The sequence below is a fragment of the Mastacembelus armatus genome, chromosome 18, assembly GCF_900324485.2.
Source record: "Mastacembelus armatus chromosome 18, fMasArm1.2, whole genome shotgun sequence".
Taxonomy (NCBI): domain Eukaryota; kingdom Metazoa; phylum Chordata; class Actinopteri; order Synbranchiformes; family Mastacembelidae; genus Mastacembelus; species Mastacembelus armatus.
The window spans coordinates 6,533,122-6,981,376 of NC_046650.1; the positions used below are offsets into that span (position 1 = coordinate 6,533,122).

The window sequence follows — 448,255 nt, forward strand, 5'->3', positions numbered from 1 at the left end:
GTGACCTGTCCAGGGTGTACCCCTGCCTTCCACCCGAGAGAGAGCTGGGATAGGCTCCAGCAGATCCCCGTGACCCTGAACCAGGAAAAGCGGGTATAGAAGATGGATGGATGGATGGAAATACTGACAAATCACTGTTTCTAGAACCCAAAGTAACAAATTCAAATGACTTTCCAGCAGTACAAATTTACTGATATGTAGAGTGTATGAACAGTTCTACTTGTGAAATCACAACCTTAATCCAGTAGTGATTCTAATGCTTTTTTTTCCTTTTTTGACAGCTGACAAAACAATTAGTGGACTTTTTATCTCAGCACTGTGGTGAAACAGACCTCAATAATTCATCTAAAAATATAATAAATTAGCAAATTACCTCCATGTCAGCATATAAAGTAATATCTGAACACACACTACTCTGTATTTAGCCATACTTATAGGAAACTGGAGCTTGTCTTTTGACTACAGTGTTTTTAAGACATGGAGTGAGTCATTTCTCTAATAGACAATCTTTGGCTTCAGTAAGCACACCGCCTCGCGCTGTTTATTGGTAGGCGTTAGCTAGTGTTAGCCTGTTAGCCTTAAAACTGTTATGTTCACAAAGAAAGACTTGTTGTTTTTCTTGCCAGCCTTTTTGTGGATAATTTAAAGAGTATTTCGTATTCGTTCCTACTTTTCATTTCTCCTCCAGCTTAAACCAACTCGACGACCTTAAAATAGCGAAGGTAACGTTAGTTGGTTAGCTAGCTAGTTTTAAGTTAGCCGTAATTTAGCTAAACTAAATAAATAACTTTTACACGTAGCTTTTAGTGTACAGTTAGTAATGTTTTTTTTGCTGTTTTGGCAAAAGACGGTTTCTCCTCATTCACTTAATTGTAAAGTTACTTTTCATGTTGCTGCCTTTGTATAAAGTTTCTCTATTCATTTGACAGGATCATTAACCTTTCTAACGTCCAGATTAATTAGGATTATAGATATGTCAGGTATTTCTTATTGCATGCACATAGCTATGTAAAAATTCAGTGTGTAATGCTTTGGAAATATTGTTGGTAACTGCATTTATGACAGATCAGCTGGCAACATGCAGAACATTACAAGGAAAACCTGTTTGTTTTTTTTTATCTGTTGGACTGAGTCTTACTGCAGGTATGTAGTTTTATACAGACAGGGGGGCTGAGATCAAGCTAGGTGTGAAGGCGGATGATGTATGTCCAGGCTGATGAGAAGGACTTGATTAGAGTTAGAAGAGGAGAAATGAGCCAAAAATAGGCGAGAAGGGCACAAGATCAAAACGACCACTGCACACATTCAGACAATATGCCCTTTATACCAGGGAAATAGAACTTCTCTGTGAAGATCACGACAGAGCAGGGTTTCAGTACAGTGGCTTTAAGAGCCTGGATAATAAGGAGTGTCAAGAGTTCAGCCTTTGACTGGAAAGGGTTTGTTTGGTCTGATCTGATGAGAGCAGTCCTGGTGTTCAGGAGTGTTTCATAAGACATGGTGTTATTTATATCTCTGTTTTGAGTTCAGATGAGATATGGTGCTGTTGGTGCCTCAGTCATTTAGTGGGCATCGGCCGGGCAGTATGATTGTTTGTGCCTATAAATTAATTCATCACTCAGAGTTTAACATTTAACTGAGTAGGCCTGTCTGTTCTCCCCCACTGAGGTGTGGAAATGACACAACTGATAGTACTGATGTGTGTCACAGTATGGGGCATTGATGCTAACAAAGGGGTTTTCCTTCAGTAATGATGATGATAGTGATTGGTCACAAAAGACAGATTCATAGAGACATATATTCCATAATGACAGGGGTTCAGATGGTGTGGTTGACTCTGTGAAGTGGGAGGGGGGGCTCCCTTCTGACTCTTGCCATTTAACAGGCACACAGATGGTCCTGATCATGCTTATGAAGCTGACATATGGATAAAGTGCTTATCGAAGACACCTCTATTAAAAGCGTTTATTAAATCAGGAACAAAATTAAGATGTGTTCAGTGATACTCATTCACTGTGACATTCACTACTGCTGAAACAATTACTTGTTTAATTAAATAGTGCCACCAATTAAGTCTCTTTAATCTTTTTAACAATCATTTCAAACTTTTTCTTTTTCTGTTTTATCTTATTGTAAGTTAAATCGTTTTCAGACTGTTAGTAAGAAAAAATGATCATTGGGCTAGTTGTAGTCTTTATATTAGCATTATTGCAACTTATAAACTCCATGCTCCAATTTATCCATTTTGTGCTCCATTTTATGCTCCTTCCCATTTACACCATAGGAATCATTATAGCTTCTCTTTCTGTCACAGTCTAAACCTTGCATCATGAAAGGGCAAGTGTATTTTGTTTAAGTGGACTTTGGACAGCACTGCTGCTGCTAGTGTTTCATGCATCCTGTAGTGATGTCTTATTAATTCAGAATATGGGCTTTATCTGTATAATAACTTCTTTGGCAACTGGGCCTCATGATGGAGAATTTGCAGCCCAGAATGGCAAAATGTGAGTCTTTACATATGCTTGATTGTGTATTTTTACTGGAACCTTTCTGGCTTCTTGCTACTTTCAGTCACAAAATAACCCTTGAGTCATTATTGCACAAAACTTTCTTCACTGACAACTTTTTCACATGTTCTCCTCAGAGTTTATGAACAACCCTCAAGTTATGTGAAAACCGAACCACTTATAACCTAGATCCTTACATAATTTTCCTGCTCATTATAGCCTTTTTATTCAGGTTCTATTTACAGTGATGCGTATTACTGATGATTACGATGAATAATCTAATTGCATTTTTTATAATATATAAATTTTCATTGCTGCTGAGTGTTAGTGTTTTATGCTTCTTGTTTTTAGATGTCCATGGAAAACAGAAAAAGGCCAGCAGGTTCCTCCAACCCTGGGAATTTGGTTTTCTGGTCCTCCTCGTTCCATCGGCAACCAGCCAGGGTCCTGATTGTGGATGCACTGCCACCGTGGTGGTCAGAGACCTGTACAATGTTCTGTGATGCCCTGAATAATTTCTTGTCCCTGGCCTGTAGTCTAGATGGACCGTGTAGGATCCCACTGTTTAGCTTATATGCCATCAGCAGGCAGCAGGAATGTCTACTGCCATTTGTGGTAAGATAGATAAAGGTGAAGTAATTCCCCCTCTACCTTTTTCTTGTTTTCTGACACCCAATTTCTTTTCTTCTTTTATCCTTTTTTTTCTCTTCCTGACCCTCTATTTTTAGCAAGTTCGTGGTAACTTGGCCCGGCTTTATTCTTGTGTGGAGGAACTGAGGTCAATTCCAGGGGAAGGCTGTATCAGGGGAGCAGCTAGAGCAGGTGAGCTGCTGCGACAGGCAGTACTGGACAGCCTGCAGCAGTTCAAACAGTACATCAGACATACCAGCGCTAACAATCAGTCAGGCAACGGCACATTAGTAGAGGTGAGCACATTTAGATCATGTTTATTGTTGTAATCATTCTACAGCTCACAATACATTTGTACATAAACCAACAAAAGCACAGAGCTACAGACTCATGAATCATCTTGATGGGCTTTTAAAGTGACATACACCTAACTAGGTTGGCCCTGTGAAAGTCCATCATAGGCTGGTATAATGCTTCAAACAATAAAAATGGCTCATAATAAATGTCATTCAGCCATTGTAACCTAAATTATAGTACAAAATAGAGATACTAATGTTTGAACCAAAGACTTCAAAGCATGCGCTCTACCACTAAGCTACGTTCAGTTGAGACTGAGCTAGCTAATTTGGATAAGAAAATTTATAGTATTCACAATAAAAATATAGTGAAAAAATAAGAGAAGATATAGTGAATATTTACCAGCAGTGCTGGTTGTACAGTCTGACAGCAGTAGGAAGGAAGGACCCATGATAACATTCTGTCACAAACTTGAGGTGAGGAAGTCTCTGACAGAGCTGACAGAGCTGCCCAGTGCTGTCACAGTCTCATGGATTTGGTAAGACTCATTCTCAAGCAGTGTTGTTAGCTTGGCCCATACCCTCCTGTCTCCAAGCACTTGCACTTGTCCTGGGGGCTTCTCAGTCCTGAGCTGGCCCTCTTGATTACTTTGTCCTGTCTCTTCCTGTCTGCAGTTGAAATGCTGCTGCACCAGCAGACCAAACCACAGAAGATAGATAATTGAACAGAACTGAGCAAGTGTTAAACTGTGATTTCACTGCATATCCAGATACCTGTTAACTAGGCAAGGAGTAGGTGCTAGGCTTCTGCATAAAACATAAATACAGTCCAATGATAACTGTTGTGCTTTGTGTTTGGGTAAATTAAAATGAATGAGTGATCACAGAGATGGTTAAAGGTAAAAAAAGAAAAGAAAGTGTTCCCAACTTTTCTAACATACGTAATATGGTTACGTTTTTTACAGAAACTCTCTTTTCCCCACTCCACACTTGTATCCCAGCATTTTAGCTGGTTCAGCATAGGCAGTGTTTATGAAAGGTATGCTTGGTATGGATAGAAGACATATATTTTATATTTCCGTAATATGATATATTATATTTTAACAGCACTGGTTTCCATTATAAACATCATTAGCTTTGCCAGTGTAGAAGCTGGGGATTGAACCCTTGACCTCATATATGCAAAAGATGCTCTCTTCCACTGAGCTCCATCCCTACAGGTACAGTGGGAACAGCAGATATATTTTGGTACCAAGTGCAAGAAAAAGTGAATCTGCCTGGGCATAACCATTGCAAACAGAGACCATTTTTATTGAATATGAAGTGATGTCTTTCAAATATTTGACTGTTTTATTCTCTTCAAATCTATTATGAAAGAGGAGTCAGTTTTCAACTGCTGACAAGCTCAGAATGAATGCATCCACTTTGATATTCAAGCTTTGTACTTCATGCTAATGTAGCGAAGAGGCTCCACTTATACCTATTAAATGAACTCTCCAGGTCCAATTCAATCTATTTAGCAGCTGCAAAAACATTGAATTTGAAACCTCATTAGCACGTTTTTCAAAACTTTCTGTTAACAGTCCATTTTATTGGCTGAGAACTCTTCACATCCTATATCAGTCTATTCATGTACATTTCAAATCAGCAAATGCCTTGTGAAACTGACATCAGAAAAGCTTCAGTAGTTTTCCTGCCTTCCTGCTAGTAAGCTGCCACTTCTAAGTGACAAATCCTTTGAGTTCACATAATATTTAAAGCAGTTTACTTATTGAGTTTTGTGCAGAACTCCACTGAGTAATGCAGATATCTTCATTAGAATGAAAATAGATTGGTTGTTGACATCAATAAAGGATCATAGCTACCATTTGCATGCAGTGGATTTAACAGAACTGTTCATTCCTATTTGTGTTATGTAATTCAAAGCCAGTTTAGGGATAATACACTATACAGTTCAAGGCTCCAAACCTAATAGAGAAATGCAACATTTTTAGTGGTAGCAAATGACAGTTTAGGTGAAATGTGTATTAGCAGACATTACAGTATCTCATTTGTTAAAATTAAATGTTGGTTGGAAAGATGGAGCCACTTGAGAAATGAGCCAGTCACTAGCCTTCTTGTTAAATTTGACCAATGTGCCCCCTTGTCTCCTCTGGGTTGTTAACAAGGATTCAACAAATGCACTGGTTCATTAGGAAACTCTGGACAGATGATTACACTAAGATCCACTGTTGCCGACAGCAGCAGCTATGAATAGCACTATTAGGGGACAGAGAGAGACACTAAGCAGAAGCAAGGCCTTATGTATTTACATCTGGAAGTGTGTCTATGTGTGTGTGCGCCATTTGCCCATTTATACAATACATGTTTTCATGCATATCTACATTTCCAGCTTTATGTGTATGTGCAGCAGATTCTAATTTTGGCTAAATAACAGGAAGCCATCAATAAGTTCATTACGATCATCATTTTCTACTGTTAGTGTGATTCAGTAGGGTGCTCAGCATCAGCCTAGCATTAGTCTGTTTTCCCCCCTTAGGCATGTAAACGTCACAGAACTAATCAACTAATTTAATCTCTTTCCATCATCAGATATATTAAGTACTTATTTTTTTTCTTTTATGCAGATGTTCTGCAGAAATCATCAGAAAATAAATGGATTAGTAAAAACCTTTTTTCAGTGCATTAGCAGCTGTTTTTTTCATTCTTGGTGTCATGAACTTTGAGATAATGGGGCTTAGTTACAGAAAACATTAAAATTACAGATCATAGGGCAACAGAGCAACTAAAGTTGAGTGTTTTTTTTTTCATGAAAACTTTGTTTTGCAGCATGTGTAATTGTAGAGTTGTCATTATAACATACAGTAGCCACTTTTCTGTTTGCTTGAGGACAGCAATGTATTGACATCATGTATTTAATTTAACAACTGTAATTTACTATATGTCCTGTTCCTAAAGTACAACAGACACATTGCAGTCAGGTCCAAGGAATGCTTTGTTGTGGTGATGTGGCCAATTCCTCTTAACATATGATGTCTTAAAGCACACACTGTTCATTGAGGACGCCAGCTGGAACAATTCAAACATGGCCTTTTGGGAGAAAGTTGTGGGAAGGAATAACAATGTGACTGAATATTAATCCAATTAAAAGGGGTAGCTTAATGTGGTCCTGGAAAAGCAGCAGTTTTAGTTTATTTCAATCGAGAATGCTGTTTTGCCAAGAGTTAGTAGGGCCTGTGGATGCCTTGGCTGGTGGCGCAATCTGTCACAAGCCAGCTTAAAGAATGCTGGCTAGAATGCTGTGCAGTTTGGTATGAACATCTTAGTTTTCAGAGGATGAGTCTCAGTCACTTTAGAAACCACATCATAAATATCATGCATATTTGTGTCCGGAGGGTGATTTGCTCTCTGTTTCATCTTTGCTGTGAGAGTTGGGCCACAGCAGGTGCAGTACAAAGAGTATCTAACAAAGAGCAACTGTAAAATATACAGCCTTGAAGATTTTTACCTCCTTTCTCATTTTTTCATCAGCAGTTTGCATCTAATCTTGTGCTATTCTAGCTGAATCCATCCACTCTAAAAATGTGATATTTTAATTGCATGTTGATGTCCTTTGAATTCTTTGTTCCTTGTTTTGCAGAGACATTTTTGGCATTTCCTCTTGATATTTTCACAGGTTACTGTGGTGACCAGTCAGCCAGGACAGGGTATTGTCCGCCAGTTGGAGATGGGACTCAAAGATGCTGACCTGGTGTCACTGAAGCGGCTCCTGGTGGTACATATCTACAGTGCTGGAGACTGGGGCCAGGACACTCCCTCACCTGAAGCCACACCTACTGAGACTGAAGGTAGAAGATAAGAAATTTTTGTGTCTACATTTGCTATTACACAAGACTGGATCACAAGCTGCCACACACACGTACACACAGTGTATTTACCATTGATGCAACGTTAATAAACTGCTATGAACTGTGTTTAAAGAAAGAAGCAGGAACACTTACACACACTCAAACACTATGAAGGAGCTCTGGTATCTATTTCTTGAGCAGACTTTACTCTCCCTCAGGTTCCACATTGTTTTCCCTTATGCTTTCATGTAGCATTTATATATTTTTTATTTATTACACTGTATTTTTTACTGTTTATCACATCTCGGCAAATGCATGCACTTGAGACACGTCAGAATTTCTGGAAATTTGTCACTATCCACGTTTTCCAATTTACATAATGATATGCCTTTTTTAAATTACATGAAGGTTCAAGTGGTGTGGTTTGAATAAGTGGAGAGTGGAGTGAGGACTGGATGGAAATGAAGGGTTGGAAAGGAGGGAAGTAAAAAATGAGCAAGAAATGAAAGAAAAACATGCAGGAAGGAAATAGTTAACCATCATTAAAATGGGATTTCTGTATCTTCTCCCTTATGCAAATTTAAATGTGAGTTTTAACTCATCAGACATAGGTATATCAGTTAAATCCCAACTATAATCCCCTTTATTGGTTTAATATCATCATATCTAAAGCAATATGTTAAGCATTTGTCCCATCTCTTGTAAGAAATCTTGGTTTGGTGTGGTCTTTCAAAAACAGAGCTTCTTGATTTGTACGTATCAATATAACACAGTAGCAGAGCTATCAAGTGGACCTCTTTCTAGTGACAAGCAACGAGTAGAGACACAATTCTTAATTTTTTATTGTCAAATAAACCAAACTGAAGCTGACACCATGCATAAAGAATTAACACATGGGTGTGGAGGAGGCTTTTATTTTGTTAAAAGCAATGGGTATCTAGTTTAATGTTACTTCACACAAAATTAGGTTTATTATATATTTATCTTTTTCTCTTTTATTCTTGCAAAATCCTGGATACTTTCACCTTTTCAGGTCTCTACAATCCTTCAAATGAAAAAAAAAAGTCCTTGAAGAAGTACCTCTTGCTGAACCACTCACAACGCATGTTCTCAATCAGGCTCTGTCCTGTGATAAGAGATTGCAAGAAGACATTGCTTCATTTTAAGGTTAGGAATCACTACCTGATTGCTCTTAGCTGTGTGTTATCAGCAGTTCTTGATGCAAAGTGGGGTGGTGAACAATATTCATTAGAAGAAAAATGTGGAGGGTTAAATACACACTTTTTAGTGTGGTTATTATTGGATATTTAAAGTAAGTCCCTGTGCGATCAGAATAAAAAGGGTTGAGCATGTTTTTGTGTATATATTTAGTCACACTGTAAAACAGCATGCTTAGAAGTAAAGCTACAGGAACCACCAAGTATGTAGATACTAACACAGAATCTTTTGTATTTATTGATAAACATAAGTGATGCTTATTCCTGCTAGTGCGTAATGAAAAAGCAATGTCACTCCACATAGAAATGTCTGGAATGGAGCCTTAAAGAGATGGTTATATAGTTACCACAGTGTGATGATAGTGAGGACTACACCCTGCTTTGCTGCTGTGATGCCACTGGGGCTAGAACACCATGTTCCTCCAGCATGTTGTTTTCTCAGAAGTGTTTGTTGCACAGAGCGTTGGAAACATCACATGAGCTCCATAATACGGCCTATGGCATACACCCTCTTAATTATGTCAATGCTAGTGGCCACTGATGTTTCACATAAGGCGGTTTTTATTTAAAAACACTCTTTCTACAGTGGAGGAAACATTGCTGCTACTGTTGCTACTGTAACATCTTCATATTGAGTTTGGGTGGTTTACAAATTCAGTACAGAGCTTTTTTGTTTTATTAGCTTTATAGAAATGATAGACTATCACTTTTTCATTTAAATACAAAGTGTGTTTTGTATGAAAAGAAGGGGCCAGAAAATGATTTGTCTGTGACATTTCTCATAGTAAAGCCAAAAAAAAAAAAAAAAAAGATTTTTTTTTTTGTTAAAAGCAGCTAAAATAAAAGAAAGGAATGGGATCAGCTCAGCATCCAAGAGCTACAGTGACCTCGGAGTTCATCTGACTAAGAACTGAAGCATGCTTACATTAACGATAAGAAGTTTAACTGTCTAAACTAAGTCTCTACTCTTTGTTTATCTTTACCATGAGAGACCTTGTAGCAAAATCAGCTATGACAGGCATTCTGAATACAGTTTGTACAGCACGTTGTAATTTTGGTTTAGAAAAGGGGTGTGTAACTATTACATGAGTCCTAATACACTGAAAAATCTTGAAGCCATGTTGATTCTGGGAATACTCTGGAATCTGGGTGCACTGTGGGATCTTAATCATGTCCGTGTGTGTAGGATGCTTGGTGGGAATGTTCTGTGAGGGGGAGAGATTGCAGCATTCAGTTAACACCAGACTTTTTTTTTTTTTTTTTTTTAGCTGTGTGTGGGTGTGTCAGTCATTCAGGCCATAGGGTGCAGTATATTATAGGAAGTGGGAGGAGTGTCCTTTTTTCTGTACCAAAGTGAATATTGGAGCATAAGCCATAACTATTTTTGTCTGTCTATGTCTCTGTATCTCATCATTGTTACTTGTCTGATCCCACAACAACAAAAGGTATCACAACTCTTGTCCAGAGTAAAGATGGCTCACATCTTCAGCGTGCTTTTTGTGGGCTAAGGTGCCAGGTTAAGTTATGGTTAAAACAACTGTTGATGTTAGAGATGTAGTTGTAATGTTTAAAGCTAGGGGACATAGTTTATGTCATTCAGGGTCCACAATGAAGGTCCTTGTAAAAGTACATGTGTGTTAGTGTCTGAAGGCCAGTGCATTGATAAGCATCCTGTTTTTGTTGAAACTCACCCAGTATCCTTGAATCCCCAATTTATTCTGCAATAGTACATTTGTGCACCAGGGAGAAGATACAGAAATCACAGGGCGAGAGCGAGACAGAGAGAAGGAAGACAAAGTCAGAGGAGACACTAACGATTATGGCACCAGTGGTTTTGGTTTTCCTCCTCACAGTTGCCAAGTTTTTGACTGAGACAGGGTCAGCAAGTGTCCACACTGGCTGGAGCAATTCCTTCGAGATAGTCAGCCACACAACTATTCATTTGCATTGTTTAGATAGTTGAGAAATTCAATTACAGTCTTTACAACTCTAAATTCATTATAAATATGATGAAAATACACAGAGGTGTGACATACTACTATCAAATTAGGGCAAAATGTCAAAGAAAAAACAAAACAAAATACTGTTTCTCCAAACATTCAAATGAGCTTTACTACAAATATACAGCTTTACATTTTCTGCAAAAAAACTAGTATTTGTGCTACATTTTTCACAGGGTAGACAGATATGACAGATAATAGCCACACAGAACACAGATTACTGTTCCAAACAAAAACATGAGCTTCATAAATGCTTTCTTTGTTTTTTCATTGAACATTCCCCAAGGATGTGACTTCCCCACATCAGCAGACTGTGCAATAGAGCCTTATTTTATATTATTCCCATGATGAAACTGAGGTCAGATTTTGATGAAAGCAGAAGAAATGTTGCAGCTCAACACTTCAAAAACAGATTGTGTCACGTCAGTTTCCAAATAAGCCCTTTGACCTGCTGTGAATGTAAACAAAATATCAGATCGCACTCAACATCAGCAGAGACACAAATTTTAAGGGCTGAGATCAGGATTGTGGTCTAAAAACCTGATTGAGACATCCATAATTTTAAAGCCATAATTTAACAATCATTTCACAGCTGTTGGCTCTACAGCTTACATTATAAAGTAGAATAATTAAGGAATAGGGTACTAGAGGGAAGGAGGCAGCTCTCATCTGTTCAAAGGCAAGAGCAGAGAATTAAAGCAGATGGAGAGACAAAAAAATACAGACACAAGATATGTTGGAAGAGGGAGGAAAACAAATAGAAAAAAGATCAGACAGATAGAAGAGGAGATCAGACAAACGGTGACAGGCACTGATAAAAGTAAAAGTGGGGAGAGGCCCTCTGGTCTATTGATCCATTGAGGCTAACGAAAGGATGGGGCTGACTGTGGTACTGGCACTAGCACAAATAGCCTTTCGATTTCCAGACCTACTGTATTTTTTTTGTGACACGTCTTCAATCTTGGGAAATGAGATAAAAGTGACACCAAAAGTGAACCTTTTGGGAAATATTTGGCATAAATCTATTTTATAGGTGATGTGACTACGTTTTTTTTTAAAGGTATGTATCCTAAACCCACACTCCAAACCTTAAACTCATTTAAGTGTGCCCTTGTATAAAACTGTAGTTTGTCCTACACATGAGCCAACATTCAGAGGTTTCCATAATACACACACAAAGTAACATACATGTTATACATGTAACTTCTCTCCATATACAACAGCTTGTCCTCACTTTCCAGCACTTTTCTGTTCGCAGTTCTTAAGTTTGCTTCCAAGTAAATGCAGTTTGGTTTTATGTCTGTCATATATCCAGAAATTCCAAATAATCTGAGAGGTCATGCAGTTTTGTTCCAGCCTGTTACTGTTTGTTGCTGAAGGTTGAAAACACTAACACAGAAAATCACAGACAATGGGCATGTGGTAGCAGTAAGGAAAGAGCAGACAATACAATGGATGGATAAAATCCACCATGCATTCTGCAGGCCAAAGGAAGTTCCTGGCAGCCTTACAAGTTTAATACTTTCCTCCCAGACTACAGAAATATGAATATGTCCTGCTCTCCAAGTCCTTCCATCTGCTGCTGTTGCATGTGTGTCTGACATGAATTCATTACAATGAGCTGGCGCTTGTATGCCTGTGTCCATATTGCAGCTAGACTGTGCATGTGCAGTCTGTTGCAAGCTAAATCAACAGTTTCTATTCAGTCTTGATTTCCAAATCATCATTTAAAGTCTCATTACAGTTGATGTCATCTTTTACACAACCATCACTCTGCAATGCAGCTTCCATTCATCAGTTCTGATTCTGCACCACACAGATAGACTGTGCTCACATTTATGCAGACACATCAAACAAAACTTATATTTACTCTGAAGACAGAATCATGAGTTTTAAAAAGCAGCATCTGTGTTGGGAGTAAGCTGTGTTATTTTTGCAAAGTCATCGTGAACACTGGAGGACACCCATAATGACTGCTATACACGTACACAAACACACATGCATGCCAACACAGTCTGGAGCAGTTACAGTGATAGATTACGACCTTCTGACTGTCTGCCTTGTGAACACCTGGGCCCCTGGACCCCTGAGCTGACCTCTCTCTCTCTCTAGCTCTGTAAGTCTGCTTAAACCCAAAATATATGAGAAGATAGAGTAAGCTAGCAGGGAATTTGATCTCTCTCAATTTTACAGAAGTTTGTGTTATATCACCAGCCCACTTTATCCTATTGCTTCTATTGTTTTGTTTTTTCGTAAAATATGATGGAAATCATGCCTAGCCTGCCTCATCTAATATTCTGATTATGACGCTAATGTGTTAGTCTTTATCAGTAGTCACTGTATTGCCTTATTGCCTTGATTTACACAAAATCCATTTGAACCTTTGTGCATACTTCAGAGTGAGCTTGGTCACAGTATGTCAAAAACCCTTCTGCTTATCATAGCATGGACATTTTAAAATATGGAGATGCTGGGGATTGAACCCAGGACCTCATACATGCAAAGCATGCGCTCTACCACTGAGCTACATCCCCCCCATGGTTAATAGCAATGGACAAACTCCCTTGCAAGCCTATGCTTCCAAACCAGAGCAGTACAAGATTAAAATTTTATTAAATGAAATTTTATGGGATTCCATATAAACTAAATAAAAGATATACAAAAAGATGTTAAGGTTTTCTTAGTTTATATTTTTATTTCTTATAACATCAGCTTATAAGCTCATGTTCATTATCTTTGAAAATACTGAAATCTTTGTCAGTTGAACTGGAGTAGATGTTATCAGTATTTCATAAATCATTATTTCCACTTTCAAGAGATAACAAATCCATGTGAAATGAGCTGCAGTCAGTTTCTCTTATGGTTTCGTTGTGTCTTCACAAGCTTGCATTGCAAATGTGATTAGTACATTTTGTGGTAGATAATAGATTAATACAATGTCCATTGATCACACTTTAATGTTAGCTGAAGTTAGTTTTTTCTAAATTGTTTTTAATGTGTTCATCAACACTACACTGCTAGTACTGTGTGCTTGAAGAATAGCTATAGTATGTACAGTATGGTCAGAAGAACACAATTGGGGGACTGTAGCAACCATACTTCAGTGTGAAAAGGAGTTCGCTGCCCATTGCTGATACTCAGACTTGTCATATTGTAATCAGTTTGTTATGTGCTATAGGTTTGTCATTACACACAAAGACCTCTTTACCATATTTTAGAACTAGACAGATTCTTTCTTTTGAAGCACAATATAGCGTAGTTGAAAAAAGCCAATTTCTGAGTCTATAAATGGTGTAAATGTCTGTGAATCATAGAAGGGAATTTGCATATGAATGATTCCTCTTCTAGCAAGTTGTTCCACCATCAGAAAAAGACATTTCCACAAAGACACTACATTCCTGACAAACCATATCTGATCTGTTGACTAGTGCTTTTTTTTTTTTATCTGAAGTATATGGCAAGCCGTTTCAGCATAAATTAGATATCCTTGATATCAGATGTTCATTTCACATACTAGTTCAGTCTTTGTTAGAATTAGTTCGACGTTTGATTGCACTAGTTGGACATGTGATTGCACTAGTTGAACAAGAACCCTTACTAGTCGTGCTTTCTCAGCAACTAGTGGCATTTCTGTCCAGCTAGTTCCAAGAAAAGCCTTACTATCAATGCCAGTCACTAGTTCACTAGTGAACTTGTCAGCATTTACGCCTTGACTGTTTAACATGTAAGCTGTGACAGGCATTCACTAGGTAACTAGGTGCAGTTCCTCAGGCCTGCATGTTAACTAGTGCGCAACATGCAGATGAAGTGGTTGGGATAATGACAAAATCCTTCATTCTGATTTGTTAGTATTTTTAATTTTGGAATAGAAAGCTAATTAAAAGCCTTAATGCCCACCTACCCACCCCCTCATTAGCATTTTGTGCTACTAGTTAACTAGTGAGCATTTGGGCTTTCACTAGTTCAACTAGTGAACATTTTGAAACTTACTAGTTACATGAAAATGTCTTTCACTAGTACAACTAGTGTGGTTTTAACCTCACTAGTTAACTAGTATGCATTATTTAGCCTCACTAGTTAATTGATAGTAAGATTGTTAGCAAGGCTTTTCTTGGAACTAGCTGGACAGAAATGCCACTAGTTGCTGAGAAAGCGTGACTAGTAAGGGTTCTTGTCCAAATAGTTCTTGCCCAAACGTCAAACTAGTTCTGACAAAGACTGAACTAGTTTATGAAATGACCATCTGTATCAAGGATATCTAATTTATGCTCAAACGGCTTGCTATAGAAGTATCTATATGTGACTGCTGTCAATATCGCAGTGCATTTGCCTGCACTAGTATGATTTGTAAATTATTGGATCAGTTGGCAATCCCAATTTATATAGATTGTGTATGAGTGCTATAAGTGGAGATGCTGGGGTTTGAACCCAGGACCTCATACATGCGAAGCACACACTCTACCACTGAGCTACATCCCCTGGTTTTCATCATTGTCATATTCATTCTTGATCTTCCAAATGACTATCACGTTTCTTTTGGTTGTGAGGAATAAGCAGAGGAAAAAAAGAGAGGCATGTGGCTGAAAAATAATGAACAATAACTGATATGTGCTCATAGTCGGACTCTCACCTGTTTTTGAATTGAACCCCAAGGCTGCCCTTGTTCAGAAAAAGAGCAATTTTCCTGATTTTTCTATTTCCTCCTTGAGTATTATGTAAAGTGTATTTTCAGTAAATGCATTCCGTTTGTGTCCTATTGTGTATATATTTTGATTTAAATTGGTTTTCTACACAGCATTTAAATCTGTCTGCAAATAAGTGTGTATTTTTGTGTTTGTGCGGCATTATGAAACTGTGACGCATGCATCTCAAAAATCCCTTTCAAACCACTGCCAAAGTCTGTTTGTTCATCATCGTATTTTGACAAATACTCATTCAAACAGTTCTAGTCTTTTTCACCTCACTTCTCAGCTTTGTCAGGACATTTATTTCATTTAAATACCTAGTTTGCAAATGCTTCTCAAAGTGACAAACAGTCATTCCATCCACATAAATTTACCCTGGGAATCCAGGTTTCAAGTGACAGTCTTTATTCTATTTAAATGCCAGTCACAAAACCATTTCTGAGGTTCCTTGGAGAGGCTGTGCATTATCCCATCATTGATCCGTCCACCCATCTATCTCACATCAATAATTCATTCACTCTTTTATTTAGCACTGAGTTTGAGGTTCAAGGGTCCTCAAGAAACTCAAACACGCCCTGGACTCTGTGACCAGGTGTTCCTCCAATCTGTTCAGTGTTACCACCGAACTACATTCCTGTATCTTAATGTTACTCCAAACTGTTATTTCCTTCAGACAGTTAAATGCTAAATAAATTTCAGATTATAAGTAAATTTGGACATGGTGAGGATTCTGACATTGATCTGCTCAGAAATGAATAAATAAACATGGAGGCATCATCTAAATGTAACTGTTGCATCAGTTTTATCATTTCTTCAAATAAATGTGACAGATTAAACAAAATTACCAGTGCAGTTATTACAGTTTTGCTAAATCGCACAAGTTGGAAGGATTTCACCTTGCGTTCTTGCGTCTGTGGTGTGGGTGGGTGACTGCTTATGAGGAAGGTTGTTTAGAAAAATCACTGTTAAACAAGGTAATTTGGTTTTGCCTCTGAGCTATTGATAGTACCAATATAAAAACATACTCATATCTTGGACAAATAGGGCTTTCAAAATGACACCCCTTCAGCAACTCTTGGATTATAGCCCATTATATATCCCCTAATCCTCTTCCTTTTATCATCTTGTCTCGCGCTTCTTAGACTGTCCACAGTCCTACCTCACTGTTTTCCTCTCCAGATTTTTCTTTTCTTTCCCAGTGTGTCTGTCCAAACAAGTCATTTTTACAATGTTGTTGTTAAAACTGAAAGGAAAGAGACTGTGGTGTGTGTGTGTGTGTGTGTTCATGTAATTCAGTCAGCATATATGTTTTTCAACCATATTTTCTTAAGTCATTGTCCACTCTTACCTATGTATGTCCTGCCTGAGTACTGTTATGTCATATATCATGACTCCACATCCCCTTCTACATTTTCTCCAATCTGTCTGTGTGGTCCTTCACATTGTAATTTTCCCATATAATTTTTTACTTTACTTTTAATCACACCCTGCTTCACAGAATCTGCCATGCTTCATCAAAGTGCAACAAGGAGATGAGAGGGATCCCCCTTTTCTTCTCTTCTCTCTCCAGCTACTTAATTACTTGCTTCTCCTCCTCCATCTCCCCTTTCCTCATTTCTTGTGTCTCTTTATAGGAGGAGAAAGAAAAGAAATTGTCTGCTATGTTTTTGGCTCCAGCCCTCTCTCCTCCCTTGCACTTTGGAGACTTTCTGTGAAGTATCTAAATTCCTTTTTGCTTTTATCTCATCCTTGCTTTATCTTTATTGTATTTCCATATATTTATGATGTATTAAGCTAGATTTACTGTGCTCTCTGCCTTAACCCCTTGTTATTTTTCAAGAACTCATCTGGCTAGATAAATAAAGTGGTACTTTTATACAAATCTGCAAATGGAAAAAGTTTTAGGCCGCATAGAAATTAGTATCTAAGTTTTCTGAAAAGCCTTTTATGTAGCGAAAATCTTTAAAACAGGGAATCTCCACATTAAATGAAGTTACATTTATTAAACAAAAATAAGGCCTTGTTGATACAAAGATGAAAATGCGCACAGTAAATGCTGTATGGCATCCTGTTTTCAGTATTTACACTCTACAGCTGATCATAACAGAACATACAATACAGGGTGCCAAAACTGTGGGTGTCCTGTATTGTGTAATCATATTAACTGTTACACTGCCTGCAGTATGTGCTGTATTCCTTTTCATCAGTGTGACTGGCACCTTGAATATGTAAAGCTCTTTTTGCTTAGAAGTGTTTTCCTTCTCCTCATTTGCCTCCTTTAGAATACTTAAGCCGTTTCCACACCCAGCACAGTTGCGCTTGATCAGCATACATCCCACAGATCCATTCTGAGACACAAGAATAATGACTGAAAATCTGTGTCCCTTGAGAGGAAGATTATAATCCGTTGGCCTGCAACCAAGAATTATATAAGGGTAAACCAAGGCATCATCCCGAGGACTTACAGTGAGCCTTATTTCTTATATTACATTACAATAAGCTCTCTCTCTCTATGTTGTTCTTCCATCTTCAAGGGTTTAAAACTAACAGAGTCTACACTTTGGTACTTATTTAGAGATAACATCAAGAAAAGATGATGTAAAAATAACATACATAATCTTTTGCAGCTGACTTGAGTAAGAACTCAATTCCCATAGGATGTTAATAAACACCACTCTTACGTTTCTGTGTAATTGGCTCTGTGTAAAAACAACTTTCCACCAGACATTTCCTCCTCAGCTACGATTGCAACCACACACCTCCCAGGCTCTTTCTCTGTCTCTTTCATCCAGGATATTTTTCCATCACAGTCAGCCAGTTCACTTTAGTGTGTAAAGAGTAAAACTGCACTGAGTTGCTCTGGAGGTAACTCCACCCCAGACTTGCTGACATGCACACATGCCCAACCACAGCTACCGCAAAATGTTCCCTCAGACAGGAGGCACACACACAGATAATTTCACAATAAAATGGGTTAGCAAGGAAAAAGATAGTGAGAAAAAGTCTGTTTTTAATACCACTGTATTATTTATCAATAAATATTGTTTCATTTGATTGATAAAGTAGATACATGATAATCAAGAGTGCTGACAGAGCCCGTTCTGCCACACACACAATGCCAAGGTCAGGCTGTTCACACCTCTGTATGGTGTTATCAGTGCAGCAGGTGGTTGCACAGATGGAGCCTGGCATCACTCTTCACCCCAGGATATGGAACCTATTAGTCCCACGTTGAGCGATCATGCACACATGCACACACTTACGCAATTATTATATACCGCCCTCCTCAAATCCTGTCAATCTGTCTCTACACACACCTTTTCAGTTTTATGCTTTTACCATTTACAGATGATCAGAGAACAAATCTGTTAGGTGTGATGTATAACCCGATAGACATATTCATGTCAGTAAACAAGGGGAGGAAAACACGGTTCAACGTAACAGGGTGGAGTTTCCTGTGGTTGCAGCTTGCAGATACATATTTTGCAGGCAAGAGAGGTTTCAGTGATCCCTCCCTTTTGCTTTTTGCTTTTTTTTTCATTTTTTTGATGCACAGTGCAACAGATAGATGGTTAAAGCAAGAGAAAGGGATTGAAAAGAAAAGGTATAAAATAAAGGGCTCCTCAAAGCTCAAAGTCCTTTACAGCTATTAAACACCCACTTTCATTTCTCCATTCTCTGTCTACCTGCCTGCTATCTGCTGCCATCCTGCTCCGTCAATCATGCCCCTTTTTACCCTCATCCTCTCTCTCTAAAGAGTAGAGTTTGGAGTTTCAAGAGTGCAGTAGTACATCTGAAAGTCAGACACACTGAGAGTATTGTAGTGGAAAATTGAAGGCAAAGTGGAGGATTTTTTTTGTCCTGTCCTCTGAAAGCACAGTTGACAATAGAGTTGAAACCTTTTAAAACCTTTATACCTTTTCATGTTAAAGTCTGTCCTAACTCACTCCATGGCTTCTCTTCTGTAGCTATCCTAGACATTTCTACCTCTACAAGAATGGCAAAATATAAAATGTCCTTAAATATATTATTAGGACATTCAGCTGCATACCCTAGCACAATATAAAAAATATGCAGTGTTTGTAATGTTTTTTATTTGCTGCTTTATAGCAAAAAGTTATCACCTGCTAGATTTGTCTTAGCACACACAGTTACGTCATCATCCTCTGTTTCTAACTTCTGTTTCATTCCCTGTCAGGTTAGTTCATGCCTAAATGAAACTTTTGCATCTAAAAAACATTTTTAATCATTTTTTGTGGTCCCTGTCCTCCTAATATCACTCCCTACATGTATTTTTTTTCTCTCATCACTTCTGCTTTCACTTCCTCCTCCTCCCCCAAATAAACTCTTTCTTACTTCCATATTTTTTTCCTTTCATTTCCTTTTTTCTAATTTACTCCTCATTGTGCCTATTTCTGTCTCTCTTCCTGTCTTCTTTATCTGGATCTGAGCATGCACAGATGGAATATGTCATCTTTACTTTCAAGCCACCAAAGGATAACAAGGTCCTTCTTCCCTTTTCTTTCAAGAGGTTTGTTATTTGATGTCACCGCTCTCTCAGCCTCGTGCTCGTCTCCTCTCTTCATCCACTTTTATAGGTCTGGCATGTATCAACCTTCCTGGTCTTCTTTCATCTTTAAATTGCATGTACTCATGGCCCCATTTTTAAGTGAGGACGCGTCATTGTGTCAGACTTCAAGAAGCAACTGGATCAGACAAAATAATATTTCCGATAAATGACCAACCTCTACTGTTACTTCTCAAAGAAGTATACGTGCAAGAAAACTTTGTATATGGCTGTCTCCTTCTCCATAATCCTCTCCTTTCGAATGTTCCTCCATGGCTACAGACAGGAGAGCTCTTCTCATCCTCTGTCCTCTCATCTTTTCCAAGTGCTTCAAAGAAGTCATCCAGTTCTGTCCTCTCTGATTCTGTGAGTCCTTCTATCTAACCTTCTCCTATTTTCAGATTCTGCTTGAAACCAGCCAGTTGATATTTTACCATCACTCTTCTTCTCTCTGTCTAGTGGACAGATCGCTGTGACCTAATTTATTTGCATTAATTTACTCAGTCTGCTACTCATTATTAACATATTTACATATTTATATTCTTTTAATGTTAGTTTATTGCCCATATGGAAAATATATATATTTTGCAGCACAAATTAAAAGCAGGGAAACTGAGGGACTTTTGTACATGTACAGAATCAAATGTACCTTAAAACCTTCATAAAAGGATGCTTGCTTTATTTGACCTTCTCTCAAGTGCCTTTTTTTCCTCTTCCCCTGCTCTTCATCTTCAGTGATGACAGATAAAAATGCTGTTCTTGTCCCCTCCAATCCTCTTGTCCTTTTCAAGTGTCTGTCTTCTTTAATTGTCTCCATGACCACAGGGCTCTAACGCAAATGACTGCAAGGCAATTATGTCACACAGCCTCTGGTGTGTCGAGTGCCTGTGTTTCAGACCAGATGATCAATGTCCTATTTGTCACTGTCTCGAACTACATCAATGAGCTATTCATCATTAATGCACATGAAGCCACACTGACTGACAAGTACAGAGCGTGTGCTGTCAGTGTTGCTCTGTATGTGACATATGGATGTCAGAGGGAAATTCCACAGGCAGACATTCATCAACACTTCCTTCATGTTTATGTACACTTTGTAAAGTTTGTGTCAAAGGGATTCTTAGAGTGATATTACCTGTCACATATGAAATTGACACATTGGTGCCAAGTAGCAATATTTGTAGTTGTGCAACATAAACAGAAAAAACTTGGTGAACTCAGAGTCATTTTCCTATAATACTTTTGTAAGATAGAACCATAAGCAATAAAGACATTATGGGAAATGTTCATTACATTGCTACTGCATAACCTGAGTGGGATAATTATGCAGCTGGGGTCTTAGTTTATGGCAACAAAATTTGCTGGGATTCAGCAAATATTATCACATCCAAAATAACTGTTGGCTAAATCAGCAAAGGTAAGATCTAGATGGTAATACATTGGAATTACTCTACAGTACAAACCTCTAGGTATAGAGTGTTTTGAAGTACAACTGAGAGAGATGTGGATTTACTTTTGGCTCTATCTAATTTTTTTTTTTGTCTAAGTCCTGACCTCACTGGAGGGGTATTAGCAAAATGCCATCATTTCCATTAAAGAATGAAGATGCAAATAGATGAACAGGCCTTGCGAAAATGGAGCAAAAATTTCTAAACTATTGATGATTTAATCTGGAGCTTCAAAGTGCATCTCCATCAGCGTGAGCTTTGTGGAATCAGAGAGTCTAATAGTCAGAAGCTTTCATGAGGAGCACAGTGTCCATTATCTGTATCTGGTAAAGCTGATCCATATCGAAATGAATGAGCAGACACAGGACTGTAGAGCTACTTCTTCTTCTAGTAGTGCATTGGTTCACTGCATCACTAAAGCTAATGCTGCAGTGGTCGATGGTCATGACGATGATTTACTCTTCCTAATGCACAGAGTACAAGGAGCCGCTAATGGCCGTGGGCCAGGGATAGGCAATAAAAGAAAGAGAGAATATCCATAAAGCTTGAGTTACAGAAATCAAGGAATTAATATCTCACCAGTGTAATTTGTATTCAGTGTAATTATAAATATAATATTACTCCAGTTACCATCTTTCAAAACAAAAAATATCTCTGGTGTTGTAGTCAGCCTTACATAATTCAACACATTTCTCCCTTTACAGCTGACAGGTTTTTAAGGAATAAAAAGTTTGAAATTGCGAAAATTAAACCTATTCATATTTATTAGAATACAAGGCATGTTGCCTAATCCCAAGCTACACTGTATGACTGACCTTGTTCAGTTCATTTTTAGTGCCTCTGCTGCCTCACTTCAATGAAGCGTACAGTTGATCCATGTTATAAAAACTTTTAAGTCATTACATTTTTATCTGATCAAAAGGTTTTAAGCTTATTTGTGTGTATGGAGGTGAATCACAAATATGTTCCAGCGTACCAGAGATTTAGCAGCACTCACAGCACCACTAAGGTGTGTTAAACAAATAATTCATATTTATATGGATGTTGTGTCTTAGGTATGGATCAACCTCATATGACATCCAGAGCCATTTTATTATTTATTTATTTGGATTCCCATTAGGTGTTACTAATGTAACAGCTAGTCTCCCTGATGTTCATAAGGAGAACCATAAATGACTAATGTGGACAGGAAAGACACTCAGGTCATCAGACAACTGGAGACAGGGGAGAGATGCTAACATTAAAAGTGAGCAAACAGGGCATTAGCAGTTATCTTTTTTTATATAATGTGTGCTTCCAGGGATGTGATGAGTCAGCAACAGGAACTCAGTCCACGCAGTTAAAGTCCAAACTGTCTTAACTGAACAGATGCAGTGTAGAAACTGGCTGGGTGCCTTTGTCATTAGACAAAGGATGTAACTGGATGCAATGGATAGCAGTCATAGATGTGTTGAGCCCTAAAAGACACAAATGAGTAGTGGTTTTTGGTGCATAAATGCAAAAGATGACGATATAACAGGACCTGATAGCATGTGTGTCTTCTATGCGCACACACACACACAGAGGATATGCTAATGTGACGCAGGAGCACAATTAGACTTGCAAATCAGAGGGACGGGTCACTTGCTCTCCTAATTGATTTTTTTCCTCCTAAGTCTTATGGCCCTATATCAAACACACTTAGTGAGCTAGGTAGAGATTTAGCAGCGGAAATACATTCAGCATCAACACAGGTCAACCTGTTGGAGAAAAACAGACAGCATCATTATTTCAGCTCCTTGTCTCACTGATCACACACGTCGGGGTTAACCGCTCTCACCGGTCCTGCTCAGTCTGAAATGTATTGCTCTGTGCAAAGCATTACAACACTACACACACACACACACACACACATACAAATGATGGATCTCTTGAATTTATGCTGCAGTACACCTCGCTCTGTCTCTTTATTTCCTTCTTTCATTATCTCCAACTCGCTCACACACACAAACACACGCTCCATGGTCTATTCACAATCACTTCTGACAGTGTGGACCTTCACCTTCTCTGTCTCATCTTATTTCTCGCTGTCCTCCTCCTGGTATCGCTCTTTCTGTAATTTATACTTTCTTTGCTGTATTCACCATCTTCAATGACTCCTTCCCTCTACTCTGTCTCACTCCCTCTCTTATCCTCATTTCCTTCTTTCTGAATTCCTATTCCCCACACAGACATTATCAGAGGTGCTGGTGATCGATTGGCTTCCCACTCTTTTCCCTTCATCAAGGATTTTCCTTTTATCTCTCTCCAATACCATTTCCATAAAGGTCAGGATAGGTCCTCTCTTGCTCTTCTTTTTCTCAAGTTTCACGGTTCATGTCTTTATAAGACCCCTTACCTCAGCGTTTACTTTTTTGTCTTTGTCTATCATTTTTCTTGGGTTAAGTGACATTTTCCTAATGTTCCTTCTTCATTACTTTTTTCCTTCACACCCTTTCTCTGCAGAAAGCTTAGCAAGTTAGCAATGCAGATATATGGAGGGATACTGGTGTTATTTTACAGCTCATGCTATGTATGAGAAAATTTCCACTGGTTCTTTAATCCATATTAGTAGTGAGAGCGTATGTGGCAGAATCGAAAGCGGAGGATCTTGACTTTACTGTATGCTTTTTTTTTTTTTTTTTTTTTTTTTTTTTTTTTTTTAGAAAAGGAGAACTTGTAAAGCAAAAGTGCCATTAGTACATCCTTTGTTACCCTGTTAATCTTCTCTCTCTCTCTGTCTCTGCCTTCATCCTTCTCGCCTTCACCCAGTAGGGATCAGACCACAAACATCCATCAGCAAAAAAGTAGCAAACATAATTCTATCCCCTCAGATGAAGTACTTATTTCTAGATGAAGCACTTTTAGAAACTTTGGTACAGAACCCAAAATAGCTTCCGTACTGTAGCTGCCTCTGACACATGAAAGAAGCAATGACATATTTTATTCAAGGAATTTAAAGTTTCTCATTTTCTCCCCAAAAAGTTCCTGGCTGGGAGAGTTTAAATACTTTGTCTATTCTTCCTCCATCTTCTTTACTTTTACTTTGACTTATCCTTCCTTCTGTCAACCTCTCCTCCATCACTACCCTCTCTCACTTCCCACAGTGCTTCTTCCTGATCCTCTCCTCTCCCTTTAGTCTCATTAGTTATCTCCTGATGGGTCATTAAGTATTAAACAGCAGGCAGGGGAAAAAGGAGAAGAGGTTTGTGTCAGCAGTACTAAATGGACAATGGGGGGTTGGAGCAGGAGAGGAGGGTGGGGCCGGTCCGTAGGGTCTCATCTTCTGTTCTGTGATAAGTGGAAATCAGTGAGCACAGAGAGGAGAGCAATCCCAGTTCATTCTGCCCACCAGGATGAGCCAGAGTTTTACATTAATCTCTAAAAAAAAAACGAATACCAACAGATTTCTGCACAAAAAAGGAAGTGGCATTGCATCCAAAACGCAGTCCCACTTTTCTCTTCAGGAGATCAGTGCAAGGTCTTCTAATCCAGACAGCTTTTGGTTTGTGAGCGATCCAGAGTCACAGTGAAGCCTGAGATAACGAATTCAGAGCGTCCTCAGTCCATGAGGTGATACTATGAAATATGTTGAATGTTTCCCCCATCTAGTGGCCAAAGAGGAAAATAGTTTGAGTTAATTTTCCCCAGTAGTGTACTCACACAACTGTGGTCTGAAATGGAAAACAGCATGTTACACTTCATCATAATTATAGTGCTAAAACAACAAGGCCATAATATCCACAATATTATCCAAATTAATGGAGAAAAGTTGAATGTGAACGTTGATCATGATTTTTAATACAAAAACTGTCAATTAGCAAGTGGATTCATTTTAAATTTGACACTCATCAAATTCTTTAAGTTTTCATCCATCTCAGCTGGATTTGACACCTCTGTCCATCTGCAGAGTGCCTGATGTTGGGGACAGAGGTCGACCTGCAGCGTGTGGAAAACAGCGTCTTCGCCATGGAGATGGTGTTCAAGACATGGCTTCAAGAGCAGGGAGGAGACAGAGAGAACCTCCACCTGCTACTGCCCAGCCCCCTGGACAATCCCATTCCAGGTTAGGAACGCACACATAAACACACATCCACACAAATTGCTCGTATGGATTGGTTAGGATTTAATCTGATGGCAAAACTATGATGCTTTAGTACAAAATATTAAACAGCAGGATTGTAACAAGCATAGTTCTTTAATGCTTAAGGTTTATATTTTCTTATGGTATGTGTCACGTCTGTAGTGTGTGTGAAGTGTGACATGCAGGAACGTCTGATAAGCCCAGCACTCATACCTCTGACCCCCAACCTGGGAGTAAAGACAGAGAGTGTCCGGGACTTTATCCCTGTCGCTAAGGGCTCAGTCAGTCAGAGCCCACCACCACAGAGGCTCAAAGCAATCAAGTAAGAGAACAGGCTGCAAGGGTGGGGGCTTGTATTACTTTGCACTGACCTGCATGTTAATATTTGGTAAAATATAAGTTCTTTTCTTTTTTCATAAATCTGTTTATACACAACCGAATAGCCCCTGGGCCGGGAAAATGAGTTGCGTAGTAAATGAATATTCATGAATTTCACACTGTTAATAAGTTACAGTGACACTGTAATGTAACACTACCTGCAGAGAGTTTGTATGGATCTAAATACCTCAAATCTCAAAATACCTGAAATCACTGATGGAAGCCACAAAAATATATCTGAGAGAGGACTAGATGAACCAATTTATTCTTTTTTTTTTTTTTTTGGAAGCAGGGATTTTGATATATACGTGTACAGTATAGTTTGTATTCTGTCTGTCTATGAATGGCTTTATTCTGGTTGCACGCAGTAGTGGAATATTCTCCGGTCATATCAGAGTCTGCTTTGTTCCCTTTTCTGGAAAATATTCAAAACTACAGTTGGGCAGAAAAATTGCTCAATGCCTAAAAGCTCTAGGCCATAACTGAACTTGTTTGTGACCTTTTTTCTTCTCATTATAGTAGAATCTCAGAGAGACATGGTTAACAGTGGTAAATGGGGAGAGGACAGTTATAAAAGACAGGACAAGCAGATAAGACTAAAAATAGGAAAAAAGATGTTTCATTTGGTTTTAAATCAACAACGGAAACATTAATTCATTTATTGAAATTTCAGTCTCATAAAGCCAATAGCTGTCTAACCTATATGGTTTGTAGGTTTTGATATATAGATTATAGTGAATTTATTGTATATTCTTACAGTGCAGCTGTACTGTTGCCTTATAACGTCTATCTCACTGTATATTATGTAAAATTTATGTACTAGTTGGTTTATACAGGCTTAAATAGCCCTCTTGTTTAAAAGCTGATGTCATTCCCTCCAAAATACACACATGCAAAGCATCACATATTAGGGAAGTACTTCATGGTTCTGCTGGCAGAAAGCTGACATTTAGGCCTAATATAGGTGAAGCGTTTCTTCTTCTCACCTGGTTATTATGTTTGGCTGTATTTGCATACCCGTCCGTCCAAAAGTTGTTGTGCTGTGTGTGTGCTTTTCCAACTGATGACTAATGATTTATAGCTGGGATGAAGCTAGAGGACGGTCACTCACCTTGGCTTGGATGTTATCATTCTCGATTTCACTGTAGTGGGTTTGCATACCAACACTGCTCACTTGAAGAATATTTGGACAAAGTTTTCAGTAGTGACATAACAGAGGCCACAATTTTTTTTCTTAAATTGCACAAACATCTGTCTTTCAGTCTTGGTTTGCATGCTAACCAAGGTTGTGTGTGTGTGTGTGCCTTGCAGGGTTCTTCATGCAGATGGGGTGTGTGAGAGTGTGTTGTATGGCCTGCCGATGGTGATCCGCCCCACCACCTGCTGGCAGCTGGATTGGGATGAAATGGAGACCAACCACAACCTGTTCCACGCTCTCTGCCACACACTCAGGGTGTGTCCCTGTGTTCACATTTACCTTTAACCAAAGTAACATCTTTAAAAATCAGACAATAACGAAACAAACAAGGCATCAGCTTAAGAAAAATGTATTTGACTTTGTTAGTTTAGCTCACACTGGAATATTTAGAAAGTTTATCTGGTGATGGTACAGCTGCATATTACAGTCTGTCTGTGTCGATGTAAACAAACGTTTAACAAAATGGTACTATTCATGTATACAGTAAGGGTGAAACAATTGTTTATGTTAAAACATTTATGCCATTTATGAACTTAAATAATTTAATGAATGACAGAAAACACACAGGTTACTTTTTGCACTCAGAATTCCTCTGTGTAATAAAAATAAGTAAAGTCTTTTGATGTGAGATATGTTTTTCTCTCTTTCAGAGTCGTGACTTGCTCCTGCTGCTGCAGGTGGAGCCAGTCCAGAGGTCCACAGCTGGAGGTGCGGATCCATTATGTGTGTGCATGTGTGTCTGAGAGAGACAGACAGAGAGTAATGTTGTGAATGCATCTGTCCCTGTATATGGACTCATATTATCCTATGTGTATGTTTGTGCGTGTGTTATTGCAGATATGAATTCACACTATGTCCTCCAGCCTTCTCCGTCTCTTTCCCTGCTCCTGAAGCCTGTGGTCTCCAGAGAGTTGCTGTTGCCCTTCTCACTGCCCATCTCAACTCAGGACCCTGAGCCCGACACCATGCAAACCATGCAGGTTAGGTTACCATTAGTGTGCACAAAAATCCCCCAAAAAACAGAGGTATTCAGTACTCAAAAGCAGAACTAGATCATCTAAATCACCTTTGTACACCGATAACATGTTGATGAGTGTGTGTTGTCTGTCTTTGTCAGGCCTGTCTCACCCAACTGGATGAGGAGTTTGTTTTCAACCCTCTCTCTGTGAGCAGTAACCTTTACCAGCAACTCAGGAACAGAGGCCTGCTCTCACAGCCACGATACCCATACAGGTTAGCACCAGGAGGGTGATGTGACGATATGACAATAACCTGTGTCCCCTTTATCATAATTTCACAACAGTGAACTATCTTTATAGTAAAGGTGAAAATCAGGTTAAAGCAGTAATTGATCTAGGAGTTACTGATGTAAGAAAAGGTAACATAGAGAGCATAGTGATTCTGCTGATGACTGCGTTGATAATATCCATGTAACAGATTGTGATAACATAACATTAAAGATGTAAGTGATGAATTAGGAGGGTACAGTATTGAGAATGATGATGATGATGATGATGATGATGGTTGATTTTATTCCAGGCTGCAACCAGCTGCTGCCCAAAGGCACCTGTCTCAACCACTAGAGGGCTCTAAAACCACAGCCAGCAGACAGCCTCGGCAGGTAAACACTGCAGCTTAGAGTCAGCGCAAAGGTCACTAACTGCTGCTCATATATATCAGCACGTTTATAACATTAGTCCAAGTGATACCATGAGTAGGCAGCAGATTTCACAACACAAAGCAGCAAGAATGTTTTATTAACCTCATTAGTGGTGCGTGCATGGAGTTTGTACTTTTTTAATACAACTGCTGCTCTTTTCTCTCTTCCTTGTAGACTAGATGGTAGCACTCAATACATGCAGAAACCTCAATGTTTAAATACACAGACACAAGCATAAACTTACAACTAATATAAAAGTTCAATGTCTCTGATTTAGGGAAGTTTTTCAGCAAAACCAGATGAAAATGATAAGATAGTTTTCATGCAGCTAAAGATAAATGTTGATATATTTAGTCATCATACTCAAATCTTTAAATACATTTCCAAACCACAACACTTAACAGCAAATCTTATCAGTGTGTCCTCTGGGACAGACATCAGAAACAGGGTGTTGTAAGTAGATAAAAATAAAATAGATAAGATAAATCTGAGGGGTTGTGAGCTAATTAATGGTTCTGCTACACTTACTCATAGTCTTTTAAGTGTTTTGTTTTGTTCTTGTTTTTGTAAAATATTTTATAAAATATTGGACCATTTGAACAGTTTTTAACCGAGACCATGTGAGAGATTTGGCTGGAAAATATGTCTGGTTGAACTGCTGAACACATAGGTCTCCAAAACATGACAAGGGGCCAAACACTGATGTTATAAAAGAGTTCACAAGTTGAAAAGGATGGGAAGAAGTGGTTAATCTTTAACAGCGGTTTGTTTAATAAACCTATCGTGTGTTTATGTAAAAATGTTACCTGAAGACTAACTGAAACTGTCAGATAAATGTGGTGGAGGACAAGGCTCAGTAATTCACTCTGAATTGTCGTCCAGAAATATCAGGTAAGATGAAAATAAATCTGTCAAATGTACTTAAGCAGAGTATTTTCTTGCACTCCACTTCTGATTATGAAACCAAACCTGGTTGTCTGTGGCCCCGAAAACTAAAATATTAATACAGGAAATTATCTGACTATCTTATTACGTCCAGAAATGTCTGTGTTTTATAAACTGAAACAGATAATGCTATGAGTCATTGTTTTATTTTATTTTAGAGTGTTCAGAATGAGTGATATAACTAGCTGACATGACCATAATGTGGTACTTTCTGATCCTCTGATGTTTTCCCAAACATAATAAAGAATATGCATCACGTAAGATTCATCTCAGAGGTTTAGACCAACTTGCGTTTATTGCATAATGCATTAGGAATCAATCTCCATTGGATCAATCTCTATCAATACTAATTAAACTGAGTATTTAAAAAAATTGTAGTCAAAGATCAGAAAATGTGGCACAACTTAATGCAAAGAGTCACTGTCTTAGTGCTCATTATGTGGTCCTTGTTACAGATGGCGTATACCTTACTTTGAAAAATCTTGACATTTCATGTTATTTCAACTGAGGCTTACTGTGACCTGAGCGTGTATAGATGTTGGCAGTGTGACTCATCTGGATTGATAAGGCTGTGCTGACATGCAAATAGTTCACAACAGCTGCGCAAAGTTCTTTCATCTGTTCTGCTTTTGTTCTGTTCTTTGGCACACTCTTATCCACTGCAGTAACGCTTAACTTCATGTTTGTATCTGCGTCTACACACACTTCATGTCTTCCTTTTATTCTGTATTTCTTTATCTCTCATGTTGTTCCACCACCTACAGGCGTCCTCTTCCTCTCTTTCCTCTCACTTTTACCTTTTTTGTCTTTATTATGAATCATTAGTAGAAGTTTCATTACCAATTTTTTGAAAGTTTAAATAAAACAGTCTAAGTAACTTTGAACGTACACAGACATGTTTTTTACATTTAAAGGGTATATGTTATCTCCATTCATCCACAAAACCAGAGTCGCCAATTGGGAACAAACAGCAAGGTCAGGGCCACCGTGGCTCCCCTGCCCTCTTCTTCCTCCCACTCCTCTTCCTCCTCTATGGGACCCCCTCCTGCCAAGGCCTCCCGCCCGGCTCTGACGATCCTCACCAGCAGCTGTGGAAGCCGCAGGGCCCCGACTCCTTCTCACTACGATGATGATGACCCCATGATAATACAGTAAGAAAACTGGAGGGTGAGTGGAAGAAAGTGGGCCGAGACAGAGAGAGAAGCAGTGTAGTACAACATTTACACATCAGTTAGTTACAGCTTCCTTTGATACATCTTTTCACCTTTCTTTGTCCTCACCACAAAAACATCATTTGCTAGATGTGAATTTAACATGCTCTGTATGTGCATATATGAGAAAAGAAAGTTCCAACTCACTGCCATCCCTAGATTACTGCAGCAGCTTCACACACACACCATAAATAATAAAAAAATGGGTGAAAAGATAAAAAGAAGGGAAACATCAGGCCAATGCAATCTTAGAAGTGTCCAAAACAAGAGGAAGGAGTGGAAAGTCATATAAAGTTATCAAAAAAGAGGTGTGGTGGGTGGTGTGGGGAGATCAGATAGAGATAAAAAACTGATGGGTATATAAAAAGTATTGTTTGCCTGCTACAGCCCACCCACTCACACATATTAACTCACAGTTTAACACAAAAAAGCAGGAAACAGAAATTAACCAGTTGTAAAAGTACATAAAGGAGACATACTGCAGCAGTATTGCAGAGACTTATAGACCAACACACATGCACATTCCTTTTCCATTCTGCCCTTAAGCCCCAGTGTGAACACAGCTTCACTGTTTTAATGAGACAGAGAATAAAGCAGCAGACAGAGGGGCCTCTCTGCTCTCCTTCACCCCCCACAACAAGTTCTCTCTCTGGGGGTTGAGCAGCAGCATAAGGGGGTGGATGGAAGTAGAACAGAGATGCGAGAAAACTGATTAAAAAATGTCAGTGTCTTTCGTAAAACAGTGAATACGACAACTTTATGTGAAAGGTTTGGAGAAAAGATTTGTGCGTGTGCTGACGTTTTGATTAGAGTTCATTTTGACTTCATGCAGTCACACATTTCCACACATTTACATGCTCATGTTTACCTATTGGTCAGTTAGACACATACGCCACTACTGTTAATTTATTCCTCATCAAGAGGTTTTGTCATCCACACACACACCCACACACAGGCTTAATCAGTCCTGCACCATTCCGCCCCTGCTTGAACTGTATAACATTAGGGACTCCCCAATGGCAAATGACTTTGTGACGTTGTGATGTCACAGGACTTCCGCATTCATAAAGTACAACCACAATGATCCTTTTGTCTCTAAAGGGAATTCAACTGGACGTCCAAAACTACCCACTGACATTTTACCCACTTCTCTCACTCTTCCATCCTTTCCCTCTTCCGTCTCCCTCAGTACTTTCTTTTCGAGCGCCACAAGCTCAGAGAAGTTGAGTCAACGTGTGTGAATATCATCAATTTGTTCAGGGACAGGAACAGCAGCCCCTCTGTCCCCAAAAAGGTGAAAGGACTGAAGCCAAAGTTCATCTGTTTGCCCTAAACGCTATCAGGCACACTCCTTCCTAAATGTCACAGCTGTTAGAGATTAATGGGATGTGACCTACAGTAACAAAAGTGTGATTATTTGTGTTTGCAAATTCATTCAGAACTGAGAGAGAAGCCTTACTCAGGGTTTTTTGGCAGGTTTTTTGACCCTTGTCAGCCGTTTTTCGAGGTGACGGTTCTTAATTCATTGTTGCTTTTTATGACTCCACCACACAAAGATTTTTTCATAGTATTGACTCACTCATAGTCCTGTTAACGCTTTCATGTTTGTTGTTGACTGTTCTGAAACTGAACTTACTGTCTTTGCTACAAAGGAAACTGACCTGTATTGATATGATTTGCTCCCTTTGTACACTCAGTGATATTTCCCTCATTTTAGGATTTTATATTTATTATTGTATATTATATTATTCTCTCAAATTTCTGTTTTCAAACTGTTGATGAACCGTGGGTTAATAAATACTCCTAAAGCAACATTTTGGCAACTCTTCTGTGAAGTAAAGGAGCCTGTGGTAGCTTTTATTTAAAAGATCTTGCCATCTTACCACCTTCACTCTTTCACCACCCACAGTTCCCCCAGCAGGATACTTCAACTAACTGAAAACATACATATGTTTCTTGATAAATAAGGCTCTTGTCTTTGCCATTTTTAAAGTCACTAAAGCACCCTATAGTAAAAATAATCCGGGAACAGTAAAATGCATGACAGAAAATGATGCCACAACCTTGGAAATCTAGCATATAAACTATATTTGAAGTATTAAAAAACGGAACTTTATTAAAATGTTTTTGGTGGGAGGGATATTGAGATAATTATCTAACCACCTTTAACCTTTTAAAGTTTACTGCTCCACCCACAGGATGCAAGCGCTTCAATATGAACATGGAACTTGTTTCTGGAAGCGTGTTATGCATGTGGCCTCCTGCAGGTTTCATATGTGGCAGCTACATTGAGCTCATACAGGCAGTGAGTTTCTGCCCACGTTTCTGTTAAGATACTTGCAACTGATAAATAGTCAATTCACCGCACTGACACATGCCATGCAGTGCGGTTTCATCTCAGTTAAACTCTGATGCTAAATAATATGCAGCATTTTCTTTTCCTGGCAAAGCGGCAGAATCTGCATCTCAGCAGGTCAGCCACATTATGTAACAGTATCACTAGTTACGCTAATCATATATTAGTCTGTCATTTTGCTAGATGTCACCAGCATTGAGATCAAACGAGTGCAGTTCCTCCTCACAGCTAGTTCTTATGAGGTGAAGTCAGCTCAGTCACTGATTCTTTGTATATAAAAAGGAGACAGTTGTAAGATGTATCACTGCTGAGTGTAGGCCGAGTGATCACTCACGGGTTCACGGGAGACAGTCTCCGACCTTTTAGGTTTTGATTCATCATTTCCTGAGCAGTGTAGAAATGACTTTTCACTGTACCAGTTGATCTCATTTTGCAGGGGCTGCGTATATGTATGTGGTTCTCAGTCAGCCTGGGCAGAACATTTCTGTTATGGTCCTACCATGACTGATAAGCTCTCTGTGTTTTTAGATTTCTTGGATTCTTATTTCTGGAAACTTTGAGCACTTGGTGCAGTTCACTAAACTATTTTGCCATTTCAGAAAGTGTTTTTTTTTTCCGTTGTGACCTCAAAAAAGAGTTTTTGTGGTCTTCCTGTCTACAAGTTTAACAGTATTTCTTCTATGTCTCATCAGCATCTGTATCTTAGTCAGGATAATATTAGTGCTGTGACTTCCTGCTTTATTGTCAATGTTCCATTTCCTTCTTTGCTGTAATCTACAGAACAAAAAAAACTTTGTACTCTGTCTCACAACCTGCAGTACACTGTCTCTTTCCTGTAATTGTCCTCACTGACCAAAAGACTCTAGTACCAAACACAGACAAATCGAGCAACATCAACACAATCAGCTTGAGAGTCGCAATTCACGTTTACAGGCAGAGAAGAGTCAACTGCCTCAGAAGTAGCTCTGTGTAAGAACAGAAAGAAGAAGTGCCTACTTGTGACGGGGAAGTGAGGAGGTGAAGTCAGGAGGCTACAGACCTGAACTATAATCCTAAAGGTCTGTCCTCCCACGCAGGTGTCGAAAATCTAGACAAGTTTAAACTAATACTAATTATTATTTTATATTTGATTAATTAAAGAAATTAGGAACTAAAATATATGAAATTCTGGATTTAGTTTTGTCTGGAAACATTATCATTCTCCCTCAACCTTTCTGTACCAATCACGGATTGCTGATCCATAGAGAAACAAGACTGAAAATGAATACAAATCATTTGATTGTCTTCTCTTCACATATTCGTCAAAGTTTTGCATAGGCATCCCTTTTATGTTTGAGGCAATAGTCTACCTCTCTGAATGAGAAACTGCCAGTTCCTTTAGACAGCGCTGAGAGCTGAGCGAGAGTGAATGAAACGCTTTCAGAAGCATGACTGAATGGGTATACCCACGCACAGCTAAAAATAAAAGCTGGTGGTCTGCAGAGTAGACACAAGAGCATGGCAGGAAGATGAACCAGCAGGCAGTTTCAAGGATGGACAGGAAAAATTGTACATTTCATGTACCGAAGTCCCAAAACAGAACGTGGAAATACAGGTGGTTTCACCTCTGCAGTGTTTTATATCATGAAGTGCAGCTGACAGGTGTTCACTAGATTAGAAACAGGCATGCCCTCAACATGCCTGCAATGCCTGCACTAAAAAAATGACAAAATTGTAAAAGCTTTCATGTCTTATAGTAAGTGTGCTGCTCACAGAGATCTTTCATATGTGTAAAAGGTTACATTTCAAAGTTGACTTTTTTAAAGATCATTTTCATGACTTTATTGTATCACAGTTTAAGCAGATGCAGGTGGCAGATGTCAATATATCTACATCATTTAGTAGTTCTTAGTAGTTTTAGGTTTAAACAGTTACCCTCAGCTCTGCAGAGTGTTGTAGTGTCTTTTAGCTTATTATTTTGGGTTAGGACCCCTGATTTTGCTGCTTTGGCTCAGTATCACTGCTGTCTGTTAACAGCTAACTGGTGAACAGAGTGGAGCATATCAGAAAATGAAAAAGTCACATATTTCTCTCAGGATTTGATGGAGACCACAGTAGCAACATGCTGGTTTTGAATCTTAAAGATTCTGTATAAAACTAGCCTCCCCTAAAAGCACCTGACTAGCTTCAGTGCCTCTTGTTTTTAAACTGACCATGTTCTATGTCTGTAAGTCTGATATGACCTTTAAAGACAGACATGCTGAGCCTAGACCTTGGTGGGAGGAACACAGTCATGAACTATTGAAGATAAACAGTGACCTCAAGCTTATAAATAAAACTGTCTGGCTCCTTTTTCAAATTGAAACAGTAATTCTCTATTTTCAAAAAATAGAGAATGAGAATACTGTCTGGTTGATTTCTGCAGGGAAACATTAAAGGCCTTTATAGTGATGTCTTTAAAACCTGGGAAAAATCATAAATGTGGATGTGAAACTATGAAGTGACTTCTCTAATATGCTTTCAGTATGAGGCTACCAGGCTTGAGCATTCACACACACACACACACAATTTTGTACATTTTTCTCATACACATGCTTGCCTATAGCTGTCACCCGCAGACACACACATTCATCGGTGATAAAGCAGCCAGCTGAACTGTTCTGCAGATGTGTGAAAGGTCAAAGCAGCTGAGGAGAGAACTGTGAGGAAGGAAGGAGAGGAGGTGACAGAAAGCACTCAGGACCTTTTTGTTGCACAGGAACAATATCTGAACCAAGTTCTGATCAGTCAGGGTGGTATACCCATTACCATCACATTTAAAATGGACGGTCTTCTGAAAGTAAATTTCTCATTTAACTTTTAGAAAGAAAGCGAACTTGTATTTCCTAAATAGTCAAATTCTTTAATATGACTGTGGATGGACGGACAATCTGGCAATTTATTATTTGATATGATTAAAAAACGTATTTTCTTTAAAGAGAAATGGGGTGCATGTGTTACGTTGCTGAAACGGACCAGTCCCCGGTGAGCACCGTAATTAGATTTTCAGTTCTATAGTGCAATATCATCTTTTAATTCACAATAAACACTGTAAAAGTAAGATCTCTATGTATAAAGAGTTGAAACTGTTTTAATAATCATCACAAACTACTGAAGGTCCTTTATTTAGCATTTAAAACCGAGGTGTCACTGTCACAATCATTTGCAGTTCAATTTATGACCATAATCTGACCAGTCTTCAGCGCGCGCGCACACACACACACACACACACACACACAGAGGCCGACTGTGAATGTGTAAGCAGCTTGTTTTGATTGTCTAACGAGGAAGTGTTGAAATATAAAGAAGCGCATGAAAACAGTACCATGTACTCTGTCCATGCTCCCTCACCCCACTTTGCCTTTTCTTCACAATGAGTTTACCTAGAGTTAATGAGAAAGACAGAAGTTGGTCGTTGTTCTTTTTCTTTCTGTTTTTCTTTCCCTACTCTGTCTGAAAGAACAGGAGGGTGTTACAAAACCTGCCCTCAAAATGTAATCCAGTTACTTTTGGTGTTTTCTGTCCAGAAAGTACTGCAGCAGCAGGTGGGGAATTAAAGACAGACTGAAGAACACAAGGATAAATGGAGATGATGTGGAAATGGTCTGGGAACAGTCTGTACCTATTACTAAGCCAAAAAGACACAGACAGCACATCTAGCCAGCATTCATCATGTCAGCATGTTTTCATCTCTTTTCACTTTTGTCACCCTCAGCTCAGCTCAGGATGAATACCCACATGTTCTTTCCCTGCAGCACTCCTCAACATGTCAATTAGCTGTTTTTCCCTTCTCTCTTCCCATTTTTCTCCTCTTTCCATCTTGTATTCCTGCCCTCAAATTACGGTATCGCTCACATTTGAAATGCACAGCGTGTCCGACACAAACCAGCCCCCATTAACAGTCGCCACAGTAACCGAACAACAGAATTTATGTAGAGTGGGAGAAAGGAAAGAAGAAAGACAAGAAAGTAAGAAAGAAAGTCTTTGTTTTGCTTTTTTGAGGCTCAACTTTAACGGTGTGATTAAGTGGTTGGAAACCGACTGAAGCAACAAAAACAGAGCGTGGCAGAGGGAGGGAAGTGGAGGGTGAGGTCAGACTGTTTCAGTGTCCTGTTTGGTGCAGAACAGAAAGTCTCTTCAACACTAAAAGCTGTGTCTGATTGGCTCCTGGCAGGACAAACACGCAGAGGGGAAGTAGTGATGCAGCAACCAGTTTACTGGTTACAGATCTGCTATGAAAACTTAAAGGTTTGAGCCACTTTTATTATTAGTTTTATTTACAGACAGCACAGCTGTTTATGACACATATACACACTCACATTGCAGAAAATTGATTATTTTGATATTTAGTTCATATGTACTCAGACTCAATATATTCAAATAACATTATTTTGTGCAGGAAGTCGTCCCATGGGATCATGACCCTATAACCACTTTATGACCCATTTATCTTAAAGTCCTTCTTTTCTTGTTTTCTCCAAAACAGTAGCAACAGTTTTACATTTAGTGGATTCCAACATGAGACCATGTCACATAGTACTGTCCTCGGCTGAAAAAAATGTTGTCAATCTACCTCTTTCGGTGGGATTTTAAAAACTAATCAATCCAAAAAACCCAAATAGTAACTCCTCATTGTCACATTGTCTCATACTGTAGAGAAACAGAAAAGCAGCAGTGAAAAAACATGTTTCCCAGTCGCTTCATAAGCAGAGAAGAAGAGCCAAGCTGCTCTCTCAGCTTGTTAAAATGAAGCCTCTAGGCCGGGCTCCTTTTGGCAAATCCATATGTTTTCTGTGTGTGTTTAAGTGAAGTGGCTGACTCCAACCACGCTGTGGCTTGGTACATCAATTATGGGTTTGACCATGCAAACACTCACTCTCTCTTTCTCAAACACACACACACACGCACAGAGGGTGGCCCTATAATTGTTGCACAACATGTAGCCGTAATGTGGTCTTCTTAAAGTTGTGAGCTAATCCGATCCAAATGAATCGACTGCCTCCAATCATTATTTCAGTCCACAGATAGAAGACGTGTAAACTAACTATCCTCAGTCCTTGCAAAAACTGTGAGGATAAAGTTGTTTTTCAGGATCATCCTTTCTGACTTTGGCACCAAGTCCCGTGGACAAGCAACCCGTGGACTTTCCACACCACACAGAAAAATGTGTCAAAACGTCAAATTTCTCCCAGGTTGTCATAGATGATATCTGGGGATCTCAGCTGTGCCTGGTGGTGTTGGCTGTACCATGAATTAGCTGGCAGCTGTTTCTGTTTAAACACTTTGCCATACAGTTCCCTCCCCGCTCCTCCTTCACCACCTCCACCCCAAAAGTTGTTGTTGTTGTTAATATTACTGCCCGCACCTCCTTGTTTCCCATGGGGCAGTGGCACTGGCTCCTTCCGAGCGAAAGCACCTCTACCTGGTTTTGGAGCGGTGATAGGTTTGGGCCCCCTTGGACCCGGAGGATTTGGTGTGCCACGGCTCAGACCGAGCTGTGGTGGAGAGTGTCTTTGAGATTCTGATGGCTTTCCAAGTGGGGGGGTGCTAAAATTCCCCTCTTTTCCTAATGGGGCCACCCCCTCCTCCTGTCTCTTCTGACTTTGAGGCTCCAGTCGGGATTCATCATAAATACTTTTCCCTAAACTAGCAGTCATGCATGTGCTCCCTTTGGCACAACCTTCTGGTTCATCATATATGTGCTCCAGAGGAAAAGCTGGAGGTGACGAAGCCCCCTCTGCCTGACCTCCTGGAGGTCGCCTGTTACCCCCTCTTCCTCCTCCTCTTCCTCCCCCTGCAGCCCCATTCAGACTCAACACACTTGTTTTCTGGCTCAGCTCCAGGCTGATGCAGTCGTACACATGTGAGTACAGGTCTGGATGCTTCATGTGGTTACTCCCTCCATGGTGATGATCACCTTGGATGCTGCCTACCAGGGCCTCGTCTCCTACTGGTCGGAGACGTGGTGTGGGCACAGGAAGGGTGGGTGGGTTGCTGGTTTGGTTCTGGTTCTTGATGCTGTCCACTGGGTCGGAGTAGAGACCGTCAGCACTGTGCGTAGGCAGGCGGACCGAGTCAGCCGGCTCAGAATAAAGGCCTACCTGTCCATCAGCTGAGGAAAGACCTTGTGCTGCCCCGTGCCCCCTGGGAGAACGCGGAGGGGTCCCTCCTCCTCCCAGAACCCCCAATATGGCTGGTGGTTCTGGTAGATTCCTGGTTTTGTGTCCCCTTGGTGCTCCACTTCCTTGCCCTCTTCCTCCTCCTCCATCTCCACCTTCTCTTTTCCCAAGCACACCATCAGCAGAGCCAGGTTTGCTTCCACCTGAATCACCGTCTGCCTCACGGCTGCTGCAGCTGCTGCTGTCTCCACTTCCTGGTGACATGCCACCAGCGTTGCGTATGTGCTGCAGCGAAGCAGGGCAGTCTTGTTCAGAATTCATGCTGCTGCTGATATGGCGATCCTCAGCCAGTGCTTTTTGTGAGCGGATGGCCTGGTCAACAAGCGTGAAGATCTCGTTGCCCTGCTTGGTCTCAAAGGTGAAGTTACCAGGGCCAGAGTCGCAGCGCCGGCCTGCCTCAAACGAAAACATCACCTACAGAAAGAAGGAAGAGGAGTGAGGACAAAATGAGGGAAAGTGGTTGGAAACATGTGCCTCACTAAATATATCCAGAGGTGTAAAATAAATACCAAAATGGAGCTAAATAAATGGAAACTAGTCACCAGAAATTCTTGCACTGTTTTCCAGTTATCATTTAATAATTTTTCTCAGCACGAAAATGATTACTTCCTTTTACCACTGAACCTCCGTTTTCTCACCATATCTAGTTTAGTGGAATTCTGTTCCACACACACATTTTCTTCCCCTGCCTTCTTTTCACAAATACCTACAATAGCTCAATAAAGTTCCATCTTATTGATATTTAATTTGTCAACCAATTTAAAATCAGTATCACCTCCATGTATCACCTAACACTGTGTAGGTCATTGGTTATTTTTAGACCTTGGGTTTTATCACCGCAGTGTCAAAGTGACAAACAAACAACCACACTCTCTAAAAGTAAATATCCTATATCTACACTGCGGTCTTGACTATATGCTCTTCCATTGCTACCAGTTGGAGCTTAACACGGTGAACTTCATGTGCGTACACTTATCAGGTGTGTGTGTTCCTTCAGCCCTAAGAGCATTTGTCATTTCTCATAAGTGCAGGATTTGTCTGCGCGTCAGGCACCCACCCGGTCTCTCCCATATCTCCTCAGCAGCTTGTACGGCCACACCAGGACGTTTCTCTTGGTCTTTGGCTCCTTTAAGATCAAGACCTCATTTTCAGCTTTTAGCCAGTAGCTGCCCGCCAGCCCACATCGTTCAGATGCCTCGGTACGCTGAACGGTCACCCAGAACTCATTCACTACAAGGATATGAGAGGACATGTGTTTCTCTACATCATTTTCTATGCCGTAATATTTTCATCAAATTTTAAGGTTATGTACAACTCATCTTTACCTTCCTCTCTGGAGTAGTAGATGAGGTTTTCAGACATCTGCAGGTCCTGGGGGCCCCCATTAGAGTCTGCAGTAGTATTGATGCTGCTGCTGCCGGTTCCTTTCTGTGGACACACAGAGATACTGACAGTCAACCAGCTGAAAAACATGAAAAAACCACATGCAGGAGTTTATTCTTTGGGTTAGAGGACAGCAGATACCCCAAACAGAAATGGTACGAGAAGGAAAGAGAAAAAGAACAAAGACTTTGAGAGGCAGATGGAGTCTTCCTCCTGGAAACTCCCTCTGGCTTCCACTCTCCAAATATGAGTTATGCGTTGTGTGTATATAAGCGCACACAATGGTAGTCCAGGGGCATGTGGGAAATTTTGCAAACCAAAAACGCAGTTGGAAGTTTAAAGCAGCGGTTCTTCAAGGGGGAGTTTTTTCTAGTAAAATAGGAAGCAGTCAGGCATAAAAACCACAAAGCAGAGAGAGTGACGGCACAAAAATAGTTTGCAGATAAAGCAAACACATTTAAAACAAAAGAGGAAGCTTGTACTTGAAAAAACCTGCACACTCACTCGTCTTAGTCACTCACTGAAAACGCTGTTTCCCAAATACACATACACAAGCCACCTGGACGTTTAAGTGGAGGGATACCTGAAATGCGATGTCACACATGGTATTCATCCAGTCCATGGCGACATTCCTCTCTGCAGCAAACACGTGCATCTTGTCGTTGGTTTCCACACAGAACGCTGTCATGTTTTCTTTGGGGCAGGTCTCAGTAACTGCCGGCAGGATGGAAATGCACTCAGACAAGCGAATTATCTTCTTGTCTAGCTTCTTAGTTTTCTCATTGGACCCAGATCCCGAGCCTCCGCCAGCACCACCGCCTCCACCAGAGGGCGAGTCGTAGAATTCAAGGCGTGCAATGCCATTTTGGCTGGCAGGGTAGAGGACAAACCAGTTCTTCTTCCATTTCTGAGGTGTGGAAAAATGGGAAACATTACAGTGGCAAAAAACATTTTAATAATTCATCAAAAGAATATCTTCATATTTTTGAAGCCCTAAGGATTATCTTACGATGCAGTATTAACGTATTAACATTAACGCTTCGGAGCATTTTAGCTTCTTTTAGCTCATGGATTTGGTTTTCTAACTTCTTAATGTTCTTCTTAATGCATTTCTGTTCCACGTCAAGATCAGTAAACCAGGATTTCTGAATTTAAACTACAGCTGAAAGCATAATACTGTGAGGGAAGGCTGGAAGGGGACGACAGGAAAAAAGCCAGGAAACAGAAACAGAAAATGGGATTTTTTTTTTTTCTCATTTGTCCTGTTCATATTTGTTTCAGTTGGGAAAACATTTGCATGTGGTTTATTCAAACAGCAATAGGGAAAAAGGCAAAATGGGTAGAGCTGGCCACAAATAATCAAAAACGGATGAATAGGGAAAAAAATGTTAACGTTTAAATGTCCACAGAAGATGTGAGTCAAAACTATATTTCCGGGTCCAAGGCTGTGTGTAGGAGGCATGTGGTGATAAATCTACTGCAGTTTGACTCAGATCTATTGCACAGACCATTGTTTCCTCTACATTTGATCAGCAGAACCAAAGTTACAGCTTTAGTCATCATTGCTCTCAAACAAATGAAATATTTCCCCCAGAAATCAACACTCCTACTCTAATCATGACACATGTCTGCACAGAGCACGGTCAAGGCACCACGATCCACAGCAGGCACAAGCATTTGACTGAGGTCGAGAATTGTGTGATATTAGCTTAAACACATTTGTTTGACTTAGATGAAGCTCAGAATACTTACGCTTATCATTTGTGGTTTCGAAGTAACCAAAAGTGTTCTTAAGATATTTTGAATGAAAGAAAACTTTTAAAAAAATCTGTCAGTAAAGTATCAGAAAATATAATAATTTTGTTTATAACATACTTGTTATTACTTTCCCGATTTTAAACCACATACTAGGTTTTTTACCACTTCCAAATGCCTCCATACTGTGGATTTTTAAGCATGTCCTGGTCCCTGACAGGTTAAAAAGGTGACCCAGTTCAAACTAGGTGACTGGGACAGTTTTTATCCCTGAGGACAGCAGTGAGGAAGCAGCAGCTAACAATGATCTCTTCCTTCAAAGGGGCAAACAACATGACCACACAATACTGAACAAGACACGCAGTGAGTGCGTGTTAGACTCCAGATGTCCAGTGTTTACACTGGACGCGATGACACACTGCACGAGAGATGTGCGATCACTACAGATGCTGGTGTACATGTGTTTATTGGAAAACACACCAAACACCAAAACTCAAACATTTATTTGGGAAGTCCCTGTTGTTCCTTCTGCCCCCTGCCCCATCTCTGCTTTCTCCACTGTGTGTGTGTGTGTGTGTGTGTTTTCCCCTACATTCCCTCAGTGATGCGGAAGCTGCATGGAAGTCAGAGAGCTAAGCTGGTGACAGGAAGGTCAGCAGGAAAAATGAGACACTCTAATATAACTACTGGTTATCAAATTCTGAGGAATTTCTTTTCCTCACTAGTTTGACAAAAAAAAAAAAAAATCATTCTGTGCATCTGAAAGTTAAGATGACAAATACAGCTCTACAGTGGCTGTGTCTAATGTAACAACTACAGATACATGACATTTGATCAAATTGCTATGACATGTCAACAAAATCTAGTTACTTGTATGAGGCTGCCAACATATTGGTTAGGGTTTAACAGTGAACACCAGCTTTGTGGAGGCAATTTTCGGTGATACACGTTAAGTGTATCTATTTTATTAATCCCTTGTGTATGTACGTAAGTATGGTACCTTCTGAATAGACATATTTATGGTTCCATAAGCATTTTGAGCTCTAACACACGTCAGTTCATTGTCATTCTGAGCGTGACAAGTTGTCTGAGTCAGTCAGAAGGTGTAACTAAGATAGTTGCCTGGTGGCCTTAATATAAATGTGCAGGCCCTTTATTCTGAGCAGTCAAATACGAACCTCTCATTTGGTAATGTTGAGACTGCTGTAGATGCTGTAGATCCATAATTAGTAAAAGTGCATGCACGCCAGTGCTTTAAATATAACTGCCAGAAAGGACAGGAAATGCGTGGGACTGTCATTACCCAGGATTCTCTTTGCTTCCTTCTTCTGCGTCCAGGTGTGTCTCATTGTATGTCTGCATGCTCGAGTGTGTATGTGCTCTGTATTTTTAATATTCCCCTGGTGCATTCTGGACCATCTGTTACTGCGCACCCACGTGCAGGCTCTATTTTTTCTCATGCATTTACTCAAGACATGTATTTTAGTGCAGCATACATCCACAGAGCGTAAAACATTATTGCCTGTTGCAGTATGGTGCAAATGTGTGTGTGCGTGCGTGCGTGCGTGCGTGCGTGCGTGCGTGCGTGCGTGCGTGTGTGTGTGTGTGTGTGTGTGTGTGTGTGTGTGTGTGTGTGTGTGTGTGTGTGTGTGTGTGGAACAGCTGCTCCATAAAAGGCGACCGACCGTTATCAGCCATTAATACACTGCCTGGAAATTATGCAAAAAGGGTCATGAGGGAGAGAAACTTCCTCACTGTTGTCCTGCTTCTTCATAAGAGCATTATAGCACTGCCAGAACCACACGACTTTTACTCTCATACTGACCTTTATGTTACTTGTTGTGTTTAATGCAACACTTCTCCATTGTAAAGCTAAAAAATCCTTACACAGAAGCTACACTGCTTTACACTGCTTTATTAATACTGTCAGTATCTCTCTCAGATCATTTCTTTAAAAAGCAAGACATAACCTCATATTGACGTGATATAGGTGTTTCCGTGCAAACACATGGAAAGTTTCTGCTCAAACACAGGTTCCTCTCTATCTGTTATGATGCTATTTAACAAAACCATCTGACCAAGTTCTCAAGAGGCCACAAATAAACCTCAATGACACAAGCAGCAGCTGGGTGTGTGGTCGTTTGTGTGTTTAAGAACGTAAACATTTGTGAAGCGGAGCATGTCTTTTTTTGTTCAATGAAGAAAGAGAAAACAGAATTGTATGCTTAATGTGTGTCTGTGTGTGTGTGTGTGTAGCCAATCACCGCTGCTCTACAAAATAAAACTTTCAAACATGTCAGGACAACACAACAGCAGAAATTATGAAGAGCAGTTTAGGTTTCTTTAGGTGTGAATCAATTAATCTTATAAACATGAGATTTGAGTGAATTGCAGGTCATGTGGTTTGAATCTAGAGACACTTTAAACTCCACTAAAACCCACTAAAATGAAAAGCATTAGTTTTGTGTTAGCCCATAGGAGTGAGTGTGAGTGTGTGAGGTTGTGTATCTCTATGTGGCCCTGTGATGGACTGGTGACCTGTCCAGGGTGGACCCCTGCCTTTCACCCAAAGAGAGCTGGGATAGGCTCCAGCAGATCCCTGTGACCCTGGTTAAGGAATAAGTGGGGATAGATGATGAATAGATAGTTTTGTGTTAGTCAAGTAAAACTACAACACAGTTTCATGTAATCGTTCTGCTGTTCACTACATTTTCATCGTAATATTAGTCGGCTGCAGAATGAGGGAACAGGAACCAATGTTAGATTACCAGTTAAAACTGAACAGATGAAAATAATGGTTATTTTGATTACTGGTGATCTGATTTTGTGTTCCCTTTTCTTGCTAAATATTTTCAACCAAAGGATATTCAATGAAGGAGGCTTTGAAAAATGTTGAGAAAAAGGAACCAGTGAAGCTTTGGGGGAAAATAAAATCTTTAGATGGACTAATTGACTAAACATTACAGGTCTACCTGCACGTTAAGCTTAGAAAATCATGTTCTTACTGATCTAATATGGGCTTTTAGTTTAAAGAGTAATTTCACCCAAATCATAAAAAATGTTCATATTTTTTGGCAGTTTCACATGTACAGTAAACTTATACTGTATACGGTAGTTGTTACCCGAGTTTGCGCTGTAGCAAAGCTTCACAAAGCAGAAATGACACAGCAAATTAAGAAAATAATCCTCTCCGAAAATGCCACAGCTAATGTCCAGCTCATGTAAAAAGGTGTAAAACAGCAAAAACAGCCAAGTATCAGAAATGTTTTTTGCACTGACCTAGAGGACAGGGGCTAACCCTTTCCTACAACCCTTTGTTCTAATAGATTCTAAAATCATCCCTCATCTACAGCCAAGTCTCTAAACATACGCTCATGACCGCACTAATTGTTCTCTCTGTACGACAACAGTCCTTACTGTAAAACAGATAGTTTCCCTTCAATACTAAAATTATTTCTGCTTTGTTTCTCTAGAATTGCATCACCACAGGTACAATTTTATCTGAAGTGGTGACTTATTAGTATACATAGGAGGAAATGACAGGAAATATGATGAAAGTAATCTAAAGTTATAATAACTCATACTGATTCACATAAGGGGGGAAATGTCCATACTACAAATGAAAATAACTGGTGATGTAACTGAATGCTGTTTCTGCACAGGCTTAATCATTCCTTTCATGTAACTGTAAAATCATATAGTCCTGAAAAATACACCTACACCTGAGTATATATGGAGGATTACACTACTTCAGCCTAGTGCTTCTTAAATATTGATATTAGAAATATGATGTGGGATTTCTGCCTAATTGGACCGAATGTGGAGAAGAGAAGATCTGACACCCAATCCTGTTAATCCGCAAGGCAGACATGAATCGCTGCCATATAAACCTAGCAGCCTCGGGGTGTGTAATACCTGTACCCGTGTAATACATGTCTTTATCCTGGCACACCCTGTCTGTTCAAGTGGCAGCTAGTAGTAGTTGTCTTTCGGGAGGGTATAACAAACAGTAGCATCTGCAGGCCTTGCTAGTAGTGACGAAACAGTTCAACATCAGGCTAAAGGCTTTTTGTAGCTCCAGGGTGCAGGTGAACAACAAACTGCTGGCCCAAACATCTCAAATCTAAATGCGGGTGTCTGGCAAGCAGGTGCATGTCCAGATACACGTCTCCCGGTTAAATCATGCTTGTAATCACAGCTCTGTGCTGCTCTTCTCAGCCACGAGCTGAAGTCAAATGACAGCTCCAAATGTTAACACTGCAGTCACACGAGCAGAAAGTTTAGCACAGTTCTATCACTTAGAAAGAAGTGTACAAGCACATTTATGGTCTTATTAAAGGGGAACTTCACCAATTTTCACAAGAAGTCAAAAAAGTCACAACAAATACTGCTCCGCCTGTCAAAACCGGTTTATAATGTCTAACGTAAGTCCAAAGGAGCTTTTCAAAATTTGAACAAATAACCCAGATGACTGAATTACAAACCTAACTCATCTCAGCTTCTGCTGCATAGATTTTGACCTTTTTTATGTTTCTCTCATAGATTTGAAAGATCAGTATTAATAATTAATAGTTTATTGATTACAGAGTAAAATCTAAGTTCAGATATAGACTTGTAATACGGCTGCAACTACTGACAAACACTGGTATATGTCAGTCGGCATCACATAATCGCTGAAGTTGGGTTGTCCTAAAGGTCTTAGGAAATTTCAGTTCCTGCTTCATTTCCAATAAACATTTCCAGCTACCACCAAATAATTGCATTTTTAAATCATTTAAAACAATTCAGTGTTTTAAATCATCTGATTTTTATGTCACCACCTCTCACATTCCCAAACCGGGGGAAAGCAGAGAGGATGGAATATAAATAGACTGATTACATGATTAGATTTACCCAACATTGAATTATCTGACCAAGCATTTCAGCTGGAGACAATTTAATGGATGGACTGTCAATAATAATGTATAGCTCTGTATATGAAACATAGATGCATCTTGATGGTTTAGGTGCTGCTGTGTACAAGCTCTAATAGCCTTTAGTTGCCAGAGCAACAACTAGCATTCAGCAACACAAAAGTCACCACTACACTCTTGCATCATATTTTCCAACCATGCACGTGGAGATAAACCTATATGAGTGTGAGCATGTGTTTGTGTCCACTGACAGCTCTAAGAATTGCATAATTCACTAAACAAACCTCACATGATTTTCAACACATTCAGATCAGCCTGCATTCAGCTTCCTGTTCTATTCTTTCCTATGTTTTTTTTTTAAAACGCTTCTTGTCTCATATGCAAAGATAACGTTATTGTAGAAAATGTAGAGGTTGGGTTCCTTTATTTTCTATTGTAAAAAGCTTATAAAAGGCATTGAAACTGTGTTTTGGGGCTATGAATATCTATTGTGGAGTGGTGATTTCAGGGCAGGAAACAGGGCCAGAATGTTTTGTTGGTCCATGTCATATGACCAGAGAGAGACAGGGAGAGACAAAGACCCTCTTTACAAATCCGAAAGCGTAAATGAGTTCTTATCCAGCGGTTCTCCCAGACCAAAGGCAAGGTTGCATAGAGGCCAGGGACTGAAACAAACACACCCACACACAGACACCGAGGTGTTATCACTAACATTTGAGTCCAGACCTGTCTAAAAAGATTGATCACATAGAGGGAGGTGGCACAGAGGTGGCTTGCTGGCAGAGTGGATCATGTAAGACCAGTGGGTGCTGCTCTTGAGACGAAGTGGAAACGTGTTTTGTCACCTTTGTGGAAAAACATCAGCTTCTTTATTGTCTGTTTTTGTTTTATAGTCTTTAATCACGTGTTTGTTATGGAAAGTCAAACTGCGATGGTGATTAAAAAAAAAATATCACTGCTTTCATCGCGCAGCTGTAGTAGTTACTGTGATGAAGTTCAGATGCCGATAACACATGCACACCACCAAAAGCTATTTTCAAAACTATCCTCTCTGACCTAATTTACTTGAACAACCTGCTTTAGTTGAACATATTTTTACATTTACTGAAAGCTAGCATAGTGTGCCAGGGTTTCCCCTGCTCATACAAACAGACACAAACACACACAGATGCACCACAAGCTTACTCCAAACCACCATCAAAACAAGGCCAGAACAGTGAAACACTCATAACTTCCTTTATCTGCATCTACAGCAGGTTCATCTTGAAAGGCACAGTGGCCACTATGTAATTTCACAAATATGTGCTGTGTTTATTTGTCATGAGGTGAAATGCTACTTCTACTTTTTACAACTAGGAACAGCAGATTATTTGTGAATGTGTGTGAACAAATCTAATAAAATACCAACACATAAAACTGCCATTAGGATTTGACTTTTAGCTAGTGTTTAATGAGTTTTAGAGATTAGTTTATTATGTGTTAAATACATATTAAAAATCAATGATTGTTTATCATTTCAGTGTTTTACAGCATCCTCAAAACATTTATTACAGTCTCAATTGGTCCAGTTATTTAGTGTTTTTCTTAGACTTACCTTTCCAAACTTTTGATGCTGCACGTAAAGTTGTCCCTCTTTAATGTGGGTGTCCATGCCCACAAAACCCTCCAGGGTCCCCTTTCCTCCAGAAAGGCCAAATTTTACTTGAATTATAACAGACAAAATATGCCTTTTTTGGGGGGGGGTTATTTTTCCTCCAACCCCTAACAACTTCCCCCTTCTCTCACTTCCGCTCACGGGCTGTTACCGCGTATTCCCCGCAGTGCTGCTGGACAGTTGTCAGTGTCATGTTGGAAATAAGGTCCAAACTGTGGCTGGGTGGTCCCGACAAAGTCAAATAATGTTTAAATGCTGTCGGCGGGCCTTCTATCTGTCTCCTCCCGAAGGGCTGGACCAGTTTAAAGATGCTTTTAATGCATAAGATGAAGCTTCCTGTGACAGCTTTCACAATAAAAGTCAAACGCCAGAGCATCACTGAGTGCAGGCCTCAAGCCACAGGTAGAATAGAGTAATATGGTAAATGTAATGGTCCCCAGGCCAACGATAAACTGTATATCCTGTTTGACCTGTGTACTATATTTGCATTAGTGAATAATTAATATGTCTAATTGATCAAAACAACACCTCTAAGTGTCACTTGAAGGTCCTTGTCATTTACGTTGTACTCATAATTATGCTGCAATGGATAAAATATATGTCCAGTTAGAAAAAAATATTCGCAATTATTGAAATTATTACAAAGACTATTGTGACCTGTGACGACCTGGAGCCTAGGGAGTTTGTCACATCTCCTTGTTGAAATCCTGACATCTGGTCACATTGAGCAATGAGCACATTGAGGTATAGGTGATGAATGAATATTTCTGATTGATTCACCAAGTTAGATTAGTCAGAGTTCAGACAGAAATGTGATTATTGTGTTATGGAGGAGTGTTATTACCAGCATATCACATTGTGTTATGAACATAATACATACAGAATCGATATGTATTAAATGAACCAATCTGATGTAAGGTCGACTCTTCTGTGCTTTTATTTTGAAATGTGGACTTGGTAAGATGAGCTGTGGTGGTAAGCGTGCGGCTCTTCACGCACCTCTCTCCCTGCAGGAGACGCTCTTCTGCTTCCTCCCGCCCACCTCCTCTCGCTTGTGTAACTTCACTGTCGGTTTCAGCTCCGACACTCGCACTTTATAACGCGAACAGAATCTGCTCCATCTAAACTGCAACACATTCACATAGCGTCAGGTGCTTAGTTTACGGCCCAATACACTATAGGACATCACAGCATCGCTATTTACCTCATAGAAAACTATTATTCCTAACAAATATTAGTCCTACCAGTTAACTACTGGTGGTTGAAGACTGAACACTTGAAGTACTGAATTTAGTATAGGAATTTACTGTTACCAGTGAATGATAGTTGTTTTTCAGAAGCATATGTTAGGAAAAGAAGTTGGTCCCGAAAATAATGTGTTGCAGATGCCTCCTGCTGGCTCACACTTACTCAGAGTTCCTGTTTTCGTCCCATAATTCATTGGCGCTAAATCTCTGTCAGTATTATTCTTGACTCTGAGCTCGAATTTTTAGTCCATGAGTCAAGACACGAAATGAGGTTTTATTTGGCCGGCATTCCTTCAAAAGACCTCCATGCAATGTCGCATTATTGTTTTGGGCCATATGACCATTGAATAAAAAAAATCTACGCTGGTAGAAACTGGAGATTAAGTAAGTGCATTAAATAATAAGAGTGAAAATGAGGGATGTGGTTCCCATTTTTGGCTTGTGAATCCCTGTACTGACACATCACTTTCCCATTAACACCGCTGCCCATATGTGACTAGATCATTATTTACTGCGCTGCTGCGTAATTTCCTTGGCAATTTACTTTAGTGGCCTAATCTTTACTGTATTTCTTGTGTGTATTTACTAAATTCTGTACTAATGTGGCAAAATTGCAATTTGAGTCATTTATTTGTAGGCGATATCTGCCCCCCTCATGCACACAAACAAAATCTACTGCCACCTAGTGGTCATTTGTTAGCATTGCAGGGCAGAGTTGGACTTCCGATCTCGCGATATCTGCACAGGTGAGCGGACCACAACAGGAAGAGAGACATGTTCGGCGGAGTAGAAGGGTGAGACTATGTTAAAACACTCAGCAAAACTGATTATTAATGTATTTTTATGAATTATAATCTAAGGAGATTATTCACCGCAATTGTTTCTTGCTGTTTTTGTCGCTGACATTTCTAAATGTGGCGTTTCAACCTGTACTGAATGAGTTTCACTTTGAGACAGGAGACTAACTATAAGGAAGTTTTTTATCTTGTGTCTCCTGATCACTTCTCCCTCACGTTTTGAGGGATACTGTGAGTTTAGCTCAGTTTAAAATGATTATATGTGCAGAAATCTGACCATTGTGGAGGTTTTTCCACTTCAAAATACAGTTTATGAGTGTGAATGAATATTGTATATCACAGGTAATGCATGTATTTTTCTTTAATGAGTGCACATGATGCTTTCCTGTCTGTCGCTGCCTCCAGTGGAGGGACCCACTCCAAAGCAGTGCTGGTGGCAGCAGATGGAAAACTCTTGGCAGAGACAACTGGACCGTCCACCAACCACTGGGTGAGTAGAATTAGAGGCAAAGCCAGATTGCTTTGGTGAAGTGGGAAATTGTCGGGGACAAAAGAATAAAATGCATGGAGAGAAAAAATGGAAGACTTAGCTTATAGAGTTACTTAATGCATAAAGCAGTGTGTTTGACAGATTCTTTTCCTTTCATCATCCAAACAACAACAATAGGTTGCATCATGATTTTGTGTATTTGTACAGTTGGTGGGGGTGGACAAATGTATTGAAACCATCAACGACATGGTCCAGAGAGCCAAGGTGGAGGCAGGACTGGATCCAAACATACCCCTGTGCTCACTGGTCAGTTATACTCATATTATACAACAGCATGTACACTTTTGTTGACCTCCAGTGAGGGCACTTGATGAAGGAGTCCAGTTTAGGCACTGATTTGGTGTCTCCTCACAGGGCATGTCTCTGAGTGGAGGGGAGCAGAAGGATGCCATCGACAAACTGATCGCTCAGATGAAGGAACGGTTCCCCGCTCTCAGCAAACACTACTTCATCACCACCGACGCCATCGGTGCCATGGCAACCGCTAGTGATCATGGTAGCCTGTCATTTTCTGTTGTAACTTTGTATTGTAGTGAATCTGCAGCACAAAAACATTAACTAACACTGCTGATGGAGATGCACTCTGTTGCGAAGCTGAAATTTGGACTGTGTAACATCATAACAGAGTGAGGTTTGATACTTTACCCTCTTGTCGTCTTAAAAATGTGATGGCATTTGTCTTGTCTGTCCAGACTATATGGCTTAATGACATCTCAACAATATTTATTATTGTGTAACCAACCAGCTCAGCTCAGACAGTCTCTGACTTCTCTGCAGGAGGCATCGTCTTGATATCAGGAACCGGCTCTAACTGCAAGTTAGTCAGTCCCGATGGCTCACAGATCGGCTGTGGAGGCTGGGGTCACATGATGGGTGATGAAGGATCAGGTAACCATTGCAGTATACATGAATAATTTATAGTTTTAAGTATTAGACCAAACTCTTCAGATATGTGTGTATCCCACAGCATTCTGGATCGCTCATATGGCTGTGAAGGCAGTGTTCGATGCCAGAGACAACTTGGTCGCTCCTCCTCATGACATTACATATGTCAGAAAAGCTATGGAGGAGTACTTTCAGGTAAGACTACAGTTACCAAACTAGTTGCATTCGTTTCTACAAAAATTACAAAGCTGGAGTAGGAAAGTATTGAATAAAACACATGGGCTGAGAATGTCAGTGAAAACGCATATGAATTTATTTTAGGTGTCGGATCTGATGGGCATGCTGCCGCACCTCTACACAAATTTCCAAAAGTCCCACTTTGCTGGTTTCTGCAAGAAGCTGGCTGAAGGTAGACAGCACATTGCTTCCTGGACAGTATTGATGAGACAAAATAAAAGAAGCATAAGGTTAAAAAAGTGTGCGTGTGTGTGTGTTTGTGTGTGTGTGTATTTCTACCTTTATGACGACCATTTGGTGCATAATTGTATCTGAATGAGGACTTTTTTGGCAAAGTTAGGTCATTTAGATGGTCCTCACTTTTTCAGACTCCTGTTAGAGGGTTAACATTTGGGTTTAGTGTTTTAGAACCAGGTTAAAGTCAGAGTTAGGGTAAGGGTCTAAAGAATGTATTAGGTCTGTGAGTGTCCTAATAAAAATAAAAATACAAGTTTGTGCGTGTGTGTTCTCCAGGTGCAGGGGCAGGTGATGTTCTCTGTCAGTATGTGTTCACTCAAGCTGGGAGAGTCCTGGCAAAACACGTAGCAGCAGTCTTACCTGCAGCTCAGGAGGTAACACACTCTTGCATTGCTGTACTGTGACTCGTTTGCTATAAAAACAGACCTCTTGAATTTCTTCTAACCCCTCCCGTTTTTTCTCTTGCTAGCCTCTGTTGAGTGGTGACCTCGGCCTGCCCATCCTCTGTGTGGGCTCAGTGTGGAAGAGCTGGGAACTCCTGAAACCAGGTCAGTGTCCACAAATCAAGAAATTACTGTCCTCATCATACCTTCCTGTAATTATCACAGAGGAAGAATATAAAGTGAAGTAGCAAAAAGTTCAGCTGAATCTGTTTCCTCTCTTTGTTCCCTTTTCTTTCTGTCTCTGGGCAGGATTCACTGAAGTCCTAGATAAAGCAGCATCGTCCAACAAGTTCACGGGTCGTTTCCGTGGCTACAGCCTCCTGATTCTGCAGCAGTCGTCGGCCCTTGGAGGCGCCAGTCTTGGGGCTCAAAGCTTAGGTACCAGCATAGCTATGGATTACGCAACCAACGCCAATGTGTTCTACAAACACACCTTCAACAGCAGCCAGTGAGAATAAAGTGGAGGAAAATGTGCTGGTCAGTTTATAATTATTAGTATAATTGCTAATAAATAATGATTGTCTAGCACTTGAGTTGATCTCACTACAAGACAGTGGTTCAAAACATTCCACATCCTGGTGGTATTTTTAAAGCTGCACGGAGGCTGTCTCCACACTATTACCGACTTTGTGCTCTCCTTTTTTTGCATTTTTGAACACTTGTTTATATTTTACGTTCACAATAAAAAAAACTGCAGAAGACTTGTTCAGCGTTGTAAATAATCTCTGATCCCTAAGATAACTGAAGTTTCATTAAACACCAACAAATTCACTCACTGCTGTCTCTTAGGTTAGATGCTCACAGAATCAGTTATTATATTAATTAACCACTTATTCAAAATAAATCAACTTGATTCATTCATTGCTTTCTGCACTTCAGGAATTTACCAGTAGATGGTGCTGTTTCTCTGTGGTGGGCATATGAAAGCGTCTCCATTTCTGTAGTGTTAATTCAAAACATTCTCTTTGATCCCCATCCACTGAAATATAACAAAAAGTAGTTACTGATATTTTGATATGTTAGAATATAATATTAATATTAACTACTCAGATTTGGAATAAACATGATGAATTACTGTTTGCATTCCAACCTTGGGTCTGACAGGGCTGGAAAATGAAGCAGTTTACTGCAAGTATTGCCTCATGTAGCTCTGACTACTGAACTGCTGCCTTGCAGTGCAAATGTAGAGTGCACAGCGTTTAAGACATAGCAGAAGTGATGGGACAGATGCAGAAGGATCAGTCCAGTTTGATTAAAAACAGCATCAGTAACATTCCAGTGACTCCTCAGTTCAGTTCAGCTTCACTGCTGTGATGGTGCACTGAGATTATTCTGGAGTCAGAAAACCAACAGATGATTTCCTCAAAACACCTGAAGGTAAAGACTCAGACATTTAGAGAAATTGGTCTTTCTTCTGTTCTTCATGTTTCTGTTAATTTTACACTTTTTAGAATTGAGCTGTGCAATTGTGTTTTTTTTTGTTTGTTTGTTTTCTGCTGGTATGTTTTGAATTGAAATCAGGAGTTTAAAAAGAAAGAACCCACATTGCTCCTGCTACTACAGCTACTTTGACCGCTACACACAGTTGCGGACTCTCCCGTTCACAAAGTATGCAGCCTCGATGTCGCCATCGACACACTGCACCAACACATGTCAGCATTACATTAACTCTCAGCTCATGCTTACCAGCATTTCTCTTTTGAACATTTTGATTAAAAACCTGTGAGGGTGCATCTTATTTTATTATAATTCATAGTAAAAGGTAGTATTTGCTAACTTACATTTATTTCATACCTGTCTGTAGTTACAACAATATTAAAATCCTACTTACAAATTACTGCATCAGAAATAATGATCCACTATTTTAAAAATAATTTATCACTCACAGGGGCTGTTTTAGTGAAGTGATAATACTTTGAATATATTTGTACTAACAATACTTGTGTACTTTAAATAACATTTTTAGTTGATGACTTTTACATGGCATGCAGTATACAGTGTGGTAATGCTATCGTTACTCCACCACTGTTTACCAAAAAGCTGTGCTAATGATAATGAAATATACGCCTGTTCTCCCCCTCCAGGCTTCAGGGTCAAGTCCCTGGGAGAGATTTGTCACAACATACAGTAGTGACTATAAACCCTTCAGCCAGCGCCACCTACAGGTCGACCATCTGAAACACACAGCCGAAGCTGAAGCTGCACCTGCATTTATCAACCCACTGCAGGTAGGGCAGACAAAAGGGTGGATAGACAGGAAGATGAGCAGCTTGTTTCACTGACACTCCTGTTTATTATGTTCTTTCCACAGACTAAATGTGAAACCTGGCCTATATCTTACCAATACTTCTACAAGACCACCAACAGCACCTATGGCTCAACTACCTGTTCACAGGTGAAACACAACAGCACACACTCACGTCTACAGCAGCTTCACAATAGCTTGTATTGTTTTTATTTACTAGCACCACCCTCGGTAACAATACAAATCCTCATCCGCTCCGTACGCTGCCTCTCAGCCTCCCTCTTGTTCTCACATCCTCGCGCTCCCATTTCCATTTGGTATCCTCCCTCCTCCCATTTCTGAAGCGACTTGGGTTGCTGGCTTTACCCCGACAGACAACAGGACACAGGAAGTGAGAGTTGCCAGGGAGACCGGGCATTTACTTGATGAGGATGAGAAAGGTCAGCTGCACTGTGTTTGTGGCGGAAAGGGTAAGGAGTTCTCTCTGAAACACACAGAGACACACGCACACACACACACATCTAAGCTGGCAGGTGTAGAGACACTCAGTCCATTTTTTTTCTTTCAATGGCAGCAAATGTGTTGGAGCAGGCAAAAACTGAACCGCATTCGAACATTGATGTTCTCTGTGAGAAAGGTTAGACTGCTGTTTTTACCTCAGGAGTGTTTGATTTGATTTTTCTGTTCAGTTTAAGGTGCCACCTGCTCATATGGTTGCTTACCACAGTGACAGTACAGAAACACACCAGATCATATCATAACCATGTTTCTGAATTCATGCACTTTTAGGTATGATTGTTCTGAAATCCTACCATGGCCCAGCCTACAGTGAAGGTTTTATTAGATCTCTGTGCAGAGAAGTGGGACTGCAGCACCTGCTGAACCTTCATGTGGCCCCTGGTCCCATGATCACAAACAAAGGTACAACTCACACACACACACACACACACATGCACAGAAACACACTCGCTCCATGAATCATGCACCCTATCCCCAAAAATGACCCATCAGATTAAAGTTCAACCACAATATTTGTCAAAAATAAGTAATTTCAATAAGAAACGTATGTTTTTGTAAACGTACTGACAACATAGGCATGTGACTGTAAACAGAAACAAAAGGTTTGTCTCACCAAAAGTAAAAATGACAGTCAAACAACTAAACCACTGAAAAAACAGGCTGTTATATGATATTGTAAGAGTTTCATAGGATCTCTGGCCACACTTTTTGCAACATAGTTGGAGATTTGGTTTCTATTGGGAAAGTATCAGAGGTCAAGGCATTTAATTTCACACTTTGGCAACATTGTTTATTTGCTGTCTTGTCAAGACTTAGATGAGAAGATCTATTCCACTCTTGTCTTTTTATGACTAATATAAGGCAAGAGAACTGTTAGCTTAGCTTAGCATAAAGAGCTAGCTTGTCTGTCCAAAACTAGCAACATCCACCTCAATCTCATTGATTAACACATTATATTGTTATAATGTATGGCATAAAGAAAATGCTATGCTAAGCTAACCAGCTGCTGATTACTGCCAGTTAATGTCCAGATGTGTGATTGTTTTTGGTCTGTTTGAGCCATTTGTTTATTAATGTGCTTACAGCTGTGATAAAATGTAGCCTCACTACATGGTTAAGTGCAAGTAAACTATACTTAAGTGCATTATTTGAGTGAATGTAGTTTCCCCATTTCTGGTTAGATGCTGAAAAGCAAAACAGCTCCTTTGTTCAACCTGATTCCAGACAGTGCAGTTGGTAAGCATCACCTCTTTCTATTAGCACTTTTTAAAAAGAATTGTACTTTTTTTCCTCATATTTTTCTCTTGTGCCCTGTATGACATTCTTCTCTACTCCTCTTGCTCTCAGCTGTGCATGGGAAACAGAGTGTCCAGATATTTACACTCGGCCTCTGGCCCATGTGCCGCCTACTCCCTACTGCCCAGAGCGCAGCAGGAAGCCACTGCACACAGAGTACCAAACCAACTACGCTGCTGAGGTAAGAAGCAGGTAGATATGTCAGCTGCACCTGTGTGTGTGCTCATCAGTACGCCGTAGCAGTACAGTTGCTTTTTATTTTATTCATTTGTCCTCCTAGTGGGCCCAGCCTAAAATCCATCTGAGTGACATTCAGCATCGTCATCCTCGTTGTCATTGGAATCCCCACCCTTCGCTCTAAATCTCAACTCTTCTCTTAATACAGTACAAATCTTCCAAAAAAATATTGTTGGTCTTTTATGTCAGATGTGATCACCCACCATGAAGCCCACCATGTCAACATGAGACATGCTGTTCTGCCCCCCCCCCGCACCTCTCAAACAGAAAGGGGTTCCACCTGCATGAAAATGGTGAAGCAGCCGTCAACACCTGTATCTGTCAGTGTGTTATCTTGCCTCCGGATACTGGAGCTGAGGATGAGTCATAACAGAGCAGCTAACCATCTACTGGCAGGCACCCAAAGGAGACAGTAAAATGCTGGTTGTCATCCTCATTTTGGGTAGAGCTTTATACGATCATGCAGCAGTGGACTGACCTGTTGACCAATCTCACAGCAGGCTTTAATTTAGGAGCTGGTACCTTTCCACTGGATCACAGGAGCTTCGGAAGCAGATGGATTTTGCACCATTGTCACTAAACAGTAGATGTTCAAAATTGTAGTTCTTCAGAAAAATTGAAATATAAACATCTAGTGTATGTTTCCATGACAACTGGGCTAAATCCAGTCAACTGAGGATGGCCTGATCACGACACGATCAAAACAGCTACGAAGTGGATGTTGTGATACGACTGCTGCCAAGAATGAATTTTAAATCTCAGCCTCTGTATTAAGTATCTGTTTTAGTAGGATCAAGTTTTGGTTTAAAGTACATTGCAGTGAGAGAAGCGAGTAATTAGAGATTTAAGATTGCCCCACTATAACCCTGATGCACTCACAGTGGGCAATTATAATTGAGCTGGGCCACAAATAGTACCTTTCTCATTCCCTGCATTCATCCTTGTCAAAACATGTGGCTTAAGTTACCCATAATGCAAATTAAAGAGAAGATATAACTCGAGCAGAATTGAGAAATGGGCTCCTGAGGTCAGATAAACTCGCTTGTCATTTTAAACCGCCAGATTTTTTCAATTTCAAACCTCAGTCCCACAGTGATTACTGTGTTTTGTTCACTTATCTGCTCAACAATCTGTCAGGCCGTTGTTCTGCACAGGCATTTAAAAAATTATCTGGAATTTTTTAAAAAATTACTCTTTGATTTGTGGTGGCCTCATGTGACGTTTACAGCCTAAAACATATTTCCATAAACGTCTACAGTATTAGGCTCAGAGCATGACTTGTAGACTCTTTAGACTTCCTCGTATCTTTTCATGTCCACTGGCTTTGTACATAACACAGCTGTGCAATGTATTTGTATATTAAATGATCGAAGGATCTTCACTTTCATTAGTTGACATTACAAACAACCAAACCATATAGAGGATAATGTGCCTGCTGCTTTCAAAATGTGACAAAAGACCGACAGAAGTCATTTGTCTTTAACAACTTTATTCATCTTTTTTCATTATTTTTATTTGTACTGAAAGTCATACTCTGCATTTGCTGGACCTTTTTTTTAAGCTGCTCCTATCACCTAACTCAAACAAAAATCACCAAAAATGGTTTCCTGTTATGCAATGCACCGGACAGACGTTCCCATTGGCTTCACCAGGGTGCCATTTGACAGCTGTGGTCCAACACTGTGTGAGGAAGTTCCCTTTTAACCGACTCTTCACTGTCTCGACTGGGCTGTTTAAGAACACACTTATGTACCTGTTAAAAATTGTAAAAGCTGCATGGGTGAACAGAAGTGCTCTCACCTGCCTGATACTTCTAAAAGTACAAGTGCACAAGTGTCTACTCAACACCAAGGGTAAAATATACAACGTATTTGTGACGGCAATAACACAAGCAGTGGCATGAGGAGAATTAATTCTGAGATTGCAAGTTTTTGCCTTGTGACAATACTGTTAAGAATCTAGATTTCCTGAAAAGTATCTTCACATATACTACTTTTTCCTATTGGCTTACAACCTAACGGAGATTATACTTGCACAGATTGGTGATGCTTCAGGGCAAGCCAGACCACCACAGATCAGTTAAAAAAAAAAGAACTTCCTCCAAAAACAAAAGTCAACCTCTGAAGAGAAGAACCGTGGGAAGGCTTTACTGTCGGCCACATGTTCTTCTTTACTCGGACTGGCCGTGACAATACCGTCTACTCACGTTTCCTCCTGCAGACAGGACTGAATGGACACCACAGGCTACTGTTCCCAGCAGAAACACAAAAATGCCTCATCCTCAAAAACATCAAGACAAAAAGAGGCTTTTTGAAGACCTGATTGGATATGGACAATTGATCTGAGGCCTGACAAATTTTATTTTATTTTTTTTTCCCCTGGCAGAAAGAAGCAATGTCTATGTTCCAGACCAAATACTCCCCTGTAACAGTGATTTCATTACACATAAATCCAAATTACACTAAAGAATGAAGCTGTGAACACAAAAATGGTTTTGGTTCAAAACACTAATCTTTCCTTGTTAATATTTTTCTTGTCAAATTTAATGCATGATTGGGAACCTCATGCCTCAGGTCTTAGATAAACAGACCAAAGATAAACATTGCCATCCACATGAACTGGGAAAAAAATCCATTTATTATCCGTGACTGACTAGTCCATGTTTGCTATGACAACTTCAAACCAGCCGTGCACAGAGGGCGTGGTCTGTATTTGGTTTGGAAAAGGGACACTGCAGATACAAGAAACGTGCATCTCTGGATGCACAAGAGCTGTGACGTCACAGGGAGCGTATGACATCATAGGAGCAAACAAAAATGGGTTTGCGTGAACGTGATGACACTACAGAGCAGCGGCAGAAACCCATTAAATCCCCTGAAATGTTAGTCGTCCTTTCCTCACCGCACTGAAACACTCAAACTTACACATGACAAGGTTGTTCAATTTGACAGCACACAGATTAGCAAGTATGTGACGTAATTTAAGTTTATTATGTTTTGGATTTTAAATCTTGTCCTGGCATCACTCCTTGGTAGCTGCCTAAGTTCAAAAGGGGACTTCAATGACATCTGCGTACTCTAAACGTTAGTGTCATCTGAAATGCAACAATGAGCTAGCGCCCACAGTAGGGCGGTGACGGTGCTGTGCCCCTCCCCCAGCCCTGTTCCCACTGTCCCTCAGTTTACAAGAAACAAACAGGAAATAAAAAGATTAAAGGACCAAAAACAAAAGAGAAGGAAAAGAAAAAGGAATCCCCCCACCCCCCCGACTGGGCCTGCCAGCACACCACTGACTTCGAGTGTGTAACAAGTGTGTGCATGCGTGTGTGCGCGCGTGAGAATCAGTGTGTATGTGCGGTCAAGCCGCCAGAGTCTCTGAGCTTATGTGTGGATTGCTGTGTGTGCGGAGGCTCCATGGGGGTGAGGGGGACTCCTAGTATTTCTTCCCCGGGACGAATTCCTTCGCTTCGGGATTCAAGATGCTCTTCCTCTGCAGAACGAGACGAAAACAAAAAGTAAGCACACATTCCTTTCAGCCTCAATTCCTGACTGATCTATTCTGCTGCCAAATCAGATTCATTTGTGACTCACTGCCACTTCCTCCAGGTTGCTGTGGTAATCGCTGACGGACAGGCCGTTGAGCTGCTGCTGCAGCTGCCCCACCCCCTGGTTGTTTAGGTCACGCGAAGGGATGAACCAATCCTGGTCCTCCTCCTCCAGCATTTCCTGGAAGCAGCGCTCCAAGAACTCCTGCTCCAAGAGCTCCTCTTCCACCTGGGATATGACGAGGGACAGAAAAGACAGATGAGTGACAATTAAAATGAGGAAAGCAAAATTTGGCAGGAGGGCACACACACCTGTCTGTTGTACTCCTCCTCATTCTCCATCCACATGTACTCAGCAAAGGGGTTGGCGTCACTGCTCTCTCCTGCGTGCCCATTGGCCACTGGCTCCTTTCCTTCCTTGCCTGGAGCCCCTCCTCCCGGTGTCTTGGCCACCTCTGGACCGCTCATCTCAGCTGGCTCTGCACATGGACCCAGTAAGTAACAAGTGTCAGCACAAAAAAAAAAAAAAAAGAAACTTCAGAAAAATCACACACTTCAGCTCAAAACCTAATTCTAGATAAGATAGCTTTGGCTCATCCATCACTGATGCACAGATGCATCTGATGGGCTTTTAAATTTATATTAGCTCATTTGAATTAAAGCTCTAATGTTTCAGCCCTGGATCCAAATTGAACAAATCAGCAGTGTCTCAGATACAATTTAGCTACAGCTGGAAAACTGCTCCCAGAAGGACAAAATTCTTCCTTGTGTCAAACCACAAAACAGCAATTATCCATATCATGACGTGAATAAGAAACAGACTGAAACCTGCCACATTAGCTGGGACTGATCCTGCTCTGTGAACAAAGACAACTGTGACAAGACCTAAATAGGTCTGAAGGTTTAACACTCATTAGTATTTTAGTGCTATTTATATAGAGCTTCCAGTTCGGTGAAATGTGGTGCTGCAGTGTGTTAACCACAACAAATGTACACAGACATGAAAACTTAAATAATCAAATTATGCTACCCCAATATTACATCTTCCTCACTTCCCTACTGAGCTCAGCTTCAATGTTGGGGTGTACCTGTCAAAGATTTAAATCTCACTGAGGGAAAAGCAGGACATGTAACAAGAGTAAACAAAGTTCAAAGAAAAGCTAATAATGATGAAGACCATAAACGAGGTCAGAAGAAGATTTTAGTGGACTTTTAACAGTCATAACAACAAAGCAGTATATTATTTGCACACACTTGGATATAGGGCAAAGCACTAAGCTGTGTGCTAAGGGTCACAACCTGCCATTTTCATTCATATGCCAAAGTGCGCCCTGTACGGATTGTGTCTGAAAGCAACTAGTCGCCAGAAAGGTTCAGTGTGAACGTGCAGCGCCAGTGACGGGAAGCGCACACCTTTGTGTGGTGGTTGTGCAGCAACCTGTGCTGGCTGCACACAATTCAGTCAAAGCAAACAGCGTGAGTCATCGTACGTAGTGGTGCTGCAGCACATCTGTCAGATGACTAGGATGTTTTAAAGAAAGCATGCTGCTGAATATGGTTTAAAAAATAAAGAGTTAAGAATCAATCTTCAGGTTCAGTCCTAAAACAGAAAAACAGCCCTCTAACAGTAACACTCCTCTAATATAGAGCAAAAATAATGAGTGAGCTCTGAAGTGTATCACACTATTGTGCACCCCTACTTCTGTGACAGTGCAACAGCTGTGATGAGACATGCCCACTAATGACATAATCCTCAGACTGCCAGCCAGCTCCAACAGACTTGTCATGACTCAACTGTGGCCTCAGCGGAGAGAGCGAGAGAGATTTGGGGGGGGGGGGTGATCTCAACAGAGCTGTGCACACAGCTCCAAGGTCAGTCTGATGTAGACTGACACACATACACACCAGTGCAATGTTTGGTTTTCAAGCACCGACTTACATCCACAAACTCCCAGTAACTTCACCCATATAATGACCCGATTTCATGAAATATAATTACTATGTCTGTCCCTGCTGCTCCATCTGGGTAAACGCAACAAAAAAAAAAAAAAATCTGCATATGCCAACAGGCCGAGCCAGGCAGGCTGCTGTTCACTCTACACGCTGTCCTTCCTTTAAAATAAACAGATAATCCAAGTAGGTTAGTAGACTAAGAAGAGGTGTGTCTGTCTGTGGGCAATAATGCAGTCTAATGCAGTGCAGCGATTTGTTAGCTTAAAAAAAATAAAATTAGAATAAAGGCAAATAACAGATGAAGCTGTTAAAAGAATATACGATAATCCTAAATGTAACTTCTGCACTGAGGGAGGAAGGTTCAAACATGCTTGAAGTGTCAGAAACCTTCATGTGTTAGTGTTTTTTATTGCAGGCTATAAAAGTAAAACCAAAAACACAGACTAGCTCCATTTGCCAGTGTTCACTGGAAGCTTTTCAAACATATAGTAGTCAAGGTGTCTCAAACAAAGACAGCAATGACATTTCCACAAGATGTCAAATGTATATTATTGGAGGTTAGAGCAAAAATGAGTGCGTCACTTGTCAAACAAAAATTCCTAACAACCTGCTAGTTTCAGCTTCTCAAGAGCGAATCTGCTGCTTTTCTCTGTATTATTTTAAATTGAATCTCTGGCTTTTAGGCTATTCAACCAAACAGACAGTGTGGAAAACATCACCTTGAGCTCTAAGAAAGACAGCACAGTAGAGACCAAACGATACATTCTTCAGCTGGAAAAAAAAAAAAAAAACCCATGTGCTGAGTGTCTTTATGCTGTACGAGCTAAAAATGATATGAATCCAAACTCTTACAACTTTATTTCCCACAGTTGGGAAGAGTCACTGACAACCTGCTGCTGCCCAGAAAGAGAGCATGGCAGGGGAACTAGTATAAATAAGGAAACGTAGAGGCCGTGAGCACCGTGCCCATTATGCGTCGCACGTAGCACTCAACATGTTCATGTTGCATAACCATGTGTTATTTATTTTAACCATGTAATATTTAGTTAGAGCCTCCCTCAGCCTCTCCTCCATGCCTGCAAGCAGAGCGTGATATGAGCCGATTGGATGAGGGTGAAGAATAACAAACAGTGGGAAGGTAAAATGCTCTTTGAGCAGCGGGGAAACAGGAAAAAAAATAAAATAAGTGAAGTTCTGACAAAATTAAAGATTTAATACGACGGCAGCCTGGCTCTGTGTATAATGACCTTATGATGTAAAGCACAGCTGCCTTTTATTAACAGATAATTGCAGTGTTTTCTGTGTGTAGTGTTTCCACGCTTTAATCAAACCTTCCTCTTGATGCTCTGACTGAATACTGCACATTTCTCTACCTTTGCGGCTGATGACAATTAACTGGCAGGTTAAACAGGGAATCTAATCACATCAATTTAGGTTTTGGGAAACAGTGGTGATAGTTTTCTGATGAACTCCTTAGCAACTACACAGACCATTAAGTGATTTAAAATGCAAAAATACCACAGTGGACAGATATTTCATGCTACTAATAAACACTAAAAGGTTTAAACTGTTGGTTGAAAGAAACAAGCAATCAGACACCACCTTGGCCTGGAAAATTAACTCTTTCCACTACTGTGTCATGCTGAAACTCAAAATTATCTCATTTAAAATCAGCCATTAGTTACAGATACAGAATATGTTAGTACATTATCTACTGATATCGTGACAACAAAATAAATTAAACTAGTACATAAAAAAATAATACATCAAAATACTAAAACTCACAACTGAAATTCAGGATGAAGCACATTAACCCGAGGGGGCTTGTGTTCCTGCACGTGAGGGAAAACTTTCTGAAGTGAGATCCCATCTGAGGAGACCCTAAAACTGGTCTAACGCAGACACGTCTGTTCAACACCACAGTGTGTGTGTTGTAAACCCAGTGTTATATAATGAGTCTGTCCTGTGTCTAATGGGAGCTGCGTGGTCGCGGCTCACAGCCTGCTAACAAACCCTCGGGGCTAACGGGCTGAGCCAGGTGTCGGGGCCTACCTGCACAGTGGATAAAGGGATTGGGTGGTGTTAGCTAAGGTAATGCTAAGTGGTTAGTAGACACACACATGTAACTGTCAGCGAACGGGCCTAAGGTGAACGCTATCCCCGCACCAACAAAGGGAAGGTGGCAGGGCGCTTGAAAACTGCGCTTTTCGTCAAAGTCGTGCGGTTTTTCCGCTTAAAACGGCCACAACAAAAACAATGAACCAAATGGAAAAGACCCAGTGAGCCATTACAGCACGTAACCCACTCGCCGAGGTCAAACCCCGGTCCGGTTTGGATGTTTGAGGCCAAACAAAGTCGGCGGCTACAGCATGGCAGCATCACAGCAGCGGGTCAACAAAACAAGCCTCCGCTCCGGGATTACACAAGACGAGCCGTTTACCTGGCATCGTGCTCTCGGTGTCCGCTTCGAAGTGCAACGCCACGCAAAGTTATCGCAACTACACCGCGAAGAGTGCGTGCTGGTCGTTTGTCCGGTGGGGGGTTTCTCCGCGCTGCGATGCAACGTCGCTCAGCGTAGCTAAATCCTGTTAGCCACCTTGCTAACGATCGAGCTGGGCCGGTCACGTGGTCTGCTGCTGCGTTCACTGGCTTCTCGGGAATGTGGGATTTACAGAACAAACCCCACATGAAACCTGTCATCTTTTAATTGCGACAGGTGGCTTTTCCTAAATGTAATGGATTTCAATCAGCTGGCAGACTACAGCGAAATCCAATTAGGGCTTGGCGATAATTCAATATTACTGTTTATTTACATTTAATCAAAGAGTTTCATGACGAAAAGAAGTAATCATTTTGAACAAACTCAAATTTTGATATTTAAGAATTTGGTGTCATGGAATACAAAGTGGAATACTACAATTTAGACCTTTCTGTATCATGAGCTATACTGCTACTGGAGACTATAGTAGCAATACTAGTATATTCAAAATTGCAGTGCCACAAGAAAATAATTTATGCATTGTTTTATTGTGCAGAAAAATGTTTGCAGTGATGCACAGAAACAGATGTGGCAAGGCTACAACACAACATGTGGTTGTTTCCCACCACAGTATTTCCATTCCTGTTTTCCACAGCGCAGGATTACATGATGGATCCTGAGACGGAACAAGATCCATCTCTGATGCAGTCTGAGCAGAAAAATACTGTAAATCATTGACCCTCTTTCCTCTGCAGTTCATCCAGATGGAAAAGAGCCAGACTTTTAACAGCTGAGAACAATGAGGGAAATGTGGTGGCTCTGATTTTCTCTCTCATCCTATTTAATCAGCAATAAATGTCACAACAAAAATAAACAAAGTCAGGCTTGAAGCGTCACAGCCTGAAATAAATAATTCTTTCTCTGATAGTAGTTAATGTAGTTAGTTAAACTAATACAGTGACTGACAGCAGCTGAGACTGTGGTGCCCTAGCAGCAAACAAGTGATCGTCCAGTGTGAGCCCCACACTTACAAGTCACAGCTTCACAATGACAAAAACACTGGTGTGAATACTTTAAAGTACCTACTATTAATGAGCAAACACAGCAATTAGCTATTTTCATTAGTGATTTATCAGAAAACAAATTTTTAACTAATTAATCATTTTCCTCTACAGAATTTCAGGAAATACTGAAAACACGCCTGTTGCATGTTTTATCCAAACAGTCTAAAAATCCCAAATATTCTGTTATCACTTATATATTATAGAAAAATACAGGATATCTGCACATTTGACAGCTCGTCTTAGGTTTTTGACAATTTTGCCTGAGAAATTAATTGAATAAATTCAAAAACAAAACAGCAAAGCCAGCATCACTTTTTGCACTTTTTACAACTCATGTGTAACCAGTGAGGCCGTGGAGGCGCTTTTATACATCAATTAAAGGGTCAGTGTGGAAACCTGAGAACTACTCAGAGCTCGATGTTTTTCCGCACAGTGAGGTAGAATTTAAAAAAAACCTGGGCTCCCTCTGGGTCGTGAATGCAGCATGTGCACAAACACCAAACACCCTCCCCTCCCCACTACACTCTTTGCTCTCTCCCAAAACACAAATGCCTGCGTGGCTTCGCAAATAAAAGCGGTTCTGTCTATTAATTACAAACAATCCAACAAGTTATGCGTTCCTTGGACACTAAATCATTAAGTCTGTTGTTCACACCAGCGAGAAAAAAGCCATATAAGTAAAACCCAACAACATGTCAGGGCTGCATATTTTTATGACCCTGGCAGTGCTCCAGTGTTGTAGTTTATCACGGTGCAACTATTTCCAAAGCGCTCATAACTTATGGATATAATGTTTTTTAGGTGGTGCATCACGGGAACAACAGACTCACCACAACTTCAACTGCGAACGGGGGGAATCCGCAACCAGCTCTCGGGGGGAAACGGAAAACGCTACCGGATGTCACAAAAAGGCCCACAGTAAAACTCTCCTCTCACGGTGCGGTGTGCTAAATAAACACTTTTGTCGCTCTGCTCGTGTTATTGGACAAAAAGCGGAAAAACCCACAATTTATCTCCCGAAACGTGAAGAGAGAAAAGCCTTTACGACGTGGTCGCGTTCGTCGAGCTGTACGCTTCAGCCATTGGTTGAAGTTTAGGTCAATCAACGCTTTCTCGCAATGCTATTGGCCCAGAGGAGCACCCGGCCCGCCCCAGCCCTCCATTCACGTAAGTAAACAAAGTGAACCCCGTTATTGTCGCTGCCCCTTGTTTGTAATCAATACGACCAGTTAATACGTGACAGCGTGGCTGCATTACCTGGACCCGAACTCCTTCAGCAGACCGAGATCCGGGTTTTAGTTTGTCAGGGGTGTTTGAGAAACTGGCAAACAAGGGGAGAGTAAAAGTGGATGCTAAGGGAAAGTAGTGTAGGGTCTGGTTCATATCAACAAAGGCTGTTATTGGTTTTTGCTTTTTTATTTTCAAATTAAATTACATGCTCATTTAAACACTTTAATTTTAGATGTGATCTTTATGTAATTTGTGTGGGTAGACAGAATAAGTTGTCTCAGTCCTAGTCCTGGTCCTGCCTCTGTTCCATGTTTTCCTGCTCCTGTGATACTCTGGACTTGTCTAAACTCGCCACCTGCACCCCAGGTTTTCCCTCCTGCTCTGTCCTGCACACCTGCCACTCATTCCTCCTTGTCCAGCCCTGCTCCCCTTCACCACCACACCTGTCTCAGCTTCATCTGCTTATACTAAAAGGAATGACAATAGACCTCTCTGTCTGTTTGCTCTAATGTCTCTTTAGTGTTAGTGAACTTCAGTCTGCAGCATTCTGTGCACAGCTCATGTAACACATTCATCATTTTAGCATAGCAGAGCTTACAAAACAGTGAACATTTTATTTATTGTGATTATACACCTCATTTGCACCAGTGATTTTTATAGCCTCAATGAATACTCGTCTTTTTTTTTTTTTTACTCTTTCCACGATGAAGTGTTGGAGAGCTGAGTATGTTTGAAACACTGCTTCCCCAAATGAACACGAGGACACAATGAGCATGTGATGTCGCCACAGGTTTAATGTCCCAACTCCCTGCATGTGAAATCCTGTCATTTTACGGCCTTGCTGATAAAATAGTTAAAATAGTTAATTTTGGCAGAATATAAAACCATTTACCTCAGTTGCTTATTGGCACTTAGACCTCTTCTCTATGGCTGAATTCCATCCCTTATTTAAAACCGATGCCTCATTTGTGTTACATTTTCATTTGGCCTGTGTCCACTGCACCTGCATCTTCATCATCTTAACTGAGATGAAATGAGCCATACATGATTACAGCTTTTGCCTGCATTAGCTCAACCATCCTCATTCTAGGCCCTCGTGTGAGAATGAGCCTAAAGAGAAGAGGCACTGTGGGTAAGTAAGACGGTGCATTACCCTGAAATCACAGTGGAGGGCGACTGTAACACGCTGTGTGGTTGTGGGCAGTATGGTTGTGTCCACTGGCAGAAACATTACTGTTGTATTGTAAATGTCAGTCCAATGGGTGTAGCTGAAACTTGGGATGTGGATCCTGCACCCTGATCCCACAACACTTGTTGAAGTGCAGACTGATTCAAATACTGTGGTGCAGTGTAAGGATTACTCCAATTATACATGATTAGTGTATTCTCAATGGCCACCTAAAAAGAACTGTTTATTCCTATGGATATCTAGCAGCACACCACTGTTTGGTCTTTATGTAGTTAAATCAGAGAAGCTCCACGTTGCCATAAATCATCACTTTCACAGATTTCCAACTTGCCACATTATTTTTATTTTTGCATTGTCCCAGCTGGATGGAAGATGCATGGCTGTGCATGTGTGTCATGAAGAAGATGGGGACATTAAATCAGTGTTCAAGAACACCAGATGCTCATCAGAGTGTCAGCTTTAGTGTGTGTGTGTGTGTGTGTGTGTGTGTGTGTGTGTGTGTGTGTGTGTGTGTGTGTGTGTGTGTGTGTGTGTGTGTGCGCGCGCGCGTGTGTGCGTGTGTGTGTGTGTGTGTGTGTGTGTGTGTGTGTGTGCATCTGCAGCTGATTTATCCACACCAACCTGTAATACGCCTCCTTGGGGAAGGGTTGCAGAAATGGCTTGTCCCTTTGATTGCACATATATATATAAATATATATATATATATATATATATATATATTGTCATGGGTGTGCACTGCACCACCATGCATGCACACAGTTATTATTATGATGCTCATTACTTATTGACAGAAAAAATAAGGTATTCCACTGTAACTCTTTTTCCCCTTCCTTCTGTCCCTCTGCTATAAATTTCACTCTATTAAATCATAAATCCCCCCCACCCTCCCTTATTATTACACAATAGCCCAGACCTTAAGTCAGAGAGTAGTCATATTTCATATGTGTGTGTGTCTTCTACCCCAGCCTTTTCCTGTGGCCCTTGGTCCCCACCCTGTGCACCTGTGAGTTTGTCAAGTGCTACTCACACCGCATGCACATTCACACAAACATGCACATACTGGAACAAAGGACACGCCCTCATATGAACATGAACAGGAAGTGGCACATTAACACACACTCAAAGGTCCAATATTGCCTTTATTATTTTCAGCACAAGTGCAATATTCCTGCACGCACAAGAGCTTGTAGTGAGACGTCCTGTTAACACTCAGCAGAGGTGCTGTCAACACTCAGCCTGCAAAAAGCAACATGCCTACAGTTCTAACTTTGGTAAACACAGAAATGTTTTCCTGCAGATCTGCATAGTCATGACCATTATTCACTTTGACTGGTGAAAAAATAACAGCATTTTTCAAATTGTGATTATACAGAACATCCATCACTGCTGTTTTCTTCTTTCTTGACCTTAGAAACAGCAGCAAACAAACCGGAAAAGCGTTTTTATCTGTATGGTAAATATGAAGACAGGTATCTTAGCGTAGCATAACACTAGAAACATGGGAAACAGCTAGCCCGGCACATAAATCCTGAGACGTTATCACATCTTTGTTTTTGTGCAGATTAAACAAATGAGATAACGGACTAATCCTTGATCTTTAGAGGCGCTGGAAGGTGGATTTTGTTACCTTTGGACTCAGCCAGACTAGCTGTTTCCTCCTGTTTCTATTCTTTGTGCCAAGCTAAGCCAACTGGCTGCTGGCTCTAACTTCATATTCATCTACAGATATGAAATTGGGAAAAAACTTCTCACCTAATTAAGAATACAAATAAGTACATGTACCAGAATGTCAACTCCTTTATTATGTACTTACATAAATGAGCCCCGTTTTTTTTTTTTTTTTGGTTGAAACTTTAGGAAGTTATTGACCAAACTGAAAAGAAAAATCTTAAAATGGTCATTTGCACCAATAGGGTGGTGTTTGATGCTATCTGGAGGGGAAGTAACAGGTTCTCATTCAGGCCATGGCTGAGACTGTGGGCTATTTAGAGGAGCTGGAGGAAGAACATTGTGTGTGCATGCACTCTGCATGTGTATGTTATGGGCGTGTTTCCGTTGCCCAAGGACGTCCAAGTTCCCAGAGATAGCCTGGAATTCATATGAGGAATGCTGCATAAAGGTTTGCTTCCTGTCACCTGACTTCATCAGTTCCTGCGTTGGTCGACCTGGATTTGATCCTCCAAGGAGAGGGGTGAAGCTGCACCCAAACCGTGACTCGGTAGCCCAGATTTGATGGCAGTGTTGCTGAAATTGTGCCACCTCACTGCTAATGTTCGGTTAATGAATTAGGAAATGAACTGCACCAAATTAATGCAGGCAGGAAACCAAACAAAATAGATGAAACAACAGATAAACACGAAAGATAAAACAGAAACATATGGCTGTAAGAGAGAAAAGAGGCATATGTGGAGGACCAGCAACAGAGTCAATAAAGAGAAATAATGAGAAAGAGAGAGAGGTGATGGCAGGATCTAAATGGGGCCTCTTGGTTTTTGGGCAGCAAGGGGATATGTGCCAGGTAATGGCTTCCAGACACACACTAACACATTTGTACAGCTATTTTTGCAAGTACGCTTACAGACAAAATACATTGCTTAGGCCTTTCCCTGAATATTGCCCATCACAACTAAATGTCTAATTCTAACCTCAACCCTAAAACCCTCGAACAGCCTTTGATTTAGTGTCAGGACTGGGCCGACTTTCAAGGTATAATGAATTGGTTCCCACAAAGATAGCACAGCACACACAGTCCAGTTCGATTGGAAATGTGATTGGAAAAGCAAACTAAGTGTATGTGGAAGCGTGTGTATATACCAGGGGTCCTTTCTTTCTGACTTCCTCTGCCCAATGAGAGTGGAGCCGATTAGTCTGACTGTGTGTGTGTGTGTGTGTTAGCAAGCGCTCGGGGTTAATGCATGCTTTCAATCATAGCTGTAGTGAAGAAAAATCAGATCCCTGTAGCATTGATGTGGAATCCAAAATACACACACACACACACACACACACACACACAGTGCTGGAAAACACAGGCAAGATATTTCCCTACAGTTGGACTGTGAAACAGACACACATTAACCAGGAGGGAACCGTTTGACATTTTGGGAAATATGTTTATTCATTTTCTTGCTACGATTTTGATGAAAAGATTGAGTCCACTGTGTCTGTAGGATAAAGGATTACCACAAAGACTGGAAAACACCTGCTGCTGCCTGCAGTGTCAGAAAGTTGGATTTAATGTTATAAAAATTTTAAAGCATCAGGAGAAATAAACAGAAGAACAATAAGCAGTAAAATAAATCAGCAAACAGTGAATAGGAACGGGAACACAAGATGAAAAGAGCAGCAGCGAGGAAGACAGGAAGAGCTTATTAAACAGAGGAAGGATAGATAGGGAGGAGTGAGGAGGGGAAAGAGAGGGCAAGATGACTTAACTGGGATACACTGCGCTCCACCCGTTATACCCACAGCAGCTTCTCAGCATTGCCCCCCTCCCCAGTGCACTATCACAGCCCTCCCACTCGTGCAACTAACGTGTGTGTGTGTGTGTGTGTGTGTGTGTGTGTGTCACCACTTTTCCCTGACATTCCTGCACAGAGTGGACAGACCGTGAGCTCAGCTGCAGGGAGACAGAACTGCAGATCCGACTCAGAACTTTATTTGGAAAAGCAGATTTTTCTTCCTTCCTCGACGTTGCAACTCGTTTCTCCGTCCATCACTTCTCATTGTGCTCGATTCTTATTGGGGCGTCCCAGCATTTGGGAAATCTGTCTGCAGATCCGCAGGAAAGTCTTACAGTCACAACAAGGGATTTCTAGAAAAGCATCCTCTTGTTTCCTGGTCACAGTTTCCTCCCCTTTCTTCCAGCCTCGCTCTCCTCCCTGGAGAGGGATTCTAAACTTCGGACTGCCAATATCCAGAGTTTGGGAATACATTTGGAAGACAGGAAAGAGCATAAAAAGAGGTGAGTTAACATCACAAAAGCATCTATAGTTGTTCATTACTTGTAGTTCTTGTTCTTGTGGAAGTCGAATGCACCTTTAGAGGTTTTGCATGACTGCAGTTTTTCTGTCTTCTAAACTATGTACATTTTTGCATGATAATGAGAATTATAAACCCAGTCCTACCTGTAAATCTGCCAGTTATGTTTGCACAACGTCTCCATCATCACACAGCCAGAGTTTTGTTGTTAGTGGTGCATAAAACTGGACTGTGTCCCACAGTCTGTCCCTGATGTACAACGTCTCAGGGGAGTTAGAGTTACCAGTTGTGCTGATCCCCTGCTAGATTTCAGTCATGTGTCTGAAAGAGAGAACTGAAGAATGGAGGTGGTGGGTGTGAAACCATCCACTGCACATTGAGCTTAAATAAATGAGGGCACAAGAGAGAAAAAGCAGAAGCAAGGAAAGAAAAAAAAAAAACAGAGAAGACATGAAGCAAGGCAAAGATGTGGAGTCTCATTCTCTCTGGTTTTTTCATCAAATAGCAAGGACAGCCACCGGGAACGAATGCAATCGTCGCGCACGTGCACGAGCAAAGAGTTACAGGCGCATGCTTGAATAAATGCACACAGATGTTGCAATGCATCTACGCAAAGAAAGGATGTCAAAGTAACTTATGGTCTCTCTCAACACGCACTTGCACATAAGACGCTCACAAGAAAGAGATTAAAAACAAACGCATCTTTGTTTCATTGCACTCATCTGTTTAGTTTGCTCCTGGCTTGAATCGCTGATGATTTCCAGTGCTGCTGCAATTCAATGCAGACACACACACACGCACAATCCCATACATATGTATATACATTAATATAAAACACTGGAAGACACAAAGTAGATGCATATTCAGGAGAAAGACACAGCTAACTAAAGCAGGCTATACACAGGTACACACACATATAGTGAACATTACGATATAGTGAGCTCTCATTTCTCCACCTACATACTGTATGTGCCTTATTACTTAAACTTCTTTAATATGTTTTATGTTAACGGCGCATTATTTAATTATGTGTAATGTGACTTGTAGTGATGACGCCACAGGTCAGTCTCACTCTCATAAACACAATATGCAGGTTGAAAACTTCAAATGTCTTTTTATTATTCAGGATACTAGTTTTACACAATAAATTGTGATAAAATCAAAAAGAAATGATCAAATTAGACACTAAGTCAGGCATGAGCCATAAATCAGTGTTCTTCCTGTATTAATTATTCTATATGCATCTTGTCTGTGTGTTTCCCTGCAGACCCTGGCTCCTGTAAAGATGGCTGACGTGGTGGAGGCAGATCCAAACAGCCTGCAGATACCCGGTGAAAATGACTCACCTCTCCTTCTTTATCTCTTGAACATGCTGACCTTTCCACGTCTCCCACTTGGGAATATTACTAACGCCAGATTCCAGTGACATTCCAGTCATTCCAGCTCATCACAAATATGCAAGCTCTCATCTGGAGAGCCTCGGGTCAAGTGTTTACACCCCAACCTGCTAATCCACACATTGGAAAATAAGCTGCTTCGTGCATGTGTACTTTTATGTTAGCATCACCATCTGAGGACAGTTCAATAATATGATAAGAGAATTTTCCCATGGCAGCAAATTGCTTTAAACATTTTTTTTGGCTGTTCACTTCATTTTCCAGTGAAGTACGTGTGGCACTTTTCCAGAGGCAAACACATTTCTAATGAGATTTTAATAGATAGTTTTAAAAGCCCTCGTCTGGTGTTCCCTGCCACTTACAGTTCTACTCGATTCATTTCTAGGTGATATTTCTTCAGCTCCGTCATCACCTGCCACAGCCAGAAATGAGTGCAGCATCACACCCCTCACACCTTCACCCTCACCGGTAACTGCACACACACACACACACACACACATACACAAAAGTCATAGTTGCCCTTACACACCAAGACACTAGTTTCTGTCAGATAGCCTGCATTAGCTCATTCACTTCATTCTGTGTATAGATAAGCACACACACACACTGTGAGACATATTTTTGCATTTTTTCCTTTCTTCTTTTACTTTAAAAGGTTGCATACATGTGTGTATTACAATTTATATATGGCGCATGTGTTTTTAATGTGTTGTTCTTTGGTTTTATGTCATGTAAACATGAAGAAAGAGATAAATGAGCACAGGAGAGATTATGAGGAGGAGTTCTGCTCCTGTCAGTACCAGCTACAACACACACACACACACACAGACACACACCCTCCGTCTCTCTCTCTCTCTTTCAGAGGGTGGAGGTCAGACCCAGGATGGCCTGTCCATTCTTGGTTGTCGTGGCGATTGACTTTGGGACGACCTCCAGCGGTTACGCGTTCAGCTTCACACAGGACTCAGAGGCCATACACATGATGAAGTAAGCGCCTGTGTTGTCTTCAGCTGTATCGTTTCATGTTCTCTTCTATCCTAGACAGTTTTTTCCTCTAATCCATGCAGGCGCTGGGAGGGCGGAGACCCCGGAGTGGCCAATCAGAAAAGCCCGACGTGTCTGCTGCTAACTCCAGATCTGCGTTTCCACAGTTTTGGGTTCGCAGCCCGGGATTTTTATCATGACCTGGACCCTGAAGATGCCCGCCACTGGCTCTACTTCGATAAATTTAAAATGAAGATCCACAGCACAAGTGTAAGAGCGAGAGAGAAAGAGAGGTGGAGGAAAATAGATCAAAATGTGGAATTTAAGCTCTAAATAATAAATAGCTGGCTGAGAAAGTGTTTTGCACCTGTGAACACACAGTAGGGTTTCAGGAGATGTGTCCGTTTATGCTGCAGGACCTGACCATGGAGACGGAGCTGGAGGCGGTGAACGGTCGGAGGGTCAGGGCCATAGAGGTGTTTGCTCACGCCCTGCGCTTCTTCAGGGAACATGCTCTGAAGGTGCAGCCCTTTGCAGGATTGTGCCCCACAGGGTGCACATTAAAACACCAGCTCATAGAGTGCCTTTCTGCATCCCAAAAACATTTTGGGAAACAGTATCACAAATACCTGGATGTATCTTGTATCTTGATGTTTTTGTGGTTTCTCATGGCTCATTTTCCTGTTTTAGGAGGTGAAGGACCAGTCATCCTCAGTGCTGGAAGGAGAGGAGATAAGATGGGTGATCACTGTCCCTGCTGTGTGGAGACAACCGGCCAAACAGTTCATGAGAGAGGCTGCGTACCTGGTAGGAACACATCCAGTGTATAAACAGATACCTGCCTCCAGGCAGAGAGAGGCGGATGCAGCTGGGACAGAAGAGGCTACATGTGTTTAACTCATGTGTAAAAATCACAGTTTGTGCTTAGATCCATAAACTGTGCAGTCCAAATCACACCTTTTCAGACGCACTAAAGCATCAGATGCTGGTTTATGAGAAAATTCTTATATTGCATCTGTACATAATTTTAATTGAACTGTTTCATGGAGTCACTTTTTATTTTCTTTTATTGTTCCCTGTTGTATGATTCAAAGTTTTCCAAATCTGTGGCTTTAACTGGTTTGACAGCCTAGACTCAACCTTTACGACACTCACATGCATGAGGGCGGACTCAGACTCTGAGTGTGTGTGTGTGTGTGTGTGTGTGTGTGTGTGTGTGTGTGTGTCAGGATGAGAGCATTGGATTATCTCTTTCTGAATAATGTTGCCATGGAAGATCACTTACCACACAAACACAAACAGATATGCTGCACTTTTGCCCTTTCTCTCTCAGTATATCTTCCCACCAACAACACACACACACACACACACACACACACACACACACACACTGTTATATACTGTACGTGTTACAATGACTTGTAGGAAGTGTGCGTACATGGACAGGAATAATGGGGGTCCTCTCACAATACACAATGATGAGAATGGAAGAACCTGTGCATCTGGCATTGTGTTCATTTGTGCATATACATAAACTTTGACTTTTATTGTCGTACCTTCCCTGCTCTGTTACCGTCTATGCCTTGAACTGACCATTGCACATACATAAATGGTCCAATGCATATGCACACACCCTGCACTGGACCCTGGCTTGAGGCCGTCGGGGTGTGTGCACTTCCTGCTAGTTATGATGTCATCAGCAGTGAACAATGAGGGAGACCGGCATACAAACACAGGAAGCTGAGTCCAGACCCCCGCCCTGTGCACACACATGCACACACATACACACACATCGTTCAAACCACTCAATATTACTCCAAATAAATGAAGACCAATGTCCCTCCTCTCATCTTTTAACCCTGTCTTTTATTTAGAGAAACAGTCACTTACCCCAGTTTCTCTCCCCTCTCCACCTTCCACCCTGGGATTATTTTCTTCCATATGTTTACGTTGTGCAGCTGTCCCAAAGGGAACATGCGTGTTTTACTCCAGGTCTCTTTTGCTCTTTTCTTTTTACTGGATTTGAGTCACACTTAACTCACAAAGTTACGGACTTGAGACTTAATTTGACCTTTACTAGTGTGAGTTTTGATGCATTTTTGTCCTGACAGACTTGACTTGGATTTGGCAAAAAAACATTTGTTATGGTGAAGTCAGAACTTGATGCTTAACCAGGATCTGAAAGCAGCAGTTTTAGTTGTTCGCATCCAGGAAAGTTGAACATGTTCAAATGACTTGCTGTGTTTCTTGTATTACAAAGACAACAAAAAGCTATGACGGCATGTTTGAGACCCTCTTTTTTCAGTATGTCTCTTTTCTTTCTCTTGTTCTTTCATGACAGAATCTCTATAAAAGAGAATTACAGGATAATAAAATTCTGCCTGTCTATGTTAATCATCGTCTCTCCAGGCTGGCCTGGTGTCTCCCGACTGTCCTGAGCAGCTCCTCATCGCTCTGGAACCAGAAGCTGCCTCCATTTACTGCCGCAAGCTCCGCCTACACCAGGTGCTCGACCTGAGCTTGCAGCCAATCACAAACGGCCTCGATCTAGACGGGTCCCGGGCCTTTGACTCCAGCTTCAGACAAGGTAGTGGAGAGAGTGAGAGTGTGTGTGTGTGTGTGTGTGTGTGTGTGTGTGTGTGTGTTCTTGTGGACTTTGTCATGACCATGAACATGAAACCGCACTGTGTTCTTGGAAATGTTGTTGTTCAATTTCACTTGGGGATTGTGGGTTTTGCAAAGGACAAATCTGTGTATGTTTGAGATGAGGAAATGTTGTTTGAGAAAGAGAGAGTAAAGCTCTGACTTCAAATACGGCTTGTGGCTTTGCCTCAGATGACTTTGTATTTGTGTGTGTGTGGGTGTGTGTGTGTGTGTGGTTGTACACAGACACACATGACTCTGTACAGGCCATATGGATCATGTAAGAGCAGACAAAGAACCAGGAGAGATGGAAACATGAACAGTGGGAGAACAAGGGGGGGTGGGGGGAGAGCTGTGTTGAAACCGACCACAGAACTGCAAAACATTCTGCTAAACCAGTCATTAGAGTCCAGCCTCTTTCTCCACTGTTTGTTTACTTTATGGTACAGAGGCGCGATAGAAATGTTTCACTCCTGCAGAACCAGAGAAGAAGGTTCAGCAGTGCAAACACAACACACATCAGGGTCAACATGAAGTAGGCTACAAGAAGCTGAATTAGTTTTGCAATCAGCACCTGAGAAAAGAAACTGCATTGAAACGATCAATGAAATAATGAAGTGAATTATAATGCATGACTTAAAGCATACGTCTGTATTGTGAAGGTATGTAATTGAAATGTTATTTGTGGGAGTATGGCAATGCATTGGCTACAACTCCTCACTTGCAACTCTTCTTGGCAATTTTTAATAACAGTGTCTGAGACTCATGGGTATCACAGTATTTACTGCCGTGCTAAAGTGAAGGAAACGCATACTGATACTTTTTTTTCCCCAAATTTAACAAATACTTGGCTTATAAAGTTGTCACGGTAAACATGTTAGGAAACAGTTCGCTTTTTCACATTCAGCCCACACAGACAATATTAGCATTTATTTGGATTTATTTTGTGCAGCACAGGTCATGCAGGGTGGAGTTTTCAGAGAGTGTCTTATTAGAAATCAGCTGAAATAGACGTGGACGGGAGCAGTAAGGCCGAAACCAAACAGTGAAGCTGTGGGCTGTGACTGATCCACAGAGCTGAGGGAAACTGCAGAGTTTTTGAGGATTTGTTACTACAAGTGGCCCCTCCCTACAATACGCACAGTCATTTGATCCACTGTTAACACAGACAGAAAGTGCAGCTTTAAAAGAACAATTTCAAGTCGGAATTTACTGAGGGGAAAATACTCCCAGAACCCGCGACTCCTCTCACTGTGCAGCTCTATAGTTCATGGATCATGGAGCTCATCTTGCAGAAGTGAGTGTTTAACCAGCTCAAAAAAAAAAATCACAATTATTGACTGAGTGGAAAACATGCCTGTCAGATATATTCTGATTGAAACTGCACAGAAATGAAAGAAGCGAGCTGCAGGAAAATGTCACTAAAATGCAGCTAAGGGACAAAGAGCAATTCCAGACTGGGAAAAAGAAGCTGATGCATAATTCAGCGAGCAAACATGCCGTCCAAAATCCCCCGCACAGGCCCACTTATACATATGCAGTCAGTGACACACACAAGGAACATTCACGCACACACAGACACACACTAAACACAGGATATTGTAATTGGAACAAGGTGCAGTGAGACTATGATCTCACCCCCTCCTGGCCTGTCATTCTCCCTCTCCTTCACTCACTTTCGTTTTTTTTCACTCCATCTTTCAGTCTCGCCTTCTCTCTCCTCGACTTTTGTTTGTTAGGTTGGAACAAATCCACAAACCACACACACACACACACTTGGCATCACAGTCATGGGTTTTACTATCTTTAGCATTTCATCCACCTCATTTGGTCCCCAAAGATAGCACTGGGGAGTCATTAGCACACACACACACACACACAACATTTTCTTTTCTGCTGTTTCATGTAAATGGCTTCCAGACTTGGTTGTATTCATCACCCCCTTTACAAACACACACACACACACACACACACACACACACACACACACACAGATGAAATCAAGGCAAGCATGATTGTGGTGTTCTTTGTTCAGCTTCATTTACCCTCCACACACACACACACACACACACACACATGCAGATACACACGTAGATACACACACATATACATACACACGCATTAGCTCCTGCATCATCCACTTAACATAAGAGTACCTACAGTTTTTGTGTATGATACCAGTCAATATATTTTTCCCTCTTCCCTGAGTTTTGAGGTGTGTGGTACTGATGGGGTTTGAGAGAACTGCGTAAACACCACCTTTATGGCAGTATGACACACACAAACACACACGTACATACACACCTTACCATCAGAGCAGCGTTTCCAAAGGGACTGTTTTATCAAAAACAAGGACAAATCACTTTTTTTTTTTTTTTACTTGTAACTTCCTCTTTTCACTTCTTTGATCTGTAACTCCATTACATCTCATTTCATGTGTTTGCTTGCATGAATGAATGCATATAAGTGTACCCGCTCCGTCAAACAGGCCGGTTCTGTTGTTGTTGGCCTCCATCCTTTTTTACTTTGACCTGCCAGTCAGGCGATTTGCCTGTTGAGAAGGCAGAGAGAGTTGAAATGCAAGTATGTTCTTCATTTCCAGTAAATCTCTCATTTTGGTGTGTTTTCCTTGTTTTACTTGGACTGAAGGACTTCACATTATTATTATAAGTTGGGTAAATGCTGTAACCTCGTGGGTTATGAAACCTGTTTAAATCTGACTACATTAGGTGAAATTAAAAACATTCGTTTCACTGTGAAAGGGAATACGTTTCTGTTTTTGTTCGAGCCAGTTTGCATTGAGCGCCAGTTAAAAAGAAGCTCAAGTGTCTGACGTTGTTGATACAGACAAGTCAGAATGAAGGCAAGGAGGTGTGAGGTGGTGAAAGGTGGTGATGACTCTAAAGGCCCACAGCAGGGAGAGAGTCTCTAAAAACTCCAGCTGAATAATTTTTTTTTTTTTTTTTTTTAAAAAGGGGGGGGGGGGGAGTAGTATTTCAGGGGGCCAGGACCTCCTGCGTAGACCCCATGGGACCCAGGAAACCTTACTGTGCGCCTGAAGTAGTCTATGAAAGATGAAGAGCTAAAAAAGACATAAGAAGCCAATTAGCTTAAATTAAAGTTGTGTTTTAACACTGAACCCTTTAAGAAGTTCCAGTCAGCATGTTCCCAACATCAGTCTTTATTTACCCTGTTTTTGTTAATGAGGTCAATGATTTCATACATGATTTCATGCATGTGCAACACAGATAAGGTCCAGATATTAAAAGCATAAAAACTGAGGTATGGTCTATATCCATGTGCGTTTATCTTAGTGCACGTGTCTGTGTGTACATGTGTGTGTGTGTGTGTTTGTGTGTGTTGCAGCACGGGAGCAGTTGAGGCGATCCAGGCACAGCAGGACCTTCCTGGTGGAGAGCGGAACTGGGGAGCTGTGGTCAGAGCTGCAGACTGGTGAGGCCACGTGTGTGTGAGTTTGAGAGAGACCAGAAAGACCTCAGGTTTGAGGATTGTGGATTTCGGCCTTTAACCCGAGCAGACACAGCTACTTTAACATTTCTAATGACATTAAAATGACTTTTCCTTCCTGTGTATCTCTGGTATATTCATAAAATCAAAGTTTGACAATAGTTTCATTTAATTTGGTTCCTGTGGCTTTAAATTCATTACATATTACATTTTAATGACTTTAAATATAACTTAATCTGTCTCCCAGTTTGTGTCAGCCAATCAACGCAGAGAGCAGCAGAGGCTCTCTGATTGGTCTGTTTCCTGCGTACCTGTAGCCAATCAGAATGTGAAAGTTCAATTTTGATCTTAAAAGATGCAGTTTTATAGATTCAAAGTGATTCAAGTGCACTTTTCTAAGTTTTCAGCCTCCGTGCCAACCGAGCAAACTGAAAACAGTGTGATTTGCATTTAAATGTTCCTGGTCCTAAAGTATGAGGACCTCAACAGGGCCAAAATTCTGGAGAAAATACTTGGGAAAAGAGGCTTTTGGAGAATAAAATAATAAATAATAATGAAGTATTATATTATCAGAATAAAGTAATAATATTTCAAATGTTCATAACCACAACATTTACTGAGAGATGATAAAATCCTAACATCAAATCAAATTTTTCCACTCTCCTGATTTTTTCTAAGCCTTTTCCGAGGAGCCACGCGCCCTGGCTGACCCTGCCCCTTTCCTGTCTACACACACACACACACACACACACACACACAGGAAGGACCCAGCCCATGGGACACTCAGCCTCTCCACTGTAAATAAACCAGAAGAGAACAGATCCTGTTCCATCCCGCTTCACTTGCATTTTCTTCGCTCTTTTCTTCTTCCATGTATTTGTCGTTTCTTTTCTTTCTGACGCTCTCGTGTTTAGGGTGCGGATAGTTAATCGCTGATCATCTCACACACACACACAAACACACACTCGCAGAGCAATCACAGACTCCTGGAGGGTGTTTATGTTTGAGGGTCCGCTGGATGGAGAGTTTGAGAGGGAAACACAAACACACACAAGTCGGAAATAAAGACACATCATCATCCACTGTTTCCTCCTACAGGTTTAGAAGCAGCGTTGTGCTGTTATTGTAATGTATGAAAGATATTTCCTGGCCCAGGAATGAAGCTGAAATGTTTGATAGGGTTTTCTGCTTCATTCAAAACAACACTTTTTTTGAAAATACAAAATGTTTCCAGGCAGCAGTAAATTAGTTTTTTATCTGTGCTGACTTTGTGTAGGTGACAGGTACATTGTTGCAGACTGTGGAGGAGGGACAGTTGACCTGACAGTGCATCAGATCGAGCAGCCACTGGGAACACTAAAAGAGCTCTACAAGGCTTCAGGTACGGTATTTCCCAAACTGCTAAAACACCAAAACGACCAATTTCCAGTTGTTTTCAAAGTTGTCATCCCCCTGTCCCAGGCGGCCCGTATGGCGCCGTCGGTGTAGACCTGGCCTTCGAAGCCATGCTGTGCCAGATCTTCGGTGAGGACTTCATCCAGAGCTTCAAAGCCAAGCGTCCGGCGGCCTGGGTGGACCTAACCATCGCGTTTGAGGCAAGGAAACGAACTGCGGCACCGGGCAGGGCCAACGCCCTCAACATCTCTCTGCCATTCTCTTTCATCGACTACTACAAGAGGCACAGAGGGCAGAGTGTGGAGGCCGCCCTGAGGAGGAGCAAGTGAGTGTTGGCTGGGGGTGGGGGGTATGTGTCTAAGGGGTGACAGCTGGAGAGGATGGAGTGATTTTCTGCATCTGTAACAGCATCCTCCCTCCTCTCTATGTGTGTCAGCATGAATATAGTAAAGTGGTCGTCCCAGGGGATGCTCCGGCTGACACAGGAAGCCATGAACGAGCTCTTCCAACCCACCATCAACAATATCATCAAACACATTGGTGAGAATCACACAGAGACAGATGTACACATTTACACACCCACCAGACACAAAGTGACATTAGCATTCATCTGGAGTAATTCCTGGTGAATAGTCCAAGTCTATACTCTCTTAGCTCAGTTTTGGTCACCACCAGCTGTTTTCCTTCCATATTACATATAGTCATTTGAACCACTGTTAATATAAAAATGTTTATTAGTGCAGCTTTAAGTTCTAGATGTGGGGACCTTTGATTGTCCCAAGCTGCCCAAACCTCCAACCTCCCAGGATGACATTTGCTGAAAGTGTCCATCAATGAGCTCCTTCTGAGCAGTGCTACACATTCCAGTTAGCTTGCACATGGTCAGTGCGAATCTACACTGTAAAAGGACTAAAATAGAACATAGAGCACCTTTCAACTACACCGCAGACCAAACAAAACAAACTCCAGGCATGACAGATTCCTTCGAAGGCCTTTGCTAGATGACGCTGACTTCATTGTTTAGTTTGTTTGTTTTTTGGCCTTTCAAGACAGAACTAAGGCAGAAAAATTGAGAGTGTCTGTTTTAAATCAGTCACAGTCCAGTGCTCAGGGATTTTCAAGCATATACTGGCCCACAGTGAATAAACATTTGAGAAAAAGCATGAGAGGCAAAAAAAGGGTTTTACATGTTTTAAATTGAAACAATACTGAGTAAGTATTGTATACAGTAAGTATACAGTAAGTGTAGCTGAAGAAGAGGAGGCAGAAATCAATAATTCTGTATGAAACAGCCAGGGGTTACAGGACAGCTGTGATTCTGTCCAGCTCCTTCTTCACTTTTTTCCTTCCTCCTTCCTTGACAGAGGAGTTGATGGCGAAGCAGGAGGTGCATGGTGTGCGCTTCCTCTTTCTGGTTGGAGGCTTTGCAGAGTCGGCCATGCTGCAGAAAGCAGTCCAGAAAGCACTGGGGCGGACGTGCCGCATCATCATCCCTCACGATGTTGGTCTGACCATACTGAAGGGTGCTGTGCTCTTCGGGCTGGATCCAACTGTGGTGAGGGCTCAGGAAGACCTATTAGTGTGGGAGAAGTCCTTCAACGCATGACCTAATGATCTCTCTTTCCCAGGTCAGAGTGCGCCGATGTCCCCTGACTTACGGTGTTGGCGTCTTGAACCGGTTTATTGAGGGACGCCACCCTCGAGACAAACTCCTCATCAAGGATGGCCGTGAGTGGTGCACCGACATCCTCGACCGCTTCGTCTCTGTCGACCAGTCGGTGGCTCTGGGCGAGGTCGTGAAGAGGAGCTACACGCCCGCTCGTCTGGGTCAACGGAAAATCATCATCAACATCTACTGCAGCGCAACAGATGATGTCACATACATCTCTGACCCCGGTGTCAGAAAGTGTGGGACGATAACTCTAGACCTACCTGAGCCAGGAGCAGTGGGCGGAGCAGGGGGAGGAGTGCCAGAGAGAAGGGAAATCAGAGCGACCATGCAGTTTGGAGACACGGAGATCAAAGTCACAGCTGTTGACGTAATGTCTAACCACTCCGTCAGGGCTTCCATAGACTTCCTGTCTAACTGAGGAGGAGCAGGAAGTGGAGACGAAGACTGAAAAACAAAAATAAGTGATTTTAGTGCTGATAATTTTAGCAAAAGCGGTACTTTGGGAGTGGGCCCCAGACATTTTGGGAAGGACAGGAGCTCTAAGACGAAACTCAGACATTTAAAGAAAAAGTCAAGATCAGCAGGAGAGAGAGCCCAGTCTGCACAGAAAAGAAGAACTGGCTTCTGGCTTCACTGGAGAGTTTGTCATTTCACACCACATCATCCTGTCCTCGACATTTCCTGCCAGAAACGATTCCGAGGAACACTCAGACCAAAGGAGAGATGGAGGCTGAACACAAATCTCCAGGGCAGGGAACCGAACCTAATTCGGTCTGTCTGAGGAGAATTTCATCATCAGTGGACTCTTAGAGCACTTACCTGCAGACCTAAATGCAGTATTGCCTGCTACCTAGAGTACAGATCAATCAGTACTAAATGATATGTCACCTTTCCCCTCATATAATAATGATACCTCATCTAAATCCCTCTTTACAATCTATATAATGAGATATTAACGTTACTACCTGCACTACAGCTTTGTTTATATAATGTGAATGACTGTGTGCCACCTAGTGGTGAAAAGACTGAATTACAAGCTGGATTTGAAATTTAAAAGCTTAGTGCATCCACATCTAAACTCAAAATGTGTTATCCCAAGACTTTAAGTTATTTTCCTAAAATATTGTAATGTTCCAAAACCTATTGAAGCTTTTTTTAATTTAAGTTTTTGGCTACTTGGGGGAAATGGATCAACATAGCATTATAGTTTTAACAAAAATATGAATATTGACACATCCAGTAGGTGTTGATTCTCTATAGGGTTATGGAAATGCATAACATCCCTCTCATACTTAGTAATTTGATAGTTATTGATTACTATTTAAAAATGAGTTCTTGATGGAGGCGTTGGCACTAAGAATTTTTCATTTCTGCACTAAGTCATTTTTTCATCATGTCTCATTTAACCCCGATTCCTATTTTTTTTATTCATGTGTATGATTATAAACTATATATTTATCTTTAAAGTCACAGGAAGTATACAAACCACAGTTCTCATGTTATCTTAATGTTTGTTTTGAACTCGTTTTCTTTGGCTAAGACAAAACCTCATGTTTTCAAACATGGCTGTATGCATTGATTGCCATTAGTGAATTCCAACTCCATCAGGGAGCCTGTTACAACTCAATCTATTTGGTCTCCACTCTTGACCACATATTGAAGAAAAACATAAACAAGAACAGTCAGTTATTTCAGCTGTGAATTTATTGATAACAATGGTCCAATAAATAGTTTCACACAGTTTAACCAGTGAATGGTTCAGAACTGCTCCCATCAGTGCTTTGTTTTCCATGTTTTTCACTGAACACAGATTAGGCGTGACTGAACGGCTCCTTCAGGTCGGAGAAAAGGAGCTGGCGTAAAGGGGGCAAGAGTGTGTTTATTTCAAAACAAACAGGGATGGATCTGATTCTGCTTGTGTTTCAAAAACATTTCTGAGTAAAATGGCTACAGGTGGAAAGACACACAGACATTACTGAGTCAAAGCTACAGTAACAAAAAAAAAAACTAGAGATGGAAAAAACAAAACTTTTGAAGTCTGTATAACATTTTTAGCCAAGTCCTCAATCTCTGGAACCAGCTAGATGAACTTCTCCTCTCCACCTGCCATTTGCAATTTATCTGTTTACAGCCCCTCATTTTATCTAGAATTCAAATCCAAATGCACAACAAACATGTCCTGCTTTATTCAACACAATCTTGTCTTCACCTGTTTAAATACAACATGACCATAATGTTCTACCTGCACTTGGATTTTAATGCCAGTGTAAAATGGGGTTTTGTTTCGCCTTCTCTTAGTGAGCATGGGGTCTCCCACGGCCTCTACCCCTGCCAGCGCCACCTGGAGGTCCATCCGCGGAGCTGCGGGGGTTCTTGATCGTCTCATCGACCGACAGGATGAGGCAGGCTGCCTCTGACGCCGCCGTCAGAGCGTTGATGCGCACAATGGACGGCTCCCAGACGCAGGCGGTGAAGTTGTCTGCAATATCCTCGTTGTTGATGTCCACACCGAACCACATACCACCCTGTGCAAGATAAGACAGCCAAGAGCTCAGGCCATGCTTCCAGAGCCAAAGAATATAAGAGGGCCTTTATGTTTTTGTCCTACCTGTGCATGTTTGGCACGCAGTTTGTTCAGGATGTTGGTGGCGTCAAAACCAGCATTATCACAGAGTTGTCGGGGAATGATCTCCAAGGCCTTGGCGTACGCTCCGATCAGCAGCTGCTGTTTTCCAGGGATGGTCCTGGAATAATCCCGCAGGTATTTGGACAGCTCCATCTCTATGGCTCCTCCACCTGCCACGATGGAGTCATTCTGGAAACAGATCAAGCACAGTCATCTCGTTGCTGTTAAGGTGCACAGACAGTCTGACAAAACAAAATTAAAGTTTATGACAACAGCTACTCAAGACTGAGAACCAGCTACATCAATTCAAAACTGCAAATCCATGTATCTATATAGTAGAAAATTGATTTGTGACAATATTTGGAACTATGTATAGCAGCAGTACTAAACTGTGTCAGTGCCACCTACTCAGCCGAATAATAATAGAGTAACTATAGATGCAGGATCATTCAACCTAAAGCCAGGACTTGTTCAAAATAATGCCTCAAATGTTGACAAAGCATTTAGTACTTTAACTGTGACAGTAGATACAAGAAGAAACCAGCAGTGACTGTTGCCATAAAAAGTCAACCCTAACAGCTGCAAACAGGGAGTCCTCTCTTACTCTGTACATATACAGCGTGTATGCCAACCAACCTTAATTGCTCTGCGCACGATCATGATGGCGTCATGCAGCGATCGCTCCGTCTCCTCTGTGAACTGCTCTGCTCCGCCCCTCAGGATGATGGTGCATGTCTTTGCTTTGGGACAGCCTTTGAAGAAGTTATACCTGCAGGTACAAACAGAAAGCGTGTGAATCATGAGGCAGACTTCTCCTGTGAATACACTGGGAAAGAAAGCAAAAGTGGTGAATGTACACACAGAATTAAAACCGTCTGTCTTACCTCTCTCCCCCGACCTGAACCTCCTCGAAGAGTTCACACTGTCCCAGGACGTCATCTGTCAGTGCTCCCACTGAGGTCTGGATGGAGCCTCCGCAGGCCTGCAGATCACATTACATTACATTACACACAATCAGCCTGGGTCTGTAGTACTTCAACATTTACTCAGTCTACTATTTAGAGAAAAGAAAAGAAAAAAAAAAAAACAGCCTCATAAACAGAAGGAGAAAAAAAAAACACAGTAGCTGCTTTTCATTTTTAGTGGACAGTCTCAGCCTTGATGTTCATACACAAACCACAGGTTGTTGTCACTGTGTAATACTAATGTCTGTGCATGTCTCCTACCATCATGGTCCTCCTCAGGTCCTCCTCCTGCACCCTGCCAGCACAGAACAGGTCTCTGTCAGCGAAGTACTGAGTGGCCACATCACCGATGGGCAGCTTGGACAAAACCACCTTAGCTCCTGAGTGATAGATCTTCTCCAGTTTGTCGTACAAGATGTTCCACTCAGCATCAACAATGGCCTGGTAATCCTGCAGAGAAAGAGGAGGGAAACAAAATTACCAGGGAACAAGATCAAGAGACTTATTTAAAAAAAACATTTTGGGAGGTTCTGATCTTAATCCTTCGTTGTTGTTTTTTAGTACCTCCACAGACTTCACACGGACTTCAGCGTTGTCCTTCTCAGCCTTCAGCTCCAGCTCCACGTTGAGCAAAGCAATCTTGGGATTGTCATAGCGTTTAGGCTGCATCTCAAACCCAGCATAGGAGAAGGTCTTCTTGAACGCAACCCCAGAGACCAACTGGGAATCCTGCAAAAATAAAAGCACAGGAAATTAAAAAAAGATAAATATGGAATAAAACAAAGGAAGAGATTGTCCAGGATTTCTTCACTGCTTCATGTCATACATCCAAGTGCTGAACTGAAGACACCCACCTCAAGAGCTCCTCCCTGGACTTTCTTGATGCCAATCAGTTTCAGGGACAGCAGCTCATCCAGAGACATGACAGCATCCACCACCATTTTGGAGAAGAACTCTTTCTGACCAGCAATTAGCTTGGAGTTCAGGGCTGTGGCTGCACACTTCTCCAACAGCTGCCTCTGCTCTCTGAGAGAAGAATTTATGAGTGAAGCAAGGCCTGTTGTTTTAGAGTCCTAACAGCACAACATTAGGATAGCACCACCATGTAAATACACTGTTAAAGAAAAAAATAACCACTCACTGCTTGTCTTCTTTCTTCACAGAGACAGCGACCTCCTTGATCTTGTTGACGGCGAGATTGGTAGCGGTGCGGAATGCTCTAATGATGGTCTGAGGGTGGAGACCCTCCTCCACATATGGCTTCAGCTGCTTCAGGAACTCAGCGGCCAGGAGGGTGACAGAGGTAGTGCCGTCCCCGACCTAAGGGTGGTACAAAAGGAAGAAGTTTAAAAGTCAATCTAAAATGTTTATAGTCTGTGAAGAATGTCCATCCCCTTAATTACCAGATCTGGCCTTAAAAAAAAAAAAACACATGAATTTCTCACCTCCGCGTCCTGGGAGCGAGCGATGTCCACCAGGGTTTTGGCTGCAGGGTGAACCACATCCAGCAGTTTCAGGATGGTGGCTCCATCATTGGAGATTGTGGCCTTACCTGGAAAAACATTCATGTATTTTTGATAAAGGAGTTGTAGACTAATTAATAATGTAATCCATTCATTGTTCAACACTACCTACTCACCTCTGTTGTCAACCATCAATTTGTCCATCCCTCTAGGGCCTAGGGTGGTCCTCACAGCCTCTGAAATCACCTGCAAAAGAATATCAACACAACAGACACATTTTGAGACATTTACTCTGAAAGATAAAAAGATGCTATGTACAGGAAGTAAAAATACAAATAGTCAACAAGAGAAGGGTTAATTTTCTGACCTGACAGGCATTGATGTTACTGATGAGCTGGGGAATGCCCTGAGACGTGTCTGTCCCCTCCTTCAGCAGGATAACAGGTGTGGGCTGCAGGAGAGAAAGGGATGGAGGTAAGTAAACTACGGCCAAACCAGTGATTTAGGTTTTGTATTCTGATTATCTGTATCAGAAATATCTGTACATGTCCCAGCTGTACTTTGTTTCTTCACAAATATCAGATAATGAAGAACAAAATAGAGAAAGTAACAGTATGAAGCTTCAGTATATCCAAATCCAGCTGTAGTACAAACAAATAAACTTACCACTTGTGATGTAAGTAATGTGGTTTCCATTTATAAAATAATGTCACTGATAAGTGGTCCCTCTATGCACGTGCACAACAAAAGGTGCAGCATGTTTCACTGAATGAATTCAAATCTACTTGCTGTATTGTGAGCTATAATGTAATACTATATTTATGACTTAGCTTCAGTTCAATTAGAGTCTACAGCTTATGGTTATATTGTTTGACCTTATAACCCAAATGAAACGCACACACAGTAATGTCTCACTATAATTGTGAGGACATTGTGAGACATAATGCATTCCCTAGACTCTAACCATCACAACTAAATGCCTGATCCTAAAACTAAACCCAAGTCTTGACCCTCTGAAAACCATTTGAGGTTGTGGGGACCAGCCAAAATGTCCTCACAAGAATAGTATCGGAAATAAAACGTGTTCACACAACCATGGAAAGACACACACACACTTTTTGACCAGTAGTGTACTACGATGCTTTTGTTCCCCATCAGACATGTAGCTGTGTGACGCCTAATAATAGTGCTAGTAGCTGCCACTTTCTCAAACCTTTATTCACACATTTTCAGGCAGCTGTTCAACAAATCTCAGCCTCTGTCTGTCGTTTCTCCCAAACTGAGCTGAAGATGCTGAACATGAGAAGTACAAACGCCGACACAACAGAAATACACTCAAGTTAATTTGATATTCAGCCGAGCCCTTATACAAAACAGCAAAATCATTTCCGATGCATCTTCTCACACAGTTTAAGGCAATAAAAACCTACAAGCTAATATAGAAATATAAGAATATTATAAACTAGGTGCAGTTTATTTGTTAATTACTAACGTGTTAGCTAGCATCACCGTTAGCAGCGTATACGCCCATTGAGACCGGCTAATCCTACGATGCTAACGCAGCTCGGTCAAAATAAAAATCATTTAACCAACTTCTTTACAAAATAACTGCCTCCTAAGAGCGCCAACGGACAGTCCGCTAGACACAGAGCAGTCCTGACGCAAATACTCGCTGACAGAGTGAAGGATGGACGCGGATTGTTGAACAGAAATGCTAACTCACTCACCATCATCTTCGCAGGTCTTTCGAGAAGCTTTCCACCGGCATCCTATCCCACAATGCCTTTCGAAAGATGGAGCAGTAGGGGGTGCGTTCAAGAACGTGCTGTTTGAAATCATCACGTGTTTGACGTTTGGATTTAACCCAAACACTCAGATATGATTATTAAAAGGTAGTCAAAGCTAATCAATAAACGAAAAATAATGATACAGCTCAACAGATTTTAATGGACCTCCATTTAAGTTGGTGATAGACATACGACTTTATAATGTCTTTTTTATTCATTTAATACTTTGTGGTTCATTGGTGTCACACTGAAGATAAACAAAGCCCTTTGTGATACAGTATAGCATATTTTATTTTCATATTCCCTTTTCTTTATCACTGTTACTGTATAAGGAGTTGCCGACACAAGACGGCTAATGGTTCATGTTACACTCACGCTTTATAGTTTAAACTCGAATAAAACAACAACAGAATGAACAGCAGCCCAAGTGGACTACAGTGCGAATTATAAAAGCACAGAGCTACATTGAAAGTGGCCACTACTGTTCTTGAACGCAGCTTTTCCTACGTCCAGACGCGCAGCTAAATGCAGGCCCCTGATTGGTTTAAATCTTGTGACGTCGCATTCAGCTGTGCACTCGGTTTAAACATCAAGACGTACCGTAAGGACGGAGCTCTCGTTCACAGTGTATTGCACGGCGCAGACACCGCCCGGAACGATTCCGTCAACCAAAAAAAACATGCGCACCCAGGACAGAAGCCGCGCGAAGTTTGGAAATTGTACACATATCGGCGGCGGGAGATGTCGGGCGGAGAGAGACGGGACCGATAACGTTTTGGTTTTATTAATGTGTGGTTTCTAAAGTAGGACACAAGCAGCTGTTTTGTTAGAAGTTGCATTTTCTTCAGGGAAAGCCAAAAATGGATGATTTTGGAGTTTACGCGGTGTTGGGAGTAAACGGGCCGCCTCAGAAGCTGCTGAGGTAACTAACATGAGGGGTTTAACCTTCAGCGTTAGCTTGTTGCTCACCTCCAAACAAGATGTTTGTGGACCTCAGTGTTTCTGAACCGCAGCCTAAGTAGCAAAAATTAAATAACGTCACAGTTTTTATAATCGATGGTTACCGGCCCATGCTATAAACCTTTATTTATGGCTGCTCGTTGGCGCCTCTTTAAACGAGCTGGGATTATAGAGAAGGAAACATAGTTAGTTTTTACATAACATCAACAGTTTAGTTATTGTGAGTAAAGAAAAGCTCATATAAAATGTATTCTTCATGTTTCAGTGCCGATGGGTCGCGCAGGGTGTGTGTTGCAGTTCCACCAACTGTCCCCCAGGTGGTGCTGTTCAGCAGCGGGCCGTGGGGGGACAGGATCTGCGTCAACGCGGAGCTCGACGATGCTGACCGGATCCCCATCACCATCGGCAAACTGACTCCTTACAACAAGTGGGTAGACCTGTCACGCCAAGCAGGGACGTGAAAATGCTGAATATTCAGGTGTATTTCTAACCTCACACTGAGTGCTGCTCGTTTTCTCCTCCAGGTGTTTGTCATGGGAGCGGTGGGAAGAAGAGACGTGGACAGACAGGGTCACACTGAGTGTCAGTCTGGAGGGAGGAAACCTGGTGAATATCAAACACCCCTTTGCTTCAAGATCAAACCATATGTGAACAGACGCAACAACCAAGAAGCAGAAATTATATTAGTGAAGAGTTAACAACAACACAGCACACCTGGGGCAGTAATTCAATTTCCTGTTTATACAATTTTATCAAAGCATTTTGTTTGGTAAAAGGTCAACATTTATACATAAGGGTAGACAGTTTTCATAAAAAAATGTAAAACTAAACTAAATGTAGAGGTGTGTTTCCTCTCAAGCCATTACTCATGGACTGAGTCACAGGCTGTTTATTTGATGTGTGTGTGTGCGTGTTTTAGATGAAAGCAGATCGGTCGGACCCAGAAGTCATCCTGGCTGTGAAGGAATACACACCAAAGGTAATTTGATAATGGTGTGGTGTTACTAATATAGAGATGTCATCAGTGCAATATTAGAAATAAACCACTTAACCAGCAAAACCCCATATCCATAGTTTTATTGTAACATATTGTTTACAACATATTTGCTGAATGATAAACAAAACAGTACCCTCACACCTCCTGTACCCTGAACCGTCTTAGGAGACCGTGGCCCCCCTCATGGCCCGAGAGCTCAGCTGTAAGAGGAAGAGGGGACAAATGGCAGAGGAAGACTGTGACGAGAGCAAGGTTACGAAGAGAGGAGAAGAAGAGAACGTGTGTCCAAACGGTACTGCAGAGAAGACAACACCTGTGCGAAAGGCCAGAGGTCAGACAAAAGCGGGGCAGAAGCTGTTCACCAATGGAGGAGATGCCACCAAGATGAAGGGAACTGGTGAGAGACACTGTTGGTTGTGTAAGGATAATGATATGATAATACTACAGTTTATTGTCCTAATATAAAATCTAATCATGTCTCGTAACCAGCCACCAGATCGGTAAACATCAGTCTTTATTTGTATATGAGTTAGATATTTGTTAGAGGCAGTGAAATTGCTGATTAATGATGGTAATGCTAATGATCTGTAGTGTTTGCAACACTCCTGTGGCTTCATGTGAAGTAATGCATTCCTTTGCGGACTGTTTCTCCTTCCCTGTTGCCTTTTTGCAGCTGATGGAGCAGGGGAGGCACAGGGGATTGTGGGAAGAACGCCTACTCAGAGTGCAGCCAGGGCGAAGAGTAGGCAGGCCAAGACTCCCACACAGAACAGTGAGTTTGTGCATACACGTTACATACTGTTTTGGTTGTGTATTATCTTTACTTTCTGTCCTATTTATTCACTTTTCGGTCCTGCAGCTGGTACGCCGCTACTGATCGCCCACCTGAGTTCACAGAATGATGTTTTCTGTTTGTCTTTCTCAGGTAGTGAGAAGTGTTCAGGGCAGGGAGATAACATAGTCCTGAATGTGTGACTCACACACAGGCCATGGCTAGTCAGGTATTTGTAGGTTACAGGTCTTGTCAAGAGTTGGATGACAAGCTCCCTATTCTTAATCCTCTCACATAGGAAATGGAGATGGTTAGCCTGGCTTACCATAAAGACTGGAAACACGGTGAAAGTCATTCACTTTTGAGCAGCATCATTTCTGGAGTATTGTTGAGTTGAGTCATGTGTCTGTTTCATGGAACAGGCTTCATTAATGTATTTTCATAGCAATACCAAGAGAGGCTGGTCCTTCTTATACTAGATAAAGTCTGCATCTTCATAAATGTCATGTATGTATTAGTCGAGGTCATCATTGGGCATAATCAATACATAAAGTCAAAACCTGGGATTCAAGGTCTAAGGATGTACATAAGACTTACAAGTACATGTACATGTACATGTACATAAGAATGCTTGAAGTCCCAAATCTGTGGTTGTCCTGCAGCCCCACTGGTCAGTCCATCAGGTCGCTGGGGTCAGACATTATGTCCCATTGATGCTCAGACGGCAATTCTTATTGGAGGACAAGGAGCCAGGATGCAGTTCTGCAAAGATCCCATGTGGAAGCTCTGCACAGGTTAGTCAGTCAAGCAGCTTTTTGAAAACTATTTCAGAATCTGGGCTCCAGTGAGAAGCCACTTTTGGTGTGTCAGTTTCAGAGTTTATGCTCATGTCTCTGTCCCACAGAGGACATGTCCTGGGTGGCTGCGGAGACTCTGGCAGTGGGTCCGACCCCCGAGGGCAGGATCGGCCACACAGCCATCTACGACCCCGACTCAAAGCGGATCTTTGTGTTTGGAGGCTCTAAGAACAAGAAATGGTTCAATGATGTTCACATCCTGGACACACAGAGCTGGAAGTGGACCATGGTGGAGGTCTGTGTGTGTGCTGATTTGATTGTAATTAAGGACTTCCCTTGCTTTTCCCCACAGTCTTCATGTTCTCCCCCCTTCACCTCCTTCAGGCTCAAGGTCAGGTGCCCCCTCTGGCCTACCACAGCTGCAGCATGTTTCGTGGCGAGCTCTTTGTGTTAGGAGGAGTGTTTCCTCGTCCAAACCCGGAGCCAGACGGCTGCAGTGACTCACTGTATATTTTCGATCCCCACCTCTCCATCTGGTATGAGCCCATCGTCACAGGAGATAAGCCCTCCCCCCGCTCAGGGTAAGATGTTCCAACTTGAGCATCACGTTGCCATGTTTGTTTCTGACAGATGCGTTCAAGCATCTTTATTTTCCCCTGATCTTAACTCCCTCTGCTTTTCTCTTTCAGTCATTCTGCATGTGTGATGCAGGAGAGAAAGATCTATGTATTTGGAGGATGGGACACTCCTGTCTGCTACAATGACATGTACATGTTGGACCTTGGTAGGACACAAACACACATGCGCACATTCAATCACATACACAGGATGGATAAAGGTTTAGGTATGGAGCACAGCATGTATAATTGAAATGAATATGATTTTGTGTTTCTAAGGTTTGATGGAGTTTTCTGCAGTTAAAACAACAGGAAAAGCCCCTTCACCTCGAAGGTACACACTTTTTGGTCATTTTTGTTAACGTCAAAGGATTGTATTAAAATCTGAGGCGTGACTTTGGTGCTGGTGTTGTTTTATCTAATTTCTGTGTATAATTGTGTGGTAGCTGGCATGGCAGTGCTGTGCTCTCAGACACAAAGTTCCTGATCCACGGAGGCTACAACGGAAACAACGCTCTCTGTGACACCTTTATCTTTGATATAGGTGAGAGATAAAAATATCACATTTTCTCAGAGTCTGGGGTGATGACCTGGTCCAAAACTGGCACTGGTACAAAAAAATAAGAAACATAGCCAAAATGGTTTCAACACAATTTCCTTTTCATTTTCTACAGGATGACAGGATGATTTTTTGTCTCTGTCATTGTTTCAGACACCAACAGCTGGACCGAGGTGACGCTCCCTCAGCTCTCTGTCCCCAGAGCGGGGCACTCCATCATCACCATGGAGACAGCCGGCCACCATTTCTCAAAGACGGATGAGGACGTGGATATGGACGCTGGTTCCACTAACAGGACTCTGCTTGTGTTTGGAGGTGGAGACAACGAAGGCATCTTCTACTCCGACCTGACAACAGTTACTGTGGAAAAAGTGCTGGGTGCTGTTTAAAGAAAGAGAGTGAGTCAGAGGTGAATCCTCATTCCCCAACTGGATGTGAAGCTATCTTTAACACCAGCATATTCTTATAGTTTGCTTTCTTTTGGTAACTGAGCCTTTTCAAAGGGTTTTCCATTTTAGTTTTGGAAATGTGCCTTTAAGTCTATTTTGGGCATTTTCTTGAAAACAGTTCTCAATATTTTAACCACTTATCCCATATAGCACAAAACAATAAAAAAATAATTTGAATAATGATCTTTGTTTAAAATATCAGTGATTTCAGTTTTTGTGTACATAGATTAACACTTAAATCTTCCTCAGGTAAAATGTATATTTTAATCCTGCTACATTAAATAAGTGTGTTTTTGTGTTTTCAGCAGCACTGATCATTTGGAATATGTGGACTCTGAATAAGTGCAAGTGCATAAACTGTTTTTTTTTTTTTTTTAGTTTTTTTTTTTTTTTATGTTCAAAATCATAGATCATATGTGATTCAGTATAAAGATTTTTAAACAAATGCTTTAGCATTTTGCGCTTAGCTTTACATAATAAACATTTAAATTTCTAGTCTTAATTCATCATCTTCCTCAAAGTTGACACTTTGGCATGTTATTAATAAGGAACCATGTGAAAAAGGTTAAACCCCCTTAGACCATCTTTACCAACTTCTCCATTTGCAGAATAATCATCCAGCTTTTTAGGGCTGATGTAAAAATGCTAAGGTATACTAAGCAGCGTCAAAGTGATGTAAATTAAATGAGGTTTGACACTTTAAACATCCCTGTCTGCCCAGTAATTCCACACTAACATGAGCTAATGTCAGACTAGCAGAGTAACACTGATGTTATCTTCAAAGGGCTGGAGCTAAATGGAGACGTTTTAATAAAAGATTAGTGGAGCTCGAGAGGGATTAACTTTGTTTCCGCTGAATTGACGATAATGGTGTCATGGATGTGGCACTTTTGTATCTAATATTTTTCATTGGATTATGCAGCCAAGCCTGTCTTTGGTAACATGAGACTCCTGCTTATTTGATGTAAGAAGTAGCATTAAAGTGTCCATAAGACGTCCACGCTCTCAGGGCCGTAGCTGTCAGTGGAGGCACGCAGCTCAGTGAACATGGTAAAACATCATTTCAGCTTTGTCACTGTGAGCCTGTTGGCATTTACTGTGCCTAAGTACTCCACAGTCTGCTGCTACTCTTGCTTTAGGCTTACACTCAATATGATTACATTCATTTACTTTCAGTAATGAGGCTTTCACCTCCTGATTTTGATTCCTGGCAGCATGGAGAAGTGAAACAGCCTTTAGACTGTTATGCTGGGAAATTGAATGGTAAAACATAATTCAAGGGACTGTAAAAAGATGAATATTAGGAAGAGTTTAGTTATTTCTTGTTGGTTGGTTTATTTATTTGGCAGCTGAGGAATTTTTCTTAGAATTTCTCCCAAATAGAGATAAAAAAAAATCCTGGTAAGAGCTGGACAAGTGTGCATCAAAGCAAAATAGGTCAGGCTTATTTAATGTCTTTCCAAAGAAGATACCATCAGACAAACTCACGTGAAAGTGTTTTCACCAACACTGGCATTTCCTTTGCTGATGCAAAGGAAAGCCTGGCTTCCTCGAAATGTTCAATCTAAAACAAAATCAGTTTCCTCATTTCCCTTTGTGATGTGAATATTTGCTCCAGGCACCATGTCCAGTACATCTCGCCTTATATTACTGTATATCAGCACCAGCTGTAGTTAGAAACAAGATTATTCTAGTGCAGTGTTGTGCAGGATCGACTGGAGAGAAAAATCATTCCTTCTGACCACCTACAACAAGGCACATGGTTTCTTACTGATTCACATGATCTAATTTATTACATCTTCAGAAAACAGGTATAATTCCAGCTTTAATTATTTCAGTTGTTGCTCGGTAATGACTTAGTGAAAGCCAAACTAATAAGAGACCCACAGGTAGACCCAGAATACACTGGAGAGATTATATATCTCTTCTGGGAACAGCCTGGGATCCCCAGGAGGAGCTGGAAAATGTTGCTGTGAAAAGTGATATGTGGCCTACATATAGAGTACTGTCTGCTGCCACCACTACCTGGCCTGGGATAAGCAGCAGGCAATGGTTGGATGGATGAATGAAAGGTTGTTTGTGCTTCAATGAATGTAGGTAGGAAGTTAAAATGTAGAAAGCTAGGATATCACAGTAACCAAGATGTGCATGCTACAGCAGAATGGCCAACAGCAAGACCAATGATTGCTGCAGAGATACACTGAAATGAAACAACAATCATGTATCAGAAGTTATGGTGATGTGTCTGGGCTGCCAGGGCTGCTTCTACAGAGAAAATGTCTGGCCACATATGAAAAATAACACTCATTACAGGCTCATTCTGGCCAGTTACATTTGGCATCATGAAATAGGAGACTGGAGATAAAGAGGCTGGTATGTTTTTTTAATGTTCATCCAGTGAGACTTAAAATACCTTCAAATCAGCCTTCAAATTAACAGTCTGCAGCCTCCTACTCAGTGTGTTGTTTCTTCTCCAAAGTGAAAGGACAGTATGGCAGCCAAAATTTATGGGACTCACAGCAGAATGGATGAATAGATGAATAGATAGATAGATAGATATTACTCTGTAACATAGTCAGGCATCCTGTAGATGGCGACACTTCAGCACATTTTCCCCAAAAAACTCTTACTGTCTTTTGACTCTTACTCAAAACGCTCATGGCAAATCATAAAAAATGTAGAGTCAATGAGTTCTTGCATTCATTATTTTATCAAACATTTAATAGTCACTGTCCTGCTCATCGTGTGGGTGATGTCCTTTTTCCTCTGCTGCACTATCAAATAAAAAAAATAAAACATGTTCAGACAAGTCATTTGGATTGCTTTAAGTTTATACTGGTGGATAAGTGATGAGAAATGCCCAGTGATTTAAACCAGGCTATTAACGGTATTGAAAACAGAGGTGTAACAGCATACGTACCCCTGAGTACGCTACCTCCATCGACAGGGATGTGACTTTTCCCCTGATTCATATGGAAATCCTGCCAGCTGGATGCTCTCCCAGTCATTACTGACGAGCCTCTCATACCCCTTCATTTCCTGATTTTCTTTTCTATTTTCTCCGTAACATCTCCACATTGTGCGAAAGGTGAACACTTCAGTATTATGACTAGCCTCTGCAGACTGACACAGTTCAGACATCACCACATCCAACAGCAGCCATATTATCTCCGTCTGTCCATGGCTGTTGCTAAGTAACTTGAAAATGTCTATACCAGCTGTCAGCATCTCACAGTCACATGTATGGATAGGATGGGTACATATTTCCAAATAACACTACAGCATAATTCAACCAGCTTAGAGTATAGTTTTTAATTATCTGTGGCTTAAAACAAAAGGGATCACTGGCCATAAACTTATGTTTTCCACTTCAATTCTCCGTAGAGAAGGAGGCATTTTATGGCATATAATCATTAAACTACCCTTCAACCGGAGGATTGCCAGCATCAGCAAAGACTTATCCTGTCTGAGCAAGGCAATATATCAGTAAAAGCTCAGTGGCCTTATAAACAGTCTTTTGGACATGAAATGGCATAGAAAAGCAGAAACAGTAAAGACCCCTTGTTTATTTATTTGTTTCATTCCTGAAGTAGTATTAAATGATGTGTGGTTTTTCTAATGTTCCATTTTTACGTTTATACACAGTTTTACTTACCACATGCCGGCCACCTTTAGGCTTCAGTCTCAAAGGCTTAACTCTGGGTCAATATGTCCTGGGTGGTTTAACCTGAGATTGTGAAATTATGAATAAAAGACACGATCCTCTGGGGCATGAATGGAAAAGCTGAGTATGACAGGTAATTGGAAATAAGGATGTGACTCTGTTGTAGAAATATCTGGTAACTCCTGTAGCTCGTGTGACTATCACCTGCAGAACTGGTGTTTCCAGTGACACATGGGGAGTAAACATAGTGTGTGGATAATAGGGGCAGAGATTTTAGCCACACTGAAAGACCCTGGGTGCCTTCATGGATCCCACTGGGATGCTAATTTTTCTTTGAGCTATATTAAATTATGTGTCAGCTCTGGGGAAAAGTTTTAAAACTGACAGAGGTAGAGAAATGGACATAAGATTGTGTAATAATGGATGAGCCTGATGATATTCTACTTTAGGGCAGCACGGTGGTTTAATGGTTAGCACTGTTGCCTCACAGCAAGAAGGTTCCTGGTCTCAAACCCATCAGGGGCCTTTCTGTGTGGAGTTTACATGTTCTCCCTGTGCTTGTGTGGGTTTTCTCCAGGTACTCTGGTTTCCTCCCACAGTCCAAAAACATGTATGTCAGGTTGATTGGTGACTCTAAATTGCCCATAGGAGTGAGTGTGAGTGTGTGAGGTTGTTGGTCTCTATGTGGCCCTGTGATGGACTGGTGACCTGTCCAGGGTGGACCCCTGCCTTTCACCCAAAGAGAGCTGGGATAGGCTCCAGCAGATCCCTGTGACCCTGGTTAGGAATAAGTGGGTATAGATGATGGATTAATATTCTACTTTAGTTCATAGTAGTATTTAGTATAAATTTACAAGTACTTAAAAAAGCTATAAAAAGATAAATTTTGGGGGCCCTGGAGGTTTATCTTCAGTATGATACACATTATAAAAAGTTCATCTTGAATTCGTTTCAGCTGTGAGGGAGCTCTGTGGGAATTATGCAGGTACTGTGCAGGTCTTTTCCTGGAAAACACCGACTCCCCTGTGACACTGCACCTGCGTTTTACCGGCTCTGAACAACCACCAGCAAAAAAAAAAAAAAAAGGTCGGAAAAAAACGAGTAGAGCCGAACACAGAACGAACCGTCTCCCTCCCCAGTCCTCCTCTTTCAGTCGTGGTGCAAGCAGCCATGTTGCCGTGAGCTTGTTCCGGTATCAGGATAGACCGCATTCGGGCGCAGCTCCTCGGCTTCCCCCCCTGTCGCCCGTGACACGCACCTCCGACACCAGAAAATCCCAGTTTACCGATGATGGATTTTACAACTTGATGATTCCTCCTTCGGTCTGCTGGTGACGGGAATAGCAGCAGTCAGTGTGTCGACAGGACGGACGGGTCTATCGCCACACTGCAGTGCAGCAGCGACCTTATTCCAATCACGCAGCACAAGGAGGAGCGCCGGTGGTTTCCGTGGATTTAGGGTTCCGTGGGCTGCCCTGTGGATAAGCTAAGTGGCTAGATCTGCCTCGAAAGAAACGCTGAATTAGCTAGCCGCTCGGGCTATTTTCGAGCAGCCAGAGAGCTAGTGCAGAAATAAATTCGTGTTTCTCGACTGCCCTGTGGCCATTTCACACGGTGCTGCATTTATTTTCCGGATCCTCTGCCCTGGAAATCCCTCCGGGAACATTTCGAGTTGTTCGTTGTGAGTTGGGGAAGACCGAGACCTCGCCGGGAGTAACTTTGGCCTGAAAGTTTGGAGACCTCGGACCTGGGTTCAAACCTGGAAGCAGACAGAGATCTAAGCGGTGGCAGTGCGGTGTGAAAACGACGCCGAACAAACATTTGCTGTGAATTTTTGCGACAGACTCTGCTTCCTCGGAAGTTCCAGCTTAGCATGCTAGCCAGCTAATTGAACCTGCTCAATACAACCGTTGGCCAACTTTTCTTCGAGCTAGCCGCAGTAGCTACCTGAAGAAACCTCACAGCATCAACTCGTGACTCTAATAAATCACAATTTGGAGTTGAGTGTTTTTACAGCCAAATCTAAGCTGAAGAAGATATTTGTTTTTTTATTTTTTTTTATTTTTCCTGTTTTGTGCTTGTTGACAAACATGGGACGTGGGGTTGCTGCTAGCTAGTTTTTAGCTAGCTGGCTAACTCGCCTAGCCGCTGATGTGGGATTCAACTTGTTGATTCACGGGCTGTTTGTCGTGCTGCTAGCGGGCTAGCACTGGACATCTGTTGGACAATACCCTGTGCCACCAGCTAACGCTACCCAAGTTTTAAATGCACACTGGGCACTGAAGAAGTCTTCTGGTTTCACTGATCCTCCCCCCTCCCTTTTTTGGCAACTGCAAGTCTTTCAAAGATGTCAACAAGGATCCCACTGGTGCAAGTAATAGAAAATTCTGCTGGGCAGGTAAGATGTACATCCAACATTATTCTCTAATATGTTGTGGATCACCCACATAGAGGCTCTGTTTGGCCTTGTCTCTGTTGTCTTTGCTACACAGCAGTGATTCACCAGCTTGCCTACACACTCATACTAGGTTTCCCACTTCTTGCAGAATAGGAGAACAAATTTAGGCTTCTGTTTAGTCTGTGTTAGGGCATGTCCTACTTGACTTTTCATTACCGTGACCTGTCGCAATAGAGGCAATCCTGTCAGTCACTTCCACATTCATTTCAAGTAGCTGACAGCACAGACGCCCAGTGTCCACATATTAGCTTGGTGGAGTATTATATTACTGTGGTGTGACAAGTGTTCTTTGTGTACTTTCGTCCATTGGAAATATTTATATGTAGATTTTAAGTACGAAAAGCCATCCACTGGTGGAATAAAAGGTTAAGTCTTGCTGGGGATTTGAGACATTAAGAGATTATTTGTTTGTGCTTTCTATTGTGCAACCATGACTTTAAAATCTCCTGCAGTGATGGTTTTTTGGTAGAGAAAGTTGATGTGTTGTGTGTTAATAATACTTTGCCGCTGCAGAGCAGAAGCTCTGAAGGTGTGTGGTAATAACAAAAAAAAAAAAAAAAAAAAAACCCCTGCTTTCATCAAAAATTTTCCTGGAAATATAAACTTGTAAGAAAAGGTACATAAATTATAGACAAAGAAGCACACCTAAGGTTTATCTCGCCTCATCTCATCATCCTGAAACCGAACCAATGCAAACTTAGGCTTAAGTACTTTAGTACTTAAGTACTACTTAAGTATTGTTAAAATTGACATAGGGCACTTACTACCAATGCCTGCATCTACTTTTGACCAAAAAATACTGGCTCCTCTCCAGAGGCCAGTGGACAAAGTATCAATATATTCAAAATTATAAAGGATAGTGTAAGCTTAAAGATTTAAATGTGCTTCCTGTTTCCGTCATTTGACCAGAGAAACAAAAAAGCCTCTGAATAAATGCTGTAAATCAGTGCTAGAAGGCAGGAACAAAGCTCCTGCTTCCAAGGCTACAGTAGCTGTTCTCGTCTCATAGACAGTTTTATCTGTAGGTTTATTGTTTTTTATGAAGAAGCCACACATGCTCACATTAAAACCATTATAGTTTCTAAAAGAGACCATGACTTATGTTGCTTCGGCAGCTGTTCATAAGCATCGTGCCATATGCTTCTCTTGCAATAAAAAATTTCTCATTGATGTTAGATGGAAAAACTTGTATGTACGTATTGATAGCGTTGCACGTTTGCGATGCTAAATTCATTTCTTTATTTGTGTTGCTTGAATACATGTATTAATGTAGCTGTGGTGATTGATTGCTTCAGCAGACAGTAAGTAGCTTTTGATAAGTGTGGGACCTCAAAGAGATACACATAAAAAGCATATGGTAGAAGTCATGAAAGTTGAAGTGAAGTTCATGAAAATGGTTAAGTAAATATAAACTATACTTTTTCTAATCTGTCATAACAGCTGCACCCTCTATCAAACAGTTTTCCACCTGAAACACTAAAAACCCAACCTGGGTGTGTAAAGGCAACTGCACAGCCAACCAGACTGCAGGACTGCTCTTCCCGGCCAATAGGAAAACGTCTTCGTTGTCTGTCTTCGCTGTCAGTACAAACAAAATGCTGACAGAAGTTGTCTGTTGATACCATGATCTCACTGACAATGCGTCAGTGTGTGCGTCTTGTCTCACAGTGTAGAGGGAAGCAGACCAACAATTAAGTTGGTATGTCGGTAGGTGTAGGCAAATAAATACACATAGATTATATTATATGGCTACACCCTTAACTGGAACATAGATCAGAAACAATTATGTAATTTGTCAAATATAGCTGCTCCACACATCCACGCAGAGGACCTGAGGGTTTTAAGGTTTGTGTCAGGTGAAGTTCCGTGTGATCTGGACATATCAGTATAACACACACTTGTACAAACACATAAGTATTAACCTTCAATTTTAGCAGACTTCCTCATTGAATTCAATGAAAGTACTGTGTTGGCCTCGGCAAAAGGGCCCTGGGAAAAAAACAGCAGTCCTTCAAAAGACCTGGCTCTATGTTTGCAACGGCACAGTGCAACATTACCCAACAGCACACTGCGTTAGTCAGTCAAATACTTGCAAATGTAAGTATGTGGTAAAATGGCTTGTAGTGGCAGCTTGTGCCACAAGCCACTTAAAGATGGAAGGGAGATATCCTGCTGTTCTGCTAACAGTTGCACTCAGGCTTGCAGCATTATAAAACCAGCGCATTATGTAGGTGATTAATATCCCTCGAGCTGAACTTCTTGTCCGACAGGTCTGCACTAACACAGCTCCCTGTGTTGTTTTGCTATAGTGCTCTTGTCAGTCTGAATGTGCCTTTACTCATCCCACAATATCTAATGAGGATTTTGGGGGGGGTTGGGGTCATGACAGGTCCTTTATTGGGTTTGTAGGCAAAAGGTCATGGATGGGTACTCCCACATAAACGCAGTCTGTTTCAAAGGCCATGTATAGAAAGCTCTCGGTGTCAGGTCTCAAGATACAGGACAAAATGGCAGCGGACATGAGGACGGACTGGGTGTTGACATGTCTCTCCCTGTCACAGACTTAAATGCATATTTTAATTCAGGCATTTCTTGCAGACCATCTCTCATTCTCAGGTTGTTACTGCAGAAACTTGAATGGACACGCTGTGTATATTAATATTTTACATTGGCCTATTGGTGATTCACTTTAATCGGATGAAGAGTTTGCAGTTGGTTTTAACACATGACCAGCAAACTAAGCTACAAGTTAATGGTTGTAAAGTTTGGTTGGGGGGTGGAGTCGAAGTTACAGAACAAGGCAGAGTACCATCTTGTCATCATAAACATTTCCTGGGAGCATATCATAAGAGAGCTGTCAGATGTAGAGAAGTGACTTGTGACATCTTTCTGATGGTGTGAAATGGCAGATATGTTGAGTGGCTTTTGATCTGATGTGTTATGTTACACACAGTTTTGTACCGATTGTTTGAGGAACTTGAATTTGACCCACTACTAGTTGGCACCACTTTGACTTTGAATACATGGATATATTAATAAAGCAGAATTATTAAAAATACAAAGCAGAATATATATCAATTTTTTCTCTGAAGTGTTTTAGAAGAAGTGTTTTTATTGCAGCAGATGTGCCCCAAACCAAGCTCTGTGTTACTTGTTGTTGACGTTTGGTGTGGGTTTGTACTCTGTGTGCACTTCCCCAGACGTGATCACTTGATTGTCTGATTTCCTGTTTTACAATGTTCCCTCTCTCTCTATTCATCAAGCCACATCTTCTCTAAAGACACACCGATGCACCTAGAAATACTGGTCTGTCACTTCAGTTCTTACTTCATCCTGCATTTCATTGTTTGGGTTGTTGCTCACAGGCCAAGCAAGCTAGATCCTCCCCACATGGAGCTCGACTGATATGAACCATTAATTTGTCAAAGTATGATATTTCCTTGTTGAGTTCTCTTGGTGAAAATATAAGCTAACTAAACTAGATTACATACACTACATTATATTTGGTTTACCCAGGGTTGATTTATGCTGGTTCATCCTTCCCCAAGGGAAATAACACAAGGAACAAAAACATAATGTACAAATCGCAACGTGGCCTATTTGAAGACATAAAAGGCCTGCCTTGTCTGCCTGGTGTGTTTACGATGGTACTACCAACCCTAGTCCTTTAGTAAAGTCAAGCAAAAGTTCAGCAAAAACCAGAAGGGATGCCAGATTCTTCCCTTAATTCAGTGTAGGGCAAGTGTCTTCCAAAGTGTGAAAGTGCTGCTATAAACTATTTACATTAGTTACTGTCATTTCAAAGTAATCAGTGACACTACAATATGGTTCTCTGTAATGCATTACACTGTTTTTGCATTACTTTTGAGTTACTTTAATCAGAATAACCACATTTTAACCACAAATACCACATATTGATATATATTCTGCTTTGTATTTTTAATAACCAAGTATTCTAAAAAGGCAGTTTGTTCATCTATTATACATCAATTGGAGGTCATGATATTTCTTGATGGAGAGCGTTCCCTCTGGCTGCACTCGATTATTACGTTCTTGTAATTGGATAATGGAAGTATGTCCATCTCGCAAGTCCGTCTCTGCGGTCATAGCAACAGGAAATAAACTATTTTACCTGCAGAATTTTTTCTCTGGTGCTGAGTGTCCCATGGTGTTGGTAATTTCTTAAAAATAACTACCACCACTTAATTACGTATTAAAATGTGTTGTTGTGATGCATGTTAATGAGGTTGTAACAGATATAATATTACCACATTTTTATTAGTAATGTGTTACATTACTGCATTACAGCAAAAAAAAAAAAAAAAAAAAAAGTAATACATTATTGTAATGTTGTTACTTTTGTAATACATTACATTCAACACTGCCTTTGTTTAACTGCATAAATGTCTGCTCTCTGCCTAAAAGTATAAACCTCCTGTTTGCTGCTTGGGGTGGATTCTGTGGGACAGGAAGAATATTAAATTTTATTATATGGGAACCAAATGGGAATAGGGATGATCATTTAACAGTCATTTCGTACAACGCAGCCGACAGAGGTTTAATGAAGAAGCATCAAAATTCTCATCTATCCACTTAAAAGGGCTTTCTTGCCCAGATACTTAAAGGTGCCCGGTGGAGGTACGTTTACATCTGTGTCTCACCGCAACACATTGTGTTGTATCCTGCAGTTTCAACAAGTGTGTCAAGGACTTTTCCTCACATGTAAAATATTGACAAGTTGTTTCTTTAAAAAAAGTTTTAATTGGACATTATTTTCCATGTTTGCATGCCAGCAGTCCTCTTCACTGCCTTTGTTAGATGTGAGTTTGATTTATTTGACAACAATAAAAGTAAGACAAGGCTGCAGTCATTCAGTGCTGCCATACAATTAAAATTGTTGAGAATAAAAACACAATAAAGCTATATAGAGACCCACTCCACATTACTCCATACCAATGTGCCAGAACTCCACCGGGTGTCCTTAAAGTTGAAAGCTAGTCAGTGTGAGGAAAAAATGGTTCTGGGAAATGCACAAGTGGCAGCCAAAGAGACAGAGGATTAGGTAGGAAAGAAAGAAATTAAATTGGTTTCTTTGATTAAAAAGGAGTGCAAGTGGACTCTGATCAATGTTGGCTCCAGTGAAGCTCCAGTACAGTACAGTACTAACTCAAAGGAATCAGTACTTTAAGTGTGAGGTTTAAATAATGAACCATAGCATGCTCATTATTGTTACTAGCTGGTGATAAAAATATACAGTTTCATTTCTAAATATTAATACAGTTGTAGCCCTGAAGAGAAGCCATGGATGATATCCATTTATTTACTCATTAAGTCAGAATCATGGTGTAAACATTTTGTCATTGCTCAGCCCAAGTTTTCAGTCAATTCCAGTTTGACCTTTTTAATCTGCACCAGCACTGAAACGGTGATGGCTGCTGATTCTAAATGCCATCAGGCACCACAGCAACAAAGGACAGAGCAAACACAGCTTTGGAGATATGAGTGTAGCTGAGCACAGCTTGATGTATTTCACCTGACACCTTGGGAGTGTGAAAACCTGGCACAGAATCTCCCACCAAGCTGTTGAGCTGGAATCCAATGTAGCTGAGAGAATAGCACCGAATGTGTGAATGCACTGACACAGGTACGATGCTGAAGTCATGTTTTTTTTTTTTAAATATCTCTGTGTTCACCTTTTTCCTGCATCTTAATTCATCCTTCCCTTGAGTGAGTCATCACATCAGCGATCTATAACACACACACACACACACATGCGCACACACATGTAGATGTTGCCGTTACGCCCAGGAAACCATAAATTATGCCTCTCTTCTTACCAGACCAGTCACTAGGCAGATGAACAGGGCCTTAGCAACAGAGAAACCTGCCTCGAACACACACACACACACACACACACACAGACAGGCTCATTCACTTCATCAGGCTCACATTTGTTCATGCCAACACACACACACACACACACACACTAGTAGCTCCTCTTTTCCCCCCACACATAAATATACTCACTGCTATTTGTTAATTGGATTGAAGCTGCATTTTGATTTAATTAGGTCTATTAGTCATTTATATCTGGGTTTCCAGTGGAGGCTGAAATATAGGACAAGCAGGTGCTGCCTAGGTGTTTTACCAACAATGCAGTGAAGTACAGTGCTTTGTGTGAGTGTGTGTTGGATTGTCTAAAGGAAGAGAGCGAAACAGGCCTTTCCAGTTGAGCTGAGTGGTAGGTGTGGCAGCTAACTGTAGTCCTGCGATTTGAAGGGCTTGACGTCATTCAGGTGGAGGAGTGTGAAGTTCCTCTCCCACTGTTTTGATGGATTTCTGTGTTCTGTTAGTCATCTTGATTCAGTCTGCTGTCAGTACTTGGATTTCTTCTGGCGAGCTAATGATGTAGCAGTGTGTTGATGTTTTAGTTGTGTTGCATAAAACCACATTTCCAGGGTTTCCACAGGAAGTAGTTTAACCACGGTGGAAAAGCTACTGATTGTCTTGCTTCTCATCTTGTGATCACTTAAGGCGGCTATGACACACTAAACAAAAGCTGAACTCACTTAAATATGCAGCTTTTGCTATGTGATGTGCCACCTTTGTCCTGTTTTTGTAGAAGTGTACAAACCTTATATGGTTTTAGCAGAGGTGTTTCAGGTGAGGTGGCTCAGTTTCACTGGTATAAAATCATATTCCACCAGTTCATACATGTATTCGGCAGCTTTTCCAATCAGCCACTGTAGGGAAGCTACACAGCCCTGTTTACTTTGGTGGCTCTCTCACACACACACACGTACACACAGACACATACGTACACACACATAGAGAGTTGCATAGCAGCAGAACCAGGGTATGCAAGGAAGTGCTGTGCAGTGTGTCCCAACTGTGACAGCAAGAGTAAACAGTAGCTCTGAATTGATTTTTGATACACCCTCACGTGCACGTGCACACACATGTAAATATACACTTACGCATACCTCAGGAGTTATGGTAATCCAGCTCAAGAACACACACGTGCACACCCAGAAAAGTACATTCACAGCAAACTGAGACCCAGTGTAACACCACCTTTCTAAAGTAAGGGGCCTCACAAATTCACTTAGCCCTGTGTGTGGTGGCGACTCTGTATAGTTAGTATATTAGACTTACAAGTAGAGCCCACAAAGGAGCAAATTATGATTCGATTCGTTGCACAGCTCACTCATATTAAATAACTTGGATTGCTGTGAGACTGGAGTCAGTGGCCCTGGAAACGCACATCGGTAGTGTAGCTGGAAAGTTGTTCAGTGTCCTTGTTACAGGAGGCAGAGGAGTGGTAGTGGCTAACAGATAGAAAACATTTAATGGTAACAATGTCTTAGATGTTCCAGTCTCGAGCAGCAGATAGATAATTTATCAATGATCATTTAAAAAAAACAAAAAAAAAAAACAGGCATGGTGAAATAATGTTCTTCTGTGTCACCAAAAGATCATTAACACTGATTGACAGCATTTTTGCTGAGCCTCTGAAGTTAAAAAATGGGCACAGGGGTAGTTTCTGCCATGTGAAAATAATCATCTCAAGTACATATAGAATAATATGTTCGATTAAAGCAATAAAGAAACTTGAGTCTAGGCTGTTTTTAGGTTAGGGAGGATAAAATAAGCTCATAAAATGCTGTGGCATTTCCTTTTTGATATGATGGGAATAAGCAAAATAATAGTGTTAAAGCTAAGCACTGCTAATCAGTTGCATGCCTTGAAAAAAATCTGTACGATAGTATCCGACTTGAGCATTGTGGAAATTGGATCCCCATAGACCTGAGGCAGCAAATGTATTGAAAGTTCTCTTTATACTGCATGTGTGTGACTGTAGTGTAAAAAGGGCTGCATTTGATGATCCATTTTCACCATTTGCTGCACCCTGGTCCTGTTTAACTAGCCTTCTGTTACGTGGCGAAATGAAGACTGGACAAACAGGTGCAGTGGCATTTCCACCAGGCATATGGAAGCTTTTTAACTTGTTATTTCACATGATCAACCCTCAAAGCCGTTCCCTTTGTGGGATTTCCTTGTGATCAGGTAGCGCATCCGGTTAGTGGTAGCCTTAGATTTTTATGTCAGTTACCATATAAAATGGGGGTGATTTAAAACGTCATATGTTACTGTATGCTAATAATTAGCTACTGCATACTTCAAGTGACTGTATCTTTTTTTTTTTTTTTGGCTGGAAACCCATCTTGTCATTGAAGAGGAGTATAAATAGAAACACAAACATATGAATAGCAGGGTAGGGGAAAAAAAGAGCAATGGCAGGTGGGACCAAGAGATGAGATGAAATGAAGGAAGGATGAAAAAGATACAACCCAACATTGTGATAGAGGACAGGATTCAGCAAGCGACAAATCTCCATGGCAACGCAGCCATCACGACTTAGACTTGGGAGTTTTTGTGTGTGTGTGTCCTCCCACTGACAAATTTCAGTATAATGCAGCAGCTTTTGTGTGTGGTTATGTATCTAGTAAACAGCCTGTTTGTTCTCAGCTTGTTTGTTCCACATAGTTTTTGGATGGTGAGTACAGATGTAGTATTGGATTAAGGTAAACGGAGACTGGCGGTTGAATATGCAGTAACTGTAGCTATTAAATTTTCAGACAAAAATGTCACCTCAGTAAACCCCCCCCCCCCTTTGTTTACATTTCACTCTAAGTATTGCATTAATATTAGTGCAGCTGTCAAGAACATTAGTGAGTGTCATAAGGTGGAAAAGCTTAAGACATTTTACTACAAGCCCATTTTGACGGGATTAATAAACAAAATGGAGACAATTGTAGTTATCAAGAATCATATTTTGATTAACCACAATCACCTTTAACAGGTCAGAGCAGGTAATTTATAACAGACAACACATTCACCAGCCTGGTACATGTCGGAGTAGTTATGTGAAAGGCAGTGTAAAGGCTCATTAGGCTTGTCGTCGCAACAGCTCCTTTAAGAAACTCACAGGGTCCAGCTGACCATACAGCTTCTCAGTTACCCCCCCCCCCCCCCCCCCCCGGATGTACATGCTTCTAATAAGACTACAGAACACTATAGTCAAATCTGTTGTAGTAATTTAAAACTGTTTAACAAAAGATAATATTTAAGAACTTATTTTTTTTCTGAAATAAATAAGTTTAGTGTGATTATGAACTAATCACCAGAAAAGCCTGATATTGATGCAAGTAGAAGTACTAATAAACTGTCAACCCTTGTAGGCTCTAAGTCGTATTTTGTCACTGCTCTGTGATGTTTGTTAACCTCATCCTTACTCATTTTGTTATTCACAGGTTCACTAAGAACAGTGAAAATAATATTGCTTCTTTGTTTGTTGAGTGTAAATTAAATGGATTTGCTGGTGTCTTACATGCACAGTGGACTTAGCTTTACGTGAGGGCAGACTGGTTGTTGCAGTGTTATGGGTCACAGAATCTGATGGTCACAGACTACGGTGTAACACGATGTAACACCGAGGCCGAGCATTCATTTTAGTTTAATAACATTTGTTTACAACGACGTCTCAACACAGAGTTACTAGGAGTTCGTAGTCTTTTTTTTTTTCTTTGCAGATATACACAATGTCCCAAAGACCAAAGCGTGTAACAGAACAATGACTCAGTGATTCCGTAAGAGGTTTGTTTGGCCGTGGATTTTAACAAAGCAGAGTATTTTTGCCAACTTGCAATAGGATTCAAAACGGAACTGGCCTTCAGTGTCCAGTCCTAGGTGCAGTATAGCGGCTCTTTTTTCATGTCCCGTTGAACCCTTGCTCTGAGCGTACAGTGGCAAAGTGAAGTTGTCCTTGGGCAGGAAGGGACAGAGTAGTTAATTATTTCAAATGAGTGGGAACAGAGTGATTACATTTAATTGTTAACAGCAGGTTGCAGTGTGACTTTTTAAAATAGTGATCTCCACAGACAACTTGTAATAATAGCTGCCAGTGAGCCATCGGTTTGGTGGTTGCCAAAGTTGGCAGCAGAGTCGCCATATTTTAATTGTGTATAATTGAAGTAATAATGGGTCTGTGTAATTATACCCCATATTTCAGGAATCAAACACACAGAAAATGGTTCGACATATTTTACATAACACAGATTTAACTTTTTTGTTTCTCTTTACCCCTCACCGATGTTGTTGGTGAGGGGTAGAGTTAGATTTATAGTTAGATCGTGTGATCCAGTACAGAGGAACGACTGAAGAGAGCATTCTGGTTTTTTGTCATAATGGTTTTCATTTTCGTTTTCCAAATTGTATATTTTTAAACTCACTTACCTTTTGTTAGCCCAGCTTTGCCTCTGTACTGTTGATGTTTTTGGGTTCAGCGGTCTAATATAGTAGTAATGTGTAGTAGCACTCACATCGTGTGTGAGGCACCTTTACAGTTACTTTCTGAACTGTCCTGTGGAAAATTCCATCTGGTTGTATCTGAGTTACGTCTCGCCCAGAACTGAGATTAGTAAAGGTCAGTGATAATGAGGCCCGAGTCAAAACACAACCAGCACTGCCTTGGATTAACATGACTGCTTTGAGTGTGTGTGTGTGTGTCTGTGCATGTCTATTTGTGTTTCTGTCTGTGTGTGTCTGTGTATTTTGGTCATGTGCATGTAATCATGTTTGCAGTGTGGCAGTAAATGGCTCTCAGCTGCAAACATCTTGTCAGTGAGGTTTCACTTTGTGTGTGCGCGCTCAGTGGTGGTCCGAATTGTTGGGCCGGATATAAACACTGTACTAATGGTCCCTCCACACGGTAGGCTAATGGATTAAAAAGATATGAGCTGCACACCTCGCTTTAAACATGGTAGTCAATGAAAACTATGTTTTGGTCTGTTGCGATCCATGAATGATGGTTGTTGAAAATTAAATCATACAAAGAAATTATTTCTTGTCACATAAGAAACCTATAATTTCAAGTATTAGTGTATTTACGGAGAAATGTCAGTGTCACCTGAAGTGGTCAGCAATGTCATGTGATTGGTTTCATCTATGTGTCTTTGTGCTGTGGTTTTCCAATTTACTGCGCTTCCTTCTACAAGAAACCTCTTCATCAGGCGTCAATGTCAAGTACTTCCAGTCTCAGTGAAGTTCTCCAGCCATTGTGACCATGAAAAATGACTTTGACTTCAGGGTAAACTAAAGCCCCAGGATAGTCAAACCTGTGCTATACTGTGTATGTTAGCAGTTCAAAGTTAGCATTCATGATTCCAACGCAAGATCAGAGAGTAGTATGAGAACAAAACAATGATGTCATTTATTGTCCTCTGAAACGTCTATAATTGTAACCATGAGGAGAGGTGGGTATGCGCATGTGTATGTGCATTTACTGGGGGAGGGCGCTCGCTCAGGCTGCAGCTGCCCAAAAATGAAGGAAGAATCAGAAGACAAAAATAGTCGGAGATGAAAGGGGATAGGAGAGAAGGAAGACTGAAGAGTTGAGCGTGGAAGAGTGAAGGAACTCGGAGGAACCATGCTTGGATTTAAATTTATTTCAGAGTGCCTATAAAATACTCTTGGTATACTGTGTAATGAGAAGTTAGGCCTACTGACTCCTGGGTGGATGATCCATTCAAGCAATATTTTGCCAGAAATAAAAAGTGAGCTTGAAGTATGTTATATAGTCTCACTCGGTTTGTACATGTTACAGAGCTTTGGTTAGCTAGAATGGTTGTCCTTTTTAAAATTTATAAATGTGTCTAAGTGTGTAACATTTACCTGCAGGTGCTGCAGATCACATTAGCCTATTAGCTAAATCTGTCACTAATCAAAGCTGTTTCTGTTAAATGTATTGCAAAAGTAACGCAAATAATACCTCACAAGTGCTTATGAGAATTTGAATGTATGAAATAAAGCTATGAATGTTCACAGTATATTCCTTTAAATTTTCTGCACATTTGCTATTTTAAAATCTGACATGCAGGTAATTTCATGTTTGCTTTTGCCACCCAGAAATTAAACAGCGTGAATGTCTTATGCTGCCATCTTGGTTCACACATAAAAGTTGGCATTCCTGTTAATATTTATCACTTTGTTAGAGCATCAGGGACTTTTCCAGGAAGACTGCATCTGCTTTGTTGCTGTATTGACGGTTTGATTCGTGAGGATCAATTGCAAACAGCTCAGCAGCATCACATATGGAGTCTGTGTAGCATTTCTGCTTTAAATGCAATTTCCACTATAGACATCCATAGTGCTCTACCACTCTGGAGTTGTTTTAGTTATGGATAGTCTTTAGCTGCTTTAAACTGTTGTGGAAACTTGTACTTGGCACATTTTCCCCTTCATGCATTTGTTGAGGAACCTTGATTAAGCCAAGTCTGACTGAAAATGAGTGAGCCACAAAACTAATTGTGATGGAAACAAAGATGGGTAATGGAAATGGAAGGCAGCACAGTGCCAGGGACAGGTCATCGTGGATCGTCTTTGTTGGCTGTTCCGGTGCTGAATGTTCATGAAGTTGGCTAAACACTAAACGGATGCAGGTACAGCCTCATGTGACAATCTGGAGAGATGCTCCACGAGCCCATCCACCTGCTCTGCAGTTTCCCCTCAGACCTCTGCAGCAGAAAGTCTAGCCAGGATTTAATCATCTTGTCATATGTTTGTATGGCCAAGACGCCCACTTTCTCCTGAAGAAGTAGAGCTATGGAAATCATGTTTTCATTTCTTCTGTGAATAAATAAACTATACCGTTTGTTGTTTACATGACATTATATTGCAGGTGATTGCAGAAAGCCAAATGTAATCTGGTTTAGCTGGTAGTAAATAAGGACTGTGCAGTGTATTTACAAAAAGTCTACCTTATGTTTGTTTACTTTTGTTACCTGCATATCACCACAGAGTCACTTTCTAGAAGTCCTGTGAAAAGGCCCTTACACAGCAGGAATGACGTGACTAAATGTAATCTAAAAGCCAAAAATCAATGGTGCGAATTAAACGCACCATAAATGGCAAAGGGTTTCACATAGGCACTGTTGTCTGTAAACTACTGAGTAGGATATAAACACATCACTGTCATCACGAAGCCCTTCAACTATATTTTTCTATACATTTTCCTTCTACTTGTTGTCTTTCTAATTTTTTGTACTTTTTATCATAAAGAACTCTATTTAGCTGAAACCAAGTTAATAAGATGGTCTGCCAGGTCGAATGTTTTGAAGTAATGTTCCAGCAAGCTGCATTGTGCTTGGACAGTGAAATTCCATCGTTGATGTGAAATGGTCTATTGACAAGTTATTGGTTTGGAAAATATTACTGATGAGCAAAATAATCATTCGGGAAATCCGCCTCTGATGTCTAAAGGCCTTTAAACTCAAATGCCTGTATGACCTGTAAAGCTATTTTTGACAGCAGGAGACAGAGGGCCTTGGATCACCCTCAGTGAGGCCATCCCCCTGGGTTTAGAAATCAGCTTTGTAAGGCCACATTGGGTCTCATTGTCTCAAATAGTGTCCACATATAACGTATTGTTTGCCTGGCTCGGCCCCTCTCTCCCAACATGATCCAAAAATAAAAACCATTCGCTCCGTCACACCAGGCCACATAAGGCCCTTTCCGTGTCCTCTGGGTTTAATGTAACTGTCATTTGCTTTTAATCCCACTTCCCCCATTTGTGTTCGAGCTTAATCTGACCTGTTGTACTTTATGCAGGTTTGCAACTGTCAGCGTGAGGATGTGGGGTGGGGGCGGCGGGTGGCTGAGATGCAGACATTAGATCATACCATCTGGAGCAGAAAACACACAAACATGATGAAGTAATCACGGGTATCCTTGTTTCCCATGGCCTGTAAGATGGTAGTGGAAGGAGGAAGATGTTGATAAATGTGGTCTGTTGGTCACAGAAAGAGCCTCTAATTTGTGAAAGCTACAGAAAGAGGAGGGGGGAATTGGATGACTAAAATGGGGAGTCAGTGTCAGGGTGAGAACAAGAGAAAAATGATTTGGGCAAATCCCATTCTACACCAACAGTGTGAACTTCCCTGGACCTCTCTCTCTCTCTCTCTCTCTCTCTCTCTCTCTCTCTCTCTCTCTCTCTCTCTCTCTCTCTCTCTCTCTCTCTCTCTCTCTCTCTCTCTCTCTCTCTCTCTCTCTCTCTCTCTCTCTCTCTGTGTCAAATCTCTGAGAGCTGTGTGTGATTTGTCCTGCTGCATATGCCCCTGCACGTCTGCATGGTGGCACCTTTGTGTGCACCAATGTGTATTCCTGTATCTGCGCCCTGCTGTTTATGTCACAGCCCGCGTGTGTTTGCATCTCGTCACCCTGGAGCCAGTCGTCCTCTCCTCTGACCCTGATCCCCGTCACCTGTCCGCTCAGATCACACACACACGCATGCTGATGGACATAGACACACACACAATTGCTGTGACCCTTTCCTGGAGTTGAAACCCAATCACACTTGCCAACCGTGCAAAATTTGCCAGCACAGCAAGGTTTTGTTTTCTTTTTGTGGGTGTGTGTATGACTTTGAAGACCTGCTGCCTGTTACAAGATGAACTGAAGCTGTTTTACTCCACACTACCACAAAAAGAGACTATTAAAACTATTATGACTATAGATTAGTGGCCTTGGCTGGAAACTGTGCAAAGGACGGATCACTCAAGTGATGCACATTCACTAGTGTGTTCAAATTAAAGTCACAGATACAATCAAGGTAGCAGAAGTGAATTTTTTTTTTTTTTTTAACCTTAATGTTCCTGAAGTTAAACATAAATATGTCTTCAAAAAAATGAATATTGTTTGTGGGTCATGGTGACGATAGGAAAATCAAGTTACAGCTCATTGCACTTAGTTGTCCACATTTGCTTTGACAGCACAAGAGAACCAGTGTTATCAGACTGTTAGCGTAATTTCAGTGTTTGGCAGTGGCTGTTGCTGACATTTGCACGTAACTATATACTGAACAGCAACTACAAGGAAAACTGTTTTTTTCAGTGTTGCAAGGAATTTCTCTTCTAGAAACTGTGGAAAAAGGCAATGCAGCATAATGACTAGTCAGAGCGGACCAGTTTGTTTTGTCCAAAATGGTTATGTCTTTACTCCAGGTACTCTGGTGTCCTCCCACAGTCCAAAAACATGTATGTCAGGTTGATTGGTGACTCTAAATTGCCCATAGGAGTGAGTGTGAGTGTGTGAGGTTGTTTGTCTCTATGTGGCCCTGTGATGGACTGGTGACCTGTCCAGGGTGGACCCCTGCCTTTCACCCAAAGAGAGCTGGGATAGGCTCCAGCAGATCCCTGTGACCCTGGTTAAGGAATAAGTAGGTATAGATGATGGATGGATGGTGTTTATGTCTGTCACATGAGATTACAGGGCAGCCACCAATAACAGCTTTAGATTGGTTTCCAGAAGCTGTATTTTAAGTTTGTTGAGCTATATTAAAAAAAAACTTTATCTTTGTTTAATGGCATCCAATCCACTTGAATTTAGTTTCTCCACAAGCCTGGGACATCCTGATTAGTATCGCCTCTCCAAGTCTGTACCTTCATCTTGCCACCAGATTGTGGTGCAGACCCTTTTAGCAATGCAGAAATGAATGCAGCTATTGATCTATAAAATAAATTTCTGCTGCCTCTCCACAATATTTGAGGTGATGTTTGAATTTGATGAATTTGATTGATAGATTTTACTTTAAAAGCATTGTCACAACCTCATTTTCGTTTCTTACAAATAACTGATCTGATGTTTTGTTACTCATATCACTTATGTTAATGTCTGAAACGCCATTAAAAGTAAATGTCTCTGAGCTCGTGGAATGTGGACCAGTCAGTGACATTAAATATAAAGATGAAATGAAAGGCTTTGTTTAACCTTTATCTGTCATTACATTTGAATATTGTGTGATAATGCACCCATGCATGCAAAGTGTCTAGGGTAGCACTTTGGAATGTAAAACCTTTCCTTCACATTTTTCCTGTTGCTTTCTTTGCACATGTCATCATGTCCTCTGGTGCTTACGCATGGCCTTTTTTCTTTGCAGGACTCCAAGCCATCTGGCCGCTCCAGCATGCCGCGGTGTCGGAACTCCGTCGCCACGACCACATCAGATGACCAGCCGCACATTGGTAACTATCGGTTGCTGAAAACCATCGGCAAAGGCAACTTCGCCAAGGTCAAACTGGCACGACATGTCCTCACCGGAAAAGAGGTAGGCATGCACGCACACACATGCTAGATCGGACTGAAACCTTTAATCTTACACTATGGTTGCACATTCAGAGTCACCCTGACTTATTGAACTTCAGACTTCTTTTCAGCCTCTTTAGTCACACTCATTCTTTATCAACTCTGTAACTAGAAACTTGCTTTTCAGTATTTGAATGGCAAATACCAACAATGGTGAAAAAACCTTTTAAGGGGGAAGGAATATAGAAAAGTAAATGAATCTAACCCCAAACTGATTTGACTGGTGTGCTTAAAGCAGTGTGACAGACTGCTATAAGAATTTGTAAGTTGGACTAGGCTAACAGACAAAGTAACTACATTTATTCAGAAAGTGACTTTTTAATCAACAAAGTCGTTTAGAATAGAAATATCTGATGTTTTTTTATTAGCTAAAACAGCAATAAAGCAGACAAACACTTAATGTTTAAATGGTTAATCCTCCTCCCTGATCGCTGAGTACAGGGGAGGGCTCATGCTGTGATACACAGTAGGTCTGGTCTGATCTGAGGCTTGCATGGCTTTGGAGATGGTACATCTGCTGCAGGAGATTAGATCACCATTGTCAGCCTGAATAGAGAAGCCTAAATGTCTCTGGCTTACTGTGAATTCCAGATGTGATGTAACGTAGCGATCTGTCCCTTTAAGGGAAAAGCTGTGTCTGCAGTGAGCCCATGCCGGGCTCTGTCTGAGGCCCAGTCAAGTCAACTCTGTCTGTGTGAGGGAGAGAGGAATGGGCGGGCTCTGTCAATGTGTGACAGCTCTGTGCCTGACACCCTGATAACACTCCATGTGACTCACTGGCACACACACACACACACACACACACACAGACACACACACACACACACACACACACAGAAAACAAGGGAGCGTCAGAGGGCATGAAAGAGTTGGACAAGCACAACAGAAAAGAAGAGTGGAAGAAAGGAGTTAGTTGACAGTGAACAATCTCCCTTTTTTGTGTGTATGAGATAATTCTTCCTCACCTTTTCTCTTCATATCCTCTTTTCTCTTGTTCCATTTTATCCATTTTCCTCCATTCCTCACTTTGTTCCTCTTCACTTGTCTGGTTCTCTATTTTTATTTTCCTCTGCTTCTCTTTTATGTATCTCTCTCTCTATTTCCCTCCTGCCCTTTCTCTGTTTTTATTTCTCACTGTTTCCATTGCTGCTGTCCACTGTTGGATTATGAACTAAAGACCTCATTATGGCCTGGATATAAACTACATTTCAGCTGTGTGTGTGTGTGTGTGTGTGTGTGTGTGTGTGTGTGTGTCAGCTGTGTGTGTGTGTGTGTGTGTCAGCTGTGTGTGTGTGTGTGTGTGTGTGTGGCTCTGTATTCTGCCCTATTATGCAACTGTCACCTGCTGTGTCACTTAATGCTCCAAGATTGTATCTTTGTGTGTGATAGCCACATCGATGTGTGGTTGTGTTGCACACACAGACTTTGACAGTACAGGTTTGTGTGAGCGAGGTATGTCAAACCCAAGCAAGGGTAATAAATGAATAAAAGTGTAATAATAAATGAACACCTTCTTGTTTTGCTTCTAGGTGGCTGTAAAGATCATTGATAAGACACAGCTTAACTCCTCCAGTTTGCAGAAGGTGGGTCTCTCTCTCTCACACACTCATACACACACACAGGCAAATTCAAACCTCCGTCCTTATCCCTTTTCTGAGAAGTCCCTCTGAGTCTTTCTCTTTTCCTCCCTCTGTCTATCTCTCCCTCTCTCTTCCAGTCTGTCTCTCTCTTGTGTCTTTCTGAAGTGGTCTAGTTTTCGGAGAGAGTTTTAATTACAGGAAACAAGCTGCAATTACTTCCTTTGATCGTGACAGGGTGGGGTCTGTCCACTTAAACACACACTGTCTAACCCTGTGTTCTTCCAAAGTGAACACACACACACACACACACACACACACACACCAAGCAGTCATACATCTGCACACACAGAATACACAGTTGTGTGCAAAGTTAGACACAAGAAGCACATGACAAGGAAAGACACCGCCAGGGCCAACACATAAATCCAGTGGTCAATGCTAAAAACTCACACAGCTCTACGTTGGATATCAGGACACATGCGACTGTAAATCCTTGGACACTAAGACCAGACTTGGCAGAAAAGCTATCATGTTATACCCTATCAGATCTTAAAATGTTTTTTTCTTGATGTGAAAAGAAACAATGTGTTATCGGTGTAGGTCAAAGGACTATTGTCAATAGACTAACTAAGGACAATAGAAAGAAAAATCGTGTCTTTTGAGGCAGATTTGCAGTTGTGCATTAGAGGGTTACTGTATAACCACATAACTTTGCAGTTATGTGGCATTTGCTGGAACCACTGGGTTATGCGGCAGCTTCTAGCTAACAACTTTCTGAACATCTACAGTGTAACTTTGGCAGATTGGCACTAAAACATCCAATAAGCCTAGTTTGACCTTATCTGCTGACTTAGAGGTGAATCATAAGGCATGAAAACCTCTCTCCTCCGCCCTACCACTTTAAGGCTGAAAGCCAATCAAACTTTTCATTGTTTTTCTCTGAAATCTTAAATTGTGGCAGACCATAAATTTAAAGTGGCACTGCCTGAATCTCTTAGCAGTATGTCACCATTAGCCATGTTTGTTTTTTGCTTTTCCTTCTGGTAATTTGACCCACATACCCATACACAGGAAGTAAATGTTTGCTTTCATTGTCATGTTACCCTCCACAAATACTGACTGTGGATTCTTTGCAGTCACACAAATAAGAAATTTCAATACTTAATCAGTTTTTGTGGGAGAACTGTGACCATTTGTTCAAGAGTCCAAACTACCAGCTAAGAAGTGTCCTCGTCTCATTAGGAGCTACAAAAAATCACTTGATTGCAGTAAAAACCAAATACTTTGCACAACCTTTTGAGGTGAAGGGTCCCAGTATTTTTGCTCACATTATTTAAAATAATATTCCATTCAAATGTCTGAAATATGGATGTCAGTTTCAGCTTCTTTCAGAGAAGACTGTGGTTGCTCTCTTTAAAGTAGAAGGACAGCAACACTAACAACACTACCCCACATCTGACGGTGTATTTGACACAGCACCCCGTGTCCCTTGTTTCTTGCAGCTTTTCCGCGAGGTGAGGATCATGAAGCTGTTGAATCACCCCAACATAGGTGAGTCAGACGTTAGTTCCCACTCTGTCATCGCTCAGTAAGAACCAGACTTAATTGGTCTTTCAAGGTCATGTATTCAAGCTAAATGTTAATAATCCTTCTGCTTTTTCACCCTTTTTTGTTGTCACTCACGCTGCTCCTCACTTTCTCTTTCCGTCTTCTCGTCCCATCTCCCTCTGCTTTACTTGCCCCACCTCCTCCAATGCCCTGTCTTTGCCGTTTTTTCTCTGCCTCCAGTTAAGCTCTTTGAGGTGATAGAGACAGAGAAGACTTTGTACCTGGTAATGGAGTACGCCAGTGGAGGTAAGTGCGTGTTACTGTGAAATCCTTCCCCTGAGGGTTGGCATTCACTGTGTTAGCATCAAATGGTTCCCAACAAACAATCCAAAAAAAATGCTGTCTCTTCCCATAATGCATAGCTACTTTTGTTGTTGTATTTGTTCAGTGTTGTTCAAAACACAGAAATGAGCATAGCAGAATGACTGTTTTGGCGTTTGTTTTGCTGGAAATAATGATGCTTCACCTCCTGCCTACACTTCTGTTCTTAAAGGACAATACTTTGTTCAGTGTCCGACTGATACAATACTCTGGACTATAAGGACACAGGTATCGGGTCACAGCACTAAATCTGCTCTCCTGTTCTTTCTCTCGTCTCCCAGGAGAGGTCTTTGATTACTTGGTGGCCCATGGCAGGATGAAAGAGAAAGAAGCCCGTGCCAAATTCAGACAGGTGTGTGTGCGTGTGCGCGCGTGCAAGTGGCTAAAAATGTCTTTGTAATGTTACAGATACAGTATTAAAATATTGTATGTATTCTGAATATGTTTTGTAACAAATTAAGATTAGAAGTGTACTGCTCATGTGCAAAAATTTCTTTGGATTATTTTTTTTTTTTTAATTAAAAGCAAAACATTTTATATGTATGTGATGTTTTTAATTTATGATTAAAATGTAAAAAGTTAAGGGAACTGTTTAAATTTTACATCCCCAATACTTCCTCATGACTCCTTCCTAATGAAGAGCTCTGTCTTTTGCATCTGTCTCATCATTTCAACCCCATCCATCTTGTCATCCTTTCTCTCCTTCTGTCTCTCCCAAACTCACTTTCTCACTCTCCAGATTGTGTCAGCGGTGCAGTATTGCCATCAGAAGTGTATAGTACACAGAGACCTCAAGGTGAGAACACACATTCTTGAATTAAAATTAGTGCTCAAGCTTGCTTGCTGGATGTTTTTTTCTCTGTCTGTCCACATTCATTTTCATATGATCTGTCTTTTTTGTGATAAAATCCCATCACCATTAACAGTAGACGCAGAGGTTAATCAGAAAGTTAATATGATTGGATACTGGATTCTTCTGTGCCTGTCTCCTTCATTTTGCTTCTAATATTTGATGCACAATATACCAATGTACCAGAAATACAGCACAGTACACACCAACAAATCTAATGCTTTTGGGTGTTCTGGTTCATGGTGTTAGGCAGAATTGTAAATCCTCTTATTGTGTCAATAGGCAGACCTGTAGACATTATTATGATTGCAGTTACAGTAATCATACAGGAACCTTGCAAAGGTGTTTTCCCACTCAATTATTTTGTGGTTTTTAATAAACATTTTCACTTCTTTGACCACACTCATGAAAACATTTCTGCTCTTTCCAAAGTTAATTATGAAGGTTCTAAAAATACAAAAGGGTGGCATGGGAAAAGAGAGCTTTGTGGTGGACAGACAGTTCTCATTATTGTAATGCGTGCCATTCTGCATATTATCCTAATCACTGTTAATGTGGGGGTTGTGATGTGAAGTGTGGCACAGGCTGAACTCTAGCAGGTCCTACACTGCAATAGCAAATTGTGATTAGATTAGATTAGATTAGATAACACTTTATTGATCCACCGACAGGGAATTTCAGGTGTTGTAGCAGTAAGCAAAACAATAACATAACACAGCAACAATAATAATGATTGCAATAATAATATTTGTGATGATAATAAAATGAGAATAAAATAGTAAGGTGGTTCAGTGACAGGTCGTGTCTGGCTGTATTAACGTGAATTCAGAGGTGAGAAATTTAGTGACATTTTTGGAGTCTGATGGGAGCAGGGACCTGCAATAGTGCTCCTTCACACCCCACAGGTGTAGCTGCCTGTCACTGAAGGTGCTGCTCAGAGCACTCAGGGTGTCCTGTAGGGGGTGGGGGTGTTCTGCAGTTTGATCCTCTTTTCCCTAAACTCCTCCACTGAGTCCAGAGAGAAGCCCCGAACAGAGCTGTCTTTTTTTTAAGATGTTTGTTTAGTTTCTGTCTGCTGTGATACCCCTGCTTCAGCAAACTACTGCATAAAAATGGCCGATGACACTTTTTAAACAAAAATTAATACTGCAAACTCCAGAGGACTTGTCCTCACAACATAAGGTTGACTGTCCTTTTTTATATAGGGAAGTGATGTTGTCTCTCCAGTCCAATTTATCATTTAGATATCCACCCAGGTATTTATGTCTGCACAGGCTCTTTGTTCACTCCCCGGATGCTCGCTGGTTTTGTCTGGGCATGTTTATTCCTGCAAAAATCCACACCAACTCTTTGGTCTTACTCTTGTTGAGCTGGAGGCCATTCTGATGACACCACTGAGCTAAGTCCTGGATCACAGATCATCCTCATTTCAATCAGTGATGCAGCCCACAATAACCAAGTCAGAGTTTTAGGTGAAGTCTGACATATGGAGGGTAAACAGGAGTGGAGCTTGGAATTGAGCGATGAACCTGCATTTTATAGCTAAATTTATTCTATCTGGGTCCCATAATGATTGCAATCATGTTCCATGAGGTTTATGCTGTGGTATCTATTATAGCTGTGGTTCTTTCTCTCAAAAAGAGCAGCAGGAGCAGAGATTTTAAGTTTGTTGTTTTGCCAACTTAAAATGTTAACGTCAAGGAGCTATAGTTAATTAAATCTGCCAACCAAAAATGAGAAGCTGGCGTTGATTTATTTCTTAGGTCAGAGCCTAGAGATGATGTCAGTGTTGTATGTGCGCGCGCGCACACACACACACACACACACACACACACACACACACACAAGCTGCCGAGTATTCAGCGAAAGTGAAAAGGAGAGTGCACCTGTTGCTAGGCAACCCCAGCCTCCTTGTTCACTGGCTCACTTTAAGCTTAGGGATACAAACACACACACACACACACACACACACACACACACAGAGGAATAAACTGTGGTAGTTCACTTTGGCCATTGTGTGCTACTTGTAGGCCCCAGGCCATTACTCTGAAAAACCCTTCACTCAAAGCACCAGCTTTTTGTCCCAGGAAAAGATGTTTCAGAAAACTGTCTGCAACTAGGTGGAATGTTTTATCTTCAAACTGTAGCACTGTAGAGAAACTGTTGAGAAAATCTGGATTGCACTTGTTAGATGCTGTTTTTGCTGCACATACTAACGTTGAACTTCACAGAGGCTATGACCATCATGTGAAATAAGGAAAGTTTTCATATGACGAGATATCACATTACACAAATGCAAAGTATTTGTGTTTCCTGACATGTTAAGAATCTTTTTTTTGTCTCTACATAAACTATCTGTATAACTTGCTTTCTGCCTCTTTGTCCCACACTATGTCCATCTGCAGGCGGAGAATCTGCTGCTTGACGCAGACATGAATATTAAGATAGCAGACTTTGGCTTCAGCAATGAATTTACTCTGGGGAACAAGCTGGATACGTTCTGCGGCTCCCCGCCCTATGCAGCCCCAGAGCTCTTCCAGGGCAAGAAGTATGACGGTCCGGAGGTGGACGTGTGGAGTCTGGGGGTGATCCTCTACACACTGGTCAGCGGCTCGCTGCCCTTCGATGGACAGAACCTCAAGGTCAGGATGAGGAGCGACTGTGTTTTTGTATGCGTCTGTGTGCATTACATAAGCGGATGGCTGTTTTCTGTGGGTGTTCGTAGTATTTGTCATGCTAGTTTCTGTTCCCTCTGCCCTATAGAATGCATAATCTGAATAAGAGTGAATGTGTAAAGGGTGTGATGGTGGGATGCACTAAAACCTTGTTCTGATTTTAAACAGAAGAGATTTAATGCTTTCTTTGAACTATATTGGTTACACCACCTATAGCAGTGAGCATTCAGTCACTACCCACATGACTCATTCTGGAAGTGCAGACACATTTTGGGTGGGCGATACGACATTGAATGTGATGATATTGATAATAACACGCCTGTGAACAGCAATCTAGGCTTATTGAGTGTGTCTTTGTACAACCTCCTGCTGGGTGGTGTTTTGTTTAACACCTACATTACTGGTTTTACTATTTATTAAACAGATTGGATATTCGCTGTCTTTCACTTCTTAGTGCAGTGCTGGGTTCTAGCTGTAATGCAAAGCCTTTTTAAATATGTCAAACTAATGTACTGACAATACCTTTGTGTCCCTTTCCTCCGTCTCCAGGAACTGAGGGAGCGTGTGCTGCGTGGTAAATACAGGATTCCCTTCTACATGTCCACCGACTGTGAGAACTTGCTGAAGAAGTTCCTCATCCTCAACCCCTCGAAAAGAGGCAGCCTCGAGGTACACTGTGCTTCACACACAAAGCAACATGATATAGATCAGAATATTTAATTGAATATTTTAAAACTTGTAGACATCCTGATTGCACCCTGTGGTCAGACTGGGTCTATTTAATAATATAATGATGTGTGAAGAACACACAGTGCTATACTCTTTACCTCAACTTGTCTCACCAGCTATATGTGAGTTTGCTACTCAAGTGTAAAGTGCTTTTTAAAGGCACTGTAAATGCTTGTTAGTTTGGGATTCACAGTATGCGTTACTGAATTTGGTTGCATTAAATATTAATGGATCATAAAGTCCAAGAAAACAAAAGTTTACTGCTCATACTGCCTTGCAGCATAATAGGTGTTACGGAATAGACATACTGTTACTTTGTTGTTAACCTTTCTTTGCTTGACGTGCTAACGTGTTAAAGCAGCATTGTAAATACACTGTAAAGACAACTCGAGCTTCAGTGTTGGAATGTAGTCCTGTGAGTGTTTCATTTACACCTGCTGCAGAATTTCTGAGGGTTCAGATAAACATGCATCTCCCTCTCTGAGGTAGCTTCAGTTTTCATCTATTTCTATCTATATAATTAGTGCTAATCTTCTTGAAGCAGCCCCTGGATCAGTGCAATGTCATTTGAGCCTTTCTTTTACTTGACACGCACTGACACAAACTCATCTCCATAGTGTAAATAGTAATAGTGTATTTGTTTTCCTCCTGGTCTGCTTTATCCTCTTTGACATCCTATGTCTTCCTGTTTCTGTCTGTTGGGCTTGTCCCCAGCAGCAGATAATGAGGGACCGATGGATGAATGTGGGCTACGAGGAGGACGAACTCAAACCCTACCTCGAACCACAGCCAGATTATAAGGACCCTAGGAGGACAGGTAGACACAGAAACTCAAACGTGGTTCATATGTTTCTTTCTTTTCCTGCACATGGGCACACGTGACTACTCATACACAGACATGGATAATTTATTTTAGGTAGAATTACAGACCTGCAGTAAGTTCACTAGTCTAAATATAAACTTATCTGCTGCGTGTGAACAGACATCATGCTGCAGATGGGATTCTCTCAGGAGGAGATCCAGGACTCGCTAGTGAACCAGAAGTACAATGATGTGATGGCTACGTACTTGCTACTGGACTATAGGAATTCTGAGGTGCTCCTTTTCTCACACTTACACCAGACTTCATTTTAGAAATCATGCCAGTTAGTATTTGGCAGTGCTCTCTTAACAACATATAGGTTGCTCACTGAGTTCCATGTGTTTCTTTTTCCTCGTTCTTTTCCTCCTCAGCTGGATGAAGGTTGCCTCAAGCCCCGACCAGGAAGTGATGTAAGCAACATAAACGCCCCCTCCCCGCCTCACAAGGTACAATGAGAACACAGATTCTGATGCTGACACATAATGAGGTCTACCAAGTCCTGCATGGGACATAAGCACACTGACTCAGTCCTGAGGGAAGCACAGTCGGTCTGCTTTGATGTTACTCTGTAGGCTTTAGATCTGCCAGTCTTATACATCTCTTCTGCTAACTCACTCACATCCCAGTGTGTGATCATGCTGAGTGACATACAAACTCGCACTGACCCTGTGTGTCCGTCTTCCCTCTCTAAGGTACAGCGCAGTGTGTCATCCAACCAGAAGCCTCAGAACCGCAGAACCACCGACCAGGGTGAGTTTGGTGTGTGTAAGGTTTAAGCTGATGAGTGGTAGACATGGTCAGGAGGAGGAAAGCAGTCATACATCAGATCACAGAGCAGAAGAGGATACAGATGTCACAGGCTCTTTCTCATTCACTCCTTCTGTTTTATTTTGTTCTGTTTTGTTTTGCTTTTTCCCCCCCCTCCTAGGCTCATCCTACCCTAAGAGGGCTGGTCAAGCAGACAACCGGACTGCAGTGGAGGATCCTGGGAGGAAAGGTTCATCAGGCAGCTCCACCACCAAGGTGCCCGCCAGCCCTGTGGTCTCCTCCGACCGCAAGAAGAGCGCCACGCCCTCCACTGTGAGACCAAACAGCCACTCTGCTAACATGACACTTTTAACGCTCAAGTTCAAAAATAAATTGAAAGTGTATTGCACTGTATGGTTCATATCACCAACATTAATACAGGCGCACACAGACAGACAGAATGTGGCTCCAGGGAATGAATTGCTTTCACATGTGTGAGGAAGAAAAAACATCTGTTGGAAAATTTTAGAGAAATTCAGACGTTTGCCTGGAAAGTGAAGTAGCTGCTCAGCGTAAGTTAGCATCAGCCATGTTTTATCAGAAATTATGTTAGTTAGTACATTAAAACAAATGCTAGCTAATAATTTGACTATAAATGACCTTATGACTGTGAACTGTGTTTTCCTACATGCTGTTAGTTATATCTATGCTTTTCCCACTGTGACAAGTTAAAATGTCTCCTGTGAAGCATCGCACGGCTCTGTCATTCACTGTCGGCACCTGAAGGCAGTTTTATTAACTCGCTCACAAGTGCCTGTCAGCACTGTCAGCCAGTAAAGTAGATGACAATATGATACTGACAGTGTTTTCCACCAAATTGTCAAATTTTTCAAAGTTTTCCTCACTCCATCTGTGTCATATTTTACAATATAAACCTTTAAAGCTTTAGAATGGATGTTTTCTTGATCACCTTCACAACTGAAACGGTCCCATTATTTTGTCTGCTTTTGAGCCACTTCACCTGCACAGGTTCCTGATTACATCTTTTCTTTGTGCATGTGTGACACATGCACAATATGGGCTGTTCTCGATTGACATTTCTCTCACTCACCTGTTTTTCTGCACCTGTTCGGGCGGGCCACCTTAGGCTATTATTATTTTTATTAGTATGTGGACTTTGGTGACCTCATAGCCCCACCCAGCCTCACCTGAGCATTAAGCTATTCTGTCAGGGAAATGGAAAACACCCATGTGGGTGTGCATGGGACAGTGCAAGAGTGATGAGGTAAATGGTTTTGTAACTGTATGAAGCACAGATTTCAGAGACCAGAGAAGTGGATTTGTTACAGGAAATACTTTGAGATGTAATTTAGTGGAGATTTGACTCATTATATATAATTAAAGTTGGCTGTTTCAGGAATTATTTGTCACCTATGATACTGTTTTCCGTCCTCTGTCCTCTGGACTTGCCTCTCAATCCTCAGACTTAATCATTTCTGTATTTCTCATTTTCTTCCTCTCTCCCTTCAGAATAGCATTCTGTCCACCGGTACTGGTCGTAGTCGGAACTCTCCACTGGCCGAGAGAGCAACATTGGGCCAGGGCATCCAGAACGGCAAGGACAGGTACACACACACAGATACACATATACATTGTTCAAAGAGATGCATCACTGTAAAATACACGCTTTCTCTCTCGTCACCGGCAACCCAGCTAGTTGCAGTGGGGCAGCGCTGCTTCCTCACACACACTTAATACAAACACTCTCACCACGGTTTGTGAATGAAGCAGTCCCACAGCTGTCTCAGCAACTGAATCCCAGACCTTGGCTGGTATTCTCCGGAGCCATGCCAGCTGGCTCAGGCCTGTGGACTGGGTGAGCCCTCCTGGACAAGAAAAACCAGGCTCTCTTGGGAATTTAGGCCAAACCTCCAGTAGATTACAGATTACCCGAGATGGTCTGATGGAGTCCTGCCAGTCAGAGCAAAGCAGGGTTCAATGGACATGCAAACCCGCATTCACACGTTCTCTAAGCCTCTTTCTATTCTTTTCTGCTTCTTTCCTTTATCATAAAAATTAACTTTATATCCCCATATACTACAATTAAACATAAATCTCTCCAAAATTAAATCATATCAGATAGGAATGGGAGGCTGTAACCTTACAACAATAAAAAAACCTGAATTTGTAGGTTTATTGGAGAAAATCAAATTTAAGTGCCAACCTTTTCCTCTTCTGTGTTTTATCTTAAATATAAGTCATCCTTCCAGCTCTCCTTTCTTCTTTAACACAATAAACAATTAAAGTATGAACAAAAATGGGTTTTTGGCCATACTGGAATTGTTTGACATGAACTTTTTATCTTTTTTTTTTTTAAGGCTGTAAAAATACACCTGCACATTATAAGACTCTTAACTGACGACCACGGTTCTACAGTTATTTATTTATTTTTAACGCCTGGTGTTAAATACACCCTATACCCGTCCGCACGTCTAAATATGCGTACATCATTCATGCTTAACAAGCCATATGCTTTGTGTGCAGCCAGATCATAACCCTACTGTGATGCGATGTTCATTGTCATTACTGCTCAACCACTTGTTCATGTTATCAGTCTCACATGACCCCCTTGTTCCCACAGTTGCGTCTTAAAACGTCGTAAAATAATAGAAATGATGTCTTAAGTTTTTATTCCTAAGCACTGCATGGTAATGAGGAGGTCATTTGAAACAGCTTATGTTTAATACTGTGGGTCTGTTAGCCATGGTAGACTTCCTAACTTAGTGGTTATCATCTGCTTTGATTTTCAAGTTACTTTATTTGATCATCATTAATGCTTTGAAGTTTGGGCTTTTATACTTGTTACACCCTCACCCCCTTCCCCAATTATTCCTTTTTCCATTTCTGTTCTTTTCTAATTTTCTTCATTCAGTCTTCTGTCTGAGCTCATGTCCCTCTGGATCCTAACACACTCCCCTTTTCTCAGTACCTCCTTTCTTTTGTTTTCTTTGTCTTTGTATTAATCTCTCTCTCTAAGGAGATTAGGAAGACTTGTGATGGAATATTAACTCTTAGTGGTCTATCTGCGCCTTAATAGGCTTACACATACACAAAAGTATTTCCACACACCCATTCACGCTCTGAGGCTGTACACATGCAAACTGACTGACACACACACACACACGTCACACATACTCAAAGTCTTGCCACACACTGGGTTGTCCAGTGAATGCAGTTATTTTTCCATCACTAGCCGGGCTAATCCCTGTCAGAAAGTCTGTGTGTTTCTCTCAGTTATGTGTATGTTTTTTGTGTAATTAGCAGCTGCGTTTTTAGCCTCTATAAATGTCCTTCTATCTGTCACTGTTCCTTCCTGTGTTGTTTCTCTGTGTGGAGAGAGTCAAGTCAGAGCTGTCAGGAACAGGCAGAGCTTGCTGATTGAGAGAGGGTTCAGGAAGAAATTCAATCAAATTGTCTGTTTGTGATACAGTTCTGATTGTGCATAGTGGCAAAGGCCATCCCATGCCAGACATCTAACTGTCCACCTGCAAGAAACGCAGAATCTTCACTTCCTGTTCTTACAGTTGTAGATTTAACAGATTTTTTTTTTTTCTTTTTTTTTTTTTCATCTGTATTTTTTTTATCCGGTGTTGCCCTACAAGCTTCACAGGTCCTATTTTTGTCTCTGGTTTTTGGTCAGGTCAGACAGGGGCAGTGGTAAATTATTGACAGTGTGAAAGCTAATGACAAAGTCTTTCAGTCTTATTCTGTCACAATAAGGGAAGTGAAAATAATGGTTCTCATCAACTTTATACAGCACATCGCACTGTATGTCCATGTTCAGTGCAATGTAGTGTGCTTTACAAAAGAAAATAAACAGAAAACAGTAGGCTTTTCTCAAAAGAGACAAAACAAACACTAAGGGATTTGTAAGAAATGTGATCTGAGTTAACTTCACTTAGAACCAAGCAGTTTATTTTATAGTCTGTAGGTCTGCTACTGACACATTAGCCCACCAGTGAAACATTGAGGGCTCCTCATTCTTTGTGATTATCTGGCTTTTGTTACTCTGCACATTTGTGTCTGCCTAAGCTAAGAAAAAGTGTGTGTGTGTTTGTCTTAAAGCTGGTCTTTTGTGCTCTGCTGTCACATAGATTTTAAAATGTGTTTTCTTGCTAAAATACAATGAGGCAATGATAGCAGCAAAAAAGACCAACTTCTTTGTTCAGGTCCTCTCGCTCTGAATGTTTTCCTGTCTACTTCCCCTGTTCTTCCTCCTTTCTCTCCCCCCCCCCCCTCCCCTCTTATGGTGTTTGATAAGTGCTGCTTCTAACCATGCTTCACCTCACCTCTCACCCACCCACACATAAACCCTGCCCGATGTGGTTGTCTGTGTATGCGTCGTACCGTTTGGATGTTTGCTTGTGTGACGTGATGTGTGTGTGTGCGTGGTGTGTGTCGGGCGGGTTACTCCTCTCCCTCCTCCCCTCCTCCCTCCCAGCCTAAACACTCCGGGCTCCCGCGCATCTACTGCCTCAGCCGCTGCCGTCCTCTCCTCCTCCTCCTCCTCCTCGCGTCCTCGCCACCACAAGTCTCTGTCCTCCTCCAACCATCCATGCCCCTCTGACCTGCACGCACCACGGTCCAGGCAAGTTTCTCTCTCTCTCTCTCTCTCTCTCTCTCTCTGTCTCTCTGTCTCTCTCTGAGATATACACACACACTCTCTCTGGCAAACATGCTCTCACATCTCCATCAGCCCCTTTCAGCTCATACCACTTTGCTCAGCACAGATCATTATCCTTGCCGCAATGGGCAAAGAGGAAAAAGGAGAGGTGATGAAGGGCTAAAGTGATTTGTTGGCTCTGAAACCTGCTGTCACTGGTAGATTAAAGGGAAAGGACCAACTTTACAAAAAAACAATTCCTTAGATTACTTTGTATTCACAGTGGCATAGTCTGGCACCCAGCAGTAAACTGTTCACCAAGAAACCCCACTCATTTAACATTAGATTACAAGAGACAGAGTCATGTTGAGGGTATTGAAGGAAAGTAATCATGTTATTTAATGTCCAAAATGACCAATTTTGACATGCACAGGTACATTTTCAAGCAGTTAGGAATGCTAATTAGCTGTCTACTCTGCTAAACATATCAAAGGTTGCTGTCTGGATGTCAGTGTTGCCTTGATATGAAAAGGCTCATACTACTCAATGCAAATTCAGGCATAAAAGTAAATGATTACATGTCTATGCAAAAATATTCTTCATATTTTTAGGCTGATCAGCATCAATACCCTCACGGGACCAACAAATAAAAATTTTATTTTCTCCATTTTGGATGAGCTATAATTAAGTGTCCTAATGATAAATGATCATAACTTATAAAAGTATCCTAAAACTGTATAGACAGTCTTGCCAAAGTTGTGACTATAAAAGATTGGAAACATTACATTTAAAGTGACGCGGGTTAAAATTTACCTGAAGGTTAAATGTATATTTTTTTACAGTGTCTTTGACAATTTGTTTTGTTTGGGTACATAATTATCACTGTATTCTGATAAACACTTTCTCATATGATGCCTTTAATTGACAACACTACAGGTTTGAAGCTTTTAAATCGCTGTATAGCTGCATATACTTCCTTCCCCTGTCCGCACTAACCTGTGCTGGATGGATGTGATGTGATTTTTTTCTTTGGTCACAAGGTGTTAATGCAGATTTCTGTGAAAATCTATTTGTGTAATCTGCTGCATGACTTTATATATATATATATATATATATATATATATATATGTATATATGTATAATATCTCTATTTGCTTTTCTGACATAATGTGGTTGTTGACAAAAGGGTTTTCCCAGGCTTGTAAAAGTGAATTTCAGTATATGTAAAGGAAGTAGAGTCTCTTTTAAGGTTTGTGTTCTCAAAGGTTAAGTGCACTCTGATTCTGCTGTGTAAACCCACCACGGTTATGAAGTTGCCTGGGAAAACCCTATCATCTATGAAGTGTTAACTGTAGTGTGAAGCGTGTTGGTGAAATGACATAACAACCTCAGTGTGTCTTGTTGGTCATGTGTGTGTGTTGCTGTGTCACCTAGTTCTCCTGCTCGATAGTGTCTGTTTCAAGGGCTGCTTTGATATTTTGAATTTTAGTCCTCCCTGCGGGCCATGTGTCAGAATAAAGGGTAGAAGGTCTTTTTCAGCTACCCTGAATGCTGTCTGAGGCTGAACTGATGTGCCACTTGCAGAGACCCCACCCCTCTCTTTGGGCAGTTGTGTAGTTGGAGTAAAAAAAAGAAAAAACAAATGTCAGGCTAAAATTCTAGAAGAGCAAATGTCAAGGTGGCCCTCTGGCTGTATGTGGTTTTGTCTGCTCTATGTTGAAGTCTTGTTCTGTTGCATGCGTCGTTCAGCAGTGAGCTTGGGCTGTTCAGAACCTGGTTGGGAACGCTGGAGAGAAGGTACCGCTCCAACACATAGACCATAGCCTGAGTGAGGACTAGGAACCTTTTCTCAGAACATAGTCTGTGCCCTGAAATACCATCCATTCCCGTTTTATCCATCTGTCCCTGAATACCCCTCTGAACTTTCTAAATTCCACGTTCATGAATTTCCATTACTGTTAACAGCCCTCTTTTACTGCACCGATATGTAATGAAGAGAGTGGTGCTGCTCCCAGGCAGCTCTGCGTTTGTAACGTAGAGGTGCAGTCTACTTTTGAAAAATAAAGGCCTAGTATGAAAATGACCCAGCTGTGCCATAAAGACACAACAGCCTGTATCCACCATTGTAATGCACCTTCTTAAGATGCTCAGTCATTGCTCCTTCCTTAAGCCTGTAGCAATGGGATTTCTTGTATATGTTGAAACAAATCACAAAGTAATACAGCTGTCTTCCTCCTAGCAGAATGTAGTCCTTGCTAATCAGCATTCATCTGCTTAATTATAACATGTCACACTGGCCCCCACTAGTCTGCCTCATCCAGCCTTTCTTTCCTTGCATCTGCATTCATAGATGAGCAGTGTGTTTGTGTGTGTTGGCACCTGGCATCAATAACATATCCTCACTGAGAAGATACGCTGAATCTGTTCATCACACAGCAGCACTGCAGACTTGACTGAAAAGCCCCGTCTTGTTTTGTTTCCCAGCATGCAGTCCTGTGTCTGTTTCTGATCATTTATGTGGTTTCCCAAAACATAAAAACTGAGTTATGTAAGGTTATAGACGTAAGAGCAGGAGCGATAGAATTACTGTCACTGATTCGATTGGACAGCAGTTTCTTATGTAAGTAACATTTAAACTCAATTTTTAAGTGGCTAGCTAAAATCAAGGATTCGTGCAGGAAAGCGAGAAGGATTTGGTTAATACAACCACCCTGGCCACCCACAGAATAAATACACTATATTCTGCACCTATGTTGCCGTGAAGGTCTCCACTTCCAGTAATTTGTCCTTGTGCATTAGCAACTTTAGCTATCCCACACTCATCCGCCTGTCTCCTCTGTCGGTGTGTGCACTTTGTGTTTGTGCTTTTGCTGTTTCTGTTTGCCAACTGCTGCAGGTGTGCTGTTGCAGCACATTGCCATGGAAGATGCATGCACACACATTTACAAAGCCAATGTTGGTGTCCGTGTGTGTGTGTATGCGTGTATACGCGTTTGTTCGTGTGTGTGTGTGTGTGTTTGTGTGAGCACATGCTGGTGGTTTGTGATGCTTTGCCCTCCGGCTGGTGCAAAGAGGATTAACTGTGTGTATCTGCGTGACCTGGTGTGGCCCTAAATATTGACTTAGACTTTAGGGATTATATGAAACATCAGGTCGAGCAGACATTGAACAGACATAGGTACTTGTATGACCTTACAGTGTGGTGAGTAGCACTTCAGAGTGAAGTGATTTTCTTGTTACTGTTGTCTAACTGTCTTTCTTTCCCACACCCCTTGTTTTTCATCCCTTCCCTTCTTTCATGCTTTGTTTCCTTCTTTCTCTCTTCTCCTGTCCTCTCTCCATCACTGTGAATTCTTCTTCATTTGCACCTCCTCTTCTCTGCCTCTTTTTCTATCACGCCTTCCAACCTCTTCAATCTTTTCGCACCTCTTTCTTCCACTGTTCCCTTCTCTCTGTCACCTTTTCTCTACCACCACACCCTCCCTTTCCCTGCCTCTGTCTTTTCCACTCTTCGTCCACAGCGCTCCTCCTCAGCGGGCACCCGGTGCCTCCCCCTCTGCCCACAACATCAGCAGCGCTGCTGTGTCGGACCGCACCAACTTCTCCAGAGGGGTGGGAATCCGCAGCACGTTCCACGCAGGCCAGCAGCGGTCTGCCCGGGACCAGCAGGGCTCTGCCTACCCCGGCGGACCCGCATCTCCATCACTGTCGCATGGCAACAGCCAGGCCCGGAGAACACATGGTGCCACGGGAATTTTTAGCAAGTTCACATCCAAGTTTGTACGCAGGTGAGTAAGCAGGAGTGTGGGGAAAAAGAGAAGGGTAAACAGTTCAGATTATACTTTGTGGTTGCAGAGAACAGAGAAAGGAAACAGCATATCAGCAGACAGGACAGGAAATGGGCAACAGACGAAGGTACAAGATGCAAAGTAGCCGTGACTGCATCTGTTCTACCTATTATTCATTTTCTTTGTAGCTTCAGTACAGTGTAAAACTTTTTGTAAGTATTGAAGTTTCAGTTTGAACTAGAAAATGACTAGGTTTATGTTGCTCGACATGTTACACCTCGACACTCCAAACGTTGTGCTGTACGTCCAGGTCTTCTCTGGTTTTCAGAGTATTTCTTTAAAGCAGCTGGTCTCATCCCTATCACTGAACTCATGCGGCAGCGCTGCTGAGAGTAGAAAGGGAGAGGAAAGGAACAGCTCTGTCTTCTCTATAATTTGGTTTGGAGCTGTGGTCAGTGAGGAGTAATTCTGGTTGTGGTTCCACGTCTGGCCCAGTTTTCATCTCCCTCTTCTAATGCAGGTTGAAGCAGTTTAAACTACTCTCATGGGCACCTGGTTGCAGTGAAAGCTGAGGTGGTTTCCATCTGTGGCACTCACTCAATCATACCTACCAGAAGTGAATATCTGTAAATAATCAGTCACAAATCTATAGTTTAATTTTACAACTTGTTTACAACGTTTCTTTAGTCAAGGATTAATGCACCCTCGTTGCCTCATTGAGTGTTTATGCCACGTGTTGTGCAAAGCACGTCTTCTTTCTATCACATTGAAGGAACATGTCACCCAGTGCAGCAGAAAATTAATAGACTTTGGACTTGATTATATGTGGAGTGTGGTAAAGTTAGTACATAGCTGAGTCAGACTAAGGACAAGAACAGAAATGAGAAGAGAAGCAGCGAGGCTGACTGTGCTATTACTATGAGAGGACAAAGTCACAATGGAAGAGGGAAAAAAAAAAGACGTGGAGGGGAGGAAGGGTTAAAGGTGGCAGGAACCAGCTGCAAGACTGAAAGTGGGAAGGTCCAAGTGAGCAATGAATGAATGAATGAAAAGCTGAGAAAGCAGATGAAGTTTAGATTTTCAACCAGCCCTGGAGGTTCATTTTCCCGAGTTGAAATATGCCACACAGAAGAGCTGTATGGTTGTATTATTGTGGTCATTTTGATTGGTTTTTAAAAAAAAAAAAAAAAAACTGGGATTGAGAATAATAAAGGCTTGCCTGAATGTGTGGGTGTTGGTGTTGAGTTGAGAGAGAGAGAGAGAGTGTGTGTGTGTGTGTGTGTGTGTGTGTGTGTGTGTGTGTGTGTGTGTGTGTGTGTGTGTGTGTGTGTGTAAAAGGCGGACGTACAGGCACAGACTCTCCAGGCCTCCCACTCAGAGATACTGTAGCTCCGTGGCGACAGTATCCATGGTTACACCGGAGATATCACTTTTCCCTATAACTATAAATACCGCTACTGGGGACACCTTGACACGCACACACATACACACAACTTGGCGTGCTATTAGGAAGTCGAGGTGGTGTAGACAGAGAGATTGTGTTGCATTTTTACAGTTTGACCAAACACACACACACACACACACATATATATCCACTAAAGCTGTGTGTTTTTTAACATATCATATAACCTCAGCACTGCACTTTCCTGCTTGGTCTGGAGAGTGATGTCTCTCCGTCCTTCAGACACATTGCTGTGTTTGCGTGTGTTTGTGTGAATGAGATTAAGTGTCTCAGTATGTGTTAAAGATTAAGTTGTTGCTTAACCTGTATTTTCTCATTTCCAATGTGTCTTCGTGCGTGCATAGGAGGAGTTTGGTTTTATTTTTTTTTTGGTTTTTTAATCACATTGAACTTTTTACCTCACAGACCCTTTTTTTCCAGGATCGGCCCAGACTGTTTGGAGGAACACGTCATTTCCTGTTGGGGGGGGGGGGAGGGAGGAGTGTGTGTTCAGGTCCTTCAGTGGAATTTAACTAACAGAGCCCATTAAGTCACTCTAAGGTGTGGCTGATATATTAATGTCTCTTCACACATTCACACCAGTAATCCATCCATTTAAACACGTTCGGGTTGAAAGTAACTGGCAGGGCCACTGATTTTCCTTTTTGTTTTTTATTGTTGCTGTTGTGCACTTTTTGATGTTGGTTTGTTCTTGCTGCTTCAATCCCAAGTGAGTCTGGTTCATGTTGGACTTTTATTTCTGACAGTTTGCTTTAAAGTGTGCTGCTCAGAGGGCTCAGCTTGTCTTTTACAGGAAACTCATAATTAAATACGTTTTATACATGCGTTTTTTTCTCTTTCTTTATCCCTCTTTTGTTTTTGTAGAAATCTCTCGTTCAGGTTTCCAAGAAGGTAGGCAACATCCCCAACGTTAAATATAACCCCTTGATATATACACGTATATTCTCTTCTTCATATATATTATATATATATATATATATATATTTCCTCCCCTTTTGGTGTTTCATGCAGCTTTTTGTTGAACTCCTTCGTTTGTGACTTGAGCCTTATCTTTTCTCCTCCTTTTGTTTTCTGTGGTTGGCCCCTTTTTGAGCCTTCTGGTTTTGAGTGCTGTGTTTTGGCCCATTTTTATTTTTATGTTTATTATTATTATTATTACTTTTTACTAACTTCACCCCTCACCCAGCCACCCACCGATTTAACTCACTCCATCATCATGTGGCATAATAACACCTCAACCCTCTTTGTCCATCCATCGTCCCTCCCACTCGCCTCATCCTCGCCCCTACTTTTCCATTTATTTACCATGGTGTATGTGTGTGTGTATGAGTGAGTGAGTGAGAGAGAGAGAGAGAACGCACTTATATATTCCCCTAAAGAGTCCCAGATTTAGGTAGAGTCTTAACAGTATGATAAATCAGACTCCCCCCTTCTTCATCTTAACTCTTCTGCTCTCTTAGCTTCAGATGCAGGTAACACTGTCCTTGTGTTGAGCGCTATCGAGATCTTTCTTTTCAAATCTTAAAAACTAGTGAGGTAATCGTAAAAACTGTCATCTCATGGACCAAATTCCTATGTTACCCTTATTATTTTAGTGTGGGAGAAATAACAGTAGCACAGGGATGTGTTCATCTCAGTCTAGTTGTCCAGGATCAGTTAATGTTGCTAACCATTACCATTGCTAACTCCACCTACCACCCCAACCCCCAAACATCACCCATCTCACCTTCTTACTCTCATCACTTTAGTCACTAGAACTGAAATTGTGGAGTAGCTGTGTTTTGAGTTTTTAGTGTAAGTTTGCGTAGATCCCTCTGGGGGAGGTAACGTGTAACAAGAAGTCCATGACTGTAGTTGAGGAGGGGAGGGTGGGGGGGGAGGAGAGGAGAGGAGAGGACCCAGGAGGGACGGGGATGCAGTGTTTCTCAGGCTGCACTCTTTTCTGGAGGCTGCACTCTTCCTTTCTTTCACTGCTCTCTTCTCACTGGCACTGGCTGTCTAACAACAGCAACTACACAACTGGATGGCTTTGACCCACTGTGGCTGCAAAAGACCTTCACACTATGACAACACACACACACACACACACATATACACACATATATTTTTACGTATACACGCAGACATTCACATGAACACACTTCATGCAAATATTCTCACTGTATTCAAACACATGGTCACAAATTACACGTTTATGTATGTTTGTGCTGGATACACACATTTCACAACCACATTTGTCACACACACACACACACACACACTTGATGTGGAGCGTGTTGGCTGCTTTTTACCAGCAGGTAGAGCAGTTTTCTTTAACATGGGGCATTGCACCACCTGCTGGTTAGAAGCTGAACTACATTAAAGTCATCTTATGATTTAGTTTTTCTTTGTAACTTTCAGTGCCTTTGGGCAGCTTAAGGAGTCTCAGAAATCAGTTCATTTTAAATTTTAGAGAAAAAAATGCTTTCTTGCTTTCAAAATTCTTTTGGGTGGGGTGGAGATTTATATTTCTAAGTAAAAGAATAGACTGATTGCTTGTATTTACAGTGTACCATGTGCAGTCAACTGTACTAGTGAGATGTATTTGGGATCAAATAATCATTTTGTCAGTCTTTTTCTTTCCCCCTTGACATCACAGCCCCCCACCTCGTGAACCATTTTGCATCCCATCCCGTTTAGCTAAGCTAGGCATGCAAAATGGCACATATTGTTCACCTTTATTTTTTATTATTTGAGAAATCTTTGTGTGACCTTTTTCCACTTGTCATCTCCCTAACCATGTTTCTGTTGCAGGAAGTATTTTACATCATGTTTTTGGTTATTTTTTTTAAATGGGGTAAAAAAAAAAAGGAATGATGCCTTTTCCCTCGACAGAATGAGTTTAAAATCATGAACTGCTGAATTTGTGGTGTGTGTCACTTTCCATCCGTTGTGTGCATGTCTGTTGTCTTTGTCCTTCTTTGTCATTGTCTTTTATCCCTTTGGTTTGTTGTTCTGTCATATCTGTTGGTATGTGAGAGGAAATCTCTGTGTGTGTGTGTGTGTGTGTGTGTGTGTGTTATATATGTGTAATACAAGCATTAACCTGTTGTTTTTACATTGTGTGTGTGTGTGTCTCTGTGTGTAGGTCCAGTCTTACTAATACAGGTTTTACCGCAGTGCTGGGATCATTAATACTCCTAACCTCCTTTAGGCACAGGACTCGCCCTCACCATGCCGACCACTCTGTTCCAAGCCATTCCATCCTGGTCCAAATTATCCCATTTCTCTTTTTTTTTTTCTTCCTCACATTCCCTTTTATGGGAACGCAACCCATCCCATCCCAAGCCATTGCATTCTGCTCCAACCCGTTGGGATTAGTGTTGGTCTAACATGAACATTTATATTTGGAGAGTCTAGTTTTAGTGCCATGTTTCCATTTAATGAAAGACAAGCTCATTGTGAGCAGTTCCATGTTAGTCCGTTGTTGGGGTTTTTTCCACCCCATGACCTTTTTCTGATCCATCCAGCCTTTTGTAGGTGCCAACTTATACCAGTTATTCCTTAGGTGTTGACTAAATGAAGTTTCATTAATTGCCAAGTCATATTTTCTCCTTTCACTCTACACAGCATGACTATAACCATTTAGACATACAAGTTATATACAAAAACTACGTATAACTACTTTTGATATGTCGTTGGGCCTTATACAATATTCATTTTTGAAAGTTCTACCCAGTGATGCTACAATGTCTTATTGTACGTGATTATGTTTTAATGGTGCGCCCTGGTTTACTAAGTCACCAAACTGGAAATTTGAAACTGGTTAAAACTAATCGTCACTGAGGACCAGTAGGTCCATGAACAGCCGGTGCAACTCAGTCCTGTTCTCCGCTCGTCTTTTCAGCTGAGCAGACCCGGTGCCTGCTTAGTGGGGAAGCTGTGGATGTGGGCACTGGGACCTGGAGCACAGCAATGCATTGTGGGCTGTGAAGTCCTCCAGTGGAAATTGATGTTCAGTGTGGTTGGATTGGAAGGCTTGAGGCAGGCATGGCGAGCAGCGTGACTGTGTTGAGCCACCTGATTTACTATATGTTGAAGAGTCCAAATGTTACATCTAGAATTTAAAAAAAAAAAAAAAAAAAAAAAGACTAAACTTGTGTTGATTTTTCTCGAGGAGTCCGTATGAGGGAGAGGGTCGGGATGAGGGGAGCAGGTGAGATACAGAACAGCCTGAAAAACTGAAAAACCCTACATATCCCAAGAAAACCGCCTGTCAATCAGTAGACTGCAGCCAATCAGTAATTGATCTCTGGGCTTGTTGTGAATGACTGGGAGAGGGGCAGGGGTGGAGCTGGGTTGTAATTGGTTGGTGATGGTGATAATGGCTTAACCAATCGGGATGGGAGATTAGCAGTGAACAGTAGCATCCTAGAGAGTGAGCGTGATGGTGTGGAGGTTGACCTGCATGGTGGTGGAGTGTGTGTGTGTGTGTGAGAGAGAGTGTGTGTGCGTGAGAGAGAGAGTGTGAGTGTGTGAGAGGGGAAATCAGAACCACGGTACCCAAATGTGTGTTTGTGTGCAGACAGACATCTAACTGACTCACAAACACACACACACTCCGATGTAACCTCACACACACTTTTGTGATCTGAGACACACACAAACACACACAGGGGTACTTAATTTTTTTTCTTTTTTTTTTTTTTTTTCTTTTTGTCTTCATTCATTTCCACAACCTCATCATCTCCCTCTTCCTCTCAATCCTTCCTCTCCTCTCCTTCCCCTCGTTTGTCTCTGCTTTTTAAACTAATTCTTTCAATTCTCACTTTTCTTCTCTTCTCATTTCCCTCTTTCCTGTCACTCCCCCCCTTGCTCTTCATCTCCTCACCTTTCATCTCGTTTTTCTCTTCCTTTGCTCATTTTCATCCTTCCTGTCCTTTTCTTCTCTGTTCCTGTCCTCCTCTGCGTTTCTCCGCCACCCTCCCACCCCTCCACCCAGGTCCATGCTGACTAGTACAGTGGACAAGTCGGAGAAGACGTCTGGCGGCGTTCTCTCCTCCTCTTCCAACAACGATGAGAACAACTCCTCACCAGGTTCTGGTAACACTGGTAGGTGGAGTTTCATTATTGTGGGCCGTTAAACAGTAACAGGATGTGGTTTACACGGTTTTAGTGTCAACATCCCAGAGTTCAAGGAGCAAATCGCTGCTACACATTTCAACATTTCATACATTTAGGCCCTTTTTGTTGTCAAGTGGTAAAACCTTTTTTTTTGTAATGCTATATGACTGGAGAAAAAGGATGTCATTCCAGATGCTCCCAAGATAGAGAATCCTACCCAGAATGCATTTAGCCTAGTGCATCCTAATGTGATGTTCATTGTAATTACATTTAACACCAACTTTGGCTTGACAACAGACAAGCTGTAATCAGTAGCATTGGGATTTTTGTTTTTTTTTTTTTCCCAATGCTACTGATTTTGCTTCAGATTTATTGATGACCTGACGGTTGCATTCTGCGATCTCAACACTAGATGCCGCTAAATCTTTCCCATCGCACTTTTAAAGAACCACAGTTGCAGTTGTTCTCAATGTAGCTTTGGTGCTATAATCAATTCTTGAGAACTGTGGTCGTCATGGGTTTTATATGCACTTGCCTCGTTTTTCACCCCTGCTTTCTCTGCTCTTCTGCTCTCCCTCCACATTTCTGTCTGCTGTGCTCTCCTCCAGGTGGCACCGGCACTCCTCCGGCCATCGCCAGCCAGAAGGACTCAGCCAAGCCCCGCTCGCTGCGCTTCACCTGGTCCATGAAGACCACGTCGTCCATGGAGCCCACGGAGATGATGCGCGAGATCCGCAAGGTGCTCGACTCCAACAGCTGCGAGTACGAGCTGCGCGAGCGCTACATGCTGCTGTGCATGTCGGGAAACCCGGCGCGCGACGACTTCGTCCAGTGGGAGATGGAGGTGTGCAAGCTGCCGCGGCTCTCCCTCAACGGCGTGCGCTTCAAGCGGATCTCAGGCACATCCATCGCCTTCAAGAACATTGCCTCCAAGATCGCCAACGAGCTCAAACTGTGAGTGCGGCGGGGCAGCGAGGAGAGATGAGACGAAAGGGTGGAGGGGGCGGTAGCAAGGATGAAGATGATGCCGTAGGTGGGGTGGGGATGCTGTGGAGGTCAGGAGGTAAGCTAACGGGTGGGATCACTTTAAAATGAACACGATGGCAACCTGGACAAAGGTCTGCAGTAGGGCTGTTTCTCCGAGTCTAGGAAACGTTCTTTTCTAGAAGTTTTGTTGCTCGAGTTCATGAGAAACTCTGAGCTGATTTCCTCCGAGTTGTGAAGTACTTACAGACCGAGGTCTTCTCTCTCCCTGCTGGGTTTCTTTTGTCACCTTCTACTTAGACGTTCCACTCTTCTCTTCTGCATGTCCGATCTGCTCTCTGTTTTTTAGAAATCACGCTTGGCTCACGTCGACCACTCCTGTCACTTCTTCCTGCTATTTATTCAGTTTCTGTGCACGGTTCTGCTGCCAGGTCTTTTTGGGTGGGTGAGGGACCGGGTGAACCTGGGGTCTGGATGGAGGACAAGGAGCGCAGAGGATGCTGAGAGAAAACTCTGTCTGAATCGCTGACTGATTGACAGAACGACAGGAGCCTTATTTTGCTGGGAAACCTAAAAGAGTTGGGATTGAATTTGTTCAGCTTGTCCTCCAAAACTGAATGGACTCCATCTGAGCCAGGACTTTGGTTGCTGCAGCCCACTGTCTAACACACACACACACACACACACACACACACACACATGCGCACACACATGCGCACACACACACACACCTTTCTCCGGATCGATTTTGGATGGACGAACTCTTGCTGGTCGCCGGTTGCACCTCCCCTCACCCCCTGAGATAAACTTCTAAAACCCGATCCACCCCCCCTCCTGTCTAACACACTCACACCCCGTCACCTCTCTCTCCCCTCCTGCTCTGATTTCAAACTGAACTCAGCACAAACACATCCACCTTTTCACCTCCTCACTCCCTTTTTATCGTCCTCATTATTCATTTCTCTCTCGCCATCAAGTCTGAAGAGGCCAGTTGGACTTGATGGCACCTTAGATCACACGGGCTGCCAATTTAAGTCCGTACTTATTTTAGTTTTTAACTTAGTTTCTTCTTGTATTGCTTTTAAAGAGTTGTGCACTGGAAAAGTTGGGAATATCGGAACCTGGGGAGGGCAGGACAGTTTGTGGACCGGGAAGTGGATGGATTTTATGTTGCCTTTTTTTTTTTCTTTAAAGAAACTAAAGTTGTTTTTTTTTTTTGCGTATGCCAGCACATAAACGCTCAAATGATTTTTATTTTTATTTTTATTTTATTTTTTTGTAATTATACGCTGGCACCACTTCAGTTGGCACCATGCCTTCATATCCAGAATGTCGACCCCGACCCGACCCGACCCGACCCCTCCCTGCCTGCTACACGTTCCCAAAGAGCAAACACACAACAGTGGCGTTTGAGTATGTAACAAACAGTATGTGTGTGTGTGAGTGCATTACTAAAAGATCACTGGAAGAAAAAGAAAAAACAAAAGACAAAGAATCGACAACGATGCCGAATGGTGAATTATTATTTTCTTCTTCTGCTTTTGATTTGATAATATATTTTTGTGTCGTTGAACAATTTTTTGGGGGGGGGGGGTTTGTACAGATTTGGATTACTTTCAGGAACGGGGTGCGAAGGGTCACGTCGGATCATATCATTTGCTGCCTTTGTAGTGCACCCTTTAACACACATGCGCGCACACACACATTTAACATCCACACACAGCTCAAGGTGTATTGGATTAAACACCCCCCCCCCCCCCCTCCCCCTCCTCTACCCCCACCACCGCACCCCCAAAGTGCAGGAGTTATCGACATATTTAATGATGTTTGTGGTGGTGACAACTACTGCTCACTTTTGGCCATTTTTATTTTCTCACCTGTTTTAATTTTGTTTTGTTTTTTTAATTATTATTATTATTATTTGTTTCGGTTGGCCTTATCGGTGCAGAATGGCTTGCAGCAGAGGCAGAAAGCAGGGAAAGGCCTCTCAGTTAGAAACGTTCTCTTATCGGTGCACATGTTCAAAACCACAAACCTGAGGAGGTCACTTCCTTGTGTCTTTACCTGCGTTAGAAGCTCCAGTCTGTCGAAGCAGAAGAAAAACACACACGCGCGCACACACACACACACGTGAGGCTAGATAAGGCGGACAAGGCTGCGTCCCGTCAGCTGGTCGAACTAACTTAACACTTTTCTTTCTATCACAATGACACACTGTCGTTTTACTTTTCTTTCAGTTTTTAATACGTCAGATTTTTCTTTCAAATTGATCATTGTATTAAGGTGCTGGGTATTGGATTCTAATTATTATTCTGGCTGTTGCTGTTATATTATCTCTTTCAGGGTTGATTTTATTTTACATTATTCCGTTTTACATTGCTGTAATTTACATTGATTTTAAATGTGTTTTGAGCAAACTGTAACTGTAGTGGTGGGTTTTAGGGTTGGGAGGGGTGATCAACTCCTGAAAATGTATTATGTTTTTTGTTTTTGTTTTTTTTGTTTTGTTTTTTTTTGTGCAAAGACAAAATGATGAAAAATTACAATGATAGTAATAAAAACAATGATATAATGATAGTTTGACTATGAAGTCCATTATGTGAAAAGATAAATGTTACATTTCTTGCTCCTCCAGGACGTCCTCAGTTCTGCCATTGACACAATCTCCCCTCAGGGTCCACTTAGCTTTTATAACGGTCTCAGTCATTTACTAATCATCTTTATCAGCAGATGCAGTTTCCTGGTTGTCTTGGTGACGTTGATGGTGAAATTTGTGCTTAAGGATTTCTGTCTGATTGTTCTCTGCTCCTGACTACTGATGTAATCTCCAACCAGTGTTCAGAACTGTATTTTTTTTTTATCAGGTTGCATTAGTGATGCTGAAGGTAAAGGCAAGTTGTGTGTTTACTGTACACTTTTGTAGTTCTCCAGATTGGCGAAGGCTTCATGGGAGGAAAGTCTTAGTGTTGTCACGTTAGGATAATTGGGAGAGTTGATCAACATGCACGGACCCAGCAGGGTCCTAATGTCTCTGCACTGTGAATGTATGTCCCCTGTCAGTTCCCAATAACACGTCAGATACAGCAGTTCATCATGCAGCTCTGCATAAATATCCCAACAAACCCAGGAAACAACCAGTACTAGGAAGCAGAGCTGCAACAATTATGCTTTATGTTGCAGTAATGTTTTAAGGGCCCGGTCTGCTTTGCTGTATCAGTCAGTATGTTGTTGGCTCAATCTGTTTCCTGCTACTCATTTTTTCCAGGTTTTCGTTAATTTCATCAGTGTTGATGGTGCAGTGTGAATATTGGACTGTTTCTTTCTTTGAATTGGCACAGACAGGAGGCATTTGTCATGGTTTAGTCTTTAAATAGTTGTGTAACAGAGCTCCAGTTTGCAGCAAACCTTTCTATATGACTGCAGACTTTGTTTCTCTTCCCTCACTGGCTCTCAGGTAACTGCAGATGGGCAAAGCTGTCGGGAGTCAACAGATGGTGTTTGGGAACAGACGATGTCCATGTGAAGCTGTACACAGTGCACTGCTGGAGGTGTATGTTAGGATAATACAGAGTTCAGACTGATTTTTTTCTTTCATTCTGTGATGTTTATGACAGTCTTTGGGGAGTTAGGATCCAGTCGATGTTGAATATGGTGTGTGGGGGGTAACTGCTTCAGAATGAATGACGTAGTAGTATTTGGTCATTTCTTTATTCTAAAAAAAACATCTGTCAACCACAAGCAGTTCAGTTTCCACAATATAAACAACTTCTCACATACTTTACACACAAGCTTTTTTTTTTTTTTTGGATGAAGGAACAATTGGAAGAAAACAAGCAAAATGAAAACACAAGTCACTTTAAAGCCAAATGTAGCACCAGGCTGCATCTATTCCCACACAGCGATGTGCTAAAGTGAAGGCCTCAGCTAACAGGATTGACTAATGGCACTGAACACTTCACAGAACAGGTTTATACATGACTCGAGAGAAACCGGCACGAGGCAGCCGACCGGGGGGGGGGGGGGATTCAGCATGTCCAGATAAAACAGAAGCCGTAACGATGGCGTCACAGAAAAATACTCAGGCATCTACGTTTACGAAGTGGCCTGACAGCAGCAACATAGGAAGGATTGGACATACAAGCCCTGAACACAGGAAGGAGCATTTCAGAGGCAGAAACCTGCACCAGGTGGCAGGACTGAGGAACTCCAGTAGTTCTAGACAGTTCATTGGCTAAATGATTAGTCAGCTGACGTTACAGCAGAAACTTCTTCCTCATGCCCGTTGACCTCTCAGGCCTCATCCCTGGATACCGTACAGGACGTCAGATTGCCAGAGAGAAAGCTGCCTTAACCCATCTTTGTAAATTCATTGTTGTAATTATTTTCACATGCTGACTGATGGGAAAACACAGTGCTAGTTTGAATGACAGATGCCACTCATGTCTGTTCGCTATATGAAGCTGTGCCCTGACCAAAAAACAGTCCAACCACACTAGCTGCCTAAGCGTTTCCACTGTACTATGCTGAGTTGATCAGTTTTCATCTTGACAAAAAGCAAATACAGGCAGAATGTTTTACTTGTAGGGAGTAAAGCAGCAGTCAAATGCCGGATTCTCCTCTGACACTAGCCTGTCTGTGGGACAGTGTGCTTTTAAAGCAACAGACCAGAGCCTCAGAACATCCTTGTAAGAAGCAAAGAAACTCATGTTCGATTCAGTTCTTCACAGCAGCAGACTGCTGAAAAATCTTCATCAAAGTAATGAACACAAAACCAAGAGACTTCAACACTGAGCCTGTGAAAAAAACAAGCTGTGGTGAAATGTGAGACAAAGTCCAGTCACACGTGTTAAAAGGCTTTTTCCCTTTAGTGCTCAGTCAATAATCATAATAAAGTATGCACTATCTAAACCACTAACAGTAACTATCTGCCTACCTACGGCTCACCTTAAAAAGTCTAGTAAAAAAACACTCCAGTTAATACGAGTATACATGGCTATGTGAGGAGAGAGAGATATGGTCTTTCTTTTTCCACTTATGTCCAATTCTAAGCCAACGGCTTCAGTCACACAGACTCATAGCTTCTTTGAAAAAGTACCTTCTTGCTCCTCTTTGAGGGGCCAAACTTTAAAGCAGATTTCAGGAGGAGTGTTTCTTTGCGTCCGAACAGTTTTCTAATCTCCCCCTCTCAGGGAGCAGGTTTGGCTCAGATGTGGGCAGCTGCTCAGTCTCTTCTTTCATTCTTTGTTTTTCCTGAAGGCTGTTTGGGCGACTTGATGTGTGCCCAATACATATAGTGTGTTGAGCCACACTTCTGTGATCCAGATGTTCAACAGTTGCCATGGAGACAAGCAGGTGGGTTTTCAACAGCTTGATGATCCAGTGTCTTTTCTGTGTCAGGGATGTGTCTGCAGGTAGTTGAGTTTGAGTTCCTAGCTCGTTTGTAGTGTGCCAGTTGGTGTGTGGGTGTGTGTACGTGCACTAGAGACTATGGTCTGGAGGTAGGTGCATATTAAGACAGTAGAGGGGCTTCAGATCACTGTGTTTACAAAGTGAACTCGCTGAGGGGGTCCCCACACTCCTGCCACATTGTTAAGAGCTTTGATCTGAGCGTGCTCGGTCGATCATGTGACCTGTAATGGTACCAGAACTAAAGAGTGAAGGAATTCTCTGAGAAAAAAGAAAATGGATTGTTTGTCTGTGTACATGCTAAAGTCTGCGTGTGTTCCAACTCTTATTCTAGTGTGTGTGTGTGTGTGTATATCAGTGCAAGCTTGGCTGCTCCACTTTGAGCCCGACCAGTGATGGAGGCATTGGCCCTGCAGCAGTGGAGGAGGAGGAGCTGGGAGGAGAAGCCCTGAGGCTGGAGCTCCCAGTAGAGGAGGAGGTCACTGCGGGTCTGATGAGTGGAGGTGGAGGGTGATTGTGAGGTGCTCGGTTCTGAAGCGGGCGGGTCTGCAGAGGAGGCGGCTGACGAAGGAGGCTCGGAGGAGCAGAGGGTGGTGCGGGGCGCAGCAATGGAGGAGGCTGGGAGAGGGAGGAATGGGTCTGTGTGGAGGAGGTGGGAGACGAGCTGCTGCCGGCGTCAGAGGGAGAGTTCTCCATTTTGACCTGACGGGGGGTGAGGGGGGTTGGAGGAGAGAGACGGTTACGGGGAGAAGAGAGAAAGACAGATGTGCTCGCTAAATGAACAAGAGGAAACGCCACCTGCTCCGTCTGTTCAACACACTCCTGAGCTGGCATGGATGAATTTCACATTACTCATACAGAACAGTGGAAATACAGAGGCTGCACTATGGTGTGAAGCTGTGGGAAAGCTGAGCCAGGTATGAGTCAACATCTGGATGATGGCTCTGATAACCTCATTTCTTTTATGGAAGCTGCCACCTAACAGCTATTTTGTGTCAACAAAGTGTTGAATACGTGTCCATCACAATGAAACAAGTCACACAACTTATGACAAATGTTTTGTAGTTTTTACAAAATATAATCCTGTTAATTCAGCCTGTATTTCTAGGTCCCATAATTAGAGCCAAATCAATAATGACCCGTGTGTAGAGAAAGCCTGGTATAACTGACTCCTCTGAGTTGTTCAAACACTGAAACTAACGCTGGTAGGAAGCGGATAAGAAACAAACCCATTCTATAAAAGCTATTGCCTTTAAATCAGTCCCTCTGTAACGTTCACTCCCTGTGGAGTCATAATTTGTTGCATTTATCGTTTTTTCTATAATTTATTACAACTATATGAAGGAAGTGAGGGCTACAAGAAAAATATAACTGACTAAATATATAACTATAAAAACATTACACCCAGAAGACCAGTGTCAAAAACAAATATCCAGTCAAGTTAAATTTTATTTGAAGCCTAATATCACAAATCATAAGTGTGTACAGTCTGTGCAGCATGACAGCCTTAGACCTTTGAATGGGACAAGGAACTCCCACTCAAAACTGCAAAGATGTGTTATTGTTTGTGATAGTAGGTTAACCTAGTTACAAGAGCATTAAATGTACTGTGTATAAAAGATTAGGATGAAGCAGTATAGAATTTGGTGCTTTCTAAAACAACTTGTTTACGCCCAGACAAATTAAAATACAGGATGTCCTTTAACATATAATTAAATGCTGGTTTTATAATTTCATATATGTTTACATTTATATAATAGGTAACATGGCATTTTGGAGAACAGCAGTGCAACTTGTTTAATTTTGATGGACTGAAACTCAATGAGCAAGGTCGAGCTACTAACAAAGTGTGTGTAATGTCACATGTATCCTCTTGTCAGGTTTCACCTCATCCTCTTCAGCAGCTCTATCAGCAGCTGCTGCCATCTCCTCGCCGCTCCTCCTGGGGTCTCTCTGCTCTCGGCTGGTGGCCACTTGCTCAGCCGCCCACTCCCTCAGCACCTCGTCCAGGTTGAACCTGCGCCGGTAGCTCACGAAGAACGAACTCACCTGTCCAGGCCAGGCGGAGAGTGAGACAGTTAGAGAAGTGGACAGAAGGTTGTGCCGCGTTCAAGGACACAGAGGCTGAGATTGGAGGGCAGAAGACAAATGAAAGAAGGGATAATGGAGATTATATTCCTCCTCCAAAGAAAAACACAGAGGGAAATTGGAGAATAGCTGATAGGCAGCTCACAGAGAGTAAATGGCTGGATGGAGGGTTTAGACTGAGGACAGAATGAGAAATAAGGGAGGTGTTCGTTACAGATGTTTGCCCAAGTTCAGCCCCTGAGGAAGTGGATGCGTACCTGAGCTGGTGTCTTGGTCCCTATCACCTCTGCAATGGCTGTAAAGTCTTTACCATAACGACGGATAGCTGGACAGGAGACAGAAGAGAAGCACTGGGTTAATGTGCTGCTGTTGTATGACCCACAATCTTTGTGTTGGACATGTGGGTCGGAGTGAGTAAGCTTGTTGATGCGTGTGTTTTCTGTTATCCCTGATTTGAGGTTGGCTGGCTGAGTGCACCTGCTCTTTCAAAGCCCTGACCTGCTTCACACTCACATCATTACATGCATTGATGTGTTCCAACTTCTGCTTTCTCTTCCACTGTTAGTGCTCCATAGCAGATGTTGATGGGGGCTAAATGCTTTGCTCATGATCTATTCTGCTAACAATTAGAGGAAACCTGACCTTCATGTTTCACGCATCAGTTACTGTTTTGTTCACATAACAGTCCTGCTAGGCAGACAGGTGGAATCAGTGATTTCTGGCCACTGAGCGATGCATATTCCTTACTAACACAGGCAGTACAGGCAGGTCTTATGTGTGGGGAATATGAATGTGTCTAACACTGCTGCGTGTTAATGTGAGGTAGGAAAAGAGGACAGAAGATGGTGCTGCATCACTCACGTACCCTGCACTGACAGGAGCTGCTCCTCCGTAGTCCAGCGAGAGTTCATCTTAGGGGCAGGCTGAGAGAGAGAGAATGTGGGAGTGATTGGAGCATGAGGGAAGTGAAGTGTGTGGTTAGGAGTGGAGACGGGTGAAAATGACAACAACATTAGAGCGAGAGCAGATTAAGACTAATCTCAGTTCCACAAGAGGTGAAATAATGTCTCAGGGGGTTAGGGAGGGGCATAAATAAAAAGAAGGACAAACTAAAGAGAGATCAGAGAATACAGTCAGCAAACAAAAATCAATAGATAGATGAAGGATGTACGGGAAGAAAAATATAGAAATAAAAAGACTTACCTCAGCAGGTCTAAAACTGTCAACACCTTCTTTTAGGCTCTGTTTCACACTACTGTTGTTCTGTTTAATGGACTGAACCTAAGAGAGTGTGGAGAGGAGACAAGGAGACAGAGGACAGTGTAATGAGACAACATGCCTATGCTATTAACCAAAGCTCAAAGTAAATAAGAAGCGTCTTTAGACAGTTATGAACTGGTACAGACACATTGTTGTTTTTTCTGCGAAAGCTCTTCAGCTCTTCCCACCCAGTGTGACCTGTCAGTCTGGCCGTCTCCCAGCCATGTTTTACTGTTCAACCCTGCTGGTGGAACATCCACACTAACGGTACCTAATTTAATTAGCCTGAATTCACTGTCATATATATTTATCACTGAAAATGTGACAATTTATGATAATATTGTTGCACCTTGAAGCTCTGGAGGAGGTGTCAAGTTGCAGACAGATAAATTTTGTTTTTTTAAAAACTAATCATATTCTTGATGCACTGTAAAAGCATTTACAGCTCTCTTACATGAAGTTCATACCTGTCTCTTGAGTGAAACCAGTTGTGTGTCCAGCTGTCGTACGGTCAGCACCCCAGCATCGTGAGAGGCTGACAGGGAGATGATGTCTGCCTGGTCCAGGTGCATGCCTTTGGGCGGCCTGCGGCGGGCTCTGAGTGGGTGATGGCGGTACTGAGCCCCGACGTTCTCCTTCTTCACTGGCCCACTGCGACTGGGGGTGGCCTTGTCTGAGGTGATGCCACTGGGGTTCTGTTTCACTGCCTGGAGTGATACATTTTTTTTTTTTTTTTTTAAAAACAGGATTTTAATTTATAGATAATAAATGAAGGTGAAACGGAAAGACAGTGATTTGACTAGGCTGATCTCAAGCAAGTCATGACTAATAAAACAAGAATACAAATTCATGTTTATACAAGCAACAGTGAAACAAATACTATTAAGTTTTCTATCGCTCACCTCCTTCTTGGTGTCAATCTCAAAGTCGCTGTCACTGCCAGGGTCACCTTCCTCTACCTCGTCATTACTGCAAAGGGGAAAAAACAAAAAACTAATAAATGGCAGTAAGCACATCCATAGTTAGGCCTTGTCTCCATCCAGCTGCCTTCATTAAAACTGTGTGATTTCAAATACGATTTCTGAAATGCTCAAAAAAGTCAGCTGAAAATGACATGAAGTAATATCAAAGAATCTCATTTATATTCATGAGACTTGGGTTCCCCAGGATGACATGCTCACTGAGCGTCATTTAACAATGGAGTTTCAGAAATGTCACATCTCAGGTGAGTAGTTTCTGGGAACTTAATTTTCCTTCCTGCTGTAATATTCTCTCTGTTTATCCCAGGCTTCTCCTACCTCATCTGGCTACATACCCAGTTTCCCCCATCATTAAAGTTTCTTTCTCATACCTGTCATCTTTCTCTCTCTTGCTGACCAACCTCCTGGCCTGTCTGTCCATGACTGAGGTCCTTGTCCTGGTCTTCTTCCAGCTGTAGTAATACTTCACCAGGCTGGAGATCAGCTTGTCTGGAAGCTAAACACAAATGCAGAAATCAATAAAGTTAGTAATTAATATTGAGAATGCTTTGAAAATGACCGTGGCTTTCGTACTAAATATGCTGCAGGTATGTTATTTTCCCAGTCTCTCACCATCTGCTGGATGCGGTGGAAGCTCTTGCCGTGGAAGCTGAAGGCCTGTTCAAACAGCACTTTATCCTCGACTGTCCACTCATCTGGGAAGGGGGTGAAGTTGGCGAGGTCAGCCAGGGAGCGCTCCACATCGTGTTTGTGCCACAACAGCATGCCCAGGGCCTGCAGGAACAGAGAGGACACATGCAGGGCCGGGACACATGGAGTTTAGCAAATCAGGACAGGGATGAAAAACTGCCAGACAAGGAAAGTAAAAAGTGTAATGAATTTACCTGCTCCATGTTGTATCCATGTTTCTCCTTAGCCATTAGGATATACTCGTCCACTGCAATAAAGAAAAACCAGGTTAACAAAAATGGTAGACAAAAAGCATAGAGAGGAACAAGTGAAAAATAGGGAGGTGAGGTAGCTGTTTGAGTGTGTCTTACACATTGCATCAGAGAGCTGACTGTTGGGACACCAGACCAACATGCTCCTCTGGTCCTTCTCGGTGTAGCGGTTTGGACTGTCTGGTAATGAAAACACAGATATTTACAGATACCAGGTCCATATATGGAGGTTACACACATTTACTTTCCCTCCTCTGTCTCCTTTGCTATTTTCCCCCTGTCTAGAGTCCATCCAAGGAGGAGACAGCAACATGTCAGTCAGTGAACTCTTCAGGAGATTCGACACCTGTGAACTGCCTATGTGTTTTAGAATTTTGGGTAAAACATCCAGAGAAAAACTGTAAATTCATTATTGTGTTTTACCAAGAGAAAGAATTTCAGACATTTTTGCACATTTCTTCTTTTGTTCCCCTGGATTTTACAGTAACACTGGTCATTTGACCTTCATTTCTTTCATTATATCCATTCCTTTTTCTTCTCCATTTCACTGTTGTCCAGATTTCTCTTCTTCTACAACTCTTGATCAGCACATCATTGCTCTTCCTTTTCCTTCTCTGTCATATTTTTTCTGCCATGCTTCCTCTAGGCCAGCTTACCTGGTTTGAACTCTGGGATCTGAGCCTGGTAGTCTCCACCCACCCTGATCATGCTGTCTGCAGAGAGAGATGTGAAAAAACAGAGTTTCTACAAGATTTCCTAGAGTGATAAAGTGTAGTAAAGAGTTAATGGAAGAAAAGCATTCCCCACATTTAGCAGAGTTTATCAGTGCTGCCAAAGTGATAGTATTTTCTCACCCACCTGATTGTGACTGACTGGGCAGTTTGTTTCTATATTCATGTTTCTACATGTTTGTAAAAACTCTGATCCTTAAGTCCTCATATACTGAGGGCAAAGAGAGCTGTCTTTTAATCAACAATTTGACGTACAGTGTTTCTAATGGTTTTACAGCATCAAGACTTTGTTGTTACTTTTAACTGTTCTACTTATTTAGATTTCTACCACAAAAGTAGGAAGTTTTCATCCATGGCATACCTTGTCTCTTTATAAAAGAAAGCAATTAAAATTCAGGAATAGCATATATTGTGATAAATCTTACTATGTGCGATAACATTTTCATCCAATAGCACATCCAAGGAAATAGAAACCCAAACAGATGGAGGGAAAGAAAGACGGAAGTGCAACGGCGAATGGCAGACTTTAATTAGTGCTGTCATGAAGCCAGCAAGAGATAGAAGAGATGGAGAGAGGGTGGAAAACAAGGAAGAGAGACTACGTGAGAAGGAGGGAAGAGACAATTACTGTTTCCTCAGGGACAGAGGACAGTCAGGAAGGGAGGAGAGGAGGACGATAGGAGCTGGAGGAGATGGAAAGAAGACTGGTTGGGAGGAACTAAGGAGGTGGGGTAGGAGATGCTGGCACTGAACAAGAAATAAGAAAAAGGGTTTAAAAGGATGAGATGACAGGAAGACTGAAGAAGGATGGTGGAGGTGGAGGCGGAGATAAAAGTGGCAGTTGCAATAATCTAGGTAGTGAAGTGCCTTTTGAACAATCCCTAACTATGCCAGTTGAACTGCTGTGCTTGATCTAAAAATGCATCCCCAGTGAGATAATAGTTAGAAAATGAAAGATCAACAGTGAGTCAGTGGGTGAAGGAGAGAAGGGAGGAAGGACAGATGTATGTGGGCAGAGGATGACAAGGATGGAAGAGTGTGGGAAGGGGGTGGAGGAGAGAAGGAAAGGACGACAGAGCAGAGCCGCGTGCAGGAACTCCAGAAGCACTGCAGTAATTCAGTGAATACAACTGGAACAGCTGGCATGACTCTGTGTGTCTAATGTAACTACACTTTGAGCATGGATCATGCTAGAATAGCAAACCCTGACATTAAGTAACTGAATTAACCCTTTACTCAGCCACAGAATGAAACTCAGAGGTTATACTTTAGTTTAACATCTGTGCGTGTGTCTCTACCATGAGCGTGCTCTTCATCGCTGCTCTCCTCCTCAGAGTGTGGTTGGCTGTTGCCGTTGGTTACGGTCTTGGCTCTGCTCCTGGACAGGACCCCGGCCCCCGAGCGCTCCATCACTGAGGGCATATCTGCAAATCAGACAAACCCCAGACTGAAAATTTCTCCACTCACACCACCATTCAACAACATTTACATCAAGTATGATTTATTTATCCATAAGACTATCTGTGGAGTCTTTTTTAAAATCAGTGAGGTGGTTGCTGTTTGTTTTCCATTTGAAACCCTATAAAACCTAATTCACTCTTGTAAAATATAATAGCACCTTGATGATTCTACCTTGGAAGTATTTCCATTATTTTCCCTCCTGCTGTTTATTTTCCAAGCATTGGTTTATTGCATGTGAACTCATTCACACTCAACAACTCTGTTTTGTCTCCCTGACCCTCATTATCACTCAGTGGCTCTTAACTTCACCTTCTAACTAAATAACTCTCTAATCAAAATGACCTGGCACTTGCGACAGCTGAGTGGGGCAAAAGACACCATGACCTTGTCCCCTATTTGCTGGCTCAAACCCATCTGTTAGTTAGAGTCTGTCTTAAGTTTACATCCTGATCTTTAATCTGCAGCAATTAGGGTCAATAATCAGTATGGAATAGACGTTTTCTAGTGTTATGGTAATTTTGAAACCTCAACAGCCCACCATCACTGAAGCAATGTAACACAATCAATGTGTAACGTTGATGAAGAAACTTTAATATGCTTTAATAATTTCCAATACCTGATCAACTTGAAGTCTGCATCAGCACAGATACTGATTGTGTATTGATAATGATTTTCCTGATTTTCATTGTCGTGTGATATTAATCTGATTATCGTCAGGTTTTGCAGATTGTATAGACAACACCTTGGTCTTCAGAAAACTGGAATGATCTTCGCTGTTGTGATATTTTATAGACTTAATTGTGAGAAAATAAGAAGAGTAGACTAACTTCTGATGGGGAAAAAAATATTTTTCAAACATTGTGAAAGAAGTGTTAAAGGAAAAAAAAACTGCACCAACTTTAATTATCAGTGGTTTAATAATTATTTATGCAAAAATGCCCCAAAAAACCTGCTTGTTCCAATTTAAAGTATAGATTATTATTATTATTGAGGAAATAAATAGACAACAAATAGATTTACAAATCCACCAATTAACTTGTTTATATATTTGAAAAATACATAATCTGGTGTTGCTTTGCACTGACTTCATATTAAATATTAATTTTCAATCTATTTTCACAGATATCTGAATGTGATGTCCTATTTTAAGCCTGACATCATTTCCAGTCTCCATAAACCACCATATATACACAAACTGCGTGCCAAGGAAATCCATAAAATCAGCAAAGCCCCTCCAAAGGCCACAGAAAGCCTTAATATATGTGTTACGCCTTTCATCGCACAAGCAACCAAATGCACATAAGGGCTGACAAGTGGCAGCATGTGGCAAACAACATGGATAACGTGCTGTGGATAACAGGAGAGCCCTCCTGGATGAAGGGGACTCTCATTGAAGTGTTAATCCAAAGTCAGTGCTGTATTATTACGTGGCTAAGCCTCGTTTTCTTCCTGTGTATCACAGGACAGCATTAAAGACTAGATGCTCTGCTCAGAACACGGGTCCACACGGCAAAAATCACAAACCCTGAGCAGTTATGGTACTGGAGGGGGAATTTATACTCCCCCCTGAGATTAAATCACTTCTGCCAAACTCAGACAATACATGTGTCTGAGGCTCTTTGGGGGTCTTTGTCTATCGCTGCTCCCAGTGGCCCCCGAATCTACAACAGCTGTCCCCTCTAACTCGTTTCAAAACTCACTTCATCCACACCCAGACGTGACTATGTGTATTTAACTGAATCACGATGCACTCAAGTTTGTGAAATCGCTGAAGCTACAGCTCCAAAGGAAAGGGCGCTTTATAATCCTGCTCCGGTTCACTTTCAGGGAGAGTTTCAAAGGGCTATGGTAGCCTCGGTCACTGCGACGGTAGCCTCGATGACGAGCCATAATAATCCACTCACATGAGCTATACGAGCTAACACACACCCGCTAACCCTGGTTAGGGTGTACTTACAGCAATAAGTGTTACCCAACAACCTACGTTTAAGCTTTGAAATTCGCTTTCACAACCTCCCAGCAGCATATAAAACAGCTGTTGCAACTTTTTCTTACTTAACTTACAATATTTGGAAATCAGATACGACTGTATATGATGGTATAAAGTAACAATGCACACTACAATAAGATGTATTACATTTAAATATGCTACATTAAATATTTCCTAATGGGTAGTCTGACGCCCCTCTCCTATTTGATCAATAATATTTGACAGATACCGCTGACAATAGTAATAATAAAAGTGATTAATAATAATCTCAGGAGTAACTTTAGAGTGAGACCCTAGTGCATTTATGGTACTGAGAAAAAAAACAATATCCTTTAGCTATATTATTTATTTTCCATCCATGAGTTGTCTATTAGTTATAGATCTCACCACAAAGTATGAGGTGATGGACTCACACCAGGTGTTTAATCTGAGCCACACAAAAAAACAAAACATTTCCACAGCAGCAGTCATCTGTGCCGTGTGTCAGACTTTGGAGCCCTTTTGTTTTCCCCACGCTGTTACTACTACTACTACTGTCTGCTGGAGTAAAAAAAAAAAAAAACTCGCTTTATGGCTTATAATAAGTCCAACTCTCAGTCTGCTTCGGGACGCTAAGCTGCAAACGGCACTGTTTGGACGGTCGAAGTCATTTCTGGAGGCGGAACAATAAAAACCAGGCGACATTCCCCCCCCTCGTCAAAGTGCAACCTGAAGTCGACCCTGGGATGCTAACGTTAGCCTGTTAGCTTGCGGCTAGTACCCTCGTTACATAGTAACGTCAACAGTTGGAAGTCGAGATAATAGTCCCACTGTACCTGTGCTTCGGTTCTGGCCGCTTTCCCCGCACTCAAAACTTATCTGCGGTTCAGTCCCCGGATTAGAGTCCTCTCGGAAGTCTTAAAAAGATACCCGGTGCACAAAAACGGCTTAATTCGTGGCTAATTGATGAGCGCGGTCGGTACAATGAAGCGGGCTGCACGGACACACAGGAGCAGACGTGAGAGTGTGCCGGGGAGACGGACAACACCCGGAGGAAAGTGAGGTGGACATCCGCCCCGATGCGTTCGCCTCTCCCAACCAGCCGTTTGGATTGACGAAAAGTAGTCCTGTGAAACTATTACGCGCGGCTTGCTTCTGAATTTGAGTTTTTGTTGCCAGACGTTTAATTTGGTAGGTTAGAGCGCCTTCTATGCCAACACGTCGTGATGAAAAGCTTTGAATAAAAAAAACAGCTTTTACAACTACCTGCTAATTCACACTGTGATTACTGTCCGCAGTTAATGTTGTTTAAATATCAGGGAAAGAAAAGACTTGGTTGTTTTGCAGACTCAGCAGCTGGTACATACTCTTAATCTGCCGTCTCTCAAAATCCCATAAATTAGGGACTACTTGCCAGTGTGTCGGCGGAGGGATTCGTCAGTTGTGCATCTCTGTGCTGAGGCAGGCTGTCCAGACTTGTACTGATGTGTGCATGGTGGAGGAAAGGGCAGCAGAGTGGGCTACAGCTGAGCCCACTGTGTTTGTGTGACCGCGAGAGTGTGTTAAAGAGTGCACGTAACTTTGTGCGTGGACCTGACACTGACTCAGATAAACAGCATCAATGTACTTTCCTTTTTAAAAAATTCAAAGAGTTCTCCCTGTGTGTGTGTGTGTGCGCGCGCGCGCGCAGGTGGGTGTGAGCGGAATAGGGAGTGTTGTAGCAGGATTTCTCACACCTGATGCTGGCAATAAACACAATAACCCCCCACATAACACACACACACACAGAAGCTGATGTTACCCTCACAAGTGCCTACTGCTGACATGTAACAGCCTGCTACACACTCCTCCAGCTTTTTCTCTCCCTGTACTTCCTCTTTGGCATTACCACCCCCTCCTCTTCTTCCCCACCTCCTCTTCATCAACCCAGTTCTCTCATTCTCCCACCTTCTCTCCATCTCCTCCATGATCACTCGTTTGTCATCCACCTTTTTCTCTCCACGCTGAAGCTTCCTTCTCCTTTCTACACCTCCTTTATTTACCCGTTTCCTCCCCCTATACTTCTTTTTTTGTCTCCTTCTGTTCACCCCTCTGACTCTACTAGTTTCTCTCTCCTCCATCTTCCTTCCACCTACTAAATATCTGCCCTAATTCTCCTCCTCCTCCCCCTCTCCTCTCTTCTTGTTGCCCTGCAAATTTTTCTGCCTCCTTTTTCTTCCTCCTCACCTCTCCTTTTCTCCCCCTGCCTCCCTCCTTTCTCCCCATCCATTTCCTCCACTCCTTAATAATCCTCCTCCTCCCTTCTCTGCTCTTCCACATCCCCCATCACTTCCTCTTTTCAGCAATCACTCCTCTCCTGTCTTTCCTGCCTCCCTACCCTCCTTCCTCCTCTTCCACTCCTTCCTCACTTCTCCTCCTCCTCTTCCTCCTTTTCCTCCTTCCTGTTTCTCTGTCTCATGTCGCTTTCAATTTCAACATTGTGTGTGTGTGTGTGTGTGCGTACGTGCAAATTCTTGCCAGTGTGTCCCCTCCCCCAGTCCTCCCCCTACGGTGACACAGTAAAGCAGTTGCGCTTCGCTCACCTCAAGCCCTCCTCCTCCCCTTTTCCTCTTCCTCCCTCTCCTGGCTTATTTTCACCCCTGCCACCTCCTCCCCTCCCCTCCTCTCCTCTCCGCTCATTAGTCAGTGTCCATGAAACTCACCACCACTCACTGTCTCTCCTCTCGCTCAGTCCTCCAGTCCCTCACACATCCTCACTAATGAACAACTGCGACCCCCCCCCCCCCCCCCACACACACACATACACACATAGACTCTTCACCTCTCAGCTCTCTCCTTTTATCCTCCTCCTCTCTCTTCCTCGTCTGTCCTCCCCTCTCCTCCTCCTCTGTCCTCCTCTTCATTCGTCACTCCATCTCTCTCTCCCTCCCCTCCTCTTCTTGCTGGGTTTCTCTACGATCTTAAGAACTGAGTGTCCCTCCCAGTCTTCCTTCAGCTTGCTCTTGTTTCCAATTCTTCCCTCACCCTTCTTCCTCCACCTGTCTCCTTCCCTCGTCTTGCCTGTCTAGCTGTCTGCTCATCTCACTTTCATCGAGGTATGAGTCTGTCTCACCTCCCCGTTTCTCCCCACATCTCCACATAACTCTCCCGTCTCTCCTTACACCTCACCCAGACTCCCATCTCTCCGTCAATCCCTCCTGTGAAGTCTCTGAGTTTCTCTATCTCAGGAGATGCATTGGTCTAGAATCAGATGTGATAGAATAAACTCTTCCTGCTGTATTCATTAGGTCAGAGCTGGATGTCTGTAATCTCTGTCGAAATGTTCTGTATTGCAATGCAAACATTGCAATTAGGCCTTTTGTAATTGCACCATATGAAATACACCATAGTCTGACAGGAGCTTTTATGATCTAAATGGATCCAGTTGCACAGATTCAAACTGGAAACAATATGGGAATGTAAAAGATAATGTTTCCATTGATGCATTTGTGTGTCTGTTGATGCTACCATGCTGGAGCCTAAACAACAAGGTATAGAAATGATCAGGAACTCCTGCTTAATATATCTGAAGTCCTTTTTGCATAATTCATGGCCTATGGTTTTCATAGAGACAAAATGTGGCTAAAATCATAATGATTTTTCCAGTGTTCTAGTTAGGAGACATCAGTTATAGCTGCTCTCTGCAGTACTGTACAGTGTAGCACTGGTGGAGGCAGTCACATCCTTTATTTAAAGTAAATGTAGCAGTACAACAGTGTAAAAATACTCCCTTATGAGTAAAAGTCCTGTGCTCCAAAGTAAAAATTTAGCAATATTAGTACAATATTAGTACAATTTGCTTAAAGTATGATGCCTGCCCTGTGACTGACACATTATTACAAAGGATATTATTGGTTTGTTAATCCTGATGCAACAATGTGTCAAATGTACTTAATGTATATGAGTTTATTGAATCATAATAATGTATGTGTTGTTGTGTTTGTCACTTTAATGTATCTGGAGCCTTTAGAGCGCTGGAACTAAACTCAAAATAGTGCTAACGGAAAAGGTCATGGCATCCAGCAAATCAGAAGGTTTTGGAAATATGAATGTTGTTAGCAACCTGTGTATCAATCTGTCAGGAAATACTTTGTTTAAATTTAGTGTTTTTAACCTGCATCATATTCCCAAAATATCTTTAATATTAGTATGTTTGAATCACTGCAGCTGATATTCTGCTATAATTCAGCATTAATTATTATTAACAAGAGTTTTCTACAATTGTGAAATTAATGGAACGTAAAAACATTTGAACCACAAAATGAAGCAATAATTCTGGGTTTTTAGTGGAGCTGAAGCTGAAGTTTTGTTGTGCTTCTTCACCACTATAATGAAGCTTTAAGGCCCATCTTGTAGATAGAGTTCTGCATAGTTTGAGTAGAATAAATGCCACAAATGACTTCCAATTATATAAAGCACAACATTTCAGAGCAGATGCCCAGTCTGTGTGGTGTATTTCTGTGCTGCAAGGCTCACTGTGTTGAGACAGGCCTCATCCTCATCCACCATTCTCCTCTGGTCTTTTCCACACTGCATCTGTTGATTCCCTCTCTCCTCCTCCTCCTCCTCCCCCTGCCCCCCTCCTCCCTGCTGCTCTCTCTTGCTCATGTCCCTGCCACCTTCCTCATCACTCCCCTCCTCATCCTCATCCTCATCCTCTCTAGTCTCCTGCTTTTATCTGCCCCCATCATTCTTTCCTCTCACACCCCCCAATTCTTTTTTTGGTCTTCCATGCTAAGCTAAAGAGAGGGCTATGTATATGTTTGTATGTATGTATGTATGTATGGGTGTGTGTGTGTTTGTGCGTTTGTAACGGTAGATGTGTGGGTGCAGGTAGGAGTGAGCAGGCTTGAATTTCATTATCCAGTCCTGGAGAGTACGTACAGAAAGTCTTCACATACTTACATATTTATGGAGAGAGAAAGAAAACGAAGATAAAAAGTCATATCTCAGCTGCGCAGTGTTGGTGTTTGTCTGAATGTCTTGGCTTATATGCAAAGACAGACAGAGAGAATCATACGTAAGTATCAGGCCTCAACTCTCTGGGCCTCACCGCGCCCCCTACTGACACATGAAATAGATAGTCTTTTTACCAACAGTGGAGAGACAGATTCCCTGAAGACAAAAGACTGTAGGCGGGGTTTAGAGCCTGGGCCATCTGTGTGCTAGGGAGGGCTGCTGCTGTGTGTGTGTGAGAGAGACCCCCCTGTAGAAGGCCTTTATTGTTGCTTTATGAAAAAGTGTGTAGGCTTGTGAAGAGAGTCATCTCAAATTGCACCAACTCACAGTCACAGTTAGTGATCTATTGAACCCTTTTGTTTTGGAGTCCTATAAACCCTACTGCTGTAGGTTAAAAAATATATTAATCCTAATATAATAATAATAATAACATAATAATATTAACCTTTCTTTTCTTTCTCTTTTCTTTTTTGGCCATTATTCACTTAAAACCCAATATGGAGAAAAGAACTGGCCTGACACTATAGACAAGACCCTGAAAATTGTTATTACATCAAGAAGGACATATTTGATGCATTATTCTGGGCTGTGCTTCAGAAATATGGATTGTTTTTGTTCACCAGAAGACCATCCAGAGACAAAGAAAATTACAGTTATCATATGGAGTGACATTATTTATGTCTGGGGTCAGTTAAACCCCTGGCAGATCTTGACTCGTTGAATCTTTTATAAACAGTGAGGAAACTCTACATATATTTTAATCATGTTTTACGTCTTCATAGGTTCAAAATCAAGTTAATAAGAAATTCTCCTAAAATGAGAAAAGTCATGATGTTTGAAGCTGAATAAACAGTGTTAAGATTTTTTAAGATGGAGGGATTTTCAGGGATATTTATCCTGAAAATATGTGGTATGAGTTAATGTTGTGTTATTATATACATCATAACAGACTAACGTTATGCCACTATGCTAAAGTCCCTTCTTCCATTATATATATATGAAGTGACCTTGTCATGCTCTTGATGTGCTCATATAATAATCCTGCATGAGCCTATAGTTTGACATTGACCTTCTTCTGCACTTTTGTGCTTATTTTGCATGTTGTCTGTTAATGAAAGGACACACAGCTGTACCTTTCATGCTACATGGTGAAACATGGATTTATTCTTCACTAGCCAATTATAGTTTGTTTCTAAAAACTGGTGTAAAAAGCTGGCTCAAATCGAATCAGAGGCACTGAAAGTTAGAATAAAAACCTATATTTTCTATATCTTCTAGCTTCTCATCATTTATTCTGTCTGGAGCTTAATTGTAGGTTTGGAGAAAATAAAGACCTAAAATATAAATTGAGCGATTTCTCACCCTACATCGCCACCTAGTGGTGACGGTTTCTAACTGCTTTTTTTTTTTTTAGAAATAACCCATCAAAGTCCAAGCTGCCCCTGCACCTTCAGATATGTTGAAGAGACCTCAAAAGAACATTTGCGAAAAAAAAAAAGAAAAAAAAAAGTTTTGAAATGGTTTTTGAAACGTTCATTTCCATTGTAACTGTGTATAATGTGTTACTCCTAACGCTGTGCATTGCTCATAATAATGTCTTAGCAGTGGCAGAGTAGAATAAATGTCAGGGGTTTTAACATTACAAAGTGAAGTGTGGTGTGTTTCTTGACCCTGTCCAGCAGCCCGAGGGTCTGTCGTCACAACTAAACAAGGAAACCATATTCGCGCTAAAGTACTGCTGCTTTCACTTGCTATCGGAATAATGACAAACGAGGTTGTTAGGCATTCACTACGTGGTAGCGTGGCCGAGCGGTCTAAGGCGCTGGATTAAGGCTCCAGTCTCTTCGGGGGCGTGGGTTCGAATCCCACCGCTGCCAGGAACATTTTCGGTGACAGATGTTTCTAGGGTAAACAAAACCATTGTTGAATTGATCCACAACATACTGTTTCAGTAGTATGTCACTGGTTATTACTATGATCAATAAACTTTCATGTTGACTACAGAGCTAATGATGAAGTAGAAATACTCACCTTAAATACAGTTTTGAGCTACAAAGTAATGTGTCTCTGCTTTATACTTCCACTGTAGCACATTTCACAGAAAATTGTTGGACTTATTCTTTTTCATTTAGCTGACAGATGGAGTTACTATCACTTTAAGAGTTTATAAACAAAACCTATATAAAAACATATGAAAGTTAATAAAATATAATAGGATAGGCGTCGTGTAAAACATACCGAGCAACTACAACACTAAAATGCTACATAATTTTATTTTTCCCTTCGTATTGTGTACTTTCAAATACAACTGTCCGATAATTGTATACTACAAATATTTGGAACACGCAACTTTAATTTTGCCTTGTAAAAAAACACACACATAAAGTAGAAGCTTTAAAAACGTTACAAAAAGTTCAGACGCCCGTATTTCTGAAACATACACAGATATTCACAGGCAATACACAAAGCTGTTACAACATTTGCTTGGAGTTGAAAAACTCCGTGAGGAAGTGAAGAGTCCGAGCTGAGGAGGCGCCCGTGAACGCAGCGCAGTTGGACGCGACGGAGGCAGAGGAAAGAAAAGGACGAGGAAGGACCTGTAATAAATTCAGCCTCGCACACTTGGCGCCAATCCGACTGCAGGAGAAAATTAAACATTTCCATTTCCACTGTCGTCTCAGTCAAATCTGCTCCTCTGCGGTGCTGCCCTCACAGCCGTCGGTCGGTGCTTTAGCCAGCTAGCCTCGTTAGCACACCACCTATCACTGTCACATTAATCTGGCCCCTCTGCTCAGCGTGGAGTCTCGATAGTAGTAACAGCAGCATAAAGCCTGGGGACAATAGAGCTGTGTTTCTGCAGGGGCCTCGATAAGACACCGCTGCACAATGGGGGTGAGTTGTATCTGTTTTCGCTAAAGGTGTCGGGAGCGGGGTGGGTGCAGTGAAAGGTGGGTGTTTGGGGCTCATGGGTGCGTGATGGGGAGAGGAGAAAGAAAGGAAGGGGTTGGAAGATGAAGCTGGAGGCGTTAGCGTGCTGTGTTAGCCGCATGTTAATATTGACGAGTGCTAGTGTTAGCTCTCACTGCTAGTCACCTAATGTGTGTGTGCCTGTGTGTGTGTGTGTGTGTGTGCGCGCGTTTTACCAGCAAGGTAGGGTGTGATGTCTTAGTCAGTCTGGTTTGTTGTTTGTCAGTAATAAAATAATAACTACTTTCTAGCACCAGCCAGGCCTGCACCCATGTTCGTGTCTGTAAGTTTAGCTGGTGTCTGTGTGCAGACTCGAGTTTATCCTCCACATAAACCAGTCCACGTGTTTGCACAGTCCCAGCTCAGCCTGCAGCCTCTCTGTGCTTGGTACACACTTAATGCTCTGAGCCAAAGGTGGCAGTTCAGTGCATTCCTTCCCATTGCTCTTTCCTTCCTGTAAACAGGTCACTGAAACCTGGAAAACGCACTGAAAATAGCTGGGCACTACAAAATATTATCAGTATATGGCTGCTACAAATGTTTCCCATTACTGATCAGTGGACTGATTATTATTTCTGTTATCTGAAGAAAGAAATGGCCCTCACCACTTCTGTTGTGCGTGACTGGGTATTAACCGTCTATAAATCACCGGTGCCAATAATTAAACGGGGATAATAATCACTGTTTATGGTCGGCCAGTCTCTGTTAAAGGGGGCACTCTCTCTGTTGCAGTGCATAGAAGTAATTTGTGTGAATTATGGCTGCACCATTGCTGATTCTCGCATTAAACATCAAGCCAGTACTACAGTTTTCCAATACTACTGTACTACACTGAAAGAAAATATGCATCCTCAGCAATGAACACAGCATTAGTGACAAAGGTGGCTATTAAAACTGTTAATGTGACTTATTAGGTTTGTTTGTCTGTTTTCTTTGTTGACATGGGATAATATGTGATCGGCACACATATCCAAACATGGAACACTGCAGATAAATTAGATTTAGGGGTGTACAAATACGTGCGTATATTTGTACACCGCAAATACGCAGGTGCTTCAGAACAACAGGTCCAGCTACAGCGTGATCTTTGATATTTGTCAGAGAGTTTAGCGATGAAGTCTAGTTAACTGGCAATTCAGCTAAAGCCACAAAGAAAAAATGATGTCAGACATAAAGGGAGTCAGTGAACAATAAATTACTCCCCTTGTTGGATATCTAGATCAAAAGGGTCAGTTTATATGTGTAATTGATCACATGAAATAGAGAAGGGGTTTGATTAAGTGATGGAAAAAGCAAAAGATTGTCAGTAAGTCAAATTAATGTAATATGACAGCTCTTTGTCTTTAGCTGGTTAACATGTTTGGCTGAGTTGTGGCGTTGATTTATATTTATTGCAGGTCTCAGCATGTTTTTATTGCACTGATATAATTGCTTGTCTGTCAGTGAGCTGTACCTTATGAGACAGTCTTGGAATAAGGACTTATATGGAATCACATATATTATTATTGTCTTCTCCCATTTTCCTTTTTTCTTTCTCTATTGTTATTGTTGCAGTCTCCTTTCAAATCTTCTGTCTTCCACACTGTCTGTGTTGTTTTTCTCTATTGCATTACACGTAACATCCACTCATGGTTTCCTATTTTCTGTGTCCAGAGGAAGTCCAACAGAGCAAAGGAGAAGAAGGCCCGGCGTCTGGAGGAGAGGGCGGCTATGGATGCTGTCTGTGCCAAGGTGGATGCCGCCAATAAGGTAATTTGTTTGCAGAGACAAAAAAAAAAAATTTATCCCACATAATTTGACTGAAGACACAAGGCTGAGGTGTTTGCTGACTGCGAATAAGTGAGAAATATTCTAGCTGTGTAGTTTTGGTGGTTGGTAATTGCATTGTACTGATGTTAAAAATAAGTGCACCCTTTCTATTTGTAAGTGCTTCACATAAAAGCTTCCACCACTTGGCCTTTTCAGGCTTTCCGGTAGATTCAGATTGCATCCAGCACTGCAATGAACATATCCATTGTGATCTGAGCTTTTTCTTACTTATTAACTTACAGTAATAAACATGCTTTCATGTAATGACACCTAAAGCCAGGAGTGCCCTTCATGCCCTAATTGCACCTCTAATTGATATGCGCAGGACAGGAAAGGCCAAGCACAGTGCCATATGTTTCTTTATGCATAATTAATCAGCATTATTAAATCCTACCCATCTAGAGGGACACACAGCAGACAGCTCCTGCAGCTTAGTGGTGGCCTGGAGCAGTAGCAAACCTTCCTGAAGCCTGGTGGAGGACAAAGCACATACAGACCCGCAGCGAGCTGCGCTGCAGCCGCTTCCTCTGCAGGCTCTGAGCAGGCCTGCCTGGGCTTGTTACTTATCTGTGTCGCTTTGTCCCAAAATGGGGCACTTTGTGTTTCACACTGTTCCCTCTACCGCCCCTTTCTGCTGTTGCTGTGCCAACAGCGAAGGAATGCAAGAAATTCTCCCAAAGTAACATTTATTTTTGTTTGTGCCGTTGCCAACAGTAATGAATCTTGACTTGGACTATTGTTTGTAATGAACAAATGGCGCATTCACAAGTTGGTTTTTTTTTTTCTTTTCTGGTGCTTAAATATAGAGTCTCTGCTGATATCAAGTCTGCACTAATGTTAATTTAGATTTTGGTTTTGTTCATTTTTGCTCTGCTCCAGCTGTGTGTTACATGAGCAGTACGACATAGACATAAACGAGTAAATTAATTAAAATTTGTGTCTGAAGAAGAAAACCTGCATCACATGTTTCCTTTGACCGTTTCCTGTAATGTTTTCCATATGACGGTGCAGTGTTTTATGACTTCTGTTATGAGTCGAGTCAGGCTGCCACCTGCTCTCCTGATTTCCCTGAAGGTAATGGATTCAGGAAGTAAACAAATAATTAAAAACAATACCAAGCCTCAGGGATCTTCATGGAATACCACACAGATTGGGATATTTGTTGTTTGCCCTGGTTTTCACAGCTAACTATGCACTAGGATAAGTGTTTTTCTGTTTTGCTTTACATATTTCTGTTGACCAAATAAAATACATCATGCAAACTGCAACAAAAAACAAAATAATAATTTTTTTTTTTTTTATGTCCCTGCCATAATGTGTTTGTCCTGTTGTGTAACGGGTGTTAAATTTTGCTCTGAGGGCTTGATATGTTTCGAAAAGGATTCAATGTCAGTTTAAATGTACCTGCAAACTACAAAATGAAGTGGTAGATAGTATGTCTATGTATATTACCACTTATTTTGCTGTTTTATCAATAAAATATTGTAAAACAATGAAAATGGATAGTTTAATATATTTCTAATACAATGGAAAAAAAACAGATGTTGGCTTAATTGCATTAAAACCTGGTCCTGCTGCTAATTTTGTGTGTTTGAAACTTTTAAACTAATTTTGCTTCTCCTTCCCACAGCTGGATGACCCACTGGCTGCCTTCCCAGCCTTTAAAAAGTACGACAGAAATGGGTACGCATTCCTTTGTATGCCTACAAAGGACTTATTCACTCTTTCATGAAATACATAACTTGTTTCATTCGCTGCATGAATGGGAGCGTTGCTGTTTTTGCTGGTGTTTGTTTCTGTCTCTCCCAGTTTGAGACAGTCATGTTTGATGTTTCTGACCCTGTGAACTTGTCCTCCGGCCCAGGCTGAACCTGCAGATAGAGTGTAAGAGAGTGACCTCCCTCAACCCGCTGTCTGTGGAGTGGGCTTTCGAACTCACCAGAGCCAACATGCAGACGCTGTAAGAAATCTGTTCTGTCCTATTCTTGTAGTTGAAGGTGTAGTTCCCTTTTACAGAGGTGAATGGACAGGCTCACGTAGTCATGAATGCTAGATGGAAGAATTGCATATGAGCCAGAAATTCTTGGCAGGCGAGTTTGAAGAGTGACATCAAACAGTGACAGTAAGATGTGGATCAGAGTGTTTATCTTTGTTCAAGCATACACGCTGAGGACAATGTGGAAAGAAGAGCTGATGAATATTTTAGATCAAGGCAGAGAAATTATTGCAGTTAATCTTCTCTCAGTTTGCAAGAATGTGAGTCATGTTCAGTTTTAGAAAATGGCACCCAGTCACTCGAAATCTAATTTGTCCTTTCTGAGTGGCGACAGCAGGGGCAAAATGCGACGGCTGAATCAGCACATCAGGTCATGTCTGACTTTGCCACTTTTCTCTGCTGTGCTGCAGGTACGAGCAGAGCGAGTGGGGGTGGAAGGAGAGGGAAAAGAGGGAGGAGATGAACGATGAGAGAGCGTGGTACCTGCTGGCCCGCGACGCTGACTCCGCCCCCGTGGCCTTCTCTCACTTCCGATTTGATGTGGAGTGTGGGGAGGAGGTTTTATATTGGTTAGTATCATCGAGTGTCGATTTAAAAAGAAAAAAAGGTTTAGGTTTAGTGTTTGTTTATAATCGTATTTTAACCTGTTGTTGTTACTCTCCAGCTATGAGGTGCAGTTAGAGAGCAGAGTGCGGAGGAAAGGACTCGGCAAGTTCCTCATTCAAATACTACAGCTCATTGCTAACAGGTAAAACCTTCCACTGTGGCTGTGTGACTGTGAAATTCAGATGCTTTTAAGCTTGAGTGTGTATGACCATGATAAGTCTGTTTTAATTACAGCTGGGGCCATTCACATGACACTTTCAGGGAAAATGTCAGTCACATCCCTCAGTCATGTGAAACTGTTTCTCTTTTCTGCTTTCTGTGCAGCACACAGATGAAGAAAGTGATGTTGACGGTTTTCAAACACAACCACGGGGCTTACCAGTTCTTCAGAGAAGCTTTACAGTAAGTATACTGGGTCTAAAAATGGCTTGTTCCGCTTTTGAAATACTGAGATTAAAGGAAAGACTGAAGAACTGAAGTTAGTCATTGTGAACAGGGTGATATAAGGTGACAAACAACTTTGTTCTTTTCTGTTGAGGCCTAAAGAAAAGAGGAGAAACACATTGGAGGTACAGATTATGCAGCTGTGCTTTTTTCCTCTAGAGCAGGTTCTCATGATTATCTCTAAACCAGTCAGCATTTGTGCTGATTTGGTCCACTGTGCTATAGGATTTAATTTTTATTCTTTGTTTGAAACACTGGGAGATATTGTCACTATAAATGTGACTGACAATATACCTGGAGTTCTTTATGAGGTCAAAGGATCTGATAGGTCCCAATATCAACTGTTACAGTGTCATAATTATGAGATAGGGAAGCCAAATGAGATAAGGTGGTGATTGCGGTGTGCTTCTGTACAAAACCTGATGTCCCACAGATTTTAATGTGAAATCTGAATTCACTGTGCATCAGTGAGTAGTGTATGTAATCGCTTTAGTTAAAATCGGGCTGCTGAAAGCAGATGAAGTGTTGATAGTCACTTGCACATCTACACACCCATGAATTGTTCTTACATTTTCATATGAAACTCGATCTCCTTGGTCACTGATCTTTCTCTGTGCCTCAAGGTTTGAGATTGATGAGACTTCGCCGAGCATGTCTGGCTGCTGCGGCGACGACTGCTCTTACGAGATCCTCAGCCGCCGGACCAAGCACGGCGAGGCCTCGGCAGGACACACCCACGGGGGCGGGCATTGCGGCGGCTGCTGCCACTGATTCAACTTTCATGGCTGTGTGTGAAAGCTCGAACCGCCTGCTATGAGTCTGAACGGCCTAATAGCGCTGTCAAAAATGAACCGATGGTGGAATACCAGGCTACAGATATCTGTGTTGCATCATGGTTAAAGGTTGATGTGGTTTTTTTTTTTCTTTTCTTTTTTTTGTGTATTCCTGCTCTAATAGCAGTTTGCAGTGTGAGCTTTCACACATAACTCCTGTTTCCTCTTCCTACTTCTTGGTTCTGTGTCCAAGCCATTTTCCCCTCATTCTCTTATACCAGTTAATGATTATTAGTAGTTGCAGACAAAAAAAGCTAAGGCATTGCTGACATTCTCTACCACCACAGTCAATCTCCTCCATTACTGCTTTCACCTCCTAACATGCTGTACTACATCAAAGCATTCTGCAGTGCTTCTTAAGCTGTGATTTGGGACCTAAAATGGGTTGCTGGCCAGGGCTATATTATAGAAACATATTAAATCACTGAAGATTTTGTCTGAAGTAGGAAATTCTTCTGAGGTGATGAATCATGAATTTTAGAGTTAGTCAGTTTCTGTAATATAGACTTCCTCGGGATCTCACACCAAGACCATGGGCTTCTTTCATTCAACCGGGCTCCCAGGATTTGGCTGAAGGAACTCAAGTTTAGGTCACCTTAAACAGTCCGCGGTGTATGGTAACGTTACCTGTCATATGCACATATGGATTCTAAGTTATTTTGCACCAAAAGTACTGCAGCGTTTTGAACTACGTTTTGACGGTGATACTACTGTTACATGACTAAAGTACACGATTAGCACTACTCATCTACTCTGTTCAGTTGAAACCTAAATGTATAGATGTCTCTCCTGCTTTTATTTTTGTAACTTATGAGACAAGCTGTCCACGGCTTCCTTTTACTTTGTGTTCTCATTTCTCCCAGTAAAGTGAGTAAAAAATCTTTTATTTCTTATCATCTGTTGCTGTGCATCCACTCCAGTTCCCAGTTTCTTACGCAATTAGATGTTCAACTTGTTTTAACCCCCTATCAGTTGCACATCCTGAAATGAAAATCTGAAACTGCTTTGTAATTATTTTTCTGCCTTTTCCCCTTTGTCAGTGAATGGGAGATTCACATACTGAATTTTTCCTGCACCCTCCACTTTGTCTCCATACGCACCGAACAGTGACTGCAGACCTGCTCATGTCTCTTTCATTCTTTGTATAGTTGCATTATCCTGCTTTCTACTTTGTTTCCAAGAGGTACTGATGACGAAAAACTTTAAAATGCTACCTTTAGCGGTTTTTAAAAACTACTAAAACAATCCTCCATCCATTCTCTTCTGTATTTTGTTAGCATGAGCAAATCATATTGATTTAACTCTGAGGATTAGTAGAAGGCACCACTTCATTGTAAGATTGTTGGATGCTGTTGAGTACTGTTAATCTGGAGGAAAGAACATAAATTGGATGGATGACAGAAGTAATTGCGAAGCACTGAAAACTATATGTTAGTTATTCATCTGCTCCTCAGCTGTGACCTGTTCTCCCAGCTCACTGTCATTAGCTTGCATGACAAAATTGGAAAATGTTTAAAAACTTGTATTTTAAATCAGGATTGCACAACACTGTTTAAACATCTGAAATCCTCATGTGGGTCTAATAGCAGTACTTTGATATTTCACACAAAGCTCTTGAAAATCAGTGCATGTCAGAAGTATGAAAAGCAGAGGTGAGAATTTTAAAGTTATTGCAGAGGTTTTGGTTTCAAAGTGTCTTGGCGCAAAGTCAGTAATGTCAGATTTGGGTTGTGGCTGTACAACTGCTGCCTGAGAATAATCTTACTGCAGAGATGCTTGTCTGAGCTCAGCTGAGCACTTAAAATACCGTACTGCTCGGTGAAATCGAACAGCTGCCGTAAGCCACTTTGACCTTGTTCATTTCATATCTGTTTACAAGACCTTCGGGGTATTTTTGGACAGTTTTGAGTGCTTGTTGACTCATTAGAGGCCCTGGTTAGAAATCACCATAAAACCCTGTGATTCCAGGACTGTAGGTGGTTTGTACAGATATTATGTGTGGGCTGCAGGAGTAAAAAGATATTTCTTTACACAGCAGTGGATGCAGATATTCCTCTATCTAATTCTACCAGGTTCTTAATTTAACCTGGTACAGTTTGAAATGTTTTGAAACTGGTCAAATTAAGGCTTGAGCTGAGATTTTGTAGACTAATCAATCAATGCCTAATCAAAGCATGTGATAACGGGGGTGGGTGTGGGGGTGGGTGTTGAAATAAGAAGTAGATAGCCACTTTCTTAGGAAAACGTCAATACTGAAATAACCTGCTTAATGAAAATAACCTTTGGTTTAACAAAGCCTGGGGAGACGGTTTCTGGTTGTTTCCAGACTGGGGGAAGTTTAGAAAGTATGTTGGTGTTTCATGCTTGTTTCTACTCATCATCAACAAAAACAATTAACCTGTTGCTTGTTTAAGTTCTATACTGACATCCGGTACATTTGGTAATTCATTTTTTCTACTGCATTGGTTTCAATAAAAAGAGGACGTTGTACATAGTGATAGTATATCGACCGACTGACAGTCTCTCTCTCTCTCTCTCTCTCTCTCAGGTTAATCAAATGTAATCAAACCTCATCTGATTTACTACAACAGCCATGTTGTTAATTAGGTGCTGGCTGGATTGGATTGGCTGCAACTCTGACCTAGAGTCAGTTTTTTGTGTCAGGCCATAGAATTTAAATAAACTATTTTAATAAACTTTGATTTGAAAACCATTATCTAAAAATGTTACTTTTTCTGCAGCTGAGAACGTGATAATACTACTGTTCAGTTTTTAGGATATGATGCAGTGACGGTGAAAAAAAACTCTTGAAAATCAATATGACACAGCTGTAACTGACCCTAGATCAGTACTTGGTGGTTATATTCAATTCAGGCTAGTGGGGTGTGTAAAAATAAATAAAAGGCTCAGAGGAAGTAAACATGCTTTTATGAAAATATCTTAAGTTGGAATATGAGCCTACTTTTAAGTAGTTAATTTTAACAACAGTGAGTGCTTTTATTTTGAAAAATCACAGAATCATAGATTCTTCTCTTGGTCTTTTCTGTGTGTGTGTGTGTATATATATATATATTCATATATATATATGTGTATATATATATATATATATATATATATATATATATATATATATATATATATATATATATATATATATATATAAGCTGTTGTGGATCCATCTCCATTTTCATTTCTTGGCCTTTTACAGGTGAAGCACTTTTTTAAACATGATGTTTAAAAAAAAGCAACAAAAAAAAAAAAAGAGTGTTACAGTCCTGTCCATAAGTGACAATGAAAGGGAAAACCAATTCATTCTGCCTTGCCAGTGTTTTATTTGTATGTTACAAATAAAGGAAAGTTTGACTATTCAAGAAATGTCATTTTTTTTAAAAATTATCATATATCATATATCAATTATCATATAGCGAAATATAGAAACCCTTGCTGTAAAAGGGATTTACAAAGTAGCATTGTTAAGGTGGATACAAATCAAAAAGCAGTTATATGGCAAACATGATGACGCACAAAACAACTCATTTATAGGTTTTTATATATTAAAGCTTTCCAAGGGAGGCATTAACCTTTTGAAGCAAATTTGTCTTTAAAAATGTACATGGCAGAAAGATACGGGAAGGACAAGAGGAACCAATAGATGTCTTTTACAGTGCATGTTGCGTGGGGGACTACTTACTTTGTTGCACTAGGAGCGGAAGTTGTTGGTACATTGCAGCAGCAGCCCTTGCTAAGTCGAGTGGATGGAGATTTGGGAGACTGAGGTGCCTTTGCCCAGATCAGTCCAAGATGAAATAAATCTGTAAACTCATAAACTCTCTTCTGCCGCTTCTCTCTCCCACCATCTCCCGCCTCGGGTGAGTGTAAGAAATTAACAGTCGAGCTGTTTTCTCCGTAAAACCAATTTGTCAGGCGAACATAGCTAGGCTCACAGTTTTGTGTCACCAAATACATCAGTGTTAGCCGACCTTCACAGGAATAGCGTTAGCGGCCACCAACACACTTAGCTTCAACTTTTCACAGCAGAAGCTCAGGAAATGTCAGCTGGATAAAGCTGGATGGGGATGACAGCCCCTCCGAGCTAGTTGGCTAAGCTAAATGTAGAGTCTTTGTGTCTCAGCATCTTCAAGTGCACATTTAAAATCACCAAAAACAAAACAACAACAACAGAAAACAGTGAGGTTTAGAGAGTGCTGGTTTGTGACAATGTCATCCTCTCAGCGGGTCTGGGTGCCATGGCAACAAGGATGAAGCTGAAGCTGAAGACTGTATTTGTGCTCTACTTCATGGTTTCTCTGCTGGGCCTGGTCTACGCACTGATGCAGCTTGGTGAGTAGAGTAAGACAAAAAGACCAAGGGTGATTTCCTTTGTTCAGACAGAATAAAAACACTCTTTTTATTTTGCTGACATTTGGACTCAGTGTTAAGTGCATCATATGCTGTCTCTAAGTGTAATGCATATGCTGTATGGTATTCAAATAACAATCTAATGCACTTAATTAAAGATGTATGTGCAAAATTTAATTCAGGATGGTATAAAAACTCAGCGATGTCTTTTGTGTTTGGTCCCTAATGCCGTGCATACAGGTCAGCGCTGTGACTGCACAGAGCATGACCGTACCATATCTCGGCTGCGGGGGGAGCTGCACCATGTTAAGGAGCAGATGAGGAAGTTAGAGGTGACCAAACAACCCCAGAAACAACCAGCCAAGTCCTCCCTGCCTACCATCTTTGTCATCACCCCAACATACGCGAGGTAGTCTTCCTTACTTCATTCCCTGTTCACTCATTTGCTTCATCTCCTACTAATGATTTCTGTCTCTGTCCATGTCCAGGCTGGTGCAGAAGGCAGAGCTGACTCGTTTGTCGCAGACGTTCCTCCATGTTCCTCAGCTCCACTGGATTGTGGTGGAGGACTCGCCTCACAAGACACAACTGGTGACCGACCTCCTGTTTAAGAGCGGCCTGACATACACACACCTACACATGCCCACTGCCAAGGACCGCAAACTACAGGAGGTGGGTGGAGACAAAAAGTACTTTTCACATTTTATCTAAGTGTGAATCAAACTAATATTTTCAGGTGTAGTATTCAGTATTTTTCCTCCTTCAAGTACGAACATGAAATTTCATTCTCAATGGTCGTTCTCCAGGGTGACCCCAGCTGGCTGAAGCCTCGGGGGGTGGAGCAGAGGAATGAGGGTCTACGGTGGCTCAGAGAAGACAGAAGAGCTCAGCCAGGAGGAGACAACCAGCAGGGAGTGGTTTACTTTGCTGATGATGATAACACATACAGCCTGAAGATCTTTGAAGAAGTGGGTGTTGTGACTCAACAGGAACAGTGTTATGTTACTGTGTGTGTGTGTTAAATGTTCACTTACTAAGGAGGAAAAATAATCGTCCTCTTGTCTTAGATGAGGAATACTCAGCGAGTGTCAGTGTGGCCGGTGGGGCTGGTTGGAGGGATGAAATACGAGAAGCCAGTGGTTGAAGGAGGAAAGGTCAGTGTTTTACAGTATTCTCATTTGTCAATACACAAAACCTTTTCAGATATCTTGATCATTAAACAGATGTGCCACTTCATATGAATTGTTAAAGTGAATTTAGTATTTGTGTGATTCTTCTAAGGTCGTCCGCTTTCATACCGGTTGGCGTCCCAGTCGCCCCTTCCCAATGGACATGGCTGGATTTGCAGTGTCCCTCAAACTGGTTCTGGCCAATCCAGAGGCTTGTTTTGATGGAGAGGCACCAATGGGCTTCCTGGAAAGCAGCTTCCTCCAGGGGTTGGTTACGATGGATGAACTGGAACCCAAAGCAGACAACTGCACTAAAGTATGAGCGACACTTCTCAGAAACTTGCAATTCATGTCTGTGTGGATTACGTATGTAGTCTTTGGAGACTGCTTACAGAATATATGTGTATTAGTAAAATTCTGGAGAAGATATTTTTTAAGATGAAATGTAATGTGCATTGACATTTTTTATTTTAATTACATTTAAAGTATATTTTTAAAGACCGTTTTAGTATTTTATTTCCATTCCTTATGTGTGTGTCCGTGTGTGTACGTGTTTGTACGTGTGTGCGTATTTGGTAGGTACTGGTGTGGCACACACGGACAGAGAAACCGAAGATGAAGAGAGAGGAGGCTCTGCAGGCTCAGGGATTGGGTTCAGACCCTGCTGTGGAGGTCTGAAGAACACACAGACACACACACACACACACACACACACACACACACACACACACACACACATACACAGACAGACACAGTGCAAAGCATACTCTGCTGCTAAGTGCTGCATATGTAACTGTGCATTGTAAATACTGTAAAACAGGACACTATCTGTTAGAATTGACATTTAAATTTTCCTCATTGTGACTGTATGATTTTGTGTCAGGTAGTATATGTACGTGCGTGTATATAGTAACTGTGCTGACTGTTAGTGTGCGTATCAGGGTTTTCTTTGCTTTTAATGAGTTACTTACTTACACAGGATGAGTACTCGGTCTGAAGTTTAAACAGTTGCCTCATGGGGGCACCAAATTAAAATTTTACAAATCCGGGCTGTGAAACTACTGATAGATTTCTCATTAAAAAAAAATCTCAACACAGACTTGCATCGTTTGTAGGGTTATACATGTTTACTTGTGCTCAGTGGGAATCCTGCAGTGTAACTCTTTAGAAAAGTCTTTTTGGCTGAGGTACATCATCGCTGGCTCCAGCCTCCTGTTTCTGTTTCCTCTGTTTTTGTTGGCTCTGATTCGTACTGAGCTTTATCAGTGCAGCTGCCAACGTCTTGACTGATTCCTGGATAAGAATCATGCAACAATGCACTTTATTCATGCATGGCTTCTGTTTTTGCATGATTAGTGTCCTTATGTCTTTATTCAGCCATATAGACGCTGCGATTTGTTTTTAGTCATGTAAAAAAAAAAGCATCATCATCACTATGGGAAGCATTCTAATAATCTAATGCAACATGTCTTATCAAAATGTATGCATTTGCTGTCAATGCAATAGTATTATGTTGCAAATGTAGTGCAAAGTGGCATTTTTGACAATGAAAAGTACTGATGACATAAACAGCAGTGGCAGCACACACCAAGTACTGGACAGATCCTAGTAACTAGTTGTTACCTTGTCTTTGTTAAGCTCTCATGCTCATGTGCTGCAAACAACTGCTGCAACTTTGCAACACATACATAACAAATACAGAGACGCAGTGGTTCCACACCCAGTTTAGCTTTACGGTTAAAGCTCAGAGTGCATATGCAGATTTTCACTAGTGTCATAGGACAATAGGTAATTTCATCCAGCATAGGACTCACCATGTATACATTTAGTCAAACATGAAACAAAAAGTCTAGTCTCATTTAGAGCCTCTGAACAAAGAAACACCACCACCAATGCTCATGTATATTCTTTATGTAGTCAACAAATACAAAACATTCATGTTCTATTTATGCACAGAAAATCACTTGAATTCGCCTTAAATAGGCTGGAAATCCCTGGTTCTTCACGTTAGCAGTATTTCAAATGTATATTTGAAGAAAGATTCAAATATAAATGGAACTACTTGAACTGTGATTAATGATCATCCCTGACGTCTTAGAAGAAGATGGAAGAATAAGCAAATTAAGCTCTAAGAAGTGCTCCTCAGTTACTATTGTATGATACTGTAAAAACAGCTAGTGCCTGCTTAAGTGTAATTAGTGCCTGTAAGTCAGTTCTACACTGCTGTATAATGTATTTATTACTGTAATATTGTCCTTTACGTTGTATAATGTGATTATGTCTGTTCCTGGCCTTGAAAATAAACCTATATGATAGTAAACATGTTTTTTCCAGGGTCTTTTTTCAAACACAGTGGCAAAATAAAATGTGGTTGCAATAAAAGAAGGAGAAGAAGAAGGAGAAGAAGTATTTTATTAATCCCCAAGGGGAAATTCAGTTGTTACAGCAGTTATTAAATTTGAGATTATTTAAATTATATTGATTAATAGTACTTAATAAAGTAATTAACTATCTATTTGGGGGGGTTTGTGTGTGTGTGTGTGTGTGTGTGTGTGTGTGTGTGAGAGACTTCCTGAATCTTTCAGTCTTGGCTTTAGGGGGAATTAGTCTGTGGCTGAATGAACTTCCCATTTGCCACAGTTCCTAATGAAGTGGGTGGGCAGAATTGTCCAGTATGGAGTTTATTTTGTCCACCATCCTCCTCTCTGCCACAGCCTCCAGACTGTCAACAACAGATTTTGCCTTCCTGATCAACTTATTTAGTCTGTTGGCCTCACCAGCCTTGATGCCACCTCCCCAGCACACAACTGAAAAGAACAGTGCACTCGCTACTCCTGAGGAAGAAGTCTGCTCTGTCCTTTCTTGAAGAGTGCATCTGTATTGTTTGACCAGTCCAGTTTGTTGTTAATGTGGACTCCAAGGTATTTGTAGGAGTCCACAATCTCTACTTCGTCTCCAAGGATGTAGACAGGGACTGGGGTTTTCCTGCTCCTCCTAAAGTCCACCACCAGTTCTCTGGTTTTCTTGATACTGAGCTTTAGACAGTTGTTGTTACACCAATCAACAAAGCTTTTTATCAAGTGTCTGTATTCCTCATCGTTATTATTGGTGATGCATCCAATGATTGAAGAGTCATCAGAGAACTTTTGGAGGTGACAGGTTCCTGAGTTGTAGCGGAAGTCTGAGGTGTAGAGTGTAAACAGGAATGGTGCCAGTAGAGTTCCTTGAGGTGCACCGGTGCTGCTCATCACCACATCAGATATGCACCCATCTAAGCGAACAAACTGTGGCCGCCCAGTGAGGTAGTCTTTGATCCACTCCACCATGTCTGCTGGAACTTCCATATCCTGCATCGTTGCACTTAGCAGGTGGGGCTGAATAGTGTTGAAAGCACTTGAAAAGTCAAAAGGTGAAACTTATACATGAGCATGCTGACTGAACTGAATTAAAAACTTAAGCTCTTTGAGTATTCTCCAGAATCACATCCCACCTTTCCTCTTTGTTGTTGTCTTATTCAATACAACACAAAATTACATTAAATATATGTTGTCCTATATATTGACATACAGGTAATTGTCATTCTGAGGTATTTACCTCCATGCCAGTGCAATCAAAGTTAAATGGAATATACAGTGGGTACGGAAAGTATTCAGACCCCTTTAAATTTTTCACTCTTTGTGTCATTGCAGCCATTTGCCAAAATCAAAAAAGTTCATTTTATTTCTCATTAATGTACACTCAGCACCCCATCTTGACAGAAAAAAACAGAAATGTAGAAATTTTTGCAAATTTATTAAAAAAGAAAAACTGAAATATCACATGGTCATAAGTATTCAGACCCTGTGCTCAGTATTGAGTAAAAGCACCCTTTTGAGCTAGTACAGCCATGAGTCTTCTTGGGAATGATGCAACAAGTTTTTCACACCTGGATTTGGGGAAGAGGTTTTCTTCCAGGATATCTCTGGACTGGGCCGCATTCATCTTTCTTTCAATTGCAACCAGTCGTCCTTTATAATACTATATATATATTTTATATATTTAATAATACTATATATATATTTATATATATATACTACAGTACTAATAATACTTATACTAATCTTTCCGTACCCACTGTATTTGTGGTGGTCACAGTAATGGCAAAATGACAAAAACATTTGGGTGAAATAGCCCTTTAAAGCAGGCAGCAAATCCGTATACTGTGTCCTGACAAATGAACACTAAGAGACTTTCTCTGTGCCTTTGCAGATGAAATGTGACCATGACCCTTTCTTGTATTTTCAGCCTTTCCTCTTCCCACTCAGTTTACATGTTGACCCAGATTTGTTTAAGAAATGCTGACTTTGCTAAAAAGTTGAAGTCTGTTATTGTGCTTTATTTGAACCCGAGCCAAGAGCACACCTGTTCTCTGTCTGTGTTGATTCATTCACTGCAGTAGCTTGAAGCAGAGCTGTGACTTAACAGTGTCACGTTTCCTGACTTGTCCTTCAGCATGTCTTTGCCTATTCACACTCTCCTCTCTAATTGTCTGTTCTAGCTTTAAAATCTGCTCTAATCATCCACCATGAGCACCATAACTTGTCCCTGCTTGGCAGTGACCATGGCAACCCTCTGCTGGGGTCTGACATCGTCATCAGTGATTACCTCTAGTGGGCGGGGGTTCTCCAACTTCAACACAGCTGAGGTTTTTACAGGCCTGTGTGATCAACAACTGTTATCCGCCATCCGCAGGGAAGTGATCCACTCGGTGACCATACATGGAGCATTAAAGAGGTGTCTGTCTGCTTCACCACACAACACACACTCACACAGGGCTGGTAAGATGAAGGTGCACCGGGCGGTGAGCAAGTAAAGCTGATGTCAGAGAGCCACAGGCGAACCGTCTTTCATCCGCAATGATTCACCCGTGGACACACACATACAAGCACATCTGCACACACGCCTCTAGGCCAGACTTTACTTGTGAGTCTATAAATTGGTTTCATTCATGTCTGTGAAACTATTATCAACTTCACTCTCAGAAGCAACTCAATTCACACTACATTTACTGTGAATGATTTCATGTGTGTGTGTGTGTGTGTGTGTTAGTGTGTGTGTGTTTATATATGTATGTTTTCCCACTGATGGTGTGTTGTCACATATGTACAGTATGCATGTGTGTGCATGCATAGGAAGGTTGTCCCACCCTGACATTGTGTTTACTGTGCAAACAGTAACAAAGCTCATTCATTTTATCTGCAGTATATACACACACACACACACACACACACACACACACACACACACACACACATTCCAGGGTGTTAGGGTATACCAGCTTATCAATGATGAGTGGTGTTTTACATTTATTAGTAGATATGAATAGCAAGTAATGACCTTATTTCAGTCCCAGCTTTGTTAGACTTGGGTCACACTATACCTCAAACCACAACACACTGATATTTCTCTTAAATGTTCTTCATATTGTTGTTAAATTAAGCTGAATTATTAAAAACACTACAGCTTAGGGAAAAGGATTTATTTGTGTTGTCATGATATTATAGGATTTTAAGGAGTTGTAGAAATGCTAATGTGGGTTTTATCCTAAAAGGTCTTTTGAATATGATTAATGGTGTGTATGTGTGTTGCGGGTTTGAAATCAGAACTTTATCTCAGAGTCATTGTGTGTGTAGGCATGTAAAGGATAGAAAGAGTCGGACAAGCAAATAGAGAAAGAGAAAAAGTCCTTGACAGTGTGTGTACCGGGCTGCATGTGTGTGTTTGCCATGGTGACGACAGAGCTGCAGGTTAGGGCAGGGTGGCTGTGTGACGTTGTGTGTTGGGAGAGTATACTGAGCGTTCAGTCATTCACTCAGACCCACACACACTGACACACACACACGGGAGACTCCCCGCTGCTCGCACGCACGAAGAGAAAGGAGACAACGGCAAGACATCAGGTAAGACTTCCAACTGTTAATCTAAAAAAAACTCTGTTTCTCGCTGTGACATTTAATGCCTTTACTCGGTGCACCATAAAGTTAATAAGAAAAGAGACCGACTTTCACTTTACGACTCCCCTGCTTCCTCTAACAGGACACACCAGGATGTTTGAGTCATTTATTCTCATTTTTTGAATCCTGATTGTTCAGACTTAATACTATATTATTATATTACAGTTTTATTTGTTTGCTTTTTCTACATTCTCAGCAATATATCATTCAGTTGTAAAGGTGCATCTGCTGGTGTCTCTTTCTTTCCTGACGTCTTCACTGTTTCCTTTTTTTGTTCTGATCATATTCAGTGAGATCTATCTTAATCTTTACTTTGTAATCTTACAGCCGGCAGATGCTTCGAATTTTGAAACATCAGGTGATCCCTGCACAGAATGCAATTATCTGAATTTCTCTCCTTTCTGTCTACTCTGTACGTTGCAACTAGTGTTTAAGCAAAATGAAAATGTTTCCTGGCACATCCTGACTGACTTTCTAAAGGTCGATTTAAGTGAGCTATAGAACGAAAATGTGGCCTAGTATGTGCTATATACTGGCTGCTTCCTCAGGGAAAAGGTTTGACATTTTGGGAAATACATTGTTCACCTTCAAAAGATGAATTACTCCTCATGTGTGTGTAGAGTAAATGAAGGTGAAAGTAGATCCAGGAGATGGTCAGCCTAATTAACCAAGATACTGATTGATAAGTGGAGGAAAAAGAAAGAGAAATCTGAACCTGGTGTTTTTTAATTCTTTAGTTTTTCTACAAAATTGGACAAACAAGAGTTAATGTGTTAGATTAGTGAACTTTAGGGCTGTTTGTTTCGTCTTTGGACAGAGCCAAGGTTCCTGTTTTACCCTGCCTTTGGTCGTTAAGCTACGCTAACCATTTACGGAACATTTTCCTAACCACTGGTGAGCAACCAATTTTTATGATTTGCTAGACTCATGTTTGATGAATTTAGCAAATTTGCTTCCACGTCCTTTTAACATAATTGAGAATGAGCCAACAGTTCGGCAGACTTGGCAATGAGAGGAAGTCACTGATAGGGCAGTGATTTTGGCTTCTGTTCAGCATCCAACTGGTTGTACAAGTGTCAAAGTCTGACTGTGTGTGTGCATGTGTTTGACTTCAGCTGAAAGTGCACTGGATCTCCAGCTCTGACACTGAGTTATCATCACAACCCTGATAACACAGACTACCACACAGTCTCTCTCTCACACGCACGTATTTGGACACAGTCAAGTCAAGAGTAGAACTTTGGGTAAAAACTACAATGTCCAAAAGATTATTGTCATTTTTTTCCTCCATAAACATCATGTCATACTTGCATAGCAGATCACATACCACCCTACACAGATAAAATGTAGATACACACATGTGCCCCTGATGATAACATTAAAATGTGAATATTTTCCCCTTTTGGTTTCATTTCATACGATTGTTTGATTGTTCTTCTTTTTTTATCATCTGTCATCTGTCCTAGACTTTATTAAATTCTCTGGTTTTAAGACTGAGAGTGCAAAAAAAAAAGGGACCCAGTGAGTGAGGGTGAGGGCAGGGTTATGTAACAGCATTGAGCTAATCTCTCTTGCCCTTTCTTTCTCGAAGGTAACCATAAAAAGAAGTGTGTGAGACGTAAGGGTGCAGCAGAGGACACAAGAAGTGAACGAGAAAGAAGAGTCAGAGAGAGAAAAGATGACAATCGGCAAGAACTCCAGGAAGACCTCTGTCCGGAGCTCCATCAGGGCCCCGAAGTTTCTGGACAAATCCAGTGGCTTCTACGGTCGCCTTGATGAGCCAGAGACTACAGAAGAAGTGAGGGGCACGAAAGTGGAGGGGGATAAGGTAGAGGATGGCAGCCCAACTCCAACTGTGGTGCACAGTTCTGAGGCAGATGACAGGGAAGAGGCAGAGGGATATGACTTCAATGAAGGGGTGATAGAAGACGACGGGGAGACTCTCCTCCAGAGGAAACCCAGCCGCCGCAGCAGCAGGTGGAGAAGAAGCTCCAGGAGGAAGCAGAAAGAGGGGAGAGCAGAGGAGGACTCACCCCGAGATGAGAGGCCCAGCCTGAGCACGGAAAGTCCAGCTGACCCCCAGGTTCTAGACCATACTATGGTAATGACTGAAGTAGAGACGGAGAGACTTAAAAAGGTAGAGAAAGAAAACGAGAAGGCAGGGAAAGGGAAGGAGCCTGCGCTTGTTCACTTTCCGACTCGAGAGGAAGCGGATGACCAGGTCCTGATCAGAGACAAGAAGAGGGGGAGAGAATGGGAGGGAGAGGAAGAGAGGAAGACGAAAAGGGGACAAGAGGAGGAGATGAAGGTGGTAAAGAGGAACACAGTGAAGAATTACCGCAAGGTGAGAAAAAGAAACATTGCTATCAGAATTTTGCAGAAGAAACTAATATTAACTTCTAGTTTCTGTACCTCTGTGAATATGCATTAATTATTCAACTTCACCCATCAGGTTAAACATTAAACCCCTCAAAGTTACATAACTGAGTTTGTGGAACAAATTAGTGAAGTTCTTGATCCACATCCTCCACATGCTGCACACTGAGCAGTTAATCTCCAAGGAAACAATCATACCACCTTAAAAATAGACTGCCACCAGGGGTAAGGTACAACAGCCACTGGTGCATGTCACCAACTCATTAGATGGCCTCATCTGATAGGATCTTTTCTTTAAATCACGTTTTAAAACAGGAAGAAAATAGGCTTTTAGCAGTACAACCACAAGCAGTCGAGATAAATCTGCTGCATGTTCCTGTATCTTATTCACATGTTCCTAAAGATTTTCCGCATTCGTTGAAACTAGTGCACAGAGGTGACATTCCTGTGCCTCCTGTATCATGTACTTTGATCAGGGAACTAAGTACACCAGCGATGACGCGCCCACTAAACCCACACCGTAAAAACATTCCACCGCTTTTAACCAGTCAGCTGCAGCCTCGGGCCTCAGGGTTTGACCGCCTCTCAGATAAGACCACATTCACACCCAAAGCCACAGAGTTTGTCCACAGAACATTAGTTTCTGTGTCAGAGTGTTGCAATAATACCTGTATGTAAATAAGAATCCGGTTTCTGCTCACTCTCCATATCGGAGAAGTGCTGGTTGAATATTTTTTAATGGCCTAAAATCACTGGTTACTTTGGCAACAGGGTAAAAATAAATCTAACAAGATGATAAACTAACAAAATGATAAACAGTGAAAGAGTAAGGAAAAAAAGATAGACTTCTGCTACACAAAGTGAAGTGTAGCTGTGATGAACTTGTGATATACAAGGACATTTTCAATCAGTCAAGTAAATCCTTGACTTCTGAATTGGCTTCTAGTGAAAAAGTGATAAATACAAGCTGTAGAGAGGGTACAGATCAAAACATTACAGCCAAATAACTCAGGATGAATTTGCTTTAATTTTCCAGTGAGTAAATAATTTTTAAATAAATACAAATGAGCAACCTTGTCTACATAATGCCCAGCGCTTGTATTGACAGTTTCCTGGGAAGTTCCCTGGAAACAGTCATGTCATTTTGCAGCTTTCACAGCACCAATAAATGAGCCTATTTACAGATTAGGCCAGCTGAACATGCAAAACTGTACAAGTCAACATCATTTGTATCGGAAATGGAAAGTTGCTTAAAGACTTGGCATAACTCAAATAAATATGGTGACCCATGAGGTAAAAAAGAATAAAACTCAACAGAAGAGACACTAAATTAACATCTTAGCACTCATTCATTTAGCTGCAGCATGACACAGGAAATACATGTGTTTGATGTCTGTAGAAAAGGTATTAATACTGTTGCCATGCTATTGTTGATTTTCCTCTTCACTCATATGTTACAATCGTTTTCAGGTGATCCTTGTGTAATATTTCTGACCCCGCTAACCTTTACACTCTTGTTCCCATCAGGCCTTGGACAGAGCATTTCGTCGTGGCTGGGAGGCCTTTATCACCAACATCTACAGCGTCACACTCACGCCTGTGACGTCATCCTCGCCACCTTCCCCTTCGTCAAAGAAGAAGCATCAGCACAGCTCCGTCTTGGCAGAGTTTCAGTAGAACTGAGCGAGACGCGGACAGTACAATTAAACGCTTCATAATATTTAGTTTGTTCAAATGACGCATATGGACAATCACGTCTTTATGACCATACATTCAGTGCTGACCTTATTGTCACGTGATGCATTTGAGTCATGAACTTGACCTCAGACACATTAATTATATATATATATATATATATATGTATTAGTTACTGAGTCTTAATCACTCAATCTGAAGCTCACTGCCAAATTACTTTCACACAGACTCCAGATGTTTCATTTTATGAGCTGATAGAACAGAGCAGTTGATTTTGCAGTGAAGTCTGTAGGGCTGCCTTGAATTAAAACAGTGCGGTCTTTATGTGATGGAGTTCAGCTGCTTTGGGTTCCCATATATGGCTAATTGTACATCTGATTTGATGGTGTATTAACGTATTAACGTATTAGCGCCTTAGCTCCTTACATCAGGTCCACTGTTAAGAGCTTGGAGCACTACTTCCTTTGGGTTAGCACTGTGAAGTTACTAACATGCTGACGTGTTACCACAAAGAATGGGGAAATTCAACTATAGAGCAATGACTGATCAGTGGACCTTTGTTTTGGAGATATTCCCATTTGTGTATGGTAAATTGTGCCATGTATTGCTGCCTGGCAGCTAAACAGTAATCACTTGTGGTTAATGAGGTGACAATCACACACAAACATGCCCACCTAATCAAACCAATGGTTTTCCCATCTGTGTGTGTACATACATATACAGGAGCTGTCAGGTAGTACACCTATGTGTGTTTCTTGTGAAGGTTGTTTTACCTGAAGGGACAGGCGAGTGGGTGGGGGGGGTATACAAATATGTGTATAACACAAAGAAAAAAAAAACTCCTGATTGCCTCCTTATAAATGAGGACCAAACATAGGTACCAGTTTTTTATATATGTCCTGATTCTAAAGGAGCTCCCAGAATGTGTGGAAACAGTGTGCATTAACTCATGATTAAGTAAACATGTAACATTACAAACATGCTAAGCTTCCTCAAAGCTTCTAAAATGTTATGTTACTTTTCTGAGAGTAAATAAAGACTGAATTTATTTATTTACTTCATTTTATTTCACATAAATCTGTCACATAAATCTGTCATATACATATCAACAGAAGTGCCTGCATTTTAATTAGGTAACGCTCTCTTACGGTCCTGATTATGGATGGATGAATCAGAATGAATGAGCTGGAAAACACAGCATCACACCATCGTAAGAGAACACCACGGTAACTGTTGCCGTGAGACAAACAGCGTCAACAGGTGACTCAGTAACAAGTTTGTTCAAGTGGACAAGGTGGTCTGGTGTGACTATTATCTAATGTAAGTACGTAGTCTCTCAAGGACATATGTTAGGAGTTAGATTCTCTAATCCTGCTCTTACAGTTTGGGAAAGTTATAAATGTTATCTTGTTTGGAGACACCAGCTGATGTATATTTAGTAAATGTAATAAAACATTATTTTAAGTGTAATTTTACTGACAGTATTTGTCATATCAATATGGTTAATAGTAGACGTGGTTGTAGACTGCACATAATACATACAGTATGAGAATACATAGCTCTAAGTTTAGATCTCAACCAGGTCAAATACAGATGAGATGGTACTTTCTATTTCTACAAAGGTCAGTGTTCAAAGGTTAAAATAAAAACCCAAAACACTAGAAAAACAGTCTCGCGTTATTTAAATTAATAAGTTCAGAAGTCACGCCGTTTTCAGTGTCTTTGCTGCCACCTTGTGGTTGTAAAAATATGACGCGTTCTTGGCGGAAATGACGTAAAATGACGCGCTCTTCATTTTTCTTTACATTTATCCTCAGTATCATGTCCATGGAGATTAAAAGGCCAGTTTAACTTGGGCAAAAACACTTTCGCTGTGAGGTTTAATTTCTCCAGAGATGAATGTAGCTCGGGAAAAGCTCAAGGCCGGCTCTCTGAGGAAGGTTTGGGGGTGGGAGGAGTCGTTGAGGCGGGTGATAAAAGTCAAAGGGCCCGGTTGCTTCTTCCACTTCCTTCTCTGATCTGGTCGAGGTAAGAGGACACACACAGTCAAAGGACGGTTCATTCCAGACGCTAATATTCTTACTATTACTAAAATTATTGTTAGAATTGTTTTATTTTAAGGCGCATTTGCAGGTAAAGCTTATTTTATTATGTATTTATCAGCTCGGATGTGATTTTAGCTGCAGCTGGTCTGCACAGGTCGAGCTGAGTGTCGGTCAGAGCCGACCACAATCTTTTACCATCCTGCTTTAACACATGGTCCTGTCGCCCTGCACGTCCGTCAGCACGGACGACGACACGTTTTCTAAAAGCTGCGGGCGCCATTTGTTGGGAAACATTAGATGAGTCCGTGAAACTTAGACTGGAAATGTCCGTGCTGGTTTGGCGCGGCTGCTAGCTCCGTCTCTCAATGATGATACTTTTCACAGACCTGTACTGAATGACTGTGACTGCACTTTATCGATCTGATGTGAGACGCTTTTAAAATGATTATCGGTTTTACCGGCCTGAACACGTTGCACGGGGCGGTCACGTGGTTGCTAATAGCTGCTAACAGCTAATGCTGTTTCTGCTGTTTCTTCTTCAGATGGTGGAAAAGGATCCAGAAGCTGCTCTCTGCAGAGGTAATGTGTCCTTACACTGGTGGAGCCTTTATTAAGAATAGATCGATGTGATTGATTAGCATGGCCTGCTAAGAAGCCTCTTGCTACCATGATGACTCATTTGAACTCTCTCACTGAATTGATCCTTTGAGGAAACTTCGTTTTTCTACATGCTGAGTAGCACGAGGCTGTCATGTGTCTCTCTGTGTGGATTGTATGAAATTTCTCATGTTTTTTTTTTTTTGTTCTCCAGCTGTGGGCAGAGTGTGGCAGGACACTTACACAGGTAATAAAATACTGTGTAAAGCTGTGCAGCAGTGATAGTTTGAGCTCAGTGTGTTGCAGTGATGAGTCTTTGAACTCTCTCTTACTGAATCAGCCTTTGAAGAAACCTCTTTACCAGATTCTGAGTAGCACGTGGGCTCAAAACAGTTTACCACCTATAGTTACTTTAGTAATCTTTGTATTGTTAGTAAGGGATAAAAGCTCTAGTCTTTAATGCTGAGTGTTTTTGGCCTATGTTGTGGCTAATGCCTTATTTTCCTGGCAGGTTGCTCTGTGTGATCTCTGAACTTTCCAAAGCAGCTGCAAGACACCATGAGGTGAGTTCACAGTGACAGAGTCCCAGAGTTAATTTGGCTGAAGGGTGTAAGAAATGATGATTATAATCAATGACAAGCATATGCCTGATAACAGTGATGTCAGCTTTAGTCTGATTGCCCTTTCTTGAACGCATGCAAGATGTTTTATTGCTAAGCATGTGACTTAATGCTGGTAATTCTCCATCAGGTGGGAGTTTGAGCCACTGAAGGAAGTGACGCCACCTCAGCATCTCAACATGTAAGCTGTGAGTTTGATCATGAGAAATGTCAAAATACTTTCTTTGGTACTGGCAGTTTTTTTTTTTTTTTTTTTTTTTTTGGAGAACATTTGTCTTGACTGAATGTAACATCAGTGTTTGAAAGGATGAAATGGGATAACACCCATTAAACATCTGGACGACTATTGTCACATGGCAGCTTGTCACCAAAGCCCTGATCAAACAGAATCATAACATGCACTGAAAGGTTTAGTGCTGAACTCTAGTAAAGTGCTGTTTTGTCTTGCAGGGCCCTCTTCAGTGGATACTGGGAGAGGTGCTGATTAAAGTCTGATGGTAGGGTTATTTTTTTTTTTTTTTAAGACAACACATCTACATGTCCTTTCATGGTGCAGTTCAGTGATGATGATTCTTAGCTCACTTTGAACCGATGTGAAACGACACGAACATCTGAGAAACTGCGTTTGTTCGACTTCAGTTTAATTTGACTGTAGCTTTTGATGGGGACACTTGGCTGTGCTATTGCACCTTGATTTGTATTTCTAATTACCTTTAGTGACTTTTCTTTTGAATGCTGTGTATTTCATGAATGTCGTCTTCTGTCAACAGATGGACTGATGTCTTAAGGAGCATGATCGTGGGGTTTGTGAAGGTAAGATGCCATTAAGTGACTATAGCCCTTATTCTGCACCTGCTGATAGTGATGATATATCTGGAATCTCGTTCGTCTGAAATGCTGTTGAGAAATAGAAATCTGATGGCAGTGCAGGTCAGTAGTTAATGGTGCAGACTTTGTTGTTTTGTCCTCAGAATCTTTTTTTTTTTTTTTTTAACCCACAGGTTATCCGTCTGTGGATGGCAAAGATGCTGCTGTCTTCTCTCCAAATGAGTTTAATCAGGTGAGCGAGTCCTCCAGGCATTTTCTCACACCAGCTTCCTTCCTGATGACACCCGCACACGTCTTACGCCAAGTGTCAATGCCAGACCTGAAAAGGTGAACCCACTGGTGTTGCCTTGGCAATAAGGGGAAGATGTGTTGGGGTTACCAACAGTCTGAAAGGACACAAACCTAATGATGTGACACTGCATGATTAAGGATCCTTATTAGCAGACTTGGCACAGTCAAATTAGAATAAATAACTAGAAGCTTGTCATGCTGAGATGTTTTTAGTGACATCAGTTTGAATTTCATATCCAAATGCAGTGAAGTGTCAAATGTGTGGTTTAACTGAAATCTGTCTGCACCCATTAGGAGGGAGCTGCCCATTAATGACCTGGAGGAAGGTGAACTAGGTAAGTGTCTTGAACCTCAAATCACAGCAGGGAGTGTGAAACAGTGAACCTTTGGACAAGTCATCATGCCTTACTGTTACCAGACTTCTCTATCATTTGTCCATCAATACCTCCTGTAGGCCTGAAGAGATAGAGAATCCTGGTACAGGTTTACCATATGTAAAGTGATCTTTAGTTCACTAAAAGGTGTCTAATGGTTTTTGACTGTTTGATACCTGCGTGTATTAAAAATAAAATAAACACACTTCTGATCAGTAAATGCTGTGTTGTCCTAGTAGATGTGATGAGTTTCTATTACCGCCCCAGTCTGAAATATCATGACTGATTGGTATCCCCTCTGATCACACACATTCATGAAATAACACATTGCCACTCATGAGACTGGATGGTAACTAACTGTTCCCACCTGTTGCAGGTTTGCTGATGCATGACAGCAGTAAGGACACCTGCAGCTGTGCTACAGGTAAATGAGCCAGTAAATCGTTGTTTCTGGGATTGTAGAAGTGATGATGCGTTTCCTCTCAGTCGTGAGATGTTTTCATTGGCTAGAACATCTCATCCGGTTGGGTCGGCCCTCTCCTGTTGACCCAGTATGGCACTGAGGACCCTGACCACCTCCAGGTGTAAGGTGACCTGCTGGGTTCTGATGGAGAGGTTCAGACTGGGGATATGACTGAGCCTTTGCTTTCTGATCACAGCCCAAAATCATGAGTGTATTAGATCTTTCATCCAGGTGTTGCTGCAGTAACTCAAACTAGATTGTAATTTTTGGTTTTTTTTGTTAAAGGTTGGGCAGCTTCAAGTCATTGCATTATTGGTTGTCCTTTCAGGTGAGTGTTTTAAATGTTGCACTTTGATTGTTTTAGCTTGAATTAAAAGGCCTTGAACAGAAGTGATGATTTTTTTTATTACCGCCCCAGTCTGAGAATTCATGACTGATTGGTATCCCCTCTGATCACAGGACTAAAACCTTTAGTGACTTGGCTGTGTTGGGGGCCCAAACTCAGAATGTGTGTTCTGCTGTTTCAGGTCTCAGCTGGAGCTGTTGAGTCACTATGCTGGTTTGGGTTGTAAGGTGAGAATATTTGAAACTTTAAAAAACTTGGTATGGAAGTGATGAGTTTTTATTACCGCCCCAGTCTGAAGATTCATGACTGATTGGTACCCCTCTGATCAACCAAATAACCACATCTTGCATTTAACAGTACTGTGCTTTTTGCCACACTTTTCTAAGATGTGCTCTTCTTTGCAGATATTGGACTGAACTTATTCACTGGAGCATCAAAAGACTGAGCTGTTATTCAGCCAAGATTGCAGCAACTTGTTTTGCTTCAAGTTACTGAACTTGCAGAGCCAAAGGCACTGAAATGTATCCAGATAACTCTGCTTCAAGAACTGTGGGGAAATTTATAATAAAGCATATAAACTGCACTTAGTGTTGTATGGTCTCCTTTTGTATCTTACAACTGTTTCTAATGCCTGAGCTGGTATTTGCAATGGTTGTGAAAAAATATTACACAAGTCAGAGGGTTTAGAGCAGGTGGTTTACCAGGACAGTGATGCTGGAGGATCCAGGTTGAAGAACCCTGGTTTAGAGTCTTGAGATGAGCTGAAATTGTTACCACTGCAGGTTCATTTGACATGTTTTTGAGGCTGTACCTTATGGATGGATTTAACTGCCTACTGTTGGCATATTGAGTAGATATTTCAGTTTATTAGGAATAAAAAGTGAGGCACCAGTATAAGTGTCAAGTCATTGCGTTTCTTACAACTATGAAAACAAACAAGGATGGAGCAAACATGTATACTTTACATAAGCAGTCTGTCCCCTTAAGACACACACTAAAGCTGCAGGTCTGCAAACAGCAGCTTTTGAAACAAAGTTCATTAAGCTCTATTTTGATACTTCTGATCTCTGAAGTTGAATGACGGCTTCAACAAGAAACTGTCATTTTAAAAAATCAGGGACACAGGCTTAGTCGGCGGTAAAGATCCTTGCAGCAATGTCGTCAAGTAGCCAGTCGACTCCAGCTAACAGGTTCTCTCCCGTTACTGCACTGCAGCCAATGATGCACCAGTGATGAGTTTTAATCTCATCTAGAGCCAGTGCCTGCAGGAAACACAAACAGCGAGAACACCGGTTGTGACGTACAGTTTCTTGATAATTTCAATATAACAGAATTTCAATCAGCACTGCTTAAGTGTAGTATCAGGTACAGTCATCTGTTCAGGTCATAACTCAAAGGGGCTATGTCGTTTCTATTGGACAATGGTAACAAGGAGTCCTGCTGCTATAACATGAACCAGAGGTAAACATGTATCTCCTGTTCTTAAACCAGTTACCACCAGAATAGATTTTAAAGTGCTGATGCTAGGTAATGAAGCTCTAACCTTGTTAAAGAACATAAACATATTTCATTTTAATTTAACTTTAATGTTTTGGTTTTTAATGACAATGATTCTTTTTGCATGAAGCACTTTGAATTGCCTCTGAAATATCCTTTCTTTGCTTAACATGGGTATAAATCTCACCTCTTGTATTGCCTCTTTTGACAGGGCTCCTGGTAAATCCTGTTTGTTGGCAAAAACCAGCAGCGTTGCACCAGCTAACCGCTGCAGGGAGGAGAGAAGGAGGAAGACACCGAGGTAAGGGGGACACGTGAAAAACACATAAAATCACTTTATAACACTGTTTAGATTTCACATCAGGTCCCAAGTGTTTACGCCAGAAACACCTGAGTGAAATTAGACGTGTTGGTCAAGTTAATAGTTAAGAATTCTTTCTTTCTGCTAGTAAAGTCAGACCACTAAATAACCAGCCAACCTTCCCTAATCCTGTAACCCCATGTGTAGTTTTTGTGTACCTCCTCCAGCAGCAGCGCACTGAGCTCCCGTCCACAGTCCTCCAGTCTGAGTCTGTCCGCGCTGTCTACCACCCACACCAGCCCGTCCGTGCTCTCAAAGTAGTTCCTCCAGTAGGAGCGAAGCGACTTCTGACCCCCCACGTCCCAAATGTTTAGTTTAAACCTAGGACACACAGAATGAGAGGAAACATGAAGTGATGGAGTCTGGCCATTCCTGGATACCTGAAGTTGTGTAGCACTAAATGGTGATATTTTAAAGACAAAGTGTACACACACCAAATTATTGGTTCAGTTTCATTTTTTCTGTTTACTGTATTTTGAATGAAGTCAGCTGTTTATTGTTGTGTTATTTTTGAACAACAAACTTTTGCACATAACTATATGATTTATGTTAATATAGCAACTGTTGTGATGCAAATATCAGTTTGCTTCAACAGGATTTCAGAAAATGTATTTAAACTATAGGCAAAAACAATTTATGGACTAACAATGCGTGACAGGTGTCCTTTTGTTTAGTTCAAACTGTCATCTCATTGGTGTGTGTGTGTGTGAGAGAGAGAAGCCTCTTCTTATTTACATGTTGCCTCGCAGCAAGAAGGTTCCTGGTCTGAAACCCATCAGGGGCCTTTCTGTGTGGAGTTTGCATGTTCTCCCTGTGCTTGTGTGGGTTTTCTCCAGGTACTCTGGTTTCCTCCCACAGTCCAAAAACATGTATGTCAGGTTGATTGGTGACTCTAAATTGCCCATAGGAGTGAGTGTGAGTGTGTGAGGTTGTTGGTCTCTATGTGGCCCTGTGATGGACTGGGGACCTGTCCAGGGTGGACCCCTGCCTTTCACCCAAAGAGAGCTGGGACAGGCTCCAGCAGATCCCTGTGATCCTGGTTAAGGAATAAGCAGGTATAGATGATGGATGACATGTATGTGTGCGCGTGATGCCATGATTTGTATAGGTGAGCGCGTGCCGCTGTACGTGGTCGCACGTGTGTAGGGTCTGGTGCGTTACCCTTTGTGCTCCAGTGTCTTGATGTTGAAGCCCAGTGTGGGAGAAATGGTGCTGATGTCCTCCCCGTTAAACTTCTTCAGGATGGTCGTCTTCCCCGCGTTGTCCAGCCCTCTGCAGGAGCGAGGTTAAAGAGCCAACTCTCTCACCTCACTTTAAATTAATTCATCCACTCACCGTTACTAGCCAACTTAGCTAGCGGCATGACGCAGCACGAAACAGACCAAACCTCACAGGCATGCAGCGGTTATCTGACCCCACAGGGATATGAACGTGTCTGATCTTACTGACACATGGAGTCATTGCGTTAATTCCTGCAGTTTTATTTCTGGCTAAGCTAATGCTAGTACACTGTTACAGAAAGGATACAACATCAGCAGTCTCATTTCCCGCTCCTTCTGCTTCATCTTCTTCAAAATCGTCAGCAAACCCATCGCGACTCTGTCCCACTGAATAGCCGCTGTTATTGTAGCAAATGTTTTTTTTTTTTTTTTTTTACAGATTCAGGACTTTGTGTTGAAGATATTTAGCACTCAAAGGCAACATTTCGATGTAGGAAGCGGCTCTAATTATAGTCCCGCCCCACGTAGCCACTGATTGGTCTGTTTGGGGAAGAGTGTACGTTGATTGGTTTTCGGGAAACATTCGAAGATGGATGATTGGTCAGTGAGCATTTGAGGTGTGGTCGTAGTGTAGAAGAAACTACTTGCTTGTGTGCGCCCCCGTGTGTCATTTCTAGGAACTACACATTGGTGCCTCAACTCAATCTGGTTCTTTCAGGCCAAAGATCATTCACTCTTGGCCTTGGAAATTGTAGGTTCTCAAAGTAATATTTACACAACACTGTACCTCAACTTTCAAGTGCTTACGTCTGAGAAATATCTGTGAAATGCAGTTGTAAAAAATAGATATGAACTTTTTTTAACTTGTGTAATTCACTTTAATTAAACTGAATTTGTTTCAGCACATAAAAGTTACTGTGTGTTGCATCACTGGCTGAGAAGATATCCCTTAGCAAACATCCTTTAGTCCAAAACAATTAATTATTTTCCTCATTAAAAAAACAAAACAAAACAAAACATGGGTTCAAACCATGACAAGTAAACTCATATCTAAAACCAGGTTAATGTATAACTCCTCTGAGTCTATCACTTGTTGCGTCACTATTTGGTCTAACGAGTCAACAAGTTACTGTACAAAGTGTTTACAAGAAGTGCAGGAGGGATTTCTGTCACCCACCTCTCACAGCAGCTCCATAGAGGTGCTTCCCCTAAAGATTTAAGCCTATGTAACACATAACACCTCAAGTTGATAGGAAATACTGAGCACTATTGATCTACAAGAAACTAGCAATATTAGCCTTCCATATATAGTTCAAATAAGCCATAAATATTGTTTTACAAATATGCTTTTTAAATATATACTTTTTACTTGAATAAATGTTTTAAGGATATTTCAACAAAATCCACTTTGTGTTTACTTTATGCTAAACTTCAAACATTTATTAGATTAAAGACAAATGTAAAATACATTTGTTAAGGATTTGATCTAAAATGTCAGCAATCGCACCTTGGATAGCTTTGTAAAACTTCTGAGTGTTTTAGCTCTATTTGATGTTGTTAAGGACAGTGGAGGAAGAAGTACTCACATCTTTATTTAGATAAAAGTAACAATACACCATAGAAATAATATAATACTATATAAAGTACAAATGAATTAGCATCAAAATACATTTAAAGTACCAAGAGTAAAATACAGTATGTTAAATGGTACATGTCATTAATTGGATTTTAATTGTTGGTGCATTATTGTGTTGATAATTTTGATGCTGTAGCAGCTAAAGGTGGGGAAATGTTAATTACTTTATATACCTAGAATTCTAGGTAAAGGAAACTATTATATGATTAATTTGATTGCTATAATCCCTATACAAAGCATGCAAATGTATTTTTCCATTCTATCCTTGCTGTTTTTTTCCTCTGGGCTCTGCCTGAGAATGTTTCCTCCTTGTTCATCATATTGTTTGATGGCACAGCATCGGTTTCTCCAGGCAGCTCTGCAGTTTGCTGTTTAGCCTGTTAGCCCAGGGATTGCAACAGACAAGTCAACAGCTGTGTACTTCTGTGTTCTCACACAGAGGTAGGGATTCACTTCTCTAATTTTCTATATTTGTTGTATGCTAACTGTGTTCTGGGTAGCTCTCTGTACTCTATTTTCTAACGTGCAGACTGGTGACGCCCTGATCAGTGCCCATTGGATTATGGTTATTTCTCACCTCTTATTAATCTGAACAGTAACAAAAGGGTTCAGATAAATGTAGTGGAGTAGCCTACAATAGTTGCCTCTGAAATGTAGTGAAGTTGAAATATGCAGCATGTAGCAGAAAAATGAAAATACTCAAGTAAAGTACAAATACCTCAAAACTGTACTTGGTTAGTCTTGATCACTGGTTGTGAAGAGGTGTAGATAGTCAATGAATAGCACCTCTATATCTGACATGACATAATTTTCTAGGGAAAGGCGGCTCTAAGGGATTGGATTATTTCCTGGCACCAAATACCGAGAAATTCCCTGCACGTGAAGGAAGCGCGCTCCTACTCCTAATATGGTCATATGCTCAGAGCGCTTCCTGCCAAAAAACAACTATTTATATCCATTTACCATGGTGCCTTCATATGCCGTGGAAATATACAGGTAGGATTTTCGCTGCAGTTGGTCAGTCACAGTCGAGGTTTAATTAGAGAGTGAATAGTTGCAGTGTCCAGAAACACAAACATATAAAGGGAACAATTTGCTTTAAAACAGCAGCAAACAGCTGTTTCTGCTTCAGTGTACTGTACCGACACGACCCTGGATTGTCAAATCCACATACTGCACGCGAAGGCATCACAGCACCCACCTCCCTTAACTCACAATGGGTCAGTTTAAAATAAAGAGAAACTGAAAGCACTCGGAGCATCATGTTGCATCACCGGCGGACGGATGCCAAGTCCCCGTCTTTCATAAACCGCCAGACACGCCGGTTGCGCGGTTCACTCGGGGTAACACATTTACAGAATCAAGTCAACAAGCAGCCATCACACTTCGCTTTGCTCCACTGTGACTGGCATACAACGATTTTCTCTCGGAGCCATTTAAACCGCAGTCCAGGCTGCAGAGACCTCGCCAGCTTCAGGGTTTGCATGTCAGTGGCTCCGTCTGCTGTCGCACTGCCCGGATGATCGGGACACGATGAAGTACCATCCCCGTCGATCGACCATCGACTAGTCAGTCTGCTACGAGACTGGGCGAGATGTCCCCGTTATCAATGGAGAGCGATTACGAGCCGAACAGCCCTGGCTCCCTGTCAGCTACTGGATCGGTAAGTCCTTCTGCTGCTAATCAACCGGTCAACAGGCACAGTGAGGTCTAATCATGTCAGATCAGCACAACTACAGGGCCTCCTGGTCAATATTGATATAAAACAGAACAGACTGACTATTTGATGATGTGCCCAGATTCTTCAGATGCATTTTCTTGGTTACAGCTGACTGTAGAAAGAGGACAGACAGGTGGGATGAAACTAGTGCAGGGGACGTGTTTTCTGTAAAGCACTTTGGGTCTTACTAAAATAATAAAAGAAAAAAATCCTACATGAAGCCAGTTTACATGAAAGTGACAAATATAAATGTCTTGTAGTGGTTTACAAAACCTTTAGAAATGCACATATCACCTCATAGTAAACTATGTCTGATAATGGTTTTCTTTTGGCTTCAGATGTGCTTTTCATTTCTGCAGTTTGCAGCCATTGCTTGGTTTTTTTTTTTTTTTTTTTCCTTCAAGCTGTCACTTATCTCCTTTCTTTAAAAACAAAATCCCTGTACTGCAGCAGTGACTATCTAAAGTTAGTAGTGATTATTGTTTAGTTAGTAGTAATTTTAGTTAGACAGGTTGATGACGTCCATATTGAGTTGAATGTCATGTATAATTAGCTGTCATTTCTGGTAAACATCAGGATCAGTAACGGTAAAATGTAAGCAGTAATGGAAGAAATGGGTAAATGTCACCTTGACTGCCCCTGTTTGATAGGAAATGTGATCTTCTATAAAAAAAAAAAGTGACTTTTTTAATTCTTGTTTTTTGCTCATCAAATGACTATCATTTAAGATAAATGACTGAATTTAAGATCACAGACAAATTCCTCTCCATCCAAGTCCTGGTCTGTTTACTTCCGCTTGAAGCAGGAGAACGTATGGCAATTCATGTGATCAGTTGGTATCGTGACCTGCGTTTCAAAACATAATGCAATATCAAAAAGTTACTGATATCCCCCTGAATATGTACTTGAAAAACATGCAGGCTCGCAGTACTGTGTAGCAATGATGGTCAACTGTGTGTTTTTTTGCAGGAGAGAGAAGAGAGACAACAGACCGGGAACACAGTGAGACACAGACGGGAGAAGAACAGAGATGCTGCCAGGAAAAGTCGCAAGAAACAAACTGAGCGAGCAGATGAACTTCATGAGGTTCAACACTCATTCATCTCCTTACTGTCCTCTTCTTTCTTACTGCGTCACTTTCTGTCTTCCTTTGAGTTTCACACACACAAGACACGCACCGCTAGTCACATACACAGTGTGTGTGTGTGTGTGACTAGCGGTGCGTGTCTTGTGTAATTTGGCAGCATGATCATTGCATTTCTTGTAAATAGTCTGCCTTAGCAGAAGGACTTTCACTCTCTCTGCAGCCCTCCCCTTTGGCCCTCCCTTTACTTTCTGCTTTGCGCACACCCCACACACTCCCATTCCTGACTCTGATTTTCCCTGTTGTGCCACGGGTTTTTCCTGAGGGGTAAATTCCACACATACTGTGACAAGGCGACAGACGTGCACATTATGGGCCCACTGTGGACCTGGGGATTTGATTAAACATGTCTAAAACCGCCGTCCCTGTGAAGAAGCAAGCAGTCGTGCAGTTTGTGGTCTGAAATTGTTGACTAGCTTAGACTAGAATAAACACTGGAAACAGGAGAAAGCTGCTAACTGTGTTCAAACATAACAAAAGCTGATTAGAAGCACCTCCAAAGCTCACTAATTAACATGGGATGGCTCGTTTGCTTAATACAGCCAAACTAACCAGCTTCATATTTAATGAACAGGTACAGGAGTGCTATTGCTCTTTCAGCTCATTACACAACTCATTACACTCTTGTGGTCTCATTGGCTCTTCGAGTCCTTGTTAAAATTTCCTTTCTAACATACTCCTGTCAAGTCCAATGTATCATTTAATACATCCATCCATCTATTATCTATACTGTCAATAAGACAATGAACAATGGTTTCATGACCCAGTCATGTGATTTATTACTTTCCAGCATCTTAATACACACACAAAAAATTACCTTCATGGAATTTACTGTCTTAAATAACCTATGTGGTCGAAAATGTTTCTCTTTGACACTTCAGTGCATTTTGCCTCATTATCTGCCTGCATCATGTCATGCCTGTTATAGCTGGTTGGTTTAGGTTTTACTGGATTTGTGAATGAGTGTGTATGTGTGTGTTTTTTGTGGACTCCAGACTTTCACTTTCCGTTGCTTCTTCTCTTTCAGTTCCGCTCTCTGAGTATCCCTTATGTTAATTTTAAAGAAGTGTCGGTGCCGCAAGTCAGTTTGATTTACAAAAAATACAAACTCATGTCAGCAGTTTAAAGGGATAGTGCACATTGCACTCCTACCCTGACCGTCACCCCATGACCTTTGTGACTTCAACAGCAATGGAGTAGCGAATCAATCATACTTAAGGCAAACGCTTTTCTTCTGAGTGTTAATCAAGATCTTAACTTGCTGTCGTCGTTGCTCAGTGGAGATGAACACTGGCTCCTGTGGAGGATGAGTGTTTCCAGCCTGCAATGAAACTTAATGGGGGGGATATAAAAGCAACACTTTAGGTGATTTATGAATCTAAAGAAAACAATTCAAGAGACTTGAAATACAGTAAAAACATTTGTTACAGAGTTGGTTTGCCACATTTTCATTTCTTATGTTTCTAATTAACATCTCCTTTGATCAGTAGGGAAACTTTTTTTTTTTGTTCTCTCTAATGCCGACCTTCTCCTTTCATGCTGAACTTGCAGTACTGACACTGAAGAGCCATATTTCAGTTCTCCTTTAGGGGGTTTGACTTTGGCCAAGCATCACCCACTCTACGCCAATGGTGCTTTCTATTACACCACTCGAGAAGACTCTTTAAGAAGAGTGTCATTAGTACTGGCTGTAGTGTTTTATTACAGTACAAGTCAGGCCTGGTGGATGCGACGTGATTGTGTTTATTTGTCTTTTGATATATGCCTTTAATCTGTTTTTATGGCTGACGAGTGCCACTGTGAGAGATAATAAAGCTGTGCCTGACTCAACTTGACATTAACTCTATCATTTGTTTCCCTCTTTTCTCCTACCATATTTCTCTCTCAACTGTCTGTTTTTCTGCCCTCTTATCTATTTGGTAATTTTTTTTTTCTCCTCTTCTAATCTCTAGGAGCTTCAGCGTCTCGAGCAATCAAACTCTGCTTTTCAAAAGGAGATTGCCACATTGAAAAAAGACCTCCACCGCTACACAACAGCTCTGGAGCGTCATGAACCTTATTGCTGCCTCAGAACCTCCACACCCAGCTCCAGCTCATCAACCCCCGTCTCAGTTTCCCCCTCAGCTGACTGTCAGACCAGTTCCAGCCCTTTGAGAGTTTCCCCCCAGGCCTCAAGCTTCACTTCAGCTGCTTCACCTGCTCCGATGATTCCAACATTATCCTCATCTTCTGGCTTGTCTTCGGAGCTCTTTGTCGCCTCCTCCCCCAGCCCAATGACTGCCCCTTATTCTCAGTCGTTCTCCACACTCCCAGCTCCTCACTCGCTGTTTAGTGATGAATCTCTAATCACCTCAAGCCCGACAAATGTTACCCCTGTCTGCACCAGCCTGTTTTCAAACCCTCCTACCTCCCTAGACCTGACCACAGCTGCTCAGCCTCAATCTGTGCGAGACACCGTCTCTGAAACCTCTTTAGTGGAAGCAAATGCTTGTTCCTCTTTACTTCATTTCGACACAATAGATGCATTGTTAATTAAACCGACCTCTTTCACAACTGATTCATCCAACTCGATGCCTTCTTTCCCTGCAGATGTAGCAGGTTATTCGACAAATATGCCTCAGCTTCATGCAGGCCATTTCAGTAGAAAGCCACATACTTCAGGTCTGTCAACTCTCCAAGGTCCTGATCTTCAGTGTATGTCAGCTTCACCTCCTTCAAACTTAGAGGCGTCTCCTGCTCCTGCGTTTCCCTTACAGCCAAGTTACAGTCAACTCATGACACCTAAACCTGCATCTTGGCTTTCCCTCCTCACTGTCCCGAGTCCACTTGACATCTCTCAGACTACCTCCAACAGCTTTGATGGACTTATGCCTCAACCCCCACCCCCACTGCCACTGTTGGGAGATCCCTCAAGAGATCCTACCCTTTCTGATCTCCTGGAGTTCAATGATTGGATCTTAAGTGGGACCTGTAACCAGTAGCACTACATGGGGCATCAGATCAGAGGATTTAGGTCTCGGTCTCATTCTAAAACGACTGTTGCAGATCTCAAAATACAAGGCAGACCAGCTACAGCAACAACTGCAGGAAGCAAAGTCTCTTGAGTGTTTTCACATCCAGTTGGTTCTTATTTATGGAAAACTGACATCAGAAAATGAATCAAGAGCCAACCTGTACCACTAGAAAAAAGATGCCTGGGCTGTTGCTAATATTTACTCTTTGGCTTTTTCTTAAAGTGACAGGCCTGTGATTTAATACTGTACTTTTATAAAATCGGGACAGTCATGAGAGACAGAAGAATGGCCAAGATTGAAACTGCAGCAATTGTTTAGTCCCTCTTATGAGTTAAGTTCCAACAGAGCCCAGAGTTCCCATAATTTAATTAAGAAAAAGTTTGAGGAGGTCCTCTGTTTGCCTCCAGTCTTTCTGTAATAAATTTGTAGCCTCTTACCTCAAGCTGAGATGCAGCTTGAGGTATAGATGTCATTAGGGTTGTTTTTTCAGTCATGGCTGAAATTGATGGTTTCTCTGTCATGGATAGGAGAAAACTAGCTAACCTTTCAGAGTCTGGTGTTAGCTTTTCCGCAGCTGTTTAAACCTCTGACGTTGCTTGACAGGAAGCCAAAATGAATAAATGACTCCATAGTACAGGCCATTGTAGTTGCAGTGTAAACCAACTGAAATCCAGAAATCCAAAAATAAAAGGTAGATGTCATCCTTTCCTAAAACGCTGACTCAGCATTTGGAAAGTTTTAGTGTGGGTGGCATAATCACTTCCTTGCAACCTCTTAGTAATTTTGTGAGGAGAAATATCTGTCTGTGCCTGGTGCTGTAGTTGGAACATAAGACTGCCAAAGTTAACCACCCAGCCTGACTTAACTCAAGGAATCTTATTTTACTTTATTTAAAAACATAAACGCACACTGCTATGCTGCTACTGATTTACTTACTGGTTTATGTAAGTTTGATTATGGTTTGTGCATTCTGAATGGACATGAACTGTTTGTCGGTCAATTTTTGGATTCTTCTATTTTCTTTTTTTATTTGTCAAAGTTCATATTTCCAAGCAAATGCTAAACCACAAAACCACATAGGATGAATAGGTGGGCCCATGGCTCATTTGTGCCCTCGGGCTTTGTAATGTTTAAATTAAGCTATGTCTGCATACACAATTTCTGTGACAAGACACGTATTTGCAGTTGCCACGTGGCCCAACTCTGCCAAATATTTGAATGAGAGTAGCTTGTAAGGCAAGGCAGTTTTATTACAGCACATTTTAAACACAGAGGTAATTCATACTGCTTTAGTGCATTAAAATATTAAAAACCAATCAGCATTAAAAACCGAAATAAAATTGTTTAGGACACAATGAGTAAAACAAAATCCATCAAATCACAATATAAAACAAACAGACAAAGATAAAATATCGAAGTGGTAGTAGAGGTGCAGTGAGTAAGATGTAAATGTTCACAAATATAACAAGACGCAGAAGTGCATTATCAATAAGAAACAGAACAATATAAGGGAGAGGAAAAAGATTTCAGTTTAGTTTTAGATTGGATGTAGCTGGAGTTGGGGCACGTTTGAGGTCATCAGGAAGATGGTTTCATCTCTTTGCAGCATCAGAATAATAAGCAGCTTCATCCTATTTGATTCTGACTCAATGTTTTTTCAGCTGGTGACTTACAAAAAGTCCTGCAGGGTTTGAATTTTTCTAATAGATCAGAGATGAGTTTTGGCCCTATGTCACTGAGTTCTTTTTAAACTAGAAATAATACTTCTATCCTGATGTGTTCATTTCTCTTGGATCTTGTTATAATTCTAGCAACAGTGTGCTGAATGACCTGAAGTTATTGAATGGTATTTTTGGAACGATCATAAAAAAGGCTATTACAGTAGTCCACTGCTAAAGACAAAGCATGACTGAGTTTCCCTAAATCTTTCCTGGACTTAGTGTACCTCTCACATCTGAGTAACATACATACTGGCTGTGGTCGGTAGTGGTCCAATAATTGAACCCTGGGGGACTCCACATGTAATTGTGATCTGCTTGGTTTTATGATCTCCATTGTAAACAACATAGCCCTGCCTTTATTATATGATCTCAGCCAACTTAGGACGCTACCTGATAATGCCAATAATAAGCAGTGTATTGTAATTAATTAATACTGAAGGAGCCGGCTGCCCTCCTTCAGACTTTGTATCGTATTCTAAGCTGAGTGTTAGTGATCTGTTTCACAGACTAAATTGTTTTGCATAGCAGGCCTGCTGGGATCTGTGAGGGAGAAGCAGGATGAGGTAAGGAGGTTGTTGGGGACACCTTCATTAATCCCCCAGAACCCCTAACCACTAGACGTCTAAGGCTATGATATAAATTGTTGTATAATTAATAATTTATTTCAAGTAAGTCAAAGAAGAAAAAAAAATTTAATTAATTTTTCCATTTTATTCCTTCTCTATAGTGAGGACAAAGAGGCTCTTAAAGTAATTTAGGAGCAACTACTGTATGGATTATATTTTTAAAAAAAGATTTTCACCATGATTATATTACAATGAAAATTAAAGGATGATTTATTGCTTTATAGACAGGTAAATAGGATTAAGAGTTTATTCTATATAGAAAATTATCATGTAGTGTGAGGCTTTGGGTGCGTGTGGAATGACCTTTTTGTATTATATTGTTTTTGTATATTTTGTATTATATATATTGTTTTAGAGAAATATATTTATGTTGTAAAATTTGTTGAAATAAAAACTTAATTACAAGACCAACATTTTATTAACGCATTTCATATCACTTCTGTTCAATGTACAGTTTGTTTCCACACAGACAGACTACAGACTGTTATAGGACAATATTTGTAGGCACTATTTGTATTATTCAGCAACAGTAGCTCATTTTAATAGCTTGTAGACAATTGTTAAGAGGACATTAATATTAAAGATTATTGGTTACATTTCAGCAACATTTTGCCTTTTGGGTCTATGGATGGTAGTGTCACTGGGTTAGTCAAAATATAGTCCAGCCTGAAACTTTTTAACACCTCTGAATGAGATTTTGTGCAGAAACTCTTGGTCTCCAGTGGATGAATCGAGATGACTTTGATGACCCCCCTGACCTCTCTAGTAGTTCCAGCATCCAGTTGGTATGTGGGATGGAGTCGGGTCAAAAAAAAAATCAAACTTGGCTATACTTTGGTTTATAACCCTGCAAGGCTGATGAGATGACTGTGTAAATTAACACCAACCTTTGCCTTTATGAGCAAGTACAGACTAAACAGAGCTGCTCTCTTGGTTGTAAACTCATTTTCATGGATTTTACGGCCTACAGTTAGAATTTAGACAAATATGACCAGATTGAGAAGGTTTTTCATTGTTTTCCAAACAGTTATAATAGAGTAGTATACAATAATAGGGTGCTATGAGTGTTTCTTTTTATGTTTCTTTGTTCTTGTTTGCCTGTAATGATAGCGAATGAAGCAGACCAGCAGTGCTCCACTTTCGCACTACCACCCATTTATCGGACCACCGATTACCAGGGAGATTTTCCCAGAAGGCAACAGGCTGAGCTCACCTGGGACACAGCACTGCGGAGGAGGAGGAGCCATCGAGGGCGCAGGTATTACGCACGCTGTATAGGCTGTCAGATTATAAGGCTGCAGTGTGTTTATGGCGAAAAGAGCACTGGATGGGGTTCAAACACACCAGCCAAGGTGTGACTGAGAGGGACATGAAAGCTGGTGGATAATTGCGCTTTTGAATGCGGGCACGCGTGTGTGCGCGTGTTTGAGACGGGACAAGTGGTTTAGTGGATGGAGGAAGAATAGACGGGACTCGATCCTCAAAGCCAAGTGCAACACGCACAAACAACACACGGGCGAGCTCACCTCAAAGGGAGGAGGATGGGGAAAGGGAGGGGAGGACTGGGGGGGGGGGGGGGGGGTGAGAGAGAAGCGTCAAAGCGGTGCGCTGATGGAGCGAATATTTCAGGAAAGGATGAAACAGCAGCCAGATGTTTTAGCACAGGTGATGCACAGAGAGCACTAAATGATTTAAAATGATCCCGGTTTTAAAATCGAAGCTACTTAAATAAAAGCAAATAAATAAATAAATCCATCCATATAGCGTCATCCGCAGTGAGGAGCCTCATTCCTCTCTCTCCTTGCACCACCTTTAAGCTGAGTAGCAAGTGGCAAAACAGTCAGAGGGATGTAAGGAAGCTTCCGGTCATAGCTTTCAAAGTAAAACCCCTCGCGATGAACCTGAGAAATCCACCATTGGTGAAAACACTATTTCTTCATGCCACTCTTAGTTTTGTCCTTTGTTAAACTCCAGAGAAGTTATACACATTGACATTTCATTTTCATTTTATAGCTCATTAATCACAATTTTATATTTTTTGTATGACTCCTATAAGGAAAGTTATTAGCACAGATAACTGACATAATGTGGAGAGCTGCTCTTAATAAGTATGTGCAAAAGTATCTCCATACATTTCAAAATGCAGAGAAGGTTTGGGGCAGTAGAACATGGAGGGGTAATTGAAAAGACGGATGGATGAAAAAAATGAAAGAGATCAATTAAATCAATGCCTAATGATCAACTGTCTCATGCTAAGCCAGAAAAGGAGGCAGACTATTGATGTCTGTTTTCTTGAATCCATGTTTTAGCTTACTGAGTGCACTTTTTAGTAGCCAAATTAAAAAATCTATATTTGACTCAATGATATGTATAACCTTTATAATGATTAGAAAATCCTGAAGCTTTGGTGGTTTGGTACCCAACTTCTCTAGTCCACATGTTGAAGTGCCCTCGGGCAAGACACTAAATTCCAGCTGGTCCTCGCTGACCCAGGACAGTGTCTTTCATCGCTGACATCACTGTGCGATTGTGTGCACAAATGGGTGATTGGGAAACACTGTTAGGTGCTTTGAGGTAGAAAAGTGCTGTAATCATAATGATCTACCCAAGTTTTGTAAGTGACCTAAATGAAACATTTCTTTTTTACAGATTTCCTGATATATAAGCTGAAAGCTTCAGATGGGTTGGTGTTGAATGAATAACTGAGGCAGGTAGCTGCTATTATATGGAAGGTGTGAGTTAGAGTTTCATGTCAAAATGTTGGCTTTGAAAGCATTATTCATACAATACCACACAGGAGGAAGCATTACACATTTTTTTTTGACATTACAATCTCGAGCAAATGGCAGTGAACAAAGGGAGTCAGGATAATGAGGCACAAATTACATCCAGGCTGTGTAAGAAAAGGACAGTCAGCTTCAAATGATGGTCTCCATTCTCCAGCCTCTCCGCGGTGAAGGATAAAAGAAAAAGAAGAAATCTGCAACGTATTTGTGGGAGCTTTTACAAGAGTGTAATCTATCCCAACAGTATTTGATTTCAGTTGTGGTATGACAATACCTGAATTGTGTTTGGCTGCTGAAAAAGTTCAGAGTACTGAGACATTATAGCAAACTACATACATTTTCATAACTGGAAAATTGAGGAGACCCCACACTTTCGACTGGTAGTGTAGCAATGCCTCTGAAAATACAATTATTGATATTTTTTTCCACAATTAATTGCATTTTCTGGCCTATATTCCACCAAGGTGGACCTTGCTGTCCAGGGACTCATGTCAACATATAAAACAAAGTATTTAACAGTTAAAACATATTAAACAGAATTATAGTTATGTCAGTTGTGTCTGCTATTAACTTTCCGTATATGTGATTCAGGGTGCTGCTGTATCACATGGCTTTGTGGGACAAAAATTGTTCGGTACACCGTTGCCTTTGCTGAGGTAAAGATCAGAGCCTTAATGTTGCATTTGAATTCTTTTTGTTATGAAACATCTTGTTTCTACCTGGTCTTTTATTTTGAAAGCATGAACACCTGGTTTCCTGTTTCACCTGACTCGCTGTGGGCGCCTTGACGCAGCTCTCCGAGGCTCCCTACACCGACTGGATAACGGGAACCGAGAAGGGGGACAGGAGCAAAACGCGTCAGTCTGACAGACATAGACCGGGCGCTATTGTATAACACGGGCCTTCGGTATTTTCACTCCAAGCTGCCTCTGCCAGGAGGAGCAGCGTCTTTCTTGCATTTTCCCATTTTCCTCAGGGCGGAGACGGAGCAGCGCGGGGCTCGGGGTTGGGGACGACCTGCACATGTCGGCGCGGTGAGGCACCGTTTGTTTCCCCGCCCTGATACGGCTGGAGGACGGCAGTAAGAGGAGGATGTGTGGACGGGTCTGAACCGGGGCCAGAACAGCATTATCAACCTCTGAGAGAACAACAACAACAACAACAACACAAATAAGAAGCAGGTGCGGCCGTGTTAATAACACTTCAAAGGGAACCCGTTAAAAACGAGCGAGGACCAGAGTGATGCGGCAGCCGAAGTGGGCCCAGATAGATGATTTTATGATACAACCATCCGCCGCCAGGACCCATCACTGATTTTATTGATAAGGAGCATCATCGAGGAGAATTAGCGAGAAACTGAGCTGGAGTCCGTTTGTTTGTTTTTGCTGTGGATAACGAAGAGGCGAAGGTTAATCGGTGCATGATCACAGTGATTTCTCTTTACATAAGGACCTCAGCTAGGCCCGTATGGTCAGTTTGAGGAATAAATATGCGGGTTTAGGCCGATGACTTAGTCTGTGTGTGACGCCAATACAGCAGCAGCAGCAGCAGCAGCAGCAGGGAGGTGTGTGTGTATGTGTATGTGTGTGTGTGTGTGAGAGAGAGAGTGTGTGCGTGTGAGGAGACGCGCCTGTCTGAGCATCATCTGGTAGCTGTACAGGCTACTCCTCCACGGGGATGATACACAGGCGATTTTTAATCTGTGCGTGAACAACAGAAGAATCAGGGATGATGCTGCTGCTGCCATTTCCAGCCCAGCTCTGATAGAGACAGCTAAGGCGCACAGCACGGGACTGGACATCCAGAAAATATCTGTCCTCACCTCTCCTCCGCCTCTGCACCTTTCTCCCTCCCTCCCCCCCCCCCCTCTCTCTCTCCCTCACGCCCCTTTATCTCTCACCCTCCTCCACCACCACCCTCCTCTATTCATTTTGATCAATTGATAATCCATCTGTGATTCAGAAAGACACCCACTCCATTCAGCCATACATTCTTTTAAAAGCCACTTTACGCAAAGGCAGGCACGCACGCACGCACCACCGACACCTGATCACCACCGCCATCTACAGCCATCATGGAGACGACCAAGTTGCCTCCGTCCAGCCCGTCCTCGCCGACCACCAGCTTCTCGGTGCCCTCCGCGGAGAAGGTGGACGGCTTCCCCCGCAGGTCGATGCGCAGAGCCCGGCAGAGGAGGTCCCACAGCTCGTCCCAGTTCCGCTATCAGAGCTCCCAGGTGGAGCTCACCCCGCTGCCCCTTCTGAAAGGTGAGATGCTGATTTACGGTAGCAGACATGGGTCAATGTCAGAATAAAAACACCACACAGGCATATTATTGGAGTATTACAGATAAAAGCTCAGTATAAACACTGTTTTCCCTCTATATGTGTCAAAGTAAGGACCATGTCCTTTCCATGATGATCCCATTGACCAAGTGTGTGGAGAAGGTGTATTGGTGTATTGTACTTTCTATTGATAGGTGTCCACTGAGACATATTGTCCTTTCTGTCCTTGACTGACAGAGGTGACGAGAGAGCAGTGATTTATTGGACTGATAAAGGCATATTCTGCTCCCGGGTGAACTGTTGTTTTCACTAATGAATAACCTGACAGTTATTTTTGTGTTTATTTATTGAATCATTCACTTTGTCTATTAAATATCATAAAACACTGGAAAATATCAAGGCACGTTTCACTGAATCCAAGGTGACGTCTTCAGATTTCTTGTTTTGTCCAACTCACTGTCCAAAACCTAAAGATAATCAGTTTCCTACCATAGAAAAAAAAACAAACAAAAAAAACTCATCAAATATTCAAAATTGAGAAGCTGAGATTTTTTTTCTGGAGTTTTTTTGCTTAAATTTTTACTTAAACTCTTCATTGATGGTTAAAATTGTCCACTATATTTAGACTAATCGTTTCATCTCTAAAGGTCATGCTGTAGGAGGGACAACAGATTGGACAGAAGTAGTACATTTTTCTATTTCCTGCAGCAGCTGTACATTAGTTTCACAAAGTCATTTCCAAAATAAGACAGTATTTTGGAAACTATCTGACGATTTTGCATTTTTGAAGAAAATTTGGGTAAAAATTAGTTTGTGCAAAGATTTAAGTGCAAACATTAGGACACAGCACCATACCAGTCTGCTTGTCTCTGACTGATGGGGGGCATGCTTCTTAAATACACAGTAACCAGTATACATGGGATTAAGAAATATATATGTACAAAGTGTGGCTATTGATTGAAGAATTGACCTTCCCCATGAAGGCAGTCTGAGCTGCACTATTTGTGGGCCTGTTGTTGCCATAGCTCTCATCTAAGAGCTGCTGCTACTACACAGAGGCCACTTTGATCTATGGGAGCCTGTTCTTCTCAGAATGAAAGCATGAGAAGATATGGGACGCATTGGCTTTCATTTCAAATATAGTGCTGTCTGTACTTCTGCAGACAGGCCTGGGGGGAGTTTTGGTCTGAGAAAGATGGAAAGAGTGGACAGTCTCAGGAAAATAGGATTTTGTTGTTGTTGTTTTTAGCCAAAATAGGAAGAGCTAAATTATTAAGCAAGTGCTAAAATGGTCACAGTGAATGACAGTAAACTAACTTAATCTTAAGTTAACATTGTCTGGATTCATCATTAATCTTTCAAATGTGAAGATTTGCTCCCCTGTCTATTGTGAACTGAATATCTTTGGGTTCTGTATGGTTGCCTGACAAAACCACTATTTAAGAACACTGGGGTTGAGCGGTTTTCAGCCTTGTGTGACCCACTAATTGATTACCAAAATAAATGTAGGCACAACGGATAAGTGAAAAGGTTCTTACTGCTGTTCAAATGACCTAAACCTGGACTTTTTAGGTTTATACTTGAAGTGAGACAATAAGTTTTTAATGGAAAGATTTCAGTGTTCCCCATCTAGCAAACTAAGAGTTGAATTCCTAAGAAACAAAGCTCAATGTGATTCCCTCCAGGCTAACCTGGACTGTTACAGTAGCTTTGAATGGCTATTGTTAGCTAATATCAGCAAACTTAAGCTTGATGTCGTCACGAATCTCTTCACTGACATCAGGGCCCAGCGGTCTCGCTATCTTTAACATTTACTGCACAGTGGCTCTAACCCAGAAAAGATGTTTTCTTGCTCAGCTTTGTGTTTGGGCAGCACTTAGACGTCAGAGATGTCCAAATCAATATTTTTGTACCGTTTCTTTAGCTCACAGAATCAACAAGACCGATCTCTTTCCTCCCTTATTTCTATCTTGCTGTTTGTCTCTCCTTCTACACCTTGTCCTCACCTTGCATGTCTTCTTTTTCCCTTTCTGTCTAATCAGTGTGTGCAGTACAAGGGCACATTGCAAGTCCTCATATTTGCCTCTGACCCCTCTTTATAAGGTTACTCCCTGTTTTATGTGGCCTGCAATCCCATTAACCCTCTATGAAATGAAGACCCATGTATGCTTTTATGTCTTTTTGCACATCACCCTCCTGGGTTTGACTGCCTAACGGCCCCATAATCGTGGAGCGTACGCATCTGGGTGATAAGAGTGTTTTCACTGTGCCTTTTACAGCACATTCGGTTCAGACCTCTCTGTGCATATGTGCTGTAGCCTTCATAGACGAAAGTCCCAGTTATCACATGGCTGCTGCACCGCTGCGGCACTGTTTCTGGATCCCCAGGAGGAACTGATAGTAAGATCCTGCAGCACCAGCGCATGAGAAAAGGCCTGGTGTGGGGAAGTCTGTAACGGGCAGTATGTAGGCCAAGTGTAGACAGACTTGTGGGTGTTTCGCCCTCTAGGGAATGACATTCCCATTGTTAATTTGAACTACTCCTCTTGTTAACAACAGCACATCTCTTTCAGTTTAAGCTCTGAGCAAAGCTTCGTTTCTGCTCACAGTTTCAAGCAGATAAAGAAAGACTTGGCATACAACAATGAAGATCTAACAAAAGAAATAGCTGGTAATCATGCTCAAGTGTGAAAGCCACCCTGAACTCAAACACTGTCAATTAACTAATCAACTAATCAGCTTCTATGTTGTGCATTATCTTCTTATCAGCCCCTTTTGTTGGTGATGGTTTTTCTGTTTCCACACATTTACATATGTACGTCTGTAGCACAGGAGCAGTTCTCTGTAATTGGAACCACCAGGTATTTTTCCTTTATTTGCTCCCACTTTTTGTGGACCTGGAAAAATCTGGATGTAGTTAATCTAACTTTTCCACAGGCCTGTCACAGATCAGATCTGCAATCAGTCGTCTTTATAAACACAATCTTCCCCCAAAACCTGACCAGATGCTTTAGTTACCCCATCACACCTTAACCACAGTTTTTCCATAACCTAAACCACACCGCGGCTGCCAAGAACAGATCCTGTAGAAATGACTAGACCTCTAAACATTTTTGGCATCTTTGTAATTAATTATGTAATCTTAGAATTACATAAAGTATGATTCTGCAACATTGACACCTTTGTCCATTGATAGAAATATTAAATGACTTTCAACAAACCATGTACATTACCCAGTGTATATAAATGCTATTGATACTTGTAACAATACTTTTTCAGAAATACTGTATGTAGCATCTTTAGAATATAAACATGGTTAAAATGATCTTGAGTTGAGATGACAGTACTGTCAGGTTTAAGCATATACATTTCTATTCTTTATCGAACAACAAATCATCTTTGAAAATCCTTTAGCTTGATCAGTGCCTTGCCTTCTGTTAAAAACATGAAGCTTTTATTTGAATGCTGCTTAAATGTTTCAGACAGGGCTCCAAATGAGCTGATGATCAGTCACACTGAGGCACCAAGGCGCGATAAACTTAGTGTTTCTCTGGGACCAAAACTAATTAAAATATTTAATGTCTGCTGTCACACAGTTCCCACCAAATGGGCAGCAAAAAATATTTTCAGAATGTTTTCTGTCTCTCTACACTTTGTTATATTATTATATATTAAATAATAAAATACTTGAGGATGGTGTCCAATAAAGATGATGCTGCGAGTTAATGTTTCTGGAAACAAGCCCAGTAGAGCTAACTGACTGTTGTCATCTCTTTACTGTTTCCATTAGTACAGAAACAGAAACAGACTGCACATAAGTAAAAAACAATTTGAAATCCAAAAGAGAAAGTGAATAAATATTCTTATTTGAAGGAGACACCCACTGATCTGGCTAAGCAGCTATCTAGCCAGCAAGCTAGTTATATGCCTTTGTAGAGTTGATAACATTCATGGCATGGCATGCCCTGCGTTTACATAAATATATAGAAATAAATACGAGAGATGATTATTAAGTTGGTCTTTGCCGTTCTGGTTATCCTCCTTTAGTCTTTAGTGGAACCAGAGAACAGGCTGTGGGTTCAGTGCTTCCCCCTGGGGGTACAGACACCATTCAGGCTTCCTGGTCACGGGTGTTGTGCTGTTGCTGACAGGCTACCCAGGCTAAGGTCACATTTTTGCCAAACATCAAGTCAGCAGATAAGAAAGCTTATGATTATGATTTATGCCTTATTCACACACAGTTTGCTCAGATGTGGTTCAGGATGATTTTTGAGAGTGTTGAACCAATTACCTCTCAATAGATGATCCAGCAATCAAACACGGCAGCAATAGATTCGTTGCATATGACCTTGAGATTGATTCAGTCCCATTTCCCATTGTAGCTAATCTGTAGACATTTTCTCTTCTTGTGTTCCTCTCTTTGTGATGCCTAGACTGGCTGAGTTTTATCTGGGTAATAAAAAATTACACATTAATATACCACATATGCACACAGCATGCAGTGCAATCAGAATGTGACCAGCTTTTCCAGACCACCAGGCTTACTTACTTACAGTAAGTATGAATCACCAGCATAGAGTGAGTGTATGAAAAGTATCCACCTGAGGGCTCACCCACATCATCAGTGAGGATAAAAACATCATCATCCCAGGTAGAATTGTTATTATTGTCTGTAAATGTCGTAACGACAGATAGAAACAGCATTACAATAAAATATCACAATGGATGCAATTGTTGGTTGAAATATAATTACCTAAATTCAAGTAAAACACCATCACTGTAGGTACACACACCATATGTGATGCAGGTAGCCAATGGCTATGATAAGGGATGTAGGGGACACCTTTATTTAGGCCTGAGTGCGCCTTTGTGATTGTGTAACGTATGCACGCACGCCGGCTGATCATGGGACACATGCTGATCTATCTTGAGGTCTTGAGGAACACTATTGCTGCCAGCAGCTACCTCAGCAGGAGCTCAGAGAGAAAACACACAAAACAAACTTTCTGCTCTTCTCGGCCCAGAAGCACATTCTGCTTAACACTTTAGCTCACCTAAGCTTACGTTGTAATAAATGCTATACTGTACACCCAAAACATAAGAACTAATTAATTTATAATTAAAATTAATAACTAAATTAAATACTTTATTAGGGCATTAGCAAACATGGAAGTCACAAGATGATCATACTAAAGCTATTCCAGTAAACTGTGTGTCACGAGAGACTCATTTTGCTGCTCTAGTTAAACGGAAAACTAAATTTTGTCAGGCTCACCATCTGATCTGGGAAGTAGCAGCAGATGAAGCCAAAACAATTAAATATTTCAATTTTTATCTCAGCTGTTTCTACAGCCATCTGTGGTGGTGGATGTCTTCTCATCAAAAATTGATACCTAGATGTTTATTATTATCTCCCACACCAATCTGAAAGCTGCGGAGCAGCAGTATGCTTAATTGCTATCTTGAAAATGAATCAACATGCCAGGCTGTAGTATGCTTATCTGGGTGCTGTATTCTCAAAACAGCTCCAGAAAAAAAAAAAAAAAAATCATTAATAGCAAAGCACTCCCATCAAATAATTAATAGATAGATGTTTTATGCAAACACCCTTCAGCTTGCAACCAGCATTTCAAATAGCTTTTTTAACCATGCAAATGAAATAGCCATATGATGTCCCCTCTCCTTGGTGTTTCCATCCGTCACTGCCAGCTGCAGTGCTCAGTGGCTTCAAATAACTCTGTCATGTCCTAAAGGATGCTGTGTGAGCCTAAAGAGCGTTAAATCTCCTGTACCTGCACAAAAGCCATCCTGCTGCTTGGTGTTAGCAATTGAGCTTCTCTAAATACAGCAAAACATCACGCAGACATCAGACAATCAATGTAAGTGAATAAGGTAGTGATAGTTTATGCGCTCATGTTTACTACAATAAGAAATAATAATTGTAGTCAGTGTATTTACTACTAATTTTTTTATATAGTAGTGCATTTAAAGACTTAAGCCCACTGAATGCTGTTCAATGTGCTTTTGACTTCTTCTGTTTCTATAAAATGACAGAGTGCCTCTAAAATTCTCCCACTGCTTTCTGTGGAAGAACAAAAATACACTGCTGCTAGTGTTTCATAATGTACTTACAAATGGGTCATTTCCACTGCTAAGAATGAAGAGATGAGAAGGAAAACATGCTGCCAGAGCCTCATGAAATAGCACTGATTGAGAGTGAAGTATTATTTTAAAAGACATACTGTGTCAGCCTTATAAAGATGCTTATGTTTTATGTGAAAAACATGAAAAAAAGGGAGACATGATTTGAAAGTTGACATGCAAACCACAATGCTAATCCTCGTGGGGAAGCTGTTGTAGCATTGTAGCTGTATTGCACCATCCATTTTGATAGAAAGCTGATTTGTTGACAGTTCAGACAGGAGCCAGTAAAGATACGCCCCTTGAAAAAACAGTTTTGACTTATTGTCCTACACCTAAACTTAGCAGCAAGCTAGTCAGCTCAGTTACCCTCTGTTCCTGGGTGGCTAATGTGTTAGCACTTAGCTTTGGCTATTTCAACTGGTATTTTAACAATGCATCTAAATTATGTTGACAAATTTATAGAACCACAAAGAAACAAGTAATAATTTCATTGGGCGACTATCTGGCACAGGCTTTTATTTTTGACAGAGATTGGAGAGATCTTATTTTGTTATAGTTTGTTATTTGTTTAGTTATAGTCTATAACAAATGCCAGCTGTTACAATGATTTTCTGTTACAGTATTGAGATGGTTAAAGTGAACTTTGCTGAAAAATGTGGCTGCAATAGTGGTAAATGCTACAATAGATTGACAGCACCACAAGTATAGAGAAGTTAAAGTAAACCAGCAATGTCCAATAAATGTTAATATATCCAATTCAAGTATTTTGGAAGCAGTAGCTGCCATGCTGTATATTAATGGTCATACTAAACCATTAAATCTGAGCAAAAGAGCAATTTCTTATGAGCTGGACCTTTAATCTGTGAGAGGAAGACTTTTTTTAATGATGCAATCTTGCATCAAATGTCCTTCCTTATTCTAAATAAGGAGTGAAAAAGAAAAAATGTGTTTTTTTTACTGTTTCTGACAGGTCCCTGTTGTATTTTAGGTGCGTGTTTCTGCTTAGATACAATTTTTCTCATTTACCGCTAAAATGCTGTTATTTCTCAATAAAAAAAAAGATGTCTATGCAATATGCACAATCCCAGATGGGCTAGTTTACATGTTAACCTGTGTGTTTCATTTTCATTTGTCCAGCTTGTGTGTTTGTCCACATTATAATAATGAATGTAAGCAGGCTCTGTTTTAAATGTGCTGTTCATTGTAAAACAGCCTCCTTCTCACTCAGATTGTATGTTGGGAGATTGAATGACTGCATGTGTGTGTGTGTGTGTGTGTGTGTGTGTGTGTGTGTGTGTGTGCGCGCGCGCAGGGAGAGGCCAGCTGGATGGGCCTGGTATTGGGTTACAGAAGGCATGAGGTACTTTTTGCTCTATGATTGTCTGAGATCAATTAAGAGGAAGAGTGGTGGAGGAAGTAAGCAGGGTGATGGAAGAAATGGATTGGATGAAGAAAGAGGAAATGACTAAACATTAAGTTGACAGGTGGAGGAGGAGGGGAGAGGGTGAGATTTAAAAAAAATGGCAGAGGATATTGCAGGGGAGAGGATGTAATGAGACGGCTAGCGATGCAATAACCACAACCACTGCTGTGTCACTGCAGGAAGGGATGATTCTTAAAGGAATATGCTGATGCTCAGGCAAATAAGCTCTCTGACTGAATCACCACAACTTTCACCTTTGTGGATATTCACTGTTAAATATGCTCTTGTGGCTTGGAGGCAATGCAGAGCTCAGTAAACAAAGAAAGTGAAAATACTGGACTTTGAGATGTGGTGTGTTATTAAATCACTCTTGAGGGAAATCACAGCAATATTTGTTGTACATGGGATGAGACACTGAAAGCAGAGTGCTCAGTCTTAATAAGGGACAGGAGATTTATTTATTTATTTTTTAAATTTTGCCACATTTCCTTGTTTCCTTGTGACAAGTAGCAGCAGCAACGTGGAAAGCACCATGACTGATGTATATGCTGCAGAGCAAACCGGCAGATTATTATTCAGCGAGTGAGCATTATAACACTGCTAATCAAATGTTGAGGATGTTTCCAGCTGGGATAACTGTCTGCCATATTTGTTTACTAACTATCTCCAATTTGTGTTTACATTTCGCTCAGCAAGTACTGATTTCAGAGGTGAATTTTAATATCTGAACTTCCTGAACGGCAAGGAGAATATGGACTGTTAGATAAAAGTAGAGACAGAGTAAAGTCCAGGAGCTAAAAGACACATTTTATTAACACTAATATAAATCTATTTATTGATAATGATTCAGCTGATTATAGGGAGAGAAAGTGAAAAGAAATTGCACGAGCCACAGCCTGTAACACCGTTCTGGTCTGGGTTCATAATGCTGCGTGGTGTAAACGTGTATTATTAGTAACATTGGATTATTTAAAGATGGGCTTAGAGCGCTGCCTAATCTTTTGCCATGACTTAGCCTTCTCCCACAGCCTTTGTCCCAGAGAGAATGGGACTGTTCAGTCTATGCACCCGTTTATTACAGCTTAACACAGACTTTCTGCCACGTTTTGAACACTGCCATCGAAATACAGCCCTGTTTCAAGCAAGTCTTCAGATAAAGTAGCTGTCACTTTCATTGTTGTACATTTTTCAGATGGTAGGCATCTTGTTTTGGACTTGTAAAGCTCCTTAATAGGGAAGATCAAAACTGGTGCAGAGTTTGGTCTGAAAAATTAAAAGAAAAAACTTACTTAAAAACTAGAAGTCTGACTGTATCCCTGGACATCATTCCTGCAATTTTAGGTGAAATTGATTTTGACCCTACAAGAACCATGAAGCATTTGGAATTCAGTCTCTATCTTTTGATAAAATAATCTTTAACAAAAACAGTTAATGGAGCTCTGAAAACCCACAGTTTTCATTAGTGAAGTGACGTTAATTCAGTTCTTTTCATTAAGTATGAAACCCAGTAAGTGGATTTTGAGTTTAAGCTACAAATAGTTATCTGTGTATTGGCACTGAGAGGTGCTGGAAACACTTATTAGCTGACATACTGGTCACCTGACAAAGTTCAAAATTCACTTCTTTTTGCTCTGTTTTGGTCTCCACCACTGGCTGAAGGAAATCCCTGATGTTTTAGTGTGTAGGTCCTTGATGTTTTGCAACAAAAAGCAATGCTGATGAGAGTTAGACTGAATCAAAACAGTAAAGCTGTCAAAATGTTGAGTCTGGTGATGATTCTCTGTTGATTCATCACCTTAACAAAGCTATCTTGACTCTTCCAAAAATGTCTGCCAGAGAGCACTTGTCTCCCTGAATACTGAACCCAAGGACACAATTCCCATCATTGTAGGCAAGATAGATTTTATTTTTCACCCTGATTTCCATACAATTTGGCATCAAGACTCTACTTTCATTTTAGTTAGTTGAGTGAAAACTCCAGAGCTAGATGCAAATCTAAACCCAGCAAAATTTTCATTGGCTCCAGGCTGATCTGTCCACCAAATCTCATAAAAATCTGTAAAGAATTTGGTGGAATCTCCTGCTGACAGACAGACAGACCTAAAACGTAACACCCTCAGCTGAGAACACAAAAATGTGCTCATTCTTTCCATTCCTGTCAACTGGGCAGATTATTATTAACAGACTGCACATACAACTCTATTTACATGTTATATGCTAATACCCAGTTGGTCTCATTACCTATTCCTGGTAATATCACCCAGTGACAACTTCCAAGTATTTCCTGCTCTAATTTAAAGTGGCAGCATGATTTGTCCTGTTCTTTCTCAGCAGTTGCATTGCTGTTTAATATTCAGTCACCTCAACAATCTGAAAAGGGTTGACAAGATGGGGATGTCGTAAATCACACGTCACATTCTCATTCCCTTTTCTAATCAGTTTATTTATGAGCAAGATAATAAACAATTTGTTGCACATGTTTCTTGGACTGTCAGGGGATGGATCGTATTTTATTAGGACGATTAGATCATTTAGAGAGGACTTAACACACGTCACTTAAACCCCTTAAGGTGATATTTATACTGTCCTGACTTCTGATGTAGCTGTAGCTCCCTTCTACTATTTATATCTGTATCTTTCTCTACTTTCTCTGCCTCTTTCTCCCCTCCCTACCTCTCTTCCTCTCTGCGTCACTGTATCTGTGCATTGAAAATCTGTGTGTGTGTGTGTGTGTGTGTGCTTAATGACAGAGGTGCAGAGGCGGCTTGGATGGATGCTAAAACAGAAGCTTTTCTCCTCTCTTTCTGCCTCTCTCTGTCACACACTCAACCCCAAACAGAATAACTGTTATTTAAAGACCAGAGCTGTGCTTGCTCATTGGAGAAAAAAAAGGTGGATGGATGGGGTGGAGGAGAAGGGAAAGATGGAGGGAGAGAAGGGAGGCAAAGAAGGGAGGTACCTAATGATGGAAAGATGTGAGAGAAGCAGCAGCAGCAGCAGGAGGAGGAGGAGGAAGGAGATGATGTAATCTTTTAACCCCATACCGCTTCCCTCTCCTCCCTCCTGCTTCTCCCCCAGATTCTTCCTTCTCTCCTATCTGTGTCTCTCACCAGCAGGACTATATTTAGATTTGTGCAGCTGTGTTTGTGAGTGTTTGTATTTTGATGCAGGATACTTGGCATGGCTCAGTCGTTATATGTTACTGCTCCTTTCACAAAATTCATCCACCCCTCTTCTCTCCTCTCGCAGTCACCATCTAGTCCACATCACATGCTGTCTTTTCACTGTCTGTGGTCCAGGTTGTCTTTTTTCATGAGCCTCTAGTTTCCTCTTCTGCCTCTTTAAATGATAAATCTGGAGATAATTTACATTTTTTTTACCATTAAAAACCTCTGCTAACTGACTCTACTAACAAGTGTACCAAATGTGTATTAATCCGCAGCACATTTCCTCCTGTTTGAGTAAAGTGATAAACAAAACTACAGCACCCAACTGTTTTTAGATAACGTATACGTCTGAAGGCACATTTCGAAAGACCATTAAATGTGTTGGAACGGCCCGAACTGAATAGCAAAGCGGAACATATTGAGAGATGTTTTGAAATTTTTAGGAATTTTTGTGGCAGTAAGAACCATCATACCAGGAAAAACTGTGTTTGAATATTGAGCTTTATTTATGTGTCAGGATTTCGAGCTTTAGTATCATTTCATTCACACTGAATCAAATATTCAAGGATTTAAAAGCAGGATGGTTAATCTGATAGAGGTCATTCTGGGTAAGATTAAATTTAATACTTCCTTAGGTATTTTGTCACCTGTCGCTTCCTGACTACTTGGACTTGAAACAATGTCAAGAGCTATTTTCTGACTTTAATTATCTTTTTTGGTTAGAGTTATTGTTATGGTCTTACTGTTAATGTGTGGCAGTAAAACCTGAGATCCTGTGTCCACAGATTTGGTTTTACAAATAAGAAGAACTTCACATGCAGGAGGTTGGAAGCTTTTTTTGTGCATTTTTCCATAATCCTCACAGGAATTAAATTTTTGCCAAATGGGGGCAGTTGTACAAGGTTGATGTAGCGTTGCCTTTTAAAGTTGATATAGTGAACACATTACCAGTTTTCTATTATCTAACCAATACAGATTAATGTTAGCATTAACCTGGAGCCACCACTGTCCATCTGATGAATCTTCATTAAGCATTTATTGGCCTGAGAAAAATATGCTTGCATCGTGTAAATGAGATTGATGAGAGCGTTGAGATTGAACCAGAACGATGTAGTCACAGGCCATAAAACCAAAACAAAACAATTAGCTGAAAGACGCTAAAATGGTCAGAGCGCAGAGTAAACAAAGTCTGAGAATAATTGTTAAAAATATTGATCAGTGGAGCTTTAACATGAAAAAACAGAGCTGTGAACTCTTCAGATACAAGACAAACTAACAAATTATTCTGTGCATGTGCATTTTGACATTTGAACAAAACAGTAATACAACACTTAAAGCATGTTGTATTAGTACTGACAGCTTACTGTTAACACTAAATTACATGAAGATTGTTAGTGTTTGCTTTAACACGATTTTAAAAGTGTGCTAATGTAACTTTGGGAATGTAACAAGGCTAATTTGGTAGCAGCTTTAAAGGACTCTCAAGGGACTTTCAGAGTTAATAAAGGTGAAATAAATAGAGAATTCAACTGTAACTACATTCATTTAATGTTGCGTTCAGCACTTACTCCAAACACCAATTGGGATTGTCAGAAACATGAAAATATCTCAGGCATAAGTGACTGTGATTAAGATCTTAGTTAATATTCTAATCACTGTGCTGAGGCGATATTAAAAGCTGCTTTAAATGAGCGACTCATGTTGACCTAATAATAGCACAGCCAGAAGGAAAACTTCACTTCAGTCTCAGATTGATTTGTCCTGCCTCAAAATACATTTAGTTTATTTATTTTGGTGATTTACTTCCACATCACCTGTAGGAGACATGATATAGACAGTTATGTAACATCGGTGACAAGTTTCGCAAAGGGCAACAACCAAAAACTGTCTGAGCTCATTTCCTTTGCCTTCAAGTGTTTGTTATGCTCTGTCTGTGCCTGTCATCCTCTCTCTTTAATTTGCTTTTTGCTTCACTCTCTCCCACACTTTCTCTCACATGACCCACAAGTCTCTCCATTCTGCTCATCTTTTTCTCACCTCCTATCTTGCTCTCTGTCTCCACAAACTCACACAGTTTTCCTTTCTATTCGTCTTTTCACCTCTCTCGCTCTGTTTTTTTTTTCTCGGTCCCACCACGGCACATCTTCATACAATTACTTTCCATTAAAAATGGATTAGATTTCACCTTCACAGTCTCTACAGAGGGAGAACAGGAGGGTGGGAGGGAGAAGATAGAGAAAAGGGGGCTTTGAGAAATCAGGAGAGAAGGGTGAGGGATGTAAAGGGGTAGATTAAGAAGAGGCAGAGCAAAGAAGGGAAGAGGTGGTGTAGGAATGTGGCACAAAGAAGGAAATAGAAACCAGGAGGATGAAAAGATTTGAGCCGCACCTGTCACAAATCAGCCAAAAGACATGAATACAGACATGGTTTACTGCCACCTTGCAGATTTGGACCCACATTTATTCTTCCAGCAAAGTTCTCCGTCTTTAACTTGTCACACTTATCTATCATCACAAACAGTCAGAAAATTGTGTGAACCTTGCGGTCACACATTTCTCCAGTCACTGAAATGGCTGCAATTCAAGAACACATTGACCGCTAAGTACACCTCAGTGGACAGGCTCAAAGATGTCAACACTGGATGTAAAATGGGCAGTGAAACAGCAAAAAAACACTGTGTTTGATGGCAGACAAGAAGGTTATGTAACGCCACAGTCATTACACATTTGTCTGCATAGAAACCAGTGAGAGGTTTAAAGCAATATGCCTGAATTAAAAAAAAAACAACCTTGATCTCAACCTTTATCACCCAAGTACCAACATCTATATTGTAATCTTGTATTATAACACCCTCGTCATTCAATGTAGGGAAAGTATAGTATAGAACGCGACTTTCAATAGTCTGTCTTGAAACACATCAAGAAAAGGGCAGTCCTTGTCCTTGTTGTGCAGCTCTGTGCCAAAGGGAGCAGATGGTCCTGGTGTGCCCACAAGAGATGAGGGGGTCTGGTGCTGGAAGAGCTCCAGTCAGCCCCTCTTACCCCTGCTGTGTTTCCCACTTGGGGGTTAAGAAGGGTTAAATCTAATCCACTCCTGCAGCGTTTGTGTGTACGTGAGAGAGCCATGGTTCATCTTCTTTCCAGCCTCACAGTTTGTCTAGACTGCTTCCCATCTACTGGTAAAGCTCTATTGTTTTGTGAAAACTGTGCACGACTAGCAGCACACTGACTTAGCATTTCATAAGGTGCTCCTATACAAAACTGCATTTAAGCCTGAGGTTACCAATTTTTTGATTTTGACACTGTTTACTTTTTGAAAATCTGAGAAACCTCTGTCCAAACCTTAACATATAAAGCAAATAAGAACATGTGTTTCCCACTTTAAGCATGGGCATATTTTTAGCTGTTTCGAAATCATCCAAAGATTTTGGGGATTGTAATTCTAAGTTGCAGCATTTGCATAATAACACGTTTGAATTTGTTAGCTAGAGCTTCGACCTACAGCACCGTGGTACAATTGTAACTGTATTACATTTCACTCAGTCTTAGGGCTTGTTCCAGATGAACTGCTCATGCCCTGGAAAGTGGATGAGAGCAGCCAGCGGCAGCAGACAAAAGTCGCAATCAAGCCAGACAGGTTCCAGCAGACTTCAGAGTTTGTGCAGAAGTCACAGAAACACACTCATTCTGTTAGAGATGCCAGGATTAAGTAAAATGTTATCAGATCCAGCTTGTACTCAGTCTCTTTTTAAATCCTACATGGGTGTGTATGTGCCGTCATATCAGTTTGCTGCTGTATAGAAATCAGCTGATGAGACTTGAGTGATGTCCTTCTCAAACTATATAAGTAAATGTACATTGTTTTAAATATATATCAGCATGTTCAGCCTAAATCTCATACACATCTCACATTTATAGGAATCTAAAGTCTGGCTATTTCACTGATATATGTGTAGCTATTGAGTCATCAATCACCTGGTTACTCAAGAAAAGAACTAAGCATTCCCATTTGGCTGCTGTCAAAGCTTGTAACTCCAAATTTGGATATTCATTTTTTTTTACTTTTTACACAATGCTTCTCCAGCTAAGTCGTTAAGTTTCACACCCCCTCAGGCCTGTGGAATCAATTAGAAACTCAGCATATGTAATCCGTGGGTATCAGCTACTTTCTCTACATCTGTGAAAAGTAGTTTTTGGAGGTACAAGGTTTCATTCGGACGGCCGGCAGCAGGTTGTTTCATTGTGACGAACAGGCCTGCAGAACGAATCTGACAGGTAATAGGAATGAGATATAACACAGCCTGCTGGAAGGAGGTGTGGGTGTGTGTGTGGATACTAGCTGCTATGTGTGTGTGGGTTGGTAGAAATGTGTTTGTAGAGTAATAGTCTACTCTCTTTCCCTCATTACCTTTGAAAGAAGATCTAGCCTGTAAAATACAACTCTCTATATTCCAGCTTGCTTTCTCACACTCCTACTTTGTCAAGCGATTCACAACCAAACACAAAGCGCCTTTCAGGAACGCCACTGGATTTGGCTAAGCTGCGTGCCCCTTTTTGTCCTTTAACCTCCTTATGTAACATTTGCATTTCTCTCTTTCCAGACGCCCCGGTGGCAGAGTTACACGACCTGTTCTGTAAGAAGTTGCAGCAGTGCTGTGTGCTGTTTGATTTCCTGGACTGCGTGGCCGACCTGAAGGGGAAGGAGATCAAACGTGCGGCGCTCAACGAGCTGGTGGAGAGCGTGGCCACGAGCAGAGGAGTCCTCATAGAGCCTCTCTACCCAGAGGCTATAAAGATGGTAGGAGAAGAGGAGGAGAAGGGAGGTTAGGAGTTGAAATGATCCATAGAGAAGGAGGAAAGATTGAAAGAGAAAGGATTAAATGCTTAGTACCCTAATACCAAACAATGCAACATTTGAGCACAGACAGGGTTTTATGAATGAGCAAATTGATCAATAGCTGAATAGATGGAGGGTGTAGAAACACAGGTGAGTCAATGCTTCAAGACTAGAAGAGCAGGATGAAAGGGTGGATGGAGAAGGGAAGGTGGGAAAGTAGCATGATATCCAGATTAGGAGCACCGGTTAAGTCACCACAGGCTCAAAACAAAGGTGGTCAGAGAGGAGAGGAGCGAGGGATGGAGGCACAGAAAGATAATAAGAAGGAAGGAAAAGTAGGAACATTTGAGAGGGGTGCTAAGCAGCAGTAGCCTGCACAGATGGCGAGAAAGAGGATGGAGGAGAGAGTGGAGTGTGGTGGAGAGTGTGGACACCAACACAGAGCAGCAGAGGCCTCAGAGGATATAAAAAGGACCCAAAAGAAAGGATGTGAGCAAAGAAAGGATGTGAGCAGAAGATATAGCTTATGGTATAGTCACCAGAGGACTGTGGTGAAGGAAAGCTTTAATGTGTGGCCACAAGGTCAAAAGGCTTCACTTCACTAGATGACCAACAACAGAACTAGTGGATAGTCCTGTAATGTAAAGAGAGAGACGGAGCAACAGAAAGGGAAGTTAGAGCAAGAACAGAAATTTGCAGAAGAAAATAGAAATATATATATTTTTATTTAGCAAATCCTATGTATGAAAACTGGCTCCTAATGCTAAAGCAACAACAATCAATAGTTCCAGATAATAAGCAAAGTGCATACAAGTCGATCATGGCATTTGTCATTTGTCTTATAAGACAGTCCAGAGCTCAGTCTGCACTAAATTCATCTTGGCACAGCTTTCTGATACAGGCTGCCTTCAGGCTCAGCAATTTGAACATCAGCTTTCACAAACAATAAATATAAATATCTATTATTATCAAATCCAAGATTTACACAGTGTTTTAAAAGGAACAAACTAATACAGTCAGTGTTGCAGAGGAAAAGATGGAAACGAATGTTAAATGAAGTTGCATTGAGATGTACCATTGAAGTTTTTTGTGCAGTAAATGGCCAGTGGAAATACATTCGCTGAATAAATCATGACACACTGTAGTGAGCAGTCAGGTTGCATGACTTACCACTTACAACACAGTCTAGGAACAGCATCAAAAATGGCTGACAATAGCTGAAGTGGTCTTACAGCTGAAGAGTGACTGAAGAGAACGTTTTTCCTCAGATGAAACAACTTCTTCTTTTGACTGGACAGTTGTCATTTGATATAGTGGTGCAATACTCCTAACACAAACATGTCTTACCTGTTTTATTTGCTGGATGCCAGGAGCAATGTGTCTAACCGTCCTGTTAAAAACGAACTCCAGAATACTTTCAATCTGAAGTGACAAGCACTCATCTTGGATCTATCCTGTTGTTGTACTGACATTTCAGTCAGAGACTCATGGATCCTGTTTTTAAAATTCAACTATTACTCACCCAGTTCTAAAATGCAGACTAGATCTACAGTACAATGACTGGGATCTACTGTTAATGTACTGACAGTGGTTCTCTCTAATCTCTGTTTCTTCTTATCCACCCCCTTTTCTCTTCTTCCCTGACCCGCTTTTCTCTCATCACCTGTTATCCCTGTCCTGTGTCCATTTTTCCCCCACCCATTTTCATCTTTTCCGTTTGTTCCCGTGACTTTTCCTCCTTCCTCCTTCCTCCTTCCTTGGCTGTGGCTTTCCAGATCTCTGTAAATATCTTCCGTACCCTCCCACCCAGTGAGAACCCCGAGTTCGACCCCGAGGAAGACGAGCCGACCCTGGAAGCCTCCTGGCCTCACCTGCAGGTGCACATCACCACACGGTCCATGCACGATTTCACTCTGAATATGATCTTACATAATTTTATGGCTTTTTACTGTGAAGGTGAAAAGGAGAAAAGAAAAGGATATAGTCAGCGAAATGTGTTGACATTGTTCTTTTTTACCTCCAAAAAAAAAAAAAAAAACAACAGCTGAGGAATTATGTTGTACTTTATTTAATTTTCATACAATGCAGTCTCACTGAGTGCTATGAAAAATGTGCTCCTGTATATATTATATATTGTATTTCTGAGGGTGGACAATGCCTTAATGTGCACACTCCCAGCTTTTAGTGCTGCGTTCAGCATTTACCCATACATAAACATATTGTACCTGAGCCTGAGGCCCTTTAGATGCTTTAAACAGCAGCTCTGAAAATGCAAAATGTCATGGCAGAACGCACCAGTTTTATCAGGCTGACTCACAAACTGGGGGCTCCAGGGAGAGAAATCTTTTAGATGTGGCATTTGGGTGTGGTGTACAGTAACTTCTGCATCTCCAGGAAGAAATGAGTCAAAATGTAAGCGTTAAGTCAAAAGCATCTCATAAAACAAAACCTTTGGGCGTTTTTTTTTCACTCAGTAGGAATCTATTGATATTAGCACGACTGTCTAAACTTGAGCAGGTCGTGTTTTCTGAGGTCTCCTTCTCAGATGTTTGGGTTTTTAAGCTGAGATTTGTCCAAAAAGAATATTACTGGTGTTTATCACTTTCATCTTTCTATTTTTGTGCGATTTTTCTTATTGACTTGTGTACAAAGCAGCTAAGCTGAGCTAACAGGCTGCTGACTATAGCTACATACAAGGAGAGCTCTTCAGTCTTCTTCTCTAAATCTCAGCAAGATGGTCAATAATTCCCAAAATGTCAAGTGTGAACACAGCCACACTAAATGAAGTCTCATCTCTTGCTGTGTGTGTGTCTGCTAGCTGGTCTACGAGTTCTTCCTGCGCTTCCTGGAGAGCCCAGACTTCCAGCCCTCCATGGCCAAACGCTATGTCGACCAGAAGTTTGTCCTGCAGGTAAAAACTTCTCTCCTTTTTCTCTTCAAAGTTCACCAAATCCAGACCATTAATATGTTTCTTACATCCTAATAAATTCAAAATAACTAAGTTAAGTTATTATTTGAAACACACCCAGTGTGTAAGTACTCTTAAATTTTGGTTTTCTTCCTTCATTTTAGAAATTGTGAGACAAAAATATATTTCTGTGACCATGAAATATTATAACAAGATATATAATAACAAGATAAGAAAAAAATTCCCAGGTTACTTTGCTGTTGTTTACTATTGGAGGTACTGTTTTAGTGTTAGATCTGTAATTAAAATGAAAACTCATCCAAATGCGGATGTACAAACGTGTTGTATTTGTTGTCTGTAATGATCTTATATATGTATGTATGTGCAGCTCCTGGAGCTCTTTGACAGTGAGGACCCCAGGGAGAGGGAGTACCTGAAGACCATCCTGCACCGTGTCTATGGAAAACTACTGGGCCTCCGAGCCTACATCCGTAAACAGATCAACAACATCTTTCTCAGGTACAGGCTGCAATCAGCAAATCCAATGCACAGGATTTGAAGTGCTATTTATACCTTTTCAGCATCAATACATTAAACAGTAGTACACAAACAAAAACCATCAACAGGAAGAAAGCCTGCCTCTGTGATTTGTGCAGAAGGTTATTAGGGTTAGACTACACAAAACAACACAAAACTCACAAGTCTTACCACGGACTGCTATTACTTATTTATTTTTTTTTACCTGGAACTGGTTGGACTCCCCTGTGATGGACTGGTGACCTGTCCAGGGTGTACCCCTGCTTTTCACCCAAAGAGAGCTTGGATAGGCTCCAGCAGATCCCTGTGACCCTAAATAGGAATAAACAGGTATAGATAATGGATGGATGGACTCACAGCCTGAGAACTGGAAATTACAACATACCAGTCATTTATTTCAATGTGTTATGTGTGGAAGCACAGGGCAGAAATTTTAGTTTCTGCATCAGTTCCTTAATTTTCGTTTTAGTTTTAGTTCCTTGGGCTACACAATGAAGTTATGGGAAAGAGTAGTGGAGGCTAGGCTGAGGTCAGAAGTGAGCATTTGTGAGCAGCAGTATGGTTTCATGCCAAGAAAGAGAACCACAGATGCAATATTTGCTTTGAGAATGCTGATGGAGAAGTACAGAGAAGGCCAGAAGGAGCTGCATTGAGTCTTTGTAGATTTGGAAAAAGCATATGACAGGGGGCCGAGAGAGGAGCTGTGGTTTTGTATGAGGAAGTCTGGAGTGGCAGAGAAGTATGTTCGAGTGTTGTAGGACATGTATGAGAGCTGTAAGACAGTGGTGAGACCAGCAATGTTGTCTGGTTTAGAGACAGTGGCTCTGAGAAAAAGACAGGAGGTAGAGCTGGAGGTAGCAGAGCTGAAGATGTTGAGGTTCTCTCTGGGAGTGACGAGGATGGATAAGATCAGGAATGAGGACATCAGAGGGACAGCTCATGTTAGATGTTTTGGAGAAAAAGCCAGGGAAGCCAGATTGAGATGGTCTGGACATGTTCAGAGGAGGGACAGTGAATACATTGGTAAAAGGATGCTGAGGTTAGAGCTGCCAGGAACGAGGCCTAGAGGAAGACCAAGGAGGAGGTTCTTGGATGTAGTGAAGGAGGACATGAGGATAGTTGGTGTGGGTGAGGAGGATACAGAGGATAGGGTTAAATGGAGGCAGATGATTCACTGTGGCGACCCATGAAGGGAGCAGCTGAAAAGAAAAGAAGAAGTTTTAGTTCCTTGGAATCTATGGTCAAAAAGAAACTTACCAGTACCGAGAAACAGGTACAAGGAAGCACAGTGCTTAATGGAAAATGTAGCTTTAATGTATTACATCTTACATCTCAAATGTATTTTTAGGCTAAATAAAGTCAGAATGCTGCCACATATACAGGCAGACACAAACATGACTGTGAACATTTGCAGTCAGAACAGTGACAGAAAGTCATGTATCTTCATCTCGGATCTATCCCGAGAGCTAAATTATTGTGTAGTGACACGAATCTCCTCACATGATTGGTTAAACAGTGAACAGCTACTAACAAGAAAGCTGTGTGTATCATATTTAATCTGTTCCTTTCACCGAGTGTGACTGAATTGGCTTTTGTAGTGTTGTGGTATAATTCAAACATGGGAGAATTGCAGCGCTGCAGCAAGTATTTCTGTCTCAGTTAACGAGTTTCACTATGATTGTTTGTACCTTTGACAGCTACAGTATAAAACACAAGCATATTGTTCCTCTCATTTCTCTCAGGAAGATAACATAGTGCATTTAGCTGTTTCTATTTAATTGCATTTCTTCTGTTTGCTTCTTCTGTGTTTGATTATTTGTGCATGTGTGTGTGTGCTGGTTCTGGTCTTCAGGTTCATATATGAAACTGAGCACTTCAATGGAGTTGCAGAGCTGCTGGAAATCCTCGGCAGGTCTGTACAAACAAGCTTACACATTATGGAGAATATTCGCTGCTCTGGAGAAAACTGCATCCATAACTTTGTAATATGTCATAGCCTGATGATGCGTTTAGAGTAAAACTGAAAAACAGACACACACTCACGCCTCTGTGCACAGCATCTGTATGTGGCCAATTCCCTATTCATCAGACAACTGGTAGCATGCAAAAGTTAAACAACTGAGATAAATGGTGACAAAACATAACCACTGCTGCTCAATGCAAAAAACAATATGTGTTTGTTTTCATTTTTTCATTGATCATCATCTCTCCCATAAACTTATCTGGGGAAGTGCAACGATGCAAAGCCTAATGAAACAAGACCTGAAGGATGAGAAGCATTAACGGTGTGGGTGGCAGGAAGAAATCAGAAAGAGATATGTGGGGGGCTAAAGACATAAATGAAAAATGACTCAGAGGTTTGTGCAGTTTGTTGTTTTGTCTTTGAGGTCAGTAAGAGAAACACGTGAAAGATCGAAACGGAGAGCAAGGAAGGAAGCCAAAAACAAACATGTCTTGTTCTCTGCCTGAGCTCTTACACAAATCAATGGGAAAAGAATGGAAAGATGAGAGTAAGAGAGGGAGAGAGAAAATGGAGGACGGATGCATGCAAGGTGATATTATGTAGTTTGTTTTCCTCACAGCCTCTGCATGCCAAAGGCACACTTGAACATTTTGGGAAACAGGCTTGCAGATGACCAGAAATCTGAAAACAACAAACAAAGCAGTGTTAGTCAGTCAGAGTCAATAAATATTAATTTCTCTCAAGGACAGGAGCGGAGTCTATGTGGCTTTAACTTTCCCACACTATTAAAGCACAAGTGCCTTTAAATCATCTTTATAGATGTTATACATAGGGACTAGTTTGAATGAGGGCTGGAGCACTGGTAAAGTGGGAGAACATCACAGAAAAACACCCAAATTATTGTTTCTTCAGGTTTTCCCAAGAGAAAGAAATTCATACAAAACTGTAGCTTTTCTTCCACCCCATGACCACCTTTTAACACCTGTTAACACAAGGTGAGATCGAAAATGGACGATGACTTACGAGTTATTGGAAACACGGGTTAATGGAAGAAGACAGAGGTGAGAAGAGAGGGAGGATGAGTGAATGAAGAGTCAGTGAGTCAGACGTGGGGGAAGGAGGGAGAGCAGGAGAGGAGAGAGAGGTTGGTATTCATGTTGGTGGTAACAGAGGTATTTATAGCTCCTCCCACACATGGAGAGAGGGAAAGAGAGACGGACGAGGGAGGATGCATTGTACAGAAAGAGAGCGAGGAAGAGGACAGAGGTGTTGAGAGAAGAAGTGAGAGGGAGGTAGAAAGACGGATTAGAGGAGCAGCAGGAGGGAGATATTATTAAAGGACTGTTCTGTTAAATAAACAAAGATCATATTGGAGGAAAAGAAGGCAGGTGGACAGAGTGATAAACAACAAGAGTGCAGCTGTCATATGGTCCAAGTTTAGTTCCCGCTTTGCCGCTGCTCATACGTGTCCATCCGTAGGCTGAACCACCACTGTGTCAGTCAGTGGAGTAGTGAACGGAGATGACCACGCGTTTGTCCAGTCACTGGGAAACGGGCACCGTACAAGAATAGACTCCACACAAATGAATGGAGAGATTTACAATAATGTTTTCATGGAAATACATGGGCTTTCTAACAACTTCACTACACACAATTACACATAAACTTATATAATACTAATACAGTGCATATTCATGTGGAGCACTACTTTTGACCATATAGACTTAATAATCCTAATCATTTGTTTTTTGACAAACTATAACTGAAACAGAGACAATGTGACAGCAGTGGAAGACATCACTTTGTTTTTGCCAGGAAGAAAGTAATTATAGTTATAACTAAACTAGACTTCACTTCTTCTCTCCTCCAGCATCATTAATGGCTTCGCTTTGCCTCTGAAGGCCGAACATAAGCAGTTCCTGGTCCGGGTCCTCATCCCTCTACACACAGCAAAGTCCCTTTCCATCTTCCATGCACAGGTGAGTCACACAATCCACACTAACATTAATGTGCCTTCATTGGACACATTGCTGGTGTGCTCTGCAGTTTCTGGTGTTTTTGTATATTTATTTTTCTTTGTTTACACATTAGACTGTTAATAAGGAGGGTTTTATGAGTGATATTCATACACTCTCCATCTTGTTCCTGGTTCCATGTGTTTACCAATGTGTTGGTTTTAGCACAAATGGCCACAAATCAGAGATGACTACAAACCGTGTGGATGTGTGCCTCACCCATCACTTCTTAGTAACATGAAGCAGAGGCCTGATGTTAGCAACACTGACAGTGTTTATGGTGAAGAACAGTGGAATTAAAAAAAAGAAGAGAAGCATATAATAACTTAATAGGTACTCTTAAAGAAACAGTGACTTCAGATAACCTAAACATGCAGCCAGGTAATGCACAGGGTGAGTGGAGTCTCGGAGACAGAAGGCTGCTCATGCATTGCCTGGTTAGGGAAGTCATTTAGTCATGCAGCATCTAGAAGGTGTTGATAAACTCCAATATGTTCATGATATTGCTTAAACACTGGAACAGCTATTTCTATTGTTGATGCTCTGCACAAAGTGCATCCGAAAATGTCTCCCGTTTCCTTAAATTGTTGTGGCAGGCAACAACCTGAACCTGCGCTCAGTTTAAGAAACAAAATAAATTTAACAGCCAGCTACATAATGTGACATATATAGTGAATAGCTTTCTGTGGCTCACAATGTAGTTTAGTTTCATGGCACTTGGAAACAAAAACCTCACCAACAGAAATAGTCTTTTGTCAACAGAGCAACTGCCACAACATGTTTATTACAGATCAACATGCAGGGGACAAATGCACCTCTCCCATCTGCTCATCTAAGTGTGTTTATATATTTTTTAATGCCGACATAGATACTGATCCTTACTGAGATATATTACTGATACATATTTCCAATATGTTGCCAAGTTTTAAATGCCACTGAACCCGAGGTAATTCAGATCTTGATAACAAAAAAACCAAAAAAAAAAAAAAAAAAACTGAAATTAAACCAAAATTTCTTGATCAAAAGATCAGTGTGTAGTTTTTCTCTAGATGTTGCCAGGTCATTCTGGCAGTAATCTGACAAGTGTGTGGTTTCAATATTAATCACCAAACCATGCTGTAAAAAGTTAGATTTGTGTTTTATGCAACAGTTTGCAGTGTTAAAAAAAACCATTCAGTTTGAATATATCAACTTGAATCAACTGAGCACACAAATGCCTCTTAAAACAAAGTACACCAGAGTAATGGAAGTTAGTGGTTTCAGCAATGTGTCAGATATACCACTAGGAGGCAGAGTTGAGTCACAGATAATACTGCAGGGAGGCACTCACCTTTGAACTTCACAGGGTGTGCATATCTTTGGTTTCTTGGGTTTGCATGTGTTTGTGTGTGGGTGTGTGTGTTTGGGTTATCATAATATTTAATGACACTGATGGTATCCAGTCTACTGAGTTTGTGTGTGCGTGCCTGTGTCTGTCATTATTTACTTACGCAGACTGTACAGTTTGTTCTCCACAGTTTGTGTGTGTACTCTGGGCCTCAGTATCAAACTGCCCTACATTTCTCCTCCATCTCCCTCTCCCTGTGGTTCACACACATACATTATTCACACACTCAAACAGACACACACACACACACACACACACACACTCACTTTGACAGGGTCACTGGGGGAAACGGTGCTAGCGGACAGCAGGAGGTGTGGCTGTGCAGAAGCGAACTAGTTCTGGGTCTAAATATTAAAATGTAATATTCCAGCAGCTTCTTCCTTAAATGTTTATCAACAGTGTGACATGCATTTGAATCATCCTTACTGCTCTCTGCGAAGGGCTTTCTCATTTATATTCATGACATTTCAAATCATGTCACAGAATTGTAAAAACAGCTGTTAGAGCTATAGTGTGTAACCACAACATATGTCAAGTAATAATAATCCCTATTTCTAAAAAAGAAAAGGCATTGCATTCAATTTTTTCAGAAATTAAAAACAATACTTGAGATCCCTGTGAATTGAGTATGGCCTTAGTGTTTGCTTTGACTTGTGTATTGAGGTCACAGTGGGAGAAGAGCAGCTTTAAGAGTTTCTTATTTTTGTACACCTCATACATTTGTTCTCCAGGCGGTGTATGTTTCGGTTCAGAGTTAGTACTGTCATTTAATTGTTGCAGTATCTGTGTGGGTGAGCACTAAAAATAGTTTGTATTATCACTTTATATCTGACGGCAACACAGCTTCAAGAAGAACATTTTTATCACTTTCATACTTTACTTTCTGACTCTGTGTCTTTTGCAGTGCTGGGCGTTAGGGACTGTTTGATACTGTGAGCTGTGACTGGTCAATTTCCATTTTTACAACTGGACCTTTGAGAGAGAAACTGTTAGCTAGAAAACCTTTTTTCTCCATGTAACAAACACAACAGTGTTTGGGAGCTGCTGATGACTCAGCAGATGTTTAAATAGCATGACCAAAGAAAAAGAAATGAGTCAGTCGAAACTAAATAGCTAGTTAGCGTAGCTAGTTTCCACTTTTCATGTGAAATATAGCACCCAGATGTTGTCTTAAATTGCTAACAAACATCTGTTGAAAGAGGGTAAAACAACACTTTGTATGTGTGTTCACAGGTTTCTATGTACAGTGCATTCAGAAAGTATTCAGACCCCCTTCACTTTTTCATTTATCTTATGTTGCAGCCTGATAATACAATTATTTCATTGTTTTTCTCATTAATCTACAGTCAGTGACACATAATGACAAAGTGAAAACTGAATTTTAGGAATGTCTGTAAATGTATTAAAAAGAAAAAACTGAAGGATCACATTTACATATTCAGACCCTTTACTCAGCACTTAGTTGAAGCACCTTTGGCAGCAATTACAGCCCTGAGTCTCTTTGGGTACGACACAACAAGCTTTGCACATCTGGATTGGAGGATTTTCTGCCATTCTTCTTTGCAAATCCTCTCAAGCTCGGTCAGGTTGGATGGGGACTGTCAGTGGACAGACATTTTCAGGTCTGGACAGGGCTCTGGCTGGGTCACTTTAGGACACTCACAGAGTTCTGCTGTGTTGTCTTGGCTGTGTGCTTAGGGTTGTTGTCATGTTGGATCATGAACCTTCAACCCAGTCTGAGGTCCTGAGCTCCATCCAGCTTTCCCTCAATCCTGACCAGTCTCCCAGTCCCTGCTGCTGAAAAACACCCCCACAACCTGATGCTGCCTCCACCGCGCTTCACTGTTGGATGGTATTGGGCAGCTGATGAGAGGTGCCTGGTTTCCTCCAGACATAATGTTTAGAATTGAGGCCAAACAATCCAATCTTGGTTTCATCAGACCAGAGAATCTTGTTCCTCATGGTCACAGGTGCTTTTTTGCAAACTCCAAGCAGCTTTCATGTGTTTTGCATGGAGGAGAAGCTTCATCTAGTCAGTCTGCCTTAAAGCCCAGATCAGTGGAGGCTGCAGTGATGGTTGTCCTTTTGCAACTTTGTCCCATCTCCACACAGGCTTTCTGGAGCTCAGTCAGAGTGACCATCAAGTTCTTGGTCACCTCTCTTACTAAGGCCGTCTCCCATGATTGCTCAGTTGCCCGGACGACCAGCTCTTTCAGTTTGAATCAAAGATTGTGGAAAACAATGTTTATAGCTGCCAGAATAAAGACATTACATGGAACAGTTGCTTTTTTGACGTGCAGGTCGTAACAAATTTACAGGCAAGAGACCAACGCCAGAGCTCACTAGAATGTCTTCATCTCCTAGAATAGAGCTGTCACCTTGACAAATCAATAATGATAAAATCTCAGCCCACTGTCCATGATCCTTAGCCTAACAATGGCCTCCTGCCCCCACAAAGCCCAGCCTGACAACAGGATCCAGCATCATATTTACCCCACACGATTTCTTTAATACCCCACTAATGCTTTAAATAGTTTGACCGTTCAGTACCTTTATTTTAATCCTCCTATTGTTTCTTGCTTTTCTTTTTATTCAAGCTTGACATCCCTGTTTTCACCAATCCCTTTTTTTTTTAGCCTCCGCTTCGTCTCTGCTTCTGTAACCATGTTGTGGTGCTGGAGAAGAGCGGTGGAGTGAGGGATAGGGAGAGAGGAGAAGACAAACAATAAAGGAGTACTGCAGGAAGGAAAAAAGGAGTAGACAAGAAACAAGATGAAAGCTGTCACCCACACTGAGACAGACATTGGAGCTACAGGTCAAGAATGAGACAAAGAAAGAAACAAAAAAGAGAAGGACGACAGTAAAGACTAACGTTAGAGAACCTGACAGTACACTACCTCTGGTGTCAGTAACTATGAAATTTGACAATCCAGCATTGACATTTAAAGGTATTTACCTGAAAGTCATAAATCAGATAAGTGCAGTAATAATGTGAACAAGACAAAGGTATAAATGGGACAGAAAAGGAAATTCAGTAAAGGAGAGATGAGAAACTTTATCTCACATTGCCCTTAAGGGACTTCATGTGTGTGACATCACTCCTTCCGAAGTAAACACACGCACACACAGTCTCCGTCGCCACGGTGCCCACTCGCCACGGCAACCAACCTGGGTGGAGGAGGCAACCGCAAAACACCCTCACACACACACACACACACACACACACACATGCACAAACATGCACGTGCACACAAACATTCGCTAAAAAACAGGTAATGATTGCAAATCATCTAAGAGGAGACAAGAGCCGAAACACACGCACACACAGCCATGTGACACACACGTCTCCCTTTGGAAAACTTGTCTTTCCGATCTTTAGCAGGTTTAATCCTGAGGGATAAGTGCTAAGATCCCCCTTGTCTCCTTGACAGCTTCAGGGAACGTGTGTGTGTGTGTGTGTGTGTGTGTGTGTGTGTGTGTGTGTGTGTGTGTGTGGGTGTGTGTGTGTGTGTGTGTGTGTGTGTGTGTGTGTGTGTGTGTGTTCTAACCATTTCTCCTCTGTCCTTACAGCTGGCCTACTGTGTGGTGCAGTTCATGGAGAAAGACGCTACAGTCACTGAATATGTAAGACTTTTCATTACCTCACTGTGCTAAAAATCCAACCTAGAGAAAAAAAAATCATAAATTTTGGTTATTTTTTAAGTTTGGGCCATCATTTATATCTACCATATAAATTGCTGAGATCTTAGAACATTTCTACAGAAGGTCACATGGGCCAGTCATAGACTAAGTAATGTTTTAGCATCTTTTAGCTCATTGTCTTGGTTTTGGTGCCAACAGTTTTAGTACTTTGGTTCAGTAGTCTCGCTGTCATCAACCAAAAAACTCTGATGATAAACCCACTGTGCACTGCCTGACCTGTTCCAAACAGTAGATGGAGATGTGATGTAAATTTAGGCAAGAAACAGCTTGCTACCATGTCTGCTTCATCAGCTTTATATGATGAAGATATTGAAACTGTTTTCTGCCCCCAAGTGGCCAGAAATCAGTAAAGACCGTTTTAGTTAGCAGAAATTACCTGGACGAAACTGAAGAATGAATGTAACTTGGAAAATGAAGACAAACAGTAACATGTTAATATAAACTCTGTGCTACAAGCATCCAACGCAATATTTCTCAATGCACTAGCTGAAGTATGAATATGAATTGTTGGATGTGGTGTATATGGGTGGCAGCCAGCTACCCTGCTGAGCTAATGTCTGCAGTGTTTATTTATATGAATGTGTTTCATTATTTCTGTGCAGATCATCAGAGGGCTGCTCAAGTACTGGCCAAAAACCTGCACGCAGAAAGAGGTGAGACAGCTGCTAACGAAAAAAGCTGATGCTGTAATTAGACAATCATTTTCACATCTTCTTTATTTACCTCTGGGAGCCGTGTGAAAGTATTTTCTGTTCTTGATGTATTAAAGAAAGTGTGTGTTGGTGCGTCCGTGTTTGCAGGTGATGTTCCTTGGGGAGATTGAGGAGATCCTGGATGTGATTGAGCCGTCTCAGTTTATCCGGGTTCAGGAGCCGCTCTTTAAACAGATCGCAGCCTGTATCTCCAGCCCTCACTTCCAGGTGATAACATAAACTGCCTGGGGAGTAGAAAAGAATGAAATGAATGTGTAATCACTGTACTAGTCACTTATTTGGTTAGCGTCACAGATAGACAGCATGCTGATAAAAAGAAATCTGTTTCATAAACAAAAACCAAACCCTCTGTGTGTGTGTGTGCTTGTGTGTGTGCGCTTTAGGTAGCGGAGCGAGCTCTTTACTTCTGGAACAATGAATACATCCTCAGTCTGATAGAGGAGAACTGTCAAGTCATCCTGCCGCTGGTATTCGCCACCCTCTACAGAGTCTCCAAGGAGCACTGGAACCAGTCAGTGGCACAGATGAGCACACACAGATGAGCACTACTCATAACTCCATACATAACTTTTGGATTCAATAAGCTCCAGTAAATTGGCCTGTTGGTCAACGCAGAGCTGAAGTAAATAAAACTCAGTGATAAAAGACGTATTTAGACCCTTTATTTAAGTAAACTCAGCAGTTGTACAATACAGAAGTACTCCATTACATTCAAGGGTTTTGCTGACAAGGTTTCACGTAAGTAAAATACAGAAGTAGAAACAACACAGTGTACTTACAGTAAGTACTTACTGGCCCCTGCTGGAGTATCATATATGGTATTGCTGACTTATTATTACAGATGCGTTAACATGTCAGCTGCCTTGTAATGTTGCATCTGGTTAGGGTGGAATCAGTTTTATCCATTTTATATACAGCTGAAGTGTCTCATCAGGATCATTAAATCACATTGTATTGACAGATCATATGTTTTCATTTGTAATTATCTACAAAGTTAAATGTAATGTGGAGTGCACGTTACATGCAAGTGCATGATCTCCTTATTAAAAGGAAGTGAAGTACAGCACATGGAGATACTAGTCTAGTACCTTAAACCTTTATCACCTGAGCTATGGTCCCATGGGACAGATGATCGGCCGGGTTAATTATGCTCTGCATGTGTCCCTTCAGGACCATCGTGTCGCTGATCTACAACGTGCTGAAGACCTTTATGGAGATGAACAGCAAGCTGTTTGATGACCTCACTGCCTCCTACAAAGTGGAGAAACAGAAGTACGTATGACTCACTCTCTTAGTGTGTGTATTTGTGTCACTGGATACAGTAATGACAAGAGGAAGGAAAAGAAAGCGTTTAAGTCATGTTTTCGACCTTGTTTGTTCCATTATCCGTGATATTATATTTCACATTGTAAACATGGTTTGCTTAGGTCATCTTTTAAACACAGGCCACATCGTGATTCCACTTATTCATCATTCTGTTTCTAACTCAAGATAGTATTATCCATATGCTCTGGTATGTCTGTGCAGGATCTCTGGCTTTAGTGTGTGTTGCTATTAACAGCACAAGTATAGTAGTAGAGTACAGAAGCAATCATAATTTCCATTATTCTTAATTTACTTTTCTTTTTTATTATCTCTTTACAACCACAACAACCTCTGCTTGACAAGGGGGAACAATCTAAATGAGTTTCCTTCCAGTCTTTGGATGCATCATTAGCTTGTTCATCGGGTGCCCTCTGTCTTTTCTCTTCCTCCCTCTCTTTTTTATTTTCTCCAGGGAGCTGAAGCGAGAGAGGGAGCGCGCAGAGCTCTGGAGAGGCCTGGAGGAGCACCAGGAGCGCCGGATGCAGATGCTCACTGAGGCCGCCAGGAACCAGCGCAACCTCCAGGAGCGAGGGGACCCACAGACCCCTTCTTCCCCGCAGACGGCTCACTCCGACCAGCCCGAGCCCAAACCCAGCGGGGCTTCCTCTGGAGCCGGGGAGAGCGCCACCTAGGTGCTGCTCCAGAGATCGGATAACAGGGAGGTTAGCGGACAGGGAAAAGACATGAAGTTGAGGGTGAAAGTGCTGGGAAACAGGAAAAGGTACAAAACAAAATCCTCTGTTTTTTTTTTTTTTTGTTTTTTTTATCTTGCATCATTGAAGGGGGTCAGCTTTTTCTATAAAAAAAGCACACAAACTTGGTGATCCAAGGTAAAGAATGTACCTTTTTCCTCACAGAATTGTGTGAAACTGGTTCACCTTTTGCTGTACACACATTATGTTACAGATCAGAAGATGAATATTGTCCAAACGTGCAGACTCTTATTTTGGTTTATTAAACAGCAGGTCAGTACTTAAAATTGGTAGCTGACCTGCTTCAAATAAGCCTCAGAACAAGAGATGAAAGGTCTCTTTCGGTGCAGCACTGTCCAAGCTTAACATGTGTCTAACTTGTCTTTACATCCAGCCAACTGAGTCTGTGCTGTGGCCTCATATTAATCTTTTGGTCAGAGATGCTTACTTATTGTGTGGATAGCTCAAAAGAAGCAATTTCACACAAGTGTCCCAAAACTATGATGGCACAGACCAGACCCACAAACTGTTGCGCACATACACAACGCAGCAACATATTTACTGTAAATACAGTATGAAGACCGAGCTACAGTGTGTGTACCCAGGTTAAACAAATTTCACACACGGTAAATTGACTAATGCACCAAAATATTTGCCACAGACACACACACTCATATACATAACTCAGTCACACAGCTGGTTCTGGCGCTAACTCCTTTCCCATTGTGTCGGGTTCCACCAAAGGATGAGCCTAAAGTCCCTCAAGGTTAAATAACCACTGATGAAGATGATGATAATGTTATAAAGTACAATAATGTTCCTTCTTCTTACTTGTTACTCTACTACTACTACTACTCTACTCTAAGTACTACTGATGATGATGATAATGTTTTTATATATATATATAAATATACATATGTCTCTGGATATTTCTGTAGTGTATTATGGGAGAAACACTAGTGTAGCAGATACCATAAGGGGAAGGCCGGAATTCACATCACATGTTAAACGTATGAGTGCTGAAATTCAGCGGAATTCCCCTTTAACAGACCTTAAAGAGGGGAGGAATGACCTGGATTAGAGTTGGCTGTTTTTCTTTTATTCTGAAATCCTGTATGTCTGTGGTGCAGCGGGCAGACTTTAAAGGGGTATTTCATGCAACATACCAATTCACCATGTGATTTTTGTTAAAGCTCCCCTGTGGAGTTTTATATTTTATGTTTATGTTACTCAGCAAAACACACTGTGCATCCTAGAGGCCTGACAAGTGCATTGAATGCATTTTGTTACTCATAAAACATTTTCAAAGGTGATTTTTTAAAAACTTTTTAGCTATTGCATTGTTTATATCCATGTTTCATAGCTAAGTCTTCTTCACTGCCCTTGCAGGCGCATTGCTACGTTTCTGTTCATGTTACTGCTGTCAGTTGTCAATCAGTAGAAATTGCCTGGAGAGCCATAACAGTGGTTAAAAAAACTCCACAGGGTACCTTTAATGTTGTTGTTGGAGCACACAGTGAGACTTGTTTTGAAATATTTTGGTTAAATTTTTACTAATTTACCTAGGTCATGTTATATAAAGTGGAAGTTTTAAACAGTATTTCAAACCAAAAGAAAAAGCCAGTAATCCAGTGGGATTTCTGAACCCTTTAGGCTCAGCAGACCTGATGCTGCTAGACGGGGACCGTGACGATAACTTTGCTCAGTGTGAACCAACAAAAATCAGTTTATTCTTGTCTGGTGAAGAGTGAAGGTCTAGAAAGGGTGGGGGGAAAAAAAAAACAGAAAAAAATATTTTAGCAATATTTTCATTCTTTCAGGATAATCTGTGTTTTTAGGGGGTTAAACAAGAAGTGAGTGTCACACTCAAATGTTTACCTCCCCACTCTTGTTTTTACACCTGTTGCGTCCTTGATATTCACTTTGTCTTAAAGGTACATTCTGTGTAAATTTATTTGATGAAAACTGATTTTGCTTTGTAATTATGTTGTTTATTTTCTTGGTTTTTGTATGATCTTGTTCATTTTGTGGAAGACTGATATTAATGCTATTTATTTTGTATTTGATCAGGAAATGTAATCTTATTTGACGATGGTCAGGCTGTGTATCTGTGCGTGCATTCGTGCACGTGCATGTGTGCATGTGAGTGTGTATGTATGCATGCGTGTGTGTGTGTGTGTGCTGGTGCGTGTCCAGTGAGTGAATCGGTGAGCAGGAGATGCGTAGGCAGAGTGACAGAGAACGAGAGAAAACTGTTCTCTCTTTGCTTCTTTTTCTCTCTCTCTCCTTCTCTCCTTCCTGAACGATGGGGTTTGAATCCGAATGTATCCGAAAATAAATTGATTGTTATTTTTTTTTCTGAGGCTTCAGATTCAGAGCTACCTGCCCGCTGATTTGTAACCGAACATTCAAAAACCCGTCAGACCTGGAGTTTTTCAGAACACTCAATTTAAATAAGGCATTTCAAGTTTTATTGCAGTGTTGAGTAATGTGAGGAGCGTTTAGTATTTCAGGCAGTCAGAGTTTAGGTTTTAAGCTTGGTTTAAATTTGGGTGATTTAGTCGGTTGGTCTGTGATGGGAAGTTTCAGGCTGCGGTCACACCAGATCCGCTGTTTTTTGTTTGCTTTTTTGCTTTCAAATGTAGCCAATGCAACTTTGCAGTCAACTTAATGTGGAGATGTTACATCCAGCAACACACACTTTCTTTTTCTACAGCTTACAACCATGTCATGGTCTTCACCAGGTGCTGGAGCTCAGTGTTCATGGAGGTGGGCCAACTGTCATCTAGTGTGGACCTTCATAATTGTACAGACTCCAGCAGCTGGTGAAAACTGGGAAATGTGTTTGAAAGCTTTTGAAAAAAAGACTGAATAAATGAAAAACACATATGTTGTAGGTTCCTTATCTTTTTGGCTTCTGACCTTTAGGAAGAAATAGGTGTCTGCTGTGACCCCTAGTTTGAAGTTATGGTCTGTGAAGTTGTTATTGGTGTTTTTTTCCCCAAAATAAGCAAAATCTAATCAAATCAAATCAAGAATTTTATGTACACTAAATAGTTTTTTTAGTATCCTTTAAATTTACCTGTGACCTTGTGTTTACTTATTTATGTGCATGACAGGAATGTGGACCGTAGGCATGATCCATGGCAGCTCCACAAAATGCTAATGGATTAGGTGTAATAGCAGTGTCCTTCCACTGAACACCTCAGAACCTGCACCTTCTGATTCAAGCTGACAAAACCAAACAAACAAACAAAGAAAAACTCCAGTTTTGTTGGATTTTGGATGTTGTTTTGGTTCAGGCAACACTCAAAAAAAGAAACAACTGAAAAGACACAAAACCTGTCCTACGTGTCATAAACTCAGCTTAATTTATCTTTTTTTTGGGAGGGGCGGGGGGGGGGGGTTTACTCCCAAACCTTGATTGTTATTGGCAGTCAGTCATCCATTGTAGAAATACTCCAGAACGGGGAGAGAGCTCTGGTGGACAGCCATCAAACGCGTCCTCTCTGTGGCCACGCTCAGACGTAAACAAAACGCTTTAAATCACAGAGGAGGAGAAAGACAGAGGAAAGAAAAGACATAGAGTTAGAAACGATAGAATGGCAATAAGTCAGAGCAACAGTAACAGAGTGAAAATATAATGTTACCGGAACATACAACTGCATTACGTAGCAATTTCACTGAATTTCTAGATTTGCACTGTCTGCCCAATGGTCTGTGTTTGTTGTGTTGCAGAAAAACCTTAGAGAAGAAGATAAAGACGATGCAGAAGAAAAAGGAGATGTATATTTTGGGGACCAACACAACGATTGTGGGGGGGGGGGGTTGAATGTAGAGAGGCTTACTACATATGTACCATTACTGGGGGGTGTAGAATGGAGAAAAAAACCTATGTGCTAAAAATGAAACTTCACTTTGAGGAAACACTGTGGGAGTCTGTGTTGTTTGTCATGTCACCTCCTCTGCCTCTGCAGCTGGGTATAATTCAAACTCCTCTAATTGATACTTGATGTACAGTATAGTCGTGTTGTGTGTAAATTAAAGCTGCATTAATCAGTCTTTCTACTTTAACAGGTGGTCAAAAGACTTTTTGTAGTGAAGAACATCATTATCCAACTCCAGTTCTCTTTTTATCTGTACAGAGCCTTTTAGCCTCTTTTTGCTCCTTGTTTTGGTTCTGTTGCCCACTCACTACACTATCACATTTCATTGCTTGGCAGGCAGCTTTTATCAGCAAGCTCTGATGAACCTACTGCACACCACGAGTCAACCCTTGATTTCAGCTTATTTTCATCAGAATCAATTAGCAGCTCTTGAAACTTCAACAGTGTAATTAATGGAAATGAACGAGATCTGCATTAGGTTTGATTGATCACCTTGTTGCTTTTAATGCAGTGTATTAAGAAAGATTTCATTGTAATATGATGCAACAGTAAATGGGAAACAGTGGCTGAAATGCACCTAAAAATCTATAAACACAACATAAGGCACTTTTGGACTAAACAGTTCAAGGGACTCAGTTCTAATTACTCCACTGAGGAACAGACCCCAGAACTACAGATCATAAGGGTCTTTTTTTCGTTTTCCTTCATGCTGCAAGTATGAACGTTGGAGTAACGTAAGCTGGTTGATGGCTGTTGTAGTGACTTCACTTCTGCGACATTCAACAACGCTGGAGAAAATTTTCCTGTTACGTTTTGATGCAGTTAAACCTCTTTGACTTTTCTCTGTCGTATAGGTAGCTCAGACTTCGGCATCAGTCAGTTTGTGTGAGTTTCTTTCTGTGCTGAAAGTTTACACTACTCAAAGTAACTTTTAAAAAATGTAAGTTGACAGTGCTGCAGTGTGTTTGAGGAATCAACATAAACATACATCACTCATGGTTCCTGTTGTACTGAAAAACTACCTACTTCGAACTAGGAGCTAAAAAGTCACTGACAAGAACGTTCTAGGAGCTATTATAGTTGCTCTTAGACATGACATGACCTTTTAAAGTTATTGTCAATGCACCTTTAAGCAAATGTGGTCACTGTTTTAAACTGTCCAGTTAAATCTTTGAAAACTCTTTGTCAGAGTTGAGTACTGACCCTCCTCATATCACTGAAAACATACGCACACTCACTCACTCACTCACTCACTCACTCACTCACTCACTCACTCACTCACTCACTCACTCACTCACTCACTCACTCACTCACTCACTCACTCACTCACTCACTCACTCCTTGTGGGGAATTTACATTCATTCATTAATTCATTTTTGGAGACTTACCTTAACGACTGTGTGACCTGTAAAATAACCTGAACCTAAACCAGACCTCACACTGACCTTCATCCAGTGATGGTGAATGGGGGACCATGACGAAGACAGAGTCCCCACAATGTGAGTAATACCAGACACACACAGATACAGGCTGAGGTTGCGAAAACATAGACAAGCTTCGGTATTTTCCAGGGAGTCTCTCCATTATTTCTGGCTTAGGGTCTCTATTGGTATTTCATTGTAATTGCTATGATGTCAGAGTGTCCGTCCGCCCTAATGGACTTGTAAGAACAACAACAAGGACAGACTGGTTCCATTCACTGGTTGTTATCTGGGCAGAAAGACACAGGAGTCCAGCAGCTCAAATCTCTTCAAAATCTTCAGCTGCAAAGGTGAGAGGTTTTTTTTTAAGTAATACATAACAGGTACAGTATGTAGCATCATAGTCTTACTAGAGATATATTTTTATGGCAGTATTAAAGTGTTGTGTTTAAAGGCTGTTCTACATGACAGTCGGTAGGAATGTATGTTAGTATGAGTTATGGCTTATTCCACATGTTTCAGGAGAGTTTAAGTGGTTTGCTTAAAAACTACATTACTGATGACTGTGCACTAAAATGCTTAATTTACTTATTTCTTTGCATTGAAAGCACTATAGGGAGTTGTGAGTCATCCTGAACGTCACACTCTTGTAGTTGATCACCTCATTCTACTGATGTAAAATATTGGAAATTATTTATTAATACACAGGAACTGAGTTATTTTCAGGGCCAGTAACTGCATTCTTTTTATGCAGTAAGATATTTGTTTTTTTTTTAGTACCAGTGTAAACATACCAAAGGATGTACATGCTGCCCTTATGGTGAACCGCATCACGCCCAGACAGATGATGGTAGATGGTGGTATTTTCCCATTAAAAGTCACTTAACCACCTTTTTTATTATATTCTCTAGCCATCATACACAACATGCATCTCCACCCCCCGTCCCTCTCTTTCCTCCTGCTCCTGGTTGCTGGGGCAGCCGTGGTGTGCGTTACCATGACAACCACGCTCCACAGTTTCCGTGGCTGCGCGGTGCGAGAGTTCTCCTTTGTGGCCCAGAAGCCCGGCTGCAAGGGACTGCGCATCACCACTGAGGCCTGCTGGGGGCGCTGCCACACCTGGGAGGTGACGTTCATACACACACATTGTAAAGTGGCAGCTCCATTCAGCCGCTGTATGAGCCCTGCTCTTTTCTGTTGCTATTTCTGAAAACTTCCACAATACTAGAGCTGTGAAACATCAACTAAATGATGAATGACCCAGGACTCAGCCCAAACCATAAGAAGGCTGATGACCCATTCTCAGTTTTGACCATGTGTCATTGTCATAAGAAGCCTTCCAATCCGTCCAAACTTTTACTGAGGTCTAGTTTGCAGGGCTTAAGTTTCACCTCAGAGTAATTGAAAAACCAGGTTTATGAGGACAGGAACTCAGTCAGACTTAGAGTCTTCAGAGGAGAAAGAGTCCTGAATCAGCAGCAGTGGGGCTGACTCAGTCATGCAGCGGAAGATGGCCTTTCAGTTTAATTAACATCTTGGATAAAAGAAGTTGAGTTTGTTCATTTAACAAAAGAAAAAAAACTTAAATGCCACTTCCTAACATTTCCCAAGGCGTTCAACCTTATCTCACAATAAGTTTTTTGTTACTAAAGTTATCTATCCAAATAGCTTACCAGTAAATCTGTTCTCTGTGTATGTAACCCTGCAGAAACCAGTGCCAGATCCACCCTACATCCACCGACAGCACCACGTGTGCACCTACAACCGTACCCGCTACATGACCGCACGGCTGCCGGGCTGCCAGCCCGACGTCTCCCCCCTCTACCACTACCCTGTGGCTCTGCACTGCCACTGCACTGTGTGCTCCACTCAGGACACCGAGTGTGAGACCTTCTGAGGGGGCACCACCTTCAGCACACAGCTTTACCAAGTGTTACAGGCATGAATGATACTGATTAAAATGATGAAACCAAGACATGTCCATGTGAGACTTTCTTGCACTAGCAAAAAAAATCTTTGAAAGAGATTTTGAAACCCTGAAAGAAGGATACCTGTCATCTAGTAACCAAAAAAATCTGTCTTTCTGTAAACTTAGGCCCGTGTGTGTGTGTGTGTGTGTGTGTGTGTGTGTGTATGAGTTTATATAAGAAAGTAGAAATAAACAAAAAAGTAACACGTGAAAATGGGAATTCTGTGATTCTTTGCTGTGACGTTACCAATACTGAATTTTTTGTTTATATCAGCTGTAGGTCTGAGTATAAATATATATATGAGTATAAATGATGTGTTTCAGCAGTTTTACTGTAGCTGTCCACCAAAACCAGGTTTACTGGTTATCATAACTAGAGCACACACTAGTTTTGTGTAATTGACCTACAAGATCAACCCTGGGTTTAAGGTTAGGATTAGTCTTATGTTGTGTGGGTGTAAGTCATTAGAAACACACTTCACAGTGCAGAAAAGAAATTTATTGATTTCATCACAATTGACTATACATTCTTTCTCTTTTCATTGACATTTTCAGCGTTATCCAACATTCATCAATAGATATTTACAAAATCTCTCTCAATTCAAATTTATACATATAAATAGATTTTGTACATTCTTTAATGTCTCGTCTGTTTAGTGGTTATTCAAAAAAAAATGAAACTGGTCTTGGTTGTAGCTGTAATGTTGACTCCAAATGTTAAAAATCTGAGTTTTCTGTCAATGAAGAAGTGAAATAGAAAAGTGATAATAATAACTGAAAAGTTATGATTGTGCTCTAGTCTGTTTGAATGGTTCAAATCCTGGCGTCTCCGTGTGCTGCGATCACTTCCTATTGAGTCACCAAGTATAAACGGCAGCGTTGCTGTATTTTATTTTTTGCTGCTTACATAGTCAAATGTTTGCCAAGCCTCAAGGCGAAACTATAAAACAGTTGAGTTTGTGTGGCAGTGATTTGTACTGGCTTTAACACAAATGTGTTAAGTTTTGTAGAAGAGCCTCGTTTACATCATATTTCACACAAGCCAATCAAACTCACACACAAACACACTCAATTTTATACACATACATACACATCACATAGTTTTGCAGAGAGATACATAGTTTGGGATTTCTTTCTTTAATTCTAAGAGAGGAAATTGGTTTTGGCAGGAACATGGTAAAAGGCCAGTTTGTTTTCAGTTAAATACTGTAAGTGAAAGTGGTTTTCTTGAAAGAGGTCGACAGAGATAGAAAAGGATGGTGTCTGGTGCATCACTCAACCACCAAAACTACCAAAATGAAGTGACTAAGCTGGAGTTTGGTGAACATTTGCCATGCAGCCTTCTGCCTTGATGTGTTAGTAGCGAGACTTGCGGCACATGTCGCAGCGACACGCCTTGGCTGTCAGGATCTCTATTTCATCATGGTGACGACCTCGAGGGCAGTCGAGGCGCACTTTGACCTGAGGGAAGGCAAAGCACAGGATATAAACTTAGTGAGACTTAATGTTGTGGTTCATCTCCTACCACTTCCCAGGTCCTCCTCTCCCACCTTGGCGTCCTTGCTGATGGTGCAGCACCGGGAAGCCGAGGTGATGTTGTGGGTGAAGTTGGAGGCCACCAGCACAGAGTATCTGGATGGGAAAGCACTTGACTCACAGTAGCCTACGCAGGCGTAGACCAGGTGGGTGCCTTTACAGGTGCCGCGGCGGTCACTGCGGATGGTCACGTTGAAAGCTGAGGGAGGAGAAGGACAGAAAGTGTGTTTGAAATGCAGAAATATGAGCAAGTCACTGATATTTAGCTGTTTAATCAAGTTGGAACATCTATTTTATCATTTGTTCTAAAAACCACATTTCCCAGAAACCTTTTAGAAAAACAGGATTTTGCATTCAGTGTGAAAAGAAGTACAGTTTGGGGGACACTGCATGAGTTTTTTGGAAATGTGAACTCGTAAAACTCACGGTATAGGTGACAGCCTGGGGTGAGGCCATCGTAGCTCCAACCAATTGGAGAGAAGAGCAGCAGGAGTGACATCACTGGCAGGACCAGCAGGCAGAGGTGTGAGGTGAAGCACAGTGACATCAGGATGGTGGCCTGGACTGTCCAAACAGAACACCAGAGTCTTTAATATGTAACTTTAAGACCCCTGGAAATCTCCAAATTGAACTAAGTCTCAACCTGAGGTGACCTTCACTTTCCCCTCAAATGAAAACATCACCCTGAGCCCCCTCCTCTATCTCGGTGATTTCCCATCCTGCATTTCTCCCTGTGTGCCACTCAGTTGAGTAACAGCTAATGTGAATAAAAACAATACTGTCACTATCTTTTCACGCCGCTCCATCGAACAGCTACCTGCTGACACATGTACTGTATGTTCACACTGTATGCTCACTGACTCATGCAAACGTACATGTTGCTGCACAGTACATGAGTCAGAGTCTTTCCTGATCTCGTGCACATCTGTTTTCCACATTAGCCCATATAAGCATGAACACATACATTGTATGTGCACACATATATGCATGATGTTGAGTGAGTGTCCATAGATGCAAGAGCTCATGTCACAAACATGCACACACACCCCAACACTCATGTAAACATTAAAGTCATGTTTTCCTGGGAACTCGGTGATCCTGACCCTTGACCCCTAACAGCCCTGGCAGCTCTGTGTCCCTCCAATAGGAACCTTTCTAATCACCACCATCATGATGTTGGTGGAAGGGCTCTGTGGACGCCGTTAATGCTGCTGGTGCGAGCAAATTAACAGGTCAGGACTGTATGTCTGTGTGTCAGCTGGTGGGGCAGGGGAAACAGCTTTTTCCTCTTAAGGGGGTTTTGACACACTACACCTTGCTCTGGGAAGCGATAGCAACAGGGCTGGCCCTCCAGACCGCTGACACCGTCTCAAAATTATACACAGGTTAAAAAGTGCACATATGTCAAAATGTTATCAGCCCTGCCTATAAAAATAACAAAACGTGTGTAGAAAGACCTTAGAACACAAAAAGTGTGAATTTTCCCTTATCTTATCTTATCTTATCTTATCTTATCTTTAATTTCAAGCCTGAAAATCTGTCATACACAGTTGCTTAAAGACACAAGTCATAAGTCTTAATACTGAAGGTTACATATTTGATAAGTGAGAGTTGAAACTATTTGAATGTAACTCACCCAAATCAGTTTATTCTCTTATATTTACCTTACACTCAGGTTTCTTCTTCATACCAAACATTATCAGAAGGATATCATCTTTTAAAACTTTTTGCTAATTATCTACTCTAAGGAACCTTTTGTTTAATCTGATATAATGTTTTATGAAATAATACAGTGTTTAACAATAAATCAAAGAAATAGCTAACAAAAAATATTCTCCAATATCTTTTTAATACTTTTTTCTAATTGTGAGGCATTTTAAATTACTGTCCCTGAAATTCTAAGACCTCTCTCCACAAACTGCGACATTACACTATCATCACACTATCTGTTATTGTTGTGATACGTAATAAAAACACATGCAAGAACTCAGAATGTGAAGAGCAAAATCCTTGTTAAACATGCATTTCTTCAAATGCACAGCATTTCAGCTTAATCTGACTCATACAGCTGCCTGCTAAAACTAAAAAGGAACAATCTAAGACATGAATTAGAGGATTTTAGGCTCTGTTAGACCAACATGTAGAGTAATGCACAGAGGTTTATTCCAGGTGTAAAAATGGTCTTACCTGAAGACGTACAGTAGAGTGGAGAAGCAGCGTCTTGAGTGCGGTGCAGGTGTGTCGACTGACAGGTGTGTGTGAGTGTGATCTAAGTGTCATGCAGGGATATAAGTAACACAGGTAAGAGCGAAGGCACTTATAGCTCCAGACACACCCACAATTAGATAACTGTCTTTTTTTTTTTTTTTTTTTTTTTTTTTACAGGTCTCCCTTTGTCTTCTCCTCCTACCTGTGAAACCAAAGATATGAAATTCTATAAAAATACTGAAATGACCTCAAACGTCTTCCCTTAACGTCTTTCTCCTGGAGTGTGTTAACATGTCTGTGTCCCTTCACCCTCCCCATCCTTGCACTCTGTTTAAAACCTTTAGGGGGACCGCTGCTGTGACACAGAGGAAAACTAGATAGGTTTTCCATCGACGCAACGCCACGATGGTAAGAACACACACTCTGCTGTACCTCACACACATACACATGCATGACGCTCACACATGTGCACACAAAAGTCCACGTGCATTCATGCACATGCACAAATCACACAAAAAATAATAATGGTCCAGGCCTCGGCTGCCAGTTGATACACACTACAAGTGAACTAATAAACTAAACTGAATGGGAGGCCGAAACCACACACACACACACACACACACACACACATATATAAAGTTTGCCTGGGTTTTCCATTTGTGGGTGCAGGAGGAAGGGCAGGGCAGGGTCAGAAGATATTGTGGGTTTGGGTGAACTCTGTGTGTGTGTGTGTGTGTGTGTGTGTGTGTGGCACATGGTGGGCACATTTGTGGAGTGCCTGGCTCTGCTTCTTTTCTTTGTCTTAGCAACCACCCTCTTAAAACTCCAGCGGGTAAAGACAATTTTTAATAGACTCTCAATAGACTGTTGGATTTTTTGCAGCAGTGTCTTCAGTGACATGTTACAAAGGTCACAAACTGTTTAATTCTTCGAAAGTGTTGCCAGAAAGTTCCCAAATGATCTTCCTCTGTCCCCTTTTGTGGTTCCCTGCTAGAAACTGGTTTTCAGCTTTAAGGAACAAATGTCTTATTTGCTAGGTCAGCTACCAGGTCATCCTTTCAAAATGCACTCAAATCACGGGGCAGCCAGAACATACCTGAGCTCCTCCAAATTAAAGTTAGAGAGATTTCAAATAATTCATAGTCACAATAATTACTTTTGTATCAGTTCTAATTGTAAAATAAACTGCCTCCTAATTTAAAATAAAAGCAAAATAAGTTAAACATCCCCCTCCACCAGCCCAAAATCTTTAGTCTGTCCTGCACTTCTCCCCGCAACACATAAGTGTCGCTATTTTAAATTAAGGTGAGCTTTACCAGGTCTTTCCTTAACCTGCAGGTGTCAGGGGAAGTAGCCTAATGAGACTAATGCTGGTCAGCTGTGTTTTCAACAGTGACAAAACTGAGGCAAATACAAGAAAATCTGACTAACTTTGGATTTACAATAAAGGACAGTATGATGATACTCAGTAACCCAAGGAAGACTCTACCTAGCCCAGATAATGCAGCATTAGCACTGGTTCTTGCATAAAGCTAACATGAACCAAACATCAGCCACTCGTGGAAAAACTCACCTGGGAGCTGAAGGCCTCACTGCAGCACAGCAGCTCAGGAGAGCAAACCTGGTTTGGTTTATTCTGTCTCATTAAAGGTAGGAATGTTTCTCATTTTGTTTTTAATATGTGTGTTAAAACAGAATTTTCTTTGTTATTGCTTTAGTGCTGGTACTTTGCAGTGGTTTAAGTGTGAAGCCAACTGATTTTCCCATGTTAGTTTATGCTGCTGACTTCAAGTTAAATGTGTTTTTGTATGATTTTGTTTAAGCTGTTTTCGGTATTGTGTTGCACCACTGTGTGTCTTTATTGGGTTTGGTGTTGGTACAGGGACCGTGGCAGTGTGTCCCACAGAGCCTGTGTGAATTGAACACAGCAGCTGTTTGGCACGTAGTGTGTGTGACAGGCAGCTGGCCGTAAGCGCCTATGTGCTTGGTTCAATGAATATTTAGTCCCGTACTTGCGTATGAATCATCATTGTTTCATTAAGTTAATTTAAGTCATTTCTGGCCTTGTTTTCAAAAATTACTAAATAAATATTCATTTCTTTCTACAAATAAATGAGAGTAATGAGAAGGTCACTGAAATAGAAAAAATGGGCTACTTGAGTTATGGTGGTTAGCCTTGCAAAAAGGTTAGACAATACAAAGAGATTTATTGTCAAGAAACACCAACAACGTTACACAACAATACAATGAATTACTCTTAGTAATGTTTTGTACTGTATGTCAGTAGGCGATGTTAGAGCAACAAAATACCTATTTCAAGGTGCTTTATGAAGAGGCTGCAGTGTTTGTGATAATGTGGGATGGAGTGTTGAACACACACAACCTCTCTCACTCTAAAGAAAACACAATTATCATCTTATGGTCCCTCTTCCCCAAACATTCCCAATCCAGTTATGTCAATAGGAAAACAGAAAGTGTGATATCATCAGTTGAACCCCCCCCCCACCCACACACACACACACACACACACACACACACACACACAAACACACAAACACAAACACACACAAACACACAAAGCTGTTAGTGTGTTAGCTGTAAGTTGCACAGACGGCTGCAGTGTGTGTTTCTTCTCATTTCATCCCAACCCAAGAGAGAGTGTGAGTGTGACAGCAGGTCACAGGCTCCTCATCAGCAGGGAGAGATGTGAATGAACTTCCTTAAACCAGAGACTTTTTTGCACACACACACACACACACACACACACACACACACACACACACACACACAGATTACTGCAGTGTGACTCAGCGGGGTGAGTGATGTTTGTATCGTTCAGTGGCCCTGTCGCTCTCGGCTGCCGTGGAAACCATGGCGTCTTGAATAACTATGTCATTAACGTGTCCGCTTCCACTTCTGCCCTGTTATTTTAATCTCATTGTGTGTGTGTGTGGATAAAAGTACGTAATGTGTGTCTGTATAGCAGTGTAAGTTACGGATGGTGCAATCATGTGTGACTGTTATTCTAGGTACTCTTACTGTGTGTGTGTGTGTGTGTGTGTGTGTGTGTGTTATTATGTCTGACAGAATAGTGTGTGTTGTTAAAGTGCGAGTAGATGTGAGTGCAAGATAAATTATGTGTGTGTTATTTTGGGCTCTATGACAATATAAAGAGAGGATTAGGCAACCTGTTCCTATTTCTAAGATGATGTTTTAGTCAAGTTGACACATTTGAACCCCCCCCCCCTCACCCCCTCCACCCACATTTTCAACATATTGTCTGACAGACCCGTCTGTTTACAATAGCATTTCATTTTTCTATAGCAGTTACAGGTAAAATTAAAATTAGCTGCAAAGATTTGTGTGTATGTGTGCAGATTTTAAAATATTTCAGTTCCTAAGACTTAGGACGTACACACACACACACACAACACTGGGCTAATTTAGATTGACAGGAGGAAAGTGGAGTTTCCACAAGGTGATACTCACTGAAGCTGAAGATGTGCACTTAAGGACACACACAGGAGTAGACATATTAAGGAAGATTATTTACAATGGTTGTGTGTGTTCTTGTGAACTCACTGGACAGTCATGGAGGAAAGATATAACTGTTCTGTTCATGCTTTACATAATAATTCCATAAGCTGCTCTAAAATACATTTTCCTCATGTTAATGCAGTAAAAACACAGCACAGTGGCTGTAATGTACAGAATCAGGAAACGTTATTTGCATAAATTCAAACCTGAACACAAGACAACTCTGTGTATGTTGTCTTAACACCAGCATATGAAGGTAGAAAAAATGCAGTAGACTGAAGATCAGAATTCAATGGTGAAAGGAAATCGGATCTATATATAACAAAGACATGATGTTGATTTTAGGGGCACACATTTATTTATTTATTTACTGTTTGCTTACCCTTTCTGTCCTGCAAACCAAACAACCTACAGGAAAATAAACGATTTAAGTAAAATAAAACCGAAACAAGTTAAAGATGTTGGAACATCAAACAAAGGAATGAACCATGAAGGGAATAGGAAACACAGGAGTAATAACATTTGTTCTCTTATTCTGGTGAAAAACTACAAAACATAGTATATTGAATTTCCATCTCTGTAACAATAGTTTAGGTTTCTAACAAATCAACAAACATCAAGTCTGATATGAATAATAGAACAAGAACAGAAACCTCAATGACATTAACAATATAAAAAAATAAGTGGAAGATGAAGGAAACAGAAACCTAACAAATCTCTTAATGTTTAAAAACCATAACACAGTTTTGTGATCAGTTTATAAACCTAATAAACCCCAGTAAGGCTCCACTAGTGGGACCAGTATGGTGCTCTGACATTTCAGTGGTCTCTGAAGAACACAGAGAAAGGGAAGACATAGCTGCAAAGTGAGAGAGAGGGAGAGAGAGAGAGACATTTTAGGTCTGACCCCATAATTCTGCTACCGTATATCATTATTACTGCAGAAAGGCTCATTTGTAAGATTGGCATGTTCCTGTGCTGTGGAGTTACATCTGTCAGTCTTTGTCTTGCCTAGGGACATCTAGTGTTTCAGCTTGTCTTAACAGACATGTCACAGGGATAATTTCTGTGCGAATAATAGCTGGATTTCCCCAGTCCATTTTAATCTTTGGCAAATTTTTTCATGCAGATCATCAGTACTAATCAGCTTTTGTTTCTCCGGTGGGTGTAAAAGTCAATCAAATCTACAAGTAAGAGGGTGATATCATCACCATATCCACAGAGCTGAGGCTTAACCCCTGCTGTGTGCAGATGTACTGATCTGCTGCTAAGTTAACGTTTCAGCTTTTGTGTGTAGCATGCAAGTGAAATGAACATGTAGCTGCTCTGAACCTGGCTACTCGGGCTGAAGGTATACCCACTCACTGCCTTACCTACCTGGCCAGTCGGGTCAGAATCCCTGACCTCCCAGATGTCTCAAGGGCCATGTTTGCATTTTCTACCTCCTCTTCCTCCTCTCCTCCTCCATCCTGTGGAGGACAAGGATAGTAAAAAGAATAGTAAACACTTCACCTGGAGTCCCCCTTTCACTGGCCGTGCTGACTCCTGATCTCAGATGGGTGAGTTATTAAACTCCATGGTCTCTTTCTGCAGGATTAGAAGAAATTAAAAAGACCCACCAAACAGCTATCGTCCAGTCTGATCTTCTTCTTCTTCTCTAGATTCTATATTGAGTTCGTGTGGCTGTTTAAAAGCAGCACTCTGAATAAAGGGGTTAGGGAAGTGTCAAAAATACAGAAGAGTGACAAAGAAACAGTATATTGAATCTGCTCAAACATAAGCCATTAACATTTCTGGGCTGCTAACTTAGAGTTAGTATATAATGAGTTAACTATATTATAATTTGTGGCTACAGACTTTCATACATTCACCTTGTGGGAGCTGGTGTAGAACTAGTCCTAGATGTTAGTACAGTGTGTTGCTTTAGTTAAACCCTCCAAATCTGCCCCCACTATCAGTGTGAATTGGAATTTACTTATAAAAATGTTTACTATTCTTTTGAACTTGTGTGTGCAAGAATAACATGTTCTTAAAGATCACCCGGAGATTACCACAATACTCAAACCTAATCCTTGTCAAAGCTTTGTAGACTTCAATTGGCACTTCCTGCTCAGAGTTAAGAAAATAAATAACTCAATGGGCTGACATAATTAGTTTAAATCATTTTTTCCGCTTGAAACACACGTTGGGGAAAAAAAAAAAACAAAGCGAGACATTGAAGAGGTGGAAAAAAGTCAGAGTGGACAAGTGTTAAAAAAAAATCAGATGAGATGAAGGGCTGTGGATGAGATGGGAGTGGGATGGAGGGTAATTTTGGGACTTGGTTGCTAATCAAACTGAAGCACATCAGCAGAAACACACACTCTCTCTGGCATATACACAGAAACCTGTACACTCTGTGTCTGATGTAATGCTATTATTAACCTTAATCACACTCGTTATCCTACCTGTCTGAGCTAATGTTACCCTGGGGCTGCAGTAAAGACAGAGGTGCTGCAAGTTGTGTGTGTGTGTGTGTGTTTGAGTATGTGGCGGAGAGGAAATGAAATGGTGTTATAAACTAGAAGATGAATTGTTGGGTTCAGTTAATTCTAAGCAACTGTGATAAAATGGCTGACTTCTTCGTTTGACATTTCAGAGTGTGACAAATCAGTTGAGCACTTAAAAAGCATCACCTTGTCGGCAAGTCCCGGCTCCTCTTTGACCCCTCTCTCTGCGTGTGGATTGTCCATGTGCAGCTGGCTGGAACTGGGACACAACCAGATTTATTAATACATTAACAGGAGAACTGCTTCCTATTTGCCCAGATTCTTAGACTAGACTTTCCTGTGATGAAATGACCTCTTGCTCAGTGTATGTGTGTGTACTACATGTTTTGCATATTGAGTATGCATGCACAGTAATTGTGTTTGGGCTCTGTGTGTGTGCCATACTTGGCTTTTGAACTGGTACCACTGTGTGTTTTTGTGTAGCAGCTTTGTAAGGACATGTAATATAATGTGGTAAATGTTACTGAGTGAAATTGCTCAATGAGTTTTTTTTCCTGTGAATCGGTGATGATGTTTATATACTTTGTGCATCAGAGTGTGTGTTCCTTAAGTTTAAAAAAAAAAAAGACACAATTGTGTTTACATAAGTTAAATATAAGCCAGGTGGAGGACAAGACCTTTTTGTGTGTGTCTGTGTGTGTGTGTAGGTTTGTGTGAGTGTGCACTTTAAATAATCATTTTCACCCCACTGATCTGCCTGTCAGTGATTGAAATGGCGCCCGTTCACCTCTTGTCTGTCTCATAATTGTGAGAGTCACTGGAGCGAGCAAGTGTGTGTTTGTGTGGTTATCAGGTTGGTTGTCGGAATAGATGTGAATGATTTCATGAACAAGAACACTTATTTTCATTTCTGTGTATATTAACGTGTACAGTGCTTGTGTAAACAAGCTTCCTCTTGCCTCTCATTAATCACATCGCCACCTTTACAACACATGATGTTCCCAGTGAGGAGGAAGAAAGAAACACAATGACAGTGGATAACAGTACACTGTAACCCATGATGAGGCCAATAACACCTGCTGCATTTACTGTCACAGTCAAAGGCAGTTTTTGTCATTCTTACAGTAATATATTGCTGTTGCAGTGATTTCCACAATGGTCTGACACACCCAGAGATATAGAACAGCTACCATGATTATACATTATGGCAAAACATTTCTTGAAGTCAAATTTAGTTGGATCTGAAGTAATTCAATACATGTTATTTGCAGTGATTTTTTTTTTTTTTTAAATCATTCTATTGTGATTCTTTGTACTTTAAGCAGCACAAATATGTTTTAAGTTAAAATGACTGAGAACATTAAAGCTGAGAGCTGCAGATGCATTACAGTGGTATTGTGAGAACTCACCTCATCACAGACGCCTTGCTTTCAGCCGCCATGTCTTTGATTAAGTCCTTTAGTATGGCCCCCTCTAGTGGTGAATCTGTCTTACAGCGTTTTGACTGGGGCTCAGAAACATAGAAGTGCTGTGATAATTCTTTCTCCTAGAAACCAAAAAACAAACATATGACACCAGGGATAGATGTGATAAGACACCTGTTCAATTTAATTTGATCCATCTTTAAGTTTGTAATGCACTGTGGACACTGTCAGAGAATTAATTAGGCCTATTGACATTTCTGGAGTATTAGATTGTGGTTGTACTACACTGCACTGTATTATATTATGAATATACCCATTATTTTGTCCCCTAATATACTAAAAGCACAGTAGGGGCCATTTTCAGTACGTTCAATAATATAATGCAGTGCAATACTGCAATAATCCATTCAGTGAGCATCACTGTGAAACAAGATGGGGTGAACATTATTTGCTTTACAAAAACTAGTAACTTGAACGGTAAACCGTGTTCTTTCAGTAATACTCTCTTACAATACCCCCCTGGGTATTGTAAGAGAGTTTGATTGTAGAAATGAAACAATCTTACAATCTACACATTCTTTATTCTCACTTATATGTAAGTAAGAGAACAAAAACTCACTGGGTTTAACTTCTCCTCTGCTTTCTTTCCTGAAAGTTAAATAGGAGACATCACCATGCCTGAACAGTTTCTTGTATGTCTGTTTCTGTACTATACTGACAATCACAATATCCGGTATTATCACACAGACAATACCTCACAACAGGGCTATTTATGGTACAAAAACACAAATTTATGCTCTGTGACATTGGGCTACATAGGTACAACTTGACGTGACTCTTATCTGAAACACCGGGATCAAGAGAGACATATGGGTCGAAGAGAAAAGACTAACTCAGATTTGTGCCTGTTTGTGTCAGGCATAGTTTTTACTGCCTAATGTGTGTGACACGTGCCTGTAACCGTGAGTGAGTGAGGTCCTGAATGTGTAACTTCTGTATGTATGTTTTGTAATCTTTGCAACGGTTTGCATGTAGCTACAGGATGCATTTTCTGAAAAGTCTAGACAAGCTGTGTGCTTTTCCCTCACCGTTCTGTGTGTTTTTCTCCAGATAGAGGAAGAGAATGAAAGGATAGGCTCTCAGCTTCTTCTCACTGTGTTTGCACATCACCTTAGACACTCCCTCCCAATGCTTCTTATCTGGTAGTTACAGTTAACCTCTAGTAAATCAGCACTTTCAACATGAGTCTGCAAGGAGATGACAGCAATCTGTGGTCCTGTCCTTTGATCAGTATTTTGCAGTGTTGGCAGCTTTTAAAGATAATTAACCTAGCTGCATGACCTCCTGCACATGTATCACAGTGACAAAGGCTGGAAATGTGATAGAGAGATGTACTGTACAGAACTGACATGGGGATGAACAGTGGAATATATAGAAAGCTAGCAGACACATGTATACAGTGATTGTAAAGGATACAAGGAAAGACATTAAAGTTTGTAGAGGAGAAAGGCTGAAGACTGTCCAGGTTGCCAAGAACAGTTCTGATGATGTCCTGAAAACAAAGGGGTAGAGAAATAAAGGGTTAAAGTGAAGGAGATAAAAAGAGAAGTGTAATATGAATAAAGTGAGGTCAGACTGAATTTACTGTGGAAATTATTTAATCAATTAATTTGAGAAAGGATTGAGAGAATAACAATAAGTCAATATAACAAATGTGTGATGTTAACAGAGTGACTAAGTAGCTGAAATATAATTACCTCCAGTTCCTGATCGAAGCAGTTTACTTCTATCGTTTCCTCACCACTGATGAAATACAGTGTACATATTATAACTATCTTACAACAGATTTGTATATTTGTAGCACTCCCAGGTTTGGCAATGTTTTTTTTTTTTTTCTTCCTAATGCTGTAAAGCTGATTACACCAGTTTGCACCAGTGAATGTATTTTTGCTGATGCAGCACATGTATTGAAAAGCTTGTGACTGTTGGGCATAAATATCAAAGTGTAGCAGTGGAGTGCTGCTGACTCTCCAGTGTCAAAAACATTAAGTATAGTTCAATTTAAAAAAAAAAAAAAGGAGAGAAATGCTTTAAGGCATTCCAGGATCCATCGGGACGCTTATTTTAGGACATTATCCCAGAATAAAGACAGCCAGATCCTGTGGGGCCTTAGACCCTCTTGTCTTGTAGATGAAATGAAACTCAGGTGACGTGTATCAGAACATGTAATAGTAACCTTTATAGTTGTAGTATCAGTAAAAAAGATCAATGTTTCCAGCTCAGTTATTAAACCAACAGCTTTTGAGAGTGAAGAAGTTTTACTGTGTCTTAGTATTAAATGTTGAGGAGAAAATGCAGAGGGAACTAATTTTGAGAAGATTTACTTTGCCAGAAAAATAACTATTTGTGTCTCTAGTTGGTCTAATTGACACTAGTCTCTATTTGAAGTAATATATATAATAAAATATTTGCACTTTTTCTAGTGGTCCAGGTTTTTCAATAGCAGTTGTCTTGGGTTTGGTGACTTGTAAAAACAAATTATTACATTTCATTATTGTAAACTGTCATAAAGAAAGATCACCAAGGTATGCAACTATAGATACTTTGCAAAATTATTTCTAGGCCACTATTTCCACAGAATCCTGGCTTAAGACTGGTGTTATTGGGATTGTACTATTTTTTTTTTTCTGTTGTTGCCTCATGGTCAGTATAATCAGCTTAACCAGTTTAACTTGACTTGGTGGTCCTGGGATTTGTCGGTGGTCTTTATTACTCTCATATTAGACTTCATGTGCTCTCTCCACATGGGAGAAAAAGAAAAAAAACTGAAGTGAAGTCATGAGCTGCTCTTGTCTTGCCTGTAGCTGCTGCCTCCTCTGATCTTGAACTTGTAGATGAGACTACCGGCTCTGAAGAATCGTGTTTCAGGGAAAGGGAAGGAGAAAGCCTGTAGTGGCATGGTTGACCTAAAGTGGCTTGGCCAACAAAATCGTAAAGGAAGACGAGAATGAATTGATGCAGTGGAGGACTGGTTAGTTTAGACAGGAAGAATACTACGTTAGCTTACATGTAAACTTCATATTTCTTAGCTAGTTGGCCAGGAAAACAGCTCAGATACAGTTTAACCTGAGGATGTACTGCAATAATAAGTTACCTCTCTCTCTTTTATTACCGTAATGTTTACAGTTAAGGAGAGTCTGACTTTCCTATGTCGTCCCGCGCTCTAACGTCTCCCTCCTGCTGGACGTCAACAGTTAAAACCTTGTCTGTCAATCAAACGCTTGACTCGCCTCGAGATTGGCTAGACACACCAAGTTCCCGCCTTCCGGTCTCTTGGGCTTGTCTGATTAGTTGGACCTTAATCCAATCAGCGGCACCGGAGCGGGTATCACTATGGTGACGGCGAAAACCACCCCCAGAGTCACATGACGATCAGCTGACCAGGGATAGTAGAAACCGGTAGTAGTAGGGTAATCTTTGAATAAGGTAGCGTAAGGTGGTTTGGTGTGTGTTTGGTTGTTTTTTTTATTAAACTGATGACTAGCTTTCACTAGTGGTGGATAAACCGATGCTTTCTGACGTACTCAATTCATATAATGTAACCGTGTTGGAAATGGTTCACTGACCCGCAGCATTAGGCGCAGTTAAAAGGCGGCACCTGTCATATTAATGCATTAAGGAAAAAGGCGTAAGCAGGCACGTGGTTACCAGTCGATGAAACCATATGCAAAAGCTCTCCTCCACTAAAACACCCCGCGATGTTTTGAGGGATTGTGGCCGTTTATAAACTTCGACAACCTCGACCAGTGCTCAAAAACCGTACGTGTCCTACACGCGCAGTAACGTAACGAAGCTTCGTCAGGGTCACGTGATTTGTATTTGTTTTTATTTTTTTAAGTTTGTTGTGACACGAGGCATCGAGATGTCCAGCTGAAAGTCTCTGCTCTTAAACATCGGTACAGTGTTCAGAGGCTATTGCACCATTGTTTTCACACACTGACTTATTTTAACTGACTGTAGCACATTTGAGCTTAGTGGAGGCTGTAATGTCCAGTTTGTGTGTGAGACGGGCAAGGATTAAAACTGTATAGGCGTTTTGGGTGATGTAGTTTGCGGTGCTGTTGAACTACATTACAGTATACAGATAAACTTTGACATTTTGTCTCAGTAACGTGTTGCACTTTGTTATAGGAACATTGTGATGCACTGTTTTTTTTTTAAAAAAAGAGGCTTATTGTGCCAGTGTTTGTGCTCATGACTATGCTGTGATGTTCTAAAACTGCATTATTGTAAGAGTGTGTGCTTTATTGTGCTATTATTATTATCTAGTGCAATACATTTGTGTGAATCTTCATTACTTAATAAACCCTGTTAAACATTTCACACTTAACTCTCTTTCTCTTTAACAGAGTTGGATGGAATAAGTAGTCCAAACAGGGTGCAGAGAAAATCATTTCAGACAAGATGTCCTCCTCCACCACTTCTGTTGTCCTAAATACGGGGGTTCCTATGCCCCTTCTCGGATTGGGGACCTACAAGCTATGCGGTTCTGAGGATGTGTACTGGGCTGTGGATGCTGCCCTGGCTGCTGGTTACCGGGCCTTTGACAGCGCAGCTGTCTACCGGAATGAAGCTGACTTGGGGCGAGCCCTGAAGGAGCTCCTGCCCAAATATGGCTTGATAAGAGAGGATGTATTCATAATCAGGTGATGTATATAAGATTATATGTCCCCAAAAAAAGCAGAGCAGGTCACTAAATACATTGCAATAATATCCTTTCCAGCATTTCTTTTTAACATGCAGGTCATCTTGAATGCAGCTGGGAAATAAACGTGATGATTCACTTTATTTTCTGGAGTATAAGTCACACTTTTTTACTCCTCTGGTTTGTAGTGTGATTTGTATGGGAAGGGACTTCTATGTGTCTATTTACAGTCATTCTGTTGAGTAGTCACTAGTGTTAGATGGCACTCTTGACTCAGTTGAAGATAATATTGTACTCCTGAAAGTAAAAAGGCGTTCACGCTAAACTCTACCTCTTAGTGTAGCACAAGTGCAAATGCTTCCCAAAAGAGAAAACTATACTGCAGACTTCAAAGTGCAGGTAATAAAGTCTGTTTTTGCTAAAAGTGACTATTATTCCAGTGTGACTTATAGTCCAAAAAATATGGTAATATCAGCATTACACAGACAGTGTTGCTATCAGTGCTGATTGCTCTTGCAGTGTCTATGTGCATAGTGCACTATGCAAATCTTTCCTTTAACTGTCTTCCTCTCTCACCTACTCCATACAGTAAGTTGGGCCCTAAGGATCAGGGTGATAGCGCCATGGGAGGAGCCCTCCACAGTCTGTCTCAGCTGGACTTGGGTTACATAGACCTTTATCTAATCCACTGGCCTGGCACACAGGGTCTGGTGGTAACTGACCAACACAACCCAGGTAAAGTGCATATAAGTCAAGTTTCTTCTTTATATACAACTGTATATGTATGGCCTGCTTTCTAAGGCATTTCAAATAACTCTTTGCCTTGGGCAGGTGCATCACTTGTTTGTAACAGTGATCAGGTCCTAATTAATATGTAATTCCAGGTAACCGAGCTAAGAGTTGGGCCACACTGGAGGAGCTGCATGCCCAGGGGAAGCTGAAGGCCATTGGAGTGTCTAACTACACACCGGCACACCTGAAGGAACTGATACAAAGCTGCAAAGTCCCTCCAGCAGTGCTCCAGGTATAATGTCAGACAGTGAATTGAGGATATATGCAATTTTACATCAATGCAATAAATAAAAGAAAAAGTTCTCTGTGCATGCAATTTGAAAGAATAGTACAGAGGATGTGTATGGCTTCTTTTTCAGGTAGAGTTTCACCCACGGCTGCGTCAGACAGAGCTGAGGAGGATTTGTGAGGAGTATGGGGTGTGTTTCCAAGCCTACTCCTCTTTAGGAACTGGGGAGCTGGTCACTGACCCCATAGTTATGGAAGTGGCAAAGAACTGTGAATGTACACCTGCACAGGTAACCACACACAAAAGGATCTGGGTGAATGTACAGCTTTATGTTCTCAGTGTTGAGTGAATAACATGTTTAGCACAAATACTTTGCTCTTTTGTCCCCACCCTCCAGGTCCTGTTGCGCTGGGCAGTGCAGCAGGGTGTCCCAGTGCTCCCTAAGTCGTCAAATCCAGGCAGAATAAAGGACAATGCCAGGATTTTTGACTTCACACTTACTGACAGAGACATGGAGAGACTGTCAGCTCTGGACTGCGGACACAAGTATTGCTGGGATCCATCAGCAGTGGCTTGATAGGCTGCTAATTGTCTTCCATGGTACATTCTTACTGACGCTGTTCTTTACTTCTGACCATATGTAATGTAGCTGTGGCAAACTGCTGGGAGATGACACACGCTCCTCAGTTAATGAGATTTCCAACAGTTCTCACTGGTCATTAAGCTGCCCTGTTTATTGTAACCTGATTGTCATTATACACTCTGTACCATTTGTTGCCTAATGACCAATGTTTTTTGTTTCCGGACATATTTAATCAGCCATCACTTAAAGACAATTTCCTTATTTTTATGCACTAACATGAAAAAAGTAGGTCTTGAGAGAGGTTTTTCAAATTGTCCTATGTACTGGATTATTTTAGGTAGGATTCCAATTAAATAATATTCTCTGTTTGCTTTAAATAGATAAAGGAAGCTGGATTTAGATAATCAGCATTTCTGTCACCTGACTATCCAAATAGTTTTTTCAGTCTTCTACGTGATGATGAATCACACAAGAGACTTGCTTTAAAACCATTCTTTAAATTATTTAATCAGGACAGCATATACCAGATGTCACACAGCTGTAGAGAAAATACATTTACAAAAGTCATTAGAAAGAAAAAGGAATCTAACAAAAAAGTTAAATATTATTAGAATTCTGCTTTGTCCACACACATCTCCAGATTCAAGTAATACCAAGGATGGTTGCAAAACCCCAGGTGGCCAGGCATGTTTTTCCTTTCAGGTGTATTTAGTGTCACAAAGGTATAAAAGGCAAAACCATGAATGCTCATGGGACTATTACTAAAATGGTGTTTCAAGCCTGAATTTTCATTTTTCTCAGTTGTGACAGTAAACACACTTTCACGCCACTGTGCTTTTTTCCTATTTTTCTTGCGTGTACAGTAATATGTGACAGCGAGCTGTAAAGCTTAAGGCGGAAATTGGGTAAACGGACCAGGCTGGCTATGCGGTGTCATACAGGTTACAGCATGTTCAAGGCAGTTCATAATAATATACTTAAAATTCATCTGAACTTTATTTTAACGAGCAAACAAAGCATTTCTATCTGGCCCCAAGCTCACAACACCATGTATGGGCAGATTTACTCAGACTGACGTGTTGAAACGTAAAACAGTATGTTACAGCTGCACAGTTACTTAAGCATTTATCCCTGACTTCCCTGTTAATATCTGTGAGCTGTCCACCAGAAGCTAATTCATATTAAAGCGTTATCAGTATAATTCGGCCAGTTTTAACACAGTGATGTATTATGTTGCCAAACAGTGGTAGGACTGGATCAATCTCAGAAAAAGATGATGCCATTTCGATTGTCTTGAATTCTGTTATCAAAATGAAAGCCCTAACACGGTAAGGTAAAAAAAAATCTTTAAAAAAGCTGGAGAAAAGTTTAAGGGAAAAGATAATGCAAATGCCGTCCATCAGCCTGTACACCCGAGCCCTTCACAACTCAACCCTACAAGTCGAGAGGAAGAGAATAAAACACGAGTAGAACCTATCACCATTTTCAAAAATCACACATTGATTTAAAAAAAGTCACAAATAGCCTATTTATATATAGATACCAAGCAGCATAGAAATGCTGATCTTAGATTATAATGATTAATATCAATAATCACAACTTTGATAAATGCAAATCTAGTGCTCGATCAGTACTCCCAGACCTAAGGCTTGATACATTAACATCCCATTTTATTTCATCTTCAGTGCAGATGAAAGCAAAAAACTCACATTTACACAAATGCATATTTAAACCCTTTTTTTTCTGAACAAGCTCTTTAAGTAGTTTGAAAAACTCAAGTTTAATGCCTCTTACACTTGTGTTTAAATGTGACTAAATCTGCTGGTTACTGAATAATAGGGACCAAGACAATAGTGCACTGGCTCCTTGTAATCCATCCCCACCTTCATCTTTAAATATGCACATCACATGTATCAGATCCATGGATTGTTCACTGCCTATTGCTAGGTTAGCCAGCATGGTAACCTTGTACAATAAGAACTCGTAAAATAAAATTCTGACCACATTGCTTACAACCCTTACCCCTGCCATTTAATAAAATATTAACAAAATATTTACACATAAAATTATTTTTTTGTTCATCCAAGGCTTTAAAATGAGACTCATATTGGTTTGTGCTTTTTATGTATCTTTAATGTAATTTTCTTCAGATATAATCTAACCCTGAAGCTTTACAAAAGATATTTCTGTATCATCAGAGATTGTCTTTGTAAAAGATTGTTCCATTTTTAATCATTTTGAGCTATAAAGCAGTTGACACTTGAGTACATTGGTTTTAATGGATCTGTATTGTAGGTAGTAGAACAGGAAGCTGGAAAAAGGCCTAAGTTTGAACACTTAAAAAATCCTTCCTTTATGTATTCTCTCCCTCTGATGCCTGAACTATTTTTTTGGCACAAAATTACAGTGATCTTTGTGAGGTGGTGTCTGTTTAGCAGAAACATATGCAGCAAAACAAGCCTTAGTAACACACTGACATCAGTAGCTTCCTCAAGAAAAAGAGGAAGGAAAGAAGGAAGGAAATTCTAACGGTGTTTAAGGTGGCCTGAAACAGTCAGGTGTGTGGATTTCAGCACATTTGTCTCTCCATCTACAGTATATTGCATAGTGTTGATGTGAGAGACAACTGAAATGGTAGGCAACTCAACTGAGTGTTCACCTCTCAAATCCCCTTATTATGATGTTCTTTGTTCTTAGGTCTGCTCTTCCTTCTGATCCTTCTGTCCATTTTTTTTTTTTTTTTAAAGGGGTTCAGACAGCTGTCCCCACACTTGTCACTTTTTACCATTTCACAGTGGGTTGCCCTACAATGTTGTTTACATCACACAATACAAATACAAAACTGTATATAAATGTAGTCATCGATGAAGTCTAAAAATGTCAGTGATCTTGGACCTCAGTGCTATTGATAACACCAACCATTCTTCTGGAGCAGGTCTTCTTCTCGTCGCAGCTGTTCTCATGTCTCCACTGCTGTCTACTCATTCACGCAGATTTCTCAGTCCTTGTGGCGTCACATCTTTGGTCCTGTCCTCTCTCAGGGCCTACTCTGTGCGGGGTGTGTGGTTTTCATGGAGGTTGTTTTCTCCATCTGTCTCCTGGTAACTAAAGAGGTAGCTCCACCAGGTTTTAGAGTGGTGCATCTTTTGGGCCTTGCCAGCATTCCTCACTCTCATTTCCTGCAAGAGAAAAAAATTATAAAAAATTCTCATTCCCCAATTGGATTAGGTCATTTTTTAAGGAAATGTCATAGTCTTATCCAAGCAGAAAATTATCTTTTACCCAGAGCACATCCATTATCACAACCTCTTTTCAAACAAACTGCCTGTCGCTCTCTTGCTGTATCTAATCATAAAGACATTCATTTGCCTTTTTTATAAAAGTCCTTTTAAATCCTTCTATCATTTGACCCCTCATTCTCACCCCTTTATCCAGGAGGCTGTCAAACTCATCGCTCATCCTTCGGAGCTGCTGGCCATATTTCTTGGCTGCCCACAGAGCAGGGGGAGCTGACTTGGACCTTCCCCTAAATGGAGCTCCGTCTGTGGGCGTACCAGCCTCCTCATCCACCCTGGACTGGGACTCCGAACTCAGCCTGATTCGATTGGAGGCTACATGGGAGACAGAAAGGTGAGAAGGTTGTTTTTTTTTTTTTTTACTGCTTCATAGGGGCAACACTTGCTCAACATAAGGCACCAGGAAATACAGCAGGATTAGAGGAATTTAAATCACTAGTTATTACTCGAACAATATGTTCAGAAACATCAAACCATGTGGATGAAATAAAAATAAAATCCTTCTTTACTGCTTTGAACAGAGCCATTTTGCAAAACTGGTTAGCATACATTTCATATAGCTACCCAACTAATTTTAATACCCATAAGGACGACCAGATTGTAAATTTCTGCAAAGTAGAGCAGACAAAGCCAAGAAATGGCAGTAAAAACAGACATGTTAGAGAAATAATGAATTTGGATTGATGCACTGACATAAAATATTGTTTCCCCTCTGTTGTGGGATAGACTGGGTAGTCACACTGCAGCAGCTGTTGGGGGGGAAAAAGTGAAACTAGGATGAAATTCATGCTAATGTCATAAACAACTACTAAATGCTGACACAGCATTTGACATAAAATACTTAAGGATCTGGAATAGCAATGTTGGACATTGAATACACTGGTGACAACTGAACAGAAATGCAACAAACTAGGTTTTCTTTCTCTGACTGTATATGTGTATTTGTCCACCTCTTATGTTCCTATGAACAGGCAGAAAAGTTAAAGTAGTCCAAAACTACAAGCAAGGAGAATGTTTTAGTCCCATTTGGAGCAGTTTGTGGTTAAGGATGCTCAGACGTACTTTGGCAGGTTTAGCGACTCAATCTGTAACCGTGCTGTGGCATCTTTACTTACATTAGTACCAAATGTTTAGTGCAGCTGCCACTAGCGTTAAGCTGGTCACTTTTTCTTTTGTAGTCCCAAGTTCCCATAATCCTTTGTGGTTTCTTACCTGTTGTTCTGAGCTCAGGTAAGGCAAGGGCGTGGCGCTGAGAAACCTGTTGCTCTTGCCTTGCTGACGACTTCTTCTGTTTTCCTCCCTCTACCTCCTCTGATGAGTCTGATTCGCTTTCTGAAATACTGAATTTTGCAGCCATGGTGACATCTGGAGAGTTAGGAAAAATGTTAGAAACAGTGGCACAGCAAAACAGAAAATGCCCATACATACGTGTGCATATTGAATAAATGCTATAGAGATTCAAGGTTACTAAAACCACAGCTGGTTAGTGTGTATGTGGCCTGCACGTCTGAGAGAACTACAACATAAGGCATAGAAATGTTGACCAAATCAACAGTATACACTGTTAGAAAAACACTGGGGACATGGCAGTTGTGCATTAGCTAATTATTCATGAATCGTGAAACGGCATCATCCATCGTATCGCCGATGCTGCCCGTATCTAACACACCCTCCAGGCTGTGTTTAGTCTGCTGCCCCTCGTATTTCCAGTCCAAAGGTATCCATAGTGTAACGTTACCTCCCGAGACAAGCGGTTATTCTGACAACGCAGAGGCCTGTCTGATATTATTAACGGGCTCTTGTTACGCTGTGAAACAAAACAAACAAAACTCCGTCGTCTTGTTTCAACACACTGACCCGCTTGTTTTGTTGTTGTTGACTGAAGAGGACAAAAGAAACTTCCCACAGGGCGGAAGCTGGTGCGGGGCTACATTAGCGTAACCATATGTAAAAAAAAACAACAAAAAAACATAGTTCCTTACCCGAAAGCTTTATAGTGTGAAGCCGAAAAGTGCGACCGTGTGTTTATTCGGCCTCATCTGTTTGCGCAGCTGTTGTTGTTGTTGTTATCGGCGTCTTATCTTTTTACGGTACAATACAGTTTAGCGCCCCGCTCACCCAATAGCCGCGCGTCACTGCACCGCCGCTGCGCGCTGACGTCACTGTTGCGAGCTAGGACAGGGCTGTGGTTTTGTTTTCCCTCATCGGGTTACCGTAATGTGCAGTGTGGTGGCGCAACCACATTTAATAGAGCCAGAGGACAGTGTAATTTCAGTGGTGGAAGAGACATTCAGATATGTTTGTACTACAGAATGGTTTATTTAGGAGGTGCCTTTTTAATTAGCGTCACCATTTTTATATATTTTATTACCTGAATATTGTTACTAGTGTGTGCACAGCTTTTTAATGGCGTAGCTGGTCAAGATGAAGCTAATTTAAAAATTAAGGTACTTTATTTTCCAACATTGCATTAGTTCTTTTTTTTCTGATCATCTGTTTTTATTGTGAAATCCAATACAATGTTACTAGTAGTACCAGTAACTGTTAAATACATGTAGGGAATAAAAAAAATAAATAAAATATGTGCCTCTTTTCTACTAGTGGAGTAGATGTAAAATATAACTTACAATAGGAATACCAATAAATACCAATACAATTTCACATTTTTATGAATACTTAAGGAGAATGAGTTTTATATATATATCACTTAAGAACTCTTTTTTCTGTATGCAGTTTGCCACAAGCATAAAAATAAGGCCTCATGAATCATTAGGAGATACACAGAAAGGACAGGGCTTGTGTTGCACAAGTTATGTGAGATTTTCCTTTGGCAGGTGTTGAGCCTGATAAGGAGCAGTTGGACCACAAGGCAGTAGCCACACCAATGTAAACACACTAATTATACTGTCTTTTCCGGAACATGATTCAATAGACTTCCAGTAAGGTAGTTTTAAATGGATTTGATCTCTGTAGTAAAATGTGTTAAACATCAAAAAGGCAGCACACCAACAGTAAAATAAATGTCTTCTCTTTTTTTCTTTTTTTTCTTTTTGGTTGTCAGAGAAAGTGGGCAGAAAATCATACCATGCATTTGGTTGTTAAACCTTTCATGAGCAGCAGGTGGGGAAACAGGACTACAAACTGAGCTGCTGCGAGTTTTGCTGAGTTGTGCTTGTCTTTGCTCACACTGCTTCATCTGCTTTCAGAAGTCATGTGGTTTCTTATGACAAGAGGAAAGAACCCTAAGGTTTTGGTTTGGTTGTAATCAAAACTGCTAACTCTAATAACCTGTTTTGCAACATCCATTCATCCATCATCTATACCCACTTATTCCTAACCAGGGTCCCAGGGATCTGCTGGAGCCTATCCCAGCTCTCTTTGGGTGAAAGGCAGGGGTCCACCCTGGACAGGTCACCAGTCCATCACAGGGCCACATAGAGACAAACAACCTCACACACTCACACTCACTCCTATGGGCAATTTAGAGTCACCAATCAACCTGACATACATGTTTTTGGACTGTGGGAGGAAACCAGAGTACCTGGAGAAAACCCACACAAGCACAGGGGGAACATGCAAACTCCACACAGAAAGGTCCCTGATGGGTTTCAGACCAGGAACCTTCTTGCTGTGAGGCAACAGTGCTAACCACTGTTTTGCAACACGTTCATATTAGATGATGCAACGCTCAGATATCCAAAGAAATTACATTGTTAAAGCTACATCAAAGAAAAAGTTTCTCATTTCCTGGAAATCTGATACTGCAGAAATATGTTTTTGACAGAGTACTGCTTGTGTGACAAACATGATTTGTGTTCCTTATTGCAATATGAAGTGTATATGAGGGTATGTTTTATACAGAATGTTTTTCCACTGCACTTTCAGGAAGCAGGAGAGTCAACCGGTTATTGTCGACTATTAATATCTCTATTCCGCTCACACTCCTCTGTCATTACTGCCTCTCCTCTCTTTTTCAGTGAGAGACTATTGTGAGATTAAAAACAAAATTAGTCCATGTTGCAAGTGAGTCAGTGACTCTTCAGTAGAAGAGGCAATGTTTGGGAAGTGAATTGTGATGTATTTGAGGTGATGTGATGCAGCTCCTTCTAATTCAGTCCATCCACATAGAACAAATGTGAGTTTGTAAGCTTAGATAAACATGTAAAGTCTTCACAGCCAGCTATTTGGAGACTGGTGTATGGATGGAAGACTGAGTCTTGCTTTTTTCAAAAACTATTTTTAGAGGGATTATAGAAATAATACATGGGAGTTCTCTTTGGTTGGATTTGGATGCCATTTGAGAACCAGGCAGTTATTATCCATTGTAATCTGTGCTGTGTGTACGTGTGTGTGTTTGGAGTCAGAGGCAAGCCATGTGTGCACCAACTTTATAGCATTCAACATCCATAAAACTAATCATCTGAGTCCGAGTGAGAGACTGATACCACAGTTTCCAGTATGAAGTAAGATAGTTTTTTCACACACATACACTGACGGAGCGTGTGTGTGTTTGTGTATATGTCTGCTGGATTTGAGTGTAATCTGAAGGAGCTATACAATTAGCATCCATTTATATCTCCTTGTACCAGCCTCACCCTGCCTCCCTGCCCCTCATCTGGTGGTTATTTTCAGAAACGGAGGCATATGCACTCCCACACTCTCTCCAAACCACTACTCAAGTGTGTGTGTGTGTGTGTGTGTGTGTCTTGTAACTGTTTGAGAGCAAATGCAGTAGCATTTCCAAGTGGCTCCTGAAATGTCCCTTCCATTTCATTGCCAGGACACCGCCTGTCTGCCACTGCTGCTGCTCCACTCACTATTCTTTGCAATATTTTCCCCTCTCTGCAGACCTCAGGTTCAGTCAGCTCAGTGTGGGAGCTGAGGAACATGCACTGCAGGTTTGAGTTATTTGAAGTTGGAGAGCTTAGAAAGAAAGAAAGACACATGATTTAGAAAAAAAGAGGATGGCTTGTTTTTCCTGTTCTGAAGCACATCTGAAATGTGGACTGTGTCTTCCAGATATGGTGTCAGGGAGAGACAGAACAACAAACTGTAAAAGCAGCAGATGAGGGGTCAAACGTGAAGGTAGATCAAGAGATGAGGGAAGTGTGGTGACAGTGCAGAGTGAGAATTTAGGTAACAGAAGACTGAAAAAGATGACCATGAATGTAAGACCTTTGGCTGAGTGGTACAGAGTCCAAGAAAAAAGAAAGGCAGAGGTGCAAGAGACAGGAACACGGACAGAGCAAAGATGACCTACAGTGAGGACACTGTGCATTCACCTTGAACACTTTCATCATTGCTTTCAGTACATGTTCATTATATACGGGTCCCTCTATAACTAAGCCAGTCTGTGATCACAAGGCGGACATATGGCAGCTTTCTAATTCAGTCCACTCCACCCTTGTGTAGCCTGCCCAGCTCTTCTCAAACCAAACTTTGGGACAAAAAATGTGTTGTTGGCTTGTTCTACAGCAGCTAAAAATATAAAATGTCCAGCTCGACATCTAACGCTCAGCAATAAAGAAGCATTATTCTCATAATGTTGAACTAGTCCTTTAGAGCATGGACCAAATGTATTGTTATATAGTTAAAAACAGACAAAATAACCTTTTCTGTAAGACGCTATTGTATTTCAAATGTGTTTCACTGTGAGTCTGGTTTGGCCAAAGGTTAGAAATTATAATTAACCTCTGTCTTGACTTGGACTCACACACTCACGCCCATCCATGCCTGTTTTCTATTTTCTCAACTTACATACCACACACACACTGTCGTCCTACCGTCTTTTCACCCTGTAACACCATCAATTATGGTTAGGCTGTTTAAATGTGGTTGGAGTGTGTGGAGATGTGTGTGTGTTTCTGTCCAGTGAGCTACTGTAGATGAAGGCAAATTTGTCTGAAACCTGTGTAGACCATATGAGAACTTTAAATGCATAGTTGTACATGCCTGTCATTATGTTGTCTAATGATAGTTAATGAATAGTTTTATCAAAAAGGGCAGACTGGTTCTGCCCTGATATGGATGTGATGTCCTCTTTTGTAAACCCTTTAATTTAGTGCACCCTGAGCTATAGATGTGCACATTTTCAGGTTTTTAGATATTCACAGTTTGCTTGAACTAGATAAAAGATCATTAAGTAGGCACTTTTTTTCTCTCTTTTTTTTTTGACGTTTTTGATCAAATTAAGTCAAATCTTTTATTTGACCAAGTGTTTTGTTGAAAATTGAAAACCTATAGCCAATTTCTCTGCACACAAATACCTTATGCATTACCTGCCATCAGTAATTAATACATTGATTCAGCAAAGTACAAGCCATTTAAATTACAACCTGCTTATCACGGTCATTGACATTTTGTATAACAGTTATTAGGTCAGGTGCCATTTTCAGTGGCTGCTCCTTGTTTCTGCTCTCTCTTCCATCTTTCTCCAAGAGTGGGTAATCCATCCTCCTTAAAGATTTTATTTGTTTTGTTTTGACAGTGACAGGAGACAGGAAATTGGATGGAGAAACACAGAACAATACAAAACAAGCTCAAATGAAAGTACATGGCATCTGCATTAGTGGATTCGTTGTCCTCTTTGCCTTAATCCCCTCCCTCATCTTTCTCATTTCACCTAATCGTAAAATCTCAACAGTTTCCATTTATTCTTTCACCGTCTCTCTTTTTCCATTTCTCTACCCTCTGCGCCTCCTTTACTTTCTGTCCATCTGTGCCTCTCTCTTTCTACTCTCCTCCTCCTCAATCTGTCATCCTCTCTTCCCTTTACCCTCTATACTCTTTCTCTCTATCTCCCTTTTTCTCAAGATCTGCTCCCCTTGTGTATCTGAGTTGCTAACTGAACTAGTTCATGTAGAGCTTTGCTGATGCCGTCAATGCTCCTGTTTAATTGATGTTGCTTGATAGAAACAAGCTGCTTGTCGGACTCAGTCAGGTGGTCACAAAATCTTAAGAGCTTAGCCGGGAACAAGAACATAACCAACAAGATTTTGGAAAATCGTTTTGGAGTGAATATGGATTTCAGACAAGATGGTGTAATTCATTAGTGGTTCCATTTTCACACCGTGTACAACTTTCTCTTCATTCTGATTGCACTTTCAGCAAAGTTAGAAAAGTGCCGTAAAATAGGGGAGCAGCACAATTACATTAAACAACTCCTGAATGTTAATGAGAACTTGTACTGACTACAGGCTCTAGCAAGTACCAGTCAGCAGAACAGAAATAGGATAAGTAATAGTTACATTAGCATAACAATGCATACAAATAATAAAAGACTGTGATAGATGGCCATCATTACAAGGACAGTAATTGTATTATGTCATTCAGCTATATCCTTGTGGCTCTATCTATCTATCTATCTATCTATCTATCTAGCTATCTCTAAAGCACTAAATATGAATGTTACCATCAGATGTGTACATACAAATGCAGGACCTCTGTGTGTGTGTGTGTGTGTGTGTGTGAGATATGAATCATGGTGAAAAGTCAGTATTGCTTAAGGGGAGAAGAAACAGAAGAGACAGAAGTGATGAATTGCACTTTGGAACCACTTTCCTTGCAACACCCCAGGTTATATCATGTGGCATGAATGTGTGTATTCATGGGAGCACAGGCACATGCTTATCTATATGTGTGAAGCCATACACACGTGTGCATGTTTGATTTAATATTTGTGTATGTTTCATCTGTTGGTGTGGATAGAGGTAGCAGCTACTGTATTTAGGTTGTGGTGTGTGTACATTCAAAGTTAGAAGTTGAGTGTGTTCTGCAGAAGTGTAATGTAAATACACGCTGACTGGGTTAAATCTGAGTTCATTTTTTGATATGTGTTGCGAAAAAGTACATGCATATTGCAAAACTGTAGAATGTTTTGATAGCTACACTGCGAACTGTAAAGTGGAACTTACTGCTATGACTTGTTCACTCGTAGAAACTTCTCTATTTTTGGTTTTTGGCTAAGATTACGCAACAAACTGTAGTTTGTAGTACAGAAGAAGACCAGACATGGTCAAGGAATAAATATTTCCTTCGTGGCAGTGGTGAAGATTTGTCATAATTAGTTGGTGATTACATGAAAACATTTCCCATTTTGGAGCTGACATTTGGTTCCTGATATCACCTTTGGTATTGCAGACCTCATCTGGCCTAGAGAATGCATTTTTATTTTCATGAATTACACCGGAGCCAGTTTGCATCTCATCTGAATTTTTTGTGTGTGGTGATGTGTGTCTGTGTGGGTTCATATGTGTAATGTTCGAGGACCATTTGGATTGAATGTACGTACCTGCTCAAAGTGTGTGTGTTTGTGTTCATGTCAGTGAATGGACACAACCTTGGAAGATACAGTATATTCAGAACCACATGACAGATGCTGAGTGTGTGGGTGAATGTACAAGCAGGGCAATACTGTATTGGCCTGTATATTCCAGCAGGGCTCAGGTAGAAACAGTGTAGTGCGGCTATGACACTGATCGTTTCGTCTTCAAATGATCAAGGCTCATTTACTTGCAATCCTCCTCATCATCATTTGGTTCTGTTTCACAGCTCCCTTATGAACCATACTCAGCGTGACTTCCAATTGCTTTGATGGCCTGACACACTGAGTCTAAGGCAGCTCATGAATAATCAGGGGCCAACAATGGTTTATAAGGCTGGAGATAAAGCAGAATGGCTTGATTAGTGGACGACTGTGTAATCATGTCCAATATTTGAGCCACATTTCCAAGTACATGAGAGGATTCTGAAATGGGATTTAGGGAATTTAAACTTCATTAGCCTTTATTCAACAGCATCCTAATATAATGAAACGGGTGTATGCTGTAACATAACATCTACTTTCTTGAAATAGTTAGATGAAAAGGTTGATATCTCCTGTCGAGCTGTTTTTGTGTTGGGTTAAATGGCTCTTGCATTGCACTGTTTTGGACATTTTTACTGATACTTGTTCTTCCCTGGGTGACATATGACATTGCTTATTGTGAAGATGTCCACATCCCGTTTATGTTGTGTTAGCTCCAGTAAGCACATATTTCAACTCCTATCAACCAAAGTTCTGCACTACTTGTGCCTAAATAATAAAAATGTATTATTTTTAAGGATTGCAGACCAGTGGCTGTTCCTTTATTTGTCATGCACTAATGAGTGTATTATATTTAAATTTGCTGATGCCATTGCAATGGTTGGGGTATCAGATGAATCAGAAATAAGGTGTCCGGTTTTTGAATTAGTACAAGATTGCTCAACATCAAAGAGATCATCATAGATTTTGATTTAGGTAAGGTAAGGATGGAAAATTGGCCTTGGGAAACTGCAGACCAGTCATAAGGCTCCTTAGGTTTTTCTGTTTTATTTATTTATGTATTTATTTTTGCTGGAGCTCTTGAAATATGAAAGCTTGCTAACTTTGTGTTAGCAAACTTTGTGTTACCAAGTAGCCCGACCATTGCTGAAATAAATGCACTAGAGAAAATAAACAAGCATCAAAAATAAATGGCCACCCTCTCCTATCACTCACTTTAATTTATAATATTTGGCTAAAAGCAAACTAATGAACAGTGAATAAGAATTGTGTTTTTAATTGCTGTGTGTTGGGGTGGTGCTCTGTTAGGTATACAATGTTTTTAATATCATCAGTGTAGTAAAGCTTGAAAACCTTGGTGTCAGCGTGGTCAGAGCACCAATGGAAAGCTTTACTTTCCTACTTTCATCATTTTATTTTTACCCCTGTGGCTTTGACAGTACATTATTCCACACTTCAGGCTTCACTACATTTTCTTAGACTTTTTAATATTAATATTTAATATGTAAGTTATATCTCACAAATAAGCAACTGAGCAATCGATAACACACAAGCATATTTATGTAAATTTAGAGGGGGAAAAAAAAAATTAATTTTTCACACAAAAATAACCTGAACCTGGGGTCAAGGGCTATTGAGTATGTGTAGCGCACTCCACCATTAGGCTGTGATCGTACAAAAGGCTGTTTTTACTCACTGCTGAAATGCAAAGCTGGGCTGTGAGCATCAGCTGTAGCAGAGCTTAAAGGGCAAAAGGGGGGGTTACATTGTTCACATTCAGTGCATTTCAAATTACAGCTAGTTTGCTAGCCTGGAGTAACAAAGAGGGTAATGTTGTAGAAATATTAGGATGAAAAATGATCCCTACAAAGTTTGTGCTTCTTGAAATGGAGTGTGTGGGCTCCTATAGAGTATGTGGGGTTTTTGTGGAATCAGACTATTTTACATGTTTGTTTGTTTTTTTTTTTTTTTTTGAAACCATAGTGAAAAATAAGGCTTATTCCTTTTACATTAAACAGAGGTGTAACCAAGTCTCAAGTTAAAGAATAAATACCGTTTCATTAAAAACAGCCATTTTCTTCACAGAAGAATTGGGTTCGGCTTTCAAAGACGTCTATATGCACAGGGGTATGGTCATCGTTTTCAGATATAGTCCGCTCCACTTATCCTGCCATTGCCATAGAAACGGCAGAAATGTAGCTTTCTCTGAAGATATAGCGGATAGTTTGGCAATATAGCAGTGAAGCAGGCAGACACACAAACTCTGAGGGTTAATAGGCACGAGCTGTGTAATTCTTTGATGCTGTGCTGAGTGAAGGGGAAAAAACAAGAGACAGAGGAGTAAGGAACATCATGTGGCAGAGTTACAGAAATCTTGTTTTAAATAAGTATTTTGTAACATGATCTTTGTGATGCAGAGATTCTAATAATTTCAGTAGTAATATATATATATATATATATATATATATATATATATATATATATATATTTTTTTTTTTTTTTTATCTGCCATAGAGCATGGAGAGGTGCACTGAACCCTATATGTTGACAAAACTGCATTGGAATTGAAATGAACAAGCCTATTGCCATTCCCTCTGGTCAGTGAAAAGGCATTCTGGGAAGGCAAGGGGGAAAAAAAAATCACTAATTGAATTTGACATGGTAGTTTGTAGAGAAGTGTATTCAATTGAAATGAAACAGAGGGTCTGGTGTCCTGTTCAACAATATCTGCATGTTAAGGAATAAATCTGCTCATATTGATTTTCATGAGGTCATTGTTTCTACTAACATCCAAAGGCAAAACCTGGTCTTGTTTATTACTGTTGTGTTATACAGCTCCAAAAACTACTGTATATAACAGGAGTGGGTTATGATACCATGAATGGGTGCTGAAGTGTGTATTTTGAGTCTTGCCAATCTTATTCTTTATATAACAAAAATGAATATTTCCTTATTTGAAACACAACCCACCATGGTATTCAGTAGTAAAGTGCGTGAATATACCATGTGCTGCTGTTCATTTATAGACTGTCATCAGCAGTTAGAAGAGAAATCTGTGTGTGGGCGTCCGTATGTTTGAGCACGTGCTTGTGTGTGTCATTCTTTCAAGCATGTTTTGCACTGTTGTGTATATGTGTGTGTGTGTGTGTTTGTCCTGTTATGAATTCACAGTTGGGCATTTAGCTGGAATAGATTTGGATGTGGATTTTAGTGTGAAGCTGTGTTCTCTCAGCGTACACAAGAACTGGGCGTCAGTTGTTAAATTTTAATGTGTGTATGTGTGTGAGAGACATGTCCTCTCAGGGTATGAATTAACTTTCGGTGTAAGGGCCGTGCTTCACGCGAAGACGGAAAATGTAAAAAGACTCCTTTCCTCTGTCTCATTACTTACACCGACCTTAGCGCCTCTCCCGCTCCTTTTCCCATCCTCGCAGCAGCACCCAGCTCTTCCTTCTCCCTTTCTTCTTTCTTCTCCCTTGTCTCTGTCCTTACCCATCTCCCCCTGCTCTTTCATTCCCCTCCTTAATTCATCTCACCCCCTCATCTGAGCCTGTTCGTCTTTGCCTCGTCCTCTGTACAGAGGTGAGACAAGGCGGAACAGCACTTAATAGATCTGCAAATAAATTTGCCCTCAGACAGAATATCAGGTGAAACACTGTAATAACTAAACTAATATGTACCATTTGTGTCTATGCCAGTATTTTATATTTTCACTGCTTCATTCTCATCTTTTCCTGGTCAAGGATTTGAAGCTTTGTGTAGACTCTAACAACTGGTTTTCGTGCAATTTTTCACAATAACATTCAAATAATATCAACTGTAAAGAGCTGAATTGATTAGTTGAATGACTGGATCTGCATCTTTTTAATAAATATTTTTTTCCTACGTTTTCATGCCTTTACTATGCAGCTGTGGTGTGGAAATGAAAGGGCTGAAAGATGAGGAACAAAAATTCCTTGGCCAGACACAAACAAGGAAGTTGAGGTTGATGATTGGTGCCTTAACTTATAAGTTGGTGGTCATTTTGATTGTGTTTTAAAATCAGAAATCCCAGACAAGGTTGGTTCCAGCTTCTCAAATGTGGGAATCTTCTGCTTTACTCTGTTTTATATCATTTTAAAAGTAACATATTTGTGTTTTGAACTCACCATTGGACAAAATGAGTAATTTAAAGTTATCTAAAGCCACAAACTTTCCCCCTCAGTCCATTTTTCATCATCAGCTCAGCTATTTTCCTGCTACTTCAGTTCCTCCTCTCCTCTTCTTCCTCCACTGATCTGTGCTTATCAGTGCAGGGGTGATACCACTGCCTACATGCTTCACATTCACCCCCCAAAAAAACGCACACACACAGGCACAAACACACAGTAATAGCCACTGTCTAGCTCTGTGCTCATCCATCCACTCCTGCTCTCACATCAGCTCAATCTCCCTCAGCCACATCTTTTTTCTTTTTCACTCTCTCTCTCTCTCTCTCTCTCTCTCTCTCTCTCTCTCTCTCTCTCTCTCTCTCTCTCTCTCTCTCTCTCTCTCTCTCTCTCTCTCTCTCGGGAGGGCGCATCAGCCACCGGGTGAAGTGCGCCTGCTCCAAAGCCTCCGCCGCTTCAGAGGAGTAGATGCGTTTATTATCAGCTGAATGAGAGAGAAACGGAGGGAAGGATGAACACACACAGCGATGAATGAATGAATGAACGGATCCAGACCTGGGCTCCATCCAGAGTAGGCTACCTAACCTGTGGGAGACAACAGCAACGTGTGTATTACCTAATATTATCACTATGAATTTATAGGCTGTGGATTGATTATATTTGTTTAGTTGCTCTTACTGGTCATATTTGAGCCGTGTGCGAGGCAGGAGACGGTGTGTGGTAAGAAGTATGCTGAAAGGTAAAGCCTGAGGGGCAATAATAATCACTTTGGCAGTTCGGTTAATTGCCGCGGGTGGGGTATTGTGCACAGATCGGTGCGCAGAAAAGGAGCACCAAACGTGCCAGGGCGAGTTCAGGTGGAGGGAGAAACAGAAACTGATCGTGTACCTCACAGAGAGATAGCAGCGGGATCTACCGGACAAACACCCATGGTTGGAGGTGGCTGTCAGGTGTGTGCGGAATCGCAGAGCCTCGTCCTGTCCGGGAGACGCCTTCAGTAGGCGACCGCTCCAATTAAGCATTTATCCAGCGCACAGGCTGCCCTGCTGGGAAATAGAGTACGTGCGTAAACCGTGGGTCTTGACCGGCGCCGTCTGAACAGACCGAGACTGTTCCTCCAGCAGGGGGATAGGGGAGAGTGGAAAACGCGCAGGCTTTGAAGTCGGTGGCCGACGAGGGAGGATGAGATTAGGGTTAGGGACTGAGAACACACCCGGGCATAGAGGGACTGCGCACCAGGGTCATGGTGCGCGGGAGGAGTAAAACCGTGCGCGGATGGTGAAGTTCTGCAGGAAATGACAGAGGAATAATGTTGTTGATGAATTAAAATGCACGGTAGTTGTTGTTGAGTAGGTCTAAATGTTCAGTGTTTTTCAATAACTGGTCATGGTGGTGATGAAGAGGAGGAAGAATATTTAGATGATGGAGGTAGTTTTATTAATGCCACCATGATGATGATGATGATGATGATGGTGGTGGTAATAGTTCTGGTGATGAAGATGATTCTAGTAGAGGCCCTAAGAACAATGAAGATAAGGGCGTGCTTGATATTGATGACATGGTGAAAGTTTGGCGTTTTCTGATTGTAGCTGAGCTACTGGCATGACGATGATGATGATGGCAGTTTATGATAGCAGAGCTAATGGCAGCATGATGATGACGATGAGGACTTTTTCTACAACAATTAATAATTAACCTAAAGATATGTCGCCCCTCTCAATAATTCAAGAATCCAAGCTGTCTAAGAAAATGTAGGCCATAACTGAGTTTTCATATCTCACACCAAGTCTTTGTAACAAGCAGCTTTGACCAAGTCAGGCTGGTTGCTACTGTTTGTGGGTATTTACTGACAGTAGGAGCCAGTGTGGGCCCTGTCTGGTGCTTGAGTTAACACCTACAGTCATGCAAAGGGTCAGAAATTCAATTCAGTATTTCCTGGCTGCAGCACTGAAGGATTTAAATCATTTAAAGGGTAATAAAACGGCACTTTCTAGAGTTAGGTTGTTGGAAAGTGATGTTGTTTTAAAAGCCATAACACTGAAAAAATCTTTTGAGACAACATGAATCTTTGTTGATTCTGTTTGCAAAAAGACTCTAGCTTCAGAGAAAGGAATGACAACCCACTCATTTTGTGCACAGTATATTTTTGCCCTCAACCAACTCGGACACTAACAGTATGTTTTGTGGTTCCCTGACATCCATGTTGATTTAGTTGTGCTTTGACTGGAAATGACTGCAGGTCCAAAGAAATCCACTGTTTGCAAGTTAAAACACGTGTATTTATTCATTATTTTGAGATGCATCTAATCCTAGAAATGTTAATATTGACATTGATTTTGGTCAGGCTGTACATTCATGGTTCGTGTGTGTGTGTGTGTGTGTGTGTGTGTGTGTGTGTGTGTGTGTGTGTGTGTGTGTGTGTGTGTGTGCGCGCACATAATGTTGCCTCCGTACCTGCAAAGTCTGTGTATTTTGGCTGGTGCCAAAAATATCCATGTCTGTGTCTTCCCTTCCTTTCCCTTGACTGCATCCTCAACTAATCCGTTAATGGTTTAAACAACACACACACGTCCCTGCTGGAGAAGGTGGTAACCCACATCTTGGCCTCTATTCTTGTCCATGTTAATCTGGTTACAAGTATCTTTGGCCACAGTCTCTGGCGACTTGCGTTGTTACCACTCACTGATCCTGGGGATTCTACTGCTGTCTGCATAGCGTGATTGTCCGATGGCAGGGAGGGACAGGAAAATCCCTGTGGTCATAATCCTCTTCTCTCCTGTGTGTGTTACGTGTGTTTGTGTGTTTGTGTTTGTGTTTGTGTGTGTGTGTGTGTGTGTGTGTGTGTGTTATATGCTTTTAGTGGTGTCATTAGGGGGTGTTAGTCCTGGAGATAGATGCCTCATGTTGTGAATGGTGAGGAACGAAGCAAGATAATGTTGTGAATCATCAGAAAGTAGAAAAGTAGAGAAAAATATTGGCATGTAATAAAAAAAGGAACAAAAAAATGCCACCATGAAATAACACATTTTTGAAATTTCCTATTAATGGGTTGTTTTCATAATTCATAAATGCTTGCATAAAAGATTACTTTGTGTTTTACATAGCTTATTAGTGCTCTTATTTATGTCACAGTTGCTTTCTTATTCACTTAGTAGTAGTCCCCATCACACTGGGGCTCCATGTGCCTAATGTGTGCAGCAGAAAATGCAGCCTGTTTTCCCAAGCATTTTCCCCATAGGGCTCATTAAACTCTCAGCCCTCATCCCCAGCTTTCTAACTGACTCACCGGCAACATTTAAATTTAGTATCTCTTCTGCTGGGAAGGTAGCTTGATTTCAATTTTTTAAAAAGGTCCCAGTCCATCTTCTTCATCACTTTAGATTGCCATTTGATCAGGATGATTTGATCAGGCATTTTAATCTTATTGCAACGTAACTATGAGCCCCCTCTGGAGTCTTAAAGCTGTGACCTTCTGCCTACAGGTTGATTAATTAAGTCACTATACCAATAGAATGCGAGGACAGTGATAAATCATTTTGTTGATCTCCTCTCTGGCTGTGACACAAAGTCATTGTCTATTCTGTTTTATTTCACGCAGTGTCTGTCTCAACACACTGCCTGTTCTGGCACCCCTACCAGACTAAAGGAGAATCTGCTATGAGTGAGTGGCCAAATGTCAGTGCTTTTCACTATCAAACTGTAGTCTATCAAACCCAAAACTGTCAGTGCCATTACAGGCTTTGGTTAAATCCAGCCACACGATTAGAAAATACAGCATAACCAAACTAAAATGTGTTTAAAACAATGTGAGTAAGGCCTAAATCAAGTTTAGATCGAAGTGATGCTCCTTCATTAAGTATCAAAGGAAACTCTATACTTTGCTTAAAAAAAATAAAATCAATAATCACTTATACAGAGGGATAGAACAATATAGGTGCCAGGTATATTCTGAGTTAAACACCCTCTGAGACCATAAAACCATTAAAGATGAGTAGTGGCAACCTAATATCACCCTGATTTACCTTATAGGGTTGACAAGGTTGGATGGGTCACTCACATCATTCATTCAGCTCAGTTTCCAATTGCTCCCTAAGTGTCACTTCAGGGATTCATTCGATGCCTGTATTGCCAAATAGTGTGATTTCCAAGCTTGGCAGCAGTTTCTGTTGGACCGTCACTGGCATACCTCACTTTCAGAGGGGGAAGTGGCTTATGATGACTTCTTTAATAGCTTGTAGCACTGAATGCAGCAGTTTGCTTAGTCCTCATATTGACTAAACTGGGACCTCAATCAGACACACAGAATTGGGATCTTGCAGAATTACTGCTCTCAGTGGTAGTTTACCACCGAGAGGAGGCGAATTCATTCTTTAAACTACCTTTATCACGTGCCAGGTGTAGACCCCAAGTGTCTTCTGAAATATATTTAAACATATTTAACAGAGTGAAGTTATGTCTTTTATAAAATACAGCAATAAAGACCGCTTGTTACTAATACTACCTTGGATTGTGACGATCATAAAGGTCCTGAATACATATTTATATGTTTAGGAGAGTTAAAGGAGAAATACAGCTTAATATTTTTATTGCAGTGATTTTTACACCTGACATTACTGAGTTAGTTTTATGTCATGGTGTATTATACTTCTCTCAACACATACTTGGCAAATGTGGATAACTTTGTTTGCAGGGCCCCCAACACTCATCAATAAAACACAGAACAATCCATCACAGTGTGGGGAGAGCTACCAGGTTCTCCAGCGACCGGTACCTCAGTACATCAAGATGCACGGCAGGTGCAAGGGGTTTAAGAGGACTGGTAAACAGCTACAATATTCACATTAATTCCAGGTTTACATAACAGCGTAATGGTGAAAACCCACTGCAAGTGAAGCAGCATCACCTTGTTGATGTGGGTAGCAAACAAGGTAGTGAGTATTAAATAAGCAACCAACCACTTTCACACAACTATCTAGGTGCTTTTGTGCTAAGCAGCGTTGTGTTTCCTGGAATACACAAAGATGTGCCCTCAGAAACTAAAGTAATAATCTGCTCCTGCACATTTATCCACAGCAGATAGACTAAACTTTCTGACCCACTATCACCTCCTTTTCCTTTTAGTTTTTTTTTTTTTTTTATATATAAAGAAAACCGCTGCAGAACTTTCAGGCAGTGTTAAAGTTTTCCTCTCTTTAATGCCAATAGTGGTGCACCCTGCATTGCTTGCCTACCCACAATGCAAATCTTTCTTGTAATACAGAAAATGAATAGAGGTCAGTTTTACTTCTCATAGTGAGTTCAGTGGGTGTCATTACAGTAAAACCTTGTTTAAGCTGACTGATGTGACCTATGAGCCTGTGTAAGTAAGTGAATCACTAGTGTCAGTTGTCTATGTGGATATGCATCTAAAGTTGGCTAAGGTTAGTATAGCAAACCCCTGAGTGTGCTGGATTTATATCTTATACTTCTGATTTATAATGAGGAACACTGTCAGAAATACTCGTCCCAATGCCTTATTGGATCAAATATGTGTATTTAAACAGTAATCAAATAACTAAACCCAATTCATTAACTTCTAATTGAGGATTATAGTTTATATGATACTATAACTAACATGGAATAGCTCCAGGCTTTCCTATCAGGTGTCCAGTCACGAACTGATGCTGGCTAATGATTCCTGTGCAGGATCAGTAGTCATAGTGGACTGGATTGCCAGGCCCCTCGATCAGGTTTTCTCATTCGTCTTGAAAGATTAACTGCGATTCTCAAATGACTGCTACAGCACACACAGTTATTTCTGTGTCCTTGAGTTCTAGGGTCGACGTGTAGTTACAATCAGCACCCAGCACACAAACACAGATACCCACAAAGGTCCAAAAAAGTGTGTACACAGAAAGTCTCACACAAACGCTAACACAGACTGACATTTATGAAAAGACACAAACACACTTGATGCTGATCCCTGTCATCTAACTAGTTTAACGATGAGCGGGGCATTGATATGCAGAGAGGCTCACCCTGCTCCTGCTAAGAATAGAAAACAGTGAGGTGGAGCCATTTGTTTTATGAGTTACCTCAGAATATGACACACAGTTCATCTGGCGACAGTGTGTGTGAGATAGTAAAACTGTCTGTGACTGTGTCTGTAGTTGTCTGTACCACGATTTTCATGGAGGACTGTCCTGGAGATGACATTATTGTTGTCACTAATGTTGTTATTGCCTTAAATTACGCTCCAGAGATGGCTCAGCGCTTGGCAGTATGACACTGTGCTAAGTGGAGGCAAGTGACTAGAGTGGTTATGAATTCTGAAAGCCAGAGGAAGATGCAGAAAGAAAAACAGCCCAGCATCCTTCTTTCCTTTCCTTAGTTGGCCTCTGAGGCCAGGATGCAGCACAGTCGACTGTGAGTTTGTGAATAGGAAGGACAGCAAAGATGGACAGTCACATGACTTGGCCAGTCACCTGTGAAAGTGGGCACAGATGAAGAATGCATTAACCTTTTGAAACATTTCTGAATGGACAGGCTTGAATAGGCTTCATGTGTTCTTTTAAAGGGGGATCTAAAGCAATGAGCAAAACCGCAGAGAGCCCAAGCCTGCCTCTCTCTCTCTCTCTCTCTCTCTCTCTCTCTCTTTGGAGTGGCTGTTGGTTGTCGAGCAGATGAAGCACTTGTTTCTCAAGCGCAGATTTATTTCCTGGTGGCTTTCTTCTCTCTGTGTGTTTGACTCCCTCTGCCTCTTTCCCTCCCTTCTTTTCCTTGTTATTTTCTTTCTCCTTCCGTCTCCACCCTTTGTTCTGCTTTCACTCTTTAATTTTCTGCATCTCTCCTGTCTCTTTCACCCTCTTTCCTCTCCAAGTTCAGCTCTTGTCTGTCTCTCAATAAACATTTCAGCTCCTGCAGTTTCTTCCAATTAGTTTTCATGCCAAAATAGCAGCCTGGAGTCTTTCTGTAAGGCAAAATATATTTTAGGATAAGTATGATTTTAATAGAGTGCAAAAATATGTAAATACAAATATTCAGGCATAGTTTAGTCAGACACATAGGTCTCTATCCCCAAATGAGAATGCAGAGTTGCATTCAACAGGTGATGACTCAGTCCTGACATCACAACTAAACACCCATCAGCAACGCTCTAGTGCCCCAAACCATCACTACAAGCCACAATATGTGTCAGGTATGAATCCAGGGGTGTCATAAAATTAGAGTAAAATTGAAATTTAAGATCAACAGTTTGCACATCCGGCACGTAGAGAGCAACATCAGCAGTCATTTGTGTTTCTCTTGCTTCACTGCTGTTTTTGTGTCCGCCAGTTTCTAAGGCTGTTAAATACTCCACGTCAGTCTTCAGTGAGTCGCTGTTTTCTGTCTACATCTGTGGAGCTGAGCAGTAGCATCCAGTCAGAGGTATTTCTCAGAAAACAGCTCAGAGCGGTGAGAGTGAATTAAAGCATTAAGGCTACGGGCCTTAAAACCAAAGCAATGAACTGGAATATGGTAAGGTGCTCTGCAGAGCTTAGGGGAACTGCAGATTGGTGATAAAACTGCTGGATCATCACCATGAGGAACTTAAGAAATATTGACTTTGCAACTGTATAGGCAAATTTCAAATCTAGTGAGAAATCCTAGTTTCCCTGATGAAAGAGTGGTATATTCCTGGAAGGTAATATTGAAAAACCTTCAGCCTTAATAACCTTTGATATTGTAGTGTGAGAATAATAGTTTTTTTCTGTTCCTCTTTCTCCTCTTCCCCTTCTTTTGCTCTCTTTCATTTCCTTGCTCCTACAGTCGCTCCTGCTCCAACTTCTTTCTTTGGATTACCTCCTTCCTCGTCGTTTCACTTGTCAGGTTCACTCCTGTCTTCCTCTATCATTTTCCCTCTTGTTCTAGCCTATCCATCCCCAGATCCTCTTCTTTTTCTCTCACTGCCTCTCCTCCCTCTCTCTCTCCCCCTCTCCCTCGTTTCCCCCAGCTCACTACATTACTCTGCCCAGCCTCCTCACCTCCTGCCCTCCTCCATCCCCTGTCTGTCGCTCCTCTCCTCGGTTGTTTACTACATTTATCCCTCTGCCTCACCTCTGTTTTCTCTCCGCCCAGTTTCCACTATCACTGCCATATGTCCTTATTACTGTCTCTTCCTGCCCGGCTCAACAACAGCCCCTTCATCCATTAGAGAGCTTGCCCTGCTGTGCCCTGTAACACTTCATTTTATTATACATTATATATCCTAATTATCTGTTCTGGTTCAGTTTTCTCTCTCTTGGCCATTTTAGTCTGTCTTTCCCAGCCGCCCCTTCAATTTATTTATGTTTAATCTGTCACAGCAGCATAAACCCAAACCTGGTTTATGTAATCTGATAAGAGTCCACACATGCACACATTCATAAGCTGTCCAGCAGCATTGCATGCATGGCTGCGAGGCGTTTCAGCATGCGATGCATGTGTGATGGTGTGTTCACGAGTGCATGCATGTGTGACGGTGAAATCTTGCAAGTGTCAGCTTCATTGGACTGGGTGCTTTGTGTTCTTGTGTGTGTGTGTGCGTGTGTGTGCGCGTCTTTAGGGGAAGGACTGTCGACCGATTTTCTGACTGGATTAAACAAGGAATGAGGATCATAAGAGCGACAGAAGGGAAAACATTAAAAAATAAAATGAAGCAGGAGTGGATGACAGGCACTCCTAAATACCCATAATCCTACCCTGCCTTCGTGTGTTGTCGCACACACATCCCTTTTTAAACATTCACATCCCACCTCTGTGCAAACACACATAAGTACAGTTTCTCTGTTCAAGCTTCCATGGTTTGTGTTTGGAGGAGTGAGTGTGTCCTCTCCCAGCTACTCAGACCACAGTGTGACCGATTTCAAAAGGGCATGGGTGTCAGCATGAATCTGAAAATAAAGTTGTTTTTATCTTTTCTTTTGCTCCCTGAAAATAATAGCCTCTTTTGAAAATACATTTCAGACATGCAGCGTTTTCACGGCCTCTTTGTGTTTCTCCTGTGGAAAAAAAAAATAAAGGGCAGAGTGTGTGTGTGTGTGTGTATAAAGCACTGAGCTAATGAAAGACTCGTTTCCATCGAACTTCATTAGTTTTACCGCAGCTCTGTCGCTCCCATTTCCTGAACACAAACAAATGTAACACACTTGTGTTATCCATCTGCTCTGTTATCAAACTGTTCTGCTTCTTGGCATCGCTCATAGGCCTGCACACACACACAGTGTGACACACCTCTTTTTGGCATTCATTTGAAAAAGTCATTTCTCATCTCAGCAGGGGTATTTATTTTTCAAATTAAAGAAATGGAAGCGAACGGGAGCAGGCGAGTGCCAGGTGTTTATGAATATGGCTGAATGTGGAGCCAAAGGACTTGTACTGTGAGCTTATTTCTTAGCTGGTGGACAATAGTGACCAGGCAGTGGGGCTGCAAGAAGAGTGATGAACATAAGGTTTAGAGGTAAAAGGGGGGAGGTATGAGAACAGGTATCAAAAGAAAAGTTAATCCAATCAACATAAGCAAGTACATCTGCTCAAGTGATGTACCAAAGTATAGGTTTGAGGTACTTTGCAGTATTTTTATTTCTTAAAATCAATTTAATTTACAATATTTCTGTACTCTTACTTGGATATAGGTAGGATGTTGAATTCAGGACTTGTAAAAGTACTTTTTGTACAGTAGCATTTTGTCCATATGCCCCTTTCTGTAAAAGCCTTCCTTTTCCTCACTGCTGTTGTCCCTTTTAAATTTTACAACATGCTGCAGACGTACTTATTCATAAACAAGTCAGCTTGACTAAATCCGCTGTTCATGAAGCTTTATTCATAAAGGGATAGCTGGTCCCCTCAAATCTTGAGTTCTTTTATGGTTTGTACAACTGCAAGTCACTTGAAGCTAACGCCTCAGCTGCCGTAAATCGCCGTGACATAAAAATAGAGAGGAGCTTTGGGTGGAGGTGTAAAGGCATCTAGGGTGGTTGCAGGGCAAAAGACTCAAAAGACTGAGATTTTCTCAGGATGGCTTGGATGTGTGTGTGTGTCTGTGTGTGTGTGTGTGTGTGTCATCAAGGCCCTGCAGCAGTAAAAAAAAAACAAAACAAAACACTTAAATCAACAACCTGCATGAACATGTCACAAAGTCATGGCAGCTAAAAAAAAAAAACAACAGACAATTGGTGTCCAACATTATAGAACATCCAGAAGTCAATGCTAAGTTCATATGTCTACTCCTAATCTTTGTACTCATTTTTTATGCACAGTAAGTGCATCATTTTTTGAGCATAATTCTCTTGTAGTGAGGACATTTTGTTCAGACTCCTATTTGAGGGATAAGACTTGGTTTTAGGGTTAGAGTTATGTTTGGGTTGGAGTTAGGCATTTAGTTGTGATGGTTAAGTTTCGGGTTAGGGTCTAGGGAAGGCATTGTGTCCTCACAAAGATAGAAGTGTGTGTGTGTGTGTGTGTGTGTGTGTGTGTGTGTGTGTGTGTGTGTGTGTGTGTGTGTGTGTGTGTGTGTGTGTGTGTGTGTGTGTGTGTGTGTGTGTGTGTGTGCGCACTTTAGTTTGCAAGCTCCCCCTGGCTGTGTTATCCTCTCCCTGTGTGACATTAGCAAGGGACAAAAATTTGAGCACCCGGCTGCCAGTACCTCTCAACATCACATATATACACACACACAGATGAAAACAAACAAACAGAGGCTGGCAGATACTGGATATGAACATCTGCAATATGACTTGTGCTTGGGGAGAGCAAGAGTGTGAGTATGTGTGTTTGTGAACCAAACATATCCATGACCCCCTACCCATAGAAAGTCAATTATGCTGATTGTGTGTTGCGTAACACCAGATTTGTAATTTCATTATGAGATTGCATATATCACATCAGTGAGACTGATCAAACTGCCAGGGCCACTTTACACTCTCGCACCGTACAGACCACAGCTGGTTGGAGGCTGTTTTTCATATAACATGTTCATTTGTTTGTAGCCATGAAACACCTGGACATACATTGAATATGTTAATGCTGGTGAGTGTGAAGAGCAAGACAGATACAAGACACATTGACGTGACAAATAATAATCAAATTAACACTGCACTCATTTGAAATGGTGATCAAACACCTTTATATACATGTATTTCATTACATAAAATTACTCTGCACCCACAAGCCAATCAGAAAAAGCTGTCATGCCATCATATCCTGGATAATGAGTGATAATGATCTAATGAAGCCTGGCACCATGTGCAGTTCCTGCAGTTAATCTACATTGTAAAGTGTAGAAAATATAAATAATAGAAACACAAATGAGTGTAACACAAGCTGAACTGGGAACTGAGTGTATATACAGTGGTGTGAAAAAGTGTTGGCCCCCTTCCTGATTTCTTATTTTGTTGCATATTTGTCACACTTTAATATTTCAGATCAAACAAATTTAAATATTAGTCAAAGACAACACAAGTAAACACATCATGCAGTTTTTAAATGAAGGTTTTTATTATTAGGGGAAAACAAAATCCAAAACTACATGGCCCTGTGTGAAAAAGTGTTGGCCCCTAAACCTAATAACTGGTTGGTCCACCCTTAGAGCAACAACTGCAATCAAGCGTTTGCAATAACTTGCAATGAGTCTGTTACAGGAATGTGGAGGAATTTTGGCCACTCGTCTTTGCAGAATTGTTGTAATTCAGCCACATTGGAGGGTTTTCGAGCATGAACCACCTTTTTAAGGTCATGCCACAGCATCTCAATTGGATTCAGGTCAGGACTTTGACTAGGCCACTCCAAAGTCTTAATTTTGTTTTTCTTCAGCCATTCAGAGGTGGACTTGCTGCTGTGTTTTGGATCACTGTCCTGCTGCAGAACCCAAGTTCGCTTCAGCTTAAGGTCATGAACAGATGGCCGGACATTCTCCTTCAGGATTTTTTGGTAGACAGCAGAATTCATGATTCTCTGTGGAGACAAAATCTCGTCAGTCCACAGAGTATTTTCTCAAAAGTCTTAGGGATCATCAAGATGTTTTCTGGAAAAACTGAGACGAGCCTTAATGTTCTTCTTGCTCAGCAGTGGTTTTCGTCTTGGAACTCTGCCATGCAGACCATTTTTGCTCAGTCTCTTTCTTATGGTGGAGTCATGAACAGGGACCTTAACTGAGGCAAGTGAGGCCTGCAGTTCTTTGGATGTTGTTGTGGGGTCTTTTGTGACCTCTTGGATGAGTTGGACAGTAGATAATGGCTCTCACTGTGGTTCTCTGCAGTCCCAAAGCTTTAGAAATGGCTTTATAACCTTTTCCAGACTGATAGAGCTAAATTACTTTCTTTCTCGTTGGTTTTTGAATTTCTTTGGATCTCAGCATGATGTCTAGCTTTTGACGATCTTAACAGGGCCAGGGATCTTAACTTTTTCACCCAGGGCCATGTAGTTTTGGATTTTGTTTTCCCTTAATAATAAAAACCTTCATTTAAAAACTGCATGATGTGTTTACTTGTGTTATCTTTGACTAATATTTTCATTGGTTTGATGATCTGAAATATTAAAGTGTGACAAACATACAAAGAAATCAGGAAGGGGGCCAACACTTTTTCACACCACTGTATGTATATGCACTACTCTGTCCACCTTTCAGTATAACCATGTGCAAGTTGGTCTATATCCTCAATTGAATTTAACTTTAAATTTTGGCTAATACAGTTTTGCCAGTTAATACCGCTCTGGGATGCTTATTAATACACACATCAGAGAGTCCTTTTCCACTACTGGAGTCCACCCACTTCTTTTTTCTCTCTGATCCCTGATCATGTCTTTATTAGTAATTAACCTCTAGTCCCAAGGCCATATTCATTCATTTCATTCTCTAATGTAGGCCTAATCTAGAAGTGGAATGAAACATTCATACACACTTCACCATTCATCTCTCTGCTGATCCTCCACCAAACCTCTCTGACCTATGCAGCCTAAAGCACCCACTGACACTTTTCTCATTTCCTCCTCTGTATCATTCTGCCACGACTCCGTTTTTTTTTCTTGCTTTTATTCTCTTTTCCTTTGCTGTCCATTTAATTACTGTTATTTTTCCCTGTGTCCTGTTTTTATCTTTTCTTTCCCGTCTCCTAACATCCTCCTCTCCATCTTCAGCGCTTCCCTCCTGTTCTGCCACTACCAGCACGACAATCTGTTGCTTGCTTGGATCTCAGTTGCATCTTCAAACATGCTTTTAGACAGATCAAAGTAGATATCAAGCACCACTAAACACACACATATACACACACGCGTGCATCTCCGCACCCTCACAATGAGCCTGTTGCCAATTACTGGCTTCAAAGACTGAATAAATGGTGTGCTATCTCTGAATATTCACGTGCACGCCTACACTTCTAAACCCACCCACTCACATTACACACGTTAGTACACACAGCTAACATGCATGTCCTATACATCAGAAATGTATGAGAGTAGGAACATTAGCACAAACCTCCGTGTGGCTCAGTGTGACTGTGTGATGGATGGAACTTGAAAGTGTGTGTGCAGCTGAGTGTGTGATGGACTGTGTAATGAACGCTTGTTATTCTCAGATCTGCTGGGTGAGGGTCGAACGCTTCAAAAGCTCTTTCATGCTTGCCTCAGTTAGGTTGCATTGCCCTCTGGATCTGTAAGTTGAATTTGACTTGCTTGCAGCAGCAAGAACTGCCTAGTTGAACTTTGAACTCACACAAACATACACCTCTGGAACTCAGAAATTTATGACATGCTTATGTAATTTACAGGACAGATTAATCGGGGATCTCTTATATCCCTATAAAATTTGCATATTTTAAATGTTCATCCTCAATAATTATAAATTAGGTATACATTTATATACTACTATATATTATACATTTTTATATATAAGTGCCTTGTAAAACTTGCAAAAACAGCTGTTTTCTGCAGCTGGAAATGAAGTCATTAACATTGAACATTAAAGTTATGGGCCAGAGGAGAGATTTACTCTGAATATGCCTTATAAAGTTCTGAAGGGAAATATAGAGCTGTGTTTTGGTCTCCATGAACTCCAGTGGAAAAGCACCTCTTTGATTGCTGTATGCTGGTTAGGTAATGCACAGCAGGTCTAAAGTGCTTCTTTGCCAAAACTAGCTGGCTGCTGTGGCTGCACATGACACACGATGAGGGTGTGTTTGGGTAAACCAAAACATTACAGTTGCAGGCCATAAACTCAAACATTGAGTTTAAGGAAGTGCTCCACAGAGAACAGTAATTCTCTATGGTTAGCATCACATTACACACATAGTGATTTGAGCCATTGCTCACATTAAAATAATTGAAGTAGTGCAGCTTTAAGGTTTCAGATTTACCACCTACGGGGCCGTTACTTAAAGTTTATCTCAGTCTGGTGTGAAAATAAAGTAGGAACTTGAAACTTGTTTAACTAAATCCCTTAAAGTGAGCACTTTGTCAGCTTTACATTTTTTTGTGATGAATACCAGAGAGACAGGAAGTCATTCTGAACTGTTTCATGATGATGTGGAAAATCACCAGGCTGCTGTTCAGTGTAGGTCTTTACCTGTTTTTAGTCGATGCTATGTTCCTCACACAAGAGAGATGACAAATACAGCTGCAGTCCTTTGAGCTTTACATGTTTGATTCCTTGCTCAAAGGCACCAAACTCTAAATCTTGGACTAGTAGAGGATGTTTTTTTATTCACTTTCTTGCCAAGCCAGTCAAGGGATTTAAACTGGCAATCTTCCAGTCCCAGACCCACACATGCTCGTCTACCCTCGCTCCTACCACCGTCCCCTGGGGAACCTCTCTTTGCTCTCAGAGCTGTGTTGCTTGGAGTTGTCGGTCAAAAGGAGCAGTTTAATTCATAATTTACAAGAGAGACGACAGGCAGGCGCAAAGTTGTTTTCCCTCAGATTTACTCTGAAGACGTTCTGTACATATGTGGTGTGTGTGTGTGTGTTGACCTTCTTTAACTGCCCTGTTAAACGGTGTCCTGGTTAGAAGCGAGGAAACGGTATTGATCCAAAGATAGACAAGCAGCCAGGAGGCTTGGACTAAACTCATTTCACCAGTGAGTTCTCATTTCTCTTGCCCCTCTCTCACTCCTGTTTTCTCTCTCTGTCACACACTCCTCTCATACCCGTAATGATAACGTTCGACTTTTGTATCTGATTAATCACCATGGCAACAGTATTGAATCTGCTTTCTACTCACACACACACACAGATACTGGGAGATTATGGGTCCATTCTCCTACACTATACTGTCATTTATTTTCACTGCTGTATAAAGTATTATTGGATGTGACGTACTGATGATGCACACTTATTGTTTTGCTGGATTCTGATTGTATGAGTGTGTGTGTGTGTGTGTGTGTGTGTAGGAGTAAGAGCTGGTGGATGTGGGGCTGAAACAGAATGAGTGTGTGTCTGCTTGAAGCTGGAGCAGGTGTGTAAGCCCCTAAAGGGCAGAGTTACATTGTTAACAGAGCAGTGCAACATGCTGCTTGTGTTCGTGTGTGTGTCAGTGCGTGTGCTCCAGGGGCATCCACAGCACTAGGTTATATGGCTCGCTAATGTAGGTTGCATAAGTGGAGAAGTTTGCGTCTGTGTACGGCAAAGCAGGTGAGAAAAGCTCGAGATGCCTTTGAGCGAGAGAAGATGGGAACTCAAACGTTATTGGAGCGTTCACCGTGAAGCATGATTCATTTATGGTGCGTGTGTGTTCCTGCAGTTTTGTGGGTATGAGCAGTTCTCAACCTGAGGGGGTTATATAAAACAAACTCTCCTACCAGCAAAAGCACAAAACTGTGAGGGGTGTGAGATGTGGACAGTGCTAATTATTTAGAGTTGCACTGTTCTTTTTGTATTCACAGACATGAGTCAGGCTGCAACACCCAAAGCTGCACTAAGCAAAAACCTTCTGATGAAGCTAAATGACAAGGCTGGGTGGCAAATAAGAATAGCAGCTTCAGTGTATTGTTATTTTACTGTTAGCTATGGACATTTGTCTAAGCTCAGTGTGTGAAATCCAAGCTCTTACAGTCTTACAGATTTCGGACTTACAGATTTCCTTACCGGAGTGTCATGATGATTGTGAGGCTGCTGGACAGTGCACCTGGCCCACATAATGTCAAACTCTCTTTATGATCTCCAGGGAACAAAAGAAAATTGGCAGCTCACTTGTATGTCCTCCCAATCCTTTCTCACGTTCTGTCCCATGATGCCTTTTCTGACTTTTTTTGATGTAAAATGCAGTGTCTTCTTATAACAGGAAACACAGCAGATTTTGAATATGTATGATCTCATTTTGCCAAGAAACAATCAAAAAAATGATTTGTTCTCTGTGGACTGTAGTTGCCAGTTGCTCCAGATTAGTTTTCCCTGTTGTCAGTAGTTTGGGCTTCTCTATGACTTATTATCCATCCATCATTTATACCCACTTATTCCTAACCAGGGTCCCAGGGATCTGCTGGAGCCTATCCCAGCTCTCTTTGGGTGAAAGACCGGGGTACACCCTGGACAGGTCACCAGTCCATCACAGTGGTTTATTACCCTAAAAGTCCAATTACACAATCCAAGTTTGACCCAAGTTGCACCATAGGTTTTGAATTTTGTTTCGTTTTTCTTTCAGCGGATTTGTTCTCGGTTCACTCTGCCCTCAAAGCTGCAGGGATTCAGTGTTGATTCGTGGATGCTTTCTATCACTGAGCTTATGTCCTGTGGTTGAAAATTGGTTGAGATACTCTCCTGCTGCACCAGACCGAAAGACATTAAATCAAAGTACTCCTGGAGGTGCTGGGGGGACGTGTATTGCTCTCAGCAGGGATTGGGGATTTGAGACTCCAGCAAAATCTATAACAACTCCAGAGTGGTGGTGTTATTGTGGGATATCAGTCATGTTTTTTTAAGCAGCACCGACTCACAGGCTTGAATGAGATTTTGGATGTGACCTTTGGAAATGAAACATAATCCCATGTACTGGCCTTATCGTTTTTTCAGTGGTGTTTTTTTTATTTTATTTTTTTTAATTTTTTTGTGAAACATCCACACTGAAAAGGACATTAAACACCTGTTGCTGTGCAATTTCTGGACCCATTTTAGTTTTTGTTGGTGTATTTTCTTCTTTTCTGACACACAGAATGTCAAAAAGGTCAACTTTTGTCTCATGTGTTGGGAGAAAATGAAGTCTGTAGTCTTAGTTTGGTGCAAAATCACCAGCCTCTTTAAAGAGCTCAAAACATACACTGACTACTTGGAAGGCACTGACATAAAGTAAATGCATATTTGTGGCCAGTGAACTATTTAGTGTTCACTGGGGACAGTGATTTCTACTAATTGACTCCTGGTTCAAGCTGTTACCATACACACATAAAAGTGGTATCAGTCTTCTCATCTGAGATGCAACAAGAAAGCAAAAAAGAGTTTTTTCCCCTGAAATTCAAAGAAAGTGGATGTACTACTCTACCCTGTTTCCTCTCAAATCCTTCAGGCACACAGGGATTTACTCTGCATAGCAGTTCCACATGTAGCAACTGTAAAGTTCTCAGATCATAAGTATCAAACAAAGTGTGTGATGTCCTGCTCCTGGGAGCGCACACACAGCAGGCCAGATAACCAGGTCATGGTAAAGTCAAACTCCCGGTTGTGAACAGTGTCTCAACATTTCATGAGTCATCCCCTCTGCTGACTTCCACACCTCAGAAAACATTTGTTGCCTGTCCGTCCAGTCTTTCTGGTGTGGACTGGTTACTGACTGTTGGCAACGTGGAGAGCCAAATAGGCAGTCAGCTGCAACAGTGAGTCACCCTCGACTTAATATGGTGCCATTTAGACATAACAGCAGCACACTCTGAGGTTTAAACTTCAATTTTCATCTATGTGTCTGTTTTTAATGTATTTCTGCCTTTTGGTACATGTGTTGCAGAAGCTAAATGTCTCCATGTTGGCAAACAGTACATTGCATGTGGTGTGCGTGTGTGCGTGTTTGACCTTTAGAATTCCCTCAGCCTGTCACACACCACTGCTTCACAATAGATCCACACCGCATGGACAATAATTACAAATATTTTTAATTAGCTGCTAAACACTGTCACATTGTACTTTGGTTTGTCCTTTTAAAATTTTTAATTTAGTTCTTTGCTTCTTTGACTTTTTCAGTCTTTCACTCTTTGTCTCCTGGTTGAAACTGTTTTATTAATATCTGTGGGTGTCATATATTTAAGTAGGATTTCCTTCCTCAGTTCTAATTCATTTAACATGGCAACTCTTTCCAGTGTTGACATAATTAGTTTTACTGATCACAGCTTTTCCACTGTCTAATTTGTTGCCATATGTTCCGTAGATGCTGATGTGTGCAGGCGGAACCGTTTTATTGCTTTGGTAAATGTACAAATCAGTATAGCCAGAAAGAGGAAAAGACAAGTGAGCAATTGATAGAAAAAAAGCGACATTATCATTAAGAGACTTGAAGATGCATGACAGGTGGATGTGGGAGATGGAGTGAGGAGTAAAAAGAGGCGAGAAGAGCAGTGGAGATTAACCAAGATAAGTCCCTGAAGTTGACAATAGTACTGCTGCAGGAGGTGGAGAATGGATGGATGATTGCTATGAAAATGGAGTGTGGGATAAGATTAAACCTAATTAGAACATTATAATGAGTGTAAGGTGCAACGAATAGATGGAAGCCATTATGGTGGAGATTAAGAATGGAGACAGGCCAGTTCGTTAATGAAAAATAACACTGACTGATTCAAACCAGGCCATGTTTTTTGGGTCCCTTGTAATGTTGTAATGGATTAAATGGTGGAGAAATGACTGAGAAGAGATAAATGTCAGTAAACAAGGACAATGAAGAAAAATAGAGCTTTGTAGAATGGAGATATGTGGCCGACAAAGCAAATTATGAAGAGAAGTGCAGTGTAAGGAGATGGGGGGGAAAGACAGGAGAGATAAAAATGGTAAATGGCTGAGAAAGGTTGCATCGGGAAGGCTGGTCTGATGCTGACTGAGAGATATCACCTCAAAAGAAAATGAGAGAGAAGAGTGATTCATGATGATTCACAAAAAAGTGAATTCAAACAGCAAGACCGAGATATATTTCACAGGAGAAGATAAAAGATGGGCAGAAAGAGAGCAACGGGGCATGCCCTTAGAATTCCTGTCTTTTTCGTGGGCAGTAGGCCAGCGTGGACACACTACACCACTTCATATCTGTCTGTTAAATGCACGTGTCTCCTGTGTGCACAGCCATGCATGGAGCTTCCAGAGCACCATTAGCCTCGCACCACAGTGCCAGGGTGGGATATTGAAATTTAATGGAGGCGATTCTTAAGTAGCTTGCATATTACATGTAATACAGCATTTAACCCCAGCGCGGCAACATGGTTTCACAAAAGTCACTGTAGCTGAGACAACAGGGTTCCTAGCAGTTAATAAGGTGAAACTGCAACCGCAACATTGCCAGCTTGAAGCTAGAGTGTGTTACAGGCACGGAGATAGAGACACCATCAGCAGCCCCCACCACGCCGCCTTCGAATAACACCGAGCAGAGGCCAACAGTGCAGAGCTCTGAGCTTGGTGAAAAAGGGAGCTGTCTGACCTTTTCACATTGAATGTTCAAGTGCTAAAGTGTGACATTTTCATGTAGATGCCAATTTCACTGCCTGTGCCTACAAATGACTTGAACTTATATCTAGTTAGTATAAGCTTTCTCATGTGTTGCCCTAAACACTTGACTTGTGCCCCAAATAAATAATACTAACATCCATTTACAATACACCACAGTATAATATATGATATAAAGTGGTGTGGAAATGTGTTGGCCCCCTTCCTGATTTCTTATTGTTTTGCATGTTTGTCACACTTTGTTTCAGATCATCAAACAAATTTAAATATAAGTCAAAGATAACACAAGTAAACACATCATGCAGTTTTTAAATGGTTTTTATTATGAGTTCAGTTCCTCTAGCCACACCCAGGCCTGATTACTGCCACACCTGTTCACAATCAAGAAATTACTTAAATAGGACCTGCCTGACAAAGTGAAATAGACCAAAGGATCCTCAAAAGCTAGACATCATGCTGAGATCCAAAGAAATTCAAAAACCAATGAGAAAGAAAGGAATTGAGATCTGTCAGTCTGGAAAAGGTTATAAAGCCATTTCTAAAGCTTTGGGACTGCAGAGAACCAAAGTGACAGCCATTATCTACTGTCCAACTCATCCAAGAGGTCACAAAAGACCCCACAACAACATCCAAAGAACTGCAGGCCTCACTTGCCTCAGTTAAGGTCACTGTTCATGACTCCCCCATAAGAGAGAGACTGGGCAAAAATGGTCTGCATGGCAGAGTTCCAAGACGAAAACCACTGCTGAGCAATAAGAACATTAAGGCTCGTCTCAGTTTTTCTAGAAAACATCTTGATGATCCCTAAGACTTTTGAGAAAATACTCTGTGGACTGACGAGACAAAAGTTGAACTTTTTGGAAGGTGTGTGCCCCATTACGTCTGGTGTAAAAGTAACACTGCATTTCAGAAAAAGAACATCATACCAACAGTAAAATATGGTGGTGGTAGTGTGATGGTCTGGGACTGTTTTGCTGCTTCAGGACCTGGAAGACTTGCTGTGATAAATGGAACCATGAATTCTGAGTCTACCAAAAAATCATGAAGGAGAATGTCCGGCCATCTGTTCATGACCTTAAGCTGAAGCGAACTTGGGTTCTGCAGCAGGACAGTGATCCAAAACACAGCAGCAAGTCCACCTCTGAATGGCTGAAGAAAAACAAAATGAAGACTTTGGAGTGGCCTAGTCAAAGTCCTGACCTGAGTCCGATGGAGATGCTGTGGCATGACCTTAAAAAGGTGGTTCATGCTCGAAAACCCTCCAATGTGGCTGAATTACAACAATTCTGCAAAGATGAGTGGCCAAAATTCCTCCACATTCCTGTAACAGACTCATTGCAAGTTATTGCAAACACTTGATTGCAGTTGTTGCTCTAAGGGTGGACCAACCAGTCATTAGGTTTAGGGGCCAACACTTTTTCACACAGGGCCATGTAGTTTTGGATTTTGTTTTCCCCTAATAATAAAAAAAACTGCATGATGTGTTTACTTGTGTTATCTTTGACTAATATTTAAATTTGTTTGATGATCTGAAACATTGCTGTGACAAACATGCAAAACAATAAGAAATCAGGAAGGGGGCCAACACTTTTTCACACCACTGTAATTAGTGTAAAACTATTGTTTCTTTGCAATTCACATGCAAAAAATCAATTTAGCATTTTGTACAAACAACAAAGCACCACTGTACATCAATCATACAGCTTTGCCCGGCATACGGCCGACACCACCTGCTCAGGCAGACCTCCCTTGTGCCTTGTCTCCAGACCCCTGGGAGCGTTACCCACAGGTGATGCCCCCCCATGGATGACAGTTGAGACTCGCTAAGGTCACCTTTACAACCACCTGTTTCCTTTTGGCTTTTCTTGGGAAATTATACTTTGCTGCATGTGTGATGTGTTCTTTTTCCATAGTTTTATTGGATGGAATCATGGTTAGCATGAGCAGCCTGAGAGTGGATTACTTTTCAGCAAAGATGACACAGAGGAGATTTGTTAGGGAGCTGTATGAGTAAAGGACATCTGCAACTTAATTTACTTGAGGCTGGATACTTTTAAACTTATGTGAAGATAAATACATTTTTCATGCATAGGAATATGTGTGCGTATTTGTAGTTGGCACGTATGAGGTCTATGTGCGATATCTGTAATTACTGTAAATGTTTTCTTCTGCGTTTCTATAGTAACAGTCTGCATTCCAGTGCTTATTCTCACCTGTGTGATGTTATTGGCAGAAATCAAGTGAGTTATTTTTGTGGTTCTCTAAGTAATAGTAACAGTGGTGTGTGTGTGTGTGTGTGTGTGTGTCTGTGTGTGTGTTTCTCCTCTCAGCAAAGCCAGATGGTGGTGTCAAGTGCAGAGCATTGAAATCAACCGCTCTGGCATCACCACACCAAGCCACAGCCTCACTCTGTATGTGTGTGTCCCTGCTTGTATCTAGTGTGTGTGTGTGTCCGTGTGTGTGTGTGTCCGTGTGTGTGTGTGTCCGTGTGTGTGTGTGTCTGTGTGTGTGTGTCTGTGTGTGTGTGTGCTGGCATACCTCTCATAATGTCAGGGTGACCCAGGCACTAACCTCAGTCTCTACCTAATGTTTTCTGTTTTTGTTTTTTCTTTCCCTCCCTTTTGTCTCTCTGCAGCAGTGGGGTGGTTTCACCCATGGCTGCACACACTCTTTGAGCGTGATCAGCATAATGAGCAAACACACACACACATGCGGGCAGCAGAAGTAATTAACAGCTAAATGCAAGAACCTATTATCATCACAGGAACAAGGTGGGATCAGACGCTCCCACCTACATAATGGACAATTAGTCTCAGCATCTTCAAGCGTCCTGCAGAAAAGTCTCTTTTCATTTTTACCAGAAGATGCTGAAGCTTTTTCTAACACTGGAGACAGTAATGGGCTTTTCTGATGGTGGTCATTGTGGTACTTTGGAGTACAAAATAGCTTTCGCTGCAATTTATCCTTTCATTCCAAGAACTTTTCACAGTTTGACATTTTTCTGACTTTCCTGATGGTTTAGCTCTGTCAGAGTGTCACCAAAAAGTTTGTTTGAATAAAACAGGATGTTTCACATTTTTGAGAATAAACACAGCAGGTGTTAAAGTCATTGGAAGGTAGAAGATCACATGTAAAGGTGGTTTACTGTCATTATGACAAAGATCTCATTACACATCAGCATTTAATCCATTTTCGATGAGCAGATTTCAGAATGGAGATCTTCCAAAACGCAACTTAATATTTACTTTAATATCTTATGGTTACAGTGTCAGTACCAAACTGCCCTGCATGGCTGCTGCTGAAATGGATCCCTGCTGGCACATTGTGTTCGCACAAAATATTTTGTCTTCTCTTCTTTTTTACCCACTCTTCTGTTGTTTTAGATACGAAATTTCAGACAATATCAGAATAGTTCATAGAAAAATTTGAGTTTAATGTGGCATCACATGCTGTGTTCTTCTCTACTCCTGATTGGAAGGTTTTAAGGATTTTCAAGGCTGTGTGTGTGTGTGTGTGTGTGTGTGTGTGTGTGTGTGTGTGTGTGTGTGTGTGTGTGTGTGTGTGTGTGTGTGTGTGTGTGTGTGTGTGTGTGTGTGTGTGTGTGTGTGTGTGTGTGTGTGTGTGTGTGTGTGTGTGTGTGTGTGGAATTTTTATTCCTCCTCAAGGTTAAAATAGAACAGCGTTCATATTAGCGAGGCTATATATCTCCTTTAGCACCTGACTTTTTTATAGCACTCCCTCATTTCCTCTGCTCACTGCTGCATTTGAGACTCTCTCTCTCTCTCTCTCTCTCTCTCTCTCTTCCTTCTTTTGTCAGTCACAGCATAAATATAAACTGTTTTCGAATTTCCTCGTCTCTGCCTCCTCTATCGATTGTGGTTCTTGTTAATTAACCAAATTTGTTTTAATGAGCCTAACACTGATTACCTTGTTCCAGTTGTTGAAACAAACCTTCTGCAATGCTTCAGACAGACCTTGAGACACGGGGGTCAAAATAATCAGACTGTACTCAGACCATACTGCCTTGCCATTGCACCACGGCTGATTTGAGCTCGATTACGCCTACAGCTGTGTCCCTGGGAGGTTCTCTACAAAATGACTTGAAAATAGCTGGTTCTGCTACCATTGTTTTCCTCACAAACACACAAAGAGTATCAAGGGTTCAGGTTTCTGCTCATGTTGGGCTCATCTTCAGAAATGTCTCAAAAAGAGGATAGAGGATCCATTTGTGTTGTGACGAACAGTGAGCCTCCTGGTGTTTATCAGTCAGCTGGTTTAGGTTTCAGCACGTCGTACAGGGGAAAGCTGCCCTGCCTAGACTCACACCATCCCCTTATATGATCCCATATCTCTCAGGTTACTTTTGTACATCATTTACACTTCTATGCTTTCAATAGGTACCCTATATGGAAAAAATGAACTGGCCAGTATCCTCACAATTTTAATCCATATTGGATGCTTCCACCACCTCCTGATTTGCATCCAGTCTCTGCATTCTATAAAAACCTAAGAGGCAGAAAATAGTGAATAGCAAAAGGGCTTTGTACAATTATTTATGATTCACATGTTCCATTACCGGCATGTCTCTCCATCAGACACACTGGAAGAAATGAGAAACACTTGTTTATGATGTCTTGTACAAGCACGGCTGAAGTTGCACTAATAAATCTTAGGTACAGAGTATCCCACTGATCCTTTGGCTGTCGTTTAGGATGGTGTGGATTTTCTAAAAAATGTAGTCTTCCCTATCCCTTTAAATCCCTTTAATGTAAATCATCTGGGGCAGGATTTTCTCCTAGTGGTCAACATAATGGAGACTAACAAACACAACGATTCATTCCCATGTTTTCTGTATGAATACAAGAACGATTTCTTTTTTTTACTATATAAGGATAGCTCAAAAATTGACCGTAGCATAGCATGATGCACCTATTTAAAAAATAATTGTATGTCCTCTTTAAAAGCAACTTAGTTTTAATGAATTTGCCCCTTTTGCAGTGGTGAAATTCCCCTTTAAGTCCTGCTCTCTTGTTTAATCAATGCCCAGACAAGTAGCCAGCTAATCCTTCTACTGAGCTCTCCCAAATTAGTCAATAAAGAGTGCAGAGTCTACAACCCAAACTCCGGTGATACCAGAGGAGACTTTATAAGTCAGCCTGCCGACTTTATTTGAGAGATGAGCATTCAAAGGTGAATCTGAAAAGAGTGAGTTGATGTGACGGTGAGACAGCATGTTGAAATTGTACGTCCCTGGAAACACTGCTGTGTCCTTGCTCTATCACACTGCTGTCACGTTTCATTTGTGCGTGTGTGCGTGTGCGCGTGCACGTGTGTGTGCGTGTGTGTGAGGGTAGGTGTGTGACCTTGAGGTAGAGAAGTCTGTTCAGCTGTTGATTGCCAGGCCTCACTGGTGTCGCTGCTGGTAATTCTGTGAATTCCTTCGCTGCCAAGCCTGAAAATGTTCACCTCCTAATCTAAACCTCTCGCTATTTTATTTTTTTTTGGCTCTTTCTTTCGACGCCTTCCTCTGCCTCTCTGTCTTCGTCCTTTTCTTCACGGCCTTTGCAGTCTGTTCTCCAACTGGATTTAACCAGCATCCTCGCTTGTCTGTGGCTACACCTTCACTACGGTGTGCGTGTGTGTGTGCGCGTTTGCATGAGTGTGTGTCGCTCGAATAATTGAACCTGTTAAATATTAGGGCGACCTCTATGCTTAACTGTCTAACGCTGACAGTAAAGGTCTGTCCACATTCATTTGCATTTAAGAGTTATTGTTTACAGGGACATCTGTGAATGTGAAGAATATAAAAGCTTTGTGTGCGTGTGTGTGTGCGTGCGTGCGTGCGTGTGTGTGTGTGCGCGCTCTAACTAACCAGTAGCTATTTGATTTGGCAGGCGTGGTGACTATTCTTTTCTCCATAATAGCAGTAAAGGTTCATTCCATCTACTTCACATTGTGCTCAACCAGCATTTGCATGTGTCTGAGAATGTTTAATTGCCTATGCAACAGTGAAATATTAATGCTGACTCTCCTCTCACTCCCATATCCCACAGCACACATATGCCCACCCACACACACACACACACACACACACACGTATGAATTGTGTTCCCACTCATAATTACAGCAGGGACATTTTTACTGGTTTTATTAGCAGGTTTGGGCATACTGTAAGCATAGATGCATGTTTTGGATCCTGGTATCTGGGACAGTTTATGAAGAAAAGCTGTATTAATAGGTGGAAAACATGTCTGACATCTCACTTGAGCAAAATATACAGTCACAGGAGAATCTGAGCATTGAAAAAGGGGTCACCATGCTTCATATGATGTGCTTGTCAGAATGTCGAACATCTTTTTAGTATAGTATGTACAAATCAGTGTAATACCATAAAAGCGTCAGTGAAAGACTGTACAAGTCTATGCTACTGTCTTCATTTGTGGATACTGGGAAGGCTGTCAGGCCCTAAGGGGTGCTTCTGTCCCTTTTTTACTACTCAAACTGTTGCTGTAACACTAAAGCATGTGACAGTAAAAATTTGTTATATGGCTCACTAATGCAAAAAATAGAAATAAAATAAAATCCCAGTAAAAACTTCACCTCTTATTGGCTTGGAGTGTCTACAAACACAACAAATAAATTATAGTGCTCTGTAGTCAACACCCTTTGCACCAGCAAAGAGACTGTAACACACAGCCCAGAGTGGACCACTTTACGCTTCTACTGCAGCTAATACATCTTCCATCAGGAAATCCACTGTAATGCATGGTCCTGTGCTTCAGCTTGTCATTGCGATCTCCACTTAACAGTCTAATTTATGAGGAAAACCCTCTTATCTAATTGATTTAGTTAATGTCGTCTGTATGAATAATCTGCTAGCGTTACTCTCTGGTTTCTCCCATCTGGCTGACACACACATGCACACACACATATATGCACACACACAGTGTACGTCGCCCACTCATTTCATATGCATAATGATAATGATAATAATGTTCCCATCCCATTAATCACTGTGGTAACGCCACACCACCACAGAGGCCTGTTCAGTCTCTGCGGCACACTCTTGTTGTGTTTGTGTGTGTGTGTGTGTGTGTGTGTGTGTGTGTATTACAAATTCACAGTGACTACGCTATGGTCAAGTGTGGAAAATGGCTGGCTTAACAAAGATGATTGGCCCTGTGCTGTTACCACGGTGACTAATGGGATACCAGAGTTACCAAAGTTCACTATATAGTGTATGTGTGAAGGAGAACTTGTGCAGATGCAGTGGAAAACATCATGTTGCTCCGAGAGTGTGACATGAAGAAATGACAGGCATGTGTGCAACACGTATACTGTGTGTGTGTGTTTGACTATTCAGCCATGTAAGAGAGAGATCAGGAAGGATTATTACAGGTTCCAATTATTGTTCCTGTGTTTGCTTTCTCTTTCTCTTTCCTCCTCTTTTTTGTTTTCGTGTTTTCTCCCTCCAGTCTCATCCTCCCTTCAACACGAGCAAATGGCATCTGTCCCTTTCTCTCACTTTCCATCTCTGAGCCGTCAGTGACAAGGGGATTTTCTTTAGCCGTTTTATTGAAATTGCTGTCATTTGTTACACAACAGAGATGGTGAAATGGAGGGAGGGAGACAGAGATTGAGGAAGAATGAAATGAAAGAGGAAGGGAAAATAGAAAGAGTGAAAGAAAGGAAAGTGAAGGCAGAGAGAGTAGAGGGGAAAAGGAGATACAGCAAAAGCCATCATATTTTACTGAATCTGCCTCAAACCACACACTTTTGTACAGCTGCTGTTATAGACTCACTCATCTCAGGCTTCAACTGACTGGACACTGTCTACAGCTCCTGCCTGTGTCCATTTTCTTTTTATAAAACGTATCTACTTCAGTTTCAAAGATGTGAATTTACACATCCAGAGTTCTGTGATTTTTAATGCCCCTGGTCTCTCTCTCTCTCTCACTCACTCACTCACTCTCACTCACTCACTCACTCTCTCACACACACACACACACACACACACATCTATTCACTCTCACATACATACATGAAAACACACTCACACCCACACAAACCACACTTACAGCCAGTCTCATCAGGCATCATCACCATGCATCATCTTCTTCTATATTAATGTCACAGCCCATTAAAACCCTTTTAACCCCATTTGGCTGATGTTCTCGCCTACACAAACGTCCACATGTCGATGCCATATGCAGATGAAGGGGCAGACAGAGCAAGAAACCATTATTATTAAAGAAGTGAGAACTTTGGCTGCAGGCCTGTGTCTTTGCACTTTATGTAGTTTCATGTATCATAACAACAATGTTCAAAAGACAAACAAAAGGAAGAATTTCAAGGGAAAGACACTTCATTGCTATAGGCAGGTTAACACTAACCCACAGTGACTCGATAGCCTGAGGTGAATTTGTATGCTGCAAATAAAGAAGCCAGACTTGTCCTGGAGCAGCGAGACTCCACTATTCATGAACTTCACTTGACCTTCTCCTGTTCTTTACATTATTCTGTAGCAAACCATCTTATAGTGGAGCCACATGATATTTAAAAGGACAAAGCAACAAGAAGTGGCACAGTGGGAATACAGGAGAAACTGTGACCAAAAGCTGTGGGATTAAACACAAGCTCTGTCTGTCTGTCTCTCTCTCTCTCGGTCGGTCGGTCGGTCGGTCGGTCGGTCGGTCGGTCGGTCGGTCGGTCGGTCGGTCGGTCTGTCGGTCGGTCTGTCGGTCTGTCGGTCTGTCGGTCTGTCTGTCTGTCTGTCTGTCTGTCTGTCTGTCTGTCTGTCTGTCTGTCTGTCTGTCTGTCTGTCTGTCTGTCTGTCTGTCTCTGTCTGTCTCTGTCTCTGTCTCTGTCTCTGTCTCTGTCTCTGTCTCTGTCTGTGTCTCTGTCTCTCTGTCTCTGTCTCTGTCTCTGTCTCTGTCTCTGTCTCTGTCTCTGTCTCTGTCTCTGTCTCTGTCTCTGTCTCTGTCTCTGTCTCTGTCTCTGTCTCTGTCTCTGTCTCTGTCTCTGTCTCTGTCTCTGTCTCTGTCTCTGTCTCTGTCTCTGTCTCTGTCTCTGTCTCTGTCTCTGTCTCTGTCTCTGTCTCTCTCTGTGTCTGTCTTAACCTTTGTGACCTTGGCTAACGGCTTGATCCGACTTCCTGCGCATCATATGACTGAAACTGACATCTGTAAATTAGATGCAATACTGTGTGTGTATATGTGCTCATAACATGTGCTATAGCATGTATTTACTGTAAAAATCCATGCTTGTACAGTATCTCTGTGGGCATACGTTTATTTGTATATATATGTTTGTGGGTGTACTATGATTGTATTGTTTGCTCAGTTATATATGTGTTTATGTCCTCCAGGTGTGTGTGTGTGTGCGTACGTGTGTGTGTGTGTGTGTGTGTGTGTGTGTTCAGAGGCTTGTAAGTGTAAGGATCTAAGACACTGATCTAACAGGTCGTTAATGAGCACAATGAGGATAAGAAAAGAAAGACTTTAATGTCCAATGTCTTAAGGTCTAAAAATAAAAGTCTGATAATATTCATGTCTTCAAGTTTAAATCTTTGAGTTTCATCAAATCTGTTTTGGTTTGCATCTGCATCTACTACAGCTGTTCAGTGTATATTCTATGACTACTGCTCAATGAATTTACAAATATATGATGTAGCATTTCATTATTTCTTTGTACATAATTTTATCTTATTGATTACAATGTTTTACCTTCACTCTCCTACAGCTGTATATTAGCTGTTTTAAGGGAGTAATGAGTGTTCAACTGTCGTATTTCCGCTGCAGTATTAAACCACCCCACAGGGGTCGCCAAAAACAACCAAGACTGAAATTTGTAGGATTACAAGTTTAAAACCTCTTCTATAAGTCAGTAAAACTAGAGAAACATTTTTTTAAAATCTGTTATCTTAAAGCAACAAACATGAAAGTATGCCACATGAATAAAGAAATTGTCTGCCTGGAAGAATATAAGCTGAATAACCCATAATAACAATGTTCGCCTCAACAGTGAATTTGGAAAATGTTAAGCATAGTAAGTGCCAGAGGGCGCTGGAGGATGAGATGAAGGCAGACAACGCACATATTCACACCCACTGTAAAGCACAATCACATACACACGAGCTTCGACCTGTTTATTGAAAGCAGTAAGAGCATCGACCATGGCTGTAAATTCATATCACATCAGCACTGTCTGCCTTGTTTAACGCCATGAATCACCACACACACACACACACACACACACACACACACACACACACACACACTGCAGATGGCTAATGTTGTCTCAGGGTTAAATGACATTCAACTTATCACATTTTCATGGGCTCAGCTAGCATTCCTACTCCCATGAGACCATCCTTTTCTTCTTTTTCTCCCTCCTTCTATCCTTTCACACTGCTAACACTGATTTACCCAGTAATGGGACCTAACATTATGCTGTAAAACACCTTTGACAGTGAGGTGCAATTATATCACTGTTTTCATCACAAATCACCTGTGACTTCTCAAACACCCCGAGGGAAAGTCTGAGCTTCAAGAGTGTGGGTAGTGTAGTTTTTTTTCCACTTTGCCCTCCAGATAAAGACATTTTATATAACAGCAACGCATTAGTGACTGGATCTGGATTTATAGACTCTCTAAAGATTATTTTATTTGTTAGTTTTTTGGCACTTTTGTGTATTTTATGTTCTTTGAAGGTGCTGACTTATGAGAAAACTATATGGACAAGAAAAATAATGACAATGCCATTCGATCAGATTAAGGCTAAGTAGGTTTCTGCTGTTAAGGACTGTTTTGTTTTCCCCATTCCTTCATCTCTTTATGTTTATTTTACTGTGTGTGTCTTTTAAATGGATTTTACGAAAAGTGGCACATGATAACCATCATTATTAAAATTCTCCTCCCTGCCTGTCTTTCCTCCATCTTCTCTCCCCATCCGTTCCTCTATCTTCTTACCCCTCCATCTCTTCAGCCCTGACCTTATTCTTGCCTTCCTGCATGACCAGCCTTTTTTCTCTTAGTTATCTCTTCTTCACAGAGAGTGAGTATGTGCACAAGGAAGTATTTTGTTTGTGTGTTTGTGTGTTTGTGTGTGTGTGTGTGTGTGTGTGTGTGTGTGTGTGTGCGCGCGCGCATGTGTGTGTGTGTGTGCGCGCGCGCGCATGTGTGTGTGTGTCTGTGTCTGATCTCCAGAGTCCAGGCTCAGAGGGGGGGGGGGGTGTTGGTGTGGCAATGAGTGGTTACTTGGTCAGGACTAGAGGAAAGATGAGAGGAGGATGACATAGCAGACAAGGGGATTAGGAACAATAAAACAGAGGTAACGATAAACAGAAATAAAAGTCAAAGTTGCCACCCAAAAAAGGAATTGAGGGGATGCAGGGAGATAAAGAAAGAGGTGGAGAGATGGTGGCAGCCATGAGCATGTGTGGCTCTGGGATTACAGCTATCGAGTGGCTGAAGAGCTGATGAGACGCATAATTAGGCAGATTTAAGGGTGATAGAGAGTGTGCCCCACTGGGCCATGTATACAGCTGTCCAAGCATGTTGGAGAGTGTTGCAAAGTGCTGCCCATACTCAGTGCAGATTGAAGACATGGGGAAAAACAGCCCAGTGGAACGAAATGAAAGACATCAGGGATGCAGCCTGGCTGTCCCCTGCAAACAGTGTTAAAATTTGCTGCACAGTGTGTGTGTGTGTGTGTGTGTGTGTGTATGAGAGAGTGTGTGCAGATTTGAAGAGGACAGTGAATGCAACGAGTAAACAGACAGCTACATCCACTGCAAGTTTATGGTGATTTATTTTTAAACTCATATCTGAAAGATTTTAAGATTTAAGTGTTACTGCATGCAGCTCCTTGAGTCTCAAAGAGCCCGGTTTTGCAAACTGTTGCCCAAGATGGAGCACAGCACATAATGTTAGTGCTGGCAAATGCATCCCTCTGGAGCTTAAAACAGCTAATGATGCCTCTATTCCTTAGTCTTCTTACATTTTAGGAGAACAGGCTGCTATAAAATGATGCAAAGTCAAAAAGATGCCAGTAATCATTTTTGGTAATGGGATCTGATGAAAGTACAAACACAGACTATTTTAAAATAAATTCTGTAAGTCTGAGGCAGATATGAGACGAAACTAAACTAAAATACTTCACTAGCAGTTAGCCAACACTGTGTGTGTGTGCGTGTGTGCGCGTGTGTGTGTGATTGTGGTCAGTGCTCTGGTGGTTGCTCAGTGTCACTCCCTACAGGACTCAACATTGATCTGCCACTGGGATCATCCGTCACTGTGAAGACACGTTTGCTCACAAACACACACACACACACACACACACACTCCACATAAACACTGCAGATCTTTGAAATCTTTGACATTTTTTTAAACGCATTAGTGGATTATATTGTTTCTGAGCCTGGGTGTGTGTGTAAGCTGTGAGAAAAATCAGAACAGGACAGGGTGTGTATTCGGAAACACACGCATACAAGACAAGATAATAAAGATGTGGCTCTATGGCCCCACTGTATATACATACCTTTGGCACCAACGCTGTGATGTTTGTGTAGAGTACAGAGTTACTACTGCCCGAGAGAAACATCTGCAGATATCAGCTTTTCACTTTTTCATTTTGTGTTAATTTGCTCTGTGGATGGAAGTCTTTATCATTGTAATTACAGGGACACACTTAAGTCAGCTCTGAAAATGACTTAAGGCTAATAGCTTTTTGGAGCACAAATGCATCTATGCAAATTCTAAATACCTTATAAGCTGAAATTCAGCCACATCTGCATTTTAACGAGAGCCATTCAGTTCTGTACTCAGCCAGTGTGTTGCCACTATACACTCAAACTTAAACTCTATAAAGCAGAAAAACTCCCTATTTCTTTTACTATGATTGTCTTGGTTTGTGGCAGCAAATACACATATACTGCAAACACTCGAACAGTCGAGGATTTGTTTACGAGTGAGGATGCCATAAATGGAGCGATGAGGCTGGATCGAGCAGAGATGTGAAAAGAGAGAGCGAGCGGGGGATATGGAGAGGTGCTAGAAATGTGAAGTGATGAGCACACATGTAGGTGGAGAGAGAGAGAGAGAGAGAGGGAGAGAGACTGTGAACTACCGGATAATAACTTATGCACATATGTGGACAATTAGTGGGGATGAGACGAGTGTTAAGGGTGTGTAAATGTGTCCAAACACATTTGTAAGAAGATTTGAGAAGGTTTTTAAAATTGCATCCTGTGTGTGAAAGTTCAAGTTTCTTCCCTTATTGAAAAAAGATCACTTTTGTGACACAAAGCTAAAATGTGATGCAGAAGTCTACAGTTTCACTACAAAGAAAGAGAAGGACAGAAGAGAGTGGGAAGGAAGCAGCAGGACAGACAGCAGCGGAGAGAAGCGAGATGAATATTGAAGTGACAGGTTATTGTCAGAGCAGCGAGACCCTGGAAGACAGATGATGACGGGGTCAGCAGCTCCCTGCTAATGTCACCACAAATGACGAACTGCAGTTATTTGTGTATAGGTGTGTTAGTGCACGCATAAGTGTTTGTGTGTAAACAGGGTCAGCAATTTTTTGTCCAAGGCTGACTAACCCTGATTGTGGTGTGTGTGTGTGCGGGTGTGTGTGTGCGTGTGTGTGTGTGTGTGTGCGTGTGTGTGTGCGCGTGTGCGTGTGCGCGCGCGTGCGTGTATTGAGTACAAAGTCAGCAACTTATGTACTACAAGGCCATTTGTGTATCTATGAGTTCCGTGTGTACGTTTCTGTTCCACTGTTTGCTGTGTGTTTGCATTGGTTTGACCTCACACTTCCAGTTCAAACTGTTTCTGTTTTCCCTCTTTGTTTTTTTTTTTTTTTTTTCCTGTTTTGGTCCTTTTTTCACTCACAGCATATAAACTCTGAAAAGCCACTTTGCCTCCTCGACATGGAAACATATAGCTGTTATATCACTGCTGTTTACTTCTTGCTCTCAGCTCAGCCTATTTTTACTGGCGAACATCAGGAGCACAGAACAGCATTTATATCCGGCTGCACACACATGCGAGATATGGGAAACATAAAGATCCTTTTCTCAATTGTGAAAACGTATCACCTCTGGAATTCATAGCAACTGTGCCTTGGCAGTGAGAGCCATGAGTCCAGTTAGCTTCAGTGGAGGCTAAATCAACCCAGAGACATTTTTACATTGGTTATCTGTTACCACAACTGATTTCAAGAGTGCTGCTTAATCTAAGGGCAGTCTACCTCATGATGGCTGTCGGATCATCTGTGGAGCTTTTTCTGGCGTGCTTTATTGTGGATTTTATTGTTTTTTCATGTCATTTGATGTGTTAATCCGCCTTAAAGCACTTTGCAGCTGCGTTATATTGAGTTCTTACAAATCGAACGTTCCCTTAGCTACAAATACAATGTTTTGATTTTAGACCATAAAAGCCAGGGATGTTTATTTCTGCCACTTTCAGCATCCTTAAAATAAATCACTTGAGATTATTTAAAAGCAACAGAAGGGGGTTTCTTGGTAAGACTATTAAAACCAGAGGAAATGGTTCATGGGAGAGTTCATTTAATGACTTGACTGAAAGGTAGAATAACCACTCTTCTTATGTCTGTACCTTTTCTCTGTTTAACCCCAGGATTTGCACGTCATCCTGCACTGAGCCGTTCCAGTAGGGCCCAGTAGAGCCCAGCGAAGTCCTGGCTGCAGCAGCAGAAATGGGTCCAGCAGTCATGGCTGTGCCTCGATCCTCTCTCACCCCGCTCTGCTTCTTCTTCCTCTCTTCTTTTCTGCTCCTGTCATGTCCTGAATCGGTCCATGCAAGTTCATCAGAGAAAAACTGCTCAGCTGTTGGAGACACCTGTCAGGAAGGTGGGCTTTTTGTATACATGGACGCAGCAATTTAGTCAGAGGGATTAACATGATGACAGGATGTATTGCAGTTCTTCAGTGATGCAGTTGTTCAAAAGGGAAAGGGTTATATTGTGAAATTTTTATCACAGCTACACACGAAGTTTTAATTAAATGTTCACTATTGTCATCCAGCAGATTTCAGACAAAACACAGCATAATATGTCATTTCTCTGTATGTTATAAACCGTAATTAAGCATGAAATGTGTCAGTCATTTTTATAATGGAGGCAGAATATATATATATATATATATATATTAAATCCGTATGCAATTCATATTCTTATACTATTTTTACAAAGCTATTTTTTTTCTTTATCATAATCTAAAATAATGTGATAGAAGTCCACCGCTAAACTCCATAAAATTTATTGTGCACATTTTGTAGTACCAATACATTAGTCTATGGATTCCTTAATTTTGAAAGAGCATAACCTCCTGGCATTTACTGCAGGCTTTGCAAATAACAGAAAAAAGATTTATTTGCCAGGTGCAAATGCATTAGTAAAAGTCAGCAGAATATTCATAGAATACCTAGGAAAATAAAACAGCAGGAACCCCACAGCACACCAAGGTGATGGTGTTTCATTTCCTCCTAGTAAAAAAGCACTATTCATGAGTTATCAGGTGATTATGCCGCCTTACTCCCCCGAAACTACACATCGACCCATTTCCATAAGTTTTAGCAGAATGAAATGTGACCATGAGGTGGATCTCCCACATATTATAATCCTTAACCAGGTTCTACTGCCACTGAGCTCTTATAAAATGCTCACTGTCAAAGAATTACAGTATTACACAAAATTGTTGCAACCAAAAATTGCTTGTGAGCTTTTCTGCAAAACTCTGTTTTATTATCAATTTCAGGAGTGGTCCTGCCTGTGTGGAACCCTCAGAACCCGTCCGTAGGGGACAAAGTGGCACGGGCCATTGTTTACTTCGTAGCACTCATCTATATGTTCCTGGGCATGAGCATTATAGCGGACCGATTTATGTCGTCTATAGAGGTAGGAAACGCATGAATAACCACACACTTATTATTAGGTACGACCTCTTATAATCAGTTTTTGGAAAATACGCTGGATCTTATTTAATGTGACACAAGTTTGACACCAATACAAATGACAAATAGCTTTTTGTTGGGTTTCCTTTAATTTTGGTGCCTCTTTAAGGTTTGTTTACTTGTCTTTTGCCTCATCGCACCTTTCATTTTTCACTTACTCACTTTCCCTTTAGTACTTCTGCTTTTCTTTTTTTTCTTAAGTTTTATTCTGTCTTCTTCTCTTCTCTCCAGGTCATAACCTCCCAGGAGAAGGAGATTACCATAAAGAAGCCGAATGGTGAGACCACCACGGCCACGGTCAGGATCTGGAATGAGACTGTTTCTAATCTCACTCTAATGGCCTTGGGTTCTAGTGCCCCCGAGATACTGCTGTCTGTTATTGAGGTCAGTGCATTATGAGCTGGGTTGTAACACATTAGATTATCTGATCCTGAATGTAATGAGAACACAGTAATCTGATTTTCACCCCTCCTATAGGTGTGCGGCCACAATTTCGAGGCCGGCTCTCTGGGTCCTAGCACCATTGTGGGCAGTGCTGCCTTCAACATGTTCATCATCATCGCCCTGTGTGTCTATGTGGTTCCTGATGGGGAGACGCGCAAAATCAAACACCTTCGGGTGTTTTTCGTCACGGCGGCATGGAGTATCTTTGCCTACATCTGGCTCTACCTAATTCTGAGCGTCTTCTCGCCTGGAGAAGTGGAGGTGAGGATGGAAAGAAATTGAAGTGTGGAGAATTTGATTTAAAAAAAAAAGAAACACGGGATGCTGGGAAGGCAAGGAAGCGAAAAGTGTTAATCCTGTCTCCTCTCTTCTTCAGGTGTGGGAGGCAGTGCTGACCTTCCTCTGCTTTCCCCTCTGCGTGGTCCAGGCCTGGGTGGCCGACCGCCGCCTCCTCTTCTATAAGTACGTCCGCAAGCGTTACCGTGCCGACAAGAACCGCGGCATCATCATTGAGACTGAAGGAGGGGCAGACGGGGGAATAGGAGGCATGGATGTAGGAGGGGGAGGAGGGCTGGGTCTGGGTGGGTTCACCAAAATGGACATGCTGGAGCTGGATGGACAGATGGCATTGAACTGTCACAGCGGGATGGATGGTGGTATGATGGAAGAAGGAGGAGCGAAGGACGAAGAGGACGAGGCCAGGAGGGACATGGCAAGGACACTGAAGGAGCTGAAGCAGAGGCACCCGGACAAAGACATGGAGCAGCTGATAGAGATGGCTAATTATCAGGTTAGGAGGAATGGGCTGAAAAGTGCGCACACATAAACACACAAACAAATTATAGCTACTGTATGTAAGTTTGTCAGTTTATTAATACTCAGTATGTACAGCATTTTATTAGAAGTAGTTTGACATTTGGGGAAAAAACCCATTTTATTATTTGCTTTTTCTGCCAAGAGTAAAAATCAATAAATCCATAAATCAGTGATAGTAGCATGTTTAGCATGGAGCTAGGCCTGAGCAGTGATTCATTTAGTTTTTAGCATGAAAACCAGAAACTGGCTGTGCTCAATAATCAAAACTCTATAATTAACATTTGTGCGCTCAGTCTGTTGTTGTTGTGGTTTTATGTGAATCTGTGTGAAGAAAGGGCTATGGTTACACCACATATCTCCGTCTAAAGCCACACATTTTTATCTTTTCTGTTTGTGTAAAAGATTATAAAAATAATAAGTGTCAGTTTTTAAAAGTATGCTACCAATTTAGCTGGGCAGCTGAGGCAGCTGTAGCAGCACAAACTGTTAAGATGAGTCAGGTGAAGTGTGAGATCATAAAGTGTGAGTACACCTGTATGAATATACTTGGATGTTAGTGGCCAAGCAGCTGCTGAAGCATAAATGAAGCAGCTAAATTGCCTAAAATAGCACAGTGCACCATTTCTTTCGACTGGCTTTCTCTGGCTTCACTTCTCTTCTCTACTTTGCTCTGTAAAGTTTTGACTTAAAGCCTCCCAACTCATTTTCTGAGCTTTTCTACACCGAACACATTTAAACAGTAACACACACACACACACACACACACACACACACAGCTTCATGCGGCACATTTCATATGCAATTGCTGTCAGTGACATTGTGCTGGAGGTGACACTGTAACACTTTCAGGTGTGAACAAGGTGTCTGAGGTGAGAGCAGGTAGGACAGTTCCTGTAGGTGACACCACACAGCTGTTATACAAAATGTTCCAGAGCATCTTCCGTACTGATAAATAAATGAACCTTTCCACTGCCTTTACGGACAGCCAAACACAAAACCCACACCAAATATAAGACAAGTATGGAGAAGTTATGGAGTGGGTGTCTAATTCTCTAGCACAGAGAAGAATGTAGTTTTTCAGGACACTTCTCATGTAATGTTGTATGCTGACTAAACCACTAGTCTGCACAGAGGAAGGTGCCGATTGACTTGACTGACAACACTGTAAAATGCAACCTCTCTGCCGTCCAGGTCATTTTTTGCCCGGTAAGTTACAAGAGCATTAGATGTGTGAGCTGGGAGGTTGTACTGTAGCATGATGAAAGAATTTTAACTCAAGGTCCATTTTTTTTTTTTTTTTTTCATTGAGTTCATGCTATGAGAAGACTTTGAAACACTGTTCTAAACTTCAATTCTAGACCTTGAGATAAGATTTTTGGGTGCAGTTTAGTGTTGAAATTCGTTTATTGATATTTTAGGACTGTACTTCTAAATGTAGCTTTTGGTTAAATTTGGCATTTGTCATTGCATTACCCAGAGTCTGTTCTCATCCCTAGTGAATGAACAAAAGAAGCTGCTACTAGATGGTTGTCATTCACCTACTACTTTGTTGTGATATGTACCAAAGTAAATGTCAGAATGTAAACAAATGTTTATTTAATGAATAGTAATCAACAAGCTGGTACATTGATTCTTCAGTTTTATCTAGTACACACATTTCACTTGTTAATCCTGAACTGCAGAAGCTGTCCAAGCCTCCGCTGCTCTCCCTTTTTCTACTTCCCCTCTTCCTTCCCCTGCTGCCCCTCCAACTCGTTTTGTGGTCTTTGTTTTTTGGTAGAGAAAGAGAGAAGTAAAGGAGTTTGGCAGGCAAAGGTGCACTGGGCAACTCCCAGATGTTTGTTTGCATTCACACCTCCCTTCCCCAGCAGCTAGTCACTCAGCCTTGTGCTGTAAACAAGAATGACAGCTACCCTACAGATGAAACTCAGCTGCATAAATTAAGGTTCTTGTGGTCATAATGAATCACTGAACAAAAAATGAAATAGTGTTTTTTTTACTTAGTGGTCAGGGGATTTGGACTTTCGTGGTTAGGATTGTTTTTCATCACAAAATTTATATTGAAATCACTTAATATGGAATGATAAGGCTCATTAGATCTGAAGTTAGCAGCTAAAAGAACCACCTCCCTGTGGAGCCTTTGAAAGAATTTCTCGAGGGACTTTCAGTCTGCTTTAATGTAAAAGCTTTTCTAAACTTAAGACCATAAAAATGTGAAACAAACGTTTTACATGACCATGATAGATAAGAAAAAAAAGACACTGTTAATCAGTTCACTTTGTTTTTTTTAGGTCCTGATGCAGCAGCAGAAGAGCAGAGCGTTCTACCGTATCCAAGCAACCAGGATGATGATCGGAGCAGGCAACATCCTCAAGAAGCACGCTGCCGACCAGGCTCGCAAAGTGAGATACCCAACCCCATCTGCATTTAGCATGAAATTCAGAGTAGGAGGACACATTGCACCTGACGCTGTGTGTGTGTTTGTTTCCAGGTGGTGAGCAGCCATGAGACCCAGGCCCAGGAGGACGACCCCCACACCGTCAGGATAGAGTTTCAACCATCTTTGTACCAGTGTTTCGAAAACTGCGGCTCACTGAAACTAACCGTTGGCAGACATGGAGGAGACCCTGGAATTACTGTTAAGGTGTGTGTAGAATAAAAACAATAGACTTTAGATTGTTCAGAAAACAGGAATTAAAGTGAAGTAAATAAAGTGTGTGTGGACCAGGGAAAGCAGCCAACGAAAACTCAGAAAAGAAGCTGATACCAGAGGAAACAAATCTTCTCTCTGGACTGAACTCTTTCATATCTTTGGCACATTTCCTAGACTTAGTCTGATTTTACTGTTGATGTTCTCACCTCCAGAGGCTTTGAGCATGCTTGTTCTCTTTTTGTTTGGATGCTGGCGAAGGGATAGAAGTGGGTGATGAGAGGAGAATTGAGGAGAAGCGGGAGACACAATAGAAAACGCTTTTCAGATTTTTAGATTTCAGCTCAGGGTGCAACTCAAAGAAAACATATAAGCTTTTGCAAAGGTTCAGTGATCTGGGGCTTAGCGGAGGCCAGATACTCTGAAATAGAGGTTTTCTTCCAAGTCTCCCGCAGAGAGTCTGTCTCAGTGAAATGATATCTGATCTGCTCGTTATTACTAGTGGGGTTTTACAAAGCTGTGTTCTTCTCCTTGTGTACACATAGAGCTGTGACGCATGAGTGTTTTCTGTAGCAGCGTGCTGACGGCATGGCTGAAGGCTGATTTTGCCCTGTGGAAGAAATCTACACTGCTCTCTCACTCATTTGAACATACAGTGAAAATTTCAGCCCCAGCCAAACAATATTATTTACTAAATGTTATCAGGCCGCAGTATACAGCAGTCCCAGCAGTATCAGCTAGTTTAATGGAGACATTCAAAAATAAGTGTCACTTACACAGCTGTGTCACTTTCATACATTTCATGAAGAGCTAATAATAGATCCAAGTCATGAGAATGACACTGCAACACTAGAACCACCAACACTGACTCACTGATTCTGCTTTGCTTACAAACACAGATGAAATCAGTTTCACAGTGTACACCAAGAATCTGATACTGTTATCTGACTATAAAAGTAATGTATGTAAAGCTGTGTGTGGGATGGAAGGGGTTAATAAAGTGGGCAAATGGAGAGAGGACAAAGAGAAAGGAGAGGATACAGAGAAAGTTTTGTCATACTATCTTCAAAGTCTTATTATCGGACTGTATCTGACCAGAGGGTTCAGTTTAATGAAGCTGTTTTTCTGTTCTCTCTCACCCTCTGTTCTCATCTCTCCAAATGCCTCTCCTCTGTTTCTTTGCTGTCCTCTTTCTCCTCTTCTCTCTTCTCTCCCTTTGTGTTTATCTGCCCTTTTCATATCTGTTCACTCCTGTTTCATCTTTGACGGCTCTGCGCGCTCTCCCTCTCTCCCCTTCGTCTCACCCCCCTTCCCGTCTCTCTGTGTTCTTATACCCCCCCCAGGTGGATTATCGCACAGAGGACGGTACGGCAAACGCAGGTTCGGATTATGAGTTTGTGGAGGGAACGCTGCTGTTTAAGCCAGGAGAGACCCTTAAAGGTAAAAACAACAGTCACTGCAATAACTTATGACATATTTTCAAAACACATGTCATTGAGGCTGAGGCTCAAATATTAGAGGTTGCTGATACTGTAAAATTGAAAATTGGAATTGCACACAGGCTGACACCGTTAAGGCGACACACACTTCTTTTAACAGAGATCACAGTTGGAGTTATTGATGACGACATCTTTGAGGAAGATGAGTATTTCTACGTCCATCTCAGTAACCCTCGAGTGGTCGGCTATCCTGAGATCGGCACTGCCCCTCTGGATGCTAGTGCCACACCCAAAGCCGTGCTGGGGGACAACCACACGGCCACAGTCACCATCTACGATGACGATCACGCAGGTAGGAATACCTGATTCATTCTTTACTGTATCTAACAAGGTTTTTTGGTTAAAGTTTAACTGAGATGTGAGTACACAACTAAAAGCAAAGGAGACAAATGCACACAGCAGATGTAAAGAACCAGCTCTGTCAGTTTACGCTTCTTCATAATAAATACATTTTAAAGACATATGCATGGTTTTGCTATAGCTCGGATTTGAATCCAGGTGCTGTGCAACAGTACGTACTGCATGGAAATGCACAGAAAGAAAAGGTCCACCTGTTCACTGAGTCCTTATATATGGGGAGCACCGAGCACTTTTCCACAAAAGTGAACCAGCCAGACCTTATTATCTGAAATCTTCCAAACACAGAACTGTAATAAAAGGGCCAAGTCCCACTCCACTCAGTCGCCACACTCTCATTTACAGGACTTTGATAACATCCAAAGAGAATTAAAGTGTGGGAGGATCAGTGAGTGGGTGTTTACCTTGCCCATTATCTTTTATCGGGAGCCCGTGGGTGGCATTCTATTATCTTCTCCCTATGTACAGTATAGAGTACACCATGGAGAGCGAGTGAGTGAGTGCGTAGGTGTCATCAACCTCATCTTTCATGTCTTTCCACTGTTTCTGTCGTCTAATGTCTTTTCTTCTGTTCTCAGGTATCTTTACCTTTGAGAGTGCCAGTCAGAGGGTGAGCGAGAGCGTAGGTGTGATGGAGGTGAAGGTGCTCAGGACGTCAGGAGCCCGAGGCCTGGTAGCTGTTCCCTATCGAACTGTGGATGGCACGGCTAAAGGAGGGGAGGACTACGAACTAGCTGCTGGCAAGCTGGAGTTTCAGAACGATGAGACCATGTGAGTAATGGCCTGTTGTCAGTAACTGTTTGAATCCCTCCACAATGTCAGGGGATGTTGCACCTTCCCATTTCCAATACAAAGACTGAATACTTTCCAATATCTGAGTCAAGTCAGTCTGTGCTATAACTGAGCAGGACACGTCTCAACTGTCAGCGTCTTTCAGTACAAGCTGTTCGATACTTATTACACCCTCCCTCACTGTCAGGCTACTAGGATGGTTTTGTTATTGAAGCTGTCATTATGTTGTGGCAGTGGTGACCACTGTGAGACTCTCCGAAAATCCTGCTACATTTCTTACAGTTTCTCAGGAAGATGGGTTTTTTTTTTGTGTTGCCAAAATATGGAGGACGTATTTTTGGCCCATGAGTGACATCTTCTTCCGTCTCTGTTTTCTTTCTGTGTCATTGACTTCCATTCACAAATGGCATTGTAGGTCAATTGAGTGTTTAACATACATTCACAGTATAAATAGCTCTGTAAGATAGACACCAGTGTAATAACGCCACTCTTCAAGGTAGGCCATTCTGCATAAAAATGCCTGCACACACGTGTGCACACACATACACATTCACAAAATGGCTCTTGCGTCCTTGGGCGCATGCATTTTTAATATGCTGATGTTAGCAGTGTTAAATTGACCAATACATAAAGTGGTTGGGAAGGCAGTTTCCTCTGCTCCTCCTGGGGCCTATAAAACTTTGTATGTGTGTGTTTGTGTGTGTGGTCTTGTATGTCTATCTGTGTGAAGACCAATTTGAGCTTTAGCTGGAAGGAGTCAGGATATTCATGCAAAGTGAGGACACTTTGGCTGGTTCCTACTTCCTTAAGGTCCTGTTTGATTGACAGTGATGGAAATAGGGTTAGGGTTGGGGTTAGGCTTGAACAGTGATTAGTGCTTAAGTGTTGTGACATTGGGGGATAGTCAGTATATTTATGTCCAAGAGTATCATCACCGCAATGAAATTACCTCCACTGTGTTTGTGTGTGCTCCTGTGTGTGCTTGTGCTTGGAGGCAAATGTTGGCAAGGCCCTCCAAAAGCTAGTCATCTGTTGCTCGCCCTTAGGAAAAGACTAAGAAGATTCAGGATGTGTCTGAATGCGTGCGTGTGTGTGTGTTCGTGTGTGTGGATGTACTTTTACTCTTGTAAGAACCGATTTTAGTTTTAGTACGAGGTCATGTTTGGTCTTTAAATGGCTCTGGTTTAGACCTGACTTAATGGTTAAGATTACGTTTAGGTTAAAGTAAAGCACTGTGGTCAGAAAGTAAAGGTATGAGCTAATGGATCACTGAGGGTTCCCACAAAGAGTACAACAGTGTGTATATGTGTGCCAGAACCAGAATTTAGTTAATGGTTTAATGGACAAGAAACTGGCCATCTGACATGAGGCAGCCTCTAGGAGTGTCATTACAAGGGTAGACTGTGTGTGTGCATGTGTGTGCATGTGTGTGTGTGCGTGTGTGTGTGTGTGTGTGTGCGTGTGTGTGTGTGTGTGTGTGTGTGATGCACTATCAATAATATAATCACTGCTGCTGGTTAAAAGTGAGGTCAGGAAGGCATGTGGGGATGGGGGTGGGGGATAAGAGATATAGTGTAGGATCAAGGCTGCCCTCAGGTAGTGCCGTAATAGTCTGTAGCTGGTGTGTCAGTACAGGAAACTATATAAAAGCTGATGTGAGACTGCAGAAGATTAGATTTGCTGAAATTGAAACTTCTGTTAGTGGGTTGCAGCAAGAGGATTATAGAGATGTTTTACAGCCGGGAGATTGCAGCTTTGTGGGTCAAGAGTAAACAACAACAGTTTTCTCTTCATCTACTGTACGTGGGTCAGCAACTCAGGACTTGTATTTGTGAAGCATCTGGGAATCACTTTGGACACACCTTTTGATTAGGACACTACATTCACATTCAGCAAGCAGTACTAATGTAATTGGCCGTAAAAATGTGTGCAAAATGAGTTTTTCAAGTTGTTACACAAGAGATTCAGCAAATTTCACAGACTAACAGACACATTTGATGCTAGAAAAATGAAATAAAAGACACTGGGTGTATTGCAGGTTTATTTAACACATGGGAAGTTAAAATACTATTTTGTAAGAGGACAGAACATACTGCCTGTTCAGTTTTTTAACAACACTAATCTCCAAGTTCAATAGGATTTATTGTGCCACCAACTAGTCAGAAATTTCACTTCAAAACTGAACTATCCATGGAAATATTCCAACATCTAGACTAGTGAATGTGAATGTTGTTTGGCTGCAAGATATCTGCAGAAATGGTATAACCAAGGTTCAGTTTTAGAGGTGGATGAGAGGAATTTGATGATTCCCTGGTCCCTGTTCACGTCTCTCTTAATCCTTCATGCTCGGGCTCTTGAATCTTCTCTTTTCTTTTGTTAATGCTCATCTGAGCTTTCATCTTTTCAGGTTTCTCTCTGTGATATTTGCTTTTATACTTTCATGTAAGCAATGTATCCATTAGTCAGACCTACTGTACACATCCATTCAGTCAGTCCATTGATCTCTCTATTTATCATTCTTTTTTTATTATCTCTTACACTCACCCTCATCTACTCCTTAGGTCTATACTCTCTCATAATATCCCTCCCCTCTTTACTTTTCACGTCTGTTCTGCCATCTCATCTCCACTCCCTCCCTAACCCTCGCTCCTACGCATCATCGTCATTTGTGTCTTCCTGCCTTCTGTCTTTCACCTTGTGTTTAAACTGTCAAACTTTTCTTCTCCCCCTCACCTGACACCTTTTCATCTTCCTCCACTTTTTCTTTCTGACCTCCTCTCCACCCCACCCTCTCTCTTATTTAAGCCCATTTTCTCCATCCATCTCTGTCTAACCCTTTATTCAGGGGAAGAGGCTTTACTGCCAAGGCAATTTAGTTGAATCACAGCATAAGTCTATTCTCTCTTGTCCCTCTTACAGTATGACTTTCTTTACTTATGCATAATAGTTTAGTTTATGTAATTTTGTCTATTTTCCCCCCATTAAAACAGCTTCATATTAATGTGTAACATTCCTTATTTATTCAGTTTTTTGGAAACAGATCTTCTAAAAGCGTGTCAAAAGAGTAGAGTGGTAAAATGTGGACGGTTGTCTGGGAGAAGGGAGGATGGGGGTGAACAACGTGCTGCAGAAAATCCTTTTGAAAGGCTTTGGAGCTGAACTGACGAGAGGAGGAGGAAAGGGAGTGAAGAGAGAAGAGTGCAATTCCACATGCTCTAATTGTATTTAAAGGTACTTTACCAAGTTTCTTCTCAGCTGCTAGACGGTTTAATGAGACTCAAAATAATCTCACACTCCTTACTGCTCTTTGCCCCTCCTGTCATGTCTTGTTTCGCAACAATGAAATCCTCATAATAGAAGGTGTGCAATGTATTTAGCATCTTCTTCAGCACTATGGACAGCTCACACCGTGTGTGTCTGTGCACACGTCTTTCTATGATTGTCTGAACATGTTTATTCTCATCCTTGTGAGGACTTTTTTTTTTTTTTTTTTGAGGACTTGGTTTTAGGGTTAGGGTCAAAGGAAAGCTTAAGGCCAATGAACTGTCTTCACAACTACTGTGTGTGTGTGTGTGTGTGTGTGTGTGTCTGTGTGTGTGTGTGTGTGTGTGTCTGATCTCCAGAGTCCAGGCTCAGAGAGGGGGGGGGGGTGTTGGTGTATTTTTGATTCATATACTGTAAATACTCGCAGCATTGGTGCTTTAACTAAGACCCTTATTTTGTTAATCTATTTCTTGTTAATCCCCAGCGGTATGTCTTTAATTTCACATACTCTCCTAAAGTGCATCGTCCTATTTAAGACTGTCTGGTGCTCCACCCAGGTCGTTCAAGTCAAGGGGAAAATAGTGCATCAATGCCAAAATGAGAATGAAAATTGGTTTGTAAACGTTTTAAAGCAAGGATAACAGTGGAAATAAATTCCCACAAAGAGCATAATGTTTCATATTCAGTCTTTAACTACACATTTCTCTCTACACAGTAGAGAGAAAAGGGCAAGAGTGAGGAATGTAGCGTGAAGGATAAGGAGGAGAATATGTCTGTGTTTCATGACTTAATTATGAAGCAAGGGCAGCAGAGAGACAGTGGAGAGTGGGAGTAAATGAATGTCTATATGTGTGCCAGTACATTAATGTCAATATATTATTTTCTCCATTGAAATCATGTTTTTTCAGTGTCACTCTGGAATCACACATAATGTACATACATCTAAACACACACACATCACTGTGAAGCTATATTTACTCACTGTCTGGACTCCCATTATGAACTGCAGAGAATAATGAATTCTCTCTCTGTTCAGCCAATTAATTTTTCTTTTATGTATCCTTCTCCAGTTCACCAGTGGGTTCTAAAAGCCTCTCTGTCTCTCACACTATCTGTCTGCAGCTCTATCTTCCTCGTGTTTTTGTTAATCAGAGGGCATGTGTGTGCTGAAGTCAGATCCAAAGTGAACAGCGTGAATGTGTGTAAGAAAGAGACATAAGCACAGCAGGGTCATTTTATTCTTAGCCTTCCTCTGACCTGCAGCTCAGCACAGTCACAGCCAAGGCACAGAGAGCAGCGTGTGTGTGTGCGTTTGTGCGTGTGGGTGTGTGCGTGTGTGTGTGTGTGTGTGTGTGCGTGCGTGTGTGCGTGTGTGTGTGTGTGCTCATTATAAATTTCAAACAGGTGTCGCCACCAAACTGTTCAGCTCCCTACCCTTGTGTGTGTGTGTGTGTGTGTGTGTGTGTGTGTGTGTGTGTGTCAGGAATTTCTTAAAGGAGGACAAAAAGTTTCAATACATCAACCTGCCATATGTTTAAAGTCTAAATACGTTGCTTTAAGATACAGTTTCATACTTTCATGCAGCTGATATGAAAGCAACATTTTGTTTGCTAGCCCTTTAGATATTGGTGCCTCCCAGTCAAGTCAGTTTGCAATGATTACAGGACCAGACTTAATATTGAAATGTGCTCACAGAGATGTGAGATGTGCTCTTAGTAACTACAAACATTTTATTGTGCTAAAAGATTGAGACTGCATTTTAATTACCCCTGTATATTCAATTGCTGTGCATTCTCATGTTTTCCCAAAGCCTGACTTTACACTGATGTCACACAAATTAAAGACAATTTCCTAGACTGAGAAAACATTACAACTATAAAACCTCAATTGATTGAACAGAGTAGAGTGGAGAGAGCTCAGTGCATGATGGGGGAGTCCTCAGGCAGTCTTGGCCTATAGCAGCATAACTAAGGGATGTTTCAGGGTTTAAGTTAAGTTTAACCTTATAGGTACAGAGGGTGTCTGCCTCCTGAACCCAGACTGGGAGCTGGTTCCACAGGAGAGGAGCTTGATAGCTAAAGGCTCTACCTCCCATTCTGCTTTTGGAAACTCTGGGAACTTCAAGTAGACCTGCACTCTGAGAGCGAAGTGGTCTATTGGGATAATATGGTACTATGAGGTCGTTAAGGTATGAAGGAGCTTGATCATGAAGGATTTGTATGTGGGGAGAAGGATTTTAAATTCTATTGTGGATTTTACATGGAGCCATATGAAGAGAAGCTAATATAGGAGAAATATGATCTCTCTTGCTAGTTTCTGTCAGGACTCTTCCTGCAGCATTCTGGATTAACTGGAGGGAGGAGGGAGGATGCTCCTAATTTTTGGCAATATTGTGCAAGTGAAAGAAGTTTTATGTGTGAATTAAAGGACATATCCTAGTCAAAAATAAAAATTTCCACAGTAGTGCTGGAGGCCAGGGCTAAACCAGGAAAGCTATTCCTCATGTTTTTAGGCCCAGAGAGAATAACTTCTGAACCAACGTGCCTTGAAGTCTAGCTAAGTCATCCCTTTTAAACTAGGAGTTGCTGGTGAAACTAGGCTGTATGGGAATTGGAGCTTAAGTGAGTACAGTACAGTGCAAACAGTGACTCACTCACAGTGCTACACTCAGGGTTCCAACTAAAATTGGAGATGTAGTTACCTTTTAATGAGTCCATGGCCTCAAGGTGCCAAGATAAGAGTGGACAACTCCTGGCGGGGGTGGGGTCCACAATCGTTATCGGTGCAAGCAACAAAATGATTCAACTGGCATCTTTCCACTGATGGAGAATAATCAGGTTTTTGCTTTCTAATGGGATCATAGAGCTCAGTGAAGCCTCCCCTGAAGTGTATAAGCTGAATTACCACTTTACAATATTGACTTTTATCTACTTGTAATCCCAGCATCCTGCCATGTTGTGTTGTGTTAATGAAGCCCAAACACAACTTCTTAGTGTTTCTGACAAAGCTGTCAGAAGGGCTGTGATCATACATTAGCTGCTGGTGAAGGAGAAGTCAGCTTGTAAGTTTGAAACAACACATTCTCCCCTTGGCGAGATGTTTTTTTGGAATTAAGAGAGAGGCTGAGGAAATACGAGAAAAGCGAGCGCGTGAGCCCGTGTGTTTGTGTGTTTACGTATGTGTGGGTGGGTGTGTGCGCGCGCGTCACAGTGCTTGTTGAGTGTTTGATATTTGCAACCTGTTTCTCCGTCTGTCACCAAAGTAGGGTGACTAACCCAAAGCTGTTCCTAAAATAAAACATCCTTTGAACTCCAAATCCCCGAGAGCTCTGCGCTGCGTGTGTGCGCGCAGTGTGGAAAGTGTGTGCATTCAAGTGTGGGTCTCTCTGCGCACATACATACATACGGATGCATTCATGTCTGTGTGCTCGCTTGCTGCTGCAGGTGCATGCATGTGTGTCAACAGCTCATTATATTTCCACAGTCATGTTTGTTGCTCACCTAATGGGAGTCACATCACGTCTTCCTCTTCCCCCTGCACACATACTGTACACTCTCATACACAATTTAGCATTCTTCAGACAATCAGTATGTCTGCACATTGTGCCCTTCCTGCTTATCAGTGCGCTGCTTAATAAACTGTTTATCATATGGAGATTAAACCGGTGTCAGACAGCAGCTTAGATTTTATTCTTCAATGTCAGAGTGTTGAAAGTCTGAGCATGTGTTGTTTACTAGATTGGCTGAGCAGACACCAGAATAAAGCAGCCTGAGTGCTGTGCATCACAGGTAATGGTACAATTAACCAATCAAGGAGTAGAAAAACACATTATTTCAAGAATGTTGGCGTAAATTTCCCACATTAAAGCTGTCACAGCGTGTTTGTCACAAACACAGCATGTATTCTGGTTGGTTAGTGTGCACGCTGCTGCCTGCTGGGCAAATGTATGCCCTGAGCTGATAACAGAAAATATCCCCTGAAAACCCAGGAACAGCCTCTGATCATATACTGGACCAGTCAAACAATTCTGAGGTCTTGCTGTTGTTTTCTGTGTTTTACTTTAAAGTATAACCTTACAAACATGATTGCAGTGTGTTGGTAACCTTGTCAAAGCATTTACAGTGTATGCAACGAGTTGGACGTAAATTTGATAGTGACTGGATTTCTGTTTTCTGTCACCTTAATGAGGACAATTGTAAATTAACATGAAAATGTTGATTAATGTATCGTATCAGTAGAGTCTCTTTTTCACAAATACCACAGAGAACTCCATCATTAAAACCAGCTTATTATAATTTTGCAGTATTTAGTCAGGCTTTAGTTGTATATTGTCCTGCATATATACTGTACAGTATACGGTGTAATACTGCACAAAATGACTCCGCGTCTTTGTGACAGTTGCAAGGCAGGTATTTGTAGTTTTTTCATGATAATTTCCACACTTTTCCACACAGTTGCATTTTTCCCTCTGTCTTCTCCCTTCTCTTCTACAGAGCCCACATCCTTTCAGGTTCAAAAAGCCGCCTGAAAGTAGGCAGATAAACGCTTTCACCCCCCCCCCCCCCTGTGTCTCTGCCTCCCTACATTTCCCCCATCTTACTGCTGAAAAACGTCAGGATTCCTGCGTCTGTGTAAGGATGACAGGGTTTTCTTTTTTTTCCTCCTTCTCCCTGTTTGTTGCCTTAGTAACTTTTGATCCCTCCCATTGTAAGCACAACAAAGAGGAGACAGTAAGAGACAGAAATGTTGAAAAGAAAGAAAGATCATGAATAAAAGGGGGGAATTATGGGAGTAGAAAAGCAACTTTGTTGTGTTTTGATTTGTCATTTTCTTCCAAGGGTTTGTTTTTTGGCTGTCATGTGTCTGGACTGAAAGCTTAAATACTGAGAGGAGAATGATTGCTCCCCCTATTATTTCTCTCCTCCCAGTGATTTCATTTCTTATTCCTCTTCCCTCGCATTTATTCACAGATTCTACGCATCGACCAGTGTGAGAGTGTGGGACATACACATCTATTGTTGGTTCTTTAATTAGTAAAGGAAAACATTAATTGGCCAAATGGATTATGAAGATTAAAGAGCAAATCATATTTCAGCATAGTCATGGTCTGCAAGGGAGGCAGGGACAAAGACGAAGGGCAGAAAAAGATAAAAAGAGCCTGGATGATAAAGAACAAAGAACAGAACAGTCAAAGAACAAAAACAAAGACACACAGGAGAAATACAAAGCCATCCTCTATTGGTCTTTTTCATTTTGCACTTATACGCTCCCTCTTCTCCTCTTTTTTTTCCTACCTCTTCTTCCTCCTCGTTGACTCTTTTTCTATACAACCCCGCCACCCTTTTTCTCTTCATCTGCTCTTATGTCAGCAGTCAAAGTTAAGTAGCTTAAGTCAACATTTTTAACAACTTGCCGAGCTTTTCCTGTGTGTGTTTGGAAGAGTTTCTCTGTGTGTGTGCATTATGTTCCTGCTGTGGCAGCCGTCGTCTGTCGTTTGCCTATTGACATTTTTATCCATAAGACCATACGTCGACTGACAGCACCTCACACAGCCACAGAGCACGTCTGGCTTCCTCTAAACACAGTTTTAACCCATTTTTCATCCCCTGCCTCTGGTGCCTCACTCTCTTTCTCTCTCTCTCTCTCTCTCTCTCTCTCTCTCTCTGCCTCCCTCCCAGTGTCTTTGTCTCGCACGGCTGCTGCTTAACAATAGAAACATGTATTGATCTGTGGGCCTATGACAGTAAAAGTTGCAGTCAAGGATTTTACAGTGGTGGTTAAGGCAGGTAGATTGTTAGAGGGCTGATGTTGCAGTGATAAAATAGCAGAACAGCTTACAGCAGCTTTGGCTTTGAAGTGCTAATCCTGCCACCTCTGTCTGTTTCTGGCTGTCTGCTCTCCCCCGTTGTTGTTTCCTCTTTCTTATACAGTTCTGCCATTTAGCATCCCTGTAACTCTTTACTTTTCTTCCTCTTCCACTTTCTTTTTGTTTTTTTTTTTTTTGCCCTGCACCTTCCCCTCAGGCTGTTTTTTTTTTTTTTTTTTTTAAAGCCCTGCAGTCCCAGCAATTTTCTTTGCCAAGCACAGACACACTCACACAAACACACCCCTCGGTCAGTCCTGTGCCCACACATAAAAGCACATGCACACCCTGACGAATGCCTGTGATCAGACCCCTGGAGACTGCACACACCCTGTAATCATGGCTTGGAGACCTACCGTGAGCTTCCGCAACAGGCTGCCAGTCTGCTGCCCTTCCATGCCCATGATTGGAGCCTCAATCCACTGTACCACCCTCTACTCCCTGCTCCCCATCAGCTCAGGGCCTCCCCCCTCCACGATGAAACCACATTAAAGGGCTCAGCGCTGGGTTCACTGACCAACAAGGCCAGGGTACAAGCTCCAGGGTGGGTTAGCCGTTTGTTTAATTTGACTGCAAGCTTGTTCACGGTTTTAAATTCTTTCTCAGCAGAGTGACTAGCTGCTGCATGTATGTCAGAGGTTAGACTTCCACATGGAAGCCTCTTAGAAATTCATTAAATTAATTTTACTATGCTGAGATTGCTCCTAGAAACAAATTAGGTAGGTTTGCAAAGCCCTGTAGCCTCTGCTACACACTAATGCTCTTGTTTTTGTAAAGACCCATAAATCCAGCGTTTGTGTTGTTTCATAGATGAAGATAAACATATGTTGAAGTCTTTTTTAATTAGTTCTTCACTCCTGACACCATCTGATGAAGGGCACCCTGCATCTGCTCGGTGCCTCCAATGAATTTAGCAGGTACATATTTTAATATCCAGTGCAAAGGCCAATAAGAAACTGCTTTTCCCCTTTTTAAAATGTCCAAAATTTTGTTTTTTTGTTTCCCAGTTCATAAACACTGTTATAAAATTTTTTGAGTCACATGACTCATATACTGTAATCTGATTGGACAGGGGTGTCATTCTGTGCTTAATTCCTCTATCTTGCCTAGTAGTCTCGTTTGTGCTTCTTACATTTTTGGTGCTAATTAATATTTCACAATTTAATATTTTAATGCATATAAGATTCAAATCATATGAATTTTTTATTAGTTTAATTTTTCCCTTTTTCTTTCTTCTGTACTTCTGAACATTTGAACTGTTTTATTTACACATTTAACTTCAATTCAGACTTTTGGCAAGTAAAGTCTGTTTGCTGTTTCTTCTTCCTATGCAACTTTGCTGACATGCTGTTTGCATTACCTCACACTGCCCAATAATTTATCCTCAGATTGGGCAGAGGGCATTATTAAATTCGATTAGAGCAGTGACCTTTTGTTTGTCGCAGACTGCTGGGATTGTAATATCATTCTAATGAAGTAAAATGCACTCTGCAGTATACGAGAGAAACACTGGTCAGGTTTTACAGCAAATAAGAGGAATATTCAGATTGCAGAAAGAGGCAATTGCCCCTTAATGTAAAGCAAACACATGGCAAAGGCTTGAATAAGACTTTTAAGGATTAGAATTTGAGGACCAAAGGGTTTTATGGGCTTTTAGTTTAAATGAAAATTTTCTTGCATCTTGTCTCTTAACAGCTCATTGCTGACTCTAGGTGATGAAAATAAGTGTTACCAAGAGTTGATACTGATATTGATATAAGTGTTTATTGGTTATGTCACAATTTGTTTCTAGTGATATTATCAGTTATAAAGTCATGCTGCTACTATCAGATATACTGTAGATGTGCAGGGCATTTCAAACCTGTGGCCTGTATTGAGAAACTTGGTTCTGACATGATGGATCCCTGCTGCTGTGGAAGATGAGCCAGTTCCTGACTGCACTAGCTCAGGGTGATCTGGTACCACCAACAGATTCACACACACATCACACACATATACACACACAGTGATGTCAGGGTGATTAAATCACTAATGGCTTGCGGAGGAAACAATGTGACTCAACTCCCATCTCTCACCCTCCCTCCTCAGGACTCTTTCCAATACAGTTCTTCTTCTTCTTCTCTCCATCTGACTTCATTTAAGTCTTTGTCATCATCGTTCCACTTACCCATGGTCTCTTTCTCTCCTATAGTTCTTTCTTCTTTTTTCTTTCTAACTCTCTTCCTCTCCTGCTTAATGTTCTACCCCAATCTGCCCCTTTTTCCTCACCAGTCATCAATCTATCACTCAGCTTTCTCTCTCTATTTCTTATAGCCCTCCACCTTAGTGCGATCCATCTTCCCAGCCTGTCATCTCTTAACTTTTATTCTTCCTATCACAGATATCTTTTCTGTCTCCGGCTTCATTTTACAGGATGATATATCATCTCACACGTCTTATCATTCAGCCATCCGTTCCTTCTCACCTCTTCTGCTCTCTGTTTTTGCTGCGTCGCCTGATTGTTTGCCTTCCATCTTTGCCGCCGTTCACTCTATTATCGCTCTCCTGCCTCCTCCTCCAGCGCTTTAAATTCTTTATGGGTGCTCCTTTTTCTTATGTGGATTTTCGTGCGTGAATGTTAGTTGAAGTTGGAACAGTGAGTGTTTGTGAGAGGGATTAAGAGTGTTTGGCCTGTGCTTTTAAAAGGTCACTCCTTTTATAAGCAGTTATTAGTCTGCCCCGCGGCCTGTGATTATTTATTTTTTCAGCGTACTATAAACACAGTGGCAGTAAAGCCTGGTGTAGAGGCGACTTTGAGTTTTAATGGTCAGTAAATAGAAATAGGGGGGAGAATAGCAGGTGAAGGGTAAACAGGAGAGAGAGATATACGCCTGTGAAGGAGAGAGAAAAACATGAGCAAATAGAAAGAAGACTAGACACTAGACCTTTACCTTGAACCCACAGTCCACTTGAACTTTTCCTTCAAAATAAGTGTTGTGATATTGAAAGGACATCCCTTAGAACTAATAAAATCTAGTTCATACCAGAGTTATCTGCTGTATTTTATTATGTTGGTCTTAAGTATTAATGCATCTAGAGGTGTTTGGAATCATTGTAAGCAATTCTTACATTATGAACTAATGCAGCTGGGAAATTGCCAATTACACTGACTTTTAGAGTTTACCCACTGAATATTATTTAATCTCTTGATGCACAGTAATATTATTTGTGGCACATTGACATTCCTCACTCTAATTCCCCCTGATGGCCAACAGTAAAAACCTCTCGCCTCCTCCATGTTATAAACACAGTTGTGCGGGTTTTGTGAGTGATAGATAAAAGACAGATAGATGAATGAAGGGGACACAGGAGGAGAGTCAGGGTGTCAGAAGTGGATGAATAGGTTCAGTGGCTGGCAGTAAATGGGAATGCAGAAAAGAGCGAGAAAGAGAAAGACGAATGGGCACAGGAGGAGAGCGAGACAGAAAGACACACAGAGACCCAGTCAGGGGGAATGAAAGACAGATGAATCGCTGGGAAAGAAGGCAAGAGGGAAAGGAAAGGGCAGGTGGAGGTGGGTTGAGACAGTACAGACACAAATGATGGCTAGAGGAGGTGAGGTAAAACAGGACAGGAAGAAGAGAGGAGGGAACGATGGATGTCACATTTGGTAAGGCCAGCTGTTGGCGCCAGGGCTGATGGACAGAGAGATGGGAGGTGAAAGAAAGAGAGTTAAGGAGATTATGGGGAAAGAAAAAGAAGAATGGTAATTCTTCCTGTGCCAGCGGCAGAGAATTAGGATGTGTATGTGTGTGAGTGAGAGCTTTTGGCACTTGGCCTCAGGAAGCTTTGCAGTGTTTGGCACAGTGATACAGTATATTTCACACTGCTTAAAGACCCACACCTTCAGCTGCCAATGCCAGTCAATCAAAGCAAAGTGTCATTTCACACAAAGCACATTGTCTGCAGGATGTTTCTGAGAGCCACTGCTAACTATATTTACTCTTAGCAGCAGTCAGTCATTACAAACTTCTGCTGTGCGGCCAAATATTCTCAAAACCCCTATGAGCTGTATTGTAAATTTAATCACAACTGGATTGTCGTCTGGGCAAAGTGGATAACTGGTCCATGACTGAAACTTAAAAGGCCTATGGTGTGTCACGGGGTTTAGGCAAATTAAAAATGTGTTTCATCACTGAGTAGGAGATAACAGCTGAAAAACTGTATGTTCCTTTCTAACACAGGTAAATTCCCTTTTCTCCACCTGTTATTAGTTGGTTTAGATGTAAAGATCCATCTAAATATCAAGCATGTGTGCAATTAAATTGGCACAGTTTCACCGTAACACCTATGTGGACTATGTATTAACTGATGCACAGGATGTTTAGTATATGTGCATGTGTGAAATGTATGATATAAACATAATGTAATCTTTGCTTATTTCAGTCAGACATTGTGTAGTATCAACGAGAAGGATGGAGAGGATACAGTAAATGAGACTGTGGATTTTTCCTTTGTGTTATTAGTGTTCATCAAACAGACCCCAACTCAACCAGAACATAAATATATGATGAGCTATGTTACAACATACATGAGAACAGACAAATGAGAGAGGGAGGTCATAGAACATGGGATGTGAACAATGAGAAAAGAGGACGAGTGCCTGACACTTGTTCATTTCTTTGTCTTCAATGCTGCTTATTTTTCATAATTTTCCCACCCAAGATAAAAATGAAAGAAACATAAGGAGGTGTTCAAATGAAGTAATGTGTGTGTGTCTCTTATTTTTTGTTCTGTCTGTCTGTCTAACCTCTTAAACCAATTATTTTGATGTAAAATCTTTTCCCCAACTTAGATTTTCATCACTTTGGTTTTAGTTTCTCAGTCTGTTGGCCTCTACTGAATCCTCCTGCTTACAATCAATGGCTTGTTTCTTCGCTTCTGTTTATTTCCTTCCTCTTTGCCTCAATTTTCCTTTTTGTTATTTCTCTCCCGTCATTCTCTTCCTGTCCATCCTCATTTGCATCCATCTTTGTGTGCATCCCTGCACTGATGCTGATGTATAATTAAAAGCATTTGTGGGAGGGGAAAGATCAGAACTGGCTGTCAAAACCTTTAAACATGTTCTGCAACTCAACAACAACAACTTTGGAAGGACAAGGGGGGCTGTTATGTTGGTCACCACCAATGTACCAACAGTTTCTAATTGTAACACTGTCAAGCCACCGAGTCTGGCATTGATGGTTAATTTTGATGCACTTACCAGACGTCAAAAAGAGATCTTATTGTTACATCATAAAAGTCCACATTGCAAGTGGAAGTGATACACTGGCTGTAAAAATCTGTAGAGTGTCTTAGATTTTAAAACAACATGTTGTTTTTCTCTCCTGATGGACTAAACGCAGTGCGGCCTTAAGTAAATGAGTAATGATTGTACTAACAAGGTTGTCGCTGCTGAGATGTAGCTTCCTTCCTCCATCCTCATACTGGAGTGTTTTTCCAGGACTAAGATGTACCCGGATCTTTACTTGAAGATGCAAAATGGCGGGCAACACAAGCTCTTACATAAACTATTACATAAAGTCAAAGTGTTTGGTCGAGCCCCTGACCCATGATAAACAAGCCAAATAAAAAAAAAAAAAACCTCTCAGCTGACTCACAGATTCATGTGCTCTCTAGAGATCGGGCTCTTCCGTTCAGAGACAAACTGGTTCCCCTGCAACCCAAACCCCCTTCACACTGTCAGACCAGGACCCTGATACCTTCTTGCCTCACTTTCTTAACGGACACAAAATTACACAGAGGAGGGCAAGCTGCAATGTAAAAATGGGATGAGTCTGGGTGTGTTTCATATGATGGAGCCTCAAATCTTCAGCCACAGTAAGTTGTTAGTCCATCAGCTTTTTTTTTTTTTTTTCAGTATCCAAAAGGTGTTAATGAAGTGTGAATTCTGTTTTCTGCAGTTTAATCACATGTACAAGCATCAGTGCACAGGCTCTTCAAACCCTTCCCCTCATTTTTGGTCATGCTGCATATTTCCTTTCAATGTTAATGTCTTTTCTTCTCTACCACCGTCTCGTTTTTCTTTCTGGTCCCTCTTGAAAACTGTTAAGTGCAGTTCTCATGAGATCAGCAGAGGCAGAAGGAGTTGTGGGGGGTATGCAACGTTCTTAATTAGGACACATACAGCAGCAAGAGGAAAGGAGTGTTTTTTACTTTCTGGCTCTAAGTATAAACACATCAAAAGAATATATACTTCAAAATACACCAGAAATAACACATATTTGCAGACTACGTCCTCCATTGTAACTCCAGTGGGAAGTCGGATGTCATACTTACTTTTGCAGCAATACACAACACCCATTGATTTGCATGTGAACATGAATTGAAGAGGGGGAGGAGACGATCGAGAGAGAAATAAAAGCATAGTTTTTTGTGTGTGGACTTTCATGCAGCTGTGCAGATTGTGCACTACATGCATGCATGTGCGTACTGTATAGTATGAGAACTGCATGTGTCAGCTCCTATCTGCTCTACTCTACGTTTATCCCAGTGGGAGAAGTCATAGTAGTGCGTACATGCTTTCTCAATCTAGCCCAGCCTTCATGTGGGCGACAAGATCAAACCCTGTCAGCCCATTTTATTGCTGAGATCGGTGCCTCTTTCTTCCCTCCTTGCTCTGTTTTCCTCTTCATTCTTCTAATTTCCCTTCTACATCTCCTTCTCTTTTGCTCTACCCTGCCTTCTTTTTTTTATCCTGCTTTTTTCCTAGATGTCATGCCATTTTTCTCTCCCGTCCACCTGCTGTATCTCATGTTCTAGCCATCGCTTTTCATGTCACCCTTCTGTCAGTCTCTTCTATCATTTGTTGTCTAATGTTGGACATTTCTTGCTGTCATTTGTGCTCTTCCTCTCGTCTCCTCTATTCCCAGCACATAACAGTACAGTAGCTCCTCTGGATTATCGTGATGGTGCTTAATCCAGCACAAATTAACGCAGATAGAAAGGCATTACCAGATCCACTGCATCTTCCTGTCTCCATTGTCTCCATGCCAGCCATACAGCACACGTTCCATACTGTAGCTCCCATAGGTGCTTCAGATTCTGACGCCCTTCCTCCCCTCCATCGTCTGTCATCTGTCAGTCTTCCAGCCTTGTTCATCTCTTTCCTGGATGCCCTCAGAGAGTCTGCTTCAGGCAGTAAGCCTGAAGATTGGGCTGTCAGAGGCCTCTCAAATCCCATTCATGGCTTTGAGTTCTGATAGCCATTACAGGGGAGGACTGAAGCTGGATTTGTGCCTCTTCATCAAGTCGTGGCGGTTCCACCACACAGCAGATGCCTGTCATGTGAGAACTGGATTATAGTTCAGTGTGAGTTTCACATATTAATTGTCCCAGTGCCGTTGCATCACCAGACCAGTGTGTCATACATCATGACATCATGCTGCGCATTCAAAATTGCAAAACCTTTCTGCTTGGCAGTGGCTTTGCTAGCAAGATCACAAATTCCACATTTAGTTTAGTATAAAAATATGTTAATACAGAGCCAGAAAGAAATAACAGACCAACTCTTATCACTTAATCCGTCTTTGAGTTGTAATCAAATTACCATAAGTCTGTTTTTTGAGCTGGTGGTCAGCTGAAGGTCTGATCTTTGCAAAAAAAGAGTCAAGGAAAGTGGACTGCCAGTTTTGCTTAAGGAAAAGTCTGTCCTTGTGGACAGAATTGTTGTTCTAAAACATTTTTATGATCTCGATTTTCCTGTGTCGCAGCATTTCTCTCCCAACTCTGTGTGTGTGTGTGTGTGTGTGTGTGTGCACGTGTGTGTGCAAGAGAGATTTAGAGCTTCAGCTAGAAGCAGAAACGGTATAACTGGAGTGTGTATATAAATCAACCTCACTCAAGAAAATGAGTTGTTTGCTGCTGTTTCTCTCTCTCTGTCTCTCTCTCTCTCTCTCTCTTGCTCTCTCTCTGTCTCTCTCTCTCTCTTGCTCTCTCTCTGTCTCTCTCTCTCTCTCTCTCTCTCTCTCTCTCTCACAGAAATATACAGACACACATGCTCAGGGCACTTTAAAATATGGCATGCAGTCTTTCATTGCCTGCAAACATGTGCACACACACACTCACATAAACACAGAGTGGTTGTAAATCAAAAGTCACACTAGAGCCAGAAGAAAATGGAAGGAGATGGAGACAGATATAAAGAGAGGTTTTGTCCATTAAGTAATGCAATGAGGTCATGACTAATCAAATTAAATTGTCAATCAATCATTCACTTCCATATATTCCACAGCAGTGAAATAAAATGCACTGATTAAACTGATTTACACTCCACTTGATTCTGTTTGGGGCTTTTCAATCAGAAATAGCTTTTGTTGACTAGTTTTACACTTTTTTTGCTTTCACATTTTTCAGCCTATTTCTGGCAGTGTGAGTTCTGCCTTCACTGAACGTGAGGTGTGTATGTGTGTCTGTGTTTTGCGTCAGTGTGTTGATGGACTGAGGCTACAGTCTGACAGAGGAAATTTCTGGGGAGCAGGTGTCAAAAAGTAACAAGGTAGAAGGTACATAGATTGTTTTAGCATTTTGGGGATTTGAATCAGAAAAGCTAAAAAAAAAATCAATAAATAAAGCTACAGACCTCTCATAACAAGAGTTCTAACAGCCCTTGAAATTTTATTTACAACTACAGCTGAATACATGGAGCTCACAACAACAGAGACCCCTGTATCTCAGAGACCACTGCCTTGTGGGAACGTCTGCTCAGCCGACTAGAACTAATGCTGCTAACATGCTCGCTGAGGTCCAGGACCAGCATGGACTCTTATTTACTGGAGTTTGGTTTTGTGTTCCAGGAATTTCCATTTACATTTACCCAATGAAAAATTCGTAACCAGTAATTTTTTAAACAAAAGAAGGTCAAAGTATGGTTTACAAAAAACTCTACTCTAACCACCCATACTCTGTCATTAACACAGCTCTGTGGAACCGGTATCGGCCTGTGAGATCCCGAGATTGAGATGGAGAGGAGAGCACAGATGGGAATAGAGAAATACCATCTGTGTGCATGTGTGTGTGCATGTGTAAATTAGCTCCATTAATGCATGCATGTGTTTATGATCCCCCAAGCGATTAGTTAGAACATGTTTTCATGCATACAGTGTGAACATGGAGCTGAACGGGCTAAGATGTGGGTTTGAAGGTTCAGGTTAGGAAAAGGGGCTAAGGAATGCAATATGTCAGTGTCCTCACATCTATAGAAAGACAAAATAGTGCATGTGTTGTCCCCCCGAGTGAACTCTGCATGTATTGAGTCATAACCTTTCAAATCTCAGTGGAGTCAGTGCATTACTCATTCTCCTCCTTCAGCCTCTTTCTGTTTCCTGTTTCCTTCTCTCTCTGGTCCTTTTCCTCTGTTTCCTTCTCTCACACACTGTGCTCCTCTCAGCTTCCCTCAGCGGTAACATAAACTTGATGGCATTCAAGACTCAGTGGAAGAACAGTAGAAGTGCTTTCCCTAGGCTTTAATCCAGTTGGTTGTGCATAATGATTGCTGTTTACATCGGAGGGGATTAAGACATTATCTGTTTTCATTCTTGTATGTCACATCTGACTAAATATATACATTTTGTTGCCAGCATTGTTGAGAGTTGGCCCAATGTAACGTTGGAAGTAGCTAATCCAGCCAGTTTTATGCACTGTGGCTGTGACAGCTCACCAGTGAATACAATCCACTTCCACACCACCTCCTCCTTCACCCCCTCACATCCCTCCATCCTCCCAGGTACTCCCCCACCCGCACCTCTCCCTCCTGATTCCCTCGGCTGAACCGAAGCCTATTTGCGGCATCACAGTCAACATGGCTGACAGTGAAGCGAATGATGACACATCCAGGTGGAAATGAACAGGCTCTCTTCCTCTCTGCCTGTCAGATACAGACGGATTGTTTTGATGAAGATTATATATTCTGAGTGAAACAGACTAGAAAGAAGCCGAACTGATGAGAAACACCGTGACTATAGAATATAAAAACATTTGTCCACACCTGTTATACAACTTGCATAAAGCGAAGACACCGTTAGTCCTCACACACTTTCTTGCCACTATTTGCAAATTTGCCATCTCATTTTATTTCTTATTCTACTAAGGCACAGCTCATATTGTGCACCCGCATTTCTGTTTTTTGTTTGTGGCACGTGTCCCCTTAAAACACTGCACTGCATTTTGGTGCCCTCCCCTGAGTCCTCTTAATTGAAAATGTCTCAGTGGTGACTGTGCTGCACATTGCATTGCATCACTCTCTGCTGCAGGAAAAAAAAAAAAGTATCAGGGCCTGGGGTGGGTGGGGTGAGTGAGTGAGCCGCCTCAAATAATGTCCCACTGAGCAACGGCAACATGGACAGCAGCCTTCATTTTTTCCTTCATCAGACTCTTCTAGAGCAAGCAGAGAACTGCTAATTTCATCATATTCATTTTTAACATTATCCTATTTGCTGCTAACTGGTTGCTAAGACCGTTGTGATTGTATGACAATTGTGTTCGAGCAGCAGAAGTGACCTCTTGTCTGATTCCAGCCACGCAGGGTGAGACTTCCTGTTTTAATAGCCTGCTGGAAACACTTTTATCGTGAACACATGGTCTTATTATTAGAGAACTATAAAACTTAAAAGGTTAATTATCTGCACTTCACTGGCTGAGTCTCATCTTCTTTCTTCTCTTTATAACAGGAAGATCATCGAGGTGAAGATTATTGATGATGAGGAGTATGAGAAGAACAAAACCTTCACCGTTGAGCTGGGAGAGCCTCTTCTGTTGGAGATTGGACAGAAGCATGGTGAGTCTTTAAGTGTGTGGGTGTGTGGGTGTGTGGGAGGGAGAGAGAGAGAGAGAGTTCTGAGAGAATATCATGAATTCAAGAGAGAGAGCAAGAACAGGAAGAAAGTGACAGACAGAAAGGAGTGTTTGTTTAAGCACCACCAGAGTCTCCCTCTTCCTCACAGGAATGAGACCTGCATTGATTGTCTAGAGCCTCCAATTTAAACTCAGACTAAGTCGGGAAACATTTCACTTTGAAGCAGTAAACACACAGCTTGGGTTTAAAAAAACACTGGGCTCAAGCTGAGAGGTTTCTGAAATAACATTGTACTTGTCATGTGGGATCTGACAGATACAATAACAGGAATAACAGCATATCTGTCAGTATTTAGTCCACTTTATTACCTTATACTGTTCTTAAATTAATCAAAACATGTATCCAATGCTGGTTGGTTAGCCCATTGGACCCCATGACATTTTGTAGTTTTTGTATTCACATTCAATGCAACTTGAAATCATGAATTTTGGGATGTGACATTCATCCTTTCTGATCCAATTTTCAATGAGTTACTTTGGAAAACCTCTCACATTCCCATTAACCCCAGCTCCACTTTATGGAGCCCCTCCTTACTAGTGTCCCAACCAACCTGTACACATTGTTTGTAACAGGGACGTGATTCCTCATCAGGGCCCCTCTTTGGAACAGCAGTATTTGTGTTTGATAAGGGCACATCACCCGGTCTACACAGAGACTGTTCCTGGTTTAGTGAGGGTCTTTGCTTTACAGCCTGGGGCATGTTTCATTACACAGGATTATAATTGGTTTCATAGCACAGTCACAGAGCAAGTGGACTGACATTTACACACACACACTGCAGCAGTGCAACAGTTCTTCAATTACAGCAGGTCTACAATGATAACGGCTGCCTCAATTAATGACCATCACTATGTGTCAAAATGAAAGTGGATATAATCAGTGATTGTTACCCTGGCAGGCTATTTCCACATTCAATTACCACCAAAAGGTGCAAGTGTGAATTAGTAATTTGTTGCACAATGCTCTGTATTTCCTAAAATACTAAGGACGTGACCTCAGTATGCTCAGTGGCAGCTAATACTGTGATTGTGTTTTAACCATATTTATTTTGTATATGTAAGAAAATTGGCAGTGGAAAAGTGTTTAACACGGTTTTCTAACAGCAAGAAGGTTCCTGGTCTGAAACCCATCAGGGGCCTTTCTGTGTGGAGTCTGCATGTTCTCCCTGTGCTTGCGTGGGTTTTCTCCAGGTACTCTGGTTTCCTCCCACAGTCCAAAAACATGTATGTCAGGTTGATTGGTGACTCTAAATTGCCCATAGGAGTGAGTGTGAGTGTGTGAGGTTGTTTGTCTCTATGTGGCCCTGTGATGGACTGGTGACCTGTCCAGGGTGGACCCCTGCCTTTCACCCAGAGAGAGCTGGGATAGGCTCCAGCAGATCCCTGTGACCCTGGTTAGGAATAAGTGGGTATAGATAATGGATGGATGTAAGAAAATTGGAGTTCCTGTCATTGGTGCTGTATAACCTCTGCACTGATGGCCTGCTCACCCATTCCTCTCTGTCGTCTCTCAGGGGACTCCAATGAGAACAAGCCGCTGGTGGGAGCAGAGGAGGAAGAGGTGGCCAAGATGGGCTGCCCCAGTCTGGGTGAACACACACAGCTAGAGGTGGTCATAGAAGAGTCCTATGAGTTCAAGGTAAGTGTGCACGTTTGTGCACATACTGCATCACGTGCTTGTAGCCCCATTCTGTATATAAAGGATATAAAGTCAGTGTTATTTAAAGTGACTGATTTTGTTAGCACGTTCAGTAATGGTCTTTGTGATGAGATGCATGTCGTTTTGATGGACGTCATGCAAAGTGTGAGTTGTGATCTTGTTTCAGTACAGAATGAGACTTAAAGGGAAGAAGGTTGGTGGCAAAACAAAACATTCATCCAACAAATTAGAAACTCTATCGGCTGAGTCATTGAATATAATATCGCATATTGGGAGGAATGCATTTCAAATTTGATCAGTGGGTTATTTAGCCATGTATCATTACAGCTTTGCTTTGTGCAGCACAAGAGGTACAGCAAGACATAATAAAGCTGGGGTGTCTGTCCTCATGTTCAGCTTTCATTAGTTAACATCATGTCATCATGTTTCTCTGCTAATATCCCCGAGTTTGTCGACAATCTGACTTTGTTATTGTCTGCAGTTTTCATTTGCTCATTCCTCTGTTTGTGTCATTTTGTGTGTGTGTGTGTGCGTGTGTGTGTGCAGGGAGCAGTAAATATGCTCATTAGGAGGGCTGAAAAGGTTATCTTTCTCACTCTTTAGTTTGACTCTGCATGCAGTGCTAGTTCTTCTATCTGCCACTGTACAATACTGAAATACTGTAATGGTGTTTGGGTCCTATGTTGTGCTCCAATCTTTTAATCACTGAGAGTAATTTGTGATTTCTCTTATTGAGCATGCTCATACACTACTTTTTAGATATTTTTTTATGTTGTCTTTTTTTTTTATTAGATTGTAAACCATGCAAGATTTTCTCCTCACTAAGCCTCGACAGCTCAGTTATGATAATGACTGCTGGTGCGATGTTCTACAGCTGCATCAACAGCTTTTATGAGTCCCCTTCCTCACTGCTTTAAACACAAAACTCAGGCTGCCTGACGGCTTTTCCTACTTTTTACGGGGACCGCAAGTAGAACATGGCATCACAGCCAATTTCACAACATTGCAGTGATTCGCACATCCTGTCCCTCAAATTCTCAGTGTTATGAAATACTTTTTAAATCATGTCTTGGGAGCTAATCAAAAGGATTAAAATCTGCATTTTCCTCTTTCTGTGTACCTCCTAGTGTGTTAACAACTTGAAGGTTGTGTCTTTCCTGTTCTGCCCTGTCTGTGTGCACTTGCATGTTTGCTTTTGTGTGTGTGTGTGTGCGTGTATTTGTGTGATTATGTGTGTAGAGTACAGTGGATAAGTTGATCAAGAAGACAAACCTGGCCCTAGTGGTGGGAAGCAGCAGCTGGAGAGAGCAGTTTGTCAATGCTGTTACTGTCAGTGCAGGTAACTCACTCTCACACACACACACACACACACAGGACATAAGGCGCCATTTGGGTTTATGAAGAGCCGCTTTGGTCGACATCATTCCTGCGACTGCATTTTCATTTTGAACTGTGCATTTATTCTAGTTCCCAGGCTTTTATGCCTTTTTTCATGGCCTTCATTGCTGTCACTGAGCCTACTAAGTTAAATTAAGGATGAGATCAACTTTATTAAGCCCCAAAGCAAAATTTAGAAAAAAGTGAAATGATTATATATTAATTTATGTCTCTCTCTCTTTGACTTGTCTCCTCGCCTGTCTCGTCCTTTCTGATCTTTTTGCTGTCTTCATCATTTTCACCATCTACCCTCCCCAGGAGACGACGATGAGGAGGAGAGCGGCGAAGAGCGGCTGCCGTCCTGCTTCGACTACATCATGCACTTCCTCACAGTTTTCTGGAAAGTTCTCTTTGCCTTTGTCCCGCCCACGGAGTACTGGAACGGCTGGGCCTGTTTCATTGTCTCCATATCTCTTATTGGCGTCCTGACGGCAGTCACCGGAGATCTGGCTTCACACTTCGGCTGCACGATAGGACTGAAGGATTCGGTGACGGCCGTCGTGTTTGTGGCGCTGGGAACATCAGTGCCAGGTGAGTGATTATTTTCCATGTGTCTTCCTCCCTCACACTACAGATGCCAACACCAAAGTCAGACTGAAATTAAAAGTCATATCTGGGTGGCAGCAGGCTAAAAATACAAAGAGAGGGACCTGCCACAAACTCAGCCCCTTCCTGTCTAGATTGTAAGAATGTGGGAATCTGTGCTAATGTCAGCGAGCTCATCTGACTATGTTCACCTGTCCAGGCAGGGTCTAGTTAACTTAGTTTGCCAGCTTCCACTTCTAAAGAGGAAACAAACAAACAGAACTTACATGGTAAGACTAACAATATTTTCAGGCTACAAGAATCTGATGTGATGCCATCACCACATGTTTCAAGAATGGCTGCAGCCCCGTAGTTTTTCTTTATTTACACAGAAAGCCTTTAAACAGCAGTTAACAGGAAATAAGAGGCATATTTTCTCCCAATTTCAGATGTGACAGGAAAGTTAATAAACAAATGAAAGGAGGAGGACTGCTCTGTTCTTCTCCATCCTACAGCAGCCGCCCTCACTAAGCAGATTGGAAATCAAAATTGAATTATAAAACTCCAGCTTCATCACAGCTTTCAGCCCAAGCATGTCTCCACCCGGAGGGGACGCACCATCCCAGGGCTTTAATTCAATTCCCTCCCTCATTCCTCTCGTCAGTCGTTTTATTGTTGCCCCTCTGTGTGATTTATAGAAATAGCTCCTTTGCTACTCTTCCAGGCAGTAACTTTGATGGCTTGCAGCGAGGTCTCTGGAAAGACGCGTTCGAATTGATTCTATCAGCCACCAAACAATGTTGTGTGTTGGAGCTGGAAGCTGTAAAAGCGGATTTGATGGCCATTATCACAGTGTGTAATGTCACAGGACATGTTGGCTTTTCCTGCTTTTCTTTTTCCCCCTTTCCTGATCTGAATCTCTGTTATTTTGTTTTATCACTCTCTCTCCGACCTTTTTCATATTCCACCTCACTTCTCTGTTACACTTGCTGCAGTGCCTCACCCTGGTCATTTAATATTCTCACTTGGTGCTACTTTGCTCCACTCTCTCTTTTCCTCTTATAGGATGTTGTGTTTTAACTACTGCATCATTCATCACTGTGACCCGTGTGTACTGCAGTACTAAGGTGTCAGTCTGTGTCAGTCTGTGTCAGTCTGTGTCAGTCTGTGTCAGTCTGTGTCAGTCTGTGTCTGTCTGTGTCTGTCTGTGTCTGTCTGTGTCTGTCTGTGTCTGTCTGTGTCTGTCTGTGTCTGTCTGTGTCTGTCTGTGTCTGTCTGTGTCTGTCTGTGTCTGTCTGTGTGTTTGCTCTCCTGAGGTGATAGAAGTCAGACAGGTCATTATACTTTCCACTAGGAGTGTGTGTGTGCTCCTTTGTGTGATTGGGATCTCCTTAAAACCTATAGACATTCATTTCCTCTTATTTTCCAGTCTCTGACATGGGCCCAAACCCTCAGCCCTCCTCCAGATTTCTAAAAGCATTGCTGCATTATTCCATCGGAGATACACAGAAGGATTTTCAGGCCAATTTACACCAGATCTGCCGATTCAGGCAATTAGAGGCAAACATTGATCGGAAGCTTTGTTTTCAGGCTGTTTAAGAGGATTATAGAGCTGATTTGCAACCATCTGAGCCATTTAAATAGCATCAGTGTTGTTTCCTATCTTTGGCGGTGGTGAAGTCTTGCACAGATCACAGATTCCTCCCTAAAATACTGACATTATTTAAAAAATATCTTGTTCTCAAATGCTGGTACAGTACAGTACATTCTTTTTAAGAACTTTTTGATTGGTTTCATAAGGACACGGTTTCACAATTTTAGTTTCATTTAGTCATGCAAACCATTTCATTTGTTCAAATTTTATGTCTGTGAGTAAAGGTCAGTAAAATGAAGGCACAGACAGTAGCCTGACAGTCAGACTAACGACTGGTATAGGGCAGTATTAATACATATTACTTAGTAATTGCAGTAATTTGATCAAGTTATTCAGTATTCTGTAGTATAATGGATGACCATTTGTAATTTAGAAACTGACCAATCCAAGTAATTCTTTTTTAATATGACATTTTGGGGGTTGCCTTGCTTGTTGACTTACAAGGACTGGGTTTTGAGAGAAAGCAATAATAACAACAAAGATAACAATAAACCCTTACACCCTAATTACATACAATTAAGTGTTAAAATATTGTGTAATAATTCGTTATGTGATGAACCCTTTAAATTTGTAATTTATGAACATTGATTTTTTTTTGTTTGTTTGTTTTTAATTTGGGTCTGATCCTCCACCACGTTTTTTAACTAACCTAGAATGTGTACTGTAAGTGTGGGGAGGTAGTAACATGCAGTTTCATGAGTCAGATTCAAACCCACAATCTTGTGTCAACACAAACATTTCATTTCTCTGTGTGGTCTATCGCCAACAGGATTACAATTCATTCCCCCTCCCCCCAAAAATGAATTTTTCATGTTGGGATATGAATTTCAACTAATATGACTGACGTTCAAATGAGAATTGAGACTCATCTCACCAAGCCGTCTAAAAATAGCAATAAGCTAAGGCAGGCGTGCAGCAACTGGCAGCTGTTTCCTTGGTGTTCGCTGCCAACCCAGTTGTACAGTCATTGTGCTTCTCATCCAGTGCCTCCTCAAACGTTCAACATCAAAACGCTCCACTCCTGTACACATGCTGCACAGCATTTTACAGCATTTGTTACATCTGATATACAGATTACAGGAGGGACCATGAGTCTTCCTGGAAATAATCTGAGTTAGATTTTTGTGTTTCATTGACAGAATATGGTTAAAAAATGACATCAGTCAAATGGCTGTAAACTTTTAACCAACTATGGACCATGCAAACCTGACCTCACCACCTCAATTGTAAAGATCAGGAAGTGCAAAGCTCATAATGTCTTTTATATCTGTCTCACCTCAGAGCCAAACATTTGAAATCATTAGTTAAAATCCTTGTTCTCTTTGCTCTGATATATCTTGTTTTGCCTTGTGTCAATCCAACTGTGTTTTCCTGAACCTCTACAACAAAGGTGGCAGAGGTGCACAGTTGAGATTAAACTGAACTTGTATGTATGAAATGTGATAAAATAGAGCAACTATGATGTTTGTTCATTCATTTTTGTTCCAAGTAGACTTTTAAGCTGTTAATCCTCTGGTTGCTTCTGTTTTTCTTTACAGGTTATATGTATGTGCTTCCTGCCACAGTGTGTGTGGTTATGAGAATAATGTGTGGGTGATCTCATACTGTATGTTTTCTCAGTGGACTGGAATCTTTTGTTCTGAGTTTGGGAATACATTGACGTTTCCTGCCTTGTTTTCTTAAATTGCTTTTGTTTGAAGTCCTTGCTTCTCATCCAGTTTCTCCTCTAATGATTTAAAGTTAGTGTCTATGCAAATGAGGTCAAAAAAAGTTTTTAAAAAATGATATAAATGTAATGAAGCCTTAATATTATTCCTTTAATGTTTCTTTCCTGTCCCATTCAGACACATTTGCCAGCAAGGTCGCTGCCATCCAGGACCAGTATGCCGACGCGTCCATCGGCAACGTCACAGGCTCCAACGCTGTCAATGTCTTCCTGGGCATTGGTGTGGCGTGGACCATTGCCGCCATCGCCTGGAGATCCAAAGGCGAACCATTCAAGGTGGATCCGGGAAGCTTGGCCTTCTCCGTTACCCTGTTCACCATCATGGCTGTGCTGTGTGTGATCACACTGCTGTACCGGAGGCGGGCGACAGTGGCTGGCGGCGAGCTGGGTGGGCCACGGACTTGCAAGTTGCTAACGTCACTGCTGTTTGTCTCAATGTGGCTGATATACATCCTGCTGGCTTCACTGGAGGCCTACTGCCATATACCAGGGTTTTAATTGGAGAGGAGAGGGGAAGGGAGAGAGACCCACAGTTAATGTGAAGAGAGAGAGGGACCAGGGATGAGGACAGATGGTTCAATATGGGCCGTTTCTGAAATTTTTTAAGGAATCAGCATATTTTAAATTTCTTTTTTTTAAGTGCAAAATACAGACTTTTTTTGTTAAATACATTTTTCCTGATTAAAAAGTATAAACGTTCATAAAACTCTCCAGTGATGTCCAAACTAACTATTTGTTTTAGGATTAGTAGCTCTTTTGAGGCATGGAAATCCAACCATCTATCCAGTGATGAAGAAACTCTGATACATACAGCCTCCAGATTAAGTACTTAACTACAAAAACTGCACTGCAGGCTTTAAAGAGCTGATATTGTTCCTCCACACTGCCAGAAAAGCAGGAGAGAAGACGACACAGACAGCAAGGACAGCTGTAAGCCAATCAGCTGGGCTCTGAGGGGTAAAATGAAGGTGAGGAGGAAGGACTAAAGTGAGAGATGAAAAGGGGAGAGGACGCTGGATAAAACAGAACTAGAGGATAAACAAAGTCTATATATAATATAATATTGATGATGAAATTAGAGAAAAGAAAACAAGAAAAGAAGAGTGATGGATGGACAGAAACACTCTCCCCCCCACCTCCCCCACTCACTTGCTGTGTCTGTACCTGTATCTTGTCATCGTGGGAACAGTGGATCCTCCCATTATACCTGTTGAACTCAATGTAATACTGATCAGTGATTTATGACTTTTACCCCTCTGTGTACACACACACACACACACACACACACATACACACATACACACAAACTGTGGGGCCCTCAGGTGATTCTACAACAGAGGGCCACTCATCAACTTGTGGGAAAGATGAAAACTGACCAAACTGATTCTTTTACTTCAATAATTCTCTTCGTGAATACACTGTGCAATATATTCTTTCCACCCAGCAACACACACATACTGTACGCTCCCTTTCCTACAAACACTCTACGGACTGGACACACTCTCCTCCGTCCCTCCCTCGTACCTCTAACTCCTATCGCCCCCGTAGGAATTGTTGTGATTATGAGATGCTGTAGTCACCACCAACCAATCCTGTTTTTAATTGAGCCAATCCCAAGCCCCTCTCCTTCTAATGCCAATTTTTTTAAAAAACTTTTCAATGGCGTCACGTGTTGATGTTGTTACCGTGCAATTGTAAAAAATAATAATAATAAAAAGACATATACTGTATATACAGTATGATTAGACAAAAACTAAGAAGAAAATTGTCACCGAAACGGGGTGTGACTTTGGAAGACAAGACAATGGATCAGCACCTGGAAGAAATCTCTAAATGCAGGATGGAGACACAAGTGGTGGCAACAATACAAAGCCTGGAGAACCGACGAGCAAGCAGTCCGCCTATCAGCTGTTGCATTGAGGAAGCATTGTGCACTACACATCCTGAGGTACACTGTTTACAGTCTAACGTTTCATTAAACTACGGGCCAACATGAACAGCTGCAGCCAAGTGGGAAATGAGAAATGATATAACACCAAGAGACGTCAATGAACAATACACAAGAAGGACCAATCAGAATGAAGGATCTGACTGGCTGAAGATGATGTGGATGAAGGTGGTGTTGATCAAAATGACCACACCCAGTGTTGTTTCTACGTATTCGTGATAATATAAGAAAACTTCATTGTTGTGTGTGCAAAAACACTGTTTATTTTCTGTGGAGTCCCTCTTTTTGTAATGAAATCCCTGGAGGAAGTCGAGAACAATCCAGACCCTTCTCTTTCTCTGAAGCCAAGTTCAAGATGACATTTTTAAGGAAATCCATCACGAGAGAAAAACCTCTGTAAGGTGGTGGACATAAAGCCAGACATGGCTCACAGACAGAGAGAAGAGTGGAACAATATAGGGAAATGTACGGCAGCTCTGAAATATCACCACTGTTCTGCAGCAGTTGTTACGCTGGGAAATTTCTTTGTACTGAAAAAATGAAAATGAGCCTCTGTTATCCAAAGATGTGTACCGGTCCCAGAAACTGTCAGTTTGTAGTTTAAAAAAAAAAAAAAAAAAAAAACCTGACAAATTTAAGTTCATAAAAGTATTCACACTAAACTACATGTGATAAATCAGTAATTTTTTTGGGGGTATGAGTCTGTATTTAGTTTTAGTGAAGAATTTGTGGATTCAGGCATGGTGTGTGTAAAAAGTACGGAGGATATTGAAATAGCTAAATATTATGCTGCATATCAACTGTTTTATCATTCTTTGTCTGAGAAGGTGTAGAAGCCCAGATTTATATTATGTTTGTGTTAATATTCCTGCTTTGCCCAGGGCTTGGACTGAAGCTGGACAGAAGGGATAACATATGGCTTGTCAGTGCAGATTACCATTAAATGCAGTCCCTTTGTTAACAACAGCGCAGGAGGAAAAATTCTGCAGGTACCGAGTGGTTTTCCTCCAAACTACTGATTGTAAACTTGAAGGAAAAGCCTCCTGTGAGAAAGTGATAATTTAGTTTTTTGTTATACCACTTTTCATGAAGAGCAAAACTGAAAACAACAATTTACCTGCCCACAATCCGCCTGGTTCTACATGGACAAATTACCCCGCTACTTTCCGCCCAATGTAAATGCAGACTTTACCAAACCAGCTCAGTCGTGGCCAGACTAGACAGGCACGAGCTCGTCCGATGCAGCCTGGCCAAGGTCAGTGCTTGTACAAATAAGAGATAAGTGGGCCGTCTAGAGCAGAGAGGCATTGATCCGTGGGGGTACAAAAGCCTCTGTGCATTACCCCGTTTCCTCAAATCTGACGTTTTAAATGCCACACCAATTCCCTTCACTTTCTGACGGCTATAAAGGAAAGGAGAATGTGACATATTCCACAAATGTACTGGAGAAAATCAGTGAATAAGCAGCAGTGAAAGCTTCTGTGATTTCTTCCAGCCAGCCACAGCCCAGATTCACTGATGAAGAGTTTGGCCCCGTGCCATGATGCTCTGTCTCAAAAGAATATTTCACCGCTACAAATATTTAACATTGCTGTCTAGAAATTAGACACAATGGCAGACCCAGAGTTTCCACCTCACAGAGGAGCTGGCCTGAGATTTAGTGCCTCTGTCAGGAATAGTTCAGCTTCTTAAACGTTTTCAGCGCCATGGCCACGATTTTAAAAATTAGAAATTTTGATACAAATTGCTGCAGTTGGATATAAACGCCGCTGCTGACCACGATCCTACTGTAAATAGTCCAAATCAGCAGCAGACCTACAGCAGTTTTTCTTTTCTGTTGTTAAATTTTTACTCTCCCCTGACTCTCCAGCTCCTTACAAACTACAGAGGTCGTGACCTCAGTTTCCTCACTGTGCCCTAATGCCTTGGATGCTGACATGATGTTTTAATCCATCTCGTCTAGCTGAAACAGTCTGACTAACCACCCAGATCCCTTCATCGTCTCTGTTTCTTTAGTCATCTGTGTTTCACACAGTATCTTTAAACGCAGGAGTGAGGCCGCTGTAACAGAGGTCATCAGCCGGTTGCCAGTTTTGACATGACTCGTACGTTGGCATGGCTCCTGGCCCACTGAGACACCAGGACACTTGCCGGGCCAAACTCTTTTTCTCAATGACTCAATGAAGCTTCCGTAAGAGTTGCCAGTTTGAGAGTGAGTGGGCAGGATAATAGTGCTGCTGACGCCACAGGAACACAAGAATCCTGGGCCTGATTTAGAAATGTAGGCATTTTAAGGGTTGATAAGCCTTGATGGAGGATGTGTGTGAGCGTGTGTGTATCTTTCTGTGTGCGCGCATGCTTTCTGGGTGAAGAAATGCAGCCATATTTTTAGTCTCCTGCCTGTTGCTTAGCGACCATCTATCTGCAAGCCGTTGTCTTCTTGACTGTTGCTGGCGTGTGTGTGTGTCATTCGTTTTTGATGTTTCTCACTTTGTCTGCTTGCCCTTCTTCTAGTGTGACAATACAGTTTCTCATTCATTTCTTCTCACTGCAGGTGAATTTCAACATATGTTGCTCATCATGAACAGCAACGTGTGTGTCTTTACTTTGTCCACCTTGTGCCTGCCCTTTTTTTTTTTTTTTTTTGCATGTTTGTCTATTGTGTGCACGTCTACATGAGCATTTGTGCCTTTGTGTGTGTGTGTCGGCTGGTGTTGTAATCTCCTTATAAGGGCCTGCCCTGTGTGTCCATGGCCGAGTCTCATATGCTAGATTAATGAATTAGAATGCCAACCTGACCCCCAGTGAAAATGCCTGGAAATTGGATTCTCTCCTTTGTGTGTGTGTCTGTGTGTGTGTGTGTGTGTGTGTGTGTGTGTACCTGTTGAATAAGATTAGATATGTAATAGATCTGACTGGCAATCCAGAGTGGGAATAGATTTTGGCACTTGACTTGAAGGTGTGTGTGTGTAGTCTGTGAGTACCGCTCATACATTAGCCCCCATAACTCCTTGTTTCTGATTGACTGATGACTAGATGCAGACACACGTGTGTGCATGTGTTAATTTATCCACATGCAGACAGTCCTGAATATTGATAGAACAATCAAGTGAACTACACACATACTGAAATGCTGGCTGAGCCTGAGAGCATTGGTTGTTTGTGAACCTCTATAGCCTGAAAATGAATTGTGATAAAAAATAATCTGCAGTAATCTAACACTTCATATCAGTTAGAAAATAACTATAGTGGCTGCCTGAGTAAAGAAAACTGAACTGTACCATATTTTCTCCTTTGGTTGGTAGAATGATTTGCGGCATGTTACTAATTGAATCTTGAGTTTGAGATGGAAAGATTATTTGTAAAGATAGTTGTGTTCAAGTAAACGTGGAGGCTGGCAGCATTGTTTCTGCAAGTAGCTACTGTCATATTTACATCATGCTTTTTCTATAGGTCTATAAAAGGGGTGTTCTGAGCTTTCTGAATACAGAGCTTTGTGGCTCATGTCAGCTGGAGGTCAGAAATGTTCCATGTTAAATAAATAAATGAGACATTAGGAAATAAAAAATCAAATGACATGTAACAATTCAATTTAAAAAGTCAACTTCCTAAAAAGACCCTGCCTCTTTTGACAAGAGTTTCTCAAAGCTGCTGGTTTCTGACATATTTTCACCCACTCTGAAGCTCTGTTTCTAATTTTCTTTAACATTTTTCTCTGTTACATTGGACATGGGGCTCCTCTATGTAATGTGAGTGACAACAACCCACTCAAGAATCTGTTAGCTGATTGGCTGCTGCTCTAGTACGATTGAACAGATAGCCAATCACGTAGCAGATTCTGTCCTGCTTGACTTTTTTCTTAATGTCAGTGTGAAAGTGATGTAGTTAAGTAAAAACTGATTTTGAAAAAAAAAACAAACTTGAAATTATTGAAAAAAGTTCCACAATAAACTTTGTGAAAAGAAGCAGGATGAAATAAATATTATGAGCTAAATGTTTAGAACATATAGGATTTTTTCACAATTTCTCATAGCTATTTATGTTTGTAGGTATTAATATAGTTATTTATTTTATAATGCATTATTTACTTTTAAGAAGTGAAGACTTTAGTCTTGTCAATCATTTTGTATAGTAAAGGCTATAAATTACTTTACAAATGACACTTTCATGTGTGTTATCGCCCAGTGATGAGCACCTTCGGTGCTGTTACATGTTTTGATAAATGTTTGGATGTACATGTAGAGAATTTCCTTTCTGAGTACAAATAAGACTTGACTTAAATTCACTAATGTTTGCATTTCTGTCCTTTGGGCATATTTCTGATTTGAAAACATCTTTTGTTTGTGTGTGTGCGTTGTGCATGTGTGTCTGCTTTAAGTGTCCAGACCTGTGTTTATCAGCCACTATCTATTGATCGAAATGTTCAGTCTATTTTTTTCTCTTTTTCTCTCTCTACTATTAGCCACTCTGTCTCTTGACCATATAAATATGTATGTATTTTATCACTTAATAATATTTTTTTAAATATATCATACATCCCTATTCATGAGGTCACAAAGTGCATTTGATAAATATACAGTATATAGTATATATATAATAGTATATAATAGTTTCCATTAGTTTCATTATTGTTATATTATTATACTCTTCGCTGCATTTGTTCTCATTGTTTGTGATGCTTTTGTTTTAATAAAGAAAAGAACCCTCAGAGACTAGAACAACATCTTACCAACAAATTAGCGTGCGTGCGTGTGCGGATATGTGCATTTCTTCATATCATCCATGAGTGTATTGATGCATGACTCATACTGAATACGGTGATGATGATGATGGAAATGACGTAAAGCAGTAAAGAGTAACGTATTTTTAAAGCCTAAAATGACATGACCTGAAAAACGATATATAGATGTTTACAAAGACCAAACTTTAATTTTCTCTTTTTTTTTCTCTAAGGTAAAATAAATACTTGACTGGCAAATGCTCAGAAGTGTGTGTGTCACTTTTCTGCTGATGAAGATGACATCTGATTTCAATTAAGGTTGGGAGGATTTTTCTAAATTAAGGTGCTTTTAGCAATTAGCAAATGGACTTCAGTGTGTAATCTTTTTAACTGACATAAAATTAATTGAAATTCACTAATTGCCAATAAGCAAATTAGCCACATCACCAGTCAGATTTTCGTAAACCTTAAGGATGAGTCCACGTATTTCAAATGCATTAGTAGATGATCCACAGCCAGGTAGATGCAGGGGATTGAGCCCAGGGCTTACAATATGCTTGCCCTCAGGTCATGCTTGATGTCATGCTGCACAATAAATGTCATTTAGCCATTAATATTAGGCTTGATTTGATCAGCTACAATGTTGTAATTCATCTCCACTTAACATTCACAATGAGAATACATGTATTTTTCACAGGCGCTGCCAGTGTGAACACCTGAACAAACAAGATAATGAGCAGAGGCTGAACACAGAGCTGAAAGCACTTGGCCCAGTCTGAGTTTATGAATGATCTCTCCAGTGGGAGTACACCATGCTATATGAACCATGTTACACTGGGACACATTTTATGGCTGTCTAAACAGAGGAGATTAGTATGGATTTTCAAGCATTTTCTCTCTGGTGAAAGAAAAGGTCAAATTAGCATCCCAGCATGAGTCTTTAGCTGAATGACTCTCGTGGCAGAGGTTCTGACCTGACCAATCAAATGCTCACATGTCCCCCACTGTGTCATATCACTCTGTTAACAAGACACAGCAGTAAACTCTGTGTAACTCCTGATGATGGAGGTTTGAGCAAGTACAGAACATCATATGTGAAGGTACAAAGTGCCTGTTAGTCTTTAACAGTATGTGCTGATTAGCTGCTGTGTATTCACAACGATTTCCCTTCTTTAAAGTTGCAGTAATCAAGTTGATGACGAAAAGAAAAATGCTAAAATGAGAGTAAATATTGGACTTTTAGGTATAGCCTGTGATGGACTGGTGACCTGTCCAGGGTGTCCCCCTGTCTTTCACCCAAAGAGAGCTGGGATAGGCTCCAGCTGATCCCTGTGACCCTGGTTAGGAATAAGGGGGTATAGATGATGGATGGATGGATGGATTTTAGGCATAAGAACTTTATAACTTTATATGTCAGTGTTGTATTTACACTTGTTTTTCCCTTAAGTGCCTAAAAAAATCACTGCACTACATCTATGTTTTGATCTTACAGGATTTTAAAAATTCTGCAGTCTACAGAAGGCTAGCATATTGTCAATGTCCAAATACGATTTTGAAAACATAATAGGAATGACTGAGAGACAAACTCTAGACCTCATGTGTACGTAGAACATAGTGTTTAACTTTTTAAATAAACCGTCTACATACTCAGGAGTTGTTAACAGCACTGAATAGGCCTAGATGTATTTTTACAATTTCTACCTGTATCTTTTGTCATTCATATCTGCTATTTAAAGCCATAACTGAAAAAAAAAAAACAACTCTTAAGTGGTTCATATAAAATGCCATGATGCCACAGTATCATTAAGCTTCTGTGAAATACAGTACTTGCTGTCCTGGATGAGGTCAAACTGCACTCTCTCCTTTTTTGTGCATTTCTTTTTACATTAATTTCAGTAAACTGAAACGCCTCAGCCAATTATCTCATCAGTGTTCACCACTGTTTGTGTAACTGTTATCTAACCTGGCAACATGAGAAACACTATCATATTTATAGCATTGGCCAGAGGGGAGCAGTTGTTGGAGGTTTATACTCTCACGCATACAAACACACACACACACACACACACACACACACACACACCTGGGACCTGACCAGCACAGCCACTGTGTTGCTCGGTTGGCCAATAAACAGCTCCACTGTAAATCCCTGATTTGTTCTGTAGCACTTTGGGAATAGCAGATAAGGTATGGAGGTGACAGTGTGTGTTATATTCCAGGTGTGTGTGTTTGTGTTCATTGCATTTACAGATCGTCTTAATCACAGGGATAAAAGATCCAGACTTTGACTTAAAGGTTTGAAACAATCTGTGTTTCACATTTTTCCCTCCTTTCTCGTTCATCTCTGTCAGTTTCTGAACAACCAAGTGGCAGCTGTAATTCCCACAGCAACCCCGCGGTAACCACGGCAGCGAGACATCTCTCCATCCTCTGCTGGAGGAGAACGAGACAAAGAGTAAACATAACAGTCCTGAGGGAGAGAAAGAGGAGCGGAGGAGGAGGAACAAGAAGGAAGGTGCATACAGAAACAAAAAGAGACGGACAGGGGAAAAAAAGGAGAGCGTGTGAGGAGGTAGACAGAAAAAAAAAGCAGACAGAGAGGAAGGAGTGTGAATGTGACCAGAATCGGAGACAGACATGTTCAGAGACAAAGCAATAAACAAATCGAGACGTGAGAATGAAGTTACTGCTCACACAGATTCATCCTGTGGGATGAGGAAGAAGACAGGAAGTGGCATGCTACAGTGATCTCACCTCTCCTGGGTCTGAATGTTTGCCTTCATGCATAAACTGATTTTGACACTTCTTAGTTGGTTAATTGGCTCTGCAGTTTTTAACAAACAACTTCTTATTAGTATTCAACTAATCGTTGAAAGTGTTGTTGCTCATCAAAACAGGAAAGTTCTGCTTCCATTTGCAGACACGAAAGGAATCAGGGAGGGCAGCATTAAAAAAAACACATTTTGCAAAATAGCAGGAGAAAAAAATATTGTATATGAATGAATATAGAAGCTACTTGGACTGAGGATTTTCTCAGCATCACAAAAAACAATGCCTTTTTGAAGCAGAGACGTTTTTGCTAATAAGTGAAGTCCACTATGATAAACAAAGTCCTAGTAGACATGTCCAGGCTGTATCAAAAGTGAGATGAACCCACAATAATTTAAGAAATTCAGTTTTTGGAAATGTTAAAAGGCTAAAATATCCATTGTAAGCCCAAGAAATGTTGCCAGGAATTTACTTATTACTATTATCTATGTATTTATGCACTTTTTTCAAATCAAAAGCATAAACTTCATCTTCAGACAAGCTCAAAGAGATGGGGGTGGACCCCTCTTTATTTCCTGCATCACGGGTTACCTGGCTGGCAGGCCACAGTTTGTCAGACTGGAAAACTGCACAGGGGCCCCACAGGGAACTGTTTTGGCTCCATTCCTGTACACACTGTAACAGCAGACGTCACGTACAATTGTTGCCACACCCAGAAGTATTCTGATGATACTGCGATTGTTGGAAGTATCAGGAATAGACAGAAAGTACAGAGGCCTGATAAAATCCTTCTGTGACTGGAATCACAAAAACTGTCTCCTACTGAAAACCTCTAAAAGCCAGGAGGTGGTGGTGCATTTTTGAAGGTCTAAACGCCCTCTTATCCAGTCAACATCTGCGGTGCAGACATTAAAGTGGTATAAGCCTACAAATATCTAGGCGTGAACCTGGACAATAAGTTGGACTGGTCACTGAACATAGACAGAGACACCTTACGTCCTCAGATGTCCTCTGTCCTCTGAACAATACAAGTTTATCAAAAGGGGTTTCAAATTTTAAGAAGCGTTACTATTGACTGTCTTAGTGCCCTAAAGAGAGAGAGAAAAAGAGAGCAACTAAAGAATGAAAGAGGATGTCCAGTGCAGCTGGGAGAATTGGGAAGGGATAAAAAATACAGAGAGACTGAAGTTGGAGGATATAGGGGATAAAGACAGACGGCGAGAGGGCGGGATAAAGAGAAAGATGTAATCAGCGACAGAGAGCTGACTTTAGACAAACAGGAAGGATAAAGGAGTATGAGAGGAAATGGGACTGGCAGAGAGAAAGAGAGAGATGAGATGAAGGGACACTGTTGAATGGGTATATTGGATATCTGAAAAAGCAGATGTCGGTGTTTTGAAATAGAATAATGACTTTGTGAAAGCTTACTGAGATGTATTTGGAACGGATCTGAGCGGTGACTTGATAATTTGTTTATGAGGTTGTGGACATTTTGAAGTAACACAGGTGATAATCAGAATGCACCGAGAATACTGTGGATAATCTCCTGAACCAATTGCCTCCTCTGAAGCTGTGTTGTTTCACAGATTACTGAGGCTTTGCAGCAGGTAATAATGATCTGTGATGGATTATGTTCTCAAACTAACCTTTCCGACTATGCCCAGCAGTGGATGAGAGGAAACAAAAGAGGAAAAAAAAAACTCAAAAGAGTAGGAAGAGATGAAAGTGTGAGGATAAAGCTGCCGTCTGGTGTGTAAGCTGTCAGTTGGGCACTACAGCTGCTAATGGTGTCACTTCCTTTCATTGCTGAGTGTGTGTGTGTGTGTGTGTGTGTGTGTATACACACGAGGCATATCCACTGTCCCTTCTCCAGTGTGTGTGTCTGAGTGGGTCATCATCATATCGATTGCCCCCCCCCCCCCCCCCCCCCCCCCCCCCCCGCCAGGAGCTACATATCGACAAGTTGGAAACACAAACACATACATACTATACACAGACTCCCTGAAGCAGCTCCACAGTTCAGTGCTGCTGACACGTTGTGTGCTCTTTCACACATAAAACAGCTCATGTTAACGGGAAAAAGCTTGGAGCTGCTTTCTCAAGATGATACATCAGAGTATATATTTACACTTGTGTTATTTTAGGAGTAATGAGATACATTTGTGTTCCTTGAAGCACAGCAAAGCGATTCGCATTAATCTTAATCTGTTTGCTAAGTAACATGATCCAGTCTCTCCAGTCTGATGTGTTTTTTAATCAAGACCCCCTATTACTAAAGGCTCTTCCTGTTGTCTGTTATAATTATTTTTATTATATTAGTAATGTCCTCTGGGTGCTTTGACTTTTATCTTTTCTCTATAGATGTCAGCCTCACCTGCAGAGAAGTAATAATGAATTTCAATTCTGATTACTCCATTTGCATATTTTTCTTTCCCACTCACACGGACTGAGAGCACTGTTCACTTCAGCCAGTCAGAGCTTGTCACAACCTCTCAGCCATCTTCTTGTTGCTGTCAAACTCTGATCCTTTTTTCACTAGTGTGTGTGACACAACCCACCTCTTGTTCAGCTGCCTCCTGCTCCAGATCCTGTTCATCTCCAACTAAATAAATGCATTTATTCATAGCTCTGCTCTCACTGAACTGGAGCTGAGTCCAAACAAGTGGATTTTATATTCATGAAGTATGAAGGTTGTGATAACAGAGTATTATTAGTGCATCATATGCAGTATGGACAATGTATTATTTACAATATGTGCTTTGTGAATTTATGATGTAGCTTTTGCTCTGCTAAAGAACATTTTTCAGGAATTTATGTAAAAAATATATCTGAGTTTTAACTCAGCATCTGCTGCTTTTCCAGCTCATCTGTCAAATAATTTAGAAAACATGACAGATTATTGACACAGTTATGTTATGGCACAATTACAAGCGTCAACGTTGTGGACAGTGAGGTTTTCACTTCTGTGTTTCTTTCTGATCATTTTGTAAGGCTTGGCAGTGGACTACACAAAGTAGGTATATCAGTATTTGTACACTGTAATCTTAGAGCTGTCCTCCATTAGCTAACTTTACCTGTTTATCAACAATATGGTTTTTAGGGCGAAGCTATGAAGAAACTAATTTCCTTATTGAGTAGCAAGAAAAGAAGCAATGACGATACTTGACCATAGGAGGCAGAAATACACTACACTGCCCCTGGACCGCACCTACGAAGAAGAAGCTTAAGTCTGAGCATGCGCAGTGAGCTCAGATGGCGTGCACGCACTGGTAATTTGGCGCCGACAAGTTATAGAAAACTGGAAAAGACGAGGGGCCGCTTGGAGTTTTTACGATTTTGTGTAGTTTCATGTTGTCATTTTTAAAATAATGAGGTAAGTTGTCGAACAGACATTGATTATGTTTATGTTTTTGTTAATATTCCTGTGTTTATATTTATATTTGTGACTGTTTAGCCGATGTAAGATAGCTAAAGTTTGCTAAGGCTAGCTAAAGCTCGTTGACTTAGCCTAACATTTATTATTATTAAGATTTGTTAATGTTATTCTGGTAGAGGTAAAGACTGGCCTTTATCACCACCGCCTGACAACCTGTTACAGGTGTTTGAAAGTAAAGAGGAAACTCCTGAATTTGAAATGTTGTAGTTTGTTTGTTAGTCGTAGGTCGAAGTGAAGTAGGAAGGCTTGTACTGCGGGGTCTGCAGTCACATGGGTTGAAAATAAACGTGACCGTCATGTTTGTAAAGCGTGATTCATACACAGGTCAGATTGGTGGTATTTCAGAAAACATCATAGTGTGCATTGTTAGATTGAGGAACCTAGTATAATGATTTAAAACACTTTTCTTCTGAGTCTAAATTATTTTTCAACTTAAATTGACAAAAGTTTGATTTATTAAATATAATCTTTTTATATTTAATCTAAATGTTACATTTCATATATCTATTTTTTATATGTATTTGTTCTGTGCTGACACACTTATACTAAATTAATAGAGGAAATGCCTCCTGATATGAAATTATTCTTTTGACTGCAGACAGTAATATTTCTATAACTATATTTAGATCAAAAACAAGTTTTCCTGTGGTGCTTACCATGTGTTTTCTAAGCTACAACCTTTTGACTCTTTTAACTAAAGACTTTTTACCCTTTTCAGAAGTGCTCACGGCAGCTCCCTGACTGCTCCTCGCTTCATCAGCAGCTGTACGCTCAAGGTTAGATGCCACTAACTTCTATTCTGGAGAATATTACAGTGTAAAAATACATTTTATTATATTGTGTGAAAGCAAAACATTAAGAATATGGTTTTAGATACACTGTGAACATTGTGTGTGTTTGGCTTGTTTAATTTACATGTATTGAGGTAAATTAATTATGGGAGTCCTGTAATAGTGTGGGAAATGCAAATATAAATTTTATAAAATTAATGATAGTATCTTGTTTGCGGAGATGTGTGTTGCTTCAGCTCCAGGTGGCTAGTTTAAACTGAGTTGGGTTTTGAATTGGTTAGATTTTGTTGAAAGGTGATATGTTGCTCTTCTTGGTAGATATTAAATGTTTTAATTTTAACTGTGACAAGGTTGATTCAGTGATTAAGTAATTTTTTTTTTTTTTTTTTTCCGGTTTACTGGAATAGTTTCCTTGGCAATAGTTTGAGAAATAAGGATTGCATTTCAATATTTAATTGGGAGATTGTCAACTTCAGTGACAGTGATATAAATGCTGCAGCTTAAGATACTGGAGAGTTTCTGAGTCACCACTGTCCAGAGGGAGTGAAATGGTTGGCAGATCCAAGTGGTTTGGAAGTCATGATTGCATTGTGAACAGGTTTATGTATAAGTTAAACCTATTTTAAACATTTTACCTTGGCTGATGTGAGTCATGTGAATGGTCCTTCTTTGTTGTAAATTTGTCTTATTGTCATAGAAAAGACATTGTTACAGATTTTTGAAAAGTCAGCGTTGGGGGTGAAAGATGCATCGTTTTCCCATTAAGTTATAGATATTGTTGTGTCTGTATCTGATTTATGAGTTTCTAAAGTTTAAAAGCTATGTTCCTGAACTCTGTAATTGCCATTATATCACCAATTACACTAGTGGGGTGTTAATTATATTATACTGTGTAATATTCTTTTAAGTTATTTATCCCTTATGCTCTTGTTGATAGAGCAGAAACTGTTCTCCCCTGACTTTGTACTTCTGGCCTAGTATATTAAATGATATGAATGAACTATGTATTTTAAAATTGGTGACGAAGGTGACTAATGTCTTTATGCTGGCATGATGTAAAACAGACTGTGTGGAAAGTCTATATTATACCAGAATCGGCTGGTGTTAATGATGATTTAGTGATTTTGTTAACTGTCCACCAGCCTGAGCCATAAGTTATACTGATTGTCCTTCAGAATCCATTTGATTAAATGTTGTAGTCAAATCAAGTGATTTGAACCATTTGTGAGTGTTGTTGGAAGCACTGAAAATATAAAATTTATGGTAAATTAGGTTTTCATTTTAACTGTCTCATTTGACCAATGAGAGCTGGAGGCTGGAACAGCTTTTGAAATGATCTTCTATCTTTTTTTTAAATAGAGTACTTGAGGTTAAAAAGCAGTAACAGTCTGATAGTAATATTGATACCTAAATATTTAGTTGCCAGTGATAAGAAGAGTTCAACTGCAGAATCCCAGGCATCCTGAGAGTGGTAATATGGTTGATTTGTTGTATTTTGAGAATTTGAAATCTTGGTGAATATAATAATGGTGAAAGTGTCCTGTTATGTTAGGGGTCAAGCAAATATAATAAATTATCTGCTTATTTCATATTATGTATTGGCATCTTGTATTCCTTTTAATTTTGGTTTGTTGCATTGCTGCCGCAGGTGGTTCAATGAAAGTTGCAGGACAGAGTGGGCATCCTTGTTTTGCTCCCCATTGAAATGTGACATCGTGACTCCATTTGTGATTATTATGGAGTGATATGTATAGTATTCTTATCTAAAGGATGAACACCTCTTCAGAAGCAGACCTTCATATGATATATTTATGGTTTTGGTTGGTTTTTGTTTTGCAAGATTTATCAGATTAAATAGCCTGCAGTTATTATCTGATGCATTTCTATTTTTGCTATTTTTTTCCTGTTTGGTCAGGGTGAATTAAAACCAGGTTAGGGTGAATTAAAACCAGGGTTACTGTCTCTATTCTCGTGGCTAGGGCTTTGGTGGTAATTATTACGTCTGTGCCAGTTTACACAGCCATTCAAGACATGAAAGAGCCCTGAGTCCATGCCTGTGTGAAGTGACAACTTAATGGGCAGAGCTAGAAAGTAGTGTAGGCAGGATAGACAACAGCTGATCATGCCTTTCAACGCTTCCCTGTTCTGATATTTTTTTCTTTCATACAGGCTTCTGACAGTGATGCTGCCTAGACACAAGTATCTGTCAGGGTGCTGACTATTATCAATGAAGATGGACTTCTCTGCAAATCATCTGCACCTTGACCCAGTGTCTGCTGTAATCATCATTAAGGTATTGCATTGCATGAACCTACCTTAAGCACTTTGCCTTTTATTGCTTTAGACCATGACGACCCTAAAAACACAAAAAACACTTTCAACTTCATTTCGAGCACACCCAAAAACAGTTTGCAATAGTTTTAACAAGTAAATAAGTTTGCTGTTCAGTTAAATACAACTGAGAAATGCTGCAGGAAATGTCACTTTAGTCAAACTTAAAAAAACGTGTTTGAAAAAAACACTATATCTCATTTAGAATAATTTAGTAGTTTGAAATAAGTCATTCCCAGGAGTCTGTAATAGTTTGAGTACATCTAAACTAAATCGTCAAGTACTCTATATTATTAAATAAATGTAAGTTTACTGCAATAAGCATTTATTAGTACAAAGTACAATTCAAATTCCATGCAATTGTTTCCATGCATGGAAAAAAATCAAGGTTAATGAAGTAGAACTCAGTGTAGATTTAGTATACAGTATTTATACTTGACAATTTGTAGGTCAGTAAAAATATATTGTTTCTCTACTGGAATTTTATTGCTGACGCTTGTGGAAAGCTTTTCAAAAAGCGTTCGGACCTTCATCTGAAATTAGTCATTACCATTTAATTGTCATTGCAGTAACTTCCTAATAATATCTCCGCTATTTTCATGCTAAAAACTATTTAATCTGGTGCTAGCTATAGGAGAAATAGAGATAACATTTGGAAATAATTTTAAATTTCCCAAAAAACTTTCTTGAACAACTGCTTCTTTTAAATAAAACTTGGAGACTTGCTGTAATTGCTAAATAAATTAAATATGAATATCCAACTTTTAGCATTTAGGGGCTGAAACTTTCACTAACCTCAGTCCTGTCTGTTCCTTCTCTAACAATTAAGTCTCTCTACTTCCTGAAAATACTGGCATGGCTGCATCTTAAAACTTAGTCTGTCAAATTAAATTAACTCAACTCGCATTACATAGCAAAAAGTGTTAGTGTTACTGTTAGTTAGTGTTAAATAATAGACGATTTTCATTACAAATTAATGGGCGTTAAGTGCTCAAAAAGCCTTAAACACAGGAAAAACTATTACCCAACCAAAAAACAACCAGTTATGATGAGCAGCCCTAGAAGAGACAAAAATGGTGCAATAAAAAACAGTTGAGGTTTAACTAGTTTGTACTTTATTATTGAATGTCCAGTCATATACTTTATATTAATTATCATAGAACAATAAAACATTACATCTGGATCATTATATGGTATTCCCCTTATATCTGACAATTATATAAACTACATATACAGTGTCAACATATCTCACTACGTATCTCTTTCCTAATATATATATATAACGAGCTGTCTTCACTATCTGAAGCATACAAACACAGCTGCTGCGTTTAATTCATGAATTAGACCAAGAGTAAATGGTGGTCTTATTATTGGATGAAACTGGAGGCAAGGAAATGGGACAGTAGGAAAGAGAAAGAGAGGGAGAGAAGACATGACAGGCAGGAGCCTCAGGGTGGGCCCGAGGCCGGTTAGCCAAACCAAATGTCTAATAAGAGTATAGTCATGGAGTGGTTTGTGTGATACAGAAGTGAGCATGGCATCTAATGGTACACTGCTGTGCTTGTGTCAAGAGTATGAGATTATGTGTCAGTTTAAATGAGTATTTTCAACATAAACAGGACAGAAATAACAGAGGTTAAAACTCTCAGATGACAAGAAACCACCCCCAGACACCATACTGGTAGGAAGGAAAGTAGCTAAGAGCATTAGCATACTAACTGTGCTCCTCTCTATGAGAGCCAAGGCAGCACATACTGAATATGCACTGAAGCTGGCCTTGTTAGTGGCATGGTTTGCAGTGGCTTTTTGCACCAGAATTATGATTTTAATGGGATGTTTTGGCTTTTTGGGAATTTGACCCATTCTATGCAAAATAGCACTCCAGGATTAACTTTGTGACCATTAGACAGCAATATGTGTAAAGTGCACATGCTTGCAATTTATTATATACTATGATAACTAATGCTTGTTGATCACAGGTAAGTAGTATTACCCAAAGAAAGAAATGAAGTTTTAGCACTCCAGATTTAGCATTGATGTTTGAATTTATCCCCAATATTGCTAGGATATGTTAGCAAACATCTGCTTATTTATACACCCGACAGACACGGAGCAACAAGAAGATTCATTTAGAGAAGTGTTTTGACCCAACAAGTCTAAGTACAGTATCAGCTCTTTTAGCAGTGTTGGTCTCAACTAACTCTTGAGGGAAACCTGCTTTAAGCTGTTAAATTCTCCTTTTGTATGTGTGAAATGGGCTGCCCATGTGTTTTGCCAATGGCACAACAACATCTTAAAAATATCCAACCTCTGATACATTTTACACAGAAAGTAAAAGTCTTTGGTTTGGATTTCCTTGGCCCCAAAGGCAGACTGCCTGCAAGTAATATTATTAACGTTTTAGGCAAGTAAACTTTTTGATTTGAGAAGACTGGAGGCAGTTCCACCTCTGAGTCCATTGTGCTATGAGAACGCACTGTACACATTAGTATGAAGTGAGACGGGGACGCATTAACACTTACATGGTGTTGGCAGTTTGGCACACAGAGTGCAGGACAGCCAGAGGTGTTTGGGCGATCTTCGTCTGCTAAATTATCAGAGCTCAAAAGGTCAGCATATTCATATTAAGAAAGTTTTTTTTTCTGTCCTGCTAATGAAAATATAAATTAAACAAGCAGTTAGAAATGTTATGGACCCTTTTCACATGACGTCAGTGTCCCTTGCCCCTCCCATTGGTGTGTCCTCACTTCTGCTGGTGAGTAGTATCATGGAGTTCACCACAGATATAATTGGCTTGTGAATGTTTTTAGTGACATTTTGGTCTAAACTTCACTAAGGCTATAATTTTTTTTATTGAATACTAGCTATTTGATTTTAAAGTTACAGTGTAATTTTTCTTTTTCTAAGTGATGCCAGCGCTGTAGATAGACCATGTAGCAAATAAGATGCTACCATTCATGTATGTTATCAGTTCATTATAGCAGAGTCAAGAAAATGTTCCTATGAATAACGTAAATTAATATTTGTGAATTAAACATGAGGCTTGAAGATGTTTTATGACGGAAAACTGCAAAAGACCAAACACTTCCCATAAATTAGCTAACACTGTTTTTTGTAAATGTGTTTTACAGTTCATAAACCCCCTGCCCCTCCAAAAGGTAAACAGTATAGATTTAAGAAGTCCTGTGCTCAGTAACTGGTCATGCCACTTGCTGGAAAGACAACGTTAGCTGACGTCATTGTGAGAAGGGTCTATTCGCTGCTTTCCCTATGATGCCAAGTCTGAAACACCCAGTTGTAGACAGCTCCATGATGACTTCAGGATTCAAATTCACATCAAAAGATCTACAAATTGAATTTGTAATTGGAAGTTGTAATATAAAAACCTTTTATACTCATTGTAAATTGTTAAAACAGCCTGAATCTTCCACATTCCATCGATTACAAACTTAAATAACCACAAAAGAGGAAGTTGTTGAAACTCCATTTAAATAGTTGGTGGTTTACAAGGGGTAGGGTAGGAGGAAATCAGACAGACAGGCAGCCAGTGCTTATTGAAGGAGAGGACAAGTTAGGGCTTGTTGAATCTAGGAACAGTCCTTACTTTGAAAAAAGTCCAAATTTGATACTTTCATGTTAGTTCCCCTTAACCCTCCTTGACCTCCACCCCTCTGCAGCACTTGTGGTCAGTAGTAAAATTCACATACAATTAAACATAAAACAGACAGAATACATTATAGTGCCATTATTTTACCCTCAAGTGGAGAAGACGAGAAAAGGGATGGACATTTTGCTGAAAAATTACTCCACTAATGAATCAAAGACAACAGAGTAAAATAAATATAGACTAACAGGAAGTTTTGATAGAGATTAAAAACTCACTTTTAAGTTAAAGTACCATTTTCTTTGTGCACCAAAATGCAACATTCAATATCTGGCTTTAATGTAGTATCTAAGAACCTCTGATAGCAATAATATTTAGGCTAAACTACAGATTCAACCCCAGGGATGCATGCTGTCAAGCATTTGGTAATTTAGATGAAAAAGACAAATCTTTACATTAAAATGTCATAGTGCAGCTTTAAGTCATTATCTGCAGACTGTTTCAATGATGTTACTATTTCAGCACATGCTGTCCTTCTACTACCCCTAGCAGCGCACACAGTTTTTCATTTGGGGAAAGTATTGCTGTCCCCCAAAGCAGATTCTCATCAAGAGATTACACAAACGCACATACAAATACCCTCACAGGCTTATTTTAAGTTAGTTACATTATTGAGGCTTGTCCCTAAAGGGTGTTTTTGTATGTGTGTCTGTTGATTTGTAGAGATTTTTATTATTTTTTTTGCCACTGAACCAGTACCCTATCTGTATGTGTGTGTGCTGCTGCTGTGAGGATCCATCTTCCAATTAGTAGAGAAACAGCATGAAGCTGTATTCACACATGCATTGAGATGCCCTTTACTTTGAAACCCACACAGTCTGTTTCTAGCCAGATGGATGTCTCCTGACTGCCCCCAGTTCAACCTTTGCCAGATTTTGACTGGAGGTTAAAGAGCAGAGTTAATCCTGACCAATAACATTACAAACTCTGGTGAGAAAGGTGTGTGTGAGTTTCAAAGTACAGTATAATAGGATAAACAGGCTAGATGAATGGGCAACTCAAACTACCAGCTAAAAAGAAAGTTCAGGCTACAGCACCCCTTGCTGGTAAACTACTATAATTACAGATAAACTTATTACTTTAGGCAAACATACTTATTCTAAAAAGTCAAGCCTCTTGATATTTGTTTCTGGACAATACATCTCTATTGTTGATCAGTTTTATTTGGAAAAGTGGAAAGGAAATGTAATATGTAGCTTTTGACTTTTATTTGTAGCACTGAATTGAAAAAAAAAATTTTCTCATAGACAAGAAAGCCATTATGAATTGTCAGTGGGCAATTGTTGCTACAAATAAAATCAAAAATCTACAGTGAGTATTAGTTTTTCTTACCTTTGTGGGAATTGCTCGGGCCAACTGTATGTATGTTAGTAAATTCTCCTGAACCAAGGCCCCTCTCTGTACAGTTTAAAGCTTTTAAAAAGGGTAAAAACAAGTTTAAAGCAGTTACAAATATACAGATTTACTGTGAACTGTGCGAACATAAAATCTGTGGTATGGAAAAAACCACAGCAAAGCTTACTGATTGCACAAATTAGAATATTATGCCAAGAAACAGACGACAGGATACAACATTAAAAGTAAGACAAATTGTAAAAAAGAAAAAGAAAAGTTTAGATATGATCCTTATGAAATCTTCCAACCGAAGGCATGATGTCATATGACAAAAACAGCAAAATAAAAAATAATATAGCTCTGTAGAAAAGAACAAAACAGTCTTTAATAAAAAATGAAAAACATAAATCTATATCATTACTATCCCACATTAAAATCATTAGAGACCCCAAGTGAATGCATGTAGTTTCCTTTTAAAAGGAAATCATTTTAACTGAATGACATCTCTGGCTCTGACAGGACGGGAGTGGTGGATGAAGAACTGGAATCGGCCAACGAGGTGATGCTATTGTCCATGCTCCTATTCCACGTGCTCCTATTGGGCGTTGATGGATTAGACGGTGTGGAGCAGTTGGACGGTGGGCCCGACCCTGAGCTGGGACTGGGGCTGCTGTGATTGGAAAAGGGCGAAAACAGGGCGTCCTTCCCGAGACCTTTGTTCTGAAGTTCCACCTGAAGGTGTTGGCAGATTTCTTCTGGTAGCCGCTGGTACTCTTCCTCAAGTTCCTTCTCCAACTGAGACTGCAGCTGGGTAAGAAACACCAGGAAAGTAGTAAAATGTTCAAGTCTTATAATTGTGTGAGAGTTCTGTAAACATGGAAAGCATATTTATGAGGGGTTGTATAAGCCATAATATCCTCCTCACACAAGTATGTGTCACTGCCCTGCTTGTTTCCTATCCCTGCCCTATCCACAGCTGATTACCCGGATCAGGTGGATTCAGTCAATTAGGAGCTGGAAGATACTATATCAGATGAGGGGGAAGACAAACTGAATTGGTATCTTCCAGCTTCTGACTTAACTGAACTCACCAGATCCAGGTAATCAGCAGTGGGTAGGACATGATTGGAGCCAGCATGTTGCTCAGGGATGCACAAAGAGCTCCACCTGCAGTTCAGTTGAATCTCAGTAATAAAACATTAGCGCTCTCAAGTCAATACGTTTTTCTCCATGAGTCACTAAGGTCTCTCACAGTGAATTCAGGCCCCTCTTTCTAGCCTTTTAGGCCTTGTTGACAGTTGGTCATAGAGTGGAAACTGGGATGACCTGCCACACATGTCCTCAGTGGGACTTGAACCGCTGACAGCCCATGCTGTGCTCATGCACACGGAGCACCTGCTGAAACCACTCAGCTATCAGGGTGCCCTAAGTAAACACACCTCTAACAGTGTACTGGGTGTCACTTTCAGAGCTTCTGTTTAATACTACATTTCTCACACTGACTGTTCTACTCTGTCATTATTAATAAAATGCCTAGTGGATGCCATGACACATTAATTTTGTAAATTTAATGTTACCTGGTAAAATGTATCCACTCACACAATTTAGCTGTAGGCTGAAGCAACATTAATGAAACTCCTTAACCACAGACAGAGCAGAACAGTTGCTGTGGATAAATGTACCGTTTGGTCTATAAAGACAAGGTTTGGAAGTCTGACTTGTGCACCCAGGAGCCCAAACCAGCAGCTGATGGGTAACTGTCAGTCACAGCTGTCGATCACTGCCCACACCTATCATGGAGCAAGAACTTGCAAAATGAGGCCCAGTACACTATTAAAGTTACATTTAACTGGGACACCCTGATAGCCGAGTGGTTCTTGCACTGTTGGTGGTTCGAGTCCAACAGCTGACATGTGTCGCCCTCTCTCTGTCTCCCCAGTTTCCTGTCCACCTCTCTTTGGCCAATTGTCAATAAAGGTGAAAATGCCAAAAGAAAAAAGACTGCACTGACAAACTGACTTAAGGAGAAAATTGTATTGACTTGAGGTTTTTGCAGACAGGTTAATGCTTTGTGAATGGGATTCAGATTGAGGTGAAACGTTTGGAGCCAGTCATTAGTTAGTGTGATAAATAAGCTGCCTTCTGCTTCAACTGTGTGTGAGAGGCCTGAAATGTTTTATGGCTTGTGTGACGCTAAATCCAGCAACCAGTTAGCTAACGTTAGCCTGGCATTTCCCCATTTTCAGTGTTTGTGCTAAGCTACAGCAGCTGCAGCCCTGTTCCATACGTCACACAGAGGCTTGAGAGTGGTTTTCTTTTTATAGCTATTTAGGCTGATTATTGTGTCAGTAAAATAATTACAACAGAACTGACGTGATACCTGCAATTATACATACTTATCCCCCACAGCTTATGTGCAGGGAACTTTTTTTTTTATCTAACAAAATTCTCATCCTTTGCAATTAATGTAAGACATTTTTACTTGATTAGCTAGACCTTTCTGCCTGATATCTACTAATACTTTCACTCTGCCCCCTTAATGATGCAGGGGTTCTTGTCTCTTGAAACTTTAACTTGCTGCTATTTTAAAGCGAAACATGTCTAGAATTTGCAGTTTACATGACAGCATTAACATTTTGCTTCAAAGGAATAGTTGGATTATTTGTAAAATGCAATTTGTCACTTATTGTGAGATTTATACCACTCTCTAGTCTATATGTGAGGAATGGAAGTGTTGGTTCAGAAAACCTCAACTTTAGCAGGAAGTTAGCTAAGTTGCCCCATAATCACTGCATTCAGGACCTGTCATTTAGTTATATGGAAAAGTGACTAATTTACCAAGTTGTCTGTTGATGAAAATTTCTTCTACTCATGAACTGGTTAAAAGGCAGCAGTTCAGTGTTTCCATATGTTTCTGCTCACCATTGGAAGCTCCTCGTCTATGTGTTGGACCACTTCTCGGTGCCTCAGGATCAGCTTGTCCTGTCTCCTGCTCTGAGCCTCCTCCAGCTGGATGTGAGGAAAGAAAGGTGAGAAGAGAAACATTGGGTAATCAAGGAGAAGTTATGTGGGAAATGACTCAGAAGGGAGGCAAGAGATTAGACAGTGGTGTGAAAGAGGGAGAATTACAGTATGAACCTAGAGAAAATAGAGATGTGAATGGTGGATTAGGAGGCAAAAGGACTGGCAAGTCAGGGAAAAGAAGATAATGCATGAGAGGCATAAAGTAAAATAGATGACAGGGCAAAAAATGTACTGCAAAGTAGATAAATGGTCATTCTCGAGGACTGTTGGTGATAAGTGTGTGTTTGCCAGAGTGGGCACTTGCCCTGCGGATTGAGGCGACAGAGTCTTGAATATGTTTCCTGTTGATCTCATTCAGTTCCCTATAGAGACAAGGATGGCGAGAGCAGAGAAAAGAACAAAAGACAAATGTAGAGTAAATCAAAATCAGATCTGACTGCCTAAATAGCCAAAAATTACTGCAGTGTTTGCTCTGTAAAACAAATGCACAGGTTTATTACGTTTCAGCCTTTTCTTTTTCACGGGTCTTGGCTTCAGTGATGCTGTTTTGTCGCTTCCTGTCCAGGATCTTCTGCAGCTCTTTCTTCTCCCTGCAGACACATTTACAGGCCAACTTTACATCCCAAAGCAGACAGATGGCATGTTTGAAAGAACTATTTCATTTTTGTGTGAGGTCATTTAATAAGCTATACACGTGTACTGAAGCTAACATCCACGAATTAAAGTCTCTGTGTGAAAACAGCCAGATAAAATCAGGTAACAGTCATAATGGCAAAATCTGAAATTTTTAGACAAAAAAAATAAATAAATAAATCAGTCAATTCTTTTCCTGGCTTTATCCATTCAAAGTGAAACAGCACTACTTACTTCTCACATGTCTCCCTGAGCTTTTTCAGCTGAGCTGTTTGGCATTCATGGGCGGTATCCTTTAACTTCTCTAAGGCCTAAAAAAAAAAAAACACCACAGCAGACAACGACCTGTCAGTGAAATCATGATGAACTCTGTGTGAATTCATAAGAGGAACATTGCAGCTGTATTGCCATAAGTTTAGGGTGAGATAGGACTGGGGTGTGCACTTAAGCATCTCATGTATAGATATGTGTGTGTGTGTTGTTACCTCCAGCAGGTGTGCTTTCTTCTTCTCTCTCTCCAGTGAGTGAAGCTCCTGTCGAAGTTTCAGCAGCTCCTGCATCTGCCATTCCCTTAACTGGACTGTCTGCTTCTCAAGCTCCTGATTCAGAGCAGTCAGCTCACGCTCCACCGGCTCCTGGGGCTCACTGAACACAAACGACATTTACTCTAGAGGAGCAGCAATTCCAGCATCGGTCCAACGATTCTTTTTCTGAAGTTTTTTTTTTTTTGTTGTTTTTTTTTAAAATCTCTCACATTCATAAACACAGTGTCCATCTGTAATCATTCTACCCAGGAGTTTGTTTCACTCTTACGCGCCTCCGTTATTTACTGAGATTTTTTAAAATTATCTTAATAAATTCCCCAAATGCCTATTTATTCTTACTTTTTCTTGATGCTACGTTTGAGATGTTTCTCCATTTGACTGCGTCTTCTCTTGCTGTCAGACTGAAGCTGGCTGCTGCGATTCTTCTGCTCCTTACTCAGGTTCCACACCTGCACACACACAAGAGCAAAACAATTTGTTTTGGGTCACTTCAGTAGCTGATGCTAATATAGTCGACTTTTTTTTATATCAGCTTCGTATGCAAAACTGAAAAAATTCAAATGTGGCATGAAAAATAAAATACATTTGTATCTGAAGATGTGTTTTCTCCATTCTGTTGGGCATTAAGCCTGTTTACCTTCTTGAGGTGCTTCTTACGAAGCTCTTTGAGTTCTTGGCTTTGTTTCTTCAGCAGCTTTAAATAGCTCTTCTGTTGCCTCAACTCCTCTACAGAGTGGACCTGGACATCTGAGAGACGGGGAAAATAAATCATGGTTAGTCGCCAGCGTCATTATCAGTGTAAACCCTGCTGACAACGAGACACTTCCAGATTGTCCAACAATAAAATAAAAGACCATCAGAAGATGTTTTCTACTTGAATGTAGTTCTTTCTTGCTGGAAATGGATGTGCTGGGATGACCTTACCTGTCAGGACAGTGGCTATGAGATCCTCCTTCTGACTTGGCGCTACATACAGGAGAGTAATCAGACAAACAATATGCATGAAATGGATGATGGGAAAGCGAAACACACAACAGCAGAAAGCTCATTGTATCCTAAACAGTGAACAAAATAGTGTTGCATTGTTTAGGCCAGGTTTATCTGCACTTGTTCAAATTTAAAGACAAGTGACAGGGTGTGGCACAATGCTGCTCATAGTTCAAACACTAAATATATTACAATTGGGATAAGATTGTGGTTTAACAGTGCCTGTAATGGGCTGAAAGGGTTAAACTGCATATTAGAGTATGTGCAGATAACTGGCAAGGACTTTTAAAGTATACATTTGTTACATGGACACTTTTTTTTTTTTTTTTTTTACAATTCCTGTATTATCATTTTTGGTGTCTACCTGGTGCAGGTAATTTGATGATGTCAGGGGATTCATCCATTGGACAGGGGGGGACGTTGTAGAAGGTGGGGGGGAGCCGACCTCCTGGAATGACTTCATTCTCTTTCTTGGTGTCTCCCTCTTTGGGCTGGATGGGTACATGCTGGGCAAAAACGATAGACTGAATTATTTCTAAGTTAAAATGACAACATGGGGCACAGATTTGTAAAACACGAGTGGTAGTGGGGAACACTTAGGTCACACTCCAACATACACATTCTGACTTTACAACATGATTCTTTTCTATTTGCAGTTTTTTTATTGAACACGTGTCTCACCTCACTGTTGTCTTCAATGAGGACAGCCAGCTGTGTCTCTCTCTTGTCCAACTGACTGATGTGCTTAATAGGATTGGTCAAAGCTTCTGCATACTCTGAGAATATAAAAACACAAGTTCTTTTATTCTGCACAACTGCCAGTGACATTTGTATTTGGTGGTCCAAGTCAAGTCCAAGCTAAACTTGGTTCTTGAGCAACTATGGTTGCAGAATGAAAACTATTTAGAACATAGGGTAGTTTTAGGTTTCTGGGGGGAAAAAAAGCCACTTAATGCTAAATGTTACAGATTACTATATACTACATTTTCACAACATATGGTATTATAGATGAGGGGCCATACTATGGTATATTTTGGACGACCGGTTATACTATGACCTATTTTGGATGACAGGCTATAGTATGGACAGACGTAATTATCACCAGATGCTGCACTAGAACATATTTTACTAATATTTACTAATGCTATACTATGGCACGTTTTGGACGAGAGGCTATACTATGGTATATTTTGGACGACATGCTATACTATCGCACGTTTGGACGAGAGGCTATACTATGGCACGTTTTGGACGAGAGGCTATACTATGTTATATTTTGGATGACATGCTATACTATGGTATATTTTGGACGACATGCTATACTATGGCACGTTTTGGACGACATGCTATACTATGGCACGTTTTGGACAAGAGGCTATACTATGGTATATTTTGGACGACATGCTATACTATGGTATATTTTAGATGACATGCTATACTATGGTATATTTTGGACGAGAGGCTATACTATGGTATATTTTGGACGACATGCTATGCTATGACACGTTTTGGATGAGAGGCTATACTATGGTATATTTTAGATGACATGCTATACTATGGTATATTTTAGATGACATGCTATACTATGGTATATTTTGGACGAGAGGCTATACTATGGTATATTTTGGACGACATGCTATACTATGGTATATTTTAGATGACATGCTATACTATGGTATATTTTGGACGAGAGGCTATACTATGGTATATTTTGGACGACATGCTATACTATGGTATATTTTAGATGACATGCTATACTATGGTATATTTTGGACGAGAGGCTATACTATGGTATATTTTGGACGACATGCTATACTATGGTATATTTTAGATGACATGCTATACTATGGTATATTTTGGACGAGAGGCTATACTATGGTATATTTTGGACGACATGCTATACTATGGTATATTTTAGATGACATGCTATACTATGGTATATTTTGGACGAGAGGCTATACTATGGTATATTTTGGACGACATGCTATACTATGGTATATTTTAGATGACATGCTATACTATGGTATATTTTGGACGAGAGGCTATACTATGGTATATTTTGGACGACATGCTATGCTATGACACGTTTTGGATGAGAGGCTATACTATGGTATATTTTGGACGACATGCTATAATATGGCACGTTTTGGACGGCATGCTATATACTATGGTATATTTTGGACAACATGCTATACTATGACAGTTTATATTTTTTGAAAACTTACTGTCCTAAGGTACTGTAATCACCACATATTATACAATAACATTTCTCTGTTGTCATATTTCTCTTTTTTTTTTTTCACCCCACAGAATACTAAGGCACAATTTTCACCATATATTACACCATGACACAATTATCACAACATGCTATATCATGTTTTTCACTGCATAATATACTATATAATATATAAAAAGACCCATTTGCCTCGACCAGTTGGGGTGAGTGGATAGAATTTAGACACTCTGATCCACTCCGGACATCTCAGGGCATCACGGACGTGTTCTTGCTCAATCTCGTGTGGCTGAACGCTACTTGTTATTCCACTCACCACTTACTACACTAATGAACATTCCTCAGCTGCAATTGGTTCCAGCCCAGCATGACTCAATTGGACAAAGCAGTATAAACAATGGATGAATGGATGGTTTGGTTTATGGTTCTAAATTTAAGTGTAAGGTGGCCAATTGGGCTGTGTGGCACTGCAACGTGTTAATGCATTGTTGTTACCCTGATGTTCATTAGGGATGTAATCCTGAGCCTCTGTATAAACCAGCAGGGAGGGCAGGAGAAGGGGCTGGTTTAGCTCATTCTTCAGGTTGATGTAGTGGTACCCTGGAAGGATGTAAGGAAATATTAAGGAAGGATGACATGAACCAAAAAAAAAAAAAAAAAAAATGTAACACTCCTGTACAGTGGTGTTACACATTATTGGTACAGCAGCATGCAAATAACTGAGGTTTACAGTGATTACAGACTAAAATGTATCAAACTTTAGTTCTTTATGTTATCGAAGAAAAACAGTGTGGTTATGGGTATTTTTGTTTGTACTGACCAGGTCTAATGGCTGACACTGGGAGGATCCGGTGTCCAATAAACTTGCCATTTTCCTCAAATACTGCTATCCTCAAAGAGGCCAGTGTAGGGAGGACAATCTGGAGGGAGCACATAAACATTATCAGAGGACAGAAGATGAAGAGAACAATCTGAAAAACATTTAAATTCAGGCTTCAACATGAGTTACCTTATTGAAGACAAACATTTCATCATCCCACACAGGGTCCAAAGAGTTCCCATTGGATGTTTTGGTTCTGTACTTCCTTTTTGTATCAACAGGAAGGCCAAATATGTCCACTTCCACATACACACCCACCTTCTTATCTGTCAGGAACTGGCCTGAGATCACCTAGTGCATGTTACATTATACAAGGTCATTATAACAAGTCATGAAGACATCACAACACAAGCTAAACTTAAATTTGTCCTTACCCTGATTTTGATTGTATTAGCAACAATCCCATCCACAATGTTCTCCGTAAAAGGGTCAAAGTGTTTGTCTGTCCTTCTCATAAACTCAGGTTTCAAGAGATACCCACTACGGCCATTATACTCAAACACCCCCATGTTCAGCTGCATAGGGAGGTCTGGCAGAGAGGAAGGAAAAGAATGAAGAGAGGTGGAGAACGAAGAAATGCAGAGACAGTTCTATTTGCTACTATAGATCTACCTTCCAAGCCCATGTTATACTTTGCCGTCTGAGAATAAAATAACAGTACTTACCAAGAGTCTGAAAATTTAGCGCCACCATTTGGCAACCGACGTTCCAGAAGAGCTGGGGCATGTAGTTGGAGCTGTCCACCCTCGTGCCTTTAGGGTAGATTCGACTCAGCTGGTTCTTATTATACCTGAAGAAGTGCTGTTATGGATTAATTCTGTATTTGCTGTAGATGTACAGTGACGGATGTGTGCTCAGACCCTTTCTTGCATGCTGTAAATTTCAGCAGATAACCAGCAAACATGAAAAACAGCTGACAAGCCTCCAAGGATACTCTACAAACTCAATAGGGGAGCTCTTCAGGGTGTCCATGCCTTTGGTTTCCACAAATGATGACATCTCAAAATACTTCTTTCTCTCTGTGGAGCAGAAAGTCAGTGAAAACAGAGAAGAAAAAGAAATAGCGAGATAAATCGACACAGGTACATAAATCGACTAAGACCACACAGGGGAGGTGCTAAGGCTGCCTGAGGCCTTTCCATGCTCACACCCCTCAGTTCACAGCCCGTACACAACGTGAAAACATCTTCCCGCCTCTGTCTTTCTCTTCACAACACACACACTTACTGGTAGCCACCTCAAAGCTCTTGAATTTGACGGGTTCGATGTAGTTGACAAGTGTGGACATCTCCTCTGTGGCATTCACCTCACTGCTGGCTGTACCCTGTAGGAGGCAGATACTACTGATCCATCAATTGGCCCAACAGTCAGTCAAACACTCCTGTCTGTCCTGTTCCTGAGTGTTCCTACCTCATCAGTGTTCGGCTTTTTCAGCTCCGGTACCGGTTCATCCTCCTCCTCCTCCTCACTTTCTCCTTCACCTCCTGGTAGGATGTAAAAAATATATTTTACACAAAATCATACTGCCACTCTTTAAAAGTCACCCATTCCATATTCAGCCTACCAATGGACTTGCGAGGCCCTGAGTCTTTGACCATCCTCTCAGCCAGCTTCTCCTCCCCATTGGACAGGAGCTGGCTTCCTTCACTTTCTGCCAAAAGACACTCTATAAAAGACACGGCACACTGTGAGCTTTAATTAAACCTTCTTGAATGGGCACTGTAAGTGGCTACCTCTAGATTCTTCATTGCAGGAGATTAACATTTTTGTAATTATCACTTAAAATATAGCTTTCCGCACCACTGGTGTGTCTGCGTACCATTGTTGGGTGACGACTGCTCCCCCAGCTCTCGGCGTCGTATGCTGCCGCCACTTGAGGGTCGGTGGTGATGGTGCTTCTTCTTGTTTTTAATGAGAATCTTCCCCATCAGCTCCTGAGGTGAGGGGAGAGGCTGACCTGGGACCAGCTAAACCAATGAAGAGAGTAGAAAACTCATTTAAAGATCAGGATTTTGAAAAGAACAGAATAAAGCAGCTCTGTGAACAAGCAATGTGAACAAACCTGCCAAAATATTCACCCTTGTATATGAGCTCTAATGGAAACTACAATAAACATATTCATATTAGACATCAATGCATATCAGTCTTACTGGATATTTGTCCAGTGGATCAATGAGCAGTGCATCTCCAAAGATGGTCCTGCAGTACTCAGCCATCTTGGCCTGCTGCTTCGCCCTGACAGGGTCACACACACACGTACGTTAGTTTAACCAGCCCCAGTCCCACAGCACCAATAAATGAAAGCCCAACCTCAATCAGCAACTGCCATTTTAACAGAGTAAATGCTGCAATAAAACAACTTTGAATGCACATGGTAAAAATGGCAAATCGATGATCAAAAATACACACAGCCTTTGACTAACTAGTCAAGTTGGATCCACGCACTGAGAAGCACAATCGCACGTAAGAACAGGACTTACGAATCTACGTGGTTTTCAAAGGACAGGATGACAGGGTATGGTGAGGTCTTGAAAGCACTCTCTGCTATTGCTTCAATCACCTCCTGTAGTCAGGGAAATAGTGATAAAATACACACACAGTCCTTTGCCATCATCTTCTACCTCCTTGTGTCAGGTTATAACATTTAATATTTCTGCCTCCATATCAAGCTTTTCTGAATCCACAGATGACCAAAGCACAAAAATACTCACAAGGGGTGAGATTCATTTTTACATTTTTAACAGCTGAGAAGGGAGAAACTCCCCCTCTGAATTTTAAAGATGGCTCATGTCTAAAAAGTTATTTAGTGGAAAAAACCCCAAACATTTACAGTATTTACAGGAAGACTTATATGAACGCACAGTAAATGTCGTGAGAATACTTACAACTTGAGGTGTCAACATTAAAAGGGAATTGAATAAACAGTAAAAGTAACACAGGACTGCTAAAACCTAGTGACGCCACCTTGAAAGAGATCTCAGTGGTCATGGTGAACCCGTGGGTGATGTAGGGCTCCTCGTCCGTCGGTCGGCCCTTCCAGCAGTCCAGCTCTATGCAGCGACAGCCGGTCAGCAGCACCTGTCTGTACATCTCCACTGAAGACAGACCAGTCAGCTGACCAACTGAGAGCAAGAGAGAGGGAAAAAAGTTTGAGAGATGTAACTATAAAGCTGAATTCAATCTGAGGTATGTGCTTTTGTGTGTGTGTTCTCACCTGTGAGGTAAGTGTTGTGTGAGGAGTTGATGAAGTAGTGAGACAGCGGTTGGTTCATGTCGTCAAGGACATCCAGCCTCTCAGGGGGTACGATGCCGTTTTCCTCTCCTCCCAGATATCGACTGAAAGCCTGCAAGCTGATCTGGTCTGCAGCACAGAGACGGGGACAGTTTATATACTTTGATTATGAAAACAGTTCCACTTGTTCATGACGCTTGGTTTAATTGTACTGGTGAGTGAAGTGACTGTAAGAGCAAAAGGGAGAGACAGCCACTGGTCCACTTTGAGGGAGTGGATCAGTTTACAGACTGAGGATTACCAGTGTCCGAGCACAGCTGCTCACAGTAGCCATGGCTCTGTCTCTTTCCAGTTTCCGAACATTTTATCCACAGATGACGACAGAAACACATGTGGGGGAACATTTAATCAGATCTGTGAGTGATTCCCACATCGCCCACTCCCACTGGGTGTTTTACACATGAGTACAACGGATACGACCTTGGCCAGTCCATGGCCGAGAAGTTTGTAAGTGGACAACCTGTGCCCAATCCTCCATAATCAATTACATCTATAAACCTAATTATCCAAATGGGTTGTTTAAGGACAGACACACACACACCTCTAAGAAGATACAGCAACATGTACACTGAAAAGGGATCTTGTCATTTTGCTAGATAAGATCATTCTGTTATTTGGTTCATGAAATCAAAAATGTCCTGGTCTCTTCCTTACAGATAACTAGATAAACACAAACGCAAAACAATCAAACACTGATTCAACATTCAAAAATAAAAAAGCTTAAGCTGCTCTGCATGTATCTAAATAGAAAAATAAATACCACTTTAGTTACTCACCTCTCTCCAGCTGGCTGGTGTTGGTCTCATATTTCTCCATGATCAGTCGGACTTGCTCTCTCTTCAGGGGGGGGTACAGCACCTCATTCAGTCTGGAGTCTCTCTGTTTGCGGTTGATGAAGTCCGTCAGCTGGTCCAAAGAGATGAACGGCTTTCGTTTGGAGCCACTGGAGCACAGAGAAAAATGCAGTGAATAGAATGTGTTTATAGTCACTTAGGCACTGAAGTTTCGAACATTACTAGGATCCCTAAAAATATTATTAGAGCATCATTACAAACAATATTTGGGGTGGGGGTTAAATAAATAACATAGCAGAAAATCGCAGCATATGTTGTGAAAGTATTATTCATGTCAGATACCTTTCCTCAAAGATGCTTTGTATCTCAGGCCGGAGACAGAGGTTGTCGAGAAATTTCTGGAAGGCCTCCCACGTGAAATCGTCTGGCTTTATTCCCTCTGACTGCAGAGACAACACAGAGCATCGTGTAGAAAGACATGGAAGAAACACATGGGGAAAAACGTTACTGAACTCTGGATACAATACAAAGTCCAACATATTCTATCAGTGGATAAAACATGTTACTGTATGAGTGTATGAATACTGACAACATTAAACTCCTGCTTTATTGGTGTTTTCCTGACATTTTATGGCTCATTCACTTACTGCATCTGTTAAATCAGTAGATTTGACACAGTGACAGAGTCCTGGTGTTAATGTGCTTCAAAGGCACCAGTCCTCAGTCCTCCCTACTTTCTTACCACGGCTTCATCTACACAACCAGCAGAGGGCGCCAATATAACAATAGCAAGAGAAATGCTGACGGTGCAGTTTGCACAGTCTGGTCTCTTTTTCCAAAAGAAGTGTCTTGTGACTCCAAACAGATTTTCAGAAGATTGCACCGACTGATCAAGACACAAGAAGCCTTGTTTCACCTACCAAACCAAAAGCCTGTGGTACTTTACAATTCAGAGACAACAGAACAGAAAAGCATAAGAAACAAATGACTTCAAACAAACAAATGTTTGCATTTGACTCTCAGGTGTGAAAGAAGAATTGAATCAATGTTTGTTAGCATTTCCTTGAAGGGAAATCTTACAGTTCCAAACTGATATTAAATTCTGCCTGCACCTAAGTCTATGGTTTTAGCTGATTATTTTATACATAAAGGAACTACTATTCATCTATTCCAATGTTAGCTTCTCTTCTTTCTTGCTAAATATCTTGTGTGTCAAAAGGCTTTAAATGAATAGTTTGGCATTTTGTAAAATATGCTTTTTCCTTTGCTGCTCAAAGATCAGCACCACTTTAAAGGATGTATGGTAAACACAATGACTAGTTGTCTTTAGAAAGGCAGCAGAGCCTCAAAAGCTCACTAATTAACATGCACAAAAACCAACACTTGTAACTCTTGTGGACAGTTATATATATGTTTCTATATTTTAAGGCCTGCAGACCTTTTTCTGACCTTCTTTACCATGAAAAAAAATGAGGATGGCATGTAACACCCAAGGCTGAAAGACTGGGTTTCAGGTTTTTCAACCTGTGGTGATGTATGTACTAAAACAACACACACCCACAAACACCATGATTATCTGTGTGGTCAGTGGTTGCTGATGGATGATTACCCTGTTATTGACAAGGCCGCACTGCTCCAGAGCTGTCTCCACTCTCTTTTTATCTGAAAACATCTTGAGAATACTAGAAGACAGAGACAAAGACAAAGACAGAGAGAGCAGTTTTATCAAGACCGAACCGTTCATCATGTAGTTTAGACAACATAAAACTCTAGTCAAAAAAGTCTGGAGGGATTTATATGAGAGAGCAAAAAGGTTTTGACATCAGTGAATAGAGGTGACCTAAAGAAGAAGAGTGAGACAGAAACTGGAAGAGAGTCAGGCGCGAATAAAAGGAAAGAAGAAGTGAAGCGCAACGACGTGTAAATTTTGGTATAAAGCTTAAAAAGAGGTTGGTGTGCGTTTCTCACTTCTTCACTGGGATTTTTCCATCCTGACTGACCTGCAACTTCAACTTAGTGTATCTGAAAGAAACAGTAAGAAAAAACAAGCCTTTTAAAATAACAGTCCAAAACCTCCAGCTGCTCAACGTCAACATAAGACACACACAAAGCCTTACGCTTTGAGGAGAAAGGTGTTCCGTGATGCATTCTGGGAAAGTATGTTTGTGGCCAACGTGAAGAGCTCATCTGTAAAAAACTGGAGAGACACACACACACACACACACACACACACAAGAATGATTGCACACGGGGATAAAACAGGGTTGTTTGAGTTTTCATCTACTGTCAAAACAGTTTCTATATACAACACACACATGCACGCACGCACACACCTGCTTTACAACTCCTACACATGCACACGCCTTTATGTCAACATTAAGTGAGTAATCAGTAAAGAGCCTGACGTGACAAAGTCAACTAAAGGGGGAAAACGAGGAAGATGTTACGTATAGAGGAAGGAAGAAAATTTGAATGTCCAGCATAAAAACAATGTAAAGATTACAGGATCGTGGTGTCCCTGATTACCTTGGCTGTATCTTCCTGTGTAGCATATAAGTTGAGAAAGGAGATGTTGACCAGGTCGTTGCCATGGACGATGGATACCAACTTTCCTTCTCCGTTGTCACCCTTACCACTCACTATTTCTCGCACCTTTGGGTCCTGACAAACACAAACACACACACACACACACACACTTTTATACTTGTGTACTTTGTGGGACATGTCAACAAAACAAACACACACACACACTTTAGTGACCTCAACAATGGTTTCACTAGTCCACATGAACTCCACATCCTCTCCAGTCTTTGTCCATCTCTCGGTCTCCCGGGAACGGCAAATGTGATGCATGTGATGTAGTGCTCTCATCGAATTAACCAAACAACCCTTTCCTCCTTTTCAGGCCACCCTCTCTCTCTCCACCACTCAATCTCCATCCATCAATTATGCATTCTCTTCGTCGCTCCCTCTCTCTCATGTCTCTTTCATTTCAATTAAACAAATCAACATGGATGACTCTTAATCAAGAAAAATACAGCCTAAGCAGGGCACAAAATAGCCCTTTTCAGTAAGCAGCAATCAAGAACTTTCCAGGAACAGAGTCCACATTACTGATGTTAATACACAGATCACACTTCAAAGAAATAGGCCTTGTTCACACGGGTTTCAGTGGATTTTTCCAGATGAACGGGAACTTGTTCTGAATATAAATGTTAATAATAATAAGCTGTAAATCCACATCTAAAAAAGGTGACATGGTGAAAACATACAGGAGTTACAGGGTAACATCAGTATTCATGTGGGCTCATTTTTCTGCCCACCTGTTGAACGAAAGTCCAACAATCACTGTCCTTTTATCACTGATCTCTATTTCCTAAACGACTATTCCTATCGACTCAGCAAAGAGTCTTTTATTTTTTGTTTTTCTTACCAAAGAGATCCACAGCTCTGCACTATGTCAATACAGCCATGTTTCAACTGTTTACCACTAATGTGTGGTTTTACATTAGTGTTTCTCTCAGCCAGTTTTACGATCTTACACAATGACTTCCTCGCCAACAGTTGCTCGTTATATCATTTCCTGTCTGACAGTCCATCTGACAGCAGGCTCATTAGCACTTTGTCACCTTTGCACTATCGGCTGAGGGAGGAAACGCACACACAGTGGCGAAAGTCACATTTGAGCATCACATTTCTAATCCGATGACAAAATTATCAGCAACAGGTGGTGTCAGCTTCTTTTTTTTTCCCCCCCTCTCCAACAGTACCAACCTTTGGCTGCTTAGCGTACTTTCCTATTCTGGTGTCCCTGATGGTGCTGATGTCCAGAACCTCCACCTCCAACAAGACAGACAGAGAGAGATGTCAGATTTGTGTTAACAAATACAACATGTTAACCATAAGAGTGTGTGTAAGAATGAAATTAGCCTCAGCACTGGCTTCTTGTACAGAGCGTACGTTTTATTTTGGTATTTATTCATTATCACCCAAAAAAAAAAAGCGCAGAGATAAACCAGATTAGTTGTAATGGTAGGGAGGAAATGCTTGGCCTCATTTTTAAAAAACTGTTATGTAAGCCTCATATCTCCGGCCACACCAGCAGCTAAAGGAACTGGCAATGCAGGTCGGTTTACTCCAGACTGAAATATCTTCATATTTATTGTATGAATTGCCACAAAATTCATGATCACAGCACAATGTATTCTGCTGACTTCATTTTCACTATCGTCGGGTGGAAGTTTTACCAGATACCTACAAAACTAAAACCCTTCCCACCAGCATCTGGTGTCAAGTCCTAATTAGAACATTAATTAGCATGTTAACATGACTACCATGTTAAATAGTGAACAAGACATCCTACGTTACCTGCTAAACAGGTTTGCATCGTCTGTGAGCATGTTAGTATGTCCGCAAACTCAGAATTGGATAATATGTGCTTCCACAGACTAATATCATAAAATGTTCCCATGATCATTGCAGTAAAACCAGCACAAAACCAGTGGGCAGTCAGCATTTTACTCAAAGCACCACATTTACCAACATTTACAAAAAAATAAACAGGAAATGTGTATTAACTGATAACAGGGGCAAGTATGTTCAAGCAGCATGGTGGCATGACAAACATGTCTCATATGCATTATTTTTCCTTATAAGCTGTTTGTGTGAGAAACAGAACAAAGCCTGGTTTTAGATGGATGGAAAAAGCAGAAAAACTTGAATAAATGTCTGTGTAAAAAAAAAAAAAAAATTCATTCCCCAGGCCAAAAGCTTCTGCTCTGTCTAGCCTTTCTCGTCCTTCTATTAAATCCTCTTTTATTTATCTTTTATCAGACTCCCCTGCTTCTCTAGACATAAAACACAACCACTGACATATTAACTGCGCGTGTGTGTGAGTGAGACAATGGAAAACAGAGAGAGAGAGTTGATACAAACAAACACAACCACACTCATATCTTTGGAGCACAATTGCTTGACTGGCACTGCAACAACAAACACATGAATGCATGCACACCTATGCAAATGGAAGAAAAAAAATACACCGCAAATAGCAAGACAGACAAATAGCAGTGTTGCCTGGTACTGGGGACGAAGACAAAAAATGGACAGAGTGGAGGAGGAGGAGGACAGTGTGGTCATAAACAGAGGAAGACACGCTGTAAATATTTGTTTAGCCATGCACTCATTCCCTGAGCTGCCGTACTTCACCCATGTCACTGATCCCCATATTCTTGTCTTTATCTCAATCTCTTTGTGGTTTTCTGTGCATATTCAGGACACAATTTACATTTCCCCCTTGTTAAAATGTTTCATTAGAAAAATAAATGTTTATGTCTCTCCTGCTGTTATTCTTTATCTGAGTCTGCTTGTCCTTGTTTTATCCATTTGGTATTTTCTTACCAAACACAACAACAAAGACAAACTCATAAAGTCACTACCCTTGGCTCTGGAAGTTATGAAACTCATGTCTTCCTCACGTCTCCTTCTTTCATTGCTTCACTTTAACTGTGAAGTCATCACCCTGCAGACTGTCTGCTCCCCTGAGATTGGTTACAAGTAATAAAGGTCAGAAGTGTTGGACCAATTGGATTAAACTCTGTCTCAAACTTTGTCCTCTGATTGGCCTGTGGAGAATAACTTACTTCCTGGGGGAATAAAGCACTTCTGGGTCTGTAGGACACACACACATACGATACGTGCACAGGCGCGCACACAGACACCCCTCCTCTCCCAGAGGCCGTGGTTTCATTCTGCCATTTCCATGGTGACTCCTTGGAGACCACAGTAATGAGACTACAACTTTGTCTGCCACCCGTGTGTGTGTGTGTCTTTGACATTTTTCTCACTGGCTAGTAATGTAAAATACACACAGACACACACTCAGACGCAACAATATACACACAGCCATATCCCCAACATGCAGGTCTTGACTTGTGAAACATCCTGACCTGTTGAGCAAGACAGGGCATGTGTATGTGAGTGTGAGTGTGTGTGTGTGTGTGTGTGTGTGTGTGTGTGTGTGTGTGTGTGTGTAGGTGTGTGGAAAAGGCCTGGAAGTCAGTGTGCTTTCGCTGCATGTGACTCAAAAGCATGAGCAATTGTTCAAGAGGAAATCTTCACTCAAGACTAGTGTAGATGTGTTAGCACGTGATCAGAAAAAGGTGAAGTAATGCGTGTGTTTGTTCTGGGACCTCAGTTGTGTGTATGTGAGCGCCAGAGTGGCGCATGTGTCCGTGTGAAGGTCGGTCATCTCCGCGAGCACATTCCTAACATATTCCAGCCTTCTGCTCAGTTAGCATGTGTGTATCTGTGTGTTTCCGTGTGTAATATTTAGCCAGTCATGGCAGCTGTAGCGCTCCATTCATCTGTCAGTGCAAAGCCCAAACACAGCTCACTCCATTCATCACCACAGAGTCAGCTAAGGCTTGTTATTGCTCCAAATGAGTCTGGGTGAGAGTTTTCCAGGAGTCATTTTCTGATAAAGTGTTAGAATTTACTTTAACTTACTAAATAATTGTCCCTCAGGCTGTCCTGTATGCTTTCCTACATTTCCCAGAATTCAACTCCACATCCCTTCTAAAGATTATTCCGAAGTTGTTCTACTTAGTTATGGATTAAATGGACCGAGTAGACAAAAGGGAACTTTTTTTTCCAGCTGAGAAAATCTGAGCCATACACTTTGCTCAAAGTCTGGTTCATTCACACTAAAGAAATGACACCAAAACCACAGATGCTTTAAATTAGTAAATTATTTCAGTCAAATACAGGAACACTGATTCAAAAAAACCGGGTGTATTCCAGAAAGCAGGTTTTGTTAAAACTCTGTTGACCCCGAGTTGAGGGAAATTCAGTTTCTGTTCCAGAAACAAAGGTCATTTAACCTCGGAGGTAACTAGTTACCACGGTAACTTACTCTTAACTTCTGTAAAATCAGCAGAAGCTGTCAGACAGCCCGTTTCATTTCTTCATTTATATTGAAGCATTCATTTTCAGAGGTTTGCATCGGGAGAAGCAGATAGAAATCCTGGTTAGACAACAGACGATCATTTATTTCTGTTTTCAGGATCAGTCAGTATAAGGACGGCGATCTCTCCTCACAGGTGCATCATGGATTTATCCTCAGTTCAGAATAAAATATATAGCATATAGTTTAAATACACTGCATGTTGAAATAAAACCACTGAGAAATGTTTATTTTCTTTAATGTGTCAAAAATGCTTAAATCAAATGAGGTTATAATAATAGCCTTTACTGTAGCCTATGCTTACAGCGTTCCCATTTTTCATTTTCAGCTGCTGGCCAGGTGCTTTGGGCCCCATTGGATTGCACTTACAGCAAATGAATATAAACTTTAGTCACATGTCCCCACTTTTTCCAACTGTAGCCTCATATTCAAAGAAACAAAGTGTGGTAAGCGTTGAATGAAAACACTGCAGAATGTAATTGTTTTCCAAACATATGGCATTGACTGAAGCAGCAACTATCTCCAACACCAACTCCCTCTCCTGTGCACTGTGAAGCTTTCTTTCAGAAAATGTTCTGCACAAGAATTTCTGATTCAGTATTTGGGAAGAACATAGACCTGTTTACAATGCAAAGTACAAGCATGTACAAGTATAAGCATGTGCTTAAGTAACAGTGATCAGCTGCTCTGAAGCCAAAAACTCAGTTTCCATCTCAGGGTTAATCAACTCAGAGTTCAGGGTTAAGTTCAGAGTTTGTTTAACCTGCTTTTTGGAATGAACCCTGAGCTACTGATTTGGTTGGGCATTATGTTAACTAGTGTAAATATATAATCTGCTGGATTTACGTTCTCTAGCTTATCATCTGTACTGGATGACCAGATCAGGACAACAGCTCATCCTTCACATTACTACAGTTTAACATTTAAACCATAACTACACCTGCACCAGGTAGATTCATGGCACAGTATCCCAATTTTACCAAACCGAACTTGATATAGCGTAACTAAAAAACAAATCAAATAGAGAGATGATGTTTACATGTATACACATAAGGATACTCCACAACCCTGGCAAGTGAACAGACTGACTGATGCAAATCTTCCAGTATATCCACAGCCAGAGACCATTTATGAGCTTTAAGGTTGCTGGTATGCAGAGTTTGTTACTTTTAGACATGACAAGCTGTTCCTATTCTAAAGTACCTGATGTTTTGTAGATCTGTTGCTGTGTGTGTAGGTCCAACAATAGTTAGTGGGTTAGTCTATATTTAAACACACAATTACAGTAAATATTAATGTGCTTTGATTAGCTCTTGTTCACTTACTCCTTTCCTTCCTTCATTTCTTTGATTGAATTTTCACTTCCCCTCCTTCTCCCTGCCACTCTCCTCCATTCATTTTCTCAAGATTAGAAAAATATGAAAGGGCAACCGAACAATCAAGAGAAATCCACTCCTTTCCTGTGGCGCGCCGACTTGTGCGTTTGAAAGATCACCACAGCTAAATATGTCTCAAATGACCAATCACAGCTGCTCAAATGCCACGTTATGACGGCATGGGGAAACCTGACCCTCACGAGCGCGCACACACACGCATTAACACGCGTGGTCTCCGGACAGCGAACGTCTCCACCCTCCACCGCTCGGCTGTGGCCCAAGCGGTCAGTCAGTGTGGAGGAGTGGAGACTTTAAAACGTCGCAGAAAAAGAGCTGGGAGAACTTCAGACTGTTTTATGGCTGTGATGGGAGAGTTGGCAAGGTGTTTACAGAAAGAGAGGCAGGGGGACACTCACTGTAATAACCCTGTGAAGCATAAGACTGCTCTATAACTCTGTCTCACCTCGTAATATTTCCTCTGTATATCATCTGAACCTCGTCTGTCTAAGCCTTCACCTTTATCACTGCACCTTTTCCAGTTTATTTCCCAGTAGCTTCATATTTCTGTGCTCGGGAGAGGGCAAAAATAAAGGAATTAAGCACAGAAGTGGATACATTAACATTCACATTTTAGCCACTTAGCTGACTAACTGATCTAGAGTGGTAAGTACTCAGTGAAATATTAGAACCTAAACAGAGGAGGGAGAAAAACGAAGTGGTTTAGACAAAAAGAAACGGAATGAAGAATGAAGTCCGTCCAAACGCATTAGAGAAGAGAAACATCATATTTTATACGAAGAAAAGCAATAACATCAATAAAGTGAATGCACCCATAAACAAAACAGCCATACCAAATGCCTCAAAGTGCAAGTAAATACAGGCTGAACTGGGCCAAACACACACACACACACACACACACGCAAAACAAAAATAGCTGCAGGAATCGTAAATTTTTCGCAAAAGACAAACACACATCAATCAGTGAGGGTGAAGCTGCAACACAAGCCCACATGTGCAGCTGCCCACAGCCCCCTCATACACACCCAGCCAGAAAGACAGTAAACACAGCATGAAAGTGGAGTTATAAGTAACAGTGAGCACTTTAAAGGAATAATTTCACATTTTTGGAAATGTGCTTCTTTGGCCCCATGTCCTCTGGCAACTGCTAATCCCATGATAACCTCATAGTGATGACAAGACTTGAAGAAAAATGACTGGTCCACCCAAGGAACAAACATACAGTGTCCTAATTAGTGAACTCTGGTGTGTGCAATTTTCAGCATGGGGCGACTACTGACAATGTAAGTTTCTTGTTAAATGCAAAGTTTGGCAAAAATGCACAAAACAAGGTGGATGTCTACGTCAGGGGCTAGGCTACCACACACACACGCACACAGTAAACCACACAAAGCTGTAAGCGTCCGTTACTGGCTGTACGGGGTCTGAACAATCTGACAATATACTGGTTGTCAAAACTTCACTTAATTTTCTGTCTGAAGAGGTTTTACGTTTGGACAGAGGCAGGCTCATGTTTCCCCCTGTTGGACGTCTTTGTGCTAAGCAAAGTAAATTTCCTGCTGGCTCTAGCTTCACATTGAGTATACAAATGTGACACACATGTTATCAGCCTTCGCTTCTCACCATTTCTATTTCCAGTTCAGTACAACTTTGGCCTTACTTTTGTAAGTTTTGTGATTATTTCTGTTATGATAATGTTCTCACTAAGCAGTAAATTCATAGATCTGGAAAAGACACGGACACTGCAAACAAAACAGGACACTGTGGTTAGGACACACACACACACACAGAAACAAACATATTTTGGGTAGAAGCATCTGCTTAGACAATGGATTCGATACCGTGCAGTGTCTCAGTTCATCATACAGTGAAAAAACAACTTTCTTGGTTGTGTGGGAGTGTGAGAAGGAGAGAAAGTGAAAATAAAGGCTACTCTGCCATGTGCACTAAGAGATAATGTCAACTGAAAATAATATATGTGACTGAGTGAAGAGAAGAAACCAAGACAGGAGAAAGTGAGAGGAAGCTGTCATATTATTATCATCCAACACACTCAACTTCCCCTGCGAAATATTCAGCAGTGTGTGTGCAAGAATGTGTTTGTGTGTGTGTTATGTAAACCCTCTGTTTCAAGTTAATTCACTGTGGATGTTTTGACTTGAGCCAGGGAGATAATCTCTATTAGATCTCTACTTTATACCTGCCAACACTCATTCTACCACACACACACACACACACACACACACACACACACACACAAGCTACAAGAAAAGCTGTAAGAAGCTGCTACTATATTAAAAACACATTTCTGAAATTGGTCTGACTGACACACAGACACACACACACAGTATTATGGTATATGGTTTCACATCATCAAAAGATTGAAACCATTCAGAATGATAATTCAAAACTAGTACTGAAACACTGGGTGGCTGGCACAAAATAATTCAGATTAGCAGATCATTTAGAGCAGCTATCCTCAAGTGGCTCTACAACACGTTTCTGTATCTTTGGATTGGATGGACAAACACAAGAGACAGCTGACACTTGATCCATAATAGGAACTGCTCAGCATTTAAGAAATACATTTCCTGATTCCACTCCCCTATCTCTATATGAAACTACAGTCAGCCGGTTAGCTTAGCATAAAGTTGGAAACAAGAGGCAACAGCTCTCTTGGCTCTGTCTGAAGGTAAGAATCAGCCAAGAGAGTCACTGAAATAGTCCCGCACATAAATCCCAGGAAAAACACAAACTGACACAAAATTTTCCAAACTAACGGAACAAATGAAATATAATGTGTTAATTACTGAGGTTTAGGGTTGCTGTTACAGAGATTTTCTTCTTGATCTTTGGACAGAGTCACACTAACTGCTTCCAGTTGCAAAGCTAACTGTCTCCTGCCTATAGCTTTATATCCAGCAGGCAAATGTAGGGGAAGTACTAGGAGAGAAGTACTGATCTTCTAATCTAACTCTCAGCAAGATGGCAACATGTCACAGTTCAACTAACTTCCATTAGTTCAACATATGTAATAAGAGTGGAGCCACATCCTGGGGTTTGGTAAAATCACAACACAGCTAAACACTCATCAGTCTAGAGTTAATATTTTTGTGGTTTACTGTGTGTGTGTGTGTGTGTGTGTGTGTGTGTGTGTGTGTGTGTGTGTGTGTGTGTGTGTGTGTGTGTGTGTGTGTGTGTGTGTGTGTGTGTGTGTGTGTGTCCTGCCCCTCAATCTGGTCAACATATGTTAAATCAATTCCATGCCATTAGAGGCTAAATTGGAGTTCTGTGGCAGCTCAATTGCATCCCTTGGGGCAAATGTCTAAAAGCCCAGGTGTAATTGACATGTCCTGCTCACCTTAAGGGAAGGATGGAGGGACAGGGGGAAGGACAGGAAGACAGAGCAGAATTCAGGGTAAAGGGGAAATGTGGAGGAGGTCTGGGAGGAGGGACGAGGGGGCAACAAAATTCCCCTGAACCCCCATCTCCCCGTCTGAGCAACTTCCTGCCCACTTTCCCACGCCAATAGAGAGAACGGGGGAGATTAGAAGTGTTGTTGCAAGATATTAAGGAGCAATAACTCTGGAGAGAAGGGACCACAGGAGAAACAGCACTGATGAAGAAGAAGAAGATAGGAGCAGGTAGGTCTGCAAAGAAATAAAATTGAGAAGGAGAAATAAAATTGATAGAGCAGGGTGGAAAACAAAGGGCAAGTAAAGATGGAGTGCAGAAGGAGAGGAAGTCACCCTTCAGTTTATATTAGAGGAGCAGCTTTTGCCTCATCTCTCTGATGGCTACCAGCTGCCCTGAGAGAGAGACACAGGGAGGAGAGAAAGACAAACTGAAGGTGTATTAACAGAGAGGAAAAGGACAACAGCCAAAAGCTGAAGTGTGAAAGCAATAACAAAGTAAAACCGAGCAGTGTGGAGGATTAGTCGCAGTGCCAGGTGCATTTTAAGTCATCCTGCTGTGGCAGGTGAGGCTGCGCTCTGCCAGGATCAACTCGGCAGCACTTCATCAAACGCTCATGTTCGTTTATTGGAAGTGACATTTTAACTGACAAATCATCTGTGCACACAATGACGGTGAGCAGAATTATTGCAGAAATGTTCTTAAACAGGGAAACATGAGGGCCATGAATAACAGCCAGCCTGGTCAGCACGGTTCGACTGTGCAGTGTATCCTCGGCTCTACATGGTGTTATTCTGTAAAAACCATGAATCATCAAACCCTGTCCTGTCTGTTCTCTCTAATAACCCAGATATTTGCTTTCAATGAAAGAGGTTAAGATAGAAACTTGATTGACAAGGATAAATCAGGGCAAACACACTGAGAGCACTATAACCTGCAAAACAGGGAGAGTTAAAAATGCTGGATAGTGAAACAAGAACTGAATTTGAAAAGAGAAGTAAAACTGAAATTAACTTTGATTTGTGGTTAGATAAGGTGTGAAGCTGCTTTAAAAAACAGATTTGAATCATATTTCGTTTAGATTTGAAGTTTAGATAAATGTTATGCTTTTTAAAATTGAGTGAGTAACATCCCATGATGTGCTCTCACATGCAAAAAAGATGTTCAGTGGGGCTCGGGATTAAGATGGTAACAGGCCCTCACTCACATGGCAGCTATCCCAGCTAAAATCGCAAGACTGAATCTCACTGAGATGAAGTTCCAGTAACATTGTGATATAAAAGTTGTCAAAGTGCAACAAGTGGACAGACTTAAAGAAAAATAAATATAAAGCATGAAGGTCACTGAGGGAAGGGAAAGGAAAAGAAGAACAGTGCAGACTGGTGCATGCTGGGGTGTGTCTCCCTCGTTTTACTGCCAAGCCACTGTGTGTATGTGTGTGTCTGTGCCTGTCAGCGACAGTTGGTTGTTATCGCCACCGACTCAGGGATTATGGGAAATTCTGGGCTCTTACACACATACAGACACACGTCAGAGGTCTTGTCAGCCAAACCCCTGAACATTACACAAAGATGGAGAGATGGAGATAAGCAAGAGGAAAAGGCGGTGGGGGGTGGGATTATTATAGAAGGATGGAAGAAAAAAAAAATATTGCTCTCAAGAAAAGGTAGGCAAATCCTGTCCTAAAGAAAAGGTGTTGGGAAAGAGACAGAGACAAATGAAACATTGGGGAAGTACAGAGATATTTAAAGCAATATGTAAAAACAAAGTGAGGCCTGAGAGGAAGGTGACACGAAACAGAGGGAGATAAGTGAGCAGAAAGAAAATAGATGGAGGATGGAATGAAGAGGAGGACCTGGAGAAAAGGTGATCGGACACATATTCAGAGGGGGAGACAGGGAATGAGATAAAACAGATGAGGAGGAGGCAAAGTTATGAAATGTGTGTATAGAATTGTGAGAAGTAGGAGACAGGTAATTCAAATAAAGGGATAAAATGGGGCTGATGGAAGGATGACAGATGGAGAAAAAAGAAGAAGCTGGAAACAGGCTGACACGGGATGTTCAAGATGTTCACTCAGCTGCTGCTTTTAGACTTGTATGGCTATTGAATATAACCTCTACATGGAAACCCACCTGCCGATCTTACAATAAGAAAACTAACAACAAATATTTTATTTGAATCTTTTTTTTTTTTTTACACAATCAACTTGAAGAGTTATTGTAGAAATAACTGATATGACCCTTCAAGCACTGTCTTCCACTGTAACTGGATATTGTTAGCAAGAGGGCAAGTTTTAAAGGCTATTCAGGTGCCGAGTCCGAAACTCACGAGGCCTCAGTCTTTATGCATGTGGGTGTGTGTGTGCTAAGTGAAATACAACATAAGTAATGTGTCCTCCTCTCTATGATGAAATGCGACTTTCTAACCTCTTTTCTTAAGTTAAGCTCAAGTACAAAAGTGCTTGTGATATTTTTGGGTTACAGACTTTTGGATGTCCTTCCACGTCTTTGCTGAGTTTCTAAAAACTGCCCCATTGAATGCAGTGCAGCTCCACTCACACCTTGAACACCACAAAGCATATTCGATACATCTTGATCATGTCCAAACTCTGTCTTATTTCACATCTAAAGTAATAAGAAAAGCAGAGCAGTAAAAAAAAAAAAAAAACTGCACCGGAGATCAAATATTTTGGGTACCTCTATTCAGAGAAATGGGTTCTGTCTAGAATACCCTTGTCATCTTTGAAAAAGTGTATTAACTGTTCTAATTAATAATAGCTGGATATCTGTGTTGCAGTGTCCTCTTTCTTTTCAGCTCTGGTTCAAAATCTCCTGGGGAGCCACAACGCTGAATTAAAGCTTCACTCTGGGATTGCACACTCACTTTGAAATAAGACTTCTGTAAAGCCACAGTTCCTTGTGTGCACTTATGTTCACCTTAGAGCAGTGCAGAAAAGCCTCAGGTTCCAGGAGGAGCAGAGGGCACTTTTATTTTATTTTTTTTTTTGTGTCTACTGACCAGATTTAAACCCATGTCACTGTAGAAACTTATTATACTCAAAGGTTGATCACACAGCTTGACGAAGAAGTGCTCTCTGGGAACTGCAATTCAAAAGTACCACTTTAATAAGAATCATTTTTTAAAAATGGGCAACCTTGAACATATAAATAACATAACTGAGCTACTGTTAGTCACTGCCAGCGTCTGACCCCTTTTTTTTTTTTTTAAATGTCTAAATACCCACATTTCCCTGTATTTGGCCTGGGTGGTCTGGAGGTTTTGAGGCAGATTTCATTTCTTTGTGGTTGTGACCAACAGAGAGCTGCATTCCCGCTACTGAGGTAAGAATAGTGTCCACAATCCAGCTCAGCCACGCCAACAGCAACAAAGATGAAAAGCAGTAAGCAACTAAGGACAAAAAAAAAAAAAAAAAATATTGCAGTACATAAGGAAAATGAGCTGACACTGGCTTTTGTTGTTCCTAGTGAAGTAGTGAATTTCCCTTGACATGGGAACTGTAGTCGTTTAAAGATAAAATCTCTTTCATTCCTTTTACTCACATCACACATAATGTGACGTCGAAACAGTCTTGCATTTCACAGCTAATGAACAGAACAACATCAGAGGACGTCAGTACAGGGCTACAAATTGAATTTGATATTTTGAAATAATGATCCTGTCAGTGGGAATACGGCTGAGCTACAAAGACGACGGATACCTTTACCACAAGGGCGACTGACTATCCTGCTACAGAAGCAGACAGGCTTTGAATGCGTTTAACAAACACTGTTTACAGGCCACTGAGGAATAGTACAGCAGACGTAAAAGAATTGTATAGGGTATTTAATGTGTGGCTGCTTGATGTGACATTAGCAGAGACAAACACCTGTATCTTTGGCTAAACTGTCAAAGCCAAGCTGCATTGTGGGTAATGTAGGTGCCTGTTTTTTTTGTTTTTTTTTTTCAAATAAGAAAAATACATGTAATAATAAAAGAAAACATTGTATCGGCCAAATACGAGTCCATCAGTGTCACAGTGGAGTACTCTGAACAGCCTAAACATGAGTATGTTTTCTGCCTGTAGTGACTTCTTGTTCTAAGATGTCCGTCTCCATAAAACTGCAGTGCGGAAGGGCTTCACCATCACGGTGAAAGGATTTAATGACTGATGAGCTGACTGACTAAACAGTGTCACATTCACACCTTAGGCGACAAATGGCCTAAATCTCAAGACCAACATATGAACACATGCGCACACAGGCACGTGCATGAGCAAGACATCAGAAAAAGATGAGTGTTTAAAGCTGCTGGCTGATCTGGGAATCCATGAACACAAACAGATAGGATGATATGTGATCTGGCCCAGTTATGTACAACCACGCTCCAAAACACAGGGACACAACATGGTCATATTGGCCATCAACAGGTCATTCCATACATGCCTTTTGGATAAACAGACAGCCAGAAATAAAGAGCGATAGTGTGTGTGTGAGAGAGAAAGAAAGACATAGAGGGGAGACTGAGATGGAGGGATGGAAGATGTGGGGGAGTTAATTAAACCGCTCTGTCGTTTGATCTGACAAGGACAACATCACACAGATACAGCGCATTCGGAAAGTCCACCTATGGCAAATTAAATTGATTGGACATGATTTGGAAAAGCAGCAGGGACTAGGAAACTGGTCAGGACTGAGGGATAGCCTAATGTCGCAAAGGACAGAGATATCCCCGATGAAAACCTGTTCCCCAGCGCTCAGGACCTCAGACTGGGCCAACGGTTCGCCTTTCAACATGACAACAACCCTAAGCACACAGCCAAGACTGAACACACTGTTCATACAGTAGATAAACAAGACGGCGGAAGGATAACAGAAAGATAAGTGGTAGGAGTGGAGACAGAGGAAGGACAAAGTAAAGATGTAAGATAAAAATACACAGAGACTGATTTGTATGTGGGATTCACAAACATAATATAATCATCATTTGATACTAAAGGGACACAGCACAGCAATAAATAACATAGAGGACGGGACTGATGTTGAGAAGTACAGATGGATGGAGAGAGTCAAAGAGAATGAGAGCTAAAAGGATGGAGACCACAAAGACATCAGGGAGAAGGAAACAGGGGAGAAGAGCCAGGACACAGACAAACTGATTAAACTCATTTTGACTGAACTAATGGACTGAAGAAAACCACAATAGGAGACAAATACAAAAAGAGAGGAAGAACAAACAACGATTTGAAAACACAGATCAAATAGCTGGATGAAGACAGATAGTAGGTATATGGCAGAGTTCAAGAAAACAAGTAAGTGTAATATAGATATTTTATTTATAGTATACAACAACACTAGTACACATGTAGTCTACATCACTAAAAGTTCCCAATCCTGTTCATTTGAAACAGTCTGTTTATAGCAAGAGTCCAAGAAGAATGAAGCCATTAACACAAAGGTCTATATTTAATAATCAACTGCAATAAATCCTTCATTAGTGAGATTCTTTGTATTTTTTATATTGATCTCCCCCTCTGATCAAAGACCAGCCAGTGTTCTGTGTTTGTGTGTCTTACCTGGCCGGACCCCACATTCCAGTAGAGGAAGAATCCACCTGGGTCAACTTTCAGGGTCACCTGGGTGGGATTTCCACTGCTGGGCTCCTGGTCAACAACAGAAACAGAACTGTTACATAACGAACATGTAATCATGTCCATTTTTCACTCTCTCACACATAAAACCATTGAGCACTTCAAGAATAATCAGTTTGTTACCAACATGGGTCATATTTTGGGGGTTGTGGCCACCCTGTGTGTTATTTTTGAGAACACCATCCTACCCAAAGTAAGTGCTGAGATCTGGGAACACAGCAACTTTGCTAAACAAAGAGGTGAAGGAAAAAAACACGCTTTATGTTCTCTGTCAGATCTGAGGGTCTCTAAAAAAGATGGTGTCATTTTGTTCCCAAGTCCCCAAACTTCTAATGTAATAATCCCAGTCTTGTTACTTTTCTTTACACAAGTCTAATGGCAATATATGAAGACTGCACAGTGTGAAATAAGCTGTTTACGATGCCTTGCCATTATGGGACTGTAGTCAGATAGAAAGACAGACAGGGATGATGTTGGCTGGTGAGCATGTGCCATGCAACAGCTGTTTTGATGCTGGAAACCACACAGTTGGCCCAGTATTAAGATCTCATTCGCGTGCAATGTAATTTTGGCACAAGAACCTGTAGCAACATGTCATTAGCATCATGGTCATAACCCATGATGCTAGGTTCCAAACAAACATAACCCCTAAACATCCTGGGAAACAGCGATGATGACACAGACTGTTTGTTTTTACAGTGACACATGACTCATGCACATGTCATGAGCATGAGTGTCAGCATCATCATCACCATCAGATGGGAAAAAGAGAGAAAGATCTGCCTGGCAACCCAAAGAAAACTTTCCCACCAAAATACCATCAGAGGGAATCGGATTAGAAGAACACAGCACATAAACAAGTGAGCGCAGCTGACAAACAGAAGGAACTTTTAATATAATATAACATATGGCATTAACAATGCTGATAAACAAATGGTCACAGTTCCATGTTTAACACATACTGTAATGTGGAAACAGGAACTGACAAGTTTAATGTCAAACAATCATCCAAGACTGAAATTGTGCATAACAAACATAGTAAAAACTAAATGAGGCAAATCAATTTTACAAAGATCTCTGTGACTGATAAGGACCAAATACAAAGAAATTTATAAGACACCATAAATGACAATTTAACGCTAATACTCATAATAATGACGCCATAAATTCTTTAGCTGTCATAAAATATCTATTTAATATATATTGCTACTGTGTATAATATCTATACACAGTAGCATGGACATGAAAAGAGACTGTCTATGACCCTCATAGAAAAGTACATTTGGGAAGGAAATGGTTCTTATGAATAAGCTAATAAAAAATAAAAAAAAAATAAGTTTAAAATAAGTAAAAAAGTTTTCTACTAGGTTTTCGACTTAGTTTAATAAGAATTAACATTTCAAATGTAAAAGTAATCTAGGCCAAAAGTATCATATTTTAAAAAATGATATTTTTAATTCACTAGCTGCCTCATTCGTTTAATCCATACAAAAAGAAAACCAGGCCAAGAAATGCCTGTGACTTGTCATTTTTCCCCACTTCATTTTACGTACAGCTTAAATGCACAAGATGTGTTAATTAGTAAGCTTTAGAGGTGCTGGGAGCAGGAACTTTGACCTTTGGACAGAGCCGTTCTAGCAGTTTCGCCACTTTCCAGGCTTAATGCTATGGATATAAGCTTCTCATGCCAGGTTTCTCATCTTGAAGAAACAAGTAGTCAAATAGTAAACTATTGCTTAAAAAAAGAATTGTCTCCCTGGGAAATACACATAATTATGGTATTTTATACTAAACATACCTTAAGTTTAGGCTCCAAAGTTGGCTAACAGAGAAAAGGTTAGCAGAAGAGGGAGATGTTGGGATTGGAATGAGGACAGAAAAGGGTTAGAGGAAAGGGTGGAGGTTGAAAAAGAAAAAAAAAAACAAAAACAAAAAATGAAGAATAAAGAAGACAGCAAAAATTAAAGCAAACCACATCATGAAATCTTACTAAGCAACAGTAAACATAGTCTTTTCAAAGTAGGCATCCTTAGCTTAGTCAACTCTGGAGCAACAACAAACAATTTCAATTCACTTCAGTTTATTTGTTTCAGTCACAATGAGGTTACCAGGATCTGTTTTCACATAAAACCCAGTCATAAAACGGCAGCTTAACTTCAAAGGTGTAGCTGACTGTGCTATAAATGACTCAGCTTTTAACCTGCATGGACAACAATGGAAATACTGAAAGTTGGACAACTCCAGTTTCGTGCTGTGATTACCGTCCTGCTGCTGTAACCTGATGTCAGTCGCTCTTTCAGCTGATGATTTGGTGCTGCAAACGTCAGCACTGAACAGTTCTTTAACCAGCAGTGAAACCTGAGCTTGCAAATCCACAACCATAATGGTTTATGCTCATTTATCTTTCGCCTGCTATTAAAAACAGTCCAGGTGTTTTTACTACTTCTTAAAAATATATTAACGTACTGTATTATATGTACCTTCCATGCTTCTTAACAAAGACAACTGTGCTTTGTATTCAATACATACTGAACAAAATATTTGCAAATCAAAATGTCTGGTTTGGGTAATGCAGGCAAATGAGTCTACTGTTTTAATTTCCGAGTATTCTTTGTTTAGGTGGTCAACATCAGCAAAAGATACGGGGACAACATTATGCATGCCCTCTGGTGAATTTCATTTCACTGTAGAAAGTGCTCCAGTTTTTCGTAGCACACGCTGAAAGCTATACCTTGCAGCAAATATTTCTCATTTATTGACAAGAGTATATAATTTGGTAGTAGCTGTACATATTGCCCAGACATGCACTCATACAAGGTAAACAAACTACAGCGTCACAGTTATATACAGTAAGTGCAGGAAAAAAAAAAAAAAAAACAACAACAACAGAACAATCAGAGAAACAATCAGAGAAGACAGAAATATTACTTTCACAAATAAACCCTTAAATGTGATATGTTATCAATGATGATATTAGAGAAGTACTGGTTAGCACGCACACACACAAACACACGCACGTACGCTGTGCTGAGTACATTTATATAACCCTGAGTGTTTGACTAACCTTTACATGGATAAGGCCAATAAAGAGTCTTAAGTCTTAACTCCCTTGCATACCTGTTCTGTTTACTTGGATGACAGTTAATAGTGCATCAAAGCTGGCCATAGACGGGGAATTCCAATCTGACCAGGCACACACACACACACGCACACGCACGCACACGCACACGCACACACGCACACACGCACACACGCACACACGCACACACGCACACACGCACACACGCACACACGCACACACGCACACACGCACACACACACACACACACACACACACACACAGTGGTCAGGTATATTTGCATGCTATGGCTGCTGAGTTTTACATACCTGCCAGCTGCTTTCTAGTGCTGCCTTTGACTGTGACAGAGTTGTCTGTTATCCATGTCTTTATCCATGTCTTTCTCATTACTCAGCAAATATAATAATTGGGTTAACTAAAACTGAAATTTATTGTTTATCGTTTTATCTTGTCACTGAAACTGCTCTGCAAAAGGATGTTTCATAACGCAAAAGGTCACCCTGAAAATAAGTGTAAATATCACAACCCGAACCAGGAAAATCATTAGCGCGCGCACGCACGCACCTAACTACCATAAACATGCGAGTGGGTGGTAGATCTATAATTGGATTTCAACACACTCCCTAATTACCGACCATATGTAGACACCATCTGAAGTTTTGACGGCCTTCCTTCCTCCCTTTTCATTCTTTCATGTCAATCGTTCAATACACTGGCTCTGCAGCACTCTGATTCCTTTCTTGCTTCTTAATTGATTGAAGGCCACATCTATTTCTTCAGACCCCCTCCAGATTCCCTGACCCTTTGACAACCTTCATTACTGTAATGCCACACATACATGCACACACACACACACCCACCCACAGTGGATGGACCGCCCTTGGAAGCTGAGGTCTTGCATGAACAAACACCACCTAATGAACCTCTTGTGAAAAATCAATCTGTAAGAACACACGCATGTAGAAAGACAAACATATAGCCATTCGGTCCTCACCACAAATAAATGTGTGTGTTGTGTAATGTCAGTAAGGAGAAAGCCATTAGTAGGTAAGTCATAAAAGTGGCTGCACCGAGTGCACCTTTGGTCAGGCATACTCTGTGTGTTCAGTGACGGCTTACAGCAGTGGGAAACCAGGCCAGTGTGCACTTAGGGTGAGTGTGTTTGAGCTGCTGCTTTGGCAACATGGTAAAAGTTGATGACAGTTGGTAACCTTTGGACTCCAGGGAAGAAAGAGGGAGCAGTGGGGCCAAGCAGGTCAGTAAAGATGATATTAAGTGTGGTTAAAGATAGCAGTTGATAGATGCATTCATTCACATAGCATTTCTTGCTTTAGATGTATATATTGAGCATTTGAAGCCACTCTAGGAGCCTTATTAATATCTTGGTTGGTGTGATTTTCTAATATTAAACTGAGTACATTTCTATTCTTATCCAGCTCTCAGATGCTGCACCATTTAACTTCTCCATGAGTAATTTAACTTTCATCTGATTGGACCTTATTTACAGGTAACACATGTACATGTTCTACCTACTGAACAATACTCCTGTGTATACAGGTTTCCTTAAGTCAAATAAAGCAGCAAGATCTTTTTTTCTGATTTTTTTTCCCTTTTCTTCTCCAAATTCCCCAGCTCACCTCACTGTTGACCCAGTTGTCTCCACTAGATCTCCCAATTTGACTCCTGTGACATTCTATACTGACTCATACATATATAACAATAGCACTTCGCCTGCAGAAGACTGATCAGTGCAAATGAATGCCTGAATATGTTGTCAGCAAACCAGTTTGCATGATGTTCCATTTGATCATCTGATACTTTGCAGCTATTTCAAAAGACTGTACTCCGCTGTGAGCTGAAACAATGGAGCAAGATGTAATGAATCATACAAGTGAGGATTATCAGGCAGTTTCCTCTCAAAGGTGTTCGTCGTGTTGCACTGCATGGAGATAAAACGGGAGAGAAGTAATTTTGTGATGAAAGAAAAAGAGCTAGAGCGAGGAGTTCAAACACTGCCTATTGTCTAACCTTAGTCGGTATATGAACGGGCTGTGAACTGTCATGTTCGAAGTTATTAAGTTAATTATTGGATGTAATCTCCTCAGTTCAATACTGGAAAGCTAGGAGGTTAGCAGGTAGCAGGTTTCAAATGGATAATCTAACAACCATGTGCCTGAAGCAGAGAGGCACCTCAAAGTGGTTCTTCTTAGTCTGATTAAACTGTCCCACTTTTTGAGCTTAAATAATATTTGCAAAGATTTTGGATCACCTAAAAAAAAAAAAAAAAAAGAGCAGTGAATGAAGTTTAAACTCAAACTGATGTTCTTGAAAAACAACTAATCACAAATGCCGTCAAGCTGAAAAGCTTTTAAAATAGATAATTGCTAACTAGATATTTTAAGGGCAGTTTGGACATGCCTTAAACTCAGCAGTGTTACTGCACCATGAGGTCCCACGTAAAACACCGAAACACAACAAGGCGAGGAGTAGTAGAGATGGTGCCGTCCAGATGTCAGCCCCACACTTCACATGTGGCTGTGGTTGACCTTCCACCTCTCTCCTCTCCTGACTATCTCCCTCCCACTATCCATCCATCTCGTTTCTCACCACTCCGTCAGCATGTCAGCAGTGTTTCTCGGCACAGTGTCAGACCTAGTGTCAGCCTGCGTCTCATCCTCCTGGTCCTCAGCATCACCTAAACATCACCCAAACCTGCATCTATTGAATGCCAAGCTGGGGTATCCACTCAGGAAGTTCTTGCATGCACAAACAATTAGAACCAAAGAAGAGCACATATTTTTTTTGTTTGTAATGTCACAATGACAAAGCACATAAGGAATCTGTTTCTGGGGACAGAATCACTTTATTTTGATTTATATCTGAGGCTACGATTCAGGTGTGAAAAGCTTTCCAAGCTTTTATGAACTATCCTTGCATTGACTTTCAACTATTATATATGCAAAGCAGTGCATGTTGTAACAGCAGTGAATGCTGATACAAGCGAAGTGCAGAATTAATTTGAAATAACAATAACACAAAGAAAAATAATTATTACTTTCTTAGTTATCCTATTTAAGGACAGCAATGATCATCCATTGCTCTTTTTAAATCAGTGCAAAAAAATCAAATGCATAATATAGCGTGTATATACTAAGAAGCATGTAAAGCAAAGCAGGGACAAACAAAAGAACCTGTTCTGCAAGTTCCAACATGCAAGAGAAAAAAGCATACAGGATGCATGAAAGTTTGTAAGAGCTGATATGAAAAAAAAACTATTCTAAGAAACGTATCTGCATTAGGATAAAATCTAGGTATGTTGGGAATTGATTTCTAGAAGTTTGTTCGGACTCAATGAACAAGTTGTATATGTTAGAGGTACTGGTAGGTGTATTTTGTTATCTTTATCTAGACTAAAGCTAACTGTTTTCCTGTGTTTCCAGTGCTTATACTATTAGAGTAATGGCTTTCTGTCTGTAGCTTCATATTCGCCAAAGAAATATGAGAGCAGCATCGATCTTCTCATCTAAATCTTGGCAAGAACGCAAATGGAGAATAAAGTTTTCCTCTAAAACCCAATGAAACGCATAACCTCTTAACTTAGTTTATCAAATGGTGGATGGCTAAAATCATTCTCCTGCTTAACAAGAGTAAGACCCATTGTCTTTGGTTACTGTCTTCAAATGCAAGAAATCTGAGTGCCTTAAAATGACTTGTTTAGCTAATGTACTGTACATGAACGCAAATAATCCAATTTCCCCAAATGTCTATTTCTTTTACAGCTTGAATTAACATTGCTTGATGAACCAAATAGTAATTTAGGTTTAAAGATTTAAATTTCTTCAGGATATTTGTGAATGAGAACAAGAATCTGTTGTCAGTTTGGTTTGACAGCACAGTACTAATAAACACTCATGACAAGAGCAGCAATAAAGTCTCCTCAGCCGTTGCCAAGTTTTGTCTCAGAGGTTGTCTAAGTGAACTGCATTGTGGTCTGTAACCCTGACAAAATAATCCCAAAGAAAATGCAGGAAACACCCCTGAAACGTGACATTTTATGGTCCATCATGCTTCACTCAATTTAGAGAGATTTGAAGTGGAGCCAAAACCACAAATCTCAGAAGGATGCCACATTCCCAAAACTATCCAATTAATTGGACAACTTGTGATCCCCTGTGACTTTGTTTATAAGTCCTGGTTTGCCTGTAATTGTGCAACGTGGATATAAACAAATCAAGACCTAAAATGTGGGGGAGAAAAAAAAAAAAAAAGCACTTTTCCCATATGGTAAACACACAGAGCTCTTGCACACAGATTAAGTCACCTCTTGTTTCCTAAACCTGCATACAGTGCCTGGTGTCAAAGAACACACATGCATAGGCACATATTATACAGGAACGTAGCACAGTGTGTTTGAATATTTTGTGCAAATATCATCCAGCTGTATAAAACCTGCAAAGAGGCAAATGTTAATGTGAAGGTGTTAAGATAATTATTGATTTGACTTTTGTGTACTTTAAAGATTCATATCAAGGCAATCCACAGCACACTGACACAGAGCCAAGCTGCACTCAATCTGCCTTGTGTGTGTTTGTTTAATTGGTTGTCTAAAAGGAATTTGAACTAAATTCTAGTTGGAATTTGTGTAAATTGAATTGTAGCAGGGCTGCAGAGGACGGAGCAGCAGCAGCGAGAGAGGCAAGTCAGGGAGGGAGAGAAAAGGAAAATGGTCTGCCTTCGGAGGCCTGACAACAAGCTTGAACAGGAAGTCATTCAACATGAGACGCACACCCAGAACAAAACAACCACACATGCACACATGCATACGAGTGCATGTGTGTACACAAGCCAGTAAGCAGAAGGAACAGGGTCCATTTCCAAGGCATTCCTCCTCCTCTTCCGCCATGCATGAGGGATGGTAGGGAAGGAGACAGAGACTGGGAATATTAATAAATGAGAAATTTGGTGGGAGCACAAAGAGGAGGTGGTGGGGGTTAAAATTAGGGGTTTCATGTAAACAAAGTGCTCTGCCCTGAGGCCTTTCCTGATGGTTGTAAGTCCTAATTCTATCCTCACTTTGCTTAGTCCATAAAGGAATTTACATTTCATCTTAAATCAAACTGTCTTGTTGCACTTATTAATCTACACTCAATAACTCATAATGACAAAATGAAAACATTTTATGATTTTGTTTTCTTTTGCAAAGTGTATTTGAAAAAATCTAAACCTGAAATTCCTCATTTACTAAAGTATTCAGGCCCATTGCTGCGGCACTTAAACTGTGCTCAGGTGCAGCTTGTTCATTTTCCTTGAGATAAGTCAGAAACCTGCCTGGGTTCTCCCTGTGGCTCACTGAATTGGTTGGATTTTTTTTTTTTTTTTTTAATAGAGGCACACACCTGTGTATATAAAGTCCCACAATTCACAATACATGTCAGGACAAGGAACTCTCTATAGACAGCCGTGATAAAATTGCAGTGAGACACAGATCAGAGGAAAGGCATAAAATAATTTCTAAAGTTTTTCAGTGCTCCCAGGAGCACAGTGGCCTCAATAATTTTGAAATGGAAGTAAGCTTGAAACCACAGATTCCTTAAGTGCACTGTTTGGCCAAACTGAGTAATCGGGCAAGAGGGACTGGGATCAGGGAAGTGAACCCAACAGTCCTCCGCAGAGGACAACCACTTCAGCAGCTCTCCATCAATCAGGCCTTTATGGTAGAGAGGCTAGATGGGAAACAGTGAGCATAAGGGATAAGACAGCTGTTTGGAGCTTGCCAAAAGGCATTTAAAAGACAAAGCACCAGGAAAAAGATTCTCTGGTCTGATAGGACGATGAAGTATGGTAGTGCTATGGGGCGTGGGGCGTGGCTTCTCAGCAGTAGGGACAGGAGACTGAGGGAAGGATGAATGCAGCCACATACAAAGAGATCCTTGAGGAAACCTTCCTCCAAGGTGCATCGATGCTCAGGGTGAGTTCGCCTTTCAGCACAACAATGACCTGAAGCAAACAACCAAGACCACGCTGAAGATTATTCAGGAAAAAGATTCTGTCCATGAGTGACCCAACCAAAGCCTGATTTAAATCCCATAGAACCTCTGTGGAGAGACCTGAAGATGACAGTTGAGCCAAATCCCATCCAATCTAGAGCTTTAGACAAAATCTGCCAGGAAGAATAGTATAAACTGCCCAAATCCTGGTGAGCAAAGCTTGAGCAGACCCACGAAGCCTGGAAGCTGCTGTAATTCCTGTCAAAGCGGCTTCTACAAAACACAGCATTAAGTAAAAAGCTCTGAACAGTTTTACAAATGAGAGATCTCAGTGATTTTGAATAAATTTTAACAAACATTTTCCACTGTTAATCCACTTAAAGATTAAGTATTTCACAACAACCTAGTTGTACATGAAAAATAAGCTAGTTGAGTTCAGATGACACCAACGTCCCTAAGAACGTAAACAATACATTATCAATTATTTAAAATCCTGATTAGTGAGACAGCTCTTAGGTTTCAATGAAGAATATAAGCACCAGCCGGTCAGAGAATAATCTGTACCATCTCAAACATGGTATTAAAATCTTTTATAACAACTTATTTATTTTGCTATTATCTCGCTCACACACCTCCTCCCCCCAAAACTATGTCGTCTCTCCCCAAGTATTCTCGACAATTTATTGGTTGATTCTGTGGGGAAACGGTAAACATGGGGGAAGAGGGGATGAAAGATAGACAAAGAAAGCATGCACATGTTTTTGAGCGTTCACACACTTAATCACCAGTGAAACCATTTCCTGGGAATTCCCTTTGAGAGACACTGAGTTAGTGTGTGCGCAAGAGGAGAAAAAAAAATATATCACAAAATTAAAAAGGACATGGTATTCTCTGTTTGCGTGACAAGACCCTTATTCGGAGGTCACACACACCACATCATCACTAGAGTGTGTGTGAGCCTCTGTTGGTGATCGTGTGCAGTTTGCATAAGTGTGTGTGCATGTCAACACAGCATCTGGCCTCATGTCTGCAATCAGAGGCCTTACTGGAGCTACGTACCTCTCTCCCTGCAAGATTTTTCTGATCCACGCACTGAAAAACACGCACTCACGCATCTTGCCTGCAATTGTTATGTAAATATAACACAAGGGCCTGTGCTGAGTCTGTCAGTCAGCCACCGAGTTAATCATTGACGGCCTTTACAGACACATGCAGGCACACACACCTACTTTCTCTATGGAGAGGACAGCAGAACAGCCCTGCACCCTGTGTCAGAAACGCCCAAAACACACACACACACACACACACACACACACACACAAAATAGAGCGGCAAAATAAATAAATAAATAAATACAGCATTATTGATTTATTGTACTGATGAGATTCAGGGGGGCTTAGAGACAAACACCAAAACAGACACGGTGACTGAGACAAACAGAAAAGGTGACACACACTCGGTGCACACCTGCAGCTCCGCGTGCACTTCCAGCTCTTGATTTCCACAGGTGTTTTTCTCCTCTAATCCGCTGGGAGAGAGAAGAAGTGTAGGAGGGAGTCTGAGCTGAACCCGAGCCCGAGGAAAACCGGCTCGACAACAATTCAACACACACACACACACACACAAGCACTGCAGCCAACTATAGCCTTTTCTTTTTACTACAGTATCTGATTAACACACACTCATGCTAGTATAGTGTGTTCACCGCAGGACTGTGAAGGTGTGCACACACCTGCACACCAACACACACCTTGTCTGTGTCTATCACCTACACACACGTCAGCCCCGTGTGTCACCCCACAGCAGAGGACCTATAGTGTCCAAAACAGGCCGGCAGTCCTGGTCCTGGTCCTGTCCGGGGTCAGACCGGATCACTCCCTAGTCACCAAACAAACTGATTCATTTTTACAAAACGGAAGCATGCAGCCGAAAGAAAGTTTCAAAGGTTTCACTCTCACCTCGTCCCACTTGATGAATTTGCCCCCACTCTTCAGCGCTTCGTGGACGGACACGGGTTTAAGCTGCAGCGCGTGGACTCCCGGCTTGGCCCCGGCCATGCTGAGGGACTCCCTGCCCGGGTGCCAACGCCTAAACCCCGGCTACGGCGAGCTGGACTCCTCGGAAGAGACAAAACAGTCTTCCTTCCTCCACGGAGGTTTTCTTTTCCGGGGAGAAAGTTAATTGAACGAGCAAAGGGCTGGGACGTTTTTCACACACTGGCTTCAAGTCTTGTGAACCTCGCCGAGAGTTTGAAGCGCATGAGGAGTAAAATCCAGAGAAGAGACAAGACTCGGCGTCTTTCACCGCCGCTGTCTTGTCCGCGTCCACGCAACGCGGTGCCGCGCGTACAATGCCCCTCTTAATTACAGGCTTTGATTCATATGTTTGTTTGTTTGTGCAGAATCCTTTAATTGCGCACTCGAGCCAACAGAGAGACCCCTTTCCTTCCTTCCTCCCATCTGGTCGACCCCTCTTCTCCTCTCCTGTCGCTCCTCTAACAACTTTCTCTGCTTCCTCTCTCTCTTGTCGCCTGCGACGCGTTTCTTCTTTTCTCCTCCTCCTCTCCTCCCTGCATGTTTCTGTGTAAAAAAAAAAGAGAGAGAGAGAGAGGACTCAGAGAGGAGAGTGTTAGGGAGCAGGACAGCGTCAGATAGCGCTGGGTGAATGAGGAATGAGAGAAGGGGGAAGGAGTTTGTCAGAGTTTGTGTAAAAGGGGTGTGTTTGAATTCAGTTCCTCTGCCCGTCTGTGTACAAATGTACAGTACATGATAAGTCATAGGGTGATATGAAAGTGAGAGTGTATTTCATTTATTTAAACTGCTGTTTCCCTATAGTCTACTTGTGGCGATCCTTATTAGAAGTTCAGTTTCTACTGTTTTCTAACTCTTTATTTACTTCATTTTATTTACTTCATTTGCTCCCAATGCCAACAAATGCAGTCAAACTGGCTGCTGAAGTGATTTATTAATAGCATGAAGTCAAGGTCCAAAAAACAAACTAACAAACAAACAAAACCTGCATACTACATTTCCCATAGTACAATTCTGTAGCTCCATAAATGCCCTGTCTTTTATCACTAATGTGCTTTTCATTAAAAATCACACTCTCCCAGGACAAGCTGAGATAACTACTGAGTTTTTCTTTTTTGTTTTTCAAACTGTCTGGATCCGCAGATGACACAACACAACTGACAGATTATTACTTCCTGTTACGCCTACCAATCCATGGAGTGCTTTATTAAAAGCCCTTCTGTACTACAGACCTCAGCGAAACAGAAACCCAGGTGCATCTGAAACTATCACAAGACTGCCATGAATTCTTGCACCGTGCTACATAAAAACACCACGCTGTGTCGAAATGCTGTGACGGAACAACTCAGTAGAGGTGGCAGGGTGATCTAAGGGGGCACTAAATTATAAAAGGCATGAAAGGAAAGGCTGGGAACCACTGAATCATAGTATAAATATAAATCTAAAATCCATTTCTATTAGAGTCATTTCCTATTCACATATTCATCACAGGGTGCAAAGGTATAACAAAAAGTCCCTTTTAATTCTTCTGATTACCCTTCCCTTTAATTGCTCTAAAGTATTTTTCATTAGTGTTGACAGTGACAGATAACTTGTGCAGGCAGTAATTTCATTAAAAGCATTGTAGCAGTTATCACAGTTATTGGAAATTCCCAGTAATGACCTTAGAGGCCATTTTAAAGCAATAGGGGCTAAGTGTGTTACTCAGGCAGTCAGACTGTAAGATTAAAGATATATTTTATAAATGATGACATGAAATTTGTATTGCATAGTTGCATACGCAGGACCAGATTCAGAGAATGTGTGTGTGTGTGTGTGTGTGTGTCGGGGGGGTAAGGTAATTCTAGCCCCTGAAAGTAATCAGGTCACCTTTGCATGCGTCCATCAGCAACAGCGTATCATGTTTTAAGAAGCGTGAGAGCAAACGGAGGCTGCACAGTTACAGTCCAGTCAAGTCCAGATCAAATCCTGCCAAGCAACATTACAACTTCAAAAAAAAAAGAAAAAAGAAAAGACAAGTTATGGAGCAACAGATTTCTTGGAAACCGTTGCTATTCTCCAACTCCCTAACTACACTTCACAGGAATGTCTGCTATGCTGCAGCTTGCTGAGTGAGTGACTGACTGCCGGTGTGTTTTTCCTTGACCAAATCCATAGAAAGGGGGAAGAAACCCCAAAAAAAACAGTCAACAAGAAGCAATCTGAAATGATCTATCACAAACAGACAAGTGCATATTTGTGTCTAGCAATTTAGCAGTTAGATTAGCATTGGTGTGCGTGTTTGTGTGTCTCTATCTGAGCTGTAAGTGAGTCCGAGTAGACCTGTTGATTAATATGATCTTGATACACAGATGCAGTACACAGGCACACGGCCTCTCAGATGACACCCAACAAAAACAAGATGGACACATGCATATTCATTCTTTCAGCAGCACAGCACATGTGCATAAGCAGGGATATTAATGTTTCTGTGGTGCATAATAAGATATAAACATACAATCTCTCTGGTCCGCAGACACACAAATGAACTTCTATTTCACCAAACAATGTTTTGTTGAAGGCAGCGCTGAAGTGCAGGCAGCTGTGGTGTCAATAGACCACCTCCTACCTCTAATCACCCCCTTCTGTTTTTCTTGTTCTCTCTCTCTCTCTCTTCTCATAAATTCATTTTCTCTTTAGGTCTCTCTATCACTTCTCTGTTACTCCATCTCTGTGGTTGTCGCTTTACCAACAAGTGCTCTGCTCCAATTGATCACCAGGACAGTGTGTATCATGCTCTTCTGAATAAATATGGAGTTAGACAACATGTTTTGTTTTCTGTATGAGCCAGCTTATCCTCTGTTCTTCCTCTCTTCTGAGAATTAACTTTACGCTCTGGCCTCCAAGTACATTTGTAACTCCAGCCCCAAAAGCTCTCTCATGTTCACAGGTGATATTTTTGTACTAGTTTTTATGCTGCCAATTGAAATATCTCAACAACTACATTATGGAGTAGCATTTAAATTTTGGTTGTATATTCATGATCTGATGCTGGGACTTATGAAATGTGCACTATGAATAGAATTGCTTTGTCTTGCCTTTCCCACACTGCCGTGGTGTTCTGAATACCTAACCTTTTGTGGAACCGCAAAAGAGCCTAAAGATTTATTTAATAAAAAAAGATGTGAAAAAGCAGGTGACTAAAGGGGAGAGGGAGGATGGATAAAAGGAAGTGACATAGACTACATTAATGACAAATATAGTTGGAAAAATGAGATATCTAACCATGTTCAGGCATTCATGCAACAAGGTAACAACATGTTTAGTGTTACATACACTGAACGTGAAGTGAGTAAGTAAAGAAAAGGTAAAGAAGCGGCACGAGGAAGAAGGAACAGGGAAGAGATTAAAATAAGAAGTCACTCAGATAAAAATGAGGACTCATAATAGTCTGTTGATAATGAGGGTTAAGAAAAGAGACAAGGGGGGGAAGTGGTTAAAAACGGAACAACGTGAGGGACAGAAATACTTGGTAAAGATGTAGTGGAGAAAAACAAGACCCCCAACCATTCATCTCTCTCTCTCTGCTAGATCATTCTCTCCAACGCAAAGCCAAGGACTCACAAAGACACATTGTATACAGACACACAGGCATATTCACTGTCTGCCTCCTCTCCACACATACACATGCACATACACATACATGCACATGCAGAGTACAGACACCAGCTTTGATGGGAAAAGCCTGATTCTGTCAACAATAGCAATAAAACTTTGATCAGATTATTCTACACAGCACTGCTGAGCCTTTGGCCTGAAGTTGCTGACAGTTTACTGGAGACTGGACTCATCTGTCTCCATAACATTGCAGGGATGTTGTCAGTGTGTTTTGGAGAAAAGCTATCATGTGGGCGTGCAGGCCGAGTGCTTATTATAGTTTTCCCCAGAAGAGGCATTTATAGACAACGAGGATGGATATGACCAAGAGCTCTGATTTAGTTTTCATGATAGTTCCATTTATTACAGTCCACTCTGTCCAAATGAATTTACTTTCACCTGCCAGTGTCTTCCCCTACACCCCCAAATGCTCCACATGGTTGATGCCATTCATGTTGACCATTGGTTTCTACTCTTTTACACTGCTGCTCTGCTTGTATGTGGCTGCAATATTATCCTATACTGCCATCTAATGGCTGTATGGTGCCGCTACACCGCCTGATTGTGCAACAGTTAAGAATGTGGATGTTTTAAGTGCAGCTCTGCTTCAGGTGGCCTCTGCTGTAAATACAGGTGTGTGGCCTATCTGTGTATGTGCACACCTCTCAATCACTGCACTCTGCTTTAAATAAGTATATTTGCACAAGTGAATCAGGTTAGAGCAGTTGTGTACACAATGACACATTACATGCAAGGTAAGAGATACAGCAAAGCTCTGGAGTGCAATTTGATTTACTGCGTTGAGAGAAAGCAATCGTGCAGAAAGAGATAACAATTATGTTCTCAAGCTGACACCATTGCAATCTGTGTGTAAAAAGAATGAGTGTGTTTCTGTGACCAAAAAATGAAACCATTCTTTTTTTACTTATGCAACAAAATGTACAATGGCAAGAAACTGATTTTTCACCACACAAAGCGAATACAAATATACTGATATGAAGTTATCAACCAGGTTGTTTTTCCAGGAAACCTTTCTCTGTACCATCTCACAGAGCTGGCGACTCTCGAAACAGATCAACAGCTCCACCATGAGGGTAGAAAATGCCCGTTGAGCACTCTGAGAGAAGTTCTACTAATGAAGCTCTATCAGTCCGTGAATGTGAGTAAATAAATAAATAGCCTGGTAAAGCCACTTTTACTGAGTCATGGCAGGTCAGAGTTTAGTGTTAACACAGCAGGGGGAAGTAGAGAGTTTCCTACACTGCATTCCCAAGCTCATTTTGTAGGGGGTCACAACAAGGCTGGAAACCCCTGGTTAAATCTTTAAATCATGCATGTTTTTTTATAAATGTGTCATATGATTTTATGTCAAATATTAATGTGAAAAGTTGCTGGTGTAAAGAAAGGTGTAATGTTTCCCATGTAGCAGAGTAGTGGTATAAAGCAAATGAAACAGGAAACACAAGTATCTCAGAATTGTACTTATGCATTCATTTGCATTTTATTAGTCAACACATATGATGAGCTTTACCAAGTGGTTTTGTATTACAGTTGCTGCAAGACTACTCTTATTATATGCAAGTACACAACACAATACAACAATGTCTAAGTTAAAGTGTGTGTGTGTGTGTGTGTGTGTGTGTGTATATGAGAGTGTGTTGGTCCGTCTGTGCTTACTCAACTGTAAGTTTCAGACATGCTCACTGAATAATTCAGGTTTTTATGTCTTGTTGCCATGGTTGTTTGCTTCCACTGAAATAAACCACACACACATAGACAGGTACCAATAAGAGCACACTGGCAGATATGAACACACTCACACACACAATCCAAAGCAGGGTAGAGACAGGGAATTCGCTCTCCTGTCTTTACCTCCCCCCTCATTTCACACTCCTATTCTTATTAAAACTCTTGTTATTAAGCAGCCGAGCCAGGGTGTGGGGTTCCCTGCTGCTACAGCACAATGGACAGACTGTGAAAAAAAAAAAAAAAAGACTGACTGGTTTCCTGTTAATGCAACACCTTCGGTGGTTTTATCTCAGAGAAGTTCAATTTCGAAATCAAACTAGAAAAACCAGCTGCTCCAGCTGCTCTCCACCTATACTACTGTTTGTAATCACAGAACAGGAATCTTGCAAACATGAAACACACACACTTGTGATATTTTTAAAAAATATGTGCCTAAATAAAGATGTATCTTTTCGTAAACTGTGAAATCTAGGTGTGAAGATTCGCCTGTAAACATTTCACACATTTAGTCTTTGCAGACTAGTTAAATGAGCATTCAAATACAAGGGTTTGAAGCCGTTATGGCCCCTGGGCAAACTCACAACTGGTTTAAATACCTTGTAAGGACAATAGTCTTTAGTACTGTATGCAACAGTTTAGTGTCTTCCAGGTTAATCATGAGCAGAATGGTAAATAAAAGGATATTCGAAAGGCAGAAAGTGTGTCAAAGGTTGGGTCATTGACTAGATGACTGTGGATAATGATTAAAGTGAGACAAGATCAAATGTTTTTGATGTGTATGTTTAATGATGTGAAGTGTAGTGTATCCTTCTCGTTCCAAATGTGGAGAAATATGGTAAAAAGCAGACAGTGGGCTACGGGAAGGGGTCGTAATTAAAGGTTAGGGGATTATTATAGGGAGGGAATGAAAGAAAAAACACGAGGGGAAGGAGTTTGAGTGTTTTTTTTTTTTGGTTTTTTTTTCCTCAGTCGCGCTACGTCGGATGCGCTCGGGTCCACTCAGAGAGCGCGCACGCAGCTCTCGTGGGGACGGAGAGAAAGAGGAGAGACGTGTGATTTGTCTTTGTACTGAGAGAAGAGTTGATGCTCCGCTGCTGCCTTCCCCCTTTATATAAGCAGAGTTTGCACGCTGTAAATAGCTCAGTAAGCCGGCTGCACTTTACGCCTCGCCGTACCCGACGGTCCGCTTTTTTGCAGTGGAAGCGGACGAACAGCGCCGGTGTGAGCCCCCTCGGAGCGAACAAAAGCATCAGGTCCGCCGCTGTCTCTTCGGTGGATTTCAACTCCCACATTCATCAGTCGGGATTTTCGGTGCGGAAAAGGCGAACAGCCGCACGTCCACACTCCGCTTTCCTCCGTCCTTCCCGTCGCCCTCTTTTCACACTTGCACAGCTCCGGGGTGGATTTCTCTTTTCTTTTTTCTCCCCCGAAACCGAGCGACCATGGCTGCTGTAACGAGCCCGGAGACGAGCCCCCAACCCCGGGTATATTTCCAGACGCCGGGCGGCACCACGGAGGAACCGGAGACACCCGTTCGGAAGCAGGGACGCGTTACCGTCAAATACGACCGTAAGGAGCTGAGGAAGAGACTGAACCTGGAGGAGTGGATTATCGACCAGCTAACGGACCTCTACGACTGTGAGGTAAAAGACTGTAACAATAACCGGCCTCGAAACCGATCGAACATATCGATTAGGCGGCTGTGCTAAGTAATAGGGCTCTGCGGTACAGTCTAATAAGTGAGTTTATCAGCTGCGGGGCATGTCTGCGTGTCCGGTCCTAACACAAAGTGTTGAGAAAGAAACATTAATCGGCCCCTTGTCGGTGCTTTTGGCCTAGCCTCGCCTGCTCCACAGCCTTTAGTATCTGGGCCACATGAAGGTAGATAGAAGGCGGATTATTAGGACACAGTGTGAACATTATAAGCAGGAATAGACTCAGCTGGTCAGATATTGAGATCAGATAGACTGATGCATTGTGGTTAAACTTCAGTCCTCCACCTACAGGTTGGCTAAATGTAGCATATGCAGCTTTATAGCCTGGTTATTAAAAAGACAGCCCTCTCTGTTCTGATTGGCTGAAGCTGCTTTAAAACTCACCTGTACATGAATCTAATCTAATATTAATTAGATTAACTAGAATTAGAATATTAACATCAGATTTACTTATTTCACACATGCTGCTTGAAAGCTGTTTAATATATTGGATGCATCAGTTTTCAGTAGTGATAATTTAATAGAAAGATTAAGTGGAAACAGACCTTCTGTCTGGTTGTGTGTTTGGATAAGAGCTAAGCTGAGACCCCTGTTGCATCCCCCATCTTCCTTTTGTCTCTTCTAATTACTTTTAAGGATGAAAGCTGAGAGAGCTACTTTAGTTAGCTCAGGAGACACATGAGGTGATCCTGATGCATAATCTGGGTAGGGGGCCCCGTGAGGGGCGCCTTATAAAGAAATCCCCTCCCACAACCATCAGATAACTTTACGGCCCCTCTGCACTAGCACCATGCGGCCATGCTGACACATGGAGAACCGTGTAGTTATGAAGTAACCGGGCGGCAGCTGTGGTGTAGCTGCTGGCGTCAGTAGTTGGTAAGCCCATGTGGACTCCACTGAGCTGGCATTGACCCACATTCTATTCCTAGTGTGAAGAAAACAACGACTTAACAGGTTTGGAGAAATCCTAGTGGGCCGGCAGAGAAAAGACAGGAGTGCAGGGGGTCATGCTGAACAGGCTTTTTCCACTTGGAAAAAGTTTGTTTTTTGAGTTTATTAGAGTTGAAAAGCAGTAAAGTTTTACTCTGTACTGCCCTGATCATCTCCTACACTTTACATCACCTGATGTACGAGGGGACACCCTCTCTCATACTGTAACTTCACTGGAATATCCCATGAGCTGTGGATCTTAATAACATAGCAGAGATACCACAGAGACACACATGCCAGCGGAGGTGATTAAATGGCCTGGGGAGGATTTTAAAATCAATGTGCATTTGATGGTCTGCCAATAATGGATTAATATGTTAGGCATTAGAGCCGTAAAGAGTCAAAAACGTATGAGAAATGAGCTCAGGAGAAAATCTTTGCAGTGCTCTCCTGTATGATTCTTCTGACGACAGTGAGGAAACTATTTGGAGTAAGAACTGTTTCATTTTTAATCCACTGTGTGCCCCAGGACCCCAGCTATTAATACCAGACAGTGTTCAATTTCAAGAGCGCTCTTTCTCAGTGTAGCTTCAGTCATTCATCCATCTTGCATATCCATCGTTCATTCACAAATCCACTCAGGCCTTCAGTCATGCATGCTTTAATGCACTGATGCTTTACTCTTCGTCTGTTTTTTCAAACTGTGGACACAGGGCACAAAAAAGACCACAAAACCTGCCAAGGGACTCACAGTGGCTGTATCTGTTCTTTCCAGATAGTAAACCCTGAGAATGTGAGTGTTTATTATGGCCAGATCACGAGGATATTTAATAATACTCACTTAAATTGGATATGAATGATTTTTTTCCACATTTTTGTACAGGTCTCTAATGACCGTGCCTATTTTTGGTGTTCACCACGGTAATTCCCTCTTTTCATTGTCCTAATCTCGTCCCTGCCCAGGCTGTTAGACAACAAAGAGATTAATTTACAGTCGGTTCACCGATGGAGACACATTGGGCTCATTTAGACAGGGAAATGTAGAGCACGTGCTACTAAACAGCGTAACTGGAGAGGCAGCTTTAGCCGGTCAGGGAGCAGAGCGAGGACTGGGAGAACCCTGTTCACTGACAAAAGAAAAGGAGCATGTGGTTTGAGTTTTACTCCTTTCTTCTTTCACCTCTCTTGCTTCATGTTTTTTCTTGCCATGCCTCCCCTTTTGTTCCGACATAAACCTTGTTTTCATTTTTGCTTTTCATTATCTATCTATTAGCCTTTACTTTTCTCTCTTTTCTTTTGTCAGTGCATATTTCAGCTATTAATAAAACAGCGCAAAGTTTTGAATTCAAAATAAACTATTTCTCCCTTTCATATAATCCATTTAAACGTGCTACAGGCAGCCATTTCTGACAGCCAGCCTGTCATCCAGTCCTTTAGTCAGCCCATCAGTCAGAGCTGCTATGGGTAATAGTGAGGAGCCGAACCTTAGTATGATTCCATGGCAACGAGGCTTGTTAAATGTTTATGGTGGTTAACCGTGCAGTGGAAAACGGACTGTGTACAAGAAAACTGAATTACGCTGCACAAAAGCCCCTGTATTTTATTTGATTTCAATGCCTGACTATAAATAGAGGCATGAACGCGTTATATTAGCAGAGCCTAGTGAATACCTATGGTTGATGTTAAAGACACACTCCCTGATTGTGTCAGGGTGCCCAGCACAGCAAAGATACCCAACCATTCATTCTTTATTTGCATATTGACTCAACTTAGCATGCTAAGTTTAAAAATATAAGCCATAACTTGCAGGACATGCTGGGATGTGGGAGCGTTATGAGGCACATAACAAAATCAGGGAGTGTTTCATCAAAGAAGAGGTGTTTTTTTAAAAATTGTGTACACTTTCCCTGTTGTTACTGAGCCTAAACTCTATTACCGCCTTTGTATGCAACGTGCTAAGTAGGTTTGAGCTCACTCTAGGGAAACAAAAGTGAGGGATGCGCTCATCAACTTGGCAACACTGCTTCTTGTAAAATGATTAAATTATTCTTACTAAGGTAACTGGAGCTGTTTGTAGGTAGAGATGTGTTTTCTCTGTTTTCTGCTCTTGTTACTGTAGATGAGCAGTAGCTACACAGTTAACAGTGAAGTGAGTGGGCGGGCCAGTCCCCAAACTCCACGATCCTACGTGGCCACACAGACACACACACACACATTCTCACACACACACACACACACACACACACACACACACAGACATATATGAGTGAGAACAGAGGCAGGATTGGTGAGCAAGAATGCAATAAATGGGGGAAGGGAAGAGGAAAAAACTGGAGGGGATGGCAAGAGCAGAAGGAAAATATAGTAGGAGTAGGCAGGGATTTCAGACTGGGAGAACATGTTTTTGTAACATGGGTCCCCTGCTATTACATGATATATACAGTGAGAAAATACAATGACAGTCACAAAAGTTCCCTTTTATAACTGCAGTATCACTCCGCTCAATTCACTCACTGCAAACAGCTGAATAACTGAACTGTATTATTATTTCTCACCTTGATTTGTGTTGTGAAGCAGTAAACTAGTTTATGTCCCAGGTTATGGTCAGAAATCAGAGGGGACTTTTACAGTTCCTTATTGTTTTTATTCTCCAGACCGTGGAGTCGCACTCATTACTCAGGGAGTCCCCTCATGTATCACAAGGCACGCGGCCCAGAAGGCTGTATATGTCATTTAACAACATTTGGCTGTGGTTTGTCAAAAAGTAGAAGCTTTAACCACATTAGTTGTCTAAAAATGAAATTGAGCACCAGACTGACTGTTAACTAACTCCTTAAACACAAACTATGGTGTATAAAAGCCTCCGTTAAATACCAAAGAGTATATCAAAGATAATTGAAATTCTGTATCAGTACTTTTCCACTGAGTCACAGATGAAAAATGTAATTTTGAAATGTTGTCATTATTTTGTTATTAGTCAGCTGATAGATCTTTGTGGTGTGATTAGGAGATTTCCACAATGTCCCAACAACCACTTACCAGTATAAAGATGTACCTAAAATAATCGATAGCGAAAGGGGAAATAGTGCTAACAACAACCAGTGATAAATAAAAACGATCTCTGTGCTTCCTGTTAAAATACAGAACATGTGCAAATCAAGCATTAATGTAAAAGTAAAGACTACCATGCTCAGCCAGAGACAAAAAAAAGGAGAAGTTGGGGTGTATATAACCAAAAAGTCAACATCGTAAGCACAGAGAAGGGTTCACACACCCAAATCAGAACACACATGCAAGTGAAAACATGCCCATAAAAACATATTAGCAGTATTTTACAAACTGCAGTAAGTTCGAAATGTATCACAGAATTACAGGGGGGTAAACACTACTACACAAACACCTCTTGATAAAGAGTCCATGCTCTTGTGGCTCAGTTCTGTTCCTATGAGGAAGTTTTTAAATTGCTTATTCCTTCACAGTGTTGTAGCATTTTCACTTTGAGTGTGTTGTGGTCCTAAACAGCAGATATTTAAAGAAGTGATACAGCCTGATGGGTAAAACCTGGCTGCTGTGTGTCTGTGGAAGTAAAGAAGTGTGAAAGAGGAAGCCTAAGTGACTTCACACAGTAAAAACACACACATGCGCAGAAAACACAGAGAGCGTGCAACATGTGCTTAAACCATACACTTAAAGGTCTGAATACCAATCAGTATTACTCTGTTTCACTCAGTAAGCATAAGAGGGGGACTACAAAGAGTGGTTGTTAGATGTTGGGAGTGAAAGACTCCAGTGTGTCTTTGTAAACACCCCCCACACCACACACACACACACACACACACACACACATTTGTACACAGACGGAGATATCATGTTAATAGGTTACATGTGCGTCTACATGGTGAACACAGGTCTTTTCATGTCTGACTGAGCGTGAGTCAGCATGCACTGTAGTCTGACCCACTGGCTGACCATGTGAGCATTGTCAAGACGCTAAGTGAATAAATCAGCCGACCAGGAGAGGAGGGAAGGTCACCAAGAATCTTGTGAGTAAGTGAGTGGTACAAAGTGAGTGTTTTGGTTGGTGTGCGAGTAAGATCGGAAGGAAGTAAAGAATGCCAAGGGAGAGAAGGCATGGACTAGGAAAGACGGAGATGTGGAGGGACAGAACGAGGGATGTGAGTCATTCAGAGGAATGTTTATGCATGTGGCCACAGGAAGTGAGCGAGAAGGCAGGAGTGGGACAAACACGGCTTGTACGGCTTATTAAAGTACTAATTCTTTTTACTGCTTATCATTTTGGATAAGCTATAATGTTTCTTGCAGTCTGTGTCCTATCAGCCCTGCCCAAAGTGCTAATTACTGCTCTCTTTTATAAATTAAAGCATTTTATAACCGTACATATGCTTTTGATAGTTGGTATTATATAATGGCACACTTGAGGAGGCTTTTTAAAGTAAGTATGGGTATAATGGTTTTGTAGTGAGCCACACAGGCCTGAATTGTTACTACATGTGGCTCCAGGGTGTTGTTGTCTTAATGGTGCTTTTAAGTGGGAGGCAAATACCAGGTTTTGGTGATGCCTGGTTATTGGCCTCCATGTTGAACCATAATTAAAACAATAAAACAAGCAAAGCCAGTGCCTAAATATTTAACAGTCACGACCATACTTGGCAGCAGCTGACCTGGACTCTTGGTTTGGCATCATTATCATCATGAAGTCGCTTTCTAAGCAATGCCAGCTGCTGTCAGGTTGAGCGAGGTAACACAGATCCACCCAGGTCTGGATTCTAGTCCCAGGAGGCGCATTAGAGCAGACACCAGTTGAGCTGCAGGGACACATACAGTATGTTAGTTTGTGGCTTTGTTAACTGGCTCTAATCGTGTTGTGTGTTTATTGTATGCAAATAACAGACTGTACAGAAGCTCTTCACAAAGTCTTCCCTGTTAATGCTTTATATTTAGAGAAGTTGGAACAGTGTTGGGCTTAGGATGTGATTTTTAATATTAAACTGTTGCAGCGTTTAGCAGGTGGTAACAGATGTACGATCAGGTGTGTTTACAGCAACAGACTGTGTTCAGAGCTGCAACACTGCCTGTGACGCCCTGATCAAGAGCCTGCACCGGCTCCATGTTGGCTCCATGTATCCTCCATGATGTCACTGTCCTCCATGAAACTGAACTTAAGCTTTCATGGTATCACAACCTAAAGTGCATCACATGACAGGATTCTGGTGCTATAATGAAAACAGCTTGGGTTAAATTTACTTTGGGAAGTACTGGCTGGATAAAAGATGCGTGGACAGATGGACAGACAGCTGGCAGACAGACAGACAAACAGACTGACACTACCGATGATAGACAACCTGATGAATCAAGTGGAGGAATCAGTCACTTGATTATGATTATTTATATTAAAAAATACAGTCTTGCTTTATCAGTGGTAAATCATATCCTCTTTCTTTATCATCCTGTACATGCAGAAACTCTACTTTGAATTTACATTTAGTTTCTGAGCAGGAAGGAAGAAGTGACTGTATTTGGGCAACGTGAGTGAGAGGAATGATTACAAGTTGCTGATTCATCAGGACGGAAGTCATTCTCACTCACACACTCATGCTGTTAAATGCACAAATGAATCAAGTGTTAATAAGTTATATATTCTGACATTGATGATACCAAGAAAACAGCGAGGTTATGAAATAATTAATACATGTAATGACTTGAATTAAGAAATGGGAGAGGAAGAACAGCAGCTGTAGACAGTAAGGCTTTTATAATGAGGAATAGATACAGGAAAGTGAAAGAAAAGTTGGAAAATAACAGGGCAAAAAAAGTTGAGTTTCTTAGGTTTACTGTTTTAGACCATCTCTGTTTCTCTGTGAACCTCCCACATTGTGAGTTTTTCATCCTGAAGCCGATTGAGTGATTATGGAAACAAATCAAAGCATTAGCATCAGAGGTTGTGTTGATGATTGATCTGCATGAAAGATTTATAATGAAATCCCCTTTGAAATCCACACAGATTATGCCTCAATAATGGCTGAATGAATTAAAAGGCTGCCCAAATAAACATGGAAGTTCCTGTGGATGAAAACTGAATGATCCTGTAGGGTTTCCAAACGCCACTTCTGCCTGAAACTTCCACTACAAAAGAATAAGTCAGACTTGGCAGATGAATCAGCCAGTGTTAGGTGCTCTGGCTGTGTTAGCATTTCTTGCCAAGAGAGACATAATAATCTACTGTGATCCCTGTTTGAAAGCATTTGTGTTTAAATCTGTATGTAATCTCTCCTGTCTCTAATTATAATGGTAATGACGAAGTGTGTTGTGTGTGTGTGTGTGTCTTTTTCCAGGATGTGTATGTTTCTGTGGTTTCTATTATCACTTATTATCCCTTTGTTTTTAATGGTAATTACTAATTCATTGAAAAAGATGGAAAATCAATTTGTTAAAACACCCAGGCTACTTCTTTCCAAATTACCAAACACACCTGCAAAAGTACAGTACAAACACAACCCTCTCACATACACACACACCACACATGTCGATCTCCTTAGATCTGTCCATGCTGCAGAAATAACAGACTCAAGAGGAGAAAGTGGAAAGTGGAGGTGGAGGGTGAAAGTGGGCACTTAAGATACTGTCTGTTTAACGTATTTCAGTCGAGCAATTCTGTAATTAGAGTGGGCTGAAGAGCGATGGATATTCTTTGTGGGCATATTAGAAGGAGAGGCAGAGATTTACAGGAAGAAGCTGGGTTTGCATCCAAGATCTTTTATGCAGATTATAAAAAGCAGCTTCCAAAGGTTAAAGGTTAGCAGCCAAAGGTGATTTGTAGGTAAGGCTCCCAGCTTGCTAGTTGTGTGTTCTTGTCTAACATATTCTACATATATGGTAATGAATATATTCGCCTCTAGCCAGCTGACAAATGCATAGAATTTATTTGTTTGGATTTGTTCCAGAGCAGCAAATGGGCATTGATCTATAGCAGTATGTTGCAGATCTCTGCTGCGAAATTTCCCCCGATGGTTGAATGGATCAGAAAATAGAGTGAACTTGGGCAGCAGCCGTGATGAAGCGCTGCCCTAGAGTAAGTGTGATACAGCGGCAGAGCTCCAGCCCTGTCAGCACTGTGCCGTTGCCAGTACAAGTCTTCCCGGGGCTGGTTGTGACCCCAAGAGACCAGAGAAGTGTCTCCCTGGTGAGGCAATAGCACAGACATGTCCAGTCAACACACAGAAACCAGTGAACCATGCAGCCAGGCCAAACAAGCCGATGTGTGAATCATTCAACCATACAGTGAGTGGCTATGACTGTGGGCAGCTTTTGGGGGAGGGGGTAACGGCTGGATGAAATTCTGCATTTAACTTTGCAAATAGATATTTAACTGTGTTTGTGTGTGTGTGTGTGTGTGTGTGTGTGCGCGCTTTGGTTGGAGTTTCAGAGAGGACAATGAAAGACTGCAGATATTCAGTGTTTCCTCACCAAGCTGCCATTCAAGTATATATATATATATATATATATATATATATATATATATATATATATATATATATATATATATATATATATATATATATATATATATATATATATATATATATATATATATATATATATATATGCACCAGGTTATAGTGAAAATGTAATGTACTACCAAAAACTACTGTGCCTGTATCCTAATTATGGTGATAAATGTTTCCTGGCATCATATGAAGTTGTGTTCTGGAGAATTGGAGCCTGTTTGGTTTGGCTTTCTTTTGCAATAAGCCTGAAACAACCCACATGGCAGTGGGACACAATATCATGCCCACATCACTAGCAGCAGACTCTGGAGGTTCTGCTTCTTTTTACTTTACATGACAGAGCCGTTTGCATTTTATCTGCAGTGAGATAGCAGGGAGGCTGACAGGGCTGCAGAGTCGAAACAGATGGAGGCTCTGGTAGGATGTACTAAGTGAGGGGTATTGTTTTTAATCATTCAGGAACTCGCTGCTTTCACGAGGGGATCATTCATTTATTACTGCCAACTGCACTGAAAGGTGTGAGAATGAAATGAATATATACTGATATGAATTCAATTACACTTTCTAGTCTCTAACCTGTAACAGGCTGTGAAAGAGGCTACTTGAGTTCAGCTGTTTTGCCTGCAGCTCTGTTTTTCATACGACTCAAAACAGAACATCCAACTGATAAGGTGTGCAAATAGAGCTGAAGATCAACAACACACATGTACACACACACAAATAAAATGTGCACAGTCACGCACATCAAATGTTAGCCGCATACTCCAGATTACATTAAGAACACTGTATAGTATTGATTATTGATCGCTGCGGTTTATGGTTTGCGGTGGTGCTTGATGCCATGCGTTCATCACAACAGCCAGTCGCTACTTAGATTAACGGTGCACACACACACAAAATTTTAATGTCACTCTCAGCTCCGTAAGTGTTTCCACTAACTCTGACATACAAATACACACACTCAGCCTGCCACTTCCCACACATGTCATTCAACCTGCCCTCCCCCGTTATCTCCACAGGTCACGTGTCCAGACAGGAAGAAGCTATGGGGCTCTGCTGTTATAACTGCTTAGGCGAACAATGAGAGACTGTTAAAAAGCTGAATTTTCTGGGGTCCCACATTTCAGAAACATGTTATGACACAGAACTGGTGTCAAAAGAAGGGACGTTGACAAAAAATGTAATGGTTGTTATTGTAAGACCTGCAGATTCCTCTTAGAGGGACAGGAGAGAGGTATAAGGGAGATTGAAAACAGCAGGCAATGACAAAATGCATCCCTAATCCCAGCACCCTCTATGACTCTACTGACCCCTCTGTGACTCCCTCTCCCTTATTTTCTCTCTCATTCTCTCATAAATCCTATCTTACCCCTCAGCAAGGTAGCCCAAATGATATAAATTGACCTATTACAGATGCACCGAGGGTGACTTATAAGAGAGCAGCGCAGAGTGGTAATGCCAACCAGAGAGGAAGGGCATCAAAGGGGACATAAAAATAGAGAGACACAGGGAGGACATGACAGGAAGCAGGTTCAAGCCCAGTATTTTTCCATCATCTTCTGTCTGTGTGTGTCTGTTTCTGTGTTAATCAGATGACAGTAGCCCAAATTACCAGAGCAGTAACAAGGATGTCATAATTTCCCACCTTGAAATGGCTTCCAGGCAACGTTTCAGCTTTCATCTGCTATTTGCCCAGTAAGAAGGCCTTTTTAAGTTTCTCATTCTGGAGCATGTTTTCATTTTTATGTCCATGACCATGTACCATACTTGTATATAACCTTAAATTGTGTACTAGGCATGAAAGGTGGAATTCAATAAATCAATCAACTAATTTCACAAAACATTTTTGCTTTTAGGTTCTTTTAGTCCCATGTTTGGTGTTGGCTCTACTCCAGTCTAACATCCTTCCTTGCTCAATCTGTCAGGGTTCATTGGAAACACAGGCCTGCACATGCACACGATGCAAGAGTTTGAAGGTGTGCTTATTGGCTCATCTGTGAGTCTTTATGAGCTGTCGATATTAAAGCCTCTAATCTGCATCTGCAGTTAGGCAAAACATCTTACCATTTCCTTTAGCTTCAGTCACTGGACTCTGAACTCTTGACTAATTAATTCTAAACTAAGATACCAGCTATGACACACTGACAACAGCACTCATCTTTCTTGAGTATAATTGATGCAGGACTGTAAAACTGTTGTGTGTGGACACTATATCAACTCAGTTATAGGGAACAAAACACATATTTGGAGTCTCAGCATCGCCCGTGCTCCCACTGCCTGCAGACTCATATTTTGTACCTGTGTCGTTGTGCCAAGTCAACCAGCCCGGGGTAATAGTCTTAATGGAGCACAGACATAAACACACACTCTCTAATGCATTCACACACACAGTATAAACACAGAATGCGTTCCTGTTTGGACTGACCTCAATAGCCATAGGCCTGGTACACAAAGAACTGAAATGAATAGTGTTGGTGCAGCAGGTCACATGTCAGCCTTCTCTCTCCCCATCTGAATTTGTCAGGTTTCTCCACCAACTGTGCAATGAAATGGGAAATAAAATGTGGAATTAACAAGGAGTAAATAGAGTAGAAAGGAGTGTGGTTCAATTTGCCACACGGGTCAAAACAAACGCACACAGGAGGAAACTAAAGCGAATGGCGACATTGTTCAGTGCCACGTGGCCTGCTTTTCCTACTTCTTCCTGTATTCTTTGTCCTGTCTGCTACGGCCATCACTCCCCTCTGTCTCCAACTTCCTTTCCCCCCTCTTTTCTCCCTATAGTTGCTTTAGCCTTTATAGAACAATGGGCGATGTGCCAACCTGGAGTCGAACTATTTTTATCCTGGTTTGTTACTGAGGCAGTAGGAAAGCAAAAGTGGCTATTCATTATCCATCATCAAGCTTTTGGTAAACCAAAGCCTCTCTATAATTCTTTACATTTTAATTACTTTCTTCTGCACAGCCTCTCATGGGCCCACTTCCTTACACTCACAAATTTACACACACACTCTTACGCAGTTCACATAGATCCTACCACGGGAATCATTGGAATTCATGCTGTGTAATCCTTCCAGGTGGCCCCTATGACCTGCTTACACGTTGAGCTTCTCACACTGATAAGGGATGGGCGTCTGTTCACCTTATCACGCTTAATATGGAGCCTTATTTTCATTTATTTGTCATGTGTGACTGGTAACTCAAGCTAAAATAAAACCTGCTGAAACATGACCAAGTCTTTTAATAAATGAATTCTCAGACCAAACCTCAGAGAAACCCGGACTTTGCTTCACCATCCTTCTTTTTCATCAGTTCCCTTTTCAGAGATACAGTATTTTTGGCCTGTTTTGTTGTAATAGGATGGCACTACCCTACATCTGTGTGTGTGTGTGTGTGTGTTTGTAGCCTATGTTTTTCCAGTCTGAGAGCTGTATCTGGCATTTGATCTGTCCAATCCTGGAGCCACTGCTCAGCCCCCTGTGAGAGAAATTGTACTATGTCCCACACACACACACGCACACACACGTATGCTCCCATACTGTCACATCTCATTGTGCTCTATTCTACAGGCAGCCTCCAGACAGACAGTGTGTCTGAGTGTCTGTTCCTCTCTTATTGGGAGGTGGTGTGTGAATCATATTTGCAAGCCTGTCAGGAAGAGTGTAATTAAATTTAAATACCACAATAAAATCTATTATGTGCCGGTTTACAGTAACGGGTTGTTTCTAAGAAGATGCTGGTTGCTCAGACTGAGGTGTTTAATATTGTGTAATTCAGATTCAACAAAGAAATGGTGCTGATATTTATTCTGAAAACTCACTTGTAGCTTGAGCACCTTGTAACCTATAACTGGGGGACAAGATAAAGGGAAACGCTGAAGTAATAGGTGAATGAATATAACAATTGTGGGGCCCTCGTTTAGATCAGAGTGGGGAAATGATGCAAACTCTCTGCTGTGGCATGGGGCCTGTTCTTGTCAACTGGCTCAGGTAACTCTGGGTTTACTAATATCACATTTGATTGAAAAAGGTTCTTAGGACAACAGACACGACAGGAAGGGAAACTGATATTTGTGGGAAAATTAGGTAATTGTGGCAGCAGAAACGGACTTACAAGAAGGTTAAATATATATAGTATATCTACACATCTAGATTAGAATAGAAAGCTGTCGAAGCACTAGGATAATATTGGCTTAACATTAGTGTGGAAATTAGCCACTGGCAGTCGATATTTTTCCAGTAGTTACATTTTGGTTGTTTCAAAGCCAGTGTAACTGCATTAATGTCTAAAAATGTTTCTACTATTTGACGTAATTATTCTGCAGCTCTTTATTGCTTGTTATTGTGAAGTCTGTACATTTGTCCCTGTCAGGAGAGAAACATGACTCAGTTTTCTAGTGAAATTTTACGACACCTCAAAATTTCAGTTAAACTCATTTAAACAAAGTAAGATGTCTAACCCACTGATTACACCTCATGACAGGCCCCAGAACACACCCCTGTTGAACACCTATGGGAGACTTTGGAGTGGACATGTTTGACACCGTTATCAAAACATCTAATGAAGGAAACTCTGTTAAAAAGCCAAGAAGCAATGAAGCTATTTTGAATAGTAAATTGCGCTGTGATTGCTGTAATATCATGTATCGCACACCAGATGTTTTCTGGATGATTACCCGAAATATTGCCCAGTTAAGCAGCTTGTTTACCTCCACTTCACTCTTGTTCCACACTAAACTGCTTTGATTACAAGCCTGCAGTATGTGCCAATATCTTGTAGCCATCTTTTAGTCCAGATCACATCTGCAGCCAACAGTAAAAGCCCCTCCAGACTCCAGAAGACTTCAGTAAGTCAGTCTGCAGGATTGTTTTGGAAATCCTCCCCAGTGATTCCCGGCTTTCTTTGTGTCTCCTCTCTGAAGCCCGTCTTCCGGCCTTTTTCAACATCCCTCCCTCCTCTCTCCCTCGCCTCATCCTCTCTCTCTCGGTCTACTCTGCTCAGCTGCTCCCTCTTCTCAATATGCTCCTTAACCTTTTACCTTCCTTCCTCTTGGCATTCCCTTCCCCCCTCACAGATTTAACATTCCTCTCAAATCATTTTCAAGTAAGGCATATTTAGAAAGTATCACTTTTGCTTTTCACTACATTGCATAGTACACTGCATTTCTCTTGTACATTCCAGAGATATACAATTAAAATTAAAATACTGCACTGTAAATAAAGTGTGTGTAGTATAGATCAAGGGTCATCAAATAAGGCAAAAATTGTTCTAAATTAGCCCAAAGACAATCAAGACTTTTACATCCATTTGTTTCCTTTGTCCTCTTGTGTTTTCTTCCCTGCTTCTCTGTCAGTCTTTAGTGCATGTAGCAGCACATGGAGCCCACATGTTGTGCAGATTAGTCTTTGTGTCAGACTTCCCAACCTGTGTGTGTGTGTGCTTCAGTAAGTCTACAGTGTAAGCATTTATGTGGTGGACTTGCTCTTATTAAAGCTTTAATTTTGAAATTCTGTAAAAAATAACAGCTTATGTGTATGCGCTTGTGTGAATAAGTGCACTTTTGCTGCTTAAATGTTTTGTGTGCATCAGGCTTTTTTTTTTTTTTTTTTCTTACTGATACAGTATTTCTGTATGATGCAGTGTGTGTGTGTGTTATTGTGCTGACAGTAAGTCGGTCTGTCACCTCAGTCTCTATCTCACACACACAGGCTGTTCTGCTCTGAATTAAATCCTTATATCCTGCTCTTTATACACACACAGTCATGTCTCACTATAGTTGTGAGGACACTCACACACAAAATGCATTCCTTAGACCCTAACCCTAAAACTAAGATGTAACCCTCAAAAATCCAAAATGTTTTTGCAAGGACATTTTGGTCGGTCCTCACAAGGGCAAAATGTAATGGTATCAGAGTAAAACGTGTCAACACAATCATAGAAAGACGTGTACACACATACACATGCAGGCTTCAATATGCTTCATCAAGCTTTGACATTAATGCCCATTTTACAATTCTTTAATCTGCGTGTGTGTGAGGTGTGTGTAACAGAAAGGACGTGTGTGATGCTGAGGGGTTTAGTTAATGTGACACACAAATGTGCACGCGCAGCATGCTGTGCCTGTCTGTCTGTGCGTTTATGAGTCGACTTGTGTGAGTCTGTATGTGTGTGAGGGATGGGGTAGGGGGCAGTTGGGCAGGTGCAGAGACAGCTGGTGTGGGCAACTCTAACCAACGGGGAGGACGAGGGGGAGAGAGAGATTCCTCAAGAATGACATGAATATAGGGTTGCAACTGAGCTGCAAAAGAAGGGGAAATGAGTGTTTGAACTGAAATGTGAGGGTGTGCATGCTGCTGTTATCACCAGTGGTGAACTGCTTTGGTAGTAGGCTACACAACCAGCTAGTGTGTGTAAGTCAGACAAGTGTGCAAGACTGGGAGACTATTAAACCACTTTCTACAGCTTGTAGCAACAGATTAATCAGGATAAATGAGTGATCAGGTAATGAGAGATGGTGTGGTGAGAAGGGGAAAGAAAGAGAAAGAAAGAACCAAAGAGTGAACTTGATTTTAATTATTTAATAATGTTTGCACTCAAACTTTATGTTGCGGGTCAGCTTATCAGGCTCAGGTGATAATTGCTTTACCTAAATTAAAAGTGTGCGTTTTCATTTACTCTAGGTTTTGCTAGTTGAATGACAATTGCAAATCAGTTTTATATGGATAAAGTTATTTTTCCATGAGGTTCTAAAAAATGTAAAATGGTTCTTTGGAACAGATTTCACCCTTTTGAGATTCAGAGCCTATTTTCACTTGAGTTAACAATGTGACACTCAGCACTTTACTTCAATAAGACTTCAACAATGCACTTGGTGTAAATATTCAACAACAAATACTATTTGTACTCATGTCCACAACACGCACTTGGAGCCAATGTAGATATAATGTAGATAAATCATTGTATAAAGCTGTAAATCAAGTATTAAATCTAACTCCATGATACAGTTTAATATCATTTGTTTTCTACCCCAAATATTACCTGGTCCTAAATGAGAGTTCAACATTTTAGGAACTACAATTATTCACGTTCTTTCAGAGAGGTGAAAGAAAAGATCAATACCACACTTATATCTGTATGATAAATATAAAGCCTCACCCAGCCACTGTTTAACCTAGCTTAGCATAAAGACTGGAAACAGCTAGCCTAGCTTAGTCCAGAAATAACAAAACCTGCCAGAACTCACCAAAATCACTAAGTTACATGAAATACACCCATCCATCCATTTTCTACACCCGCTTATTCCTAATCAGGGTCACAGGGATCTGCTGGAGCTTATCCCAGCTCTCTTTGGGTGAAAGGCAGGGGTACACCCTGGACAGGTCACCAGTCAGGAAATATATTGTTTGTCAAATTTGTACAAAACAGTAAAATCACAACTGGTGATTTTTACATTGACTGGGCCAAACTAGCTGTTTGTCCTGGTTTTATGCTGAGTGAAGCTAATAGGCTACAGCCTTATATCTATCATGCATACATGCAGAAAGTGGTGACAATCCAGCTATGAAAATAAGTGTATTTTCTAAAATGTTGAAATGCTCCTTTAATCTTATCACATACTGAACTTTCAGTGATCTGTAGAATAAAACACTTGTAAGAACCTGCAGGTAGTTTTGAATTTAAAGCAAGTTGCTGTCCCAATAAATTAACTTAGAAAGACCGTTGAATTGAAATGCTGTAAATGTTTTGTATTGTCAGCACTGGTGAGCTGAAAAATGACACACTGGCATTGCTTTCTACAAGCAACAGTTTGTCTTTTGTTGTTTTTTTTTTTATGTGACACATTCTTGATCAATACAACACAGAAATCACAGAAGTAACTGGCCGCATAAATGTTTTTCTTTGTCTCCTCTGTTGACTTTCAAAAATGGAGGCGATGGAATAGCACCGCCCTCTGGTGTTCAGAAGTGGACATTCATCAGTGAGTGTACCACGTCATACAGAGACACAAATGCCTGTGATGGTCTATTTACAGACTAGAACATAAGAGTAAGAAAAGAAAAAATGAGGATTTTCTTCAATGTGTCCATGAAAAGAGGGCCACTAACGTGCACACGTGTCTACGCTAAACTTTTCGCAGCTTTGTAATTTATTTTTTCATTTTTTATTCTCTTGAGTTTTGTTTCTTATTGAGCTCTACTTTCTTCTTCTCTTGTTATCTGCGTTACAGGAGGAGGCTATCCCAGAGCTTGAGATAGACGTGGATGAACTGCTGGATATGCCCAGTGACGTTGAACGAGCAGCCAGAGTCAAGGTAGGACACACACGCACACACACACACTGCACGGTTTTCTTAGAGCGCGCAGAGACATATAATATGTATGTACAAAACAAAGAATAACTAAATTCTAACTTTATTTTATAGGACTTGCTGGTTGACTGTTTTAAACCTACTGAGGTAAGAAATTTTCTTCTTCTGTCCTTGTCCCCATGACACTTTATACCCAAATCTATGCACTTGTTCTTTTTTTTTTTCATGTGTTTTGTCCCTCTTGTTGTCTCGTAGGACTTTATCTCAGAGTTGCTCGACAAGATCCGAGGGATGCAGAAGCTCTCCACACCTCAGAAGAAATGATGGCGTCCCTCTTCCTCCCCCCCTTCACCTCAGCCCTCAACTCTCGACTTCATACCACTCCCATCCTTTTATTTTAACGGCGGTTTTCTTCCATTGAAGATCTTCATGAACTATGCTAACTGGATCTTGTTTCCACTTGTCATTAGGCCCTATGTTTTTTTTTGGATCCAGCCCTACAAAACACATTTTTTTATTCTTTATAATAATCATCCTCTGTATTTTTTTAACTTTCTTCTTAAAAACGTTCAGTTAAGAAGGAAAGAGTAAGGCATTCAATACAACCAGATGACAAAAAGTGATTCACTGGTTTTAACCGGCATTCTCCCTTTGTTTGACTTTGCTCCTCTTCCTCATCCAGCTCTTCTACCTCCCACCCTCCCCTGCACTACTCTCCATCTGTCTGAGGAGGAAGAGGAGAGGAGCTGAGATGAGATGAAATGAATCCTATAATTACTGGGAGCGAAGCGGCCGAGAGTGGGAAGAGGAATAAGAGAGAGAGTCGGCAACGGCCAAAAAAGGAGTGGAGGGGTGATTGATGAAGGAGGAGGGGTCGAAGCAGGAGGCAGCCAATCAGCTTGAAGCAGGGCCTAACCATTGCTTATGTCTCTACCAATTATCTTCTTTATTTTGTTATTTGTTTAAACTTGTAAATGATCCAGCTACCAACCATTATTCTTTATTTTGTGATTACGATTGAGGGCATTGGAGTATTCACTTGACTTTTAGTTTTTTAATTAATTCACTTTTTGGGGAGTCAGTACAGTCTTTGACCATTTCCCCTCCTTAATCTGAGGCATTTGCTACAGTGGTGCATTCAAAGACTGTCATTTTTTGTGTGTCTGTTGAAAAATATCATGTTGGGAAGAAACTCTGAACCTCTGACCACAAAGGATACTGTAGGGTATATCTTTAGTGCAGTAAAGAGGCAAATTTGATCCTTGGTATAGTGGTTGAGCCTAAAAAAAGTCACTGGTTGGCTGTGGTGGTTGTATGATCCAACAAATTTTAGACTAAAATCTTTGTTTGAGGTAAAGTAGAAGTAGGTTTTTTTAATATCGGGTGTGCTTGACTAGAGTTCAGAGTTGAATTCAGAGTAGTTTTTTCTTTCCTCAAATATGTAGGGCAGTCTTAAGAGAGGCTGTTTAGAAGCCACTGCTGTCCAGCCTGCACATACATATGTATGTCTGTGTGTTGCTAAATGCTATGTGTGTATGTTGCTACATAATGTACAGCAACATTCATAATAGGAGTGTTTTTTCTGGCCTGTATATTCTGCTGTTCTGTATGACAAATTAGATTTTTAGTATAGGACTGGTTCCTTTTTTTTCTGGTCACACACACACACACTGACAGTCCAACTGGGGGACCCGGAACAATGCTGCCTTGTTTTTTTAAAATCACCCTTCCCTTCTGTTTCCTTTTGCTGTCTTTTTAAAAAAATGGGATAAATAATACTTAGTCCACCACATTGTTTTGTGTTGGCAGATGTCAGTTCACAGTGGTCACACCTACGTGGAAACTCTGAAAATGCCTTTGGAGCCCCATGTTGGTGTGGAGACTTTGTACCGTCCTCTGCCTGTTACTTCAGAGCCACCAATGAGTCGTCTCAGTGGGGGGGACGGAGGAAGGGGTGCCACTGTTTCAAACTGAAGCTGTTCAAATGCATTCACCGTACTTTCCCCCCCCTTTTCTTTCTCTAACTCACACACACCAGCCTCCCCTGGGGCGGAGGGAACGGAAACACATTAGCAAACACAGCTGCCTCTCTCACAGATGTGCACACACACACACACACACACACACACATAATCACCAAGTGTACAGAGAGAAAGAGAGACAGGTCCTTAGCTGTCACAAGAGCTGTGGTTCCCCACTGCAGCTGCCAATCACCTCTAAGAATAAGCCATCTGTTTCTGATCCCGAGCCAATCGGTTCAGAGACCCGAAGCCCATCGGCCAATAGGAGAAGCAGTAACATTTGCTGTGATTCCTGTGACCAATTGTGGACACCTGCAGCGACAGCAGACCTCCACTGTCTCTTTCTCCCTCACAGCCAGAACACACATAAACACTGGTCCATTTTCTTGCTGCTCTGTCATTTCTCCCTGGCATCCCCTCTCTTCTCCTCCCATCCAGTTCTATCCTACCGTCCAGCCTCCCTTTATAGCCTTTCTTCAGTTTCCTTTTTAAAAAAAAAAAAAAACAGATGTTGCCTTAGGTATTATTTATGTTACACAAACCAAATAAACGGGAGACATTCATTTTTAAAACAGTAACACATACTACTAAAAACACGTGTTACTGAGCAGAACTGCGGCACATAGAGAATTTCAGATCTTCTGTCGCTCCTTTTCTTTTGAGAAACAAAATGAGATTTTTTTTTTTAGAAGTGAGTGTTTAATACTTAGGCCTTGATACAGTGACTTTGTTTAGATGAAACAATGTTCTTTACATACTGGTCTGTTTTTATTGTGATCATGACATTTCTTGATGCCAGGCCTTGGATTAACATGTAATTGAACAAAAATCCACTCAGATATATCTTGGTGCGATTACTCTTGCCTTCCTGGTGGTATTTGCAAATCGAGTGCTTTTTTTTTTCTTGAGACATTTTGATTGGTCAGATAGTAACAGGCAAGCTCAGTCAGCATCTGAATCTGAGTGGATTTTCATTTCTAAATCCAGGTTTGGATTATACCTTCTTAGACTGTTACTGAGAAGTCTGTTTTTTACTGTTGGGGAAAATTGCAAAAAATATATAATATATATACTATTGTCATTGTGGCTAAATACAAGAGCTAAACCATGCAGATTGGAGGAGTTATGGTGTTTTTGGACAGTGATTAGATTAAACCAACAAACAAATGTAGCAATATCAACAACAGGTCTTGTTTTTGCCCAATTTTGTTACACTTTTATGCAACTTTAATAAAAACATGTAAAATGGACATGTTTTTTGTGGATTATTAAGGGTTTGTCAGTTCTCTGCTTTACTGATGATTAACTTGTATTAGCTGTAGTTTAACAATGCATTCCTTTTAGATTTTGACATTTATTAACATACAATTTATTCACTTATAGTTTATAATTGGACCTTTATAGATCTTTTATGGAACAGGCTACATTTTATCTTGTTGTAGGTGAAACACAGGTCCAGTTATGACATTAAAAATGGTTTTGTTCCATTAAATGTCACTTTAAACCAGGTCAATTACAAGCATGCATTACATTACGAAATGGAATGACATTATTAATGGTATTACCTCCTCCAGTGTTATTTTCTGCCATGACATGCCAAAATGTCTGCCATGAAAAGGGTCTATTGTCCAAATGATGTGAATTCCACCATTATCCTTTTGATGGCTGCCTAGACAATTTGTAGTACTTTGGTGCCATCTTGAGGTTTTTTCATAGTAAGACAACTACATGTACAGCCTGGTGGGCAAAAAGGAGAGTGGGTGTGTGGTTTATGATTACTGCACTGTTTACTAATCACAGTGGTGAATATAAAACCAGTCATTTTAATAGACAGTCAATTACACAATAACGATGCCAAACATCACTATGTTGACTGCGTTAGAAGTGGAGTTTATAGTATATGAAAGTAGTATATTATATACTACAGTTACAATATGGACCACATTATTACCCCCACTGTCTTTTACAAGGGAAACTGAACATCAAATGTATCAAACATTCGTATATACTCCATATAACAACATATGTTAAAATACATTGTAACTGCAGCGCAATCCCACACAGTACACTATAATAAATGAACAGTTATTGTATAAAACAACTTCTTATACAGTATTTAAAATTTACTGCTATATATTATATTATATTATATTATATTATATTATATTTCGTTTGAAGCAGATTATTGGTTCCTTCTGAGCAACAAAGTGATTTGCGATTGGCTTACGACACCCGCTTTGGCATTTTGATTGGATAGGCGCGGTTTGAGGATACTCGCTCCTATTGGTCAGCCCAGCAGGAGGGCTCGGCGCTGATTGGCTGTCTCTACGGTTTGTAGAGTCCGGCAAAGTGTCGAAGTGAAGACTGAAGTGAAGAGGAAGTTCTTTTAAAATGGAAATACAACAAATCATAGTCTAAGCGTGTGTAGCCGAACACAGGGCGAAGGTGAGACGGCTCTTCTGTTCACTGTCCAGCTCCGTGGAGAGATGGTTGTTTGCAAACAGCGTTGGCTGCCTGCACGGACAGATAATTGTGTTAATCCGTCTGCAGTAGGAAGTCTAGGCTCTCTATGAAGGCACTCTGACACTGCTTCGGCTGTTTCATGGCGCTTTATCGCTTATTGTATCATTTACTATCAAGCGGTAAATACGTGTAGACATGTTTTATCAAGTAACTTGAACAGTGTGAGGAGCAGGCAGTCGTTCTCTCGCTGTGTGCTTTCAGTTGTTAGCTAGGGTTGCACTTGACTTCTCTGCGGCGATTCTGCCGCTGAATTTAAACGAAAATGCAAAGAGTCTCTGTGAATTTACTGAGTATTGTGCGTAAATGTTCCGACAGCTGAACAGGCTTTAGACTCGGTTTTATTTCTTTATTTTACCGCCGTCGAGCTCGTAACGGTAACCATTTTACACCATGACATCACGGAAGCTCCCGCTGGGCAAAGTAGACGAATTGAAAGCGGACTTCCGGTTCAAGAAACAAAAATAAAAGCACTAATAAGGGTGTCAACACATTATGGAACAAAGTACATGTTTATACCCAGTTTATAATTATGTACTGTTTAGCGTTCATTCGCAATATAAATGTGTTATCATTTTAATCATTTTTAAGTTTTTGCTTTCGTCAATTAAATTTTAATTCCCGGCCTCGTACGGGTTTTTCTGTCTGGCTTGACAGAGATACGAGAGCCATAGCTCCAGCTGATGGATTATCAATATAGAGAACTGCAGTTTTACTAGGGCACATTAAAACAGCTAAGTAATGAATGGGCAGAATTAGTAAATATATAGGGAACAGATCAATGCAATGCATCGAAATGGGTCAATTTTTGTTGGTTGGAGTTGGAGGATTTTGTCAAAAACACATCAGAAGCAATGTATTGGAATGGGCAAAACAATTCAAATTAATTAATTTTCAATTCAAGGTACTTCCTTACATTAATCCGAAAGTCACGTAAGAGTTTTATCCCTCATAGACACAGCGTTGTATAATTTTCATACTTTTATGTTTCCAGCTATGCCTCCCCAACCCCCTGTGAGGGAGCCAGAAGAGGAGATGGAGGCAGAAGGAGAGTCACACCCTGAAGCCAACGGAGAAGTGGAGGAGCAGAGAGAGAGTGAAGGAAGAGGAGGTGGGGGAGCAGGGGAGGAAACAATGGAAGAGAGCATGGAGGAGAGGGAAAGTGACTTAGAAGAGAGTGAAGAGGAAGAAGAGGAGGAAGAGGAGAGTTCAGGTAAAATCCCAAGTGCTCTGCTGAATGGATTGTCCTGAAGTATGTAAAAGGAGATCATTTTTAACATCTTCTCTCTCTCTCTCTCTGTGCGCTCTGTGAAGAGATGGACGATGAAGACTGCGAGCGGAGGAGAGGGGAATGTCTGGATGAAATGCTGGATCTGGAAAAACAGTTTCAGGAGCTGAAGGAGAAGTAAGTTGAACCGTGGGAATGGACGGACTCCACACTTTTTCCTTCTGGTGTGATCTGAAGTAATCTCAGTTGCGTGAGGGATAGAAGAAAAAAGAAGGGAGACAGACTTCGTCGTGTGATTGCAGGTTGTTTCGGGAGCGGCTGAACCAGGTGAAAGTGAAGCTGGACGAAGTGTTGACAGGGAAGGCTGGAGAATACAGAGAACCTCTGGATGCATTACAAAACAGCATGCAGATACGCACACAAGTGGCTGGTCAGTATGACAAATTTCCTAAAGTTAATAAAACCCACATACCAGAACATCTATAGCATGTGATATATCTTATTTATTTACTCTCTCAGCCAATATACTCTTAAGATATTTATAAAATTAGATATTTTTATATCTAACTTCTGTCGGGCAAAATTCAATAATCATTTTTCAAGATCAACAAAATGTGGCACCACAGTGTGCCTCTAACAAGGTCAAAAAATTCAGCTCAGATGTGTGATTTACAGTAAATCAATGACAACAACCAAACAGAATGAAATTACCGGTGGTTACAATACATCATTAGTTTGCATGGTATTTGTTTCTGAAAGTAAGTGAGGACATGAAAACCTAAAAACACCCACAGTGACGTCTTTCCTCCAACAATAACATCCTGTCTGACTCTTTATGATCAGGAGTGTACAGAGAGCTGTGTCTGCAGGTGATCAAACACAAGCATGAGTGTGAGGTCCAGGGAGCAAAGCAGCACCTGGAGGTAATGCACGCCATACACATGCTCGCACAAAGGACGTACTACACATGATGAATACAAAACTATATATATGTATGTGCATGTGTTACAGAGTGAGCAGATGTTGCTGTTTGATGCCATGAAGTCAGAGCTACTTGAAAAGATAAGGAGACTTGAGGAGGACAGACAGAATATTGATCTGACATCAGGTAAGCAGTTGTCAGAAGAAATGAAGTCATGTACAGTCTTTAGATAGGTCAAGCAAATCATGTGATATTTGTTTTTATTCCAGAGTGGAGCGATGAGATGAGAAGCAAGAAGTGTAAAAAGAAGAACCTGCTGGGTCGGTCGGAGAGAAAAAATAAAGTCGCTCTTGTTTCAGGTAAAACTTCACTTATTCGTTCATCATCAGCCTATCTCAACATCTAATGCACATTTCAACCTCGCTGCCAGCAGGTTGTTTAAAACATGTTAGTAGAAAACACACCCTTTCTGCCTTGCAGGCCCTTTCATTGTCTACATGTTGAGAGACATCGACATCCTTGAAGACTGGACTGCTATCAAAAAGGTTATAAATCAGTAGCTATGTTTCCATTTTAGCTCCTGATTTTCTCAGTTGCACACTTAAATATCATTTCATGTTTACATTAACTGACATAAAGTTAAAGACCCTACTCAGCTACTATTAATCACAAGAGGCTTCATGATCGTCACTGTATTTTAATTTTTAATCATTTAAAATGTTTATTTTCATAGATGTTTGGTAACTGAGTCTCTGTCTTTGTTTTCAGGCAAAAGCAGCACTGTCACCACTAAAAAAGAAAGGTGAAAGTAAGTCTTAACTTACATACAAATGTAAAGCCAACAGACTGTGAAGATTTCATCTCTAACCTGTTCTCTTTTTATTTTTCAGGGCGGTGATGATAGGACAACCGGACCCAGTGGCAAAAGAAAACCAAACTTAACACACAGACACACACATTCCCAGCTACTTCCACTAACAGTTGTGGTTTTGTCTCAACTGAAACCCAGCAGACTGTTGTCTCTGCACCTTTGACTCCTGCGACCAACCACCTTTGCTTATTTGTTATCTATTGCTATTTAAAACAAGTTCTTAATGATATGACTACCATGTATTTATAGAATGATTTATAATTTTAATTAAAATTTTAATCTTTTGTGGCATGAGGTTTGTGTGTGTTCCTCAGCTTCTCTGCTGAATTGTGTGTATGCATGCAAATACACTTCTGCACAGAAACACACGGAAATCTAAGTTTTCCTAAAAAGGACAAAAATGAATCTTTAGGTATTAGGTATTTTACAATTCAGCAAAGACTGAATTCACACATAGGTCAGAGTCCTGAGTCAAAAATCCAAGACAGTAAAAGCAGCTGGTTTGAAGCTACTAGCAGGGATGTGCATCATATACTGTAGTATGTCAAACACTGCTCCATAGAGTTTAGTCATCAAAAACACAGTAGGGAATCAACAGATCTCTGCAAACAGTAAGCAGACTATCTTGTGTGGAGTCCCTTCATACAGAGAAGTGAAGCACCACACAGACTGTTCAGTGATATGGTTTCTCTCCCTCTCAGCAAACTCATAATGTTAGACTATCTGTTGAGTTTGCCATGCTCCCATATTGTATTGTGAAAATCGTAGCTGCCCATTAGTGCTGTACGATTGACACAGTAAGACCAAACTTTGTGATATCAACAAAGCCTAAATCGCACTGGCAGGAAATGTATCAGCCTTATGTTCCTTTAAAACATTTTGATTTTTTGATTTTGATTCTTAATTTAAGTTTTATTGTTTGTATTTAACATTTCATTATTTCTGTTTTATTTCACTTAAACATGTAGAAGTGATGTCATCGTCACAGACTGAAGTTTACAAACAGTTTACAAAAAGTTAAAGCTGTAGGAAAAAAGATATATAAGAACAATAACTCACCGCCCAGCGACACTTTGCTTTGCAGGCTCATCTTTTCCAGGGGAGAGTGGAGGAAATGACAGCACCTCCACAGAGAAACTCATGTTTGTTTTTGTTTTCATCACGTACATGCTGTTTTCATCGCGCCGCCTTCTTCTTCTGCAGTTTTCCGTTTCTTCTTCTTCTTCTTCTTCCCGTTTCATTACAACAAATCAATATCTCAGCGCCACCTACTGGGCCGGAGTGTTAATAATATAAAATAAAATGTCGAAATGTTGAAAAATACACATTTTATGATCCGATCCCTTCATGCACATTAGTTGCACATGGTCAACTTTTACACACTGAACTCACATCAGTGCTTTACAGACATAGTGATGGCTCCATGAAGCAAGTAAAATAAAGACATTCAGGTAAATGAAGCGAACACTGCACATGCATGAGAACAGGAAGAGACATATGGAGCAGGACTGGTTGGAAAGTGTTTATTAAATATGAAAAAGGAAGAGAAGAGGGATAACATTCCTGCACATATTAACACATACTGGAGAAAGAACTTCATACAACTCCCTGACAAACCACAGACTTCTGTCTTGTTCTGACTTCTTTCTTTTTTAGTAAAGTCATTTTAGGGAAAAATATTGAGGTAAAATTTCCATCATCAATAATATTCAGTCCTAAACTACAATTTAGGTTCAGCTGATGTTGATGTTTTCAGGTTTAGAGATCATCCCCATCTTCATCTCCACCTCAGCCCCACTTTTCCTCCTGGATGCCAATCAAAGAGTATCACTCTGTAGGATGCTGCTCCACTCCTCCTCCTCACTCTCCCCCTCCTCCTCCTCATCACTTCACAGATGCTTGCTGAGTTTCCGTGCCTGCCTCTCCCTGGCCTCAAAGGCAGCTTTGGTATCCATCAGCTCGTCCAGCTGCCGGCGGATGCGGGCCATGTCAAGCTGGGTGGCCTCGCACTGCTCCCTCAGGGCGGCCGACTCCACCCTCAGCTGCATGGCGGCCACGGAGAGCTGCTCACTGCGTTCGCGACATACTGCCTGCATCCTCTTGGCGTCGTTCAGGAGGGATTCCACGCTCACTGCCACCGACTCAAGCTGATCATGAGACATGTTCTGGACAGACAGAGAGATGGATGGACTGAGGACACATTCACTGGCATGGAGACATTTGCACACACAGATGCTTGAAAACAGAGACTTTAAATGTGTGAGGGGGTTTTTTTCAGTTCAAAGACTCTACTCTGTTCTCTAGTCTTTGCACCATCTGATCTGGCAGTAAACTAGGGCTGTCCAGCCAAAAAAGCAGATAACGTGAATCAATAGCTCACAGTTACAAGTCCAGCACA

General features: G+C 41.1%; 25 protein-coding genes and 9 non-coding genes across 56 annotated transcripts; 23 read left to right on the forward strand and 11 right to left on the reverse strand.

Annotated features, from left to right (window-relative positions):
- The first annotated feature begins 2,858 nt into the window (after window positions 1-2,858).
- Window positions 2,859-30,636, forward strand: m1ap (meiosis 1 associated protein). The gene is made up of 11 exons (XM_026298700.1): window positions 2,859-3,122; window positions 3,236-3,433; window positions 7,110-7,281; window positions 25,127-25,282; window positions 25,463-25,622; window positions 26,990-27,131; window positions 27,527-27,611; window positions 27,714-27,856; window positions 27,994-28,109; window positions 28,416-28,497; window positions 30,430-30,636. The coding sequence occupies exons 1-11, from the start codon at window positions 2,859-2,861 to the stop codon at window positions 30,634-30,636; spliced, it is 1,725 nt and encodes a 574-aa protein (XP_026154485.1).
- Window positions 12,961-13,032, reverse strand: trnaa-ugc (transfer RNA alanine (anticodon UGC)). The gene has a single exon. It is a non-coding gene; the product is annotated as a tRNA-Ala (tRNA).
- On the reverse strand, window positions 14,906-14,977 carry trnaa-cgc (transfer RNA alanine (anticodon CGC)). The gene has a single exon. It is a non-coding gene; the product is annotated as a tRNA-Ala (tRNA).
- A 6,672-nt stretch (window positions 30,637-37,308) lies between the features above and the next one.
- Window positions 37,309-49,258, reverse strand: dok1b (docking protein 1b). Its single transcript, XM_026333365.2, has 5 exons — window positions 48,891-49,258; window positions 41,212-41,535; window positions 40,571-40,673; window positions 40,303-40,475; window positions 37,309-39,659 (listed from the first exon to the last, which is right to left on the reverse strand). Exons 1-5 carry the CDS (start codon window positions 48,945-48,947, stop codon window positions 38,244-38,246), a joined length of 2,073 nt encoding a protein of 690 aa, XP_026189150.1. The 5' UTR covers window positions 48,948-49,258; the 3' UTR covers window positions 37,309-38,243.
- A 1,668-nt stretch (window positions 49,259-50,926) lies between these two features.
- Window positions 50,927-54,047, forward strand: nagk (N-acetylglucosamine kinase). Its single transcript, XM_026298961.1, has 10 exons — window positions 50,927-50,991; window positions 51,400-51,484; window positions 51,692-51,790; window positions 51,899-52,040; window positions 52,322-52,432; window positions 52,512-52,624; window positions 52,751-52,838; window positions 53,180-53,277; window positions 53,373-53,451; window positions 53,596-54,047. The coding sequence occupies exons 1-10, from the start codon at window positions 50,972-50,974 to the stop codon at window positions 53,796-53,798; spliced, it is 1,038 nt and encodes a 345-aa protein (XP_026154746.1). The 5' UTR covers window positions 50,927-50,971; the 3' UTR covers window positions 53,799-54,047.
- A 509-nt stretch (window positions 54,048-54,556) lies between these two features.
- On the forward strand, window positions 54,557-59,027 carry LOC113125483 (uncharacterized). The gene is made up of 9 exons (XM_026298962.1): window positions 54,557-54,723; window positions 55,431-55,574; window positions 55,658-55,741; window positions 55,866-56,061; window positions 56,166-56,228; window positions 56,381-56,512; window positions 57,292-57,346; window positions 57,458-57,587; window positions 57,687-59,027. The coding sequence occupies exons 1-9, from the start codon at window positions 54,700-54,702 to the stop codon at window positions 57,765-57,767; spliced, it is 909 nt and encodes a 302-aa protein (XP_026154747.1). The 5' UTR covers window positions 54,557-54,699; the 3' UTR covers window positions 57,768-59,027.
- Window positions 59,028-59,983: 956 nt separating this feature from the next.
- On the reverse strand, window positions 59,984-67,652 carry paip2b (poly(A) binding protein interacting protein 2B). Of its 2 annotated transcripts, none has more exons than XM_026298965.2 (4): window positions 67,514-67,652; window positions 61,500-61,666; window positions 61,234-61,416; window positions 59,984-61,132 (listed from the first exon to the last, which is right to left on the reverse strand). In XM_026298965.2, the coding sequence occupies exons 2-4, from the start codon at window positions 61,653-61,655 to the stop codon at window positions 61,076-61,078; spliced, it is 396 nt and encodes a 131-aa protein (XP_026154750.1). In that variant the 5' UTR covers window positions 61,656-61,666; window positions 67,514-67,652; the 3' UTR covers window positions 59,984-61,075. The 2 variants fall into 2 exon arrangements, with proteins under 2 accessions (XP_026154750.1, XP_026154749.1); XM_026298964.1 differs by lacking the exon at window positions 67,514-67,652 and adding an exon at window positions 65,581-65,768.
- An 88-nt stretch (window positions 67,653-67,740) lies between these two features.
- On the forward strand, window positions 67,741-86,415 carry hspa12b (heat shock protein 12B). Of its 3 annotated transcripts, none has more exons than XM_026298957.1 (15): window positions 67,741-67,850; window positions 72,967-73,063; window positions 74,348-74,411; window positions 74,863-74,945; window positions 75,340-75,464; window positions 75,545-75,731; window positions 75,878-75,982; window positions 76,152-76,268; window positions 77,871-78,048; window positions 81,471-81,557; window positions 82,849-82,953; window positions 83,034-83,292; window positions 83,404-83,507; window positions 84,332-84,522; window positions 84,596-85,057. In XM_026298957.1, the coding sequence occupies exons 3-15, from the start codon at window positions 74,366-74,368 to the stop codon at window positions 85,055-85,057; spliced, it is 2,049 nt and encodes a 682-aa protein (XP_026154742.1). In that variant the 5' UTR covers window positions 67,741-67,850; window positions 72,967-73,063; window positions 74,348-74,365. The 3 variants fall into 3 exon arrangements, with proteins under 3 accessions (XP_026154742.1, XP_026154743.1, XP_026154741.1); XM_026298958.1 differs by lacking the exon at window positions 67,741-67,850 and adding an exon at window positions 69,005-69,045; XM_026298956.1 differs by lacking the exon at window positions 67,741-67,850 and having other exon boundaries at window positions 72,927-73,063; window positions 84,596-86,415.
- cct7 (chaperonin containing TCP1, subunit 7 (eta)) lies at window positions 86,326-91,482 on the reverse strand. Its single transcript, XM_026298960.1, has 12 exons — window positions 91,421-91,482; window positions 90,061-90,144; window positions 89,870-89,939; window positions 89,676-89,782; window positions 89,372-89,550; window positions 89,085-89,256; window positions 88,795-88,959; window positions 88,492-88,680; window positions 88,150-88,247; window positions 87,902-88,034; window positions 87,248-87,454; window positions 86,326-87,164 (listed from the first exon to the last, which is right to left on the reverse strand). The coding sequence occupies exons 1-12, from the start codon at window positions 91,424-91,426 to the stop codon at window positions 86,934-86,936; spliced, it is 1,641 nt and encodes a 546-aa protein (XP_026154745.1). The 5' UTR covers window positions 91,427-91,482; the 3' UTR covers window positions 86,326-86,933.
- A 708-nt stretch (window positions 91,483-92,190) lies between these two features.
- Window positions 92,191-96,796, forward strand: krcp (kelch repeat-containing protein). Its single transcript, XM_026292009.1, has 13 exons — window positions 92,191-92,402; window positions 92,706-92,867; window positions 92,965-93,046; window positions 93,360-93,419; window positions 93,603-93,834; window positions 94,111-94,209; window positions 94,872-95,003; window positions 95,114-95,301; window positions 95,391-95,587; window positions 95,696-95,790; window positions 95,903-95,957; window positions 96,070-96,167; window positions 96,336-96,796. The coding sequence occupies exons 1-13, from the start codon at window positions 92,341-92,343 to the stop codon at window positions 96,569-96,571; spliced, it is 1,698 nt and encodes a 565-aa protein (XP_026147794.1). The 5' UTR covers window positions 92,191-92,340; the 3' UTR covers window positions 96,572-96,796.
- A 4,639-nt stretch (window positions 96,797-101,435) lies between these two features.
- mark2b (MAP/microtubule affinity-regulating kinase 2b) lies at window positions 101,436-146,410 on the forward strand. 10 transcript variants are annotated; one of them, XM_026312921.1, is made up of 21 exons: window positions 101,436-102,692; window positions 118,747-118,914; window positions 120,482-120,535; window positions 122,035-122,083; window positions 122,321-122,386; window positions 122,743-122,813; window positions 123,201-123,257; window positions 125,717-125,953; window positions 126,536-126,655; window positions 127,430-127,532; window positions 127,698-127,810; window positions 127,949-128,023; window positions 128,270-128,327; window positions 128,506-128,657; window positions 129,855-129,949; window positions 132,826-132,972; window positions 136,509-136,775; window positions 139,102-139,128; window positions 142,394-142,432; window positions 143,219-143,328; window positions 143,949-146,410. In XM_026312921.1, the coding sequence occupies exons 1-21, from the start codon at window positions 102,642-102,644 to the stop codon at window positions 144,296-144,298; spliced, it is 2,409 nt and encodes an 802-aa protein (XP_026168706.1). In that variant the 5' UTR covers window positions 101,436-102,641; the 3' UTR covers window positions 144,299-146,410. The 10 variants fall into 10 exon arrangements, with proteins under 10 accessions (XP_026168706.1, XP_026168724.1, XP_026168749.1 ...); XM_026312939.1 differs by having other exon boundaries at window positions 142,397-142,432; XM_026312964.1 differs by having other exon boundaries at window positions 127,949-127,987.
- Window positions 146,411-148,010: 1,600 nt separating this feature from the next.
- On the reverse strand, window positions 148,011-160,793 carry rcor2 (REST corepressor 2). 2 transcript variants are annotated; one of them, XM_026315143.2, is made up of 14 exons: window positions 159,997-160,793; window positions 157,029-157,154; window positions 155,656-155,712; window positions 155,099-155,179; window positions 154,943-154,995; window positions 154,671-154,832; window positions 154,430-154,554; window positions 153,981-154,047; window positions 153,546-153,785; window positions 153,022-153,099; window positions 152,684-152,741; window positions 152,076-152,143; window positions 151,618-151,779; window positions 148,011-150,432 (listed from the first exon to the last, which is right to left on the reverse strand). In XM_026315143.2, exons 2-14 carry the CDS (start codon window positions 157,150-157,152, stop codon window positions 150,085-150,087), a joined length of 1,623 nt encoding a protein of 540 aa, XP_026170928.1. In that variant the 5' UTR covers window positions 157,153-157,154; window positions 159,997-160,793; the 3' UTR covers window positions 148,011-150,084. The 2 variants fall into 2 exon arrangements, with proteins under 2 accessions (XP_026170928.1, XP_026170937.1); XM_026315152.2 differs by lacking the exon at window positions 159,997-160,793 and having other exon boundaries at window positions 157,029-157,218.
- naa40 (N-alpha-acetyltransferase 40, NatD catalytic subunit) lies at window positions 157,094-173,692 on the forward strand. Of its 2 annotated transcripts, none has more exons than XM_026315175.1 (8): window positions 157,094-157,224; window positions 168,779-168,874; window positions 170,565-170,617; window positions 170,799-170,894; window positions 171,341-171,499; window positions 171,595-171,678; window positions 171,861-171,938; window positions 172,604-173,692. In XM_026315175.1, the coding sequence occupies exons 2-8, from the start codon at window positions 168,836-168,838 to the stop codon at window positions 172,749-172,751; spliced, it is 657 nt and encodes a 218-aa protein (XP_026170960.1). In that variant the 5' UTR covers window positions 157,094-157,224; window positions 168,779-168,835; the 3' UTR covers window positions 172,752-173,692. The 2 variants fall into 2 exon arrangements, with proteins under 2 accessions (XP_026170960.1, XP_026170951.1); XM_026315166.2 differs by lacking the exon at window positions 157,094-157,224 and adding an exon at window positions 166,672-167,050.
- On the forward strand, window positions 165,954-166,035 carry trnal-aag (transfer RNA leucine (anticodon AAG)). The gene has a single exon. It is a non-coding gene; the product is annotated as a tRNA-Leu (tRNA).
- A 2,834-nt stretch (window positions 173,693-176,526) lies between the features above and the next one.
- b3gat3 (beta-1,3-glucuronyltransferase 3 (glucuronosyltransferase I)) lies at window positions 176,527-180,661 on the forward strand. The gene is made up of 8 exons (XM_026299244.1): window positions 176,527-176,682; window positions 177,047-177,154; window positions 177,413-177,581; window positions 177,661-177,844; window positions 177,979-178,140; window positions 178,240-178,326; window positions 178,454-178,657; window positions 178,921-180,661. The coding sequence occupies exons 2-8, from the start codon at window positions 177,061-177,063 to the stop codon at window positions 179,017-179,019; spliced, it is 999 nt and encodes a 332-aa protein (XP_026155029.1). The 5' UTR covers window positions 176,527-176,682; window positions 177,047-177,060; the 3' UTR covers window positions 179,020-180,661.
- Window positions 180,662-184,131: 3,470 nt separating this feature from the next.
- On the forward strand, window positions 184,132-189,457 carry LOC113135732 (uncharacterized). The gene is made up of 3 exons (XM_026315974.1): window positions 184,132-184,280; window positions 185,926-186,678; window positions 188,238-189,457. The coding sequence occupies exons 2-3, from the start codon at window positions 186,013-186,015 to the stop codon at window positions 188,385-188,387; spliced, it is 816 nt and encodes a 271-aa protein (XP_026171759.1). The 5' UTR covers window positions 184,132-184,280; window positions 185,926-186,012; the 3' UTR covers window positions 188,388-189,457.
- A 2,765-nt stretch (window positions 189,458-192,222) lies between these two features.
- LOC113125800 (small nucleolar RNA SNORD29) lies at window positions 192,223-192,287 on the forward strand. The gene has a single exon (XR_003295213.1). It is a non-coding gene; the product is annotated as a small nucleolar RNA SNORD29 (small nucleolar RNA).
- Window positions 192,288-192,524: 237 nt separating this feature from the next.
- On the forward strand, window positions 192,525-192,591 carry LOC113125801 (small nucleolar RNA SNORD30). Its single transcript, XR_003295214.1, has one exon. It is a non-coding gene; the product is annotated as a small nucleolar RNA SNORD30 (small nucleolar RNA).
- A 173-nt stretch (window positions 192,592-192,764) lies between these two features.
- Window positions 192,765-192,890, forward strand: LOC113125762 (small nucleolar RNA SNORD22). Its single transcript, XR_003295179.1, has one exon. It is a non-coding gene; the product is annotated as a small nucleolar RNA SNORD22 (small nucleolar RNA).
- A 503-nt stretch (window positions 192,891-193,393) lies between these two features.
- On the forward strand, window positions 193,394-193,468 carry LOC113125760 (small nucleolar RNA SNORD31). The gene has a single exon (XR_003295177.1). It is a non-coding gene; the product is annotated as a small nucleolar RNA SNORD31 (small nucleolar RNA).
- Window positions 193,469-194,006: 538 nt separating this feature from the next.
- On the forward strand, window positions 194,007-194,077 carry LOC113125761 (small nucleolar RNA SNORD31). Its single transcript, XR_003295178.1, has one exon. It is a non-coding gene; the product is annotated as a small nucleolar RNA SNORD31 (small nucleolar RNA).
- Window positions 194,078-194,227: 150 nt separating this feature from the next.
- Window positions 194,228-194,299, forward strand: LOC113125802 (small nucleolar RNA SNORD31). Its single transcript, XR_003295215.1, has one exon. It is a non-coding gene; the product is annotated as a small nucleolar RNA SNORD31 (small nucleolar RNA).
- Window positions 194,300-194,815: 516 nt separating this feature from the next.
- On the reverse strand, window positions 194,816-199,517 carry arl2 (ADP-ribosylation factor-like 2). The gene is made up of 6 exons (XM_026298729.1): window positions 199,402-199,517; window positions 197,355-197,445; window positions 196,989-197,099; window positions 195,986-196,148; window positions 195,654-195,734; window positions 194,816-195,231 (listed from the first exon to the last, which is right to left on the reverse strand). Exons 2-6 carry the CDS (start codon window positions 197,417-197,419, stop codon window positions 195,097-195,099), a joined length of 555 nt encoding a protein of 184 aa, XP_026154514.1. The 5' UTR covers window positions 197,420-197,445; window positions 199,402-199,517; the 3' UTR covers window positions 194,816-195,096.
- Window positions 199,518-199,761: 244 nt separating this feature from the next.
- Window positions 199,762-207,068, forward strand: batf2 (basic leucine zipper ATF-like transcription factor 2). The gene is made up of 3 exons (XM_026298727.1): window positions 199,762-200,346; window positions 201,373-201,489; window positions 203,500-207,068. Exons 1-3 carry the CDS (start codon window positions 200,278-200,280, stop codon window positions 204,526-204,528), a joined length of 1,215 nt encoding a protein of 404 aa, XP_026154512.1. The 5' UTR covers window positions 199,762-200,277; the 3' UTR covers window positions 204,529-207,068.
- Window positions 207,069-207,205: 137 nt separating this feature from the next.
- On the forward strand, window positions 207,206-246,131 carry ppp2r5b (protein phosphatase 2, regulatory subunit B', beta). Of its 2 annotated transcripts, XM_026298726.1 has the most exons (15): window positions 207,206-207,693; window positions 208,019-208,166; window positions 210,671-211,961; window positions 227,314-227,510; window positions 229,325-229,426; window positions 230,368-230,460; window positions 230,846-230,976; window positions 232,847-232,906; window positions 234,828-234,936; window positions 239,930-239,983; window positions 240,664-240,714; window positions 240,862-240,981; window positions 241,158-241,285; window positions 241,945-242,046; window positions 242,552-246,130. In XM_026298726.1, exons 3-15 carry the CDS (start codon window positions 211,769-211,771, stop codon window positions 242,769-242,771), a joined length of 1,560 nt encoding a protein of 519 aa, XP_026154511.1. In that variant the 5' UTR covers window positions 207,206-207,693; window positions 208,019-208,166; window positions 210,671-211,768; the 3' UTR covers window positions 242,772-246,130. The 2 variants fall into 2 exon arrangements, with proteins under 2 accessions (XP_026154511.1, XP_026154510.1); XM_026298725.1 differs by lacking the exon at window positions 210,671-211,961 and having other exon boundaries at window positions 242,552-246,131.
- A 2,090-nt stretch (window positions 246,132-248,221) lies between these two features.
- LOC113125020 (glycoprotein hormone beta-5-like) lies at window positions 248,222-250,164 on the forward strand. The gene is made up of 3 exons (XM_026298271.1): window positions 248,222-248,489; window positions 249,051-249,265; window positions 249,848-250,164. Exons 2-3 carry the CDS (start codon window positions 249,065-249,067, stop codon window positions 250,034-250,036), a joined length of 390 nt encoding a protein of 129 aa, XP_026154056.1. The 5' UTR covers window positions 248,222-248,489; window positions 249,051-249,064; the 3' UTR covers window positions 250,037-250,164.
- Window positions 250,165-251,464: 1,300 nt separating this feature from the next.
- On the reverse strand, window positions 251,465-252,582 carry gpha2 (glycoprotein hormone subunit alpha 2). The gene is made up of 4 exons (XM_026297920.1): window positions 252,537-252,582; window positions 252,071-252,208; window positions 251,659-251,843; window positions 251,465-251,569 (listed from the first exon to the last, which is right to left on the reverse strand). The coding sequence occupies exons 1-4, from the start codon at window positions 252,580-252,582 to the stop codon at window positions 251,465-251,467; spliced, it is 474 nt and encodes a 157-aa protein (XP_026153705.1).
- A 4,873-nt stretch (window positions 252,583-257,455) lies between these two features.
- Window positions 257,456-264,533, reverse strand: majin (membrane anchored junction protein). Its single transcript, XM_026298568.1, has 10 exons — window positions 264,457-264,533; window positions 264,161-264,268; window positions 263,060-263,105; window positions 262,779-262,854; window positions 262,391-262,501; window positions 261,922-261,950; window positions 261,288-261,424; window positions 260,065-260,137; window positions 258,767-258,858; window positions 257,456-258,248 (listed from the first exon to the last, which is right to left on the reverse strand). The coding sequence occupies exons 2-10, from the start codon at window positions 264,259-264,261 to the stop codon at window positions 258,209-258,211; spliced, it is 705 nt and encodes a 234-aa protein (XP_026154353.1). The 5' UTR covers window positions 264,262-264,268; window positions 264,457-264,533; the 3' UTR covers window positions 257,456-258,208.
- Window positions 264,534-264,731: 198 nt separating this feature from the next.
- On the forward strand, window positions 264,732-268,378 carry LOC113135698 (uncharacterized oxidoreductase YtbE). Of its 3 annotated transcripts, none has more exons than XM_026315918.2 (6): window positions 264,732-264,788; window positions 265,712-266,008; window positions 266,597-266,742; window positions 266,892-267,031; window positions 267,159-267,317; window positions 267,426-268,378. In XM_026315918.2, exons 2-6 carry the CDS (start codon window positions 265,767-265,769, stop codon window positions 267,603-267,605), a joined length of 867 nt encoding a protein of 288 aa, XP_026171703.1. In that variant the 5' UTR covers window positions 264,732-264,788; window positions 265,712-265,766; the 3' UTR covers window positions 267,606-268,378. The 3 variants fall into 3 exon arrangements, with proteins under 3 accessions (XP_026171703.1, XP_026171710.1, XP_026171717.1); XM_026315925.2 differs by lacking the exon at window positions 264,732-264,788 and adding an exon at window positions 264,806-265,121; XM_026315932.2 differs by lacking the exon at window positions 264,732-264,788 and adding an exon at window positions 265,241-265,258.
- Window positions 268,379-269,680: 1,302 nt separating this feature from the next.
- Window positions 269,681-273,059, reverse strand: badb (BCL2 associated agonist of cell death b). Its single transcript, XM_026315941.2, has 4 exons — window positions 272,890-273,059; window positions 272,120-272,272; window positions 271,035-271,222; window positions 269,681-270,790 (listed from the first exon to the last, which is right to left on the reverse strand). Exons 2-4 carry the CDS (start codon window positions 272,262-272,264, stop codon window positions 270,656-270,658), a joined length of 468 nt encoding a protein of 155 aa, XP_026171726.1. The 5' UTR covers window positions 272,265-272,272; window positions 272,890-273,059; the 3' UTR covers window positions 269,681-270,655.
- Window positions 271,137-359,933, forward strand: slc8a4b (solute carrier family 8 member 4b). 4 transcript variants are annotated; one of them, XR_003296204.1, is made up of 19 exons: window positions 283,818-283,965; window positions 317,620-317,852; window positions 318,759-318,898; window positions 319,186-319,338; window positions 319,432-319,659; window positions 319,775-320,188; window positions 322,506-322,616; window positions 322,706-322,858; window positions 324,208-324,304; window positions 324,464-324,655; window positions 325,299-325,491; window positions 345,346-345,452; window positions 347,044-347,168; window positions 347,736-347,771; window positions 348,429-348,528; window positions 348,885-349,157; window positions 352,650-355,468; window positions 359,433-359,517; window positions 359,897-359,933. XR_003296204.1 is itself a non-coding variant. In XM_026315896.1 (17 exons), the coding sequence occupies exons 2-17, from the start codon at window positions 317,699-317,701 to the stop codon at window positions 353,027-353,029; spliced, it is 2,856 nt and encodes a 951-aa protein (XP_026171681.1). In that variant the 5' UTR covers window positions 271,137-271,241; window positions 317,620-317,698; the 3' UTR covers window positions 353,030-359,407. The 4 variants fall into 4 exon arrangements, 3 of the variants coding, with proteins under 3 accessions (XP_026171681.1, XP_026171671.1, XP_026171691.1); XM_026315896.1 differs by lacking the exons at window positions 283,818-283,965; window positions 359,433-359,517; window positions 359,897-359,933 and adding an exon at window positions 271,137-271,241 and having other exon boundaries at window positions 352,650-359,407; XM_026315886.1 differs by lacking the exons at window positions 359,433-359,517; window positions 359,897-359,933 and having other exon boundaries at window positions 352,650-359,407.
- A 12,064-nt stretch (window positions 359,934-371,997) lies between these two features.
- Window positions 371,998-415,053, reverse strand: plcb3 (phospholipase C, beta 3 (phosphatidylinositol-specific)). 2 transcript variants are annotated; one of them, XM_026318145.1, is made up of 34 exons: window positions 414,360-415,053; window positions 403,261-403,347; window positions 389,688-389,753; window positions 388,440-388,574; window positions 388,031-388,110; window positions 387,882-387,935; window positions 387,523-387,595; window positions 386,256-386,356; window positions 385,896-386,062; window positions 385,042-385,188; window positions 384,792-384,949; window positions 384,308-384,390; window positions 383,978-384,062; window positions 383,647-383,794; window positions 383,392-383,493; window positions 383,238-383,311; window positions 383,055-383,151; window positions 382,762-382,846; window positions 382,493-382,617; window positions 382,202-382,356; window positions 381,957-382,118; window positions 381,768-381,867; window positions 381,443-381,547; window positions 379,396-379,490; window positions 379,079-379,220; window positions 378,652-378,693; window positions 378,365-378,474; window positions 378,067-378,176; window positions 377,668-377,827; window positions 377,417-377,493; window positions 377,050-377,139; window positions 376,854-376,911; window positions 376,448-376,534; window positions 371,998-374,332 (listed from the first exon to the last, which is right to left on the reverse strand). In XM_026318145.1, exons 1-34 carry the CDS (start codon window positions 414,456-414,458, stop codon window positions 374,015-374,017), a joined length of 3,777 nt encoding a protein of 1,258 aa, XP_026173930.1. In that variant the 5' UTR covers window positions 414,459-415,053; the 3' UTR covers window positions 371,998-374,014. The 2 variants fall into 2 exon arrangements, with proteins under 2 accessions (XP_026173930.1, XP_026173921.1); XM_026318136.1 differs by having other exon boundaries at window positions 389,688-389,756.
- A 5,747-nt stretch (window positions 415,054-420,800) lies between these two features.
- On the forward strand, window positions 420,801-441,566 carry ppp1r14bb (protein phosphatase 1, regulatory (inhibitor) subunit 14Bb). Its single transcript, XM_026328835.1, has 4 exons — window positions 420,801-421,459; window positions 438,215-438,298; window positions 438,410-438,442; window positions 438,551-441,566. The coding sequence occupies exons 1-4, from the start codon at window positions 421,259-421,261 to the stop codon at window positions 438,617-438,619; spliced, it is 387 nt and encodes a 128-aa protein (XP_026184620.1). The 5' UTR covers window positions 420,801-421,258; the 3' UTR covers window positions 438,620-441,566.
- Window positions 441,567-442,626: 1,060 nt separating this feature from the next.
- brms1 (BRMS1 transcriptional repressor and anoikis regulator) lies at window positions 442,627-446,148 on the forward strand. Of its 2 annotated transcripts, none has more exons than XM_026328818.1 (10): window positions 442,627-442,761; window positions 443,831-444,049; window positions 444,151-444,241; window positions 444,367-444,494; window positions 444,908-444,987; window positions 445,076-445,172; window positions 445,256-445,345; window positions 445,467-445,531; window positions 445,755-445,794; window positions 445,877-446,148. In XM_026328818.1, exons 2-10 carry the CDS (start codon window positions 443,833-443,835, stop codon window positions 445,882-445,884), a joined length of 816 nt encoding a protein of 271 aa, XP_026184603.1. In that variant the 5' UTR covers window positions 442,627-442,761; window positions 443,831-443,832; the 3' UTR covers window positions 445,885-446,148. The 2 variants fall into 2 exon arrangements, with proteins under 2 accessions (XP_026184603.1, XP_026184610.1); XM_026328825.1 differs by having other exon boundaries at window positions 445,755-445,788.
- Window positions 446,149-448,255: the final 2,107 nt, after the last annotated feature.

Excerpts from the sequence above, each read along its gene's own strand:
- ppp2r5b (XM_026298725.1), top strand. The coding sequence starts at position 207,598 with ATGAGATTTTGTGCAGAAACTCTTGGTCTCCAGTGGATGAATCGAGAT. Across the intron at positions 234,937-239,929 it reads TTTCCATCTTCCATGCACAG|CTGGCCTACTGTGTGGTGCA; the intron begins GTGAGTCACACA and ends CTGTCCTTACAG. Across the intron at positions 240,715-240,861 it reads AAACCTGCACGCAGAAAGAG|GTGATGTTCCTTGGGGAGAT; the intron begins GTGAGACAGCTG and ends CCGTGTTTGCAG.
- naa40 (XM_026315166.2), top strand. Across the intron at positions 171,500-171,594 it reads GGGGAGGAGGTTTTATATTG|CTATGAGGTGCAGTTAGAGA; the intron begins GTTAGTATCATC and ends GTTACTCTCCAG. Across the intron at positions 171,939-172,603 it reads TTCTTCAGAGAAGCTTTACA|GTTTGAGATTGATGAGACTT; the intron begins GTAAGTATACTG and ends CTGTGCCTCAAG.
- brms1 (XM_026328818.1), top strand. The coding sequence starts at position 443,833 with ATGCCTCCCCAACCCCCTGTGAGGGAGCCAGAAGAGGAGATGGAGGCA. Across the intron at positions 444,242-444,366 it reads TTTCAGGAGCTGAAGGAGAA|GTTGTTTCGGGAGCGGCTGA; the intron begins GTAAGTTGAACC and ends GTGTGATTGCAG. Across the intron at positions 444,988-445,075 it reads GAGCAAAGCAGCACCTGGAG|AGTGAGCAGATGTTGCTGTT; the intron begins GTAATGCACGCC and ends CATGTGTTACAG.
- b3gat3 (XM_026299244.1), top strand. The coding sequence starts at position 177,061 with ATGGCAACAAGGATGAAGCTGAAGCTGAAGACTGTATTTGTGCTCTAC. Across the intron at positions 177,582-177,660 it reads ATCACCCCAACATACGCGAG|GCTGGTGCAGAAGGCAGAGC; the intron begins GTAGTCTTCCTT and ends GTCCATGTCCAG. Across the intron at positions 177,845-177,978 it reads AGGACCGCAAACTACAGGAG|GGTGACCCCAGCTGGCTGAA; the intron begins GTGGGTGGAGAC and ends GTCGTTCTCCAG.
- batf2 (XM_026298727.1), top strand. The coding sequence starts at position 200,278 with ATGTCCCCGTTATCAATGGAGAGCGATTACGAGCCGAACAGCCCTGGC. Across the intron at positions 200,347-201,372 it reads CCCTGTCAGCTACTGGATCG|GAGAGAGAAGAGAGACAACA; the intron begins GTAAGTCCTTCT and ends GTTTTTTTGCAG. Across the intron at positions 201,490-203,499 it reads GAGCAGATGAACTTCATGAG|GAGCTTCAGCGTCTCGAGCA; the intron begins GTTCAACACTCA and ends TCTAATCTCTAG.
- LOC113135698 (XM_026315918.2), top strand. The coding sequence starts at position 265,767 with ATGTCCTCCTCCACCACTTCTGTTGTCCTAAATACGGGGGTTCCTATG. Across the intron at positions 266,743-266,891 it reads AACTGACCAACACAACCCAG|GTAACCGAGCTAAGAGTTGG; the intron begins GTAAAGTGCATA and ends ATGTAATTCCAG. Across the intron at positions 267,318-267,425 it reads GTGAATGTACACCTGCACAG|GTCCTGTTGCGCTGGGCAGT; the intron begins GTAACCACACAC and ends CCCACCCTCCAG.
- LOC113125020 (XM_026298271.1), top strand. The coding sequence starts at position 249,065 with ATGCATCTCCACCCCCCGTCCCTCTCTTTCCTCCTGCTCCTGGTTGCT. Across the intron at positions 249,266-249,847 it reads GGCGCTGCCACACCTGGGAG|AAACCAGTGCCAGATCCACC; the intron begins GTGACGTTCATA and ends GTAACCCTGCAG.
- badb (XM_026315941.2), bottom strand. The coding sequence starts at position 272,264 with ATGGCTGCAAAATTCAGTATTTCAGAAAGCGAATCAGACTCATCAGAG. Across the intron at positions 271,223-272,119 it reads ACCTGAGCTCAGAACAACAG|CCTCCAATCGAATCAGGCTG; the intron begins GTAAGAAACCAC and ends TCTCCCATGTAG. Across the intron at positions 270,791-271,034 it reads ACAGCCTCCTGGATAAAGGG|GAAATGAGAGTGAGGAATGC; the intron begins GTGAGAATGAGG and ends TTTCTCTTGCAG.
- arl2 (XM_026298729.1), bottom strand. The coding sequence starts at position 197,419 with ATGGGTTTGCTGACGATTTTGAAGAAGATGAAGCAGAAGGAGCGGGAA. Across the intron at positions 197,100-197,354 it reads GAAATGAGACTGCTGATGTT|AGGGCTGGACAACGCGGGGA; the intron begins GTATCCTTTCTG and ends TCGCTCCTGCAG. Across the intron at positions 195,735-195,985 it reads GTGCGCTGCTGCTGGAGGAG|CGGTTAGCTGGTGCAACGCT; the intron begins GTACACAAAAAC and ends TCCTCCCTGCAG.
- paip2b (XM_026298964.1), bottom strand. Across the intron at positions 61,417-61,499 it reads AGGAGGAGTACAACAGACAG|GTGGAAGAGGAGCTCTTGGA; the intron begins GTGTGTGTGCCC and ends GTCATATCCCAG. Across the intron at positions 61,133-61,233 it reads GCAACCTGGAGGAAGTGGCA|AGGAAGAGCATCTTGAATCC; the intron begins GTGAGTCACAAA and ends CTCGTTCTGCAG.
- dok1b (XM_026333365.2), bottom strand. The coding sequence starts at position 48,947 with ATGGACACCCACATTAAAGAGGGACAACTTTACGTGCAGCATCAAAAG. Across the intron at positions 40,674-41,211 it reads TGTGTGACATCGCATTTCAG|AAAGGAACCGGCAGCAGCAG; the intron begins GTATCCCTCCAC and ends GTGTGTCCACAG. Across the intron at positions 40,476-40,570 it reads CTACTACTCCAGAGAGGAAG|TGAATGAGTTCTGGGTGACC; the intron begins GTAAAGATGAGT and ends ATATCCTTGTAG.
- gpha2 (XM_026297920.1), bottom strand. The coding sequence starts at position 252,582 with ATGTGGAAAACAGATGTGCACGAGATCAGGAAAGACTCTGACTCAT. Across the intron at positions 252,209-252,536 it reads CAGGAAAGACTCTGACTCAT|TCCAGGCCACCATCCTGATG; the intron begins GTACTGTGCAGC and ends CTGTTTGGACAG. Across the intron at positions 251,570-251,658 it reads CCATCAGCAAGGACGCCAAG|GTCAAAGTGCGCCTCGACTG; the intron begins GTGGGAGAGGAG and ends GCCTTCCCTCAG.
- krcp (XM_026292009.1), top strand. The coding sequence starts at position 92,341 with ATGGATGATTTTGGAGTTTACGCGGTGTTGGGAGTAAACGGGCCGCCT. Across the intron at positions 94,210-94,871 it reads CAAGACTCCCACACAGAACA|CCCCACTGGTCAGTCCATCA; the intron begins GTGAGTTTGTGC and ends GTTGTCCTGCAG. Across the intron at positions 95,958-96,069 it reads AAAGCCCCTTCACCTCGAAG|CTGGCATGGCAGTGCTGTGC; the intron begins GTACACACTTTT and ends ATTGTGTGGTAG.
- rcor2 (XM_026315143.2), bottom strand. The coding sequence starts at position 157,152 with ATGCCCTCAGTGATGGAGCGCTCGGGGGCCGGGGTCCTGTCCAGGAGC. Across the intron at positions 154,555-154,670 it reads TCCACCGCATCCAGCAGATG|CTTCCAGACAAGCTGATCTC; the intron begins GTGAGAGACTGG and ends ATTTGTGTTTAG. Across the intron at positions 150,433-151,617 it reads GAGCTGCTGAAGAGGATGAG|GTCAAAATGGAGAACTCTCC; the intron begins GTGAAACCTGAC and ends ACCCCCCGTCAG.
- slc8a4b (XM_026315896.1), top strand. The coding sequence starts at position 317,699 with ATGGGTCCAGCAGTCATGGCTGTGCCTCGATCCTCTCTCACCCCGCTC. Across the intron at positions 319,660-319,774 it reads TCTCGCCTGGAGAAGTGGAG|GTGTGGGAGGCAGTGCTGAC; the intron begins GTGAGGATGGAA and ends TCTCTTCTTCAG. Across the intron at positions 325,492-345,345 it reads TTTCAGAACGATGAGACCAT|GAAGATCATCGAGGTGAAGA; the intron begins GTGAGTAATGGC and ends TCTTTATAACAG.
- m1ap (XM_026298700.1), top strand. The coding sequence starts at position 2,859 with ATGTCCATGGAAAACAGAAAAAGGCCAGCAGGTTCCTCCAACCCTGGG. Across the intron at positions 27,857-27,993 it reads ACACCATGCAAACCATGCAG|GCCTGTCTCACCCAACTGGA; the intron begins GTTAGGTTACCA and ends TGTCTTTGTCAG. Across the intron at positions 28,498-30,429 it reads CCAGCAGACAGCCTCGGCAG|AGTCGCCAATTGGGAACAAA; the intron begins GTAAACACTGCA and ends CCACAAAACCAG.
- nagk (XM_026298961.1), top strand. The coding sequence starts at position 50,972 with ATGTTCGGCGGAGTAGAAGG. Across the intron at positions 51,485-51,691 it reads GACCGTCCACCAACCACTGG|TTGGTGGGGGTGGACAAATG; the intron begins GTGAGTAGAATT and ends GTATTTGTACAG. Across the intron at positions 52,433-52,511 it reads GATGGGTGATGAAGGATCAG|CATTCTGGATCGCTCATATG; the intron begins GTAACCATTGCA and ends TGTATCCCACAG.
- majin (XM_026298568.1), bottom strand. The coding sequence starts at position 264,261 with ATGCCACTACAGGCTTTCTCCTTCCCTTTCCCTGAAACACGATTCTTC. Across the intron at positions 261,951-262,390 it reads GGAGAAAAACACACAGAACG|GAAAGAAAGCAGAGGAGAAG; the intron begins GTGAGGGAAAAG and ends TTTAACTTTCAG. Across the intron at positions 260,138-261,287 it reads AGCAAGGCGTCTGTGATGAG|TTCCAGCCAGCTGCACATGG; the intron begins GTGAGTTCTCAC and ends GTTGTGTCCCAG.
- mark2b (XM_026312921.1), top strand. The coding sequence starts at position 102,642 with ATGTCAACAAGGATCCCACTGGTGCAAGTAATAGAAAATTCTGCTGGG. Across the intron at positions 127,811-127,948 it reads TGGACTATAGGAATTCTGAG|CTGGATGAAGGTTGCCTCAA; the intron begins GTGCTCCTTTTC and ends TTTCCTCCTCAG. Across the intron at positions 128,658-129,854 it reads AGAGCGCCACGCCCTCCACT|AATAGCATTCTGTCCACCGG; the intron begins GTGAGACCAAAC and ends CTCTCCCTTCAG.
- LOC113125483 (XM_026298962.1), top strand. The coding sequence starts at position 54,700 with ATGATTTCCTCAAAACACCTGAAG. Across the intron at positions 54,724-55,430 it reads TTTCCTCAAAACACCTGAAG|GCTTCAGGGTCAAGTCCCTG; the intron begins GTAAAGACTCAG and ends CTCCCCCTCCAG. Across the intron at positions 57,588-57,686 it reads AAACCAACTACGCTGCTGAG|TGGGCCCAGCCTAAAATCCA; the intron begins GTAAGAAGCAGG and ends TTGTCCTCCTAG.
- LOC113135732 (XM_026315974.1), top strand. The coding sequence starts at position 186,013 with ATGACAATCGGCAAGAACTCCAGGAAGACCTCTGTCCGGAGCTCCATC. Across the intron at positions 186,679-188,237 it reads CAGTGAAGAATTACCGCAAG|GCCTTGGACAGAGCATTTCG; the intron begins GTGAGAAAAAGA and ends TGTTCCCATCAG.
- ppp1r14bb (XM_026328835.1), top strand. The coding sequence starts at position 421,259 with ATGGCTGCTGTAACGAGCCCGGAGACGAGCCCCCAACCCCGGGTATAT. Across the intron at positions 421,460-438,214 it reads CGGACCTCTACGACTGTGAG|GAGGAGGCTATCCCAGAGCT; the intron begins GTAAAAGACTGT and ends TCTGCGTTACAG. Across the intron at positions 438,299-438,409 it reads AACGAGCAGCCAGAGTCAAG|GACTTGCTGGTTGACTGTTT; the intron begins GTAGGACACACA and ends TTTATTTTATAG.
- plcb3 (XM_026318136.1), bottom strand. The coding sequence starts at position 414,458 with ATGGCCGGGGCCAAGCCGGGAGTCCACGCGCTGCAGCTTAAACCCGTG. Across the intron at positions 384,391-384,791 it reads CCACTGAGATCTCTTTCAAG|GAGGTGATTGAAGCAATAGC; the intron begins GTGGCGTCACTA and ends CCCTGACTACAG. Across the intron at positions 382,357-382,492 it reads GCTAAATTTTCAGACTCTTG|ACCTCCCTATGCAGCTGAAC; the intron begins GTAAGTACTGTT and ends CCTCTCTGCCAG.
- hspa12b (XM_026298957.1), top strand. The coding sequence starts at position 74,366 with ATGGCTGACGTGGTGGAGGCAGATCCAAACAGCCTGCAGATACCCG. Across the intron at positions 74,412-74,862 it reads AAACAGCCTGCAGATACCCG|GTGATATTTCTTCAGCTCCG; the intron begins GTGAAAATGACT and ends ATTCATTTCTAG. Across the intron at positions 83,508-84,331 it reads CAATATCATCAAACACATTG|AGGAGTTGATGGCGAAGCAG; the intron begins GTGAGAATCACA and ends CTTCCTTGACAG.
- cct7 (XM_026298960.1), bottom strand. Across the intron at positions 88,035-88,149 it reads GTTCAGGTCGGGGGAGAGAG|GTATAACTTCTTCAAAGGCT; the intron begins GTAAGACAGACG and ends TTGTACCTGCAG. Across the intron at positions 87,455-87,901 it reads TCGTGCGCAGAGCAATTAAG|AATGACTCCATCGTGGCAGG; the intron begins GTTGGTTGGCAT and ends ATCTGTTTCCAG.